A 518,123-nucleotide genomic window follows, 5' to 3' on the forward strand; every position below is an offset into this window, starting at 1 on the left:
GTGATGCCCTCGTGGCGCTGTTTCGTGGTCTGCCCAGTACAGAAGAGCAGGGAAAAGCGGGAGGGGGGGGGTTCCGGTTCTCGGGGGTAGTTACTTTTGTGTGACCCGAAAAATGTGGGAAGGGTTGATGTGAACGGCCAGAGAACATTCCTCGCTCTGAAGATTTCGGGATTTCGGTGTCAACGGCGGCTGTCCACGTCGAGTTGGTTATCGCACAGCTGGTGGTTGTAGGTGAGCCATCATTTCTGGCCGGCCGGAGACGAGCTTATCAACTGCTGTCTCGCATAAGCAACGAGAAAACAAAACAAAAGATCAAGCTCCAGTCCGCCACCACAATCATATGCCCCACGCGAGATTACCGGCTGGTTGCGTAAAGTGCTGAGTGAGAGGGAATCGACGACCCTTTCACCGCCAGGCAGGACTGTCGATTGCATCGCAAACCAACCTGATATCAGGCCACAAAAGCCTCCATCGTGGACGGCGTGGTAACAAACGCAGGTTTCCGTTGTCTGGTGTCTATGCTATGGGACTGTGATACAAAGTTCGAGTCTCTGTCCTGCTTTGCACCGTCTCCAGCTGGTTATGGTGTCTTGAAGTCCCCAAGCGTAGCACATGTCGGGATTTACCACCAGGCATGTAGGTCGTGCCTGCGCGAGGCGCGGCAATGATCACCGCCAGGTCAGCTTGGCCAGTGGGGGTCTGCGGTGTTTCTTACCCGGATATCTCCCAGAAAAGCACTGAAGAAGAGTAGTTTCTCTGCAGCCAAGAGCATCGGAGGGGCCCAAGTGAGATGGAATCGATCTCACAGATGGCATTCGCAGCTCATCAGCGATGCGGTGCCGAGATCGTGATGATTTGCAGCGATGGGGAACCCTTGAAGTCCCAGCAAATCACTGGTGGCTGTCGATCCGGGTGTTTCTTGCGTCCCTCACAAGGCGCTGATTGGCCAGACGCAGCCTGGATGTCTCACCAGCCCAGCAGCGCACAGGGGGGGCAGAGCGCTGATGATACTTACCCCAGTTCCGTGACGACTTCTTGTCGTCGACCTGCGCATGCACAAATCACAGTGTGACCATGGAATCTGTCTGAGCGCTACTCAGAAGACCATACGTGACTAGAGGGGGAGGAAGGAGAGGGCAGAGGGCTTTTCAAACGGCGGGGCACAGAACCGACGATATGACCTCTCACCACCATCCGTCTGCTTGCCCTGGTCAAACATGACAGAAGACGGAGGCAAAGAACGAACGGGACCTGGGCCACCGGATGTGGCACAGGCGGAAACCAACGGCCGACAGCCGATTGCTCACCGAACTTATGCTTTTGTCTTTTATTTTCAAACGGCTGTCAACGGAACGAAAACATGGGAAACGAACGACGCATCGAACCGAATCGGAGCTATCACAACTCCCATGCTTTTACCAGCTGCCACCCGCGGCTTGTTGCAGGCATTCTGCGATCAGGCACTCGGACGCTAACGGGTCAATATGCAAACAACCTGCGTAAATACCTGAAATCAACAGCCTGGGCTGGGCGGGGCCACTTGATGTCCCAAGTATGCACCTCCTATGCTATCACGCGGTCCGACACCGTTTGAGAGACACCACGAGCAACCACGATGAGTATCCATTGCCCTGGGCTTGGACTGTGCTGTGCTGTGCTTGTACTGGGTGCCCACAAAGTCGGCCCGGAGCGTATTCCCTGGTCTGCCTTTGCAATCCTGGTATATCTTTGAATCGTGGGTAGTGTAGAGTGTGGTAAGGTGTGCGTAATGGTGGCTGAACCGGCACCATCCGCAACAACGGCCGAGAGATCGGGGCTCATCAGGGTCTGCCATCTTCTCCCCTTGCTACCCGTCGATTTGTGGGGCTTCGAAAGCCATTCCTTTTTTTCTTCCCCTCTCCCTGTTCTTTGTTTGTACTAGAGCAACGATGTCACTTCTTGACTCCCACCCCTCGGTGGAACCAATCCACCTGTGACTATCAAAAGGCAAGGCAACCCAACTGGCACCTAGAACTCTAGCATGCTATCTGCAAGTCCCCGTATTCTTCCACCGGAAACTCACCGGCGATCAGACGACGAGTTCCCGTTGTGTTCCTGAACGCCTCGAATCCAAGAGACTGACGACAATCGTTGGTGATAGCCGAGCTGCTTCGTTTCTTGTCCCCCCCTGCTGTTAGCCTCGTTCGACACCCAACCTAGGAGCTTGTGACGTTGACGCCATCGGACACAAAAGTATAAGTATCTACAACATCCTCTTTGGCCATCTGTCACATCTCAGGCACAACAGCCATATATCGTCCTCACTTCGAAACTTCATCCCATCTCTAGCACTCGAGACTCGCTCAATTCCGGACGCTCACGCTCTGAAACTTTGTCATTACAACCTCTAGACCCATAGCTTCCTCAGAGAGACGACCGCAACACTTCAAAAGCCTACAGTCGCCTCACCCTTCACCATGTCTATCACAAGTGGTCAGTCGCCAGTCTGCCAGATGACTGTTTCTCAACCATCAGATAACATCGATCAGGGACTGGTAAGAAAGATCAAAGATAGCCCGATAATCCAGGGTGAATCATCTGTCTGACCGTTCTGCTAGTTTCCCGGTGTCCGTTGCCCTACATGTGCGGCCAAGGGCCTCGAGACCTGGGTCATCGAGGGTCGAGCCTGCGGAACTTGCGGTACACCTTGCCTATAGAGAGCTGGCTCGATCACCAAAACTGTATAATACAATGGGGGCATCAATGGCGGTGTAGGGGTTATGTAAAAGTTGGACATGTGCTTGTGATTTTGATATTCTTATCTGGTGGCTTTGGGGGGGAGGATTGCTTCTTACTGGCGTTGCTTGGTGGCTGGGGGACATGAGAAGGGGATGAGAGAGAAAAGTTCGGCGTGGGGCTCAGGGAACTATTACGATAATATTATTTGACTCATGATACCCTCAAATTCTGATCAACTTATGGTATCAACATGTATCAACACCATGTGAAAGGGATGTCACTTCATCAACACTCCTGCCAGACAACCCATCTTGCCTCGGCCACCTGTGGGCACCCTTCCCTCGATAAATCAACACGCTGTCCTCTCAATCTTGAAACCATACGCCTGCCAAGTTCGGCGACGTGAACAATACATACCATGTCCCTCCCGACAGTTTGGTTCCACTGAAACAGACGAGGACAGCGGCGTCTGCCACAGTCACGCCCATGGTACAGGGACATAGATAATCAGAAACACGCATCTACAAAGCAAGCTGAAGACTGCCGGCAATAATCCCGAGCCAGAAGAGTCTAGTATTCCATGTTTCTCTGCATTGCGAGGTGCCACGTTCCAGGGCTGTCGTGCTGAATGGGAAGGTGGCCGGTGTCTGGTGTGGTCTCACATTTGTTGACGATCATCACCAATCACCATGATGGGGCTCTTCCCCTTTTACCACCACACTCGGCCAATCTCTTTCCCTAGGCTCAGTGTTTATGCCCATTGCCGACGACCATCACTTACAGTCCCAGTCACACTGCCTCGCATGCGTTTGCAGGGTTCGGGTACAGCAAGCAGTGTGAACAGTGAGCTTGAAAGGGGGGGAACAACTGCCGGTCCGTGGCCAGCTGAAACCCCACACCTAACCCACGCACCCACAGAAAAAAAGTGCTTATCTAATCGGGCCTGCAAAATTCAACGTCCTCAAAAGCTCAATCGCCAATTTTTTTTTTGGCTTCTGCTTCCCAACTTCGCAACACAACGCAACACGACTCCAACAACAGCACAGCGTCCAGCCCGCGATGGCGCCGATGTTGATCGTCGGACAACTGCAGTGATCTTTCGATCCCCAGTTGCAGAAAAGCTACACCACACAAACTGCTCGTATCACAAAACTGAGCCAGTGACGAAAAACACTAGCTTTTCTGCCCAAACGGTAGGTCGGATCTGCCGCGAGCCCATCTTCGACAATTTTCCTTTTCTTTTCTTCATCTTTCGTTCGACATTGCACGACAATTTCGTCACTCTTATGGTACGCTCCTCCTCTCATCATCCGGTCATCCTCGTCTCGTCTTCTTGTGTTTCTCACTATGATGAGAGTAATTTGCGATTGATACCGTCTAGGTGGCTCACTTTCGCCGGTGCGGCTATACCTGTCGGCCAACTGATAGTATTTCTTACATATTCTGAATATGGAGACACAAGAATGCGAGACTTGTTTGACCTTTCACCAAATCATCCGACCATCAGATTAACAGTCTCCCAAGGTTTCTTAGTTATCCTCTTCAACCTTCCCGCTGTAAGGTAAGCGCCTCTTCCGTCTGTTACCAGTGGACTTGGTCGCTCAAAGGTCGGGAGAAAGCAATCATTTTGCGAGGCATCAAGTTCTTCACCTGACAGGTGTTTTTTGTACACTCATTGAGTGCCTGCTGGGTTAAATTAGTCTTTGATTGCTTACAAACCTTAATCTTTTGTGGCCAACTCTGAGCAGTCAATATCTGTCATCCCACTCATTCACAGGTTCAGTTGCAGTTTCGAGGATGTTTTTTGGTGGAAAAAATCCGGGTATTGTCATTGAATCAGTGAAGGAACGGGAAGACAGGTATTTGACGGCCCGTGTTGTTTCAGCTTTGGGTCTGAGAAAGAAAAATAACAGAAGATTGTTTGCCTTGACTTTTTGTGTGCCCCTCGACTGCTGTGTGATATTCTTTGCTGATGTACGCAACTCCAATCCATCTTCTACCGGAACCAGGTTCTCTCTATCCAGCATCCACTGGTGAGGTGGCACAGTGTGACGAACCCCTATGCAGAACCTCTGAAAGGGATACTCGTCGAAGGCGCTTCTAGACAATCTGGTTCGGTGCGGCTAAACAGTGCACAACAATGGCTTGGTCTCCATCACAATAGTCTTGATACCAACGAATATGACTTGCATTGCATACCGTGGAACTATCTGCCACCCATCCAGTCCCTCCGTATATATAGCCCTTGGGACCCTGAGGTGATCATCCTGATCTGGCCCTGATCCGCCTGCACCAACAGACCCTTTAGCCTAACGTACCAGTGTGAGAGTCTGGGCGTGACAGAAATGTTCATTATCCTATGGTTTCTAAGACTCATTTACTGCTATCGGCAGATGAACAGTCTCAGTCATCACAGTCAGGAGAAAACAAATGACAACAACATCAATCCATTCCCATCTAATCTACCCCCCTTTCTCTCTCTTCCCTTTTCCCACCTCCATCAAGATGAAATTCACTGACAAGTACATTGTCTTGTGTTACGTTATCATACCAGTACAAGCAAGGGTCAAAATGGCTGCTGCTCCTAACTGCAATAATGACCTAAATAACCAGCAACATACACCTCCAACCGTGATAATGCGAATACCTTAAACCTAACATCGTGATGGTAGTGTACAGGGAACCAGAGGAGACTAGAATGTGAGGAAAAGAGCCTGCAGTAGGATGAACCCAAGGGCCGCTGACAGCATCACAAGAGACGGGCCATCCTGCGCCGCTTTTGCTGCCGTAACTTGGGCTGGACCAGCACCCCAGATCGACGGTGGGATCGCGGGAATCGGCGCAACTGCACCATCACTGTCTGCTGGAGAATTGCTGCCGTTGGCTGTGGCTGCGCTTGCACTTTCTGGTGGGTCGCCATATGCGCCCGCTGCCCCTGATTGTTGGAAATGGGGAGCAGCAGTGATTGCTGTGTAGAAAGACGTTGTAGTCTCGTCTGCGACTTGTTGCTGCAAACCTGCGCCCTTGGCTTCCAAGTATGCAAGCGTGTTTGGAGGAGCGTACGCTAGAGGATCAAACGAAACAGTCGCCAATGGAACAGGAGCTGGGGAGGGTGGAGGAGGTGGTGCAGCGACTGTTTGAGTGATTGTCACATAGGCTGGTGGTGGTGGAGGGGGAGGAAGAGGTGCAGGTGCGGCTTGGGCTGCATATTGTGAACCGTCGTCTTCGTTCCCATTTCCGGCTCCGGCTGGACAGCTTGTTGGAGCAATGGCCATTGGACTTGGGGTGCCCAAGAGGAAGACTGTCTCGACCAGCGGGCCTTGCAAAGCAGGCTCAGAAGGTTGACATGCCCCATTGCCGTTCCCGTTACCATTGCCATTGCCTGCTGGACATGGTGGTGATCCGCCTCCACCGTTGCCATAGCCTCCTGCCGGCGACTGCTGAGCTGAACTCAGACAGATGGTTGTTGTCTCGATGACAGTGAGTGTTTGGCCATTGCCTCCACCAGGACGACCATATGCCGCAGGATCAGAGCCCCCATTCCCAGCACCCGCACCATAAGCCCCTTTTCCGCCCACGCCGCTACCACTTCCGGCACCAAAGTCATATGACCCAGCACCGCTGCCGCCGGCATTCGCACCTTGATAACCACCGTACGCATAGGAACCAGTACCTGAGCCCGAGCCGGCACCTGCTTGGGGAACTGTGACAGTCTGTGTCATGGTAACGACCCGAGGGGGAGAAGCACTGCCTCCGCCATTGCCTCCTCCCGGTGGGCGAGGCGCAGGAGGACCGCTGGACACAAACGGGCCGGGAGGATTGCCAGCAACATGGTTTGGCGAATACTCATCAATGACATGTGTCATGTCAGAACTGGTGCCGACGCCAGATAGAAGCCTTTCGGCATGTACCTTGGGGTTGGGCGAGGACGTCGTGCCATCGGTGTTGCCATCATCGTAGTGAAGGTTGATGCTGAGGCCGACTGGGGGGTGGTGACCGTCTGGATTCTCTGAGAATGTATTTGGCGAAAGTATCCTTGTTTCAGGAACCAAACTGCCTTGTCCTCCAGACCCAACGTCACCAACATGGCCCATGTGCCGAGCGACTTCGAGTTGCATTGGCGAATGGTGATTGATGATGTCGTTGGTGTCTGTTTCGTCGCTAGCTACAATGTCTTGAACCGTATTGACAGCCGAGGATGTGATGCAATTCCCCGTGACGGTTTTCAGAGCGGGTGAATATTCCACAGCGTTGCAGTTAATGAAGACGCAGTGGAAAAGATTCTGTGTCAGACATTGTCAGTGGGTGAGGTGAAGGGAGCCTGGGCATCTCAGTAAAGGTTACCTGTAGATCCTGCTTTCGCTGGCAGATACAGCGGATGTCGGCACAGCTCGTGCTTTGAAGGAGCGGTTGTAGACAAATCTGGGCACAGGGAGGCAGCGATTCTTTGTTTTGTCGGGCCGATGAGACAGATGAGAATAGCGTAATGCTCCAGAGCACCGTGGACTTCATATTGAAGGCGAGAAACTTGTCGGTGATTCGAAGAGCTGCAAGCAAAGATATGATTCCCAAAAGGAGGTGTCAAACGACCGACGAGACAGAATTCGGGTACCTAATCCAAGAAAAGAACGACGTTCAGAAACACTGAGCGATTGTTGATGATGGAAATGTGATGGGAAGAGAGAAGAGGGAGACAGGGCCCAAAGCTGAAATACTGGAAACCCTGGGCACCGGCACCGGCACCACGAATATGGACGGCAGGAGCATGACATGCCAGAGCCTGCGATGTTGTGCCAGTAGCCGATCGAGGCAGGCACAACAACAACATGGACTGTTTCCCAGAATGACAATCCAATGGTGTGGTCCCGGTGACGGGGCAGGAGGTTCTTTCCAATCTGAATTGCGGAAGGCCATCGTGCAACAGCTACCAGACGTACAAGTCACCAGAATAAGAACCGCAGTCATGGATGGTGGGACTTAGTGCGGAAACTGTGCACTTGGCCAGCGCTTGGATATCTACCAACAGACAAATTAATACACTCAAACTCCTCCGAGCTTAGTAAAAGATGAGATCGATCGGGTGGTCGGGATCCGTATACTTGTCCTTGAACTCCTTCCTCGACAGAAGCCTCACAAGCGGCATCAAAGTCTCCCTCATGTCCACAATCCCCCGCTTCTTCTGGTCAATATGTGAAGCATCAACAATTATCCTTTTGAGATGCGAAGTAGCGAGCGCCCCTTTTGCACAGTCAGCATAGGAACGTAAGAGTTGCTGGAAGAATACCTACCATTCTCGATGAGATCAACCAGGCGCTGAGGCGTGCCAACCGCCATGCCACTGCGGTTCTTTTGGAGAAAGGCGACCTGTTCTTCTACCTTGAAATGCTTGGCAAACTGGTGATCATCAGTCAGCCAGCGTCATTGACTGAGAGTAGATATGGCTTCTTACCAGCTTGGCGACTGTGTTGCCCTTCTTTTGGAACGTCCTGAGTGCTCTGTGATTTGGGCAAGTTAGCAGCTATCTCGATACAACAACTAAACTCGTACACACCTGACAGTATCAGCGGCTCGGAGACCGGCAGCCGAGACAACTAGTGTATGCGGGGCACCACACGTCTTGGATGCATTGTTGAGCTTCTCGGGCTCGGCTGAAAACTTCTCCAGGAAATCTGGTAGGTTTTCGAGATTTCTCGGCTTCTCATACGAAGTGGTGTCTTTGATGGCGTTGGCTACATCATGGAGTTAGCCTTGTCCTGCAAGCCCCGTAAGTCGAAGTGCCACTCACCCGAAATGTAAAGATCTGAGAGCTCAATGGGACTGAGCTCTGTGCCAAAACGAGACGTCTTTTGAGCAAGTTGATCAGCCAGGAGCTGGCCGTCCATCCGAGCGAACGCCTTGTTCAGACCAGCCTCGACATCCAGGTCGGCCTCATCCTCACGCTGCTTCTTCTGTTTCTTCTTTGCCTTCTTGACGAGTACACCCTCGTCGTCGATCTTCCTCTTCTTGCTCTGGACCTCGGGCGCCATTTAGAAGTGTTCGGTGTCGGTGTTGATGAACCCGCTTATAAGAGAATGAGACCCGAGAAGTGCGTTATTGCTATGCAATCGATAGATTGACCCTGTGTTTTGGAGTCTAGTCGACAAAAATAGGAGGTTTCAAATTAGGCAAATAAGCGTCGCCCACATGATGAAGCGATCTGTTTCTGTTGTGGTGAATGAAGATGTTCTCAAGTGACCTTCAAAGAATCAAGCTTGGCAGAGTCGAGGGCGGATGGAATTTTTTTGGGAATAGCGGACAGTGTGCACAGGAGATGTATGGTTCTGGCACTGTATTTCTCAGTGTCTGCCGGCAACTGGGTGCCAAATCAGAACGGCCAGGCCCCCGAAACGCACAGTGCGAATTGTCTCGCGCCGTCCACCAGGCCTGCTTCAGGAAACGTGCGATCCCAAAACAACCTCGAGTTCAGTCATGAAGCTCCTCTTATCATCTCCTTGGTCTTGTTTTCCACGTCATCCACTACCTTTCAGAGTTATTCGCTCTTCGAATCATGCATCAAACTGCCTCAGAATGATAGCTAGCATGTTCTACAATAACACGGCAAGCGTTCTCAGGTGTTGCCCAGAGGGTGGTGAGGCTCCAAAGATCAAGAGGATGCGGTTACGACAGGAAGGATAGGTATTTGCCAAGTTGACGGTGGCAGTGAGAAGACGCCATCGTCCCAAAAAGCACTCTTGCGTTCATCCAGTTTGTCATAGCTCCGAGTGGCGGTGCTACATTCCCGATTGCTTGCCATTGAGCCCGAGGCTTCAGCATATCCTGTACGTCGTCACCTCACCTGGTTGGCTTCGTTTCCCGCAAGCTCAGACACACCGCTTCTCAAGACTGTTTAGTTTCCGATAATACGGAACAGACTAGTCTGGGGAGACAGTGGGTAGAGTGGCGCAGATATAAACATTCCCCATCACCGGACCAGTGCGAGCTCTGCATCCCTATCGAGTGACGAGGAGCAGATTCCCAAGACGAGAAGCAACTGCCGACTTGAAAACACCGGTGCCAGAACGCTCGGATAGTCAGGATCTGCCTCTGAAAGCTCTGGCCATCCCGACCCAAGCGGCAACCTGTCGTAAGCCACCTGTACGTCCATCGCCTTGTAGGTGTCAAATCCCAGCACCGACTACAGTTTCCTTCCATGTGTGCGTCAAGGTGTGCCAAACCGGAAAACATGGAAAGACACAAGGGAAAAAGCAACGAGGTTGCTAACCCTAGGCCCCGGCCGAGTGGTGTATCCCAAAAGCTCGGGCTTGAGCTATTGACTGGCATGGTCAGCGGATGACATCTTGGTCACTTGGAGATGCTGGCCAGTCGGGAGAAAATGCCAGTCGTTGGTTCGTGGAAGGCGAGGAAACAAACACGACCAAGATACGAGCTGCCGCGTAACCTGCAGTGGCCATTGGCTTTTCAACATCGAGTTTGTTCCTTTTTCCGTGAGGTCCAAACGCTGTGCTGAGAACACCGCAGGACAGCTGCTGCCAACCAAGGGCGGTCTCTAGCGAGGTGATAGAATGTGCACCTAGGGCGTGCAGCCAAGGGGCTAGCGAGCGTAAGGGAGAACCCAGCTCCGAGACCAGGTCAGACCTGCTGTCTCGACGGGGAAAAGAAAGTCGTCTCAAGCTGCTGGCCTGGCCGTTGGAGCTGGTCCGGATCGACATGGTACCAGGAGACCGGAATCAAGAGCCAGATCAGACAGAAACAACATGAGCTGGTGTTTGTGCGTGCGGGGCCGGCCGCAGCCATCTTTGCGCCCTTGGGCGGCGAGATCAGCATCGAGAAACAGGGTGGAAGATCCATGAAAGGCCTCAGTCGAGCTGCGTACCTGCACAGTCCCATGTCTGTTCCTGCATGCAACAAGCCCTGGCTCTGTTCGCTGGCTGTCACGGCGCATGGTCGACAGAGCAGCTGGCGTAGCGTTGCAGGAAGACAGCGAGGTATTGTTGGTGGGGGTTTGAATTCAGGTGGTCGGTGATGGAATTGGTGGGACCCCCTTGCCTTTTTGCTCACAGCGCCCCCCTCTTTGGCCGGGGAAGCAGCATCATGCAGCTGTGATGGGCCCTTTTGGGTGCTAGTTGGTCCGTTCGCTAGCCTCGCCCGCATCTATCATCCATTCACCAGAGCCCATTCCGACGCTGGGGCATGCAGGTGCTATGAAAAATTCTGGCAAAAAAAAAGGCGATCCCAAGATCTGCAAGACACTGTCAGGATGTCAGGACCGAGCTGCGGCCTGCCTGACTGATCTGCTGCGGTCCCGTCTTGCTCTGTTGATTTCTGCCGTGTCCCGGCATCCAGCGTGTTCCATATATGTCATCCCGACTTTGTTTTCAGATGGCCACCGTCCTATGCTAACACTGCCTATGGAGTACACCGACCCGCCCTCGGAACCGTCCTGGTGGTCCGCTAGTAGATCCATCCAATATCCATACCTGTCCCAATATCCTGCCACATCGGCACCCTCTCTTGTCTATCCTTCGTGCTCGCTGTGACGTTTATACCAACCGAGGTGCCTCCCCCGGTCCCGTCTCTTGCGTGGCGTCATCGACACCGCAACTCCGGATTCGCTCCAAGAAGTGAGAGTTGTTGGTGCCCGCCGGCCACCCTTGCGTCAGCATCAGCGCCAGAGAACCCCGGGGTTGAGCGAGGCACAAGAATCCCTGAACACAGGGAGTCGTCCCTGCAGACAACCGCAGACAACTGGTGACACCACACACTACAGCTGATTGATCCCCCCCGAGCCAGCGGATCCAAAGCAGCAAGATCGCCCTAAGGACCACTCATCACTGACGTTGTCACCTCCCTGCTATAGGCGAGAACAGATTCCCAACGCTCGGTCCTGGGTCTGCACAGAGTGCTTTGGTGCTTTGGGTGCATTGCTGTAAGGTGAGGTGGTCGGCCATCGGTTGCAAAGAAGGGCTCCATCTCACGGCCCGCTAAAGCTCCGACTGGACGTCTCTCCCGCAGCTCCGCGCGCTTTGTGCCCCTAAACCCCCGGCCTCGCAGCCCCCAAAATTGTCGGCCAAGCACCCCAGCAAAGAACCCCCAGCAAAGCACCCCCAGCAAAGCACCCCCAGCAAAGCACCCCCAGCAAAGCACCCCCAGCAAAGAACCCCCACCCCCGCCTCCCCCAAGAAAGGACCCAGCACCAAGCACCCCTGATTACAAGCCGCGTGCTCGTCCTCGAGTCGTTTTTTCCCTAGGGGCCTTGCGAAGGAGAAAAGAACTGACAGCAAAATACCCGGTGACCGCAGGGAGAGAGAAATTGCATCACTTCCTTTCATCTCCCTTCATCTCCCTTCATTTCCCTTCCTTCTCGTTCGTTTCTTTTGCCATCCTTTATCACACCAGCCCGCGGGTCCGGTCGACTCTCGCTGCATGCAGCCGCACCTGGGGCTCCAGTCTGTGTCGATTCCGCCTGTTTGGCGTCCCGTGAGGAGTCGGAGCTGCGAGCTTCAGGTTTGACTTGCTACATCATATCTCAGCCTGGCATTTCACAAGATATAAGGCTGCCCTGCAAAGGAAACGCGCGAGTTCTCTACTCACCTAGCCAGGGTCTGTTTCCTTTCTTTCCTCTCAACACCTCAACCACGACTGCTGCGGGATATCACTCAGTGTCGAGTCTTTCACAGCATACACAATGCCGTCGAGGTTTACCTATCAGCCCGTGTAAGTCATGCATTTCCAGTTTACGTCATTTTACATTTCATGTCACCCACCGTTTGTGTGGTATACTCCATCTACCAGCTCAATGAGATGAATTCTCATACGTCTGCTCGTATATGTCGAGAACGTGTCCTGAATCAGAGAAATCTACGCGCTCTTTTCCCCTTTGTTTTTCATCAGCTGCCCTAATCTCGACAAAACACGCTCTCGGGATTTTGGCGTTGTTTCTTGGTTTTTTTTTTTTTTTATTTTTTATTTTATTTTTTTTTTTTCTAAAATTTTATTTGGAAGGTTGGGGCACAACACATTTGCTAACACGTCGGGTGGTGTCCACCCTGATTGTTTAGTCGGGAATACCATGTGGTAGTTTTAGGCGCAGGTTGGTTTGCCTTCCTCCTCTTCTCCCCGACATATCCCACGCTTGCGCAGAAATTCACGAGAGCTCTCTTCTTTGGTGGAGGAGGGAAAGAGTGGCAATGCCCCGATGGCTGGTGGTTGCGAACTGCCTGAGTGGTAGTACGACTGTTTTGGCTGACATTGTTTTTTTTGGCTTATCTCAGGTGGTGTCGGGAAGAGTTGCTTGACTGGTGTGTATGCCCCGTTTTTGCTTGTATAACCCTGGGTTCTTTTGGTGGTCACACATAACCCTGAATATGTCCCCTTTCACCTATTTACCCTGGAGTGAGGATTGACTGACGAGAACAGCCCAATTTGTCCACAATGAATGGATTGAGAGCTATGATCCGACAATCGAGGATTCATACAGGACGCAGGTGACTGTTGATGTGAGTCTCTTGCCATTCCTCTCGCAATGCATTTTACTGACGCATGGTTTCAAGGGACGGCAAGTAGTACTCGAGATGTAAGCACACCCACACAACGCTGACTCTTCACACGTCTGAACGCGTCTTGTTGCACTATACTGACTCCATCTTCTTCCCCTCCTCCCCAGCCTCGACACTGCAGGAACAGACCAATTCGTCGCTATGCGCGACCTGTTCCTCAAATCGGGGCAAGGGTTTATTCTAGTCTTTAGCATCGCCTCCCGCAGCTCGTTTGATGAGCTCGCGATCTTGAAAGAAGAGATTCGCCGCATCAAAGACGACGACACGGTCCCGATTGTGATAGTGGGCAACAAGGCCGATTTGGAAGATCAGAGGGCGGTGGATAGGGCGACGGCGTTTGGCGTTTCGAGGAGTTGGAACGCGCCGTATTATGAGAGCAGTGCTAGGACGAGGAGTAAGTTTTCTTGTTATTGGTTGTGTGTGATGTGGGTTGGTGGCTGATGAGAAGATGTAGCGAATGTGGACGAGGTGTTTATCGATCTTTGTCGGCAGCTGTGCAGGAGGGAAGACATGCTGGAGAAGCAGGCGAGGGATGAGTTGGGGCAGAAGATGAGTGATGAGGCGGCGAAGAAGAGGAGGAGGAGGAGGAGGAGGAAGGAGAAGTGTGTGATTCTTTGAGAGGTGGGGGTCATGGATTGGGGAAGGGACTACGAGGGTTTTGAAACATGTGGGAATGAAGCTAGGCTATGATTGGGATTGGCGAGGTAGTTGGGCGGGCGGGATATTTATCTTAATTGTACTTGTGTGTTTATCCTGAACGGGAATGGGGAACGATACTCTTGGAGCCAGATGGGGAGGCGCGAGTCGTTTGAGTTTTCTGGAATCTTTACACAGTCTTATATGCTGAGGGAGTGAGTGTGGAGTGGTTTGGCATGGAACTTCATTCATGACGGGGGGAACGCAAGCACAATTCACAAACGCAAAAGACAAATGGGGGATATATACTCGGATTTAGCGCAAGCGTAGGAGCAATGGGATTTTCTTTCTCGGTGTTGGTGTCTACTTCTTTCTCCTGAATAGCCAAACAACCACCTTTGACTAAACCATCTTGGTTGGCCAACAACTCCATTCCTAGCTATAACACCACCAGCCCATAACTTGATCAACACCCAGCCGATGTCGGCCAACGCATCGGACTCCCAAATATCACAATCACCTACACTTACATATATCACATTGCAGAACAGCACCAGAGCTCTTTTCTCAGCCGCGGAACTTTCCGTCTGAGAACTGTAGCCAGAATAGAGATGGTGCAGGCCATCTCGTAAATCTTGACAGGTCAGACGCATCTGATCAGACACTGCGCATCCAATTCTTTTGCACGTCAGTACCCTAGCTAGGTGGCACAGCTATGTATTCAGCTCATGTGAAGGAGCCGTGGGGGTGGTGGACTGAGGATGGAATCTTGAGATGTTGGGACGTTTGAGCGGCTATTATGGAGGGTTGATTGGAAGTGGCTTTCTTGAGGATGGGCGGAGAAGAGGTAGATGGAAAGAAACTGCAGAGAACACATACCTAGTGTAAAGAGGCGCAAAGAAGAGATAAACGGCGGAGGGAAGAGGGTGCTGTGAGTGTGAGATAGGTAAGTCACTGTAGAAGCGCGGCTATTTTCTTGCGAGCGATTGGGCTGATGGTTGACAGACGGTTGGTGATGTGAGAGTAAGAGGGTGTGCTGGCTGGTGGCTGCATGTTGATATCGGGATGCTAAAATCAGCTTCAATCATAAGGTGAACGAGAGAAGATAGATGGCTGGTGTATGAGGCTTGTTTTCTCCCCAGTTAGATGGTAGATGTCGTTATGATGTCTCGGGTAACCAAAATAAACACGGTAGTAAAAGGGGTTATCTCGGTGCAAGGGAAGAAATAGGGGTTTGCATTCATGGTACTGTGCAACCACATATCGCCAACATCCAAAAGACAAAAGGTCTCATGAGTCCCTGCTGTTGGATGGGTTCCAACATATTTCCCATCAACTGCAAGCCTGAATGTGAGCAACTCTGCAGTTGATATGACCTCAATGCACTCTCCCGCAACAGCGCAACATGTTTCAGAGGGCACGGTTGCCCAATTGTGGTTTCTTTGAAGTCTCGCAAAATGGAAAAGGGGGAATATCAGTCAGACTGTGTGACGGCATGAACCTCTGTCTTGGGCCATGCGTCGCGACGTCACTTGAAACGCGGATGAGAGGCGGATGTTGTGCGAGGAAACCTGACTGGTTGGTTCGTCACAAGGAACGGAACACCTCGAGATGTTTGACAGGACGGGCAGTCGTCATGGTACGAAGAAGAGGAATACCAATGGTATGGGGGTGGGTTGTGGTTGATCGCTCTCGAAGCAGAGGAAGGAAACGGCGGCAACATGGCACAATGCAAGTTTAAGCTCGAGATGCGATTTGCTCTTTGTCTTTGCAAGACCTTGAATACTGCCACCAATCAGCAATGGATCCAGCAGACTTTGAGAAAATGTGCGACGAAAAGCCCGGGCGGAATCCGATCAGCGAACCGGAGGCCGTGTGTTGGTCCGAATTCTCCGTCGTCTGATGTTGGGATGCGACTGTAGGTACGGAGAGACATAGTCTGCTTGCGCAAAGAAAACCTCAAAGCCTGCTTGGGCGACTGTTGGAGCCGATGCTGCCGGGTTTGCGAACCCAGTGATAGAGAGTCAAGCATTGAGTTGGTGACAGCGCCACGCCGGCGGTCTCCGATCGGGCCCGTTGAGAATCGCGGGAGTCTTTTGCGGCCGAAATCAGGCCATCCGTCGGGTTGACGCCACGGTGGGCAACGGCATCTGAACAATGTCGCTGTGGGTAATCCGTTGCCTTTGCTCTTGTTCATGGTAAAGTTGGGGTCGACCGCTTGGACCAGAACGTCATGTGGGTGATGGCGCTAGTGTTTAAGAGTGAGCCTGACTCCACCTCCTTATCTACGCTGGAGTGGAGAGAAGCAGCCCTGCAATTCTCACCGTGATCAGAAAGACCATCAAAGCCGAGATCTCGATGCTTCTTGCACTGTTACCAATATCCATCCTGGTGGTATTTCACCCTTCTGTTCCATCAGCATGCTTTCCCACTAGCTGGTCTGCCGTAGCCAAAGTCTCCTCCATCGTCCTGTTTCCGTCGTCACCGTCGTATATGGCAGCTTCGTATTGTCCAGGCCAAACAGACTTCCATGTAACCCTGGCCACGGACAATGCCACCCCGAAGCCTGCAGGGCTGCGGGCAACGGCAAAGCCCAGACCCTCCGCGTGTGCCTGCCCCCTGTGTCTTGCGTGCTCCTGCCCCCGTGTCCGTCCCCTCGGAGCCATGATGCCCCTTGAGCCCGATCACAGCCCGCTGGGGGGCGTGTTTTCGTGTTTTTGTGTTTTCCTTCTCGAGTTTCGTTTCTGTCATCGTTGTTGTTGCTGCTGCTGTCGTGTTCATCCAAACTCTTGTCATTCTTTAGCATATCCCGTCACCCGTTCGCCGCCGCCCGCGTGGCTCCGACGGCATTGCCGCTCCTTCGAACCCTCCTTTCGCAACTATTCGCACTCTTGTCGCCGCTTGCCACATTCACGCTCCTGTTGGTTCCCGCCGGTGATCTGGAACCACTGCTCTGGACTGGCAAACTTCTCGGCAGGATATCCAGAAGAGCTCCAGCGGATCTCTCAGATCACCGGATTCACTGATCACTAGCTGGCCATCACTGCTGCTCGCTGCACGCCTTGCACGACACCGTCTCTGCACTACGTTAGTCATCGCCTGGTTCTGCGAGGGACTGCAGCCAACGCTTGATTTTCTCTTGATCTTCATCTCTCAGACACCACTTCTGCTTGCTGGAGCTGGGTGCCGCCGCGAAGAGCTCTCTTGCTCTCCCGCACATCTGAAACGGCACCCCCCGTCTCGGTCGTACGTGCACGATTTCATCCTGATCCCCTCCCATTACCGAGTCTGCCCAGTACCGACGTCCCACGCCTCTTTGGTGCAGTCTCCCGAATCCCCCGAGAAGAAAAAAAAAAGAACACTCCAAGTTGTTGTCGTCCTCGCCGTTGCTTGTCTTTCCATCGGTTCCTCGCACTACAGCACAACGTGCGACTTGTACGACATTGCACCTGATTCGCCGGGTGGGCAGGATAGACACAACGTACGGCATACAACCGGGTCGCCCCAATACCGCGCAGTGTGAGGTGACAGGGGTGTGTTCGTGGAGACGTCGAAACACAAAGGTACGTGATACCTCATCCCGTCACAGTTCCCCCCAGGGGTTCGTCGCTGGCTTGGCTTGGCTTGGCTTGGCTTCGCGGTAGGTAGTAACCTCACACACACACACGCACACCTTTGCTCGGGCCAACCTGAACAGGCAAATCTGGCAAATGGGTTGAATACTATCGATCTGTTGTTGCGCTACCCGTCCCCGAACACGCTCGTTTTCTTTCTTTCCTTCTGTCTGTCCCGTTCTGCCCGCGAGGCCACCACGGCTGACCTCTGATTACCTGGCGTATAGACTGTCACGTCGTTTTATTTGGCTTCGCGAGATCGAAGGCCACTGGTTTGTTGAAGAGTAATTCTCTCGTTTTCCTGTTTGTTGGGCCTGGTTCGTGTCACGGTGCACGCTGGGTTCGGTCCAATCTTTTTTTTCCATTCTCCTACGCTGGCAGAGATTACGCTCGTTTGTCGCGGCTACACACGCGTCCGGTTCCACGACTCTGGGATTTGGGACTGGGGGCACCCGACGTTTGCGATACCAGGTGTTTATGAGGTCCGAAGGTTGAGACAGACACGGTGTACTATTTACCATCAGCGGCAGCTCGTGCCACCCGCCCTCCAGCAAACATTGGCAAACCGTTTCTTGTCGAAACCAAATCAGCAACAGCCTATGCTCGTGGAGTCGAAAGAAGGACCGGAAGGATTCGAAAAAGCCAGGGAAAGGAGGACTCGAAGGGAACGAACAGCCGGACTGGATGAGCCGAGGTGCAAGAGGGCTCTGAGCTAAATGAGTACTAAAGATGGGAGAGGTATGGACCGATCACCACCAGCTGGGTCAATTGCAAGGGCGAGGGAGCGTGCCGCTGCTGGGTTACCGAGGCAGGAAAGGTCGCCACCAAGGTCAAGGCGAGGGGCAGCTGATGAGGAACCGCAAATCTCAAGACCATCGAGACCACAAGCACCACCAGGACTACAGACGAAGGATGGGAATATCGGCGTGGCGATCTCCCGCCCGACACAGGTTCCACAATGGCCCCTGGCAGGCGGTCCTATTATAGCTCCCTCGAGTGCCAGCGGTGAACCGTATCGACCACCGCCGGGCAAGTCGCAGCCGCCGCAACGACCTCCGCGTCCGAGCCGAGTGCCCTCGATATTGGACGGCTCCAAGGTGCAGGATCCCACGCCGGTATTCCAGTATCGCCCGCGACCCGGAAGAGAACCCTCGGGCCAGGAGTTGCTACCCGTGCCAGAAACGCCGTCCTCGGTGTCCCGAGCATCAACACAATCTTCAATAGCGTCCATACCTGACTTCCCCATCCCAGCCCAGATTCCACCAGGACCACCGAGACGAAGCGTCAACCTCGGACCGCCGCCCTCTGCGCGACGTGGTGTTTCGTCTTTCTACTCCAATGTATCATACGTTTCACCTATTCCCGAAGAGAGCCCTCGCTCTCGATCACATACATCTTTTGCCTCGAGCGCTGCGATACCTGATGGCTGGGACACACCATCACCCGGACCCAGTCCTCAGTACCCGGAAGCCTTTTACGACGACACTATCCTGGAGGAGGCCGGTCCTTTTGGTGATGAGGAGGAGAGTCGGTTGGTACGAAACGCTAGTGTCGGAAAACGAGCGAAGCCAACTCTCGTGGGAACCGTAGTGGCTCCTGGCCCGCAACAGGAAGATCAAAACAGGAGGCCGGAGCCAAGGCCACTGCAAGGCGGGCCATTTGACGAGGGTACAGGTTACGTGGACTATTCGAGTTCTTCCAGCACGATTCCAGCTTCAGCGAGGTTGCCTATCGGCGCGGCAGTCACTCGGGATTCTGTGATCAATGCCTTGTCCTCGGCAAGTGCGGATGATCCGTCGACCACACCGGCACAGCGAGAAGAAAAAACACCATCTCCACAAGAAACTCTAGAACCTAGACAATACAGCCGGCTGTCGGCCATTCGAAGACCGCCACGGTTGGATATGGATGCTGTACGAAAGGCCGAGGCGAGGGGGAGCTTGACGAGTTTGCCAGAATTGATCAGACGGGCGACGAAACTAGCTGCGAGTTTGGAAAAGGGCAAGAGACCGGCGAGTCGGTTCGATGACCTGGACTATTCGGGTTCGGAGGGATATGGAGGTGAGGGCACATCTTGGCTCGATATATAAAGAACAGAAGCTAACAGGCATGAAGTTCGCAATGAGAAGCATCAATCCGGGCTCTCGGACATGCTCGCAGCCTTCCCACCACCCGCCCAACCAGGAGCAAGCAGCAGCCGTCGCAGTATCCGCAACAGCATACGAGACCATGTTCAGTCATGGCCATTGCCGATGAACACACGCTCCAACAACACATCGCGGGAAGCCAACGGCCCTGACAGCGACCCTGACAATCCGGACAAGAAGCAGAACCGCCGGTGCTGTGGGCTCCCTCTTTGGGGGTTTATCGTGGTAATGATTGTCATTCTGGTCATCATGGCCGCCGCTATCATTATCCCGATCGAGTTCTTCGTCATCCGCAGGCAAAACAACGGCAACGACGCTCAGGCCTCGATACAACAATGTCAAGAGCAGTTGACATGCGCCAACGGGGGCACCAACGTCTTCAACGACGGAATTTGCTCCTGCATCTGCACCGGCGGCTTCACCGGCTTCGACTGCACCACCGCTCCATCACCAGGCTGCACCACCTTTACTCTCTCCAGCCCGGAGAACATGTCCAATGTTACCGTAGGGGACGCCATCCCACGACTTATCCAGCAAGCCCAGAGTAATTTTTCCATTCCGTTGGATGGGGAGCAGGTCATCGCCAAGCTTAACTCGGCCAACATGTCCTGCACGGCGACCAACGCCCTGGTGACCTTTGACGGCAGTGCCGTCCGCCAAAGCAGTGCGGCTGCTCTGGCGCAGGTTAATGATGTCAACGTCAACGCGGTGGTGATCGATGGGGTGTTTTGGACTACGATTACAATTCTCGCAGGGCAGTTCACCACCATCACGATCGATGCTCAGAATCCCTTGGGGACTCCCACCGGTACCGTCCGGCAGGGGGGATCTACGGTGTTATCAACGGGGACGGGAACGTCAATAAGACCAACACTGACAGTCACACCAACTGTCACCCGGACGGTTACCACGACGATCCCGCTGAGTTCAGGGCAGACAACGGTGCCTACGCCGACGCCGACGCCGGGGTTCAAGGTCACGGAGGATGTGCTGGATTTTGCGAGGGTGGTGGTGCTGTTTGTGCTGCAGGAGGAGAGCTTGAGGGGGGCGGAGGGGGTGCAGGTTGCGTTGCAGAATTTGTTTAGCAGGACTAGCCCGGTCGTGAGCGTGGAAGAGGCGAGGAACGTGACTGTTGGAGGGGGGTGGAGTGTGGATTTGGTGGATTGGAGGGTTGATCTTGGAAAAGGGGTGGTAGGGGGGACGCATGAGGATGGATAAGGGTGCGGGGGTGGGGAATATTTGGGTTTCTATGCTATAATGCCGGGAGCGATCTTGTTTTACTATGTGGGTGTCAAGTTCAAAGGGGGAGGTGGCAGGGAATCAAGGCCTAGGACCTTTTATGTGAGGAGCGTGGTTACTTGATCGAGAGGAGTATCAGGGAGTTTGGGGAGAGGCGAGAAGACTGAAAAGCTGTTGTACAATACCAACCAACCTTGGAGAGAAAGCTTTTCACAGCGAGCTTGTTTTTCATAATCCTGCCGTTCTTTATCTAGGTGGCGGGGGGCGTCTTGGAGATATGGAGTTGGAGTTGCGAGAAGGTTTGGGGAGCAAGAGAAGAAATCTGCAGATATGTCTGATACCAGACCGTTGGGGATATTTACGCCCTGAATTAATGTTGATTTATACAGAATTGCTTGATTGTCGTTTACATTGCCACCTCTCCCTTTTGCTCTTTTGTTATCAAGTTGCCATTGAAAGGCAAGCTGGGACAATGATAAGAAACCCAATCAGGAAGCTCTCCCCGTCCCGATTAGGATATAGATGATGTAGCCGAGTTGAAGCGATGTGCCAAGATTATGTAGGACGCAAGCGAGCAGAAGGATAACAGATGGTTTAACCGTGGGAATTGAGGGGATTTACAGTATGTGGCCTTTTCTACAGAATACTGTCGGGTACAGTTGGGATTGGTTCTGCTTGAGGAAACTCAGGATCACGGAAAATCGGGATTGTTGACGGGTAGTCGCGATTCAAACAGACCCCGACGATGAGGTTGAGAGTGGGGAGGAGATGGACCCCTGCGGAGAAGATGGTTTCTGGGGTGTCGCCTCTTTCTTCGTTGGAGCAGGGTGAGGCGGATGGTTCTGGAGCTTGCGGATGAGGCTGCCAAAGAGACCGAAGCTGGGGACGAGAGGGAATCCAGAAGAGTGATTATGAGTACAAGAGGTTGGTGATATCCATGGGTGCTAAGACGGACCTGCTTCCGTCCTGCCTGTTGTTATTTACTGCGTACAGGAAGGACTGGTATTTATGGTGTATTGATGGCGTAACCGGGCTGGCCTGGGGGGGGCTGGTTGCGAAAGGTCCGGTCGGTCGTCGGTCGGTGGTTCACATTAGGTGCGGGGTGTTTCGGGGTCTTGGACGGGGTTTGCTGAATTTGGGATTTGCTTGGAAGAATAGCCAGAAGCAGATGGGATGGCAAGAAAAGTGGCGGAACTGTGTGGAGAAAATCGAGCATGCCTGAGGCCCCTAATTATTACGTCTATTGGCGCCGAGCACCTCCGCTCTGTTTCCCTTCCTGGCCTGGGAGGGGCCATCATTTGGCTGACGCCACCCAGACAATGTTTGGCTCCGGCAGGCCCGGGTCTCTAACGATAGCATTCCATTATTAACAGTCAGGGTCGCCAGCAGGCCAGTGGCCAGCCACTACGCAACACACCTCCCTCCAACACCACAAACACATTTCACCATAACACAAAGTCGACTGGCTCGCATCCTCCCATCGATACCTACCCAACTAACCGACAAATCACCATCGTTTTTATCTGCGCTTGCTTTCCCTTTTGCTGTTTCTTCCTCCAACCTGAGAACCCACCACACAACCGCCGCGACAGGTGCCTGTCGACTTCCCGCCGCTGGACGATTAGCGATAACCCTCACTAGCTTGACTTCCAATCCACTGTTCCGTCGGCAATCATGCTCATGAAGTCGCTCTCACTTGCAGCGGCTGCCGGCCTTTTGGCCGCCCCGGCTGCTAACGCATTCCTCATCCCTCCCGAGATCAGCGAATCCGACCTCAAGATCGCCCAGGAAGTCGAGTTCGCCGAGCCCAAAATCGCAGAGGTCCAATCCATCGATCTTGAATGCCCTGGATGCCCGCTCAACATCAAGGGGCGCTTTGGACAAGACATTCAGGTCAAGACTGGACGACCAAACCACCTCGAGCTTCTGTTTGCCATCGAGCACCGCCCTGAAGGTGGCGATCGTTTGCTGGTGAACGACTTTGAATTGTACCCCTTTGCCGACCCATTCTCTAGCAATTTGATGGCGCCCCAGGTGTTGGATGACGGTGCAGAGGTGGAAAAAAGACGTGATCACCATGGTGGAGAAGAAGATGGGCATCGCAGGGGCAAGCACCATCGACGACCGAAACCGCAGGCTCAGCGACTTGGCTTTGGGCTTCATGTCTCCCCGGTTCAGAAGGATACTGATGGCAATTTTGAGCTTATTGAGGTTGAACTGCAGGTTATTGAAGTCGGCTACACGTTTGTCGAGAACATTCCCAAGGTCAGGGTCAATCTTGTGAAGGATCAGGAGGGTAAACTCCTCATGACCACGGTCGAGAAGACCGCCCCCCAGACTATTGTCGAGGTTTCCGATGAGGACAAGCCCGCCGAGTGCACCACTCGGATCTGCCAGCTCATGGCTGCCGCGCACGAGAAGATGGAGCAGCTCCGCAAGATGAGACTTCCTGGTTGCCATGGGGGTAACAAGGAGGGCATGGACATGAGACCTGCCTTCCACCACGGAGGCGAGCACCATCATGGTGGCCACCACGGCCACAGCGAGCCTCGCCCTGGTCGCATGGGTATGCGCGAGCACAGCTGGGGCAAGCTGTTCAAGAACATCACCTCGCACATCTTGCTTCCGGTCCTCATCGGTCTCGTCGCTGGCGTCGCCGTTAGCTTGATCGGTATGGCGGTTGGTACCGTTATTGTTGGCTTGTGGCGCTTCTTCCGCAAGCCTACCCACACTTCCCGTAGACACTCCAGACGTCACTCTCTCCACAAGGCTTCCCACAAGGAGGCCGTTGTTGCCGAGGAGAAGTCTGGGCTTTTGGCTGAGGAGGAGCAGGATGCCCCTCCTGCTTACCAGGATGCGGAGACCAACACCGCCGCCAAGCCCGCCGGGGAGGTTTAAACTAGTGGTGTATGAGATAAAGGTGCTCGAAGGAGAAGATTGGAAAGTTGCCACAGGGGGGGCGGGAGGCTTTTGGATTGCGGGCGTTTTTAGGGGACCCTGACTGAGCTGGACAAAAACACACACGGCTGACACTCCTTTCGATTTTTTTTCATCATCATCGTCAAAACGAGGGTTGTTTTTTTCCGGATTCCAGTGTTTTTCGTTTTTTCTTTTAAATTTTCCTATGGTTTGGTCGTTTTCTCTCTTGATCCTCAGAAATACCCACATTCCTTTTTAGGTCTATACACCTACTCGGAGATGAAATATGAACAACAATCTGTCCAGATTTGACGTCACTGAGTTTGTCCCTTGATGTGTGCATGTGTGACGGGGGGGAAGAAGAGGTTGTCAAGGTTTGGGCTAATGTGCCTTTGTGATGCAGCGAAAATGAGGGGGTTTCCGTAGGAGATCTCCCGAGATCTGCCTTGCAGTATGCAGCTATTTTGGACGGGGTGGGTGGTTTTCGAGGCCGGCGAGGTGCTGGACTGTGTGGAGACATTTGGAGGGTGTAAGTCAATGTTCACTGTTCTGAGAAGTCCCTCATGTCCAGCAATCTCTCACCGTATCAGTCATACTGTGTAACTCGAGTGTGGACACATCCAAGAGGTGGCCGCCAAAACAGGCCGCAGTTTGCCTCTTGTTTCTCTGCGCGCGCGCCCCAATCCCGGGCTCCACACGCGCTATCCCACACGCGCTATCTTTGCTGTTGTTATCGATAGGCATGTCCCCAATTCGCTCCACCAAAATTCCTCCCCACCGCCTTTGGTCGCAACGCTGGCAGAATTCGCTTTTTTCGCGGAATTGCTCTCGACCCTGCCGCAGCACAACGACTTGGCGACAACCTTTTTTTTTTTTTTTTTTTTTCTCTCTCTTTTCGTTACTGGTTGAATTTCTTTGTCAACCACCACCCATCACCGATTCCACCTCCAGTCGCAATCCATATTTTTCTGGATCGCGCTCTCCTTTTCTCACATTGCTTGATTTGAGGAAAACAACAAAGCAACAATGGGCAAGTCAAGCTCCAAGAAGCGCTCCCGCTCCGACGAGGACGACATCGCTGTCGCGGCGCAAGAGCAGGAGGTTATGAAGAAGAGCAAGGTGGACGAGAACGGCAAGAGCGAGGTGACAAAGTCTGAGTCTTCCGACAAGAAATCCAAGAAGGAAAAGAAGGACAAGAAGGAAAAGAAGGACAAGTCTGAGAAGAAGGAGAAGAAGGACAAGAAGGAAAAGAAGGACAAGAAGGAAAAGAAGGAAAAGAAGGACAATTCGGCTGCCGAGGAGGAAGAGGAGGAGCCCGCCGCCGTTGAGGAACCAGCCGTCGAGTCCTCCGAGAAGAAGTCCAAGAAGGACAGGAAAGACAAAAAGGACAAGAAGGACAAGAAGTCCAAAGAGGAGAACCAGCTCCCCCCCTCCCACCCCGACGCCCAAAAACCAAAGTCGCAAGAGGAGGCAACGGCGGAGGAGACCCAACCCAAGGGCCGCTTCATCTGCTTCGTCGGCAACCTCCCTTACACGGCCACGGCGGAGTCCCTCACCGCCCACTTCGCCGCTCTCCAGCCCACCTCTGTCCGTCTCCTCACCGAGCGCGACGACCCCAAAAAGTCGCGCGGGATCGCCTTTGTCGAGTTTGACCGCTTCGACAGGATGAAGACGTGCCTGGAGAAGTTTCACCACACCGAGTTTGAGGGGAGGAAGATCAATGTTGAGTTGACGTATGTTCCCCCTTATCCCCTTTCCCCCTGATGGATGTTTCTGCTGACAAGTCATACGCAAATAATTAGTGCCGGCGGCGGAGGCAAAACCCCCCAACGCCTCGACAAGATCAAGGAGAAGAACGCCAAGCTCAACGAGGAGCGCCGCAGCAGGATGAAGAAGGTGGAGGTCGAAAAGGCCGAGAAGGAAAAGGCAAAGGCTGCTGGCGGTGCTGAGGGGAAGCCTGCTGAGGAGAAGCCTGCTGAGGAGGAGGACGACCAAGCTGGTATCCACCCTTCCCGCCGGGCGCAGGTCGGGGCCGAGTTCAACGAAGATGAGGAGGACAATTTCGGGTATAGCAATGGTGGTGGTGGCAGGGGTAGGAGGGGTGGTGGTGGTAGAGGCGGTGGTGGTAGGGGGAGAGGTGGTGGTAGAGGTAGAGGTGGGAGAGGTGGCGGCGGTGGGAGGAATCAAAAGAAGTGGTAGATCATTTCCACTGCTGGCTTGAGAGGGGGGAAAATATAGGAGAAAATGCATTGGTTAAAAAAAAAAGGGGAAAAGGGAGTGGATACAGGTTTCACACCTGGGCTTCTCTTTGCTGTTAGGTAGATATAATGTGGTTCTGGCTGGTTGGTTGGACAGTGGTGTTTTAAGCAAAAGTTGGAGTACGCTCATGATACCCCTTTTGTTTTCTGGCTGAAAAAGTTGCAGAAATAGAAGAGTGTAGGGCTCAGAGAGAAGAGAGAGAAGAATGGAGAGTTCATGTCGTCAACCATCTAGGGTGTATCGGTCTTTTTGGAACACGTTGATAAGCTGAGAGAGCCAAGTGAATTTGGATCATCGTGGTGCACCACGGGAAGCCAGTATACGACACTAAATTGTCATCAGCATACAAACAGACACCGCATTTCACATCAAAGCAGTTTCAACATGTCTTCTTTCGCACGTTCATCATATTCTCCCCTCCTCCCACCTCAACCCCAAACTACGTACCCCCCCCCCCACTCCTCCTCCCTCCCCAACCCAGCTATCTACAGGAAATAATAAATAAAAAAGAAACGAGAAGCAACAGAAAGAACCCTAGTAACAACCCCTAGATTATTGACGGTTGGGTAGGATCGCCAGCGTGTGGAGGAAACACAAAAACGTGAGAGTTCGTTGAGAGCGACATGTGCCTGATTACTCGACACTCTTGTATACCCCCAATACAATATTCGCGGCCATAAAGCCAGAAAAGGGTTGATTCAAACAGCCTAGGTATCTTCGTACCTTGCATGACTGCCTTCATCCCTTCTTCCGTCTAGTCAAGCCTCAAATCTTGCAGGGTATCCCATACTAAAGGTACGGTGTAACCCCCGAACTACACGTCATACTTCATCCACACGCGAAGCGACCCCGGAAAAGGTTTGAAGGAGGTGTTATTGGGGTTGCACTATGGAGGTTGAAGCCAAATAGCAGGCGCAGGCATATGTCGTCGGGTATAGATGGTGTGTGTGTGATTGTATGGTTTGCATTACGGAAAACAATCGTTCGTCGTAGCGATTAGTAAGAAGCACCTCCTTTTTGCCTTTTTTTTTCCGAATTGAAGACGAGAAAAAAAGGCTATTAGAGGAGCGTGCACTTGGACGACTTCTTCTTCGTCTGAGGAGCGGCCTTGGGCTCAATGACGGCTCTGAGGTGGCTGAGTTAGTCTCTGATCTGAGGTGTTTCGGTGGTTAAAAAGATGAATTGCTTACCTGATGGCATAGTCAAAGACGGTCTTGAGACCCATCTGTGTCAAGGCAGAGCATTCGGCGTACTTGTAAGCTCCAATCTCCTTGGCAAGGGCCAATCCCATGGGGTAGGTAATAGGCGACCACCGCTTCTCGGCCATTGTCTTGAGCGTATTAGGGTCATCTCTGGCGTCCAGCTTGGTGCCAACCAGCACAATGGGAATATTGGGAGCGTGATGTCCGATTTCAGGCCACCACTATAGAACGCGTCAGAATATGCGAATGATCAGAACTTGCTCGATAAGGAGGTCCCTACCTTGGCCTTCACGTTGTCAAACGAAGGAGGGCTGACGAGGGAGAAGCAGATGAGGAAAACATCGGTCTGGGGGTATGAGAGAGGCCGCAGTCTGTCGTAATCTTCCTGACCGGCCGTATCCCACAACCCCAAGCTGATGGGCCTTCCATCAACAGTTACGCTCGCAGAGTAGTTGTCGAATACCGTGGGGATGTATTCGCCGGGGAAAGCATTTGTTGTGTAGGAGATGAGCAGACATGTCTACCCCACGTTGGTCAGTCAAAAAGTCAGGAGGGCCAAGGAGAGAATACATGACGGGCATCCTTACCTTGCCGACGGCACCATCACCTGTGACGACGCACTATACACGAAGAAATGCAACAATTAGCCTTGCGTTCTCCTCGACGCGAATCTTCATGACGCGTATAGGAGGTTGGGATTGGAACTGGCGGTGTCGGCGCCGGGCTGGCGTTGTTGACGAACCTTGATCGACTGGACGGGCGGGGTGGCCATGGTTGAGAGATAGTTGGCTTCTCGTGGGAATTAGTGTCGCTGCTGGAAGGCTGAAAACAAAAAAAAAACAAAAAAGACAACAGTATCGGGCCTCGAAGGTGGTGCAGTGATGCAGCGATGCAGCGATGCACTCGGTGCAATCGAATTCGAAGGGCGGCGGAAGGATGCGGGAGCAGGGTTGCAACGAGTGAGCAAGCGGAGCAGAAGGGCGACAAGAATTGCCCTGCGCTGGATATGAGTTGGCAGCTGTGTTTGGACGTAGTTCGGACCACGGTTCTGGATATGGATGATTCTCGACTGCGAAAGGGCAGAAACGGCACCTAGAGGAATCAGAAAAGGTTTTGACACAGGGCCGGAACGGTTTGGTGCCGGGAAAGGAGGTGTGGGATTCGAATTCGGGCGCGCAATGGGGGAGTTGGGACGTTGGCACGCTGGCGGTCCGGGCGAGTCGAGATAAAGAGCCAGCGGCACTGTGTGGGAGCCTTCGGCAAGGTACTGTCCACCCACTCCAGCAGGACAACAACCAAGCAGAACAGCTCCCCTGGCGCTGTCGTTTGACTGGCTGGCTCCAGCCTGCAGAACACGGCTCCACCATCGTCTTGGCGGCACATGTCCTGTCTGGGCGGGTTGAGCTTCCACTGGGAATGGGCCCTGGCACTGGGCCATCTCTGACACTTTCGGCGTCAAACCGCCCTGGCCAGGCGAGACATGTGAGGGGCAAGCTCCAGAGGTCGGCGCGACGATCACAGGACCGAGCACGACTCTGTTCCGACACGCGATTCGCCTCCAGGGCAAGAGTGTGCCGACGCCATCCCCGCGTAGGTGCCCGCCTCTAGGAGGGCTGCTGTGCTGCTCGGCGCCGGATTGTGCTGTGCAGGGGAACAATAGGACGACGCGATAGGTTAGAGGGACGACATACCGGATAGTGGCTCAGGAGCTTTTACCTTATCGGATCGCTGTTCTCCAGGTATAGCGGTGGCTCCCAAGGTGAGGTGAGGTGTGGTGAGTCTCAAATAGCCGCACTGTGTCGCAATTTGGTGTAGCTAACGTAGGACCCCTATCCCCCGCGAGGTTCAGGGAGTTATCCGTGCAGTGGTTTTCGACTCTTCGAAACGTTTGGCGATGCGTCCTTTGCGGGCCGTGCAAGCTTGCGTCGACTTGGCAGAAATATCTTGCTTTCAATCGTGGGTGGTTGGCAAATCAACCGGAGTTCATCTTTCAACAGTTAAACGCAGGGGCAGCACGGCTGGTTTTATCTAACAACCTGTCAAGAGGTGTCTTCAAAGTCGGTATAAGCGACCCAGCTGAAAGCAGGCTCTATGGGCCTCGCCCATCAAGACGTTGTTGCACCACAGCAATCCGTCTCGAACGGCACGGTGACCGTCCTCGAACCTGCCCGGCCTCTGATCGCCCGGCCGCCGTCATGATACAAGAATACCTAGTCATCGTATCGGGACTAGGACAGCATGGTGGCTCTTCCACAACATCGAGTACACCACCGGATTTATTAAATGCTCAACGGCTTGAATCCCGCGCTCGGATGCATAACGTGGGTACACGAGAGTGGGCTATGATGGAAAAAGTCATCGTATCAATATACATCTATCAGATGGTGTGAATCTTGCTGCACTGTATACCAGTGTTTATTTACTTCGTCGAGCGATTTCGAAACTTATTCAACGGTCATGGACCGAGACGGCGGGTCTGTGGTTCACTGATCGACAGAACTGAGATCATATCTAAGCTTCTACGTTCCCCCGCGGGGTTGGGCTTGTGTGGAGGTATGTCAGCGGGCATATACGTTGTTGACAGAGGTTGGACCATTTTCCCAGGTGATGGTGCGAGCACTGCGGGTGAACAACAACGAGCCGGGATCAGGACTTCAGGCACTGGTGCGTCTTGACGCACGCATGTAACGGGAGGCTTTGGAGGTTTGGATATGGAGGAGGGCCAAGCGTCGGGGCCATGGCGGAAACACTGCTCTCCTGATTCGTCTGGCTATGTTCGTTTCTGTGACAATCCCTGACAACGCCGCGGGATGGGGCCAAAGCTCACAGTGAGCGATGGACACCATCAACTGTCCTGCCAGTCGGGAAATCCGATGGCCCTCTGTCAGGGCTAGCTATCAGCGGAAGGGCCCAGGTGGTTGACCTTTCTGCTGATACTCTGGTTGCTGACCAACGCGTATAGCATTGCCCTCTGGCTGTTGAAAGCGCCTTACCAACGGCGGCGAAGTCATCGCGGGCCGCAAGTGGCTAACTTGACGCAACGACCGGCCAGGAACAGGTCCAAGAGCGAGTCAGACGAGGCACCCAGGAAATGAACAAAAATCTTCCGAGTCTCATCCATCTGACATTGGATTGAGATGTTGACTCTGGTTTAGACATGGCTGTGAACATCTTAATTTGTTGCGTGGGGTGAACGCTTGGCACCAAGTCGGTGGTTCAAAGTGGATACCCAAAGGCTTATCAATCGCCTATCGTAGCTCCACAATCAGCTTGTGGGGTGTGTTATGCGCACCTTGGAAGTTGGTCGCGTCACCCGGGAACAGCTACAACAACCACACGCGTCGATAATGTAGTTGATCTGAGAGAGTAGACGAACAGCGCCAAATACCATGCTTGTCTGATATCTTGAGATGGGAAGATAAAACAGCAACCACGGTTTTCCCGTTTTCATAACCCACCCGATCTGCACCATGGCCCGCGAAAGTCGTCCACTGGACGCAACACCAAGAGCCGCATCCGCAGACCCTGTATCCAACTTCCGCCGCTCCCTCCTCCAAACCCCCGGCAGCCAGCGCCGTCCACAAGGCCTGTCCGCCTCCGGAAGGAAAAACGCCCCCCCAACCGCAACCCCCCACGCTCGCGCCGCCTTCCGAACCATCGACTCCCGCCGGGCAGCAATCTTCACCCCCCACCGCGCCCGCCGGAAATCAGTGCGCGAAGCCCGAGACTCCCCCCGCGACCTCCTCCTCGGCCTTGGAAGGATCCTCGCCAAAAGGACAGAGCCGATAGTAACGTCCTCCTCCTCTCCCGGCGACACCCCCAACCATAACCCTTCCGACGATGACGACTCCCACGAGACCACCCTTGGCCCATTCCACATGAGCTACGATGATGACGACGAAGCCGATATTCCCAAGAGACCACGGCTGTCACTGCCGATCGACAGGGACGACGACAGCGGTAGCGACGATCTCGTCCCCCATCGGTCGATGCTCCTGGACAATGAGGACAACTTCACCATGCAGTCGGTTGAGATGCCGCGTAGGGCGTATAGCGAGGGACCTGGGGGCAGACTGTCCTTGAACAGCACGAGGATGAGCGACTTTTTCAATACGAATGATATGCTGCATAGTGAGGATTTTGGAAGGGAGTCGGGCATGTTTCCGCCGATCAATGTTGTGGAGGAGGAGGGTACTTTTACTATGGCGGATATCATGTCTCCTGAACGGTAGCTACATGCCCCTTATGGTAAACATTGTGATCGGATTCTGACAAGTTTATACAGAATAGAAGACGGCCGTCGAGACACCGGCCACGAAAGCGACTTCGGCATCCATGTCCCTGTCGATCTAGACGACCAAACCTCCTTTGTAATCAACCCCGATGTGCAATCCTCCCCCGTCCGTCAACCCCCCGACTTCGACGAGCCAGACTTTGCCCCATTGGAAGATGCCCGAAGTGACAGCTACGACGGTGGTGATGGTATGGACAACCACAACTTTGACGACTTCGGAGACCTCCCAGATGCGGAAATGGACGACGAAGAACCTGACAATACCCTCAACGAAACAACCCGCATGACCGCTGGCAACGTAACAGAAACAGAAGTTTTGACCCATGCTCAAAGAGCCGAACTACGCGCTGCTGCGGCGGCAAGAAAAAAGCGCATCAACATCTCCAAGCACGGGATCCAGTACCCCTCCCTTCCAACGGGTGTGGTTAAACGGCTGGCACAAAACTTCGCCAAGACGAGCGGAGCCAAGGGGAGGATCACCCCAGACGCCATGAACGCCATCATGCAGGCTTCCGAGTGGTTCTTTGAGCAGCTGGGGGAGGATCTGGAGGCGTATTCCAAACATGCTGGGCGGAATACTATTAATGAGAGTGATGTCATTACCCTGATGAGAAGGTACGTCTTTTCTTTTGTTCTTATTGTACAATCTATGTGTATGTGACGGGGTATCTTTGTATATCAAAAATGTGTTTGGTTGTACATGTGTTTTTTGGTTGCTGACAAGGCTCCTCTCTTAGGCAGCGTCAAATCAACCCACAGACTACGCCTTTTGCTCTTGCGTCACGGCATTTACCACGAGAGTTATTACAGGATCTTCGGATGCCACCGCCTGTCCTATCCAAAAAGCGTCGCAAGGCAAGCGAAGGGGCAGTTCCGGCTGGCGAAAAAGATGAATCCGTGACGTGAGAGGCCTGTATGCCGCCATTGGACCTTGTGAGATTGTTGTTTTACCAGTTCTTGTTCATACGAACACGACGGGTGATATCCTTTGGCGGCTTCTTGACTACCAGCCAGAACATTATCGATGTGGCCAGAGAGAGGCCATACCTGAGGATATTGTTAGATAAAAGTGCTCATGACGCATTCGAGCACACTGAGGAGGCCGCGTCGCCATGGCAGTTACGCATAGACTGACCGCCGCGGCATCGAAAGACAGGAGAGGAGCTATATACATACCAGGTGAAGATGTACTGCGCATGGTTGTTGCGCAGGTTGACCTCGGCAGGTCGCCCGATGGGTACACCCTTTTGTTCATACTCTAGAGTAGTGAAATAGTCAGGGTCTGTACACACACACATATCAGAGTTAGCAAAACCATAGCTAGCTCCCCAACCCAGTATATCCCAGATCAGGACTTAAACCTACTCATAGTCTGCTCAACCCAGACAGGCTGACTCCCAGTCAACTCGGCCATCTGCTTCACATCAGGGAAGTAAAACTCCCCCTTGTCCGGCCTGTTCTCAGGGGTGAACATATTCTTCTTCCACGGCTCCCTCAACAACCCCTCCACCGTCACCTCCCCGGTGGGTAACCCCTCGGGTCTCAGTTTCTGGTCCTGGTGTTTTTTGGAAATCCACCCTCGGTTCACGAGAATAGTAGCACCAGGATCGTCCTTTCGTTCCAGGGGGGTAACGACAATGTATCCTTGCTCGCCGTCGCGCATGCGAGGGCCGATGAGCATCTCCTGATCGTGTCGGTAGTGGCCCGTCACAAGAACGCGGCGGAAGTCAAAGTCAGAGATTGCCGAGGGGTCGATGCGGGGTGGGAGGGGGAGAGGGGGGCGGACGATGCGGTCCTCGCATTTGGCGATCAGGTCTGTCTTCCAGGAGAGGCGCTTCACTTGCCAGGTGCCGAGGAAGAATGCTGTTATGGGGATGATGGCTAGGATGATGAGGCCGGGGCCGTGGCGTTTTCCTGTGCGGACGAGCTCGGGGGGGTTGTCGACTATGGATTGGAAGCCGGGGTCGTCGGCCGGTTGGCGGCGGGGATCACCATGGCGGCAGGGAGGGGAGGTGGTGAACTTTCTTGGTGTTGATGGCTTGAGTGTGGAGGTGGGTTGAGGCCATTGGGGGCGGGGGAGGGGTGTCCTTGACCTTTGAAGGGACCGGAGCAGGGTGGGAAGTATCCTTCCCGACGTCATTGTCATCCCTGATATATGCCCCCTTATTTTGAAGCCAAAAGGGCGATTTCCAGAAGTGGGATGTTTATTGAGATGGGATTTTTAGTTTCCAGTTTTCCCCAGACCACTGGCCGACAGAGAGAAACGGATTCGCGCGTCATAATTCGGGGAAGCTTAGGACCCCGTTTGTGTGACTTGATTGGCTGCCCTGTTTGGAGCAGCTGGGTGCCCCGCAAGCAGCGTAATCTTACAGGGGGTAGTCTGGGACCGATGTGGCTTGCCGCTGTCGTGGACAACGTGAACACAATTCCATCCCTTTTGTAAAACGGCGAGCCTGTCATCAATTCTATTAGGAACTTGCTCCCGGTTTTGCTTTCAAACGTGTTTTCGGTGAAGAGCTGCGGTTTACAGTATCTCCTCTTGCCTCGACTGTCTTGTACATCCGTCTCTGGACCCCTCACGCCATCCAATCGACACGTTGACACTGCCCCATCGGCCAACAACATATCGCGGGGGTTGCTGTTTACAATGGCTTTCTTTCAGGGCTCTCTCCAGGAGGGGATCGGCGCGGCGTTGCAGCAGTCCAGGTCTGTTGTCTGTTTTGTAACCGGTATGTCATTGGTGTTATTCCCGATCTGGTCTCAAGTTGCTGACCTTATCATAGATGAGCAAGATGAAAGTCAAACATGGGAGAATGAGTATCTCAAGGAAGAAGAGGTGTGTTTTGGCGAACAATTGCTTTTGGAAGCTCGTTTATTGACCGGACACATATCAGATCGTGGAATTGTTGAGGTCCACTTCTGTGACACTTCGTTTGGTGGCCGGATCACAAGAGGAAGGCTTCCTCGCTCAGCTCTACCCATTGCCCAAGAAACCAACACTAGTGGTAATCAAGTAAGTGTTGGGTGCTGAGCGTACATTGAGGCATTCCTAACCAGGTTATCAGAAGCGGACAACTCAAAGAGTACATTGCTGCCGGTGTGCCCAAGGAACTATTCATAGAAAGACTTCGCAAGGCCCTCACTCCTGTTGAAGCTCCTCCACCACCGCCAACCCAGCCCGAGCCCGTTGCTTCCCCAAGCGTTCCACCAGCAGCCCCCGTCGCGATTACCGCTTCCCAACCCGTCACAGTTTCACAACCAGCTCCCAACACAGAGTCCAACGCTAGCAGCTCAGGCCAAGCAACCCCGCCCACCTCCAACGAACAATCTCACGCCCAATCCCTAGCAGCCCAAACCGCGGCCAGAATAGAACGCATGAAGAAGGCCGAAGCCGAAGCCAAAAAACGCCGCGAAGAAGAAGCCAAACGCCGCCGCGAAGAGAAGGGCAAAGCTGTCGAAGACCCAACCAAACCTCCCACCACTCACAACGCCTACGCAGAAGCCCTCAAGAAGAAGCAAAAGGAAGCCAGGGAAGAACGCCAGCGAATTCTTAAACAAATCGAGGACGACAAAGCCGAGAGAAAAGCCCGCCAGGAAGCTCTCGAAGCCGAGAGGAAAGCCGCGGCGGAGGCTTCTACTGTCCCTCTTGCCTCCGCCAGCCAGCTTCTCCCAAGAACGAACAGAGTCTCTTCCCACGCCGCGATCCAAGTCAGGCTATTCGACGGGTCTACCCTCCGCAGCCGGTTCTCCAGCACGGATACGTTAAAAGATGTTCGGCAGTTCGTGACAGAAAATCGAAAAGACGGGAAAGAACCCTTCAACTTCAAGATTTTGCTCACGCCGCTGCCTAGTAAGACGGTCGATGTGACAGAGGAGGAGAAGACGTTGCAGGAGCTGGAGCTGACACCCTCGGCAACATTGATTTTGCTCCCGGTGCCAAAGTACTCGTCTGCTTACTCTCGCAGTAGCGGTAGCTCGGCCGCTTCGACGACTTCGGCAGGGGAAAGGGGGGGTATCTTCCAGCGGTTCATCGGATTCATTCTGTTCGTTGCCAGTTTGATAGGCGGCTTTTTCTCGACGCTGTTTAGTACTTCTGGTCCTGTGGGTGGTGAGCAGGAGTCGGATGGGGATGACACACCTAGGCAGCAGAGTCCGAATCGTGGGGGACGACAAGGGCAAGCAGCAGGAGGTGATCGTCGTATAGGCGGGCTGGAGAGTGTGAGGAGGAGGGGTGAGCAGCAGTTTTATAACGGGAATTCGGTAAGTTGACTTTGACATGCAAACTTCAAGGGAGAATACGTTTACCAACATAGATCACAGACGAACTTTGAACCGAGACCGGATGATGAAGAGTAGGAGTTTGATATTTTGTTTTGGCAACCAGTAGGATTTTGACTTGGTTTAATCGTGTCCAGGGGTAGGGGGGATTTAGGTAGTTGATCAGTTGACCCGAATGGATTCTTGCTGCTGTTTTTTTGCTCAACCTCAAAAAAAAGTGCAAAAATCCAAATCAGAGGGGTATTAATTTGTTGTTGTTGTCCAAGACAGGCTGATTGTTTGCGCCGCCGAGTGGTAGTTGGTTATAATGTACAAGTGAGTTGTGAGATGACTGGCTCTCGCATGTGGGTTGTCAAACTTGTTGTAAAGACAAGTCTTTCACCTTGAACGCTACCGCACCATCTCACAATACTCAACAATCCTCCCCTTCAAAGCTTGTAACGATCGTAGTTTTTCAACCATCAAAGCCCCCCTCTCTCTCATCCCTTGACTCCCCAGCACCAAGACCAAAAACTTAGTACTGAGAAGCAGCCTGCTGGCAAGCCTTAAGCTGCTCGAGGTACCACCCGCAAATCTGCATGTTCCCTTGGTTGTCATCCATGCACTTTGTGAACTGGGTCGTTGCGCCCTTGCAGTTGTCGCCCCAGGTCTGGTTTTGCTGGCTGGCGGCCGAGTTGGCCTGGTCGACGGGGTCGGCAGCGGCAGCGGAGGAGCCGCCGCCGAAGAGGGAGGAGATGCCGCCTCCGATTACATGGCCTACGGAAGAGCCGATGGCGACACCACTAGACATACTGTTAGCATCACGGATGTCAAAGGAGGGGAGGGGGAAGAGGGGGAGCATACGCAGCAGTAGAAGCCATCTGCGCCATCAGCCCTGGGCCCTGAGAGGTAGGGGCACCAGCGGTGGGAGCAGCGGCATTAGGGGCACCAGTTTGGGGACCGGCGTAGGTGGTTGCTGGGCGGGTTTGCTGCTGCTGGGTTGGGGCGGGGGCAGAGCGAGCGGGAACGGTAGGGCGCGCGGGGGCGCGAGCGGGACCACGGGATTGGCGAGGCATTTTTGGTTTTTGGTTTGGAAGGGGGGGTGATTCAACGAGTGAATGTGTATGCGTGGTTTGTGGTGTTGAGGTGGTGAGGTTTGAGGTTGAGAGGCGTTGTCGGCGGGAAAAGAAATAGCGGCAGTTCGGATCGTCGGTATACAGTCTAGATGAACGCGCCGGGCGGCCACGAGGACGGTATGGGATGTTGCCATTGGCCACTCAGAGGCGGCGCTGAGGCTAGAAGCCAATAGAATGTTAAGGATTTGTTGGTCCCTGCCGGTGGCGGGGCAAAGAAGAAGGCCGGGGGTTAGGGTTTAGATAGCTGTGCTGGTATTACGGAGGATTAAAAGAGAGAGATATGATTTGAATGCACGTATTGTGTCTTGGTCAAGACCTGACATGTAGTCTATGACGGCCGTCCACACCCCTAATCCCTCCGCCCAACTTAAAGCTTCAATGCTCCATCTCTTAACCAAATAATCAGAATGGACGCGCAGCTGACCCAACTTCCGTGGATTGCCGTTGGGTATCTTGTGTTGTGTGACTTGAGCGGGTGTGAGACTCCAGAAATTGCCTCGCTATGCCTCATGACCCAAGTTTTTCACGATGAGACTCACGCTGAGGCTGTATCACCTCGATGCTCATGGTCCGCCGTAGAAGTGCTTGGGGGCAAGCTCTGATTTTGCTGTCCACTTGGACTTAGCAGTATGTTGATGTTGAACCCCTTGGGGAGCATTCATTTCTTCTTCTTGGATCCATCACGCTTCGGCCGTTTGGCAATCTTGTTCCCAGCTTCTTCAGGACGAACTTCTGATGTTGAGTTCTCTGCAGGCCGCTTCTTTTCCGCAGCAGCCGTGGCGGCTTTGGCTTCGGCCTTCGCTTTTTCTTTGGCAATCAGCTCCGTCAGCTTGTTCTTGATGTCCTTGTTGTCGGCCTATGAAGCGTGTTAGTCATGGTCGGTACTTGTAAGTAGTGGACATGAAAACGCCGAGCATACCAGATCATTCCTGACAAAGCGAGCCACCGCCTCGGTGTTGACCGTGTTTTCACGCTCTTCTGGGGGTGACTCGAGTTTCTGGATCTTCTCAAAGTACTGCCTGACGCGGGTTAACTCTGTGAAAACGGGGTGGCTTTTTGCATCAGCTCCATTTAGGCGCAACGACGCTGAAGTGAATGTCAGTAAGTGACCGGTGAAGTCTCAAGTATGGTAGGTGTATCCTACAGAATATGAGTGATTCAATCGCATAGCACACCAAGACATAAAGCTTGGCCTTGTCGAGAAGTGGCATCTTGGACGAAACATCGCCGACATCACTCAAAAGTGGTTGAAGTACTTCCTGGAGTGTGTTGAGGTCCAGCTCCAGCTGTTCCAACTCTGGAGTCACGTCGCTGACGTCCATCGTGGATGCGATTCGGGTGAGCTTAACACGAAAACTACTAATGTCTGTGTGTATTAGATCGAGACTTGAGCTCAATAAGTAGCCGAGTGTGGTTTGATGAATGAAGTCGTCGAAGTTAGACGTACCGTCTGGTTTTGCTGACAGGCGTCGTTTGAAAGTGATCCACACTGCAAAAATATCGACAGGGGGTGTTTGTTCCCGGCCCAAGCCGCTGGGAGTTGGCGTGGGGAAGGCTAAACGGCGTGCCTGGCATCGCTTATCTTATCAGCGCCTTTATGCACTGCAGTCTGCAGCTGAAACCAGCGTGGGGCACAGCTCGATAAGCCGCTGGCCGCTCATCTCGGAGATCCAATAGGGCAGCCAACCATCTCATAGATCCATTCATAAATGATGATATCATGTATCAAAAGCTACCTTCTTCCTCTCGTAACTTGATATTTTCACACGGCGTGATTATACAAATTGACACTTGGTTTGGCTTATTCACATTCCAGAGATTACCCAAACTCTTTCTAGGTCTTTTTCTTACCACACTCTCACTGTTCCACGAGCCAGCACGCTGAAGGACACTCAAACTTCAATTCCCAACGACAACCTGGAGCGTATGTTCTCATCTCCAGATCGACAACACCCCACCTTCTGAAAAGTCACTTGCTCGGATCATTCAACTTCAATAGAGCACATTTACAGGCAACTACCTACCGAAACTCCAAAACATGGGCGGCCGCCGGCGCCCGGGTGCCACGACCGGTGCCGGGTCCGCAGCTGGAGTTCACATTCAAATCCAGGAGCCCCCTGAACGGCGGCCCTTGCTCCCTCATCGCGCCACCTTCCCACACCGGACCGACGAGCAGGTCTTCAGTTGCTTCAGCTATAACACAAGCACTCACAAGCACCTTCCCGTTTATAACAACATTCATCGAATCAGACGCGACATCATCTCAGTTGTGGAAGACTATCTCAGTCTCGATCAGCTCCGTGATGTGCGCATCAACATCAGTGTTATCCGGCCTTTGGTGGACAAGCTCTATGAACAGGACGATATCTCCATCGTCTACTGTTTATTGGTCAACAGAGCCCAGTTTCTGAACGAACAGAAACATCTCAGCAACAGACAAAATGTCAACTCAACACGCGCCATGCTGTGCGAGCTCATTGCCACCCGTATTCTCAGACGGTTCAATGAGGACAATGACGGGCCAGATAACCTGCTTGTTCTGGCGCACATCTTGATTGCTGGGTTTGAGCCATTTCAAAATGCCCCCGAAGAGATCAGGAGGGAGGTGCAGGCTAGTACAGCATGGCATAAGACACTTCCGGCTTTGGAAGTGGCTATCCTAAGCGAGGCCAGAATATTTCTTGCCAGTACTAGTTGCCAAAAAGTGTCAGTCTCTCCCCTCTGTCAAGGTCAGAGAAACTGTGCTGACTGAAATCAGGGTTGATGCCATCTATGACGGCCGCGTGATTTACACGCCTTCGAGTTACATGGACTTGATTGCAGACAGATACAAACAGCGGCCTATCTCCTTGTACAATCCCCGAGAAGCGCCATTATTGAACCAGTATCGTCTTTTGGTTCCACGGACCAGAAATTACCTCGAGATTATGCAGTTCTTTATTTTGTTGGCGTTATACGTCGTGTTTATGGCCGAGAGAGATCCCACACAGTTCAGCAAGCTCGAGATCTGTTTTACGGTGTACGCCATGGGATGGGTTCTGGATCAGTTTGCCACCTTACTAGAGCACGGATGGTATGTCTAGACCGAGTCTATTGCTACTTTGTCAGTGTCCTGGCTGACAGTTCAATCCAGGCACGTATACGCCCAAAATCTTTGGTCATTTCTCGACGTCGGTTTTGCCTTCATTTACTGGATCTACTTGTTCCTCCGCATATATGGCTGGAAGACTAGAAATGCCGAAGCTGATCAGCAAGCTCTTGACGTCCTTGCCATGGGGGCACCGGTCCTTGTGCCGCGGTTGGCGTTCAACCTTCTCTCTGACAATATTGTATTTTTATGTCTACGGTCCATGATGTCTGACTTTGCGCTGGTGACTGCGTTGGCCATTTGGTGCTTTTTCGGGTTCTTACTGTCGCTTATGTGGCTCGGAAACGATGCATACTCGCCTTTGTAAGTAACTACATACCTAGATCCCAACCTGCCGCTAGCTAACCATTCTCCAGTGTCATCAGCAAGTGGATGATATACATCTGGTTTGGACTGGACGGATCTGGGATCCATCACTCGGTTTGTTGTCTTCGTCTTGGTCAGTTGTCACGGTACTAACAACAGAGCAGATTGAGTTTCACAAGATATTGGGACCAGCTCTTATGGTAGCTTTCGCTTTCTTGGGCAACACCCTCTTCCTCACCATCCTCGTATCGATGCTCTCGACCACATTTGGCACCATCGTCACCAACGCCCCGGCCGAGATTCAGTTCCGCCGGGCCGTACTTACCCTTGAGGGTGTCAAAGGCGATGCCATTTTCGCCTATCAACCACCATTTAACCTCATCGCCATCTTCATCCTCGTACCCCTGAAATTCTTCGCCTCGCCGAGATGGTTCCACAAAATCCATGTCGCGAGTGTCCGTCTGCTCAACCTCCCCCTCCTCCTGTTCATCGCCGTCGCCGAGCGTAGAGCACTCTGGCCCGGTACCCCAGGAGGTCCACCTACCCAACTCACATCTTTCGTCAAAGCCCAAAAGAAATCCGGGCTTCACTTCTGGGAAAGATGGGGAATCACCTCCCATAGCGATATCTCGACCGTGTTCGAAGTACCACCACCGGAGTCGGTCCTCGAACAAATAACCACCGATGACGACCTAACGCGGCACTTGATCCGGAGGCAGTTCGCCAGAGGAAACAGCCACATAGACTCAGTGGCATCAGAAGCGAGGAAGCAAGCTGCCCAGACGGCGGCGGCAACGACGGCTGTGGCAACGGCTGCGGGAGGTGCGGCGCCGGGAGGCCCCAAACCTTTGAGCAGACGTGATAGCATCGCGCCGTTTCCTGGTTTGAGAGCAGAGCTCCAGGAGGTGCTTAGTGAGAGTGATGAGATGAGCAATATTACCGCGAGGTTGGAGGCGTTGGAGGAGAGCACGCAGAGGATAGAGGAGTTGTTGGAGAGGTTAGTTGGTGTGAAGCAGGGGAAGAGCACGAGGATAGAGCAAGAGGATGGTGGTGTTTCGGAAGCGGGATCGCCGTCTGGGTCGAGAAAGGAGTCGGTTGCGGTTTCATCAGAGCATGATCCTGGCGAGAGTCCATGGATATAAAAGTACTACCCATTGCGTGTTGAAAGACTTATGGAAGCATGGCGTTGGAGCTATGGGAATATGCTTATGTATTGGGTGGTAGATTAGAGGCTTGGTGGCAGCGTTGTCTTTAGGGTTAGTTTATCATATCAAGATGAGTGAATAACTTGTCCGATTCATCTGATCCTCTGCCATTTACACTTCCATTTTGTCTAAGCAGGAGGAGCAAACAGGCAACAACTGCATCCCAAGACTATTGCCTGTGTCACAACGGGCTTCTGACACTTCTCAGTTGCCGACTGACATACTCCTCTCTTTTACACTCATGACATCTGGCCAAGCAGCCCACAACTCAAAACCATATCACTTGTCCTCTTTACAGCAGTGTACAGCTACCACCCCCGCCACACATTGACAAAACACTGAGAAAGAAAATGTGCCAAATAGGCCACTATAAAGACTTCCACTGCCACCACCGCTGGGGAATCGTCACGGTCTCTTGCCACCCATGCTACGGCTTCGACAACTGCCCCTCTCTGTTCAATAGATAGGCAACGCCATATCCGCAGAAAGTAGTGGCGCAGGGGCATCTATATCCCACCTGGTAGGTTTTCGCTACAACGAGGAACAGTTAGGAAGTATGAGGTAATTTGCTGACGATATCGTGGGTGAAATTAGCGACCTTAAGTGGACAGTACGAGCGAAATGACACGAGAATGCTGGTGAAGAATCGGCATGGATTTCGCTGGGGGTTGGGGCCGAGTAGGCAGGACCGGGGGAGGGATTTTGTGTTATTCGTGAGATATATTGGCATCATCTAAGAGGGACAGCGGAAGGCAAAGATGATATGGGTTGATATTTTGTACATTTTCTCTTCCTCATACAGACTCATGACATATAATAGGTAGAGCCCATCCTTGGTGCGGCCTTCTACATGTTCAAGGCACGTGGTTCAACTTTGGGAAAACCAACGACGCTATCACCGATGGCATGTCTCCTGTTTTTGCTTGCATTTTGGGAAATCTTATTGACCTGGTGCTGCTCATGTGAGAAGTATGATCAAGAAACTCATACTTGTCTCATGCTCATCACGTGCCCCACCCACTGAAAAGTCCTTGTCAAAATTCCCGCTTGGTGCTCACTCTTTTCACACACATCAACCACTTACCAAATCCGGCCCAAAAGCGAAGCTATCCACAACTAGCTTCTTCTCTTTCTTTCTCAGCCAAGCACGGAAACACCAGACCGCCCCCCACAGCAATAACCCCGTACCTATCAACACACATCTTACATACACACCATCAAAATGCTCCCCACCCCCTCCACCTCCCACGTCCCCTACACCCTTGTCTACGAACCAGCAGAAGACTCCTTCCTCCTCCTCGACACCTTCTCCTCCCCCACCTCCCTCACCTTCCACACCTCCCACTTTCCCCCCTCATCCCCCACCCCTCTAGTCCTCGAAATCGGTCCCGGCTCCGGCGTGGTCCTGGCCTTCCTCACCGCCCACGCCAACCACATCTTCTCCCGCCCCGACATCCTAACCCTCGGCATCGACATCAACTCCTTCGCCTGCGCCTCCACCGCCAAAACCGTCTCCCTCGCCTCCCAAGACCACCCCACAACATCAGGGGAATTTCTCTCCGCCGTCCAAGGCGATCTCACTTCTTGCTTGAGAGGGAGACAAGTCGACGTCCTGGTCTTCAACCCCCCTTATGTTCCCACTGAAGATTTACCAGCCCTGCCTGAGAGGCTGAGGGAAAAGAAGGAGGGCAAAGTGACGTTTGAGGAGGAGTCTAAACTCTTGGAGCTGTCTTATGCAGGTGGGAAAGACGGGATGGAGACGACGGATAGGGTTATCGACAGTTTGGGGGATGTCCTCAGCAAGCGGGGGGTCGCCTACTTGCTGTTGTGTGCGGGGAATAAGCCCGAGGCGGTGAAGCAAAGGATTAGGGAGATGGACAATGCTGGGGAGGGGAGACGGTGGAAGGCGGAGACAGTAGGAACGAGTGGACGGCAGGCGGGGTGGGAGAAGTTGCAGATTGTGAGGATATGGAGGGAGTGAGACGTTGAGGCTTGTGAAATCAGGAAATGGATGGGTCGCTCTTGAAAGCGTAATGCTGTGGATAAGAGTCGAAAAAATTACGGGAGGTTGAATTCTTAACATATCGTCATATGCCATGATCAATATATGACATATATGTGTTTGATCGTATGGCAGATATATACAAGTCCGAGTATCGAGGTGTCATTGTTAACGGGTCCGTCCTACCCTCGGTGAGTAAGAACACTATGAATACAGGCCGTTTTGTCTCCTCCCCCATATATCAGAAAATCAAGAACGTACCCCTTGGCAGTCTTTTTGCAGTATCAAATCATCCATCCAGTAACGCCAAATTCAGAATTCCCTGCCGCTTTTCAGGTCTCCGCTATGTTTTGTTGATGGTCAAAACGCAAAGAGTGCTGACGCACATATGTTGTGTGATCTCTCGTGTCTCCTCGTCCTCCTCCGGTGGATTTGTGCGCGCCTAGTCGAGCTGCTTCTGCCTGTCGCCATCGAATCGCCCATACGTTGCCGATGAAAAGCGCAGGTAGGGACACCTTGGGCGCATCGTTTGGCAGCACCCCAACCAGCGGCCAGGTCCGTAGTCCAACCTGATGTCACCAAGTTTCCCAGCTTAACCCCTTCCTCTGCCACGGCCACCGCGACCGCCTCTTCCTCCACGCATGCCACGGCCACCGCGACCGCCGCCTCTGGCACCACCACGATCCACCTCCTTGCGGGCCTTGTTCTTGGGCTTGGAAGAGTCGTCGATCAAGAGCGAGTCGAGGGGAAGCGAATCGGGGAGGATGTAATCTTTCGAGCTTGATGTTAGTAATTTGTCCTTTGAACTTTGTATTGGACCGCCAACTACTCACAACGAATGGTGCTTCCGCGCTACAGAACCGGAACAGTCAGTGGCTTGTTCTTTGACGGCGTTTTGATTTCTAGAGCAATACGTACAACATTAAGAGTCTCCAGCTGAATCGTATCCTGCCCGCGAGGCGTCATCTTGACATTTCGGAGCGCCGTGTTCATTTGTGGGGAGACGGAGGCGATAGTTCCAGAGATGATGGTGCCGCTATATACCTTCCCTATTAGCCTTCCGCTGGCAGTATTCCTTATAAGAGATTATTTTGTCGTACCCCTTCAGTTCAATCGTCACCGACTCGTTCTGGCATTTCATAAGAAATCTGGCGGCGAGAGTAATCGTTAGCTTTGGGCATTGCGCAAGGCTACTGCTGGCTGGAGGGCCTATGCGTACCTGACGAGCTTCATCTTGGCGGTCTCTGAGTATTATCGAAGTATTAAGATAGAGGGCTCGTGGAAAGCTTGACGGCTGATTTTCACCGTTGTTTATCGTCTTGTTGGATCGCAATCGTTGGTCTTACTGGAGATGGTGAACAGTGGAGCTCTCAAGGTTGATGGCAGCGCGACGCGAAATTTGGAGCACGGGGCCGTGCACGTGCCCCCATTCCGGGTTAGGGTTGTTTGCAGTGTTGTCAACTGCTTTACCAACACTGCTCTATTAAGGAGTCCTATCTCCTGCCGTTCCACATCATATGCTTTTGAATTCTCCTCCAGTATGCATTGATGTATAGCCAAAATAGGCCCTGAAGCTACCATCGGTAATGTAGTAAGCGCAGATCTAGACTAGGATGAGAGACCACCCCCAGACCAAACTTCGACTATGTACAACTACTTCTCGCTATGCGCCTTGATTGGTGTTTCTCTAAGCTGGTTTAGCTTATGGTACACAGGTGGCTCGCACATTTATTTCTCCTTCTCGTTCTCATTCTCAGAGACCTTCTCCCATTCATCCTCAGTGCTGACGCCGCTTTTAAGTCCCTGGCTAGATCCTGGCTCCTCCACTGGTACCCTCAGCTTCAACTCGCCCTGGTTTTCTGCTGGCTCGACAACGGTGCTGACCGCCGCTGCTTCCGGTGTTGGCTTCTTCCCTTTGCCTAAGCTCGCCGTTGACTTCGATGCCTCCACCTCGGTCTCGCTGTCGTCGGAGGATGTTGGGATCTGAGCCGCCTTGGCCTTTCGCGCCTTCTCTTCCTCCTGTATTTGATGAATGATCAACTCGCCCGCGAACCAATTGATAGACATCCACAGGCCGGCACAGATACCCGAGAGGATAATAAAGTGAATACTGTATGTGGCAAGCAACATGGCGGCCAACACCACCTGCAGGGCGGCGAAGGTGACATTCGTGGCTACAAGGAGCGTTGGCGTCGGTCCTGGGGTGAAGATGGACTCCCAAAGGTTCTGGAAAAACGAAGCCATGATTATGGGTTCGGATTTGTCGACTGGAGTTGGAAAGGTATGATGTTGAGGTCTTGATGTTTTGCGCAGGGACCGGCTAGCGTGGTGGTCTACAGGCGGGGTTTCGATGTCGTCGCAAATACTGGCAGTTGTTACGGAAGACTGAGTACAGGATTGTCAGCAATCAAGCAGTGGGTAAAGTGACATTTAATAATGAGACGGCCTGCCGAAGCCCAGCCCCGAAAGAGTGTCCAAAACCTGGCAGCAGCAGCCTGGCAATCGTCGCATGCCACGGTGGCAGGAACGGGCAAAAGAGGCCACATACATACAGTGATCTCGAAGAGATGAACAGCTGATCTGTCACTTCGGGTCCCAAGACAGCGCGTCGAGTCGCGGGGCGATGCAGAATGTGGTTGTGGTTGGGCAGAGATGACGAACCGCGACGACGCCGTTCAAGGGACAGAAAACTGAAAGCCGTAGTCCACAGCCGTGCCAAGCGTCCACACTCACTGGAGCAACGGTTTTCCACAAGCACGGAGAAAGAGCGGGGACAAACAGGAACAACACAACCAAGAGGCAAAGAAAGGGCATCAAAGACCCGGAGGACTGAGCAATTAATACTGGGCGCAGATGTCCATAAACTGGAAACGCCGTTGTCGAGCGCTGTGCTGCTCTACAGCGGCAATAAATCAAAAGGTGACGGCGGGATTGCGCATGCAAGGAGGGGTCCTCTGGCGTCAGCGATGGCTTCCATCTATGGACTTCCACCTTCCGCATCGGCATCAACCGGCGAGGGCTGCATCTGAAAATAGCCTTCTCCCGTCGAACAATTCCTCTCTGGCTTGGGTCACACTCTGAATCCAACATCGGGAACGCGAAAGCTGATCAGGCAGAGCAAACCACTGACCTCAGCACGAGGGGCATGCGGACATGGTGGGGTTGAGTTCAAGTGACAAGCCGAGCCAAGACGGACCAGGCCAACGCCAGAGAACATGTGCCGACCAGGATGTGTAAGAGCGCCAAGACGTGTATTCGTGGTGTATGCTGTGCACAGTACAGCGTAGAGAGCCCCGAGGTGAAGAGGGCCACAGAGACTGAAAGCATCCGCCGTAGGGTTCGGTGTACAGATTTGGTCTTCTACAGGAATGTCACAAATTCCATTATCAGCTGTCCAGTCACCCATTCCTAGCCATTCGAGATCGAGAACCGCTCTAGTCGAAATCTGGGGTTGGAAGCGCTATTCCCAATTTGGCCTTGTTTGCCGTCTGGACCAGCTTGGCTTGGCCGCTGCTCCGCTCGTGCCCGTTGCCCTGTGCGCTCAGGAGCGGGCGGATCTCTCCACACAGGGCTGCAACACCACCCCAGCCGCCCACGACAAACACTGTATTGATACGTTCGCGTCGAGAACGGGCCCTTTGACGCGTCTCCTGCCATCGTTTGAATCATCAGTCCATCATCGTCGTTCCTCCTGAGTTGTTGCTTTAAGTAATAGGCGCCATCAGCAGCATCAAAACTTGTATTAGTGCACCGGGCCATTCAAGCTTCCCGAAACTCAATCACACACGGCGCATAGAAAGCCAGGCCCCAGCCAGTCCCATCGACAACGCGAGCCACCGATTCGCTCGTCGAGATATATTTGCGTTTCCGTTCAATCAACTTCTCAACTTCGGGGTGCTGCCGGGGCATCTCCAAACGAGAGGATACCAGCAGGGGTATCCTGCCGGGCGATGAGAGTTGCTCGCTTGGCCTGAAGGAGGCTCCGTCAGCCATGGACACCCCAATCGAAGCACCCAGCGGAACACCTCAAGGAAACTCTACTCAAGTTGTTACCGACTATATTAGAGAGAAGGACCAAGAGCGCAATGTTACCCCCAGACAGGGTAGACCCCTCACCTTGCTCGAACTTCCAGTCGATATTTTGCAGCTGATCGTTAAGGAGGTATCTTTGTTCCTATCAAGCCTTCATGCGAGTGCCGTACTGACATGGTGCCCTCCAGATTACTCATACAAACGATCTGACTGCACTTGCCTTGACGAACTCGGCTCTACACGGGCTTGCTACACCTCTGATATACTCACGGTTCGATATTGTTTGGCCAGATGGACACATCACGGCAACAGAATCCAAAAGCGTGGACGCCTTGACCTACGGGCTCAAGACGCTGTGTCTCGGAAGCGCTTTTGCTCGCACCATGCGCAGAGCATTTCCACGAAATACGCGTCAACTTGCTAAGTTCAAGGGTAACGAGTATGCACAATACATCAAGAAGTTCTCGCTGGGCAACGGGCCGGCCGACTGGGTTGCTGAGTACATGATCAGTAAAGAGAGTGGAACAATGCTTGGGACCATGGTGGCACTCGCGATCGCCAAAATGAAAAACCTCGAGACGTTCATATGGGACATGCCCACCGGTGTGCTGTCCGACATCTTCATGGCGCTGGCATCCTTGGCTGAGCAGCCCGACAGAGACTGTAAGCTCAGCAGGGTCTGGGTCCGCTGGCATGACAACTCGGAGCAGTCCGGCAACTCTGCTTCTCAGAACGGAAATTCAGTGGCGGGTACAACTGCACTTGTTCCCCAAGGGAGCCATGTCACAACTGTGGGAATAATGCTTCCAGAAAACGCCGCCCACCCTTCACCTCGGCCTCCAGTCTCTTACGCGAATTACCACTGCGAATACCCAACTTTTAGCGTCTTGCCTCCACTCACGAGCTTGACCGTGCTGGACATTGATGAAGTGGGCTACCTGGACGAGATGGCCATACTTATAGAGCGCTCCAAGGATACGCTTCAAGAACTCCGTGTGGGTATCTCAGCAAATGCGGTACACAAGGACTTTGCTCAGGCTTGGGATGGGCCTGGCTTACGACAAGTGGACCACAAAGCCCAGTTTCCAGGAGGCAGCACAATTGGCGAGAGGCGTCTAGGGGGCGTTATCGGTGTCCTGGTTGGGAAGATCTATGACATCAGGCAACACCGCTCTTTAAGAGGCAAGATGAAGCTCGTAGCCGTTGCTGGTTCTGCCACAGAGAACAACGCTTCGCCAACCACACCAGTCTCGACAGCCTCCTCACAGTCACCATTAACTGGGAACTCCTCACCCAGTAGCGCTTCCGGCCCATCGCAGACTCAGCAGTCCGAAGACGATACTGCTGCGGACAAAGGACAGCCGAATGCCTCGGACAAGAAGAAAGATTGGTTGAAAGGTGGCAGGGGTAGTAATCCGACAGCTGGCCCTAAGAAGGTTCTGGACGGCAAACTCAAACTACAGACCCTTGAGCTCGAGCGAGTGACACTATCACTGCATGTCTGTAGGCAGGCGTTAGATTGGACGGTGTTGACAAATCTGACGCTCCTCGACTGTGCCCAGCACGAGAACCTATGGAAGATGCTACGCAAGAATTTTCAGCCGACATCTGTCAACAACGGAATCAGCCTTTCTCCCAACGGGTCCAGGATGGCAGCATCAAACGCACCCTTGCAGTACCATCTCGCCCTCAAGTCAATTCATACAGACATTACTACCTTGGCTCTGGTCAACTTCATCAGAGAGACCCTTGCGCCTAACACCCTTGAAGTCTTGTTCTTGCAAGATCGCAGACGAGATTCCAGCCCCCCAGTTCCGCTGGCTGAAGTCTTCAAAGGTTGTCTGAGAAGACATCCACAAAGCCTGCGGAAACTCCTGCTGGATAGCTCTGCCAAACCCCCTGCCAACCCCAATGTTGCTAATAACGACAACACCAGGTGGAGAAGTTGGGCTCTAAGTACGGAGGTTGTACAGTACCTCACCAGCGGACGCATGGTCAATCTGAGGGAATTGGCCGTGTCGTTGGAATACAAGGACTGGGTAAGCAAATTACTTTGTCTTTCCCTTAAAAGGGACCAAGCTAACAGACTATATAGCACACCTTCCTACAACGCCTCTTCAACCTTCAGCAGCTGCGTTCTCTTAACATTGCTCACGTGGCAGACTACCCAGGCGGGAAACTCGAACCGCGAGAGCTCGCCCATCAGATTGCAGACATTATTACCCTGAGACTCGAAATTCGGCTTTGCTACGTTGGTGTCGGTAGTAAATGCTTTGAAATGCTTGAATCCCGCGAGACAGGTTCATCAAGCGCAGCAGACTCCAGTGGTGGAACAACCACGCCGGATATTTCGGCTCCTCCAGCAATAGCGAATCCCTTTACTGGGCAGATGAACGGCATATTTTCCAATAATGGCTTCAACAACATCAACGCCGGTGCAACGTCAGCCAATGGGGTTGATTTGGGGGATGCGGAGGATACATCGGAAGACGAGAATGACCACCAGTCGGACAACTCGGATGAGCAGTCTGAGAATGGCGAAGACGAAGGGGAGCTCGAGGAGGAAGATGAAGACGACGACAACACTCCTACCACGGCGACTAGCGATCCCGAGGAGACACAAAGTGAGGATGACGGGGATGAGGATGATGACCAGACCACAGGGACTGGGATAGGAGGCACCACGGCTGGGACGAACAGCAATAACGCCAACAACAACAACAACAACAACAACAGCAACAGCAACAACAACAGTGCGGACTTGGTCGATGAGTATGACGACGGCTGGGTCGAGTCAGGGGCTAATTCGGTGAAGCTACGGCTGAGGGAGATCTTGTTCTATGATGACAAGGTTGCTATCTTCAAGGCTAGGCATGGAAAGTTGTAGGAGTCCAGCTGTAGCCAGGAGACTCTGCAGGCAAGTTGGAGGTGGGACACGTTCTTGTAATGACGGCGGGTGATGCGGCGTGACGCGAGACCCTGCGAACCACAGCGTTGTCTTCTAGCTTTACTTTTATTATCTCTATCGGTTTGTGGTTTATGCCAGGAGACTTTTGGTATGGTGGTTGGCAAATGGGCGGGATTCCAACCCAAAGGAAACAAGTGAAGCGACATTGATTTGGCATGGATGCAGTGGGAAAGGGGGGATATCAAGCGGGCTTTCTTTTCTTTGCTTGTTGTAGTCTCTGTTGGTTGCTTTTACTTTTGCTACTTGCGGTGGACTTTTGTCTTGAAGGTCGAGCATTGCTATGCATAGCATTTGCTTTGGTTGAAGAGAAGGCGAGTTCTCGAGCGCATGGTTTTCTTCATTGTTTCTTTACGTTGTTGGACCCTTTTCGTTCATTCCTTTGTGCTTCTTGCTGCTGTTGTGATAGGGCTTGTTGGAGGTAGTTTGAAACAAGGTAGTCGGGATCTCTGAAGACGGAAGAAGCAGAGGAAACGCAAGTTTTATTATGAGCACACGCACATCCAGAATTTTCGAGCACTTTTATTTCCATGATGGTCTTCCGATGCGATGAAACTGGGTGATGATATCTGCCGCTCTGGGTACCTATCGAATCAGATCAGGCCGTACTATGCGTCAAAGCTCACCGCAAGGAACAGGAACAAGAAGCTACCTATTGAGCAGCGGTCATCAAATGTTGACGAAACGCCATTGCAGATGCCACCACGATGCTATATCCATGCACGTGCGCTGTTTTGTGGCCGTAAGCGGTTTGCACAAGGTCCAACATTCCGGTGACAGGCGTGTGTGATGCGGTTGGGATCGGTAAGTTGTGGAAGATGAATTTCCAGTGCACCATCTTCCGGTCGCTTCCGCCAGTCTTATATTCCTCCATGTTCTCATCCAGTTGCTTGGGCCAAATGCTGCGCATCCTTGCCCTTTGCAGTTATCAATCTGATCGCATTCAGGATCAGGGTCCATCTGATGCAGGAACCTTACAAAAAGCTGGGACGACACCAATGCGCTGTGCAGTGGCATTTGTATCGGTCCCTCCTATCCAACCAGAGTGAGCATGACATAATGAAAGCAGTTTGACAGGTACAACCATTCTGCGACCAAGACCTTGACAAGGCCTCTGCAGCCATATCGTATCACTGCGCAGGTTGTCAGACTGGAGATTGCAGTGTGCCCAGTGACACCTGGTTTGGCTATCAACCTCACCAAACACTCTCCCAGCATTGATGCCAAGCAAATGTCGGGCGTCAGTGTGGAATGCTGCGAAGAGGCTTCCCGTGAGACATTGGCCGCCCTCGGCGGACTCTGAGCGTTATGAGACATTTGTCAGATAAACCGGTGGGTTGGGGTTGTCAGATTAGTTGTCTTCGTCTTCCACTTCCTCAAGCGTCACCCCATGAGGAACCTTGCTTGGGGCAGATTGCTGGGTGTCAGGCGCCCGAAGGTAGCCTTCCCGTTCCAATTGATCAGCTTCTTCAGGCTCGAGGAGGCCGCCTTGTCCCTTGCCCTTTTCAATCTTCATACGCACATGTGTGGGAACAAATGCGCTGACCGCCTCCTTCCGCAAGTCTCTCACCACCGGCTTGGCCTCGTACACTATCTTGGACTCCACAACTGGTGCTGGCGTGGCAGAATTTTCTGACTGAGCCCTTTCTGTCACTGGCTCCTGGTTTGCGTTTCTTTTGGCCCGACGCTTGGCGTACCATTCGTCCATGATCTCTTTGGGGATAGGCGGCGGTGTGTCTCGCGGCATAGGTATTCTTCTCACGTCCTCGGGAACATCACTGTCGTCACTCGACTCGTCCTCGTCTCTTCTCCGCTTCCCAAGTACTCCGTCGTTTCTCTGGCCTGACTTTGACGGACCCCCACGACCAAACTGGGGCGCTCGGTCTCCGAGAGCTTCACGAGCTTTCTTGACTGCCTTCAAGTCCTTCTCCAACGCCTCGAGTGACTGCTCTTCGAGAGCGGTAAGCTTCCCGCCGCCTTCTTTTATAGCCTTAAGATCGTTGATTTGCTGTTCTATTCTGGCCGGATTCCTCTGGGCGAGCTTCTCGTTTCTTCTCGCTTGCTGCTCTGCTTTGCCTGTGGACGCGCAGCATGTTAGTCATCGGCCTCAGCACAGTCATTGGGAAGAGAAAACGCACCTTTCTTGACAGCCTTGGCCTTGTCAGCCTTGTGCTGGGCCTGTACTGGGTTGTACTTCTTTTCTTTTGCCATGCTGCAAGTCCGCTGCTGAACTCAGGGGCCCGCGTGTTCTCGATATTGTCCCGGTTGCCCCTTGTGGACGCGCCGATGTAGTGATAGCTGAGTTTATAACCTCGTTCCTTTTCAACAGCTGCTTCGGTGATCGATATGTGAGATTGCGAAGGGATGGTGCGCGAGAGTGGCTGGCTGAAGATTCTCCAATCCAACTTGCAGTGACGCGACCTAGCAGCTGGACTGAGCAGTGCCAAGACATGAAAGCACAGACCACACCCCGCCATCTGGCCGGCCGGTTGGAGCACTCGCAGGAGCCGTTACCCCTCCAACAAGTGTTGACGCAGCCCCTCTGGCGCAAGCTGCCCAATCAGAGCGGGAGAGAACGAGTTGGGTCGTCATGATTTCAGCTTGTCTCCATCTGCGCGCGACTGCTTGGTCTCCTGCGTGGAGGCACACCAGAGACGCTTGACATCATCTTCCGGTCTTCTCCTGAGCTTTGTTTTGTACCGGCATCCCATCTCTTAACCCCTACTGCTGGAACAGACAACGGACAGGCCGCAGGGTAGTCGACAGACATCAGCATATCTTACTATCAGGCTATTTATCGACCTGCAGAGACAAGGTCAAGCCATCACATCTCCACACATCGCTTCGGCGCACCCCTGACACGGCCATGGCGAGCTTCATGGCCAATCTATTCCCCGGTGGGAAACAGGACAATCGCCCCTCCACACCGATCAAAACCAACTTCACAACCCCAGTCAGCACTCCACAGGGCAGCCCCAGCAAGCGAACAGTACCTCCCGGCGCCCATGATCTTCCTACCGCCGCCTTTGATGGTCTGAAGCTCGCAGCACCGCCCGGCATGGGCATCCTCGACAGTCCCGTCAAGCTGGGTCGCCCACAAAGCGTTGCGGCCCCATTATCTCCTGGCAAGAGCAACGTGCAGCATTTCGAGGAGGGGCCATCGGCCGTTGAGCATAGTCTTGTCCACAAGAACGCCACGCAGGGTGGCAGTCCCCTGAGAAGCCACATGCAAGAAAACACACCACCCGTCTCGTTGCGCGACCCTTTCCAAGAGCCGACATATCAGCCAAGTCATGCCGCCCTCTCTCGTCAAGAGCTCTACCAGCCACGAGAGCGAGAGAGACCGCAAGGGACTGTCAAGAAGTTCAACACGACACGGGGTCTCACCGCCGAGGAGCGAGAGATCTTGTCAAAGCCAAACGTTAAGCGCTTGGTCAATGTCACTCAGTTGTGTAAGTCTAGTTTCAGCACTCATGATGAGCATCCCTGCTGATACATACGACGGATAGACTTCCTCGATTACTACTTTGATCTCCTGACCTATGTCGGTCAAAGACAGAACCGCCTCAATGCATTCAAGGCGGAATATCCCGAGCCGCCCGAGACCGACCCAGAGACGTACAAGCAAATGTGGTCAAAGTACGCCGGTCGAGAACGCGCCAATCTCCGCAAGAGGCGAGTCCGGTTGAGGCAAGGTGATTTCCAGATTCTCACCCAAGTTGGCCAGGGCGGTTACGGTCAAGTCTTCCTCGCGCAAAAGAAGGATACCAAGGAGGTGTGCGCGCTCAAGGTGATGAGCAAAAAGCTGCTGTTCAAGCTCGACGAGATTAGACATGTCTTGACGGAGAGAGACATTCTGACAACGGCCAAGAGCGAGTGGCTGGTCCGCCTGCTGTACTCGTTCCAGGATGACAAGAATATCTATCTTGCCATGGAATACGTACCAGGCGGTGACTTCCGGACGCTTCTCAACAACACTGGGGTGTTGTCCAACAGGCATGCACGGTTCTACATCGCGGAAATGTTCTGCTCGGTTGATGCCTTGCACCAGCTGGGCTACATTCATCGCGATCTCAAGCCGGAAAACTTCCTGGTCGACTCCACCGGCCATGTGAAGCTCACTGATTTTGGCCTGGCGGCCGGTTTCCTCGCACCCGCTAAGATCGAGTCGATGAGGATCCGGCTGGAGAAGGCGTCCGAGACGTCGGTTCCGTTCGGTAAGCCAATGGACCAGCGTACGGTGGCAGAGCGTCGGGAGGGATATCGGTCCATGAGGGACAAGGATGTGAACTACGCCAAGTCGATTGTCGGCTCGCCCGATTACATGGCTCCCGAGGTGCTCAGGGGAGAGGAGTATGACTTTACGGTTGATTACTGGAGTTTGGGGTGCATGTTGTTTGAAGCGTTGACGGGGTTCCCCCCGTTTGCCGGCAGCAACGCGGATGAGACGTGGAGGAATCTGAAGCACTGGCGGGAGGTGCTGAAGAGGCCGGTGTGGGAAGATCCGAGCTACTTTTTGAGCAACCGGACATGGAACTTTATCACAACGTGAGTACCACCCACCATAAAGGCAACATTGTCGGCGATCAGAAAACTGACACAGTTCGAAGTTGCATCAACTCCCGATCCAAGCGCTTCTCCAATATCAAGGATATCCAGAACCACCCCTACTTTGCCGAAGTGGACTGGGAAATACTCAGAGAGACCAAGGCGCCGTTCGTCCCCGAGCTCGACTCCGAGACGGACGCCGGCTACTTTGACGACTTTTCCAACGAGGCAGATATGGCCAAGTACAAGGAAGTGCACGACAAGCAGCAGGCACTTGAGGGCATGGCCGACAGGGATGATGAGATGAGCAAGAGCTTGTTTGTCGGGTTTACCTTCCGGCACCGCAAGCCGGCGAATGAGGATGGCAGCAGCCCAAGAAAGAAGATTCCGTTTGAGGAGGACGCGGCCCCTTCTTTTGGCACCATGCTGTAGGCTCAGCAGAGGAGGTCCAAGGGGGCGCATTTGCAGTCCTCACCTGGGAAGCCGAGGGACTGGATGAAGGAGCTGAGGGGGGCACAGGAAGAGGTGGAGAGGAGAAGGAGGGAGTTTAAGTTGATGTGAAGGAGGGTCTGTTCAATCATGTTTGTGCTTGTATTTGGTTACCTTACTAGCCTTGAGTACTTGGTTTAGTGTTTGCATTGCTTTGCGAGAGCCGCGGCGTCGTTGATGCGTTTTCACAGGGAAGGGGATAGATGGCGGGAAGGCAAGGCAAGAAAGGCAAGCAGGATAATTGTGTTAGTTTACCGTAGTATGAACTTGTGCTTTTGTAGAACAACAGGCTGTGGGTATGTCAGCAACGCAAGGGAAATTGGTTGTCAAGTGATCATCTTTGCGGATAGTATGCTGCCGCCTCAGGCTGCGGGGTCTGGAATGCTGTGTTGCAGACGCGTAATTCGAGACATTGGAGATGGCAGACAAGTGACAAGTAACAGCATTACACCACATTGTCGTCGTCAGCCTGGATGTAAGCGGTTGGCCAATCCAACAGCGGGATCTAATCTTGAGATGTGATCTCCACTCTGGGCCCAGTCTGATGGAATCGATAACTTGCTATGATCCCTGAGGGCGATCATGTTTGTCACGATGGCTTGGCATTTGTAACAGATTCAGGGCACCCTCACAGCCCTAAAGATGGGGATTTTGGGTATGAAAAGGGAAAAACAGATATCCACCAAAGACGTCATTGGATGGAAAGAGCCAGGGGGGGAAGGTAAATAAAGAATCAAGTGACCACGCTTCAAGGTGGTGGGTGGAAGTTGAGATGGAACTTGCCGGCCGGGGTGTTTGGGACTGATTCTGCCCCCGACAACGCTCTTGGATTTGGCATCTGGCATGCGCAGCCGCCACATGCGAGCTCTGTCTAGCATGTCGTCCATCACAGACAGACGTGCTGCTGCTTACATGTAGCTACACGGCAGGCAATGGCAGGTAGCAAGACCGACGCCCAATCGCTTCTGACCTTTGGCTTTGCTCCCCGAAAACAGGACGAATGTATTCCCCACCCCAGCCCTGCCGCCTTACCTCTCGGTCCCGAGAGTGATGTTCAGGATTTCTTTCAAGGATCTGGAGCTGAATAGATGAGATGGTATTCGAGCAGGAAAGGCTCAACACACTCGGTGTTTTTCGGCCCGGTCCCGCTGATGTGTTGCGTGGCCGTCTTGGCGGTACGAGATCGGGGCATTCTTCTGGTAGAGCCGCAAGCAGGGCAACATTCCCATGGGGTTGCTATTTTCAACCACAGGTATCTAGATAATGTAGGTGCCGTACACGGCAAAGAAAAGGTATGGACTACCAAATGGACGCGCGGCATATCAGTCCCAGCGGCGTCTCTAGTCTCGAACACGGCAGTTGGACGATGTTGTTGCTCAACAGGAACCCAACAGCCAGATGCCTGACGACAATCCGAGCTTTTTTTCTTTCATTCTTGCTCTGATCATGCCAACTCAACTTGGCTCGGTCGAGGAGCTAGCGACCTCGGGGCTAAAGCCAGACCTGCAGCGTCTGTCATAGCTCGGCGCCCATAGCCTTCCGTTGTCGTCTTAACGTTGGGCAGACCGAAAGATTGGACTGCTTGGACTCAGCACTAGTTGGTCCGCTTGAAGAGCCCGCACCTCCACCTCTGTCGTCTGCCGTACCGCCCGGATGAGATATGTTATTTGTTGTTTTCTCGTTGTATCAGGCTCGCTGAGGTACTTGTCGATCAGTATAACGTAGGGGGTTATATAAACCCCCCTCCCACCATCCCTTGTTTTCCTGTCTTGTGTTGTCTCATTCCAACCTCTTCACTTCTCTCCCCCACCTCCCACCTCACCTTGTTATCCTCCTCTCCTCCTTCAACCTCATCGTCAACGCTACTGCTCTTTTATTGTCCCTTCCTTGACCATCAAAATGAGACCCTCAACCGTGACGGCCTTCCTTGCCCCGGCGGCCGCCAACGCCCAGTGGTACGGCGGTGCCCCCGAGTGCGCTGTAAGCCTCCCCTTCCAATTCTCCATCAACAATACCTCCAACTAACCTCCCCCCCCCCCAAAAAAAAAGCAATCCTGCATGTCCTCCCTCTGGGACGCAGACTCCACCTGGCCAGCACCAACCTCCTACTGCGCCGAGCCAACCCAGGCCGCCCCATTGATCTCCTGCATCTCCTCCGCCTGCTCCGCCTCCCCCACGGCGGTAACCTCCTACTCCTCCCTCTCCGCCTCCCTCTGCGCCCAGTGGGCCTCCTGCTCCGCCGCTGGCTCCACCGGCGTCCTGACCGTCTCCGCTCCCGCCTTCACCGGCGCCTGGGGTTCCGGCCGCGGCTCCAACGCCTGGGGCGGGGACGGGGAGTGGACAAAGACCTGGGCTGGTGGTGTCTACACCGTTACCGGGTGCGAATGGAACGGCAACCCTTGGGCTGGCGGCCCGGGCGGCTGGGGACCCGGAGGCGAGGCGGGTGGTAGCCCTTGGGGTCCTTGGGGTAAGGGGTGGAAGTGGAGCACCGAGACTCAGACGGTGACGAGAGTGTTCACGGGGGTTGATAATGGAGTCACCAGCTTCAGCACCTCCATTGGGTTGGCGACGGTGGCGTTGGCGGTGAGCGGGGACAGCACCACCACGAGCTTTTTGGCGCAGGCGACCGGGAATGCCGCCGCGGAGGGGAGTAAGGTTGATAGCGGGGTCAGGATCATGGGTGCGGTTTTGGGTGGCGTGGTTGCCGTGGCTGGGTTGCTTTGAAAAGAAGATGACCTGTTTGCTGTGTTATCTTTCTTCTTGTGAAGATGCTCTATTTCTTGGGTTAACATTGTTATGGGTGAGTGAACGAAGAGGGGTTGGACGGTGGTTTCTGCTTGGAGAATTCGGCGGTTTCTTGTGTCGGTTGGTGATTGGGAAGGATGTGGCTGTTGACTTCTTTCGAGGATATACTTGGTGGTCACTTTCCTCGTGTGTGGGTGATATCTTTTTTGGGAGGCAAGATGCAGACAATTTCAGAGTACCATTTTGACAAGCTCTCAGTTACTGGAGAATCGGTTTTGGATGTGACTTGATCCTAGACGTCTGTAGTCAGCAAAGAGGCGTAGCTGACCTGCGATGTTATACTTAGCCGTCCCAAACCCCAAAGGCTCTTATCAGGGGACGATATTCGATTTAGTCACTGGACTAAGGAGGGGATCTCAAGCAGGTTATGGCAAGCAGATAATGAAGCCATTAATATTTGTAACAGATACTGATATACTGCCCTACGGGCTTGTTTTCTCAGAAATCGATACCGACAAGCCCGTCTTCGACTGGTCCCTTCGAGGTCTTCACCCATCGCCACACCAGAAGCTGTGTACTAGATCCGTTCGGTAGATCGTTCAGTGTTGTATAGGCCGTTCAGGGATCGCTTTGCTCCGTGGTGACCAGTATCAAGCCCTGGAAACTCGTGATAAACATAAAGGCAATTTTGGGGTGTTGAGATAGTCATCAGCTCAGCCATTTTCAAGCTTTCCCAGGACCATGCCTCCAATGGTGCCCCTAGAGTCAACCGCCGAGTCGAATAAGCCTCCATCTTCTCGCAGATACCCTTCCCAGGCCCGCAGCTCGTCGAGGCGAAAGAGAAGCAAAAAGTCAACACCACGGGAGCGTAGAGCAGCCATTCAGCAGGGCAGGCCGAACTTATACCAGCCCAACGTGTTGGTCACCCCCTCCCAGCGTTGTAACCTTGTTACCACGTGGCATAGAAAGAAAAGATAGCGCCCCTTTTCCCGGGCCGTGAAGATGGAAGACGCGCCGTTGTATATGCAGTGTTCCATCCGAGACAGCAAGAAACGGGCGGCGCATGTGACACATGCCGCAACTCACCAAACTTGTTTGATACTCGTTTCCAAAGGCCCCGGGGCTGAGGAAAACTCGATGATGTGCGATAGCGCAATCCGCTTCGTCACCAAGGACCATCCCGACCGATAGCATCTGATAATGGCTGCCGGCTACCGTCTTGGCTTGGGAAGCCAACTTGGCAAAGCCGTTGAGCTTCTAGCTTGCCGAACAGTCTCGCTAGAGATTCAGTTCACCGAGTCCATGGAACCATCCTGACCAACATAATGTCTGGTCTGATTCGGGTCCAGCAGCCAGAGATGCAAATCTTAGGACCCTGCCGGGCCCATGCCTACGGCAGCACATATGGCACGGAGGGATGCCGGCATGATGTGCAGTGATTCTGTAGGTGTGGGCGAATAGCCGCGACAAGGTTAGCTAGCCATGTGAGCAGAAGCAACAGACTGGATGGTACCTGAACAGCAGGTGTGATTCGCAGTGCCTCAGCTTGGAACGCCGGCTATCTCTGGGCTTACCAAAGGCGCCTAGATACCTGACAGTTAGGGCTGGTGCTCATGTTTGACGAGGATTGCGAATGGTCGCTCGCCAGATCTACAGACTCTCAGTGGACGGTCGGTGTGGTTTCCTATCACACACAGATAAGACGCGTGGAAGATCATCGGAAGGTCAGCAGAGCTTGCGGGCTATAAAGAAGACGAAAGCCTCCCACTTCCAATGCCCGTAATCACCCAGGTATTCAGCCCGAGAAACGGACGACCCTTGAGCTGCCAGCGAACCGGAGGCAGAGGACAATATGTCAATGACCATCATGATCGACACTTCCTGTGATGAATGGCAATTCCCACCCTTCCAGAGGCAGAGAACGAAGGCCAACATGACACCCACACCACTCCATCCAACAACCGGCTTCTGGATTCTGACGTTTTGAACTTCTACAGCCTCGCCCTTCGCATGAATCAACCCCCACGTCGATTCCGCGCTCGGGCGCAAGGTTGCGGGGTGAGACTCCATCCCCCGAAGCCCCCACGGGTTCACAGGGAGCTCATTGGCCACGCCTCCACGTTCGGTCATCAGCCTACGTCGTTCTTTAACCACCAGACCGCGTTCAATGGATTTAATCCCGCACGAGACACCAGTGTGTGATCGGAAGCGAAGGGGGTTGGGCGGCTGGACCATCCAACCGAAAGTCTCAATATTGGAAATGTTCCAATGCACCTAAAAGGCATTGGGCACATCGGTTGAGGAGCCCAGTTCCACCCGGCAATACAGAGGACGAGGGGGAAGATGGCTTGCCCGAGGGTTTCGGGTGGTCGGAAGCTCAGTTTCTCGGTAGTAACCTCAAACAGGAAAGGACAGCAAGATTCTTGGCAACGACGGCGACAAGACAAGCTCCTTGGTGAGGGGCACGGTCTTTGGACGTTTGAGAGCACATATCCACCACCGCCCAGCTTTCACATGCCATTGATGGTGCTGGGTGGTACTGTAGGTGTGCAAAGTCATCAGCACCCACTACCGTCATCTCGCATCTGTCGTTTGTTTGACCGCAAAGCGGCTGTATGTAGCTCTTCAAGCTTGGCAAGGAAGAAGCGAGATCGGCCAACGACCACGACAGGTTGATTGGGTCGCATGTCTTCTCTGATGTCTGCCCTCTTTGGTACGAGGCCGGTTCCGGGGAGTGAGGGCTGGGTCACTTCTCTGGATGATGGAGGCGGCTGGAGACGACGACACCACCAATGTCACCACCACACCTCATACCAGGTCTGTGATTCGAGCTTCCGTAGGCATTGCCTTGTAGGACCGTTTTCGTCGTTTCTTGGTGGTGGATTTCTGCGTGTTCGACAACATGGGTGGCTACAAAATGAGAGATTTGTGCCGGTTGATGGTGCGGCAGCGTCTGTGGCTGCTGGTCGGAAGACCGTCGTTGTTTTGCCGCGAGCAACTGCTGAACCCGGCCTCGTCGGAACGCATTTCTGGGCGCTCTGGGCAGCCCCAACGGCTGCCCTTGGTGATGCTGTTAGCGTACGTGGGCGAAGGCGTTCCGGTGCACGGAGGGGGTATTGGAGATCCACAGATCGGAAAATAAAGGAACAGGAAGAAGGCTAAACACCACGTTTGTTTTCTGTTGTGGCGGTCAGGGGAGGGGCTCTGCCCAGAGAGCTTGTCCCAAGCCCGGTTGCAGTCGGGTATCGTAGCGCCTCTCTTGTGTGTCTCCGTTGATCAGAGTCTCCAGCGGACTCTATTATCTCCAGCGGACTCCATTGTCTCCAGCGGACTCCATTGTCTCCAGCGCCCCAATGCTTCGAAGCATCTGCGTGACGTGCAGGACAGGTGGGCTTTGTGTGTGGAGATTCGGTCTGAATCTCCGCCGCCGGTGTGGACAGTTGTCAGGACACGTTGTTTTGGTTGACGATGATGATGACATGAGGTTGATGGCGATAGGCACAACGACAGATTTTGTTGCCGTCTGGGTCTGTCTGTGGTGGGTGGTGTCGCCGAAAACGCAGATGGAAGACGGGCCGCCAATGCTGGGTGGGATATCGCTTTCAGCAAGCAACCCTTGGCCACTGCTCCGGGGCTAGCCTCAGAGCCCTCCATGCTCCAGAAGCTTGGACCGCATTGGGCATTGTGTCCGTCTGTCGTCATTGCAAGTGCGTCCTCGTCGATAGATTGGATCGGCAGATTGATGATGCGCTGTTCGAAGGTGGTGTTTGTAGGAGTATGGGGGTGTGAAATACTAGGTAGGTGGTTCATGCAGAAGGGTTACAAAAGTCGAGGCTTGGCTACCTATGAGTTTGTAGTCTTCAAACATGAACAAGACAGACAACATGATCAGCACGGTTTACCGGGCATGATAATGGTTTCCATTCTTACTCTGACATCCGCTGACATCCACTGACATCCACTGACATCCCCTGACATCCAAGGTCTTACACGGAGCCGTTGACAGCAAAGGACGACAGAAGGAAGCTGACGATGGCTTGTCGTCTGTTCCCGCCCGGTAGCTGTGGGGGTACCACCATGACGGGAATCCTGGAGGGCGCTTGGGCCCTCTAGACCCCTGTCAGGTACTCGGTACTTGCCCTCTGAATCCATTTCTGATCCTCGCTGTAACCATGTTGGGAACCGTTCCCCATCACTTTCATTTCCTTCCTTTTGCCTTCTCACTATTACGATATTGTGTTTGCAATACAAACCTGCTGGGTATGCCCTCCTTTCTCAGTCTACAAAGCCCATGCTCACCGCAACAGTGTAGACAGCATACCTAGAAGCCCTTCGCTGATGGAAGAGCCCCCAAACACTGCCACGATGGCCAGCGAGAAACCATGCCCTTCTCCCACCTCCATCACCCCACGCAGGTCGAGACCCCTCACGCAGACGAGCAGTCTCACCACCAAAGCCACGCGTCTGGAAATGCCACACCCATTTCTACCCATCCTGTCCCGCGTTGCGGAGAGCGGAGTGGGTGGGTGGTGTCCAGGATAATCCGAACTGGGAATCATGACACCTGCACATGACAGGACGCTGGAATGGGGCTCTCCGCTTCAGAGGCTGCCCATCACAGCACGACGACACGCTCGGCGGCAAAGTTCAAAACTCATGCCACCCATCAGTGTGGGACGACATGGACATCGCCCGTCTCACAGAGCCGAGCAGACCGATCGGCTTCACAAGATTATCGGCTGCGTTCAAGCCGTACAGTGCACGAGCAGTGACATATTCTTTGTCCGACTTCAAACCTCTTACATGGCATCTGTCTCTGTCACCATGGCTCTGTCTCGAAGCCCCCCCGCCATGGGCTATTGCTGGGCCGTCCTGGTACACTACCCGGGGCATCCATGCGGTGCGGCGTTGGCCAATAACCGGCATTTTGTCCCAATAGGCCGTCTCCTATGCCCTGAGGAGAAGCTCCCCTTCCAGCCTTGGTGTGTTTGGCTCTCCTCACCCACGCTGTCATAGGCTCAGGTGAAGGTTTAGCAGGCCGACTGCGTGCCGAGAAACACACACCAGCCCACTTGGGTGCGTTCCGCCAAGAGGAGTGGGGTTGCACTGCGGCCCATGAAGTACCAGCGACTTCGGTCCGTTACTTGCAATCCCACCAGACTAGTTCTGCGGCCACCAGTGTGGCTTCCGAGAAGACCCTCTCCGACCCTGTTGACATCGACTGGTTTTGTTCCGTGTTTCCTTTCTCCAAAGTTGCGGTTTCCCTGATTACGGCGGATCCCAAAAGTCAATACCCCCGTGGAGATAATATCACTATGATATGCGTCTGCGCAATCTGTTTCTCTTGAGCATGGACAGGCAGGGATCAAAACTCGCACTATTCTGAATATCTTGGCATCCACCATGTCGGCCATGTCAGACATGTCATAGACTGACCGAAAGGTGACCGTAGGGACTCGGCCTTTTCTTCCTCTTATGGCCCCATATTATCCGCCCGCAAAAGGGTTCCCTGGCGAAGTGTGCGAGATCCCGCAGCTTCGAGACAAACAGAGAGCGGAGACCCTGACCCCGTAGAGTGCAGACCTGGCTTTGTCTCCTGTCGACCTGTTCAGGACCACTTCTATCCACCTGTCAACTCTGCACCTTGCAGTCCTCGGAGACTCGGCATGTTTGCGGGTTCTAGCAGTCTGAGAAGGAATAAGCTTAAAAGATGTCTTGCCTTGCCACTCCGTTTTACGGAAATGTGAACACGGAGGCACAATCCACAGTCCTGCAACGGCGAGACACCTCAGCAGGTAGGATTTGCCGTTGTATGCAGAACTTGGCTTCCTAGGGGTTTGACTAGTGTGAGAATTAGCATGCTTGTCTGAGGAGCGAGAGGCCGGCGATCCATCTAGCGGTCCCACAGCGAGATGGCAGAATAAGATGACCCCCGTCCCAACCGGGCTCCCGATTCTTGCACAGCGCGACGTGGGCGGGCGGCGCGGTGGATGGATACCCAGCTGCTTGCAGTGGCCTGCTCCCTATGAACAGGCAGTCCACGCCGGCACCTATGGGCATGTCGACGGACCGGGGAGGGTGGCTTGCACACGATCTCTCCACCTCCATGCTCCATTCCCACTCTCCTCTCCAGCTGCTGCTGCTGCTCCTCCTCCTCCTCCTCCTTCGTTTCCGTATAGTCCCGTCTCTCTGTGTGTTATTGCTGTGCTTGCGGTGGCCAGCATCCACCCATCCCCAACCCGGGACCTCGTCGAGACAATTCATATGATCTTTTTGTACTCAGGCGCGCCCTGTCACTCTGTCCCATCTTTCTCTCCTCTCGCACCACTCCGGCGGGGGCCATTCATCAACACCACAACACCTGAAGGAAAAGCCGCCGAGGACCCTGCCGACTGCCAGGCCAAGTGCAGCAGCTCCCCCCTTCCTTGCTTCACCATCCTCCCACGGTCTTGCGCACCCCTCCCTCCTCCTTCTCCTCGTCGGTTTCTTCCTGAGCACAGGCCTGTACCTCTACATACGGAGCAAGTGTCACACGGAGCAAGTCATATTGTTATTTTTCTGCTTCTTTGGGTGCCCTCTTCGCAGAACTTTTTGTCGAAGAGAAAAGCCACTCGGACGGTTTTGTTCTCTTCAAGCTCCGAAGCTTGTTGCCGCAATCTCGCATTTCGTCGACGCAGCGCAGTCCAGCGGGAGCAGCTGCTATAGCACTGGGCCGCTGCCCAGAATCCACCCCACACCACCACCCCCCCGCCTGCACACAAAGGCCTGTGCGGTTAGGTGGCTCTCCAAACGTGGGGAACCAGCCAGAGCCAAAACGGCAGACTTGCGATCTTCTTTGCGCCAGGTTCCTTCATCCGGACCACACCTCACCACATAGCGTCGAGAAGGTCTCATCCATTGTACCACGCAATGGCTGCGAGCACGGCGACGCCGTTCTCTACCATGAGCCCTCTTTCTTCCATGAATCCCACATCCACAGAGCACGACTGGCGCTTCCCCCGCAGACCTCAGGACGCTGCCCACAACCAAAGATCCAAAGCTGATCGAGTCACCGCAAATGCACACCCAGGCCAGCCGACCACCGGCCAGAGGATAACCACCGCCGCAACTTCCTCCGCCCGTCCAAGGTATCCTGCCCTGCCCTTTGACGCTCCTGCTCCATACAATGGCCCTTACCAGGGATTGCTTCAAGCTGCCGTCTTCCCCCCTTTTGAGCGCACCAGCCCCAATGTCGTCCAGGGCTTTGATGAGATGCAGAGGGAAGACCCCTTGGCTACACAGATCTGGAAGCTGTTCGCGAGGACGAAGCAGCTCCTCCCCAACCGGGACAGGCTGGAAAACTTAACATGGAGGGCGATGCATATCAAACTGCAAAAGGCCAAGCAGGCCGAGGAAGCCAAGTAAGTTTTCGACTTTCCCACATGGCATTCTGGGAATACGCCATTGTTGGTGAGCTCCGCTGACTCTCCGGACCCCCTCAAGACGGGAGCGGTCGCGTGCTGCGGCACTCAATGCGCCCAGCGGAATCGCCCAGCAGTTGCGCCAGTCATCGGATCATGACGCCATGAACTTGGACGAGTACATCAACCATGAACTTGTAGGGACCCCATCTGGCATGGCACTTACCCCCGGATCGGAGAGCGCCAGGCAAGCCGATGAACGCTCCAGCTACGCCACGGCCTCTGCAATCCCCATCAAGCCGCGCAGGGACGCAGCACAGCCCATGATTCCGCAATCTGTTCCTGTGGCCGCACATCAGCGCGTGCCAGAGGAGTTCGGCTATCTCCCCCGGCAAGTTAGGAAAACGAGCATCGATGAGACAAGCAGAAGTGTAAGTCTACGGGCCGACCCCTCCCGCGTATCAACTTGTGATTGTGTCAAGGCATCCGCGTTGAGGATCAGGTGATCTGACCTTGTCAATGTGTCTCTAGAACCGGAAACGACCTGCCAACTTCTCTCCGCACGTCTCGGCCATGAACAGTGGCTTTGGAACCGGCGGACTGGACGCTGATCAATACTCACTCGATAACAACAATTCGCAACAAAACACCATGGCACAAGCGAACAATCAGCCAGGTGTTCCATTTCCCCTGGACACCTTCCAGCTCGACAACGATCCTATTATCACCTCTGCTGGTCCTTTCCAGCCCAACTTTACCTTCTCGCCATCGACTTCGCCTATGGTTGCTCATGATCACTTCTCTGTTTACAACGGCAACACGATGCAACCAAGCTCGCTTGCTGGCGCAGACTTTTACTCGCCCCCTGGCTCTGCATATCAATCTGCAGTCTCCACCCCTCACCCACTGGGCGAGGGCGGCGAGGGGTTTTACTTTGCTTCCATGGATATGCGCCAGCGCCAGCAGCCATACCGGACGGGCCCGTCCGGTATGAACAACACCCTCAGCCAGCATTTCAGTTATCCGAACAGCGGCAACATGATGTTCGCCACGACGACCTCGAGCGCCGACCCCACCTCTGCTTTCACTGCGCCGAGTAGCTTTGGTCACATCGATCCGTCAACGGTGTTCGGACAGGATCATGCTGCTCGCTCCCCCGGCGTTGGCTTGGGCCAGGATCCGCCCATGTTTTTTGGGGGCGCCGAGTCGGATGATGAGGAGGGCGGAGTGTTTGCTGACAGAAACCTGTCGATGACCATAGAAGACAGCTTCGAAAGCTCAAGCTCGTCGTTGGCGTGGGATCCCACATTGCCCGGTAACTTTAGCACGCAAGCTGCGAGATATCCCGCCGGGCCGCCCCGTAAACATGTCGCGATCGGGGGCACGACGACCGAGTTTGTCGATGCGAATGGGGATTACGGTCTGGCTAGATCTCACTCTCAGTCGTTCCGCACGACCAATGGACGCCAAATCAAGATGCCCCGGACGGCATCGACACCAGGATTGGCCAACATGGCTCATTCCTTCGGACAATCGAACCCCAACTCGCCGCCGGGTGATGCCATGTTCACTGCTGGCCTCTCATCCGTAGCAGCCAGCCGGCCTTCTTCACCTCCGCCGGGTTCAATGCACGGCTCTACCACGAACCTCCAGGGCGCCGGTGGCAACCAAGGGGACAGCAGTGCTCCCACCATGTGCACGAACTGCGCTACAACCACAACACCTCTCTGGCGCCGGAACCCCGAGGGCCAGCCTCTTTGCAACGCCTGCGGCCTGTTCTTGAAGCTTCATGGAGTAGTCCGTCCGCTCAGCTTGAAGACTGACGTGATCAAGAAACGCAACCGTGGATCAGGGCCCAGTTTGCCAGTCAGCGGAACCAGCACTCGATCTAAGAAGAATGCCGCTTCCAGCTCTTCTAGCAACCTGTCGGGCGCGACCGGCCGGAAGAACTCCACTCTTTCCATCACTTCCAATGCCAACCATCCGCCCACACAAGTGAGCACACCTCCGGCTGCCCAACACCGATCGAACAGCGTTCATGATGGCGAAAGTCCCGCGAGCGGCCCCGCCTCGGGGGGCAACACGGCTGGGAGCACCCCTACTAGCTATCATGGTAGCGCTGGCTCTACCAGCGGCGTGATTGGTGGCAAGGGTGTTATTCCGATTGCCGCAGCACCACCCAAGAACATGCCTGGTCCTGGCGCTGCATCCTTGACCAGAGCCGCGACTCTTGGTTCGAAACGCCAACGTCGCCACAGCAGATCTGCTGCCGACCAGCCTTCGAGCAGCATGGACATTGATAGCCCCGAGAATTCGACAGGTTCGAACGAAGCCGCCCGATCAGTTGGATCTAGCAGCGGCTACTCCTCAGCCCATGCCACCAACAGTATGAGCTTTACCAACGGTAGCAGTTTCGGCGTGTCTCAACGCCCTCCCGGCGGATCGGGCTCCAGAGGCGCGCCCGGCAACCAGTCCTCGACCATGTTGAGCGGTATCGTTACAGGCGGCCAGCCCCAAGAGTGGGAGTGGTTGACTATGAGTCTCTAAAAAGCCGTGCGTTTCTTCAGGCGCAGGGAGTTCTTACTTGGGCATTGGAACCCTTCTCAGTCTCCGATCAACCTCGAGCCTTGGTAATTGGTTATTGGCCAGCCTCCGAGTTCGGGCTGAATCGGATTTTTGAGCTTTGGTACGAGGCAGACTCTACAGGACTATCGGAATCAATATCAAAGCATGGATTTATAACCATGCTTTGTCTTTCTTTTGTTCACGTTTTTCGTGGCTTCTTTTTGGGGTATTTCTTTTTGTATATGGCTTTTCTCTGATACCACGATGATTTTGACCTGGTGCTGGGCAGACAACGGGGATGGCGTGGTCAATGACGCTGGCGCGTTCGCTACGAAACAGCCTCGATGATGGTAAAGCGTCGCAACGCTCTTTAATTTCGGGAGCAAGGCGATTGGTGTGGTGGGAGTCCCTGGGTTACACTGAATAGATCGATCAGGCGTTGCAGAGACGGGTGAGGAGAGAGGGGCGAAGTTGACTGCGGGAAGAAGGCTAGCCGTGATGTTATGTTTTTGTAGCATGGCTTCATCCGGCCCGCGTTTTCTGGTCTTTTTGGGTACTTTGTCTTTCTGATGGTGGGCTTCAGCGGTTCTTATTACACTCGATCAGGTGCCCATGGGACTGTTTCCTTTGCAGCGAAATCTACAACTGGCTGGCATATGTTAGATTTTGGTGGACGCTTTCCTTCTTTTGTCTCCCGGTGTGGTAATGGGCATCAACGTGGGCCTCTTTGCTGATGATGGGCGAAGTGGGCAGCGGGATTCTTTTTCATCATCTTTTTCCTTTCCTACAGATTCTTGTTAGACAATACGGGATACCCTAGTTCGAGATGAGATGGGCGGGATGGGGCGCGCGCGAGAGAGAGAAGAGACAATTTTTTGCTGGAATCCTTCGTTTTCTTCTCAGGGTAGGAAGAAGGTTGCACGCCCAGACACACACGAGATGGATGTATGGGAGGCCACAACAATGACGATGATGGATCACAGCGGGTCAGAATAGCAGGAGAGGGCATGATGATGAATTTCTTTGCGTTGTCCACGCAGGCTTAGGTTTCTTTGCCGACCTTTTTGAAGGGAAGATTGGCAATGAAAGGGATACCTAATTTCCGACTAGCAGGGAGAGGAAAGCGTGTTGTAGCAAAGCATAGCAACAGGTATGGCAAATGGTATGATATATACATATATATATATATATATATATATATATGCATACAATTGGCACACGTGAATACAAAATGTCTTGGCCAGTGTGTGATGCCCGATGTGACTGGGAAATGCCATCACCCGAAACGAGCTACTCGTTTGACACTTAACTTGAAATATCATTATTATTCAGACACCTATCTCACACCTTACCCTCCCTTTGGCCTCACCCGTCACCTTCTCACATGTTCCCCATAATATTTCCCAACCCCTTCGCCAGCTTCCTCCCCCACCCCGGAGCGTACCCCATCTCCACCACCCCCCTAGCAAACCTCGAGCTCCTTTCTTGGTCGTTCACAGGATACCTCATCGCAGGCGGGATACTCGTCCTCACCCCCCCAAACCACCACCAAGCCCCAAACCGATCCTCACACACCGACTTGACATTGCACAACCCCCTCAACCCTTCCTCCCCGGCAAACCTCCCGTACCCACTGCCCGCCACCCCGCCAAAAGGTAGCTGCACCGCGTACGTAGCCCCAAAGTCGTTGACCGCGATCATTCCCGCCTTGATCTTCTTCACAATCACCGGTATTCTCGGGTCCGTCTCCCCTCCAAAAACAGAACTTCCCAGCCCGAAATCGGGAGCGTTGGCTACCGAGAGGATATCCTCCACCCTGTCGGAGGGCGTCTTCATCACCGTCATCACAGGGGCAAAACACTCCTCGTTGGCGATGGCCATGTCGGGAGTCACGTCGACCAGCAAAGTGGGAGTAAAGTAGTGACCCTTGGGGTGGTCAGGGTGGGTGTACCTCCTCCCGCCGGCCAGCAGTCTCGCCCCCTTGGAGACGGCTTCCGAGATGAGCGATTCGAGGCGGGAGAAGGAGCCGTCCGAGATCATGGCGCCCACGTCCTTGTCTTGGCCTAGGCGGAGGGATTTGACGCGAGGTTCGAGGAGGGAAACAAGTCTGTCGTAGATGCCCGGGGTGGCGATGATGCGCTCGATGCCGATGCAGTTTTGTCCCGCTGCCTGGAAGGAGCCTCGCAGCAGGGTTTCAACCACGCGGGGGACGTCACGGTCGGGCAAGGAATCGAGGATGATGGAGGCGTCCTTCCCTCCGAGTTCAGCCACCACGGGGATGAGGGCCTTCGCGGCAGAGGCGGCGACCTTGTGGCAGACGGGGCGGGAGCCGATGAAGGTTATGTGGGAGATTCCAGGGTGGGAGGTCAGATGGGAGGCGGTTTGGGGCCAGCAGACTACCGTTTGGATCAGGGAGGGGTTGTGCCCGTGTGCGACGAGAGCACCTCGCGCGATCGAGGTGAAGTAACCGGATGACCAGGCGGTTTGCTCAGAGACCTTGACGACGATGCCGTTGCCGGAGAAGAGAGCCGAGATGACGGGGCCGATGAAGTTGTGGAAGGGGTAGTTCCAGCTGACCAAGGCCGCAACAACACCGAGGGGTTCGTGGTAGACCGTGTTGCGCTTGTAGCTCATGAGAAGGTTGGTAGGGCGGCGGGAGGGGCGGAGGGCCTTTTCACCGTGCTTGATGGTCCATTCGAGCTTTTCGGCCGTGACGAGGATCTCGCCGAGCTGGGCGTCGACCATGGATTTACCGCTGTCGAGACAGGCGACGCGGCAGATCTCCTCCTGGTTGTCAAGTACATGTTGAAGCAAGGTTCTAAGAACCGCCCGGCGTTCGCGAAACGAGGTGGTGGCCCATTGCTCCTGGGCGGCCTTTGCTTGCTCAATGGCACGGTCGATAGCGTTCGAGGAGGAAGGGTTGGCGAAGCCGAGGAACTGGCCTGTAGCCGGCGCATAGCATTGAACAGCGGTAGATCCAGAGACCTGTTGAGTACAAGCAATTAGTCTCCTGGTATATTCTAATATGATGCAGCGACCGCCTGCGCACCTTGATAGCTGGCTCCTCGAGAATCTCGGCGTTCTCCGGAACCTTCGGCGACGGGACTCGATAGAGGATGGGCTTGTCGTTCTCCCGAACAGCCATATACCAAACAGCAAACAAAGCAATCCCAGACCAGACAATCGACCATGCGGACTCGGAGATAGCAAGAGACCTGAAAGTAGTTAGCAACCAATCTTTGCGCCATCATCAATCCTCGCTGCCTACGTTTTCTCCTGTATCGCCAGGCGCAGCTGGATGAGCAAGCTCCTGGGAGCCTCCATCAGTGTCTCCGCCATTGCTGCTGATTTTTCAACTGCAATTGACCTATTCACGACACTGCCTGGACGCTTTGGTGGTGCCGCGACTGGTTTTGTTGGGAGAGGAAGCTGTGGGCACAGCTTCGGCGTGGGACGCGATGCTTGGTTGTTCCCTTCCTCACACCACTTTCTTGCGGGTCGTGCCATCTTGGCAGGGGCCGGGCTTGGCGATGGCCCCCTGACAACCAACATCAGATTCTCCAGTTGCTCATAGTCACAAGTGGCAAGACATACAGAATATTCGATAGAGAGGAAGCTCTCACTAACATTGATAATAAGGGATGTATGCAAAATTGACTCTCCGACTAACTCTATACAGCGCAGTTGAATTGTTGTATGTGTGGGTGTGTGTGTGTTTGTTTGTGTCGTTTTTGAGCCCACCCTGCCCCCTTCTTCCCCAAACACAAGTACTACCACCACCACCACCACCACCACCCCCAGCAAGTTCAAACTCCAAAAAATTGCAAATGCACCATCCAAACGCCGGCTTCATTAATCTCAGAAAGCAGTAAACAACAGAAACGACCTGTGTCTCGCCAAAAAAGGAGAGTATTCTGTCTTGACCACCCACCACCACCAGCACTGCCACCACCCAAAGGCCAAGTCTTCTCTGAGTTACAACCTCCCAAAACAACCTTCCTCCCAATCAGCCCCTTCCTCTCTTTTCCATCCCCACCCTCACCATCTGCAAGCTCTAAACGGCGCGATGGGTGCGCCACACAGCTCTACGTGGCAAAAACACCCGGGATATCAAGAACAAAAAAGGAATAAGAGAAAAATTCAAAGACACCACAGAGGTAAATCGAGGAACAGCGGAGAGAGAAAGAGCAGCGATGCTGCCCTGCAACAACGCGTGTGTCGTCCCGGAACCAATATAATATACAGTCGAATTTTCAACCTCCAAGAGCAAACACGCCTCCACAACACCAAATCATTCAATGCTTTGCTTGGAGAATGCCGATAACCCCCGTTTCCTGACCGTGGTCAGGTTGAACCTTCGCTGCCCCGGCAGTCCTTGAGCCGAATGGCTCGACTCAATCCTACTGAGCCGCGCCGCCGAGGTGAAGTCGTTACTGGCCTCGAAGCTGGGACGGACCCGATCTATGGATCGCCTCACCCGGTCATACGACGGCCTGGCACGGTCTATCGAGGGCCGGCCAGGTCCGGCAATTTCTCTTTGAATGCTGTCAACCAGCTCGGCCTCAGGGAGATCCATGGACTGCCGGTTTTGCATGATGTAGTTGGTGCCATCGCTGCCGTTCTGTGCGCGTGTGTTGTGCGTGGCTGCGATGGAGGGAGGATAGATAGGCCGCCTGTCTTCGTCCACGCTCGCATATTGAGCGTGCTTAGACTTGCGACTTCTGCCCGACATCTTGCCCGAAGAGGCTGAAGAGCCCGTAGAGGTACCCTCGAGACCCTCGGACGCGGCAGCTGCAGTGGCAACAGCCTGCGGATCATCGAACAAGCCCTGCTTGGCCTGCTCCCGAATGATGTCCACATCGTAAGGGAACGTCTGCTTCTGAATGCATTTGACCACGAGACGCGGAAGCAAGCAGATAGCCGGCGTGACAATGAAACACATCCAAAAGGTCAACTCCTGGTAAACCTGGGGGGCGGCTTGGTAGAACGTGACAGCGTAGGTACTAGCCGTGTACACTCCAGTCCAGAAGAAGATGAAGATGTCGCTGATTACTATGGCGAGCAATGTCAGCCAATCCCATCGGTAGGTGTTGATGAGAATGTAGGCATTGATCGTGAAGACGGCCGGGTGGGCAATGTAGCACCCAAGACGTGTGCGCTCTGCGATGTCTAGTCCGTTGCCGGCTGCTGTGGCCGTCAAGGTGACGAACACGAATGGGATGAAGAAACAAGCGGCGGACTGGTAGACACCATCAGCCATATATGCCCTGGTGTGAACGTTAGCTTGAGCCTCCACTGCGTTTGCGGAAAGGGGAATGTTACTTACCAGAACTTGGTCTGTGTCCATTCCTTGCGCTCAATGCCACGGCGATAGAGCTGGGGCACCACCAACGACACAGTGTCCGACACATCCTGGTCCAACACACCCATGAGGATGACCGGCACCGAGGTGAAGAAGAGGTTGAACATTAGGATATAGGTATACTCGTAGATGTAAGCGATGTCGAAGTTGCAGTAGATTTGGAACCAGAAAATGGCAAAGGTCCAAATCATGTTCTTGTAGAAGAAGTTGCTAATCGACTCTGCCAAGCGCCGGTAGGACCATCGACCGTGAACAAGAACAAGCCTCTGCAAGAAGCGGAACTGTCCAATGGCATAATCCGAAGACATGACGGCTTGACGACCTTCGACACCAGCAATACCGACACCCACGTCGGCTTCCTGGATCATGGCCACATCGTTGGCACCATCACCAATCGACAGGGTCATGACATCGAGACCGTTCTTGACCATGGCAACCACGGCGGCTTTCTGGGCGGGACTGACACGGCAGCAGAGAACTGACTTGCACTGCTTGCACAAGAGCAAGAACTTCTGCTTCAGGGCATCGCTGAGCACCCAGCGGAGGGTGAAACCGTCGATGACGAGACCGTGAGTAGCGGCCGGGGGTTCATGGTCCTTCTTAGCCATCTTAAGCTCTTCGTCACTGCCAGTCATCTGAAACTTGGCCAAACCGTTGTCGAGTTGTTCTTCAGCGTGCGCCAGATAATCCTCTTCCGAAGACATGCCACTTTCATCCTCGTTAACCTGGATGCGAAGAAGGTCCATGTCGTTGTGCAAGAGGTTGCAAGAGAAACCGATGTTGATGGCCGTTTCGACCTTGTCGCCAGTCAGGACCCAGAGCTTGATGCCGGCATCGCCGAGAAGAGCGATGGTGTCAGGGACACCGTCCTGAAGTCTGTCTTCAATAGCCGTGCCGCCCAGCAGGGTCAAGTCACGCTCGATCTTATCAGCAACCTCCTCGAGCCTGTCCTCGCGGTTTTCCAGCGCGGTGGCGGCAAGGTCGTGCTCCTTTCGCCACTCGCGGTATTCTTCCTCGGAGAGCTCCTTTTGTGCAATGCACAAAGTACGGAGACCCTCGATGGCGAACATCTCGAGATGTTTGGCGGTTTCCTTGCGAAGTTCCTGCTGTTCTCCTTTCTTGAGACGCGAGTAAATGATGCTGTCGGCACCCTTGCAGAACAAAATGATCTTGCCGTCGGGCATCCTCACGATTGCGCTCATCCTCTTTCTGCTAGAGTTGAATTCGATGGTGTTGAGAACCGGGTAGTGCCTGTCCTCGCCCATGACGTTGACGTTGATCCCATCGTTGGCGGAGCCGAGGACTGTGAAACCCATATCGCGGGCGGTTGCCACCAGGGCAGCCTCATCTGGAGATTGAGCCTTGAATTCCATCTTAGGAGGGTTGCCGGGAACCTTCTCCGCGATCACTGTGTGACAGAGAGCAAGGGCCAGCATGAAATGCGCGTTTGCCTCTTGCTGTTCCCTGCCGTTCTTACCAGCGAGATCCTCCACAAAATCAGGGGCAATGAAGGTCAAATCCTCGTCGTGCAGGTACGGGTTCTCGTGGAGCGAACGAAGGCCTTCCAGGGCCCTCACCTTGGCTGCGGCGATCTCGGCCCGGATCACCTTCGCCTCGTTCTCAACGTCGATGCCCATACGCTTGTTCATGCCGGCCTGTGCCTCCGTGTAGGCCTCGCCGTAAGGTTGACCGTTGATCGTGGCTTTCTTGAACTCCATGACGTTTTGCGTGAGTGTGCCTGTCTTGTCCGAAAAAATGTATTCAATTTGACCGACGTCATCAGAGATATTCCAGGACTTGGGGATACAAGGCTGATCGATCTTATCATAGTACATCCCAATGTCGCTGTAGATGAAGTAGGCCTGTAGCGTCCGTACAATTTCGAGCGAAATGTACAGGGAAATCGGAATCAAGTTCTGGAAGACGATGACAGCAGCCCAGAATGTGATGAACCCCGTCAGTTCCGGCGTTGAGCCGATGGAGCCATATTCAAACCAAGCGAGCGAAGCATCGTCCTTGGCCCAGGTAACACCGTTCACAAAAGCAGCCACCAAGCAGATCGCCACGAGAATACCCAGATTGCAGATGACGTTGAAGTTCAGCTCGCGAGCGATGCGGGCCCGCTTACTGGGCGTGATACCTGCATTCATCATGATCTTGGTGTCGTGGCCGGTGAAGACAACGATGCCGAGAGCCCACTCAGTATTGCGCAGATTGCATCCGCGGAGAAGCATGTTGTCGATGCTGATAGGTTCCGACATCTCCCTGGGCTCCCCTTTGGGATCCCAGGGGACCTTTTGCTGCCACTTGATCGCACCATTGTACTTGTAGAGATTTGCCTGAGGCGGCTCGCTTTCAATCACGAACCGAGCTCGTTCGCAATCACGGGCATGCTTCAGAGTACGACCACATCGAAGGGCGGACCGAACTTTCAAGTTGGTTTCACCATCCAGGTTCTTGGTTTCGACGTAGCATGCACCATCGGGATCCGAAGTCGCGAGAATGATGATATCGGCCGGAAGTTCGTCGTCGTTGTAGATACGGACAAAATCGCCCACAACCAAGCTCTTCCAAGCATCCCTGTGAAACCTGGCCTTACCAGAGATCGGAACGTCTGGGTTTATCATATCACCCTTGAGCGCTTGGAGAAGAAGGCCCTCATTTTCCACGGCGGTGGAGGTGCTGGGAGCCTCTTCATGATTTCGTGGCAGCGGCGATGGTACTGGCGTCATTTGAATTTCTTCTCGAGCCGAGACAAACGAGTTTCGTGACATGGGTGATGCGACCGCCTCCCAGGGTGTCGTCCTGGTCTCAATCGACATGCGCGGATCGACCGACTTCGACTTCTCCTCGGCAGCGTGTTCGTCCTTCTTCCATAACCCCTCGATGGCACGCCAGAGAGCTCCAAAGAACCGCGAAGTTGCCTTCTTTATCCTCCGCCAAAGAGAAACGTTGTCCTCCTCCACATTCACATTCTCGACCCCGAGTAACCGATGAACGGGGGCATTGTTGAGCTCATTATCCAGGATCGTCCGTCGGTAATCTTCGATGGCGTCCTTGACTGCGGTAACGCAGATAATAAAAATTAGGGGTACGGCGTTTAGTCCAGGATTAACACCACCAAAAATAGGGAAAATCTGCCACAATGTTAACGATGACACCTGAAGTGTTGACCGCTCAATCGAACCCAGGGGCCACTCACAACTAGAATCACTATGAACAAGAAGAATATGTTGGCGACATTGTGAAATTGAAAGAAAAGGTTTTTAGGAATAAAGGATAATGGCGTGTACTTGGCCGTTCGGATCTTGTTTCTCGTAAACTGTCGAGCCGGCTTGCCTTCTTCGTCTTGGAGTTCGCGTGGCAACGGCTGGCCAAAATAAAGTTGTCTTGGAGCAGGGCCGCCCTCGTCGTGCGCACTCTCGCTCTGGGTATCGACCTCTTGTTCTTCTGGGACAGCCTCCTCGGGCTGCTGTAGCGAACCTGCTCCTCCAGATGCCCTCTTCTTTTCCGATGCGGTCCGGTTGTGTTGTTTCCTGCCTATCAGTGATAGACGCTTCTTCGTCCCACTCTTCACCGTCATCTTCCGGGTGGCCCATCGTGTCCTCTGCATCGATATTTCCGGCCCCAAGTTATCGTTCCCCTCTTCTGCCATTGGTGGAGAAGCCATGTCGAGGAGGGGATTCCGGGCAGCGCCCGATCAACCCACTTGCGTTCGCCAGGCTGGCCCCGTCCGGTACCGTCACCGATTCGACACCAGGGCAGTGAAGACGGCCTAGGCTACCCAAAGCAACAACTCGGATCGTATACGTGTCGTCGAGCAGAAATAGCCCGGGGCCAACAAAAGGATGGCGGGACCTGGGGGGAAAAGCGCCTTTGATGCTGGGGCTCGTGCTGTTGTTTCGAAAGCCAAGCAAGCCGTCCGTCTTCCTTGTGAGCCAGGCGCGTACGGTGAAAGAATTGCAATCTTCTATTCAAGTTGCGACGGCGGCGACGGCGAACAGAAAGAATCGGGGTCTTCGGGAAGCCTGGCCGAGACTGGGACCGGTGGCAGAAACTGGTGGTGCTCGTGATGGGATGGGATGGCTCGCGGGTGTCAGGGTGCAGTATGTAGCAGGGAGAGATTTTGATGCGCGAGGGCGAAACGGGCAGTAGAAACGTGGCGGACCGGATGAGCCGGGGTTGTTGCAGTCAGCGATAGACCGTCAAGCACCTCATGATCCAGCGGGGACGGGCTCGCAAGGAAAAGCCTGGATGTGCTGCTGGGAGGTCTGCATGAACGGGAGGGAGAAGAAGGAGAAAAACCGGTGCGAAACTGGACGTTCTCCAAAAGGGGACACGCTCCAGGATGGGGATGGCTGTGGATTGCGGTGCTGCACACTGCGTTCTTCCCTCCCGCTGGACTTCGTTAACTTCGGGTCCCTGAATTGGTCAGCAACCCTGTCCGTAAGCTCTCATTTTACGGCGTCGCGGCACAAAGTGTGGGGCACCCAGCACACTCCAGCCCACCCCAGCCGCCCGGCTGCTGTCCAACGTGTGTAACTGCCAGCCCGTAGGGGCGGTTCTATGATTTCATCTCGAGGGACTTTTGGAGGACTCTTTGTCGGCATGAATCCACGGGGAGCATATGCCTGTGCTACGCTGTACATCACTGTCAAATGCTCATCGAGTCCCAGTGCCTCCTTGCGCCTTTCTCAACCAGAGACAGGGACAAAAATCACAGCGAACCATCCACCAACAGACATCTCGCACAAAAGCTCGGCAGTGAACACCGCCTTCCATGTGCTGCAACGTCCATGTGGATTAGTAAATCCAATGTGGGGCAGCGGAGACTCATAGGAAACTTCCAATTTGGGGCCTCGAAGCGGTCGACGATCCTCTGCAAGACATGGACCGTATGAGCGCCTTCAGACGTTTGGAAATACACGAAAGGTGTGGCCGCGCCAGCCGAACAAGAAGCCAAAGAAAGAGCCATGGGCATTCCAGCACATAGTGCACGTACAGGACCCTAACCTTCTTCTCAGCCTTCTATGTTGTAGTTCTACACCTATCTCGAAGTTGCTTCTCGACTACTGGGCCTGCTTGCTTCAGTCTCCACACAGTACGCCATCTCGGAGTTTGACTTTGACCCGGGGTGCCGACATCGTTGCACCTTAGATCGGCGAAGAATAGCCATTGGACGATTGGAAGCATCGAAGCATAAAGAAACGACGCTACATATGCAGCCCGGCTGGCCAAGAAGGCGTGCACAACTCGCCTAGCGGTTTTATCCCACTCTTTGCTCTCCGACGGCTTAGCGGACTTCGAAAATCGGCCTTTTGGGAAACCATCGCATCCGACACCAAGAGCGCAGATATTGTTGCGGCCTTGATGAATACACCGAACAGTGTGTGCTTCAGATCACGACACGGACCGAAACTTGGGCATCAGACTGTTGGCAGCGCCACGCTGCCTACGAATGGCACATGGCGGGCTTTCTTCACCACCGCCACGCCTACCAGAATACCCAAATAGTTGCGCACTCACCTCACCCATCAGATCGATCACCACCTGACGGCATGCTCGGCACCGGACCCTACCCTCAGCCACTTCCTCTGGGAACCCTCGGCCCCAAGGGTCGTCGCAAGTGAGAAAAACCGTTGCCTTGTATCACTAGCTCCCGACGATGTCATCATGATGGGACAGGGCTGGTGAGACATCAACCCCTTTCAAACTGTGCCCCAGAGGTCAGAAGTCTTCAGCCCAATCAGTTCATTGGGCACCTCAAGGTTCCGTTGTCGATGATCTCTGGATGGGGTTTCATCGCAATCCAGGAAGTCAGCACCGAAACTTGTGCTTGGCCTTCCGCAACCTCCTGCTCACTTAACCGCCCTATATGTGGATCAATAGGGGTCTTGTCCCTGGATGGTGAGGTTTGCTCAACTGCTTTACCAGCAAATAGAGTTGGAACGGTAGCTATCCCAGAAGACACAATCCCATTGTTGCGAAACTCGGTCTCCAAGGAACAGACACGGAGTTAACCGAGCGGGCTGGCATCATGCCAGATGGCGGCCCAGCCCCCCTTTCTATCCCCGAACACGGTGAAAGTCCGAAAGGCAGGCATTCTCTGAGAAACTCCGTGCCAACTGGCGGCGGTTTATCATACACACTCATCTCGCTGTAGACAGTTGACCTTACATTCGGCCAATCAAATGATTTGATTGTAGAGTATCCCGAGGCAGTGTTGTTTGAGTTTCAGCCTCTCTCTCGTGCTTCGCACCGTGTTCTACAGGGCCTTCTCACCGTCAGGATGAGATAAGGAATACGGTATGCACATATGGGGGTTTAGGCTTTCTTGTCTTGTTCCATACTGTGTAGAAGCCGAGCACAGACCAAGGGGCTCGCCCATGGTTTTATAGTGGAAGGCGCGAAATATGCTGTAAACGCGTCCACTGAACGCGCCTCGCCAAGGCACCCTTTCAAAGCGATGCTTCAGATGATCTGGATTATCTCGAGACACTGGAAAAGAACTCGGCCAATCAAGTAACAGAGCGACTTCATAATTCATCATGTCGAGTAATGCCTTTATCACAAGCTTCTTTAAGCCAAAAGTGGAGGATCCATCGAGCCCTCCCCAACAACCCCAAATCGAAAAACCATCATCACCACCACCACCACCACCACCACCACAATCACCATCCCCGTCCCCACCAGCACCACCCTCAGCCCTACGCTCACTCTCTTCCTCACCGCTACCGCCTCCTTCAGCACCACGCTCATTTTCTTCGTCACTGCCACCGGTCAGGAAACTTAGAGACAGGAATGAAGTGATCAAAGGCTCAGATGATGAAGAGGATGATTCGGACGACTCAGACGCTGATGCGTTTCCCGACCTTTTCACCTCTCTCCCTACTTCGGCCCCAGCTCCGGCCTCTACCCTGCTAGCAACTCCAAAAGCAAAGAGAATCGCTGTCGAGGCCTGCTCATCACCACTCACAATCAACACAAAGCACAGGTACGACATCAAAGCCTTGCTTGAACATGCAGAGACGGATCGAAAATTGAATGAGAGCCAGCAGCGGCTTGCTGCTGCCATGGCTCAAGGCTCCCCAGCAAGGAAGGACAGGTCTTCGTTCAGCGCCAGGCCAATCACTGGCGTTCGCGATGCCATGGAGGCTATTCTCCCGGATCTAGACAGCAGTGAGGATGAGGCTAAGAGAGGGAGGAGACTTCTCGCTGTTAAAAGGACTGAAGCGCTGGAGGTGAGGCCGGAGTGGTATTTCTTTGAGGAAGAGACTCAGGTCGACGACGGCGCCTCTATTACGGCGAGGGCAAACTTCCCAGAAGCAATGGCTACGGGCCCATGGTCATTCTTAGCTCAGGCAAAAGGCAGACGGGAAATAATCGAAGATGGGCTGCCTTATTACATCCAAAGCAAACAGGGCGATCTACCAGATGATATCTTCCTCTGGGTTCTGGATGAAGTCCTTCACGAAAAGTCTAGAAAGCTCCGTGAAGAGTATTTAAGACTTCTTGGAGTCTGTCCAGCGCAGGCAGCGCGGGTCATGGATCCCGACCTTATCGTTCAGATGTTTCGAGACCTTGGAGCCTCCAAACACGCCCTCGCACCAGCTTCTCAACAAGATCAAGGCAACTGGCTAAGAAAGAACCCCTATTCCGGACGAGACTGGACCCCCTTGCAAACCGTCCTGCGCATTCTATCAAAAACCGCCGACGGCCTCTCAGTCCCCTCCCTCACCCAAGCCATGGTTATCCTCCTCCGCCTAGGAATAGACAACATCGTCCGCGACGACCCAGGCGTGGCACAAGACTTTCAGGGCTGCCTTCCCCGCATAGTCCGAGCCGTCCCTCGGGAAGCCTGGAACAATTTTGTAAGGCTCCCCCCCTTTCCTGTCCTCCCAGCCTACTCGCTAACCCCCCTCCCAGTGCGGCGACGTAACCGACTCCCTCTACTCCCACACCCATTCCCCAGTCCTCCGCTCCCTCGCCATCTCCTCCCTCCCCTTCACCCACCCACGCCTCAACGAACTCCGCCGCCGCCTAGCCCTAACCTTCCTCTTCAACGAACCCCAACGCGCCCGCTCCAGACCAGAAGAAACCTTCTCCATCCAGTCCGTCCTCGACCTCCTGGAGCACTCGGAGCACTTCATCATCGACAGGCACAGCAAAGAGTTTTACAACCTCCGTGCCATGTCCGAGATGATCGCCGTCGCAGTAGCCGACGGTTGCCCCCCACAGGATGGGACAAACGAGGCCGCTCACAGGCAGTTCAACGCCGAAGTAGACCTGCTGGCCCGCCATGTGAGGAACATGTACTCGCAGATTCCAGATGGCAGCGCGGCTCACTCGTCTAAATGGGAGGCCAAGGCGCAGCTCAAGGACTTTGAGGCGATGTTGCTGAGAGTGATCAGGACGAGGGCAAAGCCGGTGGGTCACATTTTCAGGTCCGAGGACGAGGAGGATCAGGACAAAAAGCCAGTCAACCAGAGTTCCCTGACGGAGTGGATGCTGAGGAAGAAAAATAAGGCCAAGACTGAGCCGTCGACTCCTTAGGGGAAAGTCACTGCAGGTCATAGTTCAACAATGTAGGTGTTGATGCATGGTATTTGAATTGCTTTGCTCCTCCTTGTGGTTTCGTGGAAAAGAACGCCCCCTTGTAATATAAACATACAAACTCTTGATACCCGCGCACGCCATGCTACTTTGGCTTGCTCAACACTACCAGCACGCACGTTGAATCATAGGAACAACAATACACTTTATCCGCCACCTCCTTGTCTACTACTCAGTCATGAACCCTACCCCAAAGAAACATAAACAGGAATAGGAAGCTTAGTCAAAGAACTTGCGGTTGGGGTTCTCGCCAAACAGAGCCTTGCGCATGGCGGGAAGGGCGCTCTCCTTCAGCAGATCCAGCCTGGCCTCCAAAGTGTTGTCAATGTCGATCTTGCCGTTGCCACCAACAATGATCACACCACCGGCGCTGCGTAAATGATATCATGTCAGCAGATGTCCTGAAACCATAGAAGGTGGAATGCGTCTTACCTCCCCTCAGCAACCTCATTCTCCTCATCAATCGTCGCCTTGACCTCCCTCCCCGTCTTCTCCTTATACTCCCCCTCCGCCTTCTCAATCGCATTCTTGACCAGCTCATAATCCGCCTTCCTCGCCCTAATCTGCAGCTCCGGCTCGTTCATCGCATAGAACCCTTCCAGAATCAAATCCTTGAGGATGCCCTCGTACCTGCCCTTGTCCTCGGTCCCCTCGCTAAGCCTCTTCTCGGCCGCCTGGAAGATGTCGTCGAGCAACTCCTGACGGGCACCCAGGACGCGGAGACGGGTCTTGTTGGCGACTGTGGAGCGGGTGATTTGCTGCGACATGGTGGCCTGCTTGAACTTTTTGGCGTAGGCGGCGTCGATGGCGTCGGTCTCCTGGAGGACGAGCTTGCCCTTTTCCATGGAGAATTCTTCGTTGGCTTTGATTTCAATTTCGCGGGCTTTTTCTTCGGCTTCTTGCTTGATGAAGGCGGTCATTTTGCGGAGTTCTTGTCCGACCTGGAGGGAGGGGCGTTAGCCATCTTCCCCTCCATTGGGTGGTGTTGAACCCCATTGCAGCCAGTGGTGATGCTGCACCAAAGGTGATATGTTTTGGGGGCTTCTAGAACCAAAAGACATACCTGGTCGTCGGACAAGGCGTGAATACTTGACATGATGGGCGGTTCTGTAGTTGGAACTCGTAGGGAACTATGTGATACAGGTTCCGCAAGGACAAGCGGGAGGGGGGTCGTTTAGAGGATGCGATATGCTCTGGCCTGGCCGCGGTTGTAGATGATCTCGATAGGCTTGCGCGGGGAGGTTTATGATGATGTGAGCCTTCACAGGAAAATGTAGCTGTATGTCTCTAGGCAGTGGTATTGCCGATTAGAAAGTCAATGGGAGGTTGCGGTGCCGCGCAGCTGTGGCTCCTGCGATGTCATTGGAACCAACAGCTGCTGACAAGCAACCGCCCCCGGTCAAGGAGCTCGCAATGGTGGGTCTGCTTGAGTAGCCCAGCCACGCGTTGCATCCCCCACCTCGGACTGATAAGATAAAGGACCGGGAAGTCAAGCCACAGCTTGGATGGAAGCCACAATGCCACCTGATGTTGGCATGTGCTGGCACATGTGGCTGGTGCCCAAAGCATGCCAGGCCTGGTGATGCAGGCACGCACCGACAGCCCCAGCTGAGCTGCGTCTTGGCCTGTCCCTGTCCACTGTCGCCGAATGTCCCCACGGTGGAAGTGACGGGAGAAAGGCCAGCGTTTCGTCTGCGAATCGTTGCTCACCCGCTCATCTCGTGTCCGAAGTGTCTCCAGATCCACGATGCGCCGCTTTTGCGAACCACATCTCTGACCGTTCCCGGCAAACAACTTGCTGAACCCGACCGCGGTGGCCCAGTGGTCTCACAGCTCTCATACCGCAACCAGGAGCAGCGCCGGGCCTTTTTAGTGGCCTCTCTTCCCCAGGCCCAGACCACCGTGCCTCAAGATCGCAGTCCCCCCGTAAGCCAGCCTCGACCTCGGCCACTGTGGATTTGAACGACACGAGAAACACTCATACGCCGGGCTGTCTGCAAACCTTCTGCAACAACAAACACCCCATTGCTCCCTTCTGATCGAGTGCCCGGGAACTGGTAGCGTCACTGAGTGACGTTTCCTGGCAGCGGTCAGACACAGCATCTTTACTCTTTCCCAACGCGAACGGTCGACGAAGCGCCGGCCCACGATTCAGAGTTTCCACGCCTACCACCTTTTCAATACATTTTTCGAGTAAACAGGCTTTGGGCACCTCGTCTATTTTTCTTTCTTTTTGTTTCCTTTTTTGTCCAGTTCAGCTACGATTTACGACTAGTTCCATCCGAATCCTAACCACCGATTTTCCTTTTGCCTATCCCAACATTTCAGCACCACAACGATTGCCCATGCGAACACAATAGGACACCGTTTACTTGCCCTCGAGAACCGCCGGAGGACTGGTTGTCTACTGGCGCAATGGGGCTTATAGGCGGTTTGTCTCCTGGCGGGAGCATTGCTGTAAGTTGTCCTCCAACATGATGGGAAACACCTCGCAGCAGGAAAGTCGCTGACAGCTCCCTGGTGACAGCTCGGCATTATAGTCGGCCTTCTATCAACCAGTGTTCAGAGCTTGGGTCTCACACTCCAACGAAAATCGCATATTCTCGAAGACGAAAAGGGCCCTTACGATGTTAGACGCCCGCCCTACAGGAGGAGGAGGTGGCAGCTGGGGATGGGAATGTTTATCATTTCCAACGTGCTGGGGAGCTCTATCCAAATATCAATGCTCCCTCTGCCGGTATTGTCGACATTACAAGCTTCCGGACTGGTGTTCAACTCGATTTGCGCCACCCTGATACTCGGAGAACCGTTTACGAGGTGGTCATTATGGGGGACGTTATTGGTCTGCAGCGGCGCCGTCTTGATTGCCATATTTGGGGCGATTCCCTCGCCGACACATACGCTTACGGAGCTGCTGGATCTGCTTGGGAGGCGGCCGTTTGTGATTTGGATGTCGTTCCAGGCGGTAATAGTGATTGCTATTGCGGTGGCAACAGAATTCGTCAGCCATTTTACAACATGGATGCAGGACACACGGTTTCGTCTGGCAAGGGGTTTTGCGTATGGATGCATAAGTGGCATACTATCTGCGCACTCGCTCCTGGTTGCCAAGTCAGCTGTGGAGCTCATCATCAGGACAATTGTCGATGGGGACAACCAGTTTGTACACTGGCAGTCGTGGATGTTGGTTCTGGGTCTCGTCACGTTGGCCCTCAGCCAACTCTACTACCTTCATCGGGGGCTTAAGCTGGTCTCGACGTCGGTGCTTTACCCCTTGATTTTCTGCGTTTATAACATTATCGCGATTCTGGACGGCCTGATTTATTTCCGTCAGACAGACCTGATAGGCCCGCTCCGCGCATGTCTCATCGCCCTTGGAACAGCTATTTTACTATCTGGCGTTCTCGCGCTGTCATGGCGCCTCAGCGACGAGCAACATACCCCTGGTGTCGGCCAGTCTTCACTCGCACCTGGTCTTGGCCTTGTGGAGGACACGGACGGCGAGGAAGAGGAGGAAGAGCTCCTGCTTCACTCTGCACTTGGTGATGAGGAAGAAGCTCGGCCGCTACCGCCACCACATTACAGCAGCTACCAAACCTTTAAGCCAACTCGTACTTCCTTGGAAACCCCTGCTGAACAACCGCCGGTATCACCATTGGTCATGCCAACACGACAAAGGCCAACGGCACGCTCGATGAGGACAGTCTCCAACCGCTGGACAGAACGAGCGGAGATCTGGGACGAGCTCGAAGACAGAGAGTCACCAGAGCCCATACCCCCTGTTTTGAACAGACGGCGGTCGACTACGCTGCCAGCTAGGGAGACAATCGCTGCCCGTCAAGCGATAAGGAGGGGTGTGACCGACTTTCCCATTCTGGGCGATGCACCAGCAGATACGGAACCATTATTACCCTCGTCAGCCTCGCCAAGGAGGGACTTTAGGCGAAGAAGAAAGTCAACTGGCTTTCCGGGATTTACCGCACGAAGAAACTCATCCAGGAAGACCTCGGGCGGTGGATTACAGGACGCGGTGGGGAACCTGTGGAAGATGAGGTGGTGGAAAGGCAGCGGCAGTAGGTCTGCTAGTACCACGCCGATTCTCCCGACGACGGAGGATTCGGCGACTTGGGGCGGTGGGGCAGGAGAATCGTATAGAGATACCCCTGTGGAAACATATAGAGATGAGGAGAGTGTTTCGAGAGATCCAAGAGCAGAGAGAAGTAGATCTGAGTCTGGGGCAAGGAGGCTTGTGGGTGGTCAAGATGAACCTCCACCACCGCCAATGTAAAGGAAAGCATTCATGGCCGGCGTTGATTAGGGGTTTTGGGTTGGGTTAGTTTTGCTTAAATTCAGTTGTATATCCAAAAATGCATTATCTTGAGTTGCATCATTCGATGCGGGATTAGTCGTTGCTGGCTATCTTGTTTGCTGACTTACGAAGTCCGTCTGCGGTGTGTCAGTAACAGTCGCTGGCTTGGAATTCGCCAACTCAAACGATATCATCAGGGTCAGACACCTCGAGAGGACCCCCCGAAGAAGCCTGTAGTCGAAACCTACAAGGCAACGCGAGTGATCTCAGGCGTTGGCTAGAACCTGCACCGAGTCCCTCGCAGACTCCTCCTGGTTGTGGTCAGCTTTCCACCTCATGATGGGAGTGGCCGAACATACTTGACGGCTGTCCCAACTCACCAGCAAGACAACCCCTTTGTTTGCTATGGACACTTTACCAACCCCTTACCTTCAACGACGACGACAGCTTGATACACATAGTCCGCCGGCGCACTACATGCACTCTCTCCATCTCCCAGCAGCTCACGCCCCTTTGCACTCCGATCATCCCCCGCTATCTTGATCCTCAGTCAACCAAAAATCTTCGCTCGGTTCTTGAAAATGGAACGCCGCACCCACCTCCCTCCACCAGCCAGCACGACGCAACGAGAACCGCAAGCACCACCCGCCCTCTGTCAGCCGGCATGGCGCAACACAGCCGGCCCCCTCCACCAACCACCTTGACCCGTCACAAATCCGGGACAAATACACAGGTCACGCCCTCCTACCGCGACGCTCCATCCACCAGCATGGTCCGGCATAGGCCCCGGGGTTTGGACGGAGGAGACAGGTTTTGGGGGTGGGAAGTGGGGTGAACTTGGCTTTTGAGGGTAGAGGAAGGGTGGTTATGGAAAGGTTACTCTTTCAAGGCCTTGATTCCACGTACAGTCTCTATTATTCTGTCTATGGCGTGGGTGGGCAGGGTGTAACTCCCTACTGCCTACCCTTGGTAGACCAAAGGACAGGAGATAAGACAGTCGACATTGCAAACATCAAGATGTAATTTGCCCAAACACATAATTATATACAACTGCAGACAGCCAGCTATACGCACCATCCACCATCCAGACAGCATCTACAAACGATACAGGGGGGGATCATGAACCGAAATTTCACAACTGAAAAAATGAGAAAGAGATAAAAAGGTATATGGTATGTAACATAAAGCTAGAAAAAAAAAAGTAAGACTTTGCAGCCCAACAATGATGCTGCCAAAGAATGAATGGTGTGATGTGTGCAACAAGCCGCTGCTCGCCACACGCCCTCCTCCCTCTCTTCTTTTCACCAGCCGCAAATCCAGAAGCGGACCCTTTTCCATCCCATGTTCGATCGTCATCGTCTCAATCCTGGCGAGTCGTGGCGGCCCAGGCGGCTCAGCACCCCATTGCCGAAAGAAAAAATAGCTTCAAATCCTCCCATACCCGCTCTTCTCATCGATATGCCTGAACCTCTCCCTCTCCTTGCGGTCCTTGAGCAGGCAAGCGGTCGCCATGACAAACACAAAGTCGATACCGACCATGCCGAACATGGCGGTGAAGATATTGTCGAGGAAGATGTTGGCGAACGAGGTGATGGGTGTGGCACAGCCGCGCACGAGAGCCGCGGCCGCTGGGCTGGAACAGGTCGCATCAGTGACGAACGCGGGGGAGGTGCTGTTGAAGTAACCGCAGCAGTTGAACTATGTCATAATCAGTAAGAGAAATTCCAGTGTCACATGTTGATGAACACAAAAAAAAAAAAAAAAAACAAAACGTACCTCCGCCTGCATAAGCTGCTGGACATTCGCCGGTTGCGCCCAATAAAGCGGCGCAAAATCCTCTCTTGTCTTAAGCGTCAAGATCCACAGGAACAACCCAAGAATCATGCTGAAGAGCCCGCAAAACGTCGTCATGTAAGCGCCCAGCTTGAGCCACCCGCGAGACTGCGTCGCCAGCCCCGGTAGGGTGACCATAAATGTGAGGAAAATGAAGACCGCATTCACGATACCCGCTGTGAGGGGAAACCTCTGATACAGAAGATTTCTGGCCGCCTGCCTCCCGTTTTCTGGAATCTCATCCCTGATGTTCCCGACGATTACTGAGAAGCCGATGATGAAGATGCCCATCAGAAGAAAGAGGCCGTCTGCCATCACGTAGGCTGCTTGTACTTTGTTCACCATCTTGTTGTTGTGTGTTGGCTGCTCGCGAGCAACCTATTTTTCGGGGAAACTAGCTCGGTTTTCGGTTCCTCCAAGGTCTCTCCTTTCAATTTTCGGTATGTAACTGACGGCCGGCGTCCCTTTCCAATTTGTCTCGTCCTTTGTGATATGTATGTACGTGGTTTTCAAATATTTGCAATGAGCGTACACGGGCGAGATCGACCTGCAAATCCCAGCACCCCCCCCAAAAAAAATGTTGATTAAAATAACGGTTCGAATCGAAGTTGAATGGTGATGATTTCGTGTCCCGGCATCGAGCGATGGAGGTTTTGTCGAGTTCCGGCTCCCGGCGCGAGCAATTGTCGTCGAAACGTACACGAGGCGGACCCAAAGGGAATGACAGAACACACAAGCAACAAGAAAAAAATGAGAGACTGCGAGGGTCTAGCCTCAACCAACAAACGAGAACGAAAAATTAAGATAGGACACCCTTTCCCCAGCGGAAGATGGGAAACGGAAAGGAGAGAGGTTGCAAAAAGAGAGGGAGATGGTGAGAAGGGACCTTGGCAGAGTGGAGGAGGTGACCCAAAAGGGAGCGCAACTGAGACGGGCTCAGCCTACCACAATGCCAGATTGTGCTTCAAACCCCCAGCCCTGGCGACAATGCACCAAGAGAAATGGGCTTGACTGCGACAAGAAACAGCTGATTCTGCTCCACCGCAGCGAGTCAACCGCCTGCTTCAGCCTGTACGAGGGCTTGCGCAGACGCTGTCCAGTGTCGTAGGAGATTCTCGGTCCCTAACAGAAGCCGTTTCAGATGGCGTCGGGAGACATGGGTTGACAAAGGACGGACGCGCCAGCACGGACCATCAGGCGCTCTGTGGCGCCGAGTGCAACGTCCCCGAGGCACAGGATTGGTCGCCCGACCCCAGGCCAAGCAAGGGGTCTGGGGACGGTCGAGATCGAACCATTGCGTTCTTTCCGCCCAGCGCGACACAGATGCTAACACAACCTCGAGATCCCGTTCTGACGGCGGCTGGACCAAGATGAGCAACGTATCGCAGCATCGCCTCTGTTGCACAGATGGGACAAGCCCAACTACATGGTACTATGAGTTGGCGGATGTTCAGAATCGGGCAAATCGGGTCGGTGTGGTACAAAGATAGGATTCTGAAGTTCCCAGTGGCTTCGCCATCCGTTGTTTCCGACGAATCTGCTTTCTCTCTCAAGACACCGCTTTTTGGACATAACGGCTGAAGAGTGGACGGTGTAGATACGACGCAGTGTGTGAGAATATCCCAAGATTGTGAGCGGGAAAGTATATAAAACAATTCGCGGTCCTGTTTTCGACAAAACATCACCTGATGTATGATCGACAACAGAGTGTTTTTCTATAAATATCATGCGGGGGTTTGGTGAGCTGTGATGTCGTTCTAGATCAGCAAAACCCAGGTTCTCGACTAGTGTTCCAGCTGACAGGAGACTCACCAGCTGGCACAGTGTTCGAGGCCTTCAAACACCGGACGAGATGCTTCGGCCGTTGGAAGCCCCGCTTCCGAGGAATTGCTTAGTAAGCTCGGTGCCCCCAGGTGGAGGCCCGCCCGGAGCGCTGAATGTAGTCAACCAATCAGATCGCGGCTGTCTTCCAGAAGGAGAAGTTTTGCACTCGGCCTCCGGCGCAATCCACCAGCGATTTCACCATCAAAGCCGAGTGCCCACACTTCACCGTTGGGATTCCACTTCAAGAAGCGGAGTGGAAAACAGTGACAAATAAGCATCGGCGTAGTCTCAGAGCATCGATAAACACCAGGAGTGTCGAACCTGGAGTTTGAGCCGAGAGAATAGAGCCAGAGCTGAACAATCCCATGGTACTTCGTCGCTATCGATGGTCCCCTCTCCCATGTTGGAAACGGAAGCAATACAAGTAGTAAAATCTCTCCCTACTTGTGCATCAACCAGCGGCTCTTTGACCCCCCCGGCTATGACTACGGCTTACCAGGGCCCCTTTTTCGTGTGCAAATCCTCCACGGGTGCAATCACGCGCTATCGCCTCTCCCCGCTTCCCCTCCCCCTTGCCTGATGCATGGGACCTCACCTCACGGGCAAATCGTTCAAGATCTCATCGCGCAACGACTCGGACAGGAAGAAGCGGCACGGGTCGCTATAAAAACAAATTCTAAAACCCCGCCGCGGGGGCCACGCAACGCAACAATTCCAGAGCTTGAGGTCGGGTTTGTTGAACGCCAAGATATGACATATCTTGTTTGAGCAATGCTTCAATGTTCATGATGGCTTGTCGTCGATGTCAAGTGTGTATCGAGCCGCTTGACCTGTCAGATTTTTTTCTGTTCGTCATCTGCAGATCGGCTTTCTGGTTCGGAGATGCCGGTTGGCTGGGAAGTAAAACATATTGCCCGCCATCGGTACATCTCACATCTCCCGGGCGAGCTCAACCTAGCCTTCACATCGATCGTCGGTGGGGGAGGAGCAGTGCGCCATCTGTCATCAGCCCATCACTCTCCGTCCAATATCGATCCAAGGGACTGGAGAGTCCAGCGGTAGACGTACAGATTTCTAATCTCATCTCTTCCCCGTACTGACAACCCAGAACTGCAGGTAGATAGATATATTGCAGAAACGAAGTAAAATAATACCCCGCTGCGGTTACACGCTGAGCTGATTGTCGGCTGCGATCACCAGCGTCACTGGTTGCATTCCAGGGAAATTCCAAGGGGGTCGATGGAGGCAACTCGAGAGGCTTCGGAATTCGATAGTTTGTAGCTGCTCCTCCACACACCTCGCATCGTTCTGATGAGGATGGGAAGTGTAAGATGGTTGGCGGTGCTCGTCATTGGACACGGCGTCCTAAGGAGTGGTTCCGACCCGCGAAAAATCCCTGTTCTGCCTCGCAGCGAGAGGGGGTAGGGAGGGACGCGTGAAGCGTGAGGAAACCAGAGGAAAGCCGCTCTGTGCTGGCTGATGGGCGACGCGGACTGGTACTGCGGAGTTGCGGCGTCAAAGAAGACCATTGACGACCCCACAACCACGGGCATCCTCGGCGAACCGCCTCCCGTGCTGGTTCACACAGCCCATTGAAATTTACCATGTCAGATGCAAGTGCCCTGCCGGAAGTGTTACGCGCAAGAAATAATAGCGGTCCCTCGCCGCCAGCATCACTTGGCCGGCCTCGGGCACCTTCGCTTGCCGTTGAATCACAAACAGTGATCCATCGTGTCTCCAGGGCTGTGGGTATCGGATATTCCCCCGTGGAGAGAAAGGCCGCAACACCGTCTTCATTCTCCGTCTCTTCTCCAGAGATCAGCCCTGATAAAATGGCCGAGAGGATGACAGATGACAGCGGCCTGGGCCTGGGCCTGGGTGTTTTAGATCGAAGTCAGCCTGGAAGCCGTCAAGGCCTTCAGTCCCCCACACACGCGTGTCAGACTGCCATTGACCATTGCCCCAGCGAACAGGCCCGGTGGCACAGAGCACTCGGTGGTCCGTCTCTTCGCCAACGTTATTTGTCCCTCCCGCACTTTGTTTGGTCTGATCTGGTCGGGTCTTGCTTGAACCTGGGTCTCGAGGGCCGGGGGATGGGGGATGGGGGATGGGGATCGCTTGATTACCACAGTGCATCTCTCCGCAAGCGAACTGTGGCTACCTGGCCGCTCAGTCTCCAGTCCAAACGGTGCACTGTGCTGACGGAACCCTGACAGGGCAGTTGTGGAGCTGACAGGCCTGTCACCAACCAATCACTGGTCACCTGATGCCAGCTGGAGCTCTCCCTGAGCCGTGCCCTTCCGCGAACGGAAATCAGCTTTCTTGTGCAGCAGTTGCATTCAAGCTCAAACTCAGCTCCAACCAGGACTGCCACGGTGCCTATAAGAGACCAAGAGAGCTTCATAGGCATGGAGATAAACTCGTGACAAGGGAGGTAACTCACCACAGGTCAGACGCAGCAGTGTCAGAGATGCAGCCACGGTGCTCTTGCAGCCTTCTCTCCTCCCGTCAAGTGTGAAGTTCAAACTTGCTGCTGCAGCCTCCTGCAGGTGGGTGTTGCCCCCAGGGATGCCGCTACCCAGCTAGCGTCCTTTCCTCCCTTTGGCAAGGCCTCGGGACAGCCCCCTTGCTTCGCGCGTTCCCACCTCACACCGTGCACTCGAGGACCGCCACCCCACCACCCCCCCCGCCTTCGTTTTTTTAACTGTCTGGTCCGTTCATATGGCCCGCAGGCTGCGTGCCACCAGCTCGCTATCCTCTTTTCAATCATTCCGCTGTCACCAAACCCGTTCAGTCCAGGTGCGCCTACTTACATTTGATGCTTGTTTCTGGACAGGGAGCCAGCAGTCCAAAAACGTATTTGACGCCGTCAATTCAGTCAATCTGCATCGCGGCTTCTTTGATTGATCTGTTTTTGTGTTCTCTTCTTACTCCCAGCCTGCCAGTTCCCAACCGCTCTTCAAGAAAACCGATCCGATTCTGTGTGTCGAGTTGCTCCGTCCGGTGCATGCCACACACGCGAACTGCCTGCCTGGGTCAGCCTGCCAGACAAAGCAACAAATAAAAATTAAACGTGATTCCTCGCTTCCTTCCGCCGGACCAGCCTCGACTACAGTGCAGCACCCAACCAGGTTTCTGCGACAAAAAGGCGACCTCTCCGCTCGAACGCCAGATCAAGTCTAGGCCATCGGCATACCGCTCAAAACAGCATCTCCACCATTTTGCCTTTTTTGTATCTCGTGATACCTGAACGGTAAAAATGGCCGACATCACTGACCAGCACGACCAAACCACCCCAACCGAGCTCGACGACGTGCACTCGGTCGGCAATGGAAACTCGGTCGCCGGAGAGTCTCGTGGCATCAAGCGCGCCCGACCTAGCACTGCCGACGACGACGATGACGATGACGAGAAGGGCGGCCGTGAGCGTCGCAAGATTGAGATCAAGTTCATCAGCGACAAGTCGCGCCGCCATATCACATTTTCCAAGCGCAAGGCTGGTATCATGAAGAAGGTACGTTCGTTCGCATGTTTGGACAGCGCAGCGCGCTCCTTGCAACAACGCGTCTTTTCTCCACAATCGATCAGTCGCTAATCCGACCTGCTGTGTATATCAGGCCTACGAGTTGTCAGTCTTGACAGGCACCCAGGTGCTCCTCCTCGTCGTGTCCGAAACTGGCCTCGTCTATACATTCACGACGCCGAAGCTCCAGCCTCTGGTTACCAAGTCCGAGGGCAAGAATCTGATCCAGGTAAGACATGAGCTCGGGAGCCGGGCAAGATGCCCGCGTCGCGTGAACTGTCGCATCATGGCCATGGATCTTTGCTGACATGCTGATGTAGGCCTGCTTGAACGCGCCAGAGCCTTCTAGCAGTGCTGAGAATGGTGTGGAGGACACTAATGCCGTCGACTCCCCTGAGGAGCCGCCCAGCAACCATCTTCCTCCTCAGCAGGGACGACCTGGAATGGCGCAGCCTCACGCCATGCCTCCCAACTACATGCCCGTTGGCGGGATGGACCCCAGCGCGATGGCTTATCAGAACTACGTGAGCCAACAGCGCGGCGGCCAATACATGCCGCAATCCGGTCTGCAACAGCACGCTGGTCACCAGTCATAACCGTCCCGGCCGAGTTTTGTCATGACTTTACCTTACGTATCTCAATACCCAGCAATTAATGCACCTGTGTAAACGTCCAGTTTCACATGCGACATCATCACGATGAGGCCACACATTTGACGAGGCTTATCTGGTTCGGCGTTTGATTGGGGCATGTCCATTACCTACTTCCGTATTTTATACCTCTTGCTTTTCGGCGGTGTTTTGCCGGGATTTCGGTTCTGCTGACACCACCTTTCCCTGGTTGTTTTTGTTGGACATCTGGTGCGCTCAACCCGTCCAGATATCGGTGCGGTCAGCTCTTGATTTTTGAACACATTTGGGTTCTGGTTTCGCCTGACAGACCCAGACCCTTTGTGCTGTGTGCGTGGCGCTTTAAAGGTGGTGGATTCGAGCGAAAAGCGTGGCGGACAAGGGATTATAGACCGAAAATGTCTTTGGCACTCGGGATCCTGGGAGGTTGGGTCTGCGCATGGCGGCGTCGGCTTGGTTTTCTATTTTTTTTTCAAGGCAACTTGCCTTGTCAAGTTCTGCCTGGTGGTTTGCCGTCGTTCTTGAGACTCTTTCTGGTTCTTTTTTGGCGAAGGGTTGGGTGGACACGCAACGTACTTGGGGCACGACATATGAGCAGAAAAGGCTTATGATTTGGAGGAATTGGGAACGGTTCGGCCAGCATAAGAACAGCGATTTCACACCTCAGGTGCAAAATCGTCTTTTCATTTTCCAGACCTCTGTTTAGCGATTTTGACTGATCACCTGGCTTGGACCTTTTTGTTGCGGGTCGCTTGCTCTTTATGATGCTATTTCTCCCCAAAATAGAGATGGGGACAGCTTGGTGGATGAGGGAGAGGCGGTTGTTTCTCATGTAATTTCAGCTGCGCTGGGAGGAAGAGGGAGGGCTGGGGGGAAGGGGGAGGGGGAGGGGGAGGGGGGCACCTCTGGGGACGGCGTCGGAAGAAAGTGAGTACCTATACCTGTATGATATAGCACAAAGTTTTAACCATGAAATATATCGAGTTCACAATCCTGCTGGCAGCGTTGCTACGTGTGTTTCTTGAGACCGTTCCCGGATTAACATGAGGATAAGGTTAATGAGATGATGTTGGCCCAACTGGGAAGGAGAGTACAGCCGGCTTACATGGAACCTGGCTAATCCCTTTTTGACCGTTTTTATTTTTTACAATGATGCGATCCTAACCGGACCGGGCGTTCAATTAATCGATCACCTACTCACAGACACGGACTTGCTGCCCGGTTTTATTCTTGGGCTCAATGCCTGCCGGTCGGGTGCCTGCGTCGAGTCGGTCGGCAAGTCCCGTTCAGGTTTTATACGTGCATGTAATGTATCCACAGAGCCGCCTGGGCGTGGCGATGACGCGCTGCCCTCGGGGGAAGAAGAAAGAGAGCTGCTTGGGGGTGGGGGACTGGGATGGCCCTTGTATTGTGAGGTGGTTGACCGATGAAGGACTTGCCCTTTTTTTTTTCCCTTTTTTTCTTTATTTTTGGTTGTGTGGTGGTCTGTTGCTCGGGCTGTGAGGCGAGGCGGGGATGGGTGCCGTTTTCGTCGACGACCTTCATACCAGGACACTGTCAATAAGGCGCATGCTAGAAGCTCAACTCTTCTCTTCAGAATTCCAGGACACTAAAAACTGCAAGTTCAAATCCAGAGCAATCTCATCTATCCGTTATGTCGGTAGTTATCCCTGAAGATAATAGCAAACCACGGTGGTTTCTAGATGCTCAGGAAACGCATCAGGTTTCTCTTAAGCCCAACATATCCGACCAACCTCAACTCCCGATTACCTGGTGGGGGGTAGATAGGTAGTTGACTGGCTTTTGCGGTCAGTTTACACCAAAAATTTTACCCCTGTGATCGTCGTTGAGGATTGGGGAGATGTCGGAAAGGCAGCGCGAAAGGAGTAGTGGTCCACAGCCATCGCCGAAAGCAGAAGGTTGACTTACACGCACTTACACGCACCCTCACACCTGACCCGATTGGGACAAGCCATTCCCAAAGACACTTTTAAGGTTTTCTTCTTCGTCCCAGCAAACAATGGTTTTTTTTTTTGGGGGGGGGGAATTGACTTTAGGGAAAGAAGTTTGCGCTTTACTTGGGAGGGAATGGTTCAGGAACGCTCCGCTTGGCTTCATGGTGCTAAGATAGTGGCGGGGTTGGCAAGAATGACACTTGTCGGGAGGTGATGGAGGAGGAGGGTACCACTTCCCGCTTTCGAGGACCAGGACACTGTCGATTGGAGATTTATTTTTGCACATGTTGGATGGTGGTATTTTACCAGGGTATCAACCCTATCTCGGCATCCCACAAAGGGGGCTTTGGCTGAATGCTTGCCAAAGTTGTGTGAGAGATAGACGTCGGCATGTTACTGCCGAAACAACTATAAGGACAACAACCACAAATACAGTGAGGGCGACCACAAGCTGCAAGCCAGAATATGGCTTTTTCGCGTCCTATTTCTCACATCAGCACACCACACCAAGGAGTCCCTCGAGAAAGTAAGTAGCAATCGCCCTAGGGCACAGATCAACAAAGCTGCCGGCACTCAACAAACCACTGTAACTATCCACACAACATCATCTCAACCAACTTAACAGAGCACCATTATATAGGCTGTGTGATGCTTGAAAAGTATATTTTGTCCAATATGTCAGTTGTACAATGCTCGCCCACAGAGAACCTGCTTTCTTTTTCTTAATGACCGAGCACTTTGGGCGTTGTCCAAAATCATCCTCGCTCAACCCACAAGAACTAAACAGTTGTTCTCCTTACTCCGAGGTACGCAGGCATACCTCGTTATGAATCCTGATGGGCAGTTCTCTTTTTTTTCTTCACGGCTGTCAGCAAAACTTATTGTTCTTGAAAACCTCCAGGAGCAGCCCAGACGGCGCCTTTTCTGTTTGAATCAGATGACAATGAAAAAGTTGGGCTGGAAGCCCTTTCAAGCCACTCTTGTTTTGTCGACTTTGCGACCCTTGACTTTGGGACTCGGGCTTGCAACTCTTCTTGCAACATTTCTTGCGATCTGCGACTTGTGGGATTGCATCGTCAATTCTTGATTTTCACACTATATACCATCACCGACATCTTTTTTGATAAATAAAAAAAAATTTTTAAAAAAAAAAGAAAAAAAAAGAAGAAAAAAAAGAAAAAGAAAAAAAAGACCACCTGAATAGTTATCAGGCTGCTAAGTTATCATGCTCAAGCCATCAACAACAGCATGATGCAGTCGCAACAGGTACAGAGGTACCTGTCGCAAGCTCGATAAGAATAGCAGCGTCCTTGGCATTACGTCCAAAACTGTGGGGAAACCTGCCGTCAGCAAGCACAACCTGTCAGCGCGCGTTGCGCAGGTTTGAGCAAGATTCCGGAGCTAATGCGGAGACCTCACCACGGGGGGGCCCTATGGTGATCAGATGAAAGGGGGGGGGGTACAACATCCATCACAGAAAGTGTCGTGACAATGGCATTGTTGTTGATTCTGGTGCTTGTCCATGGCACTTTTCCATGCTTCAGATGTTTCATCTGCGCCAGGATCCATCCCCTTGCCATGCCATTTATCTGATGTTCTTATCCGAGTCAAAGTAGACGAATATATACCCAAAAACCAATTCCAACACGCTCATAAACTCCGTACCCAAATGCCCCATGTTAGTGTTCCGTAGAAGAAATAAATCTGCCCACGAGCAGACTACCCAAGAATGTGCCTCCCAACACGGACAAGAAATACCCCACGTTCATCGACATCACAGCCAACATCCTATATCGATTTGTTAGTATCGCCCCTCCGCGACATCCAGTCATAGTGATAACTCACAGTAAATAACCCACGCCCGCCACGACGGTATCAATCGCTGCCCTCACCGGATCAACACTCAACCTCCACGGCCTCGCATGGCTCCCTGTCCTCCTCTGCACAACAACCACGTTCTCCTCCACCCCGTTCTCGCTCAGCACCGCCGCCTTCCCTAGCGAATCCCTGCTGAGATTCTCTGCCAGTGGCGCTTTTCCATTGACCACGACATACCGCCTGTTCATCTCCTTATCCAACCACCTCAGCTCCTGCCATGACTTGAACGCTAGCAGCCCCCTGAAGATGACGGCAAGGATAATGAGAAAGATGCATGTGCCTGCGTAGGCGCCGGCGTTGGTCGGTGTCCATTTCGTCGAGAACAGGGAGGTGGACATGGAGTTTTGGAAGATGGCCATCATGGACATGTGCGTGTCCATGCCCATCGAGCCATCTGGGCTTGTCGATGCGGCGGCGGTGTTGGTGGTGGTGTGGCCCGAGTGAGAGTCGGCGCCATGGCGGGCGTAGAGTAATGGGTCCATTGTGTTGATATTGGATGGTTCGAGAGACTCTGAGGATCCCCACTGGAGTTTAAGTGGTGGTGAATCTCAGGGGGTGTTGTTGCGTGTCACGTTGCTGACTCAATTGCGTGATGTGGCTGACCCGAGGTTGCAGGATGATAAAGAAGACATCCACGATTCTTGCGATACCAGATCGGAGAGCGCTGCCCTGATATATTTGTTGTATCCGTTTAGCCGTCGCGTGGGGTATAGTGCTTGGTGAATTCTTTCTCTTGAATGGAATGGTAAGGACGGGACGGCTCGCGGAGAAAGTGGTGAGTGATATATTTATCGCCTTTGCAATACGTAGTGAGAAGAACAACAGGAGCAAGTTGTTGTCTTGTCAGAGGATGAAACGTGTATGGGAGAGAAGATCACGCATGGAGCGGCGAGGGAGGTTTATGTTCCGCCATGCCATGGTGATCTGGGTGTCTGGATTTGGAAGAAACATGCTCAAATGTGGGGGTTGATGCAGCGACAGGGGTCGGTTGAAATGTGGGGGCGGGAGCGCAGATGGCTGACCAGGGGGCCATGTCCACGACACCAACGGCAAGTAAACTTTGATATTCCACCTTTAGAAGAAACAAGTCGAATATTATCTTACCATTCATGAATGAAACGAGGTTCTTCCAGTATTCATAACTGCCCTCGACACCATGCTTGTCATCAACGTTGGGGAATAGTAGACAAAATCAAGATACACGAGACCTTGGTCCCGGAAAAGGCCGGTAGCTCTACCGAATAGATATCCACCTTTGGTCAATCAGAGCGCCATTGTGAGCATCTGCTGTAAGAGAGAATGCTGTGCCATTTCAGTTCGATATGGGATGAACAAGGACTCGGCAACAATTAAACCCAAGGTAAATATGGAGGTACCAGGTATCTCAGTCCTAACTGGGTCATTAGGCCCACCCCGGACGTTATCTATGTCAATCATCGCAGTCTTGGGATTCGAGAAGATGATCGGATTGAACGAGGCGATGTATCAATCCAGATCTGGCAAGTGGTAGGCTGCTGAGGTAAAGTGCTCCTGCCGGCTGTGCTTGCCTTGGGACGTAACGTTACGACCGGACAAGACTCCGCTCCTTTGCGTGCATATTCCAGACATCGTCGCAGCTTCCTTCCACCTCTGGTCAAATCTGGGGGATGACACAATGCTGTGAGTCATTCCACTCGGGACTGGATCGAGTCATTGCAGCACTGGTGAACATTGGGAAGGCGCAAGCGAGTCCCGGAGGAGAGGCAACAGGTCCCGTTTGGTCAGACCGAGAACATGATCACTCAAGACATCCCCCAACACACCACACCCTCTTTGGCCCTGGGCTGCAGCAATGGGTCTCTCCCGGACCGACCGACAGCGACCATCCGTTTACCCGCCAAACCCGGAAATCTGAACGCCCATCGCCGGCGCGCGGCCGGAGACATATTACGTTGGACAAGCCGACAGCTGCAGTTGCATCGAGCCTGTCCCGGAGACATGGTCCCAGTCGAGTCTATTTTGACGACATGCCACCCTGCATCCCACGGTTAGCCCAAGATCATAATCTGCAGAACCATCACATCGATGTTCTTTGCCGTTTTCGATACTTTCTTTTGTCATCAGAAATCCCACCTGGTGCTACCGCATCCAGCGCAGCCCTGGAGACCAGGTCGGACCTGGATAGTACTATCAGGTATGAATGCGAGTTCGAATGCCAGATGAACACCGTCTGGCTCATCTTCCTCCGAAATTGTGTCAGACAACTCACGTACGACGGTCTCATGGCCAGGTCCAATTGCTCCGTAGGGTCAAGACCCTTTGGAAGGCGCTCATCATCCTCATGCCTGATGAGCTGCACCTAAAATCCCGAGACAGACCAATATAGAGGAGACGGTCCCCTGCCACAGATGTGCCCTCTCTACTGTGTCTCTTCAAGGCCTAGTATCCAGCAATTGTAGCCTCGGGGAGGAGAAAATGCTGGTGATACATGATCGATGGAGCCAGTATTGAGAAACTCGATGTAAGCCCCAGGACTTCGAGCACACACACGGGTGATAGGGTTCCCTTTACTTACAGATACAGATTTATCTTGATCGAGATGACGCCTCTGCCGTGCAAAGAGAGATATCAGTTCGAGTGTCTCAGCCTCACCTTTCATCTCAATCTGGTTAGGCTAAGCTCCCCCTTCAGCCTCCTGTCGATCTGGCGTTTTGCCCGCAGCCACACCTCCAAGCACCCGGCATTGGACAAGAGGAGGCAGACAGGGATCTCTTGGCTTGAGTCAGTGGTGGCTTACTCGATCTTTTCTCTCAACCCACAGCGCTTAGGCTACGGGACTACCTAAAGATTCAAGGTGCAATTTGATTATGGACCTCCAGTCCCCGATATCATACCTTTGGGCGCGTAACAATACTCGAGCCTTGGCATTACCACCGAAAAGCACAACCTTTACATCTACCCCTTCTCCCGGACGAGACCAGTATCCTGCTGTGTTCATGAGGTAACCACACCCTGCAATGTTGGACCCCGAATCGGTGGGTAGGCTTGGGGGATGGGCGGTCAGGGCTGCATCCGTTCCTCTCCTCTCACTCACAACCCGATTCACAGGCGAGAAGGGTGGCTGAGGTAGGGAAGGCACGCGGCGGGCAGCGTGAATACCAAATAGAGTCTGTCGTACCGTGTTGTCAGACGGCAAAGAGCATGAGGAAATTCATGATTGGTACACGGCACTTGTCACCCGACGACTTCGGCCTCCAAAACGCTGGGAAAGAGTCATGGATCGGCCCTGAAGCTGGGAAGTAATAACAGTTATGTCCTTACCTTGTCCAGCCTTTGCACTCATCCGACCATGTTATTTTATTGCACACCAGAACGAAGACCATTCATTGCCGAGATCAGCCGACGATGTCTTGACTACTCTAGCCTGTTATTTCCTGATCGGGGCCAGGCTGAATCGTGAGCCGCCCAGGACGCCATGGCTACCACCCTTGAGCCCGGTGGAAACCCTGCATGCTGCTGTTCATGGGCGGCACATTTTGCCCTAGGCGCCTCACAGTTCTCAAGTGGTGTTGAACTCCGGACGCCTCTCTGCCTCGACACACACGACTCAGGCGCTAATATGTATGTACCCGCATCACTCGATACTTCCTGCCAGGAGGCGAAGGCTTCAGTTGGGTACAGTAAGCTCCCACCGCGACTGGGAATTGCAACAAGGCAACTCGAGAACCAATCCGTCTTTGGCAAGCATTCGGCTGTTCAGCCGCACTGTACAGTCAAAACCAGGCCCAAAAACACCCCCTGCTTATTGCTTGATGATACATATGGCAAGGCTCTTTCGTAATGAAGTGAACGACGAGGAAAAAGAAAAACGAACGAAAGAAAATATGGAAACGGTAAGCTCACCCCCAAACTTACGCCGACCCCTCGCCTGGCCGGGTCAGGGATTCGATTGCAGAGCGATTGTGAGAGTGTGTCGTTCTTGCATAGGAAGAGGACCACAACGGGAGGTGTGTGCATGGTGCAATCCAGCTCTGCCCATCCACAACAGGCCCCCCCAATCCGGCTTCTCCTGTGGTTCTCGGCGCAGGAGATATTCGGGAGGAGGCAGTTGGGGGAAGTGTGGGCATCCATGTGTGTGATGAGTGTGTGTTGGACCGGTGAAGGAGGGTCAGACCGGCGAGTACCTCATCCTCTTGTCCTACACCTTGGGTTCCGACTCTTGAGCTTTCGTAAGACAGGGTCAATCAAGTAGACACACTACTACTTGGAAAAGATAGGGGCGACTTTTGTGTTCCCTCATGACCCGTGATCAAGATCAGGAAGAGAGTGTTGGTTAGCTTAGCCAACACACCGATCAGACCAATCGAACCCATCCCGTCTCCTCTTGCCAAGCTTCCGAGATACATACATACATGCAGACAGCAAGGCACTTGCCGCGTTTGGACATTTCGTGCGTTGCTTTCATACACACACTTGAAGCGTGGAGGGGAGTGTTTGGTTGGAAGTGCATGGTCTTTACCAGTATGTATCCGAAATGTGACAGTTTGTCTCTGCCAATGTTTCTTTTTTCTTCTTCTTCTTCTTCGATGATGATGAGCAGGTATGTACGGAAGTGGCAAGCAAACAGCGAACCGAAGAACGCCCCGGGCTGCTTTGTTCCGGACCGAGCAAGTCGTTATCTTGATCGGATCTGGGGGTGTCTTCCACATACTCGACTGGGAGGGGATGGGTAGAATTGGATGGTTATACAACATCCATGGTGGGTTTCGAAGTTGAAGTTGGCTGAGGGGATCTTATTTGGTAATGAGATTTGCCATTGGTGTGTGTGTGTGTGTGTGTGTGTGTGTGTGTGTGTGTGTGTGTGTGTGTGTGTGTGTGTGTGTGTGTGTGTGCGTGTGTGTATGCTGGAGAGCGGCTTGCCTCGTGGGGGAGGGTTTTGTTCTTCTCAGTGCCTACGTAGTTGAAAAGTTTGTCTGGATGGTAAGTGATGATAGTCACCCAAAGCACACAAATACGTATTCACATGGTCAGAAAATACTTCTCAAGATGATTCAATTATCAAGAGGAAGAGGGTGCACACTCGTCCAATTTCCATCCCCGCTCAAGAATTCATTTTTTTGGATTAATAACTCTCTCTCTCTCTCTCTCCCCTTCACTCACCCTTTCCACATTGAAAAAAGAGGAGGGGTTATAACCCCTAGAAAGCCCTTCGAAAAAGAAGAGAAAAAAAAACCAAAAAGTAAACAGGTATATACAATCTAACCCTCTCTTGACCAAGCTTTTCTTTTGCTCTTTTTTTCCAGTGGACAGAGCCACTGTCAAGCTCATCTTGCCTGCCTGGGATTTTCCCATGGAGGGTTTTTTTTCTCTTTTTCAGTTCCATCCTTGATTCACATTATGCCCTCTCTTGAAAACAAAAACAATACCGTCCAAACAGTACCAAGTCAATTCCCCAGCCTATCCCAGCATCGTCCCTCATCTGGCCGGCCTGCCCATCGCAATGACATTGTCGAATGTCGTGACGATTTTCGTAAAAATATTCCGAATACGATTCGCTGCTTGTTGGGTCAAAAACGCTATCAGTCGACCCATCCACCACTCCCATTTTTTAAATAAAAAAAGAATAAAAATAAAAACAAGCCATTCCCAAAAACAAATACATCTCGAGATATATAAAACAGCCAAGCAAAGCCAGAACCTCTAGTACCCAACCCTTTCCCCTTGTTTCCCAGGGGAACCAGAGATAAAACCAAAAACCAATCCTGCCGAACCCCTGCCCAAACAAGAGCTTGTGTCTTCCTAACTTTTGCCCTCGTCGTTGGGTGTGTGCGCCCTTTGCCCTGGCCCAAATGTCCCAACTCCAATAGCTTTCCCCGGAGACGAGGAGCTGTGTGCAAAAAAGAGATGGAAAAAAATGTACCCGTCTTGTGTCCAACAATACAAAAGTGAAGCAGAAAAAATAGACAAACGGAAAGACGGGTATGGGTATCAAGCTTGAAAACAGAGCCAAACGTTGTCCAGTTGCCCCCCCTCCCAAAAATAGCCAGCCCCCTTTGGTCATGTGATGATATTGACAGTAGGAAACCCAAGAACTCCCAATTCAGCTGGCCCCAGTACCCAAACTCCAGCACCCAAGCTCCAGCCTCCGCGCTTGCAAGGGATAGTGTTGTGTGCAAAGTCAAAAATATAAACAAAGACGAAGCGAAGCGGCAATGTTCCCCCAAAACAGGACCAGACCTTGTTCCTTGTGTTCATGGTCTTCAACCCCCCTTTCCCCTTCCCCCCCGTTTTTTTTTTCTTTTTTTCCTTTTCTCTTCTTTCCCTTCCCTCGCCTTCCTTGTTGAATCCTGTCATTGACTTCCCGCAGCATCATCAAGGTATACCCGCACTGTCGTTGGTCTTGATCGACATCTGCCATCGTCTTCGACACCGTCCGGACGTGTCAGGGTTGATGTCCCTGTCAAGAACACATTCCTACTGCCTCTTCCTCAAAGCCGTCGGGCTAGAGGAATCCCCGTCACTCGTAGGTGGGCTCTCGCCTTGAGCGTTTGCATTTCTGGGAGCCGCGGCATTGTCCCGGTCCTTGTCCCTGTCCCTGCCCTTACCCTTGCCTTTGTCCTTGGACTGGCATCCCTTGACCAACATATGCCGCTGGAAACAGAGTCAGCACATGTAGCTGATAGACAACCAAAGAAAAACTGTCGAACACATACCTTGAGTGCATCCTTCCTCGAGAAGGTCCTTTCGCAGTTATCACATGGAAAAGGCTTGACGGCCAAGTGTATCCTTGAATGCCTCTTGAGGTCATGGTTTCTGTTGAAGCTATGGTTACACTGATCACACTTGAAAGGACGTTCTTGCAGCGGCGGTTGCGGGTGGTGGTATCCCGCGTAGTTGTGAATGGGATACGGATGAGAAACATGACCATACACCACCATGGGCTGGTTTGGCTGATGCAAATTGGTCATCATCGAGCCCTGCATGCTTGGATACGGAGGATACGTGGCTGGGGGCTGGTGATGAGGCCGATGGGATCCGGCATATATCGGAGAATGCATCCCTGGCATCAGAGGACCTAGGGGGTTTCTCCCAGGGAGAGGCCCACCCGTGGCGTTCGGGGATGGTCCGGGCTGGGAGGCATAAGGAAACGTCCCTTGCTGCGGCGACGATGCTGTTGGGTAGTAAGGCGTCGAAGGTGAACGGTACTCTGACCCAACCGGCGGTGAACCTCGATTCGTCGACGACTGAGGTGCTGCCTGGCCCTGACCTGCGAGATCGGGCAAAGCAAGAACCGACGGTGATGGTGATTCCTGGGAGTGGGAAGGCATGCTTGAACCATAAAGAACCAAAGAGCCAGCACTCCCATTCACACCAGCGTTGTTTCCGCCAGCACCGTTGGTTCCTAGCCCCCCGCCTCCGTTCACACCACTGCCGCCACCACCGCCGCCGCCTGCTGAACTGGAGAACGGCGGATGACCTTGGTATGCTGAGACGCTCGGCAAGGCCCCGCCGTTAGCTGGGGATGATGAGGTTCGCCCGTGATACTGTGGGAGTGGGGAGGCAAAATTGAAGGGAATAGGTCGTTGGAAGGCCCCGGAAGTGGAATTGTTGCCCGAATAACCGTAGCTGCCCGGGGGCACCGGCGTAGCCCAGCTTCCGTGGCCATAAAAAGACGAACCGCCGGCCGGTGACTGCTGCGAACTGCTGCCGTTGATTCCTGATGATGGGCTAGTCCCGTCCGCCACTGCAGCCCCTGATGTGGGAGTCAGAATACTTGTTCTACGGGCAATTGTGATGTTGGTATGGCTAGAAGGATAAGGGGAAGAGGAGGGAGGAGAAGAGGCCGAGGGCGCCGCCGAGAACGCCTTCCGAGGGGCCGGCTCAGAAAACGGCAGCGCCCTTTGGCCATCATCACTGTGGTCACTTGGATGTCTAGGGTCTCGCGTACTTGATAGATCTGAGTGAGAATACATCCCACTGACTGACGGTAGATTTGGCGCTCCCTCTCTCCGTGCTGCATTGTTCGGAGGAGGGGACAGGGAATCCTCTTCGTCGCCAGACTCAGGATGCGACATCCTTGGTGGTGGCGGCGGTGGTGGTGGTGGTGGCGGCGGAGGCATGCTCAACTGACTTTGCTGCCCTTGGTTTGGCGGAGATCGTCGTCACAGACAAGAGAGAGGGGGTAGCCACTGGAGGCTACAAGCTGTGGTGGAAGATCGATTGCTTGATGGCGGTGGGATGGAGAGGCGTGGCTCACGTATCAGTTTTATACCCGTTCAACGTGACAGCAAGTGCTCGCAAGGTTTCCAGAAAACGGTGGCCCTAGAACATGGCGCAGATCAAGTTTTGATGGGGGCGCAACTAAGTTCTTCAACACCACAAAGTCTGATGAGACGAGTATGCGTGTGACCTGGGGATGAACGCCTCTTGTACTTAAGCTTTTGATGTGTGGAGGTCGTTGACAAGGCGTGGTGGAGTGCCGATGCTGAAGGGGCGTTCCGTACGAAATACACGGTATGAACACTGCCAATAATTGGTGGTTTTCGGGTTCGGGACCCTGTCGGTAATCTGGCCAGGTCCAGCTCCAGGTCCAGGATCTGGGAGATGGATAGAATAACGACCTCAAGCCAACCGCGCCGGGCTGTTACTGCTGCCTCGTGTTGCTGCTACTCTTGCGCGGTTCCCCTCGTGCGGTAGGCCTTCATAGAGACCCGTTGACTGACGCCGTGGGGACGAGGTATACCGACAGGCTGGAGACTTGGGACGGGAGAGGAAGCGGGCTGGCGGGGAGGGTGCCGGTGTTAGGGGCGGATGTGTGGGTGCCCTTTCCCTCGTGCTTTGTACTTTCAAAGATGGGGGTGGAAAAGCGCGTCTTTGATTTGGGATCGAACCAGGCCGGCCTGTCTAGCGCGGGAGGGCTGAAAGGACACGAACTGGGGATGTGCTGGTGAGATGAGTGTGCCACACCCTTCTCCTGGGACTCGCACAGACTTGAAATTGGCGTGCTCTTGAAAATGCGTAGTGTGGACTCTGCGATGCAATGACAGCAGCAGGCTCCCGGAGGAATGGGCACAGCACAGCGCGTGTGTACGGTCTCGGATGTCTCAGGGCCAGGCTGTGGCGCTTGTTGGCTGAGTGGGCTAGCAGGTGGAAGGTGTGAGGAGAGGTACAATGTAGCAGGGCCTTCTGGGTTGCCGTAAGTGTAACTGGTAGTCCTGATGCTGTGGTGGTGTTAGTGGTGTTTGGTGGTGTTGGTGGTGTTGGTGGTGGTGGTGGTGGTGGTGGTGGTCGTTGTCGTCGTTGTCGTCGGTAGACAGACATGGACGTGGGATGGGACAAGGCTTGAGGTTGGTGCCCAGGCTTGCCTCCGTTGCGGCTTCCACGTTGAGCTGATATCAAAGCCGGTGATGGATGGGTAGTAAGCAGGAAACAACTCCCCCAAACAGGTCCCCTTCGTGACTCCTCAAGACGTGAGCATCAGCTTTGAACAGTGTTTCCCCTCAGGCACTGGGGAAAAGACAGCAGTCCATTCAAGACTTCTTAACGAAAGACATACCCCCTGCCCTGCTGCATGCACAGCTGGGAGAGCTCTGCGGTACTGGACTGCACAGGGCACGGCTTGCTGGGAAAATGTCTGCGAGCCTGGTGCCGAGACCCTGGCTCGACTCTTCTTGATGTCGACACACATGGATGTGTACTGTTAGTATCGTACGGCCACCCCCAATTACGGGAGCTGTAATACGGCCACCCACGCTGGGCGTGTGTCTACGGCACCCGGGCTGAACAACACCCCAGTGAACAAGCGCAGCAGGAGGAGCCAAAAGCGGTATAGCCTGCCTGTCCGAACCGACCTGAAGATCGGGGCTCCATCAAACATCCAAAACCTTTTGACGCTGCTTCTTACCCACTCGCGCAAATGCACGTTGAGGGCTGGGGGGAGCCACGAGGGGTGGGTGAGGGAGAAGCAGAGGTTGAGGGCAAGTATGGCAGCTTGTTTCTTCCACGCCTGGCCGCGAGAGAATATCCACCAGAACTCGACTTGGTAATGCTGGGTTCAATATGTGTGTTCTTTCTCGTTGTCGAACACTCTCAGGATGTACGCTTCTTGGCAAGCTAGAACCCTGGTGCGCGGGAGGTCGTTGACAGGGAGGTCAGATCCCTCACTTTTTGGCTGTGCCTCTCCCACGCTCACCTTCGTCCCTCCCACCCGTGTACCATGCTTCCGGCATGCATGCCGCATGCCCCCCTACGCTACATCTTACCTGGGAGAGAGAGAGAGGGAGGGGGAGAGCGGAGAGAGAGAGAGGGAGGGGGAGAGCGGAGAGAGAGAGAGAGAGAGACAGAGAGAGAGAGAGAGAGAGAGAGAGAGAGAGAAAACAAGAGGGAACAGGGAGAGAAGTTTTCCATGTCCTGTACGTGCATGGAGGGGGCGTGCTCTGTCCGAATTTGTCCAACTGGCTATCTAGCTATCTGGCGAAGCCCTCACTCACCTCAACCAGCTGCCAGAATGGGCTCAAGCTCCCCCTCTCCCGACCAGCTGATGTTGAGTTGCGGTTGCGCGGTTTTTGTCTCTGGTCCCTGCGCTCCGAATTATGACATGCCTAGTAGGCGGACTTGGCCGCATGTCAAAGAGAGCATGGTTGATGCGCACCAGGGATGACATGACAGGTGGACTGGTGCATCGCGGTCCGCTCTTTTGGTCCCAATTCAGGTCTGCCACGAACGACAGCAAAGGATAGCGGCATGTCCCCAAGAACAACAAGCTGTGCTCACCAGAAGTGCCGCTAGCCCTACCAAACGTCAAGCGATAGCTTCTTTGCGGAGTCCGTCCCATCTATTCGGTCCACCTGACAAAGCCGGCTGGGGAAGCTTGGCTGGTGAGTGGTGGTGGTGATGACATCTTGGATTTCCCCCCAAGCAAAGTCCCCAAGCCAGCACCCCGGTCACCGGTGTCTCCCTATCCATGCTTGGCGGCCCTCTTGGACGAGATGGCCGCGTCTCGATCCGGATTAGACCCTTTCCAGCTGGCCAGCCCGTCCAGACCTCTTGGCATTGAACAAGGACACTGGATTGGTTTGGCGAACTGGCTTCTCTTCTCCCGATGTCTTCCGCGGGTACAGAGACACCAATGTTTCGCCGTGATCAATGTCGGGGACCAGGTCCCCTATCCCAGCACTGGGGGAAACGGCCATTTTCCCACATCACCGCCGCCTTCCACCATCTCTGCGATAGCCATGTCGGCATGTACATCGCGGCAGTAGCTTTCCAGCGGCACTGGCGCTGGGCTGATGCAGCCATTTTCTCGCTCATCGTGCGCGTGGCGCTTTCCTATCTGCAAAGCCATTCGAGTCGATGCGGTTGTTTCAAACACAGATCGGACACGCGGCCGGCACCTGGCTCTTTCGGGATGCGATGGCTCTCAGGCTTTCTTCTTTGCCGCACCATCCTGTTGTTTGCTGTTGACAGGTAGGCTCGGAGCCCGTCTTTTGCTAGTGTTTGTTGGGGGACTGCATAGCCATCGCTTTTTTCAGCTGAGGAGCTGGCTGGCCTTTGGATACCACTGACTGACCAGACATCCCCTCATGCATCCGCCCTGGCGTTTCCCCATCGTAACCCAGTCGCCGGGTGTATTGGGAACCACTAGTTCCTCTGCAGCCTGCACGGGCTCATCATCTTCAGTTGTACTATGATATGGCGTTGTCGCACGGAAAGCAACCTCACAGGAAAAAGGCTCCGTAGCATGGTGAACAGACCACCCAGCGCGCTTTTTTTTTTTTGGTGGATTTTTTCTTTTTATATATATATATATATGTATATATATATGTATACATACATATACACATACATATATACATACATAAATACATACATATATACACACATATATACATACATAAATACATACATATATACACACATATATACATACATAAATACATACATATACATACATATACATACATAAATACATACATAAATACATACATATACAATACATATATATGTATGTATACATAATCTTTTCTTTTTTCATCTCTGATCGAGTCCCTGTCAAGGACCTTGGGGCGAGCCGAGATGGACGAATCCGTCGGTTGACCGCTCCCGACCCGTACCGCGATTGGCGGGTATGGCTTTTGCGTGCCGTGAATGCGTCAGAACGGGATGGGGAAAAGGACGCTGTCTTGTGCCTTTCCCCGCTCATCATTCCGGTCGGTTTTCCACAGATGACAGAATCTTGTCTGCTGTGTGTGCCTTGTGACGAGAAATGTCAGCGTTCTTATATCAAGATGAAGAGAAACACGGAGACGAGCCTTTCCTCCTGGCATGCTTTGTCAAGATCCAATGAGGAACTAGGACAAGCCTCGTCCGCTACAGCTTTCCCCCAGATGATCGGCTGCCGCACGTAGCGGCACACCCTGGAGCGGGTCTAGTGCCCCCAGTGCAATATAGTACCGTCAAGCAAGGTTTTGGAGAATCAGAATCAGAGCAGATATCGTATGAATTACATGTGCTGCTCGTCTATCCTCTCGGGGATTGCTCAATGTGACCAGACGGCGCACTTGCTTGCGGGGACAGCCCAGGCGATGTTACAGCAGAAACGAACCGACCACGGCGGGGTCAGTGTTGAGCATTACAGTAGCACCTTTGGTTGGTGTCTTCCTTTTTCCTCACTTATCGAAAAGGCACGGAATGTTCTACTTTCTGGCTGCTGCAGGTCCTGTTTGCCCGCGGCTGACAATCTATCCGCTGACGATCCGATGTGCCTGCCCCTGGCACAGCAGGCCCATGCTGCAAAATCGAGGAGCCCATCACATAATGTGCAGTTGCTGAGACCGACCGGCCTCCACGCAGTTTGATAGCAAATGTGGCGTGCGACAAGCAGTGGGAACGGTTGAGACCAGTGACGGGTAGCCCCATGTGCTTGTTTATATCTCGGGAGGTTGGGTCGAGCCCAGTCAGGGTGCGACCAAGCCACACACACAGATGAAGAAGAGCCACGATGGCCTTCGACGCCCTCCCCGCAAGAGGACCTCGCACGGCAGCAAGGCGGTCACTGTGCGCGCGACCCCATGCTCGCGACCCCATGCTCGCGCTGATCTGTTTGGCGACTACAGCGCAAACCCGGGGTGTGGAAAAAGCGGGAGATTGATAGGCTGGGAAATACCGAAATTCACAACAGCCAGAACGAGACGTGATCCCCAATACTTTGATGCAAGCTGTCGGGAAAATTGAACAGCTGGAACAAGGGCCGGCACAGGTTCTGTGCTGTCCTCGCGCGGCTGGTGCCCGTATTCCATATTCCATATTCCAGCTATACAAGAACTGGCCCAGTGCAGGCTGCCGGATTCCGCCCGAAAGGGGGCGCCGACAGCTGGTGTTGAGCCGCAACTCCGGCAGACCTCTCGAGCTTTGACGCCACATCTGGACCGGGAGTTGATCGCCACAAGCTCTGAACTGCAGAACTAGCCTGCTGTCAAGAGATCAGATCGTGGCCGTTTTGACAGCAGCCTCTCGCGTCTTCCCGCGCCGGCAGATACAAGATGGAAGCCACAACGGCACACGGCTGCCGGTGTCCAGAGGGGGAGAGGCTGAGCGGCCAGGCGGAACGGCTGGAGTGAGGCGGGCAGCTCGATACCACAGGGCCGGGAGCTACACAGGTAGGTATTACAGCAATGAAAGCGATGCCTGCCTTCTTGTCCACACCTTCCCAAACAGGACGTCGTTCTCCACCCTTCTCAACCGCCGCATCTTGGACTGTAACCCAGCACTCCTGGGACCTGCATCTTACACAACCCCCCTCTGAACTTCGCCGCCGCGCTCCTGTGCCATCCAGCTTCTCCCATACCTCACGAGCAAGCCGGCTTTCGTGTATGCAATCGATTCTTGTCAAGGCCAAACTACGTCGGCGGGGAATGTTCAGGCGTCCTGGTAACCTGCCACCAGTTTGGTTCGGCCTCGACCATCCCCACAGCTCCAAGAAACGGGCGAATACGAACGAAACGAGATGCTAAAGAAGGCCGTCAGACCTGCCACCCAGGCATCCGCTACCGACGGTCCGGTACTTGGTCTGCGCCCCTGGTGCCGATCTCACGATAAGCTTAATCCTCACCATCCCACCTGCCAACCACACCGAGCGACGCCGAGATCACGCCGGACCAGGCTACCCATACTGGGTGTTCCGTTTCTCGCCTCCAGCAACTCGCCGCTGCTACATGGAATCCCCTCCGTCGAGGCCCACAAAGTTTGCCAATTTTGTTGTCTCTGTCACACGAGCCCCAACCTCGGCCCCCCCTAATTCTCAAGGAGGAAAATTGGATCGCTCAGCTGCCCGGGTTCCTGCGTCAATGAGACACACGCAGTACCACGGGAAATGGAAGAATGGGTTTAAATCTCCGGGCTGATTGGGAACGAGTTTACTGACGTCAGACAACATATAACTTTGAGATGTTCTTATGTTTGGCGAGCAAAGGTAAAAGCAAAAAGGTGTGGTGTCATTGTCTTGGATATGCAGCTTTCCAGAAAGAATTGCGAGAAGCAGGAGAGTAATCCATTTTGAGACCTTTCCTCCGATAGGGACGGCGGTGTATACGAGCCTTTGACTTCGGGTATTTATGCTCAGGTCTCAGAAGAATATGGCTGTGTTTTCTCTTCGTCGAACCGGTGACGCAGGGGGGTCTTGGGTTTGTTGTTCGTTCAGGGGCCAATGGAGCCGATGGTGGATAGGGGGCCATCACGAAGCATCTATCCCATAAGGTATTTTGCCTTACACGGTCAATACATGTTTTCGGGCGTCAAGACAGGACCATGTTTTGCGACTCCGTCAAGGTGCTATCGACTGGCTTTCCAGGTTGCCAAACTTTGTATGTGATTCTCCACTTATGGGAGAAGGCGGGAACAGCCACACCTGTCCAGAATAATCTTGTAATAAAAGGTCAAACGTAATCTGGTGCGTGGTTACGCAGATGAGCCTTGCCAGCCCAGTCCAATAGTGGTTGGATCCACGCGAGGGTCAACTCAACAAACTTGAAGCGAGGATGAACTGTGCCATGGTAGGCATCAAGGGCCAGATCGACCCGCTTGGGACTGTAAGTGGCGGAGATGACGAGAGTTAAGGGGAAACCATGTCGGACATGCGAAGGCTCGGTTGGACACGGCGATGATAGTGGTGATGACGAGGACCATCGGATTGCAGACCCCACTTGGGAACGGGAGAGACAGTGTGCCTCGAGAGCCAATGATAGAATGATCCATTGGGTTTCCAGGAACAGGATCGACCTCTACAAACCTCGGGTGGAAAGCCCCCTCCCACACAGACAAAACGCCCGCTCCCTCCGGACAAGCACCCGGCCAGCAAACCAACAACAAGACATTGATGCTCCTCTGTGTTCCGGTATCAAAAGAGACTTTATCACACGCAAACAGCCCTCATCTTGTACACTTATCCCCCCATCATATCGACGTACCCCGGCCCGAAGACCATATATATATCTATATATATAGATATATATATATATATTTATATACATAAAACCTGGCTCAAAGCCCCCAGCATTAGATTTCCACCACCACCACCACCACCACCACCACCACCACATGCACATATCACCACCACGGCAGTGTATCAACCACGACCCTTGCAAGCATAAGTATACACTGCAATTCCTGGGGAAAAGAATACACTGCGGTGTTGATGATAACGGAAATGACTGGGTGTGATGTGAAAGGTAGGTATGTTGTGGTATCATTAGCGTCTGACACCATGCAAACCGCATGCACAAAAGCAGCCCCTGGAGTTTCTCTTGATATAACTCTTACATTCCTGGGTATCGCGAGTAATAGTGATGCTACTAGTGCTACCAGGTAGTTAACTGGGCTATCGACTAGGTAGTCAACTGGATGATAATCAGCAAGGTAAAACCACCAATTCCGGTACGCCAAAGGCTTCACTTTTGTCGGGCAGTAAGATAGGCCACAGAGTGTTAACCCTGAGTCACTCTCGGAGCAGTCGTTAAGGCTATTTCTACACCTGATTTTATAGCTACAGCCTTAATTTATAGGATAGAGTGTTGTAGATATAATGGGGGATGCATGGTATAAAGATGAGAGGGGGACTGATGAGAAGCACTACTACTCCACCCATTCACCTTCGAGCACTCGACGACGGTGACGGTACGTGCCCACAGCCCTGGTCACCCCTCTCTCTTCTTCTCTCGATTCCGTCCGTTCCGCAGTGTTGTTGTGGAGATCTGAAGTCGAGAAAAGACTTAACTTCAAGAGACACCATGAACCAGACGGTGGGTGACCGGGCTTTCAATGGCCCAAGCACTTCACCATCAATACACAAGCCATCCCTCTTAAGGTAGGTAAGATCTCATGATATCCAATTCATATTTGCATCTCCTATAAAACCCAAAAAAATATATAAAAATATCAAACGCAACGCCTCAAATGCACAAAGTTTACAGTCTTGCTTCTCTTCGCTCACCACCACATCATCATTAACTTGTCCCCCCATCACCCCCCTTCTCCACTTACAACTTAGCAGCCGCTCTCGCCGGACCAGCAGAGGTGATCTCATTGTACAGCAGGCTCGTCAAGAAATCAGCATAGTCCTCACCGGTGACCTGACCGGAAAAGTACTGGGCCGCAAGACCATACTTGTTGCCCTGAGGAGCCTTGCTGGCGAGCTCCTGGGTCTGCTCCTTGAGGAGCTTGAGGGCGTACTGCTTGTCAACCTTCTTGCCCTCGGCGGTGGTGACGCCGTGGCGCACCCACTGCCAGAGCTGGGAGCGGGAAACCTCGGCTGTGGCGGCGTCCTCCCTGTTTTCATCGTCAGCACCGTGTCTCTTCGTCATGGTATGCAGCGGAGAAATACTCACATCAAGTAGTTAATAGGAACACACCCAACACCCCTAATCCAAGCCTCCATGTAGCCCAGGCCAATGTTCAGGTTCTTCCTGATACCCGCCTCGGTAATCTGACCAGGCACGTTCATGTTCAACAAGTCATTCTGACCAATCGTGACATCCTCCCGTCTGACAAACAGCTGGTTGGGAGTGGGCATGTGCTTGTTGAAGATGTCCACGGCGATGCCCGCCAGCGCAGGGTGAGCAACCCAGGTGCCGTCGTGGCCGGCCTTGACCTCGCGGAGCTTGTCCGCTCTGACACCCTCCATAGCCGCCTCGTTGGCCTTGGGGTCGTCCTTGATGGGAATCTGGGCAGCCATGCCACCCATGGCGTGGACACCGCGCTTGTGGCAAGTCTGGATGAGGAGCTTGACGTAGGCGTCCATGAAGGGAACGGTCATGGTGACGGCCGACCGATCGGGAAGGACAAAGTTGGAGTTTTGGCGGAACTTCTTGATCACGGAGAAGATGTAATCCCACCTGCCGCAGTTCAAGCCGGAAGAGTGGTCGCGGAGCTCGTAGATGATCTCGTCCATCTCAAAGGCGGCGAGGATGGTCTCGATGAGGACGGTGCCGCGGATGGTGCCTCTGGGCATGCCGATGTAGTCCTGAGCAAGGTTGAAGACATCGTTCCAGAGACGGGCCTCAAGGTGAGACTCCATCTTGGGAAGGTAGAAGTAAGGGCCGAAGCCCATCTTGACGGTCTGGAAGGCATTGTGGAAGAAGTACAGACCGAAGTCGAAGAGAGAGCCAGACATGGGCTCGCCGTCGACGGTAACGTGCTTCTCCTCCAGATGCCAGCCACGGGGGCGGACGATCAAGGTCGGGAGCTTCTTATCAGTGCGGAGCTTGTACTCCTTGTTGCCGATCTTGAAGTCGACCTGGCGGCGGTTGGCGTCGTAGAGGTTGACCTGGCCGTTGATCATGTTGTCCCATGTGGGAGCGCTGGAGTCTGTGAATCACATGTCAGAACCACCGCCCCCCTCCCTCGATCTCATCTCATTCCCAAAACTCACCCTCAAAATCAGCCATGTAAGTCCACACATCAGCGTTCAACGCGTTCACCACCATCTTGCGGTCAGTAGGGCCCGTGATCTCCACACGGCGGTCCACAAGCCCGGGAGCGGGCGGCGCGCCCTTCCATGTTGGGTTCTCGCGAATGTGTCTGGTCTCGGGAAGGAAGTCAGGCAGAGCGCCCTTGTCGAGCTCGGCCTGGCGGATCTTGCGGCGCTCAAGGAGAGCCTTGCGAGTAGAGTTGAATGACCGCTGGAGAAGGGCCAGGAAAGCAAGAGCTTCCGGTGTGAGGATCTTCTTTTGTGACTCCGAAACGGGGCCGAGGACATTGACGCCCTGAAGGATGGACTCGGTGCTAGGCATTGTGATGTTGGGTGCGTGGGGTGATGTGGGTGGGTGTGGTGTGTGCAAAGCTCGGTGATCCTAAAAAAGGGAGGCGAAGCTGTTTATATATATATATATATATGTATGTATGTATATATATACTCTAGAACAGAACCAAAAACGTTAGGACCTCGTGACGAAAGAGCAAGCTGAGTCAATCAACAATCGCTAACGGTTGTGAAAATGCCGAGGTGAGCCGCGGGTCAAGTACTTAGTCGTAAAACAGCTGCCAATTGGTAGTGGGGGGGTGGGCAGGGTGTGGTTCACCCAGACTGTGGAGGAAGAGCTGTATGGGGAAAGGGAACAAAGAAAAAGGGCGGGGAGCGCGAGGTTCAATTGACGTAGGAGTGCCGGGGACGCGGATGTGGTGTATCAGAGAAAGTGGGAAAAAAGAACAGGACCGGAAAGGGAGAGATCTCGAGCTTCTGTCATAATCCAGAACGCATGCCCGCGACCGACAGACAACGACCTCAGACGAGCTGATTGAGTCAAGAGAAGGAACCAAGCTGACTCACCGAGAATAAAACCAACTGTCGTGTCTCCCTCGGTATAGAGAGCGTGTCAGAGCAAGATGCGCGATGTTGTTCAAGAAACCAGAGAACAAAGCTCCGGCATGCGGCGAAAGCACACGCTTGGAGTTTTGATGATGTGCTGTCAAAACGATGACGTCCCTCCAACAACATCCAACACCCGACATGAACTAGCCCTATATCTGTCTAACAATCTCTGCCTCCTTCTGCCTCCTTCTGCCTCCTCACCACTCGGCAATCCGGTCCAAGGGACTCCATCATCGCCTGCCCCAGCAAATCCATAACATGTGGTTGGTCTCTTCATGGCGTTCAATTCCCATGCTCGCTCGGCCGTCCGGGTGCTCCCACGGCTGCCATTGGTCAACTCCGCTCCCCCACAATCAGGGGAACACTGGACAAGCTCACAACGCGTGCAGCCTTCACATGTGACATGTGCCGCGCCCCTCCCGGCGTAATGACTTGCGCTCCGATGACCTCACCTACTCGTTCCCCGCCATCAAACCAGCAAACACGCTTTCACCCCCTCCGTCGCCATCCAATATCTTTCTTTTATGTGGTTTGGTTCCTAAACCTCCTTCTTATTCCCATCAAGTAAACTACACCACACCCCGCCCTCCAGCGATGGCGGCGATTACCCCCCAAACAGATGACTCGATCCCATCGAGATAGAGAAACTCCTCTTCCAACCCTTTTCTTCCATACATCATAAGCCAAGCCAATCACCCCCAGCTCCCGTAAGCCAAGAAAAGTTGGGCGTTGGCGAAACCAAATAACAAAAGCTCTCTCCACTTCCCTCGCCTTTCTCCACCACCGCCGTGAACCTCCGATCTGCCGGCCCAGAGCCGAGGTCATCGCCCCCCTCCTCCCATGCCATGTCCTCATCGGCGTCGTGAATCCGCCTCTGCCTGCGTTGTCTGGTTGTGCTATGACACCTCGCCTGTCTGTCCTTGCCCGTTTACTACCGGCCGCCCCGTCCGCCCGGTACTTTCCGATGTCTCTTACACTTACTTACCAGGGTTTGTGTCGACGGTGATGCTGCATGTCGCAATGCGAAGGGGGAAAAAAGGGCTTCAGACCCGGGATTCCAATTGGCATATCATTACGTTGGCCAGACCAGACCACATGGAACATCATACGTACCCATCACTATAGCCGTGGCTCGGCTTCCTTCTAGCTCTTATCTCAGTGACACATCATGAAACAACCTTCTCTCCCCTCCCCGCAAAAATGAGTATATGTAGCAGTGGTGGTATCAATTTAATTTTCTAGTCATAACACATCTTCGTAGAGGTAAAAAGGTAAGGGGTATGTAACGGTAAGGTGAAGTCATGGACGACAAGGGGTATATTATTACACGGAGGTGTGTTTCACGCAAAAGTGATGGGTTGTGGGTGATGTGATCAGGCATATCGCTGCCTTTGGGCTTTAACCCCAAGTCTCACGTATCAAAAACCTTTACCCAATCAAGGGGAGGCTTTATCGAGACGACTACACGATACGCTCGCCGACATCACACAACCCCTCTACGCTCTCTCTGGGTTTCCAGCATTCTTCTGGTGGCTGGCAGTTTAACCCTTGTAGGGGGAAGGGCCAACCATGAGCTCGGGTCTGACGAGGGTGTCAAACTCCTCCTCGGTGAGGGCGTTGAGCTCCATGGCGGACTCCTTGAGGGTCAGGCCCTTCTTGTGGGCGTTCTTGGCGACCTTGCTCGCCATGTCATAGCCAATCTTGGGGTTGAGGCAGGTAACCAACATGAGGCTAACAAAGTGTCAAGTCAGTATGCAATATCTCACGAGTCAGCTTGAGTCCAGGAAGACTTACGACTCCTTCATGATGCTGGCAATCTTCTTCTCGTTGGCAGAGAGGCCGACAACAAGGTTCTTCTCAAAGCTCTTCATGCCGTCGGCCAGGATGCGGATGCTGTGAAGGAGGTTGCGGATAATCAGGGGCTTGTACACGTTGAGCTCGAACTGGCCGTTCATGCCGCCGATGGTGCAAGCAACCTGGTTACCCATAACCTGAGCGCAGACCATGGTGAGGGCCTCGCACTGGGTGGGGTTGACCTTGCCGGGCATGATGGACGAACCGGGCTCGTTCTCAGGGAGGTTGAGCTCGCCGAGACCGCAACGGGGACCGCTGCCGAGGTAGCGGATGTCCTGAGCAATCTTGCTGAGCGAGGCAGCGAGGGTGTTGAGGCTGCCGTGGGCCTGGACGACGGCGTCGTGGGCAGCGAGCGCCTCGAACTTGTTGGGGGCGGTCTTGAACTCGGTGCCGGTCATCTTGGAAACCTCCTCGGCGATGGCCTCGGCGAAGCCCTCGAAGGTGTTGATGCCGGTGCCGACGGCGGTGCCGCCCTGGGCGAGGAGGCGGAGGTCGGGGAGGGAAGACTCGACGCGCTTGATGCCGAAGTCGAGCTGGGCAACATAGCCGCTGAACTCCTGAGCGAGGGTCAGGGGAGTGGCATCCTGGAGATGGGTGCGGCCAATCTTGATGATCTTCTTGGCCTCGAACTCCTCAACCTTGGCCTGGAGCGCATCGCGAAGGCTCTTGAGCGCAGGGAGGAGGGTGTTCTCAAACTCGAGCACAGCAGCAATGTGCATGACGGTGGGGAAGGTGTCGTTGGACGAAGCCGAGCGGTTGACGTGGTCGTTGGGGTGCACAGGCTTCTTGGAGCCCATCTTGCCGCCCAGAATCTCGATGGCTCTGTTGCTGATGACCTCGTTGGCGTTCATGTTGGACTGAGTGCCGGAGCCGGTCTGCCAGACGACGAGGGGGAAGTGGTCGAGGAGCTTGAGGTCAGCAACCTCCTTCGCGGCCTGCTGAATGGCCTTGCCGATCTCAGGATCTACATATTGCCCGTCTGGTCAGCCCCTCGTTCTTCTTCGGACGAAATATACCAGAGCGCACTGCAAGAGCGCAAAAAGAGGGTTCATACCAAGGCCATAGCGCATGTTCACCGTCGCCGCAGCACCCTTGAGGATACCGAACGCCTTGACGATAGGCGGGGGCATGCGGTCCTGGGGCTGGTTGATCTTGAAGTTCTCGAGGGAACGCTCAGTCTGAGCGCCCCAGTACTTGTCGGCCGGGACCTGGATCTCGCCAAAGGCATCGCTCTCGGTTCTGGTGTTGGCCGACATTCTCGCGGCACTACTGTGGAAGGGTCTCTGGTGGCGGATGGGGAGGTTGGCGGTTTGGCTGTTGGAAAGTGACGAAATGGGACCGGCCGTCGCCTTGAGACATGTGCTCAGCGACCGGCTGGCTGTCCTCGGCACCGCAAGGCTGGCGCGGGCTGCGGGCCCGGCAATGCGAACCGATCGAAGCATGCTGGGCAAAAAAAGTCGCCTGACAAACAAACAGTAGCCCTGTATCTAGCGCCGAGCGGCGGTTAGCAGTCGTGCTGCGGGAGGGGGAGGTGCGGGGTGCCGAGCAGCTACGTACTTGGTGAATGAGATAACTCGGGCGCCCAAGAACAGAAGAGACACCAGAGGGAGAGTGAGTTGCTGCGAGAATGAGGGTATAGATGACAGGAGAACGATGCGCCAAAAAGCTGAAATGGAAAAACGCGCTCTCGCCTTTTTGTTCTACCCGCGACCACCTTTTCCCAACCACTTGGCTGACCCAGCCTGTCAACCCATCCGTCCGCGCCGGTCCGGCAGATCCCGACACCAGAAACCTCGAGATAATTGGGCAATTCCCAAATGTCCCACCCCCGGAAGGCCAACCGGCAATTAACGAATCGCAGAATCGAACAGAACATCGCCGATTCGCCCGCCGCTGCCCCCGGCAACCCTGCATCGCTAACAAAACAAACCCCTGATTCATTCTCAAGAGCAACAAAGGGGGCTTTTTGGTACAGACTAATGGTAACACATTATTTGATTACATTCATCCTGTCTGGCCTGCTACCTAACAACCCCAGAATTTAATGCACGAAAGGTATAGAAAACCTCGAGCAAAACTCGAACCTCCAAGCTCGGGTATCTTGCAAAGCATTAGCCCCATCTGTCGCTGAATGGGGGGAGGGGAAACCAAAACACACCCCTTCCCTGTTTCCCTCCGTCATGCTCCAGCGCTACAAATGCCAACAAAACAAGAATAATCCCCCCAGCCAAGGCCTCCGTCTTATCCATCTGACCCGATCATCTCCAATGCTTCCTTCTTTTCTCCAAGCTATTTCCCAAACTCAAGGTATACCTGCCGTCAGCACCTTTCACTCCAGTAGTAATATTACCAGACCCTGGTGGCCAGACTCCGCCATATATAGACGAAGAAACAACCTAGGTCCGAAGACCAAGTGCCAGATGCAGACAGTGGAAAGAAAACCTCCTAAATTCCCTTCCATTGTGGCCGATAGCTGGTGTGAGAGAATGCCGAAGAAAACAAAAAAAAAACAAAAAAAAAAAAAAAAAAAAAGGTGCAAAGAGGATACTCGTCCGGCCATCGTCGATATTAGGAGTTGAGCGTCTTGATCATCATACTGATCTTCCGCTTGTCGGTAACCATGAGAGCCCGGTTATCGAAAGCAGTGCTGATGGCCTCCACCACCTTGTGGAAGCTGCTGGCGGCACCCTTCTCTTGTGTGAACCGAGCAATGCAGAGCTGGTTTCGCTTCCCGTGCTCAATGACGGTCATGAGCTCAATGGCAAAAGATACTTCCTTGAGGTTGAGATCTAATGACGGAGGAGTGATCAGCAAGCGGACCTCACAAACAATGGGAAGAAAACCTACAGTTCTTGGCAGCGACACGGGCAAAGATGATGTTGCGCTCCTTGTCAACCTCGATATCCTTGATGCCATACTTGCGCCAGTCACGAAGCAAGATCGCCATCTCCTGACGCGCGCGCCGCTTGGGGATGGCAAAGCAAAGATATCGCATGGCCGGCTTGACCCTGAATAGCCGTGCCAGCCAGTTCTGCTGCACCTCAATCTTACGGCCACCCCCATCGCTCTCAGACCAGACACTTTGAGCGGCCATACTGTTGTGCTTCTCCTTAGATCTCTTCTGAGACCTGCCGTCTTCGTGGACGTGCACATCTTCAAACTCGGAATCTATCATGGCAAGCAAAGTTAGCATGTCACAGCTGAAGACATAGCACAGCGTCTTCTTCTCACCTCCAATAGACATCTTCGGCCCATCCTTGTTGCTCTTCCAGAACGACAAACCAAACGCCTTCTTCTTCTGAGCGCGCGATGCCGCAGGCTCGTCGATGGAATACGAGACAGGCCTGCTGGGCGGCCCGCTAGCCTCCGAACCGGCGTATTCCTCGCCGTGCTGGGGGAACGTCCCGGTGGTGGGGGTAACGGCGGGGCTGTTTCCATCCTTGGAGGCGCGTTTGAACCAAGATGACACCCTGTTCTTGGGCTGCGCACCAACGCCATTCTCTGTATTGTCAACCGAGCGGGTCGGTTGATGACCCGAGTAGGATGCATGTCTTCGTGACTCCTGAACAGTGGTAGGGCGTTCGTTCTTGGTTGGATGGAGAGATAGCTTGCGGACGTTGAGCGGCCGCGGAACCGCAGCCAGATCGCCACCTTCTACCGCCGTTGGCGAGTTCACCACCCGAATGGTGTTCTCAGCCCGGGACAAATAATCCAGCCCTCTGTTCTTAACACGAACTGGGGTTTCTGCAGGGACAGCCTCCGGGCTGCTCTCATAAATAGATGGAAGCGGGTTGACTGTCTTCACTGAGCGGTTGTGAATCGGATCTGACACCACCCGACGATCAGGAAGATGAATGCTTGAGCCAGGGTCAAGGAGTGAGACTTTATGCGTTACAGGCGCAACCTCCAGACTCTGCTTGCGGATTGACAGAGGAGAGACGGTGGATTGGGACGGAACTGGAGGCAATGGTCTACTATACTCTCGCTGATTACTCGCAAACGAGCGCGGACCAGCAAGCGACGACTGCGACATTTGCGCAAAAGACGAATCAGCCAAAGAAAAGCTCAAGTGGCTGGCTTCACGGCTCTGAAGTAACGTCTCGCTGGGCGCTGACACGAGGAGTGAGCTACCGAAGGCTTCGTCAATGTCTCGGGCAATCGAGGTATGAAACTGTTTGAGTTCCTCGCCCCAAAGCACCCTCTCCTCCTTCTTGTTGTTGTTGACGTCAGCCATAGACACGGTGGTCGTAGGCCTTGGGGTCTTGGTGGCTTTCCGTGGCGAGTAGGCATCGCGGTCGTATGTCGTGTTGTCGCCCGCAATGCTAGCTGGGGCAGCCACAGAACCATGTCGGCTTCCCTGATACTTCTGACCTTTGCGGACTGCTGAGAAGTCAACCCCACGCCTGGAGAGCCTGCTGCTGACACGAACTCTCGGGGTGCTGTGGTGGCTATGAATTGAGCCCATGGAGCCCCGAGGGGTCCGCAGACGACCGGCTGTTGTCGCGGTCCGTTGCGAAGGGGTTCGAAGCTGGTGTCGCACCGAACCACCCTTGGACCTGTATGAACGATACGAGTGCGAGACAGTGGTGGGAGAACGTCCGATGCCATCCTGAGAGCCATTGCGGTGAATTATAATCTTGGCGTGACTGGCGTACGGGGCAGAATGGAACACCCGGGACGCATTGTAAGGATCATAGCTGCGTATTGTGCCCGTTTCGTCCTTGTCTGCTTTCCCCGGCACATTCGAGATGACTGTGAACTTTGACACTGCTCGTTTCTGACCGTATCGCCCTGGCTGGGTAAACTCGCAAGTGGAGATGCGTTTGCCCCAGTTGGGAGGCTTGAGGTGATGATAATCGCTCTTCGAGATGGGTACGTTGTTGTTGTAGTTTTCCAACTGGACTTCACGGTGATTATAGAGCAGGTGATAGAACAGTTTCTGATCGTTCGGTCTGCCGGAATGATTAGTTATCTGCACTGTCACCGCAATAAAGGCAGGAGAACTTACTTTTCCTGGGCCAACTTGAGCTTGAGCTCAGCTTCGGGGTACGCGTGCCAGAGCGCCTTGAGCTGTCTCAGAATCTGAATGTCCACCTCCGCCTCAGGGATGGGCGAGACATTGCGTTTCTGCAAACCTGATTGCTGGCGCTGTTCCCACTCGAAGCATTGCGGAATATCGGGGTACTTGAGGATGAGCGGGTGTTGCCACATCTGGGCCATGGTAATACGATTCGCAGGCTGGGGCACCAGCATCCTCCGGATCAGATCCTGAGCTTCCCTGCTCAAATGCGGGGGCATGCGGTACTCGGCGCGTTTGGCCTTTTGAATCATGACACCAAGGTCGTCGTCATCAAACGGCAAATAGCCAGCAAGCATGACGAACAGGATGACGCCCATGCTCCAAATGTCGACCGCTGAGCCTTTGTAGGCCTGGTGTCGAAGCAACTCCGGAGCCGCATAGTGAGGACTTCCACAGGCCGTTGTGAGCTGATGGTGTTGGCTTTGTTGCAAAGCCGCCATCCCAAAGTCTGCAATTTTGACCTGACCACTGCTGTGAAGCAGAATGTTCTCCGGCTTCAGATCTCGGTGGCAGATGTTCAATGAATGGCAGTAATCCAGCGCACTCATGATCTGGCGGAAGTAAAAGACGACCTCCCATTCACGTAGAGCACCAACGGAGCGGATAAACTCAAACATGTCGCCTTTTTCAACAAATTCGGTGACCATGTAGCTAGCAAGGAGCATCGAGTTAGTCCACAATTCGAGCACGCACGGGGTATGCTGACTTACATCTCCGACCTGTTCTCCCAAATGTCAAGCAGTTTGATAATGTTTGGATGCTCGATGAGCTTAAGGACGGCAATTTCGCGCTCGATAGCTATCGGCATTCGACGAAGACCGCCTTCCGCATCGGTTTGGGGAGTTCGATGTTCGAGCCGGTCAAGATTGGCCAGACTACCCGACTGGTTGATGAAGGCGGTGCTTTTGGACAAAATCTTGATGGCCACCAATTGGCCAGTAACACGGTGACGTGCGAGACGAACACGCGCCGAAGTCCCCTTGCCTAATGTCTTGCCCAGCTGCCAAGGTCCAATGTGTGTCTTGAGCTGTCTTGTGGTGGAGGCATTGGAAGAAACATTGGAAAATTGAGAGATGCGCCGGGCGGCTTCGAGGTCGACTTCCTGAGAAACAGCTGAAAGATGCTGACTGACTGGCGCAGGGCGTTCTACTGCAACTGGTCGATCTGATGTGCCTTTCGTCTGACGCTCGACTTGATGACTTGTACCGGCGACAACAGATGTTGACGAGCCTCTGACAACCTTCTTGGACCTCAATACGTAATTCTCATCATTGCCTTTGTGATGGGAACGCGCCGTGCTGACGACTGTTGCATTGTTGACTCGCTTGGTCGTGTCAGCGAGCGGCTGGCGGCCATGTCGCGAGTTGCTGTGCCTATCCATGGTTGACGGGATCGAGGGCGGATCAGTACATGGTCCGATGCAGAAAGGACTGTAAGAAGCAAATCAACGATCGGACGGTTGGAAAGTTGCAGTGATAGTGAAGGAGTCGGTTGGAAGATGTAACCTCGAGAATTAGAAGCTGTAGATGAATTAACGAGTGGTGTTGAGGTCGGACTGGCGATGGAAGGAAAGACACACAAAAATGAGCGTGTAAGAAGCTAAACGACTGTGGTGGTGGTGCGAAGGTCAGCACTGCCCGGCGACGATCTGGTGAGAGAAGGAGAGTGGGAGTTGGGGTCGGTGGGCGGAGTTTGATAGATGCAGCGAGTGGAATGGCGGGGGGTGAAAAGCTTGGGGCCTGAGGGAAGGGCAGGAGCGAGAGAAAGCTTGCATAGCAACCAGCTTTGTTGTGATCACAACAAAACAACCCGCTGCAACAGAGTCGCTGCCAGGCTCGCGTGGGCCTGAAAAACCAGTGCTTCAATGGGGCTGGCCAGTAAGATGGAAACGCGATATGACATGGAACCATACAGTGCATTTTACGGCTTGCTCGTCGTCACCTACTATGCAAGGGGAAGCTCGGTGTCCCGAGTTTCGAGCTGAAGGCATTCGGAAATTAAGACCCTTGGGGTGTTTTCTGCCAGGATCCAACAGTACACGCTCTTGTGTGCTGGCATCAACTACCCATACGAGCAGTTTGTCGATGATAACACGCATGTACCCAGTGTGAGAGAATGCTCTGTGTTGTCCGTACCGGTATATCTCAGTGCTGGTGTGGAAGAGTGCGAGGAATGCAGCAGAAGCATGGTGTTTTGTTTTTATGTGCGATGGAATTCCAGACAAAACTGGTTGTGCCAAGTATTCTGGCCCCAAAACACGATCCCAGAACCACTTCTTCATGCCAATACATCTAAAACTACTGATCTGATCCATGATACACAATATCTATCTACCCATGGTGAGAACCTCTGGTCCCCGGCAAAGGGGCTCCTCCGTTCTTTCGAGCCCACTTGTCATCATGAGATTCGAAATGATACACCCATATTTTGTATTGTCCCGAACAGTTGTACTGTAACAGATCGAAATTTCACGGGCACTCGCACTCGAAAACCCATCCACCTTGTCGTTCTCCTCCGTTGATAGCAGCTGTGATGTTGAACTTGGAACAGCCGAATATAATGTCTTACCTAAGCAACAGCAGTCGCCGTGCACGGACTTGGGTATGGATTGCAGTTCCACCTTTGAGTTTACCAATTAACCCCAACCCCACCACGCGCTGCAGCAAACGCGACGCGTTCTGAACCTCTTGAAGGCCACGCTGTAACCGACGAAAGGCGTGCATATTCCCTGTGGATTTTGGTCTTTCGAAATACCCTCTTTCTCGGAAGAGTCTTTGACGGAAAGCGATTTACCCAGTCCATTTACTCCTTGGCTTGGGCGAAATGGCGCCAACGACCTCGCTGAAAAGAGCCGCCCCAGATGATGCCGACGACTACAGCTTCCTGCGACGAAGAGGGCGAGATGGGCCACGGGCTTATCACGATAATGACACTGCCGCGACCGAAGCGGCAAGTACATTCCAACCGGGTGCAATTGTGCGTGTGAAATTACGCAACTTCGTTACCTATTCCGAAGCCCAATTCTCTCTCGGACCTAACCTGAATATGGTTATTGGGCCAAACGGCACAGGGAAAAGTTCGCTGGTCTGTGCCATTTGCTTGGGACTTGGTTATCCACCGAACGTACTGGGGAGGGCGAGTACTTTTGGCGACTTCGTCAAGCACGGCAACGATGAGGCGGAACTCGAGGTTGAGCTACAGCGGAAGCCTGAAGATGCCGAGAACTACGTCATTGGGCTTGTCATCAGGCGCGAGGATAATAGTCGGAAGTTCACTATCAACGGAAGCCGTTCCACCCTCAAGGATGTTCAGAGGCTTATGCGGAGCCTTCGTATTCAGATCGACAACCTATGTCAGTTCCTACCACAGGACAAGGTGGCGGAGTTTGCTGGGTTGACTCCGGTAGAGCTGTTGGAGAAGACTCTGCATGCCGCCGCGCCACAGGACATGATTGTGTGGCAGCAGGAATTGAAACAGGGATTCAAGGAGCAAAAGGAAGTGCAATCCATCACGGACAAGACTCGCGAGGACATCAAGAGGATGGAGGACAAACAGCGGCTTCTGCAGGCGGATGTCGACAAACTTCGCGAGAGAAAGGCTATCCAGGAAGCGCTGATCAAACTGAAGCAACTTCGACTGATCGCTCAATATCAAGAGGCCAGGGAACACTTTAACGATGCCAGAATGCGTAAGAAAGAGTCACAGCGCGCCTATAAGAGGCTCGAAAGAAGCGTCGCGCCTGCCCTCGAAGCAGTCAATAGAAAGCAGGATTATTCTCGCAAAGTTAGAGGCGTCGTAACTCTTCGGCGACGAGAATTGGAGCAGGCTGTAGCCGAGGCCGACAAAGCGCTGGGTCCGGTGGAATCAGCAAGTGGGAAAATGACGCAGATGGAAAACGCGATTCGGACGGAGGAAGACAATTTCAAGGACAAGAGGAAGCGGATGGGTGCTTTGAGGAAGGAGATCACCGATCTGAAGGCAAAGTACGCACAAAAGCCCAAGGAATTCAAGGCTGGTGAATGGAACCTCCAGATTGTGGGTAGTTTGAGCAGTTATGTACACTCGAAAGGTTTGTGTCACTGACAGTTTTGACAGCGAGAGCTAGACCACCAGAAGCGCGAGAAGCAGCAGAAGGCCTTGGATCTTGTCCCAGAACGTGACGCTATCAAGACGGAGGGATATGGTTTGAGGCAACAGAAGATGGCATTGGTGCAGGAACTGGAGGCCCTGGACTCGCAAGAGGGCCAACTTCTCAACCAGCTCAAGAACATGAACCCTGATGCAGCAGCGGGCTGGGCCTGGCTCAAAGACAACCAAGGAGGGTTCGAAAAGGAAGTCTTTGGGCCTCCCATGCTAACGTGCTCCGTTAAAGACAAGCGCTACAAGGACTTGGTCCAGTCCATGCTCCAGGGATCTGATTTCTTTTGTTTCACGACACAGACCAGAGCGGACCACAAAAAGCTGAGCGACCAGCTGTATGGGACTTTGGGCCTTTCCGTTACTGTTCGGACTTGCTTTAGCTCGTTGGATTCCTTCAAGCCACCTATGCCTAAGGAGCAGCTTTCATGGTATGGCTTCGATGGCTATGTTCTCGATTTCCTCGACGGACCCGCTCCCGTGCTGGCCATGCTTTGCGCAGAGAAAAGACTACATCAGTCTGCCCTTAGCTTGAACGAGATTTCCGATGACCAGTTCGAGCAAATCCAAAAGGACGAGCTCATCAACTACTTTTCTGCTGGTCGCAAGTTTTATCGTATCATGCGCCGGAGAGAGTATGGGCCGGGGGCGGTCTCTACGCGCGTCACTGAGTTCAGCGAGGGCCGGTTCTGGACAGACCAGCCGGTTGATGGTTCTGAAAAGCTCGAAATCAGACGCAAGATCGAGGAGATCGATGGCAAGACTGATGAGTTGCTGACAAAGTTGAAAGAAGTGGCCGAGAAGCACAAAACACTCACAGCGGAGATCAAGGAACTTGAGGAGAAGAAGGTATGTATCTTTTCCTGTCGCATACCTGGATATAACTAACCAACTATCAGAGCGGTTTAATAGCGCAGAAGAACCAGTTGCAAGCCGAGTTTACGCAGTGGAACGGCCTGCCGGACAAGATAGGTATGACAGACCCCTGGCAGTGGACCCGATTGTGAGTGTATTAACAGAGCCGCTTCCAGATGCCAAAGAAAAGGTACAAGAACGCACCCAGAAGGAGCTTGACGAGGCCAAAGCTCGCAGGGTGGATCTTATGAGGCAACTCGACGATGCCACCGTGGACATGTCCAAGGCCGTCATCAAACACTTCGAAACGCTTGGTGCTATCCGTAAAACGCGACAAAAACTCCTCGAAGCCCAAGTCTGGGAGCTGGAGGCCGAATCGGATGTCAAGTGCCTCAAAGATAAGAACGCCGAGATCACAGCCAGACTAGAAGACGAGAAAGCAAAGGTGGAACAGGCTAAGAAGGATGTCGAGGAGTTCAGACAAACTGCCGGAGAAGCTCAAGACAAGGTCAGCGAGTTCTTGAACGATGAGAACAGGGTGGCCCTTCTGGCAGCTGCTCGGGACAGGACAGTGGCCGAGTTTGAGGGATTAATCGCGGCAGAGCAGGCGAAGCTGGAGATGATCGAAGCGGGTAACCCCCAGGCGCTGGAAGAGTACGAGCTTTACGCCCAAAAGATCGAACAGATTCGCCATGCTGCGGAAAACCAGGAGACAAGGCTGGCCCAGCTCAACGCCAGAATCGAGGAGATCCAGAGCCAATGGGAGCCCCGCCTAGACGAGCTCGTCGCACAGATTAATGATGCTTTTAGCTATAACTTTGAGCAAATCAGCTGTGCCGGCGAAGTTGGTGTCCACAAAGACGCGGATTTTGACAAGTGGGCTATCGATATCAAGGTCAGATTCCGTCAGGGGGAGACGCTTCAGCGGCTCGACCAGCACAGACAGTCCGGTGGCGAGCGTGCCGTGTCAACCATTTTCTACCTGATGGCTTTGCAGGCTCTGGCTCAGGCGCCATTCCGGGTGGTGGACGAGATCAACCAGGGTATGGACCCGCGCAACGAGCGTATGGTTCACGAGAGGATGGTGGAGGTGGCGTGCCGAGAGCATACAAGCCAGTATTTCCTCATCACACCCAAGCTGTTGTCGGAGCTCCGGTACGATCCTAGGATGATGGTTCATGTCATTGTCAGTGGAGAGCGGGTGGATGAGACGAGCACGACGAAGATGAACTTCGGCAAGTTTGTACAGATACAGAAGAGGCTGAAGGCACAGGCAGGGAGGCTGTGGTGATACCATATGCCGAGGAAATGGGCGCCGGGGACTTTAGTTGCAAGCGTTGCTTTAGGGCATGACGATATTCACATCATGTCGACAGCCAGTTGGAAGGAATGGAAATCTAGCTGTTTGATGATGTCGTGCCCCAGCCACATGGTGGGCATACAATTAGAACATGGAAATGTTTACCTAACACGCTTGCTTTTGCTCAAGCTATTCATCCATTGCATGGATCTGTCAGGGAACCGATATTTGCAGACTTCCATGAAACCCCTTCGCACGTGGAAGACCCCAGGGGTTCCCTGTGATATCATTGCCGAGCCGCAAACAACAATTGCTTGATGTCCCACCAGAAGACCCTGAAAATCCAGCCGATGGAACCCGCCAAGGTGGACTGGCAGAAGCAGGCAGCGCCAAGAGCGGACGGGAAGGGCACAGACCACTTGAGAGACAAATGTCAATGACGTCAATATCCACTTTGCGGAGACAGGCCACGCGCGTGGTGCGCAAGCGTCGCCTTTGAGGACTGTCGAATCAGAATGCGGATCAAGCCACAGTTCGGGAGGTGGCCGGTACGAAGGTGGTACTCTTGCGGGCTGTTGTACATAACTGGAAGAGTAGGTGAAGTCATTGCGAAGAGGGATGGGCATGGAGACGAGGAGCCGCGTCTTCCGAATGTCTTGTGCGGGCAGGAAGTCATGATACATGGGGGATCTGACGATTTGATTTCGAGATGGCTGGCAAGCAGCGCACCTTCAACCCGCTCGAATCCAGGCTGTTGGCTGGCCAGCAACTCCAAGCTAGAAGGGTAGCTGGAATGCAGAACCCAACAAATCCCCCATCCCAAAAAAGAAACATGCCATCTGATGCTTTCCATTTTCGCAAACTGATTGATCGACGACAGGGGTGTGTTAGTGGTCGGTCGGGTAGAAAACAAAAAAGCAGACAATGCCAGGTGACGTCACATTCGGGCCAGAGACGACCACCAGACTGACCAGTTGACCAGTGACGATGACGGGGGCGCCAGTTCAGCCAGCCCAGCCAGCAGGAGCAAACAGAACAGGACAGGAACAGGTTATTGACGGAGACGCATGTGGTAGTGGCTGCTAGAAAGCTGTGTTCAAAGAAACGGAACCAAGTCGTGGGGTAAGTTTGGTATATTATCTTCCCATCCCACCACCAGAGTGTGATTCCGTTTTTTTCTTTCTTTCATCAGCATCAACAGACACAACACACAAATACAAAGTATTTGCTTGCGACTTTGAATAAACCACCACCACTTTACCACAAACAAACAATCACCAATCAAACCAAACCAAACCAAACCAAACCTACCAGTCAACATGGGCGCCGTCGTCTCTTGCGTATGTCTCCTCCTCCTCCTCCTCCACCATCTTTCATCACTAGCGACTGATAACTAACCGTTTGAAACAGATCCAGAGTGCTCTCCGCACCATCGGCCGCACAATCATGGCCATCATCAACGGCATCGGCAACATCATCATGGCCATCGTCAACGGCATCATCAACTTCCTCGGCATCATCGTCGGCTTCCTCACCTGCAACACCTGCGGCGGTCGCCGTCGCCACGGTGGCACCACCACCCGCAAGAGCAGAGGGTTTGGGAGGAGGAGACATGGGACTACTGCTGCCATTTAAGTCCCATCAACACAACCACAGCTCATGATTGATGGGAAAGGGGAAGATTTCTTTTGTTATCGATGAATGGGATATGAACTGGCGTTTTTTCTCTTTTGCAAAGCGACGGAGTGGAGGATAATGAATAAAGATACCCAAATACCCAGACTGCGTTTCTTACGCGGGAGCAGTCAGGAGGGGAGGCGAGGAGGAGGGGAGGAGGAAGGGCATTGCGGTTTGATGGGGGTTACCTACTAGATAAATACATCTTTCATACGGCATACTCTTGGAATGATTTTTGTGTTTGTGTTACTGGATATGTTTGAATGTCAAACCGACAACCAAACATTTTTTTTTTATTTATTTTTTTATGCATCTACCTCCCACCTCATACCACATATCGACACATCTACACCCTCCGCTCAGTCGCTTAACTATCCTCCAACAAATCCCTCCCAAAGAACCTCTCTATCTGCCTGCCCGCCTCCTTCCCAACAAGCGCACTCAGCTCCTCAACCGTCGCGTTCGCAACCTCCTTTATATTCTCCATCTTGGCCGTAATATTCCCAATATTCTTCGGCGTGACCCCGGGCACAGCGGCCAGCATCTCCCCCGGCTCCGGGTTGAAAGCCGCCCCTTGCCCCTGCTGGCTCCCTTCGACATCATCCTCGTCATTCAACCCTGCCCTGACCGCGGCAATCGGATCAGGCTCCTTCTCTTGACTCTTTAGCCGTTCGAAAATCTCTGCTGTTTCGTACGGGCTTGAGCTCCAGATTATTCTTAGCTTGGGGAAGGCCAACGTCAACAACACAATCTTGGACTGGAGGTCCTTCTCGCCTGCGTTGGCCGAGTTGAGGGAGGAGATGCTTCCTGACAGGTCGGCGAATGGTTCGAGGGTGAAGGATTTGTTTTGGTCGAATTCGATGAGCAGCATAGGGTTTTGGTAGTGTTGGAACATGGTCTCGCATTGCGAGTAGAGCCTTCCATTGGAGAAGGAGGAGATGAGATCCGAGACGGATTTTCGTTCTATGCAGATGTTGGGGGAGAGGATGTAATCTCCTACTGTCAACATGCACGGCACGATGACCATCGACCGGCCGTGGAGGAGGGACGGCAAAGAAGAGCGGAATTCACGAACGTCGACCACCACTCGGGGCGGCTCAGCGGTGGCGGTGGAGAGCTTCCCGCCGCCGGCGATGCGGGTGTTGATTGTGCGGAGAAAGGCTTCTTGGGGGTCTTCGGTGGAGGAGTCGACTGTCATTACCAGGGACATGGAGGCGCGCTCTTTGATGAGTTTGGTGAAGTTGTCTTTCTCTCGGCGGACGGTGGAGAGGTAGCGTTGTTCTTCGACCGAGCCGCCGTAGTAGAGGAAGTAGACCCTGACATTTCGATCGTTGTGGCTGGAGCGGTAGACTTCCACTCGGCGGATGAAGGAGGCGTCGGGTTCGTACATGATGATGTACTTGGGTTTGACTTCTTCCAGCACGTGCTCGTCCTGATCGCCGTCGTACGCGTGGATGACGACGAGATCTTGCATGTCGTAGAGCTGGTAGTAGTCGTCCATGTCTTCCAACGGGTCAGCCATGACGAGGTCATCTTTCTGGTTGGCTTCCGCTTCGGTAATGTCAATCTGCCCCATCAGCTCGGCGACCTCATTAGGCTTCTCAAAGTACTGCGGGATGCTGCCATTCTCTAGACGGCTCGAGCCAGAGCCTACCGCTCCACCACCGCGGACCCGACGTCTCTTGTTAGAGGGTGCCCGGCTTTTGGACTGCGCAAGACGGGGGTCAACGGCACCACTAAGCGCCTTTTGATTCTCCGCGAACAGCGTGGCGCTGACCTGGGCAAACTCCCTCTTCCACTTGAGATAGCTGCGCAGCTTCTTGCGCATCATGTAGGCGGCTGAAGGCTTGTCCTCTTCTGGATCGTAGACCTCCTCAATGCGCTTCTCAGTCCTCGGCTTGACGTGCATGGTCTGAAGATAGTCGCGGAGCTGGCGGCATGTGTTCGTGTCCGAGCACATGATTAGAATGGTGCCGTTGGAATCGTCACGGGCTTGCTGCTCAAAGAAAAGGTCACGGTCTATCTCTTCTAGCACATCGGCCAATACTGACCACTTTGGCTGTTCTTCGAGTACAGGTTGCAGAGAATCGATGCTGGAGTCTGCCTTCGCTTTCTGGGTGCTGGCATAAACCCTCTTCTTGGCAGTGTCAAAGATGGTCTGGGCTGCATCGAGAAAGAGCCACGGAGACTGGGTCTGTCTTGTCGATCCAGGGGGTGGCGAGTGAGCAGCATGAATGGTATCGAGTTGCTGAAGAAAAGAGACCGCATCGAGGGCCAAGACTGAGTGCAGCATACCCCTGAGTACAGTCAAATCGCCCACAATCTGCTTTGTTTTCCAGCTGACCCGGTGCCAATTAGGATCGAGCTGTCTGCGGACAAGAACATCAAAGCTCTTGAGAAGAGCGCTGTCGAGGTTCCAGTCTTCCATCTCAAGCCCCGTGTTGCCCTTCTTCAGCTCATGAATACTGACTTCGACACATTCCATGATGGCCACCTGAATCTCACGCATTGCGTTGGTCATTGGCACCTCCAACTCGATGACCTCGGCTTTCTTCTTCCCCTCGAGTGCCTGCGCGACGTGGACATGAAATCGTGGCCACAAAGATGCTTTTCGTAAAAACAAGTTCCTCATCATGGTAGCCAAGGGCGAAAAGCCGGCCGTGAACGGGTCTGGGTTGTCGGAGAACGCCTTTAGAAAGCCGACCTTGTTCTTTTGGCGGTATATCCTGATGATGAAGGCCTCTAACGAAGTTGCAACAGCCTTGTCGGCGTGAAGAACGAGCATGCCGGTGATGGTTTCCGGATTAAGGAGACCGGTCAACATATCGACGACCAAGATACGTGATGTGACGCTGAAAATACCACCACCAGCATACATCTTCTCCCGAGCACCCACGCTCGTGTAGTCGGTGTTGACCACGGTGAGGCCCCTGGCCTTTGGTGACATACTGATGGCGGCATGCTCGGCGAGCGCTTCACCGATCCAGGCATTTTCCCTGTCTTCGGCATTGACGATGACGATCAAGTTGTTTCCTGCGGCATCATAGGAGTGAAGGAGGTTCGTGATAAGGCGCATGAGGCCGAGACCTCGGGCCAGAACCACCAGTTCATCCTCCTTGCGGAGCTCCTCAAACAGCTTCTGCTGGTATACCTAACACATGGAGATGGGAGTTAGCAAACGGCTGTGGATGCAGCACAAGAGAGACACACCAAGGGCAGTGAGAGCTTCACAGGCTGCACAGGCGGGGGGGTGCGGGCAGAAGACATGCGGGGCGCCTTCACTGACTTGCTGTGTTCAGTCTGGAGTTCTTCTCACACCGCTTCAAACAACATCGTCGAGACCATAAGATGGTACCACAAGGCGAGGTCTCATGCATCAAGGCTGTGTGGATGAGAGGAATGCAGGCACGTAACCCTGGACCGTTTGTTAGTACAGGAACCCCCGTATCGCTCAACTGGGCACTAACTCCTTAGCGGACCGCGCCCCAAAGACGCCCGCCGAAGACCGCTCCAACCCGTGACCCTCGACGTCATTGTCCCCCAGCAAGATCCAAAGTGTGAGATACGTACCAGTTCAGGGAAATCTCCTTAAAAGGCAAGCAAAGGCTCTCCTCCCTCTACTCGCAACTCTCCTCTTTCTTTTCTTCCTCAAGTCACACAAAAACCTAACGATTCCACGAAAGATATCATTCTCAACCCTCAAGCACCCTCTGCCCCACCTACACACCCCTGCAACTGCACGTCACCGCGCCAAACAAACAATCACCATGTCTGAGTCCAACAAGAAGTTCTCCATCCAGCCCATCGATGAGCAGGAGCAAGATAAGGTAGGCGGACCGCGGTCTTCCACCATCTCGACATGGCACGGGACTGACATTGTGTGAAAAGGGCACCTTCCAGAAGCTCAGCGAGGAGACCAAGAAAGTCCTCGAAGCTCACTCCGCCAACCCTGGACCTGTCATCAGTGATAACTTCAATGCTCAGGAGGAGGGGACCAAGGAGGAGCGTCATGAGAAGGCAAAGGACCTCAACAACTGAATGGACTCGACCATCATCTTCCTAGTTTTCATTTTTTCCATGGCCGACTCTTGGACGGATCCCTGACCGGGCTGTATTACTATGCGTGTATTAGTTTTAATGACGAACCTGACGAACCTACAACAACTATGAATTGTCCCATATGTGTGCTTATGTTTCCGTCGGACTATCGTTCCTAAATGTGACCTCTTCAGATATGTATGTATAGCTGACAAGGAACTCACTCAACCAGCTTCTTTGGGAACGGCCGCTCGCCGATCGCTTGAAGCCATGAGCCAACCAGCATGTGAGTTCTCAAACTACCGGTTGGCAGGTCATGTACAGAAAACGGCTGGGGATCGCGCTTCAGATGCCAGGAAATACAAAAACTGATGACTTGGAACTCTTTTATTCTCCAATCCATAAAGGCGGCGCTCAAAGAGCCAAAGCAACCTCGCCTGGGAGTCGACGAGTCGTTGGTGGGCTGTGGCGGTGTTTAATCTTATCCTGCTCCCCTCACTGTGGCTGACCCGTAGGGCCATGCCATCCCAGAGAGGAGACCGCTGGATACCTGCAGGGTTCCCTGAATCAGCAGCCTGGTGATGCAAGCAACCGTTTAATGAAACTCCCCCGTCAGCAGCAGCCTTTCCAGAATCATCATCACGAACCCGACGTATCCGCCCTCCGTCTTGCCATTGTTCTGAACGCTCTGGGTACCATTCCTACCAGCAAACAGCTACTGCACCTGCTCCGCACCGGGCACCTCGCTCTCCGCCGCGCACTCGCTGACGACAACGGCTCCTTTTGCTGCGCACAAGGACGGTAGCGCCGAGTTTCTATGTGCCTTATTAGCGCCTCGCTGCGTCTATCAGGCTATCAGTCACCAGCCAAACCACCCACTGGACAACACCGACCGCTGCCTGCAAGATTCCCAATCTGTTGATGTTGAGCCTACAGGGACGATAATTTCTGGGCTATCTTTCCAAACTAACTCCCAAGCCGAAGGCCGCACGGAATCACCGACCACCACCGCCGCCCGACCTTCCCCCTTTTCCCCCGCGATGCCCTCAATCTTGAATGACGACGACAAGGAGACCGTCAAGCGCCATGTGCCCAAGCAAACCAACAAAATCCACGCCGTTGCCATTGCTCGCCTCTACGTAGCGTATCCCAATCGGTCGAAATGGACATACACGGGGTTACAGGGTGCTGTGGTGCTGGCGAATGACCTGGTCGGCAACACGTACTGGTTGAAGATGGTGGACATCTCGGTAGGCAATTCTTGGGACTTGTGGCACAATGGTATTGCTGGTACACCTTGCTAACGGCTGGACAGCCCGGAAACCGAGGTGTCATTTGGGACCAAGAGATATTCGACACATGGAGTTACAACCAAGACCGTGTCTTTTTTCATACGTTTGAGTTGGAAGAGTGTTTGGCGGGGCTGTCCTTTGTGGACGAGAAGGAGGCCAAACAGTTCTTGAAGAAGATGAATGACCGGGAGAAGAACGCGAGCAAGGCCACGCTGAAGACACCGTTTGGAGGCTCGGCGCAAGCTGCCCCGCACAAGCATCACCATGGTCTGCTTGGGGGTCTCTTCGGTCACCGTCACTCGTCCGCTCCCACTCCGCCCGAATCGCCACGTGCCCCTGCCGCTTCGACGCGAGATAACAGATCCGGGAGCGTCAACGGGTACAGTGCGCCGCCTGTTTTGGCACCGGCCCCCTCTGCCTTTGCTACCCTGGACGCCTTCGACCCGCTATGGAGAGAACATTTCGGAGACGATTTGAAGGCACAGGGTCTTACCGACGACTTTATCCAGGACAACCAGGACTTCATCATTGATTTCCTCAAGGAACAGCAGGCAAGCCAGGCCAGTCAACCAGTCTCGGCACCCCCTCCCCCACCACCTCCAGTCAATGGATCAGGGGCAGGACTGAGGGCGCCTCCTCCGCCACCTCCTCCGGCAGGGCGCCCGGAGGCCCCCTCGGCACCACCGGCGCCCCCGGCCCCGAGAAGAGGAGCAGCGCCACCTCCCCCGCCGGCTCCGAGAAGGTCAGCCAATAAACTGGATGCGCCAGCCGAGCGCGAGCCAACACTACCGCGAGAAGACACCCCCCCTCTTCCCTCCGGACCAAAATTCGCTGTTCCCCCGCCCATCGCCGACGCTGGCAAGTTTGCGCGTATCGAGCCGGTTCGATCTGTGCCGGCACCTCCAGCTCCCGGACCCCCACCGCCGCCTCGGCCACCAAAGACACCGATCGAAGATGGCGAACCATCACACCGACATGCCGTCCCTCCACCCTTTGCTGGACAGCGGAGCGTTCCTCCTCCTCCCCCGAGTCGCGGCACTGTGCCTCCCGCTCCACCGTCGAGAAATGCGGCACCAGTGCACGCCCCGCCTCCACCTCTGCCTCCCAAGGCCCCGGCTTCGAGCGCGCCTCCTCTTCCGCCGATGAACTCTCGACCACCTCCTTCATTGCCGGTTAGAAGCCCAGCTCCCCCTCTGCCGTCATCCAATGCGCCTCCTCCACCACCGCTTCCAGCTTCGAATGCGCCCCCGCCTCCTCCTCTACCTTCGTCACACGCACCTCCCCCTCCACCCTTGCCTTCGTCACACGCACCCCCTCCCCCTCCTCTTCCGGCATCCAGCGCACCACCGGCACCACCACTCCCCCCATCGGGCGGTGCTCCTCCCCCACCACCACCTCCCCCTCCCCCTCCAGGACCAGGGATGGGCGGTATTCCCCCCCCACCTCCCCCTCCGCCTCCTCCAGCAGGAGGCATCCCCCCTCCTCCGCCTCCTCCTCCTCCCCCCCCCAACCGAGACTCGGGGTACTCGTCCAGCGTGCCGGCCGCACCCGCCCTTTCCTCTGGCGATCCAGGACGTGGCGCCTTGTTGGATGGTATTCGTGGTGCTGGCGGTATTAAGGCACTCAAAAAAGTGGATCGGAGCCAGATTCGGGATCGATCTGGAGCCCAAGTTCCCGGGAACGATACGGGCCCTCATGGAAGTGGTCTTCCGCCTGCGGGAGTCGGGGCTGCTGCTGCTGGGGGTGCGGCAGGTGGTGGGATGGCTGATGCTTTGGCGCTAGCGTTGGAAAAGAGGAAGAACAAAGTTAGCAAGAGTGGTAAGTTTCCCTTGATCATGAAATGTTTATGTTTCGGGCGGTTGCTGACCATGTGAGTAGATGATGAGGATGACGGGGATGACTGGGATTAAGTGTGAGGATTTGTGGAAGAAGAGGCTGCGTTGATAGTTTGGTGAGAAGGGTAGTTTGACATGGAGGGAAAGAGTAGACGGAGAAGTTTGTATGGCTGGTTCAAGCGAGTTTTGTAAGGAGTAGGAGAAAGGGGTCGGGAGTATGAGAAAGAGAGGGTACTTTGAGATGGCATCACGAGGTCCAAGGATGTTCACAAAAGTGAAGAATAGGGAAGGGGTATGTAGAGTTAGGGGAAATAGGCAAGATAAGAAAAGAGTCATTCTGAATTCGTAGTTTGAAAAGAGCATTACATGCCACTCTTGCGAGCGCTTCGGGCATGTCTCCTTTGGCCCCCTCCCCAGCAAAATATCACTGGTACATTAAATAAGATGGACGTGAAAACGATGGTATGTTGATTCAGAACTATTTTGCCAGCCCAGGCAGTCTATTTCCCACGCTTTTTTGACCGATGCAAAAGAACAAACCAAAAAAAAAAAAAAAAAATCAACACAAAAGTGTAAGCAAAAACAACACAAGGCACAAAAAGGTTTCTTTATCATCAAATCCATTACTCGAGAAGGATCCAGCCCATGACGTCTCTCCCATCACGGAGCCATCTCCCCTCCCACCCCTCTCCTCCGCTATCAACAACTTTTCCACACTTTGCAACAGGACCAACACCAACTGTCGGGGACCTTGGCTTGCGTTACCAACGAACCAAGGTTTGAGAGAGAAGACAGTTTTGTGCTTCCCCGACCCTTTTGAGACCAAGAAGTAGGAAAGGGTGCGCCCCACCGCAGAGTGTGAAATGCTACGTGACGTTTGCGCTGATATCTGGCGAGATTTCTCGGCTGAGGTTTCTCAAATGTCATCAATCTCGATATCCTTGCTGGCGCCCGCAGCGCCGCCCTCGTCGTCGCTGTCACGGTCCTCGTCGAACTCGAAGCCGCAGTCGCCATCCTCGCCGGGGCCGAAGGTGTCGGTCTCGTTGATCTTGGCGGTGTCTGGGAGCTCGCCGTAGGCCTTGCTGGGGGGTTGTTAGTAGGCTGCGGGTGATCGAGAGCGAGCGGACAAGGAAGGAGAAAACGTACAGAGAACGAGCCTCGTCGGCGGAGTACTTGAGGATAACGTCACCCTTCTCATCCTGGTACTCGCGGAGCGAGACGAGGATGATGTCGCCGTTGTTGATCCAGATCTTTTTCCTGAGCTTGCCGCGGATGAGACCGAGACGCTTGACACCGTCGAAGCACTGTCGCAAGAGTCAGTTCTGCTGCTTCTACAACTCGGCCGGTCGAGCGGGCTGGCTGGATCCGGATCCGAGCCAAGAGGAGGATGGGGGGAATGGGAAAGCGAGATGTGTGGGTGGACTGGTGTTTGGAGCTGCTTACCATGGCCTCGAGCCTGCCGTTGCCCAACATCTTCAGGACCTGGGCGTATTCTTGCCCGTCCTCCTTGAACGTGAGTTCGCGCTTCTCATTGCTGCGATGCGATTAAGATGTCAGTGGGCTGCCTGATGGGCGCGCGCAACAAGGAAAAAGATGGGGGGTAAACACGCACTCGTTCTCGTTCTTTCCTCTACGTCTGTTTTTGCCTCCCTTTCCCTTGTTCTTGGGCATGTTGGCGGGTTTAAGCGCTTAGGCTGGACGACTCGATATGTGATGGGGGTATTGGGCGTTGCGGTCGAGTTCTCGGCGATGCAAGAACTTTTTGGTTGTTTTTGGGCTGGCAAATTGCTGCAGCGATGACCGATGCTTTTGGGTGTGAAGGGAAGCGCTGGGTAGGAGAGAGGGGCAGTGGCAGGCGGTTTATACCAATAGACCTTGTTTTTTCAGCTTGCCGCTGATTGGGTGTGTGCACTGTAATAAGTGGGGGCTATTTGTGGCTCCCATCTCTTCTTTTTTGCCCATTGTGAAACACAAGGGCCTCCCAGACCATCCGCTCCAGACAATACCTACCGACAATGCTTACCGGCACGAGCGCTGTGTAGCTGGGGTCCCTTTGTGAGCGGAGCAATATCTGCCCCTCGCAGAGTCTCTTCACTTCCTGTGGGAAAGTCAGCCACAGCCACCAGTGACTCGACTCCTCATCCCTCGCTCTCTCAGCATGGAGCGGGCAATGTGCCGCGCCGCCTCGACTTACAAGGCTCTCATTCCACCATTGCTGTCTAAAGCCTACAGCACACGACCAGCCGCAAAGCCATGGAAACCATCAGCCTTCAGGCAGGCAAACCTGCCCATAGCACTCAGCTGGGATCCAAGCCAACCAGTCAAAGATTTCGCCGCGGCACACAAGATCGAATCTAGCGAGGCCGTGAAGACCATCCCTAAGCAAACCAGACTCACCATCCTGCGTGTTCAAGCTTGCCGAAGGCATGCTTTTGACCATCAGCATGAACCATACCTGCAGCCCCAAGAACATCCTCTGACCAAGAAGATCCTCTGGCGCTGTTATGAGTGGAAGCTCAATAGGCCTCTCTGGCTTTACGCAACAGCAACGACTAATGATGGTAGTACTGTGGTGATGCGCCGCCAGGCCGAGTGCAGGACACTGGCCGCCATCAAGGCTGTTATCAAAGCCAATGGCTTTGATTCAGATGGGACAGCGCTGGACGGGAGCGGCAGAGTTCTCTACGGTACCATAAATCTGGTAATATGGTCACCAAAGACACTACTGAACTTCGAATGGAACGACTTGGTCGAGTATCTGGCCGGGTTGGTCAAGACTCAGATTCTGCCAAGCTATGTCAAGATGCCTGGATACCCGCGCATGGGTTCTCAAAGGCCCAGGGGTAGAAAGCCAGAGGGATTCACCATCGTGTAGTTGTGTACAAAAGTGTATTATAGCTGAAAGGAAGAGCTCGGGGGGATCTGAGGGAGTGGCTTCGAGATGCCAAGCCACAAGGTGAGCTTTTGGGGCTTAGCGTCAATATGTACGTCAAAGGTGGTGGAACTCGACGACACTTATGCAAGTCCGCCTGGAGCTTCCAGAGCTTCCCCAAACCTCAATCGCAACATCGTCGTCCGGGCCATCCCAGCATTACAAGCCGCCCGCGATTGGAAGCCGTATAGCTTCAGATACAACACTGCGCCGGTCTATTATCTCCCCGCGTGCAAGAAACTCGCAAGCCGCAATCATGCTCGTCTCTCTCACGGTCGGCAAGGTCGACGCCGGCGTCACTGTCCTTCTGACCCCTGACAAGCGACTGGTACTTACAACGCCTTCTACAACCCTCCTACTCCCCAGTTCCCGAGCTGACCCTTACCCCAAGATCGAATTCCCCTCCATTCTTCTTCCTCCCGACATCTCCTCCGGCTCCATAGTCGACATCAACGTTGCGCGCAACAAGGCCTCCGAAGCCCACGCCGAGCGCGCCTTCCGTTCCCTCCAAGACTCGATCCTCTCCTCCTTCGGCGCCGACGCGCCCTCCCCACCCGTCCTCCGCTGCCGCAACGCGACCCAGACCAGTGTTGTTCTAGAATGGGATCCTATCCACCTCGCTACTGCCGATTTAATCTCGCTGGCTCTCTACCGGAATGGCCAGAAAGCCGGCAACATCCCCAAGCCCCTCGAAATGCATTCTACCAAGATCAGCGGCCTGGCGGTCGACACCGAGTACACCTTCCACCTCGTCCTTCGCACCACGGCCGGGACGTTTGCCAGTCAGCGCGTGACGGTCCGGACGCATAAGATGACTGATTTGAGCGGTATCACCATCACGTTGGGCATCCTCCCGGCGGTGGTGAAGGAGGGGTTGACGGCGGCGGTGGAAAGGATCGGGGCCAAGATTGTGGATGGGGTTAGGATAGACACCACGCACTTTGTTACCACGGAGGGCAGGGGAATACAGTGGGAGAAGGCCAACGAGATGAATATCCCGGTCGTGAGGCCCGAGTGGGTGGATGCTTGCGAGAGAGGAGGGAGGATTTTGGGGGTGACCAAGTTTTATCTGGATGCCGCGAGGGTTGGGCCGGGGAGTTACGAGACGCCCCTCTCGGCGACGGCGCCGAGCCCGGTGCCGAAGCAGCCTGAGCCACAGCAGCAGAAGGATTTGCCTTCTCAGCCACCGGCTGCTGAACCTGCCGTGGCGACGACCGGTGCGCCCTCTGGAGAGGAGGCGAAGGAACAGGGAGGTGGTGTTGAGTCTGGCTCCAGTGATGGCGAAGAAGACCAGGAGGGGGATGCGGGAAAGGATGAGGAGAACGATGCGGAGCCCGGGTACAAGGCGCTGTCAGGGGAGCAAGATCAAAAAGAGCACCCTTCACACCCCAAGCAACCCACTGTTGAAGAAGGTGACAACGACGACGACGATGACGACGACGATGATGATGATGATGATGGGAGTAATAAAGGCGAGGACAGAAAAGGCAGCAGTAGCGCCGACGAGAGAGGAGAGAAAGACGCGGGAAAGAAATCCCCAGGTGACGGAGCGTCCTTTCAGGATGTCGCTCTTTAAGATTCTGTTTCGTGGCATCCAACAACAAGCGAGCCGTTTGTCGCTGGTTACTTTTCTCATGTATAGACGTACTGCTTCTAGCTAAGCGCTGCTTGGGGCGCTGTATGGAGGTATTACACAAAAGCACAAGCTCAGGCAGTGTTTGTTTCTATCAAAGCGTATCTTGATTTACTATCACACATCAAGGGGGCACCTCCTCTCCTTTCCAGTCCCAGATTTTGCCTCGCTGTGATGGGTTTAAGGAAGTGATCACGTTCCAGAGCTTTTCGGCTGCGTCTTCTGGGGAGAAGAGGTTTGCTTCGGGGACGCCGGACCAAAATCCGCGGGAGAGGTCGGTCTTGACGGTGCCCGGGTGGTAGCCTACCGCTATGCAGTTGGAGGCTGACTTTTGCTGGAGCTCGAGGTCGAGGGTTTTGACGGCCGAGTTGAGGGCTGATTTGGAAAGACGGTAGGAGTACCAGCCTCCGAGGCGGTTGTCGGTCATGCTGCCTACTCGCGCCGAGACAGACAACCTGCCACGCCTGTTTAAGAAAGAGATTGAGGTTACGGGATAAGGGGGAGGACGAACCAAGTTGCGTGGGGAGGTAGACCTTCTGTGGGCTCGAGAGGGGCGGATCTCTTTGGGAGAAAAGGGACGAAGTGCTTCATTAAGAGGACTGGACCGAGGGTGTTTACCCTCAGCGTTTCGAGGAGGCTGGGCTCGGTGATTTGGGAGATGGATTTCTCGGGGGGGGTGAGGAGGATGCCGGGGAGGGTGAGGGCCAGGTGGAGGTGGTGGGTTTTGGGCGGGAACAGCTCCCTGGCTCTGTCGGCGGCGGATTGGATGGCTGATTCATCTGTTACGTCCAGGTTTACGACGTGGAGGCGGTCTGATTCGGGATAGGAGGGGGGGAGGTTGGGGGAGCGGGTGGTGGTTAGGATGGGGATTGTGGAGGGGGTGGTGCGGAGGAGGTGGTGGAGGAGGGAGTGGGAGATGCCGCGGGTTGAGGGGGTGAGGAGGATCCAAGGTTTGGACATGGCGACAAGCTTGGTGATACTGATGGGAAGAGTGTTAGGATGGTGATGGTTTGTGAATGGATTCCTGATGGGGTGAGGCTGCCAACAAAGCCATGTGCGTCATTCAATGGGCGGTTGAAGCCGTTGGATGAGGCGGCTCGATCTGAACCCCTGCCAAGACTTTACTGGATCATGGTGAGGTGAAAGTCGTCAACGCCGACATACCCCTCCACCGCTTCCATCCCCGTCCCCTTTACTTCTTCCTCTTGGATAGCTCTCTGCTGTGAACAGCCGGTTTGTCTTGTGATGAGTTGCTCTTCCAGAGCTCCTTCCCCAATAGCCAGCCTGCTCTTTGCGAGCATATTTCACGTTGGAAGACTCGATCGGTTTGAACATTGAAACTGCCTTACCACATCACATGTCGGTAGTTATCTGGATGGGATCACGATGTGTATGCATGCTTCGCGCATCCTGGAATGGTTCATTAATTACAGTATAGACAGCGTTGTTATTCATTACGAAAATTGTTTATATCTGAGATTCAACGAAGTAGATATCTTTCCACCACCCCTATTCATCGAGCCCATTCTTCAACCCTTCCTATGGCCCATGGCTAGGTACACTATCCAAACTCTTGTACCACCTCCTTTACTAACTCGTTCAGTCGAGAATCCAATGACCGGAGGAAGCCGACCAGCGCCACTAAGGCCCTCTCCATGCACCACGTTATCTTGGACCCCCTCTTCATCTGCAAAACCTCAAGCTCTGGCTCAAGAACCTCCTGGACTCGGTCTCGGAAGGCGTCTTTCAGTAGCTCAGCAGCCTAATCAGGATTCAGAATCTGCGAGGCATCGACCAGAATCTTCCCCATACTTTTGGTGATGATGAGCCTGTGTTACAACCTGCCAAGTGTCACGGTTATGGAAGACAGCGGGGGCCACAAGGAACCAATCAGGACTGGACCGAGGACCGTCTATAAGTCAACGGTCCACGGTCCCTATGTCTATATATACGGAGGAGCTGGCTGGTGTAGATGGACAGTTCCGCAGTATGCAATACAAGTCACAATCGTTAGTATCTTAGCTATGGTGATCGAGACAAGCCATTTGTTATACACTGTTTAGCTGTACCGAACCAGGATTGTTCAGAAGTGCCTTCAACCAGTATCCCTTTCAGAGGTTCTGGATAGGGGTTCGTCACACCAAGCCATGTCAGCGTTTGTAAGTAAGCACGTGAGCACGGCGATGTTTGCCTTGTTTCTCATACAGAGCTCTGTTATGATGTATCTATTTGACCGATGGGCCATCTCACGCCAACCGTCATCTAGCTGCAGCAGCTGTGGTGACTACTCTGCCTATTTTCGCAATCCAATCACCCACACTCGGTCAAGACTGGAGACAAACAATCCAATTGATTCCAAAATCGTCTACTTCTAAAGCTCATAACTCCATCACATGACACATAAAATATAGACTTTATCCCCTTTCCCCTATCCCCCATCACCTGTGCCCCCCAAGAGGATCCTCCACCTCTCTCAACTCCCCCTCCTCTCCAGCTCCAATCTCCTCAACCAACCCTCTCATCACCGGCTCCAGCGTCTCCATCCCACTCAGCTGCGACATCCCCGGCCAAGGCCACTCCCTCTTCCCCAGACCGCTTTCCCCACCCCTCTCTTCCTCTTGTCTCTGTTCAACCTCCCTAACGCGCCTCGTAAACATTGTCCCAAAGTCCCCTCCCAGCAACGACACCCCCGCATGCCGTGACGGCAACCGATCAACCGCCACCTCCTGCCCCCCCTGACTGTACGAATGCAGCAACAGGTCATCATTACTCGGATCCCAATAATGCGAGCTCACATCAGAGGTATTCATTGTCTGTGGCGGCTCGTAGTACCGGGAATGATAACCCGCCGGGATGGGTGGGTTGGAGTGGGAGAGGTGTCGGTAGTCAAGGGAGTCACTGTCGTTTGTGGAGGCCTCTGAGGAGATACGGTGGCGAGGGTAGGGGTTGTGGTGTTGAGGGCAGGGGCTGCGGTGTTGAGGGCAGGAGTAGTGTTTCCTCCTTGTGGTGGTAGTGGTGGTGGTGGTGGTGGTGGTGGCTCTGGGCGTGGCGGCCCCCGAGGCGATGTCGCTTGTGCTTTTGCAGGTGCTCAACGTTGATCTGGAAGAGGGCAATCGGCGGGCCAGGCGCTCGATCAGGGGGATGAGGGTGTTGAGCCAGCGGTTGTTGACCGATTCTAATCTGTCGAGGCGTTGAACCAAAAGTTCAATTTCGTGGTTGTGGGTGTAGTGGAGTTCTTCGTATTGACGTAGGAGGTTCTGGTGGGACTCTGACCGGGGGACGGCTGCTGGAGAGGGACGACGGAATGAACAAGCCGTTGGTGGTCTGGTAGGGAGGGTGCTATAGGAGGTGCTTGTTGAAACTGTTGGAACGAAACTCGAGTGTCGCGCGAGAATGAGATGTTCAATAGAGGTCGTGCTTCGCATGTCGGAGAAGCTGGGCATATGGCGGACTGTTCGTCCATGATGTTGAGAGTGGGGGGACGTGTCGGAGCCGGTGATGTGAATCTCAGGGGTGCCGTGGAGAGGGGAAACAGTGCTTTTTTTGCTGACAAGACTGCGCTGCTCCTTCGAACGAGGAGCTGGTGACTGGCGTGCTGAGACTGGCTGCACATCAACAACGGTCATGATGGGTGTGATACGGAGAGTGCAGGAGGGTTTCGGTTTGGGTGATAATGGCGAGAAAGGTTCTAGAGGCGGAAAGATCGAAGCGGCCCTTGATTGGAAAGACAGAGGGTGAGGGCTCCTAGGTGTGCAGTGTCTCGTCGACGGAATGTCCTCTCTGTCGCTTTGTTCCGCATCCAGGGGGTCTTGGATAGCATCCAGCGTGTGTTGTCGAAGGAACATATTGGAGGTGTTATCACGTTTGATGCCCATGGCAGGGGGCTCATCTGCGGGACTTGGGGGATTGCTCATGACGGTATGAGGTCGAGTGTCGACAGTGACGACATCTACCGGAACGAAATCTGATATCGAGCCTTTTGGGAGCGGTGTCAGCTCATGGGGGGAAGGGATAGTAATCATGCTGTGGGCACCGACCGAAGAGTTTGCCATCCGCGAGGGTGGCCGAGATTGTGTCCGGCTCCCAGTCCCCCCCTGTGCTATGGGTTCTGCGGCCGAGAGCACGCGGTCGGTAGAGAGCCTTTCCATGGGCGACTCTGGCGACGGGAGCATCGGGAACAACTCCTCACTGTTGGCACTTGTACTGTCGTTGGTGGTGCCTGAAGCAACCGATTCGCTAGACTCACGCTTCTCTTCTTCTACTGGCGGCAGAATCGTGACAGTGCCAGCCCGTTCGTCATCTGAAGGCGGCGGGGTCGGCTCTTGGGTAGGCTCATCAAGATGGTCGTACTCAATAGGTATCGATATGGCGATGTGGCGATAACCACCAGTAGTTGTTCCAGCAACAGCTGTATCTGGCAGCCGAATTACGCCACCAGATGCGCGCCTCCCGTCCTTCTTTCCTCTCTTGACCCTCTTCTTCCAAAATGACCAAAATGGCCGTCTCTTCTTCGTGGTGACAGGTGGAGACTCCAACGTGTCAGGAATGGACATGTAGTTCTGGGGTGGTGGCGAGGTGTTGCGGAGAAACTCAATCAGGGCCCTCGAGCTATCCCTATCGTTCGCCCTTTTGATCTTGCGCCGAATGACGTCCTCGTCGGTGTCTGGGCGGAAAATGTCGGTGAGAATGCTCGAAGCATTCGAAAGCTTGCGGAAGGTCTTGGGCCGGCTGTACTGGGATATTTGGCTGTCCATTTCTTCCAGCTCGTTTGAACGGATGGTGGTCTCCAGAGAGTCGCCTCGCCTGTTGCGCAGATGGGAACTGTCTTCCACCACAATGACAGTCTCCCTCTGCACTCGTATCCCGCCAATGTTGTCCGAAGACATGATGACGAACGTGCTTGATAATTATTGACTGCGATCCATGTTAGCCATCTACGGAAGGTGTCTCCGGGGTCACTCACTGGGTAGGTAGGCAGACCTGTCCAAAACCCAGCTCTCGGTCCCGCAAATATCGGATAAGGGGTACGATATTAACCAGGGCAATGACCCCTTCTCGTCAACAAGGAAACCAAAAAGGAAGATAATGTCTCAAAAAATAACTTTTGTCATCAAATCATCAAAACTGCGAGAGACTCTCACCATGTTTGCCGCAAGGGAAGACGAACGAATGCGAACAAGTCCCGCCAGGGCATGAAGACGTAGAGAAACAAAAACGAGGGAATCAACTCACCCTTCCCAAAAGGCGAGATGAGTCGACTATTATTAACCAAGTAATCGCCCACTCCCCCTCCCCGATCTCAACTCCAAACAAACATTTCCTTCTGCTAAGCTCCCCTAGACCCAAGCAACGCGCGTGGGAAAAGCGTCATCTGAGCGTGGCAAGCTTCCCAGCAGTTATCACCGTCTGAGCGCTCGCGAACAAACCCGAGCTAGCTGATACCCAGCGTCTCTTAGGTAATATCCCATCTCTCATCCCAGGAATACTCGCACCCCGTCCCGACAAACCCGGCAGATTCTGCACGCCTGCTTCCATTGTGTGTTCACCTCAGCCGAACCTCAAACATTCGCTCCCAGAATGACGAGCATGGCAAAGCAACAACAAACAACATCCCCAACCTGACGATCTCTGTTTCGACTCGAGAAAACAACCCCCGAACTCAGATATGTGCTACCATATCTCCAGTTGAGCTCTCGCAACTTGTGTGCCCGAGGCGTCCTTCCCTCTTCAACAACACCCCCCCTCAGATAGCAACTCGTATGCGTGGCATCACTGATTGCCCTTCCGCGATGCCCGCCCGGTCCTCCCCGTCCGCAAGCACCTATTATGCATCCCGACTCACATACATACGTAAAGACGGTCTGTTTCAGATTCAAAAATAAAACACGCCGTACCAATTTTCTGCAGGCTAACTGCATCTCCTGCACTTCCCCAACGTCTTCAACGTCCTCGTCATATCAACGCCAAGCCCCCCGTCCTGCCAAGCCCACACAGTCGGAGAATATCTACCAACCAAGCAGCTTCTCCCATCTCATCCCCATAAAACAAGCTTCTGGTCGATCGTCAACCGGCGGATCGGGGATCTTGGCAATGGAATCCACTGTCAACAACGTCGACCGGGCCAGCACCGTTCGCTAGAAGGTGGTAAACATTGGCATCGGTCCCAGTAAATCTGGGAAGAAGGTTCCCCTGATGGGGAAAAGGAGAAGGAGGGGGAATCCATCGTGCTGTATAGCATGCCTGTCGATGAACAAGCGGAGCCGTAGCACCCATGATGGTGTGTCCGAGGTTCGAGTCTCATCAATGCCAGGTTGACATCGAGTACAATCACGATATGTGCAGCAGCCACGTTGTTGCACCCAAAGCCCTCGCCTCGCCTCACGTAGCCATCTCACGAGCCCTCTCAACCCTCACCTCAAGCAACCATCTCCCCACTCTAAAACTAGAGCCCCAGCCCTGGAGCCATGGCATAAACCCTCTATGGTCGCTTCTACAAATATCTAAGCATGAAATCTTCATGGTTAACCCCCGCTCCATGGCTGTGGCCAACCAATGCCACCAAAGGCCTTTGTTTAGCCATAAAAATGCGCAAGGCCTTCCCACTGATGAGCATAGTATATAAACCATTAAAAAACAATAAAACCGATATTTGCCTGACCGGAGGACGCATAAAGTCTTTTTTAAACGTCAAACACGACTTCCCACTATCTCCAAACGTATCATGAGCCACACGTCTCTCGGTTAACGTCTTGGCCCTGGTTTCCGCCTAATAAAGGGGTCGCTCGCTGGCTTGCGTGCTGGCGGTACCGGTCCCTATTTCATTCATCAGCACTCCCCTGAACTGGCAGGACACATCTATGACTTACCCTAGATCCGGGCGGGGGTCCGCTAGGCCTCTGGCCCTGTCCATTAGGCGGCCCGTTCGGTCTCGGGCCCTGTCCTGGTCCCGGCCCATTCGCCACCTGAGGCTGCTGACCCCATTGCTGCGGACGTGGAGGTTGAGCCGCAGGTGCCCTCTCCGGGGGCGCCAGGCCCAACACCTCCATAGCTGACGGGTCGATGGGTGGCTTCACCGTGGCTGCTCTCGGCATGACTGGTGGAGCGGCATTCATATTGTGACGCGCCGTATTCGCGTTCTGTTGAATCTAATTGTAGAGTGTCAGTCGTCTGCGTTCTTGATTCTTCGTTTCGTTCCATGTCGATATTCACCTTTTTGGACGGGCGGCCGTCGTCGTTGCTATCGCGCGCCCGCTTCTTTCCTGTTGATCTAACCGTTGGCTGGATAGTGGGCGGCATGTCATCACGAGGACCGCTTGGGCGACGATATGGCAGGTTGGCTGGAGGCGCATCAGGCATCTCCACATTAGAAGAAGGCGCATCAGGCATCTCAACATCTTCGGTTGGGCGTGGGCGAGGTGCTGCAGGAGGGGGGGCACCCAGCTGTTTAAAGGCGGCAGCTGGCAACTGCGGGCCACGGCTGTCCAGCATGGCCAGAATGTTACCGGTGGTGTACCGGTCACGCTCCTTGGCATCCTCAATGAGCTTATTCCAGTATTCACCTTGCTGAAGCGCCCGGGAGTCGCCCAAAATCCACAGGGATGACTTGGCACGTGTCAGACCGACGTTCATGCGGCGAATATCAGTCATGAAACCGATACCACCAGTCGGGCTGGCACGAACGCAAGAAAAGATGATGATCTCACACTCACGACCCTGGAACGCATCGGTAGTGTTGAACTCGATCTCCTCTGTAATACCCTCACCGTACTTGTCGGTGAACCTCTGTCGCAATCTGTGGAGCTGAGCCTTGTAGGGAGTAATGATGCCGATCTTGCCTCTGGCATCGACGTTGCTGTAGTCAGAGCGGAAGCGCTGGTACAGTTTCATAGCAACCTTGAGCTCTTCCTCGTTAACCAGGGACTGGTTTTTAGGCCCACGCGATTGCGAACCCTTGACATCAAAGAACCGGTAAGGGCCAAGATAGACGCTCTGGTGCCACGGCTGGAGACGCAAGCCTGCCATGTCGGCGCCGTCTTGGAGCAGCCCTTCGTAAAACTCCTTGCTTGGGAACCTGCTGATTTCGGGGTGCATGCGATACTGCATGTCCAGCAGGTGGACATCTTTGGCGTGGTTCTTTTGCATGCGGACGAACAAGCTCTGGTCGTAGCCGTATCTAGCAGCAGACTGAGAGAGAACGGTAGGCGGCAGCTGCTTGGGATCACCGACCAGAATGCATTTTGAGCAGCCATACTTGAGCGGGATGAGTGCACTAAGCTCCACACATTGGGCCGCCTCATCAATGATGACCGTCTCAAACTCGACATTGAGATTCTTGAACATCTCGTGGCCGCTACCGCTCAGTGTGGCACACAAGACCTGAGCTTTGTCGAGAATTTCTTGCTGAACCTGTCGGCGTTTGATCTCGACCTCACGTTGGAACGTGTTTCCACTGCTCTTGTCGGCCTCGATGCGAGCTCCGATGTGGGCACGGCGTTTCATCAGGTCGTCGTACTCTCTCTTCAGCTTGTTCATCAACTGATGATCATCGGCAGCTTGAGCAGCATCAAGCTGTGGCCGAAGCTCGGAGAGTTTGACCTTGATCTCGCCAGCTTCCTTGTGCATTTGCTCGCGGTCGCTGGGTCCACTGCTGTTGATCACCGCTTCCATCCGTGCCTTGACTTGCTCATCCAGGGTCACGTCTTTAACACCAGCGTTGATAGCGTCAGTTCGACCGAGACGCAGCACCTCGATCTTGTGGTGGGTTCCGTTCATTGTCTTTACGCCCTGCTTGAGACGCAAGACCAGCTCATCCACGGCTGCGTTACTGGGGGCACAGACAAGCAGCTTCCTGGCCGGGGCTGTGGTGGGTTTTGCCGTGAGTCCCGGCCGGGGGATGCTGACGGCACCATTGGAACCCTTGAGAGAATTCGACAACAGGCAGCCAACCATGGCGACAATGGTTTTAGTCTTGCCCGTACCCGGAGGGCCCTGTACCAAAGTAAACCCATCATTCTCCTTCGCATTCAAGATGGCCTTTGCTTGCCCAAGATTGAGTTGGTAGTTGTCCATCACCCCTTTGATAGCCTGATCGCCAAAGTTGAGCATCGGCGACGGTTCAGCCTTGAGAACCTCATCCATCAAGTCATAGTACTGCAAGCTTTCCAGAGCAGCATATTCGCGCTCGATTGTGGTCATGTTGGTGATCTTGACCACCGAGAACTCGCTACCCGGAACAAGGGCCTGATGGATTGGATTTCCCCTACCATTCAACCGATAGACAACCTCGACGATGTCTTTCTTGTAGGTTGTCTTCCAGATACGAGAAAGACAATGCAACTCCTCCGGTTGGTTCAAGGGATCCTCTCCTCTTGACATCAAAACAATGTCGCCTTCCGAGAGACCACGGTCTTTGGAAACCGCAGCAGGCACCGAAGCCGTGACTTCGACAAACTTGTCAACCGCCATACGACTCAAAACCTTGATCCCAAATTGCTTCGAGGTAGTTTCATCCTTGGCCGTCACGAACGACCGCCAGGCTTCATTGATGAGCAGGGGGAAAAACGTTTGCTTGTAGCTGACGGGATCGTTGTACGTGTTGGAGACTTCCGCACAGTGATACCCATTTGGAGGGTCATTCCCTTCATGAAAAATATCCCATTCAAGAATCGCAAGGTGAAGTGTGTCCATCGGGGGGATCAAACGAGCACGCATATCCTTGGCGGATCGCATGAGCTTGACCTTCTTCACAGGTCCGCGGTTCTTCGCCATCAAGAGCTCAAGACGACGTTGATCAGCCTCGCTCAAGGTCTTGTTCGCCTTCTTGGCCTTGAGAACAATCACCTCATCATCATCATCCGACTCGTCCTCGTCCTCCGAAGACGACCCAACCATGATTTCGTCCTTCAACGCTGGGGCATGGTCTTTGCCCTTTGCACCAGCGATGCCCTGCAAACCAGAGCCTTCACCTGCCACAATCTTTGCCGGCGCACGCAAAGCTCTGGCCTTGGCAATAGCTTCGGCGTCACGCTTGGCCTTCTCGGCCTTCTCCCTAGCTCGCGCCTCCTTGAGGGAGGCCTGCTTTGCAGAAATAGCGGCTGGACTAAGCACTGTTGGCTGTTTGGGCTTGACAATCTCGGACTTCAGCTGCTCCAGCTTCGACCTGTTCTTGTCATACGTCGGTGTGAGGCTGAGCAGAGGATCTTTGTAGTCCTTGGAGGTCGCCTTGAAGAAGTCAAGCTTGCTCTGCTTGAGAGCGCGCTCTCTAGCCTCTTTCTCGCCGGGTTTGATGCCCATGAACTGCTCCTCGATCACGGCATCCTCTCCGAGAGCCTTGAGTAGTTCAATGCGCTGCTCGTCCGTCAGATTTGTCTTAGTAGGATACTCTGGCCTGGCGCCATGTGATCGCTTGGCGTCCTTGATCATCTTGCCCAGGTGTAACAAGGTGTTTGGAGGCAGTGCCATGTCCTGCTGCTTCATTCTGGTGATCAGCTGCTTGACGATCCTGATGATACCAGAGATAAGGTACTGATCACGGAGCTGAAGCATGTCCACCAGCGAGAAAGAATAGAACCGAGGCGGCTCGAGGACATCCTTCATGGCGTCTGAGGTCAGGATTCCAGTTTCACTGCTCTCTTGGTGGCTTAGAGCAGAGGCAAGAACACCATCTTGCTCAAACAGCTTGTTGGCGAGCTCCATGACATCTCGACAAAAGTCCTCCATCACCTTCTTCTCGACCATCTCGTGCCACTTCCTCATCATCCTAAACGAGTGATCGATGGCCCTCCAAACACTTCTCCACCAGCTCTTGACGACGGCCCGCTCATCGGCCGTCAGGGTCTTGCGTCTCAACTGACCGGACGATGGATCGCAAAGGCCATTCAGTACGAAGTCGCTGCACTGGAGGATGGGGATCATGTGAGTCCAAGGTGCACCTTCACCCTTGTACGCCGAGATGATTTCAACAGCATTGGTGATAGCTTGCACAAACGGCTGGAAATGCCTCTCCACCATCCTTTCAATGGCATCGCTACGAACCATTTCGTCAGTTATGGCCTTGATCAGCTCAAAGCCAGCTTCGCGAATTGCCTCTTCGCCATGGATGAGCGATGACACGATGGCTTGGATCGTCTTGCCATAACTGGAGCACAGGTTTGCTAGCTCTGACTGCGTAAAGTCGGTCATGCGGTTCAGGACTTTTCCAATAGCAGCTGTTTGTTGTTGATATCGATTGTTGAATACCTCGTGTTCCTTCTTGAGCTTATCCTTTCGCTTAGGGATGAACTTCTCGATGGCACGTAGCGGCAGGGTAGCTTGTAGCATAGCTTCTGCCAGTTCGAAATGGCCGAGCTGAGAGGGCCAGAGCATCTCAAGAAAAGACTCCCACAGTTTCCCGGAATCCCTATTCATAATATTTTGGACTGGCCGGCGATCAACTAGGGCCTTCCATTCGATCTCCGTGGCTCGCGCATCAAGGGCCAAAGCTGAGTGAATAATGGCTATGCCGGCCTTGGAGAGACCGATGTTGTATGTGTCCCCAGGCCTCAGCTTTGCGGCCCCAATGATGACTTCACCATACTGGAGTACTTTGTTCAACAGCTGATTGACCGTGATGAGGGATGTCTGTGTGTCAAATGGGTTCTCTGGGTCCAAGAAGCCCTTCAAGCATTCGTGGAGAGCAACCAAGCCCGAGAGAGTGCAAGTAGCATGTGCTGAGCGGTCGCACGACGGATCCCGCCGAAACGTGCTCAGGAGATGCTGCAAAACAGTGTCGCATGCATCTGAGCGCTGGATTTGCGGCAGTGAACGAATGAAGGCCATTAGCCAGCCAGCCAATGCCGGTACCTTGTCGCCACTGTCACCTCCCGATTCCATCCTCTCGGGCAGAAGCGAATTGTTCAGGAGCGGACGAAAGCCTGGGCTCATGAAGATTTGCTCCACCAAGGTGCTGGGCGAAAGCTGAGCAAACGCAGCCCAAAACGCTTTGGGTGCCTTTTCCATGAGACCTTGGAGTCCTTGCAAGACCGACAACAGGGCCTCGTCTGAATCCGTCATCAAGTGCTCCAGGGCAAGAAAATAAATATTGGGCGAGACCTCCATTGCTCGAAGCCAGTTCACAATTTGTTTCTCGCCCAACAGCCGCAGTATTTTCGAAAAGCCCCGCCAGAATCTGGGTATCTTATCTGGAGTGTTGCCCCCTCTGCTCATCGAAACCCACAGGATTGACTCTGTCAACCAGGGAGATACGGCCCAATCCCACTCGTCCTGCTTCAAGCTTTCGGGTTCTCGCCGGTCCCAAGCGGCCTCGGCAAAGTCCCTCTTGTACTTTGACTCGGAGAAGAGAAAGGACGTCATCGATGGAAGCAAACCGCCAGGCAGTTTGGCGGGCTTCTTACGCTGGGTGTTCTCAAAAACATAGTCAAAGTCCTGGATGCGATCCTTGAACGCAAGATACTTCCAACTGCAGAGTGCCTCGAAGAGAGCCAAGACTGCCGAGATGCTGTGCTGGACCAACTTCGTTGTTGTCATCGGACCATTCCTTTCAAGTATATCTCTGGCTTCCTTCAACCCGCGGTCGATGCGCCCCCTGTCGAAATCGTCCAGGTGGGTTTCCATAACACGGATATGCTCAGGGCGCAGGCATCTACAGCACATTAGAACCAACCTTTGGGTACTCAAGTCCGCCTGATAACCACTTACTCGGGGAGGCGTTGCAGAAAGGGTTCCCGTGCTCGGTGCCAGCGTCGTATGCATGAGTCGCACCGTGTAAGGTATGTTTCAACACGCTCCTTCCAATTAGGAAGCCATGTGCTCGAGCGCTCTGGCGGGAGTCCCATCAGGAGGCTGAGGTTGTATGATATCTGGAGGCGATGCTTGTAGTCCTCGTTTCGCTTTTTCTTTTCCTCGACGGACACGGCGCCGCCGCCAGACTCGTCGGGCTCATCGGGGAAGTCGAGGTTCTCATAGTCGGTGAGATCATCGTCGTTTAGTTTCGGGCAGCACAGGTGAGCGTCGGGTGGGAAGTCTTCGAAATCATTGTGCCATTCGATGATGGTCTGCTCGAGATTGCCCTCCATGGCTGCGGTTGGCTCGACGAGCAACGTCGATGAATCGAACGCTGTACCGATGGGGTTTATTGAAGAGTAGGTCAGGACAGACCATCCATCGGCAACCTGGTGCCACTACTGTCAAGTTGTTGCGGGGGGCATGCAGAGAAGAAAGCCCCCAGAGAAAACCAGGGATATCCGGTCAGAGTCAAAGAGAGAAAGAGCCAGCAGTGGAAGCCACGGTCAATCTCTCTAGAACTTTTCCGAGGGAAGCAAATCTGTGCAGTGCCAGGTTCTTCACGTGGCCCTGGGCAGGTAGCAAGCAAAATGCGCTGACCTGCCAAATATTTGCAGTGCGTGGGTGGATTTGATTGCAGCTTCTGGATTTCTGGGGCAGTCGCGAACCTTGAGAAGTTGGTCCCACAGCAAGCGCGTCGTGGCGTCTGTGGAGCACTTTAAGTGGGGCAACAATTAGAACCCCTGCACAGGCTTGAGGCTTGAGTGGGTGGCTGACCTAGTGGGGTCCTTTGAACTGTCGTGCCTGTCGACATCACCGACATTTGGTTACTCCGTAGCACTTCGTCACTTCATCAGAGCGAGCACCTTGGGTTGGCTGGATGTATAAATGAATCATTGGCAAACTATACGCTATCTGGGAGTTTGAGCCCGTCGTTTCTATACTCCCTTTAAACCGATATCATCGGCAACCTTTCGCAACTGTGAGAAGCGTCAACATGGTTGAATCAAATGCTCTCTCGCCGTTTGCCAGCTCATGAAAACCACTGTGTTAATGGCAATGCCACAATCACCCCGGACTGTGATTTAAGCGTCATGATCCATGTCGTCCTTCTAAATCTCATCCTCATCCTCCATATCAACGTCCTGGTCCTCGTTCTCTTCCTCGTCAGCATCCTCTCCGTCATCTTCTTCCACACGATCCATGCCTTCATCCACATTAGCATCCTCCTCCTCTTGATTGAAACCATCATCACCCTCATCCTCACCCTCATCCTCACCCTCATCCTCACCCTCATCCTCACCCTCCTCCTCCTCCTCCTCATCATCATCATCCTCATTGTTCTCGTCAATCTTCCCGTTTTCTTCGTCCTCCTCATCTTCATCCTCCTCCTCATTGGCCTTCTCCTCCTCGTCAGCCATCTGCTCTGGGCCATGCTGCTCCTCATCTTCATCGTCTGTGCCTTCATCTTCAAATTCCTCTCCCTTGACAGCAACCGAATCTTCCGAATCCTCGTCCTGCTCTGCGTTCTTTCTCATCTTTCTCGGTTTCTTGGGCGCCGGTGGCTTAGCATCGTCTTTGCTTCGATCAAGCAAATGTTCAAGCGGGCAATCGGGGGCCCCAAGCCAGTCCTTGGTGCCGGGCTTGGTGTTCTTCCTACATTTGAAGCAGGTCTGTCCATGACGAATAAATAACTGGTGTAGCCCGTATTTTAAATGGTCCGGCACCATAAAATCTCCGTGGCGAAAGACATTGTCAGGGTCAGCCTTGACTGGCGTCCAACCAAGCCAGCGGCAAAACTTATGAACATGGGTATCGACAGCAAAGCACGGCATGCGCAGGCAAAAGAGTGAGACGCAGGCGGCTGTCTTGATGCCAATTCCAGGAAAGCTCACAAACTTTTCCATCGCTTGGTCTTTGGTCATGGCGTGCATGTAGTCGAGCGAAAGAAGATCGGGGGGAGCGCTATCCTTGTCAGTGTTTTCGGCAGTGCCAGCCTGCTTCATGCGCTCAAGGTTCTCCTCGTACACTTTGTCCAGGATTAACTTGATGTGTTGAGCTTTCTTGGGGCCATTGCCAGAGATTCTGATCGAGTTCACCAGGGCTTGGGGCGATGAAACCCGCACCTTCTCCCAATCGATACTACCCGCACCGCTTCCCTCTGTACGAATCCCAAAATCTTTCCCCAAATTTCTGATCGCTGCATCAGCCATGGCCATCAAAGTATTGCCGCTGATGAGTGTGCGTAAAAGAGCGTCAAGGACACAAGGTACCTCACCGCAACCAGCAATTTCCAGAGAGGCTGTGGGGATTCTGTCCGGCTGTTTAACCTCCCCGTGCATCTCCGTCAGGATCCTGTGAACCTCTTCGCAGGCCTCGGGGGTGGGGACTCTTCTGTAGGGATATGGGCTGTAACCGGGCGTCAACCCGTAAGGATTGTTTTGGCCACGCTTGACTTGGGTTCTGTAATCGGGATTCAGAATCTGTGAGGCATCCACCACAATCTTCCCCAGACTTTTGGTGACGAGGTTGTCCTTCAAGGTGGCCCCTTTGAAGATGATGAGCTTTCGAGTAGTCGCAACAATGCTGGTCTTTTCCTCGGCGACTTCCTCCTTTTTGGTAACAACAAGGGTCTGCTCTGGGATCTTTTCCTCGCACTTGACCACTTTTTGGGCGGTGACAGCAGTACGGGAACGAGTAACCCGGCCAATGATCTCTTCTTGGTGTATGACATGCAGGTTCTCGTCAACAGTCTCGGAGTCACCGACAACTGTTTCTGCCTCAGTGATCCTTGAGGCAGTTTCGACAGCTACTTCCTGCTTAACATCTACTTCCAGCTGACTGGATGTCTCTGATTTGCTGTCTTCTTTTGAAGGGGCTTTGGCTTTGGTGACACGATAGCCAATGCGTTTTTGTCTGGCTGCAGTCTTTGGAGCTGCTTTTCTGGGGGCAGCCTTTCTGCCAGCTGCCTTTCTTGGGGCAGCTCTTTCAGACGGAGATTTGGTTGAAGGCTGAGCACTCGCGGAAGGTGAGGTTGGTGGCGTCAAAGCGATCTCGAGATCTGGAACGGCGGGGTGTTCGTCCGTCTGGAGTTGATCTGCTGAATTGTCTTCAGAAATGGGCTCGGGTTCACTGCCCACTGAAGTCTTCTCGGTCGCATCTAGGGAAACAGCTGAATTCTGCGTGACCAAACCCATACCATGGGGAAGAACCCAACCACCTTTGATCGGCTGAGCGGTCTTCTTGGTCCGACGTGTGCGTTTCGCGCGAGTTTCGGTAGCCGACGGTTCAGCCAACGTCGCTTCAAACTTACGCTTGGGGGTGGCACTGTCTGGGGGGGTGATAGGCTCAGTCGATGAGGCAGCGGGAGAATGCGCTGGAGACTTTTCAGGCACTGAATTGCTAGGGGGGGCGAGTTGGTCAAGAAGTGAAACTGCCGCAATCACAGCATTGTCTTCAGCGCCGGTCGGAGTTTCTCCGGCCGTCTGGAGAATTGGAACAAGAGGGCCTTCGGCCGCTGCCGCAGCTTGGGCAGCTCGTCTTGCTGCCCCGCGAGTCCGCATGGTGAGGATGATACGTGAGAGTTGTTGCGAAGACTAAGAGGAGAAGGTCAGCACGAGATCGAGGAGTTTTGCATAAAGTTTCCAACATGTGTTGATGGGCTTTCTGTGAGACTTGTGTTCGTCGAGATGCCTGGTCGGTTTGGCCGATAGAGCTTCGCTGTGCTCGATATTCCCACTCTGGGGTATGTGAGAAGTCTCTGAGGCAAGAAAAAGGGAGGAAGTTTCCACAACCCCTCCAGGAGTGAGAGAACTCAAGATGTATAGACCGCTAAGAAACAGGTCCTGTAAATCCCAGAGCAAATCGGCCACCCCACCTGCCGTGAGGTGGCTTGCCCGACAAAGCTTCGTTCTTTCCGTCCGAGACCAATTCACCAGCCAGATTACCGCCGAGACTAGCGGTATTACAGTCAGTGCGGCTGATACTACAGCGCTTTCATTCAGGAGTGGCTAGGCAGGAGCGGTAAGGTACAAAACATCGGACGGACCTGAGTTCTCGGCCGGTTGTTGGTAGAAGCTGGATCTCTATTGTGAATACAGGCAGGAGCGAGGGCTTCTACAAGATAACAAGATGGAAAGCCCTTCGAAGCACTGAGAATACCCGTCGAAAGCCATGGACGGAATATGAGCCTGCTGGCCCGGTGGTGGGAGTATGGTGTATAGAAGAGTACTGGTGGTTCAAATGTCTGGAGTAGGGGGCCAATGTGTCGCGTATGTTGGGCCCTGAAGCATGAATCCGGCGCAGGAAGATGTCATCTAAAGTCTGAATAGTCTTCCTATGACTTGAAAATGGGGTGTAGTCAACTTTGCGGTGAATGTTCCTTTACTCTCTCTAAAGCACACACCAACCCGAGCTGCTGAAGTCACGAGAGGGAATGAGACATGCGAGCAGATCCAAGGCCATGACAAATCACCACGCTAAACAGCCGGCCGCCCAATATCAGCTGGGCGGCCTGAGAGAGACCAAAGATTACTCCCAACTGATAATGGCTGGGGCTACCTTCTTTTGAAGCATTGGGTAGCTTAACAATCATATGGCAAACACCGGTAAATTGGCATGGTGAACAGCTCATGTTATTATTCTGCTCTTTGATGGGAGTCATGATTACTTAATACAACATCGTTTGAACCTGAACAAAAGCTGTTAGTCAAATGGCCAACACATTGAAGTGGTACAAAGGTGTGGTTTTGTATGTTGTTCAGCGATGGATATTTTCTCCGCACAAACAGTCTCGGCAGTCAAGGTTTTGTCATATCGTAAAGTCATCAGGCAACAAGGAAGATGTCATAGAGAGAGTGACTTACTCAGAGATTATTTATATTGTCGCTGTGTGTGACATCGAGTTCCGTGGACTGGGCGAGGATGGATGAGGATAGCAAAGAAAGTTGAGGCAATTCTCAAGCTCCAAAAATGCTGCAGGCTGCGAGGAATTATTTTTCTTGGGTGGAGCATGCGGAAAGCCGGGAACAGTTTCCCCGTGCACTCCACATCAAGCTGAAACAACCCTAACCCATTGGTCTTCCCAGTGACGTAACCAACTAAGTTCTGGATCTGTTGACAAACATCAGCCCCTGAATGCGACTATCTTCAAATTCCGCAGCGGCACAAGTTGTGGAACATGGTTTTCCATAGAGTAATGATACTGACCAGCTATCTGAGCTAACTATCTTCTTTCTGTGATGCAGCTTCTCTTTTACGTGGCTGCCCTGAAGCGGGAAATTGCCCACCCCTTGCCGACGCTCGGACCATATCACGCTGCTCCGACAACCACTTCCACCACTTCGACACAAGGTGGATGGCTCACCGGTTGTCCTTGTCTGAGACCTTCACTTTACCCTAAAATGGAAATATCGACATCTTGTTGATAAAGAGCACAGCAGATGGCCATGATCTTTGATTCTCCCAATGAGTTTGATACAGTGGAGGTGGGGGAAGCTGCCCATCTCATGGTGGCCGACCCCCTACCGAGCTCTTCCGCAACATCATGGGAATTATGACAGAACGTTCCGTCACAGTGGTGCTCTTACTGGTTCAAACAACCTTGAGCCAGTAGGGTTTCCTTCACGGAGCTATGAAGTTCACTATTCAAGCATCCAGGTCCAATTGGCTGAGAGACTCTCCCTATCACCGACCTCCCCAGCTCCAAGTGCCCTACGGACTCAGCAGGTGAGCCGACCCCTGTTGAGTACTCCGTCGTCGAACCAACCCAGATACAATTCTACGACTTTGCGACTCGAGCACTTCCTGCCTCACCATCCCTCAAAATCACTGACCACTCAGCTTCGCCCACCAAATCCTCATCTGCGTCCATTTCACCACCGTTCAGCACACTGCCCTGCCAGCAGCCTTGCCTTTTACAAGTCCATATCTCTGGTAAGAAAGTTTCTGGCAGATTCGCTTCCTTATCCCACAATATGGAAGTGCAAGCTCCCGCTCTGGATCAGAATCTGTCGAGCAAGCAGATGTGTGAGTGGGCTAGCGGTTGCCCTTATCCTTCTTGCTCCTTCTTCCCATTCACTTCTTATTGTGCCGCGCCTTTCACGATCAAGTGAATAAGAGATAAGGGCCTTTTTCTTTGCAGTCAATAGGACCCCAACAATTATTTATTGTTTGCTCTCCTCGACCGAAAGCACCGCTATATATTTGCCTTCCCCCCCCCCCAAAACAAAAGACTTTTAAGTAGCAGCCGATCTTCTCAAGTCCGATTTTTGAGCTTCCTTCTCTGACAACCAAAAGCAGCTACACGAGCAGATCAAGCATCAGAGCTCCCTTTTTGACTTGTAAGCTATCGTTTCAAGACTCCGCTTCATTTTCGGTACCCTCCACTGACCCAGCTAAACAGCCGTCATAGAGCTTTAGCCGCTTAGAGTACTCACTTGTCACAATTTTCAAGTCGTTGTTACTCGCACAAAAAAATGGCCGAAATTTACAACCCGGGGTCGGTGTCACAGCCACTCGTGATTGATGACGACGATGGCTATGAGTCGTTGTCAGGTATCAAGCATGAGCTTGAGGAGGGTCATCTTCTTCTCGAAGAGAGATTCGACGTCGACGATGTTTTCGAAGTCGACGAGTACGGCAACGAGGTCAACCCTTTTGAGGAGTTGGACCAGGAGTACCGGGCCGAGGGCCGACTGGAGGGCGACTTGTACGAGGTAATCGACCTTACCGAAGATGCCGACGACAACGCGGCAACTTCACGGCCAAGGACGGCGACAGCCAGCGATGAGGACATTCTCCAATACTGGACACTGGACGACGGGCTTCTTCTTACGCCACACATGACGGTGGAGCTCCGACCTTCCGTGGACCAAGAGGCAATCGAGTTTCTCCGTATCCTCTTCATCGTGAAGATTACCGAGCCTGAACGAACTTTCGTCGTGCTCCGCGGCTGGGGCTTCCGCAGGAGCCGGAACTTCCAAGGCTGCCTCCCCAAGAAGCTGAACGAGGTTTGCTTGATCGCCAAGATGAAAACCTCAGACAAGCGGGGTTGGAAGGAGCAAGCCCTCATCGACGTGGATCCCAGGCAGGTGATGATGCTCAGGGATCTCCGGATGACCAACGCCGACTTCCCAGATCACCGGTTCAACGCTAACGAATATCACCGGCTGGGCAAGGAGATGATCAAGGAGTCTGGGCCTCTTGTCTGCCGGTGGAGGAAAGAGGAGCACCGCCATCCGAGGACGAAAACCGCCTGCGAGTTCGCCTTTGTCAGGCTAAGCGAGGATGAGGTTGATGACCGATACCGAGTGAAGGACGCACAGATGGTGAACAGGTGGAGGGGCGGCGTTGTCCCTGGTGGCTCACACATCCCCAACAGGGACAGCCCCGGTCTAGTGCTCGACCTCGAGGACGAAGGGTCAGAACAGGCCAGTGATCTCCAGCCCGGGCAGCGCTATACTGCCGCGGATATTTTCGCCGGTGCGGGTGGCGCCTCGCGGGGTATCGAGCGCTCCGGTTGCCGGCTTCTGTTTTCTCTCGACCACTGGGAGCCCGCCGCGAGGTCCCTCCGTCGCAATTTCCCCGGCACGCATATCTATCAAAAAGAGGTAACCGACTTTGTGACCGAAGACCTCCCGCCCGAGCATTCCTACCCGGACATCCTCCACCTCTCCCCTCCGTGTCAGTTCTGGTCCCCGGCTCACACCGTCGCCGGGAAAGATGACGAGAAGAACATCGCTGTCCTCTTCAGCTGCACCGACCTCATCAAGAAGCTCCGCCCCAGGGTTTTCACGGTGGAGCAAACATTCGGTCTCGTCCACGATCGTTTCCGTCTGTATTTCCACACCTTCCTGCAAGGTTTCACCTCGCACGGGTACTCCCTCAGGTACAAAATCCTCCACCTGAACCAGTACGGCCTCGCCCAAACCCGTCGCCGGCTGGTCATCATCGGTGCTGGGCCAGGCGAGAAGCTTCCCCCGTTTCCTCCCCCTACCCACTCCAAAACACCCGAGGTTGACGGCCTGAGGCCTGTCGTGACCCCCTACCAAGCGTTGTTGGCGATCAAGCGTATCAAAAGCGGCCATCCGATGCACAATCTGGCCACCGTTCATCGGTTTGACCCGCCCAAGCGCCCTTGGGATCCGAGCAAGCCGGTCAACACGATCACCTGCTCTGGCGGCCAGAATTACCACTGGTTGGGGGAGAGGCAATTCACTGATCTGGAATATGCTGTGCTGCAGGGGTTTCCACGCTGGCATCAGTTTTCCGAAACCAATGTCAAGAAGCAGATCGGCAATGCTTTCGCGCCGTCAGTGGTGAGGGTGCTATACGAGCATCTCATCCGCTTTTTGAGGAAGCAGGACGGGGTGGCTGGCAGCTACTTACCTCCTTCGTCCTCGTCGGGTGACAGTTCCCCTATTGCAATCCCAGACTCGGACGAGGAGAGGGACGAGCTCCAGTTTCTGGGGCTGGGGGGCCTGGGCACAAAGGACCAGCCGATGAAGTTGGATGATGAGGAGGTGGAGTACCTGGGGGAGTCCGCGAGGGGGTGGTCAGCAACGATGACTGGACGGTGGGACGGAGGGAGGGAGGGGGCTGGCAGGCGGGCGAGGTGTGAGGCCCGGGGTTATGAAGTTGATGCGGACGGGTGGCCGGAGTATAGGGAGGAGGACTTTATGGAGTTGGATGCGGGGACGATGCAGGACCCAGTGATTATTGATTGGGAGACGTGATTGACTTTGGGCAGGAGAGTGGATTTGTCTGAGTGTTGTACATAGAGCCTCTTCTTTCAGCAAGCTGGCATGTTATTGGCGATCTTATGAAGCAAGGAGTTACGCGGGTAGGCTAGATGTTTGTCATGAGCGAGGAGTCGGGTGGGAGGAGGTTTTGAGGGTTGTGGTCTCTTAAGCTGTCATTGTATTGTATGTCAGGCAAGCGAGCATCAAAGTACAGCATTTCCATTGGTACAGGCAGAGTCCGTAAACACAGTATGCACTCTATTCCTCTTGTATTGCACTGCAAATCTCAGTTCGCTACGGTGACATGTTCAATCTTGGCCCAACTGCCACCCATCAACTTTTCCTACGCCCAAAGTATCAGCAGTATTACCTCTTTTCTCCAAACCGACCCCTGAACTAATGTTCAACAGATGAAGCATGCCTGTCCTCTGAATGTGAACACTCGCCAAAACTCCTGCCGCTTCCCAAACTGGCTACCCAAGAAACCCGAGACACCGCCAACACAAACTTCCCAAAGTTCAATATCCCAAACCAAGACACCAAAGACAAGAAGAAAGCAAATACAGCATATCTTAATCAAAGCTACCCCTGTTCAGAATTTGGCTCACTCCTCCTCGCTTACCTCACTCTCGTTACCTCTGTCGTTCTCATCCATCTCCCCAAAGGCCGCCTCAAGCTCCGCCTCCAAATCACCCTGCATCGGATCCACCTCGGCTTCCTCATCTTCATCTGACGAGCCCGCATCAAAAGTGTACTTTTCAGGCTCCTCCACCGGCATTCCAGGCTGAGTATCGTAGCTCGAAACCGGAGCACTCGGAGCCGGCGCCACCTCCTCAAAATCATACTCCTCGTTCTCGTCTGACTCCTCGCGAAGTTGCTGAAAGTGCCGGAAGTCTTCCTCGTGATTATGCTCTTCCTCTTCTTCGTAGGCGCCCTTGCCAAACTCTGAAAAGCGTCTATTGAGAGACGCAGCAGGCTGGAAAGTCGTAGGCGGTGGGGGCTTGGCGTCGGGATATTCGATTGTGAGACCAAAATCATCGTCGTCGTCGTCGTCCTCATCATCCTCGTCATCATCGACTTTCTTCTTTGGCGGTGGTACTTCACGCTTCTTCTCAGGAACAGATGGCATGGGAAGAGATGGTGCGGCGGGCGGGGCGGCGTTGGGATCCGGTAGAAAGAGAGCTTCGGCCCCCTTCTTTTCCACTTTGCCCTTTCCTTTACCCTTGGCCTCTGGCGTATTCTTTGCTGCTGGTGTGTTTTTGGCCGCGGCTCCTCTGGCTGCCGGCTTGGCCTTGGCTGGAGGGTCTTCTTTGAGTTTGGATGCCGCCGCCTTGCCCTTCGCTTGTGTTGGCGGTGGCTTGGAATCAGCGGCACCAGATGAACCGCCATTCTTGATCTCCAGTTGGGGGAACTTCTCTCGTAATGTTTCCACATTATCCGTTGGCGTCCTTGTCAGATTCATGTGGAACATGGAATCGACGCGGTGCAGTATGAAGGCCTGGCGCGTGGGATCGAATATGAGGGTGTAGTTGTTGTCTTCGGTGGTTCGTACGCCATTGTATTGATATCGGTCGCCCTTGTCATCGAAGCCAATGTTGTAGGAACCGTCTTTGGCGGACTTCTTGAGATGGGCCGTGCTCGGAGCTGTGTCTGACGAGAGCGTTGGTCGGTGGTTATCTGCAAACGAGATATTGTTAGCACAATTGGTGGTAAACGCACGCTGCTGTGTCGGGTGGCTGCCTTGCTGAACCAGACCAGCAGAGTAGGGGTCTTTTTGGTTCCGCTTACACCGAATGCCTGTGTATGTTTCCTTGGATGGCTTCCCCAGCAGCTCAGGACTGAGGATTACTGGGTATTTTCCCACCTTTGTGGGGTCGATAGCGGCCATGATTGGCAATTCTCGCGTTGGCAGAGACGCGGGCGTGGTCGTAGGCGAGGCAATGCAATGCTCGAGGGCGGACGGCGGACGGCGCGAGAGGACAGGATCTGAATTGAACAATGGCTGGGGGTTGGAAGAGGGAAGTTCCAGGCCGGCTTCCGGGATTACAGCATCCACAACAAAATGTCTAGCGGGCAGACCGACAGCGAACAGCAGTTGGGGGCTCCCACGTGCCGTCAAGGGTACCGCTGACCGCTGCTATTTATTGCCCGGCTGGGGTGGTGGGCGTGGGACGCCGCTAAGACTTAGCGACCGGCGACAACAGCAGGGAGCAGGGCAGGGAGCAGGGAGCAGGGAGCAGGGAGCAGGGAGCAGGGAGCAGGGAGCAGGGAGCAAGGGCCAGTGGCTTCAGTCTTCCCCAGATCGCTGGAGTGTCTTGGCGCGTGGGATGATGCTCCGTGGGATTGTTTGGGATTGTTTGGGACCGTGAGAGAAGACAAGCGCAACCAAGCGTGTCCAGGCTGAATATCTGCAGAATCTGGACGCCCGTTCCCTTTGACAGACGACGCGCCTGGCGTTGCGCCTTCTTTGTCTTTGCTAGCTCTCGCAAACGTTGAACAAGCGCTGAGACAAACAGGGTTGGCTTATCGGGAAGCGGTTGAAAATGGGCCGAGGGGCTCGCTTGGCAGTGGGGCTGGCCGTTGTGACACCATTCCAGCCCCACCCTACCACACTGCCAACCTCAATTCCAACGTCCATCTTTGTTCGATGAGTTACACGCAACTTCCTTTACCAAACCGAGATCTCCGTTCTGTTGACCGTCTCTATCGATGTGTTTTATCAGTTGCCCTCTCCGGAGACATCTCTCAGCAGTCTTCAGCTTACCTACAAGCCATCTTGGGGAACGGATTCAGGGTCCTGGGCGCACAAGGACACAAGCTTATCGCATGTGGATAATATCGTCTCGCAGTGCGGCTCTGCTGGACCCATTCCACGGAAGAGGTTTGTACAATGAGGCTGTGGTTCCCTCCAAGTGGTCAGACTGAAGCCCTTCTCGCCATTGTCATCCGGCACCGCAGCTGCAACTCGGGCTTTCTCATTCCCGCGCCGTTGAGATGGCTGTGAGTCGGTCAAGGTACAGCCTGCATCTTTTCACCATCTCCAACTTTGAAGTTTGCCAGGCCTCCGACTTCTTGTTAGCGCAGAACTGACGCCATGTTGACCGGCCCATCTCCAGCCCCAACGGTTTCCAGGGTCGAGTCAGGGTCCCAACTGCCTCATACTTCTGCAAGACAATCTGCTAGGCTGGGTCAGGGACTCCAACATCGGGGAAAGCGCGCGGAACTCTTCTTCGTCCAAGGCCATTGCCTCCGGTCCCCGTTTGTTAGCCAGTTCCAGGTGAGCAAGCGCAGCAGAGCTAACGGCCAAGCTCTACCATCATGGGACGAAACGGGCCTCTTCAAGTCCATGACTTGATACTCGCTAATCTATCGAAGCTTCAAAGTTTAGAAGTCATATCTCCCTCTCTTTAATGCCACATTGCCTCCGGACAAGTGCCCTCTTTCTTTCATGGCCTGTTGTTTTTCTATTACTGGACCCCCTCGATGGCATCCACCACCGTACCAGGGCCGAGATGGGCTCGACAACCCGGGTCTAGCAGGACGACACCGATGGCAACGACGCGGACATGGCTGACAGCCAGTCTACTGTCGATCTCGCAGCTCACTGCAGCTTACACACTTGATTTGAGCTCAACGGGTGAGGCTCGGTGCACCACACCCTGACCACAGTCCCGGCATTGACTCTATGACACCCTGCAGACTCTCTCAAATCCGTCGCGAGCTCTATGACCGAAGACATGATGTCATTCTACTCAGGAGACAAACCAGGGGGCACCCCTGGTTTGCTTCCACAGCCATACTACTGTGGGTTGCTACCCAACCCACCAGAGAATCATCATGAAAGACCTCACACACACTAACCCAACCGGAGCTCAGGGTGGGAAGCAGGAGCCCTCATGGGCGCTCTAATTGACTACTGGTACTACACCGGCGACACCCGCTGGAACGCCCTCGCCACCGAAGGCCTCCTCTTCCAAACCGGCCCCAATAACGACTACATGCCCCCTAACCAAACCGTCACCGAAGGAAACGACGACCAAGGCTTCTGGGGCATGGCCGTCATGACGGCCGCCGAGTACAACTTTGACAACCCACCCCCGGGCAAACCACAATGGCTCTCCCTCGCCCAAGCTGTCTTCAACACCCAGGCCGCCCGCTGGGACGCTGAGGACTGCGGCGGCGGCCTCCGGTGGCAGATCTTCACCTGGAACAACGGCTACGACTACAAGAACTCCATATCCCAAGCTTGCTTTTTCAACCTGGCTGCCCGGCTGGCCCTGTACACAGGGAACCAGTCCTACGCCGACTGGGCAGACAAAGCCTGGGACTGGATGGTGGCTACCAACCTCATCAATCCAGAGTCCTACTACATCTACGACGGCACCCACATCAACAACTGCTCCGAAATAACCCCCTACCAGTGGACTTACAATGCTGGCGCATTTTTGCTGGGTGCGGCGGCATTGTACAATTACACCACCGGCCCTCTCCAGTCCGTCTGGAGAGACCGTGTCGACGGCCTGTTGAACGGCACCTCTGTCTTCTTCACCGGCCCCAACAAGGACATCATGACCGAAGTCGCCTGCGAGCCCGTCGACCTCTGTGACCTCGACCAGCAGTCTTTCAAAGCTTACCTCTCCCGCTGGATGGCCGCCACGACTAAATGGGCGCCTTGGACATACGACAGGATCAAGCCGCTGCTGCAGTCTTCTGCCCAAGCTGCCGCGGGAACCTGTAGGGGAGGAGCGAATGGGCGAATGTGCGGGCTGAAGTGGAATCAGGGGCCCAAGTGGGATGGGAGCACGGGGGTGGGGCAGCAGATGGCGGCCATGGAGGTGGTGTTGGGGAATATGATTGGGCAGAGGCATGATCCGGTGACTGATCGAAAGGGGGGGACGAGTAAAGGGGATCCGGGGGCGGGGGGGCAGGATATGGGACGGAATGATCCGTTGCAGCGGGCGGGTGCGTGGCCGCCGGTTAGTCGGGGGGGTAGGGCGGGGGCGTGGATACTGATGTTGCTGACTGTTTTGGGGGTTGTTGGCGGGTGTGTTTTTGTTTTGGTAGATGAAGGGAATGGGATGGAGGAGCAGATTGAGGGGGTCGGGGACGTGGTTACTGTTGCTGGCGGGATGGGGAGGAGGAGAGATGGGAATAAGTTGAGGAAGGAGTGTCCGAATATTTTGGGGGCGATGGTGGCGGCGGGGTCGCTGGAGAAGGAGAGGGGCGGGGCGGTGAATAGAAGCGATAGTGACAGAACGCTGAGGGGGGATGAGGATGGGATGGAGGTGGGTGAGGTGAAGAGGGGGGCGGAACACGTGGACAAGCCGGTGGGGGAGCCGCCTATTATCAAGGTGCCTCATCCGAGGAATAGGAAGCCGTTGAGGACGACGTTGTTGGCGAAGCAGCATCAAAGGCAGTGGTCGAAGTCGAGGCGAAATTATTGGGGAGATATTGATGGAAGTGGGGAAACGGTGGTGGGGGATCTTGTTAAAGACAAAAATGTTGATAACAATAACCGTGTTGAAGCCGTCAGTGCGCCACCGCCAAAGAAGAGAAGGCAATCAGACCCCGGGTCAGACAGCAATAAGGATAAGGTCACGCTTCCGAGAAAAGGGCCGTCGATGAAGGGGGTTGGGTGGAGCGATACGGTGGAGGGTAGCTTGCGTTTGGATGCTCAGCAGACGTATTCGGCGTATTGGGAGAGTGAGTGTTATTGACCTCCTGGGTTGGAGTGTGTGTACATACTTTGCATTGGTTGGAGATCTTTTTCTGGGACAGTCATTTTGGGATTCTGAGAGGCACAATTGGGATACAATCACAACATTGGAAGGGAGGGCATATTGTATATCATTTGGCACGGGAGAATGCTGATGTGGTTTCGTATGTGTAGGGTTAGGTTGAACTTGGTCAGTTGGCTTACCTCACCACACATTGTCATGTTGCACATGCAGGGTCGCTGCTGGTGAGGGGGCTTGATATGTCAGGAGTGGGCGAGAAAGGGGGTCGAGTGTGTTGTATAGTAGTTCAAACATACTCCTTCCAACAGCCTCAGTTACCCTCGTCACAACAACCCTTGTGGTCAAGTGGCAAGGGTATCAGGGCTGCTCACGCCGCCGCCCACCGCCGGGCTCACCAAGAGCTCGATGGCGGATTCCTTGCAAAACCTTTCGTAGCTGGGTTTTCGGCGCCCGCCCCTTGAGGGCGGGTGAGCTTTTGGTTTTCAGGCCAGGCTTTTTACAAGTTTGGGTCTGGGGTCTGGTTTCATGTTTTTGAACCTCAACTCCAATCAGCTCATAATACAGCTGCGACTCGCTCGGATTGTCGGAAAAACACGGAGGTAAGCGGTAGAAATTACTTCTTGTTGACGGTTGCCCTCAGCCACGAGCTGTTGCGATTTTGGAGTCGAAATAGGCACTCATGTAAAAGTCGAGAAGAAAAACATTCTGCTCTGTTTCTCATTTCTACGACTGGCAAACATTTAGCCTGCTATGGCCGTGTGTCTGGCAGGATGCCAGTATGGGAGTGTTTGAAACTTCGGAGTTTGGCCTAGAGAAAATATAAGTTTATGTGTCAGTAAAGCATCCGTTTCGGAATGTCTAATCACGTTTCGGGACCGCAAGTCAAAAGACTGAGATGTGACTTGGAAAGACGGAAAGCTCTGGTCACCGCTTCTTTAGACATGAGCCGGGTGCTTTTTGAAGCATAGCCTGAGGAGAGATCTACTGTGAAAAAGGCAACAGCTGACTGGCGATGAAGTTCCACAAATCAACGTGATTGCCAAACACAAAGCAGATTCTCTTCGCACAATCACAATCACGATGTGTGGAATGTGTACCACCATCTCGACGGTCGACAGTGGCACAAGTGCAACCGTTGATCAGTGCGCTTAAGTCCTTAAGGCCACCCTGTTTGAGGAGATGCTCGACCCACGCACGAGAAAAAGATAAATGAGGTGTCAAAATAGGGTGCTGACATGCGAAGTGAGTTACGTGCTGAAGTCTCAGTCACCACGATGGGAATATTCTCCGTGGCCAATGAGACTTATTTATAGGAGAATGAAAACGCCTCGATCGATCCGGGACCGGGAATTGGGGAGGCGGGCGGTGAAATTGGCACTTTCGGTTGTTGAAACAGGCTCTGTGGTGATGCTGTGGTTGTTGCGATTGCCCATGAGGTTGTTCGATGCTGTTCACTTCAACGTGACTATTCGCGACATAGAAACCTTCTGTCCAGTCGTTAAGGTCATCTGACCATCTGACAGCGGAGATCTGGTCTCGCAGCAGCGTTGCCTGCATGAAGCAGTGTAATATTCCTCGGTGCCTTGCTCGAAGGATCGACGAGCAGGGTCCCCTGAAATATCTTCTTGTGCTCCAGTTACCTCCTGCTGAGGATGTCGGGAGGCGCTTGCAGTTGATCCGTCCCCAAGTCGGTGACCCACGGGCATGATACACAAGGTTGGTCCGTGGTAGCGTTTAATATATGCTGATCTGGATTGCTGCAGGAGAAACAGAGATGCTAGATACAGTGGTCTATCGTCGGCTGCGCGGGTATCCGTAGGTTCGGCCGCCTGGTCCACCTGGCCTTCTTGTCGAGGGAAGAAGACCCGGTTAGGGCACGGTAATGGCTTTGGTTGGAGGATGAGCGAGAAACTCGAGATCGCATGCATAGGTTGCTCAAATCCGGTGGCACTGTCACCAATGCTGACAGGATGGGACGAAGAAGAGCTGGAGCAGCATTCACTTCCCAAGCGCTCACCAAACCTAGCACTTGGACCCTTGATCCGACACACAAACTCTTGGCCGAGAGCATTAACCGCTCTGAACCGAGCGGCTGAGTTTGGCTGATTCACTGTGTTGTGGCAGCTACCCGCTTGTACGAGGCACTGGCGCCGTCCCGTCATTGTCTCCAGTTCCCAATCAGTTCACTGTGCTCTTGGTGACTTGAAAACCTTGACCGCTCCGCTCTTGCAGGTAGCCATGGAGTTGCTCTCGGTTTGCGATTGTCGGCAAGTTCCATAACTTGGCGTCTCCCCGGATTTCCCTGGGACACGTCGGGACCGGTAGTCATCCGGCGATGCGGAGAGTGAGTAGGCTTCCTTCATCGGCTCGAGTCAATACTTTATCAGGGGGCCCGTCCAAAGATTGCCTCCTCCACAACATAACTGACAGGACAAAGATTTTGACTCCTTGGACGACTCCAACACTCGGTGTCGACGCGTGGCAACCTTTCGCCATCCACCCATACGCAATTCCGGTACGTTGGGGACAGTTTAGACCACTCAGCGGTCCCGTCGACGAGTCCTTGCAACTGACGAAGCGCTCAGGGACCAAAAATGCCAGATTATATTGGATCACCTGGGGGTGACCATGCAGACTTCAACCAGTCTTCGAATGCCATCCAGGACAAGCTCGGAGGCACCGGCAATATCGTTAACATCACCGCCGCCGAGATCGCCGTCATCGTTATCACAGTCACCCTGGTCTTGTTGGCTCTAGTTGGTGTCTTCTACTGTCGAATCTTGCAAGCTCGTCGGGATCTCGATATAGAAAACAAGGCGAAGGAGCGGGCTGCGGGCCCCGCGCTGGGCGATGCCATAGAACTGGTACACACCAAGAGAGCATCCGGGAGCTCTTGCGATACGATATCGATCAAGAATAGAGACGAGATTGGCGAGCCCAGCTCGAGCAAGGGTAAAACGCCGGCCGCCATGGAATCGAACCAAGAACCAAAACTGCCTCTTCGACACTATATCCATTGGAAGAACCCAGATCCGAAGGGACAAACTAAGCAACAAGAAGGTAAGCAAAAGCTGCTAAACCAAGGCTTCGAGCAATCACTTACTCGGTGCTGTAGGTTCCTCTTCTTCACACCCTCCGCACTGACCCTAAGTCTGGAGCATCTCGCTCCTTTTGAGAAGACCTTGACGTAATGGGGTCTTGCAGAATTCCCGCTCCTGAATAAGCTGGATATGGGCCGACGATATTCGAAGGGGCAAATGTTGGTTGCCCAGTGGCTGTTGTTGGAGAGATGATGGAACGAAAGGGATATTTTTCCGTCAAGCTTCGGGTACCATTCCCCGCCATAGCGAGCATTGGGTGCAGGAAGGTTAGATCATGGGGCATTCTGGTGAGCTGTTTGTAGGGGATTGTTTTGCGGCGGTCACGAGATACTAGACTGTAGAGGCTTCATGCCAGAAATTGTTAGCGCCTATTTCCACCAAGCCTCCAAGTTTTCTGAGTTGGATACGTACAACTGAAGCATCGGTCCAGAGGCCTCCAGACGACGATAAGAGTCGATCAAAGAACGTAGGCGAGCGAGGTCGATAGGTTGGTCCTTGCCGTTGGGCGAGATGCCGAGCCGCAAACACGTCGAGTGGTCAGGTCATTGAGTAAGGAAGAGCTTGGTAGGAGCAGCTTGAGGTAGATAAACATCATCAAGAAAAATGAACAGAGCAGGACATGGAGTGTGTGGGCATCGCTGAATGCCCCAAAAGTGCAATCAATGCTCGCGACAAGCCAAGCGATCCTTCGCGGGCCGCTCCGAGTGATCCCAGCTTAGCGTCTCGGCTGCTGACAACTCCCCCAACCCACAATCCGGGGGGTCACTAACCCGAGTTCACGGCCACCTCTTGCTGCCTGGTATCGCTGCAGTATCTCGTCCTCGGGACAAGAGCAGGGATACCTCAATCAAGTAAGCCGAAGCCATGGAAAGGTGACTGCCGAAACAACCCAACGTGCCCGGATATCCCCAATGCAGCCTCTGGAAACACTCGCCAAGGCAAAGCCCCCGCACCGGTCAACGGGAATGCAGCATGAAGAAGCAAAATGGCGGAGGCAGTCCTCAAACAGAACCACACCGGTGAGGATCTATTGCAGAAGAGCATCTAGCAAAGCTGTCATGGTGCCTCTCTGGTTGTAAAGGGTATGCAACTTGTTGTTGAGTTTTGTAGTTGAGATCCTGTGCACCATCACGTTGTACTGACCAATCAGTCAGCGACTGGTCGATCGACATGCTAGCACTGTGAGTGAGGCCATCCTGACAGTTGTTTTTGGTGCCAGACTGACGGCAAAATGAAGGTACATTGACGACAAAGCGAGCATACCACCATGACTTGCACACGATAGCATCATATCCCATCGATTGCCCATCATTCTCACCCAATGAACTCCTCACATGCACCCACGTGAGACGTTCGCCCACACACGTCGTCCCACAGTGCTCACCCAGCCCCAGCTCTCTGTCCGAGACACTTGCGCAAAAACTGCTTCAGCATTTCTTGCGCGCGCAACAATTCAGAGTCTGGGAAGTTTCGATTTTCTGCGCGCAAGAGTTGAAATTGTGCGCGCAGATTTAGGAGAGACAGGTCCGCAAGAATTGTGTCTCTCGCCAATGGATTCTACGGTTGGGGCGAATACGCGAGTGCGAAAAAGACACAGACCAATAGCATCACCGCATCGCAGCTTGTCCCTCGGCAGCCTCCACCTGGGTGCATAAGTCACCGCTGTCGAGTGGAAGATGTGGGGCACTGCGCAACAATTCATGTTTTTGCGCGCAGAAATCTGGAAGTGACAGTGACTGAGATGGGTTGTCGGAGGCCACAGGGGTTTCCGGGCCAAGTTGTATTGTAGAGAATGGGGCCTGCCACCGCACTCAAGCATGAATATTTGCTTCCGTACCACACACTTCAACCCGGAGAAGACTCTCCATTCCGCCGTCCCTCTCCGCCTTTCTGCCCGCAGTCAGTCAGCTGCGTGTCGTGGGTGAATTCTGCAACGCGGGAGCAATTCCGTGCCTAACTCTACAGCATAGTTCAACCCCGGGAGGTTTGTGTCCTGTCCTTTGCGTGCCATCGCAGTCAATGCACAAAGTCGAGATATCACGCCGGAAAGAATTCCGTCCCACACTTTCCCACCCTCAACACCACCGCTGGGATAACCCCAAAGGGGGCATCCGCAGAGAAGCAGTTCCCCATTCCGTGCCTTCTTCTCACATACATCCCATCAACCTACTTTGTCAAGTCCATGTCGAAGTGTTGTATCTTTCCGAGCCAACTCACCCAACCCATCTCGCAAAAGGTTCCCAAGATACCTAACCCATACATTCCCTCGACTTTACTGAACATCCCGCAGGATGTGCTGCCTCGTCTCCGCGGGGGTAACCTGGATCTGTCCCGAGCTGCATTTCCTCGGAATCTAGACTCTTTTTCCGCCGAAACGTCTCCTTCCGGGGAGATGCTACACTTTCGTCTTATCTGCAGTTTGAACCCGGCGACAATGTTGCTGTTGCGGATGGGTGACTTGGTGCCCAAACTACATGGTAGATATGCGAACATGTCACAATGTCTGACTGAAACCCTCCGGTTATCGACGCCCTTTCTTTGCTGCTGCCCCATGGTCACTTGCAAATCATCATTCAGCCCAACAATGGCACAGCCGTCTAGTCAGAGCCGCCTCCCGCCAGTCCACGATTGCCAGTCTTGGGTACGACAGATAGCCCGCCTCAGCTCGCGGTCATTAATCCATTCCCAGCATCCAAAGACCACAAGACAGTTTCACAGACATCTCGGACAAGAAGCACACGACTTCCCCGGGATCACCAGACTAACACTCACAACCACCACCCAGACATCATTGATCAGCTGCAAAAAGCAAATATCAATTCGCGCCCGAATGCCTTCCGCGCGTGCTCGCGCTCCCTACCCCAAACGCCGGCGCTATACATGCGTACATCTACATGAGCAATCGAAATCTCAACCCGTAAAAACCGCCTGTCCACCGTCCCAGCTTCCCCAGTCCACCTCCGTTAAACCATTTCTGATCATACAAACTCTCCCATGAATCCCCCCCCCCATCCCGCCCTCCTCTCCCACTCTCAACGCTTCCCCTCGGGCGACTTTGGGCTTTTAGGCAAATACCGACTCTTGATCGCATGCCCGATGACGCTCATCCTGCTCCCGATGGTGCCGTCTTGCATTCGGCTCGCGAGGGCTTCTTCCAGGGCTGACTGGGTGACTGAAGCGTCTATTGCACACACACGCACGATTGGTACCGGCTGAAAGAAAGGGTAGGTAGGGATGATGTAAAAACTCACCATCAAGATCACTAAAACTGCTCCCCATGCTGGGAGTGCCCGTGCCGTCGCTGCCCTCACGGGAACCCCCCTTTCCTTTCTCCCTCAGCTCGGCCGTTCTGCTTCTCGGGGATAGTGTCCCATGAATGTGATCTTGACCGGCAACAGGGTATCTACCCCCACCGGCTGCCAGGGCAGTTCCAGGACGGTGAACGATAGCCGCTGAACTAGCTGATGAATCGGATGTTTGGCTGAACTCGCCACCGCCGGTGACACCAACAGGGGCACCTCTCAGTGTAGCGCCCAAATCCATCTGTTGTTGATGTGGGGGCGGTAAGAACGCAGGCTCGGGTTCATCCTCGTCTTCTTCGGCAAGGCCGTCAAATCCAGCGCGGTGGTCGCCGTAAACGGAGAATCGGGGCGGACGTCGAATGATACGGCTCTGGACGGGGGAGTTGTCAGAGTCCGATTCCTCTTCGCTTTCTGAGGCAGCTGGGCTGGCGGAGACAGAAGGCTGGGCGGCGCCGAAGGTGGAGGTGTCATCTTGATCTGTTCCTTCGCGCTGTTGATACGAGAAAGAAGACATGTAACGACCTGTAGATCGGGTGGAGGTGACAGAAGGGGCTGGTCTGATGCCGAGCTGGGTCTGGGTTGGGATAGTAGTGCCGGCGGATGAGTTGCGCGAGACGGCAGGGCGGAGAGGGATGGTGGTGGGCTTGGCTGCAGAAGGGCCGGCTCCGACGGTGGTGGCATACTCTGTGTCCTGTCTTGGGAGAGGGGCAGACGGAGTATCTTTGCGATCATTGCGCATAGAAAGAGAAGAAGGAGCTCTGCCACTGGCCGAACCAGTGCGTCTCGGGGGCTCCGATATCTGAGGATAATGGGTGGTGTGGGAAGAAGGCTCGGCGCCGGGGATGGGTGAAGGAGCAGCAGAACCCCTACCTGTGGCTGCCTTGAGCATCTGAGCGCGGATTTGGCTTGCATGGCGATCTGTGAGGTAATTTGCCATCTGAATAAGGAAATCGACGGTCACCTCGAATTGTGAGGCTCTATAAGCACACAGTGTTAGTACACACTGAGGTCCTTCATCGACAAGGCAACATGCGGCTCTTACAGCTCGTTCCCTGACTTGATGTTAGTAACATGCTTCAGACCAAAAGACACAAGAATGAACCGGCTTACAGTTGATATTTCCACCCGAGCGTGAGTTATCGGAGATGATACTCCAAAGCGCGTTCGACTTCTCTTCGTTCCAGTCCATCTATGCCGGCGTCAGTGAGTGAGTTCACAAGGCGGGCACAGTGCGAGCGCGTGCAACGTACCAGCGGCGGATCGACGAAGTCGCCGCGCTTGATGGGCAAGCGAATGTAGAGCAGGTACTTGGGTTCCTGCGCCACGCTCGCCTGCCCCTTGGTTTCTTTGGGCTCTGGGGCCCGGCCCTCTCTCTGTCGTCGTTGCTCCTCCATTTCTTGGAGCTCGGGGAGGAACTGTTCTGGTGACTGTTCCTCGTGGTCTTCCTCTTCAAAGATGGTTTGCAGCCGCGCAGGTCGCTGAGGGTGGCGGCGGGCCGGGACGTTTTCAGCAGGCTCCCAGGCGCTGCTAGCACCCCCAGTGGGCAGCCTGGGAAACGCAGCTGGGGGCCTACAGGCGCCTCGTCGTTGGAGTGATCGGATGACATTTTGGTGGACTGTGCGTGGGGTTGCTGTCGTTGTCGGGGCGCTAGTCCCATATCCCATGTTATTGTTGCTTGGGAATGTTGGCTACAGCAATATTCCAGCAAATATTTACTTGGCCGGAAAAGTTGACGTGGGGCCTGCAAATGCTATTGTTCCAAGCGGGTCTGCTCTTTGCTATTCTTCTAACCGGATATGGCCCGTGTACACCACAAACAGTGGCCCAAGCTCCCCTGGGGCTCCATCCTGTAGTTGCTGGGTAGACAACTTTGGTGGCTTTTGGGGGCCAGATCAAGAATTGGGGTCCTGCAAGCCACTGAAAAAATCGCGTCGCATTTACTCGCAGCTTCGGAGAACAGGCTACAAAGGCTCAACCGGCCATTTCGCTTTGTGGTCACAGCATATTCGATTCTCACAGCAGCTCTCTTCCTTTGATTCCATTGGCTCCCGCCCTCCCTGCAAAACTTACTCAGCTGTCCTGCTCTCCCTGCGTTCGCCTGAAAACCATGGCCCCGTTAATCCTACACAACGTGCCAGACGACGAGCTGTACGTAGGAGACGACGGTATCAAGAGACCATATGCCATGGTCTTTCCCCAGTCCGTATTTCACAACCATCTGCCACCCCCCTCCGCCGCGACTGACATGGAGGAAAACAGGCAGGATGGCTCGCTGAGAGCGAGGAAGGCAGTCAACGAGACAGGGTCGTTTGGAAAGTCGACGCGACGGGCGAGGTCGAAAACCGCGACGCCTGCGAGAAAAGAAGATCCAACCATAGCCGCTGCCGATAAGATCTTTAGCAACTGGATCGCGAACCAAGCCCCCATCCACCAGGCCCCCGCGCCATCACAAAGCGACAGAGCTGCGCAGAACCAACGGCGTCCAAGTCTTCACCCATCGACTTCTCAGCAGAATCTCTCCCAAAACGACGAGAAGGTACCCCCAGAAGCCAAATTCATCAAGGCCAAAGAGCCAACCGAGGTCATACTGCGAGGGTACCGCTCCGCCCAACAGCAATATGCCGCCATCAACCACTACGAGCAGCTCGCAGGGAGAATATGCGAGGACTACTCGCGTGACCCCCCAGTGGAGAGCAGGCGATACAAGTCCGAACTCCGGGACCCAGCATTCGCCCGCCGGAAGGCCCTCACCCCGGAAGAACGCGCCAAGGTTAATAAAGCCGACAGTGGGTTGCATTGGGTGAAGGTCACCTTCGAGTCCGCCGAGGCCGCCGAAGCAGCCATCTATGCCTCTCCCCAAATCATCCTAGGTCATCAGGTCTTTGCCGAGCCATACACCGGCCTCCCACCTCCGCGCGACGAAGCCGTTCCCGACCCATCCATAGCCGCCGGCTTCGGCATCCAGCGCACCAACTCCGGCAGACGCCAGTCACAACAACAACCCCGAGCTGGCACCGCGGCCGCCGCAGGCTTCAACCCAGCCTGGCTCAACCCCGACAGCTTCGACTCTGGGTTCTCCCACACCTCTAGTCACACAGCAGACACCGGCACAGCCGCCTCTACCGACTTTGAGACACAGCCTCTCTCTCGAACCGTCACACCGCCCAACCCATTTGCCTTTGACAATATCGTCGCCGAGCAACCCCGGCAACAGGATAAAGATGCGGATGATTTCTGCCGGCTGATCCCCGAAGTGAGGAAGGTTAAGCTCCTTCCCATGGAACAAGCTCTCCTGCCCGCCCCGTCGGTCGCCCAGCGGGTAGCACACTACGTTCCCTTCATCAGCTGGTTCAACGGCGCCATGATCGGGACTCAGGTCCCACGAACCGAGCTTGGCGAGTTTGACTGGGTGGCTGCGAGTCTGTACTGGAAGTTTTTGTGGTGGTTGGATTTCTTGTTTGGGTTGTTTGGGGGTGATATCCGGAAGGCGGCAGACCAAGATGACTAAGGAGGGAGAACAAAGGAGACAAAGAAGGAGACAGAGATTTTTTTTGGCATGGATTAATGAGTTGATAGACTGAGCCCCTGTTGATACTTTTTGCGGCGGAGTTGCATAAATAGGCAGGCGTTTAGGATTTGTTGTTGCGGCCAGTGATTATTCGTAGTTTTAACTGTTTACACCTAGCGTGGGAACGGGACAATTGTACAAAAATGAAATGGAGAGATTATGTGTCAAAAAACCAGTCTGGTAACAGTGTATTCGCTATGCTATTGTATGCAGTCAAAAAAAAAAAAAACAGCCTCATAGATACTTGTAAACAAACCCCCTATTCGTATCAACAACATCAAATAATCGCCATGGAAAAAAAAAAAAAAAAAGAAAAAAAGAAAAAAAAAAGTCTACACATATCGTCATGTTCTAAAAGGGGTATACCATGCCAATCCAATCTCTCTTTCTCTTTCTCTCGCTTATCCACACAGCATTCACACACCTTGATCACAACACTGACACCTCAAGGCGAATTCCTTTCTGTGTCGGCCACACTCCAACTACTCTCCCCGCCCCCAACCCTCTCCTGGGGTTCGCCCAAACTCGTACTCACCAAACTCCTGTCCCTCAACAACAAGTTCCCCGTCTCGCTCGCCAAACTCGACGAGCTCCTCCTCTTCCTCAACCCCTCGTTCCTCCACGGATGCGCCTCTTCATCGTCGGTTTCCGTCTTGTCCTCGTCGTCATCCTTCTTCTCCATCCCCACCAGCCCCCCCTCATGATCCACCTCCACACTCGTCCCTAATAACCTGTCCGGATTCATCCTCACATGCTGCGGCTGCGGACTAAAAGGTCTCACCCCCCTGCTCCGATTAAACTGCTGCCCTCCTTGCTGCGTCTCGGCAAAAACACTCCCTCCTTCCTCGTCCTTGTCCATGCCCCCCAACGAATCCAACCCCACCAAACCCGCCAAGCTCTGATACCTATCCCCCTGCTGCCCTTCCAGACCCCCTCCAGCAGAAATCAGCAAGCTGTCCCCCCTCACCCCCCTCACCGTCCCCCCTTCTCCCGAGCTATCATTCGCCAGTATTGACTTGGGAGGTAGTATACTGAACAGTTTACTCTCCCCCCCACCTCCCACCCCTCCGCCCCCAAACTCCTTCCCCGGTGATCCCCCCATGACGTGCTCCCCCATCATCCCCCCCTCCCCCTCGTTAGCAAACAAATCCACCCCCCTCTCCAAAACCTCCTCCAGACCACCCCCCGTCCACCCTTTGCGTGCCAAGCTCTCAAAGATGTCCACCTCTGCCCGCACAAGAGAGCAACTCGCCTCCACAATCCTCGCACTCGTCTCCTGACTTTCCCTCAGCAGCGTCCTCGCGTGTTCCCCGTGTAAGGACGTCAGCCCGTCTAGCTTGGTGGTCAGCTCGACAAGGTGGTTCCGAAACATGTTCACATCCCTCCTCTTCTGCCTGTGGAGTTTTAGTCCCTCCTTCTCAAGGCGGTTGATTTCCTTGCTTTGAACCGCCACGGCAGACGCATAGCTCTCCTCCTCGTCCTCGACCGCGCCCCGCCATTTATCCAGCTCGTGAAGCAGGGGCACTTCAAAAGAGCGGTAGACCGTCTCGGAGAGGATGTGCTTGTGGTTTGCGACCAGGTGCTGCAGACCAGCCACCGTCAAGAGGGCGTCAGCCGTGCAGGCGTTTTTGCTCATGACGTTGCTGTTGAGGTTGAGCGGTGGGGGGTTGGCGTTGTTACTGCCTTGGGGGCCGCCACCGGCGTGGAAAGAGCTGGAGAGCGAGCCACCGACTGTGTTGCCGTTTGATAACAACCCTGGGTTGATCGGACCGAGCGGTTCGGCGCGGGCTTCTTTGAGGCGGGCGCATGCTTCGAGGGCGGAGCCGAAGGCGCTGGCGGCCGTGGAGAGGGAAGCGAGGGCGAGGCGGTAGGCTTTGGCGGTTGTGAGCAAATCGGCGTAGGCAGTTTGGGAGCTTTCGAGGTCGGCTTTGGTGAGGACTGCGTGGGCTGGTCGGGGAGGGGGTGGTAGGGGGAGGTTGAACTGGGAGAGGGAGGGTTGGGCGGTGGAGGCGTAGGAGTAGGTTGGCGAGCCTGGGATGGGAGGAAGTTGGCTTGGGGAGGGGGAGGGTGGCCGTTGTGGCATCCCCGGGGGATGGGAGGAAGATTGCATGTTGAAGTTGGTCTCCTATCCCCGTATCATTCGCCGTTTTCCAAATTTTGCGCTTTGGTCTTGTTCCGTCTTTATGACAGTCACCACGCAAGAGCTTTGTGGCTGCGGTGGAGGTGAGGGGTCGAATCAGGTGTTTATTTACTCGGGCACCTATTCGGGATGACGCCCGGGCGGGTTCTCGTCGATCTTGGCGGATGGGGATCTTCCCAGTGAGGAGGGGAAGAAGTAACGTAGGTGGGGCGGTGTGTTTCTTGAAGTTGAAAAGGTTGGTTTCTTTGATACAATACAGAAAGGTGTAATGATGGACAGATTTCTCAGAAGAAAAGACCAGAAACACAGATATGCGACAGCAGAAAGCCCAAAGGAAATGACAAACGTCGGAGAAAACAGCGCCAGCGATGTCGTCGTCAGAGATGTCAAACGATTCAAGGCAACAAGCGGCGCTGCCTCGAGTCGAGTACTGGACCAGAGCGGCTTACAGGGGTGGATTTGCTGGTGATGCGCGGCGGGCCAACAGCGGGTCTCGTAGCGGTCAAGGGTCTGATAAGATAGCGGCCGAGGGGTTGCACAGACGTTGTGTCCGCTGCAGGATCACTCTTCAGATCGACACCACATCAAACATGTGGGCATGTGCCTGCTGTTTTGAGCAGGTCTGGTGATGAGGCTGACGACTCCAACTTCACCAGATGGTCAACAAAGCTTTTGAAGCAGGTTTTTTTTTTTCTTAATATCGGCCAGTCAAATATGGATTCCACTACTTACATGCAAACGTCAGTCCCCCTTCAACATAACTGATGGGCCTTAGAGTGTGTCCCTCATAAAGCTGATATGCCTTGTAAGCAATTCTGTTTGCCAGTCGAGAATACCTCTTTGTGCCGTGCCGGATACACTCAACATTTCATAACTACAACTCAGGCTTCTCCTCCTTGCCCAAGGCAGGGAGTCTTTGCCTCAAAAAGGCCTCGACATCGTCCAGTTCCTCCAAGCACGCCGAGTGACCCATACCACTAATAAGACAGTTAGCTTTTCTCGACTCTTATAGGACAAAGGCGATGTGAGGCTCACGGGTAAATCTTCATCGTGGGCTGATACCCCATCTCCTTCAACAACTCATACGACTTCTTGCCCAACTGTGTGTTCACCACCTGGTCCGAATCGCCATGAGCCATGAAGATGGGAGTGTCTTGGTTCACCTGAGGCTTTGGTACCAACTCGGCAAACTTGAGGCTCAAGACCAGGTATGAAGACAAAGCAACAATGCCAGCCAGCTTCACCTTGGAGGTCAAGCCTGCAAAGATACTCATAGCGCCGCCCTGGGAGAAGCCACCGACAACGATCCGTTCCGCTGGAATGCCGGCATCGATCTCTCTCTGGATCAGGCCGTGAATGTAGGCCTGAGAGATCAAAATGCCCGCCTCGTCTTCGTTTTTTCGGAGGGATTCGGCGTTGCCGTCTATCGTGTGCTGTTTATTCGTTCAGTGGCTGAAATGAAACTAGAGAGGGAGTGAAAGAGAACTACATACAATATCATACCATCCTGGCATCTTCATTCCCCAGTTGCAGGTGATTGGAATTTGAGGAGCATGAGGCAGGATGAACTTGACTTCATCGAGACGCTGCCGGCGACGCCAGTTCTCGACCGCCGAGGCCCAACCATGACCGGTGTCACCCAGGCCATGGATGAAAATGACCGTGGCCGTGTGCCTGGCTGTTGCAGGGAAGAGGAGGGGCGGTTGTCTAATGAGGGATGTCATCTTTGTTGTTTGTTACTGGTGTTGTCGAAAAAGCGGACCCCGGATTTTTGTTCGTTGGGGCATCCCGTGTTGGAACAAGGTGGGGGGGGGCTGTCCTCCATAACTCTTCTCTATGACTACTCGCTGCAAATACTGTTAGCGCATTCAGTCAAGTGGCCCGTGCCACGCCTGACAAGCCTTTTGTTTTGCCCGCTTGTCAGATCAAATCCCAGACAACACTCCCGACTTGCGTGGCGTGATTCCTTCTCCACTCACAACGTCGTCTCTCCAGGATGCCGCTCGAAAAGGGAACTGTTGCTTACGAAATTTCGATGGATTCTTACCAAAGCCTTTGAAAGCGCGATGGGAGAGCGAGGTGCCGAAGGTGTAAACTAGATTCCTGAGGCTAAAATCTGTACACACTCAGTAAAACCTCACCCCCTACTTATTTAGGCAGCCTATATATATCTGCAAGATCTGATAAGAAAGAAGCTCGCCATGTTCGACACTTGGGTCCTTCGCCGCCCGGCTTTTTTCATCTTGCCATCTATTGTGATCATCGTAGCTCTTCTTATGAGTGCGTCTTCCCCGGCGTTGTCACTTTTATCTTTGCCACAAATCCTGACGAAGCTCAAGACTTTTTGCCCGTTTCTTATTTTAATACTCCAACCACCGCGCCTCTATCGACCCTCTCCACCGCCCCATCGGTCTCGTCAACGACAACAGTCTCACAACCGCCCAAAATGCCCAAAGCACCAGTGTATTTCTTTAGCCATGGCGGCGTAAGTCTCATTGCCACTCCCTCGTTCAACCTAAATAGTTGACAGTGATGCAGCCCGACGTCCAATACAACACCACCCACCCCGTCTACCCCATCCTCCAGTCCATCGGCAAGGAAATCACCCAAAAAGTCAAGCCCTCTGCCGTGGTAGTCTTCTCCGCCCACTGGCAGCCCGAAAACGTCGGCCCAGACGAAATCCACGTCAACAACGCCGAAAAGACCGACCTCATCTACGAGTATGCCACCCTCCGTACCACCCCCTGCTTACTTATCATGTCACTGACATAATCCAGCTTCTACGGCTTCCCCCCTCACTTCTACAAAGCAACCTTCCCCTCCACCGGCTCCCCCTCCTTAGCCTCCCACATCATCTCCCTCCTCGCCAAATCCAACATCCGCGCCAGAGGCCTCTCCCGCGGCCTCGACCACGGCGTCTTCTCCGGCTTCAACGTGGCCTTCCCCCCAGCCTCCAACCCCTTGGCTGTGCCCCTCGTCCAGGTGTCCCTCTTCAACTCGGAAAACCCCCAGGCCCACTTCCTCCTCGGCGAGGCCGTCCAGTCCCTCCGCGAGCAAAACATTGTCATCATCTGCACAGGCATGACGGTCCACAACCTGCGGGACATGCGCCTCGCCTTCGGGCAGCCTCAACCCATGCCGTACGCCGTGTCGTTTGACAATGCCCTCAAGGAGGCTGTCGAGCAGCCTGATGCTGAGAAGAGGAAAGAAGAAATGGTCAGGGTGTTGAAGAGGCCAGACGCGAGACAGGCGCATCCTTGGATGGATCATTTGATGCCGTTGTATGTCGCCGTTGGGGCGGCGGGGGGGGACCGAGGAAGACAGACGTGGACGATGCACGAGGCTAGTTTTGCTTGGGCGCAGTACCGGTTTGGGGAGTTGCCTGAGGAGAAGTAGGGAAATAAGAAGGCGATATACATAGCAAGTAAAAACATGTAAATAAAACAAAACCAGTTTAAATTCTATCACAGAGCTGATTTTCCCCTGATATTGGCAAGCCCTTTCTAGTCTGTTTCCCCTTGGCCCTGAAACCCCATCCAAAAGATCACACCATCAAACATTACCAATATTTTTCTCGCTTGAACGACCATGTACGACCCCCTATGCCCCCTTACACACACACACACCACGTCGCTCACATCCCACGAAATCCACTACAAAAGAAAAATGTGTGCGCCCTACGTCTAACTACAGCTAGCTTGCCGGCCATACCACTTTCCGAGTTCTACAACCTCTAAGATGGCCACTCCCAACCCCAGATGTCATCAATTACCGCTCCATTAACCCGTGCCAAAATTCCTACTCTTAACACCCCCACCACCCCCCTTCCCGGAATCAAAGAACCACCGCAACCGTATCATCCATATTTAGATCCCCCAAAAACAAACTCGCCAACATCGACACACCCCCAAAAGCAATACTGCAGTAATAGGCCCAGGGGTATGCATGAGAATAAGCCACCTGACCAGCCGCCACAATCGCATGCCACTGAGCCTCGTTCACAAACGGAAGGTGCTTGATCTCGTTGACCAGCGACGCTCCCGTCATCTGGATGATCTGTTCAATCTTGCCGTGTTCGATCCCAACCTTGACGCAGGTTCCGCCTACAATTTGCATCAGCTGGGGGAGGAGCTTCGACACAAAAACGTTGTAGTAAATGGCGTATCCGATAGCACCGCCTACGATTCTGATGGCGATAGTCAAGGCGGTGACTGTAGCAATGACATCGCTGGGGCAGATGATGGCCGTGATTGTCGATGCCGGGACGACAACTCCGCCCACGCCGAGACCAGCAATGAACAAAACACCGTACACGGTCTGAATGTTGTCGACTCTGGCAATGGCCAGCAGTCCACAGCCCAGTGTCATCAATGTTGACGAGACGAACAGAATCCACTTGATGTTTCCCTTGAGCCAAGAAAGCATCACCAGGGAGATGACACATCCGGCCATGGTGCCAAAGGCGAAGGGCATACCACGGATACCGACTCCGACGGGACTGGAAAGGGGTCAGCAATGTCCCACCGCTTTCTTGTGTTCAGAGGACTTACTCGTGCCCATACACATTATACGCCTCGCTCGGCCAAATCATCAACACTGAAAAGAAGTTGGCGCCCGAAATGAACGTGATGATGAGAGTCAGCCACAAGGTCCAAGGCGACTTGCCCATGTCTCTCGGCACCATAGGATGGCTGGCCCCTTTCCGTTCCCACACCACAAAGGCCACCAAAACCAGGGCACCGATTATGAGAGGAGCCAATATCCTCGCGCTCTTCCATGGAGCCTACCAAGTTTTAGCAATAATATTTTCTTTCGAAGGCCAAGAGAGAGCTTACATTGTAACCGCCACCTAACAGCCCAACCTCCACCAGCACAAGCCCAGCAATCGACAAGAACCCACCAACCCAGTCCGTCTTCTTCAGCACCTCGCTCTTCTCGCCGGCATGGGCATCGATCCGTGGAGGGGGGTGGTAGAACAAAAAGGCCATGACCAAACCGATAGCAGCCCAACCAGTAGTTACAACCGCAATATATCGCCAGCTCGAATACGCCGAAATAAGCTGAGCATACATGACCGACGGCAGAAACGGGAGGATGGTGAGGATCATTGCCGCCACATAGTAGCCGCGGCGAGACACGGGGACAATCTCGGCGGCGCCCGCCAAGGCAGTGAGCTCGTTGATGCCAGTTCCCAAACCTGAGATGGCCATGCCAACTGGAAAAAGAAAAAAAGTACTGTCAGCCATTGTCTCCTTCCACTTTCAAATCAGGACTTACCAATAAACGCATCCATGCTCGTAGCAGCGCCGCAGATAATCTGGCCGATGACAATCAAAGCATTGCCAGCAAGGGCAACAAATCGACGGCCGACAAGATCCGACAAGGCGCCGACAAAGGGGGAAATTGCTGCCGTGGCGAGGAGGTTGGCAGATACGAACCACACCCAGTGGTCGATACCGCCGAGCTCTCGGTAGATATAAACAGGGGCGCCGGCTGTCGCAAACTGTGTCAGTTCTTCAAGGCACATATCCTTCACTGAGGCACCGTGGACATACCAAACATGAATAACGGGGCTTGAGCGTTCGTCCACATGCAAGCCAGAGCCGCGAGGGCTAACCACCGACGAGCATTACTCTGTATATTTCCGTGGTCAGTTGACGCTGCTTCGATTGCGTATGTGAGAACGGCCGTATCACGTACAGTTGTGCCCTCCATAGCCATAGCGCCGTCATGACCCTCGATTCCAGCCATTGTGCCGTTGGCGTCCCAGTTGTTCCAGTAAGACCAGTTCCTCACAGCACAAGAAACCGAGTTTGGGTTCTGAGGAACAGCACCAGAAGAAGCAGAGTGAACAGAGCTAGACGGGGCTGCTTTGTTTGGCGACTCGGGTCTCGGGCTGCTCCGAGCAGGCGACTTGTTGGGAAGAAAAGGGGCGGCAGTGGGAGCAGGCGGAATCGAGGCCCGTTGAGCGTCTCTTTCGTCCGAAAGCCCAGTCACCGCAGGTTTCTGACTGCCGGTGTTCTCTTGGATCGACAGGTCAGACGATGACGGGAACGCACACACGCCCGCTTCCTTTCGCATGGCTCCCATTTCAATGGCAGATGGGATCTATCTGCAAATTGGGGGTCGGGAGGAACGGGGGATGTACCGATATGTAAAGCTACCCGGGTAGCAGAGAAGGGGAACACCAGGTGTAGCTGTTGTGCAACGGCCAAGGGTGTTATTTGTGTTGCTGTCTCGGAGAAGGCAGGGAAGGAGGACAGAACGAGACAGACAAGACGAAAAGGAGCTTATCATAAGCAAGCACCAACATTTGCCGTTCGATATTCCCACAAGCACATGTCGGTGATTCAGGCCAAGGCGGTCAAGCCAATGTTTAGCGGTCTCGGGGACTTGTCCCCAAAGATCGACGCGATCCAAGCCATGTTGCGGAGAAAGAAGCTATCAATACTGTTTTCCAGCCAGGCACCAGGCACCAGGCACCAGGCACCAGACTCCCGGGTAGCCTCCGAGGAAGGAGCTCCTCCGTGGGCAGCTGCAAGTCACCTCACCTCCGGACACTGTGGGCACCCGTGGAAAGTCCAGGGAGGGAAGGTCCATTGCTGTCTTGCCCCGATTTCTCCTGGCCCAGCCGTCGAGGGTATCCTTGCCCTGCTGAAGGAGGAAGGAGCGAGCCATGTTTTTCTGTAGCACACGATCATTGACTCACCACGGACCCCCAGATCAGTGATCTTGTGAGTTGTCTGAGCTGTCAGACGGGACTGGATGGTGCGCGGTCGACATGCCGGGCACTTTGATGTTTGCTCGATAGCTTCAGGTCCCCGGCAGAAGGAGTTTGGGTTCGATACTTGGTAGCAACAGAGATCGTCCCCCGCTGGCAGTTGCACCCGTAGCTAGCACATGGCGTGTCAAAGTGCCATGTTTGCCTGGTGGAAACCGCCCCTAGCCGTTTTGAGTAGGTTCGTGTCTGTCACTCAACCTGGATGCAAAGCGCCACGCATTTAGGAGCTGACGGCGAGATCTCTGCCCCAAATTCCAGTCAACCGTAGCAGGATACCTGAAACCACCATATTCCATCCGATATCCGACTCAGATGGACGGTCCCGATATCCATTGCGCCTCTGTCCCACTGACCACCCGTCCGTCCGCCATATGTGATTCATGCCTGACCGACCGCCTTTCCCTGTCAAACCTCTTCTTATCACCAGCTCAAGCTCTCCCAAATGCCAACCCCCAAACCCCGATGTCGACCCCCATCCCCAAACCGCCCCTCTCTCCCCTGCCTCAGTGGACCATCTAATCGGAAACCGCCCCCTCAACGGCTTCCCACATTAGCTCATCTCACTCAACACGAAAGATCCCCCAAAGTCGAGTAACACAGCATTCGGGGAGAGAAGGCAGTTAATTACCGCTGCCCACAGTAACCTTACGTGCGAAACAAAACTCCCATCCTTTGTCCTCCCCCACCCCTCTCCACAATCGTCGACGCCTCAAATCACCCCTTACAGCCCCCCACAGACGCCGTGGCTTACTGTTTCCCATTCCCATTCGCCTTTGCCATGATTTTAGCCCAGCCGTTATTTTCTACCGGCCGGAAAAAAACGTCCATGCATTGAACCCCCTTCCCCCGGCGGCATGTGAGTGAGTGAATCTGCGATCGGATCTAGTCCCGACCGAGGGGGGGCTGGATGGCAGTGAGAGAGGAGCGGAGAATTTGATCTAGGTGACACGATGAAGGGGGGGGTGTTACACGGGGTGGTATCGACAGGGAAGCGTAGGGTTACGGGAGTTGGAGTGGGAGATTTGACTTGGAAAAGGCAAGGAGTTCACCGCTGGATGCTGGGGCAGAGTTTGGGTGACGGTTGTAGGTAGAGTAGAGTACCGGAAATTTTGGAATGATCGACTGGCAGCAACGGAGGGACTGGGGTAGGTGCCTAGGTGGTGTGCGACTTTCCCTGGATGGTGGCCAGAGGTCCGTTGACAAATGGTCGAGACTTTACGCTCCTAACTGTTCTAACCCAACCAAAGTGTCCGATGTCAATGAGCAGGAAACTGGGAGCTGGTTGTCACAGTTCTGGTTGTGACACCTACCTGTCAACCTCACAATCATTCAACCCCCCAGCTAGCTCACAACTTTGTGTGATGGTGAGAGATGCCGCTGTAGTTGGTATCAAGTCAAGTGTATGAACTGGCAAGGCAGGTTCGCAGCTGCGCTGGAGGGATTCTTGGCATTTGCCCCTATTTACCCCTTTTCGGAACTGACCCCATATTTGCGTCCGCAGTGGTGACCAGAAGCATAAGTATGACGCCGCAATTACCAAGTTCAAGTATCATGTCCGATCGGCTAAGAACACGGTGCTTTGAAGGTATCATCGTTCAATTAGCTCAGAGGATTGCCTCCCGAGAAAGGTGGTAGTATCCGTGTCCTATCATAACCCAATCCAACCACAACCAAGAAAGACGTGAGCTGTTCGCTCCCCCTCTGCCCTGTTCTCCAAGAGAGAGTGGTATATATCCAAATCCGAAAAGTAACTGTACACGTAGTCATCTCTACACACCATATCCCTCTGGTGCTGGTATCTCCCTTTCACATGCCCAACCCTTATCACCCTCTCCATCATCTCTCCACTCTTACAACGCATAGTTCTCTGTATGCAAAAAGATCTCCTCGAGCATGTCATCCCCCCAAATCTCGGCCTGCAACCTCGCAACCGTATTCGCCACGCCCACTCTCATCGCCGGCGGCCCACACACAAACACCGCGGTCCTCCTCCCCAACACGCCCCTCCCATCCGGCCCTCCTGTCGCCCACTCCTTGAGCATGTACCCCAAATCTGGCCTCCCATACTCCACCGACCACCCGCCGTCAATCTCGTGCGGGACAGGAAACGCAAACCTCATAAGATTGCGCTGAAATTCGGTCGGTGTTTCTGGAAAGCCAAAATCAAACCCTGAGGGAGGGCCAAAATGGGAAGTTGGTCTTGGGCGGCGGGGGTCGCCGCCGACGTCGGTGCGAAGGTGGGCTAGTTCTGGTGGGCGGACGGGAGCATTGGAGGATCCGGTTGTTGGTTCTGCTGCTGCTGGGGGCGAGGGGTGAGTGGCGAAAGGTTCCGTGCTGCCGGATGAGTCGGCGTGTTGGTGGCCGAGCTCGCTGGTAGTCGGTCGGGCGTCGGTACTACCGCCGCTGCCGGCTCCGCTGGGCCGGGGGTCGGACTCGGAGAGGATCTGGCTGTATCGCTTGCGGCCGGCAGGAGGTGCGTATTTGAAATGGGGAGCCGCATTCTCCCGGGCTAGAGGGGGGAAATGGAATTCACCGCCGGGTTCGCTCTTCTTGGTTGGGGGTGCCTTGCTGGAAGGGGCTGGGGGGTGTGAATATTGTTGCTGTTCGCCTTCAACGGGCTTGATCTCATCGTCGCGGCCTTCAAGTTTTCGAAGGGTTTGTTCCGCAACAGATAGCCTGTTGTTGTTGTTGTTGTTGTTGTTGTTGTTGTTGTTGTTGTTGTTGTTGTTGTTGTTGTTGTTGTTGTTTGGGGGAGGCCCCGGTGGCGGTGGTGGGAAGGTGTGTGGTTGGAGATATTTCTGCTGAGGGAGCGCTGTGATGCGGTCCTCATCCTCAGCACGCAGCTCCCGCTCTCTGTCGGGGTCGCCTTGGGCCTCGGACATGATCAGGGCGCTGTTGCGTTTGCTAGCAATGTTGGCCACAAAGCCATCCAGCTTGTCGTGGAATGCATTGCTGAGCGGCCTGGGCGCACGACCATGAGGAATGCCAGAATTTGGCGGCTTCCGGACTGATGCTGTAACGAAAAACTTGCAAGTAACACTCTCAGGGGGCGCGGCTTCACGACAGATACGGAGCTCTTCCCGGAACCAGTCCATGGCCTCGAGCCGCTTGAGCGACCACACCACGACGATTTTCTTGGTGATGGCCTTGCCGTCCCGCATGCGCTTGATCAGATTTAGCAGCTGTGACATGAGCGATGTGATACCGCTGCCACCGGCGATGAGGATGCAGGTATCAAATGCGGCAAGCTCTCGGCGCATACCACCGTACGGACCGTCGAGAAACGCGCGGTAGGTGTGGAAAGGCCCCTTATCAATGGCCGTCTCGAGCACCTTCTTCGTAAAGCCTCCATATGGCCGGAACACCAGCACACAATCTCTGTACTCCTCGCCGTATTCAGATGGAAAGTCTGCGCTGCAAAGAGAGGAGATGGTAAAAGGATGGTTCTCGAACATGGAAATGCCCGGCATGCGTAGATAGACGTACTGGCCCGGCTTCCACCTCATCTGAGTTGGGATGGTGATCTTGATGGCGTTCTCCGTCATGATGTTGATGGCTGCTTCGTCTCCAATCAAAAACGACATGCGCCATGGCTTGGTCCAATTCAGCTTGCAGAAACGGTACAGGTTGCAGAAGACGATGATGGCCACTGTCGCATACAAGTAGGCCCATGACATGAGAAAGTTCTTGGTATGCCAAAAGAGCACACCGACGTAAACGTAGCCGACTGGGATATGGAGAAGGATGAAAACTTCGTATGCCTTTCTTCGGAACATTGGTAACGATCCCACACAAAGCCACCCCAGAGGGACCATGCATGCAATCCCAGATCCATAGATGATGCCGCTACCGGGAGGAAACAGCGCCTCGAAGACCTCCATGCCACCATCCTCCCAGACCGGCTGGATGTAGAATGGGATCATGTGAATCAGGGAGAGAAACAGGCAGAGGTAGCTCAGCCAACGGTGGAATACGTTGAGTCTCTCGGGTCCAATGCCGGTGATCAGCGTGATGATGTTGGCCTTGGTGCTAGTGGCAATGATCCACGGTGTCATGGCAACGGCAATCATGCCGGAGCGAACGGCCACCGGTGGTGATCCGAACCGGATGCTTTGCCAGTATAGGGGTTGCTGTAAGAAGCAGTAGACCGTGACGAAGGCCAGGGCGATAAAGGCGCAACTCAGCACCGCGAGTGAGGAAAAGGTGAAGCGGTGTTTTCTCCAGACAATGTCTGGCACTGGTCGATAAAAAACCCATCGGAATAGCGCCAGAGTATCGTTGACAAATCCGACAGATGAAAAATGCGCTTTCGGCTTGAAATTCTTCTCCTCCTCAGCCTGCTGCTCGTCCGGAAAGAAGTGTCGTCGTGATTCAGCCGCCGTCTGCGCTGTCGCCCCCGTCACCAGGGCAGCCGATCTATCCCACTCCGGTTCCATGCTGTAAAGCTGGTGAAAGTGCTTCTCCATATCCTGCTTGTAGATCGCCTGCCGAATCTTATCCTGCCAATAGTGCCATATCCTCATAAACAGCGTCAGTCCTCCCAAAGCAAGCGCAAAATATGTCCAACCCAGCCCATATTTCCCCGATTGTGACCACGGATCTACCGTGAGTGCCTGTACTAAGCCCGGTGGACTGTTGGGTAAGAGCGGGATATTGATCCGCCTCACCAACCCGCTCAGGGCCTCAACGGATGCGTCGACTGCGCTCCGTAGCGCTGGTCGCACATGTGAAGCCATGGTGTAATTTGTGTAGTGGTTGTGCGCGTACGGGCGCGGGAGTGTGGCGGCCCCTGTAGAACGCAACCTCGAACTTGAAATGTCGTCGGGATACAGAGAAGCAGCTGATCTGCCGGCAACGGCCGCCGGTCAGACTTCGGTCGAGGAACACCGGACCCCCGATCAAAATATTAGAGCATTTAGTAGAGAGCGTGAGGCACAACTTGAAAGGCCATGAGAAGTGACGAAAGGGGTGTATTAGGGGCGACCGTCGGGAAGGAGCCGGGAAGGACGAAAGAATGAGATGGATCCGGCGGGGGGGGCGCGGGAGAGGGGCGTAGGGAGACTTATTATAATGCAGTTATATCTCCAATGTTGGTGTGGGGGAGTTGATGGTGGGTGAGATGGTGGGTGAGATGGTGGGCGAGAGGCTGCAAGTCGCAAGTTCCGTCACGTCCACCTAGGTTTCGTCCACGGACAACTCCAACCGCCGCGCGTGTGCTCCTCCAGATGCGATCACAGTACCGGGCTGTTGGGCTCGAGATGTCCAGATGCCCTCCTGAGGCGGGACGGAATCAATATCAAGTCAGGAACAGGAAAAGTCGGACCTGGCAACTGAAGAATCCAGCGGTTCACTGGGCCTTAATATTGGTCGATCAATGTTCTGGGGTGCGTGGTGCTGGGTGCAATAGCTCACAGCTGGTGTCGCTGCGCACCTGCATGTCACACGGTACGTCGACCCGAATCGGGAACAATCCTTGACACCGGGCGCTAGGTATAGGCTTGGCTGGGAAATGGAAGAGGAGAAAGGCAGAGCTCAGAGGAAAGAAAAGGAAAAGACGGCCGGTTGGGGGCCGTGAGGAAGGCTCGATCCGGCCGGGCTCGTTTCTGCGGCGATCTGTGAGTGTTCGGCACCGTTATCGCAAGAGGAACCAACAGCAAAGCTGACTGCTTGATGACAACTGTCGGCACTCGTGGAAAGGCAAGAGGTGTAGGACAAAACCACGCAGCTCCCAGCGTGCGCGCGCATGCCGAACGGATGCTGTCCTCTTCAGTGAAGACTTCTTCCAAGCACAACGGAGACATCCGACTTGTCGAATCTCCTTCCACTTGGAGCGGACAATTACCTATGCTTGGCGGCAGGGTGTCCTCACGGTCGACCGCCATTGTGACCACCTCATGGCTGTCTTTGGTGCAGGTGGGAAACGACATGTTCGCCGACATGCGAATTGCGAACTGAGAATGGCGCATTCTCATTCTCCACCCCTTGAGAAGAACCAAGACCCCAATAAGCGAGTAATCAATGCGTCTGTCCAACTGTTGGTGACCTTGGTGTGATGCCCTGGATGGTCACCACGCAGTTGTCAAATGGCGTTCGAGCATCGCCGTGATGGACGAGCAAATGACGGCGCGATGCTGGGAGATCTCGAAAAGGGCACAGTGGGGTTCCCCATGCAAGTTCCCATAGCGGGGAACAGCAGGGGGCCATTGCAGCCTGGGCGGGTAAATAAGCCTGGTGATTGGATGCTGGCCTCTTCAACCTCTCGCCCGCGTTCTCGGACTCGAGCTTTTCTCCCACGTCCCCTCATGATGCAAGGGAGGGTGAAGCTCACTGAAGATGATTCTCGATGCAGCATTCCAGAACGGTGACTCGTGGCACTGAGGATTCTCTGTCCGCCATCCGCCAGCTGCTGTGTCTCTCAATGGTTCCAGCTCTCACTGCTGTTGCTGCCGGCCGGGCATGTCAAGAGGTGACCCCAGCTGCGGCCGCCCTCTGGTGAAAGCCATTGTTCAATCAGGTACGAGGACTGGGCCTCGAGTCGGCTCCGGCAATTCGGGTCGGCCGTCTTTTGATAACCGCCTGAAGTCATGTGCCGGGTGGATAGATTGAAAAGAGGCAATTAAGGAGATTTGTTATCGACATCGATAGCTTGGGGCTGTTGGATCATCAACAGCCAAGCTCAGGACAGTGTGGGAAACGGGAGCTGAGAGAAGCCAAGCAGCCAAGTCGCCCAAACACACGGAACGTCCCGTTCGCACTGACCTTATCTTGGTGGTCCATGCGCTGTCAAGCACTTGATCGATCACAGTCGGATGCTTGGACCTCATTTCATCCGAGTTGATGCTCTCGATACAACGTCGAGATGCTCGGGTACCTCGCTCTGGGTGTGTTCTGTTCATGGGCCTTGACTCACCTGTCTTGGTACGCCTGTCTGACATTGAAGAGGGGAATGCTGAATGTCATCTAGAAGCGACACAAATGGTGAGAGCCTGGAAGCGAAACACCATGAGCCAGAGGTGAAGAACGAAATGCAGCATGTAACCACAACCCAGCTACAATGTATTCAATGAGTGGTAATTGTCAAACCTTCGCCCTCTGCCCGGAAGCCTTGCCGGTGGTACACTCTGCCGTGGCACGCGGTCACAGCGATGTTCATTCGTGTCCAAGATCGTGGCTTTCAACCAGCTGGCACCGGCTACAATATATCCAGTGTCTCCCTTCCTCTTCATATACACCCGTTCAACGCTGCGATAGCAAGTTCGAGAACCGTTTTGGGGGTTGAGGTGTTGTGCATAAGGTTATCAACATTGTGGTTCCCAAATACAAACCATATTCATCTGTACAATGTGGCAAGTGAAATGTTAACGAGCAGTGGTATGAACAACCAGCACCAGACTCGGGCACCAGCTGTTTGGCAAGTCACATGCTACTACACCATCAGCTCTTCAACATGGACATTCTGAATAGTTCAAAAGACAGCACGGCGGTTCAACACCGCGAAGCTATTGTTTTCGCCTCATCTATGCGTTTGTTCCCCCGGGTAGGCAGAATATTTCTGGAATAGCGGTGTTTGAGCAGGAGCAGCCACAATATTTAAAGTATGAGGCTTATTCCCAAACAAGCAATTCAGGACACATGCTGTCATTAGCACACAAAAGACCCTGCAATAAACATACCCCAGCTCCCCATCTCACACGACCCCAGCCCAACAAGAAACAAATACCCATTTGAAGCCCTAGCCCGAAACACTCCTAACCCACGCTAACCCACCAGTCCAGTCTTATGTCGATGAAGCTCAAGATGAAGAAGTATGCCGCTGAACACCGACTGTGGTCTCTCTTTCGAGCTACCTCTCATCTTAATGGACGCATCTCGTACATGAGGTGAAGCCGTAAGAAAGAGCAGATGAATCCCGAAGGTACCAATGACTATTGCGATAGATCCAAGTACAATCTCCACTGTGACTGCATCAAGGTGAGGTTTCCGTGTGGAGACATCTAACCTGGAGAGTATCACTGGGACACAGCGGAGAATCTTTTTCACTTGATCGGAAGGGGGTTGAGAGGTTGTGTGTTCTCGCCATAGAGTATCGGCGCTATGCTACATAGTCTTTGGGCAATGATTTTCTTGTGCTGGTATGCAAGTGATAATGTGTAGGTAATAGTTTTGGGCTAAATAAGCAGACAACAAAGCTGAAATAGGCCGGGGAAAAAGGCGAAGACTCACGTGGATCAGTGTGAAGTTGGATTAAAGGTCTAGAGCAGGAGTATGCGTTGATGTTGAGCGCCAGATGATGAAGGAGAAGAAGGGAGTTCTGCTGATAATATACCAACCTAGGTAGGGCTGCCATCCATATTAATGCCAAGCAGTCGTGAGGGCTGTAACATCGTTTCCGTCCGCCCTCTCGGAGAAACCAATCAAAACACTAACGAGCTTCACTGCCTACGACGCACCATGCAATTCACCAGGAGAAGAACTTCCGAACAAGGAGGATAAGCTATCTCATGTAGGTGCTGGTACATTTGGTCAACGCCTCTTACACCTGCGAACCAGACTGCCCATAGGACAGCCCCAGCTTTCAGCCTCAGCTAAATGGTATGAACGAGAACAGGATGAGTGTTGGGCCCACGATATCCTAGACCTCTTACATCCGCCCTTGTCTCCTTTCCTTCCACCAAATCTGCCATGACGACACCTGTCCCCAAACTCATCGCAATCCCCCAAGGCCCATGCCCGGCCGCAACCCAAACTCCCCCGTCCCCAACACTGATCCCGAGGTCCTCCCCTGTGATCTGCGATACAATCGGCGCCCCCCACTCCGTCACAGGTCGGAAACACAACCCCTCCCTTACAACTTCCAAGCCCCCATCACCACCCTTTATAATATCCCCCACCGCCTCCCTCAGCAACCCCCTCTGCTCATCCAACGGCCTGGCCTTCCCCTTCTCCGGATCCTGAACCTCCAAAGTAGAATCATTCAACCCCGCAAAATAAACCTCCCCTCCCCCGCCTAACCTCGAAAACATCTCCGGACAGAAATTCTTTTCATGCGTAGTAAAAACAGCATGACACTCTTTCTCCCCCTCTCTTGTGTCCCAAATGGGTGTCCGGACGACAATACTATGCCCAGCCAAACTCCCCACCCTCATCCCTACCTTTGCCTGGGGAAACAGCGTTCTAAACACCTTTGGTGTCCAAACCCCAGCTGTAATCACAACTCTATTCCCCTTCACAACCCTCTCACTCCCATCTTTCAAGTCCCTCACTTTCACCCCCTTAACCTCCCCTGTAAGATCATCCCTCACCAACCCCGTCGCCTTCGCAGGCTGTAGCACCTTCCCCCCTCTTTTCATCACCTCCCCCAACAACCACTGACAGAGTCGTAAAGGATCAACCTGCGCCGTAGTCCCCTCCTCACTGATAACCTCGACTTTATCCCCCTCCTTCTTCTTCAACCAACCCGGTCTCCTCGCCTCGTCATGTTCCGCCTCGACAGGCGCGGCATTAACCCTTGACGTCCCACTTCTCAACCAGTCATCACCTCGTTTCTGCTGCTTTGATCCGTCATGGTGCTGGATATAAGAGATGCAGGTAGAGGGTGTGTACCCCCAATTTTCTCTGCCGTTGTTTTCAGCTGCCAGGCGGGCGTGTTCGTTGAACGAAAGGGCGCCGAGGGGGGTGAGGGAGGGGGAGAACCAATCTTTTGCGAGGAAGCCACCTGCGAAGCCGGAGGCAGAGGAGAAGAGTTCCGGCGAAGGATCGATGAGGGTTATGGGGTTGGTGTTGGTTGGTGAGAGGTAGAGGTAGTAGGCTGTGGAGAGGCCTATGATGCCGCAGCCGAGGATGATGATGTTGTCGTTGGGGTCGGTGGTGGTGGTGGTGGTGATGATGGTCATGGTGAGGTTGAAGGACTGGTCGTAAGGGTGGGTTGGGTGTTTAAAATCTGAGAAATAGGCTGAAGTTAGAAGATGAAGTAAGTCAGCATCAGGGCTGGGGATTGAAAGAGGTGATGTAGTGGTCTAGATTGCGTGGAAACAATCGTATCTATGAAGATGTTAGATGAACGACAAGCGTCACCCCCTCCAGATATCCCAACCAGCTCTCCACCAAGTAGCATGAATCTCATGCTTCTGAATGGACAATTCAGCAGACTACCAATCTTCAATCAGGCCCGGGCCGAATTCCCCATTCTGCGCCCTTGATTCGACATCTCCTCTTCCCCAAAAGGCAGTTAAATAGCAGAAGTCGATACCCCGCGCTCCACCCACAACGTCAACCTCAAAGAGGGGCAATCAAGTTCGAGCGAGGGGTGTTACCGAATCCCGAAAATCTGGATTAACACTCTTCCCGAACAGCTACGCAGTCTACGTGAACTAATCACCGCAGGACACTATCCAACTCTCCAACCCATACCCCACCACCAGCAAACAAAATGCCAGAACCTCAAGTAATTATCATCACCGGCGCCAGCCGTGGCATCGGCCACGCCATAGCCACCCACCTCCTCGAAGCAGGCCACAAGGTCGTCCTCACAGCTCGCTCCCCTGAAAAGCTGGAGGAGCTTCAGAAGGAATACCCATCACAAGTCCAGTATCTAGCGGCTGATATGACCTTGCCTGATGTGCGTATCATACCTCAAAACATACACAACTCACACATCACAACTAACCCGCCCTCCCCCATAAAGACACCCTACAAACTCAAAGAACTCGCCCTCCTCCACTTCCATCACATCAACGCCGTCATCATCAACCACGGCGCCCTGTCGCCAATGACCCGCGTCGCCAACTCCTCCATTGACGACTGGAAAGCCCTCTTCGATGCCAACTTTTTTAGCGCCCTCGCCCTAGCCAAGGAAACCATCCCCTACCTGAGAGAAACCAAAGGCCGTCTCATCTTCACCTCATCGGGCGCCGCAACAGGAGCTTACACCGCTTGGGGCGCCTACGGAACCTCCAAAGCAGCGCTGAACCACCTTTCCAAGCACATTGCCGTTGAGGAACCAGACATCACTTCGGTAGCCGTCAGCCCTGGGAGAGTAGACACTGACATGCAAAAGGAACTTCGAGAAAAGGGCAAGGCGGAGATGGCACCAAAAGATCACGAAGCGTTCAGCAAAGAGTTTGAAGCAGGGACATTGGTGAGACCAGAGCAGTCTGGTGGTGTTATTGCTAATCTTGCAGTATCTGCGAAGCCAGAACTGGCCGGACGGTATTTCAAGTACGTGCCTACCTGAGTCCTCACACGATAAGAGGTTGAGATGCTAACTGTTGCAGGTGGAATGCGCCAGAATTGGCCGAGTACCAACTGAGTTGAACAAGCTGAGATGGTTCTATTTGCCGGTTAGAAATGTCCATAACCAACGAGTAAAAGCATATTCAAGATGATACAGGCGGCAAATCAGTCGAAAGATGAAAAGTCTGATTGGTTTCCACATTGTATATTCGGTTTTTTAAGCACGAAAAGTTTGTTCATCACATTGCCGTGTGCTGTTGGGACATAGAATAGAAAATAATAGGCTACCTACAAGCAAGACAACTCCAAAACCAGACCACGGCCATCACCGTCTGGATCTAGGGACCGATATTAGTCCTCTGTCCCTCTTGCAGAAGAACAAGCTGCCATGAAGCCATCGACCGAGAAAACGAGATCAGGTGAAATGTATCCGTCATGTAGAGTCGGAATTGGAATGATAAAGTACGATAATAAACATCATGGTGTTCGTATGTCGCAGTCGAAGCGGCTCGTAGCAGGCATCTAAAATACTTTTTGAGCTGTTAGCTATGGATTCTGAGAAGAGTCTGCAGAAAATCGGGGTGGAGGACGAGGAAAAGATCAGTAGTGTCGTTTGGCTTGACTGTGTCTATCACCATAATTGGGTATGATTGGGGCGACACGAGTATATCATCATATGAAGGTCGTCGGGGTGCTGAGCAAAGCGGAGGGTTGTATGCTTACCTTACTGGAATGGTCGGGGGGGGATCAGGCCCCCCAAGAAGGCAACATTGCGTGTTTCTACAATGTCGCCGATCAGTGTTGCAAAGGCAGAGCGCGCATTGGAGTACTGTTTGTTGATGGGGAAGAAGGGAAAATTCAGATTCGCGACGAGAAGTCGCCTTTTTGTTTTCGGTGTCGGAACAACTGCGAAGGAGGGAGTTTAGAGGAACCTTGAAATTTTCAAGCCGGAGCCAAATGAGGCGGAGGTGGGGAGCTTCGCTGTTGGTTTGTGGCGCCCACGCGGCATGGCGGGGTGGGTGGATCTCACAAGCCACAAATGCGTTGTGGGACAAGCTGAGCGCGCGACCTGGTTGGCATTGGCAGCCTTCAAAGAACCACTTTGGAAGGACGGGAGGCTAGGTATATGAGTATAAAGGGCTGCTCACCAACCTTCAAGCTTTGAGAGCCCTCGGCTCTCCGGTTCATAACATGTGTCGAGGTCTATCAAAGCAATCCAGTTCCAACACGCGAGGAAACCACTCTGAAGATTGAATAGCGGCATCGCATCACTTTGTTCGATACCGTCACCAAAAAAAGTGTATCGTTATCAGCGATACCTTGCTTCATCCATCACCCGAGGCGAGACCCCCTTCTTATACCCTACATATACCACCATGTCGGACCACGAGTTAGGAGGTAAGCCGCCGTGTTTTTAATTCTGCAGTGGAGGAAACTACACTGCGAGTTTGTCGGGTGGCGTTTTGGTTCCGTTGATGCGACCGGGTGTTTGGCGGGCGCATCCTACTATTAAACACAGTGGAGGCCCTTTCCTAAAGTCATCTGAAGTCATGTACACACCTCTTATACAGCCTCAGGCCTCGCCCGGCATACGAATAGGGACTGTCGACCCATTGGCTTTATTTACGGGGATAACAGAGGACAATACCTTCCCTTCATATATCGTTGATTCGTTTGCTCCTGTTGCCTTTCCACCCCACAACAAACATCTTCACCGCACCCCTCAAGACAAGCAAAAATGCCTTCAGAGCACATCCCCCGTCAAGACCGTTACTGGTCAGCTTTTGACCATGATGAGCTGGGTATATCTGGTTGACTTGGACTTTTGTGCTGAGACGACAGTTTGCTAACATCGTATCTGATAGGAAATGACGACCTGTCCCTCCCCAAAGGTATGTATCTCATTCTTATCAACCAAAGAAGCGTGTGGATTACTGACTATTCGGCGCAGCCACTGTTCAAAAGATTGTTGGGGAGATTCTGCCATCGTCAACAGGCATCGCCTTCGCCAAGGAGGCCCGCGACCTCCTTATAGAGTGCTGTGTCGAGTTCATCACTCTCATCTCTAGCGAGGCAAACGAGATTTCTGAGAAGGAAGCCAAAAAGACTATCGCTTGTGACCACATCACCAAGGCATTGGAGCAACTCGGCTTTGCCGACTACGTCCCTGCCGTTTTGGAAGCCGCTGCAGAGCACAAGGAAGTCCAAAAGGTGAGAGACCTTGGGGTTTCCTTTGTTCTGAAGACATGCTGACGCCCAATGATAGGGACGTGAGAAGAAGGCAAACAAGTTTGAGCAGAGCGGCATGACATTGGAGGAACTCGAACGTCTCCAGCAAGAGCAGTTTGCCGATGCTGCCAAGAGACACATAGGATGATGAACTCCCAGGCATCGCCAATCTGTTGGAGGACGAGTAGACTGGGTGCACTTTGAAAGTGGTGGATTGCATTGATAGGCGTTCGTCCCTGGGAATTTTGGGAAGGTGTTAGTATAGCCTTTTCTTGTCGTCTTGACTTCTACAAACATATGATATACCCAGGTTGAGTCTCTGACATCTTTGTTGAACCACTTCAATGAACGGAGGGAAACCAAGAATAGTGCACTCTATTGAAGACCGCCCTGGATCCCGAATCACCGCCATCTAGCCAGATATTTACAATGATGCCCTCTTTTATGCATCATTCACTGCCTGTGCAATACCTCCCCCTCTCTCCCACGAGCTGAAAAAAGTGTTTAATAGCCATCCTTGCCCCACTTGTTGTATCTGTCGTGAAGCTCCTGTCCATTGCATCAGTATTTGCCTCAAGCATACTACATAACAGTCCATACCTTGGGCAGAGTGACGTTGGGGACGACGACGACGTTGACAGCGCTGGGGGCATCCTTGGGGGCAGCGCTGGCATCACCACCGGGGTGATACTGGTACTTGCCGTGGGTCGAACCGCTTTCCCAGGGCATGCTCTTGTCGGCGATAGGGACGGTGTTCTCGGAGGTGGACTTGGTAGGGGAGCGGCCGAAGTAGTAGCCAGCACCACCAAGAGCGCAGACCATGATACCACCGAGGATCTATCATGATAATCATATCAGCTTTCACATGTTCCTTCAATACCCCTCCCAGCTACAGGCAAACCACCGCCGCCGTTCCATGCGCCCCGTGCCATGTTTCCAACCCAATTTTCGGATTCTCAAGCTGTGCCGAACTGCCCTCGCGGGCTACCAATTCAGCACCCGGGGCGACGGCATCGGCAATGGCGGCGGCTGGACCTCGGAATTTGACGCACCAGAATCTCGGGGTTCTTCTTGGACTCGCTCTTGAGAGCCTCCTCGCCGGTGGTGAGGCGGCGGACGGTCGTGCTGAAAGCTCTGCGGGCGATGAGGGAAGCCATCTCTGCGGTGTTGTTTGTCAAAGGCGGTTGCTGATGCAATGGAGCTTCGGAACTGGAATCGTGATGCTAGCTCTGGCCGTCTGGCCCTCATACGATTTCGTCAGGGCCGAAGCTTGAAGACTTGGCACCCGTTTCTTACGTAAGGCATCCGAACTGTATGAGCTGTGCCGTCATTGGTTGTCATCGTCATCAAGCTTGGGGAAGCTTTCTGACCAATCATGTCTTTTTGTAGGTGGAGCGGGGGCGGACAACTGCCACGGAACTGGCCGTCAGCTGCTGACTCCACGCCTCCCTTTTCGAGCTGCAGCATCAGATCACAGGACAAGCTGCAATGCACAGGGACACAGGCACGGGTGGCAGCTTGGGTTGCATCAGTTGTCTCTCTCGAACAGCACACATCCCTCAGGTCACACATAGTCCGGACATCCTTTGGACAGATGTCGAAGCCCTGAGCGCAAGTGATGCCCAAAGCGCAATTCCGAGTCGCTGTTTGCTATTCTTCTCGAGAGTTGTGTTTGCCGCATCTTTGTGCCACGAGCTTTGCCCTTTCTCGAGGGCATGATAGCAGTGATATCACTGTGAGCACGGCTCTGGATTCAGGGGTAACCTGACGCAGCGCAATTAACCCAGGAGATCGGAGGCCAATGCAAGTCCCCCACTGGACATGCTGATGCTGGGCCACTCGCCTGGGCAACAAAAACTGGAAATAGTGGGAGAACGGGGATGGCACGGTCCTGGCCGCAGCCAGTGAGATCCCTCAACTCGTTGGTTTGCCCAAAAGAAAAGAAGTCCATCTGATTCACACTCCGGGCAACGAACAAGAGACTCTGACTCTTGCTTGGTCTCACGGCACAGTCCCCAGGGCGGCCATTCGCACACTATTGCTTTTTCTCGACGCTCTTTTTCCCCTCCTTCTTGATATCTGTCCAACTCTTTGTCTCTCTTGATAATCAACCATACTCGCGCTCTCTATCACCCATATTCGAATCTCAGCTGCACCGTTTCGCAAACGCGAAAATCCACGGAAGTGATCGCACCCAGACGGCAGACACAGCTGCAGTGTGGAGCATTACCCGTCCCGAAGCCACCGCCATCCAGCACTGCATTCCAGCCGTGTGTAACGCGCCCGGACCCTCGACGTCTATGTGACGGTGCAACGGATATTCGTATCATCACACCGAGTCGTCCTTTCCTCTTCGTCGCACTTTGAGGCCCGTTTTTCGAGTCTATTGCCTGGTGTCCGGCCGACCTCTCCAACCACATATCCCGCCGACCAGCGATGTTATAGCGCGGTACGAACAACACTTGAAACTTGAGCCGCCAAACGAACTGCTTCGATCCAAAATTGCATCCAATCGAGTACTGAGAGCCGAGCCCTGAGCCGAGCGAACGTGAAAACGGCAAGACGAAACCATGGCATCCGGGGAGGGAGCGCCGAGGGCTCTCTCTCCTACCAGCACCATTAACGATGACAGCTTTCCCCAGTTTCCGGGTCGATCTGAGATGGCTGGTCCCCCGAGTATAATTTCCTCGCGGATGACCGATATCATGACAGATGACGGCGGAGACACGGAAGAGCACCGCGCGGCAGGCGGCAAGAGGAGGAGCGCTTTCTATTCGGACCTCAGTTCTCGTCCAGGAACGGCGAGGACAGGAGCATCTGGGAGACCTCCATGGAGCTCAGGGACGCCTTTACGTCAGGGGCTGGCGGGAAAGCGTGGGAGCGGGACTGCAAGCATCAGCAGCGCGACACAGGCAGTTCGACCACCCAGTTCAGCAACCAGAAGCCATGTTCCGTCGTTGACATCGCATGCCTTCTTTCACCCGATGAGTTCGCAGAAATTACAGGCGCAAAGAGGATTCGCGAGGTCGACGACGGTGAACCGGCAATTTATGTCCCAAGAGGACCCCCACAGCCCGGCGCGAGACAGCCTGAACTCGGCTCCAGGCGCCAAGGTAGTGAGACAGTCCGCTGATGAAGGGGACATGCGGTCACCACCCTCAAGAGGAACGGAGTTTACCGAGCAGGATATGTACGAGAGGAGGACGGCCAACACGAGTCCGACAGGCCACCATGCGACTTCGAGCTTTTCGGATAGCGTCCGGCCGTTGCAGAGGAAGCCTGGTGATGCTAGAAACCTTACCCTCGACATGAGCAAAACCTACAACAAAGCTGGCGTATCTATCCCGACTCCTGTGCGAACACCTCGATCTCTGCGATCCAACTTTCTTATGCCGAGAAACGATTCTGGCCACAGCAACCGAGAAATGCAGGGCGGTGAGAAGCTGGACTCGGTAGCTTCGTCACCCCAACTCCCACCCGCAAGCAGGGACGACAAGCACCCGTCGGGGGAGAAGACCAAGAAGGTGGGCCGCAACTATCAGTATTTCCAGGGCAACACAATCTTCTTTTTTGGAGGCAGGTTACAAAATGCGAGAGATAGACCGGTCAACATTGCGACAGGGTCTTTGGTAGTCATTCCTGGCATCTTGTTTCTGATATTCTCGGCACCTTGGATATGGAACAATATTTCCCCAGCGATACCCATCACTTTCGCCTATCTTTACTACCTCTGCGTGTCTTCTTTTTGCCATGCATCGGCCACGGATCCCGGGGTAGGCCTATTTTTTGTATGATGTGAGCGAGCATGGACTAACAGTGATCCAGATCCTCCCACGCAACCTACATCGATTCCCACCTTCAGAGAACAATGACCCCTGGAGGCCAAGTCCGCCGTCGACCGAATGGGTGCTCATCAAGTCTGCCGAGAAGACAGCCGCTGCCATGGAGGTGCCCTGCAAATACTGCAAGACATGCCAGATGTGGCGTCCACCACGAGCCCACCATTGCCGTCTCTGCGACAACTGCGTCGAGACCCAGGACCACCACTGTCTGTGGCTCAACAACTGTGTTGGCCGGCGCAACTACCGCTACTTCTTCACCTTCATTCTTACCGCCACCTTGCTGGGCGTGTACCTGTCTGGTGCATCGCTTGCACAGATTCTGGTCTACCAGCACAAGCAGAAAATCAGCTTCAATGCGTCAATTTCTCACTTCCGCATGCCCTTCGCCATGGTCATCTACGGGTTCATTGCCTTCCTGTACCCAGCCGCTTTGACGGGGTACCATGTGTTCCTAATGGCTAGGGGTGAGACGACCCGTGAATACCTCAACTCTTCCAAGTTCATCAAGGCGGAACGCTTCAGAGCCTACACCCAAGGAAACTGGTTCAGAAACTGGTTTGTGGTGCTCTGCAGACCAAGGCCGCCAACGTATTATCAATTCAAGCAATCGTGGTACGAGGGTGATCAGAGGCTCGCACCGACGAAGAGGATAAAGAAAGCTCGCAAGGCTGTTCCCGCTAACCCAGGGGCCGGCGTCGACTCGAAAGAGGGAATGGAGATGCAAGATGTGAAGAACTCACCACATCTTCACCAACAACAACAGCAAGGCTTTCAAGGGCCGAGACAACTGAGGTCTCAACACGACCTCGAGAGCGGACTTGCACAGCAACCACCACCAAACTAAACACCACACACCACACACCACACCATCGACTCGGATGGTACCGTTGTGCTACTACTGTACACACAATCTTTTTGACTATTTCCGTTTTTACGCCTCATTACCAGACTTATTCCCCGACTGTACTTGTCTTGTTCGTTTCTTCATTGACATGTTTTACACACCTTTTTTTGACGCTTATGTCCCACGCTGTTACTGCAAAGTTCTCACGAGTTTTTCCTTTTTTATCCCCAACGAGATGTTCATTCATACATACAAAGCGGCGGCGTTTCACACATTTTCCTTGTAAGATTTGGTGGGGGCTGGGTGTTTTTTTTACAGACTTTTGATGACCCATCATTCAAGAGTTGGGAGACATTGTACAGTTGGTGGTATATATACACCACACGCACACGCACACGCACACGCAGCCCAAAGTCTTTGTTTTTTCCCCCTTACATAATGTATTTTCTTGATCTTTTTGAGAGGAGGATTGGGTTGTTTGGATTTGTTGTTTCTTGGGGGGAAGGGGGTTAGTTAGACTGTTGGAGAGGAAGGGGGGAAAAGCATGTTTTTGCTTGTGCTTGCAGGTTTGGAAGGGGTGGAATGGGGGAAGAGGGAGGGAGTATGGGGAGGTATTATTTATACCCATTGACTTGATGTCAGTTCGGAGTAAAGAGACAGGTTGCCTGTATGTGTAACTTTTATGTGTTGGCCGCTTGATGTGACTAAACCTACAGGTGCTGCCTTCTTGTTCCAATTGCACTACATTACTTTACCTAGCTTTTATTTTGCAGCAGTGAAAGTAGGGGTTTGAGCGTCATTGTCAGCCTCGAATGTTCAACCTCCCAACCGACCACACGTGACCCACTTCTTTTTAACCCTCAACTCTTCAACCTTCTTTCACACCTCGAATTCACATCAGCACTCCTCTCCAATTTTTCACTTTCACTCTCCCTCTTCCTTTTTTTCGGAATCAAAATGTCAAAACCACCCAAACCCCTCCCTCCCCCCTCCCACAGTTTCGCCAACCGCAAAACCAAAATCTTGTCTGCCCTCTCCGTCCCAGACGCAGAATACACCGACCTCTCGCCCAAAGGATCCGTCGATGTCGGAATCCGCGACCTCATCGACGAAATCAACGCCCGGGAAGGGCTCGTGACAACAAGCAGTTGTGCGGGCCGAGTCAGCGTTTACCTCGAAGGCCGCTCTACTGGTACCTCTCCACAAGATGAGCGGGAGGAAGCAGCAACAGCGGGAGGGGTGAGGAGTTCGAGTGCTGGGGGGAAGGGAGGCGGGGAGTGGCTGTTTGTCAGCCATGATCCCATCTCTTCGTTGCCGCCTGGACAGCTGGAGCGGGGGTATGAATCGTTGTTTGGGTTGGTGTCGTTGCAGGGTCAGGAAGGGGGAGAGGGTGACGAGAAGGGGAGAATGGTGCACTTCAAGTTTGAGCCCATGGTAGTCTCCCCCCCAATTTTTTTTTTCATGATGAAAGGGACTAACAAGATTAGATTTTACATGTATTGACGGCATCACACTCCCACGCCCAAAAGGTCATCCAGGCGGGCATGGAGGCTGGCTTTCGAGAGACGGGCGCTGTGAGCTTACTTTCACGACAGGACGACGACCACAACCCTGTTGTTGCTGTCAGGTCGATGGGGCTGAGTTTTGAGAGCTTGATCGGGGTGGAAGGTACGGATGGGGTGAGGAGGGCGGTGGTTGGGAGGGGGTACTTGGACCGGGTGGTGAGAAATAGTGAGAAGTTGTTTAAGGAGAATGAGAGGCGGATTGGGAGGTTTAGGGAGGCACTGAAGGGGTGGTTTGAGGAGGGACCTAAAAAGAAGGATGGGTGGGAGGATGCAGACGCAAGGAGGGAGAGGAAACGGTCGGAGGGGCTGAGGAGAAAACAGGAACTTGAGAAGGAGAAGCAGGAGACGACTGAAAAGGAGCAGCAAAGTGAGCAGGGTGGTATAGGAATCATACTTGAGCCTCCTGAGGTTCTGTAAAATAAACAAGCTAAAGTTGAAACATTTCATCATTTTTGGGGGTGGTGAAATGCGATTTGAACGCCTGCTTGCCTTGCTTTCCAGTCCATTGTCTATAGCTGCTCACTTTTAAGCCTCGACTGAGTGATATCTCCCACCAGCCCTCGGCACCCTTCGATATGATACAAGTTTGACCCCCCTTGGTCAGTGCTCTCAAAGCCAACTCTGGGTGGTTCGTCATCTTCACCTCGTTTTAATCCCTCTATGAACACCGCTCTCGGCCCCTTGCCTTCGTTTCCTCCGACCACCAACTTCGTTACCACCCCTAACTAACAACCTTCTCAACCCACCCCTTCTCCACCCTCCTCACCTCCTCCTTAAAAGCCTCCACCTCCCTCCAGCAGTCCAACGGCCGCCTGTCATTCTCCCTCAAGCACCTCACCACCCCAGACCGAGCATTCTCCAGGCTCTCCGGCAGCTGAGACCGGATCCTCTTGCGCTCCTCAAGCTTCTTCTGGAGAGCTTGCACTTCTTTGGAGACAGTATACGAAGTCTTGGAGTTGTCGTCGGCGGTCTTGTCGTCAGTCGAATCGGCAAGCTTGGCCTGGGCGGCGCGGAGGGCTTCAGATTCTTGGTCGCGGAGACGCTTGAGCTCGGCGGCGACGCGGGCTTGGATCTCAAGCTCGATGGCCTGGAGGCGGGAGGCGTCGGTCTGTGGGGAAGAGAATTAGCTTCGAGGGAGCAAGGAGATATGGTGGGGTGGTGGTGGTGGTGGTGGTGGTGGTGGTGGCTTACCTCGGGGGAGGACTGGAGGTGTTGGACGAGCTCGGCGGAGAGGCCTGCTGAGCCGGGGCTGTTTGTAGATAATAACGTCAGTTAACTGGACTGCTGCTGAGAGCTTCGTGAGCCTGGAAAGCAAATAGACATACGCCTTCCAGGTCTGGGGAGCGGTAGCCGCTGGCTTCGACGAGCTCGAGCCCATTGTGAGGGATTGTCTGGTTGTACGGGGCGGCGCACAGATTAGGTGGGCGATTTGGGGGGGATACTATCGAGTATCAAGGGGTCCCTCGAGGGTTTTTGGCGAGCTCGTCGTCGTCGGCGCAATTCAGTTTCACTCGTGATGCTGTTTCCGGGTTGGGCTTGGCATCTCAATTCCGGCTTTACTTTCTGGCGGGAATTTCCGGCCAATGCGATGACGGGATTACGGTGTCTGGGGCACGGTGCTGGCACTGTGGGGTGTAAGCCAGAGGTGGGATGACGCTTGGGCCTTATCAACTTCATCTCAACACCTATGGTTTTACGGAGTATGGTGATCAGATCCCATCTCGCGCTCTGCGATTCATTCCTATTCTCTTGGTTCAATAAAAGGTGGCGTTTTCTTATACTGGACAGCACTGCCGATTCAGCATGATGTCCGTATATGACTTCCTGGCTCTCACAGTCTGATGTCTAGCATTGACACTATAGTTCTTCGAGTTCATCCCGGCTGCCTGGTCAAGCTCGTAAACCGATCCGCAAATGGCAAGCATGGATAGTCTCATGTCATAGCAGAAGCACAGATCTCTACGCGTATCACCAGTGTATCGAGTCCAAGATTGAGACCTCCATCACTCTTTGTCGGCCATGTTGGCAAACTCACAGCTTAACCAAGGCCTAAGCTAAAGATACCATTTTTGATCAGCCTCAATGTCTGAAAGCAACTTGACTACCTTCCACGGCCTTCCCGGGATATCGGATACGGTGAACAGATCTGGGCTCGGCTTCGACAACGGCCTGTTAGATGATCTTCCAAGCATGGAAACATAGGCTCCGAGCCGATATGGTAAGATTCGTCGAGGATTGGTAAAAGAGTCCACCACCTCGCCACCACAGTCTCTCACAGGGTGTAACGAAACAGAATACGAACAGACAGCGGTTACGCAGTCATTTCCGGAAGCCGTGGGCCACAGCTCCTTGGAACAGTAAATACAGCCCTCGGCTTGATACTCGTACAACAACCACCATTGATCGAAGCGAGCGCCGAGGGATCGCGTGCAAATGTTAGCTTGATCGAAACATTGATTGCCTCGTGTGTGTGCTGTGCCATGTGTGTTTTGGCCTCCGTATCCAAAATCGTGCCGGCGCGCGGGCTCTCGGAAGTTGGACGAGGCAGAGTTTAACTTGCCCTCCTTCGGCAGCTTCCGCCACAAACATGCCCAAACGTGCAAGAGTGTTCCGTTCCCAGGAAGGGATACATTCCAATTAGGTTGATGGTGCCTGGGAGCGATCAAAAATGCATAATGTTGAAAAATGGCGCCCCCAGCCACATCACATCACCACAGGCCTCACTACTGCCCATCACCAAGCTCTGTCATCCCGACTCTTTGACGATTTCCAAGTCGTTGGTCTATGGCAAATGGGAACACCCGGGTACCTGCCTTAAGCCTGCAGGCCAGTTTGTCGCTCTCTCAAGCCAGTGCCAGTGGCACAGGGATGCAGAAGTAGGGAGGCCTGTGGGACGGACCGGCGATCCTCCAGTTGCGCGGTGAGTGATGGGACGACAGTATGCTGTAAGCACGGCGAACATCCGCGACGGTGAGAGTCGAGTCGGAGAATATTTATCGCTTGGAGACCGGGCCGTAAGAGACTTGACAAGAGATCTTGGACGTCGCATATTTACAGAACTTCCGTCCTCTACTTTCCCAGCCGTCTTCTCGATGACTTGGCGACGGTAATACTTGGTACCTCAGGGCTGGTGTCTTGATTGTTTGTGTAGGTAGCTGTTTTCTTGGCGGGCCGGGGCGGACTGTCGGGCAGGGAAAACATTGGACCAATCAGAAGCTCCCAATGGCTCAGCTGCCTCAACTTCTGAATCCCGTTGCTGCTGCCCCGCGCCCTATGAAATCGCTTTGAGCAAGACACCGACGACATGGCCGTCATGTCTTGGCTTTCCACCCTGCCCCTGGACAACACCAACCATTTCCACCGCCAGCCCATGGATATGACCCCTCAAGACCGCCCGGTCTGGATGCAGGCCCTCCGCCTGGTCTTGATAGGGTGCGAGTGGCAACGAACTCCGGGGACCCCACGCTCGTTGGGAGCGTTGGGAACCCATCCCGGAGGCCCGGTTGGATGACGGTGGTTTGCCCAAAGTTCTGTCAGCCAGAATGGGCTGGTCGTGCCGCAAAAACATGTTCCCCTTTGGCCCTTCGCTTCTGCGGCTCACTCAGGGGCAAGGTGTGAGATGGCAGGCAGGTGGGCAGATGCCACATCACGTACCTGGATCCCGTACATATCTCGGATGGTGCCGTCAAGTGACTCCAGTGCTGCCACGATGGTTTCTCTTTTTTAGTTTCCTCCCTTTTGTTTTTTAGACTTTGGAGAGTCTGTGTTGCCCTCCGACTATCATCTCCTTACCCTCGGCCCATTTTCTCATCCCTTCTATCGGGACCATCTTGGTTTGCCTTCTAGCCCGGTGCTTCAGTCACTCGGTACACGGACCAGAGTCGGACTGTGTCTGGCTGTCTGTGTTATTGTGTGAGGGACGACTTGAAAGAGAAAAAGGGCGGCATTTCGCAATTCGAACCGAACGATATCTGTCTCTTCTCACCTCGCCCACTTCCCTTCGTTGAGCGATCCTCCCTACGAATTTTGGGATTCATCATTCGACATATATCCCTGGGAGCTCTCGCCCACACTTCTTTACGCGAGTTCCACGGTTATAACCTCTCTTTGTTTCTTGTATGCCCTCTCTGGCTCACTTGTGCAGGCCAACAAAAGCACATTCACTTGCAATCCCGTGGGCAATCTCTATTGTCTGTCTTTTGGAGTCAACAACAGTTGACTTTGCTCGACAACAGTACGGCAGTCGGCATACGACCTGGTCATCCACCCGGCTTGTTTACATTGTCTCCGCCCACAGCAGGCACCACGAAAATTATTACCCCAGGTTGCGAACCAGACCGGCGACTTTCTAGCCTCGTTTCTAGAGACCGTTGCGATTGCGCTGGGCCAGTTTAGTGACATCTCCAGATCTGTGCCGGCGTTTCGGCGCCAAGTCAAGGACGGCCTCGACGACGGTCTCAATTTCGACCTGACGATCCTGGTCAAAGCTTCCTTTATCAACACAGGGTCACCAATCCTTTCTGGAGGTTGCCTGTCCAGCGGGGATTCTTCCTTGTTGTGGCCCTCAAGAGCACGCGAGGGCAGGGGACCTGCTCCTCTCGTCCTATTGTCCCTCCCTCTCCATTGTTGGCCACACAATAGCAATGTATGTGGCCTAACGTCCAATCTTGACGCGGATTCACCCACTGCGGTTCGGTGACAACAAACCGCTGGGAAAAGAAGCAAGTCACTGGGCGCATTGGAGCAATTCCATATCTGTTTGACGATCACGATCACTTCGACTTTTTCGACTTCGTTTCAATCTTCCATTCCACCACCCAACCATCAAGATGCGTGGTCCCAGGATGGACCATCCTCGGCGCGGGATCGCTGATCCAGACCTCACTTTTCCCGAAGCACTACTTCAGCTACGAGACACAATACCAACAATCACCAATACCCAAGAAGTACCAATATCCAACCCTACCATCACCCCCTATAATACAGGTCTCAACGGCGTCAACCAGCCAAACAACATGCTCTTCACCGACATCCTATGGTGGACATTGGGCGGCTTGGGGGTAATGATACTGCTCATCAGGATAGGACAGTTGGCGTGGGCCAAGCTACGGCTGGTTTCGGCGATGAATACGAAGGGGAGGCAACAGCATTTCTGGAAGGTCAAGCAATGGAGTTGGATGCCCGGTCTGAAGAGGTCACTCATCTACGCCCCATTATGGAAGAAGAGGCACAACCGCGAGATCCAGCTCTCCAGCGCTGTCAACATGGGCACTCTCCCATCGAGACTCCAAGCGGCGGTCCTCCTTGTATACCTGGGTAGCAACCTCGCATACATGTTCGTCCTCGACTGGCAACAAGCAAACAAGTACGCCCTCTGTGCCGAAATTCGTGGCCGATCAGGAACCCTCTCCGTCGTCAACATGATCCCCCTGATCATCTTTGCCGGTCGCAACAACCCCCTTATTGGCCTTCTCAACATCAGCTTCGACACCTACAACCTCCTCCACCGATGGATGGGTCGCATGTCCGTCTTCGAGGTCCTCATCCACTTCATCGCCTGGGCTGTCGTCCAAGTAGCCGACGACGGCTGGGAGGGTGTCAAGCACAAGATTCTCTACGACCGCTTCATCAGCTCTGGAACTGTCGGCGTCGTCGCCATGTTCGTCATCCTCGTCCTCTCCCTTTCGCCCGTCCGCCACGCCTTTTACGAGTCCTTTCTCAACACCCACATAATCCTCGCCCTCGTTGCCTTCATCTGCACCTGGATCCACTGTGTCTCCGCCACCGTCCACGGCGGTCTCCCCCAGATCCCCTGGGTCCTCGCCATCTTCATCCTCTGGGGCGCCGAGCGCTTCGCCCGCGTCATCCGCCTCGCCTATGCCAACCGGTCGTCTAGGGGTTATACCACCGCAACTGTCGAGCCCATGCCCGGCGAGGCCTGCCGAGTGACGATGCACCTTCCACGGCACATCCCCGTCAGACCCGGCCAGCACGCCTATCTGCGTTTTGCCGGTCTCAAACCCTGGGAAAACCACCCCTTTTCCATCGCCTGGTTCGAGCATACGTACTCTCCTTCTTCCCTCCCCACCTACTCCTCTTCTTCATCCTCCTCAGAAAAACACCCCCCGGGAACAACCCCCACCTCCACCACCGTCAGCTTCATCATAGGCGCCCACACGGGCTTCACCCGCCAACTCTACAACACCGCCCGTGCCTCCCCCTTGGGAGCCCTCACCCTCCGAGCTGCCTTTGAAGGCCCCTACGCCGGCCACCACAGCTTCGACTCTTACGGGCACGTAGTCCTCTTTGCCGGCGCAACAGGAATCACCCACCAACTCTCCTACATCCGCCACCTGATCAATGGCTGCAACGACCGCACCGCCTGCACCCGTCGGATCACCCTCGTCTGGATCGTGCGCGACCACGAGGTGTTGGAGTGGATCCACCCCTACATGGAGCAGATCCTGCGCCTCCCCAACAGGCAAGAGATCCTCCGGATCAAGATCTTTGTGACGAGGCCAAAGACAGCGATGGGGGTTAATGTCCTGAGCACGAGCGGGACGGTGCAAAAGTTGCCGGGCAGGCCGAACGTGGTCACGCTGCTGGCTAAGGAGCAGGATGAGCAGATGGGGGCGATGGTGGTTGGGGTTTGCGGTCCGGGGGGGTTGGGGGATGATGTTAGGGGTGCTGTTAGGGGGATGCAAGGGTTGGGGACGGTGGTGGATTTTGTGGAGGAGAGCTTTACTTGGTAGTGAGCAGGACAGTAGGGGTTGGGGTTGGGGTTGGTTCACTTCGATAGTATTTATTTGCTTTGGGAGGGTGGGTGGCTTGGTGATTCGGATAGGATAGGGGGTTAACATTCTTTCTCTTTTCTCTATTCCCTTGGCTTTTTTATTCTTGGGTGGGTGGTGGTTTATCACTGGGTGTTGTGTGATTTTTCTGTAAATAACGGGACATGAAGGGTGCTTTTGTGTATGATGTTGCTGGATAACGGGGAGAGAGGTGGGGGAAGAGCGTTTTATATACCCTATAGACGGGCCTTGGCTTGACACGCAGAAAGCGAATGGCTTTATGGCTTAGATATGGAGAGGCAAGATAATTGATATGAATTGCTGTATCTGGTCTTCTTTCTCAATTTCATGATATGCGACGTCCAATGATGTTCGCTGATGCCACGCAAACATCTGTCTTTTGCCCGACATCTGAAGAGTTCAACTCAGGTACGTGTTTTATCCTTGAACGTGTTCCTGTGAATGTGATAGGCTGCTACCTGAACTTCGAACTCTTGACAGACGGATGTCATGGAGTTCGGCTTCAGCAGTCTGACACCAGAGGTCTCTTCAATTTGATTTCTGAAGTTACAACATGCCTAAATTGAAGACATGAAGGGATTGATAAATCCAACATCCTGCCCTGTTGTCAATTCGCCCTTCAGTTTGGTACTTGACAGCTCCGTCACTTGACATCAAGCCCACGGGGCTGCAGGGCTCGGCTTTCCATCGTCGTGATGTAACTCGACATATCGTGCTCCAAGTTTCATGACCCATTGTCAGCATTCTCGAAAAACACGGCTCAAAATGTCCACAAACGTCACAAAACCTTCAGTCTCGAGCACGACATATCCCAGAATGGACGTTTACACAAGCCAACTCCGACTTCGGCTTATACCACCACATGGCAAGGACCTCCATGTATAAGTCGATTACGTACAACCACTTCAGCTGTTGATTTCGACTACAACCCTAACGATCAGCAATGTATCAGATCAGATGTTGCCGAGTAGCATTGATCGACAGCGGGAATAGTTGCAAGCTGGTGGTTATATGCAGGTTGCAACGTCTCCGTGCCGTTTCGTGGGGTAAAAGTCTTTGGTACTGGTCTGTTCAGCCGTGCTTGGGGGCTCGGGGAACCTGGTTTTGAAGCTCATGTAAAACAGGATTTCGGTGATAATTTCAGCAGCTGGATGGGTAGGACAGAAAAGGGGCAAAGGTAGGTGACACGGGAAGGGGAAAAGGGGCCGTATGTTGCGGTCTGTTTGCAGCATGCAGCCGAGAATATAGGTATTCTCTGGAGACTTCGGGAACGGGAAGTGCCAAAACGTGATGTGTCGGTAGCCGGTGAGGCTTGCGGGGCTCGGCATTGGGTGTTCTAGTGTAGTCGCGAGAAGACATGGCGCATGTAGGAGATGTAAACCCGTCGACGGGTGATGCACTTGGACATTTCTGATGGCTGGTGGTCAAGAGTCCCATGTGCGAGTGTTGAGTTGATGGCGCCATCCGATGCTTGTTCGGTTTCCAGCGGCCGTTGAAAGGTCGGAGGGTCCACACTTTACGTAGGTGGATTCTGATGCCCCTCCAAGGCCGGGGAACCCCTCTTCCGCTGGGAGCATGAGGTTGACCGGTGATCGGCGACGAATCGGATGGGGATCAGAGGCTTCGTTCCAGTTGATATTTGACCTGCAAAGGCAGAGCGCAAAGCAGGTCGGCCTCACGTCAACCCGCCCACGCGGGCCATGGATGGGCAGAGCGTTGCAGAGAGAGAGAAAAGTTTGTGCAGGGCAGGCAAAGGAGTCGACGTTATTGGTTCTTGGCCTGCTAGTGGAGGGGTTCGGGTTCGGTGCTGGGGTAGGACAGGGATCAACTGCACGACCCCGCCAATCCATGGTTTCTGCTTTCAAACTTCAGGTATCTGTCCATCATGTGCTGTGTTCTCAAGGGCGCATCTCTTCTTCACGGCAAGCCTCAGCCGGCTGCCGATCCAGCTGGCGTGCTTGCTGGCGGATGTTGATTTGGTGGCGAGTCCCAGGAGGGCGTTTATGTATGAAAAACGGGACTCGGGCGAACGCTGGGCACTCAATGGCAACGGCAACCCCTCGGCTGGGTCCCATGCTTTCCTCTTTTTGTTTCGTGGTAGTGGCATTCTCGGGCGCCCTTGGCCGGTCTTTGCGCCGTGACGATTACGGGGACTCACCTCGAATGACTCAGGCCCGCCAGCTTGTTTCGTCTCTTTAAGTATCCATGATCTACCCGTCATCTAGATCTCCATTGTCCATATATTCCATATCTACCTACCTACCACCTAGGCACACCTCTTTGTTTCTTGCTGCTTCTCATCCCAACTTCAGCCGGCACTTGTCCGCCAATCTATCAAGAATCTTCCCTGGGCCCCACGAATAATACCTAAGAGTCTCTCTCCACAAGCTCTAGGTGTCTGTCCCTCTCAATTGCAAACCACAGTACACCTACTGCTCTCGGCCCACTCTACTTGCAGCTTAACTTCCTCCGTCGCACCTAAAGGCCGTTGCAAGGCATCCATCAAGCACCTCTTGATTCAACACCCCGCATCTCGTCCACCATGCCTATGTAAGTTTCCAGGTTTGACCCCATTGTTTTCCATGGAACATGGCAGCAGAAACACAGCAGGACAGCTTTCCCTAGTGCCACGAAACACAAGACACAAATCCGGACAACAATGGCTAACTGGGGAATTTGTGGTGTCGTAGGCTCAAGGATCCCTCCAAGAAGTACAAGAGGTTCCAACCTCTGAACCTCCCAGACCGTCAGTGGCCAGACAAAGTCATCGAGAAGGCCCCAAGATGGCTGGCAACAGATTTGAGAGACGGCAACCAGAGTCTGGTTGACCCCATGGTATGTCTGGAGTCCGACTGCTAGACAACAGTCCGGCTAACGATGTTCCCTGCACAGAACGGTGATCAAAAATGGCGTTACTTCCAGATGCTCACCGAGCTCGGCTACAAGGAGATTGAAGTATCCTTTCCCTCCGCTTCCCAGACCGATTTCGATTTCACAAGACGTCTGATCGAGACCCCGGGCGCCGTACCCGATGATGTCTGGCTCCAAGTCCTGTCGCCCTGCAGAGAGGACCTCATTCGCCGCACAGTCGATTCGCTGAAGGGAGCCAAGAAGGCCATTGTCCACATCTATCTCGCTACCAGCGAATGTTTCCGGAGGGTTATCTTTGGATTCTCGGAAGATGAGAGCGTGGTTCTTGCTTCCAAGTGTGCGGCTCTGGTACGGTCACTGACCAAGGACGATCCGTCGCAGTCGGGTACCGAGTGGGCATTCGAGTTCAGTCCCGAAACTTTCTCGGATACCAGCCCAGAATTTGTTGTCAGGATCTGTGAGGCTGTCAAGGAGGCATGGGGCCCAACCAAGGAGAACCCCATCATTTTCAACCTCCCGGCAACCGTCGAGATGTCCACCCCCAACGTCTATGCCGACCAGATCGAGTACTTCTGCCGCAACATCTCCGAGCGCGAGAAGATCTGCGTGTCCCTTCACCCTCACAACGACCGCGGCTGTGCGGTTGCTGCGGCCGAGCTGGCCCAGATGGCAGGAGCCGACAGAGTAGAGGGGTGCCTGTTTGGCAATGGGGAGCGGACAGGAAACGTTGATCTGGTCACTCTTGCCCTCAACCTTTACACACAGGGCGTGACTCCCAACATCGACTTCTCGGACCTCCAAAAGGTCATCAAGACAGTGGAGGAGTGCAACAAGATCGAGGTTCACCCACGTGCGCCGTACGGTGGGTCTCTGGTGGTGTGCGCTTTCAGCGGATCTCACCAGGATGCTATCAAGAAGGGCTTCCAGATCCGGGAGAAGGAGGGTAAGGAGTACGACGACCACTGGCAGATTCCTTACCTCCCTCTGGACCCCAAGGATATTGGTCGCGACTACCAGGCCGTCATCCGCGTCAACTCGCAGTCTGGAAAGGGCGGTGCCGCTTGGGTTATCCAGCAAAACCTGCATCTGGACCTCCCACGTGGTCTGCAAGTCGCTTTCGCCAAGGTCGTACAGGCTATGGCGGAGCAAAAGGGTCGCGAGCTCCTTCCCACTGAGATTACTGACCTCTTCCGGGAAACTTACCACCTTGACAAGAACTCCCGCTTCAACATTGTTGACTACAACATCAACCCCGACCGTTCCGCCTCTCCCGCACCTCCGGCTTCCGGCAAGACCCAGGATACTAAGAACCTGATGAGAGTCTTCGAGGGTGTCATTTTGATTGACGGCAAAGAGTACAAGCTCCGCGGCCGTGGCAACGGTCCGATCTCCAGTGCCGCAAACGCTCTCCGAACCATTGGTATTGACTTGGATGTCCAGGACTACAAGGAGCATGCTGTCGGCCGGGGACGGGAAGTCAAGGCGGCGACATTCATCGAGTGCGTGGCCCCGGGTGTGGAAGAGAAGGTTTGGGGAGTGGGCATCCACGAGGATGTGGTCCAGAGCTCGCTGATTGCGCTGCTTAGTGCTGCCAGCAACGTAAGTGAAGTTGATGTACACCAAGTCATTGATAGTGAGAAGCTAACGCATTATTTGCAACAGTTTGCCAGCAGCCGCCATGGGAGCCCTATTATTCCCAAGCAGACTCTTACCAATGGCGGCCTCCAAGTTCCGGACATGCAGTCCCTGGAGCACAAGGCCGAATAAGATGCCTACAAACGGGGCATGGGCAAAGACTGAGCAACGAGCGAAGACATGACTTGACACGACAGGCCTTGATTTTCATATGAGTTTATGCAGAGAGGATGGGAAAATTTGCTTCATGACATCTCCTTGATCATCACCCTTTTTCCAACATTGTTATCGGCACTTAGTGGTGTTTGTTTGCAGTTATCTTAGCCGGGGGGTAGCATGGGTGCATCACGGTTCGAAAAAAGAAAAGGGGGCTTCGGGAGTGGTTTACTTAATACCAAAATTTGGGGGAGATGAGGGGGGTTGGGGGTTGCTGAGACAAGTATTCGGTGAAAAGTTATGGTTTTATTTCATGGCTGAACTTCATGGCTTCATATCATGGTACTTGGTGATTATTTTGAGAAATCGATTCAATGAAATCTTCAGAGACATCTGGAGCTAATTTATGCGCCGTGCCAGGTTCAGACGCGGGGTGTGTTGGGGAATTTCTCGTTTCATTGATCGCACTCATAGATACATACCTATCTATATTCAGAGACCGGCATTGATTCTGTTGGGCCAGTCTTATGTTGGTGTTGCGATGTCGGACAGGTGGGTAAACCAACAAGGCTCTGAAAGAGAAAGAGTCAGTGGTTGCCTTGCCCAGCCATGGGCGACCCTGATTGGTGGGTTTGAGGAGGCGCAGAAGTGTCTAGAAGCAGTTCCATTCAAAACAAACGGCCCTGCAGGGCTGAAGAAATGGATGTTTCTTTTTTTTTTAACACGTGAAGGCCTTTATCAAGACATGCTGATCCTTGACACAGGTGTCAGAAAGTGATTCTAGCATCGGTAAAACTTCAACACAGCATGACAGGTCAGAAGGGAGTTGTGTAAGGCAAGGGTGCTGACAGCAGAATCCAGAATCACAGTCTTCTTTGGACATGCTGTTTTGAAGGGGTCGGCTCTTGCTCCCTATCAGGCTGCCAGGCTGCAGATTGACGAGATGGTCAGTGCTCTCGTGTCTAGCGAGGGGCAGCCCCGCCTAGAAACGTGTGCACCGAGGTTTTTGACACTGGGCTACCCTCCTGAGAACACCGCAAAAGTGCGGGGCTCCATATGGGTTCAGAGTCTGGCCGCACAGTGCGGGGTCAGGACCATGGCAACAAGAACGTTCATCCACGTTGAGCGTCCACCGCTTATATGATGTAGAGCAAAGTAGAAACTGGTAGGGGTCTAGTCCAGAGTTTGGTTGCTGTCTGCTGTCTGCCCTGCATCAGCTCCCCATCATCTTCTTCCTTTTCCAGTGACCGCTTCTCCTTGCCTTCCTCGATCACATCCTCGACAGAGACTAGTAGCTCGTTCGCAAATACCCAGGACAGTTTTTTGTGTGCTGTCTCGCAACCAACTCGTCTACATTCGACACACTCCTTTGCGTGCCGCTCGTCTCTGCCTAGCAGCCATACAACGACTTTGCTCGGTTCCGGCATCCCACAGCTCTTCAGGCTTGAAAGGTGCGGTTGTTGACTCGAGAGACAGAGTGTATTGCCCAATCGTTACAGCCTTTTTCTTCCACTGTCAGTCGTGTTTGCCGAACCAGAGAGGCAGAGAGACGTACGTGTCTGGCTGTTTGGCTGTTTTTGGAGCTCAAAGGAACTAACAGCGGCACTAAGACTTTGTAGTCCTAATCCGATAAGCCCCGTGGATCCACGACCCCCCGCTTGTGTTCCACGCAAACTTTAGTTGCGTCGAATACCAACTTTCTCCCTGTCAACACTCCCTCCTCCTCTCACCTTCACACCAACCCGTTTTCCATCCCGGACACGGTATCCAGACAGCAACCATGGAAGGCTCTCCGGACATCAACACTGTCCTCACCAACTCGCTGAGCCCTGGTAAGTCTCTTGCTGCCTTCCTCCCCTCTTTGCAGGCGCGCTGCGGTCAACGTGAAATGACGTTGTGATCATCGTTGAATCTCCTCTGCCACCCACATGCTAACTGATTTTCCTTCCAGATGGCGCGCTCCGTAATGCCGCTGAGCAGCAGCTCATCCAGGCCGCCGAGCAAAACTTTGTACGTCTTTGCTGGCCTCGCCCTCCTCAGCCCCTATTCTGGCGGTCTCGCTAACATGTTCTGTCCTTCAGTCACAATACCTCCTGACGCTCGTCCAAGCGTTGGCGAATGAAAATGCCGAAGGACATATTCGAGCCGCCGCCGGTATCGCTCTCAAGAACGCCTTCAGTGCCCGCGAGTTTGCCAGACAACAGTCTTTACAAGCGAAATGGCTGAACCAGACCGACCAAGAAACCAAGACCCGCGTCAAGCAGCTGGCTCTCGAGACGCTTTCCTCCACAAATGCCCAGGCCGGCCAGGCTTGCGCTCAGGTCGTCGCTGCCATCGCGGCGATCGAGCTGCCTCGTGACCAGTGGCCAGATCTTATGGCGTCTCTTGTCCGCAACGTCAGCGAAGGCAGCCCCCACCAGAAGCAGGCTTCCCTCACAACCATCGGGTTCATCTGCGAGAGCCAGGATCAGGATCTGAGGAACAGCTTGATTGCCCATTCGAACGCCATCTTGACGGCAGTAGTACAGGGTGCTCGCAAGGAGGAGACCAACCTCGAGGTCCGTCTCGCTGCCATCACCGCGTTGGGTGACTCCCTCGAATTTGTCGGAAACAATTTCAAGCACGAAGGCGAGCGCAACTACATCATGCAGGTTGTCTGCGAGGCCACCCAGGCCGAGGACTCTCGGATTCAGCAGGGTGCTTATGGCTGCCTGAACCGCATCATGGCTCTCTACTATGAGAACATGCGGTTCTACATGGAGAAGGCTCTGTTTGGTCTTACCATTCTGGGCATGAAGAGCGATGACGAGGATGTTGCCAAGTTGGCGGTTGAGTTCTGGAGCACAGTATGCGAGGAGGAGATTGCCATTGAAGATGACAATGCCCAGGTCGAGAGCTCCGAGCAGATGCGCCCATTCTACAACTTCAGCCGCGTTGCCACCAACGAGGTCGTCCCTGTTCTCCTCGCCCTCCTCACCAAGCAGGACGAGGACGCTTCAGACGACGAGTACAACATCTCGCGTGCCGCCTACCAGTGCTTGCAGCTCTATGCCCAGTCGGTTGGAGCTGCTATTGTCCCTCCAGTTATTGCGTTTGTCGAGGCCAACCTCCGCCACGACGACTGGCATTACCGTGATGCCGCCGTCTCTGCCTTTGGTGCTATCATGGACGGTCCGGAAGAAAAGACCTTGGAGGGGATTGTCAAGTCAGGAATGGGCCCTCTCATTGCCATGATGGATGATCCTTCCATCCACGTTAGGGATTCGACCGCTTATGCGCTCGGCCGTATCACCGAGACCTGCGCCGATGCCATTGACCCTACTCAGCACCTGGATGCTCTGATCCGCTCGCTCTTCAACGGTCTTATGAACACTCCCAAGATGGCCGCTTCTTGCTGCTGGGCCCTGATGAACATTGCCGAGAGATTTTCTGGTGACGGCGAGTCCTCTCAAAACCCCTTGACTCCTCACTTCAACCAGAGCGTCACAAACTTGCTTGCTGTCACCGGCAGAATGGACTGCGAGGCTTCCGTCAGGACTGCTGCCTATGAGGTTCTGAACACGTTCGTGCGCAACGCTGCCAGCGAGAGTCTCCAGGCTGTCGCCTCTCTTTCCACCGTTACCATCGAGCGATTGGAGGGCACCATCCCAATGCAGGCCCAGGTCGTCAGCATTGAAGACAAGATCATCCTCGAGGACATGCAGACCAGTCTCTGCACCGTCCTCCAGGCCATCATCGAGCGCCTGGACAAGGAGATCGCTCCTCAGGGTGACCGTATCATGCAGTGCCTGCTCCAGATTCTGAGCAGCGTCAACGGAAAGTCTAGTGTACCCGAGGGCGCTTTCACAACCATCAGCAGTCTTGCCAATGCGATGGAGGAGGACTTCGTCAAGTACATGGATGCCTTTTCTCCATTCCTTTACAATGCTCTTGGCAACCAAGAAGAGCCGGGTCTCTGCTCGATGGCTATTGGCCTCGTCAGCGACATCACACGGTCCATGGGCGAGCGCAGCCAGCCTTGGTGCGATAACTTCATGAACTACCTGCTGAACAACCTCAGGAGCACTGCTCTTGCGAACCAGTTCAAGCCTGCCATCCTCCAATGCTTTGGTGATATTGCTGGCGCTATTGGTGGCCACTTTGAGACATACCTCTCCGTCGTTGCGCAGGTATTGCAGCAAGCTGCTACCGTCACCGCCGGCGCCGAGGGCTCCTATGAAATGTTCGACTATGTTATCACCTTGAGAGAAGGCATTATGGATGCTTGGGGTGGCATCATCGGAGCCATGAAGTCTGGCAACAAGAGTATGTTGTGTCCCCTATTCTTGCATGAGAATGTAACTGACCCATTTCTTTTAGCCGCTGTCCTCGAGCCATATGTTCAGTCAATCTTTGAGATGCTGAACGTCATCGCCAACGATGCTAACCGCAGCGAAGCTTTGATGCGGTCTGCCATGGGTGTCATCGGGTAAGTTACAATTCATGGTCATTGTTCAAACGCGGCTCTTGCTAACAACTAACCAGTGATCTTGCCGATGCTTATCCTAACGGCCAGCTGGTTGAAGCCTTCCGTGCGGATTGGCTTACCGCCATGATCAAGGAGACGCGCCAGAACCGCGAGTTCCAGCCCCGCACCATTGAGACTGCTCGCTGGGCCCGCGAACAAGTCAAGCGTCAAATCGGCGGCGCTCAGGGCATGATGTCGCAAACATGAAGCAAAAAATAATCTTGGCCAGCAAGGAGCTGCCATATCCTCCCCTCCCTTCCTTTGAGTGCTGAGACCCATCTGCGTCGACCCCAGTGGCACCCGACAGTCTGTTCAGCAGTAAAGTGGCCCCGTCAACCCCCCCCCCTTTCCCCCGACCCCCCTAAGCAGCGCAACCTCTGACGACACGGCACAACACAATTCCTACCACACCACACACATCACATGGACGAGTACCGAGATGCACAGGCGGTGTATATAGATCCCATTGCACTATTAATTCGGACATCATACCCCTAGAAGACACTACACTATTTTACCGTATCTTTGCGACTGCTGGCACTGTTTCCTCCCCTTTTTTTTTTATTTTTTTTATCTTGTTTGTTTGTGGGACGGCATAGAGCGATATCATGTACTTGTTCCATGTTTCCAACGGGTAGGGGCATGGAGCATATGACACCATCATGTAGAGTTTTTTATTCAGCGCATTATTACCCAAAAGGCGGCGGCGGCAGGACGGATGGCTCAAAAACCGGTTCAAGTGGACAGGTTCTGGAGTTTGGATGGGAGGTCAAAGGAAACGATGATAGCGGAATTCGAACGCAGGTTGACATACACATGGAGTTTTGATCATGATCTAAGCAATGCATGTATTGCCAGGACCGCTACTCAACACGCAGCACAAGAAGAGCAGCAACAACACACCAAGAAAAGCACCTAGCGTTTCGATTTGGTCATCATGGCTTTGCTCAACATGAATGGCGGGAGGGTGGAAATCGGGAAACGGATCTATACCAGCCGTTTTCTTTTGCTTTGGCGGACCTTTTGTCGAGTGACGAATGGTTTCTGTTATTGTGATTACGGATTAGGTAGACAGAGAGAGCTAGGAATGAGAAGTTACCCCTAACAAATAGGATGAGGCTGGCTGTGTGATGTGACTGCTGTTGCGTGTATGAATATCATTAGAGATGAGATGCTGCATCTTGATGATGTTAAGTCTAACGTCTATGGGTTGTTTAGAACGGTGTTGTCCCAAGGAATGATGCCGTAACTCAGGTAGTATGCAGTTTGCCTCCCGCGCGGGAGAGGATGTGGTAGGTAGGTGGTACAACATCTGGATCGGGGTCCATCGAGGTCTACACACACACACACACACGCGCACACGCACACACTCACTCACACACAGACACACAAGCACACGGAATGAAACGGGACGGATGGACGGGCCCGGCGAGCGGGGGTGGCGGGACGGATTACTTTGATTTTGGGTTTCTGCTGGTTTGGAGACTTGCGGGGATGGCCTGCTGAGATGAGGAGGTTGAGATTTGCCGTGGTGGTATCAGTCTGATAAGACGGGGGAAAGGAAGAGGTTGAGAAGATGGGGGTTAAGGTAGGAGGGTAGGCAGTGATTGCGGATCAGATAAGATTTCCCGCTGGGGGATTCAAAGGCTTTTAGTGGAGGTGATGAGTCTGGGAGGACCATGGATGAGGGGTCCAGGTAGGTAGGTGATGGCTTAGGGACTGAATCTAGAACATGAATATCCACGGGGGATGGCTTAGGCAAGATCCAGTTGCCGGGTGCTGTCGGCTTGGGAGGTGAAGAGGATTGGGTATGGGGGGAAGGAAGCGGCTGTTGGTGTTGGGTAGGGCTTGGTCTTCTTCTCTTGGGTTGCTTACTCACCCTCCTGCCCCCTCCCAAGATGTCCGGCTGGTGCCTTAAGGGAAGGTCAGGGTAGGGCTCCTCTCTGATGATGAATAGACAGTAGATTTGTTGTTTTGTTAGCAGGCTGGCAATTCTAGTTATTCGTAACCTACCTAGGGTTTCACTTGCGACGGGACTGGGGGATTTGCCATGATGGGCTTGAGATGGGGATGGGCAAGGCTCGGGTGATTCGGGCTTTGGTCGGCGGGTTTGTTTTCCCTGTTACACAGAAGAGAAAGGGAACGAGGGCTATTACGAGAACTCTTGATGAGGGGGCATTTCTTGGGCTACGGCCCGTTCTTATCATGTTTTGCAGCTTTTTGTGGTTCTGGTGAAGTAGAGGACTGGTTCCTCCTCAGTAATTTGTGTTGTTGTAAGAGACAGAGAAGACATGGGGCGGAATGGGTGTAATTTCTTCTGGTCAAGATAGTAGTCCGGGACGGATTGTTCGTTTTATCATTGGGTATGTATTTGGTGATGGTTGGGTCTGTGTTGGTGATGCTGGGGGCTCGGTGTGGTGGTGGTTGTGTAAGTGGGACAGTGCGTGAGCGTTTTGCTCTGATCTGAGTAGATAAAGCACAATTCTGAGTCGGTACATTCTACGTTATTGATTCGGCATCTTCCAGTATTCAAAGTATGTGTTTCCGGAGTTTGGTTTGGAAGATCGATGCTGATATCAACAGGAAACCAGATGTGAACATGTCCAGACAGTGTCGTTAACACTGTTGTGGGAGTTCAAGCGTCGTTTGTTCAGGGGTCTGTTTTTGGGGTTCTTTCTTGTCACACCGTCGGGCAGAACTTCAGCGAGCCTCCTCCTCAATGCCCCCACACTCTCTCACGTCTCTCGCTGTGACACTTTTTCTGGACTGTGCCGCTGCCGTGGTGGGTGCGTGGGCAGGCAGACAGGCCAGTGGGCTGGCGGCAGGTCGTGCAGCATGAATCGAATCGGGGCTTATTCCGTGCCGTCGTGTTGGTGGGCATTTGTGGGTGTGGTCGCTCGGCAAGCAGCGGTTGTGAGAGTGGACTTGATGGACTAGAACTCCTCTTGGCTGGGCTGGCAAAGAGGACCGGGCAGGGTAGCAATGTGTCTGCTTGATGAAAGTACCCAGAGGCTCACAACCACGGAGCACGGCATGTCAGACGGCGGGAAGCGAAGGGAAGGGAAGGGAATGCGAGTGGGTGTGCCGAGGTGGTGGGGGGGGGGAAGAGCATAGTCTCATGAGGGATGGCCGAATATTGGGGCAATAGAGGTGGACGGTTTTATGTTGCAATGTCACACTGCAATGGCAGGCAAGCCAAGGAAGTACAAGATAATTGCCCGAAATAGTCGTTGAAGACCAAAGATGATTTGCATGATACTGGATGGTTTTGGAGAGCAGTCTGACACGCCACGCAACACCCACTACACTGATACAGACCGGACTAGGCTCGCCATATTGCACCATGATGGAAATGGGACGGAAACGTGGGCCCAGGGGGATAAATGACATGATGCTGCGTGGATGGACACTCGGGCGGCAGGCCGGCCTTGTTGGTGATAGGCAGTGCGCCGCGAGAACCAACGAATACGTCTCGTCGCTATCTTTACGACGGGATTTGATCCGTTCGTACATGGAGTTCAAGGATAATGTGCCTCACTCTCAAGAGATAATACCATAACCACGTGTGGCTGGGTTTCTATCAGCCTTCTGGGGGGGAGGGGGAAGATGTGACGGACGGAAACCCGGCGAGGGGAGAGGGGGGTGGGATGAAGCAAAAGAACTATAGTTGCTTTTTCCTCGTCTTCTTCTCTCTCTCTTTTCCTCTCACCGGTGAACCAATCCTCTATCACCAAGCAGCACGTTTCATGGCATGATACTCCAATGTCCCGCTGAGAGGATAGTTTAAAGCCAGCGCCAGCACGGCCCAAGCGACCAGTGGAATGTCCTTTTTTTTTTCCTTTTTTTTTTTCCTTTTTTTTTCCTTTTTTTGGTCGAATTCAAGCCTGAAGCACCCCCGCAGTTTGCCCCGAAAAGAGCGCCCGGCAACACGTTTTCCTCCACTTTTGCCCTGGAAGGTTAGCTGCCTAGAGCGCTGCCGTCACGTTTTGCAAACACCCCCACCCCCCCTCGACCTGGCAACTCACAGAGCTCAGATTGGACCTCGACTTTGCCCTGCCGGCAACATTCCCACCCCACTGGCAGCAACAGCTGCTCCTTTCCGGCGTCCCTCCGGCAAGCATTCCACCATCCGGTCTTCGTTCTAGGCTTCTTGTTCGTTTTGAATCTCCTTAACAGTGGCGGAATACGGCGGGAAAGAAGTCCTGGTGCAGATCAACACCTCGCGAATCGTGCATCGCGGCGCGCGACGTGCGGCTGTGATTTGCATCGCCGGTAGTGCTGAGGACGACACACCGGTGTAAGAGAGTGCGAGCGAGACCGGAAGGCAGGGGCGCAACACCAGGAGGTCGCTGTCGCAACAGAAAGATAAAAGATGGATGTTGAAATGAAGGGCGTGGTTGCTCCTGATGCTGCCGGTACCAACGTCACGATGGACATGCCGCCTCCTCCGCTGCCGGCTTCTGCTATTGCGGCTGCCGCCCAGTTACAGCTGCAGCAACAACAGCAACAGCAACAGCAACAACAGATCCAGCAACAACAGATCCAGCAACAACACCCGCAGCATCACCATCATCAATTGCAGCAGCACCCCCAGTCGCCGGTAGCTCTGGCACAACCACAACAACAGCAGCCATCCCAGGCCCCTCCAGCGGCTCCACCTGTCAAGAGGAGAGCTCCTATTGCCTGCCGAAGGTGCGTACTTTGATCCTATTCTGTCTATCGGTTGCCGATCAAACCAGTTGGAATCTGTTTGGTGCATATATGCCCAGAAGCTCAGTTCCCTGTTTCCCTCCATTTCATCTTTAGATATTGCCAATGTGTGCCAGGTTGTAAAGCTCCTTGACCTAACATATGTCTTGTTCGCCTCTACTTTAGATGTCGTCGTATGAGAAGCAAATGCCACCAAACGGACAAGGGAAAGCCACCTTGCCAATCATGCACCGATGCAGGACTTGGACCAGAAGACTGGTGAGATCAGCCTCATCCCAATGACCTGAGGGATTTCCTTTGTTTGTCAGTGATTGCTGATGTGCGTGTAAAGTGTCTTTCCGGTCCGCGGCCAACCAGATGAGGACCGCGAATACCGGCACCCTCGGGTCCGGGCTGATAAGAATAGTAAACGAGAGGTTCTCAAGTTTCGAAGGGATGTCCTGGACCAGCAGCAGCAGCAGCAGCAGCAGCAGATTCTAGCCAACGGAGCGGTGATGAGCCCTGGAGGAAAGCTCATTGCCCGAAGCCCGGACGACTGGGAGGTCCTGCCACCGTTGGAGGATATCCTAGACGCAGTGAACAACTTTACGAGACATTACTTCCAGTTGGGATTCATCCCCAAGCAGAGGTTTATCGAGAAATTGACGGTTAACCCCCGGTCCGTCAGCTTGTTTCTGCTTCTGGGAATACTAAGTGTCAGCGCTAGGTTGACGCCGGCGTTGGTCGAACGGTACGGCGGTGCTGTGAACGCGGCCGAGATCTTCATGGAGCATGCTTCGGCTGTGGCAATGATGGAGCTATACAGGGAGCCAAGTCTGGAGAGGTGCCAGGCGTTCTATCTGTTGAGTATCGCGCAGCAAGGGAGTGGTCTGACTCACAAGAGCTCGATCAACATGGCCGTCGCTATGAGGATGGCAACGCTGCTCAAGCTGCACAGGGAGGAGACGTACGTCTTGGTAAACCCAACAAAGGAGCTGGTAATCCAGGCCGAATCAGCAAGGAGAACTTTGGTACGTTCTTGAATTGTTGAAACCTGGAGAAGGGAGTTGCTAACCGTGCATCTAGTGGATGCTTCACAGCCAGGACAATTTGCACTCAAGCGCACAGTCGCCTGTGTTGCTGGCAGCCAGCGACATCACGGCATTGCTTCCCTGTGACGAGCAAGACTTTGCGGCGGCTCGGGAACCCCAATCGAGAGCAGCTCTCGAGGACACCCAACCTGCATTGGAGAAGCCCGAGCTGATTGCTGACCCAGGGAGGTCACTGTTTGCGACGTTGATCCAGGCGCATTACTACTGGGGCAGGATCTCTAGACGGGCCATCAGTCACGATAAGAGCGCGAGACCGTGGGAGCCAACCAGTCAGTATGCTGTCCTGGAAAAGAAACTGGCCGAGTGGGAGGCATTGCTGCCGAATGACCATAGGTGGAGCAGCCTGTTGCTGAAGGGCTACAAGCAGGAAGGTCATGATCTGGTGTGCTTATCGAACGCTATTTGCTGCGTGGCCCTTTGCTAACTTGAGTTCTATGCAGGCATATCTCGGAGTGACCATGACGCCACGGCTCTGCAACATTGTGCTCCGTAAGGCGTACATACACAACATGATCAACCATGGCACTTCAGACGCGACCTTGGCGCGCTTTTGGAATGATATGGCGCAAGAGCTGTTCAGAAATGTCAAGGAGTTGTATGAGCAAATCCAGATCCAGTATGGAGACAGAGCTCCAGACGAGGGTCCCGGAGCCCAGATGGCTGTAAGAATCATTCGGCTTTTGGCACTGAGAGCTGTACTGACAGATGGCAGGCTTTCTGTGTATATACATGTGGCTTCCTGGCATGCTATCTGTGCAAATATCCCAAGTGTAGGTTCTACCTTGCTGGCTAGCGATGGCAAGGAAATATGCTAACATTTTCACAGTGTGTGCCGACTCTATTCTCGTGCGTGATGCTCCGCAAATTGTCCAGCGCATCCTCGGTATCCTGAACGAGAGCAAGAACATCTGGCCGCTCGCGTCTCGGTGGTTCGACCACCTGGAAAAGTTTTCAAGAACGAAAACAGGAATGGCAGCAGAAACGCAGGGCAGCATGGCTGATAGCGTGAGTGCTCCGAGTTCGAACAGCACACAAGCCCCCCCCATTTCCTCTCCTCCACCCCCTTCTTCATCTTCGGGAGACTTAGTGTCTTCAATCCAGAGAGATCCAATCCCTCACGTCCTGCAGCCGGCGCTCAAGGATGTGTTCACGCCGATCCAGCCGCGTCTCCTGCCAGCGTCAACTCCTTCGACCGAAGGCGCCAAGAATCACAACGGTGTGGTGTCCCCAACATCCACACAAGGCAGCGGTCCAAGCTCTGCCATCTTGCCGCCACCCCAGGGCCCGCCTCCCTCGGCCAATTCTCATCAGTTGTATATTGATCCCAACTTGAGATTGCCACTGCCTACTGCGCCGCCGCCTCCGCACGCACCTCAGCAGCAACATCAGGTCCAGTCGCCTCAGCAACAGCATGCTCAGCATTCACCGACAGGAGGCGGTAGGCAGTCCACTGATGGGCTTGGGCTTTTGTTGGAGGCGTTCGATACTCATCGGTCGGCTCCAGGACCTCCCGGGCCCGGTCAACATCCTCACAGCGCTGAGGGACAGGGCCCACCACCGGGCGCCCCGTATGATCCTCAGGCGGCACCGCAGCCATATTACACGCAGCATCAAGGGTTGCCGATGAATGACGGGTATGAGAACGAGTTGGGGTATTACATGAGCGATGGGGTGCCTCAAACTATGCAGAACTGGGTTGGGACGCCGCACATGTACACGGGGTACTAGTGCTTTGGTTGAGCGAGATGGATCATTTTTGGTACTGGCTTTTTTCCTTTGATGTGGGTGGATGGGTAGTCGTTTGATAGCGGGAGTTGGGAAAGAGATACTTCGTCGTTTAGGTCAAGGGTATTGTTTTTGCTTCGGGGATGACTTTTGTCATTCTTTGCCTACGGGGATACGAAGGTAGGCTATGGGATAAAAACTTGGACCGGGAAATTGGGATGGCAAGTGTCTTTTGTGAACATGTTTCTGAACTCTGGAGCTTTGGGGGTAACAGCGGTGGATTTTGATCTGCTGCCTTTTTGCTTATAGGGTTACTTGTTTCCTTCAGTCGACCCGGCCATTATTGTTTCCTTGTGGCTTTTAGTAAGGAAGAAGGAGTGATACAAATCTTGAGTCTTGATTCAATGACAGGGGAATAAACAGCATTTTCTTCTTGCCCCTGAATGTTGGCCCAGCGCCAAGTGGTGTTGATGTGCATATATCCATTATGATTCGATTACGGAATATGCAACAACCAGCGGTCTATCCGAACTTTCGCCGCCAAGCGCGGCATTCCGTCATAGGACGGGAGCGGGGAGAGCGTTTTCGGTTGGCGGCAGTTCAGTAGGTGATTTTTGGATGCTGGAAATAATTCTGGATTAGCAATCCTAATCCACCACCACACAAACACGTAACACCCACGCTAGATCTCTACAGTTCTCGACGTTGACAATCCTGAACCTTTTCCCCCGAATCTCACTAAAAAGCAAAAACCTGCGTGCGACTGAAAACGAGCGAAACCCCCAAAGGAAAAAAAAATGGCTACCCCGCGCCCGGAGCAGGCGCAAAAGGTGCTTTCGCTGGTATGGCTGCCCCAGAAAAAATAACTTGGATTGAGCAAGTAGAGGATAAATGCTAATGATGGATTGGGGGGTGGGGGGAGAACAACAGTACAAGCAACTCCTCCGGCAATCCTCCCAGTTTGCCAACTACAACTTTCGCGAGTACGCCAAGCGACGGACGAGGGATGCGTTCAGGGAGAACAAGAATGTGGAGGAGGAAAGGAGGGTGCAGGAGCTGGTGCAGGAGGGTTTGAACCAGTTGCACTTGTTGAAGGTGAGTCACGGATTTCCGCGGTGAAGTCTGGAGGGGGCAGATATATGGCAAAGAGAGTAGGATCTTGATACCGGGGAGAAGAGGGAGGCTTGGGGGTTATGGTGCTGAAGGAGACATAAAAAAGAAGAGAGGCAGACACAGTGGCTAACGAGACTACGACAGAGGCAAACAATGATCAGCCAGTTTTACAAGCACGACAGGCTTGTGGTGGAGGGCGGGCTCTCAGGGAAGGACAAGGGTGGGAAAGTGCTGAGGCAGAAGGATACCGGGTAGGTTCTTGATCCTTGCACTCCGAATCTGCAGAAGACGGGAGGTGCTAACACAACCTGACTCGCAGCTGGGATTAAAGGTGTCAGCGGACGAAGAGGCAGTGTCTAGGAGGACCGACGTAGGGCTGTTTGTATAAATACTAGGAACAAGGACTCTTTACCAAGAAGGCAGGCGTTTTGCTGTACAGGGACCAGCACAAAGTAATGGGGGTGCGTCTTTTTCAGTGTACCTCTGAGGACAATGATATCATGTGGTGTTGGCGGTGGCAGGAAAGGGAATCAAACTCAGCTTCATTCTCCTCAAGGGAGTCAACAAGAGTGTGCCTACCTGTCTGGTCCTGGAAGCTTTGGCGAGGTCCGAATCTTTGGGTGTTGCTGGCTCACACTGATGACTTCTCGGATATATCGATATCGCTATATCCGACTAGTGCACTGCTTTGTACATTTCGACACGCGAGGTGCTGACAACACACGAATTGGCAGGGCAGCTGCAAATCAGATCGAGGTCCTCAAAAGCAATCAACCAAGTCTCTTTCTTCCATTTCAATATAGCAAATTGCGCCCATCTCTTTTGAGAGCCATCTCCAGCCAACCATCAAATATTCTACTCCAACAGCTGTTACCAGGACAGTACTTCATTGACATATCTAGCGCCCGTTACGGAAAACGCCCAAACCCACCATCGAGACCCAACCAACCTTACTTGCGACCGATCATCATCCTTCCTAGTCCTCGCCGGTCTCAACTTGCGCCACTGTCGTCGGTGTCGCGACGCCACGCCCCGTAACGTTGTGCGCAAATCCACAAGTCCCCTGCGCCAGCTCCGGAGTCTCCGTTGCTTCCGGCCGAGGCCAGCGGAACTCGGAATCCATAATCCAAAAGTTGTCGCGGGGTAACGTGAGATCCGGCGTGAGCTTCGGGGTCCGGTCCGTTTAGCACTGTGCAACAGGGGTGGCGGTCATTGATTTGTTGCTGCGTTTTTCCTTGGTGCTGTTTTTGCCTTGGTTTTGTTTTACAATGGCGCCTATGGTAAGGCATTTCTCTTTTCATTTATATTGGAAGACTCAAACCAACCTCCAAAACTGCCGAGATAAATCGGGCGTTGAGGACGTCCAGGCAAAAGATCTAGAAAGTTAATATGGACTTGTGGTTGCACCGAAACAGCAGTATAGGACGGCGGCGCAGACCAGAAGGGGAAACCGGGCTGGCGTGGTTGAACATGATGACTTTGAAGGTATGGCTCCCAACCCCTTTAGTGACATCACAGGTGGCTGATGAGTGTACTGTTTTTCAGGTCTCCCGGTTCGACAATGGACACGCGGCGAAGTCAACGTGGCCATGGGCCCTCCCCCTGACGACGATCAAAAGGACGATATTTGGGCGATAGAGTTGCCTTTCGGCATGCCCAAGGATACAGCACTCTTGCCGCCACATTCCCAGGAGCTTCTCAGGGCGATGAGGTCCGGTAGGGTGTATAAGCGGCCCCCGCCCGAGGACGAGGACGAGGACATCGATTTCGGGACCAAGGGCGACAAGAAGGAGTCTGAGGTGGGGAACGAGGGCTTCACTGTCAGAGCGTGGAAGCAGATGCCGAGGAATGCAGAGGTCCCCTCAGTCTCCCACTTGGCAAAAAGACACAAGGACACCATCACACTGGCGAGTACTGCAAGTGTCGCTCATATACCGGGACCGACAATCACCAGGGCGACTGTGAGGAGCATCGATGCGGCAGGCAATCCGTATGAGCAGACGATCACATTGAGTGAAGGACAGCAAGTCGACGGTGAAATCATTCGCACGACGGTAGTGCCTGCACCGGTTGCTGCGGCTGGCGAGGCGCTGGGGCAGCAGGCGACACCCGTCAAACGGAGACCACCGCCGCCTAAGAGGAAGGCCAAGGGGCCGGGCAGAGGAAGGAAGAAGGGAAGCGGGAAGATTGGTCAGCTGCCTTTGCCTGCCACTAGGTCACAGCAACAAGCAGCTGCTGGAGGCGAGGCTTCGGCTGAAGCCACGGTTGAGGGCGTACTCGGCGAGGGTCCACCAGGGGTAAGTTCTTGCCATCCGCGGCCAGTCGGGTATCAGGTCGAGTGGCTAACAGCGGGCAACAGGTTGTCATCACGTCCGAGGAGAACGGCGATGCAGCAGGCCAGGACACCGAGATGGCCGACAACTCGGTCATTCCTTCCGATGAGGAGGACGGTGACGAAGGGGAAGAAGGCGACGAAGACGGTGAGGAGGAAGGTGGCGATGAAGAAGCCGGCGAAGAAGAGTCAACAGCGACCCCTGAAGTGGGCAACGCTCCAAGTGATGTCGAGCAGGTTACAGAGCAAGCTCAAGGTCAGGATCAAGATCAAGAGATGCTCGGCTCAGATGCTTCGGAGGTTATCCGACCAAGCTCGATTGAGGAACCTGAAGACGAGCAGCTGCCTCGTCGCGCCACTCCAGAAGAGGAGGTCACAGTTTCCAAGCCACGGTTCCAATTGGGTCCGAAATTTAACTCTCCCCGCGCGGAAGGCAGTCCCCTCAAGAACGTCATGGTCGTGTCGCCCACCGAGCCAGCGACCGCGCCTGCTGCTGCCAGCTACCTCGACATCCAATCTACTACCGTCTCCATGGACATTGACCTTGGAAACACTCAAACAAACATCCCTCTTCCATCCTCATTGGAAATATCAGCTACGGTGCAAACAGAAACAGCCGTTACCTCTGAAACATCATCCGCTCCTAAGCCCAGCGCCTCTACGCCCCCAATGGCAGATCAACAAGCTTCTGTGCCCGCAGAAACCATCTCTGAAGCTCTCACGATGCCAGAAGAGCAGCCCCCGTTCTCGGCGCAGACAACCGAGCCTGTCACCGCAGCCGAAGCTTCTGTTTCACTTGGGGTCCCAACGCATATCCCAGAGCTCTCTCTCCAGACATCGGCCTCTCCTACTCTTCCTACTGCTTCCGAACCCCCTCAGGCACCCGAAGCAGACAGCCCCGATCTTTTAAGCAGTCTTGAAGCCGAGCTCGAAAGGGAAATGTCACTCAACAATAGATCCCCGCCGCCTGGTGAGCGGGAAAAACCATCCGCAACAGAAGCCCAGTAGGATGGCCTCGATAATGACGTCAAGAATACTGTCGACAAGCTGCTTGAGCTTGTTTGCAGTCGCGGTTTTCAGCCTGGGCTATGGTCGGCGACAATTGAGTTGTATGGGTACGGCACCCGTAATTACCGGGGAGATTGCGATCCCTTTGGGGGCGATGATCCAATTGAGGAGGAGGATCCCATTGAGGAGGGGGAGCCCATTGGGGATGAGGCTAGTCGTGACTGGCCTGACCACGATACCACCGATCACGATACGGATGGTTCAGACGGAGGTGACCCAAACGGTGGTGGTCCAAATGGAGGTGATTCCGATGGAGGTGATTCCGATGGAGGTGATTCCGATGGAGGCGATCCAGACGGAGGTGATCCTGACGAAGGTGATCTAGGCCGAGGTGATCCAAACAGCGGTGGCCCAAACGGAGATGGCCCAAATGGAGGTGGCCCCGACGGAGATGATCCAGATGGAGATGACCCTGACCATTATGACGGCGACCGCTTTGATGATATATTGCCGCCTTCACTCTCGCCTTGCTCCGCACGCTTCTGGGTACGCCTCCGTCGCCCACACCGACGCTCATGGCGCCGCAGACGTCAGCTCCATTTTCCTCGATACAGCCCCAACCGACGATGGGGACAAAGCGTCTGGGATTGATTTGATGGCACGGCTCGCACGGCTCGCGTGGCTTGATTGGCTCTGCCTTTTGGGCTTGTCGAAAGTACCTCGATGCCTTACGCGAAATTGCGGGCAGGGACGGGATCAGGACGCAAACACGGTTCTTGTTTCTCAGGGAAGTTTGGTGTTTTTGGGGAATCTCGGGCGTTCCACAATCTTTTCATTCGACTGGATCAGAAATACAATTGCAGCGGATAGATAGATGGAGAGATCAGAAGGCGGAAGTAAGGGAAGCGTCTTCAATTTTTCTTGTTTCACTCGGTTGGAGTGGAAAGAGGGACGAGCAGACAGCCTGTACAGGGTTATATATTCAAGAGAAGCCTTTCTTCTCTTTGGCACGTTTGCAATGATGTCTTTAGTCGCGTGGAGGTTGACGAGTTAGACGACTGAAGAGTAAGCCCTTTGAACTCTTCAAAGCGAATGATGGTAGGTCACCACGTCGAATTCAGCGAAAACCCGGAAAATAAAAGACTCAACGAGAAAACATTACATCCCCGCCGCCAAAACCGCCGCCCCAGCCGCCAACATCACCCCCGTCGGCACTGCCGCAAAGGCCCCCTTTCCCGCTCCATTCAGGGGAACCGTCACTGGCACAAATGTCGTCGTGGGGACGATTCCCGACGTGAACGGTATATCTGCCACCGGAGTGAACTCAGCAAAAGCAGGAGCTTGGGTTGCTGCTGCTGGGTCAGGGGTGGCCGATGTGTTGGATGGGTTTAGGACACTGCCCATCCCCAATGTCAGCAACTTGCGAGACCCAAGAGAGGTGGTGGGTAGGTAAGTTGGGGGAGGGGGGGTGTGGGCGTACTTATCTATAACATGCACCACCCCGTTTCCGACAAGCACATCCCCCAGTATCACACTCGCCGAGTCGACAAACAGCTGGTTGCCGTCCCGTCTGATGGTCAGGTTGGAGCCTTGGAGCGTCGCCAAGACGATCTGGTCTTGGGCTAGGAGTCGCGGGGAGAAGAGGATGCGGGAGGAGACGAGGTGGTAGCCTAGTATGTTGGATAGGTCCGTGTCTGAGAGGCCGCTGGCTGCTGAACCGATTGCCTGGAAGGCGGGGTTGGATGGGGCGAAGAGGGTCATGTCTTGGAAGGAGGAGGTGCCGGAGGAGAGGCGGGCGGTGGTGAGGGCGCCGACCAGAGAGGTGAGGTTTATGCTGGAGAGGGTTTGAGAGAGGGGCGCTGGGACGGTGAGGACGGAGGAGATGATGTGGAGGGTGTTGTTGCTGTTGGCGAAGGTTAGGTCCTGGAAGGGGTTAGTATGAGAGGTATATAATGGGCCAAGGGGGGAAGCATGCGGGGGTGATGACAGAGGAGGCTTGCTTGTAGCCTGAGAAGAGGCTTGCTGTTTCGTTGAGGAGGGTCAATTGGAGTTTTTGGCCTCCGGTGACGTTGGCGAAGGGGGTGGAGAGGAGAGTGGAGGGGAAGATGGGGCTGGTGGTGAAGTCTGTTGAGAGGAATTTTCCAGAGAGGACGTGGTACTGAAGAACGCCGGAGAGGGCGCGGGGGTTGGTCATGAGTTCTGCTGAGCGGGGGTTCCGAGACAAGAGGTTGGTGAAGGCTTCGTTGGAGGGGGCGAGGAGGGTGATGTTTTGGGCGGTGGAGAGGGTCTGGAATAGGTCCGGGACGAGTTGGAGGAGACCTCAGGGGTCAGTAATTCTGAAGCTTGCAGGGTCAGAAAGAGGTCAGTCATACTTGCTAGTGTGCTTAGTGTGGCATTATTCTGTGCGAGAATCCCAGTTAGAGACTGGGCAGAGGCATATGCTGCCAGTGCTAGGGCAAGTAGATATGTGAGATACATTTTGACTAATAACAACACAAGGTTACAGAAGAGAGTTCAACAACCAGAGAGATTGAACGAGATGAGTAGGATTATCAGCTCAATATGGTGTTCGTCTTAGCAAGCACTCGGAACGTGAAGACTGTTGATGCCGTGCCATGATGGTCAACGAGTAGGAAAGCGGTGGAAATGATGTTTCTGGTACGAGAATCTCCACTGGCATCAGGCTGAAAGTCATGATGCTCAAACATGTATCGAACGGCTGGACGGTGTAGATCATGCCCCTTCATTTTGCAAGGGCCAAGTGCGTCTGGCTTCTCAGCATTTGGCTGAGTTTCTTGTCACATATATACATAGGTTGGAGAGCCTCAACGGGATCTTTGCCAGAGCTCAGTCTGGGCGTGAATAAAAGTTGAAGGCAGGGTGAGTTGTGAGATGACGTTAGTGATAATCGGGGGAGCCAATCAGAGGCAGGGAAACCTGACCATCTTTGTGATCAGGGCTCAGAGCGGTCTGTGCGCGTCAGGAAGTCCAGTAAGATAGAGAGATGAGAAGCAGCGAATGAAGCTCTCCAGGTCGAGCATCAAAATATCTTGGAACAATTCTTCTGCTTCACAAGCCAGTCTCTGAAACATTGACTAATCACCATGGATCCTCATTGGCTTTCACGAGACTCCGCACGAACATGGCGTCCTGATGGGTCACTCCAGCACCCCTCATCCAATCACAGACCAAGTCGAGGATCGGCTTTGCACCTGACCAAGACAAGCAACTTTCACTCAAACCCGGCGATGTTTTGAACATGTTCAATTCTGGTATTCTACTCTCTCTCGCCAGTGCTGAGCTCCCATGCCACAAGATGCTAGCAATATGCAGTCTAAAGCAACAATGTCAATCCCCCGATGATGTCCTGACGGGCATGCTGCGCCCATAACGCCGTTTTCCCAAGTCGCCGGTAACTCCTATTCATATGTTGTTGTATGCAACGCCCAATCCCTTTTCCCCGCGTACTCCTGATCGTCATTAACTCCATCGTCCTTCTACCCAGCCACCCAACACAGACCACTCAGGCAGCGACCTCCTGACTTGGCTGCTGTGTCGTCGCCGTTGCGGTCTGGTTGAGCCACTGAGCATACCGGCTCTTCTTGTTGTGGATGCCGCACTCAGTCTTCTCCTGGCCCTTCCACCGACCGGCACGCTCATCCTCGCCTTCGGCAACCGGGACTGTCGAATGCCAGTCACCAACGGACTTGTACCCCCGATCGAGGAGGGCATTGTATGGCACATTGTTCTCCTTGATGTAGTCGTTGACTTGCTTGAAGGTCCAGGTGACGAGGGGGTTGATCTTGATGATGCCTCTCTCCTCGTCAAGCTCGATGACGGGAATGGCACCACGCTGGCCACCCTGAGACCGGCGACGTCCAGTCAGGACGGCGCCAACCTTCAGTTCATCGTATGCTCTTTGTTGAGGCTCGACCTTGGCGACCCAGTCGTACAGCTCCGAGGACATCTCATACAGCTTCTCTCCGTATGTGCTCTCAAACTCCTCTACTGTCTCAACGTCAAGTGGCTTAAAGACATGCATCTTGAGCCCATAGCGCTCCTTGACAGTGTCAACGAGCTCATATGTCTCCTTGAAGTGGTAAAGGGTGTCCAGGAAGATGAGGTCAATGGGCAGCGAATGAGGGTTCTCCTTCTGGATCTTGGCCAGCATATCGATGGTGACGAGACCGGTGAGGCCGAAGGCTGTTGTCTGGTACAGGTTGGGGAAGAAGGCCTTGGAGAACCTGAGGATGTCCATGGGGTGCATGTGCTCCAGTTGCTGGTTGAGGTGCTTCAGGTGTGCTGGGGTGAGCGAGATGGCAGGGAGGTTGGCGGTGGAATTGCCAGTCGAGGCAAAGCCCGAGTCGACGGAAGCGTCGTCGCCATTAGACGACGAGCGAGAGGAAGGGGCCCTAGACTCTTCGGTGGACATGATGGCGGGTTGGGTGGTTATAACACGTTTTGAGAGTTTGTGGATATGTTGTTGAGTGGATGCCAACGTTTCGTGCAAGAGCGAGGAAGAGAGGAAGTAAAGACGGGACACCAGATGTCGTGATTAAGGCGGGGAATGAGGCCAACAGAAGGGTTGCTCAGAGGGAATGGGGGGGTTGGTAGTATCGATGAGGGATATTGAATATGGAACAAAGTCGAGCTTTGGGGGTGGGAGGGGAGTGTTCACTACTAATAGCTTTCCAGTTGGAGCGTTTCGAAGAAAGATCCCATCCGCCGTTTCGGAACGAAAGTCGAAGGACCACCCTGTAGACCGACGACCGACCGACATCCGGGATGGGGGGAGCAAAAGGCACGTTTTCACTGTTCATGGACTAAGCTCATTAGTAATTATGGATGCTTCCACGATCACTTTGGCCCTGGAGGACACAGACGGAACCCAGGGACGGCCTGGCATTGGCTCCTGCCTGTCTAAACTGGGCCATCGCAGCGGATTCGGGAGGGCTGCGGTCGCCCTTTGCAAAGAGCGCACTCTGACGAAGCTTTCCCTAGAGTGGTGGTGTTTTCATGGAGGCTGATCACGACATCTGGAGGCATTTTCATTGGTCAATTTGGCCCATTTTCTGTGGGGGTCGACTCGTCCCCAAGTCGTTCCGCCCGCCCCTTTTGTGGCAAGGGGCCGGGGACAAACACCCATTGTCTTGTGTCGACAAGTCACTGTGCGCTTCTCGAACTCCTCATGGGCGTCAAGTCGAGGTGTTGTCGTCATGGCAGGGCGTGAGTTGCACGACATCTAGCACCAACAACGGTTGAAGGGGTGTGTCTTGATCGACTTAGTCAGCCGGCAGTCGTCGATGTGAATCTTGAACCATGATGTCACTGTATTCAACGTCTCCATAAGAATCTCAACCCCAGAAACTGTCAAAAACATGGTCTCTCCAACGCCCCCCCCCCTCCCAAAAAAAAGAGTATGGTGATGAACCGGTTGAAGCGTATTTCTCAATCTCTTCAACATTTACTCAGCTCTCCCACGGCGATTTGTCAGAGCATCTGCTGCCGACACAAAGCTGGGCAGCCTGTTTGTAGGTGGCCTCCAATCAACCGTTTCACGGCCGGACAAAATCATCGAAATGGTGGGTCGTGTGCTGACGGGGCAGGCAACCACAGTTATTAACAGGACCTTCTTCAAAGTTAAATATACCGCACCGGAGACGTCTAAACGGTCAACGGCTGTCGGGCTGACCCCGCAGTAGACAGACAAACAGGCAGACGATGAAAACCGGCGCAACGTATGGCAGAGATATTGGCCATGTCCATTCTTTACCCCGGAGTTTCGGAGGTCTACATGCACTGCCTTCCGGTGAAGGGAATCCACCTGACAGACGGGTTGACGGAGAGCTTTTTCTCGGTGTGGTTGGCCGATCTCGGGTGCGGGGCGTGCCGGATGGAGTTCAGATGCCCCTCACCTTGAAACTGATGGCGGGGTCTGCCGACTGGCCAAAATCGGATTCAGCGTGGTGAATGGTGGGGTTGACCACTTCCTTGTTTTTTGGTGCTGCCGTCCGTCCATTGAACAAAAATACTTGGCCGCCCTGTTCGCGCAAGCATTCCTGCCCATTGGTCTGTTGGGCGTTCTGTCTGTCGTGGAGGTTCACTTTGCTCGGTGTTCTGTGGCAGCGCGCGTGTCGAAGATTCGAGTCCAGGGTGTCCAAGGTACTGCTTCTTTGTCGTCGAGTCGCTTCGGTCGAGTGTGGACGTCGTCACTAAAACATAACCTCCAGATCACAATTTGTAGCCTGCTGTGCGCGATCCGCAAACATGTCTCAGGATCCTCAGTCTCCCACCCGTCAGGGTCGCCCCTCCATGACTGCTTCGATGCGGAGCAGTTCGTTTCTTAGAGAGCATCAGCAGTACCGTCCTCCAAGCAAGCCCGAGAACCACTACGGAATCGACACGGTTGTGGAGGATCTCCAAGCCACCAGCGTGTCCCCCCCGCGCGAGATCTCTCCCTTCAAGGGAATCCCCTCAGCTGAGAACCCGCCCAGGATCGTCGATGGCCAGAGCCATGAGCTGTCGCATCCCAACTGCACGCCTTTGCCTGGCGCTTCCACCAACAGACTGATCGCTACTCTGTTTTACAAGTCCACTAACCCCAGAGTATCAAATGCTATCCCCTCACCGCAGCGCAATCCGTCTCCCAAGGGGAGCGGTCAGTCGCCCTCGGTCCGCGCCGCCGACTCGGACCTCCCCCCTACCATGGCGCCCACCAGCAAGCTCGACGACTTTCCCCTCGAGCCTCCCGCCACCGAGCCTGAGCCCCTCGATCACCTCTACGGCGCCAACGTCTCGCCGATGTGCATCGCCTCCTTCCTTCACCTCATGTCTACCTTTCCTCTCCCTGCCGGCTCGACCGACCTTCACTCTTCTCACCGCTGCCTGAAGATCGACCAGTCTCACCAAGAACACCATCCCACCGTCGTCGAGCTCACCCTTTCCCCGGCGCCCGCTTCCGACTACCTTCCCCTGAAGGACCTCCGCAAGCACGAGCTCATCTACCGCTTTGAGAGAGAATGGAACGTCGACGTAGCCCTCCGAGCCGATACCCTCTGGCGCCGGTACCCCCGCTTGGTGGTGTTCGATATGGACAGCACCCTCATTACTCAGGAGGTCATCGATCTCCTGGCTGCCACCATCAAAGATCCCCCTGATCTTGCTGCCCGTGTGGCAGATATCACCCATCGCGCCATGATGGGAGAGCTCGAGTTCGACTCTGCCTTCCGCGAGCGCGTAAAGTTGCTTGCTGGCCTCCCAGGGACGCTCTTCAATGAGCTGCGCCCTGTACTTGACGTTACAAACGGTGTCAGACCGTTGATCAAGGCTCTCAAGAGGCTTGGCGTCAAGACCGCCGTCTTGTCAGGTGGTTTCTTGCCCTTGACCAGCTGGTTGGCTGGTGAGCTGGGAATTGACTATGCTCATGCCAACGAGGTTGTCATCGATGAGCAGACCGGGAAGCTGACCGGTGAGGTCAAGGGGAGGATCGTCGGAAAGGAGAGAAAGAGGGAGTTGTTGATCGAGATTGCAGAGAAAGAGGGCATCGCACTTGAACAGGTTGTTGCGGTCGGTGATGGAGCGAATGACTTGTTGATGATGGAAGCAGCGGGCTTGGGAGTGGCGTGGAACGCGAAGCCTATGGTGCAGATGGAGGCAAGCTCGAGGTTGAACGGGGATAGTCTTTTGGATTTGCTGCATTTGTTTGGGTTTACCGAGGAGGAGGTAAGGCAGCTATCAGCTTAGGATAGGGAGGGATATATGAATCGAGTATAAAAGCAAGGGATGGGCAAAAAAAAAAAAAAAAAAAAAAAAAAAAGGAACAACACAGTGCCAGAGGATAAGGCTTTAGATTATACATCTAGCAGGTAGAGAGTGTACGCTGTGGGATGGTAGAGGTATAGCTATACACGCATGCCTGCAGCATTGCCTTGAAGACGAAAGATGGGTTGCTTGTCTCGTGTGATAATGCTGCTCTGCAATTGACAGACTGCACTGGGCGGTTGAAACTGAAGAGAGACGAGGCAGGTATGAGTTGGAATCCTTTAGTCCCAAGATATCGATTCCAACCGTTAGGTATTCAATGTGTTCCCGATATGAAGCTGGAAGGTTGCAGATCGTTTATCGATACCAAGCCTGCGTGGTTCAAAACGCTCCACCAATAGTATCTCATCTTGACCTCATAAAAAGTTGTGAGCAGGGTTTAAAGATCATGTCTCGATTGGTTTGTTCGTCTGAGAAAGCGCCTGCCATTATGATAGACTGTTATTCTCCTGACAGCCCTAGAGTTATCTTTGTTGAACGCATTCTCTACCAGACATCTATGCCCTCGAGACGTAGAGTCACTTGTCAAGCTTGATGCTCGGTGCGTTCTATGGGTCCTAGACTTGGGATTGCTCCCATACGGTTGGTTGAGCTGAGGTTGAGGGCGGCTGGTCTGTGTAGATTGGAGCATGATACATGCCGAAGTTGAGTTGATTCGTGATTTGGTGTGTCATGGTGTGGGCACATTTGGTAGGTAACGGTAGGGTCAAACTCAGGGTTTGTGTGGTAACCTTCATCTTGGAAGCGCTGGCAGGTTTGAGGCCGTTGAACGCTGAGGACGGGTCGTGGTGACTTTGGGTTGAAGATGAGTCAAGCTTCACATCCTCATACCGTGGACAGAAAACGGTTTTGTCAATGGGGAAGCACATGGTTCCCTTGAGAAATATGCTGAAGAGAGAGTCCATAGGCCCCAAACACGATAGCCCTTCCGTGAGAGATATGGATTGCTGTGAATGGATCTATTTATGCCTTCCAGGGCAGCCAACAGGCTTTCAACCATAGTTGACAGGTTTATTTGATATTTCAGAAGGCCCAAGTTAGATACCTGAATTACCTGACGTAGAATGGCTGCAGTGTTATCCAGAGCGTATATAATCCCATGGGGATAGGTGATGGAAAAGAAAAGCGGGGAGAAGGCCACCCGTCTGGTATACAGAGATCTGGCTCCCAATAACTGGGTCACGAGAGAAAAGCCAAGCATAAGAAACCGCAGACAGCTATGCCGGTGAGCACGTCACTGCTCAAACCAATGGGCCGGAATCCAAGACACTCCTCAAGTGGACCGGGGCTCTACGCCGACGACTAGGCTAAGGCAGGATCATGTACAAGCATTCACATAGGAGAGCGCCATGCTGGAGAGCTGTGACGAATCCAGAACCCTAGACGCAGATCTCCCGTCCAGTCAATGGCCAACCGGGCTGACGGGGGGCTTTGAGTCTCTCTCGGGCCGGATGACTCCTCAGGCCTCGAAAGCTACCCCCGTCCTATTCATACCCGAATCGATAGCCTTTGTCCACAACGGGAGGGACGGGTAAGGTAACTCCAAGACTTTAGCTTCAAAGTGGGGATCTTGGGTCAAGAAAAAAGAAAATTCGAACCCAGCCAGGTACCGCTGCAACATCGAGCATGGTTTCTCGGGTATCATTGTGCTCCCATCCCATCCGATACTATCTTGTAAGGTGTAGCCACAGCGAAGCATACTTGTCATGGACCAAAGCCACCACAGGTCTTGCTCGAGATCTCGACGTCGATGGCGCCGCCAAAAGGTGCGAGATTTCCCTGGGCAATCCAACCATTGAGGTCGGTGAAGGGTGGAATCATACTTCCAGCAAACTCCCTGGAGAGTTGGAGGGTGGCCCGGCAACACGGTAGGCGGACCCCCCTGAAAGGGGCTCGGTGGGGTTTTCGAAACCAGAGATCTCTTCTCGAAAAAGCTTGACGAAGCGTTGCCGTTGAGAAGCTTGGCAGCGGGAGCCCTGAGCCTCACAGGGACTATTACATAATATCAGTCGACGAGGTCACATCCAAGGCCATGATCGTACCTCTGTAGGGAAAGGACCTTGCCGTGTTCGATGCAGGAAGACGCACCTTTACGTTGCCCCCGACCTCCTGGAAATCTCAAAGCAGGTCATTGGAGAGCTAACAAAGGCCTACCCTGAAGCTGCCGGGGAGCTATGTGGGATTCTTGGGTTGGCATCACCAAAGCTGTGTTCGTGTTGCCATGTCAACATCATGGTGATCGGGGGAAGCCACCCTGAAAAAAAGATTTGCAAGAAATGCCTCTGTGAACTTGACAAATGGACTAGCTTGGGGTGGGCTGGCAGGCTGGGTGGGCTGGACAACAGCTTCGCAGGCGGCCGACGCCAATGTCAACGTCAAGATGGGATGTCACAGACTCCAGATGGCACATTCGTATCGCAGCATTGTGGGTGGCGCACTGTCGGCGGTTTGGTATTGCATTCGCCTCGATGAAACTGAAGCACTTCTGCTATTGGCCCAGGCCAAAGCATTGGACGTTCTTGCCACCGTCCCCCGCGGCAAACCGTTCATGAAACCCCGCTTCAAACCCATTTTGAGAGGTGCCAATTCACGAACGAGAGAGGTTCGTGGTAGGGACTGTGGAAACAAAAGTTCTAAAGCTCGGTGCCACCGCAACACGCCGTGTCTGCCAAGCTGGGCTGGCTCGAGTGAGAGGCGAATCGAAAGAATCTCACGATTGACTCACGCGGCAAGCAAATCAAGCCCTGGAGCAATTGTCGCATGGTGTGTCGTTGGGCTGGAAGCCAGATGCAGCAGAGAGAAGCCCAAAGATTCGACAAGCAAACACTCCTCCCACCTTCCAAGTACCTCAGTATCTTAGCCATGTACCTCGAGCGGTCGCACGACCATTGGTACCACCCGGGCATCCTGGTGAGGACGGAAAATATCACAGCAAGGATTAGCATGAAGGAGGGGCTTATCGTCGTGGGCGCCAAGTGAGGGGCAGTCTGAAGCATCGCCAATGTCTGAGAGGGGCAGCTCCGTGCCTCACGGCAATAGAATCACCACTCGCCGGACACGTCACAAGGGAAGAAGTCAAGGGAGCACAGAGAGTAGTCACAAGAGAGAATTCGAGATGATATTTTTTTTTTTTGAAAAATTCCAGCTGTTTGTGATCGGTGATCAACAGAGCCCTCGAGTACTTTGGTAACAGTAACCCGCTACAAGACGCAAGCTGCTGCAGTGAAGGCAGCCTGACCGGCGGGGCGGCAAGGCGCGGCGTTCCATTCTCCAATCAGAGGCCGTAGATTTCGAGGGCTTGACCCGCTTCCTGCTCAAAATTTTTGTGGTCTGTGGTGGGACCCACTTAAATTCTGGCTCTGCTCTCTTTACCCCACCAACCTGCCTCGCCCCTCCTCCTCTTGCCCTTAAAAACTTCAACCCCTCCAGAAATTCTTGACTTCCTCTCCCTCTTACTTCCTCCGTCGGCATACCTGATTCGAGCAATCTTACTGCCACTTCAGTACGTTACCCTTCTCGCATCATCAACAGTCACCCTCATCGAGAAGAACATCGCCTTCTAACATCACTGCGCAGCGTATCCCTCAAACTTTTCGATCTGTGATCGCAAAACCGTCAAAATGGGGTAAGTCGATCTTTCATCACCATCGCGGGCATCGTGACCTCGACCGCGACTCGGTCGAACAGCATCACTGACTTCATCAACAGCAAGGAGGACAAGACTCACATCAACGTCGTCGTTATCGGCCACGTCGATTCCGGCAAGTCGACCACCACTGGTCACTTGATCTACAAGTGCGGTGGTATTGACAAGCGTACCATCGAGAAGTTCGAGAAGGTCAGTTTTTTCCTCATTTCCCTTCATTTCCTTCACTTCCACACACATTTCGCACACATCGCATTCACTGGCGATTTGGGCGGTTTTTCGCCTGGTTCATCACATTTCCCCGCCATTTTCTGCCTGCCTTTGTGCTGCCCCTCCTCTCACCATGGTGGGGGAGGGGCACACAAAACGCACAGTTGGCAAATTTTTTCGAGCACGGACCCCACTTACCCCGCGATTCTGCCCGCTCAACACCACCATCACCGCCATCATCAGACTTGGCAATGTCGAACATCGTGACTGACTTCATCAACAGGAAGCTGCTGAGCTCGGCAAGGGCTCCTTCAAGTATGCCTGGGTTCTTGACAAGTTGAAGGCCGAGCGTGAGCGTGGTATCACCATCGATATTGCCCTCTGGAAGTTCGAGACCCCCAAGTACTATGTCACCGTCATCGGTAAGTTGACACACCTGTCATGCATCCTCTGTTCTCGCATCACGCTAACATGTTTGCTCTTCCAGATGCCCCCGGCCATCGTGATTTCATCAAGAACATGATTACTGGTACTTCCCAGGCCGATTGCGCCATTCTCATCATTGCCGCCGGTACTGGTGAGTTCGAGGCTGGTATCTCCAAGGATGGCCAGACCCGTGAGCACGCTCTCCTCGCCTACACCCTCGGTGTCAAGCAGCTCATCGTCGCCATCAACAAGATGGACACCACCAAGTGGTCCGAGGCTCGCTTCAACGAGATCATCAAGGAGACCTCCAACTTCATCAAGAAGGTCGGCTACAACCCCAAGACTGTTGCCTTCGTCCCCATCTCCGGTTTCAACGGCGACAACATGCTTGAGGCTTCCACCAACTGCCCCTGGTACAAGGGCTGGGAGAAGGAGGTCAAGGGTGGCAAGGCCACCGGTAAGACCCTCCTTGAGGCCATCGACTCCATCGAGCCCCCCAAGCGTCCCACCGACAAGCCCCTCCGTCTTCCCCTCCAGGACGTCTACAAGATCGGCGGTATCGGCACAGTCCCTGTCGGCCGTATCGAGACTGGTGTCCTCAAGCCCGGTATGGTCGTTACCTTCGCTCCTTCCAACGTCACCACTGAAGTCAAGTCCGTCGAGATGCACCACGAGCAGCTCGCTGAGGGTGTCCCCGGTGACAACGTTGGTTTCAACGTGAAGAACGTCTCCGTCAAGGAAATCCGCCGTGGCAACGTTGCCGGTGACTCCAAGAACGACCCCCCCATGGGCGCCGCCTCTTTCGATGCCCAGGTCATCGTCCTCAACCACCCCGGCCAGGTCGGTGCTGGTTACGCCCCCGTCCTCGATTGCCACACTGCCCACATCGCCTGCAAGTTCTCTGAGCTCCTGCAGAAGATCGACCGCCGTACTGGTAAGGCCGTTGAGGAGAGCCCCAAGTTCATCAAGTCTGGTGATGCTGCCATCGTCAAGATGGTTCCCTCCAAGCCCATGTGCGTTGAGGCTTTCACTGAGTACCCTCCCCTCGGTCGTTTCGCCGTCCGTGACATGCGTCAGACCGTCGCTGTCGGTGTCATCAAGAAGGTCGAGAAGGCCGCTGCTGGTTCCGGCAAGGTCACCAAGTCCGCTGCCAAGGCTGGCAAGAAATAAATCATTTCTTCCACCTAAACAGCAAAAACAAAAATTCGCTTCCAGGGACACAGGTCATTGGCCACCGAAAGGAAAGCGTCACGCGATGTGTGTTGGCGCTACGGATCTCTTGGCTCAATTTGAGCAATCGGTTATTTGGTATGGGGCACAATTTTGAGGAGGGAAAGGTCACGGGTTTCTGCGGCAAAACTTCTCATATGTGCTTGAGTACAAAATAGAGTCCCTTAGAGGTGATCACGAACGTTATGATCTTTTCTACTGTGAATATGTGTGCTTTGGTGTTGCTTGTGATTGTTACTCTCTCTTGATATGTTGTTGCCTGAGGTCATCACCTTTGCCTCTTTGAAGGTGGTGATGCTTGTCCATGGTGTTGTAAGTTGCGTGCTGGCACGCTGTTCTCCAATGATGTCATACCGTTCTGTGGTTCCACGCCATGATCTTGGCTTGTCTCTTCCCAAGCATCGACTCTCCCCACGTGGGGCCAACAACGCATCCGACAGGCAGACTGACCTCTTGTTCACCGACGAGTTGAGACCCTCATGCCAATACAAAAGAACACCACCGCGGTCCAGCCATGCTCAAACATGATCGACCGAGCGTTACCCCTCACTCGTTTGCTTCTCTATACTGACGGCCCAGAAAAATAGCCCTCGAGATGCATCACTATCCACGTCAGCCTCGGCTTGGCTTCTCGACATGGTGTTTATAATATTCTGCTGAAGCAGCGTCGATATCCTCCCGGGCTGTCCCAGTTCCTATCGGCATGAGCCTCGTCTGCCAATAACACCCATTTCGTATCTAGATGGCCAGGCAATCTTCGTGGTCCTCGAGGACTCTCGCCCACTTTCGTCAAGGTGGCAAACTGGAGCCGTTCAGACTTCTCAGGCAAGATGCTCGCAACCTTCGGAGGCGATGGGTGTCGGACTGGACAGTCTTCAACCAGCTCGTGGTAGCCAGCGCTGTCTACGTCTTTTTTACCAACATCCTGCCTGGCATCACTTTTGCGAGTGATCTGTACGTTCTCACTGGGAGATCGTGGGGGACGATTGAGGTTGTTTTTAGCACTGGGTTGTGTGGTGTCATCTTTGCGGTGTAAGTCACTGTCTGGAAGAAGTTGGGTATGGGTTTGGGGACTAATGGGATGTGCGTTGTGGTAGGTTCTCTGCTCAGCCGTTGACTATTCTTGGGGTTACTGGGCCGTTTTCGGTGCTGGCCGAGAATTTGTACGAGTTGTGTAGTGATAGCTTCAAGGTATGGCTGTTTGTGCATATATATATAGATATATATATTTCTTTTTGAGAAGCTCAGTCTGACTGGATTAGGTGCCCTTCCTGCCTGTTATGGCCTGGTCTCTTATCCATTCGGCTTGGATGCATTACCTTTTGGCCATCTTCAACGCCCACGACTGGACCATGCAGTATGTTACAGACTTCAGCGCCGATATCTTCTCGCTGCTCAACAGCATCATCTACTTCCACAAGGCCGCCATGGAGCTCAAGCGGACGCACGAGCAGATGCCGCTGGACTCGTTTCTCTACGCCATGATTGGCGCTGTTGGGACGTGTTTGGTTGCTATACTCCTGTCCACGGCTACAAAGTGGAAGCCCCTTCTTGGGCGTGTCATCCGGATGGGATTGTCTGAGTATGCAACTGCGATATCGATTATTCTGTTTATTGGGATTCCGTATATTGGAGACCTGGCCGACTTGGATCATGGCCGGCTTGCGGTGCAGACTTCTTTCCGGCCGACGAATCCAGAGCGCGAGATGTTTTTTGTGAGGTTCTGGGAGCTGCCTGTGGAGTGGGTGTTTATCTCGATCATTCCAGGGGCGATCATCACGATACTTTTCTATTTTGACCATGAAATCAGTAGCATCATCTGCACTGTCGACCGGTACGGGGTGAACAAACCTGGAGGATATGCATGGGATATTGCCTTGCTGGGCACGACAACGGCCTTGTGTGGGATATTGGGTATCCCGCCGGCCAACGGGCTGTTGCCACAGGCACCACTTCATTCAGAATCCCTGCGGCATTGGGTAGTTGATGAGGATCAAGTTGTTCCGGCCCCCGAAGAAGAAGAAGAAGAAAGCGGCGCCCATACGAACCTTGTTCCCAGGGTCTACGAACAGCGATACTCCCACTTCCTGCAAGCAGCCATGATAATGGTGTTTGTCAGCCCGCCTTTCCAGCGAGTCTTGGGTCTGACACCGACTTCGGTGTTGGCGGGATTGTTCATGTTTATGGGTTATCAGTCCCTCAGTGTGAACCCTATGCTGACGAGGTTCTTTCACTTGCTCACACCGCCATCTGAGCTGCCCGAGTTGCCTGCGGGGGTGGGTTGGGGAGGGGTGCATGCTTATACTGTCACGCAGATTTTGGTCACGGTGGGGATCTTTGCCGTGACGCTTACGGTTGCAGCGCCGGGGTTTCCGCTGTTGATCATCATCTTGGTGCCGGTGAGGTTGTGTGTGATGAATCGGGTTTGGGGGAGGGAGACGTTGAGGTTTGTAGATGGCTGGGCCTGTCGGGAGGGGAAGCCGGAGGATGATGGGATGGTGGGAAGGGAGGAGGGGTTTGTGGCCGGGGGAAGAGACGTGGAGGATGGAGGGGAGAGGTCCAAGAGTCAATGACAGAAGGGGAGGGAGGTGTCTGGATGCCGAAATTGGACGATGTTTGGGAGTCCATTCAGTTTCGGGGTCCGGGGACAGATGCCTTTATCATTCTTGAGCTCATTTTGTCACTGTCCAAGGTCGACATCAAGCATTAGAATAAGCACTTCGAACTTATTTGACAGTTTCTTTTTTTTTTTTGCAACTATTTTGCAACTATTTACCTAACCGAACACCCGGCTCCCAAGAATCGAACAGCCAGTTCTCGAGAAGGGGTTAAAAGAAACTATGAGAGAAAGCCAACCGAAAACGCCTTGGTGTCAGTATCTGGTGTACACAACTTCATACCCATCGCTTTGAAAATGCAAACATCTATCATCTTTGCCCCGCCCCCATTTACAAAACAGTCGTTCATCCTTGGCAACTCGCGTACATCTTGCTTCAGACTCAAAAAGAAGGAGAGAGAAGACAAAAGAAAAGGCGGGCATGATTTAAACATCACCATACCGGCTGTTCTGGTTCTGGTTGCCATTGTGATGCCCCTGGCTCTGGTAGTACCTCTGGTTTCCGAAACCGGCCGCCCTCCTCGAGCCCTGAGCGGACTGCCGGAGGACGTTGAGCTCCTCGTCGCTGGAGGTGGTGGCCGTGCTCTCGGACTTTCTGAACCCGCCCTGCTTCCTCCACTTGCTGCTCATCATGACACCGAACACCATGCAGGGGTTGAACACGTTCATCACCACCACGGCAATGAGGATCATGACCGACTCGAACGCGATGAAGAGATCCTCCCTCGCCATGAGGGGGCCGTTCCAGCCCTCGGACAGCTCCGCGACACGGAAGCACGACCGCCAGAAGATGGCGACGGTGCTGACCGCGAGCGCGATCATGATGGCCTTGAACATGAACCCCTGACGGATGGACTTGGCAGGCTCGGCTTGCTCAAACCCGGCGTCGGGTCCGTAGGTCTTTTTGCGGTTGCGGACCCGGAGGAGGAACTCGCCCGACACGGCGAGGAAGACGGCGAGGATGAAGACCTGGAAGGAGAGACCGGCGATCATGATGTTGTTGCCCATGTTGAGGAGGTCGATGTCGTCCGAGGCGGCGGCGATGCCACCTCCCGAGGCTTGGAGGACAAGAGAGACGACGTCGCAGGGGATGAACTGGTTTTGGTCAGCACTCTGGCCTTTCAAGATGTGAAGAAAAGTTGGGGCGGGCGACTCACGATGCGGGTATACCAACCGGCGGGCAACCTGCTGCTCTCCTCACCATAGACGCTCACCACCTTGGCCAGGCAAGTGTAGATACCCGCAGCCAAAAACGCCGGTCCAATCGTCAGAGTCACAATCTGAATCATGAAGCCCATGTCGTCCCAGGGGTTCTTGGCCGATGCGGCTCTCCCGGCGTAACCGACGATTTCACACAGCAGCCCAAGACACATCATGACGGTGAAAAAGGTGCCCTGGCGGCGGGAGCGGAAGTAGGTGATGATGAAGGCGATGAAGGAGATGCCGAAGAGGGCGGCGAAGATGGCGTTGGTGGTGAGGGAGGGGATCTTTTCCCAGACGCCCTCGATGGGAGGTTGGGCGTCGAAGCAGAACTGAGCTGTTGTGGCGGCGCAGTATTTCTCCCACGTGTCGTAGCCTTCGGGAGCAGGCCCGTGGTTGTCTTCGTTGGCAGTGGAGGACATTGCGGCTGTTGGTGGTGGTGATCTGTTGGGAACGGTGTTGGAGACGGCGGGGATTACGGGCTAGGCCCAGTGGATAACGACGGTTGGGAGGTTCAAAGGCTGCTGTGTGAAGGTGTCGTTGCCTGTCTCTTATGTCCGATGAGTGGAAGTTGAAGAGATGATTGTATACGGAGTTCAGGTTCTAGATCCCAGGCGAGAGGGAGATAGAGGGGGTATAAGAGTTATAAGTGGAGGGGAAAGAGACTGATATCACAGCCTTCTTGCTGTGCCTGAAGGTTATAGTTTCAGCTTGAGCATGTCTCGGAGGACCGGGCGTGGTAGAGACTCAGGAGGAAGGGTCTTTTATGAGAGGTATGTTTGTCCATTGTCTGTCTCCGGTCCAGCCCCCCGTTCCCTTCACCATCGGACCCCGGGCTCCAATTCTTTCCTTTTTTGACCCGTTACCGCACACGAGGGAGTGTTCTTTTGTTTGGTACCACCGTGACGTACCCCCCGTACCTGCCCCCGTTGGTGCCGCCGAAGGGAGGGGGTTGTCCTTGTCTCGGGAGGGCTATGCTGTCTGGATGAGATACAGGTCTCACCTATCAACGGGCAAGGGTCTTGGTGATCTTGGGCCCGGGCATCAGGGCCTTGTAGACGTGGGCATGGGGAAAACAGAGAAAGGTGACGCAAGCAAATGCAAGCAGATGAGAGGTTGGCTTGTTCCGAGCCATTGGATCTTCGTGCCAGGTAGGGTTCTGACGAGAGGTTAGTTCAGTACAGTAAAGTGTACTGCGTTTGTAAGAAACAAACAGGCGGCAGGTTCTCAAAAATACACTGCCTCACTGACCGACCGACGCAACTGGTCGTGGCTCGTGGGTGAGACCCAGCCTTGTTCGCCTCGTGGACGTGGCAACCCATCGACCCGGTACGGAATCAACGCGCGCCAGCTGCCTCCCGTTGGTGATGCCGCACGGCGTGATGCGCTGAGGCTGCTTGAGCGCTGGATAGGAATTTGCTGGTGTGGTGCGATGGGATTTCCGAATTCACGTCCGACCAATCCTTCCTGGGACGACTGCAAAGAGATCAACAGGGGGCTCTCGGATGCATTGGCTCGCACTTTTGTCTGGCTCTTTGGGTTATCTGCTTTGGCGCAAAATGTTGCTGTAAAAGCGGGAGTTCCCATTTGCCTGGGCGCGGGTACGGAACCGGAGTGCTATTGACATCTGCAGGGCCGAGACCAGCCGTATAATTGTTCGCCAGGCCCCCGTATCTGCTTCTAGAATTCCCATTATGCCACATGGCGGCGTGTCATCTACCAAGCGCGGAAGTAGTCCTTTGTTGGCGAGGTGAATTCCGAGCAGGCGACACCTCTCATAGGTAGTTCAGCATCGTGACCATCGAGTACTAAATCGTCGATAAGAGAAGAAGAAGATCACCCAAGTGAGCCGCAAAGCGCTCTGGGTATCGGTAATCTGTCATCCCTGATCATCCTCTCAGCAGAGGTCAGTGTCGACGGAGGTCGCGGATAACAAGGCGCACGTAGCCAACACAGGCAGATCCGAATGGGGTCATTTTTGGCAACAGAAGGATTCCCAGCCGGGCTTACGGAGATGCCAAACTGAAAGCCAAGACATCTATAAGATACCCTCACTCGCCGTCCCTCTCGCCTGCTCTGTCCTCGATTTCTCCAGCTTTTGTTCCTGTCTCACACACTGCCTCCATTCCTCTCCCATACTTCCCGAAAGGACCGACAGTTCAAATCCTCGCTGAGACCCCGGAGAATGATAAAAAATAGGAACAGGCATAAGATCATCCCCTTCCACATGTCAACCGGGTTTTGGCCTCTCAACACAATGCATGCGATTAACCTGAGACATCACATTGGCACAGAAACTGAGATCCGTCCCCTCTCCAACACAAGGTAGGGTTCCATCTTCCCAGATCTGTTTGCGTCACCGCACCAAGCAAAGACCCTTGATCCAACCACCACCCAAGTATCAACTCGAGATATTCTTCTGTCGGCCCTAATCGCCGCCCCCATTGCATGGAAAAAAGGCCTACGTAGAACGGAGCCGGAGCAACACCTCGTGCAACCCGCTCCCGCCTCTTCCCGCCGCCCAGCTGTGTAAGCTGAGCGCCCACGCCGCCCACCTGATTGGGCTCTCGCTGTTTCATCCTGCTGTACGTACACACTATCAGTAAGGCTGGCGTAACAGCCAACTCTGCCTGTAATGACACATACGGTATTTTACACCATCCTTGAGCCTCTCACATATCATCACACCGGCCGGGAATCTCTCCTAGATCTCCTCACCCCCTCCCCACTCTTCCAGTCGAATTCCGCCCCGTTTCCCCCGGTTGTGTGTAGGACGAGAGCGTATCGTCTTCGGCCCGAACGAAAAAGCAAAGCACAGGATACAGATTCAAGATAGGATCTGCCAGGCGGAAAGGAAGGATCTCGGACATTCAAGATCTGGTGCGTGGCACAACTCGCTTGCCTGAACCGTTCAGTGGTTGATATGGCTGCCTGCCCCGACTCACGCCGTCTTGTCAATGCCCTGGCAGGGAGACATGGTGATAAAGCACATCAAGTTCCCACCGCTTCTTGACTCTCCTCTCTCCGATAAAACCGATGACACCCAAAGCTTGGAAACATCTCCATCCAACTCCCAGCATCGCACCCACGTGGACTTAATCATGGCTGGAAAAGATAACGGTGAAGCTCGCTACCTCGCTACCATGGTCTGGGGATGGCACCCTCTCAATCTTCTCTTCTCTTCAGCCAAAAGAGCCACGGGGCCGGAGGGTAAATTGGAGGTACACACAATAGGCAGCGAAAACAAAACCGCGAGGACCGGGATCCGATATCGCCATCCATCTGTCGGTCTTTCTGGCCGAGTTCCAGACGATGACGATGAGACAGGCCAGATGTCTACTCTAACTCGCGTCTCAGATCTCAGATCAGATCTTCAAATCCCAACTAACCCTCCCGCTCTCCTCAAAGGGCCACTGAGGCGTAAATCTTCGAATCCACTTCCACATATCTTGTCCATGAATATCGCCCGACTGTTATTACTCTCTGTATGCGTATGTCTGTATCTATCCAACTGTAGTAACCATGTATACCTATGCAAAAAAAAAAAAAAAAAAAAAAAAACCAAAAAAAAAAAAAAGAGGACTCGCAACCAGCAGTTCCAGGCCACAATGCCCAGCGACCAGATAGCGTGCTGTTAATCTTGGTCAAAGGCCTTTCCCATAGGGTTATTTGTCACCCCCCTGACTGTTCTTTTCCCAATCTAGAACCCAAAGAAAAACCGATCTTGAATGAATGAAAAAGCTCATGATCAAACGCCAAAATGCATCATCCTAATCAACCTCTCTCACTTCTTCAACCCAACGCTTGCAGCCGACCCCTTCCTCGAATGCACCGACCCGCTCCCACCCCCCTCATCCGAACTTCCCGCTCCACCTCCCGGACTGCTAGCAGTCAACCCAGCAATATCATTCGCGCTCGTCGTGACCCCCCCGACGGCCTTACCTTTGCAACATTCCTCGTCAGTGTTCTTCTGCCCCTCCTTCCCCATCAAGAACAGCAACAGCGTCGGAGAACTTACTGGCACCCAGACTAATTCCCCTCCCTCCCCTCATAGAGTCAAAACTCATATGACTCCCTCCCGTCCCCCTCCTCTTAGGAGTAGTCATCATGTTCATCATCCCCGTCATCCCCGTCGTGGCGGCGTGAGGGCCAGTGTCGCCAGCTGGACTGTCTGCGAACCCGTCCGTCATCTCCGCTTTGGACACGGGCGTGTGCGGGGAGTTTGGGTAGTCCTCACCACCGGAAGCAGCTATCTCGGCAGCTAGGTTCCCCTTGCTAGCCCTCGGCCTGGCAATCCTACTTGTCCTAGGTGGCAAGACGGTGGGTTGGAGCTGTAGCTGCTGCTGTGCTGTCGGCGAAGGGATGTGGCTCTCCCTCGACCATGGCCTCTCACGGTCCTGAAACTGTGGCAAGCCCTTCGACTCAAACTTCAACGGGCTTTCTAGCCTCTTTGTAGGTGACACCCCCCATTCACTTTGCGCCTCCTCCATCTCCTCCCCAGCCCCGGCCGCGTCCTCATTTGAACTCCCATTCAACTCCACGACCCTCACTGTTTCTTCCCCAACCGCTGTGCTGACATCACTATCAGCCACATCACTTCCCCTAGCCAGGTGGCTTCCCCTTCTCAGCCCACTCTCCATCTTGGCCAAGTCTGTGTGCTGTTTTCTGACAGTTCTATACCGCTCATACTCCTCCCTCGTATGCTCCGCCCCAGTGAAACTCTCCAGCGCATCAAAGACATGCTGGAAAACCAACTTGTCCACGTCCCTCGCCCACAAAAAGTCCAGGTGCTCATAGTGTGGGATTTCGTTGGCTAGCGTCTGACTAGGAAGCTCCTTCAGCATGGCCTTGATATCCACCAACGAGTCACTACCTCCGTATACGAGCACGATCGGCGTCTTGATGTTCCTCGTCGGGTACCTAGCGACTTTGGTGTACTTGTTGCTGGTGGCTGAGATCAGGGGCCGGTGGACATCGTCATCATACATCTGGAAGGACTTGGTTCGTATGATCTGGAACCAGTGTACCACTGATTTTGTTGAGGTGAACGAGTAGAGATGAGGGTAAGCGGCCAGTTTCTGCGAAGTGCTGATGTTTTTGGTTTGCCAGCTGAAGAGAAACGAGAGACCTAGATCGATGAGCTTGGTGAACAGTGGTGGATAGAGGATTGACTGCCACATGGTGGCCGAGCTGAGTATGGACCGCCGGCCGAAAAGGAGGAACAGCACCTGTGGCGATGCCTTGACCAGAGCGTCAACTATGCCGTTAGACAAGCCCGCTGGCGACATGGCTGGCGCCAGAGCGATAAAGACATTGACCTGCTCGTTGAGCTTGGGGTGGATGGACAAGCTGGCAAAAGCCTGCGCAGTGCCTTGGGAGAAGCCGATGTAGGAGAGGGACGGCTGGCCGGTGATCTCGAGAATGTAGCTGATGCTATTAGGAATATCGTGGAGGGCAAATTGGTCAATGGAAAAGTTCCAAAACTCGGTCGTCGTGGGGGAATATCGGATCGACTTTTTCGAGTACTTGTTGCCCCTGTTGTTTCCGAGCTAGAGATATGATCAGCCATGTGCCCTCTCCTCGGCACCCCATTTTGAGGTTACCTACCCAAACGTCAAAACCCTTCTCCACCAACGCAAAGGGCAAAGCGCGCTGCTCATCCGTCAAGCAAACCCACACCTCGCTGTTCATTAGCAGCCCATGGTGCAGGTAAACCACCTTCTTCTTGATGCTGGTTGGCCCGCGATTCACCCTCCGTTCCTCCTCCCCCTTCCGCCATGCAAGTCTGTGTATTCCCAGCAAATACCCATCCTCCGTTCGTACCACGTGTTCCTCGGCGGTGTAGCCAAACATGGCACATAAATCGACGAAATCGGAGGCATCGCGAATCGAGGCCGAGACCGCTGGATTTCACCGTCAGTATTGTTACCCCTAGCATGTTCCAGCACAAACAACATGCATTTTCTCCTCTGCTCTGCCCGCTTCTGCGCTGGACTAGTCCACCTATTAAACAGACGTCTCGAGATCCCGTAACATAGCTGTAGCAACGACGGCGCTGAACAATACGATTAGCTCGGGAGCTCAATCTCGGTAGAGATCAAGATCGGGGGCCGTCTCACGCAAAGCAAGCGTAAATATTCGAATAAAGGCCTCGAGCCCTACAAGCAAAAAGGATCCAACAAGGGCGGCATATTCGGTGCTATTTCTCCCAAATAAATCATCTTATCAGTAAATTGTTGCTGTCTCTCTGCCACCACGGGGTGTGAATGTCTCACGGGTTAAGGCGCCCCAGAAAGGGGACAGGCATCTTGGCGGGCTTGCTGTATTCCACTGGTTGGCTCTTATCTGGTGACCATTGGCGCGCTTTTCGTATGCCAGACGTTGTGTTGGGCGAATTTGAGTAAATATCAATCAATCTGAAAACAACTTGCAAAAGGGAAACATTCCTATATCGTACAAAAGGACCGTAACAATCTTCTCGGAGCGAGCCGATTGGGGGTGCGAGGCGAGGATCGAGGGAAGCTTGCTCCACCGCCTGTCAGAAGGTTGTTAGTTAGGTGAAGGCTGCTGCTGAAACGGGGCGATGTGATGTCACAGGTGTCAGAGCGTCACATGCAAAATTGTTGGAGCTTGCTGTGCCGTCCCGCAATGTATGTGCAGCTTGCATAGTACCCCGTAGTGTGGCAGTCTTTATATTGAAAGAACTGGCAGGCTGGGTTCTTTTGCCACGAATCCAAAGTTTGGAGGCAAACATTGTCTTTTCCTTGATGGACGGCGTAAGCCTGGGATGATACGGATGATATCAGGGTTGCGTGTGGCCAGGGTTGTACATGGCATGCAATATCCACCCTGTCGTGGTTGTTGTAGCCCTCGTACCCAAAACATGGCCTTCTGAGTGAAGTCCATAAGCAGAAGACGAGCAAATGGCGTAAACGCCTATCTCTCAACAACTAGTGACTCCGATGGTGTAAACCACCGCCTGACTGGCCCGCACGGAAAATAGGTATCTTCCCCGCCGCGCATGCAACAGGGTATGTTGACCACAACCATCATCACCATCAACCCTTGTCATTGATTCGGCAGAGTGGATCTTGAGGATTCATCGAAGAGGGAAACCATTGAGAAGGTGTTTGACTGTCAGCTACGGGTCAGAGCCTGACAGAGATGAGCAACCTCCTCACTGAGGGGCGTTTTTAGTTCTCTCCAAACCAGTCCCCTTCAGGTCAAATCATCTGCCAAACTCGGTTGAACGCCTTCGTCACGTCGAGTTTTCTCTGGTATCATCAAATCCAATCCATATCGCCATTACTCCTCTGAATAGTGCTCATTATGACTTGCGCATCTTCTCACAATATTCCTCGCCGGCGGCCGTTGACCCTCACGCCTATCAAGGTAAAGGGCCGCGGTCGCAAGCCGAAGTGGCAGCCCCCCAACCCTGCGCAGCTTCGGAGCTTGATGGAGGAGCGCCGAAGGAAAAGAGAGGAGGAGAACGGCCACGATAATGTCGACGCTATTTCATCCAGGTCTGCCAAACGGTCCAAGCAGTCCTTCCCACCGAAGTCTATGCTCGAGTCGCTACCCCCCGAAATGCTCTGGCCCATAGCCGTCAGGTCACAGAACCTGCATCTCCTGAGGGTCAGCAAGTTTCTTCGAGGTCTCTTGTCAGACAGATCATTTGAACTCGAAATGGCTGTGGCGGCATTTGGCCCAACATGGGATATGTATTTCGGCCGGCCGAGGAGCACTATTGGTAGCCCTCCTGAACCTGAACAGTTTCCCGGGGACCCCAAATTCCAGGTCAGTGTTATGCTCTATTTTGATTAGCGAAGCGTGTCTCCGAAAAGCTTGCTGCCCTCTTAGCCATCCTTCGAAACTGGTTGGCTATTTGAAAGAGTTTCAAGGATCCTTTGAGGTGTGGTTGAGCAATGCTATCCTACTTTTTAACATCTCGACCCGGCCGTTCCAGACTATGACACCGCCTTTTGACCAAACACAGCGCTGACACGTCTTTCTGTAGGGCAATGTGCTTGCTGCGCGTCTCATGCATGACACGCGCTACATGAATGTTGATTTCATACTCAAAGCCCAGCAGGTCTGGTGTCGCCAAGAGCGCACAGAGAGGCACATGGAAAAAGCGGCGTGCGTCTTGTGGAAACCGCCGACCCAGGTACAGCCAAAACAAGAGGGATCGGAAGCCAACGAAGACCAGCGAGCTGAAGAGAAGCAAGAAATTGGATACAGGGAGCGAGAAGTGGAGAAGATCAGGGAGAGGTTCGACGAAGACTGGCAAGAGTTTTGCGACGCCTGCCCGTTTAACAACACAACGAAACTCGAATATGAGAGCGGAACGAATACGCAGGGCCCTAAAGGCGGCTATTTGGACCTCCACCCTTTGACACCCATTCCCGATCGGTTCTTGAAAGGGCCATTTGACTTGGAATCAGTCAAATTACTCTTCTGGCTGGTTCGTGGAGGGGCCCGCATATTGCCCGAGCACAACTGGGAGGCCACCAAACACGGATTCGAACAGATCATGAACATGGAGAGTCGGCTGGGCATCTATGTGCTCATCCTCTTCGACATTCTCGGCGTGTTCAACAAGGAGCATTGGCCACCATTTTTGCTCGACGAGAAAATGAAACGGGTCAAAGAGACAAGGCGGGTTGAGATGTCTGCTCAATCGTGGAAGTACCGTCTGTCCATTCTTGCGCATCGCATGTTTTTGTCGCGCCAGGAACAGGAAGAGAATTCGCGCCTGGGACGGGATAGTTTGAATAGTGAGAGGAGGGACAGGGGGCCGAGGAGGTGAGACTGCGGCGTTCATGACCATCCTTTGTCTCCAACGGGTTGTTCATAGAAATAGCTCTTTTTGCTGTATGGAAAAGCGTCAATATGATTGCAAGCTTACTGGCTCTCTGTGGCACCCTCCCCACAAAGTGATTGGCACAGCAAAAGTAAGTTAACGCATATCAGACTATAAACCATGCCTCTGAAGCAAACCAACGGGCCTATTGACTATCTTTGAAGGCCTGTTAACTATCTTGAAAGGCCTAATAATTATGCTTCAAGACATGATGTGGTCCAGATGGGTAAACCTACTTTTGTGTGCCAATTACTTTGTGGTGGTGACTCTCAACATGTACACATGGCATCCGGACCCGTAAACCACAAAGTCACAGGCAAGTATATAGCCAAGGATCCCTTCCCTTCCTTGTTGGCATTTCCAGCTCACTGACGTAGCTTTCCTTCGCTGGTAAACAGGCTGTATCATTTGGCTTGCAGGATAGAAGACACACAGCGGCTTCTCTCATATCTGACAGTCTCGTCACACGCTATAGGCAGGTAGGCAGTATCATGTCGCAAGGAAGAAAATAGACCCAGATATACCATTTCCCGTTTGCCGAAAGAAAATAAAAGCGTGCAAAAATGACATCCCATGCTGTGTGTAAGCCATGATTTAAATGACCCCCATGATGATGGTTCGGGGATTGGTCTTGATTATAACGACCTTCTCCCAAGCTGCCAGATTTCTCTTTCGCCCATGATTCGCAAAGCCAATCAATCCATCACATCATGAAAAGATTTCCATGTCTCCCAGTTTTGGTTCCCTCTTCTGGTCCTTACCCAAAGACAAAAGCTCCCGACATCGCTGCTGGTGACCGATCTTGCTTCAACTCAGAAGGAGCCGCGAACAGGGTATCGAGAAAGGTTCATCGTTGTGTTGGTGGTTGGGTAATTTAAGCAGTGGGGTTAGGGTTCATCTATAGTTGTGTTGTCAGCCCGGGGCCCTTGTACGGTGATGGTTTGCTGTTCCGGATGGTGGTACTGACCTTGCGCTTGCCACCAGTCAAGGTGATGTTGACGAAACGGCGAGTGTAAGTGAGTCTCTTCTTCGCACGGCCCTTGCTATTTCAGGTGTCAGAATGAATGTTCCGTCATCGTCAAAACCCACCCATGGGTTGAAGTTGGAAAAATTGCGAGGGTGGAACATACGGAGTCTTCTTCTTCTCCTGCTTCTCGACCTTAGGGGTCTGAGACTTGACCTTTCCTGTATCCCAGAACCGTCAGAACCCGTGTTTCGATCCATAGCTGTTCAGGCACTGCTATCGACAAGAATTTCTCGAGCAAGGTTGTCCTCGCGGGGGGCGACAGCGGGGAGAGAGACATACCGGCACGAGCCAAACTGAGGAGAGAACAAGTCAGTAAATCAGTCCATCATCGCGATACCTTTGACCAAGTCAAGATTATCGTACCTTCCGTGAACCTTTCCCATTTTGGATGATTTGTGATGGGTGTTAACTACTCAAAGTCGGGGTCTTGGATGGGAGCGGGAGGCGGACGCAGCAGAGGAAGGTTTCGCAACTCGATGCTGTCGATTTCTGTGTGGATTAGGCTGATTAGCTAAGGAATTGTGGGCGTGGCGACCTGCCCCGCAGGGCTTTGAAGTGACTGACCTCTGCTGTTGCGTGGCGCAGTCTACACAGGTGAATGGCGCTGTGGGTGTATTATGTGGCTGGAGAGCTGTTCGAGCTTGTGGTCCGGGCCTGTGGCTTGATCCACCTGGAGGGGGAATTGCGCACGGATCAGCCATCATAGCTGCCACTGATGATGAACGGCTTGGCGGAAGCGACAAAAGCATCAGCTCGCCAAACGAAAGGGACATGGTCACGTGGCTTGATTTTCTCACATGGCCGCCAACGCTTGTGGCAAGGGTTGCCGCATATGTTGAATGCGATCACAACAGCTGCAAGAAGAACAGGATGATCCGAGAGGTGATCAGCCAAGCTTGCCAACGATTGCTGGAAGTTGGGGGTGCTTCCAAGTCAGAGCCCATTGTGTTGTTGTGAGCGCCGGTGACAGAGCCCAGGCTCACGTGAACCACACGTGACTACCTTACATCATTCTGCCCCTTCGGCTCGCCTTTACGGCCCCGTCTGCTCGCCCTGGACTACTACCCGTCGAACACGATCATCAAGGACCTTCTGAGTGTGCCTTCACGGCAGCTGTTGTGAATCGAGACTTGCACATGCCACCGTGAGCCCAGTTCAACTGGATGTTAGCCAAGGACCCAACTGCTAAGAAATCTTCAGCCAAGATGGAGAAAGCCTCAATAGCTTGAGGTTAACTTGGTCTTACGTGATAACAGAACTCTTCTCAGCCAATGACACTTCTAGCTCAAGTCTCCTCCAGTTGTTCGTCCAGCTTGGGACATTTCACCATCAGTTCGAGGTGACGAGGGATTATCAGATCAGATTGATAAGAAGTCTTGGCCCTCGCCTCTGCAGCTGTGTTTCCACTGTTCCCCACTCCCCCTCCAACGTCAACGCTTGATCGTTTGACCCCATAGTCTTGGCCCAGGGTTGTGGTTGGTGCAACCAAGGTCACCCGCTTCTGCACTGGCATCCACCCCATTGGCAGGCAAGCGCTACAAAGACCCTTTACAAGACCGCCCTCTTGTTTGATATCGTTCCCCTTTCCGTTTTGGCCCTCTTCATCTTTTACTCTCCATTAAAGCACAAAACCCCCCCCAAAATGAAACCCACCACCCTCCTCTCCACCCTCCTCCCCCTCACCTCGGCCTACTCCATCCCCAAGGACTCAACCGCCCCCAGCACCAATGCCTTCAAGATCCCCACCGCCCGCGAATCCGCCATCCTCGCCCGCCGAATCCTAACCCTAACCCCGCTAGGCACCATCTCGACCATCTTCCCCTCCACCACCTCGTCCCGCAACCCCCCAGGAATTGAAGGCAAACCCCACGCCCTAATGGAATACATCTCCGCCTGTGACCCCCTCGCACCCTCCAACCCGACCCTCTTGTCCCTCAACATCTCCTCCACCTTCCGCAACGCAGCCAACGCCAACCTCTCCCTAGCCATAACCTGGACCCCCCCTCCCCTCCCCCCTCCCTCAAGGTCCTTCCTCTCCCATCTCAACCCCTTTTCTTCCGAACCCCCCGTTCAGCCCCAATCCTACAGCGCCGCCGCTCTCCCGCGGTACTCCCTGATGGGGTATCTCGAACCCATCCCCGGAGCGGACGACCCAAAGAGTGATGTGGGCAAGCTGGTTCAGACTTGCTACACCAACACGCATCCGGACGCGAAGTACTGGCTTCCGGGAAATAGGATTCACGAGAGCCACTTTGTGAGGTTGGTGGTGACGGAGATTTACTGGGTGGGCGGGTTTGGGGATAGGGCGTATATCGGGTGGATTGACGCCAAGGATTGGGAGAGTGTGACCGAGAAGGAGATTGAGGGGGCGAGGTTGCCTGGGGAGAAGCCGCTTGAAGGGGGGGATCTTTAGGGATGGTCTTGATCTTTTGAGAAAGGGGTGGAGGGTTGAAGTTGGGATTGGGGATAGGTGTGGCGCAACTGTGGCGTTGACAGGTGCGTGATTTGATGGATGAGAGGAGTATGAGGCAGGCATGGATGAAGCATTGGACTATTATGAATTGGTTTGAGGGAGCATATGTATGGGTGTCAATCAGTGGTGGGTGTGTTTCAGGTTGTGGCAGCGGGTTGGCGAGTATTGTTCATTCAGGGCAACCAGAAATATACATATACCAAATCTGAACCCCTTTTCAACATATCCTTACACTGTATGTATGGTCTCGTATTTTAACAAAATGCTGAGTTGTCCGGTGGTTGCCATCAAGTCCACACCTTCAAGCAAAACCGACCCAAAATCGGGTATCAACACCATCATGTTCAATCCTATAAAACCTAAATAATAGACCCATAAAAACTCCCTCCCCAAAACCCGACTGATAATTAAACTCGATATGTTGTAAAGTGGTCAAGTGTTGCCCTTCTTCTTCCTACACTCTTCTCCAAACCGTAGCATGTCATCAATAGTCATTAGCCCATCTTCAGTCCACTCTCAAAATCACCTTCCAACCCAACGCTCCCGCCTCCCTAATCGCGCATGCCAGACAGCCTCTTCTTCTCCGACTAACAACCACATTCCACCCCCTCTCTGCACACACCGCCCGAGCCAACATCTCCATGTCACTGCCGAATTGCCGTCTTCTACTCTCACTGTGCATCTTCTTCGAGGCGCTCTCCAGCTTTCCCTCAAAAGTACCTCCAACTGGGGAGAGAGGGGAGTTCATGCTGTAGCTGTCTGACCGGCTGATAACCGGCGACAGAGGGATCTCGTGTTCTTGCGGTTGGGGCTGAAAGCCAGTGATGCAGTCTACCACGAGGAATTTTGCCGCAGGAGGGGAGGACGAAGCAGGTGTCTGGCTTGGTTTGTGAGGGGCGTTGGAGTAGTCACCCAGCAGAGCTTCAAGTGTAAAGTCTTTCTTGGAGAATAGCAGGTCCGAGAGATGGAGCGCAGTGTATGCGAAGTACTTGTGAAGGGGATGGCCTGCCGTATTGTTAGTTACCAACGATAGGAGTGACAGACAGAGAAACCTACCAAGAACAGTAGCAGCCTTACCACTACCATCACCATTCAAATCCACCTGCCGAATAGTCGGGCTGCTTGGCGACTTCATAATCTTGACGTGCTGCGACGGCACACACGGGTGCGCAGTCACAAAGTTGATATCCTTCACCAGCGAGAAGGTGTGCTCGGTCACCTCCTCCGTGTCCATATCCGTAACCGTAAAGCTAATGGCCGCCGGGTAGGTGTGAATCTCGGGAGGCCGGCTGCTGACTTCTGAAACCGGTGTTACTCCGTTGCTCTCACTAGGTGTGGTGTGCACCGAATCGGCCGGCGCGCAAAGCTGCAATGCCTCGAAGCCGATGTGGATCAGAGGCGGGACCCTGTCCCGGTAAATGTTTTCAAATGGAATGATAAAGTCCGCCGGCAGAACAGAAGAAGGGTCGGCGTCACCGAGAACGTTGGATTCGTTTTCAATGGCGCGCTTGCCCCAGAGGCGAGCCTTCTTGTCGACATGGAGGGCGTCTTCGGCAGTCTCTTCGACTTCGATGTTGACCCAGCCGTCTCCAAGCCCAAGAGGTGTGACATCACTCGAAATCCATCCCATGCATTCTACGGCACCCTTGCCTGCAGCGAGCACACGGCCGACGATGCAAGCAGTGCTCCAGAAGCTCTTGCCAGAGTAGACGAACCCAGCACAGAGGTTTGCCATGGGGCCCAGCCTCGCCATGGCTTCTGGGTCGTTCTCCAGCAGAGTTGCCATCAAGAAATGGCACAGTCCTTCCCCGGGCAACATCAGGCCGGACACATAGCTCTTGGAAAGCCAGCCAGAAGAGTGCATTGCAGCCGAGATCTTTCTTCGTCTGGATGCCACCCGACGAGACTTCGAATTGGGTCTAGGGACGGTAAAATACGACGAGCGTTGACTGTCGGCTCGGCTGCTCGGACTGGCGAGGGGTGTGGTCAACGGAGTGCCTTCCACCACGGCGCGGCAGTTGTCAGAGATTGTCGAGACATAAGACTTCTCATCCGGCCACCGCAATCTCCTGGCAAAATGCTCCAGGCCCTTAAGCTGACGCTGCACGTGCTTTCCTCTGATGAGATAGGCCGGATCATGGTGATGATTTTTATGGCCATGTCCATGCCCATGCCCGTGTTCGCGAGACAGAGACATGCGTTTGGTCAACGAAGCCAACCACCCAGAAGAAGGCTTCTCATCTGATGACCTCTCCGCGCCCTCTGTCTTGACGACCTCGATGTTTTCCAACCAAGCTCTTGCAAGGATGAGCGACCACTTCACCGACTTGTTCGCATCTCTCTCGAACCGCAAAATCTCCGCCGGTCGAATACTCTCCACTCCCAACTCGTCTCCCTCCGTGATTGCATCCAACCTGATGAGCAGCTCACAAGCCAGCAAGATCTGCATCAGCAACCAATACCTCTCCTCAAAGATGTCGCCCGACGAATCTCCCGTCCCGATCGAAGCCCCATCATCCACCTCATCCCCCAAATCATTCCCCCACAGCAGCTGTCCCAACCTGATTCTCCACTCCACGTGCGAGAAATCAATCCACATGTTCGGGGCCGCCAGCACCTTGACCAAGGCCGAAATCTGCACGGCAAGACTGTACGGATCCCGGTGGTCCAGCACCTTCGTCGGCGGGTGGAGAATCTGGAGGAACAACTCATTGTAAAGTTCGCTCGAAACCCTCTTCTCCCGCAAGTGCTTCTCCGTATACCTCGCCCCATTCTTGATCAGCTGCTCCATGATCAGACTCTCCTCAATATGTCTCAGCCCGTCCTTGGACGTCAGCATCTTTTGCCTCTGCTCAATCACCGCCGGGGTCCTTGTGCCAATGCTCTCAAACCCCCATTGCTCTTCCTGGAGCGCGTCTGCTACCGACAGCTCCAGTGCGGCTTGGTATCCCAGGCTGCCCTTTTCCAGCCCAAACATGCTCAGCATGTTCGGCCGCTCGCGGCAGCGGGGGTAAAAGTGAGCTCGGCGTTTCTGCTCCGAGGCCCGCTGGGCGGTGGACCGGTCGGCGTGGACATCGCGGGTGATGTGAGGCCAGGCCGTGACGCAGCCCCAGGCCTTGTCTTCGATCTGCGTGTGGTCTGTGAGATCCCTGATCTCGAGAGACTCGTCCCAGGGAAAGGCAACCGAGGGGTGAGGTGCGCCGGTGTAGTGGCCCTCGGAGCGGGCAAAGTACTGAGGTGCTCCCGAGAAGAGCTTCTCAACCTCCGAGTCTGTGAGGGTGGCCATGATGCGGGCGATCTTGAGGGTTGGCTTTGGGGGTGGAAACCGGGCCTGTTCGCTACCAGGCGGAGGTGGTGAGGGGAGCGGCTTGTTCGGGTTGACGGGGGAGCGCGGGGACAGCGGCGAGAGGGGTGAAAGTGGTGTGGACCGTACCGATGTCTCCAAGGGCTGGGTTGTGTATCACGAATTGGTCAGCCAGGAACACTCATTGCTTCCAAGTATGGTCATGAAGAAGGACAAATGTATCGTTAGAAGGAGTCTGGAAACTATCCAAAGGTCTTTGCTGAGGTGGTTGAGGTTGTCTGGAGTCCCGCAAGGTTCCAGTCTGCCCTCGTACGATTGGCGCAGGAACCAGTCTCGGGAAGACGTCGAGGTCACGCGGTGTCCCTCAGGGGTGACGACACTTCGAGCTGTTCTCTACTGGCAATCCTAGGTGCACCCCTCCGTCGGTGGCTTGGCTTTCCAGATTCTCCAAGCTGCAGGAAAGAGGCCATTCGGGTTGTCACCTCTTCAGAACAACCTGGAACCAAGTGTTTGCACTGGACGCTCATTGTTTTCTGCCATTTGGCCAGAGCAAACAAGACAATGGAAACGAGGGGTAAGAGACACACCCAACGGCTATCGATTACCCAACAGTGCAGGTTTCCCCAGACCGGCAATCAATAGGGAAAATCTGGGGAAGGGCGGAGGTCGGGGTCGGGGCTTGCTTACCTCTACCGCTGTGCCTCCTCGTCTTGGGGGCCATCTTCCCCGCTGAGGGGTCGACTCTGATGGTGCTGGTGGCTGCTTTCCCACGAGTCGGCTTCGAAGGTCGTGCAACAGGTCCCTATTGAAGCCCCGCCGTTCTTTCTTGCCGTCTCTGTTGTTGACGTCTGACGGCTTGCATGCTTCGGGTTCGGCGGTCGAGCTTGTTGTGCTGTTGATGCGACTTGCAGCGGGTGGTGAGGGGCTGCTGACGTCGCTTTCCTCTGGCGTTGACGAGGTCTTGGCATCGTCTTGCTCTGGGGGATCACCCCTCTTGTGGCCCTTTGGCGATCTTCGCAATATCGAGAACGAAGGCATGGTGCGGAGTATGTAATATGTGCTCGCAGTGTCCTCGCAGTGTCCTCGCAGTGTCCTCGCAGTGTCGTGCCCGCTTCTTGGGTCTGTACTCCCCCGGGGTGGTCAGGTTTCATCCAATACTGCAGCCAACCCAACTCATGCCGGCCGTCGTGTCTGTGATGCTTGTGCTTGTGGCGGCCAGACGGCTACTCGCAGGACACATTGGAAAGAGTTCAAAAAAAGAAAAATCCCGAGTCGATCACAGGAAAAGAGGGGACCCAGGATGACCAGGAGATCAAATATCAAGGCGGTAGAAACCTTCAGACGGTAGATAACAACCTGTTTGAGATGGGCCGAAAACGGACGTCACGGAGCGTGGGAGCGAGATACAAGAACCTGGGTCTAATGTCCGTCAGTTATATCATCAAGCCGCCCTTCCACGCGGAACCCAAGCGATGAGTTGGAAACAAGGAAGCCAATCGCGGACCCAAAGAGGCAGGTCTCTGCTTCGATTCGCAACTTGCTGCATTATTCTGCGATGGTTATTACGATGGGCGAACCCCTCCCCACTCTCCCCACGCTCCCAAAACACCCAAGATAACATTGTACACGGTGTATTAGGATCAAGGATCGCGGGTGTTATGCGCATTGTTTGAGAGCTCGAAACCCTAGTACCAGCTTTTGATATTCCAGGAATGACCTCAGGCGAGGTCTAGTGCGTTTCGTCGTGGCTGACTGAACCAAGCCTGGAACTTACACGTGTCAACGGCGACATCTGATTTGCTGGTTTTGATCCGTAGCCCTTGGGTTCACCGTCGATTCTCTCTCGTTGAATGGGTGAGCAGGAATAGCATACGGGTGATTCCGTCGGTTTTGTCCGAATTGAGCGGTGTCGTACTAACTTTGACACAACTGCTAAGATTGTTCGTCACCGCGGTGGGAGTTTTAACGTATTATCAGCCGCCTCATGGGAGGGTAATCTCGGGGTATCATTTCAAGTTTTCAGTAAACGCCAATAACCTCAACTCCTGCTGCCATGTTTGAATGAACCGTATTCATGTTCAGACTGCCGGATGCTAACCAGCCAGCCCTCCTCGCCCGCTTCCTCATTGTTCAGCCGCTATTTGGCTTGTCATGAGCGACAGCCAGTATGAACTTGGGGTCCGTGATGATGACAAGTTCTTGAGTGGCGGTACGCAGCCTTTGCAGTCGAGCTGTATCCTACAGAAACATCAGCTTCAAGCGCAAAATCCCAACAGCATCTCAAAACCCACCTCCTTATTCAGGTCTTGCACGAACTGTTCTGTTACGTCGACATAGTTCCAAACAAGGGTTGCAAGCTCGACCACGCCCTCCCCATCAGCAGTTGAAGGTTCGGCCGCTCCGTCGCTTGGTGCATCATTGGAAATCGATGGCTTTGAAGATTCGGAGCTCTCCTTGCGGAATAAATCCGTGTTTCCGCCTGTCTTCAACACATTGCCCGTCTCGCGGTCAAGGACTAGAATTGCCTTGACACCCGGTTTGCCCAGTAAACGGTCAAAGTTCTTGCTGATGTACTCAAAATCCGTCTATCCAGTCCTCTGTCAGATTGGTAAAAGGTCGCCATCTTGGATGCCATCAAGTGGCTGGGCAACGCAACATACCATTTCCGAGTTGTCTGCCATTGTTTTCATGACGGAGCAATGTCGTGACGGGGAGCGGTGAGACACAGAGTGCTTGTCTTGCGCGTAGAGTTATGTTTCATGAAATCAGATCAAGATAAAATGAGTGTATCCATGAAGCTGCCGAGCGCTCTTCTAGTTCCTTGTTTGCTTTGAATCTGAATACTGTGGAGTGAATCCGAAGCTTCTCCATATCATCAAATGCCAGCTCTCAGCGATCAACCCCAGGACGACCCACTGTGGTCTTGGCCCCACACACCCCCTGCCTGCGGAAAGGGTCTGTGCTCCAGCTGGGAGTGGGCCCCCCCACATTGGCGACAGCTTGTCAACGAAGGGCGGACCATTCTGCCCGGCTTCACCGCTAAAATTTCCAGTCGACCCTACCTTATCCCAACGTTCACATCGACATCGTCGCTGTTTGCGCCAGCCACTTGATATATTGAGAATTCTGAGGGTCGTCATCACCTTAAGACGTCAAGATGGGTTCGAGTATGAGAAAGAAAAGGGAGAAGAAGAGGGACTTCAATGTACGATATCGCAAGTCGTTTCAGTCCCAGAAACACACAACTGATTGATGCATCCTAGAAAGCCAAGTTGAAAGTGGGAAGGGAAAAGGCGAAGGCGGCCAATTTCACAGACACCAGCTTCAAATCAAAATGTACATCTCTCCACATTCCCAGATCTACTATGCATGTGCTAATACACCGTAGCGATTCACATCAATCAGGGAGCCCTCACATCGGACGGCATAGACTCGGCCGAACAATTCAAGCAGAATCTATCACTGTGTATCTCGGCGAAGTCTGATACCCAACGGCGCGAAGCCGTCGCCTACATCACCAACCAAATATCATCAACCCCGCCAAACAATCCAGTTGGGACGTCAGGAGTCCTGAGCAAGCTGCTTCCGCTGTTATCAGATGCGTCAACGTCGGTACGCGCCCAGCTTCTGAAGCTGTTCCGAGCATTGCCGCCATCAGAGGTTGGGGCGCATGTGGAGAAGATTCTCATGTACATCCGCGGGGGCATGACCCATCTTTCACCAGATATTCGCACAGACACGCTCAACGTCCTGGATTGGCTTCTCGATGTGGCAGGGGATGAAGTGGTTTCTTGTTCAGGGGGCTGGTTGAAAACAATCAACAGCTTCAGCTCCATGCTCGGGTGGAATCCCAGTGTTGGCTCAGCCATGACCAGCAAAGGCTGGACGACGGCATCCAAAGCCACTCTGGGCACTAAGAAGGGCCCGGAAGCTCAGGCGAGACAAATCCAAGCTCTCGCCAGGTTTCTCGAAGTCGGCTTCAAGCCTGAAGCTCCGATTCCTGTCCAATCTGCGGCTTACTGGGACAACATATATCGCCTGCCAACCACACCGAATCCCTTTGCATATCTCAACCTTTTCGGGATACCACGAGACGAGGAAAACGAAATGTACCTCGATCGTGGGTCGCGGCAGCGTGTTTTCGATGCCAGATGGAGAGCCACCATCGCGACTGGTATGGAGGGTGCCAGGAAGGAGGGGGGAACGGTTGGGAGGGCTGCAGCTGCGCTGGGGAGAGCCTTGAATGGCGGGTTTGATGGTCCTGAATCTGGATCTGAAAATTAGCATTTTGTGGAGTTTGTTCTTTGATGTTTTCGGATTCCTTTTGACTTACGGAGTACGGTATGGGATCTAAGCGGCGACCCTACTTTTTTTTTTTGTTTGCTTGGGCTTTCGCTGCTAAGTCACTTTATATCAGGGCTGTTGTTTCTTCTGGCACTTTCAACCAGATGCGTGTCTGCTTTCTTTCTACCTCACCTCCCGCCTCTTTATCGCTGCAGGCTGCGGCTGGCCGGTCCTCTGCTTTCCCGTGCCATAGAACAGGTTATGTGCCTTCCATGGGGCATGGACAGCAGCGGGTTCTGTTGACTGGGAACTGTACAGTTTGGATGAACAATGCAGTTAGTGGTGTGACAAGCATTCGTTTCGATGCGAGACAACCCGCGAGCCATGTTCTGAGGTGCTGCCTGTCGTTATGAACCAAAACATCTTTGCAGCAACATAGGAAACATACCTAGAGCTCCATCGCAACGCACAACTCCTGAGACCCCTGAGCCTATCCGTTCCCATCCCTTGATTGCATATCCTCAAGCCCAAACGAGGGGTGTATGACAAATCTGTTGGCCACCATAGAATACCACCAGATTCCGGCTCAGGCCACAATAAAGAAGATTAGAATCTCCAAATGCTGCCGTGACTAAGCACCATTGCTGCCGAGACTTGGAAGCGGACCCAGCCGGAGCAGGTACACATCACCAACGTCGCCGTCGTTGTCCTTGTTCTATTGAGTTCCGGCCCCAAACAGCGAATCTTCAGCGCCAAACGCCGGTCTTCAACAACCACCCCATCAAGCCCTAATCTGCTGCCGGCCCCGTCATAGAGTCCCGTAATAAAGGCACATAAAAAATCCGAACCTGTCCGGAACGTGCCGGTTCCTTCTCAGAGAGCTACGGTCACTATAAGCCGGCCATCACTGCTGTTGCCGGCATTTCTCAACTGTCTGGGTATAAATTCCCGGTCACGTTGCCCTCCCCCAGATCTTTCTTCCTTCACCACACAACCACCATCCTCCGACAGGCCTGTTTAAAGACAGAACTTCACACCACCACTTCTCCAGTATCTATCAGACAAGACTGTCAAACCACAGTAAGTACATCTCATTCTCACCACCACAGCAGCTTTCCTCTCCTCACCCTGTCCTCTCCCTTCCTCTTCCTCACCACAGCCAGTCCGTCAGTCTTCTGTTGGCAACAACGCCGAGGACGTCATCCCTCCAGAGACCGCACTGCCCTTTAACGCCCTCGACCAGTGCCAACGACTTTTAGTCACGCCAGGGTCAGTCATATTCTTGTCCTTGTCCTTGGGAAGCCCGGCAGGAACGACGTGTCGCTGCTGCCGGGGTTAGCCCCCGTTTCCCGCACCTTCAAACCTATTCCACTTCACCCAGGATGGTCGGTCCTTTCGTTCCTTCCTCAACACCACAGGGTAACCTCCCCATACACGTCATATAAGAGGCGTTCCTTCCCCTCAAACCAGCCTCAAGCACCTTGATCGCCTGCATTCCTTGTTGCCTTTCTGTCCTTTCACCTTCCCACTGCCCATCTTCTTCCACATAGGACTTAGGTTCTTCGCCCTTCTGCCCTCTGCCCTACCTATTACCCTTTTCGCTCCCGGCCTGACTGCCTCCCACTGTTGTCTGCCTCCCACTGTTGTCTGCCTCCCACTGTTGTCTGCCTCCCACTGTTGTCTGCCTCCCACTGTTGTCTGCCTTCCACATTCAAATATTTCCCCGCTCTCTCCTCTCCTTTCTCATCCCTATCTCTTCTTCTCCCACCCTCACTCTCTTTGAAGACCTTTCTTTGGTCCTCACCTTCAATGCCTGTCCTTCTCTAATTGTTTTGTCAGAACCTCGTCGACCTACCATTCTCAATCGCCATCGTCATGTCTGATTGGGACAACAAGAACGACCAGACGACCTCCAACGAGGTTGTCGACTCCTTCGCCACGGGCGATCTTGCCGCCGCCGTCCCCGACCTTAATGGTGACGGCGAGACCAAGCCCAAGCCCAAGCCCAAGCCCGCAAAAAAGGTCTACAGTGAGGCCGGCTCTCAGTGGACCCAGCAGGTCCCTTACAACTACAACGAGTTTGGTGATGAGGGTCACCATGACTGGGAGCACAATGCTGTCGTCTACGAGTTCGACGGCGAGATTGGTGATGTTGGCCCTGAGCATCCTGCTCTCGAGATCCAGCTTTTCGGCGAGCCCGAGACTCGCAAGAAGCAGGGCGTCGACTTTTCCAAGTAAGTTTTTTCGACTCTTTCCTGACCTCTCACATCGCCAAGCTGACTTTCATGTAGCATTGCTGAACTCGAGGTCTACCAGGAGGGCCCTGCTCGCGTCGACCCCATTGCCAGCTTTGAGACCGCTGGCCTCCATCCTGCTATGCTGAACAACGTTAAGCTTGCTGGTTATGAGACCCCGACTCCCATTCAGCGTTACTGCCTGCCTGCCATCAAGATGGGCTATGACGTGGTCGCTGTCGCCCAGACGGGTAACTATCCTCTTACTCTGTTTCTGAAGACAGATTGACTGACCGTCTTGTACAGGTTCCGGCAAGACTGCCGCCTATCTGATTCCCATCCTGAATCAGTTGATGGGCAAGGCCAAGAAGTTGGCCGCTACGCGTCCCAATCCCGCCGCCTTCCGCGAGGGTGTCGACCAGGCTGTCCGCGCTGAGCCCCTCGTTGTCATCGTCTGCCCCAGCCGTGAGCTGGCTGTTCAAGTCTTCACCGAAGCCCGGAAGTTTTGCTACCGCACCATGCTTCGCCCTTGCGTCATTTACGGTGGCGGTCCTTCCAGTGAGCAGCGCGCCCAGCTCCAAAAGGGCTGCGACGTTCTCATTGCGTCTCCGGGTCGTCTGATCGACTTCATGGACGATACCAGACTCTTGACCCTCCGCCGTGTTCGTTACATGGTCCTTGACGAGGCCGATGAGATGCTTCACGATGACTGGAAGGGTGACTTCGACACGATCATGTCTGGTGGCGGTGAGTTGCTTCCCATCCAACGAGTTGGAAACAGGATTATGTGTCTTAACTCATGAACAGAGATCGAGGAGGGGAATGTGAGATACATGTTGTTCTCGGCCACTTTCCCCAAGCAATTCCGGGACTTGGCCAAGAACCATCTGGCCGAGACTCATGTCCGTCTGCGCGTCGGTCGTGCCGGTAGCACCCACCGGAACATCAAGCAGGTGGTTTATGAGACGGCTCCTTTCAATAAGAAGTCGGCTCTCATCGATCTTTTGGAGTCTTTGCCTCCCACTCGCACCATCATTTTCGTCAACAGCAAGCGGACTGCTGACGAGTTGGATGACTTCCTCTACAATTTGAAGTTTCCATGCACATCGATGCACGCCGACCGCACCCAAAAGGAGCGTGAGGCTGCATTGCGTGGTTTCCGCAGCGGGTTGGCTCCCATTCTGATCACCACTGGTGTCACTGCTCGTGGCATCGACGTGCGCAATGTCATGCACGTCATCAATTACGATCTCCCCTCGATGGACTACGGTGGCATTGAGGAGTACACTCATCGCATCGGTATGCTGACAACCGTGATTCTGAGCATCTTGCATGTTGCTAACCATTTCCAGGTCGCACTGGTCGAATCGGCCATCGTGGCATGGCCTCGTCTTTCTTCACCGAGCGCGATGAGCCCATTGCCTCCGTGCTTACCCGTACCCTTCTCGAGACCGGCCAGGAGATCCCGGATTTCTTGGCTGGCTACATCCCGGAGGATGTCGCCCATCTCCGATTCGAAGCTGATTCAGACTTCGATGAGACCGAAAACGCTGCGGACAACTTTGGCGGTGATGCCAACGATGGTGGTGATGGCGGTGACGACCCCTGGGGCGCTGGTGATGCTGCTCCGGTTGCCCGGCCGACCGCCGAGAAGGATTCTGGTTGGTAAATCAGGGATGACTTCACATTTGTTCTTTTTTTTTTTTTTTTTTTTTTTTTTTTTTTTTGATTGATTTTGCCTGGGGTAATAATCTTGGGAGGTTTGTCGGATGGGTTCGGAAGTTTACCTGGAAATTTCTGCTCATATGACCGACAACTTGGGATGGGATGATACCTTAGCATAGCTGTTGCGATATGCTTAACCAACAAAGAGAACTAACTGTTTTCAGTGATCTGCCTGGTCTCTTGTGGTGCGATCTGTGATTTGGTGATGAGAAGAAGGCGTTTCTGGCCCTCCCACCGACAGGACTTCCACCAAGGCTGGTTGATGCGCCTCGGCATCATCAACATGGGAGGTAGATATTAACAACCTTGGTGGCATCTTGCACTTGATTAGTGTACTATTTTCATACTCAGGTTCATAGCATGGCAAGGTCGATTATCAAGATGACATTTCCTGTATTTTCTGCTTGGACAAAGTTCTCCGGATTTGGGTGGGCGGTAGTGAGCACAAAGTCTCATTTGAGAAATTGAAACTAGCATCATTTTCTTTTTCTTTTCTTTTCTTTTTTTACACGTGAACAACAATTCACCTCTGCTCAGTGTTTTACTGGCGACCCTGAAGCCAACCTCCAAGCCCTCAACGGCAGGGCCTGCAGCTGCAAGACCTTGGGTCTGATGTACAGCACAAACGTGACGACGCCTATTGCGACGCACAAAATGTTGACAACATGGTACCCATCCCTCTGCATCTCGCATATCCCCCCTCCGGCCAGACACGTCTCCTTGTCCGCCTGAACAGCACACGAGAACGGCTCCTTGATCAGGGGCGCACCCGCCAAGGCAATTTTCTCCCGCTGGGCAGCGGTCAAGTTGTCCAGGTTATTCGGCAGACAAGTGGCGCTGGTGAAGTAATCTACCAGCCTGAGGATGAAGAACCTGGGAAAGGTCCCGCCCAGGTTGCAGACCGTTGCCAGCAGTGTCATGTACGTGCCGCCAATGGTCGGGTCGGCAATCCTGGCGTGGAAGGCCGAGACGGCGACGAACATGATTGTGTTTGTGAATGTGGAAAAGACGTGTTGGAGGATGACCATGAGGAGGTAAGTCGGGGTGACGGTGCCAGAGGCGGGAAACATCGAGACGGTGAACTGTGCCACGAGGGCGGCGACGAGACGGCCGGCGAAGCCCCAGGACCAGAGGCGCATGGGGGTGAACTGCTGGGACCACTTCCCTGCGTAGTATCCGAGGCCGATCTCAAAGGGGAAGTCGATGAGGACGGTGAGGGCCATGTTGCTTGTGCCGAACCCCTTGTCCAAGAGCTTGAGGGAGGTGACGGCGTCGTTGGCCTGGAAGCCGATTTTGGCAATGAGGTGGACGACAATGATGGTCTGAATGTTTTTCAGGTTGAGGATCTTCCACATGGAGGAGTAGACGTCGAATATGCCGTCTTCGTTCTTCGTGCGCTCTTCTCGTTTGAAGAGGAAGAGGCCTAGGGTGACGAGGATGTAGGACCAGCCCCAGAAGGTTAGGTAGCCTCCGAGAGACATGACTCCGTGGTCGAGGGGGATGGGGCGGATCCAGCGGTTGGCAAAGTCAGGCGAGTTGAAAGCCAGGAAGACGGTGTAGGACATGAACTGGCCGGCGGTCAGGCCGACGGTTTGGGCGGTGGAGGCGTAGGAGATGTTGGCTGGGGAAAGGAGGGTGAGGGCCCAGCCGTCGACGGCGATGTCTTGAGTCGCACACATCAGGACGAGGAAGAACCACCATCCTGTAAAGCCCCAGACTGTTGGGCCGCCGGGTTTGCCTGTTGTTGCCATGAGGGCTTCCACTTCAGAGCCGAGCCAGAGCATGCCGATGCCTGAGAGGAGCTGGATGGGGAGGATCCATGACTTGCGGCGGCCGACCTTGGGGGACCAGACTGCGTCGACGACGGGGGACCAGAAGAGCTTGAGGGAATAGGGGTAGGAGGCCAAGCTGAAGATGCCGATTTCGCCGTAGGACATGTGGTTCTTGAGGAGGAACGGGACGGAGCCGGTGGCCAGGCCGAGGGGGATGCCCTGGAGGAAGTACAGGAGGACGAGGAGACCAAAGTTCCTCCTGTCTTGTCTCGGCAGATCAAAGAAGCCATGGCTGCTCCCGTCGCGGTCTTTCGGCGACGGGTCGTTGTCGAGGGAGAAGGATTCGCGGGCCATCAGGCTGGCGGCGGCGGCTTCGGAGGAGGAGTCTTGGGCTTGGGGGATGTTGCGACGCATCACTTCGGTTGTGTTCATCGTGGAGGAGGTCTCCGCCTTGCCTGACCCGGGGGAGCCGCTTCGAGTCGTCGGCGATTTGGCGCGCCGGGCTTTGGCACCCATATGTACGTGTAGTGTGTATGGTATTCGGGGGGTCTGTTCGAGACTTGTGATATTCTTTGCGGATGGCGCAGAAAGTCGGGAAGCGACTGGTGTGGGTTATGTGTAGATTCAATGACAGGACGCGCGCAGAGCAGAAGGGCTCATGGGACAGCAAGATCGAAATCGAGGGATGGAAATACTGAGGTCTAGCCTCTTGCTTGGAAACGGTTAACGAGAGACGAAGTTGACAATGAGGCACCGAGGTTGTCGTTGCTCCAACGGCCTCTTTACAAAACTGGCCTCTTTCTCAACGCCCCCCTGGCGCTCCAACAAGGACCAAAATCAAGCCAAGCCACGTTGCGCTGGGCCCGGGGGCCCGGAGCCTGGAGGCGACCCCCTGAAGGCGGTAGAGCCTAACTGTTTCCGGCAGATCGCGGGGGAGCTAGCTGTGGCTTGACTGCCAAGTTTCAAACCCCGCTCTCACCGACTTCCTGCTGCAGCTGCATTCCCCAACTGCCCTGTTCAGGTTCAGTTGGCAGTTGAAGGGCGCTAGCCGGTTTGGTTTAGCGTCCGGCAGCCAAAACTTCTGAAGTTCTGGAAGCCCATGGCGGGGCGGGCGTTGCCAGGCATCCTTGGTGACATGAGTGTTTTGACTGAACAAATATCCGCGGAAAATCAACAAGGATTCTCCATCATTGAATCTCGCTTTTACAGCAGCTCTAGTCCTCTTGTGACTGATATCCCTTATGTCGTCCTCTTCAGCTTCTGCTTCCGATCAATATCTACGCGACACCAACACGCGTCTCACTCATCCTCTCACTCACCCATCACCCATCACCATCACCATGTCCTCCCCACTACGAACCTCACCTCAACCTCCAACCCTCGACGATGAGATATCCGCCCTTCAATCCAAAAGTAACTTCTTCCCCCATTCTCCCGTTACCACGTCACTAACTGCGCCCAGTCAAAGCCCTCAAATCCGCCCTCGCCCTCCAAGCCTCCACCCTCCTCACCAGCCCCTCCACCCTCGCCCTCCTGTCATCCGACCCAAACCTCACCTCCCAATCCTCCCTCCACCAATCCCATCACCTCCAAACCCTCTACCGCACCTGCGCAACCCTCACCCTCTTTCGCGCTCAGGACCCCGACCCCAACGCCGTCGACGCTGGCTCCATCCTCGGTCTGAGGATAGAAGTTGTTTCGAGAGCTAAATTTCTCAGGCCGTACTATGTCCTTTTCAACCGCCCCTGGGCGTCTTCCTCATCCCTCCCAGGGCCGCAGAGGAAATGGCTCAGGGTGCACAGACATACTGTGCCAAGCTGTATCCCCCTGTCTGGGTTAGCAGCGAGATATCTCCCCTCGCCGGATAAGGATGATACAAGGAGGAAGCAGGATCTGGGAAAATTTGCCAGGGGAGTGAGGAGAGAGGTGGTGAGGTATCATGCCAGGTTGGGGACAGTGGCCGATTTGAGGAAGGCTGCTGGGTTAGGTAGGGGAGGGGATGGTGGGGATAAGAGTGGACTGGTGGATATCAGTCCGGCGGATGCGGAGGTTAGGCATGTGAGCGTTGAGTGGGGGGACGGGAGGACGGGGAGGTTGGTGATTGGGGATGATGGAGAGGTGGAAAAGTTGGTGGTGGTGGGGGAGAATGGGAGGGACAGGGAGGCGGGGAGGGAGTTGCTTGGGGGGTTGGGGCTGGCGGGGACGGTGAAGGCGGAGGAGGTTGTGAGGAGGTTGGCGGGGACAGGGGGTGCCTGAGGGAGCGTACAGAAGAACGTGGGAATGTGAGCAGATGGGCTTCAAACACATAATGCGCATATTGGTATGTGTTGTTTACATTCCAACTTTAGGGCATGCCGAGAGCATCGCTAACGTTGATTTAGAGAGACGCCATGCCACACTTGCCGCCTCACCCCGCAAGCTCCTCGCCAGCTACACAGGACACACCAAGCCTTCGGGTCGATACCATCGATCAACCCGACAAGCAGGAGCCACCGACCTACTTCTGAACCCTTCGACCAAAAACGGCCCCAGGGCTGGGCAATTTATCTCCTCCCCTCGATACGAACTTTTTGACCTGCGTCATACTAAGCGACTCGATATCACCGCACTGCCCACCTTCCATGCCGCCTCTCGCTTGTCACTCTGTCGACCACGGCGGACCGAATGTTTGGATGAGAGTGACGCCAACGGGCGGGCTTGGATCACATTGGAGGGTTGCATTGCCGAATGGTCAATGTGCCGCCGGGCATACATTGGGCGGGTTGGACGGCGGGTAAAAACGGTGGGTGGGTGTCCAAAGGTGGCGGTTTGTCGTCCTGTCAGCCAAAGGCTGCCGAACGGCAGAATGGCAGAGAAAGGTGTGGTGCATGTTGCTGTCAGGGGCGGACGCGACTCTGGGGCGGTTTGGAGGCGGGGGGGGGTGTTTACTGGCATCTTCCATGCTCCATGTCTGCGACGAGAGGGCTGGGAGGTGAGGTTTGTCTCGGTCTGATTTTGTTTTGTGTAGCTGTTGATTGTAGCTTGGGTTTGTCGGGGGAGGGGGGTTGAGGTATTGTATAGCGTGCATCTTGGGAGAAGAAAGAGATGAGGTTGATATGTTTTGTGGAAACATTCTTTTTGGCATTCTCTTGCGATGTGGACACAATACATACCTAGCATAGATGGGTCAAGGGGCATTGGGCAACAGCATCACCAATAATTAAACCAAAGTAAACTGTGTGCAAAATACTAAAAGTATTACTGTTCTCATGATTTTTTTTTCCCTTCCCTTCTCCTCTCAAGATATCTCGAGAAACTACGCATTCAGAAAGAAAAAACATGTCTCAAATCTATGAAGTTTTGCTTTTGCTATCAATCCAACCCCGTGGAAAATCCCAGTCATTAATCCATGAGCCTTTTCATATCAAAGCCGAAGAGGTGATTTTGCTTTGCTTAAAGGAGGGCAGCGGCGACGGCGATGACAGCCAGGGCTCCGCCTGCCTTCTGCATGGTTGCAGCTCCGGCGGTAACTGGCCTTCCGGTTGTGGTTGTGATAGGAGGCGGGATGATGGTTCCGATGGTGGTAGGAGGAGGAGGGGCCGGGGTGGTGACCGGGGGAGGAGGAGGAGGGGGAGGAGCTGGGGTTTCGGTGACCGGAGGAGGCGGCGGGGGAGGGGCCGGGGTCTCGGTCACCGGAGGAGGCGGGGGCGGGGGAGGAGGGGGGGGAGGAGGGGCGTGTGTGGGCGTGGTGGCCGTGACTGTCGACGGGGGAGGTGGAGGAGGAGGGGGCACCACGGTCGTGGGAGGTGGAGGAGGGGGAGGAGCCTCGGTCTCCGTCACGGGGCAGATGGTTGTGCTGACAGGAATGGTAACAGTGGTGAGAACCGTCGAGTGAGCCGGGCAGTCGGGGTTGACTGGTGGGCAAGAGGTGATGGTGCGGGTGGTGGTCGCCCAGACGGTGCTGGTGGTCCACTTGCCCACGAACGGGTTGTCAACGGGGCTACCGAGAGAGAAGGAAGGTGCCTCGTCGTGATATTCATCTCCGTGGGCCGCCACATGGGCAGCCAGAGTGAGAAGGGTGGCGACTGTGGTCCTCATTGTGATGGTAGATACCTCTGTTGAAGAACGAGAGACAGGAACGAGTGAATGGTACCGTAGGCACTGAGGGTTAGGAACAGAGAAAGCAGAAAGGCATAATCAGAAGAGGGGATGCCCTCTAAAATACTCGTGCGAGGGAACTCCTGGTGGGGTGCTCAGGGGCTGGGAGAATCAGCAACTGCAGCACGGCAGACAACAGCAAGCAACAAGGGGCGACGATCGGGACCGTCCCTCCATCACCAAGTCTGTCCAATTCGAAAGCGCAGATCTCTCAGGGGGGGAGGGGGAGGAACAGGTTTCGCACGAACTTGCTGTGTAGTGTGGTGTACATCATGTATGCCACCGGGTTTGGTGAGATAAACAAGGCCAACAAGGTACCCTTTGCATGTGGGAGCTTGGCGGCTAAAGAATATAAGGTGTGCCTGGCAATCAACTTCCATATTAAGCTGATCCATGGCCCCAACAGACAAGAAAACCCGACTGCATGACGGAGAGAGACATGCAGAGCAGCCTGTCCTGGAGGGGGGAAAAACAAAGAGGGAAGAACAGTACCCCTGAGTGGCGTCTTTCGGCCCTTGCGTCAGCTGGTGAGTAGAGGTGCCGGACGACGCGACGGACGAAGCCATGGAGGGCCTCCCGCCTCCCAAACGATGTGACCCCCGATCGTCCAGTCGACAATCGGTGCCTGCATTGGTTGCTCTGGGGCCAGCGTTGGTGGAGGGCACAGCAGTGTGCCCCTGCATTTGAGCACAACCTAAGCTCACGGCGGATGGCTTGAGCTGAGCTTGTTTTCCAACCTCTTCCCTCCCGCCCCCCTCGGAAGCAACTGCCCTGGCTTCCCATGGCTGCCGGAGGTTGACACAACGACATCGGCAGTGGTCTGAGAGCAGAGACATTGATATCAACACGGCCGACCGGGTTGACCACGACACAACGCCGTGGATTATGGTCTGCTTGAGCCCGTCATCAGCCTGCCCAAAGTCTGGGGGAAGTGGTTCACCGCAGTCGGCAGTGCTGTCCAGTGGGAGTTGGGACGGCATCCGGTCTAGGAGCGGGGAATCTGCCAGACAACCATGGATGCATCACATTCGTCAGCCAAGGCAAAACACACCACCACCACGCTGTGCAGACAGAGCAGGCACACCAACACCCGGAGAGGAAGGAGGGGAGACGACGGCACAAGTCTGATCAGGCACAGTCGACCGTTCGTTGGCTGGCGGCGGCGCGTGGTAAAACACAGTTGTCCTTCTCCTCGTAAGAGGCGTGGAGGCGAGCTTCTTCATGAATTCTCCATTCAGCCAAATGGGAATGACGGGACCATTGGACGACATGGGCTCAGCATTCGGTCGATCAAGACATCATCTATCTGGGTGGCACAACCATGAGGGCCACCAGTTTCGACGGCCAGGTGGCACAGCGGAAGCCTAAGAACACCTCTGTGATACAGGGGCTTCTGGCGTCTTTTCGGCGTATGCTTGAGGCCAGAGACCGGATACCGAACTGACGTGGCTGAGAGAAGACAAAAGATGGGGATGAGAAGAAGTTGTCTGCCATGTCCTCTTCGCCCGTGGCTGGCTTACTCACCGGGGCCCACCCTGCTGAAGATCAATGTGGCTGAAGGCTCCAAAGGGCCGGCGGGGCGCTGTGGCTGATGGATGCTATGCTCCGCGCCATTGACTGAGACAGCTTGATGCTGCGACAATTCGGCCACATTTTGGTTTCCACGTTGGCAGAGCTGTTGATTTGATGCGCCCGGGTTTCCCGGTAACTTGGAATGTTCTGTTGCCCTTCTACACTATCATTAACTGTGCAGGGCGAGATTGTACGATTACACAGACCTGCTTATTCATACGCTCCCTACATCATCACCGCCGCCCGTCACCTTGCGACACCAGCATCTGGCAACGTAAGCAGATACACAAACACAGCGAGAAGGCCTGCCCCCGCGGGTTCAGGGACATGGCACCAGCCGTAGATGCCGCGACCCGGAAAAGGGTTTTGAGGGTCATCTTTGTTTCCCTGCTGTTGGACTTGGTAAGCATGACATTTTATTTTGTCTTGTGTCTTGGGTCTTGGGGGTGCCGGGCACTTGTACGCATACTGACAGCTCTCTCTTACTTGCCGGCAGCTCTCATTTACCTTCATCCTGCCCCTGTTCCCGAAACTGCTCGAGTTCTACCGCAACGCTGAGGCGCCGCTCGATGCTTCCGCCCCGGCATCCAAGACTCTGCTTTCCGGCGTGCTGGGCTACCTCAATGCGTACAAGGCCGCCTTTGCGCGTCCGATTGAGTCCCGATATGATATTGTGCTGCTGGGCGGGGCTCTGGGAAGCTTGTTCTCGTATGCAACCCGCTTTTTTGCTGGCATATGTGTTCTCCTGTGTTGACGTTGTGTACCCTTTAGTCTTCTCCAAGCTTTTGCCTCCCCCATCATTGGTCACCTATCTGATCGCCATGGCCGGCGCACTGCTCTTCTCGCCAGCATGGCAGGCAACATTCTCTCTGTCCTTCTTTGGGTTGTTGCTGTCGACTTCCGAACCTTCCTCGCCTCCCGAGTTGTAGGCGGTCTCTCCGAAGGCAACATCCAGATTGCTACCGCCATTGCAACCGACATCTCCGATGACACCTCCCGCGGCTCCACCATGGCCCTCATCGGCGCATGCTTCTCCATTGCCTTTACCTTCGGTCCGGCCCTGGGTGCTTACCTCTCTACGGTTCCCACCGTGGCAGCCAACCCTTTCGCTACTGCTGCCTCGTTCTCGCTTTTCCTCATCGTTACCGAGACCGTCTACCTCTGGTTCTCTCTTCCCGAGACCCTCCCCAAGTTGACCGGCACAGACAAGAAGAGCACCAAGTCGGAGGCCAAGCCGATTCGGAGAACCAACTCTCACTTTCTCCTCAACTTTATCCACTTCACTTTCTTGCTGTTCTTCTCCGGCATGGAATTCTCTCTGCCCTTCATGACGTATGATCTGTTTGGATATTCCTCGGCCAGTAATGGTCGCCTGCTTGGCTATGTTGGTCTTGTTGCCTCTCTCCTCCAGGGAGGTGTCACTCGCCGTCTTCCACCGCTCCTCTCGGTCAAGACTGGCGTGTTGGCTTGCCTTGCTGCCTTTGCCATGCTCGGTCGCATCACCACCGTCGGTGGTCTATATCTGGCTGCCACATGCCTCGCTACCACTTCGGCTACTGTTGTTTCTGGCCTGAACGCCCTGAGCAGTTTCGAGGCGAGCGAGGATGAACGCGGCAGGAAGCTGGGTGTTATGAGAAGTTGGGGCCAGCTCGGAAGGGGCCTGGGGCCAATTTTGTTCACCAGTGTGTACTGGTGGGCCGGGAGAGGCACAGCCTACACCCTCGGTGCGACGGGCATTGCGGTGGTGAGTGCTCTGGTGTTGTTCGGGTTGAGGACGCCACCTGGGTCGGTGAAGGTCAAGACCAAGACCTCGTCGAAGGTGGAGAAGAGTGAGCTTTAGTTGGCCGAGCGGAAGAGGTGAGGTTTCGTTGTATCTATTCTCACGTGAACATGTTGACCATAGACATCTTGTATGACATTTGGACTGTGCCTAAACATGAGGAAACAACAAGGGTTTTCTCTCTCCCTCTCTTTGCGTGGCTCTCTTCAGGGCTTCCAAAATGCCACCCGCTCGAGGCTTTCCAGCCCCCCATCCCTTAGCTAAAACTTTGTCTTGTGACAGTGGGCAAGGCCACTGTTTTCTTTTTCTTTTTCTTTTTTCTTTTTCTTTTTCTTTTTCTTTTTTCTTTTTACCCTTTAAAATCATGAGAAAACGACAGGTGAGGTTCCAAGTTGACACCTGCGGAGAAAAGATTAGGTTCTGCCATACATGCCCCCCTATCCATTCCCAAACACCAGAATTTGGACACCGGGAAGCCTCTCAGCGCCCCATTATCCATTTTACAGATAATGTACACTCTCCACGCTCTTCCCCATCCCAACCAGCCAGCCGTGCCTTACACCTGACCAAGTGTCGTCGTTTCCGCCAGGTACCACGTTCCATAGACTCAACACGGTACTTAGACTCTAGCACCCGCCACCAAGGCAACAAAAAAGTGGTCTGCGTGCAGCCCTCGCGGGGAAATGGTAACTCGTCAGCCTCCTAAGCTGAAGACTGCGGGTACGTTAGGGGTTCGATCCCAGCTGGCACCACATGAAAACTGACCAACAGTCGAGAAATAGGTTCGAGTCCCGTCGGCGGTGTTCTTCCGCCTTGTCGAAGCTCACATAATGCACTCCCCAACCAGACATCACACTACTACCGTCCAAGACTGCTGGTTGGCCAAAGACGAACCACCACTCCACACCACGCTAGCTTCATCGGGAAGAGAGACCGAATGGGCATTGAGACTGATACGATGCCTTTGTTGAGGCTCATGTTCACATCACATATTCCTTCGGCTCTTTCTGTACGGCCACGATGACACAGCGGATCTTACGAGCTCCCCCATTCGACGCGTCCCCCACACCGAGGCGTATCACCACAGCTCCCATCATCGGAATCACATCTTGATCCGATTGATGAGTGACTCTGGATCACTGCGGGGCGCTTACACACCTGGACGGACAGCCACCGCATATCGCAAGCCTAAGAAGCAACATTTTGGACGGGCAGGTTCAGCCACAAAGGTCAGTCGTAGTCCTTGGTTACACGTTAGAATCATAGAATACAACATCTTACACCTTCCAAGATGGCAGCCTGTTCCATATCACGAGTCATGAACCATCTTCTGATCCAACTCGTAGCCTTTGCTTGGCTTTCTGAGTCTCCTGCATGGGCGCTCAGCAATGCGTTTGATGTCCGAGAAGCTAGTATCGACAGTGTGCACAATGCCTTGTTCACCCAGATCACTACCTGCAGAGAGATTGTCTCGGCGTTCATCGCGCGTGTCGAGGAGTTCAACCCAACTGTCAATGCCATCATCTCGCTGAACCCAGAGGCGTTGTCGATCGCGAGCAAGCTGGACGAGCGGATTGCCGCCGGCAACGTCACGGGCTCGCTTTTTTGCATCCCAGTGGTGCTCAAGGATAACTACGATGCTGTTGGGACGAACACAACGGGGGCTTGCCTTGACCTTGCCAACAGCAAGCCGTTGGAGGATGCCCCGACCGTCACAGCTCTGAGAAACGCCGGTGCTGTCATTCTCGGCAAGGCAAACCTCCACGAAATGGCTCTTGAGGGCTTGACCGTCTCGTCTCTGGGCGGCCAGACCGTCAACCCGTACGACAAGACTCGGACGCCAGGAGGAAGCAGTGGGGGGGCTGGAGCAGCGGTGGCCTCCAACTTCGCCATCTTTGGCACGGGGACTGACACGGTAAACTCGCTGAGAAGTCCTGCCAATGCGGGCTCGTTGTTTAGTTTTCGCCCTACGAGGGGCCTGATTTCTCGTGCCGGAGTGATCCCCGTCAGCTTCACACAGGACACTGTTGGCGCGATTGCCCGCAATCCGAAGGATCTGGCTGTTGCGCTGACTGTTATGGCAAGTGTGGGATTTGACCCCAATGATAACGTCACGGCCTTGGTCCCGCCAGAGGTGCGGGGCAGGGACTATTCAGCCTCGTTGTATGGTGGCAGTCTGACGGGTCGACGGTTCGGTTTTCTAGACGGCTTCTTGAACCATACCGCCTCTGCCGAGACGACTCCGGTCAACGATGTCATGGCTGACATGGTGGAAAAGCTGAAAGGAGCCGGTGCCACAGTTGTCAACATCACCGAATCCATCTACAACACTGTCACCCTTGCAGCCCTCGACGTCCAAATCTACGAGTTCAGGGAGGTCCTCGACGCCTACCTCGCCCGGCCTCGACTCGGCGGCTCCCCTCGCCCAGACAGCTTCGCCGAGCTGTACAACAGCGGCAGATTCCTCGTCATCCCGAGCCAGTCGGGCATGATTCGATCCTCCCTTGTCTCCTCCACCGCTAGCACAGCCTATCTCGACTCCCTCCGCAAAATCCAGGACCTCACCCAAGCATTGGACGCAACCTTTGTCAGGAACAACCTCGACGCGTTGATCTATCCCCAACAGAAAAACCTCGTCGTCAAGATTGGCTCCCCGTCCCAGAGCGGGAGGAATGGGATTCTTGCCGCGTTGACTGGGCGGCCGGTGGTTCACGTACCGGCGGGCTTCTCGCCTCCGTCGGAGGACGCGCCGATTGGTGTGCCGATAGGGATGGAGATACTGGGGAGGCCGTTTGCGGAGGGGTTGCTGTTGAATATGGCGAATCATATTGCTGAGAAGTTTCCTGTGAGGAGGATGCCGCCGTTTGCTAATGGGACGGTGGAGGCGAGGGCGTATGAGAGTGTGCCGGTGATCAGGCCGGATACGGGGAATATTCCGGGGGTGTATCCTATTGGGGTGTTTTGAAGGGGCGTTGGAGCTTGCTGCTTTTAGTATGAGCGGTGTAAGGTTAGTTTGTATGGAGAGTGTTGTGAGTTATCAATCAAAAATGTTGTTTACTTTTGGAAAGTGATGCAGCGACCTGCTGCTGGACTGGTCAAGGTATAGGGTTGGGGTGGTCGCCTGTGTGGGCGCCCCTGTGGGTGTGGAGTTGCTCCCGGGGATATAACTTAACGGTCGAGTTCGAGAACAACTCTCACGAGGGACGCCTCCAGGGTTGGGTGGCGTAGTGGTATGAGAGGACGCTCTGCATACTGCTACGACCAACGCACCCGGAGAGATTTCGCAGGACTGACACCAGATCTGAGCGCACCCTACGAGTTCGACTCAATACTGGGTCATGCTGCGGAACTCTTTTCTCTTTTTTTTCTCTTTTTTTTTTTCTCTTTTTTTTTTTCTTTTTTTTTTTTTTTTTTTTTTTTTTTTTTTTTTTTTCTTTTTTTTTTTTTCCTCTTTTTTTTTTCTTTTTGTTTTTTTCCTCTTTTTTTTCTTTTTTTATATCTAGCGATTATCTTTCGACTTTTCTTTTTCCTGAATATCGATTCTTATGAATACAGAGACCCACGAGCCGAAGTAATTTACTTTTAACCATCATGATGGATTATTAACTAACAACGAACGATCAAGAGAAAAATATCTTTCAACCCTTTGCGAAGCTGCCGCGTCTCTCTCCCTCTCTCCCTCTCTCTCTCGACTCTCAGCTCTGAACGTCAACTGCTTCTCATCACACCCATCCCACCCGATGCCCTCCAGCCTCGCCGGGTGCATTCTCGACGGATGCTGCTCAATACACTCCCCCGCCCTTCTTCTCCCAACTCGGCGGCCGTCTCTCGACATCCATTCCGACCATCTTTCTCTTCAGCCTTCCACCACCCTCCCTCTCCCAACTCCCCATCCAGTATCTCGGCCGGCCAAAGCTAACGTTAAAGTTTCACTACCGAACATCACCAGACACACAATGGTTCCTCACATATCGGACGATAACACCAAGCAAGCCCTTCTTCTTCGATTACTTCTGGCACGAAGTCAGGTGGCTACCTGGCCTACCAAGCACTACGGCCTTTGTCATGACTGTGTGAGGTCATTTTTGCTGTTGGTTATTACGATGTAGTGGATGGCGGAGACATGTCTTGCTCAGAAGATGCGATGAGTTGTGGTGATGCCTTCAGTCCCATGTTTTCACCCTAAAGCCTTGGCATTCAGGGGCTACTGGCCTCACGGATACAATACCTCGATGAACAGCTTCGCATGTCATATGACACCGAAACCCAAAACTCACAAACCTCATTGCGCTCGCGCTTAAATAGCCATACAAAACCCAGTCATCCAAGCAAATTCAGTCGCTTCCTCACTTCACCCCTAAAGATACCTCGCCAACTTCCCCAGCGCTGTCTCCTGCTTCGGTACCACAACCACCTCCTCATACTCAACCTCCTCCTCCTCCCCCTCCGACTGCTCTCCAATCTCCTCCTCTTCTTCCTCCTTCTTCACCGCAAAGAAATCCCCCAGCGTTGGCGGAAGCATCTTTTGCTTCCCTTTACCCTCCGCAACCCCAACCCCCCAACTCCTCACAGTAACCGGGCTCGAACTCAGCAGATCATCCCCCGGCTTCACCGTCCCTGTATCATCATCATTCAGCAAATCCCTGGTCATCGTCCCCCTATCATCCTCACTCAACAAATCCTTCTGCTCCTCCACCGGCACAAGCAGCTCCTCCCGCGGCGTAATAACGACAGACTCGAACCCCGTAATCAGCTCAGCCTCCGACGCCGAAGTAGGCTCCCCTTCCGTCTCGAACTGAGCAACGCTCTCCTGCTGCTGCTCATCACCATCATCGTCGTGCTGAAAGAAATGCACAATCTCCCCCCGGTGCACAATTCTCCCATCCGCCATCTTGAGAAAGTCGATATCCCGGAGATCAGACTGATTTTCATCATCCTCCACCACCAAACCCTCCCTATTGACAACCTCCTGCGTCCTCGGCATCTTGAGTTTATTCCCCATCCCCAGATCAATCAAATCATTTTCCCTCCCACTGGCAATCCGTCCCAGCTCATCGGGGAAAAGCCAAGGAAACGTCACCAACGGCATCGACCTCGCCGTGATCCTCCTCGCATTGATCGTCCCTACTGCGAGCACCTGCGGCTGACTAGCTTGATACAGCGCAATCCGCATCTCCTCGCAGGTGACCTGGTACATGGCCGCCACAAACGGCCCCAGCTTCTCAAAGTGCCGATCTCCCGCCGCCTTGATGCACTCGGCCCGGAACTGCTCCCTGAGCGCGGCTGCCTCCCTGCCGACTTTCTCCTGAACCTTGTAGTCGGACCCGACTCGGGGCTTGGACATGACGAACCCGGTCCAGACTTCAAACTCGGTGCGGATCTCGAGCATGCCGAGGATTCTACGCATGGCAATGTCGTATTGCGTCTTGATCTTGCGTGCTGTTTTCAACACCTCCTGATCGAGCATATACCGAGACAAAATCCGTCTGTTAAACGGCGACTGGTAGTTCTTCGTCGAGTCAAAGTCTTGCGTGTGAACCATGTCATAGAGCTGTCCCAAAGCAGTCTTGGAGTGGTAACTGCCCTTCTGTCTCTCCATGAAGTGAGGCCACGATCTTGGATTTAGCTTGTTGCTCCATTCTGCCGGGACGCCCGTCTTGACATAGTCAACAGCGACCGAGTGCTACTATCAGTTAGCAGCTACCCAACATTCGACAGCCACAACCCACACCCCAAACATACCATCTCGGCAAGCTTCAAACACTTCTCACTCTTCGCCCCCTGCGGCTCCGCATCCGCCGTCGCAAGATGAGCGTGCGCAATAAAAGGCAACCTGTCGTTCTTCATGAACAACACAAAAAACGAGGCCAAACTCTCCATGATCGACTTCTTCGAGTCACTCGTCACAGGTGGCTGAGGCGTGTGGTCCATAGGAGGATGCGACCACTCCGTTGGCAACAGCTTCTCGTCCCAAATGACAAAAAAGTCATCCCCGTCCAGATCACCCCCTGAGCACATGCTCGGCACATCTCTGTCGCCCTCGAGGGGAAAAACCACCACATCACGAAGATGTCTCAACGCCGGAACGTCCACCGCTTCCACCACGCGAATATCCCCGGGGTGCAGAGAAGGGTTGCGACCAATAATACACAACCCAGCAATAGCCTTGTATCCGCTCGGATCATCTCGATCAGGAATCTGCAAAAAGATCTGAGGAAGTTGATCCCGCCGTATCCTCTGCCTCCCCTCCGTAGCCTTCGAATGCCCCCTCAGCGTCCCCGTCTCGTCCACACACCCCAGCACAAAAGCCCCCTTCTCCACCGCCAACCTCGCCTTCTCCTTGAGCGTCTTCAAAGACCAAGCCCGCCACAGCTGCAAAACAGTCTTAACAAACGGCTCGTTCGAGTCCATAAACCCGCTCTTGATCATGCGCGCGATGCTAACCGTGGTCATGTTCTCGTCCACAAACGACGTGAGCATGTCCACCGCGCTCTTCCCGTCCGTCATTGCCCTGTCAAACCTGGATAGCTGCTCGCGCATCAGATCAACGAACACGTGGTCCGGGACACCCAACGACGACAGGATCGTGATGGTCTGCCGGTTGAGCGTGGCGCATGAAAAGCTGGAACACCGGACGACCTCCAGACCATTGTACGCAGCCGAGAACTTCTCCTGAGACGGCCGGATGTGAACCTCCGTTCCCTTGGCGTGCTTCCAACCAACCAGGACTCCTTTGCAGCCGCCCATGCGGAATTGGTACGCTGACGGTGGTGGATATACCTGCCAGTCTTCGGCCACCAGCCTGGAGAGCAGAGGAGAAATCCTGCCCACACCATCAGTAAAGCAGTGCTTGCCGTCCGCGGTGTTGATGTCTTCGATCTCGACGATGGGCGGGAATGTTCCACCCCTCAACACACGCGTGGTCGAGAAACACTGCCCTAGCCGGGCCGCATACTTTGCAACCACCTTGATATGTTCAAAATTGCCCATCCACCTGCGAATGTCATCACAACTGGGCACCATGTCCCCTACATGACTATCAGGCTGACAAAACATGAAAGCTCCATTTTCTCTGACTTGGGAGTTCCCAAACGCCAGAAACTTCCAGTGCCACTTCCCCATGCGAATGCCCCAAAAGAGGACTCGATAAACGCGGGTATAGAGGTCATCATCCCTGTCAGCATCGCTCCCTCTCACCCTCCCCTCCAGCTGCTCATCCGTGAACTGAATGCGCATAAAGTAATTCTGAAAAGTCCAGTAATGCCGAATTACTCGGTTGGTCGTCTCGACTGTGGGAGTGCTGAATATGATCTTGGTCGGCGTAACCATAACTTTCCGCACCAGAGCGCAGTAATGAGGCAGCCGGAGTGTGGTCGGGTAGTAAGTCAACGCCCCTACATCGGTAAGCAGACTCACCGGATCCCAGATCTTCCTTCCCATATCCGCGGCATACTCCAGCACCAAACGTGCTCGTTGAGGGTCTTGACCCTTAGGATCTGCAAGCTCGAGCAGCTTCTCCAGAAACTCACGCCCAATACTGTATTCGCACAGGATGCCCTGGGAGATGCAAACCTCCAGCTGATACCTGACGTCGAACGGGAGAAAGATGGTCGTGTCAGGCCCAAGAGCAGCCAAATCCGCCGCCCATGAGTTTGCCTGAACAGTTGAAGAAACCACTTCGGACTCTCTGAGAATAGACCAAAGCTCAGGCTCTCGGTTTGGTGTCTGCGTAAAAGTGGCGTCAGTCGTCTTGATGTTCCAGTCTCGGAGGTAATGTTCAATCTTGCTCCACGTGGCGAGGTTGGCATAGCTCAGCTCGATCCAATACGTCGTCCATCGGCCCAAGTCGATTGTATTGGAATACTCGTCAAGAGACACCGGCTTTCGATCGCTGCTCTTGTCAGTCCTCTCGGTGACATTGACAGCCCGGCACCACATCTCATTCTCCTTCCACGTCGTTCGATCCGCCCAAGCAGAACCATCCTCGTTCGTCCTTCTCTTCCAGAAGAGCGGGGAGTCCACCAGGGTCAGAACCAAGACGGTGCGCTCTGGGGCAGCATCCACCCGATAAATATGCTTGATAACTCCAAACTTGATCTCAATCCGGAATGCCTCCCAATCCTGCTCAATCTTCAGCGGAAAGCTGATGACGAGCTTCTTCCGCTTAAAGTCCACCTTGAGACTGAGACTGGCAGCATGAGGGATCTCCTTCTTCCCCATGTAAACCGTAGGCTCGGTCAAAAGCCCGAAAACAAACTTGTCAAGACCCAGCTCCATCTTTTCCGCGCACACGTTTCCCAGCGGTGACTTGATTGTGTTCGATTCGTATCGGTACTGAGAGGCAAAATGGGCGTCTATAGTATGAGGGATGCCTTTGACCAAGATCTTGCACCTCCCATTATCTATAAAGCTGGTGTCTCTCGGGGGAGGCTCGAATCGTACTTTGCCCGCCCTGGGTCTCCTCACGCTCTCGTCCAGCTCCACGTAGATAACGTTGCCGTAACCACTAAAGTACTGCTTCAAATCCCAAGGAGAAGTGCCCTCGGGGACATCGCTAAGTATGACGAGGACATTCTTTCGCTGACCCCATTCAAGGGGAATAATGGCTGGCTGCCGGGGGCCCATCACGGTTGATGCACGCTGCTTGTTTTGGTTGTACTGAGGACGAGACGGACGGAGGGCACTACGAGGTTGTCCACCAGACTGGTCGCTGCTACATCGACTCCAAGCACCGGCAGCCCCAGGTCGCTGTTGGCGAAACGGGCGCTGGGTAGGCCCTCTAGTCTGGCGAATCATCGGGGGAACATCCTCCGAGGTAGAAGATCGTGAACTCCTGTCAAGCTCGACATCCGCACTCTTTCCGGACTGACTTGAGGAGGGGCCCACAGATGGTGGTCGCCCTTCAGCGATGAACGAGGGGAGCATTGTAGGAGTAGTAGGAGTAGGATAACAGGGCGTGCGGGGGGGGGGGAGAGAGGATGAGGGCTTGAGTGGTGATGATCGGGTGAAAAGATTGAAGTAAAAAAAGAAGGTGAGAGGGAAGACCATTTGAGGTAGCAATCACGCGCTTGCCAACTTTGAGATTGGATCGTTGTTTCCAGGTCGATGGGAAGGAGCACATGTGGAAACTACTAGGTAGGTCTTGCAAGGCAGCCACCACCTGTTTGCCTGCGCAGTTTGTGTCGCATAATCTGCAAGTAACCGCTCTCTCTCTCTCTCTCTCTCTCTCTCTCTCTCTCTCTCTCTCTCTCTCTCTCTCTCTCTCTCTCTCTCTCTCTCTCTCTCTCTCTCTCTCTCTCAGCCCTCCAGGCAGTATCAATCTGAATTTCATTGCGATAACATACCTAAATTCACAAAAGCCGCCCGAATCCTTCCTGATATCCCTTCTCTCCAAATTCCCATCTTCGTCTTCTGACACCTAACAGTGTCCAAGAGCACTCTTCCAGCTCTTGCTCCAACGACAGAAACACCGCTGTAAACAAACTTTTGGGGTCTGCCCACCCAATGCTGAAAAGCCCCCATTGACGATTGTGCATCCAACACCTCACCAGCCCGCTTCCATTGCCCCCTGTGCTCTTCCACCGAGCCACCGATGTATGCAATGCAGACCTTTCTCCTCTTCGCTATCACCTCCAATGCTCCGTGATCAATGGTCGCCCAATGCCGTATAAAAATGCTCAGAAACATGTTTCGTACTCCGTATCTCGTATTCCGTCGATGCATTTTTTCTAGCTTTGCCTGTCAAAGATTTTGCCTGGATTCATAATCCAATTTGGGTCCAACGCCATCTTGATAGCCCTCTGTTGGCAAGTCAGCTTCCACATCCATTGAAGCATTACAAAATTAAAAAAAAAAAAAAAAAAAAACTCACCATCACCCCCAATGTATCCTCTCCCACCTCCCAAAGCAAGCTCTCCTTCTTGCCCCACCCGATCGAATGCTCTCCCGTACACGTTCCCTCCATCTCCAACGCCCTCTTCACCATATTCTTCACACACGCCTCCACCTTCTTCACCTCAGCCTTGTCCCGCCGATTATAAATAATGCTCTCGTGGAAATTCCCATCCCCAATGTGGCCCAATATACTCGCAAACAATCCCAACTCATCCATCTCCTTCTTGCTCACCTCAATGATATCCGCCAACCGGCTAAATGGCACCGCCACATCCGTGCTCCAGACCTCCTCCCCTTCCTTTCTGAGAGCCAACATACTCCACAGACTCTCCTTCCTCGCTGACCAAAGCAACTTCTGCTCTCTGGCATCCTTCGCAAACTCAAAATTGCTCCCCTTATTCGCCTTTGTGATCTTCTGTACCAGACCAATATTCTCCCTCACTCCTGCCTTTGTCCCAGAAAACTTGAAAAACAGCGTCGGCATCTCCTTCCACACCCTCGGCGCCGTGGCACCACCCATATTGACCACCTTCATCTGCACCTCGTCCATGATCTCCATTGCCGCGACAGGAATGCCCGTTTGCATGACCTCTGCCGCCGCGGAAGCAGCGTCACGAATGGAAGGGAAAGTCACGACCGCTACCGAAAACTCCTCCGGGATGACAGCGAGCTTAAGCGTGGCTTCTGTGACAAGACCCAATGTGCCCTCCGAGCCAACAAACAGACCGTTGAGGTTGTACCCAGCAGAAGACTTGCGCGGACGACGCCGCGTTTTGATCACTGTTCCGTCTGCAAGAACAACAGTCAAGTTGATGACCCAGTCTTTCATCGTGCCGTACTTCACCGCGTTGGTGCCTGAGCAGTTGGTGCCAATCATGCCGCCTATTTTGGCGCTTGGCCCTAGATGGTTGTCAATATCTTTCACATTCAGAAGCAGTGTTGTTTTTGAAGGGGGGGAAGGGAAATAACTCACCAGGATCAATAGGAAAGAAGAGCCCGCTCTCCATCTTGGCCAGCTGCTCGTTCAAATCCTGCCAGCCAATGCTCGGCTGCACCACCACGTCCATGTCGTTCTTGTTGAACTGGACGATCCTGTCCATGTAGGCAAAGTCGACACTGATGCCCCCGAAAGGTGCCGAGAAGTTGCCCTCGAGACTGGAACCGCCAGAATACGGAATAATTGGGACACGATACTTGTGACAAATGCGAGCGATAGTGGATACCTGTTCTGTAGAGCGCGGGTAGGCCACCGCGACAGGGAGCCCCTCAGGGTTGGAAGTCGACCATTCCGAGTACCCGTGAGCGTGGAGGTCGTCGGGGTCAGTGGATATGATGTCTTCTGCGCCGCCGATTTCTTGTCGGATTTCTCTTAGGGCCTTATCCTTGGTCAGACGCATGGCGTGTGAGCTGGATTATTATCAAGAACGTACCTGCTTCATCTCATGCATGCTCGCATACCTAGGATAGGCGTACAAGCTATCAAACAGCATGGTCTTGGGAAGACTCCCATGCCGGAACTCAGACATGCCCCATCCAAACAACCCGGCAGTCGCCGCAACGGCCATGACACCCGAGTACGACCATACTGAAGCTTGCCTAGGCTGTTCACTGCTGCCGGAGGTGCAAGTGCGACGAATGGCACTTGTGCTGAAGCGTTGTTTGCCTGTGCTGTTCAAGCAAGTGAGAGAGCGGCCAAAGGGCTTGGCTGCCCTCGCAAGACGGGTTGCCGACATGCAGATGTCGCCTTTAAGATTTCGAGGCCCCGTTGTGACCCCTATAGACGGAAAGTGGGTGCCTTTCCGCCAGATTCGCTTCTTTTGGGACGCTTTTTATGTCCGGGCCGAATAGGTGCCCTTTGAAAGAGCCTCAACCGAGAGGGTTACCCTTTTGGTGATCACCGAAGGGGCCGGTTGGGTTGCCTGAGTGTGCCAATCAGCCTCAATTCCTTACTGCACACAAAAGAAACAGAGAGGTAGGTTTGACAATACCTACCGCTTCCCTGATGGGGGTGCTGATGAGGTGACTCTTGAGTGTAGCGACGACTAAAGCCGCATACCATCTGCCACCTTGACAGCAAACTCCACAATGGAGCCTCGTAACGAATCTCGGTGAGGGCGTGACAGGCCAGAGGTGACCGAGGCAAAAAAAAAAAAAAAAGAAAAAGGGGGAGACTGGAAGGTTATGACGACAAGGTACAGAAGAAGGTGGCATATGACGAGACCATAGTGAGCGTCTCTCGAACCAGTGACCTCGGCGAGAAAGATGCGGTGGGTGATATTGGAAAGCAAAGCTGTTGGGTAGGTATCGCCTCTTAATAAGAACAAGTTGCCGCGTCCAGATTTGGATTAAGATGCAGGATCAGGGTGGAGTAACACTTCTCTCCAATCAAGACGAACATGTTTGAGCTAGACCAGGTCCAGTTAAGAAGGGGGCTTGTAGTGTGAAAGGGTGGTGGTGGACAACTTGACGGTCACTTGGATGGGAGGTATGTAAGAGGTACTACTACTGAGTACGCCTCCCGGTATGTGTGCACATACATGCCAAAAGACCAAAAGGACGGCAGCGGATCGAGTCACCACAGGCGGTGGGCAGGACCGGTGAGATGGGCGGGGACAACCGCAGGAGCCGGTCCGGCATGGTCAGATACACGGGGCTTTCAGAGGGAAACAGCCGTAGGTGCATGGGGGGAGTGCAAAGTGCAAATTACCGAAGGAATATGATGGAGAAGAGAGGTAAGCCAAGGTGCCAGTGGTGGGTGGTGGAAGATGGTTGGATCAAGAGGCTCTCGGACCTGGCACCCAGGTGACTCTCATGCTGGGCAACACTGAACAGGCGGACCGAGTCTGGGCTTGCTCCTGGTTGATCCCATCCAAAAGCAAAACGCAACAGCCGGAGAGCTTCTGCTGTTGTGGTAGCACACATCCCGCTGACAGCTCCCACCCTCGTTTCCTTACTCCGACACCCGTCCGTGGGGCGGCCGGCCGGCGCGCGCGCGCGTGTGTGTGTGTCTGGGTGTGTGTGTGTGGTGCACGGCAGTGGGGTGGACTTCGAGGTGAGGTGGAGGGAAGAATGGGCACGAGGGAGAAACAGAGATGTGAGAGAAAAATTCTTGCGTTGCATCACTTCGAGATTGTTGTCAGCGGTGGTATTGGTGCTAGTAACGATACCGGAAGAAATACACCGTATCGTAACAGCCGCACCAATTGCAACCAGTTGACTCGCTGGTTTCCGCATGTTCTTGTTCAGGGTTCAGAAATAGCCCTCTCAGGAATGACCAATGCTGTCGACAACTTGTCGATACATATCAGTCCAGGACCCAAGAATAGACGAGGCGAGTGAAGTGGTCGGTAATGTTACGGTACGGCTTCTTAAAATGCATTTTCCGAGAACGGCAAGTGGGGAGGAGTGGTCTAACATCCAACGCCCCGCACCTCTCTGGCTGCTTCTTCAACAAACTACCACTGGGGAAGCGGGATGCCGGTGACAGAAAAGATGGCGATGTTACAAGCAATATGTGGAGGGTAGAGGTTGCTGCATGTGGCCCGAGCAAGCCACACCGTGCATCAGATGGACTTCACCGTGCGAAGAAATCTGATACATGTCGTCAGGGCCAATGCCAATCCGATATATTGCAACCCTCCTGAGAAGGTGGTGGTCGTGGATTGGGGGCATGAATGTTCTCCAATCTCCAATTATCGCGGGATCCGCCTCCCATGATATCCTGACCTATGCTGGACTTGGTCACTTGGTTTCTCCGGTTCGGGCCTGGGCGGCGGAAGCAGACGTTGAGCATCTGGACATGGTCGATATCCTCTGCGCGCTGGTGTTCAGTGATTGGTCGGTGTATCTGATAGAGATTTGAAAGATGCCGCGAAAGGCGACAGCCCTCCCCGATCATCGAGGATAGAGATCAAGGCCAGGCAAAGCACCCATGACCTGTCACACAGTGCAGTTGTTTGCGCCTGTTCGCGATTACAGCTACACCCGGGCGGGCCATAAACGCAGCTAGGTAGCGGATAGAGCACGGCATATCGGGATTCATCTTCCTCGAGCTCTGGTTCTGTGAAATATTGGGCCGTCAGCATGAACATAAATTGCCGAGAGGGTCAGGAGGACAACCCTGACGTTGAATCGGGTGTCTTGGTCTGAATGGCGTACACACAACGCCCGTAACACCCTCCATCATCTCTGCCAGACCGCCAGCGCCCAGTGGCTCCGTGGGCGTGGGGAGTCCCCAGTTGGGCGGTGTGTCGACGGCGCGGGAGAGCTCGTCAGAATGGAGTGGTACCTCCAGTACAGATACGGTAATCGGAAAGGCGTACTGAGGTATCAGGTCAGTCATTGACCCTACCCAGCTGGACTCTACTCACCTCCTGGTCTGCACGAGCGGCTCGATGGGCCAGCTCTAAATTCCGGGTAGCTGCAGTGGAACACCTGAGGAAGATCTGTCGAAGGTCTGTTGGGAGAAAAGGGCCCAATCTCGGCCTTCCGTCGTCCGATGCCAAGCCGCGCTGCTGGGTCCTTCTTGCCCCGCTATGAACGTTGTATTTAATGCCGGCCGCACCTTGATGGCCAGGGCGTGCCTTAATTGTCATCCAAATTCTGGAGACTGGACCCGGAAGCCCATCAGATCTCACATCATGGTGAGGCCATTGTCTGGTATTTTCACTGTTGAATCTTACCACGAAGCGTTGCAACCCTCGGGTTTCCCACCCAGCAAAGCCGACACATTCAGAGCAGGTGAACTTTTGCTCCCCCGAATCTTGATCGAACCCCAACTCCAGAGAGGGGCTGGTCGACACATGCATGTAACCTGGCCCAGCCAACCGATCGTCTTTTTCACATCAATGACGCCTACGGGAGCCGTCAACATCAGAGACATTTTCCCATGTTGCACAAGACGGCTATAGGCAAGTCTCGTGCCCTCGTATTGCCTGCCGGGATTGCTTTCAGAAGCCTCCTCCATGCTCGTTTCTCCTGCCGCTGATGGTGTTGCCATATGACGCATCTCAGCCTGAACAGACGACACGCAAGACACTGAAAGTGAATGGCAGGCCTGGGTTACTGCCATCCCGTCCTTTATCAACCACCCCCACGCCCGGCCGAAATCCCCTCATCAAGTTTTTGTCGACCCTCCTGTGGCCCTCAGCTCGACTACCAGCCATCTCGGCGCTGCAAGGCACAGAAGCTTGCGTCTGGGAGGATTCTCTCGTTTTACAACTTGGCTTGGCCCTGCAACGTGACGGTGAGTGTCCCCCTCCTCTTGACAGAGTACAGTGTACGTACGCGGCTTCCTCGTGGAAGCCAATGAATGGGAGATGTGCACCGGTCCACGTGCCCACCGCTCGCATCGATCCAGCAAAGCTCGACACGAGACGCTCAAGAGGAGAGTACAGAGGGTGGGGTTCGGGGTTCACCACATGTGTGGACATTTACTATCAACGATCCCGGGTGCTGCGTCCGAAATCTCCCAGCCTCAAGCCGCGGAGAATCCGTCCCGACTGCAAAGGAAACGAGCGGCGAAGCGGCTTCCGGCAAGCCCTGACCGACTCTTCTGACTTTCGAGATGTGGTGGCGTCTGATCTTGTGAACATAACTGGTCCTCAGCTCCTCAACGAAGCGCTGTCAAGAGCTGCGGTGGAACGTGGTGGCAGGTTAGGGTGAGGCGAGAATCGAAGACAAGATGTTGACCGTCAACCCCTGAATAGGTAGCTGTGAGTGCGAAGTTCGCCGCCCCGGGCCGCCAATGACACAGAACATAACAGTCCAACTCCACCACATTCTTGAGCCTTTCGATGTCACGCTACCCGGTGGACAGGCCTGGAAAAGAGGATGATTCCCTGGTACTTTCTGTCATTTTTGTGGACTAGACGAAGAAGTAATCCCAACGGAGGCAAACGAAGGACCCGGATCCTAGCCATCAGCCAGTCTTCGACCTCAACCAAGGAGGAGAAGGGTCCCACGGAAGCCTCAACATGCAGGTGAAAATCTCACCTTGTCTCGTGACCTTGGTCTGATGTGCAGGCATCGGTGCTAAGCCCAAGATCGTCCGCATCTACACCCGGCTCGACGTTTTGTACGTGTGGGGGAGAGGGGGCCGTCCATGCAGCAGCAACATAACGCAGGCTTAGCCTCCTGTACGGCCTTGAGTCGTTGGCTCGGCCTTTGCCCGTGGATGACACCGCCTGCTTGTTTGCTTTGCTCCCGGGGGGTAAGCTGTGGTTTTCTAGCTGCTTGATCATGTCTCTTATTGCTTACTCACGCACAAACAAAATCGACCGGTATAACGCTCGTCGAATCAGCAGGGCCGGTCTTACCAAATTGTAATACTTGAGATCCGCACGAACAGGTTGCTCAACATATCTGGGGACTTGCGCAGGCGGACCTGTCAAAAGGCCCCAGGCTCTTTCCCCGCAAAATTGATGATGCTTTTTGCTGTATCACGGGGTACATCCTACGCATATCTTGGGGTACACTAGATGGGCAGTCGGTAACCTTTTGAAGCATGCAGACACATACATGACTTGTGGTAAACTTGGTAAAAAGACGGAAGGCTGTTTCGATTAACAGCGATTTTCAACATCCGAGGGGAATACCCCGAGAAATACACCGCATTCTCGTGGCTTCCGAGCCGGTGAGAAACGATGATCGGTAGAGGCTGAAAAGGGGGTGCTGAAGTGTTACACACTGGACCGTCCAGCACGTCTCGATTCCCACTCTTAAATTTTTTTTGAACTCTCTGGCCATATGTCTTTAGAATCTTTTGCCTTGTTCAAGTCCTGCAGCCTTTGACGACGTCCAAGTCCAAAACACAGCAAGCAGGGTACTCACCTACTCTCGGGTATCACCGGCCCTCCTCTTGCCTTTCCGCACCACCCCTCCCATCCTTCCAACTCCTATCTGCCACCTCGACCGAACCCCCAGGCATCACATCTCATATGTTGAGCATCATGATTTCAAAAGTCACATCGGACAATCTACAACCCCAACGGTCTCAACAAACTCGGCAACTTTCCACCAGCTTTTGAAAAAAGAGTCTAGCCAGTTCCAGCTTCAACGTCTCATCCCAGACCTCACAGGTTTGATAGTTTCAAAGTGAAGCCCCTATTACCGCTCTCGATGGTTCTAGTCGACAAGTAGCCCCCTTTCCAAAGTGTTGGAAAAAGCCACGGGCAATAAATATACTCAGTCAACCTAGCAGTCAATTCCAAAAAGAAAGCCAAACCAATAACCCCCAGCCTCCATAATATTCCCCCCCTCCAACGACCACCCCCATCACAAGCACCAATGACCAGGAATCACAAACTTGCGGTAGGCAGACAAACTTGCATGCAAGAAGACGGATCCGGACTCGCTGCAACAGAGCGGGGGTGTTGCAGCTCTTTCTCCACTAAGGTCCCCTACCCTACCTTCACCTTGCTAAACTCGCGTTTCGGTTTGCTGTATTGCTCCTAGGAAAGAAAAAAGCAAAAAAAATCAAAAATAAAATAAAAATCGTTCGATGTGGCTTGCTGGATGCAGGGGAAACAAGATGTGATGCCTCACCGCCATGACACCTCAAGGACACCCACAAGGACACCCACAAGGACACCCACAAGGACACCCACACACAAAAAGATCTGGCCAAGGAACATGATCCTCCCGCGGGGCAACCCACAGAACATCCACGGGGGTGGGAATGGGGGTCGACACCACCATTGTCTTGTCATCAAAGATAGGGACATGTGGCAATCACATACACAGTCACCCACTGGCAGCAGCAAAAATATCTCAGCGGGAGAGCAGTGCAGTTATTGGGGGCCGAATCCTGACCCAGGTGTGGTATCTAGTTAAGCCAGGAGGCTCAATGTGCTGTGATGAGCCTAACCTAAAGTGACATCCGCTAACGCCATCCTTTTTGATCCCAATTCCTGCTGCCCGTTTTCCCGTTGATTCATCAAGCACCAAACCCACTTCTCAGTGAATTTAGTTGCCAAGGGCGCGCTTGCGGTCACGCTCCTCAGCAATGGTGAGTTTGACACCCTTGCCCTTGGGCAGGGAGATCCAGGGCTTGTCTTGGCCAATGACGAAAACGTTGGTCTCACGGGTGGCGAACGAGTTGTCAATAGCATCCTTGAGGTGGACAATGTTGAAACCACCATCGTGACGTTCGCGGTGGGTGATGACACCAACACGACCCATGTTACGACCGCCGGTAACCATGGCGATGGCACCAGTGTCGAACTTGATAAAGTCCTCGATCTTGCCAGTCTCAAGGTTGATCTTGACGGTGTCGTTGACCTTGATCAAGGGGTCGGGGTAGCGGATGCTGTTCAATATCGTCAGCTAAACTGGGGCAGAAATTCAACGTACCAACCGTATAGATCCAGTGCTTGTGTTGGGCCAATCGTGGGGCAGAGTTTCCCCCTCTTCATCGCCACATCATAGTGGAAAGTCTCGAGAGAGAGAGAAAGTGCCCGCACGATGTCAACCAAAGCTTGGTCCAACGGCTGATAGATGTCGGAAGAACTCACGTTCTCGCATCATGCGTAACCAAGAATGGGACACCACCACGGCCGAGCTGAACACGCTTGACCTTGCCAAGCTTGTACTTGGACTCCTCGTCACCGATGCGGTGGACGGTGAAGCGACCCTTGGTGTCGTAGACGAGACGGAAGTTCTCGCCAGTCTTCTCGATGCTGATGACGTCCATGAAGCCGGCGGGGTAGGTCATGTCGGTGCGGACCTTGCCGTCAACCTTGACCAGGCGCTGCATGAGGATGGCGCGGGTCTCGCGGAAGTTGAGCGCATACTTGAGTCTGTTGCGGACGAAGACAATCAAGGGCATGCAGTCGCGGAGCTTGTGAGGACCAGCGGATGGGCGAGGGGCATAGACACCGGACAGCTTGTCCAGGAGCCAGTGGCTGGGGGCGCTAAGGCGCTTCTGGTGCTTCTTTCTGTTGCCGAAGAGTCAGCATCGCGAGATTTCACGACTGATTGAGTGCAGTCATCGGCGGAGCGTTGACAATCATGAACCGCCAATTTCCAAGAACCCGACATCTTTCGACATTGTTTTCTTCGTAACTGGCGATTCGAATCTCAAGGAAGGCTGGGGGTCAGGTAGACTTACGGTCCTCTACCCATTTTGGCGGCTGTTGTCGATGTGCTGGTCGAAGGAAAACGGAATCACAGATCGCGAAGTGGGAAGAAACACCAAATCAATGAAAAATAATTTGTGGCTCGGAAACCCTAGCGAATTTGGTGGGGACAGGAAGCGGTGGAGTTTGGCAGAAAGCCTGGTCTGTGCTCGACGTTCACCTCAGCCCAAAAAGTGGGACCCGCTGTGGCAGCTCTTGCCTATGCTCTGCCACAGATTGGGGGGTTAGGGTTTTCCGTTGACCATCAATATCACCACCAGAGATGTCGGCAAAGAATCAGCATTAAGAACAGCGAACAACCCTCGATTTATGTTGCAGACCGAGGCACCCTGAATGTACTCAAAATTCAATTTCTTTTCCACTCACTACTCCCAGCCTTGATCCCATCAGCAACGACAAGCTCAAGCAAGCAGACAGCTAGCAAAGACTGAACCAAGCCATGGGGATAGAGTAGCTACAAAATGCTAGAACAAACGTAGACAAAAAAAGAGCCCTAGCCAACCTTTGACCAAAAAGGAAGAACAAATCGAGATGATGCTTTCCGTTCTGTCCAAAGGCAGCCCAGAGATTGCTCTCTTCTTCTAAACCTGTAAGTTGTAGTAGTAAGCTGTGATGATATGTTTTGGTTATCTGCCCACAGCAGGATGGTGCCCCCATAAAGGGAACCGTTGCGTATCCCCAGGACAGATAGATGGTGATATCAAACATCAAACAACAAGCGAGAAACAGAAAGAGGCACGTAGCCAGAAAACAAAAAAAAAAAAAAAAAAAAAACCAAAAAAAAACAAAAAACAAACAAACAAACAAACAAACAAACAAAAAAAGCAAACAAACAAAAAAAGCAAACAAACCAAAAAAAAACAAAAGAAAAAAAAAGTAAACAGAAGCTTTCAGGTGTCTGGTAACGACAGGTATGTATATCTCAATCTATTTCAAGCACAGCAATCCCCCCAAACACCGGACGAAAGACTCCGGAAATGAAAAAAATGTGATACACACGTGGTGAGAGTTCTGGTCCCACGGCTAGCAACCAACCTCGTACCCAGCTGATCTGTTCTGTGGTATGCGAGGATCCGCTGCTGGCGAGGCACTGCTAGACGTGCCATCATGCCTCATCTGGTCGCCGACCGCCTGGGGGTCATCCAGTAGCAGCCGCCCAATATTGATTCCCGATCCTCCGGTCTCATTATTCATATCAAAAACACCAGTGAGACCGGGCAAAGAGTCCGTGGACTCGTAGTAGCTCGAGGCTGTTGTCCATCGCGCCATCTCTTCCTTAGACCCAGATCGGTTCAGCTGTGGCTCTAACGGATTTGTACTGGCAGAAGCTAGCGACTTCTCGATGGTTGTGTTGACTGATGGCTCCAGCAAGTTGTTCCTGCGGCTGGCATCTGCAATCTGGAGAGTGCCCTTTTCGATCTGATTGTAGACATCTGGATACTTGTTTCTGACTCTGTCACGGAGATCGGTAGGCTGTCGACTGGAGAAGTTGTAGTTTGTATCCCGCTGGATCTTGGTCCACGATGGCCCATATTGTTCGAGACCGTGAAGAATCTGCCTGTCATCCTCATCGGTGAACGGCCGTCGTTCCCGACGGTGTGATTTCTTGAAAGGGCCGCAAATTCCAAGCTCGACCAGGTCCTCCATTTTTTTTCTGTGAGCCCTGCTCTTCCTTATTTTGGGTGGCGGGTCCGAGTCTGGCTGTGCTGACGATGATTGCTGATCTGGTTCGGCAGCCACGACGCCTGGTCGTTCGCCACTCAAGATATCGTCGAGGTGCAGGCCATTCTTGGGTCTCGAAGTGTCACTTGGCGGATTTGGCTCAGACGTCGGGGTCGGGGCATTCCCATTCTTGGAGCGCTTTTTGACCAGCTGCCCTCGCAACTCATCAGGGCAGCATGTTCTGAATCGGTCTTTGAGATCTCCCGCGGACCGGCCGTTGAATTTGAACTCCGAATCCTCCAAGATATTTGTCCACTTCCCGACGCCGTGCTTGCTCACGCCAAGCAGAAGATTATTCGTCTCTTCATCCGTCCACTTTTTCCTCGGTTTTATCGCCCGCCTCTTCGCCCTCAGTTCAATGAGCTTGGCTAGTTCCGAGGGAGTTTGCGGCTGCGGCTGCGGCTGCGGCTGCGGCTGCGATATCGGTTGGGGTAGCGGTTGGGGTAGCGGTTGGGCGCGGTGTTGCTGAAGGTGTAAAGGAAGAGATCTTTCTTCAACGCCGCCGAAGAGGCCCATGTTTGGCGGTTCGCCATGATGATAAGGGTTCGAAGTGATCGGTGGGAAGACAGCGGCATTTGGTGGGGGGTGATGGAGACCGGCAATGATGGGAGGCACTACGCCCCGTTGAACAAGTTGTGCTGATTTCTGCTTTTTCAGGGGCTGGGGTAGTTGGACAAAGTCGTCCTTGGTTGTAAGTGCGCGATGCCTCTTCTTGTAAGAGCCATCATCCTGAGCCTCTTGAACATCGTCGACGATCCTGCGCAGTGAAAAGGGGGAAAGGGCAGCCGGCTCCGGTTCGCCAAGAAGGAAATGAAGGGGGCGGGCCAATGCCGTCAGTTGATTTGGATTGTCGAGAGAGGAAGGGTCTTCGGTCAACGAGCCGATCCCTGGCAGTTGCGTGTTGTTGTTACTGACGGTCGAAATCGGCAGTATCTGGTTTGGACCATTGCGATCGCCTCGCTGGCTAACATCTGATTCGAGCGGGGGCAACGACAGTGATTGCGACTGTTCGACCGAGCCATCCAGGGGCAGGCTTTGGATCGGAGGAAGATCGGGGATTTGTGAGTTGTTGAGGAGGTGTATTAACCTTGGCTCGATCGTGGCCATCGTGAAGTAATGACCTCGTGAAAGAGGGCATTGGGAAGTTTGGAAGAAGACAAGGCGAACCCAGGGAATCTCAGAGAGAGATGATCGAGAGGATATGTTGCGAGCGAGGTAGGATGACGCGGACGGCAAGATGGACAGGACGAGGGTTCGTACGTGTGTGTAAACCACGGCAGGACCGTGAGCGAGTGGGAATCCGCATCCGTGGGAATCTAGATTGTAGGTGGAGGTGTTGTCACAAGCGTGTGCAGCAGCTGTGCAGGAAAAAGAAAGACAAGCTGGAAACCTCGCTGGCGGCGCCTAGCCCCCTGGCTTTTGGACGTGATGGAAATCGGATTGTGCTCTAGACCATGCGCGAGGATGAGACATTCCTGCAGCTCTAGTTAGCTTTCGGTTGTGGGTACCTCAGCACTACTCAGCTTGGCGCGCGGCCCTGCTTGGCACCCAGCCCGCCAGAGTGGGTTGGAGGGAAGCCTTCTAGCACGTAGCACTAAAGTAGTGCCCGGCGCCTTCAGCGACAACGGGGTCTGCCACTCTCTGCCTTTGCCCAGCCGCGGAATATAAGAATCCAGAACACGTGGAGTTGGGTGTCACAGCACGCATGGAAGCCCATCAGATAGCATGGAAGCTTCAGTCAAAAGCTGAAAAGATATGCCAGAGGCCCAATATTTCCATCATGGGAACGCGGGGGAGGGCAGCCTGCCGGTGTGGGTGGCTGAGGTACCACCTTAGCAGTCAACATCTGCCATCTGCCAGAGAGCCGATCACCAACCGCCACCCCAGCCGTGTCCATCTCCGTCGATATCTGTTGGCCTCTTATCCCCCAGACAGGCATTTGGTCAAAAGTTCCCGCTTTCCTGACCGACAGTTCATTCAGCTAGGGGGGCAACAGGCAAACTTTCTTTTGGCCGGCTTACCACTCCCCCGGGTTCCCAAACGAGTAAATGAAACCGGCCGCCAACCCCATTTCCAATAGCACCCCCCTATTTTCCTTGCTTTTTTGATGTGACAAATCACTAGACCGCCAACATGCAATCGAGTGGCCTTTCAGCTTTGCATTCCCAACCCCCCCACTCCTTCTTTCGGGGAGGCACATTGCGGACAAGAAAACCAAGGCCTGCTAACAGTGCAGCCACCACTGTTTATGCATCGTATGCCCTAGTCAGTCATGAAAACATCAGATCACTCATCGGATCAGGTTCGTACTAACCCCATGACCACCCGAAAACCTCCATCGAAGCCTTCAAAGCCTCAATCTTCTCGATCAACTCTTCCAAATCACAACATATGCCTGGCTTTGTAATCCATCTTCGATCTCCCAGGAAATCGGAGAGAAACCAATCCCCCAAACCCAGGACCCCCCAAGCCACACACCCATCAACCGAGCCGATATCCGTCGGTGTACACGCTGACACACCCGCAGTGAAATAACGCCACCACCATTAGTCGTCCAACCCGACCACGTGTGCCGTGTCCCATTTTCTAGGAACAAAAAGAAAAGAGAGGGAAAAAAAACCTTTCAAAAGTGTTGCACAACAGTCGGCCATCAGCAGCCAGTGTGGGGATCATGACCATGTCATTGGCTGGAAGATGCCGTCGAATGTCTTTCAAGTTTTCTGTTCACCGAGAGAAGAGTGGAGCACGACATGAACACCTTTTTATGTGATGCAACATGTACGGCATGAGAGGGAGGGCAGGCCATGTTATGATGATGGGGGTTGTAGATGGGAATATGCCTGGTTCGCGAACCTCATCATTCTTCCAGAGGCCTAGAAAGTGATACCACCTAGGTATCCCTTGCTTCGTTCTTTTGGCTGGGTGACCAACTTGGATCTTGGAGAGGGAATCAGTCAATTCTGGTATACAGTCAGCCTTCGTGGAAGGTTTTGAGCAAATGTAGACATTCCGATGCATTGACACAACCAAAACGGCAAAGTCAACAACCACAGCAAAAAACGGGTTTGAACAACCTCCATCTAATCAACTCATGCTATCCTACCCCTCGAACATCCGCAACCACTCACCCCAAAGCCTACATAAATACAACGTGGAGTGAACGAAAAAACATTAGATTCATGCAAGCTACCGTTCAACAAAAGAAACCCCCCCATTTCACCCCTTAAAAAGCCAAGACAAGGGCAGCAGCAATAACACCTCCCAAAACAACCCCATTCCTCCCCGCCCCAGCAGTCACAGGCTGCTGCGTAGCTGAGGCAATAGGCTTGACATACCCACTGCTGTAAGGGAATCCACCCGAGGGCGTAGGCTTGATAACAACTCCCTCGTCACCACCGGCAGGCTTGGAAGTAGCAGTGACATCAGGCTTGGGCACAGTGATGATAGTAGTCAACTGCTGGACGAAGGTCGTGGTGGAGGTCGTCGTCTCCTCCTCAGCAGGGACATCAGTAATCACCTTGATTGCTGGCTTGGAGCTAGTCTCCATGCCTGGAACAGCGGGGACAGGAGTGGAAGTGGCCTCCGCCTCGGAGATAGGGCAGACAGTTGTTCCGATTGGGACGACGACAGTGGTGGTGCTACCCGCCGGGCAGTTCGTCACGGTGGGAGCACACGAGGTGAGGGTGAGGGTCTTGGTGGAGTAGATGGTTGAGGTGGTGTAACCCGCGGGCAGGGAGGAGGAAGAGGTGATGACGGGAGCGTCGGTCGTGGTGACGGGGCAGACGGTTGTGCCGATGGCGATGGTCTTGGTCACGACGCGGCCGGGGCAGGAGGTGACAGAGGGCTCGCACGAGGTCACGGTGAAGGTGGTGGTGGAGTAGATGGTGGAGGTGGTGAAGCTCTCTGAGGGTGTGATGACGGGGCCGTCAGTGGTGGTCTCGCTGGCAATAACAGACCCGGTTTCGCTGGCAGTGACGGTCTCAGTCGCAGACTCGGTCTCGCTGGCAGTGACGGTCTCAGTGACGGCCTCAGTTTCGCTGGCGGTAGCGGTCTCGATGACAGATTCGGTCTCGCTGGCGGTAGCGGTCTCGGTGACGGCCTCAGTCTCGCTGGCGGTAGCGGTCTCAGTCACACTGACAACAGCAGACTCAGTTTCGCTGGCGGTGGCGGTCTCAGTGACGGCCTCAGTCTCGCTGGCGGTGGCGGTCTCAGTCACACTGACAACAGCAGACTCAGTTTCGCTGGCGGTGGCGGTCTCAGTGACGGCCTCAGTCTCGCTGGCGGTGGCGGTCTCAGTCCCACTGACAACAGCAGACTCGGTCTCGCTAGCGGTTGCAGTGGCAGTCTCGGTGGTCTCATCATCCTCGCAGTAGCTTTCAGTTTCAGTGGCAGTCTCGCTAACAGTAGTAACCTCAGTCTCGCTAGCGGTCAGAGTAGCACTGGCGGTGATGGTCTCGGCTTCGCTGGTAGTAGCAGACTCGGTAGCAGACTCGGTCGCAGTGACGGTCTCTGTTCCACTCGCAGTCTCGGTGGCAGTGGTAGTCTCGCTGGTGGTGGTCTCGTCATCCTCGCAATAGCTCTCAGTCTCGCTGGCAGTCTCGGTGGCAGTGGCAGACTCGGTGAGAGTAGGGCTGGTGGTAATGGTCTCAGTCTCGGTGACAGTGGCGGACTCGGTGACAGACTCGGTGGCGGACTCAGTGACAGACTCGGTGGCAGACTCAGCGGTGCTGGACTCGGTAGAGATGGTGCTTGTGGTGGTCGGGATGATATCGGTCACGGTCACACTCTCAGTCTCAGTACTGGTAAAATCCTCAGTGTAGGTGATGCCAGTAGGCTCAGCAGAGGTTTCAACGGTTGTGGTGGTGATGTCAGGCTCGTTGGCAGTGATGGTCTCAGTCTCGGTGACGGTCTCGCTGGCAGTGGCAGGCTCAGTGGCAGACTCGGTAGAGATGGTGCTGGACTCGGTAGAGGTGGCGCTGGTCTCGGTAGAGGAGACGGTAGTAGTGCTGGTCTCGGTGGAGGAGACGGTAGTGCTGACAGTGGTGCTGCTCACAGTGGTGGAAGAAGTGGTGCTCAAGATGGTGGAGCTGGAGCTGGTAGGCTTGGGGATACCACGCTTGATGCAAAGTTTCTGCCCAAGTCCGAGGATGTTGCAGTTGAGACCAGGATTGAAGGCATTGAGATCGCTGAGATCAATACCGGCACGGGCAGCAATCTGATAGCAGTAGTCACCAGACTTGACACTATACTCACGCACGCAAGCGGTCGGTGTGGGAGCCGGGGGCGTGACGGTGTGGGTGTAGCCACCCAAAAGGCTTCGAGCATACTGGTAGTAGTTCAATCCAGCTGGGCTGGAGCCTGAAACGATGTTGCTCGCGCCATAGGTGGCATCATAGATCATGACACCACCAAATGCAGCGCTGTCCTTGAACTTGTTGATGACAGTTCGGAGGTTGGTGGGCGTGAGGTAGCCACTCGCCTCACCGTTTTGAACAGCATTGGTACTTCCAGGCAATCCAATGAAAATCTTTGCACCACTGCTGGCGGTCGATTGGAGATGTAAGGCCCAAGTGTCAAAGTTGTTGTTGGTGACGCCATGGCATCCTGGGTTGTTGTAAAACTGGACGAACAAAATGTCAAACTTGCTGTTCTTGATGATGTGCTTCATCTTGTAATACGGATCATCCAGAGGGCATTCGGGAGCGGCGGTAATCAGGAACTGGCGGTCGTTTGGGTTGAGTTGTGGTGTCGCCATGAACTGGCGCAGACGGCTAATCATGGCGATATAGCCCATTGACTGGTTTGCGTCTTCATGAAACTGTTAGCCAATCACGGCGTTATCATGAGCAGTCAAGGTTAAGCTTACCGTAGCTCTTCTCGATATCGAAGTCAAACCCATCAAAGACGAAGTTCTCCTCGCCCTCTTCGGCATTGAGGTAGTAATCATCAAACGGTCTTGGGACGGTGGAGCCGGCGATGCGAGGACCGAAGGCTTGCCACACGAACAAGGCAAAGCGACGTCCTTCGGCTTCGCTGCTGAGGTCGTAGTTGGCGGTCGTCTTCCACTCTCCACCAATGGAGAGAAGGACCTTCTTGCCCTTCTTTTGGCAGTATCTGATGTCGGCAGCGATCTTTCCGCAGTCGGACTGGACGTTGGTGTTGGCACCGTTGTACTTGTAGTACACTCCATCGCAGTGGCTTCCAAAGTTGGTACCCGGCCAGTTGGCTCCCGAGGGGTCCTGGGAGGGGGACTTGTTGAGGAAACCAACGGTAACATAGTCGAATCCAGAAGCATCACAGAAGGTGGAAAGCCTTGAGCCGGCGGTCTGACCCCAGTAGACATTGACTTCGGGAGCAGCAAAAGCGGGAGCCGCGGCCAGGGCGGCAACGACGAGAGTCTTGGTGAACATTATGGAGGTTGATGGAATATTAATAACACGGGGTATGTGTGTAAACAAAAAGAGCGTCTGGTCAACGGTGACCGTAGTAGTAATGAGTGGACGGTGCTGCGATAGCACAACGAAAGGACGCAAACAAGATGTTTGCACGGCTGAAAGAGCACGCCGCCGTCGAGAGTTGACTTGGAGAGGACCAAGAGACGTGAAGGGCGAGAACCTGCGCCCTTTTTGATGCCTCCTGCTTCCCAACTCGGCATGGCTCCAGGATCGTGGGATTCCTTCTGCATCAACCTTCCGTCACCCAACGCTCGGTTCAGATCTGGCGCTCTCAGCCAGTTGTCCGGGTCGGCCTCCGCGTGTGAGGACGGGTGCAAGGAATAGTGTGTGGGTGGGAAATGAGCACATGCATGGCAACCCTACCCCGATCCCAGGCGCGCGCTGTCAGAGATACATCGTGGACGCCTGCCCTCGGTGCGGTGATACAATACTGGAGAGCCATAATTATGCCCTCAGAGCCTGGTCACCATCGTTGACGGATGAGAAGAGCAGGATGATCCTGTGTCAACATTATTAGCTTCCAGTCGTCCACCATGCTCTGTCCCTCTTGAACTCCCCAGATGATCATCTCCATACCTGTTGCCCCCAACATGCGGGCATATTGTATACCTGCTCTTCACCGGCAAGTTCTTGCCCCAAAACAGCAGGAGCCCCTGCCAAGAAGATGTTGGGTTCTGCAGATGTGCGGGGACAGCAGCCGTGACCCCGGTTTGAGCGCAACACCATGCCAAAAGCAGATGGAATTCCTTGGGTGTGCTGCTGCGAGGGCCTTGTGCTCCTTACCGGGCTGACTCGACGTGTTAGCGCCGGTCTGGAAAAACCCTCGTTGGTCACTGAGCAAAAGACTATTTGGGAGTAATATGAGGGAGGGGACTGAAGGATGCCGAAATTCCTGTCTTCTCAGAAACCCACGCTGCGGTGCCTGACGATCAAGAGACTCCTGGCATCTTGCACCATTCGATCTTTGATACCTGTCTCTGACTCTTCTGGTGGTTTTTGGGGTTCCTTAGTAAGTGAGGCTCTGCGCCGATCGCCGCGGCCAGCCTGGGAGCCTCGCGCGTGGAGTCCACCACTGAAGAACCGAGAGAGCTTGACCATCTTGGCGAGCACAGACCGGATCCTGTTTTAACCTGATATCAACTCGACCATACCATGATACCGTCAAAAATAAAAGGAAACCTCCAGTCGGGGGCATCGACATCTCAGGATCGCGGTTCAAACACCCGATGATGGGTGAGGGAAGATGGCATTTCCATGTCAGGTACCCGGCCGTCAAACGTTGGTGGCTTCTCCAGCTGCAGCCCGTAATTTTGTGGAACCCCTCAGAGACGGAGAGCGCGTCCGGTGCAGCCGCCGAACAAATCCTGCAGCCACCTCCCATCACCACCGGGCTACCCGTCCCGAAAGTGTGAACGCCCCTGCATTCCTTCTGCCCCCCCATCATCATGCCATCTCGGCCCTGGCGCAAGACTTCACGTTGCACAGATTTGATAATAAAACCGCAATTAAGGCTGTCATTGAAAGCGCCGTAAACCCGCCAAGCGAGCCTGCTGGAAGGATGTGCTGAAAATAGCCTCTTTCTCTTCCGGGTAAACCGGTAGCGAAGCGTGCTGAAATCTCCAGACTCTGACCGCGATGCTGTTTTGACACCACCTTTTTTTTTTTTTTTTTTTTTTTTTGACAGCTGGCCAATGGCCACTTGTGCGCAGTCCCCCAGTAAAAAGACACAAGTCCCCGACATTTTAAAGCACCTGACAAAACGGACGAACCGGAGATGTCTCTTCAAGGCCGAGACCGCAAAAGTTCTCGACCCTGGAGTATGCCTCGGTCCCCGTCCGAGCACAACGGAAATGTGACAGAGCTTTCGGTGTACAAACGTCATGTTTCCTGGTGCTGTTGAGCTGGTAGCAATGATAGACATGAGGAGGTCGAGGACACATGCTGGCAGTCACCCTAAATCCTCAACTCGTTTAGTCCGAATCTATGAGGATAAGAAAAAGGAGGGAAAAGCCAGCACCGGGTGCCCCGATGCCAGAACGCAGAATGCCCAATGTAAAAGACTCGAATAAAACTGAGTAAGGTAGTCCGGATTTCATAGTGTTGGCCTGCAGAATTTCGTCTGTGGCCCTGTTCTCTAGATGACAAGCGAAGCTATCACAGCCGCTGGAAGCGTTGTTAGTCAGGTGGCCGCGTAATGCTTTCTTTGACGGAAAGACGTCCATGCCTAGCGGGAAGAGACTCTCTCTCTAGAAGATCGGCACCACGATATCGAACAGCAGCCAGATCCTCTTACTCCTCTTGATATATGTATAGACCTTGGAGCACCTTCCTCAAGACCTGAAGCCTGAGCCATGCTTGGACCACCAGGAGGCCGGTGATTCTCTTTTTTTGGGGGGTATTTTATTTTCTCTTTTGTCTATAGCTTCGACTTTTCTTTGAGGTTTTCTGTCTCTCTGAATTGTCATCCGACTTGATGTTCTCTTCCATGTTGGACTACTTGGAATACAGTGGCTATAGCTCCAGCTATCTGTTCGACTTCGTCCCAACCAACTTCCGCATTGCCGTCATGAAAGGCCTTTGCCGGTCAGGTACTTTAGGCTTGCCTTTAACATCGCACAGACGGAAAAACGATACAATCAAGTCCATTGTTCAGACATGCCTTTGTTGAACTTCAAGGAAAGCATCGTTGAGCAAATCCGTCTCGAGGTATCTATATGTTGGATACCTAGTCGATGAACTTGCCGCAGACTGCTCCGTTTTCTCAATACTGTATCTGTTTAGTTGCATATCAACCAAATGAAAAACATTGTTCGGGATTTAGTTCTTGATCAGACGCCTTGCGTTGCCTGTATGTACTTGGCTACTCTAGTTTTGAAGACCCAATACCTTGTGATCTGTTTACCTTATCACCCTTCGCGATAAATCTCCGTAAAATCCCCATACGATGATGGGCATTGGTTGGGAGGCATACTCTCCAGAATTTGGCAGTTTGGATGAGATTCGCGGTAGCCAATCACTAAGGCGACACGCGAATCCTATGCCTACAAGACACCTCGAAACGGGACTTCGAGATCGAGGATATTTTGCAAATATAGAATGTTTTGTCGCATGGTTGTCTTGCTGCAGATGCAAGCTATCGGGATGTTCACCTGACACCCTAAAATTGATGTATGTTCTGACTTCGAGTCGAGGTCTTGTTCACGCCGTATTTACCTCAACGGCAGCTTGGGTGTGATGCTTCAACACCAACTCAACTTTGACTTAGAATAGACGTTCCGATGTGACCTGTATTATGGGCGACTATCAAGTAGTTGTAGCAGTCTCGGAGTTTTATATTGGTTCCCGGAGAAGTCGACATGCTTTGGACTACAGAAGACAGGAAGAGAACACCCTGTGCTGTAGGTAACAAGTCCTTATGTGTATCCCAGCTCTGGCGCTTGGATATAGTTCTCTATCGCCTCTTGAGGAAAGTCGCTGCTGGTTGAGTGTATTTTCTTAAATCCCTCGAACCTTCTGGGCATTTGTCTGGAGAGAAGCTCATATATGTCTCGCCTATCCTGTGTCGTGCGAGCCATCTCACATGGTCACGGGCAGAGAGATAGGTTACATCGTCCAACGCAAGAACAGCTCAGCACAAACAGACGTCACTGGCCCAGGGCCCAGCAGATGGCAGAACGTGTGCATGTCGGCATACGATCAGTGATGTGACATTGTCTCTCACCCCAAACAATCTCATGAGACTCAAAACCAAGGTCGGAGAGACTTTTCGAGATAAGAAATTGCAGAAAACGCCGCTTGCGCCATAGGGCTCCATTCTGGGGTTCGATATTGCAGAGGTGTTGTCGAGTGACGGACGTGAACTGGTTTTCGTCCAAACTGCCAAGAGGGGTAGATGGGATGACGGCAGACCGTGGCATCCGAGACCAGGAAAGCCCTGGTACCACGACGACCCTGAAAACAACGACCAGCAAGCACCAAAACACCACGGTCGATCCCAGCTCGCCATTCCAAGGCGCGAGGTGATCGTCATAGGAAAACAGCAAACGCAGCTTCATGCGGCCAAGGGTCTGTAGGGTCGAGTCCCCGGTCTTGATTCCCCCGCATAAACGACAGCACCGGTGGTGGTCAGTCATGCCCCGTCGCCCTGTCAAACTAGCCACTAGCTAGCGAACTGGACAGTTATTTTTGGTGGATCAGATGGGATGCCCGGCACTGGACGGCGAATCTCTAACGGCGCTCGCTCGGCAGTTTCTTGTTCTGTGCAATTCTCTTGCAGATGGCAAACAAGCGCTAGTAAAACGGCGGAGAAGTCTTTCTTTTGCCCCTTTAGATAGTCTCACAGCAGTTTTCTTGTGGTACAGTCTGCATGGCCGATGTATGGGTATGGCATCGCAGCAAATTTGTTGGGGCTCTGGCGAATGGTCAGGTTCAGTGGCTGTGCGAGGTCGGCTGTTCCCCTGAAGAAACGGCCCCGGCCAATCATGTGCTGCGGAAGTGGCTCGCGGCGGCTGGGCTGGCTTGAAGGGCGCCACATTGAACCAATACGATGGACGAATATCGCAAAGCTGCATCGTAACAGACTCTCTTGCTGCACAAGAGGAGAGGACGTTGTTAGGATCTGTGCTGTTGTTGAGGCTTTGAAAATGAACGCTTCTTTCCGATTACCGTCACCTGATCTGATTGCCGTTTCTCGTTGGTTGCTGATGTGAGGTTGTGTTGATGGGTCCAGTGGGGGGGTGATACGAAGAACGAAAGGAGGCCCGCCTCCCGAAGAAGCAGCCCCTGTCATCACTTTGCGGGACTCTGGGCTCTCTGTGCAACCTGCTGAACAAGGTGCCACTCACAACTTTTCCCGTCCTCTTCCACTCTCAAATTCATTCGCTTTCCCCTTTCGTTTTCACCCACGCTCGTTTCTACCACGTTTTACCACGTTATTTCTAATTCGGCACGTACGCACGCCGCTCCTACAAAGCTTTGTCGAGATATCCGGATAACTGGGTCACACGGGCCTTTCATTTCGCCCACATTAGACGGCTTTGTAACGGTTCCCGTCGCGCCTTGGCCATCTCATTCGAAACCAGTCACCTCGCACGAGACCAATTTCGAAAGGACACAACATCGCTGGGAGACCGACCATATTTTAGCAGAAGCGGTTTTTAATTTTGGTAAAAAAACAGAGACTAGGTGTCTGACTGTCACGGACTCAGCCAGCCACGATGCATATCAGAAAAGCCCTTCAACTATTCGTTTTGGGGCTGTCGGCCGCCTCTGTCGCCGAAGCTACGTTTGTGAGCCCAAGACTCGCCCGACATGAAAGAGCTCTCCAGCGAAGACAAGACGATGGCGGCGATGCGCCGCCCAACTCTGCCTCTGACCCTGCCGACGAACCACCGGCGCCATCGACGTCAGATGCCCCAGTGACAACACCAAGCACTAGCTCAACAACACCACCACCACCCGTCACATCATCAACCCCGCCGCCTCCTGAGGAAACTTCCATTTCGGTCACTTCCAGCACCACGACGACGACAAGCCCTCGGCCAGGCAACCCCGTCTCTTCCTCCTCCACATCGTCGACCACCGCCCCGCCAGACCCCGACGCAAGCGATGAGCCCACCACCCACGTCCAGACCATCACCAGAACCATCGTGACTACTAATCCCGATGGTCAGGAAACGACGGTCATCGATGAAGTTGTGACTACCTCGACCTCGGTACCACTGCCAAACGGAGGTGGCGGTAATGGCGGCGACACGGGTATGTCCACAACGACGCGCGACACGGTGATCGGCGTGGTGGTCGGTGTCGGCGGCGCTGTTGTTTTGGCTGGTCTGGGTTTTGTTGCCTGGAGGATTTGGGGCAAGAAGAAGCAGCAGGAGGAGCAAGACACCTTGATGGACGATTACAGCGCAGTTGGCGAGAAGCCAGACACGATTGGATCGACCAGCACACGCACTCCCTTCCAGAGCACACTCGAGAGCTACCACGCGCCGACACATGTCAACACGGCATCGAATTTCTAACGTGCTCTTCTCACGGCCATTTTCTTACCTGTCGATAATTCTGCCATTTATGGGAAGCCTCCCGGAGTTTTTTTTTTTTTTTTTTTTTGTTAACGGTTGCAACAACTACAACATCATCACTACTTTGCATGCTCAGTGGACAAGGACGGTTGTTTTCTCGTCCTCGCCGCTTGAAAGGAAACCCAATGTGTATCATGGTGGAGGACTAGACAATGTGTTGTTTCGCTCAGGAGCTCATCACAAGAAGCATTTTGCCTTTTTTTCTCTCTATCGGGTGGTTGGTTCTGGTCAGCATAGATTGGGAATTTATCCTCGGCGTGTGGCTGAGGGAGGGTTGTTTATTCGTTACTCTCCTTTTACATTATTATCTTTGTTTATTCCCCATCCTCAAAAACTAACGACATGGCGTTGAGAAAGAGAAGTTACCGTTTAATACCAATATCGACTATCTACCTTCCTACCATCTACACTAGTGAAAAATATGAAAATCTCGGTTCTCGAAGCTTTTTGAGATGAAGAGATGGACGAAGTGAAACCGAAAGAGGAGCTTATGACTCCCCGCTCCATTCACACTTTTGAAATGCCAGAAATTGTCGGTTGAGAACTAGTGTGCGAACTTTTGTCTGAATGGCAGATGTCACTCTCATCTGATCCTGGGATTTGGTTTGGTATCGATTCAGGAGCTTGAAGCCGGCGCCGGCGCAAATTCCGGGGGCGATGACGGCATTGGTGATGCAAGGGGCATTTCTCTCCAACTTCATTCAAGAGCTTTGCGTCATGGGAGATCACGTGCATGTTCTTCTCGGGGGAAAAGTTCTTGATTGACGGGTGGTGCTCGAGCCTCGTGGTAAATCATGGTTGTCTCAGACAGGTTTCAGGGTGACTTTTTCTGTGGGAATAGCTCCATGCGCAGAAACGGGGATTGGGTTGGGGTTTGACAGCGCGGGGTAGACATGCTGTAGTGGTTAGGTTTAATATCTTTTGAGGCTCGTCTTTTACCATCGAAACCTGGGGTTTTTGATGTTGTTGTTGTGTATTTTGAAGGGTTCACTTCGTCCTCTCTTTTTGATATTGTCAGTTCGTCCATCCAGGTGATGGTAGGTGGTCTAGTTCTTCATTTCTGAATAGCATTTTGTTTTTGGTTTGATCAACGGCCTTTCTTTGATACCCCTTTTCTGTCAAAATGCGTTATCTCTCCTTTTCAGTTTTTGCCCTAGGTATCACCACCACCTCCGCCACCATCCTCGTCTCGGACGGACACGGCGGCGTCATCCACAACCCTCGGTACACCCACCAAAGAATCGACAGCCGCAATGTCAAGATCGACAACCTCGCCCTCCACGCCGCGGTCCGAAGGTTCAACGTTGAGCAACTCCAGAACCTGACGAGCACCCTCCCCGTGTTGATACCCCGACAGGCGGCAAACCTCCAGGTTTTTACCTCCGCCCTGGGGGGGGCTACGGCGCCTGCTATTACCAACTCGGGTGATCCTGACAGACCGTTTGCTGTCGACGGGGATACCTTTCCCGATTTTGCGACGGCGAGCAACAGGGCTTGTGACAACCAGAAGAATGCCTGTGCCAAGATTGCGAATGAGGGGGGCCAGAGGGACGGGGAGTTGACGGTGGGGGAGTGTGACAGGCAGATGGGTGAGTTTTGCTTACTTCACACTTACACTGGAGAGGGATAGCATACCTAGATAGGGCTGACATATGAATAGAACAATGCAAGAGTGCGGCGCTTTCGGCAGCCAACAGATCTTTTGATGGCGCCGCGGGTGAGCAGCAGCAGCAGCAGCCACCGCCGCAGCAAGGGGGCGGTCGTGGTGATGATGGAGGACAGAGGCAGGATCCGAATCGGGGGCAGGATCAGGGGCAGGATCAGGGGCAGGATCAAGGGCAGGATCAGGGACAGGATCAAGGGCAGGATCAGGGACAGGAGGAACAGGCGCCGCCCGAGTCGGTGCTGGTTAGTTCGGATGAGAATTTTGATTTCTTCTGTGATGTTTAGGCCTGGGAGTTCGGGAGGCGTGGGAGACTGATGTTTTTTCTTTTGTGGGTATTTACAGCAAGGGAACCGGGCAGGCAATGGTTGGTGTAAGTGACGAGGAGGCCGGGATTGGGCAACCTGGAGCACTGCTGTTTCAGACAACTCGCCATTGGGCACGGAATCAGGCGTGGGAGGCGGTTTTCCGCCTTTTTGTACATCAATGGTATTACTGGTTGTAGGGTGTTTATGAAGATGCCACGAAGGCCTGGGTTTTGCTCATCTGAATTCCATTCCATGAGGCGAGATGGCTATCCCTACCGTTGCTGCACGAGTTCGCTGTCCGATATGCATCACCGTATGCATCACCGTATGCATCACCGTATGCATCACCGTCAAAACATACAGAAGTGGCGGGACTGCCAAACGTACGGCCGGGTCCCATCAAACAACCCATTGTTTCGGGAAGTTTGGCTGCTTCGGCCGGCCTGGCTGCCGATAACCAACCCCCCGCGATCTTCGGAACGGACCGAGACATTGCTGATTGTACGGAGTACGGGGAGCATAATCATTTCATCTGCCGGCATTTTGAATGGTGAGTTGAAGATGTGATGCAATGGGCTTCCGTGGGAGTTCCAATGTGGATCCCGCCGGCCTGCTTAGTGCCAAGGGAAACCATGCGCGCGGGGCCTATGCACAATGTCGTGGCCAGTCAGTCGGTTGTCGTGTTGATGGCACGCTTTCCGTGCTGTTTTGGCTGTTTTCTGAACCTTTAACTTTCCGGGGCGAGCCAGGTAAAGTTCTAGAGCGCTGGTAAGCTGGAAGTTGACGAGGTAAAAAACCAGCCGCCGTTGCAAAACCTGGAGAAGGTTCTCCAAGTTGTCGCTTTTTGCCTATGATTTCTTTAGCATCAAGAACCCTTACGATCAGCCCCTGTTTGCTTCTTCAGGTGTCATCCAGCCAACAGCACCGAAATTACGGATTGGCCTGCTTCGTCCAGCAGTGGAGCGCGACAAGGCCCGGCTCATTAAAGCAGGTGTTCCCAGTCCGAAAAAATAATTGCTAGTCGGCCCACGACACCCTCTCCTCGTCCTAACCCGGTCCCTCCACCTCCGCTCCCCATCCCCATCTCGAGCCAGCCACACGGTCATTCTCGCGTCCCTTTTACAGCTGCAAGCTGCCGAGTCGAGTCCATCGCCAGCCTGCCCTGTTGCGCATCCATGTGTTTGTGCGGATCGAGCCCGTTTACCTTTCTTGTCGCTCCTTTAGCCTCAGTTTAATTATTTCCTTGGCCATATTCACTTCGCCTGCCGACAGCCAACGTCGGACACGCGTCGTCGCGTCCAGCCCGCCCGACCGTTGCTGCATCTGTATCCCCTAGCCCCCTCCCAGGTTTCCCCAGGAAATCCGACGTGGGAGTTTTGGGCTTGTTACGGAGACGATACTCGTCCCGCCTAGATAATAATCGAGGACCAGTAGCAGGCGACGCTCAACTCGTCTGCGCTGGCTCTCGGCCTGGTGAGTAACGCACCTAAACCCAATTCCATCGCTGCCGTCCAACCATCGACCACGCTGGGCCACCCACGCATATGTCCCGGCAGCCAGCTCACCCCCCGCCACCACCAACATGTTCGGCTAACATTGGCTGTCGCTCCCAGTTTCCTAAAAACGTCTTCCTTAAATTTGTCACCGCAGACTCCTCCTCGTGCACTGGCACAGGGCGGCCCTCTCAAGCCGATCTCCAAGTTGCAGGCCTACCCACCATCGATTGCATCGTCCCCTGCCCTCTCGAGCGCTTCCACTGCCGACGGCGAGGCATCCCCCGTACTACCGCCTCTGCCAGTACCTAGATTACCTGAACGAGTCCGTGGTCTCTTGAGGACTCCGCCGCCCGCCGCTGAGAGATCAGGAGACGAGGATAGCAGGGACGAAGGCTTGGCTCCTGGCGCCACCGATTGGGGTTCCCCCTACCCCTCGAACCTTCGAACCGACAGCACCTCTAGCAGCGACCTTTCTGGGGACTCTCCCATACCAATCCACCGCCTTCAACTACAAACCCCCTTCTTGCGTCCCGCCCCGCTCATCGAAGAACCGCAGCCAGAGCCCCCACGGCAGTCAGGCCTGAGTGCGGCCGCAGCTGTGCTTGCGAACCGAGCCAGGCGCATTGCGCACGGCATCACAGAGGATTGGATACGTCAGCACACGGCTGCTGGAGGTGACCAGGAAAAACGACATTGGTTCAGTGACGGAACCGGCGATAGTGAGAACTCTTCACTGAGCGGCTCATTTTCCGGTGAGGAAGCTGCGTGGTTGGGATACGACGATATCAACCTGGAAACCCCACGACCAAGAAGTCGTGAGACCGATAACGGACGGTGGCTGTCATCCGGCCTCGACCGCAGAAAGCAGGCCAGTAACGAAACGTTGAGACAATCCCACCTGGACCGTGCAAAAGAAGCCCCGGCCGCCAAAATGGTGTCTTCCGACGAGAGGTCAACGCCCGATAGCGTGGGCAACCGCGGATTCACAACTGACTCGTTGTCGGCCACTCAGGGGCGTCTCAACCTCCCTGAGAGGCCCGGCACACCGAAACTGAACGGAATCAACGGATCGGCGAGTGTGACGCAGACAGAGCATAAGGCGCCATCAACACCGTCAAGAGCGGCTGTCAAGCGCGCGTCTTTGAGTGCGACCCCCCGCGCATTCAGGAAAAAGGTACCTTGGAAGGGTAAAAACATCATGGTATGCTTCCCGAGCAACGACCGACGGGGTCAGCCCGGCGGGCCTCCAATGCCCCTTACCGAGACCCAGGTGAAGGGCATGCTTCGAAGTTGGGAGGAGCTTGGGTACAACACCGAAGGATTCGATTTAGCATCGGATGCACAAGAGCTTGGGACTGCGGAGCATTCACATAGTAGGGGATCCTGGCCCGACTTTGATGATGTCGCACGGGAGCGGCAGAGCGGCAAATACCCAATAGTCCTTCCCGATCTCAATGGTATGTTCTCGGATGTGAATTGTGCGCTTTACTGCTGCTTTGTTTCTAACATTGTTCACCGCTTGCAGCCTGGAAGAAGTACGTCGACGAGCTCAACGAGGCCAAACTCCGCGCCCTGGGCGTTTCGTTTGGCGATGAAGAACCTCGCCTCCCTCCGCCGCCAGCGATCTCCCCCGCTACGACGATGAGCCGGCAAACGTCGATGCAATATCCGCCCCTGCCATTCTCCCCACCGATTCCAACGTCCTCCGCATCGAGCAACCAAGCAGTCCCCGGCTTCCCATTCAACGTGCCGTTCTTCACCTCTGCCGCCCAGAGTCCAGGTATCCCGGCCGGCGCATCACCGGGGCCGTTCAACAAGTTCAATCCCCGGGCGTCTATCTCGATCCCTTCGCCACATGGGTGGTCTCCCTCCGTCATGCTCGGGCACCGTGTTGGTTCGCCCTCGCTCGCAAACCTCAGCTCCATGATGTCTCCTACTTCCCCATTCTCTCCCGATGGGATGGGCCCTGTCGGGCCTGTTGGACACCAACGGCATCAGTCACTACAGTTCCCTGTCTTGCCTCACCAGTTCCAAGTGCCAGTCAGAGCCTCGCCGCGCCTGCAGGATCTATGCGAAATTGACGAGGAGCCGGCAGAGGAAGAGGCACCGAAGCCCCACGAGGCCGGCTTTGTGCACCACAACGCTAGTGATAGCTTGCAGAAGGAAATTGACGAGGCTGAGTATCACCTCGAGGAGCAGATGCGCTCCCAGCTCGACAATGACGAAGACTACAGCCCCCACAACGAAAACGATAAGGGAGAGATGCCTGCATTGCCATCTGTGCAGTTCGCGGCTCAAGCCCCCCAGTTTAGTCAAGCGGATGGTCTTGTTCTGCACCACCCTAGACCGCACAGCCGAGGTCACTCGCTCTCTCAGAAGTTTTATACCGAAGACGACGCAACTGTCGAGGGTGGCTACAGACCCACGCTGCAGGGCATTAGTTCGCACTTGTCAGAAGATTCCGAGATCGAGACCAATCCGAGTAATCTGGGAACTCCTGTTCAGAACTTTGATTTTGCCAAGATCGCCCACCAGCGGACGCTGTCGAATGACAGCAACCCATGGCAACACAGTGAGCCCGGAAGGCCGGCTGCTAACGGCAATCACCAGCCACGCGTAAGCCACGGCAGCAAGTCTTCTTTCTCGAAGCTCAATGTTGAGGCTCCGGAGTTCAAGTTCAACCCCGCGAACTCGTTCACTTCAGATAACGGGTTTGCCTTCTCAAACTCCTCGTTCGCGACCCCTGTCTTCAACGCAGGGTTACCGCAGACCGTTCCCAATGCGTTTGGTATGGCGGCTCCGTTGCCAGCGCCCGTTCCAGCTCCTGTGCCAGCTCCTGGCCCTACCAAGATTAATGTCAACGCTGCGCCCTTTTCGCCTGGATCGAGCGACTTTAGCTTCTCAAGCTCAGGCCCCAAGTTCAGACCTGATGCTCCCGCCTTCACCCCAACCGGCATCCCCGGAGTGACTGCTGGTTCCGTGAAGGGCACGAGCAAGCCTGGCTCCATCTTTGGAAGCATTGATCTTTCTGCCGCGGACATTGTCAAGCCCGCGAAGAAGTCGCAGGCCGTTCCTATCACCAAGCCTGAGGATGAACAGCCCGATGAGGAGCGTGAGGGTGGCAAGGCATCTGGTCAGTACACTGGCGAGGAGACACGCAGCAAACGAGCCAGGTCTTCGGTTGCTCCCGATGATGATATTGCTCTCTTTGCGGAACGTACAGGCGACCCTACCTCGGTCGTCGCCAAGCCAGAGACGGTTGCCGAAGACGATGGACCGGTGGAGGACAAGTCCTTCGATGAGTCCAACAACGGCCAGGAAGACACCGCGCAGTCATCCATGGTAATTTCAGCAACACCGGATACCGAGGCTGCAATCAGTCCCTCTGAAACTTCACCGGACCAGGCGACTGTTCCTTGGGCGCCATTCGAGTTCAACAAGCCGACTGAGATGCAGGCATTCGCCGAGGCCGCGTCATTCGAGCCTGGAAGCTTCAAGGCTGGCCATACGAAATCACTTTCAGCCACGGCCAAGGCCTTCGTTCCTGGCGTGCCTGTGTGGGAAGACGATAAAGATACCACTCCTGAAGCTACACCTATCGTTGCCAACGACGAACATTCAGGACTCAGTCAAGATGCCGCTGAGACAGTCGTCGAGTCTATCGAGCAGCCAGAGGAGGACCTCGAAGTGCCGAGTCCCGCTGCCACCCGATCACTCGACAAGGAACGACCCCCAGCTCCTAAGGGGTTGGCTGCGTCCCGTTATGCCCGCTCCTCCCCTCCACCTCCGCCTCCACCCAAGCAAAGCGGGCTCTCGGCCTCCCGGTTTGCCACCGCTCCCTCCCCGAGCAACGAGCAACCACAGCAACAAGTTTCCATGCCTGCTTCGTCTACTGAACTTGATGACAAGCCCTTGCCCTCAGCTCCGGCGGAGGAGGCTGCTGGGGATATGCTTGCCGAACCCACCATGGCTGATCTGGATGAGATCATGCGTCGACTCAACGAAAATCCGGATATGGGTGTGAAAAAGACGTATAACAGCGAGAACCAATGGGCCCATGCTGACCCAGCTCCTCGGGGAACGTCATTGGAGGTTCCACTTGACGCCCCTCTGCTCCGCAGCGAGGCTCCTAGCCCTAAGCCAAGCAGCCGTCAGTACGATGAAATGGCCGACTCCCCAAGGACGTTGTCTGCCGAGCCTGAAGATCCGTTCAACGATCAAATGCAGTATACAGAGGGTGCAGTTCAGCGCCTCAATGGAAGCGAGAGCCTTCCTGCTAGCGACTGGGAGGGCACCTTCACAGAGGACGAACAAACGAAGCTTGAGTCGCGTGTCAAGTTCTTTGACGGCCGTGTCAGCGATCTTGTTGATGGACTGCTTGCTGCTCGCCTCAAGCCTTTGGAGCAGCTTGTCTCTGGTCTTGCTCGCAGCGGAAAGCACCTTCATTCTTCCCAGCCACGTCACAGTGTGTCGGATACGGAAGATGGCGACGACGAAGAGGATGGGTTGACTCATCTCAGGCGCCCTGCGAGCCCCCGCCGGGACCGCAGAATGCAGCAAATTCGTGCGGTCGTTTCCGAGGCGCTCGCAGCTCACCAAAAGATTCCAGCAGAATCGGCTCGTTCTTTGGCGGGCGAGGACAATTCTCGTGTCCTGTCTGTTTTGGAAGAGATGAAGACACAACTCAACGTCAGGGCCGACATTGGGAGTATCGTGGAGGAGGTTATTGAACGGCGTATCCCGCCCGCGGCTGTGGATAAGGATCATGAGATCAGCCAGTTGCACGCTCGGCTTGCGGCTTTGGAGCAGCGTCTTCGTGATAGCGATGCCAAGCTGGCAGCTGAAACTGCCGCTAGACGGGCGGCCGAGGATAGTGCCGCCAGGGCTAGCCGTGAGCTTGAGAATGCGGCTACCAAGATTGATGTTGAAATGATGAACAAGAGCTCCTTGGGGCAGCGCATCAACGACCTCGAGGAGCGTGTGCACCACGCCGAGCATCAGGTGGAGGAGGCAGTCAACGGTAGAAGGGCTGCTGAAGATCGTCTTGCAGAGAACCAGCGGTTGCTTCGCATCTCTTCAGAAGAGGAGACTCGTCTTCGTGAACTCGTCGATACTAAGGATAGCGAGATGAACGAGGCGCGCAAGGAAACTCTGCACTGGCGGGGTGAAGCTACCCGTATTGCTACTATTGCTCAGAGACGGGATAAGGACCTTGCTCAGGCGCTTGACGAAAATAAGGCGCTGCACAAACTCATTGAGACCCTTGGCACCCAGGTCGAGGAGAACGAGCGTGTCCGTGACAACTATCGCACCAAGTTGTTCTCTCTCCAGGAGGACATGGCCAAGGCTGCAAAGGATATTGCTGAGGAGAATGCTCGTCATGCCAAGCGGGAGCAAGGCCTTGTCGCTCGGCAGGAGGTTCTCGAGGCTAGACTTCAGGCCGAGGCTCGAACTCGCGAGCGCATTGAGACTGAGCTCCAGAGGCTGGAAATGGGCGAGCGCCAGGGCATGCGCGCTGTCGCTGAGTGTAAGAGACTCGAAAATGTTCTCGCCGAGATGCGCACCGAGAATCACAAGTTGCACCAGAGCGCCCTCCGCTACCAGGCCGAATTTGAAGAGGCTAGGGAGTCTGCTGCCCGTGAGGTTCAACGCACTCGCGATGCTATGCAGAGCGAAATCGACGCTGCCAATCACCAGGTCAACGTTGCCCGCAACGAGCTTGAGGACCAGATGGCGAGACTTAGAAGCCAGCTCGACCAAGTCAAGATGGATGCTGACACTTCCAAGGCGCGCCTTGAGATGCTCTTGGAGGAAGCTCAAACCACCAAGCAGACCGAGCTTGAAGCCCTTGCTGAGAAACATCAGAACGAGGTGGAGGACCTGCAGGCACGCTACGACCGCCAGCTCAGTAACACCAGAGAAGATGCCCACCGCACTGAGCAGAACCTGCTGGAGCGTCTTAGCATCTCCACCTCCAAGTCCGAGCACCTCCAAGACAAGGTCGCCCATCTCGAGGAGAAGCTTGAGATTGCCAAGGAGGCTGCACGGGCTGCTGCTCAGGCTGCCAAGTCGTCTGTTGGTGGTGCGGAATTACCTGCCCAGGTTGGCGCTTCCGCGGCCAGGGAATTGGGAGTTCCAGAGAGGATTTCGCCCCAGGCTCTGCGCGAGTCCATCATGGTCTTGCAAGAGCAGCTCCAGGAGCGTGAGCAGAGAATTGAGGAGCTTGACCAGAAGCTTGCCAAGGTTGATCCCGAAGCGGAGACCAAGATTTCCAAGCGCGACGACGAGATCATCTGGCTCCGTGAGCTTCTTGCCGTCAGACATTCGGATCTGCAGGACATTATTGCTGCTCTCGGACGTGAAGATTACGACAAGAACACGGTCAAGGATGCGGCGATCCGTCTCAAGGCTAACCTCCAAATGGAGGAGCAGGAACGCGAAAGGGCACTCAATGGTGGTTCTGCCATCAACCTGCCCAACATTGCCGCCACCATTCGCGAAGCGGCCACTCCCCGCGTTGCCCAGGCTGTTGGTCCTTTGGCGGCCGCGTGGGGTAACTGGCGCAGGTCGAGAGATCCGTCGTTTGGTGCTGCCAGCAGTGTACAGTCGCCCACCGGGTCGACTAGTGGCAGCAGCACCACACCATCCAAGAACGGCCCTACTGCGAGCGGCTTCCTCGGGGGTCTGTTGACACCTCCTGCCTCCAGTCTTAGACAGACGCCAACCGCCCCTCCAGTAAAGCAGCCGACTGCTTTCTCGAGCACCGGACGCCGCTTCACTGCCCAGGACCTTGCCAACCGACCTCTCGGGCCAGCTTCTGCCGCCGTGCAACAAGCGCAACTAGAGACGGCAGCTGCTGTCCCCGCTCTCCCCTCGGTGTTGAGCACCCCGCCCCGTCGCACCGTCTCTTCCGGACCAGTGACACCGCCGATGCGGGACAACGCCTACGACTCCGATGCGCAAGACTTTGACGATGCCGAATTTTATGAGGAATGAGCACGTCCTCAGAAACCAGCACCATCATCAGTCCGTGTCTGTAAGCCCACGTGGCTCAAATTATTATAACCCCCTATTTCCTTTGTTTATTTTCTATTGTTTGTGTTGTCGTCAATCAAGATGGAGGAGGAGAGAGTTGTAGATAATGATGGATGGGAACGCGAGTTTTGGCATGAAACACACACCAATCAGCAACATGGTTTACATACACAAACACCCATTCACGCACTGAGAAAAAAAAGAAAGCAAAAACTAGAATGATACCCCTTCCCCCTTTTTATATATTTCTCTCAGTACCAGATTGTTGTTGTTGATGTTGATGTTGTTGTTGTTGTTGTTGTTTGAGGAAACTTTTGTAATTTTGGCTTTTTGTCGATAGTTGTTGTTTCTGAGGAGGAGGAAAGCAAAGTTCGATTTTAATCAATTCACTGTCATTGTCTTTTTTCTTTTAGTTGGCACCAGCAGCAAGTTTGGCTTTGGATGTATGATTCTGTATATTGCCTTCTCTTCTGTCTCCCCCCCCTTAAAAAAAGGGTGAGCTTTTGAATGTTTGTTTTTGTTTTTTTGTTATGCATTTTTGTTGTAAATTGAGAATGAAAGATAAGAATGGTCACATGTTGCGAGACGACTAGTTGCTAGCTTTGGCATTGGCGTTTCTTTTTTTTTTTTTTTTTTTTTTTTTGTTTTGTTTAATTTTGTTGATAAAAGTACACCGCCCCAAGAGCAATTCTCTCAGACCTGGCAGGGTTATTATAAAGGAAGGGAGCGCAGGGAGGGTTGAGGTTGAGGTTGAGGCTGGGGGGAGGGGGGAGGGGGAGGGGGACGGTGGTTGTGGGTAGTGTAATTATAGGGAATGTGTTGTTTTGTTAGTTGAGGTTGCTGTTTGTATATAGCATGGAAGAGCAGGCAGAGTAAAAAAGAAAAAATTGTTGTTTTTAAAACGTTGGGGTAGCCCACACGGTGATGGTGAGATGGAGGAGGAAGGGGAGTCCTTGTTATAGAAAGGGGCAGGGTGGGAAGACCCCTGATTATATGCAGCCCTATCGGAATATTCCGATGCAGGTTGGACAAAAGTGTCCCCTGAGAGACCCCATGATTTAGTGGGGAAGGTGATGTGGTGAGGTAAATACCTAATGGTGAGGGTATCGCCATTCACTGCCAAAACCACCTGTAGCTGCAAGCTGAAAATGGTGGTGTTCATCCCAAGTCCAAGTCTGGGCGTGATGGTATGATGTGTCAAAACTGTCGTTGTGCTACTAGCCTGCGACGCTGGGGCCGTAGAAGTGTCAGACCCCTTGAGGACGGTAGCTATTGGTGTGTCTTAAGTCTCAAGAAGCAATGGGGAGCACACAGAACTCTGTTTGTATATACAGTGGCAGACATACCTTTACGGCTATGAGGTGTCGCAGCCTGACGCCCAAAACGACCTGCTTATCTCTATCAAGCAAACAACAGCAATGGCATCAACAGAGACTCCGTCCTCTTCTTAGGATTTGTTACGGAACATGTTCATAACCCCTTCACTTGCCAGCTAGACTTCCTCGAGAAACTACTTACTAACGCCGTCGCACAAACAATTAGACGGTATATATCTCAACGTAGAAAAGGAAAAGAAGCGCACTTGTTCTGGCGGATTGTTTCCTGGTTCGCGCTTTTGCGCCCTATCTACTGCGCAGTCATGATTCAGACCCGGAGACGGTCAGGAACCTGCCCGCAGGTCCCAAAGCCGCACTGCTGTCTACCCAAAGCTCCGGACCTCCCATAACCAAACCGTCATCACTGCGTTGAACTGTCGAGAACAAAAATGAAGAGGATGAGGAAGAAGAGGATCTCCGATCGAGTCAAGCTCTTCTTCGAAGCCGCCGAGGGTGAAACAGGCACGGGGCAGGCACTGTACTGGCGACAGAGCTTTACCGTAGTAGCAGCATTTAAGATCAATAACCGCTCAAGAGCCACGGCTTTATCGTTCTAGTCATGGCAGGAGGAGCTCTTCTTCATGTTGCAACGAATCCGGCACGTGAGGTATTTGCCAAGAGCAAGTATGGCACGGAAACTTTGCAGATAGCTTGATCAAGGTAAGCTGCCCTGCCCGCACTCTATTTCCATGCTCCAGGTGTGGCGTTTGGTGGTCCAGTGGTGTTGTGGTGGGTATCGTTGTTGTGATGATGGTGATGCCAGCCCGAGACCGACCTACCGACGAGGCTGGTTGCGTTGAGTGTCATCTTGAACGAGGCTGGTTGCGTTGAGTGTCATCTTGAACAAGGCAGGACTTGTGCTGGCGTGTTCGAAGTTGTAGTTGGTGGAAAGATCGACGAGGGTCTTCTTGTAATAGAATCGCTTGGTATTCTGCTAATCACCTGTCGTAAATTGATTCAATGGGATCCTTGTTATGTTGAGCACAGTTGACGGGGCTATGCTTGGTTTCGAATTAGTCCACTAGCTATCCGGATCTCAACACCCACAGCATTAGCACGTCTCGAAGTCACCAACTAGGGACTCACTTCTTCCTCAACAACTACGACACCGCAACATCTACCCTAAAGCACCGTTCATAAGCCCACCTCATCAACATCTTTATCACGGCGGAATGGTGGTCAGCGAGATAATCGTCCTCTCCATCTTCGGTTGGATGGTATTCTACATCTTCTGTGTCTTGCTCGTGTCCATGGCCAGGAGTGAGCCCTCCCGATAAACCAACCGATCCCGTTCCAGACTGTGTCCGACCACATCGCCTAGAGGATGAACGCTTGCTTCCGGATACCCCACCTGAACGGTACGTTGCCGAGATACCCCGATCTGGTTTACTTGGCTCCCAGTTCAAATTCCGTGGCCAATAGCCACCAGGCCAACATCGAGATGGGAATGGCAGGGGCTGACAGTTCGCCCCCAAAAGGCCCGCCGCCTGCTTACCCGGTCGACTGAATACCAGGGGGAGGAGGCTGCTATAGAATAGAAACCGCCGTGTCGTGTCCCGTTCGATTAAGATTGAAATTCTCGAGGTAGTTGGAAACCGAGGCACTTTTTATCAATCAAAAGAATCTCATTCAGCTGTCCTTTTTATCTGAAACCTACTCAAAGACGGCACCTGGCAGTGTCAGCAGAACACCACACATGCCAGAACGCAGCAGATTTCGGCCGCAAAGCAAACAATCAACACCAACCGCATAAACAGTTGATAGATACCAGACCTTGACCGCCTAGAACATGTCGCACCCTTCAAGTCTCACTTCCCTACAAACTTGGCTTCTCGAACGCCCATCTCCAACAACCCAACCGCCTACACCAGCCCACCCTCACCTTGGCACCCCCCCCAGTCAACCCAACCCCCCCAGTCAACTCAACCCTCCCAGTCAACTCAGCCCTCCCCACCCCCAACTCCAATCCCTACCAAAATGATCGGCCCTTTTACAGAAGAAGACGTTTTCATGCTCATATCAGCATCCTCACCTGGTGGTGCCCCTGGGTATGCCTAAGCCTGTTCATATTCGCAACAGAGTGTACGTCCTCTCCACCACTTCCCACTTTTACCAGGCAAACTAACTCACCCAACCTCCAGGGTCCTGCTTTTACTACACCATCCTCCCCCGTCATAGACGTAATTCCCAGCGAACACTGGTACACCAACCCCCCCCTTCCCCCCCCCTTGTGTCGCTATCAAGTGGGTCTCCGGTCTTATCCTCGTTGAGCTCGTCCTTGCGGGCCTCATAGTGATGATTTTATTCGTGTGCTATGATGCAAGGGAGTTTTTCAGATACTTTTCCGGGGTATGGACAAGGGGGATCGGAGGCGGTGGAAATACGTGATCGAGGAGAGGGAGGAGGGAGCAACACCGGGGCTGGGCACAATAATCGTCACGCAGTGGTGTCTAGCGGGGAGGGGGGGGGGGGGGTATACTTTCTGCGAGACTACGGTCAAGGGCGCCGGTCTGACGCTTTTGTCTTCTGCGGGGGAGGCTGCAGACGGGCAGGATGTTGGGATGGGGACGAGGAGGGCCAGGACGGGTTAGTGCCCCTGATGAAAACAGGGTCATGGGGACAAAGTTTTGTATAGATCGTGTTTGAAGACAGGGCAAACAAGCAAGTAGAAAGACTATCGCCTCACACACAAATCACTCCTTAGAATCCACTTTTCCCCTGCCGTGACTTCTTTTCCTTCGTGGAGCATGCAATCGTCGCCGTGTTTATGTAACAACAACATGCCCGTCTCAGGGCTGATGGGGATGGCTTCTTTCTTGGTTTGTCGATCGTTTGGGTAGAACACTGTTTCGCCTCCTACGCAACCGTCGGTGGAGGAGGTGAGGTAGAGGAGAAGGGTCCAGGTGGTTTTGACTGGTAGAGAGGGGTTCTCAGGGGTAGAAAGGGCTAGGTTGTTTGAGTCGTCATCTGGGAAGTGCTGTCAGTCAACTTTCTCAAGGGTCTGGCCAAGAGCGGCTCCGAAGTCCGATGACAGGGAGAAGAGGTTGTGATGATGTGGTGATTGTCTTGGATATGATGTGGTGATCGTCGTTTGTGGTTCGAGATGGAAAAAGAAACGACAGATATGCGGTTGTGTCGATCTTTTAGGCGAACTCGGTTCGTGCATGTCTCACTAGATGATGACCCTTTCTTTGTGTGGGAAAAACTGGCGATTGGACCAGGATTTGGATGGGAAATATATGCATGACATGACTTACAATGCGCATCAAAAAACTGTCCAGGCGTGTACCGGTACACTCTGATATTCGGATTCAACCCTACGACTTCCCCTCCCCTGATTCACCGCATGTCAGTATCACATCATATTCTAGGCCATGTCTCACAGAGGCTCACCACAAACGAGCCAGATCCGGATTGTCCAGAACGGCCTCCTTCAGCCCGGTTTCGCTCCATAATCTTTCTGCAAAGAGTGGGTCCTGGACCTGGAACCTGTCATTTACCCTGACGGCCATCCCCCGCTTGGGTTTGCCTGGGGTTGTAGTCAGGGGAAGGGTCCGCAGGAACGAGACATAGTCACGGCACAGGTTCTTGGGGAAGAATGACCGGAGGACGACGACTTTGTCCTGGATCGGGGAATCAAAGTCGAGGCTGACTACCGGTAGAGGCGGTCTGAACACCGGCCAGTCAGGGGGCGTCTGTTTGGCGGTGGTGGTGGCGGCGGCGGGGGAGGAAGAGGGGGTTTGCTTCTTGGGGTGCTTGTCTTTGCCCATGATGGACAGTAGTGGACGGTGGCAGACGGATTGGCTTCCTCTAGTGCCGTGCCAATGAAGGTGACACGTCAAGTCAAGAGACAATGGCTGACAGTTGGGTGATAGTAATTGGCTGGTAGAGTGTCTTCGGTGTCGTTATGGCGATTGCTTGTCCGAGATGGCTGCTGTCTGCATTAGCATGTCGTCTGATATCTGACCAGCGGCATGCATGTAGCAACCCGGCGCGCTTCCCAGTTTTCCAAGGATGTCCCGTTCCGGACCATTGGTCTACCCAAGCATGTCTCACTTCTCAGCCTCTGAGACTGCAGGTGGCTCTAGTTGGTGACACTGTTCGTTGACTGACAGGAGGAACGGCAGGGGAACATCCTATTGGGGGATGGGATATGCCTGGCAGCTTGTGGCGTGTCAATTGTCTCAGAGAGAGGGGGGAGAGATGTGTACCTGGGGTGTGCCGCGACCAAAGCGACAACCGACGAGAGTGGTGAGATGCTCGTACCCTTGTTACTGGTGCCATAGTTCACGAACGAGGTCGATCTGAGGTCGATTCCAGCGGGTGCGCCAAGGCGCCTCGATAACGTTAAATGCATCGCCCCGCGAATAGCACGGCCAGGGAACAGGGGGTGACAGCGCCGGCCAATGACAGGCCAAGACATTCCGAGACATCAGACCAATCTTTTCCAAAGCTCCAACGACAGCTTTTCAGAACTCACATCCACACCATATCGACAAATCGCGACGCTGAGTCCATTCTTTTTCTGGGGCTGTCGGTCCGTCTCTCCTTTCGCCTTCTTCCGCTCCCAGATGCCGCTCCTCAGTTTCCTCGCCAGTAAGCTGCTCGGTGTCGAGCCAGCCTCGGAACAGGCAAAGAAACACCAGAAGCTCAATGTATCAGCAACAACAACAGCAACAGCGGTGCCTTCAACGGCAAGCCCCACTGGCCCACAACCGGTGCCCACATCCGCACCGACACCGCCATCACACAAAGCTACGGCGCCAGCTACATCACCGAGACTAAGCCAGCCCTATGAGCGGCCGCCATACCCCCCTGTCTTTTCGGAACGCTCGCTCCGGCAAATGGGCTTGATGGCCGCCGGCGGTGGCTTTCTGGCCCTCTCCATCCTCGTCACAAGACGGGCCATTGCCAGGCAGATGATCATGTCCCGGCTCAAGTACTACTCATCCAACCCAATAGCGCTGCCGTCGCAGCCGTTGAAGAAGGATCCCTTGATTGCCTTCACCGCCCTGAACTATGCAACTCTGAATACCATGGCCTTTGGCATCATGTTTGTGGGAGGGTTGTCGTGGGCATTCAACATCTCGACTCTGGAAGAGCTGAGACAAGCCTCGCAGTACTCCATGGCCCGGTCCATCAGCTCGGCCATGGGAGGTGAGGAGGACAAGGAAGCCGAGAAGGAGCTCGTCGAGTGGATGGCAAAGCAGCTCAACATGGATCTGCCCAAGAAACCAGAAGATGGATTACCGGCATCACCTCCGGCAGATGATAAGCCAACCAAGACACCCTGATGGACAGCCAGCTTGGAAAGGATTGGCTCTGAAGGGGAAAAAAAAATATCAACAACAGCACAACGCCAGTGTAAAATCTAGCCTGGGCTGTACGATAGATCTTTTTCCGATGTAGATGGTCTAACGGCACACACACATAACGAGCCGAAGGGTCAGCCACATACGCCCTCGTCATGCAGGCGTGCATGATTGAGTCAGGAAAACGCAGCTGTTAGATCAATCCATCTCGACTCTCCTGACGCCATCTTCCCGCTCTTGCATTTTTCCATGTCGTGTGCCATGTCGGGTACCGCACTCGTGTTATAAATATGCCCCATCATGGCCATGCTGCCTGTCAGTTCCCGTTTTCTCTGGACCATCCAGCCTCTCTGGTACACATATCCTTTCTGGGTGGGATCTTGTTTTTTTTTATTCTGGTGATATCCTGCTATTGGATCCCTGTTTGATTTTGAAACACATTCTCGCCATGTCACCCTTTGAAATTCGAGTCTATTGCTACACCCTCGAAAGCCCCAGCAATGAGCACCACCACCTCGAATCCCCGATCAACATTCTCTCTTCGTTGACTGCCGATTTCCCACCCAGCCATATCATCACTCGAGCAAGAGGAGGAACTCGCGACAACCACGTCGCCTACATCTCCATCTCTTCGCTCATCGTGACCCAGCCTTTTGAGCGTCGGTCATACTGCCATGGAATTGTGGAGTCTGACAGCCCTTGGCCGAGTGAAAAGGGGGACAAGGTCTGGCTGAGAAGCGATGTACCGTTGCTGGTGGGGCATAAAGGGGTACCGGTGTATAACATCACCAAGGGCGTGTGTTGCGAGGTTTGGTATGCCAGCGTTCGTTCCTTCCAGTTCCCAGCCTGACTAGCTGGTTCCTTCCTGCCGTTTGCTCCCCTCACCCTTGCTCCTTCCCACATTCATGTGTGGCTGGCTCCTTCCCACATTCATGTGTGGCTGGCTCCTTCCCACATTCATGTGTGGCTGGCTCCTTCCCACATTCATGTGTGGCCCCTTCCGCCAGTGCTGTTTCAAGCCGTGGCTCCTTCCCACCATGGCCCTTCACCCAGCGTTGCTCCTGCCAAAACACTTGCACTTCTGGTTCCTTTCGCTCATTATTACCCCTTTAAACACACACTGGCACATTTACCCCTTTGACACAATTCCACATTCCCACGTTCCCCCCGTCCCCCCTTTTCAACCGGCACAACCCCCCGCCCTCCACTTCCCGCCCAATATCACTTTGAACCATCCACATCTCTCTGACAAACCTCTGTTCAACAACCAGGATCGACAGCGTCGGCTGGCGCTGGGACAAACAGTCCATCTCATCCGCACCACAAGCCAGACGCCCCAACCCAAGGAAGCTGATCCTAGCAGGACCGGCAAGGAACGGGGGTGTAGGAACCGGTATCATGAGCAGGGATGACGACAGCGCGGCAAAGATGCAGATGGTGATCATCTCTGCCGGGGGAGGGTCTCCAACGCGAGATGAGGGAAAGATTCAAGGCGGTCAGGTGTTACAGGGTGGGTATCACCACCACCACCAGCAGCAACAAACTCAAAACCAGATTCGGTGTTTAACCGTCAGGGAGCTGGAGGACGGGTGGGAGGATGTCATTGGCAAGAGGGTAAGTTTCCTACCTACCTACGCGGAACACAATATTTTGGACGTGAGAACAGGGGCTAACATTGTGTTGTTGGTAGGGCACCCTTCTGGCCTCGGGGTCGAATAATGGGGGCGAGAATGTCAAGGTCAAAAGGAGGGCGGTGGTGAAGAAGATGCCAATGTAAAAATGCCACAGTGATGATTTGATATAAAGGGAAGCTAATAGTTGCCATAATCTTTGGTAAAAGCCACTTCCATCAAACAGTGACAAAACCCAAAACAAATGACATCAAACTCCATTCCCCAACTCCAAAAAAGACCCGTACAAAAAGAAAAGCTTTCCATCAAGCTCTTAGCAACCCAGGACTCTGCTCACTCACCCCGCTCACCCCCGTCCTGTCAGCCCGGGTGATATCCACCACCGCCCACTCCGTATCCCACGGCACAACGCTCGCCCACCTCGGCCACCACCTCACAAAAACTCTGTTCACCGCCCTGGCCAGGGCACTGACCGGAAACGCGAGCACCCCCCAGTTTGCCCACGCCGCCGCCCTCGTATTTTTGCTAGCAAACGGCTCGAGCATATCATTGACAAATGCCCTCCTCCAGTTGTTATTTGACAGCCAGATCCGCCGTTCTTGGTCCAGCGCTAGATACAGCACCGAGGAGAAAACAGTCGTGAGGATAGACAGGCAAATGATAAGCGAGGCGGGGGAAGCAGTATGGGTAGATAACTTAAAGGGTGCCGGTCTGGGAGGGGGGGGAGGAAAGGATGCATCGTCGGCAACAGAGGGGGCGGGGGTGGGGGTTTTCCGGAAGGCAAAGGGGTCGACTGGGGGTGTTTCTTCCGTCTTCGCTTGTGGCTCTGGCTTGGGCGGAGGACCGCCATCGCGGCGCATGGGAAATTCGGTACTTTCTGACCTCTCGTCCACGTCGGAAGCGGAGGCTCTTCTGAAGGGGTTGGAGAAGGAGTCCAGGGAGGGGATGTACGATGCTGTGGAGAGGCGGCGCGGTGGGGATGAGCGTTCACTCCTCGGACTCGGGACGATGGTGGGGGTTCTGGGACGGGAGGGGTGGACTTTGGTCGGGCTGGTGGGGGGGGAAGGGATGTTGAAGGTAGGAGGGGTGAAGGTAGGAGGGGTGAAGGTAGGGGGGTGGTGGTTTTCGGCGTAATTTTTGGGGAAGAAGCGCCAGTGGATGTACCTGAACAAGTATTTCACCCAGGCAAAGGCGTAGCCAACCATGTCGAAGGGGGTGGTGAGGATGAGGAGGATGGTGGAGTAGAACTCTGCTGGGGCGAAGAGGGCAAAGAGGATGACCCAGAGGAAGGATGTCAAGATATGGCAGATGACTGTGGGGACGGTGGTGGAGGCGGAAAAGACGCCATGGCCGTGGTGGCCTTGACAAGTGCGGCGGCTTCGTCGGCTTGACGTGCGGTTGCTCGCCAGTGAAGGGTCGTCGGGCTTCACTGGTTGCGTTTCCGCGTTGGTACCCTCTTCAATGACGGTCACCATCTGACCATGCCCGCAACAGCCGTCACTGAGGGCATTGTAATACAGCTTTGGCGCGAAGTACTTGAGCAGGGAGCAGAAACAAGCCGCCTCGGCGTGTTTGCTGTGGGTTTTGGTAGAGTAAAGATGCATCACCTTTTCCCGAATCAGAGACTCAATACGCCGGCGGCGGGTGGCGTATTGATCTTCAACAGCATCCTGGTTGACGAGGATGTTGGTAGTGACGACTTCGAGCGGCGACTTGAGCGTGTCTTTGAGAGACAGGTCCTCGACAGGGTCGTGACGGAGAATTTTCTTGAGTCGTCTCACACGGGCCTCAAGTAGAATCTTATCGTCCATGTCATTCCTGTCGGCGATCTTCTTCTTGAGTGTCTTGATCAGCTGCTTGAGCGGTTCAATATAATCAGGTTTGAAAACATCGTCCACCCATTCGCTGTAGTCATTGACCCATTTCTCGAGCTTGTTGGTGATCCCACTCAACTTGACCTCACGCTTGATGACTGGGGCAACCTCCCATACCAGATCCTCAAAATAGTCTGCGCTTCTGCCGCTGTCCAGATGTCGCTTTACGCAGCCGTCGACGTAGAACTCCTCCTCTGTCGAAAGTTTCGTTCCCAGCAGTTCCGTCTCAAGCTCATTATACCTGGTTCTCAGCTCGTCTCCTTCTTCGTGTCTCTTGATCACCACCTCCAGAGCATCCGCGAACTTGGACGTAAGATAGCGCTCATATTCTATCGTGCCCTTCCAGGCCTCGATTTGCGAGGCGATACCCTGTTTGCATTCTTGCAACCAGTTCAAGCACAGGGCCGCGTCCCAGTCCGGGTTGACGCATAACTGAAATTCCTTGTATGCTCTACAAACGTAGAAAAGCTCGTGCTCCTTCCGGCTAGTGGGGGCGAGAAGAGTATAAGGGGGCTGCCCGGTGACCTCGAAAACTTTCTTTAAAGCCGTCTTCATCTCTGGCTCGTATCGCTGGAGCAAGGGTTTCAGGAATGAGTTGTCTGGCTTTCGATTGTCTTCATCGGTAACCATAGTGACGTGTCCCAAGATTGTGATGAACCCTTCAAGTACCTTGTATAGATCAGGGTTGAAACGATCGTCGAACGGGAAATCCTCTTCAGGACCACGGGGAGTTGAGGGGGAGGAGCCACCAAAAGCTATGGAAGGTGATTTGGCACGGGATTCCTTGGGCACTGAGGGCTTCGGAGCCTCTGGAGACTTCTTAGCATCGCCGCGTGACTGCGGCTCCCGGGGTGGGGATGAAAGAGCACCCTTCGGCGATGGAGAATTCCTCTCCTCAGACGCGCGTATGACCGCTTCGAGCTTTGCAAGATTCGCAGCATGAACGCTGCTTATCTCATGCTCGAATGGATAAGAGTTAGGAGGTGTCTCTGGATCCCCCGTTTTCTCGATGTCAGTACATATAACCTGTCGAATGGGAGATGGGATACTCACCCGGTGCATCCTTCTCAGGCTCGTCCACGAAAACTAGGTTAGGCGGTGCCTTCCTCTGCGTCACACGTTTGCCCGTTATCAGCGGCGACTGTTCTTCCCTTGGCTTCTTTGAAGGAGTCACAGGCTCGGGCTTGCGCCTGGAAGCCTTCTCCGCAGTGTCTTTCCGTCGGTACTGATGCTGTAGCCGTTCAATGCTGGATGCAATCATATCTCCCTCGTGCCTCAGAGCAGTAGGCGACCCAAGCCCGGACCGCACGCGAGACCGCCACCCAAGAAGCATCTCGTTGAGCCCTGCCAGCTCTTTGATCATGTTCCGAGCCGCATCACGAGTTTCTTTTGCCTCCTTTAGGCCCGGCTCCTGCTCCTCTTTGTCTTTCGCCGGGCTGTTGAACACATCGTACATGGAGTTGACCAGATCGGCCAGCCCGCTCACAGTCTCGGGAGACGGACTCTGGTTATTCTTGAGTTTGCCGGCCTGTTCCAGGATCGGTTTGGCCTTTTCCGCACTCTCACGATGCTGATCTAGGTTCGCTTCGGTCTGGTTGATCAACTGGTCAAGCCTGTTGAGCTGGGGAATGTATGCTCTGCTCGCCCTGCCGAAGTTCTCCACTTGCTGGCGAATTTGATTGATCTGGTTGTCGCTGTCAACCTCGAGCCGCCTGACCTTCTTTTCCAACTCCTCGGCTCGCCGTTTGACTCTGTCGTACTGTTCCCAAAGGTCCTTCAATTCTTGTTCCTTCTTTTGAAGCTTCCCAGACATCTCTGACCGCTGCTCTGACAGCATATCCCGCAAGTGCCGAATTTCGGCTTGCACCTTCTCCTTCTCCATCTTGAGGGTTTCTTCATTCCCTTCTCTTAAGACCTGCATGGCAGTTTCCAGGTGGTTACTGGCGGCCTTGATATCTTCATTTTCGGCTTTCAACACGGCGTTCTCATCCTTCAGCTCCTTCATCCACTCTTCATATTGCGCCTTTTGCGCTTGGAGACCAGCGGCAGTCACTGTGGCAGATTCGATGGCACCCGTTGAAGTGAGCTCGGCCGCTGGGTTGATAGCCTCGAGAGCAGCCCTGAGTCGCGCAACCTTTTCTTCCAGTTCCCCGACCCTGGCTTGCGCCGCTTCTGCTTTGTTTTCGGCACGGGTGATATTTGCCAAGTAATCGTCCCGTTCTTTTCTCGCAATATCGTCGCTCATAGTGTGGACAACCCGGCCGTCTTCGATCACGGTGCCGCCAGGAGTTGTGTGCAGACTCTTCCTACTGCTTAGAGTCTGGTTCAACCTCCGATTCTCGACCTGTTTGACTCTCAGTTGTTGGGTCAGGTCCTTGACCTGGTCCTCCAAGTCATGGTTCATGTCCTCCAAATATCCGATGAGATCCTCGGCCTCTTTGTTTTGGTCCTTCAGGTGGTTGTTTTTGTTGATCAACACTGAATTCTGTTCCCTCAACACGTCCCGTTCCACCCGCATATCCGTCAGCTTTTTACACATAACGCTCCCGCTTCGCAGAGTGTTCATCCAGCCTTTGATCGCACGGTCGTAGTCTAGTTCGAGAAATCTGAAGCACGCAACAATAGGCTCATTATCGTTGCAGTCAAACCATTTGCCAACCACCTTGCTTGCTTTTATACTTTTCCAGAAGCCCTCGATAGGAGGATCGGTGGCAGTGGCCAGCAGCTCGCTGAGCCTTGACTCCCCGGCTTTGCTCCACGAGCTGAGGTTCCAAGGATCATAGGAATACCTAATTTTATATATGCTCTCGGATTCTCTGGCATTTGGACGCCTAGGTCGAGCTGGCCGGCGTGGGGGGGTGCTCATGGTTCCCATCTCTGGTGAAGCGCGCGCTTCCAGGGCTTGCGAGTCATGGTGGTCCCCAGACATTGTCGCAGAGCTTTTTGCTGGTTGTAGACGTGTAGAATAAGCAGGCGGCTGGTAACCAAATAACTCGTACCGAGAAAACAAAACACGGTGACATTTGCGAGAGCGAAGGTGAGGAGCTTCATATCAAGCAGCACCGAACAAACACGGGAAACTGGTGGACTGCACAATGAACGGAGCAACTGGACAAAGAAGCGTTGCGGTCTTTTTGCCGCCCAAGTTTCGCGACATCATCGCGTTACAGACAAAGACTTTGGGCCTGTAGATGCTTGCGGATGCAGGCCCAGAGCTTTCCACTCGAACAACTAAAACAAAGAACACTTCCCCCGCCGATACCGGTCAGATTGTAAGTAGCTGTACCAAAGCGGCTAACCAAACACGGGCAACTTACTGGTAACTAATTACACGGCCAGGAATCTCCAAAGCCATAGCTCTTCCTCCATACGTACCACACAGCAAAAATCGTCCACAACTCTGGTGTTGCAAACCCTCAGCACACTCAATGTCGCGTCAATAATACCAACCACGTGCGCCAGGTCCAGTCTGGTCCTCTTCTTGACGGTGTGGTATTATAGGTTGCTTGATGCCAAAAGCCTCGATGATAGCGCTCCACATCTCCATGTCGATTGACATGATAGCCTGATGTCTCGTAGGCGCTCTGGCTCGTGATGCCGACTCGGCCTCGTCATCTCGTACCTTGTACGGCACTGTCACTCAGTGTCAGCATCTTTCACGGTCCGCGCAAGGCTTCAAGGTTGTCACGTACCAATACCTGGCAGGCCATTGCCGTCAAATTTGAGCTCGATATTGCCCTCGTGCAGCAAGAAACTGACGTAGAACATGTTCTCTACTGTTTGGCCATACGAATGTGGGTTGATTACGAAGCGTAACAGATCCACATTGCCACTGCCGTTAAGACCAAGCCCATCCATCACCTGCCGCAACTGCTCTTCCGAGAGTTCAGTCCCACGGTCCGTCTCAAGTTGTCTGCACTTCTCTCGGGCCAAGTCCTGAGCTTTTGATTCATGGGCTTCCAGCCGGACCAGGATGTTCTTGCAAATGGAGGGAAGATCGTTCCTAGTATTTCGCTTGAGGTCTTCTGCCCGGAGTTCCTGAGGTCGTACCTCTATAAGATTGCTGACTTTGAAAGGCGCTGACCGTTTGGTGACCTTTCGGGCCTTCTTCTCTATCGAAAGCGGCCCCAACAGGAACCCTGGCACAGGAGGCCTAAGGATGGCTGGTATCGCGGCGTAGCGACCGAGGTGTGTCCAGTTGGCCATGTCGCCTTCGTCGCCGATATCCTCCTCGTCGCTGCCCAGAGCTCCACGAGGCTGTCTCCTCCTTCTTTGGGTGTTTGATAACTCGGCAGCCTCGTCGTTCTCGATACCACCGCCGTTCCGCATAAACGTAGAAGCCTTAGATATAAATTCATCCAAGTCGAGACCGCCGACGTTTCCTTGTCCAACCTTCTGTGCTCGCTTGACACTCATGTCTGCGATCGAGACTAGGACCCTGGCGTCAATTGCCGCCTCATTGGTCTGCTTGACCCTAACCAGGGTCGCGTCCTGCTTATCAAGTATGCGAATCAACGGATTGTGATCCTCTCCGATAAGTCGGTCCTGATTCTCCTTTAATTCTCTCCATGTCTCCCGCATAGACCGTTGGATCTGGCGACGCTCCTGCATTGGCTGTTCCGGGTCGTACTCATCCCCATCGCCGTGGTCCGCTTGTACTGATGGCTCTCTAATTCTGCGACGGCTGGTCGATGGGTCGCCGCCAATATCAGATGTACGTTTCCGAGAGCTTCTTGTTGGGGGCTCGTTCTCTTTACCTCGCCCACGGACGGCAAGATGATTGCGGTCGTCCATTTTGCTAGAGATGGGATCCAAGATTAAGCCGACGATACGGCGAATGTGGTGAGTTAGGTGAAGCTTGAGCGAAAGCAAGGATAGTATTTATTACAATTATTGAACGGTAAGTGAAAGTTGAGGTGGACTGGTAGCGGGAACTGAAGAGGGGAGGTGGTATATCTGAAGCTGGAAGACGCATTAAGGAGTGGGAAGACGCGATTGCTCGCCAAGGAAAGTTTAGGCAGCTGAAGTGGGGTGTTGGTCCAGCTGGAGAAGTGGGGCAGAGCTTGTGAGCTGGAGGCGACAGGGTTCTTTTTAGTGGGCGTTTGCCCACCGAGGGGCTTCTTACAGCGTGACGTTGCAGCTGCTGCCACCCGTTTGCGCAACAAGTGATTCCATCGCCATGCAAAGACAAAGTTGCGCTTTGGTCTCCTAGCGTTCTAATCAGAGAGGCGAGCTGATGGAATAGAGAGAGACCGCGAGCTCTCCGTTACTCTCGTCGTTGTCGAAATGGAGCCCTTCTCGTTTGCCAGCTCCGACTCGCTTGATTACCCCGTCAGGATTCGTATGTGGGTTGCGCCGATGTTTCTGTTGCTTTTACTTTGCTATCATGGGCGCGCAATGTGCTGATAGAGAGTGGTGTAGCATAAACCTCGAAGGTGAAGAGGCACCTGTCTTATTTTCTACCCTCCTCGACAATCCCAACCTTCGACACATAGGATCCAACCAAAGGTCTGGCACTCCGTCCGCCCTTCTCCAAACAATGCTGATACCATCGCGTCTAGCCCCTTTTCCGATCTCTATGTCACAGTACAGGTGTGGGCAGGTTCCAAGCCGTTGACTGTCCCTGTTCAGACATCTTTCAAGACCTTTCGAGCCGAGCGCAGATGGGGCGAGTGGCTCGAACTACCTGTCACATACTCAGTCTTACCCCAGAATGCCTGCCTTGCGATAACACTTTGGGACCTTTCCCCAACGGGAGACGGACCTTATGGTCACAGAATTCCTTTCGGGGGGGCTACATTGCCGCTGTTCGATAAGGATAACCAGCTACACAAGGGTCGCCAGAAATGTCACATCTACAGACATCTTCACGCGGACGGACACGACGACACTACAACCCCCGCTCTAGTCCCTAGGTCACGACCCAGAGACGGAACACCCGAGGACAAGGATGCCGCCGAGTTGGATCGTATGGAGACGCTATTCAAGAAGCATGAAATGGGCGAGATTCCCCGCGTGGATTGGCTGGACCAGCTTGTCTTTCGTGGATTCGAGAGGCGCGGCCTTCAGACGGCCAGGTCATCTCTCAAGGCCAAAGCCATCAGGCAAACAGAGACTTCTCGGGATGACAAGTCCAGTGCGCAGAACGAGAAAGCGAAGCCAGAGCCATCTGGGTACTTTCTGAACGTAGAGCTACCAAGATTCGACTTCCCTGTGGTCTTTGCTGATTATGAGTATCCGGCACCACCCATCTCTTCGTTCCAGCATCTTTCCTCGTCACAATCCAACATCCTCCTCAAACCTCCACCAGAGGTCCATTTCGGCCCCGGTATCAGCGTCGACGACGACGAGGGCTACGAAGGCCGGCTGATCAGGGTGTATGACCCCGAGGTCGGTGCAAGAGACAACCCCGCCGAGAGTAAGCATCGCAGATTGGTCCGCAGCCAGCATCGTAATGGGATTCTGGACAAGGACCTCAAGCCAAATGCCAAGGTGCGGGATGAGCTGAATGTGATCATGTCATACTCGCCAACCCACACGCTTTCGCCAGAGGAGAAGGACCTCATCTGGAAATTCCGCTATCACCTCACAAGAAACAAAAAGGCACTCACCAAGTTTGTCAAGTCGGTGAACTGGCTAGATCACTCCGAGTCGAAGCAGGCTGTTCAAGTCCTCGGGAAGTGGACGGACATTGATGTTGACGACGCCTTGGAGTTGCTTGGCCCGACGTTTGATAATTCGGCCGTGCGGGCATTTGCTGTTGAGCGATTGCGCAAAGCTGACGACAAGGAGTTACTTCTGTATCTGCTTCAGCTCGTCCAGGCGCTCAAATATGAACATATCTCGACACAGCCTGGCCATGAGGTCACACATGACTCGTCTTTGGCTCGATTCTTGATATCCCGGGCTGTTCACAGTCTTGCACTCGGCAACTACTTTTGGTGGTACCTCATGGTCGAGTGTGATGATAGTTCCATGGATCAGGGTGAGGAAACTCAAATGATTTACAAGAAGATTGCGTACGATTTCATGGCAGAGCTGGTGAAGCGCCCGGACGGGAAGGAGACCCGAAAGACGTTGCTGCGACAGGCTGAGTGGATTGCGATCCTCTCCAAGATTTCTGGGGAAATCAAGGAGGCGAACGAATCCATCGCGAAGAGGGTAGAGCGCGTCAAGCACTTCTTGGCCGACCCCAAAAACGAGCTGGTGACCATCGACCCACCACTTCCCCTGCCCCTGGATCCTTCGATAGAAATATGCGGCGTGGTTCCGGAAGACACAGTTGTCTTCAAGTCATCATTACATCCTATCAAAGTGGCCTTCAAGACCACCTCTGGTCGGAAATACCCTATCTTGTTCAAGACCGGCGATGACCTCCGTCAGGATCAGCTCGTTATCCAGATCATCACCCTCATGGATAACCTATTGCTGAAAGAGAACCTCGACCTGAAGCTCTCCCCTTACAAGATTTTGGCCACCGGTACGAGTGCCGGCCTGTCACAGTTTGTGCCATCCATGACCTTTCAGGGCATCGCCTCCAAGTACCGCGCCAACCCGGCACAGACCTACCTCAAGCAGAACAACCCCGACGCCCAAGGGCCATTCGGCATGCGCAAGGAGAGTCTGGATACATTTGTCCGGTCGTGCGCCGGCTACTGCGTGATCACTTACATCCTCGGCGTTGGTGACCGTCACCTCGACAACCTGCTGTTAGCTCCAGACGGCCACTTCTTCCACGCCGATTTTGGGTACATCCTTGGCCGCGACCCGAAGCCTTTTGCGCCCGCGATGAAGCTCTCCAAGGAGATGGTCGACTGCATGGGCGGGTCCAACTCGGAGTATTACCGGCAGTTCAAGCAGTACTGCTTCTTGGCGTATAGCGCGCTGAGGAAGAACAGCAACTTGATTCTGAACTTGTTCAGTTTGATGGTCGACGCGAATATTCCCGACATCAAGCTGGAGCCGGATAAGGCGGTGCTGAAGGTTAAGGAGAGGTTTCACTTGGAACTGAGCGAGGAGGATGCGATTAGACATTTGGAGAGGATCATGGACGACAACCTGAACGCGCTGGTGCCAGTGGTGATTGACAAGTTGCATGAGCTGGTGCAGGCTTTTAGGGCGTAGTTTAGAGACGGATTTGGTGTTCAGGTGGCGCTAGGTATGAATTTTGGGACGGAGAACCAGATATATAGTGGTGGCATTCATGTTCAGGAAGTGATGCCATCGTGCCATTTGCAGCGTCTCTTGAGCCACACGTGATCTTTACGTCTCCCCAAAAACAAAAACACCCTTCCCACTCCTAAACCCGCCCAGGGTCCCCTGAACCGCCTCCTTGAGCGTCTTCTCCTCCGTCTCCCAGTTCCACTCCACCTCCTGCACCGGGCTCTCCTTGAACTTACCCTCCCTCATCAAGTTTAAAATATCCTCAATCATCTTCTTCTTGCCCTCTGGGTTCTCCTTACCCCACTCACTCAACCAAAAGCCTTCGAACCTCAACCTCTTGAAGATCTGCGGCCCAGTCGGGAACGGGAAACTTTGTCTGCTCATCCCGCCATACGTAACCATGCACCCCTTCGGACTCAGCGCCTTCACCACAGCACTCGCCGACTTCCCCCCAACACAGTTCATCCCCAACAACAACGGCTCCTTCCCCCCCTTTGTCAGCTCCCCAAGTCGATCCCTAAAACTCCTGTCCAAGAACTCCTGCTCGGTCAGAACAACATTGGCTCCCAACCCGGTGAGCTCCTCCTTGAGCTTCTCCGTCTCTTCAGGTGTCTCCCTTTCCCGAACGACGTTGATACTCCTCAACCCCCACAACCTCCCAAACTGAACCGCCGCCCTGCCCACCCCAGAATTCGCCCCGTTTTGGAGAAACCACGCCCCCCCGGAGACGTCTTTCCCCTCGCGATACCACCGCATGCTGAGACCAACCAGATCGACATAGTCCTTCAGCATCCGATACGCACTGCACGGATTCACCGACACCGTCGCCACCTGAACGGGCGTCAAACCCTCCCTCTCGACCCTCATCAGTTTCCCCTCCGCCTCCTCAACCAAAGCATGAGTCCTAAAAGTTCCAAACCCCGTCTTGGCAGGGATAACCCAATCCCCTTTCCCCAGACCCTTCACTCCCTGCCCGACAGACAGGACCTCGAAGCAGGCCTCATTCCCCGGTACTGCGGACGGTTGGGCGGTGCCGAGGAGGGTGGTGAAGGGGGGCTTGGAGCCGTAGGTGCCCTGGATGGTGTTGACGTCTGCTGGGTTTACTGGTGCTGCGAGGGTGCGGACCAAGACGGAGCCGGAGGGGAGGGTGGGGGAGATGGAGTGGGTGTGCAGCGACAAGACGTCAATAGGTTCGCCAAAGGAGGAGAAGGTGAGGGCTTTGGATTGGTGGTAGCCGTAGGGGCCGGTGAGGTGGCGTTTTTGGGTGAGGGTAGGGGCCGCTCGGGGAGTGGCTGTGGTGAGAGCCGGACGGAGGAGTTTGCTGGTGGGGAGGCAGAGGGCCTTGGTTGCTAGGCGGGAGGCTGCCATTGTGAGATTGAACGGCCGTGTGAGAGGTGAAGTGACGGCAAAGGGGCGAGGTGAGGTTGGGGAGAGTGTGTTGTGAATTGTTGACAGCAGCCTGCCCCGCTGAGAACCTGGGTGGATCGTGGAATTGCAGGGGATAGAGCTCGAGAAAGACAGCACCCAAACTGATGCTGAATACTGTAGCTTCAAGGTGCAACTCTAGTGTCAAAGAAAAGTAGCTATTGCAGTGTCAGTTGAATCAGATATCTGCAAACCCTCTCAACCTTATCACAACTTCCACCCGCTCAGCCGCTGCGTCGCAATCCTAACAAAAAAAAAAAAAACCCGAACCGCTCACCCGAGCCGATGACGTCTGCCTGAGCTCTCTCTCTCCGCGGCCAGAGCTCCAATAGCTCCCAGCCAATCACACCTCACTTCCCGTCCCAAGAGCTCTATCTTATCATAAACCTCCATTTACAATTTCCCATGCCTACCTACATCATCTCAACTACAAATACCACCCCCATTATATGTCGCAAGCTCCCGTAATTTGACCGAAAAATCCCATCCGGCCTCCCTGCCCCCGAAGTGGCGTGACCCCTTAACACGTCCCCTCTTTGTATGTATGACATGCATCCCGAAGGTCAAAGCGGGATACGACCTTCATCACCATCCCTCCCTCCCTCACCTCTCTACCCGTCAATCATCTCCCTTACGCCTTGGCTTGGGCGTGATTATCACTTCTTATACCAATCATATCATAATACACATGGAAAAGTTGAGAAAGAACACAAACCCCCCAAACTCAGATTCTCATTCCACCCCCCAATAACTATGCTCAGCTGCTAACAATATGGTATAAAACGAAGTTGAAAAAAGCCATGAAATCGTAAAGTTGTCGCGCTCTGAGCCTTCCCCCCTCCCCCCCAAACTGCGCATTCCTCCCCTTGTCAAAAAGCTATGTATGTATCGTCCTCAAAAATAACAAATTCCCCTCCCTCCTCCCCATGAGAAAGAAGAAGAAAAGGTTCTCCCGCTTTTGGCAACCTGATGTGTGCAAGAGGGAAAAAAAAAAAAAAGAGCGTGTTCGTGAAACAAAACCAGGAATAGACCAGCAGAAAAAGAAGGCGTGCCAGCCCAATCAAAAGCAAAGAGTCGTACACCTCAAGATAAGGCAACAGAGAGACATGACAGGCAAAAAACAAAAAAGAAAGAAAAACATGACAGAATGGGGTAGTAAACATCAATGAAATCGTCAGTCGCAAATTCAGACTGCCCGTTTACAAAGAAACGAGCCCGGGTATCTTCAATCAACATGTCGCAAATTCACCCATCCCCCTAGCTTCCACGGTAATTTTCCTGGATATAAATTCCATTCTTTGCTTGTCCCTTACAGGGCTGTCCCAAGACGGTTGGTTGATGTGTTTTTGTGGTGCGTTGCATGGCTTATTTGATGTCTTTGAACAGATCGCTGCCAAAGCCATCCTCGTCCTTGGCGTCGTCGCTCGACTTGAGCTCCGTCAGTTCCGGGATCATTGGTGGCGGGGGCCCGGTGGGCTTCTTCTCGTCTGTCGCGGGCGGAGAAAGTGGAGCTTTGTCGCTCCGGAATCTGCTAAACCAGCCACTCGACCGCTTCACTTTCCGAGAATCGGCCACACTGCTGGCGCCCCTGCTAGGAGGCCGCGATGTCCTTTTGCTCGCTTCCACTCCCTCTCCCTCCACATAGGCCGAGTTCAAAAGCCCGCGACTAAAGAGGCGGCGTATGCTTCCGGGTCGCGCCGACAAGGTTGGGGAGGCGGGATTGTCTTCGGCCGGGCGTTTTACACCGGCAGTAGTCGCGATGGGTGGGACAGGAGCCGCAGCAGCAGCAGCAGCAGCAGCGGCGGCGGCGGCCGTTGTGTTGCCATTCGACTTGACGGCCTCTTTCGGGGTGTCTGGCGGCGTGGGGACGGCCTCCTCTCGTATCGGCGAAGGGAGGGGCGGAGGGATGTCCGTTCCGTCGGTCAGCGCGCCAAACTTCAGGTCGAGGGCTGGAAGCTCAAAGCGCTTGGTTGCAGTGCCATTCGCAGGCTTCGCAGCAGCGGCGGTGTCCTTCTTTGATGGCATGTCGGGTTTGTCTTCGGAGACGGGTCTCGCCCAGAGCAGGTTGAATATGTTGAAGGTGAACGAGTGGGCAAGTTGTTTACCGAATGGCAGGGTTGGGATCGTCCGAGCGCCAGTGGTAAGGGCGAGGGCAGTCGAATTGGATTGGTCCGCTACGGGGCGACTCGCACTGCTAGACATCGGGATGTCGGAGAAATTGATGGCGTGTGATGGATACAGAAGCTCTGGAAACCGAACGGAAAAGAGGCGAAGGCCTGAGCGAGCGTGTTTGGTGTTGACAGGTGGGCTGGGCGAGCGATCGGTTTGTCTGGGTGGCCGCGCGGGATGTTTTGGTGCCGAGAGCGTTGGAGGAAACGAAACGTTGACACGGGAAACAAATGCAACGTTCGAGAGCCGGCAGGCAGGCAGGCAGGCAGGCGAGTTGTTGGCTGACCGTCGTAAAATATCGAGGTGGCGTCCGGTGAGAAACGAGTGAACGACGAGTGAATGACTGTGATGGTCACGCCGGACCTGTGTGTGTCCGGAGGGCCTTCAGATGATAATGAATGGCTGTCCGAGAGAAAGTGATGGTGAGGTAAAAGTCTGGTGAACCCTTGTTGAAAAGAGGAGGACCTGGACAGGAAGGAGAGAATGCTCCCTCAGCTCAAAAGGGACACCACCCCTGGATCAGTGATGGTGCCCTGCAGAATTGCACCTCCGAGCCAAGCTAAACCTGTCAATTCCAATTGATTGGTAGGACTCCGCTAGAATGCGGGATGCCCTGTCACTTGGTAAGCTCGGGCTCGGCTAGGGACTTGGGATTGGTGATGTAAACTTTGTTTCAAGCAGGCAAAAGAAAAACAACTGCCGTTTATTACCAACCTACGGGCCTACTTACCTGTACATCCCGAGTAACAGGACTCCAAAGGCACCTGGATTGCCCTCACCAACTTCTACCATCAGAAGAATCCCAAATACAGCCCTCGGCGGGGTCACCGAGACCAGCAGTTATCGTCCCCACCCTCCAAGGGACCGTGGCACCTCACCAATGCCGTATTACCCTGCAGAGCGATGGAAAGAGACCCGAGAGATCATCATGAGCAAAGTTTCGAAGGTGGGGCCCAGGTGCCGATATGCAGCTACCAGTGCTGAGTTCCAGGCGATTGGTTCTGTGTCCACGGCGTTGCCCAAATTGATTAACAACTACCGAGCTGTGCCGAGTGCAGCTGTGTGAGACTGCGGGCAGTCATCGTCGTATATCTGATACTATCGCCATGATCGAGCTGCCAGCTTTCACTGCACATGAATCCCACAATCTACCCTCGTATTCCAGCCTGTGGAGAGACACGCCCCGTCATGTGCAAGCTGTCGCTATCCGTCCTAGTAATATCGTTGATATTCGCTGCCTCGAGACACGCTCTCCGATGATTGCAAAAATACACCAAGAAGAATCCCAAGGAATAGCCAAGAGCGTCACCATTCAACGCAGAACCTGTGACGCAGCAACATCCCATTCTTCCCCCCTATGCTCGTGAATTCGTGATCGCAAATATACCTGGTCGTATGCCAATCCGCCCATCGGCACCACACCCAGAGAGCTCTTCCACCCAATCCCACGCCGTCGCCACCAAGTTCACCGTGTCTCTGTTGTATGGATGGCACCGTATGGATAGCGGATAGCGGAAGAAACTGTATTGTTATTTTATTCTGTTTTTTCTGGAGGACTCATGCCGATTTTCTATTTCGGGACGGCGTATTGCTGAGTCCACTGCTTCGCCGTCGCAATAGCTGCTTTCTCGTCCTCTTTCCAGCTCTTGGCAACATCAGCAGCAAGCGGATCGTCGGGGTTCGGGGCACCGAGCAGGGCTTGAATCGAAAGGAGAATTGTTCGGATTTGCAGAGCAGGTGACCAATTGTCTGTGAAGGGAGCCCGAGTCAGTATGGTGCCGACTTCACTATCGAGGTTTTCGGGAACACCCACTCTTCAGCACATCAAGGCAGATACGGCCGAGCTTGTCAACGTTGGGGTGGAAGATCTTGGTAAGGAAGCGAATCTTGGGGGGTGTCATGGGGTAGTCGTCCGGGAGAAAGAGCTCAAGCTTGAAGACGCCGCCTAGAACAGTGGTCAATGCTTGCGAGCTTCATTCTAGAAAAACGGGAGACAAACCCTCATATGGAGAAGACGAAGGACCATGGATCTCGACGTCAAAGTACCGTAGGTTGTCTTCGTGGGGAATGGCGCTGATGCCTGGGACACTGTTGCGCCAAAGTTAGTAAAGCTCTACGTAAACGCAAGGCGGAGGGCGCATACGGCTCCGCCATGAGGCGCTCGGTCTCTTTTTGAATTCTCTTGGGGAGAGCCATGGTGAGTGTTTAGGTCGTGGTGCGTCGGGACAGATGCGATGAAGCACAAGCAGAAGGTCAAAGGAGGGGTAGAACTGCGAAGCGAGGACAGCAGGTGGGACGGTTGCGTTAGCAAGGGTGTGTTGACGAAGCAGGATCAGGTCTGTGGGACCTTCTATATTTCGAGAAGCTTAGCGCAGACGTAGAGCTGGTGATGGATGCTTAGCAAGATAAAGACTGGCGACAATGGTGTTGAAAATGCCCAAGACAGGTTGGAAGCCTATGGAGTCATAGTGGGCTGTGTTTGGCCAGGCCTGGCAGGGTTCTAAGGACGGCGGCTGCCGACTGATAAGCGCACAGACCGCTGATCACATTCCAAATTCCGCCATTTGCACATCCCGGGGTTCTTTTCATCAGCTTGTCAAGGGTACTATGCAACTAAGCGTGTTGGCGCTGCAACATCGTTGAAGGTTACTTTGACGACAGTTGCTTCTCCAGCCTCATTGACCATCAGTTCTTCTGAGAATATAGTTTCATCCCTGACTCTTTGACTGTCACACGACAATATATCAAGTTGGTTCTTCGATCCAAACTGCCCACGGTGCTGGGCCATTGATGGAGGGGTGCTGAGGTGTGGTGAGAAGGCGGCGGAGTGAACCTCGCTGGGCTGCCTACGGTCATTCAACACCAAGGCGCTCAGGATGAGCCTCACAATACTCTGCGGCCCTTATCTTTGACCATGACTTTCTCCTTTGATCGATTATCTCAGCCTCCAGAGCATGGTGAGGTTGTCAAGTCGGCTTTTGACAGCGGGACGTTTGATGCTATTGGCACAATTCATGTGGATGGCCTGGTAGGCTCGGCAACCATCTCGCCGTCGGGGCGAGATGTGGCCCTTGCATCGTGAGTAGTCACATTGTTATCATGCTGAGAAAGCAGACAGAATCTAACATTTTACAGACCCAAAGGCCTCACCATCATTGATCTCGATTCTCCATGGAGCCCTCCTCGTCGGCTGAGTAGCCACGGTCTGCCATGGCTTGTGGTTGACGTCCAGTGGTCTCCCTTTGCCGCTCGTGAATTCTGGGTTGCGTCAACAGCAAATCACCGATGTCTGGTCTGGAACCTGAACAAGCGCGATGACTCGTCATCTGGGTCTGTTGAACATTCCCTCCAAGCCCACAGCAGAGCCATCACCGATATCAACTTTTCGGCCCATCATCCCGATTTTCTTGCGACGTGTGCCGTGGATGGCTATGTTCACTGTTGGGACTTGCGGAGACCAAGCTCTCCTGCCTTGGCGTTTTGTGACTGGTTTGCTGGTGCGACACAGGTCAAGTACAGTCGTCAGGATCCCAACGTCCTCGCTTCCGCCCACGACCGCTATCTTCATATTTGGGACCAAAGAAAGGCTGCGGAACCCTTGACAACCATCATCGCACATACTTCCAAGATTTATGGCGTTGATTGGAACCGTACCAAACCGACCTGCATAGTCACTTGCTCACTGGATAAGAGCATTAAATTTTGGGACTACGCCGATGAGGTCGACGCGCTCCAGAGAGTCGTTCGCACTGACTTTCCAGTATGGCGCGCACGTCACACTCCTTTTGGCTCCGGATTGTTGGCTATGCCACAGAATGAACCAGGCAATCTATATCTATACGACCGACGCCCGAAGCCCACAGATCCGGTTGACGGTGTCGTTGAACCTGTTTATGTCTTCCCTGGTCATGGCAATCACAAAGTCAAGGAGTTCCTTTGGCGAAGTCGAGGAAGCGTGGACGATGGGATCGATGACCGCGAGTTTCAGCTCGTTTCATGGGGGGAGGACAATGAGCTGCGGCTTCACAAGGTCGAGGCGCCGATTTTGAAGTCCGCCGGCTATGAACGGGGGACCCCTCTGATGGAGAACCTCATTCTCACTCGGAAGGGCGCGACTTACAAAACATTCCGTACAATTGACGACGCCAATCAGCAAGATCGCAGGACCCCCACGATGAGCCACCCTCGCCCGGGAACGCGCAGCCGCTTCCGCCCAAATGTCCTGAGCATGGGTTTACATACCCGTGCTCGTGGGATCGGTCATTTGTGGAGGGCTCCATCCATGAAGGCCAAGTCAAACTCGAGGAAGACTGCGGACAAGAGTCGGCTTCAAATCGGCTGGATGAGAGGCATCACAATATCAAAGAGAAAATCCGGCTCAGAAATGAGACCAGACTCTCCAGATTCCAGAATGTTTGGCCACGCATTTGAGAGTGAGTGGTGGGAGCCCGAAACGATACAGGAGGAGTTTCTCCGGATCAGTAATCAGCTGCCAAACGTGGAATGGGAAAATATCGACATGGACTCTTTGACGCTGAAGGCTTCCCTGAAAGGGCCATGGGGCGTGGATGAGGCGACCATCTTCATCAAGGTCAAAGTTGACATTCCGCCCGGTTATCCCGAGAGCAAAGCGCCGAGGTTTTACATTGAAAAGTCATCGTTCATGCCCGAGGAGACCCACAAGAAGCTTCAACATGAACTTCAGGAACTCGCCATCCGCTTCTTGGAAAGACAGGAAAACTGTCTCTTTGTTGCCTTCACGTATCTACTGGGCGAGGTGGACCTTGAGACCAGCACAACATACTTCAAGAATGTTCGGGATCTGGACGACATGGATGGCTTGGCTGATGAGAGCTCTAGTGAAGACGACGAGGATGGCATTCCTGCCGGTGGCTCTGCGTTCATGTCACAAGAGCTCAGTAGCAGTACTGAATTAGATCCTACATCAACACTAGCCCCAGCCAAACGCCCTATTTTGCCCCCGCCACCGAGATTATGTGGTGCGAGATTTTCCAGTGATGGGGAACTGGTTTGCTTCTTTCCCACCAAGGAAGACATGCAAAACGCATTGTTCACTATGGCTGCCCCAGATGTCTCTGATAACAAGCAGAAAGAGGACCCCGCGCTTGACGGCTTTGGACGGTTTTCACAGGACTCATCGGCGCCCAAACATCTATTCAACGACGAGACATCGGCAACTGATGACCAGTCGGAATATTCTGATGGCACAGAGTCAACGTCATCGACAGACTCGGAGCCAATAATACTGCACAAGTTCCCTGTCTGGTATCAGCCTAGGAGATTCTTCCACAAGCCCCTCAGCACCAACGATTCGGTGCGGTCCAGCGGAGGTGGTACCGGCACTGGGACTGGAACCGGCACAGGAAGCAGTCGGGGAAGATCAAGCAAGCCGAAAAACGTTGTTTCTATTCACGACTTCCGAGCCTACCTACCATCCAAGAGAGAGTTCGCCGAGGAGTATGCTATCTTTGGTGACGGTATGGAGGTGTGTAATCACAACGCTGCGGTGGCAAACAAGTATGGCTACTCGGACCTGGCCACCATCTGGAAATATGTCGCTCTTCTACTGCGAAGAGATGTTCCGCTCGAAGTCCAGTACAGCACAAACCAGTCTGTATTGGTTATCGCCAGAGAATCTGTGTCTCGCTCCAATCGGAAAAAAAAGGCCGGTTTAGCCGGTCGTGCGAAATGGGGTGGTCATCCACTCGCTCGCGACTTGATCGACCGCCTGTTCGACTATTTTGAGAAGATAGCTGATATCCAGATGCTGGCTATGCTTGCCTGCATCTTCGGAGACTCATTTGAGGAAGATGGAGTGGCATACGCCCAAGCTCGCCCGACCCAGCCGGAAACACCTCTTGCTATGAAGGCGCCATCATTTTCGCTGGAATATTTCCCTACAAATCCTGATTTTTGGAGTATGAAATACAGAAGCCGGGGAAGCTCGGCTGTTGGGACTTCCAGAATAGCGAACACACCTGCTGGTCACTCGGGCTCTCAGGCGTCAGAAGACGCAACGGTGCGGGCTGGATTTGGCACTCATTCATACTCCCGCGGAGAAGCACCATCCAAGCTCACGCCCGGTCATGCTCGAGAAGCTCGACAGACAAAAAATGTGTCCACCTCTTCCAACACCCGATCCTTTTACAAGCCCAACTCGACAGTTGCCTCAATTGCTGCCAGTTTGCCACGGACACTTGCCGGCATGGTATCTGCCTCGCCGGCTGATCCTCCTGCACGAAAGCGACTTAGTCCTGCGGAGACCATCCTCAGCAACTTCGCAACCGTGTTTGGTACTAAGGCCGCTGCTCCAAAAACAGCTCGTGGAACAGCCCGCACATCTCTATCCGATGGTGGCCGGGTCAAACGTGTTTTCTACTCTATGGTTCCCGTAGCTGTATCATGCGTTCCAGAGGATCAAGGGCTCTTTGACGATGATGGCTGGATGCCGACTTCTCTCATCGAACCCCAGCGTAGAGAGCTCTACACTTACTACCGCTATTCATATGCCGAATTGCTCCAGACGTGGGGTCAATCTCTGTCTCGTCTTGAGATCCTCAAGTTTAATGTTCTCAAAGACGAACGCCTCTATAACAATAACAACAACTGGAACAGCAACGACTCCGACTGCACCGACCTTGATCCTACTCCCCGCGGCTCACGGCACTACCCAACCGGTGCCTCCTCGCCCGTGATGGGCTTCGGTGGCCGCCGCGATCTATTCCAAAACCTCCTGGCAACAGGACGCGGTTTGGATGTGACTGGCCTCTGCCGCATCCACGAAATCCAACTCGACCCTGTCGAATATCACCGCCCCGCCAACGGGCACGTCGGTGGAGCAGTGGGCATCTGCCCTCGTTGCTTCCCCGAAAGCGCCTACGGCAGTAAGATCCCACAAACTCAGCTCCACTGCGTCTACTGCCTCGAGCCCGTCGCCTCTTTGTACTCTCCCTGCCTAGCCTGCGGCTGCGTCTCCCACGCCTCCTGCCGGGCAGACTGGCACGCCATGGGCGAAACCGAATGCCCGGCCGGCGACGAGTGCAACTGCGTAGAGGACGCCTTCAACGGCCAAGTTGAGTCCTGGAGCGCGCTCCAAGCAGCGATATCCCATTTCCCTCCCGTCCCCTCACCCGTTTCCTCCCCGCCCCAAGCCCACCCCCCCACTCGTGTGATGACAACCTCGGAGAGAACCATCGCCTCCCTCAAGAAAGCCGTCGGGGTAGGTAGCAGCAGCAGCGCGTCACTCCCTGCCCGCTCCCGACGTAAATCCGCACCGACAGAACTGTCAAAATTCCAACGCGAAACCGGGATCCCCCCCCCCTCTCAACCCCTACCGCCGGGTAGACCTAACCTGAGGAGAATGCAAACCAACACCGGGTCATACTACGCGCAGAATACAGATGATGAGACGTCTTACCCCTCCCCGGCGCATTTAGACAGGGAAAGCGGCAACGACTGGGAGCACATTGTCTCTATCCCGTCAGTCACCATCACGAGGGCAAGCAACAATGGGAGTAGCGGCGGGAGCAGTGTTGCGAGCACGGCAACGACGGGGAGTGGGTTTTTGGCGGGGGCGATGAATATGGGATACAGTATGGGATTTGGGGGTTATGGGAGCAAGCCGCCGGTGCAGGGGGATGAGCCGATCAGTGCGGCGAGGTTGAGTCTGGGAACTCGGCTGATGAGGAGTTTGCATGGGTCGAGTTCGAGTGTGCGGGGTGGTCGTGGTGAGGTGAGAGATGGCGGGAGGGTGAGATCACAACAACAGCAGCAGCAGCAGCAGCAGCAGCAGCAGCAGCAGCAGCAGCAGCAGCAGGGGGAGGAAGGGGGTAGTGGTATTATTGCTTTTGCGAGGAGGAAGAGTGGGAGTGTGATTTGGAAAAACTCCTGAGGGGGGATTGTAAAAGTTGTATAGCGAGCGAGTTTTAGTATTGCATTTCAGGATTGGAAAAGGGGTCAAAAAAGATGTTGTTTGCGGGACTGACCAGAGCAAAGGTTACCTAGTGAATGAAAGAATAGCATTGCCATTGAAGACTCATCATTTTGTGACCATAGCGCTAACCTACAACTTCCCCCTGTCTCCACCCCTATTTATTTCTTAGTCCCCTATTTCTTCTGTTTCCGAACATTTCGAAAAAACACTCACGCCTTCCAGTTCTTCGCAAAGAAGTCCAACACCGTCTTGTATCCCCTGATATACTCCTCCTTCACCCTCGCATCGCTCAGATCACTCCTCGCCGCCATCCACCCGTGGATCTGGTCCTTGAACGTCTCGACATGCTTGGCCACCTTGAGCTTCTCCTCAAACTCCTTGACCTTGTCCTCCGGCTCCTCCTTGGACGCAAGCAAAATAAGCGGGATCTTGATCCCCTCCGCCTCCTTGGGGTCAACCATAGCAGGATGGCACTCTGCGCCGACAACAAAAGGATTCTGATCGCCGGACGTCACGAGAGACACAACCTTCCCGCCCCAGCAGAACTATTCTGTAATCAGCTTCACGCCCGCGGCGGTTTGAACGAGAAAGGAGACTCACACCCAAAATAGCCCACTCCTGCACCCCCGTCTTCTCCTTCAGAGCCTTGACATACTCAGGGAGCTTGCCGGCCACGCCGGGAGGGGGGTTCTTGCCGAAGAAAGCGCCAAGGTTCTTTTGCTTCTCTTCCGTGTTGGGGGGATACCACTCAATGGGGCAGGGCTCGCCTTTGAACCAGTCGGGGATGACGACTTTGTATTCTTCCGAGGAAGAAGTGGCGAGGATGTCGGCGCCTTGGAGGGTTTGCTCAAAGTAGCCGAAGATGTCGTAGATGACGAGGATGCCCTTTTTTGCGGTGGAGGGGCCTGTTACGTCTGGGGGTGTGTTAGTCTTGCGTAAAATGGATAATGGACCCTAATAACATGTCTGAAAAAGGGGCAGCATACAAGTCTTGAAGCCATCAATCTCCTCGTAGCTACCCTTGGCAGAGTAACCCTTGGAGACAACAGGAGGGATGTTGCAGCAGGCCTGGTTGTGGCCGTGGGAGGCTTGCATGGTGGACATCTTGGCGGCTTGCTGTTTTACAGAGAGAAATGTTGTGTGATTCAACGAGCCAGTTCTAGAGGCACACGCAGGAGGAGGTTCGGATTTGAAGATCTGGGGGTTGCCGGACAAACGATAAGCATATGAGCCAGGAGGACGGGAGAGCCGGGCGGCTGCGAGACGGAGCTGGCCTGGTGAAGGCATACCTTTAAATGAGAAGCTTCTAGGTTCGGGGGATCTTGCCTCGGGGATCCTCGGACAATGATGGCTGCTGGCTAGTGTAGGGGCTTCGAGATCGGTAATGTTGCTTGTCTATCTGAGGGCAGAAGTGCGGGGTAGCTTCCCACTATTGAGGAATGATAATTTAGTAGTGAGACCTAAGGCACTAGGTCAGGCACTACTAAGCCGCCTAACTACTTTTTTTGATATAATACTGGAATTAATATAATTAACTATTGTAGTATGAAATCTCCTTATTTATGATTAGAGCATTGTTTATTAATAATATTTTAAAGCTATTAGTCTTATATTAAATCTATAATTATTATACTTTTAGACTATTTATTATTTAAAATAATATTAGTAAAATAATTAACATTATATTTACTATATTTGATAACTAAAATATATTTAAATATATTTCTACACTTATTATTTAGAAATGTTAGCAATTTTTATGTTGATTTAAATAAATATTAACTAGTCTTTGAAAAAGTAAAGCTAATTAACATTAAATATTAAAAAAGCTTATTCATTTAATAAAGTAGACTATTAAATAGATAATATAACGTACATTATCAGTGAGTCATGCATATTAGTGGGTCGCGCACCCCTAGCGCGACGCGTCTTCTTTGCACTTGACATCGAATTTTTCTACAATCTAATATACCTTCTACTTTAGAAGAAGCGAGGGTAATCTTAGCATTTAAAACTCTCGAAAAAAACAAAAGATTCAGCTTCAGAGTGTCACAACCCTAGTACACGACGGGTTGTAGGGACATGGAAGCAGGAGCCAATCGGGAAAACGTATAAGAGAGCCAATCACAGTAAAGGACAACTGATTAGTGTACTTAGGACACTAATTGTGGCTTAGTATAAGGTCTATACATACGGAGGAACTAGTGGTTTGGGGTGCGGCCACAGGCCTGAGGGTATGAGTAAGGAAGTGGGGCTCTCTGAGGATTCGGGGGTTCAGGGGTCATGTATATAAACGGTCTACTTCGGACATTCTATTTTAGACAGATCATCGACTTCTATTTCTTCGTATTTTTATGCTTTATATACGTGTAAGCAGTTCTAGCCCTCTAATTAGGCTAATCCGGTACTTACTATGTAACCTACGAACCCACAGAGTCTTTTCTTTGTCCTACGTGAAGTGCGGCCTACGAGCGAGCTATTATTACGCAGGAATATTTATTTAGAACCTAGTTTAGGATATATTTATAGTATTATAGTTATTTTTATATATTTTTTTATTATTTTAAATAAAGGTTATACCCGAATTAAGTATAGCTTAAGGTTTAAATTAAACTTAAAAGCCTTAAGTACTAAAAGAAATATAAAGTTATAAACGATAATAAGCGCCGATAATTTTATTAAACCCCGCGAGGTTCGGTAAAAATAATTTATTTTTATTTAATTAAATAAAGTATTTTTATTATTAACTATACTCCGGGCTTTCCGATATTTACGTATAGAAAGTTAAATATATAATCCGGATAGGACCGGAAAGTAAATTAAAGGTATTAATTAAAATTAATTTATTAACGGATTTTATTTCGGTAATAATTATTAAAATCTTTTCCTATTTTTAATTAAAAAAAATCCTCCTAGTATATTACTTAATAACGTTAAATTATTAAAAAAGTTATTAACTTAATTTAATTTAAAATATCGGAAATTTAAAAGTAAAGAAACGAAAGTACTATCCTTTTAATCTAAATAAAAGTAATTTATACCTATATATTAAAATTATAAAAAATAATTATTTTTTTATTTTTAATAATATATATAAAGAAAAAACTATATTATTAATATAAATATAATAATAATTATTAAATACTAATATATTTAATAATATTTTATTTATTACTTCCGCTAACCTTCTTAATAATAATTAAAAGTATTAAACTTTTACGGCTCGTTCTATAATAAAAGTAATTATTTTAGCGGCTAAGTCCTTAAAATTATTATTATTTATTTTTTTTCTAACTATAAACCGTATTTATTTTAAAAATATTAAAATCCTTTATTTTTTTTTTAATTAAAGTAGCCCGGCTATATATCTTAACGCCCTTAATATATTAAATAAACTTCGTAATTACTTAAATTTTATTACTTAAAATTATATTATATTTTCTACTTAATATACTAAATATTTTACTCCTTTTCCTAAATTCGTATATTAATTTTAATAATCCGGATACCTTTACTTTATAAAACCTTATTTTAACTATCGTTATTTTTTAAAAGTCCCTTACGTTTAATTAATTAATTTTCTATCCTATAATATCTATATATTTTCTTTAACGTAAATTCCTCGATTTAAAAAAAATTAATTTTAAAAGTAATTTTAAAGGAAAGTACTTTACGGAATATCTAAAGTATTTTAAGAATATTTATAAAAAGTATTAAATCGTAGAATTTACTTTATACGTTTATAAATTTAAATTTTAATATAATTTCGATATAGGTAAGTAAATCGATAAATATATAAACTTACTTATATTTATTAATACTTAACCCGTTTTAATTATTTACTTTAAATACCTTTTTAAAATCTACGACCCTCGATAAAATAAAAATATTTATAAGGAATTAAATAATTTTTATATTAAAGTTATTTTTAATAATATAAACGAGTTAAGGAAGGTTATTTTTAATTACTTTAAATTACTTTTTTGAATATTAATCGGAAAGAAAAAAATAGTAAGAACTAAAGTAGCTAACTACTTTTAAATAAAATTCTTCGAATCTATAAAAATAACCTTTATTAACCGAGGAAAATCCGAACGTCGTTTAAAATCTATAAATTTTATTACTTAAAGTAATTAAATTAACGATATAATCGAAAACGGGTATAACGTAAAAGGAAAAATCTATAAGGAAAATAAAGCGACTATCGTACCCTCCCCTACTACCTTTAATTAGGCGGCGGAGATACTCGACTAATATATAGCAGTTAATACTATAGTAGATAGGGAAGTAGTACTATAGTATTTAAGGGCGAATATCTACGGTAGCTTTTCTATACCGGGAAACGGCAAACCTAGGATAGTAAAGATTCGCGTTTAATATTTAGGTGTCACAACCTTGGTACAGGACGGGTTGTGGGGCCACGGGAATAGGGGCCAAGCGGAAGAACGTACGAGAAGAACTAATCACAGTAAGGGACGACTGATCAGTACGCTTAGGGCACTGAGCAGACTAAGCGGGGTGCTCAGTCTGATCAGGGCACTGAGCAGACTAAGCAGTCGTGATTAGTGTACTAAAGGCACTAAGCAAGAAGTAAATATAGCTTAGCACGAGGTCTATATATACGGAGGAACTAGCTAGTATAGATAGATAATTCTGTAATATATAATTTTAAATTATATTTACAGTATTTTATATTTATATTAAAATATTTTATTATATACTATTTAGCTATACCGAATTAAGATTATTTAAAAGTAGCCTTTAACCGGTATCCCTTTTAGAGGTTTTAAATAGAGGTTCGTTATACGTTATATATTTACTTTAACTTTATTACAGATAAGTTAAAGGTATTTTTTTATTACTATAGCCGGACCTAAAAACGTTTAGATAGGAGACGTCCCGCCTAGCCTAAATAGTAAAGGACCTACTACTATTAATACTCGACTTACTATAAAGTAAGTAATATAGCGTCTTAAGGAGTTTAAAAACGAGGCTTAATAAACTCGGAAGTAAATTATTATTATATTAACCTTATTTAAAATAGTATTTAAGTTCCTAGCACCGGAACGTTATAAAAAAAAAAAAGTAAAGCTTAAAGGGTTTTTAATTTAATTTAAAACCTATTTTTATTAATATTTAAACTAATTTACTAACGAAAAGTCGAAGGTTATTTTCGCGGCTACTAGACTTAAGGATAGAGCTCTTACGTAGTTCGAGCCTATCCTCGATAATTACTACGAGAAGGAGCCGTCCGATCAGGAGAAAATTATTATAAAATACTTCGAGAATTACTATATTTTTAAGACTAAGCTTAAGGAGGTATTTAGGGAGTACGATAAAGTAAAGCGCGCGTAAGAGAGGCTCGTAAACCTATACTAAATGCGCTTAGTAGCTAATTACGTAACTCTATTTAAAATCGATAGCTTACGTAGTATTATTAACGATAAGGGGTTAATATAGTGGTTTGGGGTGCGGCCATAGGCCTGAGGGTATAAGTAAGGAAGTGGGGCTCTCTGAGGATTCGGGGGTTCAGGGGTTATATATATAAACGGTCTGCTTCGGACATTCTATTTTAAATAGATTATCGACTTCTATTTCTTCGTATTTTTACGTTTTATATACGTGCAGGCAATTCTGGCCCTCTAATTAGGCTAATCCGGTACTTACTATATGGCCTACGAGCCCACAGAGTCTTTTATTTATCCTACGTAAAGTGCGGCCTACGAGCGAGCTATTATTACGTAAAAGTATTTATTTAGAACCTTATTTAGGATATATTTATAGTATTATAATTATTTTATATATTTTCTTACTATTTTAAATAGAAATCGTATTTAAGTTAAGTATAGTTTAGGGTTTAAACTAAACTTAAAAGCCTTAAGTATTAAAAAAAATATAAAGCTACGAATAATAATAAACGCCGATAACTTTATTAAATCCCGCGAGGTTTAATAAAAACGATTTATTTTTATTTAATTAAACGAAGTACTTTTATTATCGACTATACTTTAGGCTTTCCGATATCCGCGTATAAAAAGTTAAATATATAGTCCGGATAAGACCGAAAAGTAAATTAAAAGTATTAATTAAAACTAATTTATTAATAGATTTTATTTCGGTAATAATTATTAAAGTCTTTTCCTATTTTTAATTAGGAAAAATCCTTTTAATATATTATTTAACGGTATTAAACTATTAAAAAAGTTACCGGTTTAATTTAATTTAAAATATTGGAAATTCGAAAATAAAAAAATAAAAATACTTTCCTTTTAATCTAAATAAAGGTAATTTATATTTATATATTAAAGTTATAAAAAATAATTATTTTTTTATTTTTAACGATATATATAAAGAAAAGGCTATACTATTAACGTAAATATAATAATAATTATTAAATATTAATATATTTAATAATATTTTATTTATTACTTTTACTAACTTTCCCGGTAATAATTAAAAATATTAAACTTTTACGGTTCGTTCTGTAATAAAGGTAATTATTTTAATAATTAAATTTTTAAAATTATTATTATTTATTTTTTTTCCGATTATAAACCGTATTTATTTTAAAAATACCGGAACCCTTTATTTTTTTTTTAATTAAAGTAACTTAATTATATACTTTAATGCCTTTAATATATTAAATAAACTTTATAATTATTTAAATTTTATTATTTAAAATTATATTATATTTTTTACTTAATATATTAAATATTTTATTTTTTTTTTAAATTTATATATTAATTTTAGTAACCTAAATACTTTTACTTTATAAAACTTTATTTTAATTATCGTTACTTTTAGGGGTCCTTTATATTTAATTAATTAACTTTTTATTTTATAATACTTATATATTTTTTTTAACGTAAATTCTCCGATCCGAAGAAAGTTAGTTTTAAAAGTAATTTTAAAAAGAAGTATTTTATAGAATATTTAAAGTATTTTAAAAATATTTATAAAAAATATTAAGTCGTAAAATTTATTTTATATATTTATAAATTTAAATTTTAATATAATTTTAATATAAATAAGTAAATCGATAAATATATAAACTTATTTATACTTATTAATATTTAATTCGTTTTAATTATTTACTTTAAATATTTTTTTAAGATTTACGACCCTTAATAAAATAAAAATATTTATAAGGAATTAAATAATTTTTATATTAAAATTATTTTTAATAATATAAATAAATTAAGGAAAATTATTTTTAATTATTTTAAATTACTTTTTCGAGTACCGATCGGAGAGAAAGAAGTAATAAAAGCTAAAGTAGTTAGCCGCTTTTAAATAAAATTCTCCGAATTTATAAAGATAATCCTTATTAATTAAAAAAAATCCGAACGTCGTTTAAAATTTATAAATTTTATTATTTAAAACGATTAAATTAACAATATAATCGAAGACGGGTATAACGTAAAAGGAAAAATCTATAAAGAAAATAAAACGACTATCGTACCCTCCCCTATTACCTTTAATTAGGCGGCGGAGGTATTTAATTAATATATAGTAGTTAATACTATAGTAAATAAGGAAGTAGTATTATAGTATTTAAGGGTAAATATCTATAGTAGCTTTTCTATACCGGGAAACGGTAAACCTAGGATAGTAAGGACTTACGTTTAATATCTAGGAGACCAGGCACTTTACCCTCTGGATTTTAGTATTAGCCCTAGCGGGAAAGTAGATTCGTCCTTTAATATCTTTTCCTTTATTAATACTAATACTTAGTTCGGGAGATTAGGGGGGTAATACCGCGATAGTCCTTTTCTACCTAAAAGGTATTTTTAGTATAATAAGATTAGTTATTACGTTAAATCGATAAAGTATTTTAAAAAAAAATATAATAAAGTGTAAAGACTATACTATATTAAAGGAAATAAAGTATATATCGGTAAAAAGGAGTAGCCGGATAATAAAAAAATATAGTTTAATTAAAAGGATATAAGAAAGGTATAGCGTAAAAGGAAAATTAATAATTTAGTTTAAATTATAATTTCGTTAAAATTAAAACTAAATAAGGCTTATAAGGCCTATACGAAATAAGTTAAGTACTAAAAAGCCTATAAAGGGAAAAGATATAGGTTTAATATTTTTTTAATTAAAAAAAAAAAGTAAATAGCTATTTAAATAATTAAAGTTATAGATATTAAATTAAATAAACTTTATAAGTATTTTAAACCCTATATACCGTTTAATAAAAATTTAATTAATAACTATATTATTAAAAATATTTTATAATATTATTTAGCGAAAAAATAATTATTTAAAAATATTTTAAAATACCCTAAAAATATTTTAATAATTATTTATAATTAAAAGGTAAAAGTAAAGGTAAGTATATAAAAAGTAAAGAAAGTAAAGATCGAAAATTTATCGGAAAATAATATAAATAATTTAACTTTAATTAAATACCTAAAGGTAATATTTACTTCTATATAAAAAAAAAAAAATAATAAAGGAAAGTAATTTATTTAATTAAAGGAATAAAATTTAAAATAATTTAAGGTTATTTAATAATAAAATAAAGGACTTTAAAAATTATATTATTAAGAAAATTAAAAAATATATTTATAGTTAAATTAAATTTATATTAAAAAAATATTATAAAGTTTTATTTATATTTATTTATCGGTTAATAAACTATTTAAAAAATATAATTAAAAATATTAAAATAGACGAATAGCGTAAATCTTTTAAAAATACCCCGGATAAAAAAAAAGAAATTTTATAGAGGGAAGAGGTTTTATAATTAACGGTTCGGACGAATTTTTAAACGGCTAAATATAATAAAACTTTTTTATTTAATTAAAGAAAAATTATTTTTACTTTATATAAAATTATAATAAATAGTAAATATAGTATAGTCGAAGAAAGTATTTAAAAAAAGATTATTAAAGGTAAGGTTTAACCGAATAATAGTTTAAAAAAATAATTATAGACTTTACTATTTACGCCCGTTAATTAACTTTCTAGTAATAAGCGAATTTTCTTAAAAGCCGTTACTCGAATCTATAACGTTTTATCGCTATATTATAACTTTGTTTTATTAATTTTAAAATAAATATTAATAATATTAAATATAAGTTCGGAATATAATTTAATTAATAAAGTTATAATTAAAAGGTTTTATTTATTAATAATATTAATAAATCTATAATTTAAAGGCCTTTATAAAAATCCGGTTACGTTTATAAATAAAACCTAAACTTTAATAATATTAATTAAGGTTTTAATTTTATATTATTTTTTTATTATTAATAATATTAAAGCTTTAAACTTTTATAATTTATTATTAAATATTTTATTTTTTATAAATATAAATTTTATTTTTAATTTTATAAAAGGTTATATAATTAACGTAAATATATTATATATAAGAAAGTTAATTAAAGTTTACGTAATAAAAAAGGAAGTAATTAATAAAATAAAGACAGAATATAACGGTAAAGATTAAAGTAATATTTTTTTTATTAATTAACCTTTATAAATATTTAAAGGACTAATTAATAATAAAGTACTTATCCTTAAGTAAATAACGAAGGAATTAAAAGAAGGAAATAAAGTAATAAGGAAGTTAAATAAAGGAGCTAAACGTTTTTTATTTAATTTTATTTTAAAAAAATTAAATTTATTATTATTAAATTATTATTTAACGTTTAATATTATTTTTTATAAAAATAAAAAAAAAAGGAATATTAAGAGTAAAAAAAAAAAAAATATTAATAATTAAAGAAAAAGGAAGAAAAAAAATATAAGGGATTACTAGAAAGAAAAGTCTTTATTTTAGCTTAGAAAGGTAAAAATTATAATAAAAACTTTAATTTCGGACGAAATATTTAAAAAAAAAAATAATTATTATTATTAACTTTTATAATAAATTTATATTTAATATTATTAATATTACCGGTATTATTACTATTAAAAATATTATTATTATTTAATTAAAAAACTAATATAATAACTTTATTTAAATTTAATATTATATTTATATATTTAAAAATATTTAATTAGTTTTTTACTTAATTAAATTAGCGTAACTTTTTTACTATATAATTATATAAATATTATTTATTTTTACTTTTTTTTAAAAAAAAAAATAATATAAAAATTAATTTAATTATTATTTTTAAATAAATTTAATTAACGTTTACGAAAATTATTATTATTACTATAATATATAAAAAAGTAAATAAAAAAGTAAAGTTAATTAATAATATTAAGTTAAATAATAATATTCCCGAAAGAAATTTAAACTAAAAAATAAAAAAATAAATAGTAATTAAGGAATCCCTATAATACGGTTTAGAATTTAATAATATTATAGTCTTTAAGTTTTTTAAAATAATTAGAGAGTCGCGTTTAATTTTAAAACGGTTAACCGATTTAATTAAATAAATTATTAATATTTTAATAAATTAAAAAATTAAAGTATTTATAATAATTTTATTCGTAAAAGAAATTACTTTAATATAAAACTTTATTAAATATAAATAAATATTTAAAAAAGTTTTTTTTACTTAATATATTAAAACTATCTTTTATAAAACGTAATAAAATAAATTTATTTTAATCCTAAAGCTATTAATAAAAAAAGTTATTAATTTTTTTAAAAAATAAATTAAAAAAATATTATTAAAAAAGCGTATAGTCCTTACTATAATAATTAATTTTTAATAAAAAAAAATAATAATTTCCGTTTAATTAACGATATTTAAAAATATAATAAAATTATATAACGAAATACTTTTATTTTATTAAGTATTAAGGAATTTAGTAAGGACTTTATAAAGTACTTTATTACTTTTTTATTTAATTTTTTCTTTAAATATAATTAAATTAAATTAATTTTAACGAATTAGGACCTTACTACCTTTATAATATTTATTAATTTATTTAAAATATATACTTTACTTTAAGGAATTACTAATTTAATAACTTAATTTTAAAAAATAATAATTAAAGTTTTTTAAAATTTTATTTTATAGGTATACCGACTATACTTAAATAATATTATAATAAAAAAATTAAAGTAAAACTATAATAATAAAGAAGAAAGGTTAAAAGTTAAAAAATAAATTTTAAAATATTTAAAAAATATTAATATAATTTTATTTAATTATAAGTTTATAGGAACTATAATTATAATTATAAAATCCCTTTAATATAAACGGAAAATTATTATTTTTAGTTATTCCTATATACTAAATAAACGTTTCTTTAATTAAATAAAGGTAATAAAGATAAAAAAATAACGAACTTATTATAATTTTAAAAATATTTATATTTTTATAAAAATTATTAATTATTATCGGTTATAAGTATTTTTCTTTAATTTAATTATAACTTCGCTATATTTTTTAATAAAGAAAAATATAAAATAAAAATAAATAGAAATTTAATAAAATATAATAAAGTAATTTACCTTTTTAATTATAAAAGTACTATATTTAACTTTTTTAACGTTTAATATTAATCGTTTTAATAAAATTTTTATTATTTTTAATATAAATTTAATTAAGTAAAAAGCAATAATTAAATAAATAAAATTTAATAGAAAAAGGTATCTTTATTAATTCGAGAATAATATTTAAAGCTTAATTAAATAAAAGTACGATATTATTAAAAGGGAATTAAAAAAATTATTATATATTTTAAAGAGATTTAAAAGGTATTTTTTCGGGGTATACTTTATAGTAAAAACGGATATTTAAATAGTAATTTATTAAGTTTAAGAAGTAATTAATAATATTTTTAACGCCTTAATAATAAAATGATTAAAATAAATTAAATTTTTTTAATTTTATAATTATTTATATCTTTAAAAGTAAAAATTTTATAATAAATATATTATTAAAAAAACTATTTAGTTCTTTTAATTTAAGGGAAAAAAAATTAAAATTAAATATTAATAATAAAGTTAACGTAAAGATTTAAAAAAACGAAATTTAAGAAATAAATATTTAGCGGATAAACGTTAAAAAAAAAAAAAAAAATTATTAAATAAAGCCCTTACTTAAATAAATTATAATTTCTTTACTTTTATATTATTATTAAATTCCTTACAATTAATACGGAGTTAAAGGTTAAAATAAGGTTTAATATTTAAATTATTAAAAATAATATTTTAAAAATAATTTTCGAAAATAGAATTTTATTTTTTAAATTAAATAAAGGAAGCTTCCTTTTTAAAAAAATTATTAACCCTTTAATCGAGCGAAAAAAAATCTTTAATATATATTATAACGAAATAAATTATAAAAAACGAGAAGTTATTTATATTTAAATAGTAAAAAACTATTATTAGAAAGGTATATATATTAATATCGAAATTTAAATTAAAATATATAAATAATATTAATAATAAAGCCTAAAGTATTAAAAAAATTAATATTTATATATTAAACCTTTAATTACTTTATTTATAAAATAATATTTAAATATATAATTTTTATTAATGGCTTCGGGAAAAAAAACCTACCTTTTAAAGGTAAAAAATAATTTAATTAAATATTTAAAAGTAAAAATTTTAAAATTAAATAAAGCTTTTAGGGTTAAAAACTTTATTCTATATAATATTATTTTTAAATAAAATTATCCTTTAATTATAATAATAAACGGTAAATTTAAATTTAAAAAAAAAGTTATTAAAATTTTAAAAAGGTTAAAAGTTTTCCGAATAATAATTTTATTTTATAATATAAAAGTAAATAAAGTAACGGAGTTTAATTATATTTTAATTATATTAATATTAATAAAAATAATAAATAAAATAAAAAAAAAATAAAAATAATAATTCCTTTATATATTATTGATTAATAAAATTATAATATAAAATATTTATAAATATAATACTTTTTATTTAATATATAGGTTTAACCCTATTATATTAATCGAAAAGGATATACCGTTATAGAAAGTTATTTAATAAAAGAAAATTAATTTTAATAAATTAGGAGAATATTAAAAAAAAAAGTAATTATAAATTTAATAAAAGTAAAGGTAAAACTATTAAAATCTTAAAAAATAAATTTTACTTTAATAATTAAAAAGGTTAATATAGTAAAATAGAAAGCTATAGTAAAAAAAAATAAGGAAAGGATTTATAATATTAAACTTAAAAGTAATATAATTAAAAGAAAAGACTTAATATTAATATATAAAATAAATAAAAAGTTAAATATAAGTATAGTAAAGAAACTATAATACCGTTAAAATAACTTTTTTAAAATAAAAAAAATTAAATTAAATAATATTTATTACTTTTTAAAAATATTAAATAAAATATTATTATAAATTTCTTATATATTAAATAAAATAAAAAAGTTTTTTAAATTAAAAAATATATATATAAATAAAAAAAATATAAATATATAATTAATATTAAAAAGAATTTAATAAATATTTAGGAATAAAGTAAAGGAAAGTATAAATATAATAAAAAATAAAAATAAAAAAAAAATAATAAAAAAAATATTAAGGAAAATAATAATTAAGAGGAAAATTAAAATAGAACGGAAAAATATTAAAGTATAAAGGAAATTTAAGAAAGGAAAAAATATAAAAGTAATTTTAAAGAGGAGTAAATTAAAAAACTTTTTAAAATAATTAAGAAAAAATAATAATAAAAAAATTATAATTATTATTTTTTAAAAGGGTATTAAAGTTTATATTATAAAAATAAAGTTATTAAAGTTATTTATTTTTAAAGGAAAGAAAAATATTAAGGAAAGTAATTGATTAAAGTAAAGATTATTATATTAAATTTTATTTTTATTTTTTTTTTTTATTATTTTTTTTTATTTACTTTTTTTTATACCTCTCTTTTAATTTAAAGAAATAAATAACTATTTTTTTTTTTTTATTTATTTACTATTTTTTAAACTTTTTATATTTAATCCGTTATTTTTTTTACTTCCGGTCTTAATTAATTCCTTTACTATTAAGGATTAAGTTTACGGTATTACGATCTAACTTCGATAATTTATTATTATTAAGATCCTTAAAGTAATAATTATTTTTATTAATATTAAATTATAAATAATAAATATTTTTATATTAATAATTTTTATATTTTTAATTAAAATTTTTTTTTTTATATAATTAAAGTATAATTATATTACTTTAGTTTTAATATTATCGAAAAACGTTATAAAAGACCGGCGATAATTTTAATTATATTTATTATATAAATTAATATAATTAAATTTTATATATTAATATTAAATTAAATATAATTAAAAAAGCGGTACTTATAATAATCCGGTAACTTAAATAAATAAGCCTTTAAAGTAATAAACTTACTTAATAATTTCGAATAATTAACGCCCGAAAAATTATTTATTAAACCGTTCGATAAAAACCCGCTTAACGGAATTAATTAATAACGTTTTAAAAATATAATTAATAATAATTTTATTTATATTAATATTTTTAAAAAATATTTATTATTTTTTTTTATTTTTTTTTTTTATTAAATTAAAAAGGAATTATTTAAAGTAAAGGAAAGTAATTATATAGTCGGGATTTAAAAAAAAAAATTTTAAATATTAAAAAATAGTTTAATAAAGGAAAGTAATATTATAATAAACGTTAATACCTTTTAATATAATAAAGTTATAAACGTAAATAGAACTCCGAACTTAAATATATTTTTTATAAATAACGCTTTAATTATTAAAAGTATAAATAAAATTAATAGGACGATAAGTAAGGGTAATAAGTAAAGGCTTTTAAATAAAGTTTATAATAATCTTAAATTAATTATATATAGTAAAGTTAAAAATTCTTTTAATTTAATTAAAAATTCTTTTAATTTAATTAAAAAGTTTTTTAATAAAAAAGGTTATAAGTATTTAAATAATTAGGTTATTAATCGCTTAATTAAATAAAGTAATAAATTTTTTTAAAACTAAAGTTATTATAAAAAAACGATTAATAAATATTAAAAAAAAATAAAAAATAAATAAGAAAAGAAAAAATTAATATAGGTATTTATAATTAAAGAATAAAATTACGTAACCGGTTTTATAAACCTTAATAATAAAGAAATTTATTAAAACGTTCTTTTTTTTTTTTAAACGGTTTATATAATTATTTATTAATTTTATTTTATAAATTAAATAAATAATAAAAAATAAAGGTTTACTAGAAATCTTTTTTTCTTTTTAATTTTTTTTTTAAAAAAATTCTTTACTTTTTTTTTAATAATCTTTTAATTATAAATTATATTATATATTTTTCTTTTTTAATTTTTATAAAATAATATTATTAATACTTTTTTTAAAGTCTATTTATAATATATTATAAGAAAAGTTTATTATTATTAAGAAATTCGGCCCTTTTAATAATTTCGTTAAAAAAATTATTTAAAAAATATATTTTTAAAGTATTAATAAGGTTTATAATTCTAGCCTCCCGCACAATATTTTCTTTCTTTAAAGTAATAATATTTTTTAATTTATTTACTTTAATTTTAATTTAATTAACGATCTAGAAAATTATATTATAAAAAAACGGCTTAATTAAATTAATATTATTTTCGTAAAGTAATTTTTAATTAATATTATTAAATATTTTTTTTTTAATTTAAAATTAATAATTTTCCTTAATCGGACTTATATTTATAATATTTATATAGTTTTCTTTATTTATATAATATATAATTTTTAAAGTTAATTAAAAATTAAATAATAATTTATTAATTCGGTCTTTACTTATACTTTTCGGTATTTTTTTTAAAGGATCCTCGAGCGTTATATATAAATCCCTAAAAAGCTTTTAAACCTTATTATAATAAAATCGTTAATATATTTTTTTTTACTTAACGATAATTATAATATTTTTAACCGATAATATTAAATCCTTTTAATTTATATTAATAATAAAAGTTATTAAATAATAAATATTTATAATATTATTATTAGTATTTTAATTTATATAGATTTATTAAAGAATTAAAAAGAATATTAAATAAATATTATTTTTTATTTAATTTTTATATTTATTACGCTTTTTATTATAGTTTTAATATAAAAGTAAAGAAATTAATTTATAATAAATAAAGCGGGGTATAAAAATATAATTTTTAAGTTTTAAAATATTATTATATTTATTTTTAAAAAGGAATTTCGTATAGTAAAGAAAAGAATTTAATCGTAATAAAAGTTTAAAAAAGAAATTATTATTATAAAAACTATAAAACTATAGGCATTATAGGGAAAAAAATAATAAAATTATAAATAAGTTACATAAAAAGGATTTTAAATTATAAACCTAATTAAAAAGTATATAATAGGAAATAAAGGAGGAGGGGCTTAAAAAATTTAATAAATATAAAAAAATTTAACTTACTTAATACCTTTTTATTTCCTTTTAAATCTTTATTAATTTCCTATTTTATTTTACTTTTTAATTTTCCGTTAATTTTAATTATTATTATTAAGGGAAATAAATATATTATAAATTTTCCTTTTAATTATAAAAAGTTTAAATTAAATAACGCGTCGAATAATTTTTAATAATTAAGTAAAGTAATAATATTTTTTAAATTTTATACCTTAATAATAATAAATTTATTACTTTTTTTTAAACCTATAATCGCTTAACCCTTTATTTATAATTACTTAAGATTATTAATAATATATTTTTTATTTAATTATATACTTAAGTTTATAAAATAAAAATAAGCTTTTAAAATCCTTTAAAGATAAAGGGAAAAGATCGTTAAGTTATTAATTATAATAGCTCGATAAAAATAAAAGTATATTTTAAAATTCGAAAAGTAATTATAAGCCTTTCTTTAATTAAAGAAAAAATATTTTTTTTTATATATATATTTATTTATTAGTCTATAGTAATTAAATATAAAGGGAGGTTTAATTTAGGGTACGGTTATAAGCTTAAGGGTATAAATAAAGAAGTAAAGTTCTTTAAGGATTCGGGGATTTAGGGGTTATATATATAAACGGTTTACTTCGGATATTCTATTTTAAATAGATTATCGACTTCTATTTCTTTATATTTTTACGCTTTATATACGTATAGATAGTTCTGGCCCTCTAATTAAACCAATCCGGTACTTATTATGTAGCCTGCGAGCCTATAAAGTCTTTTATTTATCCTACGTAAAGTGCGGCCTACGAGCGAGCCACTGTTACGTAGGAGTGTTTATTCAGAACCCTATTTGGGACACATTTGTGGTGTTGTAGTTGTTTTATGTGTTTTCTCACCATTTCAATAGCTCTTCTATAATAGCTTTAAAGAAAAAGTAAAGGATAAATTATATAAAGAGTCGAGGCTTAATATTATCGATAAATATATCGCTATAGTTATACGGATCGACGATCGGTAGTTTTAGTGTCGTACGGAGAAAAAGGGCAGTAATAGGGGTCACTACGGTAATAAGGGGTACTTTAGTAATAACCGCCCTAACGATAAGCGTAAGAAACGATACCCTAGTATTAATTACTCCGGTACTATATATTCGGGATTAATAAATATCGATATTATATAGTAATAAAGGCCGTAAGGCTAGGGTTAAGGTAGGGATAACCTTAAGTATTTTAATTATAATAAAGTAAAATACTTTAAAAAAAACTATCGGGTATTTAAATAACTTAGTTAAAAAAAGGAGATCGCGGCTATTACTATATCGAAAGGACCGAGGGTTATAGAAATAATAATTATTAGGTATTAATAAAGTAAAGTAATAGGATTAAAAGGAGACTTTAATTAGTACGCCGAATAAAAGAAAGTAAAGTTCTAAAAGCTACGGGAAGTAATAGAAAGACTAAAGGCGGAGCACGAGGAAAGAAATCTTTAAATATAAATATTATAGAATTAACTAGTACGGATTATTATAGAAATTATTATAAAAATCGTTAAAGGCGATAATCTTATATAAAGATTTATTAAGTAAATAATACTAAAAAAGTAATATAGTAAGTATAAATTTATTATTTTATAAAATATATTATAGCCTATAAAGCTTATATATAAAAGCTAAAAAAAGTATTAAAAAAATAAAAAGGTTATTAATATTAAAATCGCGAAGTTATTAAAAAATATATAGATATTTATATAGTATATACCCTATAAGGGAAATATAATATAATTTTATTTTAAATATCCGAAATATTAAAAAGTACTTTAGTTTTAATATATTATATATAAATATATAAAGTATTATTAAAGTAAATTATTATACGGTTACTAGCCGGTACGTAAGGTAAATAAAGAGGGTAAGTTATAGCTAATTAAAAAAACTATAATTAAATAAAAAAAAGCCTAATAAAAGGACCTAAATAATTACCTCTTATAAAAGGTTTAGGACCTAGTTAAACTAAAGGATAGCCTTTAAGTTATATAAATCGTATTAAAATATATAAAATACTACGCTAAGTACGTAGAAGGTTAAAATACGGACGATAGCGTACGCTCTTTAAAGGAAGTAGTATTAGGATAGTACCTAAATCCAGACTACGTTATATATCTACGAGAGAAGGTTAAGTAATATTATTAAAATAAAACGCGTAAGATTAAGTAGAAGAACCGTTATCGAACGAGGATATAAAAAAGTATTAGGGAAGTAAGAGACGGAAAATAGGAAGAAACTAAACGAATATAATTAAAAAACTTTATATTATTAATTAATTTAAAGTAAAAAAATATTTTTAAATAATATAACCGTTTAGGAAATAACTTATAGCCCTTCGCGGAAGCCGTTAACCTTTAACGGATTATAAATAATATTTTCGAAGGTATTAATATAAGGTAAAAATATAAAATAACGACTTAAAGCTTATTAGCGAAATCGCTATTATATAGGAAAGAGGTAAGAGAGATAAACGCCTTTAGGTTACTATACGATAGAGGGATCTTTAAATAATAGTATTAATAAACGGTAGTACAGAAACGAACTTAATTTCGCTATAGTTCGTATATTAAGCCCGGATACTATAAAAAAAAAAGAAAGAATGGATCGTTATATAAAGATTATTTTATATATAAAAGGTCTATAAAGAGATATTACCTTTAAATATTATAGTCGAAGGAAAAATAATTTTAATTATATTCGATATTATAAATATAAAACTTTCGAAAAATATAATCCTAAAGTAACTATAGTATAAAAATTATAATTTAGATATCGATTAGAGGAATAGTAATTATTTACGATTAAAAGAACTTTAAAAGTATTTAATTAACGATAGGAGATTAGGGATACGTACGGAGTAAAGTATAAAATAAGTATCCTCTACGGTACTACCGTAAGGAGCTTAAAAAGTAATAGTATACTCTATCGATATAGGCGGTAAGATCGAAGAAGTAGGGTTAATAACGTTAGTAAAGATATTAAAGGTTAATAAATATATTTATTATAATAACGTAAAAAAAAGTAAAAAAAAAGTAATACCGGTAGAATATTAAGGATACTTAGCCTTTATAGTTAAGTATTTAGAGGGGCTTTTAAAGTAAGGGCTATAAAATTATAAAATTAAATTAAAAAAGGAAGTTAAATTATAATTACTTAAAGTATATTATATTAATAATAAATAAAATAAAAAATTATAAAAGTATTTAAATAAAAATTTAAAGAAAAGCTATATTAAGGAATTTATATCGTTAATAAAATACCCTATTTTTTTTATACCGAAAAAGGATAGTAATTTACGACTATATATAAATTACCGATAGTTAAATAACGAAACGGTAAAAAATAATTATTCGTTATTATTAATATCTAAATTATAAAGTTAATTAGCCGGGGCACGATACTTTATACGCTTAAATATGCCTATCGGGTACGCCTATATACGGATTAAAGAAGGAGACGAATAGAAAATAGCGTTTCGTACGCCCTACGGTTATTTCGAGTATCTCGTAATATTATTTAGACTAATTAATACGCCCGCGACGTTCTAATCTCTCGTTAATTATATAATACGGAAGTACCTTAATAAGATAGTAGTATACTATCTCGACGACGTTCTTATTTACTTACGTACTCTGGAAGAATATAAGTAGTACGTACGAAAGATACTCGATACGTTATATAAAGCCGGACTTTTGATTAATAAGGAGAAGAGCGAGTTCTATATATAAAAAATAATATATTTAAAATATTTAATATCGTTAAGTAAGGTTCGTATAGAACTTAAGAAAATTATAGTAGTTAAGGATTAGCTTACGCCGTAATTATAAATATATATTAAAGAATTTTTAAGGTTTATAAACTTCTATAGGATATTTATTTAAAAGTATATAAATATCGTAAGGCCTTTTAACTATTTAATTAAAAAAAACGTAAAGTTCCGGTAAAAGTAAAAAGAAAAGTAAGCTTTTTAAAAACTAAAAAAAGTTATTTTAAAAGACCTGGTACTTAAACTATTAAACTTTAATCGATTATTTAAGGTCGAGGTAAATATATTAAACTATACGATTGGTAAGTAATTAAGATAGCGAAATAACGATAATAAGTTATATCCAATAACCTTTTTTTCGAAAAAACTCGAAGAAATACATTAAAATTATTTAATTTACAATAAAAAGCTATTCGCTATTATCGAAGCGTTTAAGGAATAAAAGTTATATTTTAGTAATATTAAATACGAAATATAAGTCTATATAAATTATAAAAATCTATAGTACTTTATTATTACGAAGGTCCTTAACGTATAGTAAATATAATAGTTAGAATTCCTTTCGGAATTTAATTTCTAAATTAACTATAAAAAGGGATCGGAGAATATTAAAGTAAATATATTTAACTAACGTACCGATTACTATAAAAATATACTTAAGAAATTATTATTATTATTTAAAGAAGCGCTTAATAATACTTTTAAATATTTATTATAGTTATAAATAAAGTATTATATAGTATATTATAAAAAGGCTATTTTTAATAAATATTAAAAGAAATTAAGTAACGATATTACAAAGTAATATTAATAAAAAAAGCTAGAGCTATAAAGTATTTAGAAGGATAGCTAAGGAAGGCTATAGTATAAGAATTAAGCGTATATAAAGTTAGGTAATTAAATAATATTAGTAATAAATATTTACGTATTAAAGTTCGGAAGATATATAAATATCGTTAAGACTATAGAAAAAATTAAGTAATATTTTAATTAATTAAGGATTAAGGACGATATTAAAGAAACTATTTAGTTATACTATACGTACGAAAAAACGAAGGTTATAAAGCATAAACCTTATAGATTTCTAAAGCTATTATTAATAATAAAACGGTTATAGAATTTAATTACTATAAACTTTATTATTAAATTATTAAAGTTTAAAAATACGGTAACCGGCGTTAAATACGATAATATATTAATAATAGTCGATAGGTTTATTAAATAAATATATTTTTTACTATATAAGGAAATTTAGTCGGTAAAATAATTAATAAACGTAATACTATAGTATATTATAATAATATATATATAGTTAAAGGAATTTATTACGGATCGCGATATTAAATTTATATCGAAATTTTAAAAAGCGTTAATAACGAGGCTAGGAGTAATAAATAAGGCGTTATTAATTTATTACTTTTAAATAGACGGTTAAACGGAGCGGTTTAATTAAATTATAAAATAATACTTACGGAATTATATTAATTTCGAGTAAAATAATTAAATTAAATTATTATTTACGGTATAGTTAGCGTATAATATATTATTAACGGAAATTACGAAAGTTATATTTTTTTTCGCGAATTTCGATTATAAAATAAATTTACGGTAGGGATTTACGGTTAAGGTACCTAGGGCCGGGGTTAAAGTAAATAAAATATATATATTTTACGGTAAGTTTAAGTAAAAATTAAAGTTTATAAAGGAAAGGATATAAAAATATTATAATATTAAAAAGCTTAAGGGACTTCGCTTTAAAGGGAAAAATATAATATTTCTTTCTATACATAATTTACATACTAAAAGACCTAATAAAAAGTTAGACTATAAGTAAGTAAGCCCGTTTAAGGTTAAAAGAAAGATATTAGAGACGGTATTCGAACTGGAGCTACCCCGTATAATACGTTTACGGTTATATACTTTTTATATTTCATTTCTAAAACCCGTATTACCGGTAAATAAAGCTAATATATAGGCCGTAACGGAAGATAAAAAAGAAAAGTATAATATAGAAAAGATATTAAATTTATAGTTTAATAAAAGTTAATTAAAATATTTAATTAATTAGTTAGGATATCCGGCTATAAATAATTTGTAAGAGCTATAAATATACTTTAATTACTTAAAGAAATTAAAAGAATTTTATTAATAATATTTAAATTAGTTAAAACTTAAATAAATAAAAATAAATCCGGGCGTAAAAGGACCTTACCGGGCCCTCTTAAGCCTAAAAGAACCTTAGTAAGAGTCGAACCTACGCCTCCGATAAGATAGTCGGCATATTATATACTATATTATAAAGTTAAAAAGTAAAAAAGAATTTAGGTTTAATTAATATTATATATCCCTATTACTATAAAAAAATATATTACCGGTAAATAATAAAAAGCTAGCTTTAGTTTATAATTAAATAATTATAAAATAAAGTTAAAAAAACCTCGGTAAAATTCAAACCTACATTTCTAGTAAAGTAATCGTTATACTATATATTATACTATAAAGTTAAAAGTAATAAGGGGACCTAAGTATATTAAACGTTACGCACTTTAATTACTTTAGGAAAGGGAAGGTATATTACCGGCGGTATTTTATATAGATAAAAAAGAAGGACCGGCTATACTAGGATTAAAGGATAGGTCGTTAAGTAAGGACTGGCTAAACTAATCTAGTATATTAAAGGTCTAGTCGAGAAGAGAGGTTAAAGGAAGATTAATAGTGGAAGAAGCCTATACTTTTTCCCGCTTTAGATCCTTAATTATCCGCTTCTCGCGGGTAGTAAAGTAACGGAATTTAATAACCAAAGTACGGCGCTAGGTTTCTACCTATAAGAGCTTCGAAGCGGCCTATAGTATAGCCGTACGAGCCTATTACTCTTCGACGTCCAGTTTTTCTTTCTAATAACGTAAGGAGGCTATTAAGGCGGAAGTAAGACCTAGGATATTACAGTCAGAGCGACCGGAATATATATAGTAATTATATTTAGAAAAGCGTTCGAAAACGCAGTAATTAAAGATATTAAGGGCCTCGCAGGAAAAGTAAAAAAGTATTTCGTTACCGAAAATATAAATAACGACTATAAAATTCTAACGACGAAGGGTATTAAAAAGACTTTTCGGCGTAGATTTCTTAACGCAATTAAATATTATATACGGTTAGTAATAAAGAAAGAAAACTTACCTAAAGTTATTAATAGGAGAGATAAATAAATTAGGCTACCGGGGCGTTAGCCTGGGAGGGAGAGTATCGTGTTATAATCCTGGTATAGGACGGGTTGTGGGGCTATAGGAATAAAGGTTAATCGGAAGAACGTACGAGAAGAACTAATTATAGTAAAGGACAACTAATTAATACGTTTAGGGTACTAAGTAAACTAAGCGGGGTGCTTAGTCTAATTAGGGCACTAAGTAAACTAAGCAGTCGTAATTAGTGTACTAAGGGTATTAAGTAAGAAGTAAATATGGCTTAGCACGAGGTCTATATATACGGAGGAACTGGCTAGTGTAGATAGACAGTTCCGCAGTATATAATTTCAAGTTATATTCACGGCATCTTGTGTTTATATTGAGACATCTTGTCGTACACTATCTAGCTATACCGAACCAGGATTATTCAGAAGTAGCCTTTAACCGGTATCCCTTTCAGAGGTTCTGGATAGGGGTTCGTTATATTAGGAGACTAGGCACCTTACCCTCTGGATTTTAGTATTAGCCCTAGCGGGGAAGTAGATTCGTTTTTTAATACCTTCCCCTCTATTAATATTAATGTTTAGTTCGGGAGATTAGGGGAGTAGTACCGCGATAGTCCTTTTCCGCCTAAAAGGTATTTTTAGTGCGGTAAAACTAGCTATTACGCTAAGTCGATAAAGTATCTTAAGAAAGAGTATAATAAGGCGTAGGGACTGTGCTATATTAAAGGAGGTAAAGTATATATCGGTAAAAAGGAATAGCCGAATAGTAAAAAAGTATAACTTAATTAAAAGGATATAAAAAAAGCGTAATATAAAAGGAAGGTTAGCGACTTAATTCGGACTATAATTTTATTAAAATTAAAATTAAATAAAGTTTATAAAGCCTATATAAAATAAACTAAATACTAAAAAGCTTATAAAGGGAAGGGATATAAGCTTAATATTTTTTTAATTAAAAAAAGAAAGTAAATAATTACTTAAATAACTAAAGTTATAAATATTAAATTAAATAAATTTTATAAGTATTTTAAACCTTATATACCGTTTAATAAAAATTTAATTAATAATTATATTATTAAAAATACTTTATAACGCTATTTAGTAAAAAAATAATTATTTAAAAAATATTTTAAAGCGCCCCGAAAATATTTTAATAATCGTTTATAATTAAAAGGTAAAAGTAAAGGTAAATATATAAAAAACGAAAAAAATAAAAATCGAGGATTTACTGGAAAATAATATAAATAATTTAACTTTAATCGAATACCCGAAAGTAATATTTACTTCCGTATAAAAAAAAAAAAATAATAAAGAAAAGTAATTTATTTAATTAAAAAAATAAAGTCCGAAATAATTTAAAGTTATTTAATAGTAAAGTAAAAAATCTTAAAAATTATATTATTAAAAAAATTAAAAAATATATTTATAATTAAATTAAATTTATATTAGAAAAGTATTATAAAGTTTTATTTATATTTATTTACCGGTTAATAAATTATTTAAAAAGTATAACCGAAAATATTAAATAATTAAATAATATAAATTTTTTAAAAATATCCTAAATAAAAAGAAAAAGGTTTTATAAAGGGAAAAAGCTTTATAATTAATAGTTCGGACGAATTTTTAAACGGCTAAATATAATAAAATTCTTCCGTTTAATTAAAGAAAAATTATTTTTGCTTTATATAAGATTATAATAGATAGTAAATATAATATAATCGAGGGAAGTATTTAAAAAAAGATTATTAAAGGTAAGGTTTAATCGGGTAATAGCTTAAAAAAGTAATTATGGACTTTACTATTTATACCCGTTAATTAACTTTCCGGTAATAAACGAATTTTTTTAAAAACCGTTATTTAAACCTATAACGTTCTATCGCTATATTATAACTTTATTTCGCTAACTTTAAAAAAAATATTAATAATATTAAATATAAGTTCGAAATATAATTTAATTAATAAAATTATAATTAAAAAGTTTTATTTATTAATAATATTAATAAATTTATAATTTAAAAGCTTTTACAGGAATTTAATTATATTTATAAATAAAATTTAAATTTTAATAATATTAATTAAGGTTTTAATTTTATATTATTTTTTTATTATTAATAATATTAAGGCTTTAAGTTTTTATAATTTATTATTAAATATTTTATTTTTTATAAATATAAATTTTATTTTTAATTTTATAAAAAGCTATATAATTAATATAAATATATTATATATAGGAAAGTTAATTAAAGTTTATATAGTAAAAAAAGAAATAATTAATAAAATAAAAGCGGAATATAACGGTAAAGATCGAGGTAATACTTTTTTCGTTAATTAATTTTTATAAATATTTAAAGGATTAATTAATAATAAAATATTTATCTTTAAATAAATAACGGAGGAACTAAAAGAAAGGAATAAAATAATAGGGAGGTTAAATAAAAAAGTTAAATATTTTTTACTTAATTTTATTTTAAAAAAATTAAATTTATTATTATTAAATTATTATTTAACGTTTAATATTATTTTTTATAAAAATAAAGAAAAGAGGAATATTAAAAGTAAAGAAGGAAAAAATATTAATAATTAAAGGGAAGGAAAGAAAAGAGGTATAAGGGATTACTAAAAAGAAAAGTCTTTATTTTAGTTTAAAAGGGTAGAAATTATAATAAAAACTTTAATTTCGGATAAAATATTTAAAAAAAAATAACCGCTATTATTAATTTTTATAATAGGTTTATATTTAATATTATTAATATTACCGGTATTATTATTATTAAAAATATCGTTATTATTTAATCGAAAGATTAATATAATAACTTTATTTAAACCTAATATTATATTTATATATTTAAAAATATTTAATTAATTTTTTATTTAATTAAATTAATATAATTTCTTTATTATATAATTATATAAATATTATTTATTTTCGCTCCTTTCCGAAAAAAAAAATAATATAAAAATTAATTTAATTATTACTTTTAAATAAACTTAATTAACGCTTACGGAAATTATTATTATTATTATAATATATAAAAAAATAAATAAAAAAGTAAAGTTAATTAATAATATTAAATTAAATAGTAATATTTCCGAGGGAAATTTAAATTAAAAAATAAAAAAATAAATAATAATTAAGGAATTTCTATAATATAGTTTAAAATTTAATAATATTATAGTCTTTAAGTTTTTTAAAATAATTAGAAAGTTACGTTTAATTTTAAAATAATTAACCGATTTAATTAAATAAATTATTAATATTTTAATAAATTAAGAAATTAAAATATTTATAGTAATTTTATTTATAAAAAAGGTTATTTTAATATAAAACTTTACCGAATATAAATAGATATTTAAAAAAGTTTTTTTTATTTAATATATTAAAATTATTTTTTATAAAACGTAATAAAGTAAGTTTATTTCGATCTTAAAGCTATTAATAAAAAAAATTATTAACCTTTTTAAAAAATAAATTAAAAAAAATATTATTAAAGAAACGTATAGTCCTTACTATAATAATTAGTTTTTAATAAAAAAAAATAATAATTTCTATTTAATTAACGATATTTAAAAATATAATAAAATTATATAACGAAATATTTTTATTTTATTAAATATTAAGGAATTTAGTAAAGACTTTATAAAATATTTTATTACTTCCTTATTTAATTTTTTTTTAAATATAATTAAATTAAATTAACTTTAATAAGCTAAAACTTTATTACTTTTATAATATTTATTAGCTTATTTAAAATATATATTTTATTTTAAAGAATTATTAATTCGGTAATTTAATTTTAAAAAACCGTAATTAAAGTTTTTTAAAATTTTATTTTATAAATATACCGGCTATATTTAAATAATATTATAGTAAAAAAGTTAAAGTAAAATTATAATAGTAAAGAAAAAAAGTTAAAAGTTAAAAAATAAGTTTTAAAGTATTTAAAGAATATTAATATAATTTTATTTAACTATAAACTTACGGGAATTATAATTATAATTATAAAATCTTTTTAATATAAACGAAAAATTATTATCCTTAATTATTTTTATATACTAAATAAATATTTTTTTAATTAAATAAAAGTAATAAAAATAAGGAAATAATAAATTTATTATAGTCTTAAAGATATTCGTACTTTTATAAGGATTATCGGTTATTATTAATTATAAGTATTTCTTTTTAATTTAATTATAATTCCGCTATATTTTTTAATAAAAAAAAATACGAAATAAAAATAAACGGAAGTTTAATAAAATATAATAAAATAATTTACTTTTTTAATTATAAAAGTACTATATTTAACTTTTTTAACGTTTAATAATAATTATTTTAATAAAATTTTTATTATTTTTAATATAAGCTTAATTAAGTAAAGAGTAGTAATTAAATAAATAAAATTTAATAAAAAAAAATATTTTTATTAATTTAAAAATAATATTTAAAGCTTAATTAAATAAAAATATAATATTATTAAGAGGGAGTTAAAAGGATTATTATATACTTTAAAGAGATTTAAAAGGTATTTTGTCGGGGTATATTTTACGGTAAAAACGAATATTTAAATAATAGTTTATTAAATTTAAAGGGCGGCTAATAATATTTTTAATATTTTAATAATAAAATAATTAAAATAAATTAAACTTTCCGACTTTATAATTATTTATATTTTTAAAAGTAAAAACCTTATAATAAATATATTATCGAAAAAACTATTTAGTTCCTTTAATTTAAAGGAAAAAGAATTAAAATTAAATATTAATAATAAAGTCGATATAAAGATTTAAAAAAACGAAATCTAAAAAATAAATATTTAATAAATAAACGTTAAAAAAAAAAAATTATTAAATAAAGCTTTTATTTAAATAGACTATAATCTTTTTACTCTTATACTATCGCCGAATTCCTCGCGATTAATATAAAATTAAAGGTTAAAACGAAGTTTAATATTTAAATTATTAAAAATAATATTTTAAAAATAATTTTTAAAAATAGAATTTTATTTTTTAAGTTAAATAAAGGAGGTTTCCTTTTTAAAAAAATTATTAATTTTTTAATTAAGCGAAAAAAAGTCTTTAATATATATTATAATAAGATAGGTTATAAAAAATAAAAAGTTATTTATATTCGAATAATAAAAAATTATTATTAGAAAGGTATATATATTAACGTCGAAGCTTAAATTAAAATATATAAATAGTATTAATAATAAAGTCCGAAGCGTTAAAAAAATTAATATTTATATATTAAGCTTTTAATTATTTTATTTATAAAATAATATTTAAATATATAATTTTTATTAACGGCTTCGGGAAAAAAAATTTACTTTTTAAAAGTGAAAGATAATTTAATTAAATATTTAAAAATAAAGATTTTAAAATTAAATAAAATTTTTAAAATTAAAAATTTTATTTTATATAATATTATTTTTAAATAAGGTTATCCTTTAATCGTAATAATAAATAGCGAATTTAAATTTAAAAAGGAAGTTATTAAAATTTTAAAAAGGCTAAGGGTTTTCCGAATAATAATCTTATTTTATAATATAAAAGTAAATAGAGTAACGGAATTTAATTATATTTTAATTATATTAATATTAATAAAAATAATAAATAAGATAGAAAAAAAATAAAAATAATAATTTTTTTATATATTATTTATTAATAAAATTACGATATAAAGTATTTATAAATATAATATTTTTTATTTAATATATAGGTTTAACTTTATTATATTAATCGAAAAAAATATATTATTATAAAAAGTTATTTAATAGGAAAAAATTAATTTTAATAGATTAAAAAAATATTAAAAGGAAAAGATAATTATAGATTTAATAAAAATAAAGGTAAAATTATTAAAATCTTAAAAAATAAATTTTATTTTAATAATTAAAAAGATTAATATAGTAAAATAAAAAGCTATAGTAAAAAAAAATAAGAAAGAGATTTATAATATTAAATTTAAGAGTAATATAATTAAAAAAAAGAATTTAATATTAATATATAAAATAAATAAAAAATTAAATATAAATATAGTAAAGAAATTATAATACCGTTAGGATAGCCCTTTTAAAATAAAAAAAGTTAAACCGGATAATATTTATTATTTCTTAAAAATATTAAATAAAATATTATTATAAACTTTTTATATATTAAATAAAATAAAAAAGTTTTTTAAGTTAAAAAATATATATATAAATAAAAAAAATATAAATATATAATTAAAATTAAAGAAAATTTAATAAATATCCGAAAGTAAAATAAAAAAAAATATAAATATAATAAAAAATAAAAATAAAGAAAAAAAAAATAATAAAAAAAATATTAAAGAAAATAATAATTAAAGGGAAAATTAAAATAAAATAAAAAAATATTAAAGTATAAAGGAAATTTAAAAAAAGAAAAAATATAAAGATAATTTTAAAGAAAGATAAACTAAAAGACTTTTTAAAGTAATTAAAGAAAGGTAATAACGAAAAAATTATAATTATTATTTTTTAAAAGGATATTAAAGTTTATATTATAAAAATAAAATTATTAAAGTTATTTATTTTTAAAGGAAGGAAAGATATTAAAAAAAGTAATTAATTAAAATAAAAATTATTATATTAAATTTTATTTTTATTTTTTTTTTATTATTTTTTTCTTTATTCGTTTTTTTTTTTATACCCTCCCTTCTAATTTAAAAAAATAAATAACTATTCTTTCTTTTTTTTTTCTTTTTCTTTTTATTTATTTACTATTTTTTAAACTTTTTATATTTAGCCCGCTATTTTTTTTACTCCCGGTCCTAATTAATTCCTTTATTATTAAGGATTAAATTTATAGTATTACGATTTAACTTCGATAATTTATTATTATTAAAATCTTTAAAGTAATAATTATCTTTATTAATATTAAATTATAAATAATAAATATTTTTATATTAATAATTCCTATATTTTTAATTAAAATCCTTTTTTCTTATATAATTAAAATATTTTAATTTTAATATTATTAAAAAACGTTATAAAAAATTAATAATAATTTTAATCGTATTTATTATATAAATTAATATAATTAAATCTTATATATTAATATTAAACTAAATATAATTAAAAAAATAATATTTATAATAATTTAATAACTTAAATAAATAAATTTTTAAAATAATAAACCTATTTAATAATTTCGAATAATTAATATTCGAAAAATTATTTATTAAACCGTTTAATAAAAACCTATTTAACGAAATTAATCGATAATATTTTAAAAATATAATTAATAATAATTTTATTTATATTAATATTTTTAAAAAATATTTATTATTTTTTTTTATTTCCTTTCTTTATTAAATTAAAAAGGAATTACTTAAGGTAAAGGGAAGTAATTATATAATCGGGATTTAAAAAAGAAATTTTTAAATATTAAAAAGTAGTTTAATAAAAAAAAAATATTATAATAAATATTAATATTTTTTAATATAATAAAATTATAAATATAAATAAAATACGGAATTTAAATATATTTTTTATAAATAATATTTTAATTATTAAGAATATAAATAAAATTAATAAAATAATAAATAAGGGTAGTAAGTAAAGGCTTTTAAATAAGGTTTATAGCGACCTCGGATTAGTTATATATAATAAAGTTAAAAATTCCTTTAACCTAATTAAAAAGTTTTTTAACGAAAGAAATTATAGATATTTAAGTAGTTAGGTCGTCGACCGTTTAATTAAACGAAGTAATAGGTTTTTTTAAAGCTAAGGTTATTATAAAGAAACGGTTAATAAATATTAAAAAAAAATAAAAAATAAACGAGAAAGAAGAAAATTAATATAAATATTTATAATTAAAGGATAAAACTATATAACCGGTTTTATAAACTTTAATAATAAAGAAATTTATTAAAATATTTTTTTTTTTTTAAACGGTTTATATAATTATTTATTAATTTTATTTTATAAGCTAAATAAATAATAGAAAATAAAGGTTTACCGGAAATCTTTTTTTTTCTTTAACTTTCTTTTTTAAAAATTCTTTACTTTTCTTTTAATAACCCTTTAATTATAGATTATATTATATATTTTTTTTTTAATTTTTATAAAATAATATTATTAATATTTTTTTTAAAATCTATTTATAATATATTATAAAAAAAGTTTATTATTATTAAGAAATTTAGTTTTTTTAATAATTTTATTAAAAAAATTATTCGGAAAGTACGCTTTTAAAGTATCGATAGGGTTTATAGTTTTAGTTTTCCTATATAGTATTTTCTTTTTTTAAAATAATAATATTTTTTAATTTATTCGTTTTAGTTTTAATTTAATTAATAATCCGGGAAATTATATTATAGGAAAATAACTTAATTAAATTAATATTACTTTTATAAAGTAATTTTCGATTAATATTATTAAATATTTTTTTTTTAATTTAAAATTAATAACTTTTTTTAATCGGATTTATATTTATAATATTTATATAACTTTTTTTATTTATATAATATATAACCTTTAAAGTTAATTAAAAATTAAATAATAATTTATTAATTCGGTCCTTACTTATACTTTTTAATATTTTCTTTAAGGGATCCTTAAGCGTTATATATAAATCTTTAAAAAACCTTTAAACCCTATTATAATAAAATTATTAATATATTTTTTTTTATTTAATAATAATTATAATATTTTTAATTAATAATATTAAGTTTTTTTAATTTATATTAATAATAAAAATTATTAAATAATAAATATTTATAATATTATTATTAATATTTTATCTTATATAAATTCGTTAAAAGATTAAGAAAGGTATTAAACGGATATTATTTTTTACTTAATATTTTATATTTATTACGCTTTTTATTATAATTTTAATATAAAAGTAAAGAAGTTAATTTATAATAAATAGAGCGGGATATAAGAATATAGTTTTTAAGTTTTAAAGTATTATTATATTTACTTTTAAAAAGGAATTTTATATAGTAAAAAAAAAAATTTAATAGTAATAAAGGCTTAAAGAAGAAATTATTATTATAAAAATTATAAAACTATAAATATTATAAGGAAAAAAATAATAAAGTTATAAATAAATTACGTAAAGAGGGCTTTAGGTTATAAACCTAATTAAAAAGTATATAATAAGAAATAAAAAAGAAAGGGCTTAAAAAACTTAATAAACGCGGAAGGATTTAACTTATTTAATACCTTTTTATTTCTTTTTAAGTCCTTACTAATTTTTTATTTTATTTTACTCTTTAATTTTCCGTTAACTTTAATTATTATTATTAAAGGAAATAAATATATTATAAATTTTTTTTTTAATTATAAAAAGTTTAAACTAAATAACGTGTCGAGTAACTTTTAATAATTAAATAAAGTAATAATATTTTTTAGATTTTATACCCCGGTAATAATAAATTTATTATTTTTTTTTAAACCTATAATCGCTTAGCCCTTTATTTATAATTATTTAAAATTATTAATAATATATTTTTTACTTAATTATATACCTAGGTTTATAAAATAGGAATAAACCCCTAAAATCCTTTAAAAACGAAGGAAGGAAGTCGTTAAATTACTAGTTATAATAATTTAATAAGGACGGAGGTATATTTTAAAATCCGAAAAGTAAATATAAGCCTTTTTTTAATTAAGAGGAAAGTATTTTTTTTTATATATATATTTATTTATTAATCTATAGTAATTAAATATAAAGGGAGGTTTAGTTTAAAGTGCGGTTATAGGCCTAAAGGTATAAATAAGGAAGTAGGGCTCTCTAAGGATTCGGGGGTTTAGGGGTTATATATATAAATAGTTTACTTTAGATATTTTATTTTAAATAGATTATCGACTTTTATTTCTTCGTATTTTTACGCTTTATATACGTGTAAACAGTTCTGGCCCTCTAATTAGGCCAATCCGGTGTTTATTGTGTAGCCTGCGAGCCCACAGAGTCTTTTCTTTGTCCTACGTAAAGTGCGGCCTGCGAGCGAGCTACTATTACGCAGGAGTGTTCATTCAGAACCCAGTTTGGGACACATTTGTGGTGTTGTGGTTGTTTTTATATGTTTTCTCACCATTTCACTAGCTGGTGTAGATAAGTAGTTCTGTAATATATAATTTTATAGTTATATTTACGGTATTTCATAATTATATTAAGATATTTTATTAAATACTTTTTTAGCTATACCGAACTAATTATTAGAAGTTAGCTTTAGCTAGTATCCCTTTTAGAAGTTCTATATAGGGGTTCGTTATATATTATATACTTACTTTAACTTTATTATTGGTTTGGGGTGCGGCTATAGGCCTGAGGATATAAGTAAGGAAGTACGGCTCTCTGAGGATTCGGGGGTTCAGGGGTTATATATGTAAGCGGTCTGCTTCGGACCTTCTATTTTAAACAGATTATCGACTTTTATTTCTTCGTATTTTTGCGATTTGCATGCGTGCAGTGAAATGGTGAGAAAACACACAAAACAACCACAAAACCACAAATATACCCTCAACAGGGCTCTGAATGAACACACCTGCGTGACAGTGGTTCGCTCGCAGGCCGCACTTCACGTAGGACAAACAAAAGACTCTGTGGGCTCGCAGGCCACACAGTAAGCACCGGATTGGCCTGATCAGAGGGCCAGAACTGCCTACATGCATGCAAAGCGCAAAAATACGAAGGAATAGAAGTCGATGATCTGTTTAAAATAGAATGTCCGAAGCAGACCGCTTATATACATGACCCCTGAACCCCCGAATCCTCAGAGAGCCCCACTTCCTTACTCATACCCTCAGGCCTCTGGCCGCACCCCAAACCAGCAGTAACTAAAATGAGGTCGCAGGCTACATTACACTACCGTTGTACTGTAGCCCCAATACACTTAGTAGTGAGCTATAGATATTGTATGAGCTATTTTTGCTGCACTACACACTGTAAGTGCATTGGGCTTTAGGCTTGTATATAGATCATAGCTTTCAATAATAATTATTTCAAAATAAATAGTATTAGAATATTTAGTATAAATATTATAAAAAAGCTATTTTTGGGTAATGTTAGATAAAAACCGTAGCATAGTTTTAGATCTTTGCGTTATTATTGGTAGATGGAGCGCGTAGCGCGCTACTCCGTACTTGGCTCTAAGATAAAGAAAGAGGTTTGATATTTGAGACTAGGCGGGAGAAACTCGGGAAATTGGAAGTATCCCAAATCTTTTTCTGGACCTTCGGTAGAAAGAAGATTCGTGGATGCGACACAGTGAACCATCCCACCGTGATGTCACAGTTCCTTCCCCGCCCAACAGTTGCCAAAGGCCACTGGCCAATCAAGTGCAGCGGGTGAGCTCCAAGCAGTGCCCCACTGTCGTGGACACTCTATTCCCGACGATGTTTAGTGGACTTTTTATTGGTCGGGGGTTCCATTCTCCTTGCTTACTCACATGCACCCGGCGAAGACACGACGAGATCAACTCATACGATGTGTAACATTGAGAAAGACTGCCACTATGAAAAGAGCCAAATATGATGGCAAAGCTAACGCAGACTGCCCCCCTCCTGTTCTCGGACTTTTTGCAGTACTTCAATATCTTGTCATCATCAATCCTCATCATCATCATCTGTGTGAATACTCGAAGCTCTTGGAAGCAACCTCCACACGTGCTCTGCAGCCACGATCTCTGCTAACTCCTGGCCTGAAACAGATATCCCAACCCTCACACAACAGTTGTTTGCCGGCTGTGAACCGTAGGAAAGCTGATACCGTGAAACCATTCACTGTTCGCCAATCTTATGGCCGGACCGCTTCATGTCCGCCACCGCCTTCTTCACCACGGCAACCTCAGCCCCGAATCGAAGAAACTTCTCGATATCAACCAGGTCGATCCATTTTGGCACCAGGTTCTCTCCCTCATCCTGCGTGTCCTTATCGGGTGTCGAGGTGGAGTCACATGTGGCTGCCCAGTAGTACACCGTCTTGAAGGATGGTGACTTGGACTGAGGATCGGGGTAGGAGCATGTCCCGATGAACTCCCTGCTAACGTGGTCCCAAAGAATCTCTGGCTTCTTGTAGCCCTTGCCCTTGTTGGGGAGGGCCCTTTTCGGCAGTTGGGCTCTCGTGGGAACCTTGAGTGCCAAAGGCGTAGCCGTAAACCCGGTCTCCTCGTGCGTCTCCCTGAGGGCTGTGTCGAACCAGTGCTCTTCAATGTTCCTTCTGCCTTTCGGGAGTTGATGGATCTGAAGGCGGTTGTTCCAGATGATGAGGACCTTCGCTCTCCCAGGGTCGATTGTTACGGTGCCGCAGGATATTCCAACCTCGTGCGCCGGACTAAACGTCATGCTCATGTCAATCTGGTCCATATCCAACTGCTCATCACCCTGGCGAGCCATTATGATGGTGCTGGTGTGTGGGTAAGGTCGAGCTGGTTGCTGAAGGGGTGGTTCAAACCAAGAAGAGGTCTCGAAAGCCCAAGATGATTTGGAAAGGTTATCTTGAAGGTGCCAATTCTATCTGAGAGGTGGTCTTCTCGTGTCGATGGGCGGATTTCCCACGGCGGGCTGCTGAGACTTATATCTTATCATTTTGCTGCTCTGAGGCCGGCAGTCGGCATGAATCCGGAAGGGATGGGACGGATTCCCAAGCACACCAACCTGCGAATCTGCCTGTGGCCCAAAAAGGACGGGAGTGACATCCGACCGGTGAGCACCAAAGACATGAGAGGTACTTCAAAGACTTACAGACTGCAGCAGCAATGAAACCCCGCATGATGACGGTATTGGTGAGCAAGGGATGGAAGTTCACATTGGGCATATACATGTACTCTCACGCCAGCCCTGACCGCCGCCGACTGCGACCCAGAGACACACCCCGGCAGAAGCACAACCTCTCGGATGCAACGTGATGGTGGTGGCCGACTGGGCGGCATCGAACTCGATATGGAATTTCAGGGACTTGAGCCATTGGATCCGGAATACCATGACAGCGTCTTCCGGTGCAGAAGCGTCGCTGCACCAGGGGTTCCAGACCCGCCCTCATGCCTCGAAAGCTATAGTGGGCGCCATAGCGGAACCAACCATGTCGCTCCCTCACGATGCCCTCGTCGGAACCATCACCCCACTCACGCGTCGCCATGATATATACCAACAAGTTTCAACGATCAGCGTCAAACACCCCGGCACACCGGTGAGGATCCTGATCATGCGGCTGCTACCTTACTGGCGGTACCAGACTTTGGCCAAGCTCGGGCTTTTTACGACAAGTCAGATCACCCACGAAGGGACATCCATCACAAGCCTTGCGATGCCCTCTCTGGCAAACCTGCCGGACTGTCCGTCTGCATGTCTCTCATGCCCACCCTCCAACAGACGCCCTTGCTTCGGTCCAAGGCTGTCATAACAAACTTATCATCGGGTCAGGATACCTTTTCTGAACGCCTGGCAACGATTTGAGAGAGTCCCACCCCTCCCCCGCAATGTCCTCTGCGGGGTATGCCCGTCAGAACCTTCTTGACACCCAACCTCGAGAGGCCCCGGTGGCCCTTCCTTCGGACCTCCATCACCCCTCCGCGACTGTTGCCGTTTTCTGCGGCCTATTCGACACCACCACATGTGTCTTTGTCTCGACATGAGAGGCTCTTCTATGGTGTGGTAGACTATGGTCGCACAATCCAGGGATTTTGGAATCGGCTAACCGTGCGATGTTCACTTTGTGCCACTTCGCGTCTGATGCCTTGTAACCGCTTCACTGGGCGGCATTTGTACCCATCCGCATCGAGATGTTGTGCCACATGGTGGATGTCACGCAGGCTTAACGCTGCAACTGACTGGAGTTTCGGTACTTACTGACGTGTGACATAGTTTCTAGAAAGCTGCAGCGATCTCTTGAGTTCACACACCAATGGCATGGCTGTGTATTTCAAATCAGACCATACACGACTTCCAATGATCTGGTTTATTCAAGTGATCTGGCAACGATTTTCACTATCTTGCCTAAAGCGACAGGAGTGTGGTACGATATCATCGTCGTAGGGTAACCCGTTGGCGGAGCCCGCATATGTCACTGCCACTCAGAAGAGATGCCCGAAAGCCAAGACCAAAGCCTCCGCCCCTGGCGATGGACTTGATGGCCATGTTTTGGGTTGAGTAGGACAACCATTACGAGCCATGGTTCGAGACAAGGTACCCTTCCTCAGCACTTGTCCACTTCCTCCCCACTCGTCCTCGCCAGGGCAATCCAGACACCGATTCTTAGATGCTGCGCTATCAGGCTAATGCCAAGACTGCTCACAAACTAGATAGACATATATCGCGCTGCATAACTTCCGAAGATGTGCAAGCCAGACGATTCGACTCGGAAACTGTAACTGCTCTTGGGACTTTTGACCAAGTGTCAGACTTTTCTTGAAGCCATGATCGATCTGAAAACATTACCGGCGCCCTCTTGTCTCGAAAATAGTGCCGGACACCACCACTTTTCACGCTACCCCTCTTTCTGCCGTTTTCTCATTCTTGCGCTACCCCAGCGGCCAGTCAGAAATAGCTGCGCTCAAGCCAAACTGTGGTCCTGGTGGTAGGACAGCCTGAATATGGGCTGCACTCCTCTTCATGTCGTCGAGGCTTGAGCACGCCTTGGTTGTCTATCAGAGCATCGTCAAATATTTCTGCCGTTGCAGGATGTGTAGGACAGCTTCTCGGTAATCAACCATGTAGGTGTGCCCCTGTCTACCTCCACCATCACGGGGATTTCCCTGCCGAGCCTCTCTGTCTCTCTCTCTCTGGGTTCGCCCCGAGCCGCTGTTGACTACAGCAAGTGCCAGCTTTCTTCGCACACTCCACTTCCCCTCACTCACGGCCGAAGCGATCACGATCGATGGCAAGGATCGGAAAGCTGGGGCGGAAGCAGTACCACCCTGCCCCCCACGTGGGGCAACTGTTAGGTCCTCACGAAGCAACATGGGAAAAGATCAAACGAGAAGACAAGTTCTCGAGGGAGAAATTCCAGAGTTCCATCATGGACTATCATCATGGCCGTGTATGTACGTACGTACCGTACAGCGGCTGAACCATGCAGTCATCCAGTCACTTCCTTGCCGCGCCCCTGCGCCTGGCAGCACCAAAACCTGCAAGTTTTCTTCACCGAGGTTGCCTTCGTTCGCTTCTCGCCTCTAGATGGACCGCAACTCTGCCAGACCGGTTTCGGGAGGCGCCGCTATTGATTGCCGAGCACACACATACACACATACACACACACACACACACACACACACACACACACATGAACACAAAAGCCATCGTCACACGACGGCCAAACCGACAGCAACAAACGGGAACGAAGAAAAACAAACTGCACGAATACTATCAAAGGGAAGGTTACCCGCGAATCAACATCTAAGGATGCTTCTGCATTCAAGTGACGCCGCTGACACCATATTTTCATCATACTTTTTGGAAGGGGGAGAAATCCGGTAAGGTACAGATCGGCCTGTTACAACTACCACCACATGAACTTCCGGGTCCCTTCCCTGCTCCTGCGGCTCTTTCCCATCAGCCGACTTCTCGACGATATGGTGCTGCAAGTCCATCACAGTTTGAAGAGTGGGGGTTCAGTCCAAGTCCGCGGCCAAAAGAGCGTGCCAGTGGTATAATGTTTTCTTCAATCATTTGTCTTGATCCGTCTCTCGCTGTTTTACACCGCACTCATTGGGCAAGACCCGGTCCGTGTCTGCATGACCTCAAGGTGGCATCCTTATCCGGGGAAAGGGAAGGAAGAGACACGAACGGGGAGACAGGCTCATACATCCTGGCGAGAAGCCACAAATACGCGGAAAAGATGCCCATGGGACATGATATAGATGGTTTGTCCAATCAGGTGGGGTATTGTAATGTTTTATTTCTTTCCGCGGACATACACGGCGTGATCCGGTTGAAGGATAGGTTAGGAATGTCGTGCTGGGCGTCAACTCGGGCACCCTCTGTTCTCACGGGAGACGGGACGGCTCGCCCTTGCCAAACTTCCTGTCACCATCCAAGGCAGCTATCGGGCAGCGCTCTAGTTGGCCAGATGGGCATACTCCTTGTTGAAGGCGCGTCCGATCACCATCCGCCTGACCTCGGATGTTCCCGCTCCAATCTCATACAGCTTCGCATCCCGCAAGATTCTCGAAGCGGGCATCTCCTCCGTGTAGCCCATTCCGCCCAGGATTTGGATCGCATCCAGCGCGCACTCGGTCGCCCTTTCCGCGGCATAGAGGATGGCACCCGCGCAGTCCTGGGTGCGGATATCGGCCTGCTCGTCAACCGCCTTGGCCGTGGCATAGGTGTACGCCCTCGAGGCCTGGAGCTTGGTGTACATGTCGGCCAGCTTCCCTTGCATAAACTGGAACTGGGCGATAGGCGTGCCGAACTGCTTGCGGCCGTGGGCATAGGGCAGCGCAACGTCCAAAGCGGCCTGCATCAAGCCCAGTGGTCCAGCAGAAAGAACCAATCTCTCGAGGTCCAGTCCCTCCATCAGAACCCTAACCCCGCCGTTGACTTTGCCCAGAACGTTCTCCTTGGGGACGAAGACATTCTCAAACACGAGCTCTCCCGTGTTGGAACCCCTCATACCCATCTTGTCCAGCTTCCTCAGGCACTCGAAGCCCTCTGCCTTGTCCGTTTCGACGATGAATGCCGTGATGCCCTTTGATCCCCCATCAGGCACAGTCTTGGCGTAGACAATAACTATGTCTGCGTCTGGGCCATTGGTGATCCACATTTTGCTTCCGTTGAGGACGTAACCCCCGTCCACCTCCTTAGCCCTCGTCCGCATAGAAACAACATCACTGCCCGACCCGCTCTCACTCATGGCCAGGGCGCCAACCTTTGTCCCCGCAATCAGATCAGGCAAGAACTTTTCTTTTTGTTCCCTTGAGCCATTAAGCTGAAGCTGGTTGACGCACAGCTGGGAGTGGGCGGCGTAGGAGAGGGCGATGGACCCCGAAGCGCGGGAGAGCTCCTCCATGACGATGCAGTGGGCTTGGTAACCCAGGCCTAGGCCGCCGACGGCAGGATCGGCGGTTATACCTAGCAGACCGGCCTCTCCCAGCTTGAGCCACATGTCGGGGGGGAACTGGTTGGACTTGTCGGTTTCGGACGCGAGGGTTTCGGGGAGAGAGCGGCGGACAAATTCTTGCACCGTGGTGCGGAGTTCGGAGAGGTCGGCGGGGGTTGGGGGGGTGAAGCCCTCGGGATGTTTGGAGGAGGCATAGTGGCGGGTGGTTTGGAGGAGGTATGAGGATGTTGGTAAGGGGGTTGAGAGCGGTCTTGGGGAGCTTGTTAAGGAGGGGCAACCGAGGTTGGCTTTGGAGAGACGGCCAAACTGGCGGCGGGGAACTGAGAGGATGGCTCGGGGGGGTGCTGTGCGCAACAGCGCGCGGGACGTGGAAGGAGTTGCCATTGTTGTGATGGGGTTCAGGAGATTCAGAGCCAACGACGACGAGTATGTGCGACAGCAAGACGAGGAAGAAAAAAGTAAACGAAGACTGTAGTTCCCGGCTGACTTCTCCCTGGCTTACACGGCCATGTAAATGCCAAGGCCGCGCAACACCCCGGCAGGCATGCGGGCAGCGGCTGATAGCAAGTGCTGGAGTGCGATTGAGCTCGGCTTTCCACGGCCTAAGCCGGCCCGGCCTGTTGTGGTAAGCCCACCTTCCAGGAACGACTTGGTTTCGAGGGGGGGTTCACAAGTCGACGGACGTCAGTGATGCTGATCGTGGGCTCCGTGTCTGCCCAGGGCCGCGGTAAACCGCTGAGCCGCGTGTCTGTTTCGCTTTGCTCTCGATCCCCTACGCCAATTCTCACCCATCTTCTGCACCTGTTCTGCTTCAGTGGCTGTTCCTTTTGCGCAACAGCTCTATCCCACCATCTCCAACGTCATCGCATCTCCGTCGCAAGCATGCTCCCCCAAATATCGCGACAATTGAGTCGCCAATGCCGGCGCCCTCGCCTTCTCCGTCCAACCCCCCATCCCTCGTCACCAGGAACACCACGGTGCTGCAGCAGGACGGTAGCAACCTTCACCACCCCCCACCAATCCTCCTCCATCTCCGTCATCCCCACCGCCGTCGACCCCTCCTCCCCCGAATACCTCGAAAACACCAAGCTCATGTCTGCCGCCATGTCCCGCCTCGACTCCCTCACCCGCAAAGCTCACCAGGGCGGTCCCGCAAAGGCAAAGGAAAAGCACCTCGCCAGAAAGAAGATGCTCCCCCGCGACAGGATCACGGCTTTGATCGACCCGGGCAGCACCTTTCTTGAACTTTCCCCCCTGGCCGGTCACGAGCTCTACCCCGAGGCCGAGGTGCCGTGCGGCGGTATCATCACCGGAGTGGGTGTTGTTGAGGGAGTGGAGTGCGTAATCGTTGCCAACGACAGCACCGTCAAGGGAGGGACATACTACCCTATCACGGTCAAAAAGCATCTTCGTGCGCAGGAGGTGGCAAAGGAGAACAACCTCCCGTGCATATACCTTGTTGATTCTGGAGGAGCGAACCTGCCGCACCAGTCGGATGTGTTCCCGGACAGGGAGCATTTCGGACGGATCTTCTACAACCAGGCGAGGATGTCCGCTGCGGGGGTTCCACAGATTGCCGTGGTGATGGGGCCTTGCACTGCGGGAGGGGCGTATGTACCGGCCATGAGTGACGAGAGTATCATTGTGCAGGAGCAGGGTCACATCTTTCTTGCGGGGCCGCCGTTGGTCAAGGCGGCAACGGGGGAGGTGGTGAGCCCGGAGGAGCTGGGGGGGGGAAAGATGCATAGTAGCGTGAGTGGTGTGACGGATTACTTGGCGGTGGATGATGCCCATGCTGTTGTGCTGGCGAGGAGGTGCGTGAGTAACCTCAACTGGCCCAAGAAGACCGCACTGGTGAAGACGTATGAGGAGCCGGTGTATGATCCGGAGGAGCTGCTGGGGATTGCGAGCACCAACCTCAGAAAGCCACTGCCGATCCATGAGGTTATTGCACGGATTGTGGACGGCAGCAAGTTTAGCGAGTTCAAGAGGGACTTTGGGACCACGCTGGTGACGGGCTTCGCCGAGATTTACGGGCACAAGGTTGGCATTGTGGCCAATAACGGGATTCTGTTCAGCAGTTCGTCGCTGAAGGGGGCGCATTTCATTGAGTTGTGCTCTCAGAGGGGGATCCCGCTGGTGTTTTTGCAGAACATCAGTGGGTTCATGGTTGGTAAGGATGCGGAGAGGGAGGGGATTGCGAAGAACGGCGCGAAGCTGGTCACGGCGGTGGCGTGCGCGGATGTGCCCAAGTTTACGGTGGTGGTGGGAGGTAGTTATGGTGCGGGCAACTATGGCATGTGCGGGCGGGCGTACTCGCCGAGGTTCTTGTGGATGTGGCCGAATGCGAGGGTGGGCGTGATGGGTGGTGAGCAGCTCGCCAAGGTGATGGAGACGGTTGGGAAGGGGGTGGATGAGGGGTTGAAGGACAGGATCGAGAAAGAGAGTGATAGTGTTTTCTCGAGTGCGAGGTTGTGGGTGAGTATTTTGTTCACGATCATCGAGGTCCTGAGTCACGGAGTGCTAACATTGGGGGTCCAGGATGACGGTGTCATTCCACCACAGCATACCAGGAGATACCTAGGCCTGGGACTGAACGCCGCGATGGGAGGCAGGAACGATGTCCAGGCTGGTGCTACGAAGTTTGGTGTTTTCAGAATGTAAATGCTCGCCAGGTAAAATCATGGAGATGCTTGAGGAGCGGGCGTAGGGGAGCAAGCATGTGTTTTGGTGATATAAAGTGAAGAAGTTTTCACAAACCGAGATAACCCAATTCATTACTACCTACTTTGCCCATCTGCTTCAAAGTCGGTTGCATCGTCAACACTCTTGCTTGCCATCCTTGGACTCCTATCCATCTGCCCTGGCCACTAAACCCTCATAAATGATATGTCTGTGCTTCGTCTCGTACTGCTTGTGGATACGGCGTCACCATGGTGTTTTGACAGTTTGCATATCAGCCCTTCCCCTCACCCCTCACCCCTCACCCCCCATCCGACCAACCCCTATTTCAGGGGCAAATGTCTAGTCGAAGAGGCTGTCATCCGCGTGATTGAACAGCTTTGCAATCGACCCATCTGGGCACTTGTCGATCTGCCACGCAACAGTTCTGTTGGCCGTGTTTCAAACCCGAACGCCGTCACCGAAAGGCGAGAATTCCTCCAAGCGCACCATTCTCACAGGAAAATGTGGGCTTGAAAAGATCCAGATGCGTTATCGACAGCACCGATCTCTGATCTAGCCCTCAAGTGCGGGACTGGCGGTAGGAAAAGCTACCCCTACTTCCCCACATGGAGGCGCTTCCAGCCTTGTCGATTCCCTGTCAGATACCACCTCAGAATGGTGGGGGGCTGCGGGCAGGAGTGGTATAAACCAAGCTACCCCGCTTGGGGATATCTGAACTGGACAGGAAACACGACAAGGGATATCAGCAGAGATAAATACCATTGAAGCATCGAGAAACCAAAAGGTCTTGACATCGCCATACTTCGAGAAAGCATCAACAGTGCCAGACCAAAACACACCCATGTCCCTCCAGTCCGGAGTGCGGAGGACACTCCGCCAAGCCCTCGTCTCCACACGCCAGCATTTACACCACCAGACAACACCAAAACAGACATCACCAACATCATCCTGCCCAGTCCGGTTCTTCAGCTCCCCCCCCAGAACACCACTAAGAGACGAAGAAGGAACCTCCGGAAAAGAAGGCCAATACGCCCGAACAGACCACACCATCCAAGTTTCCTACCCCGGCCCAGCCTCCACCCAACTCCCCCCAACGGACAATCTCGTCAAAGGGATCGGCCATGGAGGTGTCCCTACACTGCCTACCTTTTCCCTCCAGGGCAAAGTAGGTGTCGTGACCGGTGGTGCGAGAGGCCTTGGGTTAGTGATGGGTCGTATGTTCTTTTTTCTTTTTCTTTTTTCAGATCCCCGCTTCCCCCCCCCACATTGTCTGATACTGACAGGGAAAACAGAAGGGATGGTCGTAAGCGGCGCCTCGCTCGCCATCGTCGACCTCAACAAGGAAGAAGCCACCAAGCAAGCCTCCCTCATCCTCGAGACTTTCAAGCGGGACAGCCCCTCTTCAGACCAAATCCCCACCATCACAGCCCACTACGCCGACGTCTCGGACCCCTCCTCGGTCCAGGCCTGCATTCAAGAGATCATTTCTGCCCACGGCAAGATCGATGGCCTTGTCACCTCGGCCGGGTTCACCGAGAACTTTGAGGCGGTTTCCTACCCTTTTGATAGGGTCCGGAAGCTGTGGGGGGTGAATGTGGACGGGACTTGGCTGTTCGCTACCGAGGTGGCGAAACATTTGATCGAGAGGGGGGCAAAAGGGAGCATGGTTTTTATTGGGAGCATGTCTGGAGCGATTGTCAATGTGCCGCAGCCGCAGGCGCCGTATAATGCGGCAAAGGCGGCCGTGAGGCATATGGCGAGCAGTCTGGCGGTGGAGTGGGCCAAGTATGGGGTGAGGGTGAATGTGATTAGTCCGGGGTATATGCTGACTGCTTTGTGAGTTTCTTTTTCTTTCCCTTTTTTCTCCTTTTTTTTTTCCTTTTTTTTTTCTTCTTTTTTTCTTCTTTTCCCTCTCTTGATATTTCGGTGGATGATGGGGATGGAAAGTCTGGATTGCTAACAGGGATGAACAATATAGGACTCAAAAGATTCTCGATGATAACCCGGATTTGAAGGAAAAGTGGACGAGCTTGATTCCGCAGGGAAAGATGGGCAAGCCCGAGGACTTGATGGGCCCGGTGACGTTTCTGCTGTCAGATGCGAGCAGCTATGTTACGGGGGCGGATTTGAGGGTTGATGGGGGGTATACCTGCACTTGAAAGGTTCATCATCCATGGAGTGGTTGAATTTGTGTCAGAGAAATGGGGATGTAGTATCATGCCATGACATGAGATAGAACAGGGGACGTTTTTAAAAGAGCGAGCATAGAAGTATGCAGCCACATTGGATTTAACCAAGTTCACTCATTTGTGTACTACTTTCTTCATGAAAGACATATTCGTGAGAGATGGACTATTGAATACAATCCGTCCGACTCCCCAGGATGGACCTCAAGCTACATAGGTGACGAGCAAGTCAATTAGAAAGTGAGGTGGGCATCTCCATAACCCCCAACACCCTCGACACCCTCAACACCCTCACCGCATCTTTACCTTTTCTTCTTCTTTTTTTTTTTCTTTTTTTCTCGGGAGAAAATACTGCTTTGAGACATGAAAAGTCCTTTGATAATGCAGTCTTGACGCACGAATGGAATCCAAAATCTCTTAGAGCCGAAAGCAAGACGCCATCACACGCTCCTCACCCAAAACCGGGCCGGTTCTGACAGGTCATATGCATCGGTTCGGTTCGGCATGGTGGGCGGCAGTCTGGGTGGTTGGTGATCAAGTCTTGACTGCAGCATCCAATGTGCACAAACGTACATCCCTTGACATGCACTATCAGACGAGCTGATATGCGATGTGAACAACTCTTTTGGATGTATCAAGGGCGACCGCACTTGTTGCAGGGGTAGTGTTAGGGTGGTGCCCAACTGTAGGGAGATCAACTGACACGTAATAGTTTTGGCAAAAGAGGTACGTACCAACACCAATGCGGTGTTCCCTTTACCCCAAAAACCAGAGAAGAAACAAAGCTTGATCATCTGATCTCCTGTGTGTCACCTTGTGGCATTCTGGGTTCCATGGCACACAAAAGGCACAACAAACACATCGAGACGCTCACAAACACAGCCTCGGCCAAAGAATATGAACACTCCTTCGCCTCCTTCCTCTCCGAGAGAGGAAATGAAAAAGAAATTACTCTCGAGCTCGCCATGGCGCAATGAACCAATGGATCAAGGTCATGTCCCATCACAAGACTGGTTCCCCGCAAAAGCTGGGCAGACCAGAAGATCCCGGACCAGGGGTTTGACGAGAAGACTGTTCACAGGAATAAAAGAGGGGAAAGAGAGAAAAAGGCACTTCATGGTCAGATGTTGGCCGGCCGGCCGCATTAGCTGGCTAGACCCGTCACCGTCCAAGCGGTTCTTTACGTACTGCAAACCGAGCTCATTGCAGGAGAGGAGCAAGGGGTGGTCTTTTCTTCTGTCTTTGCAACGCGCTGGTGCGGGTAGGGCTGTGTTTTGTTCAAACATTGGGAATGGGACGGCGGCAAAAAATAGCCCTCCTCCGCATGGTACAAAAGCGGTGAAGTGTGTTTTCCTCCTCAGAGGAGGCTGGAAGGGCCACCACTGGGTCGCGGAACAGATGATGCGGTCTGGGGAAAGCTGGGAACCTTTTGAAACCCCCCCTGTCGTGATATAATCCGGGGTTCAAGTGGGCAACCAAAACGCGCTGTGCTTGTCACAGGGGAGGCCTGGAAATTAGCCGAGTTTGTACCACTGTGTGACAGTGGGAGGAGTCATGGACCAGCGGGAACAGAATTCTCGGATGGCTGTCGCGTTATCCCTTGCTTGGTTATCGTTGGTGAGCAAGCCGGCCTCAGACGTCACTTTGTTTCTCAGTTCCTCCGAACCACGGCGGAAAAGAAACGTGATGGCGATCTCGTCACTGAAAAGGGAGAAGGCCGTGACGAGGTTGGTCTCCCCGCTACGCCATCCAACCACGGGCGAGGGGGGTTGAGCGTGGGGGGGCGATATGGGCAGCGTATGGCGCTGATGTTGTGGAAAGGTCGTTGGGCATTCCGAGGTCTTGGTCCACCGCAGCCATCAGCGGAGCGGCTCACACTCTCCTTATGCGTAACCATCGGAGGCTCCAGCTGAGCTCGTAACGGGGGCCATGAGGCGGGCAACCGCACGCAGATCCGCCCGAGAGCTGAGTCGCACGGGCAGACGAGGTCAACCGCGGACCACAGGCGGCAGGCCGAGTGAAGGAGGGCCTCCGAGGAGACGATAGACCCTGTGCGAGAACGGGCTGGCTGTTCAAGTAACACTCAAAATCCCACGTGTGCCGTCGCCAGGTGTGCTTGTTTCCCCACGAGTGCGTAATCTTTGCCCACCGGTGACCGAAACTGGAGCAGTTCCCGTGGTGGTTTCTGGGGCGGTGATAAGTGGTGATAGGTGAAGATATGAGGTGTGGTGGTTATCTCCTCCCCCGGACAGTATCCGAAAAGCAAACCCCACGCCCAGCGCAAGGTTCAAGGTCTGATGCCCGACGACAAGTGCAAGGGTGTTCGAGCCGGGCTGGACTTCCTGTTGCCTTTGCTGCCCGCAGGCGAGGCGGTGAAACGACAGCGTGAGAGTGAGAGCGAGCGCGCGAGGTTCCTTCTTCTCCTCTCTCTGTCTCGGCTCTGGGGTTCTCATGGCCTGCATGGTTCTCATGCAGCACCTGCTTGATTTGGAACTGGCCGGCTTCCGCGGTGTCGGTGATATCAGACTTCCTTCGAGAGCACCCCCGCAATGGGTTTGGATGGAAAATGTCAAATGGCATTTTTGCTTGCCAATCCCCAGCTCGTCCCCGGCTTGGTGCCTAGCCTTCGGTGCGAGCCGGGAGCTTCCAGGGCTTGTGCTTGGCTTTGGGGGGCGTGTCCAGTGCCTGACATGCGCTGCCCGGCCCCCTTCTGCTGCAGCTCTAGCCCCTGTTCAGTTGGCACCTTCCAGTGCCTCCCTGGGGATTTCTTCCCCTCCCTTCCTTCCGGATGCCCCCAGACTCACCCCAACTTCTTTTTCCATTTCTTTTTTTGATACTGAAAATTCGAGCGCCTTCCCGCTGGGTGTCCCGTGCTTGGCTGGCTCAGGTTTGGTTCCAGATGCTGGCGCCAGTGATGGAATTGGTTTGCGTCTCACTGGCATTGCCACTGCAATAAGCGTTTCCGTGTTTTTGCTCGTTGGCTGTTCGCCGGGCAGCCCTCGTGCTCAACCTTCGTCGTCCCATCCCAACGCTCATGGAGCACCTGGACCTACTCTGCTCTCCTCACTCGACTGGACATCAGACGGTTCGTTTCTTGCCGCCTCGTGGTGTCCTCCGGCCCCGAAGAGAGAGCGCACGAGCTGAGAGCAACTACGGGACGGGCAAGGATCTACTCTCAGCAACGGACCGTACTCTCGTTTGTGAACGGTACGTGAGGATTTTGCGGAAAGAGAAGAAGCAAATCAGCGCGTCGGGGGGAGGGGGGGGCTTCTTGCTTCTGGTTCATGGCCCTGGATTTCCAACTCCCAGCCGTTTCCCCGAGACACAAACGACGCTCGCACTTCCGACCGGCCAGCCACCGACCCCTTCAGGCCTGGTCGCTCAAAGGCGCCAGTGAGGTGTGTCGTGTCGAACCAGGGAGGCCTTTGCCAAGCTGCTTGAAGCTGTAGGTAATACGTCCGGGGTTAGCCCTCCCTCCACAGGATGCGCGCCAGAGACTTATATCCCAACTTTTGTCACATCATCACCGCCCCCTGTCACTTGTCCGTCATGGCCCAGATGCCAGAGCTCATGTCGCCCGTCCTTGTCTCAACTGACGCTTATCTTTTCTCTAGGTCCTCGCCCTGATCTATCTTGCTCCGGCCATCCCGCCGGCGTTTGCTCTCAGGTTTTGGCTGCTGTTTATCAACCAGCTTGCCTTCTCAGACCTGCTGGAGATGTCTGTTTGACCCGGCTTCACCTACCGTCAACTACTCCCTTCGCTTTTCGCAACAATGGAGGCCATGGCTATGTTGCTGCCCAAGGGCATTGTCGAAAACACGCGCGAGATATACAAGGAGGTGGCGAGCTATCCCATCGTTCCTCCAGAGAAGCTATGGCAATATTGGAATGGTATTTGAGCCGACGACGCCCTTGGAAACCGGTGCCAAACACTCTTGACTAACACGCACATCTCTAGTCTATACAACAACCTCACGAAAGCTTGTTGACCCAACCGCGTACAGATTGGAACACTTTTGGTGGCACGTTTGGGGAAGTGACAGACGATATCTCAGCGGGTCAACGATTGCCAAACTGTTCGAAGAGATCTCCCGTGGCCCGACATTCGTCCCTCTACGATCTGTTAGAAACAGATACGAAGGGCCATCGGTAGGCCGCCTTTTGCATTGCTGCGGTCGTTGACAGAAAAACTGATAAATTGGACAGGGCCACAGCGATGCACGTAATAATGGCAGGGGAGACGCAAAAGCAGCCTCACGGCAGGGGCAGCCCAATCAAAACTCGGACCAGCAGAAATCAGCCCCTGTTGGCGGAATGAAGCTACCGACGCCGTCGTCTTCGAGGCCACCCCCAGCCCACCCGATCTTGAAGAAGAAGAATAGAGGGCCTTCTGGATCAAAACCAAAGCCAACAGCTCGATTCGTGGACCCGTCTGCTTTTCAAGAGCGTATCATTACCCCTTTGACCGAGCCAGTTGCGCCACAGCAGCTCCCGTCCTCGCCTCCGGGCGAGCCGGTCGCCAAGAAGAACAGGGCGGTGGCAGTTGTTGATGAAGCGCAAACTCCTACTGCAGTCGACATGCCGCCGCCGCCGAAGCCTTCACCTCGTGTCACAGAGATGCCTCCCCCGCCAAAACCATCACCAAAGCGAAAGAATGTCCCTTCGGCCGTGACGGTTGCCGGTGGAACCGACGTCCGTCCACCGCCAATCTCACCAGCCAAGCCCGAGAGAGCTGCGCCGCCGACAGGGAGACGGATTGTTGCCAGCACAGCAGCATCGAAGAGGCGTCCAGTCATGTCGAGGAGACAGAGCTCCCAAAGCTCAGGGGGCACAGGAACGCGCGTCGTCAGCCCGGCCACCGCGGCGCTGGTGAAGCAGATGGTGGCGCAAAAGTCCAAAGGACAAGAAGGAGTCGGCCACCAAGATTCGGCCATAATATCTTCATCAACGGAAAGCCAAGGGGTTGTTCCCCCCATCAGTGCAAAGTCAGCTGGGAAACGGCCAGCCAAAGCCCCAATAGATCAACCAGTGACCACTGCGCAGAACGTACACCCACCCCCTAATCAGGCAGATGGTCGGCATAATCGTCCTCTTCCAGCAACAGAAGGCCGAGCACTTCTCGCGGCAGCAATGAGGCCACCGACATACATGGCCCCCCCTTTCCAACGACGATCAACCTGGGACCTCGACGCCCAATTTCCAGAACCCCGGCCCCAACCTCGAATCCCTGGGGGTTTGGTCCAAGACCGAGCTCAACGCCCCAGTTTCGGCCTCCAGCGATCTGCCCCCATGATGGCGGGATTCGTAACCAGCACCACCACCACCAGCCCCATCCGAGGATCCAGCAGCACAGCCACAGCACCAAAAATCGTCCGTTCTCGCTCCAACAATACGGACAACCGACTCACCCTCATGGCCCTGCCGACGGGTGTTACGAGTGCGGCAGCGACTACTACTCCTGCAATAGCAACAGCACGGTTTGATTCAGAGCCGGTGGCGTTTGGACCTCGGGAGCCGGAAGCGAGGGATATTCCGGATAAGGTGATGGATTTTTCGAGAGGTTTCACGACGAACCGGGTTCTGCAGCCGTGCTTCACGCCCACGCCACCGAATCCGGCGCCGCCGATTCCGTATGGGAGGTCCAAGAGCCAGTTGCATTTGTTGTTGGAGAAGGAGAAGGAGAAGTTGAAGAGGGGAAATTTTAATAGTAAAGTCTAATTTCTATCACCGGGGTTTAATGATTGAGGGAGAGCGAGTTGTGTACATGTCACTGGTGGGTAAACCACATTGTATTTATAGCTGGATCGATTATCCTGGGGTTTAGGTTTGGTGAGCGGGTTATGGGGTTTTTGGTATTGTTATTGATTGGGATTTTTGGTATTGTTATGTGACTGGGGGTTTTTTTGGGGGGCCTGGTGGTTGGGTGGTAGGCACAACGAGATGATATGGTTTTGGTCTGGTTTGTTTGGTAAGTTTGGTTTGGTCAAGGCACAAGGGCAGGTCAGAGATACCCCGTTGTCGTAGTTTTGGTAAACGAGAGAGGTGGAAGGGGGCCCACAGTTTTAATGAAGTCTGTTTTTGCTTTTTGACACTTGAGTACCCTTATGTGTGTTGTCGGTCGGTGGTAAGGGGAGGAGCATGTGTTGATGATTACATTTGTGCATGTTGACAACCCTCAAAGTTCCCTCTTCTTTCCTTGGGTACGAATACATACATATATTCCGGGACACGAACCTGCTCAGAAATAAGGCTTGTCTTATCTGCTGCCATCAAGAGAACCAGGATCGAGCGTGTGCATAATGATGATGACGACGACGATGATGATGATGATGATGATGATGATGATGATGATTATGATCATGGACTTGAAGCGCAATCATGAATAGACTTTTCACCAGGGAAGGGAAGGGGGGAGGGGGGGTTGTTTCTATTCTGGCTTGACTTACCATTTACCTGCCCTATTTTGCCCAGCTGCCCATCCTCAAAGCGTTACATCGAGTTTCCTTAACCCCTTTTTCTTCCCCCTTTTTCTTGCATTTTACCCCAACTACCACCGTACCACCCCAACTTTGACAGCCATCTCCTGTTTGTGAAGTCAACTACAGATCAGGGTCGCTGGATCAGGAGGCACGCCACAACCATTGATGATATGAAACAATATATTATTATCACCAGGAAACCCGCCCCCCCCCAAAAAAAGAATTAGGAATCCATCGGTGCAAAGGGGTATAGTATAGTAACACTTTTGTTTGCTCTCCTCCAAACCCAACTTTCCCCAACTAGTTTATGCACGCCTCCCAGGCTTAAACGATCGATCGCCCCTTTCCAACCCCCCCAAATCTTCCCGTCATTATCCATTATTACTCCTCTCTTTCTCTCCATCTTGTGTGCGCAAGGGGGGAGGGGCGCGGGCGGGTAAGTAAATGGTATGTATGCATACTCATAAGTACTCGTTGCCAAGTATACTTTTTCCGTGTCCTTCTCTTTACTTCCCTAGAGTTCCCGTTTTTCCATCCAAAAGTACCCAACCCTGATGATATCCTACAATTTGTTCCCTTCTGGGCATCAACAACCCTACTCATCAAGCCTAAACATCTTCCTCAGCCCCCTAAACCTCTTCTTCTTCTTCGGCGTGCCCCCATCCGCGGTACCAGTGACGCTACTCCCGTCCACGCTCGGAGCACCCGTCGAAAAAGCCGTCCGCTGCTGCAACTGATGCTGCACCAGACCCGTCCCGAGATTTCCACCCCCGATTCCACCAGACAACGTCCGAGTGCCCAAATTCCCACTTGTAGAAGGTCTCTTTGGCCCGTCATCATCCAGTGGCATCTGCATCCTGGGCGGCGGAGGCTGCTGCTGACTCTGACTGTGACTGTGTCCGAAGATCCCCATCCTCTTTTGAAGTTTGGGGCTTCTTTGCGGTGGCGGGGTCTGAACTACCGCTGGTTCAGGCTCCGGCTCGCCCTCGGCAGCGGGTGGCTCCTCCACTGTGGGCGAGACATCCTGCTCTCTGGCAGCCTTGAGCTGGCTGGCGTTGCGCTCGAGTTTGGTGTCCCTCCTCGCCGGGCTGTCCATGCTGCTGCGGGCGATTCCCCCAGAGGAGGAATCATGCTTCTTGCGGCGGAGGACAGACATCAGACTGCTGCGACGAGTCGCGGCACGTTTGCCATCGGCGGATGGGGCGGCCCCTGAGACAGGAGAGGCTGTCTCAGCTCCCAGTGCAGGGGCAGTCTGAGAAGTGCGAAGGATGCTACCCTTGCCAGAGCGGACACGGCGGAGAGAGGTGTCCACCGTCAAGGGAGGCTGGCCACCCGGGCTCGAGACCGCTGGTTTGGTTGTCCCATTCGCCTTGACAGCCGGTGTCTCCTCTGACTCCTCGAGCTCCTCCAACAAGGCCGTGCTGGCCACAGAACCACGGCCAACACCTACCCCGTTAGGGGCCGACTTAGACTTTGGCAATGGGGGGAGCGGCGCCGGGGCGATATCGTCTTCATCGCTAGAATCTTCAAACCGACTTTGGAAGCCACTGGCCCCTCCGTCCTCATCACTCGAGTCGGCGAAGCGACTGGAAAACTTGTTCCCCGACTTATTCTTTGTAACTTTGGCACCACTCTTCTTTCCAAAACTTGGCATACGCATCCCGCTCGGACTCCTTCTTCCCTCAGTAGACGAGTCGCGTAATGTTCTACGCATCTGAGTGCTCGGAGCTGGAACTTCCACACTTTGTTTGGAGGACACAGATGTCATCGAAAACCTCTTCGACGGCAGGTCAGTAGGTGGCGAAGTCGCTCTCATGGTCATGCGGAAACCGGTGGCCGACCCGCTTCTCGGCCTCGACCTCTTGAAGCTGCTTTCACTACCACTAGAGCCGCGGCGTTTCAATGTTGTCGGGACAGCCGTGACAGGGGGGCTTGCCGCTGCCCGTCGCTGGCTCTCAGTAGATGCAGAGCTTGCCGCAGCAGCAGCACTCGGTGCTGGGTGCCTAGCTGGACTCATGTCCGCGGGTCTGGTGTCAGACCTCCTGGTGTCGGCACTGCTTGATCGCAGTGATTTGCGCAGACGGGGACCTTGGGTAGGAGCAGACTGTTGCTGAGGTTCGCTGCGCAGAGTCTTCCTCATGGTTGTCGGGATGGCAGCTTCCTCTTCGGTCCACTTCGTCCCAGGCTTGATCATATAACTGCGCTCGGGATTCGTCACAGCTTTCTCCTGCTCTCTTTGGTGCTGGACTGCCACCTGCTGTGCCATGTGCAAGGCCAACGCCTTGCGCTCTGAACTCCTTCTCTCAATCGATTTCTTCTTTTTTGGCTTCGGTTCAGATGGCACCTGATCCAGATCGGCCTCGACCCCGGCCTCTTCTCGTGCCTCCTTTTCCAGCTGTGCTCGCTTCTCCGCACTGAGACTTCGCCAGTATGCTTTCACCTTTTCCCACTCATCCTGCGGGCTCTCTGTGGGTGGACTCGCAGGCGGACTTGCGTGTGGGGTCTCAACGGCAGTCGTGGCTGTCGATATCTCGGTCTGGAGTTTGGGCGTTGCCTCGACGGGCTTTTCGGTCGCATGTAGCTCTTTCGGATGCTGGCGAGAGCTGGGATCCGGTCGGAGTGGGCTTTCCACCACGGCATCGAGCGACAAGAAGCCGCTGCCCTCGATATCGGAAAGGTCCTCACACGCATCGCTATAGATGCTGCTTTCGGAATCAGTAGTATCGTGAACAGCTGAAGAGATGGTTTGCGTCGAAGGCTGAACTGCCGGCCGACTTTCCGGGACCTCGACCATGGCGGGCGCAGGCCGCTGAGGAACGGACTGATCGGACTCATCCTCCGGGAAGCCTCCCGGCACGTCGAAGAGCTCTTCCCTGAGTGACTTATCCTCAGCCATCGCAGGTGGTGTCGGCTGAATGACAGCTATATGTGGAACTTCTTGCTTCGGTGCTGAGTTGACCGAGGCCTGCCGAACAGCAGTAGGGATGCTTTGTGGGCTGGCTGAGCCGTTCGACAGTTCAAATTGAGTCTGAAGTGGCTGCCGAGGGGCAAAGTCACGGCTGGAGACCTCGGCCGGCTCGTGTTCCGACTGAGTGGTAGCCAGAGAGCTGTCGCTGTCCGTGTCGCTGATGTACCCACCGCCCTCGACGCTAGTTACAACAGGAGGCAGAGGTTCCCTGAGCCTCGAGATATTTGCAGTATGTGTACGGCCCTCGTCACATTCTTGGGAAAAGATTCCACCCAGCGCGTGGTCATTGCTGGAGCCCAGTGATGGACTGGGAAGAAGTCCTGTCGCTGAAGGTCCCGTAGAAGCATGTGTTGTCTCCGCGTTCGGCCGAACAAGCGGTCGTTCCGCATCCTCCTCCGGTTGTGCATCTCGGGGCTTCCTTTCTCGAATGCTTCCGAAGCTCGGCAACGCAGGCCGGGGCTTCATAATCTCATCATCATCCAAAGATGGAATGTCTTTCTTGACAAGGCCAAAGTATCGCTGACGGCCGGCCTCTGGAGGACTGGCGGAGAGCGGTGACGTGGCGCGGTTGTCCGGCGAAGGGCTCACAGCATCTTTAGCATCGTCAAAACTGACACGCACGGATTTCTTGCGCCCAACAGGTGGCTCATGATTGCCGCTTACAGATGCCTCGGACGACGAAGGCGACGCGCCTCTCGAGGGGCTCGAGTGCTTAAGGGCTGATTTGCGCGGCGAGATCGACCGAGGAGGAGGCGAGTGCTTAACTGTCAAGTTTTCCTGGACCGGCCCAAAGTGTGCTTGTCGAACAGGGCTATTAGAGTGACTGCGTTCATGTGCGACTTGAGCCCGTCTCGTGTCAACTGGCGAACGACCACCTCGTACGGGGCTTGGACTGGTTGGCTTCGATATTTCGACAGAGGGGACCTCGAGCTCAGTATTTGGGTACGTCTTTTGCCTTGTTGGGACTGCATCCATCACTTGTGTGAAAGGTGATCCCCTCGATTCCGGTGTGGAAACCGTTTTTGGCCGTGTTGGAACAGAATCTAGGGCCTGTGTCAAAGAGCTTGTTGAGATGTGGTTTGGCTTTGGCTCTTCGGGCTCCGCTTCCTCCCTAACGACCGAAGGCTGTCTCCTGACCCCTTGCCAAGTCGCCTCCTTGCTGACCTGAGGGCTGGATGGGGTCATTGGTGGAGGGCCATGTTGCTCAAGCCTCTTCGCATCCAATCTTGGTGAGCTGATGATGGCTTTGACCGATGGCTCCTCGAGATCTTGCACGTATACTGACGGCTGGGGCACATGGATGCGCTCCTGGACGGGGGCCGGCGTGATCTGTGATTGGTTCTTGGTCGCTGGAGAATTGTCGACCGCTGTACCTTTCAGACGGCTCACTGTCCCTGCGGCGAGATGTGATCCAGCTTTTTGCGATGTCCTCTTTTTCCTTTTCGAGTCGGTGCGTTGCTGGGGGGCTTCATGATGTGCCGGATGCAGCTCTGATCGTGGGACCATGCGTCTCGAGTTGGGGTCATAAACCAAAATTTCGTCGGGGGCGGGATTCGAGGTAGACCGAGTTCTTGGACTCGCCACCAGTGCTTGACGGGCCGGTTGCTCTCTGGTTCGCGACATCTGCGCAGCCGACCCGGCCTCCACAGCAGATGCCGGAAGGCTGAAACGAGCCGAACTACCGACAGAAGCAGGCGCTTCTGTGGGGGACACTGGGGGAGAGCCAACTCTCGTTCGCGTTGGGTAGGAGAAGTTTATCGACGACGCCTGACTATCAGGCCTTGCAATCTCAGACACCATCTCTTGCTCTTGTCGTGGGATCTGTGGTGGGCTTGATGGAGGGCTGGCCATAGCAGGATCCGTCCTACGGATATTGGAAGGGTCGCCGACCTTGGCCGCCCCAAACCAAGACGGCGCATCTTCTGAACCAAGTCTCTGAGACGCAAGTCGTACAGGGGTGGTCCCCATTCCTAGGCTTTTGGATTTGCGATGCTGGGTTTGTGGTGACGCGCCGATATCTTTTGGGAGGGCTGGGACGGGAGGGGCGTCGTGACTGAGCGATTGCGTCTGTCGATGTCCTCCGCTACCACCGGGTCGATGTGGACTTGGACTTCGAAACGTTCGCTCGGTCATGGACCCGCTGCTTCCGCGCCGTTGCAGGTTCGGTCTGCCTTGTGTTATTGGTGATTCCGTTCGCGACGATGAGGCGACCGATGCGCTGCGGCGTAGGGTTCGTTTTGTTTGCACGTCGGCCACTCGTGTTGGCGTCATGGGTCGCGCGCGAAGAGCAGCGGCGGCAGCGGCAGCTGATAATGTAGAGTTGGACTCATGGCGTTTGAAGACGGCAGCAGCAGCCGTGGCAGCATTTGGATCAACAGTCGCCGCTGTCAAGGGCTGCACGATGAAGGGCATATCAGCTTGGGATTCTTGGTCGTCGCGATATCACCGCGCCAGCTTCGATCAAATTTCTTGGCAGGAACCACTAGGTGCCCACAACAGGTATTTTCTGAACAATAAAGCAGCCTCAACGGCTTCATGATGCTTCGCGAAGCTCGAGCCATGTAGGAGACTCCATGCCAGTCGACTCTGTCGCTGTGGCGGCATTGCATCCGGGGACAGGTGCGTCAAAGCAGCGCGGTAGGGACAAAGTACAATGACGACATACCAGATTGGGCGGCCGAGGATGCCTTCGGGAGCCAAACATCCTTGCAGATATTAGGCCTGCCCGGGCTTGTGAGGCTACCTCGATGAGACGGTCATAGGCTTATCGCTGGGTTCGATGGAGGCGGCAGAGAGCGGGAGAGAGAGAGACAAACTCGCGCGTGTTGGTGTTTGCGACGACAAGGTGGGATTGCGTGAGAACTAAGGAAGAGATCCCGAGACGGGGACGGGATTTTTGATGACGGGAAGGCGCAGCTCCCCCCAAGCTGTTTTAGGTGTCGTATGGTCCATGTAAACCCCGTCATCTTGGTCGGCAGCAAGCCGGGGGGGGTGGTTTGCGCTAACTCTCTTGTAAATCAGAGCTCTCCACGCCATCCCGATTCGCGAGCAATGGGTCCAGCCTCGAGTGGACACAACCCTCAACCCTACTGGGGCATCTGCCTCTGTTGGTTATGCGACATCCACCAGGGCTGCAGTTGCTCAAAAGAGTGGAAACACGACATCAGTTGAACTGTGGTTGAGACACCACGTCTTGGTTGGTGGCCTACTGGTCAGCCGTCATCCCAGTCCTTCTTGTCAGGCCCAGTCCCGTCAGCTAATCAGGTGTGGGTTCGCATGTGCTGTGTCTCCTCTACATATACATGACTCTACACTCTGGAAGTCCCAGGTTATGGTCATCTTCAGTCGATGATGGAGTCAGTGTCGGACTCGCTCGGAAACAAGAGATAGCACCCATATACCTCTTCCTTAACAGGTGTACCTTGACGTGGTCACTCGCAGATCAGCGCCTCCTACGTACCACCGCAGCCGGCGCACGAACTCAGCGGCTTCTCCGCCTCCGTTTTACTTCCTACTCATGCCCATGTGCAAAACGGCCCATCCATCTCACTGAGGTTGCACTTGGGTAGGTACCTTCGCAAGGCATTCAGACGGATATTTGGCGCTACTGGCGCATCAGATTCCAAGTGCCGATTTGATGCGACTATCTCCACGTTTTCCACACATGCTTCTAGAAGCCAATGGCCCCTGGTCTCAGACCGTCACATGGAATAGCTGTCTCGTAACATGTCGTCCAATCTTCAATCGCATCCAAGTTCTCAGCTCTCATCGGCTTATTACATCATGACGCATCAAGAAGTCTGTATTACCGCCAATCTATCTATTTCTCCCCCCAGTAAAACAATACTAACACAACCAACATGAGAGTCAAGACTAAAACAGGTGGTTCAGTTCTTATGCAAGGGGGTTAGAGCAATAGAAGGCCTGTTTGGTGTGTTGCTTCGTACATGCTGTACAGTAAGAAGAGAGCGTGGTGGGGGGAAAAGCAGTGGTGCAGTGCGGTGCAGTACATCAGTCTAACATGACGCTATTGTGGTGGAAAAGGATGCCCCCTCCGGTCCATCCGCCCGCCAACCCTATACCTCATGGCTCAGAATGACCAACTAACAATATTATGCGCGCAGACCGTATGCGCAATTTGAAAACGTTTATCCATGCTGCCGTGAGAAATGAGAGGGTTGCCGGTAAAAGTTGGGGGAGGGGGCCGGGGTTATGTGCCCGGTATGTCATGGTTGCCGCCAGGGCGGATCGGGAACTGCTGACGGCGGCCAGGCACCTCGGCGGGACAGTCGGGATACCCAGCATCTTCGCCCTCACACTCCTTATCCTCGCACTCTTCGTCGTCGTTATAGTTCTCCTCGCTCTGCGTGCCCTGACTGTCGGATGCCCCTTGGCTGTCAACGGCCGCAGGCTCTTGTACAGCATTAATGTTCTTGTTGTGAAGCTTGCTGTTCTTCTTTCCCTTGTGCTTGCCCTTCTTCATCCTCTCCCATTGAGCTCGACGTCGCTGCTCCAGCTGCCGCTGTTTGCGGTCCTTGATCTCATACTGACGGATGAGAGCCTCGGGCGGATGTCCAAAGATGTCCTCATACTCGCAGAAGTGGCAGATCCAAATATCCTCAGGTTTGGGGGGATGCCGTCTGTTCTCTTCTTGCTTTGCCTGACGGCGTGCTCTGGCAGCGGCCAGGTACTCAGTGGCAGCGTTGCGGCGAGCGGGCTTGGGATTGGCAACCGGTCGTGCATGGGTGTTGCCTGCTGACTTGGCAGCCGTGTCTTTTGGTAAAACATGCGCAGGCTGGGGCAGGGTTGATGGAGCGTAGGCGGTTTGAGACACCTGGGTGCCACGGACGCCGTTCACCAGAGGTGGACGAATGTTCATAGACTGTTGTGGCACCGCTCGGCCGGGCCAAGCCGTTACTGCCGAACCACAAGTGAATGTGAACTGGCTGGTTGCTGGAGTCCGTTTCGTATTCAGTTGCTGGTTCAGAAGACTGGTGTTTTCTCGGCCTTGATGAGGGGGCAGTTTCTCTGCGTTGGCAATGGCACTGGAAATGATGCCAGTGTTTTCGGCTGAGATGAAGGTCAACGTTTATGCCCTGTCAAAGAATAGCAAAGAGTAGTAAAGACTTACTTGGTGGCTTGCCACCCCATTGCACCGGGCGTGCCTTGACTCTCCCGACCCAACTGTTACTCGTATCCGGCAGTGGCCGGAGCGGACTCCGCCCGCTTCTCGGACGTCCATACCGGCCACGACCTGGCCCCGCCACGTTGTACATATTGCACATGCCGTACGTTCCTCGGAATCCAGGTCCATAATAGGTTGTACACCCAGGCGATTCTTCGTCATGGGCGTCCAAAGGCTGCACAGCAAGTGAACCAGAGCTTGGAAGCGACTCGCTGCTGTGATGTGCTCCATTCGAAAGCATCTCGGCAGCTGATGGAATCTTGCGCTTTTTCTTGTTGTTGGTGTGCTCAAAGGTGTCGTATCCATCGGCTGAAGATGACGCTGAATTCGGAGGGTATGGTATTCCGTGCCTGCTGAACTCGGTCTTGACCACGGGGCGTGAGAGACGGCTTGCGGAGTCGAGAGGCACTCGATTTGCCCGCCTGATCGAAGCACCATCTGCTCCGGTTCCAGCTCGTGACTGTTGGCCAGGCTCGCCGGTGAGCCCGGACAACTGAGACGGTTGAGCTTCTACCGGTGGGCAGGGGTATGAGAAGAGCGGGTGAACGGTCTGCGGGACTCGAGGATACTGGATCGAGCTGGCGACTTCGGCCGAGAGGCGTTCCCGCAACGGTCTCTTCGGCAAGGGCCGTATCGGTCGACCGGGAAACAGCGTAGACACCGTGTCGGCGGACATTTTGGAAGAATGTTCACGTCCTATGGTCGAACGATAAGTCGACAAGGTTAGCTTGAGAATCCACTGGCCGGCGAGGAAACCGAGCAGAACTGTGAGGAGGGTGATCCAGAAGAATTGAGAAGCCGGCAGATCAGGAAATTGCCACATGACGGGTGGCGCTTTGTTCATGTTTGGGGGAGGAAAGGGTTGCTGACGAGGTGGCTGGAAGGGAAGAAGGGCAAGCAGCGACTTTGCAAAAGGCAACAGCACTCCTTTCGCATCCGCAAGTGTTGCGATTCCCAAAGTGCCATGGGTGGTGCTGCCCGTGGGATAGTGGGATAGGGGTCCAACATGGGAAGGAGCGCATCAACCTACCCGACAAGATTTACATAGTACCCCAAACCCTCAGAGCCAGTGCCAGTCGATAGCCGGACAACCAGGCCTGACTACCACAACCGGCCGCAGATATACCCCTCCTTGATTCTATCGGTTTGCTTCGTCTGGAATTGAACAAACTTGATGGTTTATCCTTGCTCGCTTGCTTCGTTCAGTGATGGCTGGCAGCAGCAGGTAGCTAGCAAGAGGCACCACAAGGCAAGCTCAGCGAGGCGAGTCTTCGGTTGGCTCCTTTGAGGTTGTCGACACCGGGGTCGGCCGTCTGCCCAAATGATGCGTCAGCGCTCTCCACTTTCTTACAATCAACTCACCCGCTTGCAGTAGTTCCTCAATGGCATCAACTGCAAGAGTTGTCCAGGTGTCCTGTCCTCTGTCGCTGTCATCCGCGGCTGAGAGCAACCATGAGGGGCAACACCACCACCAAGGGCCATTTGAAAGCGAGGGAGCTAGGGAGAAGGGTGCCGAGTCTGGGCTGATCAACTGCCTGGGGCAACCCACCTGCAAGTCGATAGCAAATTTGAAAACCAGAGGCTCGCAATAACTCGGGAATCCAAAGGATGCTAAGCAGCAATGAAGCTATCAAAGTGGAGTCGATGGAAACGAAGATGTTTTGATGAGTGCTCAGCAGGCGAACGGAGAATCAGCGAGCGAACAGTGTTCAGTGCTGGCAGTCCACGACCTACTCGGGGACAAATTACATAATCCGGCCGGACTGCCCACCCCTCCTCCTTATCAACAACATCTTATCGTCCGTTTTAGCGTATCCGACAATGTCCCGTGAGCTGCTAGCGCGGGGCTCTGACGCACGTCCATCCACACACTGTGTGCCTCCAGGGCTTCGACACCCCTGCTTGGGAATGTTAATTCAACTGTGGCCGTGAATTCTACTGGGAGAGCTAAAAGGGATCTGATACAGAGAAGCCATGGTCGGATACATATGCAGAGGGACTGGCTGGTAGTTATGGGGAGGCCCTGGCTAATGTTGTACTCTCACCAGACATGGACATTGCACGTGTCGCTGTTCTGTTACGGATCGACAAGCCTGGCATATCATACATACTTGAACACGGTTGAAAGATAGTCAGAACCACTCCGAGGATAATTAACAGATCTCCATGGATAGCTAATCAGCTCTTAAAGCGGTTGTAATGATGGCTTCGAGGCCTGCTCATTCACACAAGGCCCTGGGGGGAAATGTTGTCATGGGGCAGATATGTGACGGTCTGTATAGTCCTTTCTGAGCACGACAAGGAAGACTATACTTCCATTATGTATGAGAAAAATGCAGCCATGTGCAAGCCCAAAGAGCTGATTCAGGAGTGTTTGGACCTGGCTGGATCTCTAGGTATCTATTGACTTTAGCACCACCACATGCCTCTTGGCTTTGGCGAGCCTTGGTCACTGATGTCATGTTGGCGCATTTGTTCCATCCCGCCTGTATGTTGATGCAAGAGCCCCAAAGGTCCACAAAACTTCCGAATTCGGATCGAATCCACTTGACCAGATTTCGTACCTGCTGCTAAGGTACACCAGAGAGGGTAGTGAAGAACTCGCGTAGAGGCTTCAGGGGATCGATTTTTGTGGGGGAACTGCTTCCCAGTCAATGGGAGATTAGCTGGCTTCAGTTATCCTGCTCACCATGGTGGCTGGAAAAACACGAACAGCAATTGGCATCTTTGGTGCACTTGCAAAGCATGGTACTCTTGAAAGAAAGTGTATGCTGTAGACAGAATTGGGGCAGAGCTCCCAGGCTGGCCCCGCATGGCCCAAGTGCGGTGCCAAAAATTGCTGGAGGACGCTTCGGGGAAAATGTGGTGGTGCGCTGCTGGGTCCCCAGAGCGCTTCTGCCAGTCGCTTCCACTCGCTCAAGTCCAGTCTCCCCCATCCGGCCCTCTCCTCCTCCGCCTACCGCTCTCACCACCGACTTTCTTGCGCTCGCCTGTCGCTGGACATCCATCCTGTCTCTGCAGTGGCTGAAGTCATGAGAATCACTTCTTTTCCAGAGAGACACTGTGGATTCCGCCCATACCTTCGCAGATTAACCTAGCACCACGCTCGCCGCTGCGCCAGCCATCTCGACGCCCCTAGTTGTCCTCTCAACCACCGCGTCGCATTTTTCCTCCCCTTGTCGGAACACCCTCATCTCTTCAGCTTCTGCCCAGCTCTTGACAATTGAGCACCAGCAGGACTCTTGGGGCACTACATTGTGCTATCACCCTCTCTCAGAGCTCGCTCTCGGATCTGTCGTCCCTCGGCCCGGCACCGACATCTTCTCTCCAGCAGACGCGACACCCTTTGCTGGAGAGCACCCTGCCTCGAGAACCGAGTATTCTGTTGAGCCCGACAGATATCTGGGTGCATTTCTACACTACTATCCTTCGGCTTCAGTATTTTGAGCCCTACTGGCAGAATCACATCACGACAGACTGTGTCGCGCTTCGCCCATTTTTGCACCAACGGTGGTGCGAACATTACCTCGACCTTTCCACCCATTTTGGCCGAATCGTCCACATAAACCTCGACAGACTCGAACATTCTCGTAATCACCCGATCTCGACGTCTACATAACTATTCGATACGAGACTTGAACTTTCAGAAATCCTGTCGGTCAGTCTTGGTCGTCAGATCTCGTGTCGCTAGGGCATCCCCGATTAAGCGCCGCTTGCCCACACACTCGCGCACCCCTTCGCGCACCCCTTACACCTGCGTACAGGCCTGCAGCTCGATTACACTCTCGCATTTTTACTGCCCCTCTCGGAGCGGCTTCACGTGGCAAGCAATGGCAGGACTCGATCCCAGACGGTCTTCGAGGGCGCGCGCTACCCAGTCACAGTCACAAGTATCCTCATCGAGCTCCAGTGCCTCGGGCCGGCCGGAACGCAGCTCGAGGCACTTCAACAAAGCTGGCTCTCCACAAAAATCGGCATCCGCTGGCTCGCTCTCCTCTGAACCACCGGAAGATACAATCACTGCCGACGATACATTCGCCACACGCCGTCGAACCCGTGGACAGGGTGACGATCGGGACAGACCTGGCGTCAAGGCCGAAGCGGCCGACATGACCAGCGCCGACGATGATGTTCAAGAAGAGGACGAGGCCGTTCGCTGCGTGTGCGGCAACGAGGAGTACCCAGGGCCACCACCCCTGGAAGATGAACCTAGACATGGGGCCAAAGGGGCTGTTGACATTGACCCAATATTCTTAGCTTCTGTCACGGATGATGTTGCCGGGTTTTTCGTGCAGTGTGATGTTTGCAAAGTTTGGCAGCACGGCGGCTGCGTTGGAATCATGACCAATCCCGGTCCCGATGAGTACTTTTGCGAGCTCTGTCGCCGTGATCTTCACAAATTGTGGACAGCTTCCAACGGGTAAGTATGAATCTTTTCCGTTCTGTGACCGCGCTGGGACGCTGGGCTCAGCTGTGCTCAACAGCTGAGCGCAGACCCGAGATCATGTTTCACCAGCTTGCACCATCCCCGGGCGTTGGGAGGTCACAGTCCATCAATCAATCAAGTTGCTGACATCGTGGCTCGCAGGAATACCTACTCTTTCTATCTTCCCTTGCGGCGACAGTCGAGGACCTCGTCGAGATCTGCGTCTCTGAACAAAGAAGGCACACGATCGCCCACCAAAGAGAAGGAAACGCGAAGCGGACGAGCCACCTCGGCGAACCAAGCTTCGAAACGGCGGTCGACTATGAACAGCCGCGAGGCTGCTTATGACGAAGCGGAAGCTCTGAGAAGGGCCATTGAGGCCAGCAAAGAGGAAGCTCATCTCGAGCCCGAGGGCGTTCCTAGGCGGCCTAAGAGGGGGCGAAGCGACAGCGAGGAGTACGTGCCGTTGGCTGCGGTCAGTAGCGTTGCTAACTTTGATCAAAGGAAGCAGGAGGGTGCCAAAAGGCAACGCACCAGCTCTCGATCAGTGTCTCCATCCGTCGACAAGACGGCCGACGAATCGGACGATCCCAAAGGTCCTAGTCGAAACGGGACCAAGTCAAAGCCGCGCGGCGGCGCACGCAATAACCGGAACGAGAAGCTTTCCGAAAAGGAGGAAAAAGAAAGACAACGGCAAGAGGCTGCGAACAAGAGAAAGGGGAGGGCCGAACGTCGGCGAGCTGATGGTACGGCGTCCACGAGTTTTGTGAAGGTGTCCGAGGCTCACACGGATGCAGATTCAGATCCTTCAGAAGAGCTGTCGTTGGCAGCTCGGGCCATAGTCAGCAAAACGGCAGCACCAGTCACCGGAGACACGAGCACAAGCGAGACGGCCGCAGAGACTGTTCAGCAGCCCTCCGCCCCAGAACAGCAGCAGCCTCCTCCAGCATCGCAACCGACCCCTGACTCACCGCCCACGCCTGCCATATCACAGACCAAGACGGACAAGAAAAAGTCGCACAAACGAAAAGGGCGCAACCAGTACACGCGCGATGACGAAGCCTCGCCGGCACGGTCGGTTTCCCGAGATATCCAGAAAGACGAGCATCCCCCGGCAGGAAAGGGGCACCACCACGGAGACGGCGTCGGAAAGGCGGCACACTCTCGATCGCGAGGTGGGATGAACAGCAAAGTCACGATGAATGACATGAAGAGGAGGGCAGCGGCTTTGCTGGAATTTATCTCCAGAACACAGGTGGAACTTGCTGGAGAGACGGCAGAAGACGCAGCGAGGAATGACGTGGCAAAAGCGGTTATTGTCAATCCCACTAGCGCACCGGCGGTAACAAATGGCACCAACGGTATCACCACCGATGATTCGACCCAGAACACATCGACAACAGGGCCGACTTCGGCACTGGAGAGTCAAGAAAGGGAGTTCAAAGAGCTTGGATGTGTTGAAATGATGGACAGCCTGACGAGGCGGTTGGTCAAATGGCAGCAAGAATATGCTGTATAGTTTTATGGGAGGCTGGAAGAAAAGGCTTTACTCAGGGGGAGCATATCATTATCTCTTTTGTATTTTGCATTGGCGGCGTTGGCTGGAGGGTTTGTTTTGTTTGGGTCAGGGGGGTGGGTAATCTTTTATTGGCATATTTTGGCACTGGTACCGGGCGTAGGCACCACGAGCGCAGAAACCAGTCACTGATGGCGCAGGAAACTTTTTGGTCATCTTTACATTCTCGAAAAGCAGAGCTTTGCTGTTCTCATTTGTTTTCTCTGCTCAACTACTTCGGCAGGACACTTTAGCAATACCCCTTGCTGCGGACATCTTGGATTCTTTGAGGGAGGTCGGCTGGGTGGGTTTTTTTTTTTTTGGTTTTGGGAAAGGACTGTGTATCTAGGGTGGTGGTTCATAGTGTACAAAAGAAGTTTCGAGGAAGAATTGATATCCATCATCGAACATGTGTTGATGAGTAGTCTGTAAATATGATTGTATCCGTGCATTGACCCCTTTACGTGCTCCATCGGCATCAAAAATCGAAGGGCTTGGCATCTCATGGACCTCTCTCATCAACTGCATGTAAATCCCAACGATACCAACTCGCAGCCATTCTGCACATAGTAAGTGTTGTTTTGAGGACTCCAGCTGTCGATATTGAGAGACCAGTCAGCTCACACAACAACAGGTCTTTCTTTTCCTTCATTATCGACTCACAGCCCTCTCACCATGCCCCGGATCAGTCCCCGGGCCGCCGTGAGGGCAGCCTCCAAGGCGACCTCTGAGCTATCTCAGTCCACACCCAACCCCATAACCCCAATATCCACCATGATCAACCAGCGGGCCATCCCCTCCGATGCCAGCGAAGAGCTCGCGGCATTCAGATCAAAAGCTCCAAAGCCAAAACCAGAACAACCCCCACCAGTCTCAACCCGTTACCCTCATCAAAAACCACATCGTGGTCATGGACCCGCTTCACAGCAACAACAACAACAACAACAAGCACGACCAAAGAAGGAACCCATCCCCATCGATTTTACGGGCTTTGTTCCTAGGGATAAATTCGAAATCTCCACCTCGCTCCCCCGATCCTACTTTCTGGGCCATCACAGCGCCGCCCTCAACAAAATGCGCCAGTCCCTCTCCAACGTGGGCCTCATCCTCGAGCTTCGAGACTTCCGGGTCCCAATCTCCTCTTGGAACCCGGTATTGGAAGAATCGCTATCCTCCACCTCCGCCGGTGTCCCGAGATCACGGATTATCGTCTATACCAAACGGGACCTCGCCCCCCCAGCGCAAATGACTCCCGACGGGCGACCAGTGCCGGGCACGCAACCACCGGGGAATGTCGTTCGGGTTTTGAGGACCTTTCACAGGCCGCCGAGGGTGAATAATGTAAAGGACATCATTTTCTTGGGTATGGGGCCTCATGGAGCGTCTTTGCAGCCGTTGCTGGACGGGATAAGGGATGTCGCACGGGAGATGGACTCCCTCACTGGGCTGAGGGTGATGGTGGTGGGGATGCCGAACGCGGGCAAGTCCACCCTGCTCAACAGACTCAGGAGTCACAGTCTACATTTGGGCAAGGCGGCCAAGACGGGGGCGCAACCTGGCGTGACGAGAAAGTTGGGAACGCCGGTTAGGATTCTTCCCGGGGAGGACTCGGGCGATCCGGAGAGCATGGGGCTGGGGGAGGGGGTTTTCATCGTCGACACGCCGGGTGTGTTTGTGCCGTACGTTTCCGAGCCGGAGGCCATGTTGAAGCTGGCGCTGGTGGGGTGTGTGAAGGACGGGATCATTCCTGCTGTTACTGTGGCTGACTACCTCTTGTATCGGTTAAACCTGGTCCGGGAGACGACATACCTGCAAAGGTTTGGGATGGGGAGGCCGACGAATGATGTGCATCAGTTTTTGAGGGCGGCGGCAAGACGAACGGGGAAGTTGAGGAAGGGAGGAGATGAGAGTATGGAACATGCGGCCGACTGGGTTATTCAGGAGTGGAGGAAGGGGAATCTGGGGAGGTTGTTGCTTGACGAGGTGACTCCCAAGAAACTGGAGGAGGCGATGGAGCGGGCGAGGGAGCCGAGTCTGAGTATGAACCAGGCGAGGAAGAGGGAGAAGGTGGCAAGGAAGGAGAGGAATGAGGCTAAGAGGGCTGGGGGTGGGGAGAGTGCTTGAGGGGTGTGTAGAACGATGAGTTATTGTACGTTTTTGTATACTAGGTGAGTGGGTTTCCACTATGGGAACATGCAAAACGATTCTTCGCGTGAAAAGATAATGTCCAAAAGTGACGTTCCCATATGCAGTTTATCTATGCCTCTCTCTATATGCAGCCCACCAGATGATCTATCATACACACTACCGTTCCTCGTCACTTTCTTTGTACATTGACCCTCAGTAGAGAGATGCAGTTGTTTTTATACACATAACAGATTTCCTTCCATCACCCCACTCCTTATTTTTCCCCGGCCCCCACCCAGTCCCCAAACCACTTCACCCCCTCCTTCTTCACCTCCCCATCCTCCCCAACCAGCGCCTCTCCCCTCGCAAACTTCCCCACCGCCTCGAGATACTCCCTTGTCAACTCTTCCACGCTCTTCTCCTTGACCTCCGGCTTCTCAGCCGGCTCAGCCATAACCAGAGCCTCATCGATGGCCTCCACCAAATCAGCCCCCTCCCCAATCTCCCCCATGACCTCCTCCGCTGCCAGGAACCTTTCATCCTCCTGTTCAGCTACCCCCTCTTCCACAACCCCCTCCTTGGCAGCCTCAACAGGCACCGCATCCAACGCAACCTCACTCCTCACCCCCCTCCTAAACCCCCCGCTAACATGCGTATACCTCATCCTAAAACCCCCCCACTCACTCATGATCATCCGATGGATCTCCAGTCCCGCAAACATGTAATCCATCTCTACCTCCCCTTCTTCCCCTTCCTCCCCTTCCTTCCCAGCAAACAATCTCCTCGGCAACCTCAACCCATCCAAACTCGCCGGTGTCGCCAGCTTCTCCTCCCACGGCTTAAGCGTGCTGTCCCTGAGGAACTCAAACATCGGCTCGGCGTGCTCCTTGATCCCTGTCCCCGGGAGATCATAGTACTTTGTCTGATGAAGCCTCACGTCAGAGGGTGATTCGGGGAGGGGGAGGTCGGCGTCGTGGTCGTTGATCACCGCGCGGAGGTCCTTGAGTTCTTTGATCTCGCGGTGGTCCGACTCGATGCGGACTTCCAAGTTGGGGGCCGAAGAGATGAGGGATGGGTCGGTGTCAGGGGCGGGGATGAACCGGAGGACTGTGATCATGTGCCAGAGCCCGGGGTTTTTGAGGTTGGATTCGAGAGACAGGAAACGGACACAGGGCAGGACAGGGGCGAATGTTCGAGGGAGATCGGGGGCCGGAGGGGCGGTGGTTGAGGGGGAGACGGAGGAGAAGAGGACATGGCCGAAAACGGCGGTGGTGTCGGTTTTGGGGTGGAGGGACCAGCCGGGGGAGTAGTCGGCTTTGTTGACGGGGAGGGCTTCGGTGCGGTCTTTGAATTCGACGGGGTGAATGACGATGGAGGTGGGGATTGGGTTTTGGGTGGATGAGGTTGTTGTCGTTTGGTCGGGGGGGGGAACATCCTCATCGTTGGTTGCTCGTGTTGATTTTGGTGGGACCTTGTTCGTGGCGGCTGTCCATCTGGCCCAAGACTTGCTGCGCTCGTGCCAGGGGAGCTTGGGACCGCAGTCCACCTCGGGAACAAAGCGAGCCTTGGAGGAAGCCTCGGGGGTTTCAACCAGAGACCGAGAAGCACGAGGGTCCTCACGGTAGGCGTAGCTCAACAGACGGAGCACCTGCTCGCCGTGGTTTTCGGTGACTGCGTCTCGTCCAGGCAGCTGAATCCAGGTGACGAGGATCTTGTCGCCGGACGGGCTACGACGAATAATGCTGTTTGTCATGGTTTCGACCTGATTCAAAACCGCCGGCTCGATCGCCAGAGGCCCTGGGGTGATGAAGCTGGCGTTGAACTGAACTGTTTTCATGTGGGACAGCAGCTGGTTGAGACGGTCGAGAATCAAGTCAGCAGTGTGTTTGGGTGCGGTGATCGAAAGGTATTGCGAGCTGGGGAACATCTCGATCTGCTTTCCGTTTTTCAACAGGGTGCGCGAGATATCTCTTAACCACCTCTTGCCACCAAGGGTCAGCATGTCAAACTCGGCCTTTCGCAGCTTCACATCCAAGCAGCCTTGTCCCTCGAGAACATTGCTGCACGACAGATCCCAGCACATGCGCATCAAACGCACCACCAGCTTCTCTTTGGGAGAAGCCCCTTGGGAAACGTAACCCCAAAGCTTTCCATCCAGATCTGGCGGGGTGTTTTCAGCGGCCGCAACCCATGGGCGGATCTCCAAAATCCAGGGAGGGACTGTCGTGTTGGCATCTCCCGGATCTTTGAATTGGCGGGCCGAGTTCCACGTCTCAACATATGCGTTGAGTTGGGGAACCGTGAAACCTTGCATGAGAGTATCCTTGAGCGTGACAAATTCCTCCTCGCTCAGCACCCGCTCGTCTGCCGGTCGCAGCTCGTGAATATTGAGCAGTATTTCCTCCGAGGTGAGACTACCAGCGCCCCCTTCAAGCAGATTCTGCAACATAGCCGAAGTCTGCCCCAGCTCTAGATCTTCGCCTCCCGTGGTGAGTTTTTCCAGTCGCCTAAGGGGCTTTTTTCGAAGCACGATTGCAGTCGCTGGCTTGCCCAGCATATCCAACCCCAGGTTCTCCCTTTCAGCTTCGACAAGTTGCCCCTTGGACCTCCAGCTTCTCGAGTCTTTCAAGTCTTTGAATTGAGAAAAGGGCCAGTACATGCTCTTGTTTGCGGCATGTTCACCCGATCTTCTGGATCTGTCCCTCCGCGCGGGTGGGTGCTCGCTCCATGCGGCTGGGTTCTCTGGACTTTCGAAACCGCCATCACTTTGGTCTTCTACCAGGCCCTCACTCCAAAGCCGTTGGCCATACTCCTCGATTTCCCGCGCAATATCCTGCTGGATTTCCTGCTGGATTATCTCTCCGCTAGCCTCTGGGCTTCTCTTTTGTTCCTCCTCGGCAGCTTCCAGTTCCCATGGGGCTGGCTCGAGGATCCTCTGAATTCTTTTCCTCTTCTTGACTTCTGTCACCTCGACTTCGAAGAAATTTTCCGTCGTAATCTCGGGTTCGTCTTCAGAGTTCGGTTTCGACCCGGACGAAGAACCAGCAGCGTAGCATCGTGAATGCGATCGTTGACGCGAAAGCGGCAAAACGGTATGCCTGGACAGCGCGGGGAGCGAAGAAACAGGTCGACTTCCAAAGTATCTCGACGATCGGTTTGCGACTCTTGCGCCGGTGCCCGAAGCTGACAGAAAACCTGAACCTGCAGCGCCTGCCAACTGGAGCCGGCACCTCAAGCAAACAAAGCTGGCGCTGCCAGTCACCTGTCGCCTGAGCATTTGAGTTGGTGTTTTCCTTTCTCCTTGAACTTCAAACCCAATGAAAGAAATATCACCGCCAAGAGTCCGTTTCTGTTGCCGTATGTCGAAAAAATTCAAGATGTCGCTTTCACCAAGCCCAGTCGCAACTTCTGCGACGACGAGCACCTTGCAATTGAATATTTTAGGTGGGTCTTTCACAACGTCCCCCAACCCACTTTCCAACTTCCCGGCAGGCAAAACAAAACAAAAAAAAAAAAAAAAAAAAAAAAGACACATGGGGTCACGTAACGTAACAGCGGGCGTTTGACGCGCCAAGAATCAATTAAACTATGTTGGACGCGTTTTCCTTTCCCCCCACTATTTCATTCCATCAACCCCAGAGTCACTGTCTGACATCATCGTCGATACGAACACCCTCTTTGTTAGCCGCCATCAGCCAACCGACAGTCTCATGTATGCCAGTTCTACCGCCCTTCGATGCTGGGACGAGTATATGCTTGAGAGAATGCCTAGACTCCAGCAGAGCCGCCGCCAACGGCCGGTCGATGAGGATGAAGATGTCGACATGCATGAGCCACAAGATGATCAATACGCCTCAGATGGTGCTGCCGATGAAACGATGAATGGCCCTCCAAACGAGGAGCTCAGCCAGTTGATAAAAGGATTGGTCCGGTATGCCATCGCATGTGATTTCTCACGGACCCCCATTCGGAGAGATGCCATTAGGGAGAAAGGTTTGTGTCCTTTTTTTTTTCTTTCTTCTCTTTCTCCCCTTTTCATGATACCATATATACTAACCCCCTCCCTCCTTAGTTCTCGGTACAAATGGCCGGCAGTTCAAAACAGCATTTGCCGGAGCTCAGAAACAGCTCCGAGCAGTTTTTGGCATGGAAATGGTGGAGCTTCCAGCTAGGGATAAGAATCTCATGACCACCGAGCAGAAGCGGAAAGCCGCCAAAAGCCAGTCCCAAAAGGAAGCCACATCGAATGCCTACATTCTTACCAACATCCTGCCAGAAGAGCTTCGAACCCCCGCTCTCACCCGGCCCTCAAAGGTCGTGTCCGCCGAAGGTGAAGCAGCGTACACGGCCCTGTACACCACGATCATCTCGCTCATCACCATCTCGGGGGGCGAGCTTAGTGATACCCGCCTCAGGAGGCATCTGGCCCGGCTCAACGCCGCCGAATATATGCCCAGCATGAACCCAAACGACCCTGCTAACCCCACGGAGAAGACCGACGTTGTGCTACAGAGGATGATCAAACATGGGTATCTGGTCAGGATGGTGGATAACAGGGGCAACGGCGACGACGACTCTACTACGTGGCATGTTGGACCAAGAGGGAAGGCAGAGGTGCCCAAGGAGTCAATTGCGGGCTTTGTCAGGACCATCTACGGTGGCTCGGACCCAGAGCTGGAGTCAAAGATTCAGATCAGCTTAAAGGGCGTCAAGGAGAGGAAACCGGAGATACGTGAGCAGGAGCAGGAGCAGGGACTGGGTGATGAAGATGAGGTCCAGGAGGATGAAGAGATGCAAGAGGCCGGACCGAGTAATGGGCAGAGAAGGAGGCATGCGTAACAAGGAAGGGACGCGCATACCATGGGATCAAGGTGTTTTGGCGTCTAAAGGGGTATCATTGTAGAATTCGTCCTATGGGTATTTGCGATCGTCTGGGACTGGCCAGGAGGCCGTACTGTTATCACTTGATCACCCCCAACTTGCCCGTTCCTGTGGTGTTTACTCCGTCGTCATGTCGTGCAAATGTGCAAATGTGCAAATGCGATATTGAGAGATGCTGCCATCCCTCATTCAGCTTTGTTGTCCACCCATGATCATATCCTCTTCTCTCGCTGGTGGTGGTCCGGCGGGCTGTATCATTTTCTGGTGTTAGACAGGTCAGCACATGCTCTGCTTTTTCAGTGCAACGGGCTACTGACTCTGATCATCTCGGCGCGCACTTTGGTAACAGGCTCATTCGATGCCAGCGCAATATATGACAGGAGGGCGGGGTGGCCGACGATGCTGGAGTAGGTGTCGCGGTTGATGTTTGTCTTCCACTCCCAACTCGTCGTGTCTGGGTGCCCGGTGCCGATGTACTTGGCCTGCAGCCGCTCGAGCTCTTGTTGGGTGCGAAGCTTGTCGGCCTAGCGTGAAGCGATGTTTTGTTAGCGGCTGCCTCTTGAGGGACTTGATATTTTGGGGGTTAGAACTTGCCATATTTGCGCACTTGTTGTGGTGTTGCTGCTTTGCTGGATGGAGGGCTTCCGAGTTATGAATGTTGCGCAGCGCGCCTGCCAAGACGAGCCAAGTTCTGGAAATGCGCAGGGGCAGGTGCCACGGCAGGCTTGGCATTTCAAGCTCGGTGTGGAGCATGCTCTCTGCAGGACCCATCTCACCTCAAGGTCACTTTGAGGAAGCACTCTCACCTCCAACACACCCATTCCAAGCGCATCGTTCTGTCTCAGTCAATCCATTACACCATCAGTGTTACACGTACACATCCATCGAGAGGGATCGTCCGAACTATCGAATCATTACCACGTCTCGTCGGGATTGGGGTTCCCAACCCCCCTTCTCTACTGCACCATGACGGCCATCCTCCTCCAATGTGCCCTCGCTGCTGCACAAGACGCTCGTTTCGACTCGGAGGCTTCTGCCATACAGCAAAATCATACGGCGACTCACGGCGACGACCCTTTAATAGCCTGTTCGTCCTGCTACGGTAGCCTCTTGGACCTCTACAAGGCCAGATATTTCAACTGTCCTCCGGCAGACTTGCTGAAAGACCCGTCACTCTCATCCCAAGGCGAATGGTTCACATCCGCCCCCCCATCTTTTCTTGAAAAGCTGGCAGATCTTATCGAAAAGGCAAAGCAGTATCAGATCCATCCAGGCCTTATTGACGAACATGTAAAGAAACAAAAAGAGCGATGGTATGCCGACAGCCTGACCACGCTGAGGTTGAGATCCATGGTGCAAGATGAGGACAAGACAGCCATCGCCGAACAACTAGAAAGGGTCACCGCAGGATTGGCACCAATCGAGGAGCTCATGACTGCTGTATCCACATCGTTGAAGAAGTTGTCAGGCAGCGAAAGTCCGCCAATAGATGATTTGTCCAAAGGACTTCTTGCAGCCACAAATCACACTGAGAGGATAGAGGTGCTCAAGGAAGCCCTCTTTGCGACACCATCACAACCGACTGACGGTAGCCCCAGTGGCGAGGTGCCCGAGGTCCACGCAAAATACTACAACATGCTCACACAGGACAATGCCAGCATGGAGCAAGTCAAGGACGCAATCCTGAGTGATCACCAAAGATTGTCTAGCGCCCAGGACGAGATCAAAAAGGTCGAGGCAAGGCTGGCGGAGCTGAGGAGAGGGCAGGCTGCCTACGAGCTGGAGAAGGCCAAAAAGGCAGAAAACAAGAAACGGCTTGCCGAGCAGCAGAGGAGCGTGATACCTGACGGGCTGACGAACTTGCCACCATGCTCGGTGTGCCGGAATCCCGTTAACCCTTCGAGCTTCAGACTTTGCACCGTGTGCGCGCTTCTTTCTGGGTACGAGCTCGAGGGCGCAGAGATGACTGTCTATTGTGGCTTTGAGTGCGAACACGAAGGATATGTAAGTCTGCCTTTTCCCCCTGGCTGTCTGCTCTCGTCTTGGAAGATACTGATGCTGTTTTCTCATCAGAGAAATCATCTCAAGGCTCACAGTTGTTCCGCCGGTCCTACATGTGTTCACGCTCGTGTGGATTCATCCGGAAGGCGGCAGATGCCAAACAACAACCATGCGGCACATGACGAAGACACTAAGATGTCGGACGTTCTTGCCACTCCGGCAGACCTCCGATTCTGCAAGGAATGTGTTGTCAATCTGAAGAAGCCCACAGCGTGGTGTTCTCCGGCCTGCGTTCGTGCTCACTATGCGCAACATCATGAGAAAGTCCACGTCGGAGGAGCCGCCGACGGCGATGATCGGATGGATACCAATGGGGGGCTGGAAGGCGTTGATTTCGACAGCCAGCATTACATCATTTCTCTGGCGGACGCGGTTAAGGAATGGGAAGCCAGGAATGGGGGGGTGCGGTTGGAAGAGTAAGGCTCTCCCGGAAGATGAGAAGGAGACGGTTTGCTTGTGAAAAGATTTGCGTGGTGGGCATGGCCCTTGGGGGAAATGGGACAGAGAATAAAAATCACGTTTGTGATTACTTGTATGGATGGATTCGAATTTTTTATTCTTGTTGATTTTTTGGAGAACTTTTTTATTTTTTTATTTTTTTATTTTTTTTTTATTTTTTGAAAAGGGAAGATCGGAAGGGAATAGGGAATTGGTCGAGCTGTGGGGAAAGACCAGCAGGGTGACAAACATGCAGATCAAGAGACGGCGAAGGATGCTCAAGCCGGCACGGAGATGAGGCTGGTAAAGACACTGTGAAGCGGATAGAGAAAATAAATAGTACACACAAGAAATCTATGGGGTATGTGCTTAGCGAGAGGTTGAAGAGACGCTGGTGTTGTTGATGCGGCACACTGTTGGATGGAAATAATGGCAGTGTAAAACAAGTTAATATAGGATGGCATGCCGAAGCAACGTCTTCAACAAGCTTCGAAAGATAGTTTGGTGGGCGTTTGAAAAAAAATAAAAAAAAATAAAAAATAACAAGATTAAAAAAAAGTAAACAAATAAATAAAGTAAAAAAAAATAAAATAATCAAGAAGCCTATCCCTGGTTTAAAAAGGTGTGAGTTGATAGTTAGTAACACATGTTTTGATTGAAACCAGGACACCGGTACAAGATGAGCCTCTCGGGACATACGAGGGGTTGCAGTGAAAGGCGATGGACACATCAAGAATGGCGATCAGTGTGGACTGGTGTGCTGGTGGTTCTCAGGCTCGCAAGATATGAAATCGTCCAAGGTTGCAAGCAAAGAGTTTTTCCACACAAATGCGTCTTTCAGTTTCCATCCCTCGCTATGACTATGAAGTATGCTCGCTGCTGCTGTCGCCCGCCCCTTTCCCCGACCATCTCACCGCACTCATGCCCTCCCCTTCACCCGTCCATCCTCTCCTTTTCCGCTGACTTCTTGATTACCTAACCTACAATAAATAGTACACAAACAACCCTCTTGACAAAACACCGAGAGTGACAACAGAAAGAAAGCGATGCTAAACTCTCTGTCCCCGTCATGAAACAATACTATAACAAGAAAAAATGTCTGGCGAAGCTTGCCACCGAACAATCCATAGCACCCGAGGGTGGACGTAGAAATATAAAATAAAAAAACAACCGAGAACTGACAGGAAAATGATCCTATATACTGGGTTTGTTCACCACCGAAGTTTGAGGGTAGTACTGTACTTTTTCGTCGTCCAATAAAAGACAAATCCCTTTTTTTTTTTGGCCCCTTTGTTGACAGAAACTCGAAAGAAAAACGCAAGAATTTTGCTCTGGTTTGATGGTTTGTTGTGTTGTATAAAAGTTCACACTCATTGTTGTGAAACTTCTGGGTATCATAAACACCTCCACTTCCCCCCCCCCAAACTCTTCCTTTCTTCCTTTTTGGATTGGTTACCGCCCTGCTCATCTCGGATTACCCCCTCCTCGCGTGGGTAGTTCAAAGTCTGGATTGGAATTAAGAAGTAGATCGGCAGGGCGGGGACCGTTATTCCCAACTGGTCGCCGGGGTATCATTTGCGGCATCTCTGGTGGTGGCTGCCACCGAGGGTTGATCCCGCGCTGCGATATAGACGTGAAGTTAGACCGCTCAGATTCGGCCGGGCTGCGGGCGCCTTGGGGAATGTCCTCGTATGAATTAGCCAACTGTAGGGGCTGCAGAGGAGGTGTTCTTGGCCGGGGTGAATTACTAGCTGCGGGAGGCGCAGGCTCGGCGAAGCGAGGGTCCACATCCTCGTAGTACTCACTAGGGGCCGGTCTTAGCCCTGGGTTTGCTTGCTGCTGTTGTGGAGGTTGGAGGTTAGGGCCAGGACCGCCCCTGAGATCAACAGGTGGCCGGGTGGAAACAGCTGTAAGTGGTGACGGGGTCCTGACCGGATTCTGATTCCAGGCTTGCCTAGGTGGGACATATGCGGTGCTGGACAAAGAGGTTACTATGGCAAGGCCGTAGTAAGGGGTGGTGCATCGAGGAAGCAACTTACTCATCCTGGCTATATCTGCTGGCGTCGCTGACATACGTGTCATGTCTCGCCCTTGGTGATAACCTCGCCTGCTGCATGGCTAACATACCCGCAACATCGGAATCGCTATCCCGGATTCCATATTGTCCCACCCCACGGTTGCTACCCGTCGCATCCATCTCCACGGCCTTGGTGGGAATGCCATCGTCGATTCCTGGGAGCGGTGGTGGCGACTCTGCCCTGGGAAGGCTGTCGCGGTTGTTGGGGTTGTAAGCATTGTATCCTCCAGCCGACACATTCGAGGCCGATCTGCTGACATATCCAGGCGCGGACGGCGGACCTGGTGATGGCTGCCGGGCATCATATGGGACTGGCCCGGGCCCGTATGGACCTGCTGGTGATGGTCTTCTGTCGTAAGGCCCGGGAGTTCCCCGATAGCTTGGCGGAAGAGGCCGTCCACCGCCACCCCGTGGTGGCGGTGGACCATACCCACCCCTGACACTCGGCGGAGTGCCGTGACCACCACGGCCCTGCGGACCGCCATACCCCCCGCGCCCTCCTCCTGGTGATGGCCCATATCCATTGTAACCACCCCTGCCGGGCCCCGGGTATCCTCCGCGACCTCTGTAGCCTCCTGGAGGACCTCCGCCTCTCACTCTCGAATTCATCCGTTCGTAAGAGGGTGCCCTCATAGGATACCCGTCAGTACCAGGCGAGGGATCAGCATAACCTCGCGAACCCGGGGTGTTGGTCATGGACCTTTGTGCCGTGATGTCCGACGGATTAGGACCTGTATCGTTGACATAAGTGGTCGAGGCATCTGTCGCGTAGTTGTTGTTTGGGGATCGGTCAGTCGGGCTCATCGAGGTGAGCGGCACCCTCTCATCACTGCTTCGATCATCCTTCTTCTCGAATGAAGCAAATTCGGGGAGGGCGTCTGGTCTTCCGTTGGCACCGCTGAGCATCGGGACAGTAGGCTGCTGGGGTGCAGGGCTAGTGGACACAGGAGGAGCCTGTTGCAACTGCCGATTATAGTAGTTCTCTCCACTCATCTCTGCATTTTCTGCGATGCGCTGCTTCCTGGCCTTTCTGCTAACGATCGTCCTACGCATAGCACACGAAACCAGCCCGCTGATGGCAACCAAAACGGTAGCAGCCAGAACGATGTAGGACCCCCACGCCATGTGCGGCACGAAGAGGAGCACATCGACCAGGAAGCTCAAGAGGCAAACCAGGAAGGTGAAGATGCCAAAGATGAACAAGGCTAACAAGTATCGACCCGAGTGAGCCGGGCTATGCAAGTGGGCAACCACAGCCAAGACGAACATGATCAGTGTCAGAAGCGCGGCGACCGGGTGGATGACGAGAAGAGTGGTCAGGGTAGTTCGCGTCCCCGCGGGGATGTCAAAGCCATCGGCGCTGAGTTGTTCTGAGTCGAGATGGTTAGCAACCGCGGTATTGCCAACAACCGTACGACATGATAACACTTACGAACATCGTAGCCGATCTCTATAGGGGTGCAGCTCCCGCCATTGCAAAAACCAAAAACTCCAAAGTCAACGCCCATCCATTGACCCAGCGGAATAGCGCTGATAATCGGAGCCGACAAAGACGAGAGGAGCAGTAGACAGAATGCCGCGAAGAGAAGCACCGACAACGGTGTCGCAGGTCGCAGCATGTTGACAGCGAGCTCCAGGCGAGAGGACCGTGAAAGTGGTGCAAGGTGAGATTGCCAGCGCCGTCAAGACGCGGCAGGTCAGAGCGAGGTTCGATTCCTCAGTTGAACCACCGAGTAGTATGAGCGGCTGAAGGGAGTGTGATGCTCAAGGATCGTGGGCGCATACGGTCGGTCCGATACATGCGAAGGAATTGGTCGAGACTGTAGCGAACGTGGGTGTGCTGTGCAGTAGCAGAGTTGGCAGTTCGTTCATCGGCGGCTCATTGTTGGCGACGATTGATTTCGGCAAAGTCCAGCAAGTCGTCGCGCGCGGCGCTTGGTGGTCCGTCCAGCAGTTTTTTTTCTTCTTTTGTTGAAGAGATAGGATGGGATGGCGGCGGGGTGCTGTCGCTCTTCGATTCTCTCGAGATCCGGAGCCGATCTAGTTCGCGATTTCCCAGCAAAGGGAATACATTGACATTGGCGACGACGAGTTGCACACACAGCGCGATGCGAAGCACTGGTGGTGAGGTGACGGGGGGAGCGCAATTGGAAGCGGGAAATGGGGGGTGGGAAAATCGTTAGGGGGTCGAGCCTGGGCCACTTGCCCGCTGCAAGCATGTGGGGAACAGCGAGCACGCACACCTAGCTCTTGGCTGGGATGGCCTCGCCGTACCTGGCTTCGAGGCGCAGCTTCTGCGTAATTACCACTGAAGAATCTTCACCACATCACGGGCATTCCACGCTTGATGCGATACACATGAGATTGCGATGTACTTTGAGGTCGTCCGAGCCCTCTGCAAACTTGGAGACACCTGCTCGCCTGCATCTGATATCACTTCCCGCTCCGGAGCCCCCAGAACGAACAACCCGGGGCCCTCTTCATCAGTGTCGCCAGTGCATGGACTGGTCCAATCCGCGCGGTGGTTGACAAACACTCCACAACAGTGTCTGTGTATCTTACACGGTGCAATTGAAGCATCTCACAGCCTTCCTTGGGCGGCGGGACGTCAAACTCAGCCAGTGGCCTGCGGTATGAGCAGCCTACAGCCGCCGGAATCATGATCCGCTCTTCCTCAGGCCCCCACCTCGTCCGCCGGGTCTCCCTCTGTCGTCCCGAGAGAGGCAGAAGTAGACTCGGAGCACTGCTTCCTTGACTCCTACTTTTCTCCAAGAATCCTCACCCGCAGCGAGCCCGTCAGTCTGGCTCTGGCGAGTGGCTGGTTCATTCCATATTCTCAGGTCTACAGGTTCCCGTGGCTTTGGGTTGCGCGAACTGGATCGGGAAGGTCATTCCCGTGAGCTGCTGGATCTGGCTACAGGCACATGGCACGCTTCTGCAGGACCGCCGACGCAATAAAAACCTCGCTTTGCATGGTGGTTCGGAGCACACGGTCATGAAATGCAAGAATACCGGGAAACAACAGCACAAGCCCAGGCGTCCTTGCAGGATGGCACCATGGCGGGAGCTTTGCGGGACGACGCAATCATTGGACGAGACGCCCCAACTCACTACCTGACGCAGCTCGAGTCTCACAACCAGGCTTTTCTGGGAGCCGAACAAAGCCCGTGATGGCAACAAAAGGCCACCGCCAGCTCAGCAGGAGAGAGCAGGCGAGTCAGGATATGAGCATCGAGTTGACGTTTGGCTCAGACGGCGCCAAAATCAAAAAAAATCCAAACATGGGGGTCATGGTCAAGACGAGGCCTCGTCTGTGGCCGTAACCTCACGCAAGAGGAACGTCACGGCGACGAGCCTTTATCAGTCGCTGGTGCCGCGGCCAATTTCCGGCATTCTCTCTCCCTCCTCGCTCATTTCTCCTTGTCTCCCACACTCGTTCGCCATTCTTGCAGTCAGGGTTGCAATCCGCTACGGCTGCTGGCCCTGATTTGGCTACACAGTTTTAAACCGGGATGTTACGTCGGGATTCCGTGAACAATCCGTGAGGGCTTCTGGACCCCAAAGGACTGCTGTATCAAGCTTCACCAAGCTTCGTCAGGCAGCTATCACCAACCGCAAACACTGTCGCATTGTTTTCAGCCCCATGGTCCGCCACTTGTGAACCCGGGCTGGCACCCAAAGAGGGCAAGGGAGAAGTTGTCGCCAGCTTGTTAGGGGATACCTCCGCCCTCACTAGTTCTGGGCAGCCGTATTGGTACCGCGTTATCTTAGTTTCAGAACAAGCTTCATGGCAGGTCCACACATCCACATCTCAGATGCAGATAGCTCCACGTACGGATCCCTGACTGCTTTGATATCCCCAGATCTTCTTCTTTCAACCGGAGGTATCAAGGAACAAAAGAATTAATACTGCGAGTCAGCAAGACGCGTACAATGCCTATTAATCTACAGCCCTTTCCAATAAAAACAGAGCTTTTTACCCATTTTTTTACGCCTATGAACTATCTGTTAAAGCTCATCAATTGTTTTGTAGAACATGTTGATTATTTTGAGGCCTATCATCAAAGTTCGATTATCATCGACATCAGAAACATCCATCATCATTGAGCAGGTGCCGTAATCCTTTCTCAAGACCAAAGATTGCCAGAGATCATTGTCGGCACCTGCTAGGTAACCCCGATCGGCGTCGGAGACACTACAGATAACACGGGGCAAGTGGTCGGAGGAGGCGGCAAAAAGCGGGCCAAGCTCGATCGGCATCGGAGGGACTTGAGAGCTTGGCCTTGCTTGCTTGTCAGTCGTCATCGACAAGTCTCACGAGCAACCTCAGCCGTCTCGACACCTTGTTCAGCTCGACAGCTCTGGAAACAACACAATGAATGGCGCAGCTGGTGGCTTCAATATCTGAGAATTAAACCACAGAAAAGAAATCATCCTATTTCTCGCCAGCGCGCCCAGCGCATCATGTGGCGCCATGGCCTCGCCGGCAGCACAGCCGGCAGCCGCCTCCATCTGTCTGCCACCATCACGGGAACACGAACGGCAATAACCTCAGCTCAGCCACTGCGCTTGCCACGCCCCTGGCGAACAATCGTCACCTCACCATCACATCGCCGACCCCTCCACCCTTCATCCGGTCCCTTCGAGCCCCTCCGACCCCCCTCCCCCTCCTCGCTCGGCGCCCCCCGGGCCGCCAGATCGTACCCCCGGGCCGAAAAATACCTCCGCCGCCTCCTCGTCATCTCTGCGCTCCTCGGCGCCGGCTATCTAGTAGACTCCCAAATCTACGCCTCCGGCATAGCCCGCTCCCTCCGCACCTTTGGCACCGGCCTCCTAGTAGCAGCCGACTACAAGCTCAACTTCCGGCCTCACCCCATCCCTATAATCGGCTCTAAATCCGGCATCCCCGAGCTCCACCGCCGCAGCGCGGAGCGCATGTCCGACTTGCTACGGCACAATGGCGGGCTGTACCTCAAGATCGGGCAGGCAATCGCCATGCAGAGTGCTGTCTTGCCGCCGGAGTTCCAGAAGATGTTCGCGAGGATGTTTGATGATGCGCCGCAGGATGAGTGGGAGCTGGTGGAGAAGGTGATTAGGGATGATTTTGGGGGCAGGTCGGTAGAGGAGGTTTTTGGGGTGGATTTCACGGGGCGGGATGAGAGCAAAGGTGTTATGGAGAAGACTGCGAGGGCGAGCGCGAGTGTGGCGCAGGTTCATTGGGCGAGGTTGCCGGATGGGAGGGAGGTGGCGGTCAAAATTCAGAAGCCCGAGATTGAGAGGCAGATTGGGTGGGATCTGTGGGCTTTCAAGTGAGTTCTTTGCTGTTTTTGGATAGCGGTGGTGCTGACGGCCGGTTGGTAGGGTCGTGATGAGGGTATACACCTGGTGGTTCGACCTGCCAATGTACTCCATGGTCCCCTTTGTCAGCGAGCGACTGAAACTCGAAACCGACTTTGAAAACGAAGCCCGCAACTCGGAAGTCATGCGCGAGCTCATCAACGACGAGCCCGCTCTCAGAGGAAGAGTTTACATCCCCCGGGTATACCCCGAACTCTCCTCCAAGCGTGTCCTCACGACCGAATGGATCGAGGGCGTCCGGTTCAACGACAAGTCCGACCTCACCCGCCCCTGGCGAGGCGGTCACGGGAACTACACCCCAGGCGTCCACGGCGAGCAGCTCCCTTCTCCAGACATGCCCTCCCTCCGCGCCGCCCTCCGCCAGAACCCGGACCGGCAACGGCTCAAACCCGAGCGCAGCTCCTGGCGCGGACCCAACCTCACCGGCGGGCTAGGCGTCTCCCCCAAGGACGTAATGACCACCATCGTTGATCTATTCTCGGCCCAGATTTTCAAGTTCGGCGTCGTCCACTGCGACCCTCACCCAGGCAACATGTTTGTCCGCCGGCTCCCCAACGGAAAGCCAGAGCTGGTCCTCATCGATCACGGGTTATACGTCTACATGTCTGACCAGTTCAGGCACGACTACGCCTCCTTCTGGAAGGCCCTCATGACGTTTGACAACGCCAAGATCGTCCAGATCGCATCAGGTTGGGGGGTGAAAGGCGCGGAGATGTTTGCCTCGGCCACACTGATGCGGCCGTACGAAGGAGGCGAAAACAAGGTTCAGGAGGAGTTCCTCAAGGCTATGAAGGCCAGGTCGCCGAGCGAGAGGAATTACGAGATGCAGAGGAGGATGAAACAAGGAATAAGGGACATGCTGGCCGACGAGGAGAAGTGGCCGAAGGAGTTGATCTTTATCAGCAGAAACATGAGGATTGTGCAAGCCAACAACGCCAACATGGGGAGCCCCGTGAACAGGATCAAGATCATGGGCGTCTGGGCCAGCAGGAGTCTGTGGCAGGATAAAGGGTTGGGGTGGAGGGAGAGGGTGGGAAATGCGTGGAGGCATTTGCTTTTCAAAGGGGTTTTGTGGGCGAGCGATGCCGTCTGGTGGTTCTTTCGGGTGAAGCAGCTGCTGGGGAGGGGAGGGGGAATGGAGGACGAGGTGGAGGTGAAGATGAGGGAGCTGGCGAGGGAGATGGGGATTGAGTTGCAGCATGATGTTTTTGCGGGGTGAGAGGTTGGGGTTCTGGGGAATAAGGAACAGGAAAGGGAACACGGAACTGAAGGCTGAGAAGGCGATGCATCATATGAACAGCAGGAAGACAGATACAGGGCCAAGCATCAGGTGGGGTGGTTGGATTTGGTGTGTTATCATGAAGCTAGAAACTGATACCCCCCTTTGGCGTCTGGGAAGGAGACTTGTAGCAAGGAAGCAGGGAGGCCGCCAGGTTATTCAGTTGTGATGGGAGTCACAAAAGACAGAACTAGGTATGTATGATATACATGAGAGAGGATGTAGAGCGTGCGTCGCAACGCACCGCATCGCATCGCATAGCATCGCGTCCACACTTCCGACGGGCCTGCCTCTTTACGTGAGTTGGTCTCTTGGTTCGAGACTTTGGCCACTATTTATTTTCCCCACCTATGCAAACACTGTCTGTGTCCACGACGCTGCGAGACAGACTGGATCTATGCGGAGAGACCAGTACTGTCTGAGCCGGTCGGTTCGTCCGTCGCTGCTAGAAGGCCAGAAACGAAACACACTAGCTACAGGATAGAGCTTGCAACTTTTATTGCTGGCAGCTACTAGAGAGTTTCATGTGGCCACGGTCCTCCATTCCACTCTCTTATCTCTCGAGCACGTATACCGCTGAACAGAGTCATCAACCGTTGGACCACGGCGAACGAGATGCGTCCTTCGCACCCGCATATCTTCAACAGACCGAACACCCAAATCTAGCTTAGCGCCCAGCCCCATGACCCTCCAATGTCGAAAGAGTGGGTCGGGTTATGCTGTCTAAGTCTGAAACACACCAAATCCCGATCTCACCTCTTCTCCACAAGCCGGATCCTGCCCCGTTCAGGGCTGTCCTGGCTTTTTGGAGTTGGGCGGACCGTTTCTCTCTTCACGTGGCTTGTGGAACTCGATTCTTTCCTTCTTCCAGGCCGTGCCCTCTATCAGAATATCGACGGTTGTGTGACAGCAAAAGCATGCTGTCTGAACGGGTTGTTGCATGGGCTGATCAGCGGTGATGCGTAGACGCCCTTGGTTGTGTATCGTCGAGAAGCAAGCATCGGCCAGAGGCCTTGGATCTGAAGCCTGGTTGATGAAGAAACGGAACGCGCATGGAAGCATGCTGGGGGTGGTTCCGGACATGTGATTGGCTGCTTCGACTGGCGACCTCAGCCATTTAGACCCTGCAGTTTAAAGGAGGCGGGGTGTTACTTTGATATTTCCCAGTGTCGGCGTTCTGTTGGATTGTCACCAAAGATTGTCCAAGAGTAGCGAAAAGGCTAGGTGACATTTAGCGATCGTCTAATGTCTGTCGACGGCATGGACGAGATGATGGGGTCAGATATAGCGCGGGGTGCAGCGTCATGGCCGTCCGGTCTCTTGCCCGGATGAGACACGCAGGAAAGGGGTTCATCCAGGACCTTGGTGAGAGCAGCGAACTGATCATCTGAATACTCGGCAACGACCTTCGAATGGTCCTTTCGAACTGCCCAGGTCTGAACCAAGCGTGTTTAGGTGGCAGCAGGTTTCCAGTGTGGCCGGATCCATCTGTTTTAGCTGTCCCCCCCCTCCCCCCCTGCTCTTATTTGCAGTACCGCGGGTGCAGGTACCATCAGCCAATCTCTTCCATCTTCGGACTTTATTTTTTTTCTCTTTGCGCGCTTCTGATGAACAGGTGCCGTCCTCTTCTTCTTTCCAACGCCCCTCGGTTTCCCTAGAAGGACCGTCGCTGCATCACATTCGTCCTACGAGTCCTGGAAGGCTGTTTATCGCCCGACTTGTTGTCTTCGACCGCTTCACCCCTTTTTGTTTGCCTCCCCCGCCGTTTGTATCTGTACACTCGGCTTGTCGTTCCTTTTTTCCGCGTGAGCAAGTCTCCACTACCGACCTACCATATCCAAGCGCGTGCCGCCGAGCACCTGTGTCTCCGTGAGAGTTGTGGCCGCTGTATCGCCATCGAAGCCCCGGGTTTTGATGAGAGGGTTGGTGTAAGTCTGAGTTCATCTTATAACGTCATATCATATCAGGTGGGACTGGTCGGGTTTGAGAAACGGATGCGCCGTCAGGCTGTTTGCGACAAGTGGAGGGGGACGAGGAGCAGGGTGTTGCTGGGAAGCTGTTCCTAGCGACAACCTAACCTATCCACCATCAACGACATGAAGAGCATCGTCGCAACCAAATCGCGGGGTAACAAGTGGTGGTTCCACTGGCGCATAGATACGCGCAGCAGTTGGGAACTGTCGATTCGGAACTGTCAATTGGGAGCTGTCAATTGGGGAACCGAAGATGTGAACAAGAAAGTGTGAAATGTGTTTTGATGCTGACAGGCACCTCGCCAGAAGCTCTGCACCCTTCCCCCAGGGACATCGAGTGTTTGTTACCCACCCATCACCACACGCTCCCGAAACACTCTTGCCTCTCTCTTTTTGCGACTTCCCTCAGGACCACCACCTGACACTTTGCCTTTATAGGACAGAGTCACGGTGATCGACAACCAAGCCAAAGCTACGAGTAGCAGGAGCCCTTGACACGCCGCCAGCGAAACTGTGTTTTGCACTACCTTCGATTCTTACTGTCCTCTTTTTATCAACGCTGTCGACGCCGGTTGCGACCTGCTTCTCAAAAGGTTAGCCGCGACTCGAGACAGAGTTTGCTTGCTCGCCCCTCCCCCCTTCAAGTTCCAAGCTGATCCGTCCCCATCTACGCCAGGCGTTCCGTCAGAAGCTAATTCTGCGAGCTCGACCGTGTCCCGGTCCTCGGTAGGTCTTGTCTGCCCACACAGACCAGAACTCACAGCTCGAGAGCAGCTGTGGCTTGCAGCGTCCGGCCCGTTGTGCTGCTTCCCCCAGCAGCGGACTGGCGAGATAACATTGACTCCCGTCGTCTTTGAAGGAGGCCAATGTCCCATCCCATTCGTCGCTCTAGCCTCGGTGGAATGTTGTTGCGTCGCAGCAAGAGCGCCGACTTGAAGAAGCAGCAGAAGCTGGCCCGGGAGCAGGAGCTCCAGCGCCAGCGCGATGCTGTTTCCAAGTCCCCGCCACGCCTGCCGGTCTTGTACAATGGGGCCCCTGCGCCTCAGTTAGGTCTCGGTGGTGAGGCCCGCCCCGACTCGATCGCTATCGTTTCTGGCAGAGCCGGGTATGCTCCTGCTCCCTCGGCCGGCCCCCCCGCCGACGCCGCTGCTTTCGCTACTCCTGCCCCACGCCCTTCCGTGGAGCCAGCTCGCTCGAACTTCAGCATCCCCCCTCCTCCTATTCCCAACGGTGGCTTCGACCCTTACGCTGGCGCGGGGAGCATGGCACATCGCGGTCGTTACAGTTATGCCAGCAGCGCCATGAGTACCATCAACAGCCCCAGAAGAGTCAGGAGGAGGAAAGATCCTACTCCTTTCAAGTAAGTCTCGCTTCCGCGTAAATCCCAGCTCGTCAGAGTCCAGCAAGATTAACCCGAGCTCCCTCGTAGCATTCTCGTCATTGGTACCTCCAATTCCGGCAAGTCATCGTTTCTCGAGTTCCTCAAGGCCGCACTTGCTCTCCCAGCCAAGAAGCGCTCCAAAAGCACCATCGAGCACGAAGAGATCCCCAAGCCACCGCCGTCCGGAAACTTCATTCCCCATTACTTGGAGACCGAAATCGACAATGAGCGTATTGGTTTGACCCTGTGGGACTCGGAAGGGCTGGAGAAGAATGTGGTGGACTTGCAGCTCCGAGAGATGTCGGGCTTCCTCGAGAGCAAATTCGAGGAGACGTTTGCCGAGGAGATGAAGGTTGTGAGAGCCCCTGGTGTACAAGATACCCACATTCATGCCGTCTTCCTGGTCCTCGACCCGGCACGACTCGACCGGAATGTCGCCGCGGCCAAGGCAGCCGGCGCCAACGGTCACGTCAGCGGCGGCAAGCATTTTCCCCATGCACGCATCTTGGGCAGCCTTGACGAGGACCTCGATCTCCAGGTGCTCCGAACTCTTCAGGGCAAGACCGCTGTCATTCCAGTCATTGCCAAAGCCGACACCATCACAACCAAGCACATGAATGTGCTTAAGAGGTCGGTCTGGGACAGTCTCAAGAAAGCCAATCTCGATCCCCTGGAGGCTCTGGGCTTGGATGCCGATGACGACGAGTCAACTCCTGATTCGAGCAAGATTCTCGAGGAAGACGAGGATGAAGAAGAGCATCCATCATCGAACAGCGAGGCTGAGGGAAGCACGGACGGCCAAAACCTACCTATTCAGGGACAGAGCCTGTCTCCCAACTCCAAGAGGCTATCCAATGGCTCCGTCCGCCGAAGCAAGACAGAAGACACCCTAAAGGACGACGAAGTGCCCTTCTTCCCCATGTCGATAATCAGTCCTGACATCTACGAACCCGAAGTGGTCGGACGCCAGTTCCCATGGGGCTTTGCCGACCCATACAATGAGGAACACTGCGACTTTGTTCGTCTGAAGGAGGCTGTGTTCAGCGAGTGGCGCGGCGAACTTCGCGAGCTCAGCAGGGAACAATGGTACGAGGGCTGGAGAACTAGTAGGCTCAAACAACGAGACGGGGCGAAGCTTCGCAGATAGAGTTGACGTTGACCAGCCCTGGTTTCGGATCGACCACTCCGATTTTCCCGACGCCAGGGATGTCGATTTCTTCCCCTCTCACCGGACCCTAACCCTTTGGGTTCCGGTATGAGCACCACACGTTACAGAGTGGCTTTGCACGACATTGCGCGCTGTTACCAAAGAACTGCGCCTTTTCCTTTCCCTCATCGCCAGGTAGCATCCCTCCTGTCTTCCCGTTCCTCGGGGTTGGATCATAGGTCCCTTTTCGGCTGTTTACGACTTCCATCTCTAACGATATTTCCAACGCGCACAGAATGCAGTATGTGGACCGTCAAGTATGAGTAGCCTCCGGATATGGGGTTCGTTGTTTGGCAATCGTTTCGGTGGCATGGTTTGCGGGCTCTGGGGACAGTTGGGCTTACCAGCTAGGGACCTTACCCTATCCTGCCTTCTCTTTTCTTTTCTTTCCTCTTTGTACACAAGGACTGTTTATCTTCACATGGCCGGACACAAAATACCCATTTTTTACTCTTCTGATAAAGACCCGATAGCTCGTATGGGCAGCCAAGAGGAGGCGCAAGTCGGAAGGAAAAGGCGAAAGGAGGCTTGGTTCAATTAGCTCTGATTTCCTGTTCATTTTCACTTGCCCCCTTCCTTGTGTTACTTGTCTTCTTCTGTCTACTGAGCTCTGGAATACCACTGTTTTTCTACTCATGATCGCCCCTGTGTCGTACTGTCTATGCTGTTTATGCTGTCTCTCTGTCTCTCTCTCTCTCTCTCTCCCCCTCTGTGTGTGTGTGTGTGTGTGTGTGTGTGTGTGTGTGTGTGTGTGTGTGTGTGTGTGTGTGTGTGTGTGTGTGTGTGTGTGTGTGTGTGTGTGTGTGTGTGTGTGTGTGTGTGTGCGTGCGTATGTGGTGATTCAAGGGGTCCAAAAACTGCTTTCAACAATCAACGGAATATGGTGCACCTACTACCACCTCATCACGTTGATCAACTGTCCCCCCATGTGCTCTCGAGCTTTTATATGACGTTCAGGGGCTTTTGTTGGGGGTAGTGACAGTCGGTATAGTAAATAAATAACTGACACGAGGTTGAGAGGCAAAGATTAGGTGAGGGCCTGCACGGGAGGTGTTAGTTGGGTCCATCGAGCCCGAGTGTTCTGGGTGTTCGAAACTTGCTTTGTTTTTTTTTTTTTTTTTTTCCTTTCTTCATGTGCTAGATTTAGAGAGGATAGAGTAAGCGCACAGCTTATTGGAAAATGTCGTGTTTTTTTTCGTGATGACATGGTGCTTCGTGGTAAGAAATGTGTAATACATCGGCAACAGACATTGCGTTCTTTTCTACCTACTCGCATCTCTCTATAGGGGCAGTGACATGAATAAAACCTTCACACACAAACATCACAGAAGTAGAATTCGGCATAATACAAGTCCGATTAAGATAGTCCCGGCTGGTATCAAGACGAACGAGAAATATCAACTACCAACAGGATTTACAAAGTTCCGCTCATAATGATCATCGAATACAAACATGATACACACTCCAGGATGTCGACGAAATCAACATCCCACTCTCCTGTTGCCTTCCCAAACTCCACCGAGCTATCCCTGACCCCATCCCTTCACCATTAAACCCCCATTTGTTAATGTTCCGTGTTCTCCAAAAACGACCATAACCCCCTTGCCAAGTATTTCCAGCCCAAAAAAATGCAACGCCAACTTGTCAGTGGTCACCCATCCCCAGAATGAAATATTCATCTGCCTGTTTGTTGCTATCCTCCCTTTTTTCGCCTTACTTCCTGCTGATTTCCCAAAAAGCCATGCATGCCTGAAAGAGATTCCAAATGTTGGAAGAAAATGCAAAGAAGCAACAAAACCACAAAACTGCAAAAGAACAACACAAAAAGCAACCCATCACTCCCCATGGACCCTACCCCATAATGAACCAAAGACCTGTTGACCATTGCTGAATATCGTGATAGAAGAATGACTCAGTATCCGAGTTTTCGGGTGGGCTTGGCAACTTTCTTCTTCTTGGGAGCCTCCATCCTAGGATCGTCAAAGAAGCTGTTGTTGCCCTCGGGCGAGTGGTCAAACAGCGACTCGTCTTGCTCTGCAAACTGTGGATGCCAGCCATTTGACGGGCAAGCCGACCTTCCAGAATCCCGATACTTCAGGAGAGCATCATAGGTCCTGTCCAACAGAGGCTTCGCATACTCATTGCTGTCCATCTTTGTGGTGTCTTCATTGTCGAGCTTGCGAGAAACAGCTGTGTCGATGGCGTTCCGGCGTCGCTCACGCTCAGCACCGATGGCTCCAATTGGTCTCTGCACGGGGCGATTCGTTGGATCATGTATCTGCTGGTCCTGTTTGTCCAACTGATTTTGTGTCTGCTTTTGCGCTCCTTGGTCCAAAGGGGAAATTTTTGAAGGCACCGCCGGACGAGGGGTGTACTGCCCATCATAGTTGGACGGGAAGCCTGCTGGAAAGTACTCCATTGCCTTTTCGGGAGGAAGAGTATCGTGCACAGGGCCTTTTTTTGGGTCCTGGTCACTTGGTCGAAATGGGGTGCTCGAAGAAGATCGCCGCAAGTCGGGGGAGGCGCGCGACTGCTGGGCAGTTGAACCGTAATTCCCAGACAAATTGTGCTGAAGCAGCTGGCTCGGATGCTCTGCATCATGCCCCCTGATGTCTCCATCACGGAGAGCCATGTAGTTGACGCCAGCCTGAAAAGGCTGTCTGATGATGGAAGATTTAGTCTGGTGCCCGATTGGAAAGAGGGGACGGGCCGCGGAAGTTTCGTTTTGGCTTTCCAAACGGCCGATACGCGCAGAAGAGGTTGTTGGATCAAAACCATTCCGCTTGAACTGGCGCACGCCTGGAGGCCCTGCCGTCAGTGGCCGAGGGGGTCCGGATGAAGCAGTGGAAGGAAGACCAGCAGGGTTGACTGTGGACCTATCTCTTCCAAATCCAATGTCAGACGTGGTAGAAGATAGAGGAGACGGAATCTCAGAACGACTGAGCAAAATGTTAGCTGGTCGAGCTCTCGCAAGTGCTTTTTGAGCAGCCTTCTGCATTGGATTGGGATAGGATGCAAGATTGGTGAGACTCTTGACCGTCATCTTTGACGATATTAGGGTGTCCTTGGATGCAACACCATCCTCATCGTCCAATACCGAAGGAGCTGTAGGAGGAAGAGGAGGAGCTGTAGGAGGAGGAGGAGGAGGAGGAGAAGGAGGAGGAGGAGGAGGAAGATTTTCTGACCGAAATTGAGGAGGCATCGTCATAGCGAGGTACTCCTGTTCGTTGATGGGGCTGAGGGCACGATCGTAATTCTGCTGGAGAGGCGTATACTGCTTCAGCACGGCGGCCGTAGTAGGCGGAGACGGAGGTGAGTTCTCCAGAAGGGCCCTCAAGGGATCTGTGAAGTCGAACGGGTCTCCTAAAGGGGACTCCGGAGGTTGGGGGAATCTCCTAGTTCTTGGCCGTCTGGTGGGCGCCTGAATGGGGGCTGCTGCGCTGGGGTTGTAAATGGAACCCACCGTGGTGTAGGTTGGTTGCTTCTTGGCTTCCACGTCTGCAGCTGCGGTCATGGAGATCTTGGAACACGATGAAGCTACATCCATTGAGACGGTGAGTAATCTTGGCAATCAAGCTGCAGAAAAGCGGATGCAGAGCGAGAGGGTGTGAATGTGATGGGTGATGAACGAGCTCGAAGGCGGATCAGATGTGGTTTCGAGAGCACCAGTTTCAAATCGAACGAATGTCTTTTTCTCTCGGGGGATGAAATAATTATCGAAGTGCACGGAAGAGTCGAAGACTGAAGATTGATGTGTGGGAATTGAGATTGGGGAGTGAGAGGGTGACGCGTGGATAAGTGCTGGTGACGAGATGGCAAGGAGAAGAATGGAGGTTGGACATACCGCTGCCACGGGGCCTGTAGGTGAACCCTCTGTTGCTACCTCCTGCAAAAGAATTCATCGAGTTGTAGGCCTGGTCTCGGAACATGTTTTCTCTTTCGCTGGCAAAAGCGAGGCAGCTGCTCTTTCCGGCAGGTGAGGTGGTGGGAACGGTGAAGGGGCTGTTGGAAGGCGCGCGGTGTCGTGGAGCTCCACGAAAGATTCGCACGATTTGCCGTCCGAAAGGTAGTGGCGGAAACGGCGCCGGCTCTTGAAAACTGGAACCGTTGTCCTGTGTGGCTTGACCTTCAAGCAGAGCAGCGCTTTCCACAACAGTCCGGGGGGCGCTGGGAGTTGGAAGAAGGTGGCCGGCGGAGCTGCTGGAGAGTCTCTCCTGCCTGGGCTTGGGTTGCTCTTTCCCGGGCTGGCGGGATTTTACTTTCCACACCGGTCACGATCTCAAGGTTCAGACGAAAGGGGAAGGAAGGTGTATCGCAACATGTGGCAGCCTGCGACTTCTGACAGTCACGCTCTTTCCCGATCGCAATATACTAGGCACGTGAGACTTTAGGAACCTTCAGGATCACGACATCACTTTTGGAACTCCGCAATGAGAAAATGGATAAGGTAGATTCGGATATGGCTAGCCTTCTGGAGTCTTTGGCAAGAGCCGCTCATTTCGACTTCCGCAGAGAAAGTGAGAACAGCCCCAAGAGATATCAGCGAAAGCTCCGACATTATCCACACCCCTTCAACGGTTTGGCCATCTGAATTTATTCTCCCCCACCAATCGTTCAAGCACGAGTACCGAGTGACTACCATTATTCATTATTCAAGACTCGCGGGTAAGAGGTGGTCACTTCATGGATGGCAGAAGAGTATCAAGGCACACCAACGGTGAGAAAATTCCTACTTCGCCCGCAATGTTTTGGCCAGCGGTAAAGACCTTCGATCGCAGTACTGAAGAGACAAAAGCACAACGCACACAGCAGCAAAGCCCGTATACAGAAGCAAAAAAAAAAAAAAAAACAGTTCATGTCCCATGATACCATACATAGTCATTCCCGCACGTGAGAGCGCAATCCCAATTCCATACCCAGAACACAGATATCCCGTCATGAAGCCCGTCGTTATTATCTCCGTATCTTGATCCCCCCATATGTCCTGGACTTCCTTCTCTCCAATAACCCTAATCCCCATCACAACCTACTACTGCTCATCCTCCTCCTCGATAACCCCCGGCGTAGCCCTCTCCCGTCTCCTCTTCGGCCTCCTCATCCGATTGCTGCTGATCTGACTGGCCGAATCATCTGGCGCCAGCTCGCTCATCTCATCAGCCCCCCACTCGCTATCCGCCCCATCGACGCTCTCGTCATCCGCCCACCCAGGCCGATCATACACCCCGCTCGACCCGGACAGTGGCAGGACGTCAATCCCCCTCATCCCCAGACCTCCCCGTCGCTGCTGCAAGCTCATGCTGAGCGCCGCGCCCCTTCTCCTCAGCGCATCCCTGACACCCATAGCCTGCTCGTGGAGCTTCTCGAATGCGTCCTCGAGCGCTTCCATTCCGTTGAAGATCTCCCTTTCCAGTTCCGCTAGACACGCAATCTCGGTTTCTTCGTCATGAGTGATGGATGCTCTGTTGGAGGGATAAGAAGACGACGCAGCCGAAACACCGCTGATGAAGGAAGCTGGCGTCGGGCCGCGGGAGAAGCCGCCAAAGGGAGTGGCATTCCTTGACATTGGCCCGCCAATCCCGCCGAAAGGGGTAGTCGTTCTGGACATGCCGCCGCGAACACCCGGGCTCATCAGGCGGGAGGGCATGTTGCTCGCTGGTGTCGTTAGGCGAGAAGGGCCTTCGCCAAAGGGGATACCGTCATCCTCGGCGCCAGACCACAAGAACCCATCAAATCGTCCCGAGATCAGAATCTCCCACTCCGAGGAGGTGATTTCCGAAATGGTCACCAAGAGATCGTGCCAGCAGCCTGGGTTGCGGACGAGGTATACCGCTGCCTCGGCGTCACGCGGGGCCACCGGGAGACGGTAAAGTCTCTGAAGAGACAAGCCAGCCTTGACAACAAAATCATTTCTTGACTTGCGCGCCGGTGTCGGCGCACGGTTCGCGGGTTGAAGCTCCCTAGAGCCAGTAAGGAAGGCGTTGAAGTAGGGCCTTTCATCCGTGTCTAGGTTGGTGAGAATCGCAAAACTCAAGGTCTCATCATCGACTTCGGTCGGGGGAGGGGCGGGCGTCTTTTCGCAATTGACCATCCACTTATCAACCGCCATCTTGACCCGTTGCGTCTGGCGCAGGTAATGCTCTCTGAACTCCTCGGCAATGTCGGGGTCCATCTTTACCGGCGACGACGGACGAGGGGGGACGTCAGCCAATTCTTCCACGGCCTTGCCCGCAAGCATCGAAAAGTCAAAGGGTGGCCACGGCGGTAGCTCAACCCGTCCACTGACACGCTCGAGCACCTCTCCCCAGCCGAGCCCTCTGTTGACCTCATCAGACCTCTCGCACATGACGCAGTTGCATCCATGCGGAGGCAGATCCCTGTTGAAAACATTCTCCAGCCGGTCCAACAGGCGACGGGCCACTGTTCTGTGTCCCGTGGCGACAGCGACCGAGCCATTGCCGTTGATTACCGTCTGGTACTGGTTGAGGAGGTTGAAGAACGGCGCGAAGAGCGTCTCGGCACCTTGAAGGGGTGGGTTGGAGGGTCGCGTGCCATTTTGCCGTGGCAGTACCGAAAGAAACTGCCTTGGTACTGGCTGCGGGAGACCACCATTCTGCATGAGATAGTCAACCCTCGGAACATCCTGAGGATCGATAGACGCCGGCGGTGGAGGCGGGGGAGGGGGTGGAGGAACGGCGCCGGTGGGATGTATCGCCGGAGTCGCCGAAGGGGTAGGCAGATCGGAGGTGCTGTAGTGGTTATTGTCATGAACATCAGAGGTGGCATAGTGGTTGACGTCAGAAGTAGCATAATGATCCTTCTCGCCGGGCAACACGGGTGGTGGCGGCGGAGGAAAGTTCTGTGTATGCAATGGGGTCTTGGGAGAAGAATCAACCGCAGACTCGGGGGATGAGTCGGTCTCAACCCGAGGCCTGGTCGATTGAGTTCGTCTAGGGAGGACTTGTGTGGCATCCGAATCCACAGTCGAAGGATTCGTGATTTCTGAACCCTCCATCTTGGACTGTCTTGTAGACGGAGCTGCTCGCAACACGAATGTGGCCTGGCTGGAAGCCCTCGACAGCTTCGACTTTGACTCGTGCTTCGAAGCCGCTCTCGACACATACGAGTTTCTCGACCCTGGCCTGTCATTTTCCTGCTGCGAAGATGGAGTGCCGGACCTCTTCTTTGGGTCTGACAGGTCTGTCTCGGGCGGTGAAGGGGGTCTATCGTCCTGACGCGACTGTTGTCTGGTCGACTTTTGTCGGGTAATCCCAGGCGAGTTTGTTGACTTGGACCGCTTCATCTCGCTGCTACCGAGATCGGTGGGCTCGGGAGTGGGGGGGTCCGTCCGTCTAGCCGGAGTCGAGACATCCTCTTTGCTGTACAGAGCCTCCTTGCTGTAATTCTTGTTGACTGAAGGGTACGGAAAGCTCACCCGCTCACCCAACCCTCTCGCCAACTCGGGCACCAGCTCAGTCATTGAGCCGGCAGCCGCCGACTTGCTACCGGGCTCGTCCTTGTCCATATCTCCTCTTGACCGGCGCTGACGGTGGGAATGCGATCGCGAAGTGTAAAGCAAGCCCTCGCTGTCGGTGGGCCTCTTGGAGGATCTCGTCGAGTGGTGCCGGCGGTGCGTCGACGACGAGAGCGACGAATCCTTGTCCTCTCTGTACCGATCCCTTTCGCCGTCCCGATCTCTGTCCCTCTCCCTCTCCCTCTCCCTCTCCCTCTCCCTCTCCCTCTCCCTCTCCCGGTCTCTATCCCGCTCCTTATCTCTGTATCTCGACTTGTCCCTCGGCGCCCTCTCCCAATCTACATCCCTTTCTCTGTCGCGCTCGCGGTAGTCTCGATCTCGGTCACGGTCTCTGTCTCGATCTCTGTCTCGATCTCGGTCCTTTCGCTCCGAAGTCGTCCTGGAGGATCTATGTCTCTTCACCGAGTCACGCGATACAGGCTCTTCAGTTGCGACGGAGCCGTCGCCTTCCCAGTCTTTAGTGGATGGCATTTTGAACCATGACAGATTTTACAGCCCAAACAGCCCGCCCTGAGCCAGCGGGAGGCTGCGGCTGCAATACTAGGGGGGGGGGGTTAATCCGTGGTGGTGGAGGGTTGCAATCTGCACGACAGGACTTCCGCACAGTGTCGGGTGTCGGTTGCGGGAGTAGTAGAGGCAAGGTGATACTCGGCACCTCCTCGAGGACGTCGTGGGAGGGTGTCGTGGTTGGTTGCGGCGCAGATACGGTCCGCAGGAAGCAGGGCGCCGCGGCGGCTGCGGCTGTGGTGCTTGATTTGAACTCTTTGGTCGTCAGGCCCAGTTCAACCAACCGGTGTTTCGATCGGTGTGCGGTGCGGTGCGGTGCGGTGCGGTGCGGTGCGACTTGCAAGATGGGTGAAAGTTGCGGTGGTGGTATTTTTCCCCTGTTGACGTCGAAGCGAGAGAATGAGAAAGAGAGTACAAAGCCGTGAGACCTTCTTTTGCAGAAACGACAGGACTCAACTCAGACCAAACCTGGCGTGCAGTTCCAGGTAGAGAGAATCACGCCCAAGCGATTCGATTTTCCAGTGCTCCCCGAGAAAGGCACACGCAGGGCCATTGGATGCTCGATGCTGCCCACGTTGTGATTCGATAGCGTCCTGGACAGTACGCGCACGGTGTTGTTTCTGGCAAGGTTGGGCTTCGACCAGCGCATCGAGTTCAAATGGCAGGGCAGTGGAGAAGAAGGCAGCAGCACCCATCAGATGACATCACAGTGTGTCTAGCCCCGTCACTCGGCGAATTTCCACGGTGTGATGTGTCTGGCTGCGGGGACTTTGTTGCAACGTTCAAAATCCACCTTCACCACCATCAACACTTTCCATGTCTTTTTTGATATTGGAAATGTATGCTCCCGAACACAGCATGAAGCGCACAGCATGTGATCATCACGGACTACGTCTCACAGTCACTGTGCCCCTGTTCTCAGCAGCAGCAGCAGCAAACAATCTGGCCTTCTCGAGAGCACACTGACCTCATCCAAAAGATCGGTGAGAGAAGTGTCTCCGCCCACCAACCACCTTTTTCCCATTTATTACCCACCCGTCTCCATCTGTAGCTATTCTGAGACAGAGTTCGCAAGACTCTTGTTTTCGAAGTCAAGAACCCCGTGTTGGAATGCAATGGTGAAGCTAAGAATAACTTCCATCGGTGCATTCTCCAAGCATTATCGCTCCTCCCGCATTGGCAGGAAACCCAATGACACTGCTGACAAAAAGAATAGCCGCCAGCTGGATAGACAATCACATAAGTCACACCTATCCATCCCGCATCACCAGACACACAGTTGTGAGGTGTTGAGTCATATTTGATCCTCTTCGCAGCTGTAAACTCGTTTGTAACAGCCAAGAGACTTTGAACTATTTCATAGCTCAAGTTCCGGGCATCACAGATATTCATCCATTCAGTAATTAACTGTCTTGAGGCCACAACCCTAACCCAGCACCTCAAAACATCTTCCACATTCACCGAGACTCTCAACCAGTTGTGTTGTGGTATTGTTCATCATTTGTCCCTATATTCCCTACATAACCCTTTTACCTTCCCTCAACCCTTTCAAAAACACAGAAACCTGAAAAAAAAAAATGTAAAAAAAAAAAATAAAAAAAAAAATAAAAAAACAAACCATCTATTCATGACACATTTCGCTCTTCCCCCGTTACTCGACCCATTTTTAAAACCTATCCAACAACCCAGCGCCCTCCAGTTGCAAAATAATCTGGTGCACAATCCCCCTAACGCTCTGCTTCTGCAAATCAACCACCAAGTCCGCCTTCTCGGGCGCCTCATAGGGGTCATCCACGCCAGTGAAACCCTTGATCTCGCCCGCCCTCGCCTTGGCGTAGATCCCCCTCTTGTCCGTCTTCTCGCAGTACTCGAGCGGAGTGGCGACGTGCACGAGGTAGAAGTCACCATACTTCTCCACCAGCTCCCGGGCGTGCTTGCGAGCCTGCTCGAAGGGGGCGATGGGGGCAGCAATGACGGCCGCGCCTGACCTGGTAAGTTCGGAGGCGACAAAGGCAATGCGGGCAATGTTCTTGTCGCGGTCTTCCCTGCTGAAGCCGAGCTCGGAAGAGAGCTCGGAGCGGACGGTTTCGCCGAGGAGAAGGGAGACAGACCGTCCACCCTGCTGGTTGAGAGTCACCTGCAGCGCGCGGGCAATCTGGTCCTTGCCCGAGTTTTGGTAGCCGGTAAGGAAGACCGTGAAACCCTGCTGGGAACGGGGAGGGTGCGACTCCCTGAGGACCTTGACGACCTCGGGGTACGAGAACCACTCGGGGATTTCCCTTCCGCTGCGGAGTCTGGAGCGGAGCTCGGTGCCGGAGATGTTGAGGGTGCGGACGCCCTTGGGGATCTGGTCGACGGGGGCGTACTCGTCGCTGTCGGGGAGGTAGGTCATCATCTGGAAGGGGACGACCTCGATGCCGAGCTCGTCGCGGTACTTTTCGACGGCGTACTGGGCGTCGTAGGGGCCGTAGAAGTCGACCCCCTTGGAGTTCTTGCCGGGGCCGGCGTGGTCACGGCCGACGATGAAGTGCGTGGCGCCGTGGTTCTTGCGGATGATGGCGTGCCAGATGGCCTCGCGGGGGCCGCCCATGCGCATGGCGAGGGGGAGGAGGCCGAGGACGGCCATGCCGTTGGGGTATCTGGGGAGAAGGGCCTTGTAGACACGGACACGGGTGAAGTGGTCGATGTCGCCGGGCTTGGTGAGGCCAACGACGGGGTGGATGAGGACGTTGGCGTGGTGAGAGCGGGCGGCGCGGACGGTGAGTTCCCTGTGGGCGCGGTGCATCGGGTTACGGGTCTGGAAAGCGACAACCTTGGCCCAGCCGAGCTTGTCGAAGTGAGCGCGGAGCTCAGCAGGAGTGTCTTTTTTCACACCATGTCAGCACTTTTCCCCCCTCCTTTTCTTGCTCCATCTTGTCAACTCACATCTCAACTCGACAAAATCATAATGCTGCAGCTTGTTGATAGCCTCAAGCTTGCCACCGACATAAAACTCCTTGGCGGTGTTGTAAAGGTACTGAATAGCAGGATGCTCCTCATCACCGCCGAAAACCTCCTTAGCCTCGAGCTCCCTATCTTTTATTAGCCACCAGATCAACCCCCGACATCACCCCCCCTTTCCTGACCGGAACTCACTTATTAGGCTTGTAAACATCCTCCACCGTCAAGATGGCCAAGTTCCTATCATCTCTGAAATCCCGCAGCGTGATCCGCGCCCCGGGCGCAATCTTGACCTCGTCAATCGTCGCTTGGTCAACATCAAGAGTGATCGGCATGGAGAACAGCGCGCCGTCGGCCAGACGGTTGTCTTTTACGACGCCATTGTAGTCTTTCTCGGTCATGAAGCCTATTTCCCGCCATCATCTCATCTCATCAGCTTTCGTTTTGTTCCCCATGTTTGTTCATCCCCCGTTTTTGCAACGCGCTGCCTGCCTGCCGGGTAAGGCATGGTGGCTGTAGAAAATGGTGTAACTGAGCCTCACCATCCCACCTTCCTTCCCTTCTACCATTCACCATCACCACCATATTTTTGGCAAGCCATTGAGTGCTGAAAAGTGAACATAACGTACCCTCAAGAGGAGAGAAACCACCCGTCAAGATCAACTCCAAATCGCACAACTGCCTCTCGCTCAGCAGCAGCGCGGGGAGCGTCTCGGCCTCGGCCGAGAGCTCGGCGTGTCTGGGGGCATCGCGGGCGATGAGGTCCTTGAGGACGCCGCCGTGGGGTGTGTTGGCCATTGTGGAAGAGTGTGGTGTTGCTGTGAAAGAAGAATCGGGGTATCTCAAAAGGAAAAGGAAAAATCAAAAGAAGAGGTTTGAAGAATAGGAGAGGGAGAAAGAGAAGTTGGAAAGCGAGAAGTGGGTTGGAGGTGGGTTGTATAAGTTAGTTTCTCACGTTCAGGTACACGGGTCCTCGACGGGTGGGCAGGTACCGGTCGTCGTCAGGGTATCGGATGGCGTGTGTGTGTATGTAATAAAGAGACGTTCTCTTGCTGCGGTAGCGGAGGTTCCTTTTTTTCGGATCAAGATGTTACTAATCCGCTGGACCCTTATGGAAAATGCTGTCTGAACAAGCCGTTTTCTCGGTGGAATTTAACTATGGGGGCCGTCTCTATATTTCCCTTCCCCATCCCATCCATCTCCTTACGTCCGTCCATGTCTCCGCGGGGCACCTTCTCTTGGAAACAAATCTCTCTCTTTCCAAAGAGGCGATATCAGCGAGACATACCTCATCCATGTGTCTGCCCAGTCTCATCAGTCATAAAGCTGGGGTAGAAAGGTTGGGATAGGATGGCTTCATCCAGATGTCGCAACCTACACCCTCAATGATTGAACCATTCACACTCTGTAAAGCCCCCAGGAACCCTGAATGTATCAAAACATCAAACAAGGTCAACCCCTCCCCCCACTTTGACGTGCAACGCGGGGGAGGGGGGAGGGGCTAATATTTCCTCTTTCATGCCTGCCTTTCGTAGCTGGCTGGTCTTGAATAGCCTCACTTCATTGTCATCCAGACATGCAACTTGCAAACCTCCCCGCCCCTACCCTCGTCCTCCACATCACCCCTTCTTCCCAATCGCAATTGACCTCAAATCCCATTCTACAACTTCTCAATCATCGTCCTCCCCAATCCAAACAGTCTCCAGGCTCCCGGGTACACACCCCTCCTCCATCTCGAAGACCCACAACCCATCAATCAACCCGCAAGTCGCACCTTTTAGCTCGGATGACGTGCTCACCCATTGTTCACACGCAAAGTGGGGCCCTTCACTCACACACCCACTGCCACCCCCTCCGGACCTGAATCTGTCAAATCCAAGGGCATCCCGACTCCCGTAACGGCGGTTGTCGGTGGATGTCGGTTTACGAGTCCGTTACCGGTCTCAATTGCTGAGAAAAACCCCACCAAGTGATGTCGTCAAGAACGTGGGAAATTCCGATCTGGAAAACGTGATCGCTTTTCGAGCCCTTTGGATGACAGGGCTGCCAGTGGATGCATGTGGATAGTCCTTGGCATTTAACCCCACCTGTTGCTGGGTCAGAGCCATCAGCCGAGAGGGTTAGGGTTGCTATTGCTGAGCCCCTTTTTAACCCCTGAGACACACCCATGGCACCGCTCTGTCAGATAAATAAGCATAGATGAATGGTCACCACCCGTGTATTAATCTAACCGATCAAGCTTTTCCTCGACTCCAACATTGCCTCCTGCAAATACATAACAAAAGAAAGAATTAGACATGTTGTGGGCTCAGACCTGGCATTGCCAGAAATGCGTCAAAAAGTGAAAAAAAAAAAAAAAGATATATGTGCAACATCGTTCGATATTGTCAAGCAACACATCAAACGTCAAAAAACAAATCTCAACAAAGTTCCATCACATCCGCCACATGTTTCTTCATATATTGGACATGATCTTGGTTTTGTTGGTGCCAGCCTCACTTATGGCTTCGGGTTGCGAAACAGTGAAGGCGCGGTGTCATTGACACCGTGATGGTGGTCCAGTGGGCCCTGGCCATTCTTCAAAGGCGTGATGACTGCGATTGGTGGCGCTGAAGTTGAGATTGGTGCAGGAGCTGGCGATACAACCATCGGCATGGTGGTGAAGCTTTCATGGCTCGATGACTCGACGCTGGTAGACGTTTCCGAAATACCAGTGCGGAAGCTAGTTCTGACTGGTGCAGTGCCTACATGGAGGTTAGCCATGGTCCTTTTTCAGTCAGAAAGTGATACACATACCAAGGCTTTGGCTAATCGTTGAGGTGACGTTCTTCCAGTACGAGGAGATCACGGTCCCAGAGACGCGAGAAGAGATCAGTGTTCTGAAAGTCGTCTCGTTGCACGTCGTTGAAAAGGCCCCAGAGACAGTGGAGTGTGTCCTCGTCTTGTGATGATGATGCTTCGATTTTGAGTGGTGATGGCGTGTCGTCGTGGAATTGGTCAAACAGGTGGTATCTGTGGAACTGGTGACGTTCGGATAGGGGAATGGCGCAGATGTGATGCTACTCAAGGATGGGGTCGAGATTCCAGATGTTGCACCCGGAGATGAAGTTATCACTGGCGCTGAAGATTCCGTGCCTGGAGTTGAACTGCTTGTCAACGATATGCCAGTGGACAAGATGGGGCCTGTCGTCGATTCACCAGTAGACAATAGCGGGGCTGAGCCTGTACCAGTCGTGACAGTGATCACCGTTGTTCCGCTGATGACAGTAGTTGTGGTGTTGATCAAAGGGTAAGGTGCAGAGCTTGATGGCAGGGTAGATGCAGAGCTGGAAATTCCGGTCCCAATGGTTCCCGGAGAGGAGTACGGCGCGGTCCCAGATGAGTTAAGAGGAGGGAAGCTGCTCGAGGGACCTGGAAGTGGGGGAATAGCCGTGGGCCCAGAGGTTTCTGTTGAGTTCGGGAAGGGGAATGGAATAGATGAGAGACTGTTGGTGGACACAGGCTCAGAACCACCAGTCTCAGTGACAATTGTCCCTGATACGACAGTTGGATTGATGGGTATTGTCGAGTTTCCTGCTGGATATGGCGGAGTCGATGATCCTGAAATGCTCGATACCGAAACGGTCCCTAGGCTACCGCTCTCAGTAGTGATTGTGCCCAAAGCGCTTGAGGGCCCAGACTGAACTCCAGGAAGGGTTGTGTTCGGGAAGGGGTACGGAACTGAAGTCGATGGAAGGCCCGGCACAGATGTCGCTGGACCTGTCCCTGACGTGCTGCCTGTACCTGGAGGGCCCCATGACCCCGTAGGCCCAGTGAGCGAGGTTGAGTTTGGAAGAGGATACGGGGCCGAGGGTTGTGATGTTCCAGGGATGCTGGTGGTCGGAAGACCAGTTCCAGAACTGGGAATGACACTTCCTGTGACTGGTGCCGAAGAGCTAGGCAAGACTCCCGTCCCAAAAGGTTCAGCTGTCGTGGTGCTGGTTGTATTCCCAAAAGGGTACGGTGCAGTGGAGGATGTGCCCGTGGACAATCCTGTACCAGAGCCAGCCGTAATTGTTGAAGTGACATTCGTCAATGGATAGGGAGTGCTTGTCGTCGGAAGACCAGGTGAAGGACTGGTACCTGTCAGACTGCCTGGGACAGTGTATGTTACATTCGGCAATGGGTACAAAGGAGGTGTGGACGAAAGGGCTGACGTCGCGCCAGTACTGCCGCTAACAGCTGAGTATGTAACATTGGACAGTGGGAACGGTGGACTGCTCGTAGGAAGACCAGAGGAAACTCCGGTACTTCTAGTGATGCCTCCGGAAGTGGTGTTCGGTAATGGATATGGCGGGCTAACTGTTGGCAAGCCCGATGAAGAACCTGTGCCTCCAGTTCCGCTCTCCGCTGGGGTATATGTGCTATTGGGCAAGGGGTAGAGTGGAATACTCGTAGACAGACTCGATGATACGCCTGTGCCCCCGGTGGCTGTACGAATCGGTGTCGTTGTGGCATTGGTCAATGGGAATGGCGGAACAGTTGTTGAAAGAGTTGAAGAGGTGCTTATCCCTCCAGTGGCACTAGCAGGCCCAAAAGATGTGGTGTTCGAGAGCGGGTACGGCGCAGTGGTCGTTGGTAGGCCAGATGAGGGGACACTACCACCGGTGGTGACAGTTGAGTTTGGAAGCGGGTATGGAGGGCTGGTGGTTGGGAGGCCGGATGAGGGTCCTATTGAGCCAGTGCCGGCTGGGAAAGATGTGGCATTCGTCAAAGGATAGGGGGCATTCGTTGTCGGAAGCCCAGATCCACTACCTGTTCCTTCAGTTGGACCGCTAAATGGTCCTATAGTGGTGTCATTTGTGAAAGGATAGGGCGCGCTGCTACTAGAGGGAGCAGAAGATGATCCAGTTCCCCCTGTTGGCCCTCCGGTAGGACTGCTGGTTAACCCAGTCACCGTCCCATTTGTCAAGGGATAAGGTGCGCTGCTGCTCAAAGGCGCTGATGAGATCCCTGTCCCACTACTAGAGCCACCGGTAGAACCGCCGAATGGGGTTGTAATGGTGCCATTTGGATAAGGATAAGGCGCGATGCCAGTGGAGAGAGACGTTGAAAGAGCCGTCCCAGTACCGGCAGTCCCAGTAGGAATAGGCGAAGTCACATTCGACAAAGGATATGGTGCTGTGCTAGACGGTGCAGTGAGACTGGGGCCTGTCCCTGTCACACCGGCAGTCGTGATAGCATGGGTAGTCGAGTTCGGGTAAGGATATGGTGCTGCGCTGGAAGACTCAATCACAGGAATGCTTGTTCCCCCAGTGACTCCTCCTGTTGATAAAGGCGTGGTTGTATTGCCGACTGGGTATGGAGTGCTGCTCGTGGGATAAAGAGAGGAAACCCAGGTGCCACCTGTCCCGGATGCTGGCGGCACAACCGTTCCTGTCCCTGGTAATGAACCGCTTGGCCCAGGTGCCGATGTCGTATTTGAGTACGGGTATGGGGCAGATGCCGAGCTCGGTGGGATTGAACTAGTAACACCTGTCACAGTATCTGGCGACGGACCCGCAGTGCCACTGCTGGGGAATACCGGAACAGTAGAGTTTGGTAGTGGAAAAGGTGGCTGGCTAGAGGATGATGGTGACAAGGAAGAAATCCCGGTTCCCGAGGTTGAGAGTCCGGGTGCTGTACCACTTGGCCCGACAGGGAACGTCGTGTTGGGGAACGGAAATGGTGCTTCGGTAGACGGCAGCGTTGAGCTTGAAACTCCGGTGCTAAAGGGTCTTGATGTGCCAGTAGGTACAGGATAAGTAGTGCCGTTGGTAGTTGGGAATGGGGCCACGACAGAAGAGCTTTCAGGCAACACACTACTGATCCCAGTGCTGAAAGAGGCTACCCCGGGAACAGAAGTTCCTCTTGAGCCTGTGGGTACCGAGCTTGAGTTTAAGGTTGGGAATGGTGGTGTGATGGAAGAGGATCCAGTTGTAATAGAGAAGATACCCGTTCCTGAATATGTAGGCGCCGTGGACAATCCTGGTGCGCTTGTAGAACCCTGAGGAAAGCTCGTGTTTGTTGTCGGAAATGGGGGAAGACTTGAAGGAACACCCGATGAAGACCCAATCACGCCTGTTCCGGATGGTGATGGCACTATATCGCTCGAATAGGCTGTCGGTCCCAAAGTGGAGCTAGCATTTGACAAGGAGAATGGAGGGCTCGCAGGAGAGTATGCTGGGTATCCTGTTCCCGTTGTGAGGACTGTTTGGCTAGAAGCGCCAGTCCCAGCTGTCGCCGCTGATGTGAAGGTAGAATTGGGCAGTGGGAAGGGTGGGAGACTCGTCGAGCTGCCGGAGGGAGAAGGAATTGTTGATCCAGATGAAGCAGTTGCCCCGGTAGATAACCCTGGCGCACCAGTGGGCTCTGCAGTGAAGCTAGAGTTGGTGAATGTGAAGGGAGGCACGGTCGAGGAACCATAACCAGACGAGGGGATGGCACCACTTGGCAGTCCGGAGCCTGTCGGTGGAGTGGATGATGAATTCGACTGTGGAAAAGGAGGCAAACTAGAGGAAGGGCCAGAAGAGCTCGTTGATAAAGAACTCGATCCGCTTGAGAACCCTGATCCGGTTGGTCCAATTATCGTGCTTGAATTTCCCAGGGGATAGGAAGGTCCTGGACTAGCTACCGAGCTGGATGAAGCCGTTGGCTGCGTTGAGAAGCCGCCCGTGCTGATACTACCTGGGGCTGTGACTGTACCAAATGGGACTGAATAATTGCCAGTAGGGAAAGGAGGGACAGAGTTCGTGACTGTGCTTCCAAATATTCCAGAACTGGTAGGGCCGATGGGACTAGTCCCAGGCGAGCTTGGGCCCGGGGACGAAGCAGATGTGTTTGTGAGCGGATATGGCACAGACGAGGTGCCAATGGCTGAAGATGCAAGACCGGACGGTGCAGTTCCGCTCGATGATGCAGTTGTGACAATTTCTGTCCCCGAGATTGAGGCTGTGATATTCGTCAACGGAATGTAAGTCTCGCTTGCGGTGCCAGACGTTGAGCCTGTTCCTGATGGTCCGCTTGTTACTCCAGTCGAATTGCTCCAAGGATATGATGCCGTTCCGCTTCCAGTCGACACGGCTGGTGCTGTTCCACTTGATGTTCCAGGTGACAGCACAGTCAGTGAACTCTCGGTCCCGGGTATCGGGTTTATTCCCGAAGGACCGACGATGGTGGTAGAGTTTGCAAATGGATAAGGAAGAGAGCCCGGGGTTGATGTTGAAAGACTTGATGGTAGACCAGAGCTCCCTGTTGGTTTTGGCGTCGTGGTGAAGTTCCCGGTTGGGTACGGCGCACTTGATGTTAGTGAGGTGCCGTTGGGGCTCGAGACAGACGGAGCGCTTGTTCCTGGAACACCAGATGAAGTTGAGGACAGAGAAGATAAAGAGTTTGGTGGCAATGATGCTCCAGAAGAACCAGTGCCCGTAGGAAAGTAATAGCTTGATGAGCTGGAGTTTGACAATGGAAAAGGAACAGACGGCGAAAGACTGCCCGTCAAAGAAGAGATGCCTTCGGATACCGTACTTGTTTGTGCACCGCTCGTGCCGGGGATCGCAGATGGGACTGTAGTATTTCCAGTAGGATATGGAGCCGATGTTGTCGGCAACGCAGTAGGTGTGAGGGTCGAAAGCGTGTTGATAGGGGGTGTCGTCCCAGTAGGCGAGCTACCAGTACCAGGACCAGCGACGGTTGATGTGCTATTTGGCAAAGGAAATGGAAGCGAAGACGACAGCACCGGTGGAATTGTCGGCACACCAGGGCTACTGGAGCTCACAGGCACAGAGCCGTTAGACGACAGAGACGGCGAGCTTACAGGTAATCCAGATGATAGGGTTGCAGCTGAAGAGCCCACCCCTGACCCAGGCACAGTGTCACCAGAGCTGATAGTACTGTTTGGAAGTGGATAAGGCACTGACGATGATCCGAAGCTCGAAGCAGACACTGAAAAACCAGAGGTCTCTGTGCCCACAAGGCTAGTCGAACCTGACGAGGGAGATACCACGGTTGGCACGCTGGAGAGCCCAGAAAAGATTCCAATTGATGTCCCATAGCTTGATGGCGTTGGACCAGGGCCGTTACTTCCAATGCTGGTGCTGCCTCCGGATTCTGTAGAGTTTGGAAATGGAAATGGTATTGTAACACTGGTCCCAGACGCAAAAGTTGTAGGTAAGGTGCCCGGTTGCGAAGAGGTGGCGGTGCCAAGTGGGATGGATCCAGTCGATGAAGTTGGAAATAGCAATGTACTACTGCTTGTGCTTGACACGGTAGACGAGGTGGCATTTCCTGGCGTGGTGAATGGATAAGATGTGCTGGGACCAGCGGAGCCTGGAAGGCTGGAGCTCGAATTGCCGGACGGGAATGGTGGCAAAGATGAGCCAGTTGGACCAGCTGAACCAAAACTGGTACCAGATCCAGAAGGCAGTGTTGTCACTGAGACTGAAGACGAAGATGTTACAGTGGCAAATGAAGATGTTGAAGGCAATCCTCCAGACGTTGAAGTGCCAGTCACATTTGAGAAGGAAGATGAGCGTCCCAATGTTGTTGCAGGGCGAGACGTTCCAGGACCAAAGGGTGCAAATGGTTCAGAGGCGGTTGAGCTTCCACTTAAAGGCAAGGAGCTGTTGGTATAAGGATATGTCGTTGGAACCGGAACCGAAGAGGTCGAGGTCGAGAGACCTGCCGATGACGAGGATGTAGCAGTTACTGAACCCTCCACTCCCGTTGTTGAAGACGTGGTGTTATATCCGTATGGTGTAGTGCTTGTAGACGGCAAAGTTCCAGTGCTAGATTCTGGCACTGATACTGAACTGTTTGACGATGGCAACGACGATGTTGTGACTGATGCACCACCAGTTGTTGTGTTGACATAGGGAATGCTGCTGGTCAAACTGCTGAGTACTGACGAAGAAGTTCCGAGCGAAATTGTGCTGATCGAGACTGAGCCAGTCAAGGATGGCGTAAGAGTGACAGAAGAGATTTCACTCTGTGTTGTATTGGCACCTGGAACCGTAGAGCTTCCACCGGACCCAGTTGGGGCGGTTGTGGCTGTCGAGTTCCATCCTGAGGGCTGGCCTGACGAAGACGTAGGATAGCCTCCTGTTTCGCTAGTCAAAAGAGAACTTGACGATTCAACAGAGATTGTCGACAATGAAGCGGCGGTCCCAGTGCGGCTGCTGCCAGTGCTTATTGGCGTCTCAGAAGCGGACTCGGTAGACAAGGTCGAGGTGCTCGGCGACACCATGGAGATTGAACCTGAGATCGAAATAAATGTACCAGTCGCTGTCAGTGTCACAGTCCCGGTTGTTGTCAGCACCGCAGAAGCACTTGTTGACTGAGATTCGCTTGCGGCCGTTGTGCTACTCGACGTCTCATTAGGAGAAGTGGATGATGGTGACACCGGAGAGCTTGTGGTCGCAGCCGTCGTTGCTGTGCCCGGCGTGGTCGTTTCTGTACTCCCGACTATAGATGAGCTGATCAAAGTTGTTGAAGACCCGGTTGGCTCTATCGAGCCACTGCTAAGACTGGATGCTGCAGTTTGTACCTCACTGGAACTAGCCCCTGATGTGCTTGAAAGACTGATTGGAACAGAACTTGGACCTGAGACCGAGCTAGTGACCGAAGAAACAGATGATGGCACGGAAGAAGTCCCGGAACTGCTGCCGGTAGGGATCCCGGTCGATGCTGAGCCTGTGCTCGATGTTGGGCCACCGGAAGAAGCAGAAGGACTCTTACTCGAAGGCCCAGTTGAATATCCAGACAATGTACTGGTCAAAGCACTAGACGACACAGAGCTAGTAATCGAGACAGATGTTGACGATTCAGGTGGAAGCGACCCTGTCACCGAAAAGGAGCCGAGAGAAGGCGTAACACTCGGAGAAGATGATGCGCTGGCTGATGTCTCCGAACTTGTCGTAAACGTAGGGGTGCCCTCCGTAGATGTGGAAGACACGCCCGAGGTAGTCGATGTAATAGGGTAAGGAGACGTGCTCTCGGAAGATTCCGTACTGGACGTCGAAAACGTATACCCCCCAGTCGAGCTTGGAGTGGTGAAAGTGTACGCATTTGACGATGTCGTCTTCGCCGGCTCATTCGAACCAGTGGTGTCATAAGGGTTTCCTATATGTCCATCAAAGGTCAGTAAGCTATTCACAGCAGCACACGATCCATGATAGCCAACAAAACAAAAACGCAGAACTTACCAGGCGTAGTGTAGCCATACCCCCCACTGGTAGTTGAAACAGGTGGCGGAGGGGGCCCATATCCCAGTGGCTCCTCATCATCACCATCATCCCCATCATCTCCATCATCCCCATCATCTCCATCATCCCCATCATCACCATCATCGACACCGTCACCATCATCATCACCACCATCATCCGTCCATTCACCATCATCATCGCCATCCTCATCGTCGCCATCATCTCCACCACCATCCCCACCATCCTCTCCTCGATCTTGCCTAGGCACCAAACGCTCATAGCTCACATGTGATATTCCCACCTCGGGAACAGCAGGGAGTCCAACTGCCCGTCTGAAACGTGACCACAGACCGCCATCCTCACGAGCCAATGTGAGAGGCGTCGAATTGAGAATGGTAATGACCGAAGCAAGGCCAACAACCACGGCTGAAGCCTTCATCCTTGTGAGGAAGCAAGACTGTCGGGGGCCTGACACTCGGCGGTATGTGGTTGATGAAACTTCACCCCTACAAGAAACAGCTCGTGAGAGAAGCTATACTTGTTCGGGGCAGGCTGGATGCACGAGAGGGTCTGGTGTCTATCCTTGATTGGTACGGCAAAGCAAAGCATGCGGCAAAGTCATGAACTATGACATAGCAAAGAATAAAAGGGTATGGTAGAACAAAGTTTGAGATTCGATTCTTCGAAGATCTGTTGACCTAGCGGTGCTGGCAGAGATTCAAGAATGAACGACGTGTTCGGGGTATGTTCCTCTGCCCCTATCGATGGTGATGATGTGGGAGGGGGTGAATGATACCTAGGCAAGCCCCGGCGAGGAACGATCAGAAGGCCGCCGAAATGATACGAGAAGACAAAAGCCGGCTGGAAGGTGGAGTAGGAGGCAATGGGGGGAAGGAGCGGGTGAGGGAAGCGGGAGACGGCGGACCCGCGAAATGAGGAACAAGGACAGATATAGCAGGAACACCCCTGAGATCAGCGAGACTCGAGAGAAAATCTCCGCATTCTGCCTGCCACCTCATATCTATCAGGGTGTCTGAACTGAAGTGGAAGGGGCGATGGAACCTGGAGCGGGACAAGTTCCTCAACGTCGCCCGAGAATGGCGTCAGGTTAGGCAGTAGCACATGGAACGAGAGATATCGGTCTTGTCTGGGGCGGGAAAGGGCGAAGGCGACGAGGGGCTCCGCTCTTGGGAACCGTCGAGTCCCCGGCCTCCCGATGTTCCGTCCTTCTGCTCAGGATGGAAGGAGCATGCCTGTGCTGCCTGGAACAGCTTGGATGGGACTGGAGAGAAGGAGGTCTGCATGTCCAATGTGTTAGCATCAGATGTGGCCACATGCTGGAGATAATGCAATACCTCCCTAACGGCAGCGACTTGAAATGAAGTCTTCTCATGCCCCCCTGCTCTGGATCTTTGTCTAACACTCGGTTTCGGCCTGGAGCGACAGAGAATCCATCTGAAATCGGCCTGACTTACTTCTTGGGTGACTCTGGAGAATCCATGTCCTCTGTGATGATGGTGATGGCGGTGGCCTTTCGCTCTCCTCAAAGCGGTGAGGAGGGTTTGGATGAGACGGGAACAGCGAGTGGATGGCTGAGCGGGTGCACCTTGGGCAGCCCCGCCCAGGATTCTGTTTGCTCCTGCGCAGAGTAAGGCAAGTGAACGCAACTGTTGGCAAGATGGCACACAGAGAAGAGGGAGAAACCGTAGCTGATTGGGAACACCCGCCCATTGTGGGAGCTGCCGCTGTCAGGCCTTCCCGATCCCCGACGTCTTGTTTTCTTTTCTCTAATGCTTGTTTGGGTGGGAGGTTCGCTCTGTCAGCCACGCCTTGCCTGTCTTGAAATCACATGGCAGCTTCAGTCAGTTGATTGATGCTGGGGTTGCTGATTATCCCGATGACCGGTGATCCTAGCTCTGGTCCATAATATCGGTTGTTTCTGCCTGTTTTCTCCAAGGGAGTCTGTTCATCCCAAAAAGCCCACAACCATGAAGTGAAACTTGTTCACCCCGGATGGAGAGAGAGAAACAGAGAGAGAGAGAGAGAGAGAGAGAGACATGTTCTCCGGTCGGATACGGTTCCTTCCAGAGGTATGTGCCCCGTCGACGTAACGTCTTCGTTCCGCCTCGTCTGGTATCATGTGTAGTAACAATCAGCTCTGGAAATGTTGAGGGGTGGCAGGCTTATGGAACATCATATTAGTCTTTTCAAGCCTTTGGATGAGTACCAAGGGACTTCCCGAGTTGCTCAGGCCGGGAGCTGGTGACATTGGTGAAAGAACTGAAGCTGCCCCGGTGCTGTAGCTCCTGACAGAGCTTGTCAGCTAAGATAAGAGGTGCCGAAGAAGTGCTACAGGTATCTGTTGTCGTGCTTGCATCACGCCAGAGCTGGTCGATGGTTACTTGACAGGGGTCGCTATATGCAAGCTGCCGTACAACTAGATTGCTTGTTCCTGGTGTTGGGTTGCACTTTGTTTCGCGGTGCCTGAATTCTCAATGTGTGCTGAGATGGCAGCATATCTCACAAGTGCTGTGTATTGCTGTGTCATGGAAAAGGCCATCAATTATCCGAGTGTCGCCGTGGGATGTGTGCAATTCTGCATTGTAGTCGTTGGAAACCTCAATTGCTCATTACTACGGCCTCAATTGTGGAATGTAGGTCCACACTGTGGCCTATTCTTCTGGCTCGTTTTTTGTCTTTAATTGTGTTCACCTGGATGTCCTGAAGCCCAGCCTACAAGACAGCATGTGCAAAACAACGTTCCATTAAAAGACAGAGCATCCTTCTTTGAAAACCTGCAGGCAAAACGCCGGAGAACGCCTTCCGTAATGCAAACTAAGACGAATTAAGAACCATCAAATCCATGCCCTTGAGCTCCTTGACCACCTCAACCCTGTGAGAAGAAATCCCACGCAAGCTTGGATACTATGAAACAATGTTGGAACTTCCAGCGCCGATAAACCTTCGCCATTTCCGAGCGTCGAAAGGGTGGCACGGCATGCTGCGCTGTCAAAATGTCGTGCTCCACCGTCTATCGATGCTGCTCCCCTAAATGCCGCCCTCACCTTCACATGGGTTTCTCTGTATCATGCTGAAAGGAACACCGTTGGGACTGTGTGACCGGGCCCTGGTCGATCAGGTAATCTCGGCCCTTTGCACGAGTCCAGATCTCACTCCACTTTCTTGGCCGCCTCCCGGAGTTCGGGGGCTGTGGCCTTGGTCATCTCGGTATCCTTGCCCTCGATATCAGCGGCCCAGAGAGCAGCGCCAACTACATAGGATGTCAGCAATAAACATTGGGTTTCCATTTCCAAGAGACCTACCTGTGTTGGTGAACGAGAAGACGATGGACGCCACCGGAACCATCTCGAGAAGGGTGGCAGCAGTTCCGAAACTGGTAACGTCAGTCATGGTTAGCCAAACCAAAACCTCAAATTGTGCGTGATACGTCAGAGTGTCGCAGGTGGATAGTTTAGCCGACATGTGCGCTCTCGAAGCGATTTGTGCTTCATGAATCCAAGACTTTCGGAGGCGTCTGAGAAAAGATATAAACTCACCCAGTGTAGGGGCCCTTATGCTTTGAGAGCCACTCAGACTTTCTGGATGCAGACCATCCCTTGAGTTGGAAGTACTAGAAGCCATGTAAGCGAGAGTTAAGGTATGTGGGTAAGAGATGTTTCCACTAACCCGATCATGAACAGAGTTGCCACGAGCCCGGCCGCGGATAATGATGAAGGCCACTGTTCCAACAACCGGAATAAAGTTGAGAGGCAAGTACATGAAGTATCGAACCAGCTCCTTAACGCTGAATTTGCTGAATGGTTTCTTCAGTGCCTTGCCCAGTTTCTGAATAGCGTCTCCCCGAGAGTTGACCTCTCTGCCACTTGCAACGATCTCTGTCTTATTTTTCGCGATCAGTGTACCGTCGAATGTGTCCAGAAGCGCGTCCTGGAGCAGCAAGCTTTTCGAGAGGATCGAGACAACGGCTGCGCTTTCGTTGAGGACAAGAAGGATAGTTGTGAGCACAGCGAGAGGCCCGTTCACGAAGACCATGATGGCCAACTGAGGGAGATATGTGAAGAAGAACATGGGTCCAATGACTGAAGCATAGAGCCCGAGGTAAGGTACCAGCTTCGAAGCCAGGGGCTTCCACAGCTCGCGATGGGACATGAAGTAGAAAATCCCCTTGATGGGATACAAGTAAGACCGGCTTTTGGCAGCATCGTTCAGAAGGGCCTTGTATTTGTCGATGTCCTCTTTCGCGACCTCCTGGGCCTGTTCAACAAGTCGGTTGGGCATCTTGTCTGTGTCGTGTCGGATGTGGTGGTTATCCTTATCGTTATCGCGACTTATCAAGGTTGATGATGTCTGGAGGGGAGTCGTGTAGGTGCTTTTTAAAGAGTTGTTTGGGAAGAAATTTAAGGTATGGGACTCGGGGTGGTCGTGATCTCTGTCAACATTTTGAGGAAAAGCAGAAGCAATTGTTAGAGACAAGAAATCACCTTTGTAGCCAACAAAGCTGAGCTGCAAGCTCCTGTTGTGGTTCGGGTGACTGCCATGTATGTCGTCATTGGTTTTCCATGACGTTCTTGGCAGCTTGTTCCTTCAACGGTCAGCTCCACACTTTGGCACCTTCCTGTCGGGAATGGGACCCACATTTGCCCCCAACCCCGGTGCGTTTCCTCCTTGAGGTGGCCCAAGCGTTCCATGGGGACCAGATGAGCCGATCACTGCATTGAAGACGACGAGTGTAAACCTCAAGCATAACATGACGATGCAAAGAGAAAACACTATGAATCATTTCCCTCTACCGTACTTTCCCTTCGCCATGCCTCCAGGTGTCCTCCACCCCATCCAAGAGAACTCTCGCCAAATACAGATTTCAACCAACACCCAGTCCAAGTTGTCCTCCCTAGCGTCTAGTATAATACAGAACCCATGTATCGGTAGTAGTAAACGTCCCTAACTGCTGAGTTGTCCAGCGTAGAATTGAAAAATATGCTTTTCGTTTTATGTGCGAATGTGTGATTACAACAAATATCGAAGAAACGGCTTACCGCCCGGGTTTGTCGTGGGGTTGATGCAGCTGAAGCAGCTGGCACAGCCAAGATGCTACATTCGCGATCATGTTGTCGGCCTAGGAGTACAAGGCCTCAATGAAATAGATGAAGCCGAATACCAGGAACGCGATGGCGCCTCCAACAGTAACTTTGTGTGATGTGTTAACAAAGAGTCACGTATGGGACGAATATTTGGGGACGCAACTTACCAACCTTGAGACTGACCTTGCCGGCAATGGCTCTGCCTCCAATGACTGCAACACCAGTGCAGCAGGCATGGCCCAAGACAGCACCCAAAGTCACCCACCAATAATCCTGACCAGCCGCCATCGCAATGGTAGCAATTTGACTGCGATCACCCCACTCTCCAAGGAAAGTCATGACAAAGGTCTGCACCCACGCAGGGCTCAGGAGCAGCGAAAAGAGATTGCTCAAGCCAGATACAAATCCACCGAGAGCGTTACGACCAGACCGGTTGCGGCTCTCGGGCGAACTCGAAGGGCTGCGAGGAGGAGTGGGGAAGCGAGACTTGGATCGGGACTTGCGAGTGCCAAGGCCCATTTCCAGAGCATACGGTGAAACACTTGATCTTCTACGACCGTGCTTTCTGGCCTCCTGCTCTTTTTCTGCCAACTCTTGTTCCACCTCCTGCATCTCGGCGGAAACACCCTCGTCCGGGCTCATGGCAAGACCTTCACGCAGCAGTCGGATACCAAAGAAGGTGAAGAGCGCAGCGGCGAGGAAATGCGTCAGACGCTCCGAGATTAGGGCAGGCACGGCGTGACCCAACATGGCCGAGAGGACAGTCATGGCAACCAAGGCGCTGAGAGCGGCCGTGAAGACCACCATCCGGTCATGCTTCATCGCCATCAAGGCAGCAACAAGGAACGTCTTGTCACCAATTTCAGAGAAGAGAATCATGGTGAGAGACAGGACAAACGAGTGGAAAGGTCGAATAAGCCCTTCGGCTTCATCGTCTCCGGAGCCCGAACTCTGGCCCTTGCTCCCCTTAGTGATGTCCAGATGGTCGATGTTGGCGGCTGAATCAGGCAAAGGAAGGGATTTGTCGTGGGTCTTTTCGGGAAGGTCTGCCGGTTTCTAAATCACTGTTAGCAATCACGTGAATATTGACCAGGTTATACTGAAAACCAACCTCGAGACCGGAGACATCCTCTGACGTTTTATCTCTGCCCTCGCCATCTCCAGCTGCGGCCAGGATCTTCTCCTGGTCAGCGTGTGGAAGGGGAGGTGCTTCCTTTGGTGCCTGGGGCTTGTTTTCAACCTTTTCGCCAGTCTGCTCCTTGAGCTTCCGCTCCTTGTCCTTCTCGCTCACGCCGCCCTCCAATCCTGTGGTGCCCTTCTTGGGCTCCGATCGATTCTTGTCATCCATGACTCCGTCGTTGCTGTCCGGGATCTTCTTTCCGTCAATGATTGTAGGATCGGTCGGCCGGTCTTTCAGGACAGGCAACTCGGAGGATACGGATGCGCTGTCGAGCTCGACGAAGGGACCGGCATGGGGCCTCCCGTCCTTGCCGTCAATCGGCGCATCCTTGGTACCATACTTTTTGACGGCAGCTGGTGTGTCAATGATGGGGTCTGATCTGTAGGAGTCGGCGGCAACCGAGTCCCTATCCAGCTGTCGTTCGGCGAGAACAGCGGTTGCGGCAAGGGACTGTAGGAGCAGGAGAACGAGTGGCGATTGCTTATGACGCAGCTTCATCGTGGGCTAAAGACGTGACAGCAAGGGAATGCTAGTTCTATTTTGTATGTCGTGGTGTGACTGCCAACGTTCTACTGGAATCGCAACGAAGGAAGGCCGAAAACGGTTATGCCGTGGCTTTTGTCGTATGGCGCAAATCGGGGGCCTACGTGCTGCAGGTAAGGTCAGGAAACCGTGTCGATGCCGCCGCGTGTTGCAGTTGTTGCGATTATGATTATGTTGTCTTCTGCTGAAAAAGGTATACACAAGGGATTGTCAGAAGAGAAAGAGAACGAGCTGCGGGTTAGAAGCCAGCAGCAAACACGAGAACGGTTGTACTTGTAGAGATGGAAAAGTTGAGGCGAGGTTGTTGGAATGCTGGCCTGCGCGGATCCTTGCCAGGGGGTGTTCTGGGGATGAATTTCTTAGCGGGCTGCACGGGAAAGGGTGTTTCACCGCACAGCCACTCGAATCTAGATTCTCTACCAGTCGGGGGGCTCAACACCATAGAGGGTAACATTTGGGTGGGAAATGTCCAGGACAACCCCGAAAACATATCTGAATTACGTGATCAGATCATTGGTCGAGACAGCGTCGTCAGTGTAAGCGTTGGTATACCAGCCACGAGGGTTCCTACTTGTCTGCTATCTTTATAGCCTGGTCAACTACTGACTTTTCCAGGCCAGTTGGCTGTGTTTTGAGATCTGGGCTATTTAGGATCTGCATAGACTATGATCTTGGAGCTTCTTTTGAAACATTTTAAGAGAGGTTTTGCTCAGGCAGATTTGCAAGACCTGTTGTGTTCAGTCCATGACATGCTTAAGCAGCTTCTAACCCTAACCCTTACAGCAACATGCCAGGCAGTGACCATGGATCCGCTTCTGACTCTTCAAATTTCGTGATTTCATTTTATAGGTGTAAAAGCTGTTTTTTAAACTCTTTAACTCGCAGTAGAAACTTACATCCCCAAAGCGACTTTCCCACCCAGCTGCAAGACCATTTTCTCACCCAACCTTCCACCACAAACAATGTATGGTCCGTGCGGTGACCAAGCCCACCAACCTCTCGAAGCTCGTGCCTTTATCAAGTCCGTGCGTTAAGGAGATCACGTGAAACAATGGATCGAGCAGCCCAACTGAGAGCCAAGGCCTTTTTGGCCAGCAGCAGTGGCAGCGCGCCAACACAACTTTTGTCGCCAACGCGTGGGATTTCACAACAACCTCACGACTTCGTTCTTGGTAACCCTAACCCCAACCCTTCTCTATCGCACAGTTTTACTGACTGTCATCAAAGCCACGATTGCAGCGAAACAGCAATTGTCATCAGTCCAAAACATGTCTGGACGTGGCAGAGGTCGCGGCAGAGGTGGCGCTGGCACCGACACAGGTGCAGGTCGCGCCCGGCGTTCGACTCGACAGGCCGCCGTACAGCAGCAAGAACAAAGTGAGCCCACCCCAAGCATCAACACCCAGTCTCCTGCTCAGCAGAGCATCCAAGCCATTCCATCTCAGGATGGGCTCATGGGCCCCCCCCCGCCTCCGGGCATTAAGAATGTCCAAGGTCCAAGCGTGTACCAGTTCTCACGAAGAGGCGCTCCCCGAAGTGAACGCGGCGGAAGTCTGGCAAGCCTCAACAGCATTGCTGTCAGTGACTCTGTGTACACAGCAATGACATCCCAGGCGGATCATCTGAGTAGGTCGGCCAGCTTGCCCGGTTCTCCCATTGTCGAAGGCGCCGACCTCGATTTGAACTTCATATTTCCTAGTTTGTTCTTATTGTTTTAGATTGGGTTTGATGAACTGGTTGCTGACAATGTCCTAGACACTACCGGACTCCCAGGTGCTGCTCTGGGAACCCCCGTACGCCCAATTAATGTGCCAGTTCGAGCTACAAGTGTCCCGTTTTCTGTGAAGTACGAGACCCCTGGCAAGCGGGCGCGTCAAACTGTGTTCATGACCCGCAGATTACGCGACCTCAAAAACACAAGCGTCGAGTTCTTTGAGCATCTCTGCACTGATCAAGACAATGAAGGATGGGAGGAAGCCCATGAGCAGATCCGCTTTATCTATGATGCTTTCCGGAGGGTTTACGTTGGTAAGAACAGCGAGCCTACCATCGATCCCTCCTTTGTTCTTGAAGCCATGGGGCACCACGAAGGCACTCCAGCATGGTACGAGGCTTACCGGACTGTTTACCTCGCCAATCTCGCCGCGCTTCTTCAAGACATCCAGACAACGGAGCAGCAGGATTACTTGCCTCTCCTTCAGTCCTGGGAAGATGACTTCCCCAAGTTTTACATACCAAAGGACCAGGACATTGCAGGTGTTTCTGAGATGGTAATCGATATTCGGACGCAGCTCTCAATCTTCACCCTCAAGAAGTTCCGGCAAGATGGCTCCATCGACTTTCATCCATACGAAATGATTGCCAAGATTTGGAGTGGCGAGGATATTTCGGCCAGCAAAGTGGAAGCTGCCTTGGGAGGAAACCAGGATGAGCTTCAACTGAAACCTGTTGACCCTGAGGACCCCGACTCAGCGCTGCACAGCGAGAGAGCGTGGACGCGGCTCAGATCGCTGTGCGAGCACTTTCTCAATCAACATTTGACGCCTGGTACCGAAGACGCTTTCGACCAAGCACTCAACCAACTTCAGTCCACTTATGACTTCTCTGAGTTTGTCAAACATCTCCGCGCGTTGGTCGAGGACAGCTTCCTCCGTACCAAGGAGGCTTTGGATGCTGCGGAACTCCCTCTGCCTGGCCAGTCATCCGATGCGAGTAGGATTGATTCGCAGATTCAAACCCAACTGGAAGCCGAAATGGCTCAAGATCCTGCTTCGTCATACAACGTCGGCTACCCTTCCTCATTGCCGACTTACCCAAGGATCCCCTATCCGGAATTTAGCCAAGAGTCGAGCCCTGGATTCAGTGATCAGGCGCCGCGAAGCGGTTTCCAGAACGGAGCTATCTACGCTCAGTCTGCCGCACAGGTGACGACGACAACCGGCGGTAGGAAGAAACGCGGGGCAGCTGCTGCGGATGCCAGCGGTGACCAGGAGAATACTCAGCCGAAGAAGCGTGCTAGACGCAAGAAGAATGCCGATGCAGAGTCCGACCCGTCTGCCAACGGCCAAGTCGTTCCTGTCCAGCCGGCAGCTCCCATTCAGTACCCCCCTCTCCCCGGTACTCAGCTGGAGCCCGATTTTGATGCTCTCACTCAGCGATCCAAGGAGATATCGGCTGCCAATCGGAAGGCCAGAGAACCGCAAGTGCGCTCTGCCTGGGTGCGGAATGATGTTCGGGAGTTGGTCAAGGCTGTTCACACATACGGCTGCAAGTGGAGTGTTATCGAGAAGCAAATCAAGGAGGGAAATATTCATTTCGAGCGGCCTCGGGATCAGCAGGCCCTCCGTGACAAGGCGCGCTTGCTCAAGCAAGATTTCCTCAAGTAAGTCAGCCTGTCATGGTGATCAGCACAATGCCTTGCCACAGATTACTAACGTGCATTTCTCTCCAGGGTCGATGGCGTTCTCCCCAAGGGCTTTGATCTCGTCGTGCTGGGGAAGAAAGAGAGAGAAGCCGTCAAAGCTTGCGGCAAGAACCCCGACCGCAAAGAATCTGATCTCGATGCCAACGGCCATCCAATCAACACGGAATTTGGTGATTCCGTCACCGCTGCGGCCCATGCGGCACCTGTTGCGCAGATGGACGCGCTTCCTCCTCCCCCGCCCCACGATCCCCAACTTCTCCAAGGTGCTGTGCATGGCGTGCAGGGCAACGATATCGGTATGGATGGCGGCCAAGATGGCATACAAGATAATGGGTTTTCCGAGCACGGTAAATCCGAAGCTGACCCGGTGCACGACCCGGCGATGGACGCCTCTGCCGAAGCTCAGCCTGTAATCTCGGACCTGCAGCCACTTACAACTGTCTAGGACGCAGATTCTATAGCACAGTGGGCGTCGGACATTGGTGAGCCCAACTAGGGTCGACTTATCCCCTCCATGACCGGTGGTCGGCCGCCAATCCTCTGGTTATAACCACTATGAAGTTTTTTTTAGTTTCTTTTTTTTTTTTTTTTTTTCTTTCTTTCTTTTTTTTTATAAGTTTTTTACATGGGAACCGTTGGGCGAGAAAAGATGTTGAATAACGTTAAATGGGCACCATCGGTAGTATCTCCGTCAACTTTATACGGACTGGAGAGGCAGCGAATATCATTGTTTGTTAAAGTTTGTACCATCAAGGAAACCAAAAAATGGGTGGGAAAACTTGGAGTTTGATAGTTTAGCTAGGAGTTACAGTGTTTGTAGGGCTTCTTGTTGGAATAACAATACTCAACATGGCTATTTGAACAACTGTACTCGGTACTGCATCATAACATGCTGGCCACCTACGGTTCCCTAATCTACAAGTTCAATGCTCTGTTTGATGTCGTCGAAAGGGGCGTGCACGTGACCCCACAATTCGCAACATGGCAGCTGGGGGCTGGTCTGTGCGTCTCATTGTCACCCCCCTGGGCTGTGGGGGCGGTTCGGTGGCCGCTGAATGGCGCGGGCATTGGCCAGCAAGCCATCCATGAATTGGCAACGTCGCGAGTTGGATTTCGAACTGCTGAGCCCGACTTCCACACAGCTCTACCAGCGCAAACCGTCTCGTTCTGCCCACCATGAGCTACGGGAAGAAGGACGAGGATGCCGATACTGGTCTGGTCAAGATTGACCGGACCCAGGTTTTTCAAGAAGGTAGGAATCAACCGCTGCCGTTGCGTTGTGCAGTGGCCATCAGCTAATTACGAACTGGCGGTCCGCAGCTCGACTGTTCAACAGCTCCCCCATCCAACCGCGAAGATGCCGCATTCTCTTGACCAAGATCGGCCTGCTCCTCTACACGGGCGAGAAGTTCCCTACCACGGAAGCAACCACTCTTTTTTTCGGCATCTCGAAGCTCTTCCAGAACAAAGATGCCAGTCTGCGCCAGATGGTCCACCTCATCATCAAGGAGCTCGCCAGCTCCGCCGAGGACATCATCATGGTCACGAGCACCATCATGAAGGATACTGGAGGCAGTACAGATGCCATCTATCGCCCAAATGCCATCAGAGCGCTCTGCCGCATTATTGATGTACGAGCTGCGGCGTCCAAGTGTCTCTGCCCAGCTGGCTAACACTCCTAACCAAACAGGCTACCACTGTCCAGTCCATCGAGCGAGTCCTCAAAACTGCCATCGTCGACAAGAACCCCACCGTTTCCTCTGCCGCTCTCGTTTCGTCGTATCACCTCCTCCCCATCGCCAGAGAAGTCGTCAAGAGATGGCAAAGCGAGACCCAGGAGGCGGCTGCTAGCACCAAGTCGTCCGGTGGCTTCTCGCTCGGCTTCTCTTCGTCTTCAGCCAACCTTCCCGTGAACAACTCCACGATGACCCAGTACCACGCTATCGGTCTGTTGTACCAGATGAGGATGCACGACAGGATGGCATTGGTGAAGATGGTGCAGCAGTTCGGTGCGGCCGGCGCTGTGAAGAACCCCGCCGCCATCGTCATGCTCGTCCGTCTTGCCGCCCAGCTGGCCGAGGAGGATGCCCAGCTCAGGAGGCCGATGATGCAGCTGCTGGATGGCTGGCTCAGGCATAAGAGCGAGATGGTCAACTTCGAGGCGGCCAAGGCTATCTGCGACATGCGGGATGTCACCGACGCCGAGGTTTCGCAGGCCGTCCACGTCCTCCAGCTCTTCCTCACCTCTCCTCGCGCTGTCACCAAGTTTGCGGCTCTTCGTATTCTGCACAACATCGCCTCGTTCAAGCCCAATGTTGTCAACGTCTGCAACCCCGACATCGAGCTCCTCATCTCCAACAGCAACCGTTCCATTGCTACTTTCGCCATCACCACCCTGCTCAAGACCGGCAACGAGGCTAGTGTGGATCGTCTCATGAAGCAAATCTCCGGCTTCATGTCTGAGATCACGGATGAGTTCAAGATTACCATCGTGGAGGCCATCCGCACGCTTTGCCTCAAGTTCCCTAGCAAGCAGGCCGGCATGCTCCAGTTCCTCAGCGGCGTCCTGCGCGATGAGGGTGGCTATGAGTTCAAGCGCGCCGTGGTGGAGAGCATGTTTGATCTGATCAAGTTTGTCCCCGAGTCAAAGGAGGAGGCTCTCGCCCATCTGTGCGAATTCATCGAGGACTGCGAGTTTACCAAGCTTGCTGTTCGCATCCTGCATCTCCTTGGTGTGGAAGGCCCCAAGACCTCGCAGCCTACCAAGTACATCCGGTACATCTACAACCGTGTTGTGCTTGAAAACGCCCTTGTTCGCGCCGCCGCCGTCACCGCGTTGGCCAAGTTCGGTGTTGGCCAGAAGGACCCCGAGGTCAAGCGCAGTGTGGATGTTTTGCTCACCCGCTGCTTGGACGATGTGGATGATGAGGTCCGCGATCGTGCTGCGCTCAACCTCAGCCTGATGCACGAGGAGGATGAGTTGGCGACGAGGTTCGTCAAGAACGACAGCATGTTCTCTCTTCCATACTTTGAGCACCAGCTCGTCATGTACGTCACATCTGATGACAAGTCTGTGTTTGACGACTCTTTCGACGTCTCCAAGATCCCAATTGTCACCCGGGAGCAGGCCGATGCGGAGGACAGGACGAAGAAGCTCACGGCCACCACACCATCGCTCAAGCCACCAAAGACCGGCCCCACCAAGGCTGCTCCCTCGGCGGCCGACGCCGCGGCTTCTGCCACCGCTACCGCGCAAAAGTATGCCCAGGAGCTTTTGGCCATCCCAGAGCTCAAGGAGTTTGGTCCCGTGCTCAAATCCTCGCCTGTCGTGGAGCTCACGGAGGCCGAGACCGAGTACGTCGTCAGCGTGGTCAAGCACATCTTCAAGGAGCACATTGTGCTGCAGTATGAGGTTAAGAACACGCTTCCCGACACCATACTAGAAAATGTCTCCGTTGTGGCTACTCCTTCGGACGAGGAAGAGCTGCAAGAGGTGTTTATCATTCAGGCTGAGAAACTGGCTACGGATGAGCCAGGTAAGATCTATGTTGCGTTCCAGAAGCTGAACGGCGAAGGGGCTCTTCCCATCGCCACCTTCAGCAACGTTCTCAAGTTCACCAGCAAGGAGATTGATCCCACTACTGGCGAGCCAGAGGAGACTGGGTATGATGACGAGTACGAAGTTTCCGAGTTTGACTTGTCGGGTGCCGATTATGTGGTGCCGGCGTTTGCTAGCAACTTTGCGCACATCTGGGAGCAGGTGGGCGCGCAAGGGGACGAGGCTGAGGAGACGCTACAGCTGAGTGGGATGAAGAGCATAGCAGGTATGTTTTTTCCCCCACTTTTACTACGATATCGTTGGTTTACTAACATGTTTTTTTCTTTCTTTTTTTTTTTTTTTAGATGCCACTGAACAACTAGCCAAGGCACTGTCACTCCAGCCTCTGGAGGGCACCGATGTACCAGTCAACCAGACGACACACACGCTCAAGCTGCTGGGCAAGACGGTCGGCGGCGGCAGGGTGGTGGCCAACGTGAGGATGGCCTACTCATCCAAGACGGGCGTGACAACCAAGATCACGGTGAGGAGTGAGGAGGAGGGTGTGGCGGCTCTTGTTATTGGTTCTGTTGCTTAATGACCTGTTTGGCGTTATACCTATTTTATTATACTTGGCCGTTGTTGGTTGTTTTTGGTTTGCGTTGGGGTGGGGGTGAAGGCGAGGGAAAATTGAAGAGAATTATTAACTATAATGGAGGGTTTCTGTGCAAAGTGAGAGATGGTTTGGGTATGTGTTTGGCTATGGAAAATGGAGGGCGGGGGATAAAGGTTGACGACTGGTGTGTGACAAAATGCCGAAGTGTAGACATCTGATGAATACAGTGAAAATGGGTGGTTCAACAAGGTACATGCTGGAGTGTGTGGTGAGTTGATGTTTGACATGTGATGCCGTGCGGTGAGGGGTGAAGTCAGTGACAGACGGGGGCCTGATGATCAGCTTGTCGTTGCCAAGGAATCCAGGCGTTGGGTTGAAGTGCATCAGGCAAAAAGCCGCTGGCAAAAAGTGGGTTAAGTGATGCATTGGAGATCGATAAGATTGGATAATCGGCGACCCTTGCACGGGCTAAGCAACAAGTCAAAAGTGGGGTTTGGGTTTCTCCAACCTCTAAAAATGTTGAGGACCACGAACTGTTGTTTGAAATCGAACGGGGTTCTATAGTTTGGTTGATCGTCTGGTTTGAGGAGAGGACATAATTGGTTGTTGCCTGGATGAGATGAACTGATTCGGGTACACGGTTCAGCTGACTGGCGACTTTTTTGGTGCCGTAGATTTGGACAATGCGGAAGCGGGAATTGTGAGTAGCAGAAATTGGGACAAAACCCATGACGCACTTCCCACCACCCACCGCATCACATTTCCCTGTTTCCTGGTTGATTGGTTGGCTCATTTCGCCTCTTTTTATTTTTGATATGCGGTAGCAAAGCAAAAGACACGAAACCTGTCCCTGTCCAAGTCCAGACGGTCGCGATGCGGAACGCGTAACAATCTACTTGCTGCGAAGAAAAAAAGAACGAAAAAAAAACATCTCAAGGAGGGCTCCCCCCTCTTTCTTCCTTTTTGCATCTTGACCACTACCTGTGCATGAGAAAGCTCCACTCTGGGCATTCTTTACTTTCTCCAGTCTTCTTGCCCCGAGTTGAGGAGCCGCTCTTCTCGTCTCCCCTCTTTTACGTCCCCGAGATCGCCGGTTGTTGTGTTTTCTCTTTTTTTTCTATTCTGCCGGTTCTCTCTTCTGCCGGTTCTCTCTTCCGCCGGTTCTCTCTTCCGCCGGTTCTCTCTTCCAGCCGGAAAGGGCCTCTCTTCAGCAGTAAGGGAGCACAACAACAGGCGCGACGCAAGTGTCTGCGAGAAGCCATCTCCCAGCACAAATCAACGAAGAACACGCCGCCATAAACCCCGTCGTAACCTCGACTCCTCTTCCCGACCGTAAACAACCACAACTCCTCCCGCTGACGAAGCCGCTTCCGAGCGCACCTTTTACCGACCATGGTCTACGTCCGTCAAGAGCGGCTCCCGGCCCTCAAGCAATACAAGTACTCCTCGGTCGACCACTCCCTCGTCTCGAAATATATCCTCAAGCCCTTTTACACCAACGTCGTGATCAAACTGTTCCCCCTGTCCATGGCCCCCAACCTGATCACCCTGACGGGCTTCATGTTTGTCGTCGCCAACTTTTTGACCCTGCTCTGGTACAACCCCACGCTTGACCAAGACTGCCCGTCGTGGGTGTACTACTCCTGGGCTGCCGGCCTCTTCCTCTACCAGACCTTTGACGCCGTCGACGGGACCCAGGCAAGAAGGACGAAGCAGTCTGGCCCGCTGGGCGAGCTGTTCGATCACGGCGTTGACGCGCTGAACACGAGCTTGGAGGTGCTGATTTTTGCGGCGTCGCAGAACATGGGGCAGTCTTGGAAGACGGTCGCGACGCTGTTTGCGAGTTTGTTGACGTTTTATGTCCAGACCTGGGATGAGTACCACACCAAGACTCTGACGCTCGGGATTGTCAACGGGCCGGTGGAGGGGATTTTGATTTTGGTGGGAGTGTATGCCTTGACGGGTTACAAGGGAGGGGCGAGTTTCTGGCAGCAGGGGATGCTGGCTGCTGTCGGAATCCCGCAGGAGATTTTGGGCCTGACGATCCCGGAGGGGGTTTACAACATGAACTTTACCGAGTGGTACATGGTTCAGGGAACGGTTGTGTTGGTTTACAACACTGTCGAGTCGGCGAGGAATGTGATTCGGGCGAGGAGGGCGAAGGGGGACAAGTCGCGGTATGCTCTGGTCGGGCTGGGACCATTCTTCGCGGCATGGGGGCTGATTGTGGCTTATCTGTGGTTGCAGCCGGGGATTTTGAGGGGGCATTTGGTTCCTTTTGCGCTGTTTGCCGGGTTGGTGAATGCGTATAGCGTGGGACAGATGATCACGGCGCATTTAGTCAAGTTGGATTTCCCCTACTGGAACGTCATGGTCATCCCTCTGGGCTTTGGGGTGGTGGATTCGCTTGGACCGTTGCTGCTGAAGCATAGCCCTATTCCTGGCCTGGGGTGGCCAAGTGCCCTCGGGGATGGGGTGTATCAGGTTGCGTACATGTTCTGCATGCTGGGGATGGCGGTGGGTGTGTATGGGAGTTTTGTGGTGGATGTGATTGTGACGATTTGCGACTACTTGGACATTTGGTGCTTGACGATTAAGCACCCGTATGTTCCTGAGGAGGAGGACGAGAGCAACGGGGAGTTGAAGAAGAAGAATTGAGCGGGGAGGGGAAAGTGAAGTTGAACTCGGTGGGTTGGGAGGTGGAAGGGGCGAGACAAGAAGACGGAAACTGGGCTATCCTAATGGTATACACAGGAAGAGGCACATGGTGGCGTATGAGGGAGGCGGTTTGAGAACCATTTTCGTTTTGGCCTGATCAGTTTGACCGGCAAAACATTGCAACACAACAACATGACGATTTGATACCTCTCTGTAGTTTTATTTTCATTTTTTTATGACGAATCTGGCTTTGGTGTTTCATGGAAGGGTATATATAGATGGATAGCTTAGCTTAGCTTAGTTTAGCTTAGCTTAGCCTTTGCTTGGAGGCGAGGGAGAAACGGTCATTTTGAACAACTTCATTATCTCAACGCTTGCATAGTGGTCCGCCTTTTGTCTTTTGTGCCCACAGTAAGCTTTAACCCACAAGGCCCTCGTAACCAGATATCCAAGAGTTTTTCAATTTTCAAATCATCCCTATCTAGTGAGATCGAAAGCCACTTCAAAACATCATTTGAGATTCAATACATGCCCAGCTTTGGATCGGCAATATCCAAACACAAAGCATGGAGGAACGAAGTTCAAAAAGAATGCGAGTGCCTCTCCCCTGCTCCCACCCATATTCACAATGTTGAACTTTATAAAAAAAAAGAAATAAAAAAAGAAAAAAGAAAAAAGAAAAAAAAGAATCCAACCCAATAAACGCCCCTGATTTACCCTCTTGCCCAACCACATACCGTCCAGCCCAACCATCGTGCTCTCCCGAAAAACCGCTGCCAACCGACCCATAACCCGGGACCCCTTATAACGCCAAAAAGCTCAACCCAGTTCGTTTTTAGTGTACTGTGTGATATATGCTGGGTGACAGACTGATTTTCTTGCGTGTACGTAAAGAGAGTTGGGTGTTGTGTCGGTCATAATCTTCGTAAAAAACTCGGCAAATCATACAACGCTGTTGAATCAAAGAAGCTCGTCGCTCCCACTGGCCACACTCTGCTCGATGGCCATGAGAATGGCCCTTTCCTCAAACACAGGGCCTTGGCCATCGCACTTGGCCAGAGGCTTGATCCGTTCGCTGACTGCTCCGATATCAACCAGTCCACGCCGGAAGAGATCATGGCTGATGATTAGCTCCCACGTTGCGCCTGCAGCGAGAAGACGTTCGCCGCTGTCACTGGTCACTATCCTGTGGCTTGGAGTCTTGTTGGCGTGGTTCTGGAGGACGTTGGAGTAAAAGTCGGTTGGGTTGTACGACATGGGACCTGTCACGACTGGTGAGGCGCTGTTCCTGCCGGGCGACCCACCACCGTTAGTATTGGATGTCGCCCGCAGGATCTCGAGCTCGGTCATCTTCTGCTGCAGTTCCTTCTTTAGGCGCTCATTCTCGGTCGCCGTCTCCTGCTCCCTTTGCTCGGTTTGTTGCAGGCGGTTTTCGAGGTCCTTGACGTGGCGTTCCTTGCGCTCGCGGAAGGCTCGTTGACTACAGACAAGGTCAGCAAGGCCGTGTGCATCAATGACGGGACGGGGCCGCAAGCACAGCGGACATCCCGTCCAATGTGTTCATCCTGGGAGCCGACAGGATGGTTGGTGCAACAAAGGACGGAGCCGGAGTGTCACATACGCTGCACGGTTTTGAGCTTTGCGCCTCGACTGGGCTGGGGTCAGGTCATCCTCTTCCGAATTGGACCCTTGTTGCCGACGGCTCTGCTCGTCAAAGTCTATCGTGGAGAGAGGCAGGATCTCAACGGTAGGGGGCCGCGCCTGCGGGACGGCGCCATTGATGGGGCCCGGCTGCACAGGTGCAGGAATGGGAGCCTGACCCGGCGGCGTGGGTGGACCCGGGAAGGTCTGCGCAGGATTGAATTGGACGTAGTTGTCGAAGTTCTGGAACTGCTCATGAGGGATGCCGTTGGGGTATTGCTCGTAGACCTCCTGAGTAATCATTGTGTAAGCCTCTCGTACGCAACGGCCAATGCGCGCTACTGCCCACGGATGGCGGGCAAATGCGGAGACCATAAGACCAGACAGCCACACAAAAGCGAGCCCAAGCCCGGCCTGTCGGAGTACAACAAGCTGGACGCTTCCTCTTCCTCGTCCTCGTCCTCTCCTCTTCCTCCTCTTCGTCCCTGCGCCGTCCAGACTTCAGACCGAAATGCAACCTACCGGAGGTGAGGTGGTGTTGAAGTCGTCCGACGCTACCGATGTGGAATGCGCCGGAGTGAGGGGAGGAGGGATCCCCATGAATTGGTAGGGCTGAGAGCCACCAAAGTACGCGGTATGTGTGAAATCCATAGCGGCCGTTGTCCGTTGAAGAGTAGAGATCACGCTATCCGCTTAGACTAGTATATAAGAGATGTGTCTGGTGCAGCGCGCGCGAGAGAGAGAGAGAGAGAGAGAAAGGAGCGAACTTGGTAGTGTCTGGTGCGGGATGATGGGATGATCAGCAGCGAAGTCGCAGCAGGTTGATCATTGATGGCTGGCCTGAAAAAAAGGGCGGGGAACTCCAATAAGTTTATCGAGGGGACGGGGACGGACAGGGGTACACGCACACGGAGGGGTGGAGACCGCAGTGTGCGGTGGGGAATTACAACAGCGCGCTAAAGTGGTCCAGTCCAGTCGAGGTCGCTGTGCCCGAGACCCCCAGTTGAAGCTGCCCCTCCATGGCCAGAAAGGTACGTTTTCATTGCAGCCTCCTCCGTGAACAAACGCGTGCCGCGCCCTCGCCAGTCTCGCTCATCCCTAACCCCTCCCCTCCCCCATCGGACGAAGGACCCAGACACATGAGATCGAAATCGTGGAGCTCTGCCGCAGATTGAAACTTGTGCCACGCACGCGGAACCTGGCGACATGCTCTTATCGGCAAGGCATTTGCAGCACTCTACCATAGTACGACGAAGCTGGCTACGTTGGCTGACTGGACGCGGACAAGTCAGGGCCTCGGGCAGGATGGTCAGCTGGAACCTTGAGCAATGTCGAGTCCTGAGGTGGGCTCCCTCTCTCACATATTAAGGTAGCAACCTGGAAGTTCTATGCAGAAACGACAACGACTACGACAGCATCACCAACACTCAGGACGCGGGTCCTAACACAGGACTTTCTCCAGATGCGAAGCTGATCTGATCCGTGCGAGCCTACGGTGTGATTCAAAGGCAACCAACCAACCCACAGCAGTCAGCAGACCGGCGGCCTACAATCCCATTCTCAGCGAGATTCACAGAGCTTTGCGTTTTTCAGCCCAGTTGTCTCACAAGCAACGCTAAGCTTTGAAGGATACGGCATACTTCCCCGAAACCATACAGATCATTTGATCCATTGAAGACAGGCCAAGTATTTGCTCTTCATGTTATCCGCCGTCACCGAGCAACACAGGGGGTTGTCAAGTTGGACACCCAGGCATATTCGCTTCTACCAAAACCAATCATGCCTAGACTGTGCTAACCACGGCATGAGAAGGAACCCGTACGTGCAACAAACTAGGAGACCGCTCATCAAGCACGGCAGCTTCGCGGAGCCACATGGCACAGTCCACAACTTGCGCCATTATTCTGCCGTCCTCAGACACTGCTCAACTCCCGGGATGACTCGAGTATGAACCTGGATAGCAGTCGTGCCACAAAGTCTCCGTTGTTGACCCGAGAGCGCGCAGCTATCTTGGACATCCTTGTGCGATTCCAGAAGCTCGCACAGTTCCTCACAGCAGTCGTGTGTGCTACAAAGCCCCACGCTCGAGCTTGAGTCCTCGAGGGGGTGGCCCAGCTGGCGCAACCAGGTGACTGAACCCGGGGAACGGGGCTTCATGGATGTTGTTTGGCTGCCCGGTGCACCAGGATTGCCTTCCTTCACCCCCCAGAGTCACTTGTGGTCTGTGCTTTGATCCGTCTGGACAGCTTTACACTTCTTTGATATATGCTTCCCCAGTTCGGCGGTTCTTCTCAAAACTGCATTGTCTCCCTCGATGCCCAAACAAACTAACCCCGTCTCCTCCGTCAGCTCTTTCCGAGCTGTGCTTCCCACCCTCGAAAAAGCAGTATTCTTCGAGAAGCTGCAAGAGCCCGAAACACTCCAAACTGCTATTCGTCAATAACTACTCCCAAGTGTTTCGAACAGCGTCGTTGTGTGGCTTGCAGCTGACCACCAGGGGAAGGGGGAGGCTTCAGTCGGCACAATTTCTGCCAGGAAAATCGTGCAACAGGACCGGGTGCCTCCGATCTGACAACCTGGAGGTTCGAGCTTCAACATAGACCTATCACAGCGGTTGAACAAATGGTATCTGGTGGAGGGCGCGGCTCCTCACTGCTCACGCAATTTTTTGGCTCGTTCGGGAGCAGGGCTTGGCTTGGCTTATACGCCGCACCCATGCGTCGCCGACTTCTCTTGAGCATGCACCCAAAGCACAGATCCGCACCTTATTTGAGCCAGAATCGCCGATATGTGGTTCCCCTCTCTTTTGCTGTGCAGGTGGCGTTTTGGTCGTTGTGCGTTGTGTCGTTCCCCACCTTCAACCTGGACCGTTTTCTGGCTTTGGTTTGTGTGAACGAATCGGGACCTCCCCCCTTCACTGCCGTTTGCGGTGAGCCAAGCGGAGAACTCCGTCACTAGTTCCCGGTCTGATTCGGGGCGTTGTTGTCCAGCCTTCATTGAACAGGGGCGGAAAATGTACACGCACACAAAACATGCCCGTACAGATGACCACATACATGGCCAGCAATTCAAGCTGCCATCTTCTTTTATCAGGATCTGTGGATCACCCAAGAAAGGCTACCTGCAAGGTGAGTCAGCAGAGGTGCAATAGACCGCTGTCCAGAGCTTGGCAGCGTCAGCCAGAAGCTTCTTCTGGATATCTCTTCGTAGTATTGCTAGTCCAAGACATGATATTGCCATCTACTCAAGTCCAAAAAGAAAGGGGGCCGAGAGCAGTCCAGGAACACATTATGTTAACAAAAAGGTAGGATTTGGACCCAGATGCCTCTCTCAGGTTGAGCCTCATGTTGTCAGATTTGGAGATGTCTTGTGATGGAAAGCCGGGTAACGGCACCGAATAACTACCGCATATTTTCCAGAGGAGACATAGGGTCCATAGGACTCGTATCTTCTTCTAACGGCCTGCCTTGTACAGACTGAACTTATTTGTTTATGCCCTCCGAACAGTAATCATGAGATGGCTCACCCGCGGCCTCCCTCCCCTCCGTCACAGATACAGAGATGCCAAGCATCTGACATACATACAGACAGGCAGAGGTCCATCTCACATTTTGCCTTGGCGAGTGTACCGCGCCCGCTCGTGATATTAAGCTCGTGTGGGTGGGAGTGGGATGCTGCAAGTCAGCCCTAAATAAACGATGAAAAGACTCGGCAGGGTGTAGGCATCACTTTGGACCCCTGGGGTATGGTCTGTTGGCTGGAATAAAAGGGCCTGACGCCACAAGAGCCCCAACCCGCGGCAGCGTCATGATAGGCGAGCTTCAGCTCAGGGGCACCTGAGACGGCTCCGGAGGGTGGTGACCCTAGGCAGCGCGATATGGTGATGCTTGGTTGGATCACTCATCCTTTATTGCTGTTCTTTCTGCCGAGAGAGAAGGTTCATCGTGGTGGAGGCAGGCAGCTGCACGTCAGATCCTTACTTGTTGTGGTGGTTTGGGCGCGATTGGATGGAAGCTTGAGAAGTTTTGAGAGATCCCATGCTATGGTGTGGTTGGGGGCCGAGAGGCCCTCAGAATAACTTTTGTACAGGGAGGTCTTGACGGCGGTGGTGTGATGGTTACCAGCACGAGTTGGGTGGGATAGATACTATCTGCTTCTGACGTGATTCCGAACCGGTGTACATGATGCATACTGTATTCATATATCAACAAGACCAGATGATGTGAGTCGGTAAAATATAGTAAGGTTCTGACTTCACGAAGACCAATGATGAAATCAACGAGCATGGTTGCCGCAGGTGAGCATGGAGATGAGGGATAATTCAGAAATGAGGCTTAAAGACATGGTGAAATTCCTGTATGGTTTGACGTCGTTCCTGTCAACTCGAGAGAGACATCTAAGTCTTGTACGGTAATCTCGTCATCTTGGACGCTGGTCTTGTTGTCGTGAGGCATGGAAGGTATCTTATACCATACTAATGATATCATGGACGAGCCTTGTGCTCAAGTTAATCTGTCTGAAAGGCAATTTCTATTCACGAGTCATGAGAGTTTTGCGAAGCCTTTGGGGACAAACTTAAGTTGCTGTAATGCAAGTGAGACACGGCTTTCCATATGCCTACTTCTCTTAGCAAAGCCTGTTTAAATTCACCTACCCACCTACCTACCTACCAGGTAAGCAGCAGAGAAAACCCTCAGTCTAATTGGCCTCAGGGACGCCAGATTGGCCTGCAAATGATGCTGGTCCCTGTGTTGAAGACAATCCGCAGAGCTTCGGGAACTTCGGGAGAATCGTAGCGAAGTATGAGGGAGGACTGTATCTTCCAGCGTGGTGTTGTGGTGGAGTTTTGTCATTTCGGGTGAACTGCTCTATTGCGTGGCGGGCTGTGGAACCGGTCAACTAGCTGAGAATCTTGACTTTTCTGGTTGTCCATAAGAGTTCTTCTGTATCTCCAGATTCAAAGTTTGAAATGCTGATACATGTCGAATTTTCCATATCTCTTTCCGCAGGCAATGGAGAAAACATCACGATCGCATGGCTTGGTGTTGAAGGTTACACTCAGGGGTTCATGTCTTAGCAAAACCCAACGTCCCCGCTTGGCTCATTTTAGTGCGTTCTCGGCGCCTGGGGAAACGTCTCCGCCGAGAACGATGATCCCCTGCACAGATATTGAGTACTACTGAGGGGACGTTGATTTTCCCCTACACTGTGAGGGTGCAAGCGAAAATGCCGGTGTTAGGTACATAATATCGACCAATCTTTTCCACCGCTAAGTGTATAGAGTAAACAAGATGCCTCTATACCCACGATTTATGATTCCATTTTTTTCAAAATATAAGCTTTCTTTTATATTATTTTTTATAGTATTTTAAAATTTACTTATAATTCTTGTAAATTAATTATAATTAAATATTTTAATTAACCTTGAGTAACGTTAAATTTAATATCTTTTTTTCATTATACTTTTCTTTTTCATTTTCTGCTACTTTGTCACACCCTGGTACACGGACGGGAATAACGATTAGTTGTGGGGCCACGGAAGCAAGGGCCAACTGGGAGAACGCATAAAAAAGCCAATCACAGTAAGGGACGACTGATCAGTACGCTCATGGCACTGAGCAGACTAAGCAGGATGCTCAATATACTCAGGGCACTAAGCAGACTAAGCAGAGGTGATCAGTATACTCGGGGCACTAAGCACGGCTTAGCACGAGGTCTATATATACAAAGGAACTGGCTAGTATAAATAGATAGTTCCGCAGTATATAATATAAGTTACAATCGTGGGATTTTAGTTATTGTGATTAAGATAAGCCATTATTATATACTATTTAGCTATACCGAACTAGGATTGTTTAGAAGCACCTTCAACCGATATCCTTTTCAGAGATTCTGGATAGGGGTTCGTTATACACCGGCATTTCGCTTGGAACTTATAGCAGTTGCCTTTATACTACAAAATTATTGACAAACAAAAGTAGGTTAAGCACCTATTATATAGTGAACCATGCCTTGAAAGACAATATTAGACCTTTGAAAATAGTTAATAAGCTTTTAAAGATAGTTAAAAGGCTTTCAGGGATATTTTAAGAACCTATTAGCTTGCTTTTGAGGCATGGTTTATGATATGATGGCAGAAAGTTGGGACCTGGGAGTGTTGACATCTACAGGCAAGTGACACCTTCTTGCCAACGGATCGAACCGGCTGGCAGCAAGGGACGGGAAGCTGCAAGGGGAGAGAGCGGTTGCCTTATCAGATCCTGCCAGGGACAGGGATCAAAAGAGGTGAGCTGGAAGGGTTGCTCTTGCAGAAAGCAAATCAAACAACTACTATTGAATGGCGGGGTAAAGGGAAAAGTGCTCAACAGAGGGGAGGCTTGGAATACAATACTTTGTACAGCAAACTCTCTTATCCAGAGAAGAGTATTCCTGTGTCTTTTGAAGTAGAGCCGATCGCCTCGCGATATGGGAGTCCCATCGTTCATTTTGGAGATGGAGCTTCAACCGTTGACGAGGTGGGGTGGCTATTTGATGGTGGGGGTCCCAGGGAACATCGCAATTGCAACGGTCGCCAGCATACGGAGGGAGAAGCAGGTCCAAGAGATCGGTCTGGCAGGTGAGGGTGTCCCATCTTGGCAGTGATGGAGTGGACGGGCGGGCATATTAAACCACCAGACTGTCCCACGCTGCTCATCGTGTTCCCGAGACCCCGCCACCCAATCGACATGCGGCTGCCGTGTTGTAGGCTGTTTTGACATATCTCACAAATCTTACTGACGGTATACCAGGCACGGACTGGATAATTTCAGTTGTGCCAGATTGGGAATCTCCATGAGCATACCTTAGGCCGAATCTTCTGGCAGTCCCTTCCCTGGAACAAAATCAGGCAAGCAGCTCCCGACATCCGACCTTCAGCGTTGATTCAAGATCTGACTTTTGTTTATTTTCACAACTCAAGAACAGAGGCCAGGCTCTGGCTAAATCGACGCCCCGAATGCCTTCAGCGTGTCACCAACCACACAACGTTCGCTCAACGGATAGCTCCAGACCGCTGCCCGCTGCCAACATCAGCCAGCCAGCCAACAACTCCCACAAAATCCTGACGGAAGAGGCGTTATTAAGCTTTCAACGCCAACCTCAACTTTTCCCCACCTCGGCATTTGCCAACGATCTCGAATCTTCCTGTACCGACGACACCTGGCCCGTGAGCGTCTCACCTTCCAGGAACGATTACAAGCACAGTCACTGGAAGACAGTCCTCGATGGTCACAGATTATCAGCCCAAGACAGTATTCATATCCATATCTTGGCCTCATCGATATCATCATCGACACAGTACCGACCCTGGTTGTACACCACGGCGGTGTACAAGGCTCTGGTCTGGGCCTCAAGCCGAGGACGGGAAGCCTCCACTTCACAATGGCAACATGGAGTGGCCAACGGACACGCCTTACAATGCTCTTGCATATCATCCTATTCACGTCTCTGTCGAGGGCTGCTAAGGTCATGTTCACGACAGGGACAGATGTTGATGGTGTGACACGAGAACTCGCTGCAAATCGGTATCCAGCTCTCTATACTGGTGATTATGGCGACTGCATGGGCGGAAACAGTCTATTCAGCATCAGCAAATTTGATGCTGCGTATTATGCCGACAACATGACGATAGTGCTTCATATGGACGGCACTAGCAGTTTGAGGAACGAGTCCCTGATGATGCGCATTGCTGTTGACGCATATGGCGAAAACCGATTTGATAAGATCGTAAATCCTTGCAACCTCAACATTGCTAGGTGAGTCCGAATTGGCTCCGGACTTGAAAGACGTATACTTACAAACATGCAGTCTGTGTCCTCTTCTTCCTGATGTGCCATTCCGAGCCTGGGTAGAAATTCGTGTTGGCCCACAGCAGATAGGGGGCATACCTGACATTGCTTACGAGATACCCGATTTCGAAGGCACGACACGAGTGCAAATCTTTGCCGGCTCTGGTCAACAAGAGGCTGGATGTTTCCAAGCTGCCATGCAAAACGGGAAGAGTCTTTCGCACGCATATGTTATCGCGCCCTTCATGGGCCTTTTCACAATGGTCGCCATCATCGCCTCCTTTGCCACTGCGGCATACGGAATAAGCGTCCCTCACATGAGGATGCACCACGCTCATTCGCTCTCGGTCTTCATCGTATTCGAAACCTTCCAGACGATATTCTTCTCGGGGGCACTTTCTGTCAAGTGGCCATCGATCCTCGTTGCATGGTGGGCAAACTTTGCCTGGTCCGCTGGCTTCATCTACGCGCCCCCTTTTGTCCAGTCGATCAACTCTTTTGCAGGCGTCCAGGGGAAGCTAGGGCACGTCGATGGTTCCGGTCCTATGATTATCAACAGAGGAGAGCATTTACTTGACAAGATCTATGGGCGATCTCTGATGACCAGGGGCTCGTTCAACGCCACTGATCCTTGGCGGTATGAATGGGGTGGTGATCCAGTAGCCCCTGGGTTACCACTTCCAGGCACTTGGAGTGGCTTTCCTGCAACGCTAGCGGCCATTGGAATTCCAGCTGCCGATGCCTTTGTGTTCGGCTTGCTTTGGTTTCTGATAGCCGTCGCTCTGGTCATGCTTGCCGTCATTGGTGTCAAGATCTTGTTTGAGGGTCTCGCGAAAGCGAGGCTGGTCAAAGAGGATAGGCTTGCCTACTTTCGCAGCTACTGGGTCGGATTCCTCGGCCATGCGCTGTTACGGACACTGGTCATTGGGTTCTTCATGCTTATGACCCTGGCTATTTTCAAGTTCAAAAATCGGGGCTCTGTTGGCGCGATAGCAGTTGCGGCTGTGGTGTTCTTCGTTGTTTTGATGGGGGTAACGTCGCTAGTGGCGTATGGGGTCTGGTGTCGAACTCGACACGGTACTTTCACCATCACGAAGGACCGGGCTGTTTTCTACCGATCAACGTGGCGTGTTTCAATAATTTTGGAGACCAGGATAAAGGAGCACAACTTGGAGGTCAAGCCTATCCTCAGCATCCCAGTCTACCGCCTTCGACACAACAACCATGACGACGACTACCCTACCGTCCATCTAGATCAGCTGTACGTTAAGAGATTTGCATGGCTCACAGCGCGGTACAGACGCACACGGTGGTGGTTCTTTGCTTACTACATTACATATTCATTTGTTCGAGCAGCTTTCATAGGAGGAGCTGGGGACGTTCCTCTTGTGCAGGTTTACGGTGTACTGGCGCTTGACATAGTCAACCTTGCCATCAGCGCTATCTCAAAACCCTTCGAAGGAACTCGAAACACGGCTATGGGTGTCTGGATACTCGGCCTTTGCAAGATATTGACCACCGGCATCTCGATTGCTTTTCTTCCTCAGCTCAAAGTCAACCGTATTATCACGACTGCGCTCGGGGTAATCATCATTGTGATCCAGGGCTTCACTACCGTTGCCTTGATCATCTTGATTATCTTGAGCGCCCTTTCTTCGAGGCTTTCGCTACTACGGAATCAAGAAGAGTTCACGCCACGATGGCTCGACAAGGTTCGCATCCGTTATTTTGAAAAGATGCAGACAAAGGCACAAGACAGATGGAAACCCCCCAGGGGACTGGTCTCGAAGGATGATGAGATAAAAGGACCAACAACACCGCCATCGCCACACTTTTCCGTCACTGGTGTTCGACGTGGCTCTAAGATCGAAGATCACTTTGACGGCAGCACTGTATACAATTCGCAACAGTCGCTCCGTGAAAAAGGAAGCGACCAATCCTTGACCGAGCAGCCTCGTGGCAGTCAGAGCCAGGCCGGTAGTGCCAGATCTCGGCTGAGTACGGGGAGTCTGCCTCGGACGGGTCGTGTGAGTCGCATGTCGTGGTCTTCAAGAGAGTGTGCGGATCCGGCTTTGCTAGAGCGGCCGGATAGTACTCTCGCCAAACGGTTGAGTGGAATCACTTTTACCGTCACACCAGACGATGGCAGTAGCATGATGACCAGGGACAATGCCAGGGTGTCGGGTGAATCGACCACCTCTCACGTCCGATCGCAAGCCAGCTACCGCAGCTTCAGGTCACAGTCCACGTCGAGGGCGTCGAGTATCCATGAGAAGGCCAGCACTCCGACACCGACCCGGGAGACGTTTGGGTTGCCGGCGCTCACTCGTCCATCGACATTGCCAGAGGCTGCGGAACCAGACGAGTAGTCTTGCAAGACTAATACTTCTTCAAATTAGGATGGTTGTAATAGTGTCACGGCAACAGAGTCACGGACTTTTTCTTGTCTCTCGTTTATGAGTCAGTGTTGAATAGAATTCTGGGGGTCGTGATGATGATTTCCTGGGAGGAATCTTGCATAGTGGGTGTTTTGGCGTCTTTTTACATCTTTTTGCAAAATCCAACATTTTCCCACTTACTCTCAATCCTCGTAAGAACAAACATCAACTCCCGAAAGCAGCTGCCCCCCCCAGAGGAATAACATGGTCCCCTGTTGTTTCCCACGGGTTGGGTAAGCCTGCGTCATCCGTTTAGCGACCCCGCTTCAACTCCCGAGCCCCTCCACGGTCCCCTCTAGCAGTCCCCGAATGCCCCACATGAAGGGCTCAGATCAGTTGGGTTTGTTTGCTCGGTCCCAATTGTCCGGGCTTTCGGGCCTTACATCATGGGGGTTGTCACTGCTTTGGCGGGTAGTACCATTGGGTGATGGGGAATCGGGATTCTTTACCCAAACTCCTTGAAACTAGCTTGGTGATGGCTGGGTTGGTCTGGCTCTTTTCGGTTCTGGATCCCCGGGTAAGTAAAGAGCTTACAAGGTCATGAGGTGATGGTTAGTCTGATTAGGAGATGATTGTATAAGAGCCGGTGGGTGGATATATATGGGCATAATTACACCACAGGGCGCAAGACAGGCGGAGGTTTGTTGCCGGGAGGTACCTTATAAGACATAGCCTGCCTGCCGACCAAACACTTTTCCATTCCTCTCTGTCTTTTACCCATTGATATCTCTTACCTCCCCTCTGTCGCCTCTCGACAAGCGAGAACACACACACCACCACCGGCACACCGCAAAGAAGAGAACATACGCAGAATGGCGGAACCGCGCAGAGAAAACTCGGGCCCTGTCGGCCCGCCGCTTTTGGACTTGACGATTGACAACATCACGCCGAATACCATCAGGATTAACAGCCAGTCGGACGACCAGCGGTTGACGTATTTGCTGTCGAGACTGGTGACGCACCTGCATGACTTTGCGAGGGAGACGCGGCTGAGCACGGACGAGTGGATGGCCGGGCTCGAGTTTTTGATTGCTTGTGGGAAGATCTGCAGCGAGGTGCGGAATGTAGGTCGCATCTGTTTCCGACATCTGGTGGTTCAGGGAGGGCGGTAGGCAGCAAGGTATCAGGTGCTGATGTGGGGAGACAAACAGGAATTCATCCTCCTCTCCGACACCCTCGGCCTCTCCCTCCTCCTCGACAACATCAACCACCCCAAGCCCGCCGGCGCAACCGAGGGCTCCGTCCTCGGCCCCTTCCACACCCACGATGCGCCTCTCCTCGAGAACGGCGCCTCGATGACCTCCGACCCGGCGGGTGAGCCGATGCTTGCCGTTTGTACCGTCAGAGACACGGCTGGGAACCCCATTGAGGGCATCAAGATTGATATCTGGGAGACGGACAGCAGCGGACATTATGACGTCCAACACAGCGACCGGAACGAGCCGAGCGAGAGGTGCGTCATGGTGAGTGATGAGGAGGGCCGGTTCTGGTTCAAGGGGTTGAAGCCGGTGAGCTACCCAATCCCGCATGATGGGCCGGTGGGGAAGCTGCTGGAGAGGCTGGGGAGACATCCGTGGAGGCCGGCGCATATTCACTTCATGTTTGAGAAGGAGGGTTGGGATAAGTTGATCACGTGAGTTCTCACCTTGGCTGTGCTTTCTGGGAGGAATTGGGATGCTGATGATCAGATATAGGGCACTGTACCTTAAGGGTGACCCCTACGAGACCTCGGATGCCGTCTTTGGCGTCAAAAAGAGCCTCGTTATCGAGCTTGGCAAGGTAGACAAGGAGACAGCGGAGAAATATGGGGTCGAGGAAGGCACATGGCTGCTCAAACATGACTTTGTGCTCACCACGCAAAAGGACACAGAGAAGCTGAGAGACGACCTGGCCAAGGAGGCGTTGGCAAAGTTGGGCTTGCATAATCTCAAGCTGGTGGATCATCTGCCTGTGCCAGATCTAGATTAATGTTATCAACCGGCTTTGTGCTGTTTTTGTTTCGGCGTTTTGCCCTTTGACTTTTTCCCAACTGACGGGCCAGTGTCGCTGGCTTCGTGCTCGTGGGTTGACGGTGGCTGCTTCATCAGTCGAACCACAGCATCGAAGTAACCAGCAGTGCCGCCGTATTTGTGCACCAAGGCTGGGATATCGACCGAAGAGATATCTCCAGTCCGCTTACGTCCAACGATCGCTGCGTTGCGTGTAGATGGGATCCGGAGCATTTCCTGCTCAACCTCCCAGCCGCATTCAGCTGCTATCTCTGACACCCATCCCACGAACGAGGAGTAGGTCGAGTCGGCCTTGGTCTTGTCCTTTGGTGGCGATGCTCGGAACAGCTTTCCGCTGAGATCATGGCTACAGCAAGGGATAGAAATGAACGGACAGTCGGAGACAGCCGCAAGGATAGGAGTCCAAGGCGTCAGCTCGTCGGCGTGGTTGGAGATGATAAATGTCCCTTTTGGAAAGACGCCATCATGGGCCTTTTGTTCGTCAAAGCCATCACCGGACCCGCCTCTGCTGACATATGTCGGGAGCAAAACCAGCTCACGCAGTGAATCTTGCTCCTCCCCCGACAAAGACCTGACTCGGGTGCTGTACGACGCCCACGACGTTCGTGACCTAGCATCGAAGCCCCAACCGGAAAACCCTTCTTGATTTAGAATGTGGACGAGCAGCCCATTCCCGCAGCCAACATCAACGAATCCAGGAAACGGTCCCTCGCCATACATGTTCCTCCACAGCTCGATCATGAAAGCTGCGATACAAATGTCCTCAAAGATGTGTTTTTCGGGATCCGTCTGCTCTGCCCAACCCTTGATGAGACTTCTCGCATGCTTTTGTTTCAACTTGGTGTACGTGTCTTGCACCCGCGCTTGAGGAAGCAACACATCGTGATGGACTCTCTTCTGATAGCCCTGAACCCGGCCCTTGCCGTGCTTGTGAATGACCATGAGCAGCTGGAAAGCGGTGCGTATGAGCTTGTCAACAGTTCGGTCCTGCTCGTCAAAGAAGAGGTAGGAGAGGGAGATGGACCCGCAGGACTCTGCCGGCGTCCATTCGTGAACAAATGCTATGCCCTTGACTACTGGGTGGTAGAAGGGCATATCCGAGGGCGTGGATACATGCGGGAGATAGATGACGAGAGTCCGCTCAACAGCCTCCCCACCAGGGTTGCTCTTGTAGATGAGGCATGTCTGGTCAAGAGGCTTGTCTCTGAGGGTGTTTCTTGGTATGAGCTTGCGGATGACATGCCGCTGGAGCTCAAACCCGACAAAGGAGGGAATGTCGGCCACGAAGGCCAGGCTATCAGCCTCGTCGGCTGGGGTTGCCGGGTTGGCGGGACCATCCTCTGCGTCGTGCAGGATATCCGCACGGAAGAGCCATGTCGAGTTGATGTTTGGATTTCGGATCAAGTTGTCCATGACACTGTCAAACACCGGAGGTCCAAACACACACTCGTGGCGGTACAAGGGTCGCCATGTTGCCTTTGCTGGGGTGGTGTGTGTGTTGCCGCTGCTGTGACCAGCATCCTCGAAGATGACGGGTGGTGCGTCAAGCGCCAACTCCTCCGGCCTGAATGCCATTGCGAGCCACGGCTGCTTTCTGTGTCTCGCGCTCGGGTCGTCACCGGTCGTGTGTGAGGCGAATCACTGCCGTCGGTCGAGGGACAGGCTCACCTCACAGGGGTCGGCCGAGAAGGCGACGGAGAAGCACCGAGGGGCAAAAAAGGCTTGGCGCAGGGCCCTGGTGGTGAGCTTGTCACAGGGAACCAGTCCCCGATGGTGGCGGATGGTTTTGACATCTTGTGCTTGCTGAGCCTCTCGAAGCCTGTCTCGGGTCTCCATCATGATGGCCTACGACTGGGCTTCACCATTGAATTATGTGATTTTACACCACTGGTGACACATCTATGGCAAACGTTACATGTCCAAATCCGGTGAAGACTGGCAAGCATCGGGTCCCATGTCATTGATTCGCATCACCAAGTCCACCTGCCCCGCGGCCCAGCCGACGGAACGGCGGGCTTCCCGTCGATTAGTCCAGGGCAGCGATCGATGAGTTTTGCAGCCGCGTTGCATTCATTCATTGACTTTGAGAAAACAGAAAACAGAAAACAATGCTTTGACGGCGCAAAAGTTTCAACACAGGTTGACTGCGCAGACCCGGAGGCATCCTGTCGTCCCTGCTCTCGTTATCGGATAGAGAATGCTCTGGCGAAGAACGAACGAATGAACTCCCAAAACGGTGAACAGTGTTGGGTGACCGGAGCCTTGTGACGCAACATCCCACCCCTGCAATATGATATAGCAAAAGTAGCCCGAGGTAGACAAAGAGGGCAACCTGCAGGACGTTCCGCCAGTTTCGCTCTCCGAGGTACGCGTGTGGTACGTTTGGTGAATCATTGCCCCACCCTTCGCAGATGGCGGTGCCTTAGTGGCCAACCCAACCAGGGCCTTTTTGCTGCCTTGTTGCCTGAAAAGACCGTTCGCCCCACCTACCCATCCTCCCTCTTCCCCTCACCTCGCCATTTCCACTCTCTTCCCCTTCTATCTACCGGACCTAATCATCATCTTGCCATCCACCGCAGCATCACCGCCCGCATACTTTCTCGGCACCCCGAAAGCTATAACTAGCCCACCCAGCACTCCCGATTTTTTACTCTGCACATAGCGAGACACTCTACAGTCGTCGGTCGCTCTCTTCCCCGTCACCAAATAAAACCCTTCTCCCAAGGACACCCCGAAAACTTCGAGTTTATGTCCACCGAAATCGAAAACCTCAAGACCTACGGTACGTCCATCGTCGTTCTCGCACACCACCCATTACCCGCGTTTTCGCGCCGCCAACCTTCTTGATGGATGTTGACGGCGCGTCACCGTCATACGCAACCTCGTTCACAGCCTTGTGGAGTCACTGCCACCTGGTCCACGTCCAAAACATCGAAGCACATTGCGCCGTTCATCAAAGAAACATTGCTGACCGCCACTTGTCCTACAGATCCCTTCGCCGAAGCCGACGAGGACTCGGGCAAGACCAAACAGACCCAGGAGTATATCCATATTCGCATTCAGCGTATGTGTTTGCACTTTATCGTCACGTGGTCCTGGCCTTGAGCTGCCAACCACATGTGAGTTCACCGACAACAAGACAAGTGCTAACATTGTCACAGAGCGTAATGGACGTAAGACTCTGACCACCGTTCAGGGTATTCCGAGCAAGTTCGACCACAAGAAGATTCTTAAGGTTGTCAAGAAAGAGTTCGCTTGCAATGGCACCATCATTAGTGACACCGAGATGGGCGAGGTGATCCAGCTCCAGGGTGATCAGCGTACCAAGATCAAGGAGTTCCTCACTGATAAGGAGAATGGCCTCGGCCTCGATGACAAGACCATCAAGGTATGCAGCATCTACACCGTCACAACACACCGAGACAGCACGCTAACTGATACTCGGCAGGTGCACGGCTTCTAAGTCCGCTATGTCACACGTGCCGTAGCTCACTTCGAGTCCCCCTCTGGGGAATACGGAGCAGCGTCTACGAAAGTAGTCACTACGAGCGCTGAGAGGACCCTTAGTTGGGTCCAGCGGCATAATGACATGATACCCCACGATGGTTACGGACGTCCCTTTTACTCTAGCAACATTGTTGCAGGAGGTTTTTGGGAAGGACAGGCTCTATTTTTTTTTTTTTTGCGCGATACAGATCGTCGTTCGCTTAGGTAGTCGATTTCTGGTGGTTTTTAAAATCTCTGGAACGATGCAAGACGCAAGCCTTTCATTATGAAATCTGCGGTCTTGGGGCAATGGGATCATAAGTTGCGATAAACTTGTGCCATGACAGTCTTGATATGCCTGGTTTGATATGTGTACGCTACATCTATCAACCAGCTGTGCTCGCAACGACTGCGTTGTTGTCTGTTTGAGTCTGATACATGTTGCTGTTGTGACTGATGACTTGCTGCCATCAAATCGTATCAAGCCGAACGGGATTATCACAATGTTTTTGCGTGTGAACAAGATCTAAAGATAACCATGACGCCAATCCTACCACTTTTGCCTGAACCATTCCCCCATTTGACCGTTTCCACAGTCCCAATCTTGAAATAAGGATAAGTATAAAACTCGAACCCAGAAAAGACAGAAAAAGAAACAGAAAAAAGAAGCAGAAAAAAAAAGCAGAAAAAAAAAGCAGAAAAAGAAACGGAAAAAGAAAACGGGAACGGCAACTTGACAAGATCCAAGATGACTCCCTCGAAAAGTGCCCAAAACAAAACGAAACGAAAGAGATGTGTTAAAGATCCCTCGTCACATTCCCATACTCCATAATCTTCAGCGCCAGCCCCGTGATGACCCCCCAGACCTGCGACAGAAAAGTGACGAGCGGGATGTCGGGATAGTCGGTGCGGTTGGAGTGCAGCTGGGCGAGGAGGGCGACCATGGAGATGAAGGAGGCGATGGAGAAGGCTGAGATGGAGGCGCGGGTTTCTTTGCGGATGTTGATTTTGCGTTGGGTTAGGTGGTAGAGGAGGGTGAGGGTCTAAGGGAAGGTCAGGTTGGTGACAGGATGGGGGAGGGAGGGGGACACGTACAGTAGATATCACTATCCAGCCTGGTAGCAGCAGACGGGGATCCTCGGAGCCGCCGGTTAGGTAGAGGACTCCCCATGTGCACCAGCCGTTTAGGGCTGATATGGCGAGGAGGCGGACGATGGTGGCTTGGGGGGTGTAGTTCAGGAGCCAGCGGGACATGAGACAGTCGGTGAAGAAGAAGGAGAGGTAGGAGGAGGCTACGCACTGTTGGAGAGTTAGCATGGCTTCGGAGATTGGGGGGGATTTGGGTGGCAGATATACCCAAATGGTAGCGAGCAGCGTTTCTGTTATCCTCAGGCTGGTCTCAAAGGGAATGTCAAACCCCGTCGTTGGTATCCTCGTTGGCGGTACCTCTGTCGTGGGGGCAGAAGGGGGTGAGGTGCAGGAAACGACAGAAGAAGGCTTAGATAACCTCCCAAAAGAGAACCCGTGCTGTCCGTTCCCAACGACTACATGGTTGGTGACCAGAATGGAGAAGATCATGTAGACGAGGCGGAGGACGCATGGTAAGCCGAGCCATAATCCCGGAACGATCGAGCCGAGGCGGCTGATGTAGAGGAGAATCTGCCATGGGGTTGAGATGCCCAAGACTACGGCGACGCGGGGTCGGAGGACGGACGTGGATTGGGTTTGCCCGGACGAGGGGGGAACGGGGCCGGAGGATTGGGTGACGGCTCGGAGGAGCTGGTGGTGGTGGTGGTGATCGGCGGTGACGGAAGGGTGGGTTATGGGCTCGGTTGATATGGCTGTTGAGACAGCCGTGGTTGTCGCAGTCTTGCTGCTGTATGGAGGCGGGTTGTCGCCATATCGAGGAGTTTGCGCCCTTGAGCGGGCGGGGGAGGTGGTCGTCGAGCCGGTGACATGAGTGGCATAGTCGGTGGTGGTGTTGCTGTTTGCGCCTGGTGCGCTATCCGCTGCTGCTGCTGTTCGGCGCTGCTGCGCGGCTGGCATTGCGAGGTTGGACATCAAGACACTGGCTCTCTAGTTTATACCCATAGAGCAAATGGGAGTCACCTGAGAGGGGTTTCACCACTCCATGGAAAAGGCGAAAAGAGACGGGGAGAAGGGGGAGAGAAATCTATACCTTAGGTGGCAGCGGCGGAGGGGCCGGATCTCGGTAGGTTCAGATAGACGGCGGTGATGTGAATTTCGATTTTGGGGTCTATCTTTTCGCTTCAGTGCAAGTGGCTTTCTCGTCGTCAGCGGCCCAGCGATCAATGTCGCAACAAGGGGTGCTCGATGCAAGCCTCCCACGAACGATTGCTACTAGGGGCTCCCCTGGCTACGAAAACCGGCCTTTCATTGGTCAGCATCTCTTCGAGAAGCCCAGACCTCTGGGAAGCTCCAGAGGGTTAACCTTCCGTGGTGGGGGTTGGTCTTGACTGTGGTGATAACTGATAGCGATCATTGGGTGTGCTGGACCCACATATTTTTTGCCGCGAGCGCCCGAAATTTTGAGAGCTTCGGAGCTTCCTGGTGTTGCGCTGTCGGCTACGCCCGCGCAACAGCTTCCGTTCGATCGACCGTTTCCGACGTCGCCGCCGACGAATACCGGCTCGTTACTTTATTGGTGCGGTCAACCTGGGCAACCGACAAGGCGACAAGCCGACTCATAGCACGCAGGCGGGGTGGCCATCAGGGTTGAGGTACTTCGGAGGCGGGGACCAAGAGGACGGAGGGAGAAGTTCAGGGTCAGCACAGTACGGCGGTAGCAACCATGGCTTCAGTATCTAGGTCAGGACTCGGTGCCTGGGGGGTGTTGTCGTCACAGGCCTCCGCTAGGATATCACCACGCGTGGTACGCGTTGCGCCAACATGTTTCTTCAGCACATCCGCTGCACTCGCCAGAAGCGTCAGGAGAGCGAACAGGGCGCCGGCGCGCGACGAGATCCGTTCCCCCTCTGCTCAAATTGCCCAACAAAAACTCAATCAAAAGGTGACATCAAATGCCATCAATGTCATCTTTCCAGGTGAGCAAGAACCAGGACTCGGCCCAGTTGTTGAGCCGTGCTGTTTGTACCGGAGTCTGACTTGCTCGTCTTGCTCTGTCTTTTAGGCACCTTTGTCCGTCCTCCATGGGACCAATGGCCCAAGGACTTCTCGTCCAGATTCGCCTTCTTCCGGACCTGGGTCACTGTCAAGGCCAGAGAGGCGGCGACCAAGTTCGCCATGGTTCATTCCTCGAGGCCCCGGTTCTTCAAGCGTGCCGCTCTCAAAACCAGCAACCCGCTTGCGATTCTCACAGCAAAGGGCCTCCACCGCTCCATGATGGAAGCCCTCGCCAGCGGCGACAAGGACACAATCCGCAAGGTTTGCGCCAGCAAGCTTGCTCTGCCTCTGCAGGCTACCATCGACAATCGTCCCAAGGACAAGCTGATGGCATGGGAGCTGGTGGAGTATACCAAGACGTGGTTTTATCCTACTGTTCTTTCGCACAAGCTCTCGCCCATCGAGAAGAGCAAGGATGCGCCCATCATTGAGCAAGTGGTGGTGGCCATTTCTAGCAAGCAGCGTCGGTATCAGTATGTTCTCGGGGCTGATGGGGAGCGCAAGAAGCTGGCTGGAACAGAGAAAGAGATGGATATTATAGAAAACATCGTCATTGGCTGTGTGGTTGACCCTCACACCTGGCAGCGTGATGAGTGGCGGATCGTTGGAAGCATGAAGGCGACGGACCCGAATGAGTGGAAGGAAGAGGAACGGCTGGTCAAGATGGTGGAGCATTCGGAGGCTATGAAGAGGTAGAGGTAACTGGGATGGCGAAATGGTCGTGTCAGTATGCTCGAGAAGTTGTACATTACAAGATGCTCTGCTGAAAACAGGGAGCATCTAAGGCTTAGGCAGGAACCAAAAGTTCTGTCGGTGTAAATTCATACTGTAAATGTTTGTCTCTGTATCTTGAGTCTTGCTTTGAGGCAACTCTTGCAAATGGGTGCTCTGGTGTTGTGTGTCTTCTCGGACTGTGTTTGTTTTGACCCCTATTTATGGACCCACATACCCCTGACCGTCTGTGGACAGAACCATCATCTGTGTTATGTTGGGCCTCTGCTTATTGCGGGCTAAAACCACAACAAATACCGTTTTGCTGTATGCCTCGCCTAGACAAATAGTCAATAAAAACACGATGCATCATAGCTCAAACCGTGGTGGTGTGAGTCCATGCTTGATGTGGCTGCATAGCAACTGAAGAAGCATTTGTGTTTAAGGCACAGGCTGTAACCGCAATCTGCTTGTGTGATTGACCGGCAAGCTCTGAATGTTAGCTGAGTCATTGCTGTGAGATGAGAGAACCAGATCACATCAGTCATGATGAAAGGATGTGTATAAGAAGGTTTAATATCCTCCACGATCTATACTGCACTGCAGTATCAATCATGTTGATGGTTATGTAGAAATAGCTCAGCTCCATGGATATAAGCCTTTGTTCTGGGTTTCCTTATCCTCTTGATTGAGTGCTGTTTACATACACCGCTACTTTGAACTTTGACATCCCAAATGATCCCATCGCGGCTCATTGTAAAGTGCCCTTTTCGTGGTCAGCCACTGTTTTTTTTGTCTCAACATTTGATCTTCAAGTAATTTAACCGCCTCTTAATTCCGGTTGTTAGTTTGAGAAGCTAGTAAATCATTGGCAAAATGCGATGGTTATCATTGCGTCGCGGCTGGGTCGCTCCTTCCTCCACAGGGTGCTCGCTCCTTCCTTCTGTGTTGCGTTGAAAATTCTTTACTCAGCTAAGGATGTGTGGCGCGTGCATGTGACCCAACAAAATGAGCTCACCGACTTTATGAGGAAATGTAAGGGAGGTTCAACATATCATCCCTTTGAGACATGCATGATGCAACCCAACCATTTACCTTATATCTGCCCACAGCCTTCCCGTCAGCCAGTTCCGTGGGGAGAGGACCTCCTACTTCTCAGTATCTTTCTGCCGCGTCGCTGTTGCTTTCAGACACTTCAGATCTACACCATGGCCGACGTCCAGCAGATCCACAACTCCATCAAGGCAATCGCCCATGACAAAATCCACATTTCCATCGCCCATACAGCCTATCGACAAAATGTAAGCCGTCTACGGGTTCTTCTCGATACAGTCGCCGTCCGTCACGGTTTTACCACGGGGACAGTCACAAAAGCAATGGTGGGCCCAGTTGGGCCCGGCAATTTCTCACCGTTGGTAGCTGGCTGGGTATATCGCCACCTCTGGAATCTCCGCCAGAGTGAGAGGATGTTGCAGGTTATTATGAATCCCAGAGAATACGTCAACCAGAGATACAACATGGATCAGCTTCGATCCTGGACGAACACCATCCGTCGCCCACATGTCCATCAACAAAAATTGGAAGAAATTGCCAACAAAGTGAATGGGATTCCCCAAGAGCTTCGAGCCCGTTTGCGCAAGGTCATCTCAGAGAATGCGAAGATCCAGCAGAGAATTGACAGGATTGAGAATACCCCGGGTGGGGTTGATGTGGCCGCTTTGCTGGATAATTCGGACGAGGGAAGCTCCGGGGACGAGGATACATGTTAGAAGAGGTGGCCTTGAGAGGAAGGCAGTTGATGAGCGGTTCTGCCTATCAGAATTAAAGCTGTGGTTTCCGTCTCTTGCTACCATGATCTCTTTCTTCGAATCTTGTCTTCCTCTATTTACTTATTTCTATCCACCTCTGGCAGCTAGATTGGCTCTGTCCTGCGCTGCGGGGACGAAAGCATCCAGCTATTGATGCATCTTTGTCAATTTAGCTTTCCCTCTTTTCTTTTCGGTCAGCTGGAAAGGATTCATCTTGCTTAGCACGTGTCAGCACAGGGATGCTCCGATAGACTCTGTGAAGTGAATATGGCGTCAGGGAGTGAGGGAATCAAGTCTTGGATGTGGGGGTGCGTTAAATATAAATACTCATGTGTTCTATGACTGTCATCTTTTTACGCCATCACCGCTTTCCCTGATCAACACTTTCCCTGATCGACACTTTCCCCCGATCAACACTTTCACGCTTCTAATTTCTAAGCATCCCTTTCCCTCTCTCGCATAGTCTTTTAAGACATCCAGCATCTATTACCGACCACAGCAACCCTACAGCACCATGCCTGATATCGATGATATTCACGATGCCATTGTGACCATCGCTAGACTCAAGGTGGCCGTTTGCAGACGCCAGACACGGTACATAGACCAATACAGCCGTTTACAGTCGATCATAGGTGGAATTTCACGTTAATACGGCTTCTCGCCTGACTCCGGAACACAAGCTATCACCGGTCAAGTACATTCAGGAGACCGCTTCATCCTGGTAGCTGGCTGGGTCTATTGAGAACGCATCAAGTTAGCCAACAGCCGTCGACGTCTCAGTCAAGTTAACAACCGTACCCAAAGAGTGGATGATTCTCTACAGCATGGATCAACTCGGTTCATGGACCAACAGGCTCAACCGTGAGGATGTTTCTCAACAGCGGATTGGGAACAGAACTCTCAATGTCGAACTTTGCAAGATTTAGAGAAGGATTCCAAGGGTCGAGGCAATTACCCCTGACAGAGGAGTTGCTTTGCTGATTGAGGATGGAAATATTGAGACTTCAGAGGTAGATGAGACAGAGGATGATAGCTCGGACGAGGATTGAAACATGGCCAACGCAGCAGGAGAGGCAATGTACTTTTTCACAATATATATACATCTGCCCCTTATCTGTGATACTTTCAACTATAAACTTCGGAACCCAAGGGTTTCATGACATCCCGCAATTCTGCCTCGACTTAACAACTCTACATCTTTCCACTAACATCTTATTATAGCCGACTTGCGGATGCCATCATTGCTCCCATAGGTAAGCAAATTTCTATGCATATATCTTGCTTCCAAGACACCATACCTAAATCATTCTCCCTTCCGTTCTTAGCTTTTTAGGTGGAAACATCTATGCTTGCCTACCATCAGCAAGATATGCCGCCCTTCCACATTGAAATACCGGTCTGGAACTACTGTTGTACTATCAGCCGGACACACTAACTAGCTTCCACAGCACCTCTTGCTCTCTAGGAGCCCATCGGATTGACCGATCCTCTTTCAAAATCTTTATATTCTAGCTCTATTGCATTACCTTGAGAGTGAGATGCTGTCTGCTGGGTGAAACTTTTGACCTCTCAGCCACGCGTCAGGTTTTCAAACTCACTTAATCCATGTTATTGGCCCACACCACTCACACCATTGGAAAAAAGTTCGGACGATTGATGATGACTCTGATATGAGTGATCGGTATCAACCAGTGGGTTTTCGTTGCTGAAGGTGAACTGAGCTTCCAAATCTTTGCTCTGTTGACTGGACGGCTATATGCCTTAACCTTGGCTTTGCTCAACCTCTCACGGCATTCTCAAAGAGAAAGTGACCGATCAGATCCAATTCAACCCACACCTTCGCCGGGTTCACCTCACTGTCACCTGTAATGGAACTACCCGATTTGTCCACTTTGCCCAAGGGTATTTCTACGAAGAGAATGACACCATGGAGACCAACAAAACGTCTGCATTGCAACGTCCCTTTTTATTGTCTGGCAAAGGACCGCCCGCCAAGCAACAGATACTATCTGTATCTTCCGCATCAACAAGAGCTTTTGTGGGAAGCTAATTCGGACAACCCCCCCGGGGATTAGGCACTAATAAAAAGACGAGTTTGAGACGTCGCAACAGGTCCATCACATGGAAGTTATCCCAGCCCGAGATCACAGAACTCACCTCGGTCTGCGCTTTGTGTTGTCAACAATCCCCAACCACGGTTGAATCATCATAGACAGTCTGGAGACATAAAATACACAAAAAGGCCATGGCGTAGAACCGTCTGAGGTTTCCGGCTTGGGGATGTTTCCAGAGCTCAGAATGGGCGACGCTCAGGGGCAGTACACAACCCTGACCCCTCCCATGAAGAAGTGCATAACCCCCTTCTGTCACTCGTCTTTCTACGCAGACCCGTCGGGGCGATTGGAGAGACACTGGGTAATACATTGAGACAATATCCCCTCACCGAGGACAACCCCAAGATCACGGCCCGAATGTCCCTCGCCGCAGTGCCCAAATATTCTATGCGTCGCCGGAGCCAGCCAAGCCCAAGCAAACGGCAAAACCGTGTGCCTGTTCCTACGACCGCATATATCCGTCAGTCTAGGTGTGAGTCTCTCTTGACTCAGGTCTTGATGCAACTCGGCAGGCAGACACATACCAACTAACGCAAGTTCTGGAGTAGTCTCCGTAGAGGCACATCGACCGTGGCGCACGCCATTCCTAACCCTTGTGGCGGAAGAGGACCCAGACCAGCCGCTCGGTCACCTCTCTCTTCACGCCGTGCTGAGGGGAATAGTCGCATCTGAGTGTTTCATGACAGTAGGCAGGCCGGACAAAGGTTTGGTGTTGAACAGCAGGGACGGTGGGGTCGTCGATGTCGGTGTATGTTTCGATGAAATAACCATCGGCAAGCGCTTCGGTGCTATCAAGAACCATGCCGGCAGCCGCCGGTCTTGGGGCCTCGGCTGCTTGACGTGCTTGGAGGATCGTCAAGTTGAGCGAGCGAGTTGATGGGGCGGCTGCTGCCATGCTCACGCCGAGCAGAGCGGCGATGGTGTAGATTTTGGAGAGCATGTTTTTGGGCGGCGTTTTTATTTGTTGGAGTTGGTGATGATAGTGCGTTTGGCGAGCAATCTTTTCAAAAGATGTGGACAGCTTGTCAACTCATTCCTGATTTCATCCTGTGGTGGCGCGCAAGCCCCTCGAAGTTTAACATGCACACGCGCCATGGTCTTGTATGAACCCACAATGGCAAATGGTGTAAGCCTACGACGTAGTCGGGATAAGTTCAAAAGCCGCCAAACTAGTGTACTAGAACAAGATGGAAAATGAGAGAATAGAGATAGAAAGAATAGTGAGAGGGAGGATAGGGGCCAGAGAGGATAGGGGCCAGAGAGGATAGGGGCCAGAGAGGATAGGGGCCAGAGAGGATAGGGGCCAGAGAGGATAGGGGCCAGAGAGGATAGGGGCCAGAGATGATAGGGGCCAAAAAGATAGAACTAGGGAGGATGAAACAGAGAGGAGCAGGATAGAGTTAGGGGAGGATGGGACGGAGAGGAGAAGGATAGAGTTAGGGGAGGATGGGACGGAGAGGAGAATGGCCAGAGAGAATAGAAGGATAAGGATAGAGAGGATGGGGACAGGGAGGACAAAGGTAGGGGTAGGGAGGATAGGTGCAAAGGCACCATGGTCATGCACAGGTGAGTTGAACGACTGGAAGTGCAGACTGTGAATGGGTTCTGTGATAATTTGTAGCGTCAAGGAACCAAATATGCTGTGACAAGAGCAAAATACATAGTTCGTGTCTAGGAGAGAGGCCTCAGTCATGTCATGGCATCAAGACAGAACCACCAGAACCGCTGGTCCCACATAAACACTGTGGCGTTACAAGTACGCTATCAATCGGGCCGTGGTCCTAAGCCTTGACATCGATATGCCCACAAAAACTTGATGTGCAGGCTGTTGAGAAGTACCAGGTTGAAACGCTGGGATCCCAGGGTGAGTGGATACTCGAGGTGTTCGGGACCGAGATGGAGGACCATTCTCGGCTAGCTTCTCTGATGTGTGCCCAGGTTGGCGAGTGACTCGGTGGGTGTAAGTGAAATGCAGTGATATGATGTCTCTGCATATCATTTTTGACACCAGAGAGCCACAGCCTGGAAAATATAAAAGGCCTGATACTGACACTGATGGGTGATGGAGAAACTTCCCCTTGGACATCTTCTTCCATCCAAACTATCAGAGGCCTCACAATATCTCCAAGTACGCCAGTCAACATGGAAGGTCCGAGACACAACACCGCCAACAAACGCGTTCTACTTGCCAAACTCTTGGCAGTCATCACCAAGCACAGCCATTGGCAGCGAACTTGGTCTGATCATTGCTATGTTGAGGCTCAACTTCGCCAGCACACCAACCGTATTTTCGATGGCCTTGACCTACGTCTCCCTCTGATGGAAAGTCGCCCTCCTACAGAGCCAGCCGCCCCAGTGTCCCCAAACCTCATTGATCCCTGCTTTGTTCCCCTACCATTGGACTCAGAGAGAGAGGCAATCATCACGAACCCCTTCGCCATGCTTATGACACCGCCTCTGACCCCGCCAGGGTCGACGATCAGCTGGGATGTCATGAGCAACCCCTTCGCATGCTTGCGGTCTTTCAGTGGCATGAGCGAAGCTGGATCTGTTGCCGATGCAGCCTCCAAAAAACACACCTGCTTTCCCATGGACCTAGAAAGACCATACGACCAAGCCTTCTATCCAGAGCTACCTCTCGGGGGGCCGCCTGATCAGATTCGGCACCCAGAGCTGGATCCTGACGAAGAGCAAAACCTTCAAGCTGCGCATGATGACGACAAAGTTTGGCAACTTCAGATGCAGTTTGTGTTCAGGGGCGAAGTGATCGAGGTATGGAGGTGGCTCGAACAACGCAGCCGTTTTCTACATCCGTCTCATATCTCCCTCCAGTGGCAGCTGGCCGTCATCAAAAGTCTCGAGGACTACCTTGTTCCGCCCATTGCCTCTCAGCTAATGGATGCTGAGGCGGAAGCAAACGACAATCTTGCCTTGATGACGAAGGAGATCGCTGGCCTAGAGTTATCTATCGACAGAATGTCTCGTGTCTTGGATGAGCTGGAGCGGGAGGATCGGGACCCCTTTACTGAGCCCATTAGCGTTGTTCTGTTTGACTAGACGAGGCCGGATGAGGTCGGGTCGCTGTAGCTTTTCGTGTTTCTTCCTGTACATCGATTCAGTACCGTTTCTGTCACACAAAGCCGCAAAACAAATTGGTGGGAGGAGTTACGTGGGTGAATACATACTAGCGCGAATACAGATTGTCCATCTCCGCGGTGACTCGATGTTCAGATGAATCGCTCTCCCCCCCAGATGACAACCTAGCATCCTGTTTCTTGCTATCCTCGCTGGGCTTCTGGGACCACACCGGAGCTGTCGACCACTGCCATCTCATGGCTGCCTTGGCTGTCACCTGCCAGGCACCAGTAGCCGACGACCCGGGGCCATGAACGCGGGACATGCGGCCGTTAACTGCAAAGGGAAGGCACCGTTGTCTCTCGGGGGTTGTTGCGTGCCGTCCGGGGAAACAAGCTTTCGGCTACTGTTTCTGATCGGAACGGCTCGAACGATGGGAGGGGCTGGAAGCCAGACTCGCCCCCTGGATGCTGCTGCGGTAGCATTCAGAGCCCACTACGAGCTGCATGGCTGCGTGTTTGGCACAGTGCGCGCTAGGTATGAGCCCCTACTCCGCACCTTTGATGTTCAGGTTGACATGGATCAGGACCTGAGAAATAGAGACTCGCCGAGCTAGGCTGTGATATCTCGGGACCGAATGGGAGGATTCTCAGACCATCCTGAGGTCATCGAGCTTTGGGATTAGCGGGGCCAGCGACGTGTGGTCCAAACCGAGACCGTATCCTCGGTCCTGAGAATAGCGAGGCAACGCTCAAACTCCCAAGGCTGTCCTGGTCAGAGTGTGACTCCCAGGGAGGAGCTTAGGCGGAAGCTCTCTTGTGAGCTCCAGCAAGCAAGTCTCCCGCCCATGGAAGAACAGCTGGGAGAAGTGCCTTGAGAAAGCCAGGGAGCTCAAGGACATGTCAGAGGCAACATCTAAGTCTACTCGTTCGACTTCTCCGCAGCTATCTATATATTCTGCACGACTTCCCACCCATGGCAACACTGACTCCCCGGATACCACAGGCTTCTACCTCAACCTTTCACACACTCCTACCATTGTACAACCACAGACAAATTCAACACGACCCCTCACCTCGACACTCAACATGTTCCGTACCCTTCAGAAGATCTGCCAGGCCGCCAAAGACCATTTCCGCAAGTACCGCCAGCATCTCGACCTCAGTCGTCCGGTGCAAAAACCTCCCCCCCGCGCCATCCTTAGTGGCCCCCAGCTCGATCGGATCAAGGCTCTGATTGAGAGGGGTAACATCCAAGCTAACACCCTCAACATCCGCGCCCGTACCCTCATCGACCTTTCACATGCTTACCGCCGCGAGAAGGCCCGCTTGACGGCTGAGATGGAACGCCAGGTTCGCCAGATG

At 51.6% G+C, this 518,123-nt stretch overlaps 152 protein-coding genes across 152 annotated transcripts in view; 75 read left to right on the plus strand and 77 right to left on the minus strand.

Annotated features, from left to right (window-relative positions):
• Window positions 1–5,411: 5,411 nt before the first annotated feature.
• On the minus strand, window positions 5,412–6,836 carry QC761_119010 (uncharacterized protein; the record flags this gene model as incomplete). Its single annotated transcript, XM_062875185.1, has 1 exon — window positions 5,412–6,836. One exon carries the CDS (start codon window positions 6,834–6,836, stop codon window positions 5,412–5,414), a length of 1,425 nt encoding a protein of 474 aa, XP_062738424.1.
• Window positions 6,837–7,644: 808 nt separating this feature from the next.
• Window positions 7,645–9,021, minus strand: cms1. The gene is made up of 5 exons (XM_062875186.1): window positions 8,504–9,021; window positions 8,270–8,447; window positions 8,168–8,213; window positions 8,007–8,112; window positions 7,645–7,956 (listed from the first exon to the last, which is right to left on the minus strand). The coding sequence occupies exons 1-5, from the start codon at window positions 8,742–8,744 to the stop codon at window positions 7,775–7,777; spliced, it is 753 nt and encodes a 250-aa protein (XP_062738425.1). The 5' UTR covers window positions 8,745–9,021; the 3' UTR covers window positions 7,645–7,774.
• A 2,878-nt stretch (window positions 9,022–11,899) lies between these two features.
• RSR1 (Ras-related protein rsr1) lies at window positions 11,900–14,243 on the plus strand. The gene is made up of 8 exons (XM_062875187.1): window positions 11,900–12,052; window positions 12,073–12,432; window positions 12,777–12,808; window positions 12,990–13,016; window positions 13,135–13,214; window positions 13,269–13,291; window positions 13,382–13,668; window positions 13,729–14,243. Exons 2-8 carry the CDS (start codon window positions 12,404–12,406, stop codon window positions 13,890–13,892), a joined length of 642 nt encoding a protein of 213 aa, XP_062738426.1. The 5' UTR covers window positions 11,900–12,052; window positions 12,073–12,403; the 3' UTR covers window positions 13,893–14,243.
• A 2,334-nt stretch (window positions 14,244–16,577) lies between these two features.
• On the plus strand, window positions 16,578–17,812 carry QC761_0021550 (uncharacterized protein; the record flags this gene model as incomplete). Its single annotated transcript, XM_062872075.1, has 4 exons — window positions 16,578–16,613; window positions 16,714–16,830; window positions 16,888–17,429; window positions 17,752–17,812. The coding sequence occupies 4 exons, from the start codon at window positions 16,578–16,580 to the stop codon at window positions 17,810–17,812; spliced, it is 756 nt and encodes a 251-aa protein (XP_062738427.1).
• Window positions 17,813–18,240: 428 nt separating this feature from the next.
• QC761_119040 (uncharacterized protein) lies at window positions 18,241–21,322 on the plus strand (the record flags this gene model as incomplete). The annotated part of the gene is made up of 2 exons (XM_062875188.1): window positions 18,241–19,585; window positions 19,640–21,322. The coding sequence occupies 2 exons, from the start codon at window positions 18,241–18,243 to the stop codon at window positions 20,887–20,889; spliced, it is 2,595 nt and encodes an 864-aa protein (XP_062738428.1). The 3' UTR covers window positions 20,890–21,322.
• Window positions 21,323–22,584: 1,262 nt separating this feature from the next.
• Window positions 22,585–23,808, plus strand: QC761_119050 (uncharacterized protein; the record flags this gene model as incomplete). The annotated part of the gene is made up of 1 exon (XM_062875189.1): window positions 22,585–23,808. One exon carries the CDS (start codon window positions 22,585–22,587, stop codon window positions 23,806–23,808), a length of 1,224 nt encoding a protein of 407 aa, XP_062738429.1.
• Window positions 23,809–24,558: 750 nt separating this feature from the next.
• QC761_119060 (uncharacterized protein) lies at window positions 24,559–26,441 on the plus strand. Its single transcript, XM_062875190.1, has 2 exons — window positions 24,559–25,562; window positions 25,632–26,441. Exons 1-2 carry the CDS (start codon window positions 24,856–24,858, stop codon window positions 26,026–26,028), a joined length of 1,104 nt encoding a protein of 367 aa, XP_062738430.1. The 5' UTR covers window positions 24,559–24,855; the 3' UTR covers window positions 26,029–26,441.
• Window positions 26,442–26,551: 110 nt separating this feature from the next.
• Window positions 26,552–28,470, minus strand: RAC1 (Rho GTPase protein rac1). The gene is given in 6 exon segments (XM_062875191.1): window positions 26,552–27,214; window positions 27,279–27,511; window positions 27,571–27,810; window positions 27,878–27,910; window positions 28,033–28,174; window positions 28,191–28,470. 5 exon segments carry the CDS (start codon window positions 28,060–28,062, stop codon window positions 27,148–27,150), a joined length of 603 nt encoding a protein of 200 aa, XP_062738431.1. The 5' UTR covers window positions 28,063–28,174; window positions 28,191–28,470; the 3' UTR covers window positions 26,552–27,147.
• Window positions 28,471–30,413: 1,943 nt separating this feature from the next.
• QC761_119080 (uncharacterized protein) lies at window positions 30,414–32,528 on the plus strand. The gene is made up of 3 exons (XM_062875192.1): window positions 30,414–31,518; window positions 31,576–32,199; window positions 32,322–32,528. The coding sequence occupies exons 1-3, from the start codon at window positions 30,761–30,763 to the stop codon at window positions 32,488–32,490; spliced, it is 1,551 nt and encodes a 516-aa protein (XP_062738432.1). The 5' UTR covers window positions 30,414–30,760; the 3' UTR covers window positions 32,491–32,528.
• On the minus strand, window positions 32,490–33,816 carry SHY1 (surf-like protein). Its single transcript, XM_062875193.1, has 3 exons — window positions 32,950–33,816; window positions 32,761–32,866; window positions 32,490–32,631 (listed from the first exon to the last, which is right to left on the minus strand). Exons 1-3 carry the CDS (start codon window positions 33,728–33,730, stop codon window positions 32,532–32,534), a joined length of 987 nt encoding a protein of 328 aa, XP_062738433.1. The 5' UTR covers window positions 33,731–33,816; the 3' UTR covers window positions 32,490–32,531.
• A 191-nt stretch (window positions 33,817–34,007) lies between these two features.
• On the plus strand, window positions 34,008–37,006 carry QC761_0021620 (uncharacterized protein). Its single transcript, XM_062872076.1, has 5 exons — window positions 34,008–34,313; window positions 34,368–34,420; window positions 34,479–34,597; window positions 34,650–35,844; window positions 35,905–37,006. Exons 1-5 carry the CDS (start codon window positions 34,232–34,234, stop codon window positions 35,938–35,940), a joined length of 1,485 nt encoding a protein of 494 aa, XP_062738434.1. The 5' UTR covers window positions 34,008–34,231; the 3' UTR covers window positions 35,941–37,006.
• QC761_0021630 (uncharacterized protein) lies at window positions 35,538–35,895 on the minus strand (the record flags this gene model as incomplete). The annotated part of the gene is made up of 2 exons (XM_062872077.1): window positions 35,538–35,625; window positions 35,723–35,895. The coding sequence occupies 2 exons, from the start codon at window positions 35,893–35,895 to the stop codon at window positions 35,538–35,540; spliced, it is 261 nt and encodes an 86-aa protein (XP_062738435.1).
• Window positions 36,377–36,917, minus strand: QC761_119110 (uncharacterized protein; the record flags this gene model as incomplete). The annotated part of the gene is made up of 2 exons (XM_062875194.1): window positions 36,377–36,644; window positions 36,706–36,917. The coding sequence occupies 2 exons, from the start codon at window positions 36,915–36,917 to the stop codon at window positions 36,377–36,379; spliced, it is 480 nt and encodes a 159-aa protein (XP_062738436.1).
• Window positions 37,007–37,635: 629 nt separating the features above from the next.
• Window positions 37,636–38,487, minus strand: QC761_119120 (uncharacterized protein; the record flags this gene model as incomplete). Its single annotated transcript, XM_062875195.1, has 3 exons — window positions 38,122–38,487; window positions 37,897–38,063; window positions 37,636–37,833 (listed from the first exon to the last, which is right to left on the minus strand). The coding sequence occupies exons 1-3, from the start codon at window positions 38,297–38,299 to the stop codon at window positions 37,636–37,638; spliced, it is 543 nt and encodes a 180-aa protein (XP_062738437.1). The 5' UTR covers window positions 38,300–38,487.
• A 161-nt stretch (window positions 38,488–38,648) lies between these two features.
• Window positions 38,649–41,742, plus strand: QC761_119130 (uncharacterized protein). Its single transcript, XM_062875196.1, has 5 exons — window positions 38,649–39,683; window positions 39,736–40,050; window positions 40,111–40,428; window positions 40,482–40,545; window positions 40,596–41,742. Exons 1-5 carry the CDS (start codon window positions 39,016–39,018, stop codon window positions 41,571–41,573), a joined length of 2,343 nt encoding a protein of 780 aa, XP_062738438.1. The 5' UTR covers window positions 38,649–39,015; the 3' UTR covers window positions 41,574–41,742.
• A 1,116-nt stretch (window positions 41,743–42,858) lies between these two features.
• Window positions 42,859–43,617, plus strand: MTQ2 (S-adenosylmethionine-dependent methyltransferase; the record flags this gene model as incomplete). Its single annotated transcript, XM_062875197.1, has 1 exon — window positions 42,859–43,617. One exon carries the CDS (start codon window positions 42,859–42,861, stop codon window positions 43,615–43,617), a length of 759 nt encoding a protein of 252 aa, XP_062738439.1.
• On the minus strand, window positions 43,440–45,008 carry smd1 (Sm snRNP core protein Smd1). The gene is made up of 5 exons (XM_062875198.1): window positions 44,858–45,008; window positions 44,739–44,786; window positions 44,557–44,674; window positions 44,472–44,490; window positions 43,440–44,409 (listed from the first exon to the last, which is right to left on the minus strand). Exons 1-5 carry the CDS (start codon window positions 44,869–44,871, stop codon window positions 44,231–44,233), a joined length of 378 nt encoding a protein of 125 aa, XP_062738440.1. The 5' UTR covers window positions 44,872–45,008; the 3' UTR covers window positions 43,440–44,230.
• A 71-nt stretch (window positions 45,009–45,079) lies between these two features.
• On the minus strand, window positions 45,080–46,452 carry PKR1 (SMK killer toxin resistance protein; the record flags this gene model as incomplete). Its single annotated transcript, XM_062875199.1, has 2 exons — window positions 45,080–46,023; window positions 46,372–46,452. The coding sequence occupies 2 exons, from the start codon at window positions 46,450–46,452 to the stop codon at window positions 45,367–45,369; spliced, it is 738 nt and encodes a 245-aa protein (XP_062738441.1). The 3' UTR covers window positions 45,080–45,366.
• A 304-nt stretch (window positions 46,453–46,756) lies between these two features.
• On the plus strand, window positions 46,757–51,042 carry QC761_119170 (uncharacterized protein). Its single transcript, XM_062875200.1, has 3 exons — window positions 46,757–47,800; window positions 47,859–49,709; window positions 49,766–51,042. Exons 1-3 carry the CDS (start codon window positions 47,630–47,632, stop codon window positions 50,555–50,557), a joined length of 2,814 nt encoding a protein of 937 aa, XP_062738442.1. The 5' UTR covers window positions 46,757–47,629; the 3' UTR covers window positions 50,558–51,042.
• On the minus strand, window positions 50,677–53,308 carry QC761_119180 (uncharacterized protein). The gene is made up of 2 exons (XM_062875201.1): window positions 52,774–53,308; window positions 50,677–52,711 (listed from the first exon to the last, which is right to left on the minus strand). Exons 1-2 carry the CDS (start codon window positions 52,844–52,846, stop codon window positions 51,987–51,989), a joined length of 798 nt encoding a protein of 265 aa, XP_062738443.1. The 5' UTR covers window positions 52,847–53,308; the 3' UTR covers window positions 50,677–51,986.
• On the plus strand, window positions 51,848–55,980 carry DBF2 (serine/threonine-protein kinase dbf2). The gene is made up of 3 exons (XM_062875202.1): window positions 51,848–54,087; window positions 54,145–55,183; window positions 55,246–55,980. The coding sequence occupies exons 1-3, from the start codon at window positions 53,502–53,504 to the stop codon at window positions 55,613–55,615; spliced, it is 1,995 nt and encodes a 664-aa protein (XP_062738444.1). The 5' UTR covers window positions 51,848–53,501; the 3' UTR covers window positions 55,616–55,980.
• Window positions 55,981–56,791: 811 nt separating this feature from the next.
• QC761_119200 (uncharacterized protein) lies at window positions 56,792–59,075 on the plus strand. Its single transcript, XM_062875203.1, has 3 exons — window positions 56,792–57,652; window positions 57,722–58,472; window positions 58,842–59,075. Exons 1-2 carry the CDS (start codon window positions 57,572–57,574, stop codon window positions 58,394–58,396), a joined length of 756 nt encoding a protein of 251 aa, XP_062738445.1. The 5' UTR covers window positions 56,792–57,571; the 3' UTR covers window positions 58,397–58,472; window positions 58,842–59,075.
• Window positions 59,076–65,143: 6,068 nt separating this feature from the next.
• GAT1 (Sodium- and chloride-dependent GABA transporter 1) lies at window positions 65,144–69,546 on the plus strand. The gene is made up of 3 exons (XM_062875204.1): window positions 65,144–65,817; window positions 65,900–66,248; window positions 66,349–69,546. Exons 1-3 carry the CDS (start codon window positions 65,327–65,329, stop codon window positions 68,362–68,364), a joined length of 2,856 nt encoding a protein of 951 aa, XP_062738446.1. The 5' UTR covers window positions 65,144–65,326; the 3' UTR covers window positions 68,365–69,546.
• Window positions 69,547–69,601: 55 nt separating this feature from the next.
• Window positions 69,602–71,855, minus strand: MSC7 (Meiotic Sister-Chromatid recombination aldehyde dehydrogenase). Its single transcript, XM_062875205.1, has 3 exons — window positions 71,651–71,855; window positions 71,432–71,597; window positions 69,602–71,367 (listed from the first exon to the last, which is right to left on the minus strand). The coding sequence occupies exons 1-3, from the start codon at window positions 71,719–71,721 to the stop codon at window positions 69,763–69,765; spliced, it is 1,842 nt and encodes a 613-aa protein (XP_062738447.1). The 5' UTR covers window positions 71,722–71,855; the 3' UTR covers window positions 69,602–69,762.
• Window positions 71,856–72,673: 818 nt separating this feature from the next.
• Window positions 72,674–77,414, minus strand: DNF1 (phospholipid transporting ATPase; the record flags this gene model as incomplete). The annotated part of the gene is made up of 3 exons (XM_062875206.1): window positions 72,674–73,649; window positions 73,709–76,881; window positions 76,947–77,414. The coding sequence occupies 3 exons, from the start codon at window positions 77,412–77,414 to the stop codon at window positions 72,674–72,676; spliced, it is 4,617 nt and encodes a 1,538-aa protein (XP_062738448.1).
• Window positions 77,415–80,182: 2,768 nt separating this feature from the next.
• QC761_119240 (uncharacterized protein) lies at window positions 80,183–82,549 on the plus strand. Its single transcript, XM_062875207.1, has 2 exons — window positions 80,183–81,615; window positions 81,671–82,549. Exons 1-2 carry the CDS (start codon window positions 80,293–80,295, stop codon window positions 82,295–82,297), a joined length of 1,950 nt encoding a protein of 649 aa, XP_062738449.1. The 5' UTR covers window positions 80,183–80,292; the 3' UTR covers window positions 82,298–82,549.
• On the minus strand, window positions 82,331–84,377 carry VMA4 (V-ATPase V1 sector subunit E). Its single transcript, XM_062875208.1, has 3 exons — window positions 83,421–84,377; window positions 82,790–83,298; window positions 82,331–82,727 (listed from the first exon to the last, which is right to left on the minus strand). The coding sequence occupies exons 1-3, from the start codon at window positions 83,451–83,453 to the stop codon at window positions 82,577–82,579; spliced, it is 693 nt and encodes a 230-aa protein (XP_062738450.1). The 5' UTR covers window positions 83,454–84,377; the 3' UTR covers window positions 82,331–82,576.
• On the plus strand, window positions 83,906–86,763 carry QC761_119260 (uncharacterized protein). The gene is made up of 2 exons (XM_062875209.1): window positions 83,906–84,814; window positions 84,885–86,763. The coding sequence occupies exons 1-2, from the start codon at window positions 84,773–84,775 to the stop codon at window positions 86,643–86,645; spliced, it is 1,803 nt and encodes a 600-aa protein (XP_062738451.1). The 5' UTR covers window positions 83,906–84,772; the 3' UTR covers window positions 86,646–86,763.
• Window positions 86,764–87,675: 912 nt separating this feature from the next.
• Window positions 87,676–89,819, minus strand: QC761_119270 (uncharacterized protein). Its single transcript, XM_062875210.1, has 2 exons — window positions 88,443–89,819; window positions 87,676–88,364 (listed from the first exon to the last, which is right to left on the minus strand). Exons 1-2 carry the CDS (start codon window positions 88,842–88,844, stop codon window positions 88,092–88,094), a joined length of 675 nt encoding a protein of 224 aa, XP_062738452.1. The 5' UTR covers window positions 88,845–89,819; the 3' UTR covers window positions 87,676–88,091.
• A 2,875-nt stretch (window positions 89,820–92,694) lies between these two features.
• Window positions 92,695–95,878, plus strand: MCM1 (transcription factor of the MADS box). The gene is made up of 4 exons (XM_062875211.1): window positions 92,695–93,837; window positions 93,941–94,075; window positions 94,167–95,402; window positions 95,460–95,878. Exons 1-3 carry the CDS (start codon window positions 93,583–93,585, stop codon window positions 94,440–94,442), a joined length of 666 nt encoding a protein of 221 aa, XP_062738453.1. The 5' UTR covers window positions 92,695–93,582; the 3' UTR covers window positions 94,443–95,402; window positions 95,460–95,878.
• Window positions 95,879–97,633: 1,755 nt separating this feature from the next.
• Window positions 97,634–99,380, minus strand: QC761_119290 (uncharacterized protein). Its single transcript, XM_062875212.1, has 2 exons — window positions 98,276–99,380; window positions 97,634–98,218 (listed from the first exon to the last, which is right to left on the minus strand). The coding sequence occupies exons 1-2, from the start codon at window positions 98,788–98,790 to the stop codon at window positions 98,110–98,112; spliced, it is 624 nt and encodes a 207-aa protein (XP_062738454.1). The 5' UTR covers window positions 98,791–99,380; the 3' UTR covers window positions 97,634–98,109.
• Window positions 99,381–103,329: 3,949 nt separating this feature from the next.
• Window positions 103,330–107,841, minus strand: QC761_119300 (uncharacterized protein). Its single transcript, XM_062875213.1, has 5 exons — window positions 107,607–107,841; window positions 106,236–107,508; window positions 105,001–106,040; window positions 103,762–104,938; window positions 103,330–103,739 (listed from the first exon to the last, which is right to left on the minus strand). Exons 2-4 carry the CDS (start codon window positions 106,405–106,407, stop codon window positions 104,762–104,764), a joined length of 1,389 nt encoding a protein of 462 aa, XP_062738455.1. The 5' UTR covers window positions 106,408–107,508; window positions 107,607–107,841; the 3' UTR covers window positions 103,330–103,739; window positions 103,762–104,761.
• Window positions 107,842–114,687: 6,846 nt separating this feature from the next.
• ACU9 (Malate synthase, glyoxysomal) lies at window positions 114,688–117,381 on the minus strand. Its single transcript, XM_062875214.1, has 4 exons — window positions 117,108–117,381; window positions 116,211–116,693; window positions 115,168–116,146; window positions 114,688–115,108 (listed from the first exon to the last, which is right to left on the minus strand). The coding sequence occupies exons 2-4, from the start codon at window positions 116,569–116,571 to the stop codon at window positions 114,820–114,822; spliced, it is 1,629 nt and encodes a 542-aa protein (XP_062738456.1). The 5' UTR covers window positions 116,572–116,693; window positions 117,108–117,381; the 3' UTR covers window positions 114,688–114,819.
• Window positions 117,382–118,284: 903 nt separating this feature from the next.
• On the minus strand, window positions 118,285–120,838 carry FUM1 (fumarase fum1). The gene is made up of 4 exons (XM_062875215.1): window positions 120,561–120,838; window positions 120,058–120,490; window positions 118,944–119,967; window positions 118,285–118,880 (listed from the first exon to the last, which is right to left on the minus strand). The coding sequence occupies exons 2-4, from the start codon at window positions 120,443–120,445 to the stop codon at window positions 118,691–118,693; spliced, it is 1,602 nt and encodes a 533-aa protein (XP_062738457.1). The 5' UTR covers window positions 120,446–120,490; window positions 120,561–120,838; the 3' UTR covers window positions 118,285–118,690.
• A 140-nt stretch (window positions 120,839–120,978) lies between these two features.
• Window positions 120,979–125,769, minus strand: GIN4 (serine/threonine-protein kinase gin4). Its single transcript, XM_062875216.1, has 5 exons — window positions 124,794–125,769; window positions 124,012–124,734; window positions 121,851–123,955; window positions 121,535–121,792; window positions 120,979–121,513 (listed from the first exon to the last, which is right to left on the minus strand). The coding sequence occupies exons 1-4, from the start codon at window positions 125,462–125,464 to the stop codon at window positions 121,572–121,574; spliced, it is 3,720 nt and encodes a 1,239-aa protein (XP_062738458.1). The 5' UTR covers window positions 125,465–125,769; the 3' UTR covers window positions 120,979–121,513; window positions 121,535–121,571.
• Window positions 125,770–126,640: 871 nt separating this feature from the next.
• On the plus strand, window positions 126,641–130,550 carry SMC5 (Structural maintenance of chromosomes protein 5). The gene is made up of 4 exons (XM_062875217.1): window positions 126,641–128,118; window positions 128,179–129,069; window positions 129,120–129,192; window positions 129,252–130,550. Exons 1-4 carry the CDS (start codon window positions 126,907–126,909, stop codon window positions 130,364–130,366), a joined length of 3,291 nt encoding a protein of 1,096 aa, XP_062738459.1. The 5' UTR covers window positions 126,641–126,906; the 3' UTR covers window positions 130,367–130,550.
• A 772-nt stretch (window positions 130,551–131,322) lies between these two features.
• On the plus strand, window positions 131,323–132,251 carry QC761_119345 (uncharacterized protein). Its single transcript, XM_062875218.1, has 2 exons — window positions 131,323–131,715; window positions 131,786–132,251. The coding sequence occupies exons 1-2, from the start codon at window positions 131,695–131,697 to the stop codon at window positions 132,008–132,010; spliced, it is 246 nt and encodes an 81-aa protein (XP_062738460.1). The 5' UTR covers window positions 131,323–131,694; the 3' UTR covers window positions 132,011–132,251.
• Window positions 132,252–132,325: 74 nt separating this feature from the next.
• rad16 (DNA repair protein RAD16) lies at window positions 132,326–135,454 on the minus strand. The gene is made up of 2 exons (XM_062875219.1): window positions 135,263–135,454; window positions 132,326–135,203 (listed from the first exon to the last, which is right to left on the minus strand). Exons 1-2 carry the CDS (start codon window positions 135,317–135,319, stop codon window positions 132,420–132,422), a joined length of 2,841 nt encoding a protein of 946 aa, XP_062738461.1. The 5' UTR covers window positions 135,320–135,454; the 3' UTR covers window positions 132,326–132,419.
• On the plus strand, window positions 135,434–136,237 carry QC761_119355 (uncharacterized protein). Its single transcript, XM_062875220.1, has 2 exons — window positions 135,434–135,879; window positions 135,941–136,237. The coding sequence occupies exons 1-2, from the start codon at window positions 135,820–135,822 to the stop codon at window positions 136,088–136,090; spliced, it is 210 nt and encodes a 69-aa protein (XP_062738462.1). The 5' UTR covers window positions 135,434–135,819; the 3' UTR covers window positions 136,091–136,237.
• A 228-nt stretch (window positions 136,238–136,465) lies between these two features.
• Window positions 136,466–139,622, plus strand: QC761_119360 (uncharacterized protein). Its single transcript, XM_062875221.1, has 3 exons — window positions 136,466–137,340; window positions 137,406–139,200; window positions 139,261–139,622. Exons 1-3 carry the CDS (start codon window positions 137,131–137,133, stop codon window positions 139,290–139,292), a joined length of 2,037 nt encoding a protein of 678 aa, XP_062738463.1. The 5' UTR covers window positions 136,466–137,130; the 3' UTR covers window positions 139,293–139,622.
• Window positions 139,623–139,831: 209 nt separating this feature from the next.
• Window positions 139,832–141,119, minus strand: TIF11 (Translation initiation factor 1A). Its single transcript, XM_062875222.1, has 4 exons — window positions 140,830–141,119; window positions 140,661–140,751; window positions 140,364–140,521; window positions 139,832–140,299 (listed from the first exon to the last, which is right to left on the minus strand). Exons 1-4 carry the CDS (start codon window positions 140,886–140,888, stop codon window positions 140,134–140,136), a joined length of 474 nt encoding a protein of 157 aa, XP_062738464.1. The 5' UTR covers window positions 140,889–141,119; the 3' UTR covers window positions 139,832–140,133.
• Window positions 141,120–141,375: 256 nt separating this feature from the next.
• QC761_119380 (uncharacterized protein) lies at window positions 141,376–142,092 on the plus strand (the record flags this gene model as incomplete). The annotated part of the gene is made up of 1 exon (XM_062875223.1): window positions 141,376–142,092. One exon carries the CDS (start codon window positions 141,376–141,378, stop codon window positions 142,090–142,092), a length of 717 nt encoding a protein of 238 aa, XP_062738465.1.
• A 313-nt stretch (window positions 142,093–142,405) lies between these two features.
• Window positions 142,406–143,725, plus strand: QC761_119390 (uncharacterized protein; the record flags this gene model as incomplete). Its single annotated transcript, XM_062875224.1, has 2 exons — window positions 142,406–142,477; window positions 142,541–143,725. 2 exons carry the CDS (start codon window positions 142,406–142,408, stop codon window positions 143,723–143,725), a joined length of 1,257 nt encoding a protein of 418 aa, XP_062738466.1.
• A 32-nt stretch (window positions 143,726–143,757) lies between these two features.
• Window positions 143,758–144,953, minus strand: QC761_119400 (uncharacterized protein). Its single transcript, XM_062875225.1, has 2 exons — window positions 144,294–144,953; window positions 143,758–144,237 (listed from the first exon to the last, which is right to left on the minus strand). The coding sequence occupies exons 1-2, from the start codon at window positions 144,740–144,742 to the stop codon at window positions 143,907–143,909; spliced, it is 780 nt and encodes a 259-aa protein (XP_062738467.1). The 5' UTR covers window positions 144,743–144,953; the 3' UTR covers window positions 143,758–143,906.
• Window positions 144,954–146,220: 1,267 nt separating this feature from the next.
• QC761_119410 (uncharacterized protein) lies at window positions 146,221–148,668 on the minus strand (the record flags this gene model as incomplete). The annotated part of the gene is made up of 1 exon (XM_062875226.1): window positions 146,221–148,668. The coding sequence occupies one exon, from the start codon at window positions 148,666–148,668 to the stop codon at window positions 146,221–146,223; it is 2,448 nt and encodes an 815-aa protein (XP_062738468.1).
• A 681-nt stretch (window positions 148,669–149,349) lies between these two features.
• SEN1 (DEAD-box type RNA helicase) lies at window positions 149,350–157,203 on the minus strand. Its single transcript, XM_062875227.1, has 4 exons — window positions 156,479–157,203; window positions 150,992–156,422; window positions 150,649–150,927; window positions 149,350–150,595 (listed from the first exon to the last, which is right to left on the minus strand). The coding sequence occupies exons 1-4, from the start codon at window positions 156,853–156,855 to the stop codon at window positions 150,524–150,526; spliced, it is 6,159 nt and encodes a 2,052-aa protein (XP_062738469.1). The 5' UTR covers window positions 156,856–157,203; the 3' UTR covers window positions 149,350–150,523.
• Window positions 157,204–157,431: 228 nt separating this feature from the next.
• QC761_119430 (uncharacterized protein) lies at window positions 157,432–160,562 on the minus strand (the record flags this gene model as incomplete). The annotated part of the gene is made up of 3 exons (XM_062875228.1): window positions 157,432–160,158; window positions 160,403–160,517; window positions 160,549–160,562. The coding sequence occupies 3 exons, from the start codon at window positions 160,560–160,562 to the stop codon at window positions 157,675–157,677; spliced, it is 2,613 nt and encodes an 870-aa protein (XP_062738470.1). The 3' UTR covers window positions 157,432–157,674.
• A 2,476-nt stretch (window positions 160,563–163,038) lies between these two features.
• Window positions 163,039–165,297, plus strand: QC761_119440 (uncharacterized protein; the record flags this gene model as incomplete). The annotated part of the gene is made up of 1 exon (XM_062875229.1): window positions 163,039–165,297. One exon carries the CDS (start codon window positions 163,039–163,041, stop codon window positions 165,295–165,297), a length of 2,259 nt encoding a protein of 752 aa, XP_062738471.1.
• A 242-nt stretch (window positions 165,298–165,539) lies between these two features.
• On the minus strand, window positions 165,540–167,474 carry QC761_119450 (uncharacterized protein). The gene is made up of 2 exons (XM_062875230.1): window positions 167,092–167,474; window positions 165,540–166,980 (listed from the first exon to the last, which is right to left on the minus strand). Exons 1-2 carry the CDS (start codon window positions 167,189–167,191, stop codon window positions 165,908–165,910), a joined length of 1,173 nt encoding a protein of 390 aa, XP_062738472.1. The 5' UTR covers window positions 167,192–167,474; the 3' UTR covers window positions 165,540–165,907.
• Window positions 167,475–168,247: 773 nt separating this feature from the next.
• QC761_119460 (uncharacterized protein) lies at window positions 168,248–171,296 on the plus strand. The gene is made up of 3 exons (XM_062875231.1): window positions 168,248–168,940; window positions 169,003–169,107; window positions 169,180–171,296. The coding sequence occupies exons 1-3, from the start codon at window positions 168,787–168,789 to the stop codon at window positions 171,018–171,020; spliced, it is 2,100 nt and encodes a 699-aa protein (XP_062738473.1). The 5' UTR covers window positions 168,248–168,786; the 3' UTR covers window positions 171,021–171,296.
• Window positions 171,297–173,635: 2,339 nt separating this feature from the next.
• Window positions 173,636–174,334, plus strand: QC761_119470 (uncharacterized protein; the record flags this gene model as incomplete). The annotated part of the gene is made up of 2 exons (XM_062875232.1): window positions 173,636–174,101; window positions 174,246–174,334. 2 exons carry the CDS (start codon window positions 173,636–173,638, stop codon window positions 174,332–174,334), a joined length of 555 nt encoding a protein of 184 aa, XP_062738474.1.
• A 2,871-nt stretch (window positions 174,335–177,205) lies between these two features.
• QC761_119480 (uncharacterized protein) lies at window positions 177,206–178,909 on the minus strand (the record flags this gene model as incomplete). The annotated part of the gene is made up of 3 exons (XM_062875233.1): window positions 178,695–178,909; window positions 178,555–178,633; window positions 177,206–178,500 (listed from the first exon to the last, which is right to left on the minus strand). The coding sequence occupies exons 1-3, from the start codon at window positions 178,836–178,838 to the stop codon at window positions 177,206–177,208; spliced, it is 1,518 nt and encodes a 505-aa protein (XP_062738475.1). The 5' UTR covers window positions 178,839–178,909.
• A 134-nt stretch (window positions 178,910–179,043) lies between these two features.
• Window positions 179,044–181,126, plus strand: NUP53 (Nucleoporin nup53; the record flags this gene model as incomplete). The annotated part of the gene is given in 3 exon segments (XM_062875234.1): window positions 179,044–179,596; window positions 179,601–179,643; window positions 179,704–181,126. Coding segments are annotated over 3 exon segments (1,845 nt in total). The 3' UTR covers window positions 180,953–181,126.
• A 331-nt stretch (window positions 181,127–181,457) lies between these two features.
• Window positions 181,458–183,122, minus strand: QC761_119500 (uncharacterized protein; the record flags this gene model as incomplete). The annotated part of the gene is made up of 1 exon (XM_062875235.1): window positions 181,458–183,122. The coding sequence occupies one exon, from the start codon at window positions 183,120–183,122 to the stop codon at window positions 181,458–181,460; it is 1,665 nt and encodes a 554-aa protein (XP_062738477.1).
• A 904-nt stretch (window positions 183,123–184,026) lies between these two features.
• On the minus strand, window positions 184,027–185,174 carry QC761_119520 (uncharacterized protein; the record flags this gene model as incomplete). Its single annotated transcript, XM_062875236.1, has 4 exons — window positions 185,132–185,174; window positions 184,646–184,999; window positions 184,188–184,585; window positions 184,027–184,129 (listed from the first exon to the last, which is right to left on the minus strand). The coding sequence occupies exons 2-4, from the start codon at window positions 184,874–184,876 to the stop codon at window positions 184,027–184,029; spliced, it is 732 nt and encodes a 243-aa protein (XP_062738478.1). The 5' UTR covers window positions 184,877–184,999; window positions 185,132–185,174.
• Window positions 185,139–186,639, plus strand: QC761_119530 (uncharacterized protein). Its single transcript, XM_062875237.1, has 3 exons — window positions 185,139–185,637; window positions 185,691–185,872; window positions 185,930–186,639. Exons 1-3 carry the CDS (start codon window positions 185,599–185,601, stop codon window positions 186,546–186,548), a joined length of 840 nt encoding a protein of 279 aa, XP_062738479.1. The 5' UTR covers window positions 185,139–185,598; the 3' UTR covers window positions 186,549–186,639.
• Window positions 186,640–186,792: 153 nt separating this feature from the next.
• QC761_119540 (uncharacterized protein) lies at window positions 186,793–189,621 on the minus strand. The gene is made up of 6 exons (XM_062875238.1): window positions 188,853–189,621; window positions 188,708–188,786; window positions 188,430–188,645; window positions 187,988–188,367; window positions 187,703–187,935; window positions 186,793–187,650 (listed from the first exon to the last, which is right to left on the minus strand). The coding sequence occupies exons 1-6, from the start codon at window positions 189,240–189,242 to the stop codon at window positions 186,987–186,989; spliced, it is 1,962 nt and encodes a 653-aa protein (XP_062738480.1). The 5' UTR covers window positions 189,243–189,621; the 3' UTR covers window positions 186,793–186,986.
• A 2,162-nt stretch (window positions 189,622–191,783) lies between these two features.
• Window positions 191,784–194,669, minus strand: QC761_119550 (uncharacterized protein; the record flags this gene model as incomplete). The annotated part of the gene is made up of 1 exon (XM_062875239.1): window positions 191,784–194,669. One exon carries the CDS (start codon window positions 194,667–194,669, stop codon window positions 191,784–191,786), a length of 2,886 nt encoding a protein of 961 aa, XP_062738481.1.
• Window positions 194,670–198,518: 3,849 nt separating this feature from the next.
• On the minus strand, window positions 198,519–199,826 carry QC761_119560 (uncharacterized protein; the record flags this gene model as incomplete). The annotated part of the gene is made up of 1 exon (XM_062875240.1): window positions 198,519–199,826. The coding sequence occupies one exon, from the start codon at window positions 199,824–199,826 to the stop codon at window positions 198,519–198,521; it is 1,308 nt and encodes a 435-aa protein (XP_062738482.1).
• A 259-nt stretch (window positions 199,827–200,085) lies between these two features.
• Window positions 200,086–201,502, plus strand: QC761_119570 (uncharacterized protein). Its single transcript, XM_062875241.1, has 3 exons — window positions 200,086–200,551; window positions 200,618–201,150; window positions 201,207–201,502. The coding sequence occupies exons 1-3, from the start codon at window positions 200,363–200,365 to the stop codon at window positions 201,244–201,246; spliced, it is 762 nt and encodes a 253-aa protein (XP_062738483.1). The 5' UTR covers window positions 200,086–200,362; the 3' UTR covers window positions 201,247–201,502.
• A 1,099-nt stretch (window positions 201,503–202,601) lies between these two features.
• NCB2 (negative cofactor 2 transcription regulator complex subunit ncb2) lies at window positions 202,602–203,783 on the plus strand. The gene is made up of 4 exons (XM_062872078.1): window positions 202,602–202,967; window positions 203,031–203,057; window positions 203,117–203,376; window positions 203,432–203,783. Exons 1-4 carry the CDS (start codon window positions 202,904–202,906, stop codon window positions 203,540–203,542), a joined length of 462 nt encoding a protein of 153 aa, XP_062738484.1. The 5' UTR covers window positions 202,602–202,903; the 3' UTR covers window positions 203,543–203,783.
• Window positions 203,155–203,720, minus strand: QC761_0022130 (uncharacterized protein; the record flags this gene model as incomplete). The annotated part of the gene is made up of 3 exons (XM_062872079.1): window positions 203,155–203,403; window positions 203,453–203,630; window positions 203,701–203,720. The coding sequence occupies 3 exons, from the start codon at window positions 203,718–203,720 to the stop codon at window positions 203,155–203,157; spliced, it is 447 nt and encodes a 148-aa protein (XP_062738485.1).
• A 115-nt stretch (window positions 203,784–203,898) lies between the features above and the next one.
• On the minus strand, window positions 203,899–205,843 carry QC761_119590 (uncharacterized protein; the record flags this gene model as incomplete). Its single annotated transcript, XM_062875242.1, has 3 exons — window positions 204,447–205,843; window positions 203,995–204,231; window positions 203,899–203,943 (listed from the first exon to the last, which is right to left on the minus strand). The coding sequence occupies exons 1-3, from the start codon at window positions 204,549–204,551 to the stop codon at window positions 203,899–203,901; spliced, it is 387 nt and encodes a 128-aa protein (XP_062738486.1). The 5' UTR covers window positions 204,552–205,843.
• On the plus strand, window positions 205,008–208,611 carry ERF2 (Eukaryotic peptide chain release factor GTP-binding subunit). Its single transcript, XM_062875243.1, has 2 exons — window positions 205,008–207,167; window positions 207,220–208,611. Exons 1-2 carry the CDS (start codon window positions 205,965–205,967, stop codon window positions 208,078–208,080), a joined length of 2,064 nt encoding a protein of 687 aa, XP_062738487.1. The 5' UTR covers window positions 205,008–205,964; the 3' UTR covers window positions 208,081–208,611.
• A 315-nt stretch (window positions 208,612–208,926) lies between these two features.
• QC761_119610 (uncharacterized protein) lies at window positions 208,927–210,489 on the plus strand. Its single transcript, XM_062875244.1, has 2 exons — window positions 208,927–209,514; window positions 209,568–210,489. Exons 1-2 carry the CDS (start codon window positions 209,038–209,040, stop codon window positions 210,060–210,062), a joined length of 972 nt encoding a protein of 323 aa, XP_062738488.1. The 5' UTR covers window positions 208,927–209,037; the 3' UTR covers window positions 210,063–210,489.
• QC761_119620 (uncharacterized protein) lies at window positions 209,959–211,191 on the minus strand. The gene is made up of 3 exons (XM_062875245.1): window positions 210,971–211,191; window positions 210,837–210,894; window positions 209,959–210,753 (listed from the first exon to the last, which is right to left on the minus strand). The coding sequence occupies exons 1-3, from the start codon at window positions 211,021–211,023 to the stop codon at window positions 210,367–210,369; spliced, it is 498 nt and encodes a 165-aa protein (XP_062738489.1). The 5' UTR covers window positions 211,024–211,191; the 3' UTR covers window positions 209,959–210,366.
• Window positions 211,192–213,187: 1,996 nt separating this feature from the next.
• QC761_0022180 (uncharacterized protein) lies at window positions 213,188–214,303 on the plus strand (the record flags this gene model as incomplete). The annotated part of the gene is made up of 3 exons (XM_062872080.1): window positions 213,188–213,257; window positions 213,881–214,125; window positions 214,151–214,303. The coding sequence occupies 3 exons, from the start codon at window positions 213,188–213,190 to the stop codon at window positions 214,301–214,303; spliced, it is 468 nt and encodes a 155-aa protein (XP_062738490.1).
• Window positions 214,304–214,474: 171 nt separating this feature from the next.
• Window positions 214,475–216,397, plus strand: QC761_119630 (uncharacterized protein; the record flags this gene model as incomplete). Its single annotated transcript, XM_062875246.1, has 1 exon — window positions 214,475–216,397. The coding sequence occupies one exon, from the start codon at window positions 214,475–214,477 to the stop codon at window positions 216,395–216,397; it is 1,923 nt and encodes a 640-aa protein (XP_062738491.1).
• Window positions 216,398–218,154: 1,757 nt separating this feature from the next.
• Window positions 218,155–221,360, plus strand: LEU4 (2-isopropylmalate synthase (Alpha-isopropylmalate synthase) (Alpha-IPM synthetase)). Its single transcript, XM_062875247.1, has 4 exons — window positions 218,155–219,007; window positions 219,148–219,292; window positions 219,347–220,927; window positions 220,991–221,360. The coding sequence occupies exons 1-4, from the start codon at window positions 219,000–219,002 to the stop codon at window positions 221,093–221,095; spliced, it is 1,839 nt and encodes a 612-aa protein (XP_062738492.1). The 5' UTR covers window positions 218,155–218,999; the 3' UTR covers window positions 221,096–221,360.
• A 921-nt stretch (window positions 221,361–222,281) lies between these two features.
• Window positions 222,282–226,786, plus strand: kap95 (karyopherin Kap95). The gene is made up of 6 exons (XM_062875248.1): window positions 222,282–222,670; window positions 222,730–222,951; window positions 223,071–223,129; window positions 223,201–225,424; window positions 225,479–225,587; window positions 225,644–226,786. Exons 2-6 carry the CDS (start codon window positions 222,900–222,902, stop codon window positions 225,831–225,833), a joined length of 2,634 nt encoding a protein of 877 aa, XP_062738493.1. The 5' UTR covers window positions 222,282–222,670; window positions 222,730–222,899; the 3' UTR covers window positions 225,834–226,786.
• Window positions 226,787–229,503: 2,717 nt separating this feature from the next.
• QC761_119660 (uncharacterized protein) lies at window positions 229,504–233,155 on the plus strand (the record flags this gene model as incomplete). The annotated part of the gene is made up of 7 exons (XM_062875249.1): window positions 229,504–230,318; window positions 230,502–230,594; window positions 230,668–231,346; window positions 231,402–231,809; window positions 231,868–232,089; window positions 232,140–232,197; window positions 232,254–233,155. Exons 1-7 carry the CDS (start codon window positions 229,999–230,001, stop codon window positions 233,153–233,155), a joined length of 2,682 nt encoding a protein of 893 aa, XP_062738494.1. The 5' UTR covers window positions 229,504–229,998.
• Window positions 233,156–233,949: 794 nt separating this feature from the next.
• QC761_119670 (uncharacterized protein) lies at window positions 233,950–234,594 on the plus strand (the record flags this gene model as incomplete). The annotated part of the gene is made up of 4 exons (XM_062875250.1): window positions 233,950–233,994; window positions 234,083–234,247; window positions 234,410–234,516; window positions 234,585–234,594. 4 exons carry the CDS (start codon window positions 233,950–233,952, stop codon window positions 234,592–234,594), a joined length of 327 nt encoding a protein of 108 aa, XP_062738495.1.
• A 939-nt stretch (window positions 234,595–235,533) lies between these two features.
• Window positions 235,534–238,569, plus strand: QC761_119680 (uncharacterized protein; the record flags this gene model as incomplete). Its single annotated transcript, XM_062875251.1, has 4 exons — window positions 235,534–235,545; window positions 235,684–235,750; window positions 235,811–236,562; window positions 236,625–238,569. 4 exons carry the CDS (start codon window positions 235,534–235,536, stop codon window positions 237,603–237,605), a joined length of 1,812 nt encoding a protein of 603 aa, XP_062738496.1. The 3' UTR covers window positions 237,606–238,569.
• On the minus strand, window positions 238,017–240,682 carry QC761_119690 (uncharacterized protein). The gene is made up of 5 exons (XM_062875252.1): window positions 240,284–240,682; window positions 239,978–240,005; window positions 239,593–239,924; window positions 239,086–239,528; window positions 238,017–239,001 (listed from the first exon to the last, which is right to left on the minus strand). Exons 1-5 carry the CDS (start codon window positions 240,350–240,352, stop codon window positions 238,764–238,766), a joined length of 1,110 nt encoding a protein of 369 aa, XP_062738497.1. The 5' UTR covers window positions 240,353–240,682; the 3' UTR covers window positions 238,017–238,763.
• Window positions 240,683–241,128: 446 nt separating this feature from the next.
• MET16 (3'-phosphoadenylsulfate reductase) lies at window positions 241,129–242,037 on the minus strand (the record flags this gene model as incomplete). Its single annotated transcript, XM_062875253.1, has 1 exon — window positions 241,129–242,037. One exon carries the CDS (start codon window positions 242,035–242,037, stop codon window positions 241,129–241,131), a length of 909 nt encoding a protein of 302 aa, XP_062738498.1.
• A 1,326-nt stretch (window positions 242,038–243,363) lies between these two features.
• SER2 (Phosphoserine phosphatase) lies at window positions 243,364–245,502 on the plus strand (the record flags this gene model as incomplete). Its single annotated transcript, XM_062875254.1, has 2 exons — window positions 243,364–243,482; window positions 243,836–245,502. 2 exons carry the CDS (start codon window positions 243,364–243,366, stop codon window positions 245,346–245,348), a joined length of 1,632 nt encoding a protein of 543 aa, XP_062738499.1. The 3' UTR covers window positions 245,349–245,502.
• A 3,078-nt stretch (window positions 245,503–248,580) lies between these two features.
• Window positions 248,581–250,878, plus strand: TEF-1 (translation elongation factor EF-1 alpha; the record flags this gene model as incomplete). Its single annotated transcript, XM_062875255.1, has 5 exons — window positions 248,581–248,928; window positions 249,003–249,051; window positions 249,135–249,264; window positions 249,566–249,704; window positions 249,770–250,878. Exons 2-5 carry the CDS (start codon window positions 249,047–249,049, stop codon window positions 250,876–250,878), a joined length of 1,383 nt encoding a protein of 460 aa, XP_062738500.1. The 5' UTR covers window positions 248,581–248,928; window positions 249,003–249,046.
• Window positions 250,879–251,680: 802 nt separating this feature from the next.
• Window positions 251,681–253,511, plus strand: QC761_119740 (uncharacterized protein; the record flags this gene model as incomplete). Its single annotated transcript, XM_062875256.1, has 3 exons — window positions 251,681–251,970; window positions 252,036–252,129; window positions 252,201–253,511. 3 exons carry the CDS (start codon window positions 251,681–251,683, stop codon window positions 253,509–253,511), a joined length of 1,695 nt encoding a protein of 564 aa, XP_062738501.1.
• Window positions 253,512–253,669: 158 nt separating this feature from the next.
• Window positions 253,670–256,354, minus strand: RTA3 (Envelope glycoprotein gp160). The gene is made up of 2 exons (XM_062875257.1): window positions 254,713–256,354; window positions 253,670–254,650 (listed from the first exon to the last, which is right to left on the minus strand). The coding sequence occupies exons 1-2, from the start codon at window positions 255,175–255,177 to the stop codon at window positions 253,982–253,984; spliced, it is 1,134 nt and encodes a 377-aa protein (XP_062738502.1). The 5' UTR covers window positions 255,178–256,354; the 3' UTR covers window positions 253,670–253,981.
• Window positions 256,355–258,318: 1,964 nt separating this feature from the next.
• On the minus strand, window positions 258,319–261,446 carry TGL1 (cholesterol esterase). Its single transcript, XM_062875258.1, has 6 exons — window positions 261,351–261,446; window positions 261,031–261,290; window positions 260,875–260,954; window positions 260,715–260,810; window positions 260,363–260,658; window positions 258,319–260,280 (listed from the first exon to the last, which is right to left on the minus strand). The coding sequence occupies exons 1-6, from the start codon at window positions 261,420–261,422 to the stop codon at window positions 258,715–258,717; spliced, it is 2,370 nt and encodes a 789-aa protein (XP_062738503.1). The 5' UTR covers window positions 261,423–261,446; the 3' UTR covers window positions 258,319–258,714.
• Window positions 261,447–261,656: 210 nt separating this feature from the next.
• QC761_119770 (uncharacterized protein) lies at window positions 261,657–263,662 on the plus strand. Its single transcript, XM_062875259.1, has 2 exons — window positions 261,657–262,552; window positions 262,773–263,662. Exons 1-2 carry the CDS (start codon window positions 262,085–262,087, stop codon window positions 263,562–263,564), a joined length of 1,260 nt encoding a protein of 419 aa, XP_062738504.1. The 5' UTR covers window positions 261,657–262,084; the 3' UTR covers window positions 263,565–263,662.
• Window positions 263,663–264,002: 340 nt separating this feature from the next.
• Window positions 264,003–265,552, minus strand: rps30a_1 (40S ribosomal protein S30). The gene is given in 8 exon segments (XM_062875260.1): window positions 264,003–264,516; window positions 264,586–264,661; window positions 264,749–264,803; window positions 264,925–264,938; window positions 265,009–265,134; window positions 265,210–265,315; window positions 265,328–265,371; window positions 265,443–265,552. The coding sequence occupies 5 exon segments, from the start codon at window positions 265,026–265,028 to the stop codon at window positions 264,493–264,495; spliced, it is 189 nt and encodes a 62-aa protein (XP_062738505.1). The 5' UTR covers window positions 265,029–265,134; window positions 265,210–265,315; window positions 265,328–265,371; window positions 265,443–265,552; the 3' UTR covers window positions 264,003–264,492.
• A 735-nt stretch (window positions 265,553–266,287) lies between these two features.
• Window positions 266,288–267,058, plus strand: QC761_119790 (uncharacterized protein; the record flags this gene model as incomplete). The annotated part of the gene is made up of 1 exon (XM_062875261.1): window positions 266,288–267,058. One exon carries the CDS (start codon window positions 266,288–266,290, stop codon window positions 267,056–267,058), a length of 771 nt encoding a protein of 256 aa, XP_062738506.1.
• Window positions 267,059–267,273: 215 nt separating this feature from the next.
• QC761_119800 (uncharacterized protein) lies at window positions 267,274–271,815 on the minus strand. Its single transcript, XM_062875262.1, has 3 exons — window positions 271,110–271,815; window positions 268,175–270,566; window positions 267,274–268,123 (listed from the first exon to the last, which is right to left on the minus strand). The coding sequence occupies exons 1-3, from the start codon at window positions 271,458–271,460 to the stop codon at window positions 267,624–267,626; spliced, it is 3,243 nt and encodes a 1,080-aa protein (XP_062738507.1). The 5' UTR covers window positions 271,461–271,815; the 3' UTR covers window positions 267,274–267,623.
• Window positions 271,816–272,363: 548 nt separating this feature from the next.
• QC761_119810 (uncharacterized protein) lies at window positions 272,364–273,288 on the minus strand. Its single transcript, XM_062875263.1, has 3 exons — window positions 273,083–273,288; window positions 272,714–273,007; window positions 272,364–272,660 (listed from the first exon to the last, which is right to left on the minus strand). Exons 1-3 carry the CDS (start codon window positions 273,110–273,112, stop codon window positions 272,553–272,555), a joined length of 432 nt encoding a protein of 143 aa, XP_062738508.1. The 5' UTR covers window positions 273,113–273,288; the 3' UTR covers window positions 272,364–272,552.
• Window positions 273,289–273,312: 24 nt separating this feature from the next.
• Window positions 273,313–275,175, plus strand: IPI1 (rRNA processing protein). Its single transcript, XM_062875264.1, has 3 exons — window positions 273,313–273,627; window positions 273,686–273,758; window positions 273,811–275,175. The coding sequence occupies exons 1-3, from the start codon at window positions 273,580–273,582 to the stop codon at window positions 274,704–274,706; spliced, it is 1,017 nt and encodes a 338-aa protein (XP_062738509.1). The 5' UTR covers window positions 273,313–273,579; the 3' UTR covers window positions 274,707–275,175.
• Window positions 275,176–275,473: 298 nt separating this feature from the next.
• Window positions 275,474–278,846, plus strand: QC761_119830 (uncharacterized protein). The gene is made up of 7 exons (XM_062875265.1): window positions 275,474–275,786; window positions 276,546–276,940; window positions 276,998–277,191; window positions 277,247–277,687; window positions 277,748–278,239; window positions 278,293–278,645; window positions 278,668–278,846. The coding sequence occupies exons 2-6, from the start codon at window positions 276,582–276,584 to the stop codon at window positions 278,607–278,609; spliced, it is 1,803 nt and encodes a 600-aa protein (XP_062738510.1). The 5' UTR covers window positions 275,474–275,786; window positions 276,546–276,581; the 3' UTR covers window positions 278,610–278,645; window positions 278,668–278,846.
• A 352-nt stretch (window positions 278,847–279,198) lies between these two features.
• On the minus strand, window positions 279,199–281,288 carry QC761_119840 (uncharacterized protein; the record flags this gene model as incomplete). The annotated part of the gene is made up of 1 exon (XM_062875266.1): window positions 279,199–281,288. Exon 1 carries the CDS (start codon window positions 280,951–280,953, stop codon window positions 279,199–279,201), a length of 1,755 nt encoding a protein of 584 aa, XP_062738511.1. The 5' UTR covers window positions 280,954–281,288.
• Window positions 281,289–281,448: 160 nt separating this feature from the next.
• QC761_119850 (uncharacterized protein) lies at window positions 281,449–283,132 on the plus strand. Its single transcript, XM_062875267.1, has 2 exons — window positions 281,449–281,850; window positions 281,933–283,132. The coding sequence occupies exons 1-2, from the start codon at window positions 281,679–281,681 to the stop codon at window positions 282,691–282,693; spliced, it is 933 nt and encodes a 310-aa protein (XP_062738512.1). The 5' UTR covers window positions 281,449–281,678; the 3' UTR covers window positions 282,694–283,132.
• A 737-nt stretch (window positions 283,133–283,869) lies between these two features.
• Window positions 283,870–286,006, minus strand: QC761_119860 (uncharacterized protein; the record flags this gene model as incomplete). Its single annotated transcript, XM_062875268.1, has 2 exons — window positions 284,823–286,006; window positions 283,870–284,509 (listed from the first exon to the last, which is right to left on the minus strand). Exons 1-2 carry the CDS (start codon window positions 284,846–284,848, stop codon window positions 283,870–283,872), a joined length of 666 nt encoding a protein of 221 aa, XP_062738513.1. The 5' UTR covers window positions 284,849–286,006.
• Window positions 286,007–286,282: 276 nt separating this feature from the next.
• QC761_119870 (uncharacterized protein) lies at window positions 286,283–288,111 on the plus strand. Its single transcript, XM_062875269.1, has 3 exons — window positions 286,283–286,548; window positions 286,643–286,854; window positions 286,918–288,111. The coding sequence occupies exons 1-3, from the start codon at window positions 286,474–286,476 to the stop codon at window positions 287,984–287,986; spliced, it is 1,356 nt and encodes a 451-aa protein (XP_062738514.1). The 5' UTR covers window positions 286,283–286,473; the 3' UTR covers window positions 287,987–288,111.
• Window positions 288,112–288,979: 868 nt separating this feature from the next.
• On the plus strand, window positions 288,980–290,993 carry QC761_119880 (uncharacterized protein). Its single transcript, XM_062875270.1, has 2 exons — window positions 288,980–289,155; window positions 289,218–290,993. The coding sequence occupies exons 1-2, from the start codon at window positions 289,048–289,050 to the stop codon at window positions 290,889–290,891; spliced, it is 1,782 nt and encodes a 593-aa protein (XP_062738515.1). The 5' UTR covers window positions 288,980–289,047; the 3' UTR covers window positions 290,892–290,993.
• Window positions 290,994–292,283: 1,290 nt separating this feature from the next.
• On the minus strand, window positions 292,284–296,974 carry QC761_119900 (uncharacterized protein; the record flags this gene model as incomplete). The annotated part of the gene is made up of 2 exons (XM_062875271.1): window positions 292,284–293,609; window positions 293,669–296,974. The coding sequence occupies 2 exons, from the start codon at window positions 296,972–296,974 to the stop codon at window positions 292,284–292,286; spliced, it is 4,632 nt and encodes a 1,543-aa protein (XP_062738516.1).
• A 680-nt stretch (window positions 296,975–297,654) lies between these two features.
• On the minus strand, window positions 297,655–299,553 carry DLD1_2 (D-lactate ferricytochrome c oxidoreductase; the record flags this gene model as incomplete). Its single annotated transcript, XM_062875272.1, has 4 exons — window positions 297,655–297,726; window positions 297,798–298,720; window positions 298,794–299,196; window positions 299,251–299,553. 4 exons carry the CDS (start codon window positions 299,551–299,553, stop codon window positions 297,655–297,657), a joined length of 1,701 nt encoding a protein of 566 aa, XP_062738517.1.
• A 2,177-nt stretch (window positions 299,554–301,730) lies between these two features.
• Window positions 301,731–302,628, minus strand: QC761_0022460 (uncharacterized protein; the record flags this gene model as incomplete). The annotated part of the gene is made up of 3 exons (XM_062872081.1): window positions 301,731–301,880; window positions 301,983–302,141; window positions 302,191–302,628. The coding sequence occupies 3 exons, from the start codon at window positions 302,626–302,628 to the stop codon at window positions 301,731–301,733; spliced, it is 747 nt and encodes a 248-aa protein (XP_062738518.1).
• Window positions 302,629–303,623: 995 nt separating this feature from the next.
• On the minus strand, window positions 303,624–305,047 carry QC761_119920 (uncharacterized protein; the record flags this gene model as incomplete). Its single annotated transcript, XM_062875273.1, has 2 exons — window positions 303,815–305,047; window positions 303,624–303,660 (listed from the first exon to the last, which is right to left on the minus strand). Exons 1-2 carry the CDS (start codon window positions 304,060–304,062, stop codon window positions 303,624–303,626), a joined length of 285 nt encoding a protein of 94 aa, XP_062738519.1. The 5' UTR covers window positions 304,063–305,047.
• Window positions 305,048–305,642: 595 nt separating this feature from the next.
• On the minus strand, window positions 305,643–307,086 carry RPS4 (40S ribosomal protein S4). The gene is made up of 3 exons (XM_062875274.1): window positions 306,930–307,086; window positions 306,334–306,756; window positions 305,643–306,128 (listed from the first exon to the last, which is right to left on the minus strand). Exons 1-3 carry the CDS (start codon window positions 306,941–306,943, stop codon window positions 305,786–305,788), a joined length of 780 nt encoding a protein of 259 aa, XP_062738520.1. The 5' UTR covers window positions 306,944–307,086; the 3' UTR covers window positions 305,643–305,785.
• An 894-nt stretch (window positions 307,087–307,980) lies between these two features.
• QC761_119940 (uncharacterized protein) lies at window positions 307,981–309,786 on the minus strand (the record flags this gene model as incomplete). The annotated part of the gene is made up of 2 exons (XM_062875275.1): window positions 307,981–309,075; window positions 309,106–309,786. 2 exons carry the CDS (start codon window positions 309,784–309,786, stop codon window positions 307,981–307,983), a joined length of 1,776 nt encoding a protein of 591 aa, XP_062738521.1.
• Window positions 309,787–311,902: 2,116 nt separating this feature from the next.
• CHT2_1 (Chitinase 2) lies at window positions 311,903–315,089 on the minus strand (the record flags this gene model as incomplete). The annotated part of the gene is made up of 2 exons (XM_062875276.1): window positions 311,903–314,487; window positions 314,546–315,089. 2 exons carry the CDS (start codon window positions 315,087–315,089, stop codon window positions 311,903–311,905), a joined length of 3,129 nt encoding a protein of 1,042 aa, XP_062738522.1.
• A 5,261-nt stretch (window positions 315,090–320,350) lies between these two features.
• On the plus strand, window positions 320,351–321,157 carry QC761_119960 (uncharacterized protein; the record flags this gene model as incomplete). The annotated part of the gene is made up of 1 exon (XM_062875277.1): window positions 320,351–321,157. One exon carries the CDS (start codon window positions 320,351–320,353, stop codon window positions 321,155–321,157), a length of 807 nt encoding a protein of 268 aa, XP_062738523.1.
• A 998-nt stretch (window positions 321,158–322,155) lies between these two features.
• Window positions 322,156–323,474, plus strand: QC761_119970 (uncharacterized protein). The gene is made up of 2 exons (XM_062875278.1): window positions 322,156–322,806; window positions 322,878–323,474. The coding sequence occupies exons 1-2, from the start codon at window positions 322,341–322,343 to the stop codon at window positions 323,165–323,167; spliced, it is 756 nt and encodes a 251-aa protein (XP_062738524.1). The 5' UTR covers window positions 322,156–322,340; the 3' UTR covers window positions 323,168–323,474.
• A 2,141-nt stretch (window positions 323,475–325,615) lies between these two features.
• QC761_119980 (uncharacterized protein) lies at window positions 325,616–331,680 on the plus strand (the record flags this gene model as incomplete). The annotated part of the gene is made up of 2 exons (XM_062875279.1): window positions 325,616–326,141; window positions 326,210–331,680. The coding sequence occupies 2 exons, from the start codon at window positions 325,616–325,618 to the stop codon at window positions 331,678–331,680; spliced, it is 5,997 nt and encodes a 1,998-aa protein (XP_062738525.1).
• A 4,051-nt stretch (window positions 331,681–335,731) lies between these two features.
• Window positions 335,732–337,432, minus strand: QC761_119990 (uncharacterized protein). The gene is made up of 4 exons (XM_062875280.1): window positions 337,307–337,432; window positions 336,489–337,259; window positions 336,353–336,429; window positions 335,732–336,062 (listed from the first exon to the last, which is right to left on the minus strand). Exons 2-4 carry the CDS (start codon window positions 336,863–336,865, stop codon window positions 335,770–335,772), a joined length of 747 nt encoding a protein of 248 aa, XP_062738526.1. The 5' UTR covers window positions 336,866–337,259; window positions 337,307–337,432; the 3' UTR covers window positions 335,732–335,769.
• Window positions 337,433–337,666: 234 nt separating this feature from the next.
• Window positions 337,667–338,389, plus strand: QC761_120000 (uncharacterized protein; the record flags this gene model as incomplete). The annotated part of the gene is made up of 1 exon (XM_062875281.1): window positions 337,667–338,389. The coding sequence occupies one exon, from the start codon at window positions 337,667–337,669 to the stop codon at window positions 338,387–338,389; it is 723 nt and encodes a 240-aa protein (XP_062738527.1).
• Window positions 338,390–338,855: 466 nt separating this feature from the next.
• On the plus strand, window positions 338,856–340,488 carry QC761_120005 (uncharacterized protein; the record flags this gene model as incomplete). The annotated part of the gene is made up of 3 exons (XM_062875282.1): window positions 338,856–339,220; window positions 339,679–340,021; window positions 340,098–340,488. The coding sequence occupies 3 exons, from the start codon at window positions 338,856–338,858 to the stop codon at window positions 340,182–340,184; spliced, it is 795 nt and encodes a 264-aa protein (XP_062738528.1). The 3' UTR covers window positions 340,185–340,488.
• On the minus strand, window positions 340,300–344,841 carry QC761_120010 (uncharacterized protein; the record flags this gene model as incomplete). The annotated part of the gene is given in 3 exon segments (XM_062875283.1): window positions 340,300–341,115; window positions 341,131–342,901; window positions 342,966–344,841. 3 exon segments carry the CDS (start codon window positions 344,839–344,841, stop codon window positions 340,344–340,346), a joined length of 4,419 nt encoding a protein of 1,472 aa, XP_062738529.1. The 3' UTR covers window positions 340,300–340,343.
• A 507-nt stretch (window positions 344,842–345,348) lies between these two features.
• On the minus strand, window positions 345,349–347,138 carry QC761_120020 (uncharacterized protein; the record flags this gene model as incomplete). Its single annotated transcript, XM_062875284.1, has 3 exons — window positions 347,038–347,138; window positions 345,605–346,868; window positions 345,349–345,545 (listed from the first exon to the last, which is right to left on the minus strand). Exons 2-3 carry the CDS (start codon window positions 346,704–346,706, stop codon window positions 345,349–345,351), a joined length of 1,299 nt encoding a protein of 432 aa, XP_062738530.1. The 5' UTR covers window positions 346,707–346,868; window positions 347,038–347,138.
• Window positions 347,052–351,141, plus strand: VPS34 (Phosphatidylinositol (PI) 3-kinase). The gene is made up of 3 exons (XM_062875285.1): window positions 347,052–347,257; window positions 347,334–347,420; window positions 347,474–351,141. The coding sequence occupies exons 1-3, from the start codon at window positions 347,199–347,201 to the stop codon at window positions 350,034–350,036; spliced, it is 2,709 nt and encodes a 902-aa protein (XP_062738531.1). The 5' UTR covers window positions 347,052–347,198; the 3' UTR covers window positions 350,037–351,141.
• Window positions 350,175–351,443, minus strand: ETR1 (mitochondrial 2-enoyl thioester reductase; the record flags this gene model as incomplete). Its single annotated transcript, XM_062875286.1, has 1 exon — window positions 350,175–351,443. The coding sequence occupies one exon, from the start codon at window positions 351,441–351,443 to the stop codon at window positions 350,175–350,177; it is 1,269 nt and encodes a 422-aa protein (XP_062738532.1).
• A 1,422-nt stretch (window positions 351,444–352,865) lies between these two features.
• Window positions 352,866–354,461, minus strand: QC761_120050 (uncharacterized protein; the record flags this gene model as incomplete). Its single annotated transcript, XM_062875287.1, has 2 exons — window positions 352,866–354,012; window positions 354,400–354,461. 2 exons carry the CDS (start codon window positions 354,459–354,461, stop codon window positions 352,866–352,868), a joined length of 1,209 nt encoding a protein of 402 aa, XP_062738533.1.
• A 778-nt stretch (window positions 354,462–355,239) lies between these two features.
• QC761_120060 (uncharacterized protein) lies at window positions 355,240–356,159 on the minus strand (the record flags this gene model as incomplete). The annotated part of the gene is made up of 4 exons (XM_062875288.1): window positions 355,813–356,159; window positions 355,669–355,757; window positions 355,483–355,614; window positions 355,240–355,418 (listed from the first exon to the last, which is right to left on the minus strand). Exons 1-4 carry the CDS (start codon window positions 355,863–355,865, stop codon window positions 355,240–355,242), a joined length of 453 nt encoding a protein of 150 aa, XP_062738534.1. The 5' UTR covers window positions 355,866–356,159.
• A 424-nt stretch (window positions 356,160–356,583) lies between these two features.
• QC761_120070 (uncharacterized protein) lies at window positions 356,584–361,581 on the plus strand (the record flags this gene model as incomplete). The annotated part of the gene is made up of 2 exons (XM_062875289.1): window positions 356,584–356,747; window positions 356,805–361,581. 2 exons carry the CDS (start codon window positions 356,584–356,586, stop codon window positions 361,579–361,581), a joined length of 4,941 nt encoding a protein of 1,646 aa, XP_062738535.1.
• A 75-nt stretch (window positions 361,582–361,656) lies between these two features.
• On the minus strand, window positions 361,657–363,086 carry QC761_120080 (uncharacterized protein). Its single transcript, XM_062875290.1, has 3 exons — window positions 362,610–363,086; window positions 362,224–362,528; window positions 361,657–362,168 (listed from the first exon to the last, which is right to left on the minus strand). The coding sequence occupies exons 1-3, from the start codon at window positions 362,908–362,910 to the stop codon at window positions 361,833–361,835; spliced, it is 942 nt and encodes a 313-aa protein (XP_062738536.1). The 5' UTR covers window positions 362,911–363,086; the 3' UTR covers window positions 361,657–361,832.
• A 33,304-nt stretch (window positions 363,087–396,390) lies between these two features.
• Window positions 396,391–404,646, plus strand: MCCC2 (Methylcrotonoyl-CoA carboxylase beta chain, mitochondrial; the record flags this gene model as incomplete). Its single annotated transcript, XM_062875293.1, is given in 6 exon segments — window positions 396,391–396,576; window positions 396,638–397,631; window positions 397,680–399,110; window positions 399,227–400,170; window positions 400,181–404,460; window positions 404,524–404,646. The coding sequence occupies 2 exon segments, from the start codon at window positions 402,673–402,675 to the stop codon at window positions 404,644–404,646; spliced, it is 1,911 nt and encodes a 636-aa protein (XP_062738537.1). The 5' UTR covers window positions 396,391–396,576; window positions 396,638–397,631; window positions 397,680–399,110; window positions 399,227–400,170; window positions 400,181–402,672.
• QC761_120090 (uncharacterized protein) lies at window positions 396,708–397,322 on the minus strand (the record flags this gene model as incomplete). Its single annotated transcript, XM_062875291.1, has 1 exon — window positions 396,708–397,322. The coding sequence occupies one exon, from the start codon at window positions 397,320–397,322 to the stop codon at window positions 396,708–396,710; it is 615 nt and encodes a 204-aa protein (XP_062738538.1).
• QC761_120100 (uncharacterized protein) lies at window positions 400,981–402,366 on the minus strand (the record flags this gene model as incomplete). The annotated part of the gene is made up of 1 exon (XM_062875292.1): window positions 400,981–402,366. One exon carries the CDS (start codon window positions 402,364–402,366, stop codon window positions 400,981–400,983), a length of 1,386 nt encoding a protein of 461 aa, XP_062738539.1.
• Window positions 404,647–405,508: 862 nt separating the features above from the next.
• Window positions 405,509–407,005, plus strand: QC761_120120 (uncharacterized protein; the record flags this gene model as incomplete). The annotated part of the gene is made up of 3 exons (XM_062875294.1): window positions 405,509–405,881; window positions 405,960–406,503; window positions 406,646–407,005. 3 exons carry the CDS (start codon window positions 405,509–405,511, stop codon window positions 406,824–406,826), a joined length of 1,098 nt encoding a protein of 365 aa, XP_062738540.1. The 3' UTR covers window positions 406,827–407,005.
• Window positions 407,006–410,635: 3,630 nt separating this feature from the next.
• Window positions 410,636–412,571, plus strand: QC761_120130 (uncharacterized protein; the record flags this gene model as incomplete). The annotated part of the gene is made up of 3 exons (XM_062875295.1): window positions 410,636–410,744; window positions 410,812–411,002; window positions 411,060–412,571. 3 exons carry the CDS (start codon window positions 410,636–410,638, stop codon window positions 412,569–412,571), a joined length of 1,812 nt encoding a protein of 603 aa, XP_062738541.1.
• A 969-nt stretch (window positions 412,572–413,540) lies between these two features.
• QC761_120140 (uncharacterized protein) lies at window positions 413,541–419,427 on the minus strand. Its single transcript, XM_062875296.1, has 2 exons — window positions 418,966–419,427; window positions 413,541–418,694 (listed from the first exon to the last, which is right to left on the minus strand). The coding sequence occupies exons 1-2, from the start codon at window positions 419,002–419,004 to the stop codon at window positions 413,928–413,930; spliced, it is 4,806 nt and encodes a 1,601-aa protein (XP_062738542.1). The 5' UTR covers window positions 419,005–419,427; the 3' UTR covers window positions 413,541–413,927.
• Window positions 419,428–419,982: 555 nt separating this feature from the next.
• Window positions 419,983–422,161, minus strand: QC761_120150 (uncharacterized protein; the record flags this gene model as incomplete). The annotated part of the gene is made up of 2 exons (XM_062875297.1): window positions 419,983–421,370; window positions 421,432–422,161. 2 exons carry the CDS (start codon window positions 422,159–422,161, stop codon window positions 420,511–420,513), a joined length of 1,590 nt encoding a protein of 529 aa, XP_062738543.1. The 3' UTR covers window positions 419,983–420,510.
• Window positions 422,162–422,174: 13 nt separating this feature from the next.
• Window positions 422,175–422,967, minus strand: QC761_0022720 (uncharacterized protein; the record flags this gene model as incomplete). Its single annotated transcript, XM_062872082.1, has 4 exons — window positions 422,175–422,181; window positions 422,516–422,582; window positions 422,729–422,798; window positions 422,848–422,967. The coding sequence occupies 4 exons, from the start codon at window positions 422,965–422,967 to the stop codon at window positions 422,175–422,177; spliced, it is 264 nt and encodes an 87-aa protein (XP_062738544.1).
• Window positions 422,968–424,386: 1,419 nt separating this feature from the next.
• On the plus strand, window positions 424,387–427,856 carry CTI6 (Histone deacetylase complex subunit). The gene is made up of 4 exons (XM_062875298.1): window positions 424,387–425,905; window positions 425,957–426,367; window positions 426,416–426,657; window positions 426,709–427,856. The coding sequence occupies exons 1-4, from the start codon at window positions 425,316–425,318 to the stop codon at window positions 427,428–427,430; spliced, it is 1,965 nt and encodes a 654-aa protein (XP_062738545.1). The 5' UTR covers window positions 424,387–425,315; the 3' UTR covers window positions 427,431–427,856.
• A 122-nt stretch (window positions 427,857–427,978) lies between these two features.
• Window positions 427,979–429,590, plus strand: mtg1 (Mitochondrial GTPase 1; the record flags this gene model as incomplete). The annotated part of the gene is made up of 2 exons (XM_062875299.1): window positions 427,979–428,035; window positions 428,101–429,590. The coding sequence occupies exon 2, from the start codon at window positions 428,142–428,144 to the stop codon at window positions 429,588–429,590; it is 1,449 nt and encodes a 482-aa protein (XP_062738546.1). The 5' UTR covers window positions 427,979–428,035; window positions 428,101–428,141.
• Window positions 429,591–429,867: 277 nt separating this feature from the next.
• QC761_120180 (uncharacterized protein) lies at window positions 429,868–432,870 on the minus strand (the record flags this gene model as incomplete). Its single annotated transcript, XM_062875300.1, has 1 exon — window positions 429,868–432,870. One exon carries the CDS (start codon window positions 432,868–432,870, stop codon window positions 429,868–429,870), a length of 3,003 nt encoding a protein of 1,000 aa, XP_062738547.1.
• Window positions 432,189–434,560, plus strand: QC761_120190 (uncharacterized protein). The gene is made up of 2 exons (XM_062875301.1): window positions 432,189–433,586; window positions 433,666–434,560. Exons 1-2 carry the CDS (start codon window positions 433,304–433,306, stop codon window positions 434,430–434,432), a joined length of 1,050 nt encoding a protein of 349 aa, XP_062738548.1. The 5' UTR covers window positions 432,189–433,303; the 3' UTR covers window positions 434,433–434,560.
• Window positions 434,561–434,663: 103 nt separating this feature from the next.
• QC761_120200 (uncharacterized protein) lies at window positions 434,664–435,306 on the minus strand (the record flags this gene model as incomplete). Its single annotated transcript, XM_062875302.1, has 3 exons — window positions 434,664–434,735; window positions 434,792–434,998; window positions 435,292–435,306. 3 exons carry the CDS (start codon window positions 435,304–435,306, stop codon window positions 434,664–434,666), a joined length of 294 nt encoding a protein of 97 aa, XP_062738549.1.
• On the plus strand, window positions 435,267–437,458 carry QC761_120210 (uncharacterized protein). Its single transcript, XM_062875303.1, has 2 exons — window positions 435,267–436,478; window positions 436,548–437,458. The coding sequence occupies exons 1-2, from the start codon at window positions 435,441–435,443 to the stop codon at window positions 436,953–436,955; spliced, it is 1,446 nt and encodes a 481-aa protein (XP_062738550.1). The 5' UTR covers window positions 435,267–435,440; the 3' UTR covers window positions 436,956–437,458.
• Window positions 437,459–437,921: 463 nt separating this feature from the next.
• RIM9 (regulator of ime2) lies at window positions 437,922–441,392 on the minus strand. Its single transcript, XM_062875304.1, has 3 exons — window positions 440,483–441,392; window positions 439,013–440,420; window positions 437,922–438,948 (listed from the first exon to the last, which is right to left on the minus strand). Exons 1-3 carry the CDS (start codon window positions 440,667–440,669, stop codon window positions 438,438–438,440), a joined length of 2,106 nt encoding a protein of 701 aa, XP_062738551.1. The 5' UTR covers window positions 440,670–441,392; the 3' UTR covers window positions 437,922–438,437.
• A 1,620-nt stretch (window positions 441,393–443,012) lies between these two features.
• QC761_120230 (uncharacterized protein) lies at window positions 443,013–445,928 on the plus strand. The gene is made up of 2 exons (XM_062875305.1): window positions 443,013–444,359; window positions 444,412–445,928. Exons 1-2 carry the CDS (start codon window positions 443,515–443,517, stop codon window positions 445,625–445,627), a joined length of 2,061 nt encoding a protein of 686 aa, XP_062738552.1. The 5' UTR covers window positions 443,013–443,514; the 3' UTR covers window positions 445,628–445,928.
• Window positions 445,929–447,202: 1,274 nt separating this feature from the next.
• QC761_120240 (uncharacterized protein) lies at window positions 447,203–450,216 on the plus strand. The gene is made up of 5 exons (XM_062875306.1): window positions 447,203–447,615; window positions 447,967–448,039; window positions 448,068–448,253; window positions 448,337–449,020; window positions 449,090–450,216. The coding sequence occupies exons 4-5, from the start codon at window positions 448,527–448,529 to the stop codon at window positions 450,186–450,188; spliced, it is 1,593 nt and encodes a 530-aa protein (XP_062738553.1). The 5' UTR covers window positions 447,203–447,615; window positions 447,967–448,039; window positions 448,068–448,253; window positions 448,337–448,526; the 3' UTR covers window positions 450,189–450,216.
• A 1,368-nt stretch (window positions 450,217–451,584) lies between these two features.
• QC761_120250 (uncharacterized protein) lies at window positions 451,585–454,316 on the minus strand. Its single transcript, XM_062875307.1, has 2 exons — window positions 453,434–454,316; window positions 451,585–453,187 (listed from the first exon to the last, which is right to left on the minus strand). The coding sequence occupies exons 1-2, from the start codon at window positions 453,793–453,795 to the stop codon at window positions 452,161–452,163; spliced, it is 1,389 nt and encodes a 462-aa protein (XP_062738554.1). The 5' UTR covers window positions 453,796–454,316; the 3' UTR covers window positions 451,585–452,160.
• Window positions 454,317–455,277: 961 nt separating this feature from the next.
• On the minus strand, window positions 455,278–458,250 carry QC761_120260 (uncharacterized protein; the record flags this gene model as incomplete). Its single annotated transcript, XM_062875308.1, has 1 exon — window positions 455,278–458,250. One exon carries the CDS (start codon window positions 458,248–458,250, stop codon window positions 455,278–455,280), a length of 2,973 nt encoding a protein of 990 aa, XP_062738555.1.
• Window positions 458,251–459,749: 1,499 nt separating this feature from the next.
• On the minus strand, window positions 459,750–462,024 carry MET3 (Sulfate adenylyltransferase; the record flags this gene model as incomplete). The annotated part of the gene is made up of 4 exons (XM_062875309.1): window positions 459,750–461,148; window positions 461,212–461,357; window positions 461,422–461,632; window positions 461,856–462,024. 4 exons carry the CDS (start codon window positions 462,022–462,024, stop codon window positions 459,953–459,955), a joined length of 1,722 nt encoding a protein of 573 aa, XP_062738556.1. The 3' UTR covers window positions 459,750–459,952.
• Window positions 462,025–463,725: 1,701 nt separating this feature from the next.
• On the minus strand, window positions 463,726–473,450 carry QC761_120280 (uncharacterized protein; the record flags this gene model as incomplete). The annotated part of the gene is given in 4 exon segments (XM_062875310.1): window positions 463,726–463,970; window positions 464,023–471,363; window positions 471,447–471,545; window positions 471,555–473,450. Coding segments are annotated over 4 exon segments (8,016 nt in total). The 5' UTR covers window positions 471,886–473,450.
• Window positions 473,451–474,193: 743 nt separating this feature from the next.
• QC761_120290 (uncharacterized protein) lies at window positions 474,194–475,745 on the minus strand (the record flags this gene model as incomplete). The annotated part of the gene is made up of 4 exons (XM_062875311.1): window positions 474,194–474,717; window positions 474,770–474,840; window positions 475,004–475,077; window positions 475,134–475,745. 4 exons carry the CDS (start codon window positions 475,743–475,745, stop codon window positions 474,617–474,619), a joined length of 858 nt encoding a protein of 285 aa, XP_062738558.1. The 3' UTR covers window positions 474,194–474,616.
• An 838-nt stretch (window positions 475,746–476,583) lies between these two features.
• GDT1 (GCR1-dependent translation factor 1) lies at window positions 476,584–478,678 on the minus strand (the record flags this gene model as incomplete). Its single annotated transcript, XM_062875312.1, has 3 exons — window positions 477,660–478,678; window positions 476,716–477,604; window positions 476,584–476,654 (listed from the first exon to the last, which is right to left on the minus strand). Exons 1-3 carry the CDS (start codon window positions 478,224–478,226, stop codon window positions 476,584–476,586), a joined length of 1,527 nt encoding a protein of 508 aa, XP_062738559.1. The 5' UTR covers window positions 478,227–478,678.
• An 861-nt stretch (window positions 478,679–479,539) lies between these two features.
• On the plus strand, window positions 479,540–482,140 carry QC761_120310 (uncharacterized protein; the record flags this gene model as incomplete). The annotated part of the gene is made up of 3 exons (XM_062875313.1): window positions 479,540–479,897; window positions 480,045–481,653; window positions 481,723–482,140. The coding sequence occupies 3 exons, from the start codon at window positions 479,540–479,542 to the stop codon at window positions 482,138–482,140; spliced, it is 2,385 nt and encodes a 794-aa protein (XP_062738560.1).
• Window positions 482,141–482,871: 731 nt separating this feature from the next.
• On the plus strand, window positions 482,872–485,831 carry SEC21 (coatomer subunit gamma; the record flags this gene model as incomplete). Its single annotated transcript, XM_062875314.1, has 4 exons — window positions 482,872–482,947; window positions 483,016–483,326; window positions 483,386–485,519; window positions 485,599–485,831. The coding sequence occupies 4 exons, from the start codon at window positions 482,872–482,874 to the stop codon at window positions 485,829–485,831; spliced, it is 2,754 nt and encodes a 917-aa protein (XP_062738561.1).
• A 1,410-nt stretch (window positions 485,832–487,241) lies between these two features.
• On the plus strand, window positions 487,242–488,507 carry EPT1 (Phosphotransferase; the record flags this gene model as incomplete). The annotated part of the gene is made up of 1 exon (XM_062875315.1): window positions 487,242–488,507. The coding sequence occupies one exon, from the start codon at window positions 487,242–487,244 to the stop codon at window positions 488,505–488,507; it is 1,266 nt and encodes a 421-aa protein (XP_062738562.1).
• A 482-nt stretch (window positions 488,508–488,989) lies between these two features.
• On the minus strand, window positions 488,990–491,054 carry YAP3 (AP-1-like transcription factor). Its single transcript, XM_062875316.1, has 3 exons — window positions 490,671–491,054; window positions 490,129–490,439; window positions 488,990–489,987 (listed from the first exon to the last, which is right to left on the minus strand). Exons 1-3 carry the CDS (start codon window positions 490,797–490,799, stop codon window positions 489,468–489,470), a joined length of 960 nt encoding a protein of 319 aa, XP_062738563.1. The 5' UTR covers window positions 490,800–491,054; the 3' UTR covers window positions 488,990–489,467.
• A 5,234-nt stretch (window positions 491,055–496,288) lies between these two features.
• Window positions 496,289–500,343, plus strand: QC761_120360 (uncharacterized protein; the record flags this gene model as incomplete). Its single annotated transcript, XM_062875317.1, has 2 exons — window positions 496,289–497,941; window positions 497,994–500,343. The coding sequence occupies exons 1-2, from the start codon at window positions 497,568–497,570 to the stop codon at window positions 500,341–500,343; spliced, it is 2,724 nt and encodes a 907-aa protein (XP_062738564.1). The 5' UTR covers window positions 496,289–497,567.
• A 278-nt stretch (window positions 500,344–500,621) lies between these two features.
• On the minus strand, window positions 500,622–502,001 carry QC761_0022930 (uncharacterized protein; the record flags this gene model as incomplete). Its single annotated transcript, XM_062872083.1, has 2 exons — window positions 500,622–500,917; window positions 501,220–502,001. 2 exons carry the CDS (start codon window positions 501,999–502,001, stop codon window positions 500,809–500,811), a joined length of 891 nt encoding a protein of 296 aa, XP_062738565.1. The 3' UTR covers window positions 500,622–500,808.
• On the plus strand, window positions 501,225–502,380 carry QC761_0022940 (uncharacterized protein; the record flags this gene model as incomplete). The annotated part of the gene is made up of 3 exons (XM_062872084.1): window positions 501,225–501,476; window positions 501,564–502,045; window positions 502,107–502,380. 3 exons carry the CDS (start codon window positions 501,225–501,227, stop codon window positions 502,378–502,380), a joined length of 1,008 nt encoding a protein of 335 aa, XP_062738566.1.
• A 5-nt stretch (window positions 502,381–502,385) lies between these two features.
• Window positions 502,386–503,996, minus strand: TRM44 (tRNA(Ser) Um(44) 2'-O-methyltransferase; the record flags this gene model as incomplete). The annotated part of the gene is made up of 1 exon (XM_062875318.1): window positions 502,386–503,996. One exon carries the CDS (start codon window positions 503,994–503,996, stop codon window positions 502,386–502,388), a length of 1,611 nt encoding a protein of 536 aa, XP_062738567.1.
• An 875-nt stretch (window positions 503,997–504,871) lies between these two features.
• Window positions 504,872–506,298, plus strand: SUI1 (Eukaryotic translation initiation factor eIF-1). The gene is made up of 4 exons (XM_062875319.1): window positions 504,872–505,203; window positions 505,411–505,485; window positions 505,583–505,809; window positions 505,870–506,298. Exons 1-4 carry the CDS (start codon window positions 505,170–505,172, stop codon window positions 505,882–505,884), a joined length of 351 nt encoding a protein of 116 aa, XP_062738568.1. The 5' UTR covers window positions 504,872–505,169; the 3' UTR covers window positions 505,885–506,298.
• A 57-nt stretch (window positions 506,299–506,355) lies between these two features.
• On the minus strand, window positions 506,356–508,305 carry QC761_120400 (uncharacterized protein). The gene is made up of 5 exons (XM_062875321.1): window positions 508,261–508,305; window positions 507,264–508,190; window positions 507,003–507,206; window positions 506,606–506,950; window positions 506,356–506,580 (listed from the first exon to the last, which is right to left on the minus strand). The coding sequence occupies exons 2-4, from the start codon at window positions 507,966–507,968 to the stop codon at window positions 506,705–506,707; spliced, it is 1,155 nt and encodes a 384-aa protein (XP_062738569.1). The 5' UTR covers window positions 507,969–508,190; window positions 508,261–508,305; the 3' UTR covers window positions 506,356–506,580; window positions 506,606–506,704.
• On the plus strand, window positions 507,331–509,810 carry QC761_120410 (uncharacterized protein). The gene is made up of 2 exons (XM_062875322.1): window positions 507,331–508,972; window positions 509,059–509,810. The coding sequence occupies exons 1-2, from the start codon at window positions 508,720–508,722 to the stop codon at window positions 509,745–509,747; spliced, it is 942 nt and encodes a 313-aa protein (XP_062738570.1). The 5' UTR covers window positions 507,331–508,719; the 3' UTR covers window positions 509,748–509,810.
• A 1,028-nt stretch (window positions 509,811–510,838) lies between these two features.
• On the plus strand, window positions 510,839–511,531 carry QC761_120411 (uncharacterized protein; the record flags this gene model as incomplete). The annotated part of the gene is made up of 1 exon (XM_062875320.1): window positions 510,839–511,531. One exon carries the CDS (start codon window positions 510,839–510,841, stop codon window positions 511,529–511,531), a length of 693 nt encoding a protein of 230 aa, XP_062738571.1.
• A 553-nt stretch (window positions 511,532–512,084) lies between these two features.
• QC761_0023000 (uncharacterized protein) lies at window positions 512,085–512,638 on the plus strand (the record flags this gene model as incomplete). The annotated part of the gene is made up of 2 exons (XM_062872085.1): window positions 512,085–512,164; window positions 512,394–512,638. The coding sequence occupies 2 exons, from the start codon at window positions 512,085–512,087 to the stop codon at window positions 512,494–512,496; spliced, it is 183 nt and encodes a 60-aa protein (XP_062738572.1). The 3' UTR covers window positions 512,497–512,638.
• Window positions 512,639–514,270: 1,632 nt separating this feature from the next.
• QC761_120413 (uncharacterized protein) lies at window positions 514,271–514,624 on the minus strand (the record flags this gene model as incomplete). Its single annotated transcript, XM_062875323.1, has 1 exon — window positions 514,271–514,624. One exon carries the CDS (start codon window positions 514,622–514,624, stop codon window positions 514,271–514,273), a length of 354 nt encoding a protein of 117 aa, XP_062738573.1.
• Window positions 514,625–515,739: 1,115 nt separating this feature from the next.
• Window positions 515,740–516,741, plus strand: QC761_120414 (uncharacterized protein; the record flags this gene model as incomplete). The annotated part of the gene is made up of 1 exon (XM_062875324.1): window positions 515,740–516,741. The coding sequence occupies one exon, from the start codon at window positions 515,740–515,742 to the stop codon at window positions 516,739–516,741; it is 1,002 nt and encodes a 333-aa protein (XP_062738574.1).
• A 390-nt stretch (window positions 516,742–517,131) lies between these two features.
• Window positions 517,132–518,123, plus strand: part of QC761_120415 (uncharacterized protein) — a 1,690-nt gene continuing 698 nt past the window's right edge. The window contains exons 1-3 of the mRNA XM_062875325.1: window positions 517,132–517,296; window positions 517,346–517,686; window positions 517,765–518,123. The exon at window positions 517,765–518,123 is cut by the window's right edge and continues 698 nt beyond it. Of these exons, the coding sequence (XP_062738575.1) occupies window positions 517,659–517,686; window positions 517,765–518,123 (387 nt within the window). The 5' untranslated portion in view covers window positions 517,132–517,296; window positions 517,346–517,658. The remainder of the gene's footprint in view (window positions 517,297–517,345; window positions 517,687–517,764) is intronic.

The sequence above is a fragment of the Podospora bellae-mahoneyi genome, assembly GCF_035222275.1.
Source record: "Podospora bellae-mahoneyi strain CBS 112042 chromosome 1 map unlocalized CBS112042p_1, whole genome shotgun sequence".
NCBI classification, from domain to species: Eukaryota; Fungi; Ascomycota; class Sordariomycetes; order Sordariales; family Podosporaceae; genus Podospora; species Podospora bellae-mahoneyi.

Bases quoted from the DNA above. Each gene is read 5' to 3' on its own strand.
- IPI1 (XM_062875264.1), top strand. From the start codon at position 273,580: ATGGGTTCGAGTATGAGAAAGAAAAGGGAGAAGAAGAGGGACTTCAAT. The intron at 273,628-273,685 runs GTACGATATCGC...GATGCATCCTAG, and splicing joins AGAAGAAGAGGGACTTCAAT to AAAGCCAAGTTGAAAGTGGG. The intron at 273,759-273,810 runs GTACATCTCTCC...AATACACCGTAG, and splicing joins CACCAGCTTCAAATCAAAAT to CGATTCACATCAATCAGGGA.
- RIM9 (XM_062875304.1), bottom strand. From the start codon at position 440,669: ATGCTGCGACCTGCGACACCGTTGTCGGTGCTTCTCTTCGCGGCATTC. The intron at 440,421-440,482 runs GTAAGTGTTATC...ATCTCGACTCAG, and splicing joins AGAGATCGGCTACGATGTTC to AACAACTCAGCGCCGATGGC. The intron at 438,949-439,012 runs GTAAGTTGCTTC...CTCTTTGTCCAG, and splicing joins AGCAGATATAGCCAGGATGA to CACCGCATATGTCCCACCTA.
- QC761_120230 (XM_062875305.1), top strand. From the start codon at position 443,515: ATGTGGCGCCATGGCCTCGCCGGCAGCACAGCCGGCAGCCGCCTCCAT. The intron at 444,360-444,411 runs GTGAGTTCTTTG...GCCGGTTGGTAG, and splicing joins TGGGATCTGTGGGCTTTCAA to GGTCGTGATGAGGGTATACA.
- QC761_119300 (XM_062875213.1), bottom strand. From the start codon at position 106,407: ATGCCTCCGCCGCCACCACCACCACCACCGCCGCCACCACCAAGGATG. The intron at 106,041-106,235 runs GTACGCGAGACC...CTCCCACATCAG, and splicing joins TTCTCACTCAGATCTATCAA to GGGCTGCAGTGGCGGACGGG. The intron at 104,939-105,000 runs GTATGTGTTCGA...CTCTGTTTCCAG, and splicing joins CGAGGAAGGATGCACTCAAG to CGGCATATGTTGGTCAAGGG.
- ACU9 (XM_062875214.1), bottom strand. From the start codon at position 116,571: ATGCCTAGCACCGAGTCCATCCTTCAGGGCGTCAATGTCCTCGGCCCC. The intron at 116,147-116,210 runs GTGAGTTTTGGG...TGTGATTCACAG, and splicing joins TTACATGGCTGATTTTGAGG to ACTCCAGCGCTCCCACATGG. The intron at 115,109-115,167 runs GTGAGTATTTCT...CGATGAAAACAG, and splicing joins GTTCCTATTAACTACTTGAT to GGAGGACGCCGCCACAGCCG.
- VPS34 (XM_062875285.1), top strand. From the start codon at position 347,199: ATGGAGCCCTTCTCGTTTGCCAGCTCCGACTCGCTTGATTACCCCGTC. The intron at 347,258-347,333 runs GTGGGTTGCGCC...AGAGTGGTGTAG, and splicing joins TACCCCGTCAGGATTCGTAT to CATAAACCTCGAAGGTGAAG. The intron at 347,421-347,473 runs GTCTGGCACTCC...CATCGCGTCTAG, and splicing joins CACATAGGATCCAACCAAAG to CCCCTTTTCCGATCTCTATG.
- QC761_119260 (XM_062875209.1), top strand. From the start codon at position 84,773: ATGGGGCTTATAGGCGGTTTGTCTCCTGGCGGGAGCATTGCT. The intron at 84,815-84,884 runs GTAAGTTGTCCT...CCCTGGTGACAG, and splicing joins CTCCTGGCGGGAGCATTGCT to CTCGGCATTATAGTCGGCCT.
- QC761_120250 (XM_062875307.1), bottom strand. From the start codon at position 453,795: ATGGATGTAGCTTCATCGTGTTCCAAGATCTCCATGACCGCAGCTGCA. The intron at 453,188-453,433 runs GTCAGAAAATCT...CATTTTGCTCAG, and splicing joins ACGATGCCTCCTCAATTTCG to TCGTTCTGAGATTCCGTCTC.
- TIF11 (XM_062875222.1), bottom strand. From the start codon at position 140,888: ATGCCCAAGAACAAGGGAAAGGGAGGCAAAAACAGACGTAGAGGAAAG. The intron at 140,522-140,660 runs GTAAGCAGCTCC...CTCTTGCGACAG, and splicing joins ACGGCAGGCTCGAGGCCATG to TGCTTCGACGGTGTCAAGCG. The intron at 140,300-140,363 runs GTACGTTTTCTC...ACAACCCCCCAG, and splicing joins GCCGACGAGGCTCGTTCTCT to CAAGGCCTACGGCGAGCTCC.
- DBF2 (XM_062875202.1), top strand. From the start codon at position 53,502: ATGGCGAGCTTCATGGCCAATCTATTCCCCGGTGGGAAACAGGACAAT. The intron at 54,088-54,144 runs GTAAGTCTAGTT...TACGACGGATAG, and splicing joins GGTCAATGTCACTCAGTTGT to ACTTCCTCGATTACTACTTT. The intron at 55,184-55,245 runs GTGAGTACCACC...CACAGTTCGAAG, and splicing joins ACATGGAACTTTATCACAAC to TTGCATCAACTCCCGATCCA.
- QC761_119970 (XM_062875278.1), top strand. From the start codon at position 322,341: ATGCGTTATCTCTCCTTTTCAGTTTTTGCCCTAGGTATCACCACCACC. The intron at 322,807-322,877 runs GTGAGTTTTGCT...ACATATGAATAG, and splicing joins GGAGTGTGACAGGCAGATGG to AACAATGCAAGAGTGCGGCG.
- QC761_119345 (XM_062875218.1), top strand. From the start codon at position 131,695: ATGGGCGCCGTCGTCTCTTGC. The intron at 131,716-131,785 runs GTATGTCTCCTC...CGTTTGAAACAG, and splicing joins TGGGCGCCGTCGTCTCTTGC to ATCCAGAGTGCTCTCCGCAC.
- QC761_120400 (XM_062875321.1), bottom strand. From the start codon at position 507,968: ATGTCCAACCTCGCAATGCCAGCCGCGCAGCAGCGCCGAACAGCAGCA. The intron at 507,207-507,263 runs GTATATCTGCCA...ACTCTCCAACAG, and splicing joins CGCTGCTCGCTACCATTTGG to TGCGTAGCCTCCTCCTACCT. The intron at 506,951-507,002 runs GTACGTGTCCCC...ACCTTCCCTTAG, and splicing joins GCTGGATAGTGATATCTACT to ACCCTCACCCTCCTCTACCA.
- SUI1 (XM_062875319.1), top strand. From the start codon at position 505,170: ATGTCCACCGAAATCGAAAACCTCAAGACCTACG. The intron at 505,204-505,410 runs GTACGTCCATCG...CTTGTCCTACAG, and splicing joins CGAAAACCTCAAGACCTACG to ATCCCTTCGCCGAAGCCGAC. The intron at 505,486-505,582 runs GTATGTGTTTGC...ACATTGTCACAG, and splicing joins TATCCATATTCGCATTCAGC to AGCGTAATGGACGTAAGACT.
- CTI6 (XM_062875298.1), top strand. From the start codon at position 425,316: ATGGCAGGACTCGATCCCAGACGGTCTTCGAGGGCGCGCGCTACCCAG. The intron at 425,906-425,956 runs GTAAGTATGAAT...CGCTGGGCTCAG, and splicing joins TTGTGGACAGCTTCCAACGG to CTGTGCTCAACAGCTGAGCG. The intron at 426,658-426,708 runs GTACGGCGTCCA...ACACGGATGCAG, and splicing joins CGAACGTCGGCGAGCTGATG to ATTCAGATCCTTCAGAAGAG.
- MSC7 (XM_062875205.1), bottom strand. From the start codon at position 71,721: ATGGCGGAGACACTGATGGAGGCTCCCAGGAGCTTGCTCATCCAGCTG. The intron at 71,598-71,650 runs GTAGGCAGCGAG...AACTACTTTCAG, and splicing joins CTGGCGATACAGGAGAAAAC to GTCTCTTGCTATCTCCGAGT. The intron at 71,368-71,431 runs GTGCGCAGGCGG...TGTACTCAACAG, and splicing joins TCGAGGAGCCAGCTATCAAG to GTCTCTGGATCTACCGCTGT.
- QC761_119610 (XM_062875244.1), top strand. From the start codon at position 209,038: ATGTCAAAACCACCCAAACCCCTCCCTCCCCCCTCCCACAGTTTCGCC. The intron at 209,515-209,567 runs GTAGTCTCCCCC...TAACAAGATTAG, and splicing joins ACTTCAAGTTTGAGCCCATG to ATTTTACATGTATTGACGGC.
- GIN4 (XM_062875216.1), bottom strand. From the start codon at position 125,464: ATGGATAGGCACAGCAACTCGCGACATGGCCGCCAGCCGCTCGCTGAC. The intron at 123,956-124,011 runs GTAAGTTCTCCT...TCATTCCGGCAG, and splicing joins CTCAAGTTGGCCCAGGAAAA to ACCGAACGATCAGAAACTGT. The intron at 121,793-121,850 runs GTAGGTTTTCTT...CTCCGTCATTAG, and splicing joins CCGTGTCGCTGCCAAGAACT to ATCTCAACCTCAAGGAAGTA.
- QC761_119360 (XM_062875221.1), top strand. From the start codon at position 137,131: ATGCCCTCAATCTTGAATGACGACGACAAGGAGACCGTCAAGCGCCAT. The intron at 137,341-137,405 runs GTAGGCAATTCT...ACGGCTGGACAG, and splicing joins TGAAGATGGTGGACATCTCG to CCCGGAAACCGAGGTGTCAT. The intron at 139,201-139,260 runs GTAAGTTTCCCT...CCATGTGAGTAG, and splicing joins GAACAAAGTTAGCAAGAGTG to ATGATGAGGATGACGGGGAT.
- SMC5 (XM_062875217.1), top strand. From the start codon at position 126,907: ATGGCGCCAACGACCTCGCTGAAAAGAGCCGCCCCAGATGATGCCGAC. The intron at 128,119-128,178 runs GTGGGTAGTTTG...CAGTTTTGACAG, and splicing joins GTGAATGGAACCTCCAGATT to CGAGAGCTAGACCACCAGAA. The intron at 129,193-129,251 runs GTATGACAGACC...AGCCGCTTCCAG, and splicing joins CGGCCTGCCGGACAAGATAG to ATGCCAAAGAAAAGGTACAA.
- QC761_119460 (XM_062875231.1), top strand. From the start codon at position 168,787: ATGGCATCCACCACCGTACCAGGGCCGAGATGGGCTCGACAACCCGGG. The intron at 168,941-169,002 runs GTGAGGCTCGGT...GACACCCTGCAG, and splicing joins ACTTGATTTGAGCTCAACGG to ACTCTCTCAAATCCGTCGCG. The intron at 169,108-169,179 runs GTGGGTTGCTAC...ACCGGAGCTCAG, and splicing joins GCTTCCACAGCCATACTACT to GGTGGGAAGCAGGAGCCCTC.
- QC761_119400 (XM_062875225.1), bottom strand. From the start codon at position 144,742: ATGTCCAAACCTTGGATCCTCCTCACCCCCTCAACCCGCGGCATCTCC. The intron at 144,238-144,293 runs GTTCGTCCTCCC...CAGGCGTGGCAG, and splicing joins CTACCTCCCCACGCAACTTG to GTTGTCTGTCTCGGCGCGAG.
- SHY1 (XM_062875193.1), bottom strand. From the start codon at position 33,730: ATGACAATGACGTCGGGAAGGATACTTCCCACCCTGCTCCGGTCCCTT. The intron at 32,867-32,949 runs GTAGGTTTAAGT...GTGTGTGTACAG, and splicing joins CTGGGTTGAGCAGACTATGA to ACCCTGACTATTTCACTACT. The intron at 32,632-32,760 runs GTATGTATATAG...CAATATCCTCAG, and splicing joins GCGCAGTACATCTTCACCTG to GTATGGCCTCTCTCTGGCCA.
- RAC1 (XM_062875191.1), bottom strand. From the start codon at position 28,062: ATGGCCACCCCGCCCGTCCAGTCGATCAAG. The intron at 27,911-28,032 runs GTTCGTCAACAA...CTTCGTGTATAG, and splicing joins CGCCCGTCCAGTCGATCAAG to TGCGTCGTCACAGGTGATGG. The intron at 27,512-27,570 runs GTAGGGACCTCC...CGCGTTCTATAG, and splicing joins TTGACAACGTGAAGGCCAAG to TGGTGGCCTGAAATCGGACA.
- rad16 (XM_062875219.1), bottom strand. From the start codon at position 135,319: ATGTCTTCTGCCCGCACCCCCCCGCCTGTGCAGCCTGTGAAGCTCTCA. The intron at 135,204-135,262 runs GTGTGTCTCTCT...TCCATGTGTTAG, and splicing joins TGAAGCTCTCACTGCCCTTG to GTATACCAGCAGAAGCTGTT.
- QC761_120410 (XM_062875322.1), top strand. From the start codon at position 508,720: ATGGCTTCAGTATCTAGGTCAGGACTCGGTGCCTGGGGGGTGTTGTCG. The intron at 508,973-509,058 runs GTGAGCAAGAAC...TCTGTCTTTTAG, and splicing joins CATCAATGTCATCTTTCCAG to GCACCTTTGTCCGTCCTCCA.
- QC761_119180 (XM_062875201.1), bottom strand. From the start codon at position 52,846: ATGGCAAAAGAAAAGAAGTACAACCCAGTACAGGCCCAGCACAAGGCT. The intron at 52,712-52,773 runs GTGCGTTTTCTC...GCGCGTCCACAG, and splicing joins GGCCAAGGCTGTCAAGAAAG to GCAAAGCAGAGCAGCAAGCG.
- QC761_119870 (XM_062875269.1), top strand. From the start codon at position 286,474: ATGGCACCAGCCGTAGATGCCGCGACCCGGAAAAGGGTTTTGAGGGTC. The intron at 286,549-286,642 runs GTAAGCATGACA...ACTTGCCGGCAG, and splicing joins TTTCCCTGCTGTTGGACTTG to CTCTCATTTACCTTCATCCT. The intron at 286,855-286,917 runs GTATGCAACCCG...TGTACCCTTTAG, and splicing joins GCTCTGGGAAGCTTGTTCTC to TCTTCTCCAAGCTTTTGCCT.
- QC761_119690 (XM_062875252.1), bottom strand. From the start codon at position 240,352: ATGAAGGGGCATGATCTACACCGTCCAGCCGTTCGATACATGTTTGAG. The intron at 239,529-239,592 runs GTCATCACCCCC...AACCCCTTCCAG, and splicing joins GCTACAAGCAAGCCTCCTCT to GACCTAACCTTCGCCAACAG. The intron at 239,002-239,085 runs GTACGCCCACAC...GGGGATGGGCAG, and splicing joins GTGGTGCATGTTATAGATAA to TGTCCTAAACCCATCCAACA.
- kap95 (XM_062875248.1), top strand. From the start codon at position 222,900: ATGGAAGGCTCTCCGGACATCAACACTGTCCTCACCAACTCGCTGAGC. The intron at 222,952-223,070 runs GTAAGTCTCTTG...TTTTCCTTCCAG, and splicing joins CACCAACTCGCTGAGCCCTG to ATGGCGCGCTCCGTAATGCC. The intron at 225,425-225,478 runs GTATGTTGTGTC...CATTTCTTTTAG, and splicing joins CATGAAGTCTGGCAACAAGA to CCGCTGTCCTCGAGCCATAT.
- RPS4 (XM_062875274.1), bottom strand. The intron at 306,129-306,333 runs GTGAGTTCTTCC...GATATTGAACAG, and splicing joins GTTACGCATGATGCGAGAAC to CATCCGCTACCCCGACCCCT.
- QC761_119450 (XM_062875230.1), bottom strand. From the start codon at position 167,191: ATGGCCGCTATCGACCCCACAAAGGTGGGAAAATACCCAGTAATCCTC. The intron at 166,981-167,091 runs GTAAGCGGAACC...TCTCGTTTGCAG, and splicing joins AACATACACAGGCATTCGGT to ATAACCACCGACCAACGCTC.
- QC761_119540 (XM_062875238.1), bottom strand. From the start codon at position 189,242: ATGGGAGCCATGCGAAAGGAAGCGGGCGTGTGTGCGTTCCCGTCATCG. The intron at 188,787-188,852 runs GTACGTGATACG...GGAAATATACAG, and splicing joins TGGCTATGGAGGGCACAACT to AGTAATGCTCGTCGGTGGTT. The intron at 187,651-187,702 runs GTAAGTCCTCTG...ACCCCTTTCCAG, and splicing joins TATAATGTGTATGGGCACGA to TCCCGTCGGAGTCGGTATCC.
- QC761_119200 (XM_062875203.1), top strand. From the start codon at position 57,572: ATGAGACCCTCAACCGTGACGGCCTTCCTTGCCCCGGCGGCCGCCAAC. The intron at 57,653-57,721 runs GTAAGCCTCCCC...CCAAAAAAAAAG, and splicing joins GCGGTGCCCCCGAGTGCGCT to CAATCCTGCATGTCCTCCCT.
- QC761_119620 (XM_062875245.1), bottom strand. From the start codon at position 211,023: ATGGGCTCGAGCTCGTCGAAGCCAGCGGCTACCGCTCCCCAGACCTGG. The intron at 210,895-210,970 runs GTATGTCTATTT...ATCTACAAACAG, and splicing joins GCTCCCCAGACCTGGAAGGC to CCCCGGCTCAGCAGGCCTCT. The intron at 210,754-210,836 runs GTAAGCCACCAC...TCTTCCCCACAG, and splicing joins ACCTCCAGTCCTCCCCCGAG to ACCGACGCCTCCCGCCTCCA.
- QC761_119355 (XM_062875220.1), top strand. From the start codon at position 135,820: ATGTCTGAGTCCAACAAGAAGTTCTCCATCCAGCCCATCGATGAGCAG. The intron at 135,880-135,940 runs GTAGGCGGACCG...TTGTGTGAAAAG, and splicing joins ATGAGCAGGAGCAAGATAAG to GGCACCTTCCAGAAGCTCAG.
- QC761_119290 (XM_062875212.1), bottom strand. From the start codon at position 98,790: ATGGACCCATTACTCTACGCCCGCCATGGCGCCGACTCTCACTCGGGC. The intron at 98,219-98,275 runs GTGAGTTATCAC...AAATCGATATAG, and splicing joins GCGGGCGTGGGTTATTTACT to GATGTTGGCTGTGATGTCGA.
- NCB2 (XM_062872078.1), top strand. From the start codon at position 202,904: ATGCCTTCAGAGCACATCCCCCGTCAAGACCGTTACTGGTCAGCTTTT. The intron at 202,968-203,030 runs GTATATCTGGTT...CGTATCTGATAG, and splicing joins TTTTGACCATGATGAGCTGG to GAAATGACGACCTGTCCCTC. The intron at 203,058-203,116 runs GTATGTATCTCA...TATTCGGCGCAG, and splicing joins CGACCTGTCCCTCCCCAAAG to CCACTGTTCAAAAGATTGTT.
- QC761_119130 (XM_062875196.1), top strand. From the start codon at position 39,016: ATGGGCGGCCGCCGGCGCCCGGGTGCCACGACCGGTGCCGGGTCCGCA. The intron at 39,684-39,735 runs GTCAGTCTCTCC...GACTGAAATCAG, and splicing joins AGTACTAGTTGCCAAAAAGT to GGTTGATGCCATCTATGACG. The intron at 40,546-40,595 runs GTTTGTTGTCTT...ACAACAGAGCAG, and splicing joins GATCTGGGATCCATCACTCG to ATTGAGTTTCACAAGATATT.
- QC761_119570 (XM_062875241.1), top strand. From the start codon at position 200,363: ATGCCAGAACCTCAAGTAATTATCATCACCGGCGCCAGCCGTGGCATC. The intron at 200,552-200,617 runs GTGCGTATCATA...TCCCCCATAAAG, and splicing joins CTGATATGACCTTGCCTGAT to ACACCCTACAAACTCAAAGA. The intron at 201,151-201,206 runs GTACGTGCCTAC...TAACTGTTGCAG, and splicing joins CTGGCCGGACGGTATTTCAA to GTGGAATGCGCCAGAATTGG.
- QC761_119770 (XM_062875259.1), top strand. From the start codon at position 262,085: ATGACTTGCGCATCTTCTCACAATATTCCTCGCCGGCGGCCGTTGACC. The intron at 262,553-262,772 runs GTCAGTGTTATG...GTCTTTCTGTAG, and splicing joins CCGGGGACCCCAAATTCCAG to GGCAATGTGCTTGCTGCGCG.
- QC761_119850 (XM_062875267.1), top strand. From the start codon at position 281,679: ATGTCGTCCTCTTCAGCTTCTGCTTCCGATCAATATCTACGCGACACC. The intron at 281,851-281,932 runs GTAACTTCTTCC...TCGCCCTCCAAG, and splicing joins ATCCGCCCTTCAATCCAAAA to CCTCCACCCTCCTCACCAGC.
- QC761_119810 (XM_062875263.1), bottom strand. From the start codon at position 273,112: ATGAAAACAATGGCAGACAACTCGGAAATG. The intron at 273,008-273,082 runs GTATGTTGCGTT...AGGACTGGATAG, and splicing joins TGGCAGACAACTCGGAAATG to ACGGATTTTGAGTACATCAG. The intron at 272,661-272,713 runs GTGGGTTTTGAG...ATGTTTCTGTAG, and splicing joins TGCAAGACCTGAATAAGGAG to GATACAGCTCGACTGCAAAG.
- QC761_120210 (XM_062875303.1), top strand. From the start codon at position 435,441: ATGACGGCCATCCTCCTCCAATGTGCCCTCGCTGCTGCACAAGACGCT. The intron at 436,479-436,547 runs GTAAGTCTGCCT...TTTTCTCATCAG, and splicing joins AGTGCGAACACGAAGGATAT to AGAAATCATCTCAAGGCTCA.
- QC761_0021620 (XM_062872076.1), top strand. From the start codon at position 34,232: ATGGCTTTCTTTCAGGGCTCTCTCCAGGAGGGGATCGGCGCGGCGTTG. The intron at 34,314-34,367 runs GTATGTCATTGG...ACCTTATCATAG, and splicing joins TGTTGTCTGTTTTGTAACCG to ATGAGCAAGATGAAAGTCAA. The intron at 34,598-34,649 runs GTAAGTGTTGGG...CCAGGTTATCAG, and splicing joins CCAACACTAGTGGTAATCAA to AAGCGGACAACTCAAAGAGT.
- YAP3 (XM_062875316.1), bottom strand. From the start codon at position 490,799: ATGGATTTCACACATACCGCGTACTTTGGTGGCTCTCAGCCCTACCAA. The intron at 490,440-490,670 runs GTAGGTTGCATT...ATGATTACTCAG, and splicing joins TCAACACCACCTCACCTCCG to GAGGTCTACGAGCAATACCC. The intron at 489,988-490,128 runs GTATGTGACACT...CCTTGTCTGTAG, and splicing joins AAAGCTCAAAACCGTGCAGC to TCAACGAGCCTTCCGCGAGC.
- MCM1 (XM_062875211.1), top strand. From the start codon at position 93,583: ATGGCCGACATCACTGACCAGCACGACCAAACCACCCCAACCGAGCTC. The intron at 93,838-93,940 runs GTACGTTCGTTC...TGTGTATATCAG, and splicing joins AGGCTGGTATCATGAAGAAG to GCCTACGAGTTGTCAGTCTT. The intron at 94,076-94,166 runs GTAAGACATGAG...ATGCTGATGTAG, and splicing joins AGGGCAAGAATCTGATCCAG to GCCTGCTTGAACGCGCCAGA.
- QC761_120140 (XM_062875296.1), bottom strand. From the start codon at position 419,004: ATGTTTGGCTCCCGAAGGCATCCTCGGCCGCCCAATCTG. The intron at 418,695-418,965 runs GTATGTCGTCAT...TTCATCGTGCAG, and splicing joins ATCCTCGGCCGCCCAATCTG to CCCTTGACAGCGGCGACTGT.
- RTA3 (XM_062875257.1), bottom strand. From the start codon at position 255,177: ATGTCCTCCACTGCCAACGAAGACAACCACGGGCCTGCTCCCGAAGGC. The intron at 254,651-254,712 runs GTGAGTCGCCCG...GACCAAAACCAG, and splicing joins CCGGTTGGTATACCCGCATC to TTCATCCCCTGCGACGTCGT.
- ERF2 (XM_062875243.1), top strand. From the start codon at position 205,965: ATGGCATCCGGGGAGGGAGCGCCGAGGGCTCTCTCTCCTACCAGCACC. The intron at 207,168-207,219 runs GTAGGCCTATTT...ACAGTGATCCAG, and splicing joins CATCGGCCACGGATCCCGGG to ATCCTCCCACGCAACCTACA.
- LEU4 (XM_062875247.1), top strand. The intron at 219,293-219,346 runs GTATGTCTGGAG...ATGTTCCCTGCA, and splicing joins AGAGTCTGGTTGACCCCATG to CAGAACGGTGATCAAAAATG. The intron at 220,928-220,990 runs GTAAGTGAAGTT...TATTTGCAACAG, and splicing joins TGCTTAGTGCTGCCAGCAAC to TTTGCCAGCAGCCGCCATGG.
- QC761_119800 (XM_062875262.1), bottom strand. From the start codon at position 271,460: ATGCCTTCGTTCTCGATATTGCGAAGATCGCCAAAGGGCCACAAGAGG. The intron at 270,567-271,109 runs GTAAGCAAGCCC...TACACAACCCAG, and splicing joins GAGGAGGCACAGCGGTAGAG to CCCTTGGAGACATCGGTACG. The intron at 268,124-268,174 runs GTAGGTTTCTCT...ACAATACGGCAG, and splicing joins TAAGGCTGCTACTGTTCTTG to GCCATCCCCTTCACAAGTAC.
- QC761_119270 (XM_062875210.1), bottom strand. From the start codon at position 88,844: ATGGTGAACAAAGTACAAGCAGCCTACGTGATGGCAGACGGCCTCTTT. The intron at 88,365-88,442 runs GTACGTTTTGTT...ATTATGACATAG, and splicing joins AGCAGCTTATGCAGGCGGAG to TTCAACTGCTGCGGTTACTT.
- rps30a_1 (XM_062875260.1), bottom strand. From the start codon at position 265,028: ATGGGAAAGGTTCACGGAAG. The intron at 264,662-264,748 runs GTATGTTCCACC...CACCTGAAATAG, and splicing joins CAGGAGAAGAAGAAGACTCC to CAAGGGCCGTGCGAAGAAGA. The intron at 264,517-264,585 runs GTCAGTACCACC...ACACAACTATAG, and splicing joins TGACTGGTGGCAAGCGCAAG to ATGAACCCTAACCCCACTGC.
- FUM1 (XM_062875215.1), bottom strand. From the start codon at position 120,445: ATGCTTCGATCGGTTCGCATTGCCGGGCCCGCAGCCCGCGCCAGCCTT. The intron at 119,968-120,057 runs GTATGAACCCTC...GGCAATATGTAG, and splicing joins GAACATGCGCTATGGCCTTG to ATCCTGAGATCGGCAAGGCC. The intron at 118,881-118,943 runs GTAAGTCTTCCT...ACACTTTGTTAG, and splicing joins GCCAGCATCATGAAGGAGTC to CCTCATGTTGGTTACCTGCC.
- VMA4 (XM_062875208.1), bottom strand. From the start codon at position 83,453: ATGTCAAGTATTCACGCCTTGTCCGACGACCAG. The intron at 83,299-83,420 runs GTATGTCTTTTG...CCCTCCCTCCAG, and splicing joins ACGCCTTGTCCGACGACCAG to GTCGGACAAGAACTCCGCAA. The intron at 82,728-82,789 runs GTAAGACGCATT...TCATTTACGCAG, and splicing joins AATGAGGTTGCTGAGGGGAG to CGCCGGTGGTGTGATCATTG.
- QC761_119880 (XM_062875270.1), top strand. From the start codon at position 289,048: ATGAGTGACTCTGGATCACTGCGGGGCGCTTACACACCTGGACGGACA. The intron at 289,156-289,217 runs GTCAGTCGTAGT...ACACCTTCCAAG, and splicing joins GGGCAGGTTCAGCCACAAAG to ATGGCAGCCTGTTCCATATC.
- QC761_119530 (XM_062875237.1), top strand. From the start codon at position 185,599: ATGCCCAAAGCACCAGTGTATTTCTTTAGCCATGGCGGC. The intron at 185,638-185,690 runs GTAAGTCTCATT...ACAGTGATGCAG, and splicing joins ATTTCTTTAGCCATGGCGGC to CCCGACGTCCAATACAACAC. The intron at 185,873-185,929 runs GTATGCCACCCT...GACATAATCCAG, and splicing joins AAGACCGACCTCATCTACGA to CTTCTACGGCTTCCCCCCTC.
- QC761_119830 (XM_062875265.1), top strand. From the start codon at position 276,582: ATGTCTGATTGGGACAACAAGAACGACCAGACGACCTCCAACGAGGTT. The intron at 277,192-277,246 runs GTAACTATCCTC...CGTCTTGTACAG, and splicing joins GGTCGCTGTCGCCCAGACGG to GTTCCGGCAAGACTGCCGCC. The intron at 278,240-278,292 runs GTATGCTGACAA...AACCATTTCCAG, and splicing joins GGAGTACACTCATCGCATCG to GTCGCACTGGTCGAATCGGC.
- GAT1 (XM_062875204.1), top strand. From the start codon at position 65,327: ATGGCTGCGAGCACGGCGACGCCGTTCTCTACCATGAGCCCTCTTTCT. The intron at 65,818-65,899 runs GTAAGTTTTCGA...GACCCCCTCAAG, and splicing joins AAGCAGGCCGAGGAAGCCAA to ACGGGAGCGGTCGCGTGCTG. The intron at 66,249-66,348 runs GTAAGTCTACGG...ATGTGTCTCTAG, and splicing joins TCGATGAGACAAGCAGAAGT to AACCGGAAACGACCTGCCAA.
- QC761_120080 (XM_062875290.1), bottom strand. From the start codon at position 362,910: ATGCCTTCACCAGGCCAGCTCCGTCTCGCAGCCGCCCGGCTCTCCCGT. The intron at 362,529-362,609 runs GTATGCTGCCCC...CAGACGTAACAG, and splicing joins GATTGATGGCTTCAAGACTT to GCCCCTCCACCGCAAAAAAG. The intron at 362,169-362,223 runs GTGAGTCTCCTT...ATTACAGAATAG, and splicing joins AGGAGTGGGCTATTTTGGGT to TTCTGCTGGGGCGGGAAGGT.
- QC761_119170 (XM_062875200.1), top strand. From the start codon at position 47,630: ATGGACACCCCAATCGAAGCACCCAGCGGAACACCTCAAGGAAACTCT. The intron at 47,801-47,858 runs GTATCTTTGTTC...GGTGCCCTCCAG, and splicing joins TGCAGCTGATCGTTAAGGAG to ATTACTCATACAAACGATCT. The intron at 49,710-49,765 runs GTAAGCAAATTA...CAGACTATATAG, and splicing joins CGTTGGAATACAAGGACTGG to CACACCTTCCTACAACGCCT.
- QC761_120240 (XM_062875306.1), top strand. From the start codon at position 448,527: ATGTCCCATCCCATTCGTCGCTCTAGCCTCGGTGGAATGTTGTTGCGT. The intron at 449,021-449,089 runs GTAAGTCTCGCT...GCTCCCTCGTAG, and splicing joins AAAGATCCTACTCCTTTCAA to CATTCTCGTCATTGGTACCT.
- TGL1 (XM_062875258.1), bottom strand. From the start codon at position 261,422: ATGCAAGCTGCACATACATTGCGGGACGGCACAGCAAGCTCCAACAAT. The intron at 260,955-261,030 runs GTGAGACATTCA...TGGGAGAAATAG, and splicing joins TTTCTGGGGCGCCTTAACCC to CACCGAATATGCCGCCCTTG. The intron at 260,811-260,874 runs GTGAGACGGCCC...CGTATTGTTCAG, and splicing joins AATATTTACGCTTGCTTTGC to CGCCGTCGTTGCTACAGCTA.
- QC761_120190 (XM_062875301.1), top strand. From the start codon at position 433,304: ATGTATGCCAGTTCTACCGCCCTTCGATGCTGGGACGAGTATATGCTT. The intron at 433,587-433,665 runs GTTTGTGTCCTT...CTCCCTCCTTAG, and splicing joins AGATGCCATTAGGGAGAAAG to TTCTCGGTACAAATGGCCGG.
- cms1 (XM_062875186.1), bottom strand. From the start codon at position 8,744: ATGGCGCCCGAGGTCCAGAGCAAGAAGAGGAAGATCGACGACGAGGGT. The intron at 8,214-8,269 runs GTGTGTACGAGT...CCCAAATCACAG, and splicing joins CGAGCCGCTGATACTGTCAG to AGCACTCAGGACGTTCCAAA. The intron at 7,957-8,006 runs GTAGGTATTCTT...ACTGTGCAAAAG, and splicing joins GGTTGATCTCATCGAGAATG to GGGCGCTCGCTACTTCGCAT.
- RSR1 (XM_062875187.1), top strand. From the start codon at position 12,404: ATGCCGTCGAGGTTTACCTATCAGCCCGT. The intron at 12,433-12,776 runs GTAAGTCATGCA...CTGATTGTTTAG, and splicing joins AGGTTTACCTATCAGCCCGT to TCGGGAATACCATGTGGTAG. The intron at 13,292-13,381 runs GTAAGCACACCC...CCTCCTCCCCAG, and splicing joins CGGCAAGTAGTACTCGAGAT to CCTCGACACTGCAGGAACAG.
- QC761_119080 (XM_062875192.1), top strand. From the start codon at position 30,761: ATGGCCCGCGAAAGTCGTCCACTGGACGCAACACCAAGAGCCGCATCC. The intron at 31,519-31,575 runs GTAGCTACATGC...AAGTTTATACAG, and splicing joins GATATCATGTCTCCTGAACG to AATAGAAGACGGCCGTCGAG. The intron at 32,200-32,321 runs GTACGTCTTTTC...CTCCTCTCTTAG, and splicing joins GTCATTACCCTGATGAGAAG to GCAGCGTCAAATCAACCCAC.
- SEN1 (XM_062875227.1), bottom strand. From the start codon at position 156,855: ATGGAGGGCAATCTCGAGCAGACCATCATCGAATGGCACAATGATTTC. The intron at 150,928-150,991 runs GTGAATATCGAC...CTCTACAATTAG, and splicing joins ACGGCCGCCCGTCCAAAAAG to ATTCAACAGAACGCGAATAC. The intron at 150,596-150,648 runs GTAAGTCATAGA...TGAATGAAATAG, and splicing joins GACCCCCGCCCGGATCTAGG to GGACCGGTACCGCCAGCACG.
- QC761_119990 (XM_062875280.1), bottom strand. From the start codon at position 336,865: ATGGGCAAAGACAAGCACCCCAAGAAGCAAACCCCCTCTTCCTCCCCC. The intron at 336,430-336,488 runs GTGAGCCTCTGT...GCGGTGAATCAG, and splicing joins CCGGATCTGGCTCGTTTGTG to GGGAGGGGAAGTCGTAGGGT. The intron at 336,063-336,352 runs GTAAGTCATGTC...AGCACTTCCCAG, and splicing joins ACAGTTTTTTGATGCGCATT to ATGACGACTCAAACAACCTA.
- smd1 (XM_062875198.1), bottom strand. The intron at 44,675-44,738 runs GTACGACAAAAT...GAAGGTATATAG, and splicing joins GTGACGATTGAACTGAAGGG to CGGCACCATCATCTCTGGAA.
- QC761_119060 (XM_062875190.1), top strand. From the start codon at position 24,856: ATGGGCAAGTCAAGCTCCAAGAAGCGCTCCCGCTCCGACGAGGACGAC. The intron at 25,563-25,631 runs GTATGTTCCCCC...GCAAATAATTAG, and splicing joins AAGATCAATGTTGAGTTGAC to TGCCGGCGGCGGAGGCAAAA.
- QC761_119240 (XM_062875207.1), top strand. From the start codon at position 80,293: ATGTCGAGTAATGCCTTTATCACAAGCTTCTTTAAGCCAAAAGTGGAG. The intron at 81,616-81,670 runs GTAAGGCTCCCC...CCCCCCTCCCAG, and splicing joins GGGAAGCCTGGAACAATTTT to TGCGGCGACGTAACCGACTC.